Source organism: Schistocerca nitens, chromosome 1, assembly GCF_023898315.1.
Source record: "Schistocerca nitens isolate TAMUIC-IGC-003100 chromosome 1, iqSchNite1.1, whole genome shotgun sequence".
Lineage (NCBI taxonomy): Eukaryota > Metazoa > Arthropoda > Insecta > Orthoptera > Acrididae > Schistocerca > Schistocerca nitens.
Window position 1 is genome coordinate 747,113,304 of NC_064614.1, and position 456,626 is coordinate 747,569,929.

Here is a 456,626-nt window from a genome sequence, read left to right on the forward strand (position 1 = left end):
CCTTTTTAAATATTGGTACAAGCCTGAGTAACCAACGCCCCTTCTACATGGTGGTCTCTTTTCTCTACATTTATCGGTATGAGAAAATAACATGTAGTACTTGCAAAACATTCAGATTTTTCCGCTAAATGTTCTAACCACGTAAATTCTTCTAGCCACTTCGTTTGAAAAGGCCTAGTATGGTTTGAACGAGTAACGGAGGTACATTTGCACCCAGGTTCAGGTTTCCAAATATTTTCTAACAAAAATACCTTTTTTCGTTTGTGGAAGACTGAACGGAATTGTTTTGGCAATAGTTTCCAATATCATACATATTTTTCCTTACTTCATCAGGCCCACTATCCACTGTAATTGGAACCACAGTAATTGGGCTCGAAGTAGTGACGTCACAAGTAGCAATTGTACCAAAGCAGCTGACTTCAGAATTGACACCGTCAACCCCATTTGCAATTTGTACTTTCGTAACGCTACCGACTTCAGGAGTGTCTCCAACAGGCTTATACACACTTGTTTTTTGGCGAAAAAGTTTTGAATTGAAGCTTGCCTCTTCATTACGATTTTGGTTCACTTACTGCCAACTTCAGTACACTGAAAAGTAGGTAAACATAAACACTTAAAACACCACCATACTGCAGTACAAGTACAACGGATGTCGAACAAATAACAACCTACAACAATGAAGTATAGATCGTATTGTCGGTGTTCGGTTCGGAGAACTTGGTTCCTGCCGTCGTTCTGTGATTATCGGTAACCGTCGCCGTTGAGACAAACGCCGGAGTATATGAAATGACAATGGGTAGCGCTACATAAAAAGAGGCTATTATATCATTACCTTCGTCCACACTATGACAATCACTATACTTGAACATGAACGTGTTTATAATACGCTTTTACGAAACATTGTTACCTCTGCGGCATTCCTACTTGAGCCAATTGTCGGTACGACGCGAGTAGTTCGCAAGCACTGCGCATTGCTGCCACTCCGCAACATTCCTTACCTAGTGTATGCTGTTACAACACAGTTTTCTGTTCCTCTATTATTATGCCTGTCAAACGTTATGTGATATGCTTTAATAGTGAACCAGTGTATCGCATGTACACTACGCTCTTATAAATAAACTAAAACATCACACGTCAGAAGTTCTTGTAACTTTAAGCTGCTGGTGAGGACGTATTTCAGCTAACAGAACTTAACCACAAAACTTTTTGCCCAGAACATAGCTTCAGCTCAGATGAGGCTAAGATATACGACATTTGAGCAGGATGTCCTAAAACCTCTTTCAGGTATTCCTTGTGGAGAAATCAGCTTAAATTTTTACGATTACTTAAAGACAAATAACATGTTTCGAACGTTGTATGTTGATAGAAAATCAAGTTGCGTTTGAATTGGAGCGGTTTAACGGATATTTTGATATATTCCCTTGTGCTCAGGGTATGAAACTGTTGGTTTTTTTTTTTTTTTTTTTTTTAATCCATTATACATCTACACTTCGTACAGAAAGAGCTGGACGATCAGAAATAGGAATCTGTCACGTCTACTTACGGAAGGATGACGGAAGCTATTTTGAATGCTACACCATTTTCTAAGACGGAACGGACACTGAAAGGAACAGAAACGAACAGGAGAGGAGACGGGTAGTGTGAACTGGCTTTTATTCCGACCGTGGCATAATTGTCCGCATAGGTGCAGGTGGCCGGGCGCGAGCCAGACTCGGATCGAATCAACCGCAACTGGCACGAACTTCACACCACTAACACCTCACTACCGTCACCAATGCAAGGAAGTACAACTGTCTACCACGGCGATGCCTTCACGCTTCATTCATTCACATAATTCAGATATCGTACTTTTTTTTTCTTTATATAATCCCCTGGTCTATGCGCTCCCACCTCTTGGACTGCATGCCTGACATGCGTGTGAATTTGTCCATGGTGTAATGTGTACTGACGTACTTACCTATATCCCTTACAGTATAAATGAGGTTAAATGGAGTTCTTGAAAGATTCATCTATATCATTCTTTGTTCAGTTTTCTAGTTTTATCATTAACCAGAAACCCGTACTGTATGTGATTCTAACAACTTCCACTTTGCTTATAAACTGATTGAATGTTGTGTCAATTACGCCATGTGCTTGATAAATATGTTTAAGGTTCATATTGTCTTTTTTAAACTGATGATAACGTCACTATTATCCGTTGCCAACAGTTTCGGAACTGTAAAATGTGTCTGACACAAACAAAAGAAGTCAACCCTTGTATGATGGCCAAAACTGAAGTATTTCCGCATTTTATCCTTGTTTTCTCCTGGAATATTGGCAAATACGAGGGTTGGAACTTTAATAGTGGCAACTATTTATTTACAGCTCGTACAAAATAGATACGTGTTTCAAAGTTTTACTGACCTTCAAAGTAGTCACCAGCATTGTGTATAACCCGTTGCCAGCGATGTGGAAGTCGTAGGATACTCTTAGCAGTGCCAGTTATGTTGACAGCTCGAGCGGCTTGGTCGACTGCCCGACGTATTTGTAGCAGTTCTGAAGCGGATGCTGTGAAGTGTTTTCTTCAGTTTAGAAATCGATTTGAACTCACGAGGGCTTAAGTCAGGGGGGTGCAGTAGGTGGTACAGCACTTAGCAGCCCCATCAGTCAAACAAATCAGTAACAGCTTGCACTGTACGTGCTTGAGCATTGTCCTGCAAAGTGATGGTCAGGTCCTATAGAAAGTGTCGTCACATCTGTCTCTAAGCTGGTCGCAGGCTGTGTTCAAAAAATGAAGTTAGTTCTGTCACAGTCCGCCACCTGTCTTATTTTCACCAGTCTGCCCAGCCTACAATGTAAGACACCTGTAATGAGGGGTGGGTACCCAAACCCATGACATCTTGTCATGGTTTTACCTTGGTTTCACCAAGTGCTGATGACACTCACCACGGCCCATCACAGCCTGTCCTCGGTCAAACCTATTGTTAGATGGATCCCGTGCCTTTCCCATTCTACAGAGTGACAACATGCTCACTGATACTACATGCACCGTGCATACGTCTGACTAGCAGTCATTCCTTGACAGGCGAAGCTGCTTGATGTTGAAAGGCAAAGTTTCTTTCCATGAGGACGAAAATGCCTGTTGGAGATGTCATCAGTCTCAGGAAGAATGTGACAGAACAGGGAAAGAGGTACCACTCGTTAGCAACTAACTGTACTCATATGCAACCCCGAAAAAAATCTTATGGTGTTGTCTGAAACACGCAAACGCCATTTTCCTTCTGTATGCAGCACATGGAATGAGTTTGAGACATATGGAAACCATCCTAACTAAACATTTAAGTTGATGAATATTTAACAAACAAAACACAGTGCATTGTACTGGATGAAGAACGTCCACATCCCAATATATGAGCCGGCCGAAGTGGCCAAGCGGTTCTAGGCGCTACAGTCTCGAACCGCGCGACCGCGACGGTCGCATGTTCGAATCCTGCCTCGGGCATGATTAGTTAGGTTTAAGTAGTTCTAAGTTCTAGGGGACTGATGACCTCAGAAGTTAAGTCCAATCGTGCTCAGAGCCATTTGAACCATTTTGAACCAATATATGCTCTAAGAATAAGAAAAAAAACCTACAAAGGAATTATCTGAATGGGACAGAAATCGGTAGATGTGATGTACATGTGGATATAAGTAAATGTTCGGATGATTCATTCGAGAGAAAGAGTTTGTCAAATTGAGCAAGTCAACAATGATTCCAGAATGAGATTTTCACTCTGCAGCGGAGTGTGCGCTGATATGAAACTTCCTGGCAGATTAAAACTGTGTGCCCGACCGAGACTCGAACTCGGGACCTTCGCCTTTCGCGAGCAAGTGCTCTACCAACTGAGCTACCGAAGCACGACTCACGCTCGGTACTCACAGCTTTACTTCTTCCAGTACCTCGTTTCCTACCTTCCAAACTTTACAGAAGCTCTCCTGCGAACCAGAAGTAAAGCTGTGAGTACCGGGCGTGAGTCGTGCTTCGGTAGCTCAGTTGGTAGAGCACTTGCCCGCGAAAGGCAATGGTCCCGAGTTCGAGTCTCGGTCGGGCACACAGTTTTAATCTGCCAGGAAGTTTCAAGTCAACAATGAATTGGACCACCCCTGGCCCTTATGCAAGTAGTTATTTGGCTTGGCATTGACTGATACAGTTGTTGAATGTCCTTCTGAGGGATATCGATCGTACCAAATTCTGTTCATCTGAAAAATTAGATCGTTAAAATCCCGAGATGATTGGAGGGCCCCGCCCATAATTCTCCAAGCATTCTCAAATGGGGAGAGATCCGGCGACCTTGCTGGCCAAGGTAGGGCTTGGCAAGCATGAAGACAAGCAGGAGAAACTCTCGCCGTTTAGGGGAGGACATAACCTTGCTGAAATGTAAGCCCAGGATGGCGTGCCATGAAGGGCAACAAAACAGAGCACAAAATATCGTCGACATGAGTGCCATGGATGACAACGAAAGGGGACCTGCTACGGAAAGAAATAGCAGCCTTGATCATCACTCTTGGTTGTCAGGTCACATGGCAGGTGATAGTCAGGTTGGTATACCAATGCTGTCTGGGGCGTATCCAGACTCGTCTTCGTCCTAGAATCTCATTGATCGGTGTAGAATTGTCTTCCGTGATGAGTCCTGTTTCTAACTAAGCCTCGCTGACCACCGTAGATGTGTGTGGAGACGCCCTGGACAATGGAAAGATACCGACTTAAGTGTTACATGCCGTTTAAGCGAGCTTTCACTTCACACTCCTTGTATGACACAAGGAAAGATGATCGTTACAGAATAATATTAAGTAGGGAGTTAGTCGCAGAACATTTACTTTGCGCAGGTGTTTGTTTTTCGTATGTGCAGACATTATAAGGGAGGCGTGGAATACGAGAAAACGGCAAGGTGAGACGACAAGTAAACAGCGTCACCTACTGTGAGTTGGCGCAGCGACTTGGTGGTGACTTGACCGTCAAGCAGCAGCCACACTCTCCAAGAGAGAAACCAAAAGACAAAATACACTCCTGGAAATTGAAATAAGAACACCGTGAATTCATTGTCCCAGGAAGGGGAAACTTTATTGACACATTCCTGGGGTCAGATACATCACATGATCACACTGACAGAACCACAGGCACATAGACACAGGCAACAGAGCATGCACAATGTCGGCACTAGTACAGTGTATATCCACCTTTCGCAGCAATGCAGGCTGCTATTCTCCCATGGAGACGATCGTAGAGATGCTGGATGTAGTCCTGTGGAACGGCTTGCCATGCCATTTCCACCTGGCGCCTCAGTTGGACCAGCGTTCGTGCTGGACGTGCAGACCGCGTGAGACGACGCTTCATCCAGTCCCAAACATGCTCAATGGGGGACAGATCCGGAGATCTTGCTGGCCAGGGTCGTTGACTTACACCTTCTAGAGCACGTTGGGTGGCACGGGATACATGCGGACGTGCATTGTCCTTGCATGGGGGCTTAATTAAAATAGAATGCAAATAATTTTTATTTTTTGGTTTAGTAGCTGTTTGTCCGATTACGAAGTCTCGTAAACGGTTGGCCCTGACTAGTATTATTACGCAATCTGACTGCATAGAACAACAACAAAGAATGCAGTGAAAATTTTCATTAACACAATTAATTAATTAAGTCCCCAGCAACTATAAAACCTACGAAACCAAAGCACAAGTGTAACTGTTCTGTGTGTGGAAGTATGACTCAACGTACGCATCTGGCACGGTTCTTCTTCAACAACACAAGAAATTTTAAATATCATTTATACTGAATTAATTAAAGAAAATAGAAATACCATAATTACTCAAGAAAACCAGAATTACACTCTAATACAAGAACACAAGCCAGATGCTTTGTTGACTGAACCTGTAATGACGCATTATTCAGGACATTGAAATAATGAGAAAGAAAGGAAAGTAGTTTGTTACCTTAATTTATATTGATGAAAAGCACTCTAGACATTACAATCTCTCCACACCGACTCGCTACTATCACATCTCAACAAGAACTTTTCAGTATCACATCTCAGCAAGCACTGCCTACTAGCTCATCTCGACAAACACTCCTCACTACGACATCTCAGCACTGACTACTACGAGTTCTCCCAAAGCACTGCCCACTACGACATCTCAATAATCACTGACAGTGGAGGTGGCGGAACAATACCCTCTAGCGCGATCTCTGGCGCTGTGGCTCAGTGTAGCCACCTTTCATATGCCCTTCCTCCACAGGCTAGAATTTGATGGTATTTTTGCCAGCATTGGTGGTGAAAATACCACCAAATTCGTCAAAAAAAATACAGACAAAAATAAAAGATAATATTAATGCGTAAATATCATATAACTAGATAAAATTTTGGCTTTGCACTGACCTTTCAATAACCTAATATATAAAATACAGTAAGCAATACAAATTCTTTCATACATGTGATTTTACATAACAGTTTACACAAGTATTATGTGGTTAAACAGTTCAATCAATAGCGTCAGCAATGACGAATATGTGCAGGTAAGAGTCTCATAATTTTTCACAAACAGTAATACACAAAAAATCAGTTTATACAAATATTCACATAAACGCTTTCCATAGCCCAAGAAACAAGTAGTTGACAGTTCCAGCAGTAGCACCCAGCAATGGTCAACAGGTGCAAATACCAACAAGTGACATTTTTTCAGTAGAAACAGTCCATCAGTGGCACCCAGTAATGTTGAATAGGTGCAGACACCAACAAGTAACACCATTTCAGTATAATCAGTTCCATTAGTGACACCAGCAATGTTGAGCAGGTGCACACAGCAACAGGTGACATCTTTTCAGTAGATGCAGTCCATCAGTGGCACCCAGTAATGTTGAACAGGTGCAGACATCAACAGGTGACATCTTTTCAGTAGAAGCAGTCCATCAGTGGCACCCAGCAATGTTGAGCAGGTGCAGACACCAACAAGTAACACCATTTCAGTATAAGCAGTTCCATTAGTGGCACCCAGTAATGTTGACCAGGTGCTGACCGCAGTCCATAAAATTCACTATCACTAATCACACTGTTCATCAACAGAAATTAAACATGTCCTAGTGGCACCAATCATGTAGAAAAAGTGCAAATAACAGTTCATAATATTCCCTATCACTAATCACACAGTTCGTCAGCAGAAATTAAACATGTCCAGGTGGCATCCACCATGTTGAAAAGTGCAGCACCATCACTAATCAGACAGTTCAGGCATGAACAATAGTTTGAATACACATACAATGCTTTTACACTAAACATACAAATGATAACAAACACACAAATGATATCAGATAATTGTCCTATTAACTATTACAATACACAAATACCAGTAAACCTATAATATTTATGGGTGTCAGTGCAAGCCACAACAACAAGTAAAATAATATTTAGGAGATAGGTTGGGATCACTTCTCTGGGATTATAAAAGGAAAACACACAAAACACACTCACTCATCTTTCATCCACATTAGTGCTACTGTGTAATTGAATAGTGTTAACTGTGTAAATGCAATTCTGTCAAAATTTTATGTTCATCATGTGTATCAAGTAGTAGTGGCAGCAATGTATAACAGTCAATAATAGTTAGTCAACGTCATAGTCATCATGTCAAGACCAATGTTTGCCAAGCCAGATCAAAATGTACGGTTGCTGAACAACTGTCAGTGAGCCAAGATATGCAAATGCTTCTTCTCTAAAAAAAAATATATATATATATATATACTGCTTAGTGATTTGACAAAGTGTGTGTGTAGACAATCTTCCTTCTACTAGAGTGTTCTAGTCTGCCATCTTCATCCTCCTTGTTCCATATAGACCAACAAAAAAAAATATGCTCCTCACTTACTTTACCTCTTATCCACCAAAACTCCAATAATCATCAGCATCACATAATCTCAATACTTCAATAATACCTCTTTCGTCGAAATATATAAACCTCAGCACCAATATCATTTCACTTCCATAACAACTCTTTCCTCTAGTCAGTCTCCTCGAACAAGTACAGACAAAATCCTAGTGCAACTTCAGTTCAGCATCCCATACAATCCGAAGACACAGTGTCCACACACAACCTCTGTGTAATCCATCTGACCCAAATTTTCTACTCATTATAAATTATAAGATACATTTTGGTTCCTTGTCCATCCTTAAATAAAAGAAATGCATACATGACCTCTAACAGCCTTTAGTTCGAAGAACTTTCAGTAATTAAGTACGATTACGGAGTGTTAATGATCATAATATTTCACAGTGTGTACACCACTTCAAGAATCATGGCAAACAGAAGCAAACATGTGGAGTATTTCTTGTGTCAAGTGTCACTTCCTATTTCAATTACTCACGAAAAATGCAGTGTAATAACTGTCAATGGTCTAACCTAGTGTTGGTATGTCATGTCGTTAGCTTCCTTCCTATTAGCATAAATTTATACAGCTTCCATAAAACCTCCAGCTCGTGTGACTTCTATGCAGTTTCTTGTACCAATGTCGTTCGTAGAATTATAGCAGTTCATTTTCTTATCTTAAAAATATAAGGCACTGAGCGTAAGCAAAACATGCAATAGCGCGTAAATATACCAGTAGAGAACAGAATGTCAACAAGTGGATGCAGCACAATCCCTACAACAAGGCTCTGCCAAGCGAACAATCTATAATTAATACCATAGTGTGACCTAAACTCTATGTTTGTACACAGTATATCAGCATTTCTATATACCAACTTATAGTTATGACAACAAAACAGAAGTGTGTAAATATGCAATCCATACGCACAGCAGCAAACATATATCTTACGTAATAAACAAGTCATTAGCATCATTCAGCATAAGCAAATAAATGTTCATATGTAATCTTAATAAGTAAACATGAAGGCGCAAGCAGATAAATCACAAAGTGTAACCTACATACATAACCACAGTCAGCACAATTCATCAGTTGACAATTACAATTTAAATAAATAAGCACAGCAGGCACCTAATTAAAAAATATGACATCAGTGAAAAAGCATAGCAGCCAAGCGATGCATAATATACGCAAGTAATAACACTGTTCATTAATCAATAATTGTCAAAATCAGCAAATGTACACAAGCACGTCGCTTCACAAGTAAATTCATAGAACACGAAATTTAGCACAAAGTATGAATCACGTAATCGCGAGCAGCAAATTACATCTAAAATATGTACCTAAGTGAAATTATGTTACCTGAAAAATAAACTCAATTAATAGTTACCCTTTTTACTTTATTACTTTTTTCTTCGAATTTACATTCTTCCTGAAATTTTCTCCATAGCAAGTCGTCTTAACGTCGGACACGCACAGAATTTACCTGAAGGTCTTAAATATTTTACACAACCGTATCCTGAAAAATACTGAACGTTAATAACATAATTTATAAAGTCACCATAGCTTTATACAGAATTTAGTCGGAAAAATTAGACTGTGTATTTGTTTACGGCTGTCAGTGCATTCACACTGTGCGCTCGATCAGCTGTAGGCGCGTGACGTAGGAAGTAATTGTTTGCGGTCAACGACTGCCTTGTGCGGCGCGCATACTGACTGTTGCTTTGAGTATGTGCCGCCGCCAAAACACAGCGCGGTATCCTTGTACTCTCCGTGTGTTTACGTAGCTGTTAGTTTCTCACAAGTATGTCATTCCACAAAAATTTTTACGTTCGATATATGATGTATTCCCTGAGAGCGCCGAGATTTAAGAGTTTCTACTTCAACAGTGTTATCATGAATAATTTTGCGAATTCTGTATGGACCGTTATAAAGCAGAAAAAATTTGCGACATAAGCCTTTTCCTTTATGAGACAAACGATGAGACTTAATTAACACCTTTTGACCAACTGACAAAATTTTTAAACGACCAGGACGTTTCGCTGATTTCTCTCTTCTAGCAGCCGCAGATGCAATATTTCGTAGAGCCAGGTTGACAACTTCAGAATGCCGCAGTTTCCGTGAAGGCGGAAAAGGAACGATTTCAGAAATTCAATTTGTTGGTACTTTATTTTTTAATTTCAATAGAGGCGGTAAAGAAGTTGAGTCATTAGGAAGTTCATTCAGAATGTTTTGAAAAATATGAAGATACTGATCCCAAGTTCTGTGATTCTGATGACAATAAAGACGGCACAATTTATTTGATTTCCTTCATCCATCTCTCTGAAGCATTAGATTGAGGGTGAAAAAGTGAAATAAAAATTGGTTTAATCTTACGACGCCGTAGAGTACGAAGCCAAATTTTAGAGCGAAACTGTGATCCATTATCTGATATGACCTTATCAACATGACCAACTTCTTTAAGAAAATGTTTGATGAAAGCATTAGATACTGAACGAGCTGTTGCTTTGCATAAAGGTGTAAAACACACATATTTTGATGTCAATTCCACTGCTACGAAAATGTACGCAAAACCATTAGTAGAACGAACCACTGGACCGAACAAATCGACTGCAGCCATGTCCTTTAACTTCGCTGGAATGATAGGAAACAACGGTGCTCTGTGAGAAACAGTTGGCGGCTTAGTCTTTTGGCATAATTTGCATTTGGCAAGAACAGATCGAATACGTTTTTCCATATTACTGAAGTAGCAATTTTCTCGTAATTTATGAAAGCATTTTCTGGGACCAAAATGTGCATAACTGAAATGTGTAAACGAGGTGTGGCCAAATCATCCAATCTAACAAAGAGTCTAAGAAAATTACAGACACCAAGGAAACTACGAACATCACGTTTTGTAGTAGGAACAGCATAATTACGAATTGCGTCTAGCTTTTCTGGATAAGAAAATTACAGACACCAAGGAAACTACGAACATCACGTTTTGTAGTAGGAACAGCATAATTACGAATTGCGTCTAGCTTTTCTGGATCAGGAAGAATACCTTCTGTAGAAATAATGTGACCGAGAAATTTCACCTGTGAACGACCAAATTCAGATTTTTCCAAGTTCACTGTAATGCCAACTCTTGCAAAAATACGTAATAATGAATCCAAAATTTTGTTGTGCTCACTCCAAGAATGTTTAGCAATAAGAATATCGTCAACATATGAAGTAATATTGTCACGAAGATAAACAGGTAAAATTTCATTTAAGCTACGAATGAATGCTGCTGAAGATACAGTAAGTCCAAACGGTAATTTCCGAAGTCACTTTTGGGTAAAACAGTCAAATTCGGTTATTGTTTACCTACTGTCTAGATAGATGGATAGTAGAAGAGTTGTTTTTATAGATGCAAAGAATAGTGAAAGAGTAGGCAGCGGTGCAGAAAACTAAAAGGGAAATAGCACCACTACAGCTCGGGGCCCTGTGAACGCTACGGCACATATTCACTTAGTATAGTGAATCCCCTGAGGACTTTAATAGCTGCACATAAATTTCAGTTTGTGACTTAGTGGCAACTTTGGCGGAAGTGCGTACGTAAATTGATCTAACCAAGCACATGGATGTATGTCATTCTTAGAATTGCGGAAGATCTTAAATTTCCGAACAGTCAAAAAGTGTTTATAGTCAAAGTTTTCGCCTCGTGGCGACAAAGACCTACCGCGTCTGTCCCAGTCCCAATGTTGATTATTGTCAAGTTCGTGCGCCTGGCGCTCTCTTGTTGCATCCCGTAAATGAAACAAATTATTTTCTTCAAACCTCTCTGGTATCTGTGATTCTAAATTTCTTTTGCTGTCTCTTCCTACGATTTCGCCTTCGGTTTGTTTGACTTGCATTCGTAATGCTTCAACTTCCCTTTTAACGCGTTCATTAAATTTTCCCTGATTTTCAACATGCTTATTTATGTTCTGGTACTCTTCGGTTTTTGCAAATGGTAATGGAGCTGTATCATCTCTATCTCTATCCCCATTTAAACTAAGACTTGTCAATTTATCTGAAATCTCCTCAACTCTTTCCGATAAGTCACCTATTTTTTCTTTCTGTTTACTTACGTCTTCCGTAAGTGTCGCGACTCGGGTTTCAGTATTGACACATTTGGTAGTTAACTGTTCATATTGTTGTGTTAGGTTATTTAATCTGTCATTTGGTACGGATTCCTCAATTCTCTCAAATATTTCTTCTTTATCGTGTGCACGTTGTAAATTTAACTCTGAAAATTTTTGTACTATCACGCGATCTCTTTCTTCCTGTTCTCTATCCTGTTCCCTTTGTCTAATCTCTACTGCAATTAATCTATTATTGTGAGCATTCAAAATCGGTTGTACTTCCTCTCTAATCTCTTTCTTTAATTCATCCTTCATGTTTTTGAAACATGTCCCTATTCGCGAATCTAACCGTGTTTCCATTGTTTTTAATTCAGATCCTAACTGTGATCCCAGTGAGTCAAACCGTGTTTCCATTGTTCCCATATCAGTTTTAATTGTTCCTATATCAGTTTTAATTTCAGATCGCAAAGTTCCCATCTCTGTTTTAATTGTTCCTATTTGTGATCCCACTGTTTTTAATTCAGATCCCAACTGTGATCCCAATGAGTCTAACCGTGTTTCCATTGTTCCCCTATCTGTTTTAATTGTTCCTATCTCTGTTTTAATTGTTCCTATCTCTGTTTTTAATTCAGATTGAAAATTTAATATTGCACTCATCAACTGCTCCATATTAACTTGTTCGAAATTCTTTCCGCCCCTAACATTTCCCGCGAAACCAACTTCTTTCGTCATAGCTGTAAAGCTATCTGTGTTCGATATTATTTCAGAGTCTTCTATCGTTAATCTCGTATTCTGTGAATTTTCTGACTGAGCAAATTTTGAAATGGTTCCGGACTATTTTCCCGACTTATTAAATTGTTTTCCATTTCATTATTCATGATACTGTTTTCCTCTGTTGGCGAGTTCGCCATGTCAACAATTTCGTCATTCTCACTATTCATCATTTTTGCCTTTTTCATTGATCGCATAATCATTTACAAAATATACAAAACTCGTCACTATATGAAAATTACACACAATGACACTTTATCTCTAACAATACCATTCACACGAAATGTTTCCCTCAAACACGATTAATGAACAATTGAAATCTTCCTAACTGCACAAAATTGTCAAACCCGTATACAAGATAACAAAATTAAATTCTGCAAAAAAAATACCATTAGAAGAATGACAATTACCAAATCTACACATGCAAAATAGACTACAATTACTAAACTACAAATTACTACAACAATACTACTGTCTACTATTTTTACAATCAGAAGAATTCCAAGGGACGATCCGAAGCAGCGGTCGCCACGTGCATGGGGGCTTAATTAAAATAGAATGCAAATAATTTTTATTTTTTGGTTTAGTAGCTGTTTGTCCGATTACGAAGTCTCGTAAACGGTTGGCCCTGACTAGTATTATTACGCAATCTGACTGCATAGAACAACAACAAAGAATGCAGTGAAAATTTTCATTAACACAATTAATTAATTAAGTCCCCAGCAACTATAAAACATACGAAACCAAAGCACAAGTGTAACTGTTCTGTGTGTGGAAGTATGACTCAACGTACGCATCTGGCACGGTTCTTCTTCAACAACACAAGAAATTTTAAATATCATTTATACTGAATTAATTAAAGAAAATAGAAATACCATAATTACTCAAGAAAACCAGAATTACACTCTAATACAAGAACACAAGCCAGATGCTTTGTTGACTGAACCTGTAATGACGCATTATTCAGGACATTGAAATAATGAGAAAGAAAGGAAAGTAGTTTGTTACCTTAATTTATATTGATGAAAAGCACTCTAGACATTACAATCTCTCCACACCGTCTCGCTACTATCACATCTCAACAAGAACTTTTCAGTATCACATCTCAGCAAGCACTACCTACTAGCTCATCTCGACAAACACTCCTCACTACGACATCTCAGCACTGACTACTACGAGTTCTCCCAAAGCACTGCCCACTACGACATCTCAATAATCACTGACAGTGGAGGTGGCGGAACAATACTCTCTAGCGCGATCTCTGGCGCTGTGGCTCAGTGTAGCCACCTTTCATCCTGTTGGAACAGCAAGTTCCCTTGCCGGTCTAGGAATGGTAGAACGATGGGTTCGATGACGGTTTGGATGTACCGTGCACTATTCAGTGTCCACTCGACGATCACCAGTGGTGTACGGCCAGTGTAGGAGATCGCTCCCCACACCATGATGCCGGGTGTTGGCCCTGTGTGCCTCGGTCGTATGCAGTCCTGATTGTGGCGCTCACCTGCACGGCGCCAAACACGCATACGACCATCATTGGCACCAAGGCAGAAGCGACTCTCATCGCTGAAGACGACACGTCTCCATTCGTCCCTCCATTCACGCCTGTCGCGACACCACTGGAGGCGGGCTGCACGATGTTGGGGCGTGAGCGGAAGACGGCCTAACGGTGTGCGGGACCGTAGCCCAGCTTCATGGAGACGGTTGCGAATGGTCCTCGCCGATACCCCAGGAGCAACAGTGTCCCTAATTTGCTGGGAAGTGGCGGTGCGGTCCCCTACGGCACTGCGTAGGATCCTACGGTCTTGGCGTGCATCCGTGCGTCGCTGCGGTCCGGTCCCAGGTCGACGGGCACGTGCACCTTCCGCCGACCACTGGCGACAACATCGATGTACTGTGGAGACCTCACGCCCCACGTGTTGAGCAATTCGGCGGTACGTCCACCCGGCCTCCCGCATGCCCACTATACGCCCTCGCTCAAAGTCCGTCAGCTGCACATACGGTTCACGTCCACGCTGTCGCGGCATGCTACCAGTGTTAAAGACTGCGATGGAGCTCCGTATGCCACGGCAAACTGGCTGACACTGACGACGGCGGTGCACAAATGCTGCGCAGCTAGCGCCATTCGACGGCCAACACCGCGGGTCCTGGTGTGTCCGCTGTGCCGTGCGTGTGATCATTGCTTGTACAGCCCTCTCGCAGTGTCCGGAGCAAGTATGGTGGGTCTGACACACCGGTGTCAATGTGTTCTTTTTTCCATTTCCAGGAGTGTATACGTATCGTAAGCTTGGATGTCATGTTGAGCCTTCGAGACGTATGGCATATGAAAAGTTGTGACGCATGCCGTATGAAAAGTTGTGTTCTATTCTAATTCCCCAGCTACTCTATTGATCTGTACACCTATTCAAGGAAATAAATCTTTGTACAAGTAAAGTAGTGGACGTCCTTTTTCGTGAAATGAGTAGAAGCGTCACCTACTGTGAGTTGGCGCAGCGACTTGACCGTCAAGCAGCAGCCACACTCTCCAAGAGTGAAACCAAAAGACAAAATATACGTATCGTAAGCTTGGATGTCATGTTGAGCCTTCGAGACGTATGGCATATGAAAAGTTGTGACGCATGCCGTATGAAAAGTTGTGTTCTATTCTAATTCCCCAGCTACTCTATTGATCTGTACACCTATTCAAGGAAATAAATCTTTGTACAAGTAAAGTATTGGACGTCCTTTTTCGTGAAATGAGTAGAAATTATCTTATTTTACTCCAATAACAGCTGCAGAACGTGAAGAATTCAAGCCTTTCTTCGGCTATACACAGGATTTCAGAGGCACTGAACAGCAGGACCTCTACTTCAAGAGAATCAGTTACGGCGACCGGGTTAAAAAACAAAGGTAAATCCATCAGATATTGCTTCGGATGACAGATCTCATGAAGTGTTCGGACTCAGCTTCAATTACGCGGAGCGAGCCAGCAGCTATATAAAAAACACTTCACTGTTTTGCCAGTGTATAGGACGCGGAGCATTGAAGCAAAAGGAAGAAAATAAAGAACTATAAATTTAAAAAATCTTGAAATTCAACGTGCGATAAATTACGACTTTGCTAAGAGCAACAATGATTAAACAAAAGGAGAAACTTTAAGTGAACTGACGTAACTATATTGTCTACACTCATCAATGATCCGTTTAGAAGAAAGCGAAAGGAAATGTCGGAATAATTCCGAAGAAGACAAACCATACTTATGCAATTGAGGTACAAGTATTACGGAACTTCAATTAAATTAACGTGTCAAGTAAACGACGCCGATGCGTGAATAAAAGAATGTTTTAACTACGACGAAGTAATTTCTCGGCTGGTTCGGAGGGGAAGATTTCGAATGTTGACATCGGCTCGGACGCAGTAGTAGCTGAGCAACGCTGCAGGGTACTGCTGTACGACGCAGTGTAGCCACCTGTCGCTATGCACAAGACGTCAGCTGCGTTGGGTGGTGCAAATCACCGCGGTACATCGCCACATACAGATGCACGCCGTTGCGTCGGCTATACAACAAGAGAGTGCGGTTCATCGGGAAGAGCGAGCTCTTCAAAAAATACAGAAATCCACTTTTAAACCCATTTTTCGTCTAGTCAGTGACACAGTGTTTCAGTGTTATCACGTTTAAGAAAACTGTGCAGTGATCCTTTGTTAGCAGAGCAGAGGGTACATAATAGAGAATATTTGCATTGTATGCCCGTCATTAGTTGAAAAATGGCTGCAGAGGTTCCAGAATGGTTTAAAGGTTTATTACATATGAAGAAATGAATTGTAATATTAAAGAACTATCTGACAAAGTAGAGTCTAAAAGTAATGAACTGTTTGATGAGGTGGAAAATACGAAAGGAGAACTAAAATTAGAGATAAAAGAACACATCAAACAGGAAACAGAAGCTAAATTAACTAACATTGTAAATACTTTGATCTAGTTGTCTCAGGAGTTAAAGGATGAGATTAGTAACCAATGAGATTTAGTTCACGAGGAAGTAAAAGAGCAATTCAAAAAATTATATGGTAAAATTAACAAAGAATATCAATTTACCATTAGAGAGTTCAACCAGACTGAAGGGCATATCTCAGAGGCGAATGAGCGTGTACCGGTAACTGTTTGGGAACAATGCAAATAATTTAGAGAAATAGATAAAACACCTGAAACGCTATCTAATTTGGAGGAACCGTTACATGAGTTGTAAATTCTACCGCATAAGAGAAGATAGGATCGCTTAGTACAAACACTATTTCTAAGGAAGGTGCTGAAGAACACAAAAAAGAATTAACAAGACTATGGGAGGCTATTGAGAGTACTAAGCAGGAAATTCATAAGATGGCAGGCGTAAATAACAGTGTATCGAGAAGATTATTAGACGTGTTACAATTGGGAACTAATATGAGTTTATCAAAGCAATTTCCGAAATTCAAAGCTGATAGAGAAGTTCACCCCACGAATTTTTTGAGAGTATTTTGTTGTTCTTTACCAAAAACCCGCGAGGATAGCAGAAAGATAGATTTGATACAAAAAAGGATCAGAACATTTGATGATAAGGCTGTTGTATCAAACTTTCAAATAAAAGATTTGGTATTAGTAAGTGATTTTCATCATAGCCGAATTTAAAGAAGGAAATAGGCAAATTTATTTCAGCGTTCCAGTGGACTTTTTCAAGTTCAGAATATACCACACGCAAAAGCAGTATATCTGGTATACCCTGACGCATAGCAAGATAAAGAATTATACAGTATCTATGATTTAAAGATTTAAGGCCCCACGAGAGTTCGTGCCCGTTACGAATTCGGTTTATTGATGACCACCAGCCGTCAGAGTTAAATTGTTTCCGTATTTCTATCTTAGTTTTCTCTGGGCCAATTTCTGTCTTCTTTGACTATTCTATTATCTTTTATTAATATTATTTCTTTTACTAGCACGTCTTCCAGAAACAGAACTATTTAAAAAAAAAGACTCCAACACTGTATGCATAGCGCTAGTGTTTATTCACTAGTAATTGCATCGGCGTGTCTACGAAGCAAGTCATGAGCTTAGTTAACAAATTTTACTATAAATTAACGTTTCAAGGATAATTTTGAAAGTGTACGAAGTTCATGAAAAGCCAAAATAAATCCGGGTTCACATACACATCTAATGTGCACCACAGCTTGTTGCTTGCTGCAGTGCCATCGTGAGCTACCATTCACACAGGATGCCAAAAATTCTACACACTAATTGTTTGGCCACGATAACATGACGATTTCTTTAGTGCTACCAGAAGCGGAGAAAATCGGCACTACTTGAAATATATTCATTTGTCTCCGAGCGCTGCCAATGTGAAGCTGCCCCTAGATGCGATCTATTACCAAAGGCTTGTATCTGGTAGCAAGTACCTTCTGTAAGCACTTGCTGAGATGTTTGCATTAGAACAAAAACTTACTCAAGTTTACTTCTTCAAGTCACTGGGGAAAGTTTATTTCAGACACTTGCTGCAAGTACTTGTTGCAGAAGTGCAGTTATTCTTAGAAACCAGAGCAGTCGCCCCTGTTGTTGCATTATTATTAGTGAATAAAAATTGTGAGGAAACACACAAATAAAGTTATAGAAAAAAGTGTTAGAGGGGTACATATTCATGTTATCTAGAAACAGTTAACTTAAAAACTTTGAAGATGTTCAAAAATGGTTCAAATGGCTCTGAGCACTACGGGACTTAACTTCTGAGGTCATGTCCCCTAGAACTTAGAACTACTTAAATCTAACTAACCTAAGGACATCACACACATCCATGTCCGAGGCAGGATTCGAAACTGCGACCGTAGCGTTTGTAGATGTGTGCAAATTTCGAACATTTCTTCTCTATTGTATAATCAAATATTCGATAACGAGAAACAACGGTATCTCACCAACAGACTATCTTTTAATTATGCTTCCATTTGTGCAAGCTGTATCACAAATGTAATGCATTTGCACTAACGTTAAAAAAATCAGCTAAAATTTAAAGACGTCTGTACTGCCGTTCCACTCTCCCTTCTAGTGAAACAAATTGCTCAGTAAAGTCATTTTGCACTTCATTGACTGGTGGTGCCAGTTATGTGTGTCTAGGGGTTCCAATGGACATTTGTTTCGGCCCACATACTTTTGTGGCATCCTGCTTTTCGACAGTAACTTTCGCACCGGTACTGAACACACAATTTCTATGAGTTTGAACGAAACTTCCACGAAATGACAAATTCGACAAGTACTTGCAGCAAGATGCAAGAAACTAGAACGAATTTTCACTCTGCAGCGGAGTGTGTGCTGATTTGAAACTTTCTGACAAATTAAAACTGTGTGCCGGATTAAGACACGAACCTAGGAACCCTGTCTGGCACACAGTTTTAATTTGTCAGGAAATTTCATGCAAGAAACGGTTTCCCCTAACCTGCAAACTCTTTGAAGTCGACGAAACTCGTGAACTTCTGTAAGAGGGGCAGAGGGGTATGCAGATACGGTGTTTCCTAATATTCCACCCAGTTCTGTGATTGTATGGGTTATGCGCCATTCCACAGCAGGAAGTTCGACAGCATAAACATTATTTCAGAATTACAATGTTAGAGTGGCTGCGAATCAGGCGAATAAACTGTAACGATTCAATTAGGAAGGTTGTACTGTTGTCTAAAATAAAGGAAAACAAACCAGCCGTGAAAATTTACGTTGTTGATAAAAACGCTGAGAGCGGAAGCCACAATGTAGTCCGTTTACAGCCCTGTGACTGCGATCTAAATCCTCTAGAATTGGCATGGGCCAAAATGAAACACAATTTGAATGAGAAAGAAAGAAAGATAGCAGAATATTGTTAATGCTGCTTTGCTTTGAGTTGCTGCACAGGACTGGCAAGGTTACTGCGGGAAAGAGAGAAGTTAAAAACGACTACACATTACTCCCAATCACCGGATGAGAAGACAGCTAAAACCAGGGACGTGGAGAAAAGTCTATAAAATACGCCATAAAGAAACGGAGATCCAGAACTAAAAACTAAATGGCCTTCGCCATATTGCTACGACGGATGAAAAGTAAAACGCGGTCGACAGCCCGCGGGTCGTTTGCTAAAACGGCCGGTAACTCAGACGGCAAACACAAGCGGTAACGTAAATGGTAAAAAATGGGCATTCCATCAGGAAGTGGCGGACAGTTGAAACTTGTGCGCAATGTGTACAAAGTGGCGAGGGAGTGCCACTTAACAAATGACAATGGCTAAACGGCAGTGCCCAATGTGCAACCTAGTTAAAATGATCTCTTCGCGGTGGGAGGGCGGAGGAGGTTGTCCATGCCGCTGGGAGAGGCTTAATAACCTGGAGCTTATTCCGATGAAGGGAGGACCAGTGGCGATGCCATAGTGACACCACTTCATGAGAGACAGTAACGCAGAAATCATCGGAGGGAATATAGGAACTAGCGGGCTGAGGTACGAGGATTGCAGCCTTGGCGGCAGCGTCAGCAGCCTCGTTTCCTGTCAGACCTACATGACCAGGAATCCACATAAACAGCACAGGGACTCCATCAAGAGTGAGCAAGCAAGTGACAGTTTTCCTGAACGCGTTGCACTAAGGGATGGGCAGTGTACAGCGCACAGGGGCTTTGAAGGGCGCTGAGGGAGTCTGAGCAGATGACGCAATTGAAAAGCCTGTGTCGTCGGAAGTACTGCTTGGCCTGATACAGGGCTAAGAGCTCTGCTGTGACCACTCAGCATTGTTCGGCACCAATGACGAAGGCACACCCGACACCACAGCCAGTCAGAGAGTCATTAGTGTACGCAAAGGTACTCTCGCGAAATTCCATGTGAAGGCTGTGAACCTTACAGCTATAGAGCGAGGCTGGAGTGGTGTCCTTAGTAAGCGAATGAAGGCCAAGGTGAACACGGGTCACCACACGAAGCCAAGGCGGTGAAGGGTTCACACCCACCGGGAAAGTTGCAGTTAAGCCGCCACAGCAAAAGCCGAAAGCGAACTCCAGGAGGTAACAGAAGAGGGACGATACTCATATTGTCTGTCAAAACAGTCATCGAATAAGGAGGCACAGAATGAGTGGCTACGCATGACAGACAAATGGCATGCATATCTGCCGAGAAGAAAGTCACAGCAGTAGGACAATGGTAGTTTGGCAGCTTCTGCATACAGACTCTCAATCAGGCCATTGGCCAAACGGATGCCACGATGGTGGATAGTATTGAGACGGTGTAATGGGGATGGACGTGCGGATGCATAAACGAAACACCCATAATCTAGTTTCGAATGGACAAGGGACTAGTACAAATGGAGGAGGGTGGTTCGACCTGCACCCCAGGAAGTACCATTGAGAACATGTAGGACACTGAGGGATCGCATACAGCTGGCTGGCAGGAAAGTCACGTGGGAGGACCAAGAAAGTTTCCTGTCGAGCATGAGCCCCAGGAATTTCGTAATTTCAACGAACGAGGAAGGAACCAGCCCTAGACGTACAGACAGTGAAAGAAACCAATTGCGCCGCCAAAAATTCGTACAAACGGAAACAAAAGCCATTGTCGATATTCCATGAGTAAAGATGATCGAGACAGCGCTGAAGACGCCGCTCAATGAGACCAATCCGTGGAGAACTGCAGTAGATGGCAAAATTGTATATGAAAATGGAGCTGGAGATGCCTGGCAGGAGACAGGCCATTTTAGTGTTAATGGCAATAGCAAAGAGGACGACACTCAGGATGGAACCCTGAGGCACACTATTTTCCTGGATAAAGGTGTCCAATAAGGAAAAATCCACACTTACCTTGAAAACTTGGTCTTTTCCTGAAGGAAATGGGGCAGGTGGCCACAGAAGACCCACGTCTAGAATACGGAGGATAACAGTCCTCCAGCAGATGTTGTAGGCTTTCTCCAAATCGAAATACATGTCCACAGTCTGCGATTTCCGCAGAAAACCATTCGTGATAGGAGTGAACAAAATGACGAGATGGTCAACTGCAGAACGGTGCTCTCGAAATCCACAATGTGCAGTGCTTAGTAAATTGTGAGACTCGAGCCACAATACCATCTGGCCATGAATCATATTTTCCATCGCCTTGCTAACACGGCGGGTAATAGAAATGGAGTGATGGCTAGAAGGGAGGTGTTTGTCCTTACCAGGTTGAGGTATGGGTATAACAGTGGCTTCATGCCAGCATATGGGAAACATGATCTCTGCCTAGATGCAGCTTTACACATTAAGCAGAAAGTGCTTGCCCACAAGAGAAAGGTGATGCTACAAGTGAATGTGAACAGCGTCTGGAGTGGAGTGGAGGATCAGGATGAAGTGAGAGCATGATCTAGCCCCGTCATAGTAAAGATGGCATTGTAGCATGCACAATTCGGAGAAGAGAATGGTATCGCCCGAACCTCCTCTGCTCGTTTCTCATGGAGTAAGGCATAGTGATAGTGGGAGGAGCTCGAAATCTCCGCAAAATAGCGGCCAAAGGTGTTGGAGATAGCAATACAGTCCACTATGACATCGTCTGCTACTGTCAGACCAGAAATTGGAGAATGGACCTTGGTCCCAGAGCCGTCAGAAGTTGGCCCACACGACGGAAGAGGGAGTGGAACTGATATAAGAACTAGTGAATGAAATCCAGATAGCTTTTTTGCTATCCCAAAGAACTCAATGACACTGTGCACGCATCCGTTTACAATGAATGCAGTTTGCCATCGTAGGATGACGGTTAAAAACGGGGAAAGCACGTCTCCGTGCACGAATTGAGTCGCGGCATGCCTCATTCCACCAAGGGACCGGGACATCGCGTGGTAAAGAGGAAGTACGAGAAATGGAACGTTTTACAGCGGTAAGGATAATGTTGGTAAGATATTCCTGGTCATCACAACTGGAGAAATGTTCATCGAAGATCGCCAGGGAGGAGTAAAGCCTTCAGTCGGTCTTAATAATCTGCCATTTGGGTGTGCACGCAAGTGGGAAAGGAGTCAGCAAACGGATAGCACATGGAAAATGGTCGCTCCAGTATGTGTCAGTGAGAACAGATCACTCGAGACGATGGGCAATGAAGAATGTTAGGTCCAAATGGGAATAGGTGTCTGAGGAGTCTGAAAGGAACGTGGGTGCTCCTGTGTTAAAGCAGAAGAGGTTAAGTTGATTAAGAAGATCAGCCAAGAGGGCGCCTCTCACACAGGTTCTGGGAGAACCCCAAACGGGATGGTGCGCATTAAAGTCACTGAGCAGCAGAAAGGGCTGAGGTAGCTGCCCAGTAAGTTGGAGGAAGTCTGTCCTGATGACATCGTATGATGGAGGGATATAATCGCTAGAAAGGGAAAAGGTCAAGTGAGGAAGGAAAAGGTGAACTGCAAAAGCTTGAAGGTGGCTAGTCAAGGAGATGGGTTGACTATGAACATCATCCCGCATGAGCAGCATGACTCCCCCGTGAGATGGAATGCCGTCCTCAGGCGGAAGGTCAAAATGGACCAGGAAGAAATGGAAGACCTCAATGTGGTCCTGAAGATGCAATTATGTTTCTTGAAGGCGGAGAACAACTGGACACTGCAATCCTAAGAGCAGCCGTAAATCCTCTTTGTTGGATGGAAGGCCACAAACATTTCATTGGAGGAGAGTCATGATGAGGAAAAAATGAAGTGGTGTCACCTCGGCGGCTGCCGAGTGCCAGTCTTCGAACGCCCGCAGCTACAGGGCACAGAGGCAGGAGGATCCTGCCCCATGGAGTCTACAGAAGCATCAGCATTCTTCTACTGTCGGCCTGCGGCATCCGCGGCAGAAAAAGTGTTGGTGGTGTGCACCGGCGACACGGAGGTCAGCCGGGTGAGGGTATCATCATGTGGCTACATCGTCGAAGAGGATATTTGAATCGGCGAAGGAGAAGACCTTTTGCGTTTGTTTGATTTCTTTGAGCCTCTCCGGTTAGCAGAGGAAGACTCAGGTGTTGGTTGGCTGGAGGGACTTAGGAAATCTTCATGGGAGTATTCCTTATGTCCTTCCTGGCCTGCCAATTGTGTAGCTGGTAACTTTGCCCCAGAAGGCGAGAGAGAGTTGGCGTGTTGCACAGCTGGAGGAGGAGACGGGGATGCTACCATGATGCTGGGCGATTTCACAACTGTGGTGCTAAATTTGAGGTCGCAAGTTTACATGGCCATGTCCTCCATGGAGCTAGATGTAACAAGAACAGTACTGTAGGTGCCAGATGGTAGAAAAAAGGATTTCCAACTAGCCAACAACTTGAGAGCGACTGGGTAAGGTACTTTTCCCTTCACACAGATCTCCTGGACAGTCTGCTCATCGAGATACATGGGACAATGGCGGGAGGAAGCGGCATGGTCACAACTGCTGTTGATGCAATGAGGAGAAGGAGGCACACAATCGTCCTCGTGAGCATGCCTACCACAGGTTACACATTTGGCAGGGTATCGACAGGACTGTCGAGTGTGGTTGTAACTATGACACGGTAGCAGCACATCATGTTCGGAATATGCGGTCTGACTGTGATAACTTCGTAATCTGCTTTGATTTTTGACAGAAGAACCACTCTACAAAAATTAGGTAGAGAGTGCGTGTGGGCACTAAGGAGGCATCTACTTTTTTCATCACCCGATGGACGGCAATGACAACCTGATCAGACAGGTATATTTGGATTTCTGCCTTGGTCAGACTATCGAGCAGCCTAGTGTAAATAATACCACGGGAAGAATTGAGCGTTCAATGGGCCTCGACACGAACAGGATAGCCATGGAAGAGCGACTGGTGCAAGCAATTATTGTGATTGAGAATCAGAAGCAGTCTTCAAACGCAAAGTGCCATTTTGTAAACGAGAGCAGGATTTCACAGGGCCAGCAATTGCATCAACACCTTTCTGAATAATAAACGGATTTATCGTAGGAAAGGATTGACTGTCTTCAGTACAGGAACAAGGAGAAACTTTAGTGCAACTGGTAGGATCTTTGAATCATTAACTTCATACCTTTTACGTTTCGTAGCCATTGACTGTGAAGATGATTGGCTCGTTGCGAGAAAATCCCCCATGATTGCCAGCGTCTCCGATGGCGCGCTCCTTCCAACTGGGGGCCCCCTTCGGAAGTGGGCGCAACTGCCTTACGTGACTATTTTCATCTGAGGTCACACCTCCCTCCACCTGACGAGACCAATCGGCAATTTGGGAAAGTAGCAGCTCAGACAACGACTCCTCCCTGGGCTTGCCTGTACCATGGGATACATGCAAACCCTGCCTGTCGAGCCGGGGCTGCGAATTACGCGTTACCCTGTCACCTGTTAAGCGTCAGACGCGTGGGCCGGTCTTCTGGAGTGCACTTGGAGGAAGAGAGGAGGAGCCTCAAACGTCAAAGCAGAGGGAGGATAGGAGAAGAGGAAGAAAAGATAGAAAAAGGAGCAGTGGAGAGTATTCTGATATTGACTACCGAAAATGCAGAATACATTTCCAAAAACAGCCCAGGCATGTTCCCCAAGGGAGGGGAAAAAGAACAGCATGAGGATAGACACGCAGCATGGAAGGGAAAAGGTGCTGCAAAGGCTTGGGCAGCATGGTAGCCAAGCACGAACCCGCCCAAGAGCGGCGAGCCCCCTGGCGGGACAACGGCTGTTGATGAAGTTGTTATCAAGCGATGATGATGGTGATGATGTTGAGTTAAACACGAATGACAGTGATCTTTAGCGAACATCATTTTGACAGTTTTTTCTTGCACAGTTAATTACAATTTGTAAACATCACTGCTATGCTGTATTTAACAAATGCAGTGTGCAAACAGGTTCCCAAAACTAGTTTTTAACATTCGCTTCACAGTTTTTTCATTATTTTCGATAAGTAAATAATACAGAAGTTGTAGGTAAAACCCTCGAGCACGAATATGTCAACAAATTAGGTGATTTCCTATCTGAAGGAAGTGCCACTTAAGTGGGCAATATTTCCGCAAATGTCGCCTGCGACTCCGTATTGCGCACAAACCGTGGGTAGCTGCTACAAGCAGCCGACGCTGCCTTTCTCTTAACCGTTCCTCTCCCCTCGGGAGCTGTAATGCGGGGGCACGGCCGTTCTCGATAACCATGGCAGCAATTGGAACCATATGGGCGGGCTTACTGCAGCCTCAAAGAGCTGTGACAAGAGTTAAATAAAAGGAAGACGAAATCCAAATGCAGGAGATGAAAATAGATTTCGCACAGGGATAAATCAAGGGAAAGAAACACATCTATAAATGAAATAACACTCAAACACGAAAATGCTGTCTACAATGACAAACGAACCAACGGCTGGCATATAAATATCACCTGTAGACACGCTACTGTTCCAAGATTTTAGAATCTTGTAATCGTCGATACAGGCATTCCGAATAATTAGTTTTCAGTTTAACAGCCCCCACATCACATACTGGATTTCCTGCATATAATCCACAATTTATACAATGCTCGGTCTCACAAATTACGGAGTTTTATACGACTCGCCTTTTTGGTTACATATGTTAAGTTTATTCATTTATTCATTTATGGGATATGCCACTGGTTTGCAAGTATTGCCGCCACGGAGCTATGGTGAAAGGAGAGTGATGATGATGATGAAGTCCCATACTCCTTGACAGAGCGTAGGAGACCCGCACCGCCGACTAGGCAAGGTCCTAGCGGAGGTGGTTTGCCATTGCCCCCCCCCCCCCCCCCCCCCGACCGTAATGGGGATGAATGATGATGAAGAAGACGACACAACACCCAGTCATGTCGAGGCAGGGAAAATCCCTGACCCCGCCGTCCGCCGGGAATCGAACCCGGGACCCCGTGCGCGGGAAACGAGAACGCTACCGCAACACCACGAGCTGCGGACGAAAGGAAAGTGGCGCAACAAAATACAACCAAGCTGAACTTTTCGTGGCGCGACAAAAGTAGCTTCTCTTAAGCTGCACCACTAAAACCTGGGAATTCACACATGCAATTGCTGTACGCCACTAGCTGAGGCGACACTGTAGTTGTGTGAGTGAAAGCTTAAGAATGATTGTAGCTCTATTACCATATGATAGTAACAGAAAGTGGATGAAAGCAGTGAGCTAAACATTCTGGAATTTAGAATAGAAAGTTATTGGTTTTGTACATTTTTAAACATAAAGAAAGAAGAATAGAATGGTTGGATTTGTATTTGAATTTTTTTAGGAGAGGTAGAATATCATCTCTATCAAGTATTGACCGACGAATAGAGTGACCACAGAAATTATACTGATCGATGACTTACGTGAATATGCTTGCTTATTCCATTGCATTTCATAGAGCTTCGTTACGATCAATTTTCAGGGAGTCTACATTAGTGAAGCCGTGGCAAGTCCGTTCTGCAACGAATGCTGCAAGACTTCTCCCTCCAACACCACGGGAAGTACCGTAGCAGGTGGAGTCCCTGTTTAATGTAAGTAGGAGAGAAGTAAAGTTAGACAGACTGATAGAAGGGATGGTCTATACCTTGGTCGGGTGAATTCCATTATGAGAATGACCTGTACCATATTTTCTTTAGGGAAATAAGGGTACACCCACATCTATATCGGTATAGAGTTTTGACAGAGTGACTGCCCTTAGAAGGACTGTATGTGCAGTGAGTACAGAAATGACTGGTGGTCACGGTATGAAAGTTTTCTCCAAACTAGTTCAATAATTGAATACGCTTACTCGATAGTAGAGACGAAAATGTTTGGACTTGGAATGTTACACGCTTGTTGACTAGAGCCTGTACTGAGATTTGATTCTCGAGACCGAATAGTAGACATAAACACGACAAGCAACTCCTCAGATGATAATAATGTGAGAAAGAGTACAAGGTAAATAACTATGTACATATGCAAGACGTAAACAAGAAACTTGAGTGTACTGGCTTGAAGGAAATGCATTGTTAAATAAATACAAAAACCATAAGTAACTTGAAGTTTATTTAAGTTGGATCATGACACACATATACATTAAAGTGATATCTTGCTATAGAGAAAGACTGGACATTACAGGACAGTTTCCTGTATCACACAGGATGTGACACACTGTTTAGTACAATTTACCCGAAATGAATTAACAAAATTGAAAATACAGTGGTGATTTTCCTTTTTCATGATATGAGTAGAAATTATCTTCTTTTGCTCCAATAACAGCTGCTAAGAGTGAAGAAATCAGGCCTTTCCTCGGCTATATATGGGATTTCATAGGCGCTGATTAGCAGAACCTTTACTCCAAGAGAATCAACCATGGCAATCAGATTAAAAGAAAAAGGTAAATAAGTCAAATGTTACATCAGATGACGGATCTCATGAAGTGTTCTGACCAAGCTTCGGCTACTAGGAGTGAGCCAGCAGCTACACAAAACCCTAAACCAACAAGAAAAACACTTCACATCCTGACTGTCCCCTCCATATGGCCCGACAATCAGGAGTGATGGTCTCTTGTACCATTTCTTTTCATAGGAGGATGTCTTTGTTTGTCATCCATGGTATCCTTACAGCACAGTTGTAAGTTGATATTCCTTCCCAGTTTGTTGTCCTTCATAGCAAGCCATCCTGGGCTTACATTTCAGCAAGATAACGCCCAGCTGCACATGGCAAGAGTTTCTTCTTCTTGTTTTCATGCTTGCTAAAACCTACCTTGGCCAGCAAGATCGCCGGATTTCTCTCCAATTGGGAATGTTTGGAACTTTATGGGCAAGGTCCTCAAACCTGCTTGGGATTTTAACAATCTAGCATGCCAATTGGACAGAATTTGGTACAGAATCCCTCAAGAAGATATCCACCAACTCTATCAGTCAGCGCCATTAATTGCTTGCATAAGGATCAGAGGCAGGTAAACACGTTATTGACATGCTCAATTTGTGAAGTTTTTTCTTTTGAATAAATCATCCAATTTTACTGAAATTGTAATCATTTGTTTGCTGTACATGTACATCACATTTACCACTTTCCATCCTATTCAGACGATGCCTTCGTGGTGTGTCATTCGTTTTTTTCTTAGAGTGCACATAGTTTAGCAGATAGAACCAGGAGCTCTATAAGGTGGTTGTTTAGAGGAAGGTATAATTGTTGTGCTATCATAAAGAATAGCAGAAAACCAAAGACAAAATGTATGAGGATTGCTATAATGTAGAAAAAAGACCCTTATAGTAAGTGGCTCAAACAACAAGATCAAGACTTCTTTGCATCAGGTACAAAAAAACTAATCATTATAGGGAGAAATGTATTGATATTGGCAGGGTTTAAGCTGAGAGGTGGTAAAATTTTCATCTTGAATTTTTGAATGTTTCTCATAATTTCAATATTAACACACAACTTTATTTATTTAGGGATGATACAAGTACATGAAATGATCATGTAAACTCAGTATTAGGGACATGCTACTGTCACCAATTCTGGAGTATTATTCCAATGTTTTGAGTCCTTGGAAAGGTGAATGGAAGTGTTCTGGGTAAATGCAATGCAGCTGTGAAGGAAACTGCATATAAGCTGGTAGTGCCACAGTTCTGCAGTATTTTCAAGTGTTTGAAGCCCTGATCTAGAAGGCATTACACCAGACATCGAATTCAGAGATGGACTGCTAGATCTTAACAGGCCAATGCAGCCCCCATAAGAAAGTGCAATGGAAATGCTTGGGAAAATTAAATGGGATTCCCTGGAAGAATGAAGACATAGTTCTCAAAAACTGTTTTGGGTAATGGGAGTGAATTTGAGGATGGAGGAAAGACATCGGCCATAGGAGTGACTCAAAACAAAACAGTCGTACGCAGTATAGTGCATACATACAGTGAACTTTGCTGTTTTCACTCTGTAAGAGCTGTGGTATTGTATAGCATTACCTAGAGAATTCTTGAAACCGGCTGTTGTCAATACCCATCCCATTGGCCAATATAATGAAAGCAAGCAGAAAGGGCAGAAGTGTTTGAGGTCTGAACTTAGTAGTATGCTGCAAATATTATATTAATGTTGTGAACAAGAACACTTGTTCATCCTGATCTATCGAAATAACTACCAAGCAAATGGCTCCAGAAATGTGTAATTAGTGCTGTCAGACTCTCACCATCTCGGTCACAGGCTCAAAATTACAACGGTTAGGAAGCTGAAAGAGCCACAAATAATCATAAAATAAGTAAGTAATAAGTAAAAATCATAAAGTAAGAAGTGATATGAATAACACCTCTCCTTTGGAATATAATTTCTAACTATATGTTGGATGTAGACTTACTCCCTTTGCTGTCAGTGGATCTGCTACTGTTATGGTGGTGCTTAACAGGGTGTATACGTGGACCTGATTTCCCGGTTAAAAATACCCTTTCTCCCGGATGAAAATACATCTTTTCTATGTTAAGTAATAGTATACTTTACCTCGGAACTGTAAAACTTATCAATCCTTTCAATGGTTGTGGTTTAATACACCGGCGTAGAACTTCCCGGCACTTTAAAAAAGCGAAACTCAGGGGAAAAAAAAAACACTGTTTGGAAAGATGTCTGATGTCCAGCAACATGAACAGTGGTGTGAGCCAAACGTAGCTCATGTCAAGCGATCTCAGCAACCGATGACAGGGATATTCAGAGCACAGGACACGTGATGTAGTCAGCCAATAGCAACATAACTGTTAGGTAGCACAGCACGAACACAGAAAAGGTAATGGTTTAAATTAATATACATAGTGTTTCCACAAGAAAAGAAAAGCTTTCACGTATAATATTGGTCTCTAAGATTAATAAGCTGCAAGAGAAGCTAAGCTTTCACACATAATGTTGATATTTTTGCGCGTGTTACACTTTAAGATACATCACACAAATGTGCCAGTAAAATTTTTAAGAACGACATAAATGTTTGGTCTTCTGGGCTCGCAATTATTCTAAATGGTCATCCTCAAAGAGCTGATTTTTGAATGAGAGTCAAACGTTCTGTGATTTAAGAAATTCATCTTACATTCCAGCACAGAGTTCATCTTGCGTAAAAGGAAATTTACTTTGAAAGTAACGCTTTTCACACAACCATTCGGAATATTTTTCCGCGACCTGTTAGAAATTGGTTCGCTTTAGCAGTTGCCAGAGAGCGCCAGATATCACGCGTCACCGCGCTTGCACAGCTACGATGCCGCAGTAAGTCCGAACGTTAGTACGTGTAAAACATTAAAAGATCTTACATTATGTCAAAAAAGAAACAAGACATTAGAGGATACTCCAAGAGCATGGGAGTTTTGGGAACCATACTAAAATGCATAATTCGGCTTAAAGTGTACATTCGTATGTCCAGATTCGGATGTAAATTTTCTTGGAGTACCAGTACTGTATTCTCATGTTTGGTTCTTTATTATGGCATAATGCCATACGCGCTAGAATATGAAAACGTGCACTTGAAATGCAGCGAACACTTGAAACTAGCGAATAGCGTGGAATTAAACACACTGCCTCAGGAGGAAAGATTAATAAAAGTCAAATTTCTTTAAAAACCGATAAAAATAACTTCATTGTACTGCAAGGCGATTAATGCTTGACTGTCAGAAAGGTGGAATAAAATAAAATCTGAAACTAATAACACATTTTAGCCTTCCGTGATTGTGTGAATGTATTTTAATTCACTTGATAGCTCCCGGCCACAGAAATCCGTTTTCTTTTCATTTGGCGTGAGAGCAGTAAACGAAGAGGAAAGAAACATCACTTAACGTAAACACAGGTCACGCGGAGACTACCACCTCCCCACTACAACTCAGACTGCTCTGTGCATCGGGTCCGGATCTACGATATCCCCGAACCGGGGCAATATTAGTGGCGCTCCCCCTCCCTCGAGCGTTTGAGGTAGGACGTCAAAAGCGTAAAAAATCGATTTTCAAAAATATCTTCATTTTGTAGTGCACATTTTTCTGAAGAGTCTGATACATAAAAAATATATGTTCGAGGGAACGTAAGACATGTTATTTCGTCGTAAGTGTGCCAAAGTGCAGTGCCACGCCTCCTCACACAGCATTCTTCCATCGCACGTCTCTGTATTTCGGTCTGTGGAGTTCAAACGTGTAATATTTTGTAATGGGTGCCACCAAACTACATTCAGGCGAGAGAAAATTAAAATGTCCTGTGGTGCCTCTCCTGCTCCCAGTCGGCCAGTTTGACACCCTGCCCCTCTTTAAAAAAAAAATCTCGCAATTAATACTGGATGGGATTATTTGTAACCGGCAGAACAAGAACTCTTCAGAAAATTTGCAGTCTTTATTGCCTATTAGCTAATAACTTGTTGTTTTGTGTGACGTAAAATTAAATATAGGATACATAAAACCAGTAAAGACAAGCAAGACAGTACACATTTCTTCAATCCTTCAGTCTTAGCATTTTTTCCTCTCTTATCTTGGCACTGCTTTATATGACGTGCTTCCCTTTCTGGGAAAGAATCTATCACCTCATCAAAGTTCGTCAACGTTTTGTTACATAAAAAACGAAATGTCGTTGTCTAATACTAGAAAAGATGTTAATACAAATAGTACCTAAGACTGGTGTGGTTTCTCGATCTGATTACGTATATTTTGTCATTGCCTGCTAGATAAAACGAAATAGGCCTGCCTAATATTACAGCAGTTGTTACACACACCAAATAAACGAGACTGTTTTGGCACAAATTCACGAAGAACCAGTATCAAATGCCTGTTTGGCCTACTACAAGCAGAAAGTTTTATGTTAGGAATCGGTTTCACATTTCATCCATACTCTCTAGCTTCTGAAGCATGAGATCGAAAAGTGTTAGTACAAAATTTTTATATAAGTTTGGAATCGTCACATTCTTCCATAATTTGTGAGAGTCCCCGTTTCTTCTCCTTCCTCGTTCTAACAAATAATCTTGTCATCACTAATTCTGTAACTATTCCCGCCAGTGTCAAAACTTATTCTCTTGGTTAACTTCACTAACCCTGCCACAATCACCGGTTTAGTTATCCTTCATTTATTCTCCGGTTAGGCTTTATTTGGTGTTCGTACAACGCGTTTTCCGCGCTACTCCCAGAATAGAACTTAAGCGGCTGCTAGCCGTGGACTGTGTTACTGGCCCTTACTAGTGTAGCGGTCTGGTCAAAAAATTTCTGTCCAAATTTCATATTCTTGGATACACGGAGATCATACGTAATCTTTGTTACCTGTAATTCCTGTTAATCGTTTATTTCCACTCTGGTAGTCTGAATCTATGGATTTCGCTAGTAATTATAACATTGCTGATCATTTGCAATCCCAGTCAACCACGTAAACAGCGATTGGCATTCACCCGTTCGGCTTTATTCCGCTCAGCTCGTATAGCTCCGTCCCCTTTTGTCAGCAGTTTATTTCTAGATGCGACGGGGATTCCCCTGGCAGAGACTTCACGTAACTATGCATGTATTCAAAAATCAACTTATGATTCATTCAGAAATCAACTTAGAATTTGTTCAAAAATGTTCACAAACCAACAGGGATGCGTTTCAAAATTATATGAATAATCGACAGACCAACGTGCGCTCTATGCTAGGCGCTTTGTGAAACAAGGTCTTTTTCCTCCCTGAAATTGCCGCCCGGGGCAGATACTCCGGTTTGTCCCCGTCCCCTAGTTCCGGGCCTGTTCCGCATACGTGAATCTGGCAGCTTAGGCGCGCCAGTAAAATTTTTGCGGATAGCATCTGGCTGCTTGCTGCTATTGCTTATACTACACTTCGGTAGCCAGAAGCTGTTAGACTGTGGTACTACTCATACGCCACTCAACTGCGCATGCGCATGAGCTCGCTCGCAACCACTCAAACGAATCTAATTAAACAGTTGTGACGTCACCTTCTTCGGAGGCAATTTGCTATTATGAAGTATTGCATAGTCTTTCTAAAGCCTTTGACACATTTTGCTTTTGACAGACGCTCGTATGAGCACTGTGTTTTGTTGTTGTGTGTGGTGCATTTCCTTTGCAACTTAAGTTTTATTTTCTTTTTTTTCTATCGTTCATGTTTTATTGCTGCATTATTATTCTGCAGTAGCGAGATACAGTAATATCCTTTGTTAGCGAATTGGTTCTTACCAAAGTTAAAAAATTTAATTGAAAACTAAGACAATGGAAAATTCCTGGAATTCAAAAAAATTCCCGTGTTTTTCCCGGATCTCCCGGTTATCCAGGATCTATACACCCTGTGTTAATAATGTGTGATACTTGGTCTAACAAATATTGAATGGGGGCAAATAGGGACAAGGGTCACAAACCTACGAGAGGCATATAGAGATACTGTATCTTGTGTTACAGTAACGTACAAGTTCATAGGGAAACTTCATTTTTTAAATGTTAAATGGGAATAATAACTAAAATTAGTTACAGGAGACTGCAATCTATCTGTGCCATTAGGATTATAGCTAGGGTCAACAAAAATGTGGGACAGGAATTCGAAAAAACATAAGTGATATATGGAGCCCGTGTTGGACTTTTACTGTAATATGAACAGTTTGTTATAATTTTGCTATAACATGGGGTGGCTTGTTACAATTTTCCTGTATTGTGAGGCATTTTGTTAAAATTTCATTGTAATATAGGATGTTTTGTTACAATTTTGATGTATGTTAGGATATTTTGTAACAATTTTTGCTGTTACGTGAACTGTCTTTTGCACAAGTTCTCAGCGGTGGATTATTGTACATACATGATTCTAAATTTCCCTCCGTGACAACTGAAGTAATATGGTGACATTAGGATGTATGTGCAGGACATTGCACATCCGACACGCTTTTAATGTCCAGCATTCTCAGTTTCCTATTTTTCATTGTGGGCAGGTGGCCTCTTGAGTTCTGTAGTCAGTGGTAACTGATACTTGAGATGCCACTGGACAGAGGATGACTGGAAGTGAGTGATTTGGAGGGATAATACTATACCCTGCAGAAATCCGATGGAAAAGTTTGGGTTTGGCAAATGCCAGGAGAATGTTACATTCTATCACAGGTGTAGTGCCAACAGTGAAGTACAGAGAAAGGTGTTCTGATAGGGGTCATTTTTTGTTAGAGTGGGTCCCCTGTAGTGTGCTTATGAAAATGCTAAATGTAAAGGACACAAACACATATTACACCATTCTGTACTGTGTACAGTAGAGGAACAGCTCAGAGATGATTGATTGTATTGATAGAACTCCATGTTGTTAAGCAGCATATGTGAGGCAATGATTTGTGGACAATAACAATCTTGAAATGAACTGGCCTTCCCAAGTCCCAATCTAATGCCTTTGTAATGAGTTAGAATGTCAACTTTCCACAAGACCTCAACATTATCATCACTGTCTCCTCCGCTTTCTGATCTTGAGGAGGAATGGACTGCCGTTGCACCACAGATGATCAGAAACCTCATTGAAAGTGTGCCCAGCAGTGTTGAAGCCATCATTAAAGGCGAAGGGTGGAACATCCCATATAAATGTTCACTAACAGCTGTCTGCATAATTTTGATCAGACAGCATACTTCTAACAATTCCTGTAGACTGTATGCAAGAGTAACTGAAAAGTGAATACTGAACTCAATTTCATTTCCTTGTCATATTTAGTTTATTCTTTAACTTGCTGCATGACACAATGGTGTACATGTGTTTCACCTGTAGACCCAATTGCCCCCACGCCCCCACACTAGCTTGTGTTAGTCACACAGAGACAGCCCAGACTACTTCTGGATCATGTCAAATTGCTCCTCAGCTGTTTTGAAAAGCTGTATCAGTGATAACAAACTTAAAGTGTCTTGCCTGGAAATCCTGGGTGGCAGCATATCTCTCTCTCTCTCAAGTGGGGCAACATGACTTCCCAACCCTTAAAGGCCTTATTTCACTGATATTTTTCCCATTCATTCTTCTACAATAATTAATCATTCTGTTTCAAATGTTGGAGAATCCAGCATTCTGCTGCCATCTTGCAAGTAAAAGTATTTTTACCTTTTCTTCACTGGCATTAATTTCAGATTATTATTTTCTTTTACACAATCTGCTTTTGTGTAGCTAGGTCCAAGCTAATGATCAAGTTTCTCACCTATTGGTAGTAATGTTAATTTTCACAAGTTATGTTGATTCTTAGTATAATGCAGTCAGAGATGATCAGCGCGTTCTAGCCATATCATTTGTTTTCCAGTAGTGGGAAAAAGGTGAATCTCTTTTGTATGTAAAACCAAAACTCAGGAATTTGTTACTTGCTCAAATACAGCTCTTTACAGCCATGATAACTCATGTTAGGAGTTATTTTGTACAAAAATTTAGTTGATCCTTTGTTTTTAAATTTTCTCCCCATGTGGGTTTTTGTCTACATCAGCAGCAATATTTTGGAAAAGCTACAGATTAACATAATATGCTGAATTTTTATACAAAACATAGGATAGGGGGGGGGGGGGGGGAGGAAGAGGCAGACTTTGTTCAGCATAATAACCGTATGTCATGTTTCAACATCAGTACAGGCTATTTGTTCTCGCTATATACTGAGTGAGGAAAATCCTGAGTGAAGTTCGAACAGTAGGATGAGTAATAAGTAATCATAGTATAAGGGCAACTCTGAGCAATGAACAGGCACAGAAACTGAAACTCAGTAACTATGATGACAGACCAGTATTCATCTTTAGACAGAATAGCATATTCATGTCATATAGTCTGTACCTATATGCAGTATTTTTCAGCTTACTGTCAATTTCACAAGGAACCTTGCACTCTTTATTGGCCATAAGATACACACAGTATAATGTTTATTGCAGTGCTCAAACCTATAACCTGTTGATCAATGGTAATTCACATTAGTAAACAATCCTACAATGCCAGCACCAGGATAGGGGAACACTACATGAATTTTTGTGCACTCTGAACATGAACACCATTTCATAATCTGTGGTAAGTCAGAAACCACATCATCAATCCAAAGGTTGGTTTGTACACCACAAAGTTTAATCAAGCATTGTCCTTTTAGAGATGCTATATTACCTGTCCTTCTCCAACCCTTGAATTACGGTACTCAGCCAGCTGCGAGCTATAAACTACATTTCCAGAAACAAAGCAGCAGCGGGAGGAAAAAATACTTCCACAGAATCACTTTTACTATACCAAAATACAGTTTCAACATACAGTACAAAGTATGTAATGCTTACATTATAAAACAGAAAAAGTTCGATGAATTCTAATGTGCTCTTATTTCATCAGATGCCTGTAGTATGTTTCACAATAAAGCTATTCACTTCATGTACAGATATTCCAATACCAGATTCAATTCAGTATCTGAAACTGCAATGATGCTGTGGAAAAAAAGTATCATCAACCACAATACAACAGGATATTTGTTGTGTTATGTTTAATTATTATGAGCTTTCAGAGAGGTTTATCATTTATGGTTTATTTAATTTCCATACACTTCCTGTTGGACAGGAGTTACAAAGCAAAATGTGGGAAATATGTGATGAAGACATGAACCAACTAGAGTGAAGCAAAGTAAAGTAAGTAAAAGATCAAATCAAACTTATGCAGGTCAATAAGAATACCTAAAGACAAACAGGAATATAGGCCTTTAAACTAATTTTATGCTACATATGTTACATTATTTGAAGCAAAAAGTCATGTCAACTAGAATGACTATATTTCTGACAAACTTTTAGAGATGTTTACCAAAAAGTAGATTTCTCTATTAACCCTCATCCCCAGTTTCGTAAATGCCTCCTCATTACTGCTGTGGAGGCCGAGTTGCCTCTGTTGTTAAGGTACACCAAGCGCGTGGGTTCGTGAAATGGCTCCTGGTGCAGCACACCACTAAGACAATATCTCCCTGTCACTATTACACAGCTATGGCTCAGGGTCAAGTAACAGGACAGGAGAACGAAGGTACTACAACACTCCAACAAATTAGTAACAAAGTCACACATAAGAGTTAAAAGCTGATTGAATGATTAAGTCTGCAATACTGCTTGTAATATAACACAAAAAAGGGTCTCAATGACTAAACTTCACAGTACACAGCAAATGCAATTTACAGCAACTGTCTGTTCACTTCTAAGAGTTCACTAAATGACATTCCCTGTCTAAGTTAGTCCAGAACGGCGATCTATAACCAAGTGGGCAAGAGTTGCTCTTCTATCTTCTGAGCAGGCTTCTGTCCGTTGTTGTCCAGTCATTGGCAGATTGTACTCAGATGACAACTGGCTGAGGCGAAGTCAATATCTTCATCCTCAGTGATTCTGGTGCAACTCACACAAGTGGCGAATCTCTATGGCATTGGCACCAGTTTGCATCTTTGCGCCTGTTGTGCTTTTGCCCTGGCTGTGTCTTGTTCGGACGACACAGCAATTTTACTTCCAGATTTCAAGGGGGTGGGAAATTAAAGTCTAACTGTCCTATTGACAATGAGGTCACTAGAGCTGGAACACAATCTTGGACTGTGAACGAATGGGAAAAGAAATCAGCTGGGCTCTTTACAAAGAAAACACCCCAGTATTTGCCTGGAACAATTTAGGGAAACCAGAAAAAAAAACAAAGCCTGGATGGCTGGACAAGGATTTGGACAGTCGTCCCCTCAAATGTGAGTCCACTGTGTTAACCACTGCACCATCTTGCTTGGTATATTTCCAAAAAGGTTGTTCACAAGTTACTGATCCATGCAAATAGATTCTAAACATGTGTTTCCTTGAATTATGTAAACAGAACTGTACTTATCATAGTTTTGAAATTTACCATTGCAAATATTAGTACTGTTTGAGCTGAATTAATCTAGACATGCAGTCAAATAATTCATCATTTCAGTTATCTTCAATACTGATATGTACTTCCTAGTCCAAGACATCTACAGGAACATATTCTTAGTGTTTCACTTGAGGCACTCAAAAATTATTGTATCGCCAATATTTTTACGGTCACAGGAACCATTTACTGAACAAATGAATACAGATCAAATTTCAGGTGTTCCCCAGCAATGTCTGTGGACTTTTGCTTTTGTTCTGGCAGCTTTTTATTTGCATAGAAAACCATTCTTTGGGAGTATCCCTGGGGTGAATAAGGCATAGTTGCTAGGAGTCAGATGCAGTAAATATGGAGGATGCAGTAGCACAGTAAACCCACCTAGTTCACACATAGTGGTAATTGTCTACAACTGGCATATGGCTGCACATTGTCATGTTGCAGCAAAACACCATCATCCCATCTTCAGTAGCAGCGTTATTGAATGAGTTGGTGCAGAGAACTCCAGTACCAGTCACTGTCGAGGGTTGTACAGAGGAAACCAATCCACCAGCAATATTCTTTCCTGATACCAGAATGCAACTGCCACTTGTTCCTGCCAAAATAGTCCCAGCTGCAAGTTCTTGCAATAAGGGCTCCCAGTATGCTTCCACGCCACAGACTAGCATTTCTTCCTTAGAGTATTGTGAAGAAACCACGACTTCTCAAAGGTGACCAGACGCTCAAAGAATTCTGCTGGATCTGCACTGCACTGTTGGCATATCTCCAAATGCTTCTGTTTCTGTGCAGTGGTAAGAGAAAGGGACACTCATAGTTACGCACCTTCATATTCAAATCCTCATGGATGATGATTTGGAGAGTTCCCGTGGTCAAATTTGATTCACCTGTGCCCCATAATTAAGTCACCAACACTCTGGCCTTTGGTTTGTATGCAGATGCTCTGATAACCAGGTGTGACTTGGTGCTGTTTCCCCAAATGGCTAATAACTTCTTGTGGATACCTGAAGCTGTCACTCCTTCCATCCAGAGAAACCATGCTGTCCACCATTGCCGATGCTTGAGTGCTTCCACATTGGCTTATCGATGTCCACCAGTGTACTCACAAGCAAGAACAAGTGTTGCTGCAATGTGCCACCCATTGGAAGCAGCAATGACACATGTTCAGTTAGCTTTTCAGTCAAATGTGGTTACATTAGCAATGTGAACGTTTTGCAGTGAGGTTTGAGAGGTCTCACTCAGTGTGAGAGTGAAATGTCTAACAGTTATGTCAATGTTTTCACTCAGTCTCAGGGTTTGAGCAGTCTGTGTCCAGTCTTTTCAGTTATAAGTGACCCACAACTAGATTGCCAATTTTATTTTAAGACATACATGCCATGTATTATATCAGGAAGAGGTAATTAGCTATAATCAAAAAAAAAGTATTTTCAAAATTAAATTCTATTTACATAGATATAAATTTTTCATACTAAGCCATTAAACATTAATTTTCGGTTGATTTTAAAAGATTAATAACTCATACTACATCATAAATGTATATTTAAATACATGAACCTTTACTTTAACTTCATTGGAGCTATCTTTCTCTCCCCTTCATGCTGGTTTACACCCATCACTGATAATTCTCAATCAGTAAATCCTAGGGTGATAAGAACAGAAAGCATATTGGATATAATATTTTTTTTCATTGACATACACTGCCTCTTGGAAGTATTTTTTGTGAAAATTTATCTATTTTCATTCATTGATTTTCTTCAAAGTTCTTTACATAATATAGTTTCAGAATAGGAACCAACCTTGCACATACTATATATTACACTGAATTATTCTTGATATCTTATAACTTAACTTGATTTCTCCCATTCTCATATTATTGAGCACTTCGGCATTTTGATCAAGCCACAAAATTCATTACTAAGTGAATGCATTAATCATCAACACAGTCATAAAGCTGAACTAAAAGCTACTTATTGGCACAAAATAAAAAGCATATATCGGAACGACAACAGCGACAAGAGGAGATACCTGTATATGGTCAACGATAATGATCTAATACCACCATAAAAATCTATTTTTCCTGATCAGAATTGACTGCACCGATGATTAGGCTCACCCAGTTGATGTTCACAGCTGCACTGGGTGAACTCAATTACAGACTGTTTGTAGTGTTGGGGTGAATCTGAACAGTAATTCTTCACACCCATGAAACACTATATCTGCTACATTTCACAGAATGTGAAACATGTATAGGTTTGTGTTCATGGCTACGATCTGTGCTGTGAAGGTGTAGAGGATGGTACGACACCTTGTAAAGGACATGGACTAGGCATGGGCGAGTAATTCTCTGGTGGGGATGCAGAATTGGTGCACAAGATTGAGGCAGCTAGTGGTGACAATTTATTGTGTTTTTAAGTTGGACAGATATAGATACAGGCTCCACAGGTGATGGGCAGTGGCATTCAGTTAGTGCACTCAGGATGGGATCAACAGCCAATGGTGCCTTGGTGTCAGCTCGGTCACATCCTTGTTAGCTTCACATTTTTAGGTGCAGATCAGCATCAAGAGGCGGTGTCACTGCTCTTGTAACTGCAGTCAGAAAGAGCCAATGCTCAGCCCAGCAGCAGGTGACTGCATTGCTTGGGGTCAAGCCCTGCATCATTGGCTGGAGGGTGGTCAATGATGCTGGTGAGCCTGGAGGTTCGTAGCTGAGAGGACTTTAGCTCAAACCCTGGCCTATTCAGGCTGCAGCTGGACCTCTGGCTGGTGGTCCTGTTGAAATGGCAGGAGGAGGTTGGCAGCTTCGCAGAGGAAGCCAACACATAGTGGATGCCAATTCAAAGCCCAGCTGTGGCGAGAGGCTCAGCCTGGCTGGATGGTCAACTCTTGCTCTCGACAAAGCAGGCCTTGTTGTGACTGAGGCCACATATTTTGTAAACCCTCGTCGCCAGTTTTGTAAAGGCCTTGTCGCTACTGCTGTGGGGGGCCAAGTTTGTGAGTAGTGAAGTCTGCATCACTACATGTAATGTAATACAAAAAAAGCCCCCCAATGGCTAAGTGCAAATAATCGTAGATAAATTTCACGTTACATAGCAAATGCAATTTACAACTGTCTGTCCACTTCTAAGAGTTCACTAAACAACATTCCCTGTCTAAGTCAGTACTGGATAACGATCTATAACTAAATGAGCAAGAGCTGTTCTTCTATCTTGTTAGCAGGCTTCTGCCAATTGTAATCTGGTAATTGGCAGATTGCACTTGGCCGGCAGTTGGCCAAGTTGTTTGTTGTTGTGGTCTTCAGTCCTGAGACTGGTTTGATGCAGCTCTCCATGCTACCCTATCCTGTGTGAGCTTCATCTCCCAGTACCTACTGCAACCTACATCCTTCTGAATCTGCTTAGTGTATTCATCTCTTGGTCTCCCTCTACGATTTTTACCCTCCACGCTGCCCTCCAATGCTAAATTTGTGATCCCCTGATGCCTCAGAACATGTCCTACCACCCGGTCCCTCCTTCTTGTCAAGTTGTGCCACAAACTCCTCTTCTCCCCAATTCTATTCAATACCTCGTCATTAGTTATGTGATCTACCCATCTAATCTTCAGCATTCTTCTGTAGCACCACATTTCGAAAGCTTCTATTCTCTTCCTGTCCAAACTATTTACCGACCATGTTTCACTTCCATACATGGCTACACTCCACACAAATACTTTCAGAAATGACTTCCTGACACTTAAATCTATTCTCAATGTTAACAAATTTCTCTTCTTCAGAAACACTTTCCTTGCCATTGCCAGTCTACATTTTATATCTTCTCTACTTCGACCATCATCAGTTAAGTTTGTTCCCCAAATAGCAAAGCTCCTTTACTACTCTGAGTGTCTCATTTCCTAATCTGAATCCCTCAGCTTCGCCCACCTTTATTCGACTACATTCCATTATCCTCGTTTTGCTTTTGTTGATGTTCATCTTATATCCTCCTTTCAAGACACTATCCATTCCGTTCAACTGCTCTTCCAAGTCCTTTGCTGTCTCTGACAGAATTACAATGTCATCGGCAAATCACAAAGTTTTTATTTCTTCTTCATGGATTTTAATACCTACTCCAAATTTTTCTTATGTTTCCTTCACTGCTTGCTCAATACACAGATCGAATAACATCGGGGATAGGCTACAACCCTGTCTCACTCCCTTCCCAACCACTGCTTCCCTTTCGTGTCCCTCGACTCTTATAACTGCCATCTGGTTTCTGTACAAATTGTAAATAGCCTTTCGCTCCCTGTATTTTACTCCTGCCACCTTTAGAATTTGAAAGAGAGTATTCCAGTCAACATTGTCAAAAGCTTTCTCTTAAGTCTACAAATGCTAGAAACGTAGGTTTGCCTTTCCTTAATCTTTCTTCTAAGATAAGTCGTAAGGTCAGTATTGCCTCACGTGTTCCAACATTTCTACGGAATCCAAACTGATCTTCCCCGAGGTCGGCTTCTACCAGTTTTTCCATTCGTCTGTAAAGAATTCGTGTTAATATTTTGTAGCTGTGACTTATTAAACTGACAGTTCGGTAATTTTCACATCTGTCAACACCTGCTTTCTATGGGATTGGAAGGTTGGCCAAGGCAAAGTCGACATCTTCATCCCAGCCACCCGCGGTGAAACTCTATGGCACTGGCACCAGCTCACATCTTTGCACTTGTGGTGCTTTTTCCCTGGCTGTGTCTCGTTCGGATGACACAGCAACATACATGGCCTGCCTTCCATCACCAAAATGCTGGTTATTGCCTCAGTGCATAGGTTGCCATTTCAGAGCTGCTGGTATTCCCCAAGTGCTGAGCTTGCAGGTGTGGGCAAGTGCCTGTATTTCACCATCGATCCTTAGCTTGTGCTTGTCCCACTATAGCACATACATAGCCAGTGACATAATTTTCTGTACAATTTATTTACTTTCAGCATAAATAAATGATTAAGGGTTAGGATTTAAATGATATTTAATTTATGGAGATCACACCTTTTCATGACAATTGAATGCAAACTGTCACTAAAATACAGTAATGTTTTTATTCTTCCTTCAAACACAACTACAGGAACATTTATACTCAACTTCACACTCCCAATGATACATCAGTTGAGTAATTTTCATGTCAATTGCATCCGGACGAACTTAAAGCTTGGTGGTGGTGGTGGTGGTGGTGGTGGTGGTGGTGGTGGTGGTGTGTTGGGGCTTATGGGCGCTCAACATCGAGGTCATCAGCGCCCTGACACACATTAAAAGGAACGAATGTGGACAGACCTAAGAAAACTAAAGCACACACTCAAAGAAAGCAGGAAAAGAAGGAAAATGCTACATAAGAAAGTAAAACCTAAGGAAAGGGGAAACATAGCAACAAGAATGTCACAGGAAATTGTTATTGGCTGGCCACTTACATAAAATATGGGCGAGCTTGTCACACAGCGAGCAAATTAAAATCCTCTCCCTAAAATCTTTGTAAAAACATTTGACAGGGCACAGAACTTTAAAACTATAGCCACATTCGTCCGAGTGTTGCCTAAAAGAGATGGCAGGTCCGCTGGCAAGTCAGCCGCGACCCGCTGGTCAGAAAATAAAACGCAATCCAATAAAACATGGCGCACAGTGACCTGGACGCCGCAAGCACCACACATTGGAGGGTCCTCTCGCCGGAGAAGGAAGCCATGCGGCATAGGGCTGTGGCCTATTCGAAGCCGAGTGAGGAGAACCTCGTCCCGTCGATGGGGCTGAAAGGAAGTACACCACACACGTGTTGTGGGCTTGACTATACGGAGCTTATTGTCAGTCACTTCCAGCCACTCATCCTCCCACCGACGCATGACCCGTGAGCTCAACAGCGAGGTGAGTGCGTGCAAGGGGATAGCACACTGAGATACTTGTGGGGCGAGACACGCCTCCTTGGCTGCGAGATCTGCCCTTTCATTCCCAGCATTGTCAACATGCCCCGGAACCCAGCAGAAAGCTACAACTTTCCCCAGTCGCTGTAGTCGGAGGAGGGCATCCTGGATGGTCTGGACAATTTTGTCTGCCGCATACAAACGTTGCAATGAGTGAAGGGCACTGAGTGAATCGGAACAGACAAGAAATTTAGGAGAGGAAGAATGTCGCATGTGCTCCAGTGCCCGCAAGATCGCAAACAATTCTGCATCAAAGACAGTAAAAGTCTGAGGCAGTCGGACCTTGAGGACACGATACGGAAAAACAACTGCGCAACCAACAGAATCCCCTTGTTTCGACCCATCCGTAAAAACAGCTACATAGTCGTGGTGCTCAGATGAAATGGCAGAAAATGCTGCATTAAAAACGGCGGCAGGAGTGCAATCTCTCTTGTACTGCAATAAATCTAAAATCACTCCGGGCTTCTTCAGTAACCAGGGTGGCAGGCGGTTAAAACCTTGGATTTGGGGTTGTACAGACTCCACACCGAGGGACTCTAGTACACGTTGCACACGGATCCCAAACGGCAACGTAGCCCGGGGACGGCGGGAAAAAAGGCGGTCCAGAGGTGGATGGGCAACAAGATGGTGAGCAGGTGATCTGGGAGCTGCAAGAAACTTACAAGCCTGGCGCACCAGCAGGAGCTGCCGCCGGATGGTAAGTGGCCATTCGCCAGCCTCAGCACAGAGGCTGGGTACGGGACTGGTCCGATAAGCACCCGTGGCCAGTCGGATCCCAGCATGGTGAACAGCGTCAAGGATCCACAAATAAGATGGCCTCGCTGACCCATATACTGTGCACCCATAGTCCAGCCGTGAACGCACAAAAGCTCCATAAAACTGTAGGAGACGCGCCCTGTCCGCGCCCCAAGACCTGTGGCTGAGGCACTTGAGGATGTTCAGTGCCTTCAGCGTTCTGGCTTTCAAGTCACGTAGGTGTGGCAGCCATGACAACCTGGAGTCAAAAATTAGGCCCAGAAACCGCACTGTGTCTCTAAAACGTAGGACAGTATCCCCCATATGCAAGGCAGGCAAAGTAATAGTAATCAGCTGTAAGTGATGAAAAGAATAAGTCTGTATAGCACATAATTAAATGAACATATATAATGCATATTTTAACTTTGGATTGTGCTTTGAGATGTTTCACATACCCTTGGGATGGGGGATAGTTCCTCTGGCAGTATGTGTATCCCATTCTTACATTATTGCTTTATTTTAACCAATGAAAGTTCTATAGACTGGTTACACACACATGAATGAATGGCTAGCTCAGTCAACTAAGCACTCAACCCCTTATAGGTTTGTGATTGATATTTTAACCAGGCCATATAAGGTTCAAAATCTCTCTAATTTTGTAACTGTAAAGGGTCCTTTTGCTTTCAGCTACTTCAAGGGAATTCTCAGCGGCCAACAAAGCAACCACAATAGGCTTACATTCTCGTCAACAGACAGCAGCACTCATACTTTGTGGTCAATAAAATAACCACAAAGCAGTCTCAGTTTTCAGTGCATGGACTGTTTTGGAATTTTGCTGGCAAATCTTCAAATTTACAAAATTAAGTCAATTTATTATGTTTTTATATGTAATACAGATACGTTGACAGTAATCTCCCGCGAGTTTCCCTGTATCTAGAGCAAAATGTAGTGAAATGAATTTTTTGTTTTCTGTGCCGAAAAAGATATACGTACCTTCAATTTTCCTAGAATTCTTGTAATATGCCACTTGTAAACAAATACTTCTGCACTAGTTATATCACAATATATATATCAATATTTGACACTTTTATCAAACGGTTTCTAACAATTCAGCACTGCACTCAGATGTTACAGGAAATGTTACAGATACTGACTCCCATGTTAATACAGCAAGGTCAACTTTTTGTGACCAGTGAGCTGGAGAGAGCACAGCAAGCCAAAGGAGGAGTTTTCAGAGCATGAAATGTGTTGAATTTTGCTCTTAAGTCTTCACATTTACAAAATTGAATCTACTTATCATGATAATATAGTGTGCTATAGTTAACAATAATCTGCATCAAGTTTCACTGTACCTGGTGCAAATCACTGGGAAATGAGGTTTTTTGTTTTGCAGGGGCAAAAAAACAAGTACATGTTCTTAATTTCTCACGAATTTATCGTAATGTTGCACACAAATGCATCCGCATAAGTTATTTTTGGTACGGTACCTAATTATTTACTTGAGACTCTTAGCAAATACTTTCAAAATTATAGTATTGCACTAAGTAAATAGTTGCATTCTTCATTCCTTCTTCTATATGGTATTTTCACATATCTGTACAACAACTGTTAAGTCTTAACATAAATAATGTTCTTTTTTTTATAATTTATGTCGTCATTTCACAGGGAAAATCAAGCTTCAGCCCTTCTGAGATAGAAAAGCTTCTATTGGAAGATGTGTTTGATGACATTAGCTCCAATTCTAAGAGGGTAATCCCAAAAGTAATGTCCCCTATTTTTTTTTATAAGTACATAGACCTGTTTATTTCTACAATGGTTTACATCAGTTTACAGCTTGAACATTTAGCTATTTTTCGACATAATCACCATTTCTGTCGATGCATTTTTGTAGACACTGTGGCAGTTTTTGTATGTCCATATCCTACCAGCTCGCCTCCATGCTGTTCAGGAAGTTACAAATCTCTTCTTTCACCTTGTCGTTGGAGCTGAATCTCTGGGACCACAATAAATGCTGACAGGTACTGACAGACTCTGAAAAAACTCAAACGGGCAATTCAGAACCGGTGAAGAGAAATGTTGAGCAAGGGCGCACACATTCTCCATGACAACACTCGCTCCCACATCGCTCGGCAAACCGTTGCTCTCCTGCAACAGTTTCAATGGAACATAATCACCCACTGACCCTATAGTCCTGACTTGGCACCCAGTGACTATCACCTGTTCCCCAGGTAAAAAGAACATTTGGCCGGAAAGCGATTCAGCTCCGATGACAAGGTGAAAGAAGAGGTTCATAACTTTCTGAACAGCATGGCAGTAAGCTGGTATGACATAGGCATACAAAAACTGCCAGTGTGTGTATAAAAATGCATCGAGAGAAATGGTGATTATGTCGAGAAATAGCTAAATGTTAAAGCTGTAAACTGATGTAAACCATTGTAGAAATAAACAGGTCTATGTACCTGTAAAAAATAGGAAACCTCACTTTTGGGATCACCCTCATAAGTATGGTGGAGATTCTAATGTAGAGGATGATCTGGTTGTGGAAACATTCCTTGGAAGTCTATGTGAGGATGGATGAAAGTTTTCTATTACTTCACTGATGCAGCAACAGTAAAATGATATATCATGTTGTAAGGAGACTAGCTTTCTTACTGGGAATCCTAAACCTCTGATACATACAAGATTTATAAGAACTCTGACCAATTTGTAATTTCTGCTCAAAATCGAATAGGGGACCAATATCCAGCCCAAAAATAGTAATCAGTAGGTCAAAACTTAAGAAAAGAGCTACAGGATTCCAAGGGAAGCAGTTCAGAAATGTGATTCGGCATATGCCTACAGCAGGTACATGGAGGTGTGTATTTTGCAGCACATAAAGGAAAACTAAACGTATTAAGCTAGCCTGCACTGCTCCCAATGTAGCTTTGTGCGGACAATGCTTTGGGCTCTCCCACTGGGAGAACAAAGCAACAAGACAAGTCTGGTTTATATTTATGTATTTTGTTTTTATATATCTATATAAACCAACAAAAGAAACAACAAGTAAAAGTTCTGTTTCTTCTATTTACTGCCATTTTAGAAGCCCACATTAGCACAAAAAAAGCACTTGCACAGTATAGACTGTTGTCGATATTTTGTTGAGCATAAAAATTGATAATAGTAAGTACTGCAAAATTTTTGAAATCTTAAACATTTTTATGTTTCTGGATATGATAAATGATCATTTCAATGCTCTCTTTTAAACAGAAAGGTTTGCCCTATTTAGGGTTAAGTGTGGTTGCAGCTGAAAGAATGAATAAGTTTCAAGTGATGCTAAAACTAGTTTTGTTTCACTTGAAAAGAAATAATGAATAATTCACAATGCGTAAAATCACAACAGGCTACCAATTTTCTCATACAGTTCTTCCAACCCCCATGTTTAATGCATTGGCTGTCACATGACTGCCAGCAGCCACAGCAGAGCCCGACACTGTGGCCTGGCCTGCTGGTGAAACGTCCAGTACTATTCTCGTGGCAGTCAATGTATTGCATCAATCAATGTGTTGCACAGAGCAAAAGCCCTCCCATACCATCCACAGATAACATTTTGGGGCTTTAAGTGTTATCCAGCAAAATCAAACTCACATTTCACCAATTTGAAGCATTCTATTCTTCTTCCAAATGAAAAACAAAAAAGCTGTCAATATTTTTTGCAAGTTGTGTACTACATTCATAGTGTACAAAACTTAATAGGGAATTTAAACTCTTGTAACAAAACTACAAGAGCCCTTCTGACATTGTCCATTTCAAGGTCAATTTCACGTTTTGCGCAGAATGTGGAACCCCTAGATGCCTATGGGTCAGAAAGACCTACAGATGTGGGAGAAGTTTTTGTATATTGGAAGTTGCATATATGTTCTAATGGTATATTTTCAAATTTTTAAAATCTTTAAGAAATAATATATGCAAGTTTTACTTTTGTGAGAACAAATGTACTGTCATACTGAGTGGTGTACTAAAGTAATAAATACTGAAGTTTATTTTACACTGGTAAATCTCAGAAATTTCATAATCACCACATTTGAATTTTTTCTTAATACAATCACTAATTCAAAAACACATACCCATTTACAGTGCTGATGTTCTATACACCTAAAGAATTAGCTACTACAGGAACAGACCAAATGATCTGTGTGTTGCACGTTTCAATGGTAGCAAAAATCATTACGGAGATAATTAACACATACCCCCATCCTTTCTGTTATATTAGTCCACATTTTAAGTAACACCTCATAAACAAACTCCATACAAAAAATAAAAATCATTAAAAAATGATTCAGGCAACAGATTAAAAAATGTCATTCACATTTCGAACATATTCAGGATTTCTACTCAAATCTAAGATTCCCTCTTCTCACATCACTTCTTGTACACTGATAGCAACCTACTCACAATTATTTGTTGCAATTCCATTGTTTCCTCCGTTGTTTAATTGTTTCCTCGTCTCTAAGTATAACCTGTTAGGTTTTCTTTACATTCTTTGTAAGTGATATTTTATAAACTCTGTTCAATACAAAGCAGTAGCAGCTGAAAAACCATTTATAGGGTGAAAAGATCAAACAACTAAGAACAAAATTTCTGGTTTATTTACAACAATTCATTTTGTCTATAGATTTTGCGACTTTGTAAATTAGAAGAGCTCTGCAATTATAAGGTGTTATCTACATGTTCTTGCCATCTGTAGGGTGTGATGACATTGTTATTTTAAATTATGTTAAATGACCCCAAACACCCAAACCAAATCACAAAAGATAAACCAGTAAATCAGTCAGACAAATTTAAAAATTAGGAGAAGTCACAGCACATAACCTCAACAAAAAAATCTATTGGCATAATACGAGGGGAAGTCAAAAAGTAAAGGGTCTTCTGACAAGTAAAGATCGGGAAACATCAGGCAGGCCATCAACATCAACCACGTAGGACAATTTGCAAATCGTTAAGGGTACGAAGATGGAAAAAACAGACAAATCACAGAGGACAAAGCTGCCAATACTTTTAGTCACGGTGTAGCGTATTCTATTTTACATGACATGCTAAATTTTAGCAAAGTGTGTACAAGGTGAGTACTGAAAGAATTGTCACCACAGCATAAGGCACAAAGGACGGCCGGCCATCTCTCTCACTCATTTGCCCCTTTATCATCACAAGGGAGATGGATTTTTACAGCAAATTGTTACTGTAGACAAAACATAGGTGCATCACCACAAACAGGAAAGTAAGACTCCGAACATGGTTCGGAAACACCCACCACCACCAGAAGTTAACAAATTCATTAAATGTCACACAACAGCTCTTAAGATTATGCTAACACTATTCTGAGTCATGGAAGTTGTGATAGCCGTTCATTTCATCACAAGAGGCGAAACATAGAACAGTGAGAACTATTGTGATGTGTTGCGAACTGAACTAAATCCTGCAATCAGATCAGAATGTCGCGGAAAACTGTGAAAGCTGCAGCAAGATTATCATTCAGCAACATTCTGCCAAACACACAGAGAAGCAATAAAGGAGTTGGGATTCAAAATGCTGCAAAACCCCCTGTACAGCCCAGATTTGGATGCTCCAAAGTGATTTCCATGTATTTGGCTCACTGAAGGAAGTGCTCAGGGGAAAGAGATTTGACAAAGTACGTTTAATTGCAGGGAGGTTATGTAGAAAAATGTATGTTATGTATGTTTCAGTTTTCCATCATTACAATAAATATTCCCTTCCTCAATAGTCCCTTTACTTCTTGACTTCCCATCAGAGAATAAACAAACTGACCGAAGCACAATATATGACCAAGAGTACATACAACAAAAATGGTCCCTTAACAGTTTAAAAAACGAAAACACAGCAAACAGTCACATAACAAGAAATAAAATATGCAAGCAAAACCACGTTTGAAACTGCTAACACTGCAGAAATAGAATGTTCAAGATAGAAGAATCACAAGATATATAAACAAAAAATACCAAGAAAATGGGAAAGGTGGGAAATACAATTGAAACATCACAAAATAGATGAGGACAATAATAAAGAAATTATGGGATAGTAAGAGCAACATTATGTGGATTATAGAAATCAAAAATTTTATGGGGAACTACAAGAAAACAGACAAAAACCAAGAAACCCAAAAGACAGACAAACCGGGCAAAGAAAATGGGAAGAGTGATTTTAGACAAAATAAAAGGAGAGCTCCGAGAAAATGAAATATAAGGACTAGATAACTTAAGAACCCTTTTATAAAATTGACAAAATCTGTCCAAGAAGGCCAAACATTTCTCAGAAGTTATCAGCAGTTTAAATTTTCTCCATCCAGACTGCATGTAACAACTACACACGGTTTTCTCAAAATCTTGTTACCATATTAAACATTCAAAAACAAGCAGTAAGAATCATAATGAGAAGTACAAAACAAGCAGTAAGGATCATAGTGAGAAATCTCTCTCTCTCTCTCTCTCTCTCTCTCTCTCTCTCACACACACACACACACACACACACACACACACACACACACACACACACACACACACACACATTAAAATGCTTGGCATCCTAACTGTTCCTTAGACAGTCACTGTCCAAGCGAAAAGAAAAGTAAAAGCTTTAAGTCTTTGTGACCATGGGATAAATTCAACAATATTCATAAAATTATATACTCTGTGTGTTTTGAAAGTCAGTAAATTCTGCTCTAAATCCAGCATCTGATATGTAGCCTAAATTTAGTTTTATATGTATTCATATAAGAGCAATAATTTGTGTGCCTATCTTACATATCTATTTCTACATCTATGTTGAGAAAGACTTGTGTGGGATCAGCAAGAAAGTTACTATTTATGATGATTTAAGCAATGTAAAGACGGTATGGGATGAAATTTATGTAATTGTGTTTAATACTGTAATTGTGTTTAATACTGTAATTGTGTATTTCTAACTTCTACTTCCAAGCAAATGAAATCCATAGTGTAAACAGGCTTACTTCTACTTCCAAGCAAATGAAATCCATAGTGTAAACAGGCTTTGATAAAAGAAAAACTCAAACATAACACTATGGGAATAGTTAAAAAGTGCTAAATAATTCATGTACAAACTCTGTCCATTTAGAATGCATCTTGGAAATCAAAATTTTTCAGCTATCTGATCACTACTTACATCCAGACATTTTTCATCCTTCATCAACAAAATATGTGAACTTCAGAGTTTTCGACAAGATTCAGCACTTGCATAGCTTAGGACATGAACTGAAATTACATGGTTGTCCGCTCTCCACTTACACCAAATGTTTTACCTTTGATAATACATGTACAAGTGATTCTTCTACAATTGTTTCTGTTTGTAGATGTCTTTCAATTACAAGTGACTGCAATCTGCCCAAGGAGATGTATCAAGGCAACACAAAGGTTACTTTGGTATTTTGGCATGCTAGTACAATAATTTTCCAACCTACATAGAAACTTAGCTAACATGTCTATTGGTCAACACGTATAACTTTTTTCAGCATGAACACGATAAAAATTCAACAAAGGTCTGAGCAACATAATCCACCACAAAGGCCACTTTGCAGAATGCGGCAACACACAGTATGACAGCAAAGATTTAATCAAATGTAAGTAGAAATGTCATGTTTAACTAAAGTTATAGAATGTTGGTCTTTTTTACCTGAAGTTATTTTATATGTTAAACGTATGTTGTTACAATATGTTCTCTCCCCAATAACCTTGCCCACATGCTAGCCATTTCCCAACACTTAGCCGTAGGCCTGTTTGCAAGCACTTTCACCACACTGGAAACATGCAGTCACTTGTATCTTAGGTTTAATCTCTGTCAATGAAATATTAACTGTTAAGGCATTTCAGGGAGTAGGTTGGAATGTCATGGTAACATTAGCTCTCTCTATTTTTAAATAATAACAACAACATATTGAAAGACATTTACAGCAACTGTACACTGCAATGCTTTCCATTGAAGTGGGTGACTGAATTAACATAAACATAATACAGTTGCAGAAGATCTCAACCTCATCACATACTTTTCTAGATGACTGACTTGTTCGTATCATGTTTGGAAAGAAAAATTTCATGTAGCAGTTGTAACGTACAGCTTCGAAGATCTATCAATGGCATTTGCTTTTAAGAAATAACAGTGCGATCCATGTACATCCTCCAAGGCTCATTGGATGAAATGTGCTGAATAATTCACTGGTACCCATTGACAAGGTATAAGAATGACTGCTAAACATTTAAGATTTTGGAGAAAATATTAGTCCTGAAGTAGACATCACATATATTCCCCCAAGCACAACTCGCACACACATTACCACTGCCCGCAATTTCACAGTATACCCATTTGTTTTGTAATTTTATTTTTTGACATCCTTTACAATCTTTTGCCCTACATTCTCGTAAGGTGTATCAATATGAAGAAGAAGGAAAAATAAGGGTGAGGAGTGAAGCCCATCTAGCAACACACAACTGTACGCTTAATAAGGGCAGCTTGTTTACAAGTTTACCCTCTGCTGATTGCTGCTTCTGTTACCTTGACATCACATTCACTTGCCTAATTTTTACTCAGTGAAAAAGAATTCAACATCTTTGCTGTATTTGTATAAAGGAAAACTTATGCATGGTAAACTCCAGAATGGAGTGCTGTGATTTTTATCAATGCTTGGAAGTGAAGGTTATTTTGATGAAATGAATCCTGAAGTATACCGTATTTACTCGAATCTAAGCCGCACTTTTTTTCCGGTTTTTGTAATCCAAAAAACCGCCTGCGGCTTAGAATCGAGTGCAAAGTAAGCAGAAGTTCTGAAATATGTTGGTAGGTGCCGCCACAACTAACTTCTGCCTTCGAATATATGTAGCGCTACACAGGCACAAAGATAAATACTGGTGCCAAAACCTCTGCGTCAGTAAATAAATTAAAAAAAAAAGGTGGAAGACGAGCTTTTTTCTCCGCCCCGAATTTCGACCACTGCATTTTCATACATTATCCAACGAAGTAAATACAAATTCCGTATTGTTCATCTTCAAATGTAGCAGCTTTTCAATGTACTACAAAAATCCGACTGGCAAGACCGTTTGCGATGTTTGTCAGTATGGCCAATTCTACGTTCTGATTTTTTTTCTACCTGTGAGAAGAGATGGTTGCTAATGGGAACTTTTGTGAATTCTGAATCACATGCAGTATTCTCTTCACTATAAGAATAATACGAATATAAACATTTTGCCATGTATTCTTTCGTGTTTGCTGCTATCTCATTTAAATCCTGTCTGCCTAATAAACTATGAAACTAGAGTGAGACACCACAAACGCGGAAGTATACACATATGTAATGTTCATATTCGTATTATTCTTATGCCTAATAGTGATACAGTCAGAAATGAAGGACGGCAATTGACTAGATTTTTAAATCTAAGATGACTAATTTCTGTGCAGAAAATAATTTACTAAAGAGGCATCTGCAAAGATTTTCAAACGGAGAAAAATTTTCGCTAAACTCTCGTTCAGAACATCATCTATCATACGCAGTTTATTATTTGGTTCTTGTTGATCATTATCAAAGAAAGCAGCAGTGTAAATAAACGGCGGTAGCATGCACAAAAGCAAACCATGCCGCGAGCGGCGACAGGTCGTGAACATTCATTATCGGACTGCAACAAACAATGCATGACACAGTACAGTAATGCATTTTCAGCTTAGAGTGACGAAAACACCTATAACAAAGAGAACGGCAATTATCAGATCTGGGAAAAATAAGCAATCAATTCAAACCAGACGAAGCACGTGAAAAACGAAGGGTACCCGCATAAATAAAGACGGAGCGCCTGAAGCATAGCAATGGCTACCTGGTAAAGCTTAACTGCTAAGCTTACGGCTCGAACCAAACTACTGTAGCTGTATCGTCATTCATTCGACCTGAATTCTGTCTCATATTACAATGGACCAACTTTGTTTCGATTTGCAGGTGCGGCCTAAAACTTTTCTCTCCCCTTGAATTTCGAGTCTCAAATTTCAGCTGCGGCTTAGATTCGGGAAATTATTTTTTCCTTTATTTCGAGTCTCATTTTTCAGGTGCGGCTTAGATTCGAGTAAATACGGTATTTTGTAGCTGAAATTCTCGTCATTATTAATATCATTTCTTCATGGCAGTAAAGTACTACATAATGAAATTATGAAACGAGATTATACATACAGATATTTATTAAATATCTTTACATAGATACGTTTTCTAGTCATAGAAAAAAAGCACCATGTTTTTTTTACAACACATGTAGAAGACAACACACTAAATTAAAACTACGCAGATGAAACAACATGACAATATGAGTCAGTTCAAAACAAAAACACTGTAGCGTAAAAAATAATGAACAGAATTCAACTTGACTGACAAATGGGAGAGGCAAAATATATTGATATTATTTCTGAAACATTGCATTTTACATGAAAATAAATACATCTAAAACTTCAAATGCATCACTGTGTACTTTTGAAACTACACATCTTAGTAAGTCTAATTACCTGTTACAAAAATACATAAAATTAAATCAATGTGAAATTACAATGAATAAGCTCCTACAAAGAAGATATGTGACGTAATTGTTAGTCAATATTTATTATTTACTGAAATGTAAAAATATAAGAGCACCATAAGCACATGTTGTGCCTTTGGAAACAGACCCAATTATGCACAATAAAGACTGGTGATCCACTTTACTACACCATTTACTGTATTTTTATATTGTGTACTGTCCAGAATTCACATCAACTCTAAACACATCCATGTTAGCCAATACTGGCAAAGATGGCATCTATTACAGCTACCAATAAAGTTCACAGTACTGACAATTTAACTCCAACTTAGACAACTTGGTTACAAAATGGACAAATTAACAGCACCACTGGTGCAAAACAATCAATAATATTTATGAAAAAATGAATTTAAAACCTCAATAGTTAAGTATCAAATTTCAGAACAATGCTGCTTCAAATGATTAAGAAATGATGTGGTGTCTCCTGTACAGGCATTTCAAAGTCATATTATTTACAATCTGAATAAGAAAATCCGTATATACAACTATATACACCATATAAATTTAACAATCTCAACAAAATGGGCAACACACAGACAAAGGCTTAATGCACAGTCTTGTACGTAAGACTAGCATAAGCCATATCCCCTAACTTTCGTAACCTATTTCACTCTAGTTCCTTAAAATTATAATACTGCCTCAGTCAACATGGAGCTTCCTGGTTATTACAGAAAAAGGAAAAAAATATCTATTGCATGAAATATTGTGACAGACATTCAAGTAAACTCAATAGTACAGATCGTATGTCCCTCTGATATAGGAATCTTATAATAAATCCATACCATGTACCAGGAAGCTGAGACTAGTTTATATTTAAATATGATAAATAACTACATCATTATAACATAATCTACTCACAATTTAAATGCTGTGCTAGAGGCAATTTTAGCAACCTGAAAAATACTGTAGATTGTAGATAGCAACTGCACAAGAAATATTACCCAGATCTATGTGTCTGCCATTTAGAAGCCGTTCACATACGGAAACTCCAGTTTTTAAAGGGACATGCTTTTCTTAATTGTGAAAAACATAGCTAATTTTAGATGGCTTTCACAGTACAAGCAATACATATTCAATTAATTCAAGTACTGCTGTTACATCAAAGCTATCTTAAGGTAATCCAAATGAAAACTATTTCCCTTTGTAACTATGACAGCAATTCAACTATGTGTGTATATACAACTGACTTCTACACACATTCAACAAATGTAACACAAGACACAACATAGTATACATAGTTATCTTTCAAGATGCAATATAGTAATCATAACTTTTAAAAAATTTTCACGAACTTTATATGAAATTATTACAATGTAAGCACTTCATCTAGCAAATTAGGGTGATCAAATGTTGTAACTCTTACCCATAAGTTTATAATACATCTTCTCATATATGTAAGAAGACATACAAAACAGTAAAATACAGACGGCAGTTAAGTTCAAATTAAATGAGACAGTTGCTGTCCACAATCTCTCTACTACTGTTCAAGAAGTAGGATTTCAACAACATTTGCCACTATTGGACTTACAGCAGCCCACCCTTGCGTCCGAATAGGAGCTGGCTCACTGTCCCCAGTGCACTGCTCCCCACAGTCCCAGCAGGCCCATCCGCTGCACCAACTGCCACTTGGGGCCGCAACAGTGGAACCACTCCCAAATCTGGACGTACTGCTGTTGCTTGACGCTTCAGGGGAGGTCGCAGTGGCCTCTCCTCCAGTGCTCCAGTGCCAGGTCGTGCAGGAACCCCCAGTGCTGGCAAAGGTTTGGGACTCGAAGGTGGTTCCTTCTCTATTGCAGAGACGACAGGTGCAGTTTTCAGACAAGTCAATTGTGCCATTGGACTCTTCAAGTGGTGCCTTGTGTACAGAGAGCCCTGCAGTGCCAATGGCGTGACAGGTGCCGCTGCCGATGTTGTTAGAATCGTGTCCAAGCCAATGCTTTCCAGTCTCTCCACAAGACGAATGCCCGACAGTGCCTGGAAGGATGCTCTGAACATTAATGATGCAGTCTCAGTCCTAATGGCTACACTTCAGATATGCATTACAACTAACAGAGCTAACACTGCAGATGCATAATAAATGAAAGCACAGAAGACGAGAGCTTAATGTCCTGTCAGTGATTGGGTCATTACAGGATGAAACATTCACACTGGAGAATGATTGGGAAAGAAGTTGATAATGTCCTCAGAAGAATCATCCTATTGCTTGTCATGACTTAGTGTAGTTTCAAACAACATCAACAACAATTCATTAAGTTATGGTAAAAATCTGAAGGAGGTAGGTTTGGTAGTGCCTGAAAGCAGTAAATTGAAAATTTCACTTATTTTCTAACTGCTGTGAAATTAATTGTCAACTCCAATCATCGCCAATGTGTACAATTATAAAAGGAATGTGCACTTTTAAGCTTTGTCACTGTTATTCCATCAATAGGACAGTTTTGCATTACACCGTCTACTAGTCACATACCAGATTTCCTCACAGCAACCAACTCTTGAGTAATGCCACCATTCCTGCTACTACACTGACGGGCCAAAGAAACTAATAAACCTGCCTAATATCACGTAAGGCCCCGCAAGCACACAGAAATGCCACATGGCATGGATTCTACTAATGTCTGAAGAAGTGCTGGAGGGAATTGACACTATGAATCCTGAAGGGCTGTCCATCAATTCGTAGGATTACGAGGGGGTGAAGATCTCTTCTGAACAGCACATTGCAAGGCATCCCACATATGCTAAATAATGCTCGTGGCTGGGCTCACGACTGGGAATAGTGGTTGGTTGGTTGGTTTGGGGAAGGAGACCAGACAGCGTGGTCATCGGTCTCATCGAATTAGGGAAGGATTGGGAAGGAAGTCGGCCGTGCCCTTTCAGAGGAACCATCCCGGCATTTGCCTGGAGTGATTTAGGGAAATCACGGAAAACCTAAATCAGGATGGCCGGACGCGGGATTGAACCGTCGTCCTCCCGAATGCGAGTCCAGTGTCTAACCACTGCGCCACCCCGCTCGGTGGGAATAGTGCTCACGACTGGGAATAGTGCTCACGACTGGGAATAGTGCTCACGACTGGGAATAGTGCTCACGACTGGGAATAGTGCTCACGACTGGGAATAGTGCTCACGACTGGGAATAGTGCTCACGACTGGGAATAGTGCTCACGACTGGGAATAGTGCTCACGACTGGGAATAGTGCTCACGACTGGGAATAGTGCTCACGACTGGGAATAGTGCTCACGACTGGGAATAGTGCTCACGACTGGGAATAGTGCTCACGACTGGGAATAGTGCTCACGACTGGGAATAATGCTCACGACTGGGAATAATGCTCACGACTGGGAATAATGCTCACGACTGGGAATAATGCTCACGACTGGGAATAATGCTCACGACTGGGAATAATGCTCACGACTGGGAATAATGCTCACGACTGGGAATAATGCTCACGACTGGGAATAATGCTCACGACTGGGAATAATGCTCACGACTGGGAATAATGCTCACGACTGGGAATAATGCTCACGACTGGGAATAATGCTCACGACTGGGAATAATGCTCACGACTGGGAATAATGCTCACGACTGGGAATAATGCTCACGACTGGGAATAATGCTCACGACTGGGAATAATGCTCACGACTGGGAATAATGCTCACGACTGGGAATAATGCTCACGACTGGGAATAATGCTCACGACTGGGAATAATGCTCACGACTGGGAATAATGCTCACGACTGGGAATAATGCTCACGACTGGGAATAATGCTCACGACTGGGAATAATGCTCACGACTGGGAATAATGCTCACGACTGGGAATAATGCTCACGACTGGGAATAATGCTCACGACTGGGAATAATGCTCACGACTGGGAATAATGCTCACGACTGGGAATAATGCTCACGACTGGGAATAATGCTCACGACTGGGAATAATGCTCACGACTGGGAATAATGCTCACGACTGGGAATAATGCTCACGACTGGGAATAATGCTCACGACTGGGAATAATGCTCACGACTGGGAATAATGCTCACGACTGGGAATAATGCTCACGACTGGGAATAATGCTCACGACTGGGAATAATGCTCACGACTGGGAATAATGCTCACGACTGGGGCGTCTGGTGGCCAGCAGTGGTGTGGTGGAGCCATGCCGTAGCAACTCCAGAGATGTGGGGGCGTCTCATTGTCCTGCTGGAATTGCCCAAGTGCATTGGAATGCACAACGGACATGAATGGATGCAGATGATCAGGCAGGATGCTTGTGTATGTGTCACCTGTCAGTGTCATATCTAGACGTAACAGGGGTCTCATATCACTCCAGCTGCACATGCCCCACAGCATTACAGAGCCTTCAGCAGCTTGAACAGCCCCTGCTGACATGCAGGGTCCATGGATTCATGAGGTTGTCTCCCATAGCTGTACGTGACCATCCACTCTACAATTTCAAACCAGACTCATCTGAACAGGCAACATGTTTCCAGCCATCAACAGTGCAATGTTGGTGTTGATGGGAGCAAGCGAGGCGTAAAACTTTGTATCGTGTATTCATCAAGGGTACACGAGTGGGCCTTCAGCTGCAAAGGCCCATATCGATGATGTTTCGTTGAGGGATTCGCTTGCTAACACTTGTTGACCCTAAATTGAGATCTGCAGCAATTTGTGGAGGGGCTGCACTTCTGTCACATTGAACGCTTATCTTCAGTCGTCATTGGCTCCGTTCTTGCAGGATCTTTTTATGGCAGCAGCAATGTTGGGGAGTTGATGTTTTACTGGATTCCTGATATTCATAGTACACTCATGAAATGGTCATTGGGAAAATGCCCACTTCGTCACTACCTCAGAAGTGCTGTGTCCCATCACTCATGTGCCAACTATAACACCATGTTCAAACTCATTTAAATCTTGATAACTTGCCATTGTAGCAGCAGTAACTGATCTAGCAACCAGTCTTATAGGCATTGCTGACTGCAGTGCCTTGTTCTGTCTGTTTACACGTCGCTGCATTTGAATACAGATGCCTCTACCAGTTTCTTTGGTGCTTCAGCATATTTTGGAAATGTGAAATTCATTTATATTTGAAAATCAATTTTCCCGTGTATTGCTGACCAGTGGACTTATTCTGTGTAGTTTTTGAACCATCATTAGAATTCAAACATCCACACTGGAAAAGTGTTGGTGGCTCACATTAAATGCTATGATCCACCATTATTGAAATTTAACATAATATTTATTTATCTAAAAACAAAGATGATGTGACTTACCAAACGAAAGCGCTGGCAGGTCGATAGACACACAAACAAACACAAACATACACACAAAACTCAAGCTTTCGCAACCAACGGTTGCTTCATCGGAAAGAGGGAAGGAGAGGGAAAGACAAAAGGATGTGGGTTTTAAGGGAGAGGGTAAGGAGTCATTCCAATCCCGGGAGCGGAAAGACTTACCTTAGGCGGAAAAAAGGACAGGTATACACTCGCACACACACCCATATCCAACCGCACATACACAGACACAAGCAGACATTTGTAAATATGAAGCAACCGTTGGTTGCGAAAGCTTGAATTTTGTGTGTGTGTTTGTGTTTGTTTGTGTGTCTATCGACCTGCCAGCACTTTCGTTTGGTAAGTCCCATCGTCTTTGTTTTTAGATATATTTTTCCCACGTGGAATGTTTCCCTCTATTATATCCATAATATTTATTTATATTCATACTGTTTTTGTTAATGGTAGTGCCTAGCACGACAGACCTATACAGTGAACTGTAATATTGTTAAAGGTATTGGCTTCTGAAAAATGTAGACCCCAGTCTGGAAGAAGTAATAGGTAATGAGAGTATTTTATCGGAACTACACTTGCAAATTTTAGATGAGAGCTGCACTATAAAGACATACACATCAACAAAGGAAAGTCTTACTTAATCTATGAGAGATGACAATACTAAATACAAAAATTTCTAAATATAATTCACAAAATTAGGATAACAGTATTGGCAAAGGTTACTCACCTTCTTCTCTTGCCTAGAAAGTGCAAGTTTGCTCACTCTCTTCGATTTTCTTGAACGACTTGTTTGATCTGCCTCGGCACTGAAAGTTCTCCTCAAGAAATCAGCTCCGCTTGTCAAGAAACCTATACCCAAGAAAATATTACTTACTAATGTAATGTTTTTCCAATTAATAATTTTATTCCTAAAAATAAACAATAACAGCATTAACACTTAGCACTTGTGCGTCCAGAGCAAAGAACTTTATTCACATGCCAAAAAGGTATGGACAGTACAAATATTACAAAAGGATGGATCAGTGTGCAGTGTAGGAATCATGAGAGAAGACCATTCAGTAACAAGAACTGTCCAAATGCAATGTACACAACCGGGTCACAAAGGAGGGATTGAGACACACGGAAATACACAAATTCTGAAAAAGAAGAGATCAGATATTTTAAATGGTTTTTCATGAACACCTATTTTCTTATCAGACTTATAGCAATATACATCACTGTGCCTTCATTTAAGAGAGCCATCACTTGCTTCAGTGTAACTGCTTTCCATTTTTGGTTAGTTCCCTTTATTTGCAATTATCAACAAGTAGATAGTACACAGAGTTTATTTCCAATCATTCATGCAAATTTACAACAAACACTGAAACAGATGATAACTCTTGCAATGTGTGCTTTCTGAAAGGAAAAGTACATCATTTTTTCCGTACCTGGAAATTTTATGGGATTGAAAGGTGGAGGACTTGGTGGAGGTGAGCTCCTTGGACTACCATCAGGACTGTTGCATGGTGTTGCAGTAGGAGAGAAAGTGCTGCAAGGTGTGCAGACAGTAGACGGAGTCACAGCACGGATGCCACGTTCATTCAGTAACTTCGCCAATCCCAATGTGGTCGAGAATGTTGATGTAGAATTCCGACGTGACCGCGTCACAGGGGTTGGAGGAACTGCGGTGCCTGCGCGACTTGGGGCGGCTGTACACATCTGACTCCCACGTACACTACATAAAGAAAATGATGTTAGTTCTCAAGCTAAAATGAATGACATCTCAGTTATTAAGAATATTTGGAGTGGTTCATTTTAACAGCATTCTCAGTCTGCAGTAATGACACATCCTAGAAAGCAGACTTAAGACCATTACATAGCTTTTCCGATTTTATTTTAAATTTGTTGTACGCAAGATAAAACAAAAATAGACAAAAAGTTTTGCCTTTATTGACAAACTTTCTGAATATTTTTCATCAGGACTAATCGTCGCTTGCAAACTTTGCTCAATTTTGAGTACTTATACTGGCTGTAATGTGCTACATGTTATATAGCATACATCATGACTATCAGTCACTGAAGAAACGAAAGCATTTCTGCCCTCATTGAAGGCTATCTGTAATGCACTAATTTGCAAAAATGACAAAATATTTAAAGTTCTTGGCCATAGTATATGTTGGCATCACAAGAAATTTGCATGCCCTACACACACACACACACACACACACACACACACACACACACACACACACACACACACACACACTACATACCCATTCAAAACTGAGGTATTATCTATCACAATTATTTCTTTGAAATTTGGATGTTTACCCTCATCTTTATATCGTGTTCAATGGCAACAATAATAGAAACTAAATACTCATGAAAATTTACTGTAGCAGGTTTTTAGTGCGTGACAAGACATTCACCATCTGCAAAAGTTTGTTCCATTCCCTGGCTTATAAAGATATTACTCAAGTATGACAAAATTGACTGTTTTCCAAAATCTTCAAAAAGCACACACCTGGATGTCACATTTGTATTGTCATCTGGATGCAGAACAGTGCTGTTCGTAAGAGTGTAGACTGATCCAGTATTTTGGAAACTTTTTCCAGGATTTTCATATTCTTCATCCTCCTCCAGATCAGACAACGTGTACATCTCAAGACCAAGATCCTCTAGTGGTCTGCCACCCCTAATCTTCACTCCGGGGCGTTCTTCTAAGAGACCACCCAGAGTAGGTGTAGCTAATTGCGACCAGGCGGCAAGCGTCAGTGAACCTTCCATTGGTTTCACAATCTGCAGAGTACAAAACATAATGCAGTAATATTAACACAACTGGGATTCGCATAGACGAACACACCAATAATCCCAGTCAAGACAAAGCCATTAGGCATCCTCCAGCTCAAAAGCACATGAGCTGTATATGGTATTATTGTGAGAAACTGTCATAGAGTATCTACATAAATTAATACTCATGGCACAAATTGATTCATACCATGCCCTGTGAACAATATTGTGTGTTCCAATTGAGCAAATATTGTAGTAAGTAATTTTTCTGGAGCTGTGTAAACAAAATACTCTATGACAAATCTAGTGAGACCCTTGAAGGAGACTTGTGGACACTTTACTACTGCCTCTCAGTGACCCAATTAATGGTGCATGGGGGAGGGAGAAAGGGAGAGAGAGAGAGAGAGGGGGGGTGAGGAGGGGGGTGAGGAGGGGGGTGAGAGAGAGAGAGAGAGAGACTTGCTTCCATAGTGCCTTTCTCACACTGAAGTTTCATGTGACCTGGTGGGGGGGGGGGGGGGGGGAAGTATATAGTCTGCTATTTACAGGAGCTAGTATTGTGATACAGCTGGCAAATACAAATTTCAAAGCTTTGGGTTTCAAAGAGAGACATGGCATGCCACAGGACTGAAGTGGCTCCTTTGTTGGAGCCTCCACCCAAGTACTTTCCTTTCCCACTTAGAATGGAAGCTAAAATATGCCTGAGAGAGATTCCTCACACACATCTATACTATATTAAATTGTAATGTCATATTAGGGGATATAGTTTAACAATTACATAGGAAAACTCTTGCTAATGTTAGCTGCTCACGATTTGTTAGTTGCTCCCTTCCACTATTTTAGCCACATTCCATGACAATGTTCTCAAGGCACAAATTTTGACACACGACAAGAAAAACATTCCCCCTGTTTAATAAAAAGATTAGGGCTTAACATCCCCTCAACTGCAAGGTTATTAGCCACAAAGCTCGGATTGGGCAAGGATGGGGAAGAAATTGTGCTATGTCTGTCTTGAATTTTGCCTTCACCAATTTAGGGAAATCGTACAAGACCTAAACCTAGACAGGCAGAAGGGGATCTGAACGGTCATCCTCCCTAATGTGAGGTCACTTTGTATGACCTCAATTTCACAATGTTTACTATTAAGAGGAGGAAATGAGAGAGAGAAATTGTCATTGTTTGCATTATAAAAAAAGTAACTTCAATAATGTGTTATTTCACCCAACTTTCTTAATATTTGGTACAAGCTACATTTAGCAATACAAAGCAATAAATATATTCATTCCTCAATTTTTCCTTCTATTTGCTCATTTTTTCAGTTATCTATTTTCTGCAGTAAAAGTAGTGCATAAGTCTGATAAAAAAAAAAAGGTCAATTTCATTCAGCGTTGTAGTATGCAAAACACTGTGTCCTTTTTCTTGGGATTCAACCAGATCTCTCTTCACTTCACAAATTAAGAAAAAGTCAAGATTGCAGTTGGAGTGATTAAATTTACACTTTGGTATCACAAGCTGGAACAAGTGATTATTCACTATTATTTGCACACTTTGTGTGTGTTAAATGACATAATATAGACATAATATTTGTGGCCACAATGTTAGCAAACACCATATCCACTGACGTAAGAAAAGCCAACAGAAAAATGGTATAACTGCAACAATTACTGATCACAGTCCTAATGTATAGTTTTAATTCTGACCCAAATTTGACTATTTTTAACTTTAAAATATGAAGTCTGCAAAGAATCTGGCTTTTCATGGTACAAACACTGAATTTCAAAATAAAATTCACAACTCTGTGTATTCCACTTAAGATTTACTGAAATAGCTGCAGTCTCTCTGAATAAATAAAAGAAAATGAAATTGCTAATTTCATGCGTATAACCATGAAGCACGATTTCTAAGCATACCCCAGCCAATTTTGTGAAACAATTTTTGGCACTTTTTAAAAAATGGTCAATTTTCTACACACATTTCATAAATGACTGCTTACATACCTGAAGTTTTTCAGGCAACCTCCAAGCTCCACTATGAGCAGAAAACCCACTACTTCCTGTAGACATTATGCTGTCAGGAGTGCGACAGCCATATGGTAGAAAGTTGGGTGGTGTATGCGAATCGTAATCACTGGAAGCAATGGGACCTGCGCCCAGAGTTGCACGCCTTGCTATGATTTCAGCTGGAGTCAAGCGCCTCACTGCTGCTTCCAGGTCTGCAGCACCAGGTACACCAGGAACACCAGTACGTGGAGCACCACTGTAATTAGGTGGGGAAATAAATCCCAAGTTTGGTTTGACTCAGTTTTTCAGACAAATAGCTTCTAGCAATAGCTCAAATTCAGCAATAACATGAATGACTTACTAAATTTAAAATCCTTGGGGCTTTACTAAATTTAAAATCCTTGGGGCTAGCTACATATTGTTTATACAATTGTCTACCACTGAAGTAACTTTATTCCTTAGCTTAAATCAGGATGCAATTTTATAGTGTTTCCCAGAAATTTGCTCATTTCTTACAATTTATATACCTTGTGCTTAGTTATGTTTTAACTTACGTGCAGGCCATGAAAGTATAAGGGCACATACTGGCCTTTAAAAAATTATTACTTCCGTCTATAATTTATATATGTGATTATTGTATTATACTTTTACTTTGTGAAAATGTAAACATCAAAAGTGACAAGTGTACACGCTTATGTATTCATAATCACACCACAAGTTAGAAGAAATGGGGGGGGGGGGGGGGGAGAGAAGAGAGAGATCTTGCTTAACATCTCATATAATAATTATTTTGTTTGGCTCAATGGCCTAATACAAGTCTTTCCATTGGGCACCATTTAGAACACATGTTGCTTCTGGTGATTCTTCACATCACAGAGGTGAATACTAGATTATAAGCAAACTGAAAAAACCACAGCCTATTGGCTATCAGGCACACGCTTTACCATTAAACCATAACATCCCATCAACAATATGGTCTTTAGCAATGGAACACTTGGCTCAGATTGGGCAAGGATACTCTCTCTTATCTATTTTATCTTGTTACTCTGGCCCTGTTCCTTACATTTTACTGCATTTGCTTTTAATAATGATCTACCAATTATTAAAATCTCATAATTATTGGTACTCTGAATTAGCCTATTTGTTACTGTTAGTAACAATGTTTTATATCCACTTCAAATAGAAAGGGGAAGTTAAAACTATGCACCAGATGAGCACTTCTATGCTTGTCACAAGTACTCCCGGTGCTGCTATTTCAGCTGAAACAAAGGTGGTCACTTTGTAACAGTTGAACTTAAAATAGGAATATGTGGAACAAAAATTTTGGTCATGCACATGATTAAAGTGGGGGCGGAAGGGAGGGAGGAGAAAGTCAATTTCATCTTTGCAGCTTAAAGTGAATGGAATACCATTTTTGATTTATTTTTTAGTTCGAAATCAGAAGTCATAAGAAGTACTTGATTTTGGATTACTGTCTTGGAAAAATTAAGTTGTTTGCAGATTAAGAAACTCTGGAACAACAAACACGTATGTCAACCCCTGTAATTGGTGTGCTGTGCCTTATATCACTTACACTATAACAGTAAACATGTTCAAACTTACGGGTAACTCTCCTCCGTGTCTGTGGTAGCAAGTGAGCTGTCGTAGTCACTGTGCGCTGTTCCAACACTATCCAAACTAGGGAAAGCACTGCTGCTGTAGTACCGAGATGACTGCAAATGTGATGCAGCACTAGCAGGAGGTGCAAACGCACTGACACGTGGACCCGATGACATTGTTGTTGATGTACTCATCAGCATTGACTGGGATCTTGGTACGTGCAGTGGGCTGTCACTACTAGAATTGGAGTTCCGTGATGCACATCGCACAGTCTCAAAAACTTTTCTGTAGCTCGCCCTGCACCAAATGACAACAGCCGGAATAGCAACATTTAATGATAACATAATGATAAACAATGGGCACAGTTTATCGTAAAATTTCACAGAATACAACTATCATTTGTCATTAAAACATCTACAGTATCTTTTATCAAACACAATATTCTTGCTTTGTAAAAAGTTTGGCTTCAAAATTTGATTCCTCACCAAAAGTAGCTCTTCACAAATGGTACCACTGTCACTGTACCAGAGCTGGTTTCACTTAATGCAATGGTTCTGTCTACTACTTATAACAGATTTCACTCAAACAGCAATAAAAATAATTCACATTAAATAAAGCTATCTTAGTCATGTAATGAAGGCATACAAGGGGAGTTTTATTCTAACTTGAAGTTCAACAGGTCTCAACCTTTCTAAAGTACCTTGTAGCTTGCGTTATAAAAGCAACTGACATAAGCTTGCAGAAACTATCTTATGCTTTCAATATACCATTAGAACAAATACTGAGCAAGAAACAGGTTCTCATGCACCTTACACTGGTTTAAAACATCTATTTAAGATATCCAACAGTGTGCAGTAACACATATTGAATACTGAACTAAGTTTAACTGTACTCACCCTTTATCATTGCCAATGCCCGAGTCTGTGGACAACTCTGAATAAAGTGAAGTCTCGAGCAACTCTGAAGCAAGAGAATCGGGCTGTGGAGTCCCAGTGGAAAACAGTGGGCCACCTCCACAGCCACGCACAGTGGGCTGTCCACGCTTCCGTTGCTTCCGCAGCTGTTCTTGGGTCTCTCGCAGAAGTGCAACCACTTCATTGTAACGATCTTTGCTGTCAGCTAATTCTGATGCCAACTCTGCCTGTACTTCACGACTCACAATCAACTGTGTTGTCAGCGTCTCATTTTCAGCTCCCAACTGCCAAAAGTGTAACAAATAGTTTTCAGACATGTTTTTTGTAAGTATACAAGGCTACGATTATGATCTGTAAGCCTCCTCATGTAATTAAGAATGAAAATTTACAATTGAAGGGCAGCAAGCACCTTTTAATAGAATCACCAGAGAGGGGTGGGAGGGGGGGGGGAGTTGTATGCAAAGGGAGCAAAAGTTTTACAACCTGAATCACAAACGATCATTGTTATGAATATTGAATATCAAATATCAGTGGGTGAATACTGACCTTAAGAAGCTTCTGCTCTGCATCAGCCAGTTTTGCAGTGAGGCTAGCTATCTGGTCTTGCTGCAACCTGTTTTCATCTTTACAGCGATCTAGTTCTTCTGAAAGCCCCTCCACCTCCATGCTACTGTTCGCTGAAACACAAGAAGTCAAACCTCAATTACTAAGAATGTTATCATAGAACATCCAATAAACCAACTAAGAGAATTTTTCTTGTACATAAACATGTCAACTGTACAATCTCACCTAGTTGCTGTGCGATATCCTGCACGAGCCTCTGCTCAGCTGACTCACATTCTGCTGTATCGGATGCTAACTGGCTAGCCTCTCTGCGTAGTTGCTTATTCTCCTCTTCCAAGGAACCAATGCGTCGCTGCATAAGTTCCACATTGATGCAGCGTAATGACGTAGGTGTTCCTATAATATAAATATGTTAAGGATTAAAGTTCATATTTGGATGCTTCGTGCGAGATATTGTGGGAGACTTTACCACTTACCACCTTCAGAGCCTGATTCATCAACATCATTGGTGAGTATCTGGATGAGTTCTGTTTTCTTGACAAGCTCATGACTCAACTGGGTCAGCTTTTCATTAGCTGCTTTTAGTTCAGCTTCGAGAGAAGCAACATTTGTCTCTAGCTTCTGATTGTGTGCCAGAAGTTCTTTTCCAATGCGAGCTGTCAGTTCCAGGTCCTTTTCTTTCTGTAAACAAAGCACACAGGCATTTATGATGATATATGACCCACAGAAATCATGACATTAGTGCAATGATAGGTATACTAATCATATGCATATTATCTGTCACAATAAACGTTTAAAATGCAATCAGCATTTGGTGTCAGTGACAATTTCCTCAGAATGTCAATTAACTCTCCAAATATACTGCTATTCTCAATACTGAAACAAGCTGAAACGATTTTCAAATTTTTGTTTTCTTTCTTGTATTTTACTTCATCAAGAAGCCTAGCTCCTAAGTGGGAAACTAACTAAAAAATAGTGTAACAACAGTAATTAAAACAACATGTTTGAAAAGAAAGCAATTTTTGCTATGGAAGGAATTAAAGCCTACCTCTTCTAGAAGCCTGGTAACTGCTTCTATGTCATTGTAGGTCTTGGTCATTTGGCTCACACGGTTGCTGCATAGAACTGTAACAAAAGAAAGACAAAACTCAACAACAAATGAACTACAGAAAATTATTGACTGAAGAAACTAATGCACTGCAGACCAACAACACTGCAAGAAAATATGCATTAAGAAATTAATAACCAATGACAAATGTCACTGCACCAAATTAAAGTGCGGTTCTCACAATCTTTAACACTATGCATTGAATGAGCAGTCTTGATGCCTCACTGCCTTGCTCTACATTCTAATCATTGGAGGGATGAAGGAGTCTGATCAAAGGGTGGAACACCATCAGTTCCCACAACTGATTTGGGTAAGACGTGACAGCAGATTCCACTAGATCTTCGAGTTAAATGTGATATCAGGCAGTCTTACGTTGTGAATCATGACAGATAGTCTACCGCTATTCCTGTTCGTCATATTACTAAATGAATTATGGCAAAAGTAATTTAAACTTTTCTGCAGTTTCTACGAACCCAGAAAATTGAAAGTTTGTTGCAAGGCTCAGTGCATAACTGATGTAACAACATCAGATAAATGCAAAACAATGTTCAGGTGTTTTATTGTGCTCATCTCTTGACCTGTGATCCTCGAAATAAATGAGGATCACTGAGAATACAAATAAAGATGATATCATAAAATGCAGTTTGATAATATCTCCCAATTTCCACTAACATTAGCTCTCTCTCTCTCTCTCTCTCTCTCTCTCTCTCTCTCTCATTCTGGACTGGTGGTGTGACTGGGACAATCTTTAAACAGGAGTTTAAAGAGGAGAAAATAATAGGTTTTGCAACTATAAATGAAATAAGAACATGGAAAGTACCGAAACGAATACTTTAAAACCAATTCAAAGTGAAAGCAGGTTAAAATATGCCATTGGTTTCATGAATGTGAAATGTCATATTTCTTTCCCTCCAGATCATTGTAAATAAGGGATATTTACATTCCGATGACATTCTGTCACAACCAGTACAACGAACTGGCCTATCTGTTTACTCCATTTTCTCCTCAACAATTTAACCTAAAAGAAATACAGGCACAATTCTAAAAAGGGAAACAATGGTGACTGACTATTGTGACTTATGAAATTATTAACACCTTTGGAGAGTCTTTAATTTGTATCAACCTACGGAACTTTATTCCCCTGGGGCTGTCGTACTCGAATTATTATTATTATTATTATTATTTTTTATTTTTTTTTCATAATACTACATCATCTTACACCACATGCAGCGGCCTAATATTCAGAAATACCACAGTCTAAGTATTGCAGTACGGTACATTTCTGCATGCTGCACCTTTAGTCGTCAGAAAGAAATTGAGGAAAATAAGAATTTGCTTATCATTCAGTAGGCAACAGTGATGTTAACAATCACTTTTCTGTGAAGTTACTAGGAAACAGTCTATACATCAAATTCTAACAACGGTGGCAAAAAAAAAGCATGAAAACCATATAATATTACGCAATATACACTCACAGTCAATCTGCTGAGTTAAAGAGCGCCTCATGGATAGACGCTGCTCTGCTGAATCTGTGCGAACGTTCAAGGTGATTCGGAGACTACAAAATTAATCCGTCAGGCAATTTACAATAAAGCCGATTTTGGGCCTAGTCCAGGAGCATATTTTCTCGCTGGAATAAACGTATCCCTAATGTGTGTGTGTGTGTGTGTGTGTGTGTGTGTGTGTGTGTGTTCGATATTCTGTCTCAGTACCCTCACGTGTCAAATATATACTATGAAACATTTACTTATTGCTTCAATAGTTTACAACAGTGTCTGCTGCAAACTACTGAAGGCTAAGACGTTCTAGTCGCCGGCAAGAAGATATTGAGTTCTGCCCTTAGGCGCCAGACGTATGTTTGGATATTACGTCGCGGTCCAAGCATCACTGTCGGATGCTGGCGCAGCACCCCATGTATCGATCCCGCGCCACGCCGTCTGCCCGCACTCTTGCGCCTGCGTCGCCACGTGTCCTCTACCCGTTGCTACTGGCAACTGCGCCCACCCGCCCTCCAACAGGCCAGTCAAAACAAACGGCGACATTTCTTCCGCGAGACCGCCCACAGCTTCTAGATTTCCCGAATGCAATAATATCAGAAGGAAACTAGCGTCCGATGTAACTCAAAGAAGTGATAGGGCCGTGGGCGTAAAGTGGCAAGACTCGAAATTTGCCATTCTCGATAATTAAGTGGTTGAGTATGAGAACAATTACATACCGTTCGTCCAAAATGTTCCGAAACTGCTTTTATTCCCGGAGAATAAGTGACGTCAGCACAACAACATCGGTGGCAACTTGAACTGTACACAACAGATGCACGTTCGACTGTTCAGTTGCGTGCAGGAACTTTATAGTGAAAGTGAGGGGATGGTGTGTCAACGTTGTCACAAACCACAAAGGAGCAACGAACTGTTCATCTCTAAATCAGGTATTCAAGACATTTTCCAGAATGGTTTGAATAAGACAAAGGAGAGTGCAAAGTTTGTCCCACGGACCTTGACTCCTGAACAAAAACAACGAGCGGATGCCTGCCTCTATTGACAAACGCGAAACAGTAGTAGTTCTATGGAAGACGGTGTTATCAATACGAACCTACCACAAGAACATTATGTGACCAAAAAAATGGTTCAAATGGCTCTGAGCACTATGGGACTCAACTGCTGAGGTCATTAGTCCCCTAGAACTTAGAACTAGTTAAACCTAACTAACCTAAGGACATCACAAACATCCATGCCCGAGGCAGGATTCGAACCTGCGACCGTAGCGGTCTTGCGGTTCCAGGCTGCAGCGCCTTTAACCGCACGGCCACTTCGGCCGGCCTATTATGTGACCAGTTCACATGAAGGATCACTGCTTTGACAACATAACAAACATTAAAGCCAGTGTGACCCGCGAAATGAACATCATCACAAAGAACTCCGACTTTTCACACGGTTCCCTACACAAGTGGGGAAAGACTGTCTTAACATCTGAAGCATTAAAATCGCAATTTTAATATTTCTCATTTTTACTAATAGAATCTCGAAACCTTTTGTACTTTCATATTCTTATGTTAGTAATCCGAATATGAGTGCCACCTTTTTGGTACACCGATCTGAAATTATGCTCTACCATTAAATTCTAGGTGTCCACCGAATGATTCAAATACAATATTTTATTCATGTAACAATGTTAGGATGACGTTAAAAATGTAGCTGTGGATTTGTGTGTGAAGCTAAAAAAACTCAGATTGGATAGCAACAAAAATAACCTGCAAGAAATGCCGTATTAATGCTCAAGAGGGAGGAACAGGAAATTAACTTGAAAACTCTTATTTAAATTTGATGCCATCTATTATTACTTCCATCTGTCCATATTAATGGATTTATTCCATAACTCTCATGAATTCAATAAATAATGCAACACATTTTCGCCGTTGATTTTGGTTCAGAAATTTATAATTTTGTTTGCGACCTCCCTAAATACCCCGCGACAACTCTCATTTCCCTTTAGATGGCAGCGCTGAAGCAAGTCTTCAAAATCGTGTCTGCAACTGAGGTCCGTTAAAGCAAAGGGCACTTATTGAGTTTCTTTTGTGGAAAACCACACCATCGCAAATATTCATTGGCCTGTACAGAACGCCTACAGGCGGCGGGCATGTAAGTCGCAAAACGTCCATCAACGGAACAAGGCGAAGGATATTTATTTGTTACGCTGTTGTAGCGCCTTCAAGTTTGCAACATGCTGACACTTCGTCCAGCGATCGACGAATAACAATCAAGCAACTCACGATTAAACTTGGCATCTTAGTTAGTAGTGCTGACATGTCCACCAGTCGGCGTATTTCCAGGGTTCTCCCGCTGGGTTCCTCGAAACCTAACTGATGAGCGTGAAGCAGAAAGAAGGAATATTTGTGTCTAACCTGTCTGCTCTTTATTGTGGATGATGGTGACGATTTCTCGTCGAACACTGTAAAGCAGATTCACCACTTTGAGCCTGAAACAAAACAGCAATCCATGGAGTGGTACAACACAGTCTTCTTCAAATAACTAGTTAAAGAAGCAGCCTCAGCTGGCTAGTCTTCTGAGATTTGAGGGTTACTCAGATTCACATCCTACATCATGGTCCAACTATCAACTTCGAAGCCTATTGTGAGACTCGTTGGAAATTGAAGAAATGACTACAGTGGGTTCGTAGCCGTAAAAACGAGTGTGTTTTGCAATAACGCCAAGGCCACAACCAATTCTAGTATCCAGAAGAGATCACGACATTTCGGTGGACTGTTTCTCATCCGCCCTACAGCCTGGATCTCGCACCGCCTGACTTCCATTTCTTTTGCCCACTGAGGGACAGACTCCTTGGGAAGCATTACAGCAATGACGGGGTACGTTACTGACACTTCAAAAATTGGCTGAGATGCAGATCAGTCAAGTTATCCCACATGCAACGTGAGACCATAAAATCGAAAGGTAACTAAGTTGAAAAACAGGGATTCAGGGATTTACAGTCAAAAAATTGCAGAACAATTGTTTCTATTTAACTCAGGAATACACAACCATCTTGCATGGAGAAAAGTGTTGCATTACTTGTTGAACGATCCTCCACCTAATTTAAAAGGCTATTTTTTTTTTTTAAATGAGAAACTTGTTGCCTTTAGTGGTTACTTCAGTTTTAAATCCCTAATAACGCAGACATTATTGTAATTTTTTTTTAAATTTACCGTAAACATGTCAAAAAATTGCCATGTTAATAACAGTCTTTCGCGGGCACTTATTGACTTCCCATAGAACAGAGTTTGGGAAACCCTGGACACGATGAATGTGAGAACCTTTCAGAAATTGAGTCATAAAATCGACTTTACAGCTTGCGATTGAAACAAGGCGGTGTTACTCTACACTGTTTGTCAAATACTTTTATAGCCATACCAAATGGCATTTCCCTCCAGTCTCGGCAATGTTAAATCTGAGGCTTAGCAGAAACGCAGACCATCACTGCTAGACACGCGTGAAAATTTGGTGATCAGTGAAAGATCAATAAAACGCTCCGCGGATAGAGTGAATGTACCCTCTTGCCGCCCCCCTCCCAACCTCTCCCTGTAGACACATGGAAGGATAGTTCTAGATCGCATATACAAATTACCTGCCAGATAACGTCTGTGGCTGCCCGCAGGTGAAGCTGTATACCATACAGAATTATACTGTTGGGAAAGTGTTATGAAGTACGCGGAGAGACTTAACACGATTAAGTGCTTGCTACCGGTTGACAAACATTAATGAATAGCGTAACATGTGTAAAAACTCGAGAAGGGCCGATGTTCTATGCTCAAACTGCAGTTGAGGTGGCTCCCTTATTAACCTATAATATACTGTAGATCCCTAGAATAAAAAATTGTTCAGGAAAGTAAAATTGTGCACTTCACAAAACGCAGAAACACCATGTACCGTGAACACAATAGCAACTAATCACAACTAGAATCAATCTTAAGCAAGCAGATGGCCGATTCAGTTCAATCGTAGGATACTAGGAAAAAGCAATCGTCTTACAAGAGAGAGTACTTACAAGAATACGACCAGACCTGTAATATTACGAATATGTGACCCGTAGCAAATGATACTAGCAGGCGATATCGAATGTATACAAATTTCGGCAGCACGAATAGCGAAAGGTTTGTTTGACCCTTGGCAAAGCATCACGGAAATGTTGAAAATCTGATGACAACGGAGACTTGAAGACAGATGCCAATTATCCCGCGAAAGCCTGCTTGCAATGTTTGAGGAAACAGTTTTAGGGAGAGAATCTAGAGACAGTGATCGCACACTTGGCCCCTGCGAAGACACGATCAGTCTAGTTACAGCGAGCACTGAGGCGTGTACATAGTAATTCGTCCCGCGCTCCATATGCGAATGGAAAGGGAAGAATCTCTAATGCGTGGTACAATGAAAAGTATATTTCGCCATGCACTTGACAGTAGTTCGAACGATATGGGTGTGATATGATTTGGCAACACTACCAGCAATCAGTCATCGGAACCTGTAACGGCCGTGAAAACCTGCATGTATATCTGCATTAAGATTTAAGATGGAATGACCAACGTAAATCTAGATGTGATGGACGAAAGGCAGATGACTACCTTTAGACTAATTTTGAATTTTGTTAGTCTCTATAAACCTAGGAGCTGTAGACCGAACCCACCCAACTGCACAATTACTGTATAATCGTAGCACTGCAGCTAATTTAAGCCTGTTTGAACCAACGCAGAGAACAGTGAACCAGTTGCAAGACGTCTTACTATGAGACGTACAAAAAAGCGCAAAGAAGTATCACAAAATAATCTATATGCTGGCGCAGCACCGCAAGAAATGGGCGAGGAATCTAGGTTATCTTCTGGCCAACTGAAAAATATAAGAAACCTCTTCGGAAGCGTGAAAGATAACATGGGCCATTCAACATCTGGAATATAAAGAATTCCTTGACGGAGCGGCGCAGTCACGCACTGGACAGACACAACGCTGCTTCTCTATACGTTGTACTGAACATGTTCGCAACGTAGAACTTTGCCTTCTAGGAAGATTGGCACTGGCTGAACACATCTTAAAGGAGCACACTTTCGATTTCGAGCAGGCGTCTATCTTACCAGCGAATGGTTTCTGAGACGGTATTATTAAAGAGGCAATGGAAATACGAGCTACAACAAATTTCGTTAATGGAGCTACAGAGGCTCTGGTCTCGGCGCTGCTTCGCAACATTCATTGGAAGATGTAAGAAGAGAGGGACGACATTCTGCAGTGCGTGGACGGCGACGCGTTGGCCACGTAAACCGTGTGCGCCGCCGCGATAACTACGTAAGTAGGCACACTGCGAGACTGTAACACTTCGCCAGAAGATGCATGGAGAGAAAATGCCCTCCGAAACGTCGCAGACATACTGCAGCAGATTGACGCGCCAGGAAACCCGACAACATTTAATTGCAGGTAATATTTTGTAGATTTTGACATCGCGAAATGCTCAGAGAACATAAAATAGCACTCAACGCCCGCAAGACGCTGAAGGAAAGCTGTTGTCTTAGTATGAAAGATATGCCTCGTACAAATGTCTCCATTGTTATTTGATATTTAATCTTCGTTCCACGCCTTTACTACAGACGAACCTCTGATGTCACCGCAGCCCGTTTCGTGTCCAGCTTCCGACGAAAGTGATTTTAGCTTAATAGCTCAACAGCATACGAATTTCTTAGGCTGAAATACCGGACTGGTCCTGTGTCTTCACGTAGTTAACAAATGCCTACTGTGCCTTTAACGAAATTTTCTGCCGCTAAACAACGGAGAGCAGTTAATTGTCATATAACAGACACGTGCAAACCGTTTTTGTTTGCTATGACACAGCACATCGCACTACAAACCTTCACACCTGTGCGCAAAACAACGTGGAAAACCCAGCGTCTCCTTGGAGCACTCCGTGTCCTCTGCGGCTCCAGCGGCAGATGCGAGGGTCGTAGGAGTGTCAGGGAGGTGGAAGGGGGGAGGAGAGGGGTGGGGCAGGGAGCAGCAGCACTCACGTAGGCCAACCTGCGCTCCATCCACACTAGCAGCACTGCAACGCTAAGGCGCAGATTTTCACTACTAAAGATCTACGTTGTCACTGTAGCCAATGGGCCTTCATTTCCACAAACAAGGCACAACAACAAGAAGTGACAGCGCACACTTTCGAGCGCCTGTGGTTGTACTTGAGACACCTCGCCGCTGTGGCTGAATTAGAGATTTTTCGCACACAGCATACAAATCATTTCCATGGGTAGTCACCTAGCACATGCAACGAGGAGTTGTTCAGCAGCTGCGACGACGAGGCAGGACAAACAAAAGCCGGCCACAGACAGATGACTCTCGAAAAACAACATGACACACTCTTGCTATTTACGCTCGTGTAGCGACCTGGTATACCTATTTCATTCGCTGACATTTACTCATTTTGTATTTTCCGCATTGAGGCATAGTTATATGTAATTATTATATGTCCACGGTTTTCTAGTTAGTAATTTCCACAGATATCCTTAATTCAACTGCCACGACGTAACGTCACTACTTCAACAAAAGGTGGCTTCTGAGCAGCTCATAGCAATCTGCCAACGCTACTTTAGTAAATACATAAATCTACACAATAAACCGTACCAATTACGTTTCTTATTCAAATCAGTAATGACATTGCTGCAGTATTTATAAATAAAAGCATGGATTATGGTGAATGAAATTCAGTTCTGAACAATGGACGGGAGGAACAAATCATGTTCGTGCAATTCTGCTACACACTCGAGTTTCCGAATTTGCAGTCAAGTTTGTCGCTGCTTAGTTTAAATGCATTATGCAATGATTTTCGTGAACAGCATTCTCTATAGTTTTGGCCGCATATAAATGCAGCCGTTCTACCTCAAACTCTGGCAGCTATTGTAATACAGCGAGGACCGATAGTGGCATATAGTTGAACTTTCAATATCAGATTAATTTGGAAGTTACTATTAACGTGTTTTTTGGGAGCACGACGTTTGATGGTTATGTCAGAACGTCAATGGGCGACACACTTACTTTTGGTGGTCAAGTTGCTGCGAGGTAAATCCACTTTGGGGTACATCTGATGGTAATGTCGCTACGAGAGCAAATTGTATGCTTAGATGAATCACCATCGCGGATGAAAATAATCGAAGATGTAATTGTGAATATAAATAAATACTTTATAGATGTCGGATACTTATTTTTGTGGCATAACATTTTGGTCATACTGTTGCTCTGAAATTGTGATACGATGGTCTCATGGGGACACTAGAATTACTGTACGTCGCAACCATTTACAGAATGTGGAGCCAACGTGTCACCACATGATTCATTTGTTCTCAGCACGTTTGCCTCATCTCTAGATGGAGTAACATAGCAAATGCAACTCATTTACTGATTTGGCATATCAGAAGAAAAGTCAATTTTTTTCCAGGATGGGGAGTAAAACGGTACCGAAAATAAGCAATAGAAACATTGTCAATTACAACGAACTTGGGTTAACACCTTTTACTGCGCCCTTAATTTAGAAACATTGTTAAGTGTCAAATGAGAGACCACTGCGACTCTAAAGAGTTCTCTGGATGGTATTAAGAAGACTGTCACTGTCACGTGTCGCTGAAGTTGTTACGGACTCTTGTCAGTTACAGCTGGGTTCTGTTTGTACTAGTCGAGTAAACAGCATCCCACACGAAACTTGTCCATCTTGTTACTGCTGTCTATTCGTGACCACCAACGCAGCCAAAGATGTGCGTGAGAACGCAAGCGCTACTGTTGTGGGACAGGGAGCTAGCGGAAGAAGGCACGCAACGGTAAAACCACCGTGTACAATGCCTGGGCTGCTGGAGTTGCGGCCGAACAATGGCATGTAGAAGCGTGAGAGGCGGCATCCGATGGCACACCAAGGGGTCGCTTTCCCAGCGCACAGCACCACCATCACTCGGTCAAGGTGTGCGGGTGACTTATTCACTCACTCGCAGACATGAAAAAGCACTCAAACCACTTGCACGGCACAAGAAAACGCTTAGCACGAAAAAAATATTACCACGAAATACAGCGGTCCCGACAAATTAACGTGCAAAATTTTTATTTTTAATTGGAAACAAAAATGGTTAAAAATCTTTTCATGTTTTCGATTTACACACTCTAGAACGCAAGCGCATTTGACCTTCCAAGTACTAACGTACTGTACCACGCCTGAGAAACCTACAAAAGAGGCTCACTTATAGCAATGAATGTTCGTGTTGTGTTTAATCTTACATTAGCTCTTCAAATCTAGTAATGGGCATAACTAACTTTAAACATTTTCACTAGTTTGCGCGTCCAGCACTGTATGTGTAATATGCATTAAGTAAAGGCATGTTCATTCATTCCGCCCATTGTTCGCAATGCGCAGCAATTAAACGTGTATCTCAGACGTCCCAATTACAAAAGAAATTGATGATTCCATAACATCGAGTATCGTGGCTTCAAGTTTCATTTTTCTTTTTCGCATCCAGGAAATGGAGTGAACAAAGCCTTACGTCCTTCATGCAAATTAAAATTAGCTAATTATAGTCTTAACCCTAAGCAGACCAAGTGAAACTCTCAACTATGTTACATAGGGGAGCGCAATTCAAGTTTGTTCTCGATGCAGTCAATTGGCCCACGGCAATAGAAAGAGACAGAAGGCAACATTTTTCCTCTTACTCCCTGGAACGAAGACCTGCGGACTGAGGTGCAGTTCTACCGGAGAATGGCTGTTGGCAGTGATAGCTCTTTGCGTGGGCGCCTTATCTCTCACAGGTATTTTGCTGAGTGTTTACGACAAGCAAATAAACATTTCTAGAATCTTAAGGCCGCAAAATATCTCTTATCGCGTCACAAGAGTCCACAGTTTCAATAACTGCCTTGAAACAACTGCGAAATTAAGCTTGTTGAACGCTTCAATAGCAACGCAAAAGATAGCCGTTATCTAAGTATTTATATTGGGACAGAAAGCACTTTAGAGATTTGGGTAAAAACTGTAGAATAAAAGAAAGGCTCCACACAGTTGCGTTGCCTTAATATAACTACTTTAATAGCATCATGGCACAACGCTTGTTTTCGTAGACGTAGAAGTAATGTGTACGTAAAAAGGTAATTTTCACACAGCCCATAATTTTTTCTGCACAGCAATTTGTTTCTATTTAAATGGAAATAAGGAGAAATTTTTCATTTTTTCACATGCTCGAAGAATTACATCGATACTGAATATAACCACGTACGCATGTGCTGATTATCCGGTTTGCGAATAATCAGTGCACAGTTCTGTAATTTCTGAAATTAAAAAAATGGAGCTAGAAGTACTCCGTTATATTAAAAACGAATATTTTGGTTTACAACACAGTAGTATGTATTGATAACTATAATCGTAGGATGAAGATGCGGGGCCACAATTGCACCGTCTGACAACCCCGAAATATTTTTCTTTCGTCTCTACGTTTCATCTTGGCCTAAATGCGGGGATTCCACCCTGGCAACGTGTTTGCGATTCGGACTTCCTCAGTTTCTGGAAACCTCTGAACATGTTCGACGTAATCCACGATACTTGTAAAAATTTAATGCCTTCCGCAAAAAGTAGTGTTACTCGTTTGCCCTATCGAAACAAATATTGGACTGTGAAGAGATAGATGAAAAAATCCGACACTGGTTAGTGACGTCTACGAACCGGGACCTCAGCAGCTAAATGACGTGGATATGGTGAACGAAGTGTGTTCGGTAGAGAAAGCAATCTAAGACAAGTCCGAAGAACCCGTCACCGCGCAAATCGAGATAATGAAATGCTTTGAGCCCAGTATCCGTGCGTTGACCTTTTATCATACTACGCAGGCAAAATTCGGTTGATTTCACCGATGTTTCGGTCTCCGGAAAATGAGAACCGTCGTCAGGAAAATAGGGGAAAAATGGACGATTGTTTTTGGAAGTGAACTGACGATTGTTTTTGGACGTGAACTAAAAGAAAATGACAGAAAACTGTGTTTTAAGTGTAATTTCATAAATAAGTTGTCAGTTTCCGGCGAATAACGCCTAACAAATGCAGTGGACTTTCAAATGTCACTTTTATCAAAGTTTGATAGCAATTTCCGATAGAAATGTGTATTTTGTACTATTTGCGTTTTTCGGTTATCCGTCTATTCATGGTTCCGTCCTCAGTACCGCGGACAATCGAGAGTTGTGTGTTTCATAAAACCGAGCAGAATGTAATTACTTAGGGCAATTGTCAACGAATGAAGTTATAAATTATCAGTACAAACATGTTTAACTGAACGCGAGATTCAGAATTTAAAGGATTGGCGAATTCTCGTAACGCCTGAAGCATTAAAGATTTATGTTACATGACACTGAGATATGCAAAAACCATTTGTTTCCATAAACCGTCACACACCATGTTTTGCCATCTATGAGGCTACATGAAGTATGATCTATGCTTGTTACGACCTGGCAGATGCTACATAATATGATTACGTCTTTGCGTTACTGTAGCATTAATGAATGGGAAAGAACTGTATCCCGAAGTTTCAATGAATCCATTACGTCCAGACAGCTGCGACGGAGGCCGAAGATCATTCGCTTGAAAACAAGTATTGTGCAGGTACCGGTATGCCTACCTAGATCGAAGGACTTACGCAAGGTCGATAAGAAAAACAAACACAGAAATACCTGATGACGGAGAGGACTGAAGATTACTACTCAAGCTTTTCTGGGCCGTAACCACTTTACATTCTATGTTCGCTACATTATTTAATGGTAAACAGGCCCGATTTTTCACTTAGATATTTATATGTTCTGGTCCTTCCGGGTAATTGACGGGGGAAATTTCAAGGCTTTTGACAAATGGCTGTAACACAAAAATGTTACAAAGGGAACTACTATGACATGTGCCGTTGTGTGTACACTTGGTAACAGCCATTATTTCGAAATTTCATTAGAATTTATTACACTGAATACTTAGTAGGAAACCAGAAACGCTAACTCTTTTGCCGAATTAAAATGCTGCCTAAACGTGTGAAAACTCTGTCACTGTATGCTCTTGCAGTTCTAGTAGTCCAACACCTATCAATGAACCGGTCTGAGAAAATACTCTCAGACGCCTCGCGGGATGGACGCATTGTTTCTGTAAAATGTTCTTAAACATTCCCATACCGTACGCACTCGGAAAATACTTTTGTTATCTCGGTAATTCGGCTGGGTCAGTGCGCTGCTTCCCCTATTTCGTTGTGCTCCAGCCTTGGGAAAACATATCGCAACAACGGGGTTAAGTCTTCTAGAACATAATTGCTAAATAATAAGAAACACCCAATCTGTCACGATTTTCAAGATGCGACAAACTATTCAGCGCAGCCAAACCACTAATTGCCGTATGATCTCGCACTCCTCTAATAAACCATTAATAATGATGTGATTCTTGAGTTTCTCCCGGCGTATTTGATAATCAAAATATCCACGGGTGTACTGCCGGTCTACAGTGTCCAACGGGCACAATATTTCGGCGATCATACATGTCGCCATCATCAGGTGACCTGACGGATTGAGCTCCTGTGAACGTGCCGGCTCAGGGGGCCTGCTCAGGGGGAACTGGGTTCGGTCGCGGCGGCGGCCGATTTAAATACCCTCCGCCCGCGGCGCGCTCAATCCGCCGGCGCCCCGCGCCACGGTCGCGCGGTGGAACAGATTGCGACGGCGTCTGAGATGACGTCGGTGTGATGGCTCTGTCCGCCGTGGTCGTCACAACTATACATTTGCTCGATTTACTCTTTATTAACCCAATCGCTGGTTCCCAAGCCTTGCTAAGATTATAGCCACAGTCACGGTTTATGAGGTCATCATTGGTGCGAATTTCGATGGCCTCTCTAACAACGCTGTCCCAGTATCTCGACGTCTGTACCAGAATCCTCGTGCGTTCATACTCCATAGCGTGATTTTCCGACAAACAATGTTCAGCGACCGCCGACTTGCTCGGATACATCAGTCGATTGTGCCTCTGGTGTTCACGGCATCGATCCTCGACGGTACGCATCGTCTGACCAATATACGACTTGCCACATTGACACGGAATCTGGTACACGCCGGCCTTCCTCAAACCGAGGTCATCTTTGGCGCTCCCCACCAGTGCACGAGTTTTATTCGGAGGGCAAAACACAGTTCCGACCCGGTGTTTCTTCAAAATGCGGGCGATTTTCCCCGAGAGTGCGCCTGTATATGGGATAAACGCAGTGCCTACCTCCTCCCTCGTGATTTCATCCATCTCCACAGGTTGTGCTGTAGTGAGTGGGCGGAGAGCACGTTGAATCTGCCACCCTGAGTACCCATTTTTTCGAAATACAGTTCTCAGATGTTCCAATTCCTGGGGTAGACACTCTGCGTCAGAGATAGTGCGCGCCCTATGTACTAGAGTTTTAAGCACCCCATTCCTCTGTGAAGGGTGGTATTTGCACGCAGACAGCGCCTTTAACCGCACGGCCACTTCGGCCGGCAAGGTCTGTAGACACTGAAACTAAAGAATTCCACGACAATTCTATATTTTCAATACTTTCTTCAACAGTAATTAAAATATCACCTTCGGTTGTAGTGTTCTTCATGGCTACTACACATCGAGGAGCTCCTTCCTCACCTGAAGATCTCTATTAACACCTCTAATAAATATGGAAAGCTGCGCTGTTCCAGTGATATCAACACTTTCGTCCAGAGCTAGAGAATACGCCATAAAATCTTTATAGATATTTGCAAGCTGGCTCTGGACGTCGTCTGCCATGTCCTGTATGCGATGCATAATGGTCATGTCAGATAATGGCACAATCCGAAACTGTTCAACTTGAGATGGACACAAATGTTCCGCTGCAACTACCAAAGATCTTTTATGAAATCGCCATCAGTGAAGGGGCGCTGGGATTTTGCTAAAAACAAAGCAATTTTGTAGCTCACTCTGAGAGCTGCCTCAGTTGATTTTTCTTCGTCATCCAGATCTTCTTCGGATAGCTTCCTTTTAAGTTTAATAACTTCCTGTGCACGATCTGGTCCATCACATTTTCCACTTCCGTAGTGGTACGACACATAATGTCGCTGCAAATTAAATTTCCTAAAAGAATTCAGCGTTTTGTGACATACTAAACATTTTGCAACACGATCTTTTTCTGTAAACAGATACAATTTCTCCCAGTGGGGGTTGAACTGCGAAAGCATGGTTGGGGTTACACAACGGCGACTTGACATGATTCTTAACCAGCGAAGTGACTGTTAGAGCTGATCGTAGTACTTTAAGCGTTACACAGTCGGCGCGAATTCAATAGGCACGCTGCGGTCCTATTCATACGTGCCCGCGTATTTCCCCTCCCTCCCACCCCACTCCGCGACCATGCAGCTGCTCGCGAGCACGTGCCTGAGCAGACGCGAGTACTCGCGCTCAAAACCGGCCAGTTGTTAAGCCCTGTCATAAACCGTGACTGTGGCTATAATCTTAGCAAGGCTTGGGAACCAGCGATTGGGTTAATAAAGAGTAAATCGAGCAAATGTATAGTTGTGACGACCACGGCGGACAGAGCCATCACACCGACGTCATCTCAGACGCCGTCGCAATCTGTTCCACCGCGCGACCGTGGCGCGGGGCGCGGACGGCGGAGTGAGCGCGCCGCGGGTATTTAAATCGGCCGCCGCCGCGACCGAACCCAGTTCCCCCTGAGCAGCCATAGTGTACGGATCTCCGTGCCGGCACGTTCACAGGAGCTCAGTCCGTCAGTTCACCTGATGATGGCGACATGTATGATCGCCGAAATATTGTGCCCGTTGGACACTGTAGACCGGCAGTACACCCGTGGATATTTTGATTATTAATAATGATGTACTTACACCAAATAAGAAACAAAATAGATTCTTCCGAAAGAGTCAGTCTTGTGAGGCTCATTAAGTTATTGTTCCCAATAATCAGCACTCATACTACTACTCCCTTAAGACAGCTGTACGATGAAAACAATGAAACTGTAACCCGAAATACTGGATGCCTCGATAACGGCGTTAAAACTGAGTAGTGGCAATGCATTTACATAAAATTAAGACTCGGCAAGTGGCGTTGTACAGAATTTCAACACAGTAGCAGCAATTGCGCAGTTTTATCTGGCCTCAAACGATCACTGTTTCACTACGATAAACCTAAATCTACAAAAACGGTACATAGGAATTTTAGTACTACATATGGCACAAATCTTTCAAGCAATCCAGTTATTTCCGAGGGTTTTACTAAGGCCGTCTGTTCAGTATGCCACAATTTAGTTAACAGACCGAGTTCCAACATCAAATAATCACAGAATGTGTGTTTCCATATTCTGAAATCCTTGTAATAAATCGATTAAGATGACCAATAATTCATTGACAGATTTCCAACTAAATTAACTGCCGTGTATCTTAATGCAATCCCAGATTTTCTGAGCGAAAGATTTCTTCGTCACTTGCTATATCGATCAGGGCGTATTATACTGATGGGACAAAAGTCACGTGCTACCTTCTACTATCGTGTTGGACCTCCTTTAGGGTGGCGCAATGCAGCAACTCAACGTGACATGGACTCACCAAGTCGGTGCAAGTCCCCTATATGAGTACTGGGCCATGCTGCCTCAATAACCGTCCACAATTGTTGAAGTATTGCCGCTGCAGGATTTTGTGCACAAACTGACCTCTCGATTATGTCCCATAAATTATCGATGGATTCATATCGTACTGTCTGGGTCGCCAAATCATTCGCTCAAATTGTCCACAATATTCTTTACACCAATTGCGAATTGTGGCCCAGTGGAATGGCGCACTGTCATCCGTAAAAATTCCATCGTTGTTTGGGAACATAAGATCTACGAATGGCTGCAAAAAGTCATGCCTAAGTGACAACTTGGGTCTGTTGTTCCGTGGAAGGACTTACACTTTTAAAAAATATCGAGAATCTAATACAGCGTTGTTTAAAAAATATAGGTTGTAGCGACGTACAAGCCAATAAAAATATCGGCGGCACATTGTAAATGTTTTAGAGTTGTATATTCCAATACTGATTTATTATTAGATATTCTGCACATCAACAAGCTAGCAGCCTGAATTGAACGGAAAACGATGCGCGTTCACTTTTGGCGATAACCACTTTGCACAACCTTTTAACTGCTTGTAAGTGGCACAATAAAAGATATCCGATGAATCCGTCGTTCGGTTTCGTCACGTATGGGATGTGTCCGGAACACTTCATGTAGAATTCCTAGTTTTCATTCCGGCCAACGCCAGCGATCTAGCAGTTCCAGTTTCAAAATTGCATGGTGACGTTAAGCGTTGCTATTTCCATTGGTAACGACAAGCGCCGATTAAGCATTTTCCCTCAAACATCTCCACCCGCCGGAAAGACCAATCTTATCATTTACATTTTTGTTCATTTTCAGCAACTATTTTTGAAGACTGCCAATCTGAAGAAACAGCACACTAGCTGCATTAAAAAATTTTTTTAAGCCAACTGGTGAATTATTCCCTCAAATTCGAAATCTTTTCATTCCATTCATCTCCCCCCGCACGCCCACCAAGTGCAACAGGTCTTCTTTGTGCCGCCTACACTTGCTACGCACACTCAAAGAGAGACTGGACGTGATGAAAGCTTAAAAAGTAGTAAGACTCTTTCACGTGAAAGTAAGGTTATGTTGTTCTACAATTACAAAATAACTACTTAAATATTTACCGAAAGTTGCAAAAAAATATACAATAAAAATAACGGCATTCGATTTTGCCATTCTGATATCGATATATCCACATATAAGTGAAGAAATAACGTTAAATATCGATATTCTCCAGAAAATCAACAGCCCTACTTGGTGGGGTCCACGCCTTAGCCCCAAATATCGACATTCTAAAAATTATCGACATATCGATATTTTAACAACAGCACTACTTCGTGAAATCTGCGCTCCAGCGTTAAATGTCGATATTCTCCGGAAAAGTATAGACTTAGATATTTTATCAACATCCCTACTTCGTGGAGTCTGCGCCACACTCGAAACCAACTTAAATCGGGACTCATCTGACCTCGACACGGTTTTCCAGTCGTCTAGGGTCCAACCGAAATAGTGACGAGCCCAGGAGAGGTGGTGCAGGTGATGTCGTGCTGTTAGCAAAGGCACTTTTATCAGTCGTCTGCTGCCCTAGCTCATTAACGCAAAATTTCGTCGCACAGTCCCAAGGGTGACGACGTGCGCCCCACACTGATTTCCGCGATTATTTCACGCAGTGTTGCTAGTCTGTTAGTACTGAAAACTCTCTGCAAACCGTGCTGGTCTAGATCGTTGTGTGAAGGCTGCAGGCCATTGCGTCGTCCATGGTGAGAGGTAATACCTGAAATCTGGTATTCTCGGCACACTCTTAACACTTGTGAATCTGGCAATATTTAATTCCTCAACCATTTCCGAAATGGAATGTCTAATGCGTCTAGCTCCAACCACCATTCAGCGTTCAAAGTCTTATTACCCGCAATGCGGACGTAATCACGTCGGAAACGTTTTCACATGAGTCACAAATAACAGCTTCGCCAATGTACTGCCCTTTTATATCTTATGTACGCTATGCTACCACCATCTGTGTATGTGCATATCACTATGTCAAGGCTTGTCATCTCAGTGTAGACGGCTAACTAATTCTCCCAACTTCGCATCTACGTCCACGTCTGCACTCCGCAAGCTACCTTAAGGTGTACGGCGGAGGATACTTCTGGTACTACTATCTCCCCCTAGCCGCTCTTCCCCCCTTTCATTCACGAACGGGCCTTGTGAAGTTACGTATGAGATTAGTTTCTCAGATTTTCTCGTCGTAGTCACTTGGTGACATACGTGGAAGTAATACTTTGACGGAACGCTCGGACCAAACGCTATCTAAATTTCAACAGCTAAGCTGTTAGTGATGCACAAAACATACTGCCTAGTAGTATCAGAGTATAGATCGAACGGGGTTTTAGTAAGCTACCTCATTCGTGGATGAATCACATTCCCTCAATCTATGTTCATGACAGCTACTGTTTCCAACGATTTGTTGCCAACAGCGTAATCGAAACGCAGTGCATCTCTCCCTCTATTTATGAGCAATACGTTCCACTCTTCACGTTATCCGTCAACTACGCTACCCAATCCTCCTGTCGATGTTTACATTACATATTTCGGTAGACTTATGACACTGCAACCTACCTACAGATAGCAACATCGCTCGTCAGTAGCCTTACAGACCCTCTAACGTTTTCAACTACGTCAATGATATACGTTGGAAAATATGACGGCCGTATCATACTCTTGGGATATTTCCGAAACTACCTTTACACACGTAGATTTTGTTCCGTTAAGAACGGTATGTTGTGTTTTGTCTGGAAGCAAGTTCTGAATTCATAACAAATGCCGTCCAATACCCGGTTACGTCCGTAACATCTTCAGTTATCTTATTCTGTTCGAGGTTTCGTATAATATACCTGCAGATTTTATTTTTTTCTCTGGGGAGTATGCAGCTAAATGTTTTCTTGCATGTGGTATAATGTATCACAGACAACACGCTTGCGACAGCTCACTCTTTCGTTCCGCCGAACACCATAAAATGTCAGCAGTGATCGGAAAGTTTGGATTCTGCAACTGCATACCATGTCTAGGCGAAATAAATGTGAAGACATGCCTCTTTTTAATTACATGTGTTTGCATGTTTTAGTATTGTATTAAAACTGTGCAGACATCCCTCAGTTAATAGTGAACTGTAAATTAACGTTATCCCCAAGCAAAACAATTTGCGCCCGGGCGCGGCTGTTATTAAAGAGCAGCGCGGAGGGCCCGCCGAGAATAGCAGGCGACAGAGGTGGCACCGAACGCGACGGGGCTTCCCTTCCCTCCCCCTGCCGGCCAGACAGGATCAATAGCAAACGCCGACGCCGCCCCCAAGCCTCCACAGCCGCCGCCCTGTCCACCGCTAGTCCCGCCGCCTCAAATCATATGCCGTCATTCGTCGCTGAAGATCCACCTCTTAAGGTTCCTTGAGACCAGCACAAATGGCAAACGATTAAAACGCAAACATAAATAACGTAATCCGGGCCTACATTAAAACAATATATATACATGTATATACGTTTCGTTTGAATACGCAATCTGCTACCGCTCACTGAAATTATTCACTACGTAAGACCACGTAGGCGTTTTTCCCCAGAGCAATTTAATGTGTACGACCACGTAACGCCAGTCTTGAGTAAGGCATATAACAAACTCATTTATTGGGAGAATCCTAAGTGCAATTTCCTGTACAAGGGAGGTCGTTTACAACCCATGTTCAGACATATATTTATTTAAACTGATTACAGCCATCAGGTCCTCTCTTACATCGGACCACGATTTCACACATATGGTATCTTTTTTTACGTCAGTTACCTAAGAAATAAGTTTTAATATGACAGTATTAAAATTATCTGAGTATTTATAATGGCAACGGGGGCAAATAGTAAAGGTAATACTGCTGCTACTGCCACTACTGGCAGATATAAAAACAGTTCATGTGTGTACAAAATAGAATTCTGATCTAGTGAGTTCTGGAGAGGGAAAATTTAAGGAGACTGCACCAGCTAAGAATACCTGTAAATGAGAAAGATCTGTTTGGAAAGACGTATGACAAGGTAGTCGTAGTTGGTTTAGTAGACACGTCATTGGCTGTCTACTGAAGCTGGGTGTGTTATACAGTTCTCTTAATAGAATGCGCAGTCGAGTTCCTGCTGCTGAGAAAGACTTCGTGAAAGTGGCTAAAAGTGGGACAACGAATTTTGATCGAAACGGGTGTTTTTGCCATATTCTTCAGACAAGGGCGTTATGATCCAGGCGATATATGGGGGTAGTATAGGCTGATAAAACTGTAGAGAAGACAAAGGGCATGGGAATCTCTGCACACAGCCAGCTGTCCACGAGATGGTGAAATGTGATCAAAGAGTCGAACATCACGGATATAACGAACACAGGCATTCATAACCAGTTCCAGGTGCCTTGAGCTTTCTTAAGAAATGTCTTGCAGGATAACATCGCTGTTATCAATAACTGGATGCTGAAGTGTTTGCACACGTTTCTTTTTCAGGTCAAGAGGGAAGAGCTTTTTAAAGTTTGTAAGGAATGGAAAGATGCTGATGCCTTCTTGCACACTGCACTTACTTGCTCACAATCAGTTCAACATAGATTTTCGTCTATTATTACTTCTAGACACTCTGTTCAATGGTAAGTTGAAATTTGTCCCATTTTTGATTAAATATGGTTGGGATTCCCGATGTTTTTCGGGCTAATGAGCCTAGAATGATTAACCAGTACCTCTGGGGTTTCGTACGGGTTGAGCTTTAACGCTGTATCCTGCGCCCTCTTCGTCGTCCTGGGACTGTCACGAAGTTGAGATAACGTAAATGCGAAAAAAGATTGAAGGAAGAGATGAGCAATTCGTTACATGTTTGTTTAATCGGCGTGCTGGCGTCACGTGAAATGTTCAACGAATTGTAGTGGAAAGTCTGAGAAACCGCGTTCCAAATGATGAGAATAATAATGTTATAATGCGTTGCAGTTGCTTGTACCGCAATTGCATTGTGTGTTTTTGGAAGAGAACTCGCGGAAAAAAAGGAAACATACAGGGTGCATCAAAAAGAATCATCCTTAAATTAACAAACATATACAATGAATTTTGTTTTTTGATGAATGGGAAACTCAAAGTTTTTTCATACTTTTCATACGTATTTAATATGCCCCACCCTACAGATGCACGGCATATATCAATGTGGTATTCAAATTGTTCCCACACTGCAGCGAGCATGTCTGAGTTACAGATTCCACAGCTGTTGTTAAGCGATGTCTCAGTTCATTCGTTGGTGTTGGTAACGGAGGCACATAAACAGAGTCGTTTATAAATCCCCACAGGAAATAATCATATAGTCAGGTCCGGTGACCTTGGAGGCCAGTAATGTAAGGCAGATCATTTAGTCCAGTGCGACCGATTCAGTAATCCTTTGATTTAAGAATTTCCGCACTTCCAGATGCCAGTGTTGCGGTGCCCCATCCTGTTGCTAAATGAATTCGTTCCAATCACTCTCCAACTGTGGGAAAAGAAAGTTCTCAAGCATATCGAGATATATATGCTTCCTGTAACAGTATTCTCGGCAAAGAAAAATGGACCACACATCTTTTCCCGTCAAACAGCACAAAACACATTAAATTTTGGAGAGTTCGCTTCATTATGTACAACTTCAAGTGGTTGTTCGTACCCCATATTCTCACATTATGACGGTCCACCTTTCCATTTAAATGGAATGTTGCTTTGACACTAAACACTAAGCATGGAAGGAAACTGTCATCCTCCATCTTGCCACGAAATTACATAACTCCACGTGTCGTCGTTTCTCACCTTTAAGAAGAGCTTGCAGTAGCTGAATTTTGTACGGCATCGTGTACATGTCGATGCAACACACGCCAGATGGACATCGGCAGCATGTTGGGCTCTCGAGCTGCACGGCGAACTGATTTCTACGGACTCCTTGTGTGAAACTATGGCGGACGCGTTCGACGTTTGTGTCAAGAGACTCGGGGGCGGTCCGGCGATTTGCCTCTACACGAACACGCGTATGGAGCATCCACACAATACCCAGAGTACGAAAGTCAAGCTGAACTGTTATTACTGCCTCGCACTGCGCAAAACGTAGAACACAAATCGCTTTCTGTTGTCCCGACACCATTTTTACTAGAACTGAAGTGGGCACATACTGCTGCTATCTAGCGGGAACCATGTGAAACTCGAGAGTTTGCTCTTTCCAACAGTATGTTGCTCTCGCACTATCTCGAACAATATAATAGTTATGATTTTTTTTTTTAAATCCGATGATTCTTTTTGATACACCCTGTACTTGGGTGAAGTCGTGGGTTTTACGTCGAGATGATAAAAGCATCCAGCAACATTTGTTACAAGAGCTGTAACGGAGCCCACCAAATCTTATATAAATTACTTACGAATGGATGAGAGTTCATTTCAGTATTTGCTCAGTAAAGTAAAGTGACTGCACATACTACAAAGCACAACACTCACTTGAGAAATGCTGTATGTTAAGAAGACAGGCTCACCGTAACACTGCGATTTCTCGCTACAGGAGATAGCTACTCTAGCTTACAATATGGCGCTAATACAACTGTGCACATTAACGAAAGGAACATACTAACTAAACTTTTTGCTGCCTTGTTTACAAACAGACCACAGATGTCAAATAGCTGTAGCGATGTCAGCGGTCCGTGCAGTTACATTTCACATTGCAGTGACAGAAGAAGAGCGTCTTTTATGATCAAATCTACGGCGAGGCCCTAGATTTGATCATATTTCTTTGACGAAAGGCGAGCTTTGACAACGTTCCCTATCCTATAACACTACCAAATACCTTTGACATAAATATTTGACGTAACAACATATGATACTGTAATAATGGCCTTAGCACTGTGGCCTTAGCACTGATTACAGAAATCAGGGGCTTGTGATAAGTTGCTTGACCGTTGTACCTCATTATTTGGAACACTACATGGATAGTCATCATCCTAGGTGGAATGTTGATACCATTTTGGAATTCACAAGTTATTTCTCCGTTGATATAGTGAGACTTTTGTAACCAACTTCCGCAATGCTCGACTGTCCTGTCCGTAAGTACATTAGGTGTCTCGATTTAACTGTGATTGTTCTTCGCATTTCCACTTCAGTCACACCAACTGACGACTGACAGCTTTGGAAGAATCTAAACGCCCCTGATGGACATGGTACCTAGCTGGCATCCAATATTTAGTTGGATTTCGAAGCCACTGAGCTCTCCTGGCCGACCCGTTCTGCTGTTACTACAGTCCGATTCAACAACCATGGCTGTCCGCGCACGTCGAGGCAAGCACGGGGATTCATTGTTGCCTGTTCCAAGCGACAGTTGCAGTACGAAACGAATACGCATGATTTGCGCTTTTAACAAGACATGTATTTTGTAAATTATGTCTCTCGCTTGCTTGTGTAGAATTTGTCGCTCACCACCATCAGCGATGACAGCTCGCAACAAATAGATTAAAAACTCACTAAATTACTCGTTGCGATCAAGTTTGAGGCTGGTACTGGCTACTACATTCACAGCCGAGCGCTCATAACGCGTGACGTAGGTGCGCAGAACAAGCCTAAGCTCGACCGCCATCATTCGTGGCTCCAACCATAGTCCTCTATTAACGACACAGTACTCCCCGCCTTCTTTTATACTGGCACCTGCCTCTTGTTTCAGCTAGTGGTCAAACTCGCATCATATAGACGTGTCTGGATACTTTCGATCAGTATCTCGCGTCAAGACCACGAACCTAAAATTAGAGAAATTCTATTTTATACAAAAGAGTTCCGACAATATGTTTTCGCGCTTAGCTTACGCGAATGGAATATGGAGGGAGGGGTACCATATGATATTGGCACATAACATAACCCCCCCACCCCCACAAATACACCGTACGGCGGCTTTCGCAATATAGATGTGCATTTGGGAGAGGCCTAGTAGCGCAATTTAGCGTCCAAAACACTGCGTTGAAGTAGATTTGTGTGCTGTTCCCAGCAAAAATAATGAGGTTGTAGGGTGGAGTCATTGTAATGGCACACAAAAATCAAGTCAGTTGTAAAGCGCGAAAAGTCCCGCAGAGGATGTACGCGATATTCAAGTGTAAGTAGCGGAAACTTTAGTTTACGACCAGCCAAAATGCTTTCAAGGCGGAAATTAAGCTGCTGCCAAGTCCTTCTGGGTCACTGTCGGAAAATCGAGCACCTATTGTCTTGCATTAATGTCGATGGGCTTGGGGTTCTGAAGAAAGTTGGACGTCATTAATTCACGAAAATATGGATGTGTGGCATATTTGCTCCTGACCAATATCGGACGAATCAACGAGCAGGAAGCAACAACAAAACGTACAAAAATAGAACAGAAAAATTTATAATGGACCCATCTGTTACGCACTAAGTTCGACAGAGTAAGGTAAGTAACCATCAGGGGCGAAAAGCGTAGTAGTTTCCATCCAATTCTTACGGAGCCCTGTGGTATCAATGCTTCAATCGACGCCAAAGGAAGTCTACGCTGAAATTGTAACAGCTTTATAAACACTACCAAAGCGTGTTAATTCAACGGCGAGTAAATAATATTTTCATCCAAAATTTTTCACGGAATGTGGGTATGAGGTAGCGATAAGCCAAGGTTTTTAGCATACTTTGTGAAGGTGGGCAAAATTAATCTCCTCATGGCGCATCTAGTGCGAAAAAATATTCGAAACACACTTAAGCCGGAAAATAATCCTCACGCTATCAGCACAATAGCACTGAGAATATCAGTTATGAAGTGTTATCTACTGTTTAATCCGTAAAATTTAGGGCAGCGCGACAGTTTTCATCTACTACGTTTTATGGAGAAATCCGGGCGATAGTGTTTCTTGGAGCTCCCTCTGCCATTAGGAGAGACGACACTATGTAGGGGCCAACACACCGTGGTACATAACTTTCCTAATTCTGACTCCCAGTTGCTTTGCGGGCGCGTGCGTTCATTTGGGTTTTCGTCACTATCTGGCTCCCTTTTCAAGGAAAGGTAACTTAACCAATGTCTCCAATTTCAGAGAAGCTACATACAGTTTTCATTACATTTAGAAATATCTAACGCACATTTCTTCTAGCAAATGTTTAATCTTTTGCCAAATAATCTCTCATTTATGACATGTGGGTCTATTTGCCGTAGCTGCTTGTCACACGCCATTATTCCTTCAACGAATTGTGCTTTCGCAGTCTAGATAAGTTAAAATTCAAACAGATTACACACATGCAGAATTTAACACATTAACGACCTTGATGTGCGGTAAAACCGAGATATCTCCGTATTTCAAAATCATTTTTATTTTAAAAATGGTTCAAATGGCTCTGAGCACTATGGGACGTAACAGCTATGGTCATCAGTCCCCTAGAACTTAGAACTACTTAAGCCTAACTAACCTAAGGACATCACACACATCCATGCCCGAGGCAGGATTCGAACCTGCGACCGTAGCGGTCGCGGTTCCAGACTGCAGCGCCTAGAGCCGTTCGGCCACCCTGGCCGGCATATTTATTTAGTTTTAGTCTTTCGAGCTGGATATTTCCCTTGTTAGTGAGAAGCTATAAACATGTAATTTTCGTTTACAGAGTTTTCCGTGACTACCAACAAACGACACATATCTTGTTTTTTTGTTAATGCTGGATAAGAATTCTTCCATTCGTGTGGATAACATGTTAGCAATAAATCGCAGTGTTTGTTGTAGCCCTACTGCAATATTACTTCAAAGCCACATAGTACTACTTTAAAATAGCGGGAATGTTTGAAAGTCCCTTGGATTAATGTATGTACGCGCACGGTAAACAAATCTGTCATGGAGAAAGGAACACCAAATTAGGCAAACTAAAACGAGAAATAAACGACGTGCATCCCATCGCTAGGAAAATAGGGTAATCTAACTGCTGAACAGAACACTTTATCAAGAATACTCTTACTTAGCGATGACTCTTGCTATTTGTGCGGAGCGCCAGTGTCCAGTGTTTTACGAGGCAAGGCTCTGTTACTACTGTCCCGCAGCTTCTGCCGAGCCTGCGGCAATTTTACTGGTGTAAGTTTCCCCAAGCCATTAGCATCTAAAGAAGGTTGCTTAGCCGATATCCACACTGCTGTTTTCTTCGAACAAATAGCCGTATACCACTCAGTTTCGTTCTGTACCTATGGGTAACAGTTCAAGCAAAGTGTACTTTGTTGATTCAAAATCAAGGATTTGGCTAGTCATTTTCCCAATGCTATGTCCTCTTTCAACATATGGAAGCCGTGATGAAACTGGCTGGCGGACTCTAAAATGGTAATCCTGCGTAATATTACTAGACGGCTTCATGAAACTGCGATATTATTTAGTTCGTTGGACGATCACAGCGTTGTGCTATTGGAATTGGTCGGTTTTGTTTAAAGAAGACCAAAAGAAGACGAATGGTATAAGGAGTGACAACAGGTTATACATTGAATATTTGTTAAAGTTAGAACGAGGAAAGTTATAAATATTTTTTATACATTGATGGTTCAACATCTAATGTCATACTGTATTCTTTAGCTCCGTATAAAATGTGAAAGATCTGCATCCAAGCCGAAAACACGTATGTTTTTCTTTACGTGACTTATCCTGGAAAGCGAATATTTTTAATCGTGTTCAACATATAATGGGCTGTCAAATGAACACCGACTACCGCCATAACATTACCACTGAAAGTTTCGATTCAAAGTAATCACCAGACGCATTAAGACATTTATCCCAATGAAGATGGTATCTGTTCTTTCGGACATGTCCAAAAGAACACATACCATCTTCATATAGATAAGGCTTACCGGCCAATGGTCTTCAGTGCGGATGCACTCACGTTGCTCAACTCTTACGGGAATCGGTAGATTGGCTGCCGGGAGATGAGTATAGTGGACAGGGGGCACTGCACTACAAATGTAGTGTGTGGACACTAAGTTGGAAATGTGGGTCTCAGGGGGAGCGTGCCAGAGATTAGTCCCTGAAGTCGCATTACCCTCTGTGTTCTCGATGACTCAGTCGGATAGAGCGTCTGCCATGCAAGCAGGAGATGCCGGGTTCGAGTCTCGGTCGGAGCACACATTTTCAACTGTCCCTGTTGATATTTATCAACGCCTCTAAGCAGCTAATGGTCTGGATTTCACTGTAATTACATTTATCCCACTTTGAGACGAGACGATCTATTCCTGTTTCGTAGAACGGGGTCGGTCACTGCCTTGTCCACAACGACACGCACTCTTGCACTTCCTCCTACGACTGGAAGCGACGTCCACGCATGCATTTCTTCAGGTCGCCAAAGATGTGAAAATCATACGGTGAAAAATACGGGGTGTACGGAGGACGTTGCTGTGTTTCCCAACAATCGCTGAAGCGTAACCGGCATTGTGGGGGCGGACGTCATCGTTCAACATGGTCATCCCGTACGACAGCATTACCTACGCATTTTATCTTGCTGGCGCGTCAGTTACTACTGTGAAGTGTCTTCACAGCGCTGCGCACTGATCGTGGTTCCTCGCATGAGGAAGTCAACGAGCAAGAGGGGCCCCTGCAGTCAACAAAAGTATCATGACCTTACCATAACTCGTGTGGCCAGGTTTGGATTTCTTTGGCGGGGATGATGTGCCGTGTTAGCACTGGTGACTTTGCCGTTTGCTGTCTGAATGTTGTCGGACGGAATCTTCCTATTGCACGAGATCGACCGCCCTCACACTGACAATTGGACGAAGGCTACGCTTCAGCGATTTGCTTGGTAAACACTGCAACATCATCCGTACAGCCCGGACCCTTCACCGTGCGGTTGTCACATGTTTGGCAACCTGAAGAAAGATGTGTGGACGTCGGTTGTAGTCGGACGAGGACGTGCAAGAGTGGGGAGGGTTGTGGATTCGTCAACGACCAACAGCGTTCTACGATACAGGAATTTATCGTCTCCCAGTGGGCTGCATGTGTTAATTGCATGTGGTGATTAATTTGGAATGGAATCATTCCATGGTCCCGCTGTGCCAGGTGAGATTTTAATGTCCCTCGTATTACTAGAAATCTCATCACATAAAATCACTGTTTTCATTTGTGCTCTCACTTTCTTTTTCTTCCTGTTGACCGTTCTCAAAAATTTAGATTCTGTGTGTGTGTGTGTGTGTGTGTGTGTGTGTGTGTTTTTCTCCATTGTGAAATTCCACAAAACTGGTTAGCTGCGGCTAGGCGTAATCGATATCTAAGGATAATGGCCAGTTGGAATAATCAATACAATTGGGCGTTCATGAAGTAAAATTATTCTTTAAAAGTAGAAGTTGTTCGTTGCCTAGAGGAAATATATACCTTTTTAAGAATATTTCCCACCGTGTTTTCCATATTCTGATGGTTTGATAGTTTTCAGAGATGAATCTCGGTACTTCAATAGATTCTGTTCCTCTACCACTTGAGAGTATGATGTTGCGTCCATTAAATGAGGATAAATCCACAAGGAGGGCTATGGAAGTGACGGCTTTAACCATGTAAACAAGCTGGTGGCATTCTATTGAAAGAGCCAATGGTGTAATAGGTAACTAGTACAGCAACCGCACAGATGGCACCAAGTTTCTGCTGTAATCAGAACCATCTGTGTGTTGATAGCTGAAGTGACAGTTTCTCCTATTATTTGAGTTTTCTCAATTTGCTGGGAGATTTTCGATCTTCCGATTGTTTCAATAACATGAGTTTCCTTGTTTCATTGTTTGAATTGTGTTTAACGTGATTTGTCGTGAGTTATAGTAATAAAAACAGCATCGGGGATAATTGATCCAGCGATGAATATTTTCCATTACATTCAAAGTCATACAATATTAATGTTTTATATTTTCCCATTATTTTACACTAAAATTAATAGTTCTTGTTTGGGTGCATGAAATACATCTGAGACCTAACTGCTGTAGATAAATTCTCTATTAAAGTCAAATGACAGGTGGCCATTCCTAGCTCCCCAATGACGGTGATTTTGTCTCAACAGGAAACTGCACTAAGACTAACATATTTTGTATCAATGACTGGCACACTATTGTTGCGAAGTTAACGGGAAAAACCCTAGTGAGAAAGAAACTAATGACAACCAACAACTTCTTGTGTATGTAAAACTTGGAGTCTTTCACCAGAAGGACTAGCACTGAAAAACAACCAGTGTCATGGTTGAAGATGCAATGGATTCTGTAGCAAACTAGTGAGCCATTCGCACTCCTTTTAAAGGAAACACAATATACATTGAACTTCACAAGCTGGACTTCAAGCCGAGATCTAGAAACGGATGCAAAGTTTCTGACAAACATACCACGAAGAAAGCTGTACCCAGGACCACTGGCTGTTACAAAAGCGAAGGACGACATGGAACTGTTCGCCCCCAACTTTCAGAGTCTTATTTCTGAAGACAATGGGCTACTGAACAATTTGTAGTATTGACTATGAGTGACAGCTTAGGTTTAATTATGTACATTCAATGTTATTGACTGCCATATATATTCTTATAGTACATAAAATCATTTACCCACTTATATCACAATTGGCATAATTCCATTAAGGGCCTTTATCAGGTCTGGATGAAACTGACTGAAAATGTTAGCTAGAGTCAGAAAAAAACTCTACTGATAATACATAACATAAAAAGTACTGCTGAATTCTTTATAACAAACCTAGTAAACCATTAATTATTTCGAAACAAGAATAAGGCGATTTACTCCACTTGTGCTCTAAGGAGCTCATACATGAGAACTATAGCACGTTTGTTCAGATATGATGTGTGTTACGTCCAAGAGTTGGGAACTGCTTAAGCAGGCTAAGTCACTGGCGGGGAACCCCTATGCATTCTCCAAACCACACGTGTCAGGGGCCATGCGTGATGCAACTTTACTCTTAACGACCTTCTCAGCTGCGCAAGAAAACAACAGGTACGTATTTTACGTCGAAGCAGCGACAATGCGCCGAGCAGACTAGAGAGGGATGCGTACTTTCGCGTTTCAGAGGACCACACACCTGATGGCTCAGGTCAGCTGTCACTATATCCACAACGCGACTCCATCACTGCACTTCTGCCAAACTTCGTAATTGGGGGATACGGCTTTTCCCTCGGTAAATAGATTAATGGTTGCGCGTACAATTTTACTGCCACTGCAGACTACTAGTATTAGCGAATGGGATATATTTTTGACAAGGGAGAGTTTTACTGAGGTCGCAGGCAAAAAATACCTGTTTCTTTACGAAAATGATCAACCTTTGTGTTATAATGACTACCATCGAAATGTTTTGCATGAAGTCTGCTTCTTGTAGAAGTATACGGCATTTTGCTTTACCACCGAAGTGTGTGTGTGTGTGTGTGTGTGTGTGTGTGTGTGGTGGGGGCGGGAAATTAATACCTTCCTACCACGTATCTGTAATCCAATTATATCTACTTCTGGGGAAAAAACTTAAAAGCTAAGATTTCATTCAATGGCATGCAATACAGCGATTCATGAATTTTCTTTAGTGCAGAAAATGTGATTTCTATGCTAGCCACTATTTTAAATCCATATTACATACTACCGATAATCCTCCTACATGCTTCCCAAAGTGAGAAGCTTTTTATTCACGAGGCAGTTTATCCGATATTCCAATAATCGTGACAAGGTAGTGAGTTTCTCTATACGTGGAGAAAATATTAGACTACAATTCAGCCATTCGTCAACGTCGTTATCATTGGAGACGTAGTATCGCTTACGGCAAGTGCCGAGAGGGCTCCTCTGAAAGGGGCACTGCCGATTTCATACTTCAAAACCTCATCGTCGACAGGGCAGGCGATCCGTCAACAGTAATGTTAGAATAAAGGTATTCTTTCAGATTTAGCCCTGCGAATATTTTTGCATCAAAAGGCAGGATAAAATAAGCTCATCTAATTTCTGCAGTGTTAATTTGTATCGCATCTAAGTTGTCATGTAATTAATGAATTTCTAGACATAATACATGCACGCTTGGCAACAGTCACTTACGCAAACTTCCATCCGTCAGTCGGATCAATGTTGTTTTATGTAACGAGATCAAGACTTACGTAACGCTTCGCCAACAGGGAGATAATTGATGTCTAGCGCCTGCACGGGATCTGTATTGTTCACAATGAAAATGACTAATGAGCAACCTTTCTTGCCGCAAAGAAACTTCCACCTCAAGTCCTACGTAACAACATATTTACCCTATCGTACAATTTCTGTTCTACGCTCTACGAACTAAATAGGTATCTGCACAGTTGGCGAACAGCGAAACGAATGGATCGAATCAACTATTTGTTGATAGCTTCAAAATAGATGAGCTCTTGTGCTGACTTTTCTGAATGTCTCACTGCAATACAAATTAGTTTACACTGAAGAGATTTTTGACACCAATCTTACTTTCGTTAAGTTGTTTCTGCGTAGTTAACTAAAAGCCCCCACCACCGAGCGGAAATCTTAATGGAAACACTTCAGAACGATAAGATCGACAGCGATGGAGAGGGCATTTGAATTTACAGACAACACCTTTTAACCCGGCAGTAACGATTGCCCCATACGTATTATGTAATTTACACATGTTACGTAATTTTCAGGTCTCAACAATCAATGTCCAAAAATAAAAGAAACGAGTTCGGAACGTACTAGCAATATCTTCTCACAGTCGTTCCAAGCGAATTTTGTCGGTCCATACGGAATGGCCTAATACATAGAGGATCAGGACCATGATATATAGAGGATCAGGACCATGCAAGAGCTGCATGAACACCATATCATTAACTACTTTCCGCAGTAATCACAAGAGCGACGGCGTCACCTACATCTCTGACTGAATACAGAAAATGTACGCCAGAGGACACAAAAAGCTTGAAATTTACATTAGGGTCAGAAACAAGTACCTATAGTCTTATTATTTACGTACTGACATGTAAGCGATATCCTGAAATCGTTTTCCTCTCCGAGTGCAGCGCTCGCGTAGACGCAGCTGCCGCATAGCACTGGACAGACGCTGGCGTTTCCTGGAAATCTGAGCTCTAGCAACACCATGCGATTCTACACGCGCGCTGGCTGACCTCGCAGACGTGCGTGGTCTACCTTCTAAAATGAGGTCATCGTCCAAAGACCTCGGCGGCGGCGGGGGAGGCAGCTCATCGTCGTACTCGTACGGATCGTCGTCGTCGTCGCCGCCCTCGTCGGAGCTCGTCGCCTCCTCGTCGCCGTCTTCCAGCAGCAGCTCTTCCCCATGCGTGACGTCCTCGGGCTGCTCCTCGTCCAGCGTGTCCAGCAGGTGCAGCTGTGGGGGAGGACACGTCACCAGAGAGCTCCTCATCCACATGGTGACTGGGTTGCTGCTGAGACTTTCCGCTCTCACTGCTGGACACGCGACGCTAACCTCGCCCTGCTCTACGGTGCTTGTCTGTGCTCACGTCTCGGATCGAACTGTCGGTCTGCCGCAACGGCGTCGGTGTAACGGCGCGCCGACCGGCCACAGATAACAACTGAGCGCTTTTATCTTTGCCAGCAGGCCACCACAAAATGCCATCAGGTGCAGATCGCGATATGAGCTGATAGCCCAATATGTTCACGAGCAGGATTCTACAGACTTGAGGGTAATGTATTTTCTCGTAATAGCGTCTATAGGGCATCAGCACAGGGCCATAACAGATGCGTTACTTGCTATCGAAAGTGGTATGGCCACACAGCTTCTGTTCTGCCTCACCTACAGAACAAGAACACGGTTACGGGGAAAAAAATATAAGTACAGTTGTACTAACAAGTTGCTATCAAGGATAATAAAAAATCTAATTGGTTAAACTAATGTGAACACTGAGAGCAGAAAAGTCTTATTTTCCTTTAAGAAGATGGTCTTATGAGAAAGTTTACCATCTCGTCACCTCCAAGCACTCTGTCATGAACAGATATCGTATGGGAAAATTGACAAACTCGACAGAAAATAAAACAATGCAGCTAATATGAAACAAAGCAAGTTGCAATTTATTATGCATTGTAACGGGTTAAGTTATTCTGTCTCGCGTATTTACTGGATCACGTGTTTGACCGATCAAGTGTTTGACCCGTTCTTTGGAACTGTAACACTGAATATATCTGTTTTCAGCATGACAACACAGAGCTTCACATCAACTTGACATTGGGAGATATTTTAACAAACGATTCGGGTAATTACGGATAGGCCAAGGTGTGTAGCTTGATTAAACACCATAGGACTTTTTCGTATGAAGGATTTAATTTCCGGAACTCCTGTACAGAAAGTTCTGCTGTCACAGGTTCTGGTCGCTGCACGAAAAATTGATGAGAGACAGTATGACAGAGTTAGATAGATAACATGATTCGTAGGACCAATGTGTGTATAGAGCTGCTGCTGTTGTGCAACACTCCCGTGTGCTAATCACAGCGTACTCTTCTTTTTTCTTTGTTTTATTACTGGCGAAAGTATTAAAAGTGCGAAATGGATAACTTTACTTTTCTACTGGAATAGTTACTTAATCGAGTGTGGTGGTTAGATTCGTTGCAAGTCACTCCTAATTAAATTCCTTAAACGTAAGTGGATGAGGTAGAGGCCTGCTTTAAAATGGTTACAACAGATTTAGGTTCCCACGATGCACAAATTAGCGACCGGAATTTCCGAACGCTCTATATGTAATACCCTGCGTGGGTTATACTGACAAAGATACCAACCAGAGATGAAGCAGCAACTGCTTTAAGTGCTTTGAATCTGGGGAGTTTAAGAGCGTTACGGCATGCTATGCACTCATCGAGGTCGCGCACACACTGATTGCAGAGGTCAACCAGCGGCGAGGTCGACGGAAGTCGCACGCCCTTGTATCCAGCGTGAATCACGTGCAAAGGGCAGGTCTGTACCGCAACAGGTACACCATGACGCATCGGGCACGCCGCTGTCGTCCGAGGATATCGAGTTTGTACTTCGGTAATCAAGCAACACGACTGACGGCACACTACCGTTCCAGGCCTGCTACGCGTGCATTTCGCTTTCACTACGAGCCACAATTGAGTTACGCGAGGGTTCCACTACAAAATGTCTTTCAGCGCACGGAGGGGACAACATTCGTCCGCAAGCTGTCATCAGTTAATTCTGATTTTCCCACACAAATTCTGACACTTCATCAAGTTACTGTGTAACTTTGCTGCAGCTTACGCGAGATGGTTTAAATAACAGGAATCAAGTACATATAAAAATGTGCTTTTATTGTGTTTCGACATTCTCTTTCTTGTTTTCTCATGTTAGCAGGGTACCATCCAATTATTTTCATATACCTTTGCAAGCCCATATCACTAATTTCAACTTAGATTTCATGGGAGAGGGCTGTGGTCTTATTTATGCATACAAGGGGCAGGATCTGTCTACAAAATCTGATGTCCTTATCCGTATTATGTCGTCATTCCTAATTTCTTTCTCTGAGCAGCTTAAATTAATAAGAGTTCGGATGTGTATTTCAAGAAAAAGTACGTAATGTTCACAAGCCTCGTACAATCCCTTGTTTAAACAGGTAACTTATTAGTAGTGAAGAATTTTGTTTGCTGACCCAAGCGTCGAGCTTTTAAAGCTTATGAGTTGACAATGACAGTTCTAATGACTTAGGATCGTTGAAACAAGATTTATGGCACAAGGGAAAACCGAGTTGAGGTTAGTGCACGTTTTCTCAGCATGACATCTACTGTAAGACATTCTCCCAGGTAACGATCGTGCATTAAGAGCAAATAGACTGCTTGAGAGACTGCGCAACGTATGCACCAGAGGGTCATACCCTGGCAGTTGAGTTTCTTGGAACTGCAGGCGTCTTCAGTTCCTCATCGAACACATTACTTCGTCAGAGGCCAAGTGTGTACGGCTGTAGCGATACGCTGTCTACAATTCGTGTTCCGCTACACAGACGACTCGGCTTTCAGTATTCTTCTCACACAGAAAGTAAATAGCTGCGCACTTTTCACTCTGCCTGAAAATACGTCACAATTTGCAAAGCACGTGCTTGACTACGCGCTGAGTAGAAGGTTGTCAAATTTTTGGCAAAAAAGAATGCTTACCTACATAACACTGCGTGCCTTTTATCCTGTTTAAGAGCCAAGAATACTGCTGACGTGTAATCAAGAAAATCGTTTACTATTTTGTTCCCAAGTCTAAACCTTGCTGACGAACTAGTGACCAGTAGAACAAACGGCCAACACGGGAGAATAATTTTGCGAATACTGATTACATCCTACTATTCCCGTACATTTACTCCTTAGCAGCCGGCCGAAGTGGCCGTGCGGTTAAAGGCGCTGCAGTCTGGAACCGCAAGACCGCTACGGTCGCAGGTTCGAATCCTGCCTCGGGCATGGATGTTTGTGATGTCCTTAGGTTAGTTAGGTTTAACTAGTTCTACGTTCTAGGGGACTAATGACCTCAGCAGTTGAGTCCCATAGTGCTCAGAGCCATTTGAACCAACTCCTTAGCATTTCGTGCGAATCGATGAAGTGAGAATGTCGAGGCCTGTTTTCGTAACTAATGTCGCCTTTAATGGATCTTTTTGCAACAATGACCTTACACAAAATAAAAAACACACTATTCATCTCTTGAAATGCGTCACTGTAAAAATAAGACTTTGGATCACTGTCTAAGAAAATATCTGGATGCAAACGAAACTAGACTGTTCACATTACTGAGAAACTATAATTTTACTACCTTGAACTGTATGTTCTTGGGCTGTGACAAGGTTGTCCAAATTGACCAACACAGTGCTAGGTGGATGGAAATATACTACGTAAAGGGTCAAAAGTGTACAATGGAATTCCCGCCCACTCTCACGGAAAACGACTGGCAAGAATGTTTTGAGCTGGGGAAGCGACAAATGCAGTGTTGTGTGGACTCGAATGCACCACACGCTGAAGGCAACCTCAATTACTTCAATGTCTGCAGAGAAAATAAAAAATATCATGCTCTCTTGTTGTGTGTCAGATTTCGGATACGAAATTTTCCGGCGGAATTTAATGAGAGGTCATTAGTTAGCCACTCAAACATTTCCAGAGAATTGATCGAATGTAATGAAAATTACCATAGCTAAAGAGCACAATTCACGTTCGAAAACTAGTCGTGCACTATTTCTCCACAACGTACAATTCCTTAGTACTACGAACTATCTCGTTTCTTTTACGTCGAAATAAAAGTAACACTAAATATGTTCTGCACGCAAGCAACGTCTGAATGTTACTGAACCTTAACTTTTTGCCTCCTACATATTTATTACGGAAAAGTAGTTTCCTCTCAAAGTGTACAGTGGACACGTCGACCGCTCAGGTCCCAATCTAACACTTTAAATGTTTCTTTCACATTACTTGCTAGGCGTATAAATTCCGATAAACAGCGTTTAAATGGCGCTTTTTAAGGCGTTTCTGCTCTTAATTCATGTCTTCGTTGTGAGAATTAAGACCTTCACATCGCTCAGTCGGTAGCGGCACGAGCTAAATGGAATTGAGTGGTGAAATAAAAACGAGGGTGGGAACAGCGTAAAATGGGAATCTCGTCGCGTGAGAACGCTCTGTGGCGACGGAGCATTGGAGCCAAGCAGAGCAGAGCGTCCGCACGAGTGACCCGCAGCCGGCTGTGACGCCAGCCGGCCTTGGCTCAAGTGGCGACCCTGGCGGTCGACGTACGAAAGCGCCACGCGGGAGCACCCAGTGGGTGACGCACCGGCAGCCCGCATGCCGTGACTTGACTGTGTTCGCGAGGTATCCCCAGTTATGAGCAGCTTTTTAACATGAACTACATACAATCTGCATTTATTCACCTGAACGTGGTACACTGAGCGGCTTTCTACAAATCAGCCGATAGTGTCATTGACCAATGGAAAACAGCATTTGATGCTTCCCATATTGACCCTTTTCTCTCTTCCATTGCATCATGATCGTCGATCAGGCTAATTAACCGTAAATTCCTCCATGCCTAACACTATTTTGACGTAAGGATTTTTTGTTTTTACGAATTCAATACAACACTATTATGGTGCGCTGCAATATGGCCTCATGGAAAAATACTTCACGATGGGAAGAATTAAACTAGATGCGATCGATTTTGAATTGCAGATCGTATGTACAGGACGAAACGAAAATATGAATGTACATGTAGGTATTATAAACAACGCAGGGATAACAGCGCTCCAGAAAGTTAAACTTCAATAGTCAACGAAAGATGTCGAAGGAAAAACACACACACACACACACACACAAAACACTGGTTATGTCCAAAAATTCTACCGTAACAGGGAGGCTCCGCGCCAATCAGCCAACAAAAAACACGCACATAGCTTTGGCTGGAAGAGCCGATTATGGTTCTAGGAACTCACATTTCTACTTCACAACGAACAAAGTTTCCTGTCTTGCCAAGAAAACACTTAACACCCAATGCAAAACACTGAAATGCTGCCGGACCGACAGGCAACATTAACGGCACTGAACAATTGCGTAAACACCGATTACATCAAACACTATGAAACAGCAATTTACAAAAGCTTTCCTATATGGGATAGCTTCACTTTCGCTTACTAAAGACAGCTTTTGGAGAACTACAGGCGGACTAAACAAGCGCTGCCACCGCTAGAAAACTCGGAAAAATTCCTCTCATTGCACTGGTACGACACAGGAAACTGTGCATTTACGAATGTAGTGGTTTTATGCCTGTACCGACGAAATCAGTTGGCAAGTACGGACGGAACTGACATGCAATTCAGCACGACAGGCACTCCAGCTAGCTTCCATCTTTCTCGCATCGGTTTCCGGCGCCCCGTCTGAGGATGTAATCACTCCGTTCTAGAGCAATCCGAACAGCAAAAACTCGGTAACAGGCGACCAAGCCGCGTACTGAGGGTACTCGCACATGGAGGAAAGGCAGCGCGTCCGCGGATCAGAGTCGATATGAACTAAATGCTGCACAAGGTTGAAGGGTGGTCGGTTATTCTCGGAGCCCTGCGCCGTGCAGTGGGTGCAGTGTGTCATCGATCGCGTTTCCTAGGTCACGCTTCAGGACGCTGCCGCAACCTGCTGTTGTAACGTCACTACAAGAAACGAAAGACTCGCGACTAACAAAATTTGCGCCCACTTTGCGTCTCAAACATCTCAGGGATGTCACGTTGGCCCCATTATTTCCTTCCGTATATAATTTACACAACACGAGAGTGCAGCGAAACACATTAAAATAAGTTCAGCACTAAATACAAATAATCAGTGTCATTTACATCCTGTGTGGCGTCATGTTAGGGCAATGCCAATTATTATCACAAAAAAACACCTAACCGTCATCAAGCTGACGCTCTACTCCTCGCACTTCTGGTGTTTTCAATCAGTAGTAGGTGGGCAGCAGCATTTGCGACAGGAAATTGGGTGACTTCCGCATCATTTCATAATTGCCGTAGTTTTGAGGGTAACTATTGTAATGGCACTACGAAAATGTTACCATACCGAGATAAACTTCCATTGATAAACCATAAAGACAAGTCGCTGCACACCAAATTTTTTGCAAGAGAGATTTGCGCCGTTATCCTTGACATCAAACTTCACTCAACTACCACTTGCATCTCCAAACGCCTATAAACATTTCTGCGTGAATCATTTATCGAGTGAGGTTTGACACGCAGGGGCAAACAGGAACACGTGGAAGAGAAACTATTGAAAAAGTAACCAACAACTATTCAGATCCTGACGTAACCTTAATGGACTCGGGTCGAATCAGTTACAGTCGCTGTAGTCAACTAGCGGTTGAATCTGTGACCAACATTCCAGGATTCGCCTTCACTTTCCTAAAACCACCAAAGTTAAAGAATTAGCATAGACACAATGCTCCTATTCATTATTAAAAAAAACATAGCAACTTTGTTAGTTTGGTGCTTACAAAGGGTTCTCAATAACTAGGGAATACTTTACACTGCTTTCACATACATCATACTAATAAATGTGACGATACTTTGCACGGCTTTGATATACACCACATTAATAAACGTGACTGCCTTTCTTAGCTCTGCACTCTTAAGGGCGTTACGAATCTGGTACAGGCAACAGGGCAGTGAACGTAACCAACGAACGGAAAATTATGCTCAGAAGAAAAATCAATATTAATAGTAAAGAGAGAATTTAGTGTCTGCGAAACTTTCAGTAGGTCCCAGAGTAGTAGACGTGTCCTAAACATGTTGAGTGCGAACACCTTCGGTAATGGAGTTGGATTGCGCAATGCCAGCTGACGCAAAGGTTCGGTTATATAGCTCTGCTGTGTTACGAGCAAAGATCTTCCAGTCCTTTTCGTCCAAGCTTTTCCACAATTTATCTACGTCAAAATTTAGTTTTATTTACATGGGACATGAAACAAACATCGTGGCTCTGCAAACTGTCCGCAGTTCTTAAAGTCATTAGACACGAAAATGTCATTGTTTCCAGAAACAAGGTTCATTCGTAATGACTTCACCTGTTAATCTACACAAATGAAACTTCAACAAAGTGGTTAAGTTGAGAGCTACCGTCAATTCAAGGGTTATTAGGCATGTTCGTTGAACCCGTCTCTCCATAAACCTACGAACTGACTTATTCGATTAGAAGTACACCTATAGCTTAACCTGGAATCCATACTAAGGACAACATTCTTCTCACAAACAAAAAGCAATGCCACAGCTAAAAGAATGTAGCCCCTTCCTCCTGTCAAGTACGTGGAAAACGCGTCTGATATCGAAGCAATGTAAGATTTCGTTGACCGTCCGTAGATAATGGACCAGCTACCTACATGTTTAAGCCCGTGTGTTCTACAAATCCAACAAAACAGTGTGCAATTATTCGTCACAATATCGCAGCAAAAATGGTTTTTGGTTCCCGCAACTCCTTTGCTATCTGAGCATTGATGACAACTTTGCAGCTTTTCGCGGCTGAAGTGGGCTACGAGTTGCTGGTGCCTGACATATACAGACCACCATAAACACTGAACAACTGCGCCTCCGATCAATCTAATGTTACAAAATCTTTACAGTTTCATGTACTGTTAACAGAATACGGTAGACCGACATTTAAAAATACGTGAAATGAACAACTTACGGCTTAACAACAAATCATATTAGGTCAGTGTACATGAAAGTGTTGAAGCTGTGTACACACACACTAACGCTGTTTTTTTTTTGTTTTTGTTTTTGTTTTTTTTTTTTTTTTGTCTCTGGCAAACGCAATTATGTGATCGAGGGAATGAGAACGACTGGGCGTGGCTAACCAAAGTGGCGGTGGCGGAAGGGGATGTGTCGCAACGGACGGGCGGTACGAGGACGTGGGACCTGTTTGTGCCAGATACACGTGGGAGGAGCAGACACGTGCGAACACAACTCGCTTGGAGTTCGTTGAACTCTGCTGCGCACCAGAGAAACCTATGACACGATACTGTGCTCTCTCGCAATGTGCCCTCGCTGACGACCACCCTGCGACCGCAAATCTATGATACTTACAAACTCTAGTACACACAAACTGCATTAGCGGGAAGTCCACGATGCAGATACCTGCTCACAAGAACGCCGAATCCCATTACCAGTCTACATGGCCGAACTTAACAGTACATATCTGACCTAGAGAAATTTGATCGATTCGACATCCCCTAGCCGGCTCTGCACTCGCTACGTTATGTTTCACTACGAAGGATAAATGTCTGCAGCGAAATCAAATTTGATAAACGCAGGACTCAGTACGAAGACAACTACCGTGGGAGTCAATCCGTGTTATGCCCGCTATTTGTTTGGGTGATGTGTAGAATAACTCTGCCACGCAAGGAGGAACTTCAACCAAACTCTGTACACACGTGATATGTTATCTGCAGAAAATACTCTGTTTTCGACATGCCTAGCACTCCTGTGGAGGTGGCTGGGGGTTAACGGGAGGAAATGGTGAAACTGAAGGGCTGCTTTGAAATGTAAGTAAAAATTTCCTTAAAACTTAGTACACACGTCTTACTGTCTGGGGAAAAATACTGGGAGGGTAAGACACTCATAGAACCCCTGTTTGTGGGGTGGACATTAAGTATAACTTTGGAAAGCCTGGAACGGTTTCAGTCAAATATGGTACGGATATGACTTGCTAACACGAAAAAAGAAATGTGGTTTGGACACAGAAAGATTAAAGTTAGCATTTGTGTTTTAAAAGGTGATCCTGTTATTTGAGTACTAGTATTATCAAAAAGACGAATCTAGTTTGGGGCCGCTCATGCTAATGTTACTGCCAAAACATGAATACACTGATTACAATTTCAAACATATGAGGAGGAGGGGGGTCGGGGGTGTTCGAATCAGTTAGAACACTTCCTTTGGGGTTCGAGAAAAAAAAAGTGACGATATCTCTCCTAGCGTCACACAAAAACAGCGAATAAATACTGTGCACTCGGCCTACATACCAACGTAGCATCCTCGAGGCCACAGCCAATCGACACAAAGAGATATGGATTGATAACACGGTTTTCACCCGTAAAGTGTGTATAACGTTGGACTGCACTGTCAGGCCAAGTGAGACTACCTGAAATGCGCAGTGAATGTGAAACTCTCTTCTGGCATGCGTGCCGCCGAAATCTGCTTTTTGGCGTGTTGTTCGCGCACAATTGCCACAATATCCATTCAGCCACAAGGAATACAATGAGTTACTGAGGAAGGGGCGTTATGGGACCAAACGGTGAGGTCATCAGTCCCGCGATTCCTAAGTTACTCGCGGAAGAGAGAGGGACCACTAAAAGTGGACGTCAGAGGAGTCAAAACTATAAAGCGAGGAAGTTAAAACACAGTACAAGGCATTAAAGCATGGACCAAATTTAAAAACTGGGGAAGACAGAAGGGTGAAAGAGCAGTCTTTCCACGGGGCAGTTATGAGATTCCTCTTTCCACGGGGCCGTTATGAGGTTCCAGACAGAGAAAACGAAGATAAGTCCCGACCACAACCACCCTAGCCCTGCATCAAGAGGAAAGCAAAGCCTCGTATCTGAAAATAATCACTTTCACGGAGGAAACTGGGGACCAGTCCAACCATCCACGCATCGAAGGGCCAAAAGATGGGGAAACTGGACCAATATGTTGAATACTGTCAGCCTGGCTCCACAGCCACATCGTGGGAGTGGTTCTTTACGCAAGAGGGAACAATGGGTGAGCTTGGTATGACCAATGCGTAGACGGCATAAGACAGTGTATTCCTTCCGACAGGAGAGTAAGGAAGAGCACAAAGCCGCTGTAGACTCCTTGACTGTGTCAAGTTTCTTACAGAGAGCAGTAGTGCACCAGATGCAATTCCAATTTTGGGCTCGTTTTGACGTAGATCCGCATATTCGCAGCTGGAATCATGAAATGGAATGGGGTAAGTATCTGCCTCCCTAGCTAAACGGTCAGCCAGTTCACTCCTTGGGACCAAGAGAAACACAAATGAGCAGCGGCACGGCCAAGGGAGAGAGGAGGTCATGGATAGCATAGACCACAGGGTGACGAGAGCAGCATCGGTCGATTACCTGTAGAACAAGGAACAGATCTGACGTAGATATGTACATACATAGAAGTAATGAATAGCTTCGCACTGTGTGCGAGGGAACATTTTGGGGGAGTAACGAAGCTGTTTTGTGGGAGACTTGAATCACCGCCAAAAATACTGCAACAATTGCAATGAATAGCTTAGAGATAATTTGTACTTTTGTTCCAATGCTCCATTACTTTCAACCGCTGACAGGCATATAATGCCATGTATACAACATTAAAAGCATCATTTACAATTCTGTTACGTCTGAGATGTAATTTTGCATTTTATTTTCGTACGTTATGGACTCTTCGCATTGATGAAGATTAAAGTGCTTTAATTTCGTTACTTTATTACAAACTGGAAGTTTGACATTTTTATGCGGGAATAACTGATAGAGAGGCTTTAACGTCGATACTTGACAAAGCAGTCAAATGTGGCTGTGCATTTATTTCCTGAAATGCCACTGGATAACAGATTAACATAATAGTAAGTATTTATAATGACGTGACCTACTGAATCATGTGTATATTTAACGTCAATCTACTCATCTGAAAAAATATGATACCCAGGAAAATGCTAGAATTGCCAACGTAGCAGACATTCTATGCTCTACGAAGACTGACTGTGCCTCCTTAAAATTTATTACTATTTGCTAGTATAATATGCATAACGCTCAGAGTGTTATTCACAGTAAGACAACTCTTCTCCACCACATTGTAACGGACCGAGCGAAGTTAAATCCCGCGTCGGGTCATCCTGATTTAGGTTTTCCGTCATTTCCCCGAAATCGATTCAGGCAAATGCCAGGATGGTTCCTTTGAAAGGGCGCAGCCGACTTCCTTCCCGATCCTTCCCTAATCCGATGAGACCGATGATCTCGCAGTTTGGTCTCCTCTCCCCAAATCAACCAACCAACCACATTGTAGCGATTTATTGCCGAGTATTGCAGTAACTTCTTTTTGTTTAATAGAAGACGTTAACCTAACGAGATCCATTTGCAGGGCATTAAAATTCCAGTTGCCGAAGCCTTAACAGTGCGCCCTCAGGATTTCCGTTACGTAAGACCATCACCAGCACAATGATAAATAATGTGGTCCGCGCAGACACCACATTTCTCCAGTGCTATCACTGAAACAATTGCTGTGAGTGCCCGGATAACAGGCGTGCTGCTTAACATCTCTCAAGATAACACAGCTAGTGGAAACACTGACTCATCCCCCGTATCAAATAGTAGTTTATAAGTATGTGCACAGTTTACTCTTACATGTGGCTGGTTGATGTTATACTACAAATGTTTAGCTTCGCAGGTAAGATTACCAGCCAGTTCCAGTACTTTTCTTGGTGTTTACGATGTTTCTGGAAATATATGCATAATGCGAAGTTGCACCGTGGTTGAAATGGCGGAGTTCTTTGGAAAAAATAAGGAGGAGCAGAAAGAATGCACTCTGCGTTAAGGTTAGGACGTCCTTGCTGCTTAACCGACCGCCCATAAAATGTAAACGAGAGTCTGTGTACCGCCGCGTCACGCGGACTGACGGGTGAGGTGTTTGCTTCGCTTCTTGCTAAATATTGCGGTGACGCAGGGAGCTTTTGCCGAGGTGACCGCGTCGCGGAAGGAGGAGGAAACCGCGACAGAGGCGCAAATAGTCCTCGTGGTGTCGCATTTCGCGGTCAGCCACTGCACAGGCCCCGTCACCCAGGATAGCAGAGCGCCATTGAACAATAGGATGCACAACACCTAGCCACACCTAAAGCCGATGGCTGAGAGCTGGGACAGAAAGGTGCTGGCTAGTGGTTCTGCGGGACTGCACAATCCCGAAATACCTGTGACCAGGAAGCAAGTTCATTTTCCGTGGTGCCGTGAAACAAACTTGACCTAGTAGTTAATGCACTTAAAGAACACGTGACCCAAATGGGCAGGTCACATAATCCGCATGCCAGAGACCCGACTTCTTAAGCAAGCTTTCACTACTCACATTGAAAGAGAAAGATTCCTGGGTAGGCCAAGAAACAATTGGGGAAGACAATTCAAAGAAACATGCGGGAGATTTGAATGTAGTCAATTGGGAGGCAACTGCAACGGATAGAAAGCAGAGGAGACATTGCTGACGCAGCGCATAGTCAACAGGGTCGGTGACTGCTGGTTAAGCAAAAAAGCAAAGCGGGCAATCAATAGTTTCTTCGTGCTCTTCGGCACCATACGAGGGATAATAAAATAAATTTCACTTCAAGAAAATAAAGTTTGATGTAACTTTTTGTCTGTTTGGAAGTACGTATTTGCAGTTCTGGTACACACTGAAAGGCTAGTGCCACAGTACCTTAGTGTAGCTTTTCTCCACTTTACAAATGGGCATTTTGTTTTGGCTCGTCTACCTGTGTGCTACGATATTGTCGTGCGACGATTTCAATGTGTCACAGCGTACAGTTATTTTTTCGTCTTCCGAATACGAAATTGAAACTTTGTGACCCGCATGCACACAAGTCACAGTGTGCTATTTTTGTGACATACACACGAGCCACAGTATGCTATTTTTGTGAAAAACAAAATGCTTTTCAAGAATGAAAGAAAGGGGGTCTGACATTTCTCGTCGACGACACGCTCTAATTGTCCAGGGACGAGGGCACGGGATCAGCGATGGCCTCGTCGAAGGAACCATATCGGCATTGGTTCGGGAACCGGAGCAAAAAATGAGAGTGGTAGTAATGGGATTATGATCCCGCCATCCTCAATGGTACGTCTTAATCACCAACAAAATTATTGCTTTATTTCTGACACCAGCCGAGAAAAAGACGCCCGCAAAAATACATCAGTGCCTTTCAAGAGAGATACGAGAAAACGGGGAATTACTTTCACGACGATACAATCCGTGACTAAATCCCATTGTCTGCAACATGCGTTATTCCCTTAGCACCTGCTTGCTATTTTGCACAATCTGTGCACCGAACTACTGGCGCTAGTACGCCTAAGGCTACGGGCTGCATAGCTTAAGTAAGAGTTGGCGTTACAGGCGTTAATAATTACGTGCACAGGCGATGCGCCTTTGACACGCCTGTGCTACGGCCAAGCGTGAAAACAGTATAATACCGTCAAACGCGAACTACAATGTTAACAGAAAAGCGAAAATCGTTCGTGCGCAGCCGTGGTCGCAATAAAACTTGCGCTATTTGGCTGCCAGCTTGTGGCAACAGCGCAACTGCCTTTTCAGTTGGTCGAAGACAAGCGCTGCGGAACAACAACAACCTCTACCGAAATCTTTAATTTTGCTGCTGATCTCTGAACTTCAATACCGCTACAAGCACTGGCGTAACTGGGGTACGGCAGCCAAGGCGCGTGCTCTGTTCTCGTTGGAGAGGCGTTTTGTGATAGGAAACGAAAGACAAAGAATGTAAATGATTAGGTGGGGGGGGGGGGGCTGGATATAAGAATATCCGACAGCTGAACGAAGATAATGAGGAGATTCGACATGGACTATATGCTGAGCAACAGTTCCGTTAAACTACGCCTCCCTGGTACGGAGACTTTTGTTTCTTGTTTTCAGTCACAAAGTGGAGCCGCTCTTGTCATGCCTTGCGAGAAAATGTAATAAGAGTATATGAGAGTACAAAGAGTTTATTTATCTTTTGTTGCGGCTTTTTAATGATCAGCAGTGAATCGATGGTAAAGGATTGCATCTTTGGACTGTGTTTCTCCATGTCTTGAGTTGTGCCTACGAAAAAGAATTACCGAAATTTGCAACTTCTACTTCATTATAAGGGTGTGTTGGTCTCAAATCACTGAACACGCTAACTAGCGATGAGGACTAAACAAAAACTGGGTAGTTATCGGCAGCTCACGGTGGAGTGTAGCTAATAACTTCTATACAGTATTTTATTTTGTTTACTAAGCTGTGCAACTATTCCCATGTAGGTATGGTAACTGCAGACACAAGGTGGAGGAACTGGCGACAAAACCCAATCTGAGTGATTTACTTTTCCGTCTGGTGCTTACTACTTGATGGATAACGAGTCAAACAGGCAAATTCTACGGTGTACCTTACTCGATTTGACAGGCAACAGAAGGGGAAACGAACTCCAGTAGGCTGTATGCCATGTGGCAAGAACTTGTCTCTTAGCATACTACCAAAAACATTCGACAGATGTTTGAACAGCAATCAGGCACAACAAAACGATTTTTTAGGGTTTCCGCGCGTGATAGATCTAGTATTTATGTTTCAGGTGGTCAACTTTGGACGCTGTCAGCAATGGTGTTAACATATGATCATGTCTCGTAGACTGTTCGAGTCTAGGAAGTAAAAACCGCAGCCCACAGTACCTGACGATTAAGACTAAGACGAAACTAGAAATATACCAAAATATATTAAGTGGGACGGCAGTCTCATTGGAATGAATCTAGACTACTCGCTTCCATTCGGTAAACGAAGAAACCTGGGAACCCACAGAACTAATGGCCGCTGTGTTACGAAACATCTCACGAGGTCTTTTCCTCGGGTAACTTCAAGGAACGCTTCACTGTGACGGAGCTCCGTTATGAAGCACACTGAATTGGCGGAAAGCATTGTTCTTAGAGTACAGAAAAAAAAAACATCACTGTCAGTAGTAGCAGAAAGACGCCTACCGTAACAGACGCCACGACTGGGCGTTGTGCAGATTGCACGCTGTGAGAAGAGAATTACAGAAAGGAAATGGGAATATTCGCTGACGAATGGAGATACCGCAGTTCAACGCTGGTAACAGAAGAATTCTTATGAAATGTTATTTCTGCTTACCCTTCTGCTAAAGACAACCAATTGGTTAGTTCGCTTAAAGTTTAGGATTCGCTGTTCCGGTGGTTCAAATTAGCATTTCGCACGAGGTTGAAAAAACCCCATCAACCGCATAGTTGTGATAGACATGTACAAAATAGTTTAGAATTTTATGGTTCGTGAATACGGAAGTCACCTGTTGAATCCATGCGTCTATGCATACTATATATTTTGAACATAGATCTACAATACCCACTACGAAAAGTTGCTTCACGTTGCAGTCTGCGAAGAGGAAGGATCACAGGCTTGCCACAAGGTTTCTTATTCAACAGTGAAAACTTTATTTAGATGATTATAAAATTGGCACATATTAGGGGTAGATTATACACTCCTGGAAATGGAAAAAAGAACACATTGACACCGGTGTGTCAGACCCACCATACTTGCTCCGGACACTGCGAGAGGGCTGTACAAGCAATGATCACACGCACGGCACAGCGGACACACCAGGAACCGCGGTGTTGGCCGTCGAATGGCGCTAGCTGCGCAGCATTTGTGCACCGCCGCCGTCAGTGTCAGCCAGTTTGCCGTGGCATACGGAGCTCCATCGCAGTCTTTAACACTGGTAGCATGCCGCGACAGCGTGGACGTGAACCGTATGTGCAGTTGACGGACTTTGAGCGAGGGCGTATAGTGGGCATGCGGGGGGGCCGAGTGGACGTACCGCCGAATTGCTCAACACGTGGGGCGTGAGGTCTCCACAGTACATCGATGTTGTCGCCAGTGGTCGGCGGAAGGTGCACGTGCCCGTCGACCTGGGACCGGACCGCAGCGACGCACGGATGCACGCCAAGACCGTAGGATCCTACGCAGTGCCGTAGGGGACCGCACCGCCACTTCCCTGCAAATTAGGGACACTGTTGCTCCTGGGGTATCGGCGAGGACCATTCGCAACCGTCTCCATGAAGCTGGGCTACGGTCCCGCACACCGTTAGGCCGTCTTCCGCTCACGCCCCAACATCGTGCAGCCCGCCTCCAGTGGTGTCGCGACAGGCGTGAATGGAGGGACGAATGGAGACGTGTCGTCTTCAGCGATGAGAGTCGCTTCTGCCTTGGTGCCAATGATTGTCGTATGCGTGTTTGGCGCCGTGCAGGTGAGCGCCACAATCAGGACTGCATACGACCGAGGCACACAGGGCCAACACCCGGCATCATGGTGTGGGGAGCGATCTCCTACACCGGCCGTACACCACTGGTGATCGTCGAGGGGACACTGAATAGTGCACAGTACATCCAAACCGTCATCGAACCCATCGTTCTACCATTCCTAGACCGGCAAGGGAACTTGCTGTTCCAACAGGACAATGCACGTCCGCATGTATCCCGTGCCACCCAACGTGCTCTAGAAGGTGTAAGTCAACTACCCTGGCCAGCAAGATCTCCGGATCTGTCCCCCATTGAGCATGTTTGGGACTGGATGAAGCGTCGTCTCACGCGGTCTGCACGTCCAGCACGAACGCTGGTCCAACTGAGGCGCCAGGTGGAAATGGCATGGCAAGCCATTCCACAGGACTACATCCAGCATCTCTACGATCGTCTCCATGGGAGAATAGCAGCCTGCATTGCTGCGAAAGGTGGATATACACTGTACTAGTGTCGACATTGTGCATGCTCTGTTGCCTGTGTCTATGTGCCTGTGGTTCTGTCAGTGTGATCATGTGAGGTATCTGACCCCAGGAATGTGTCAATAAAGTTTCCCCTTCCTGGGACAATGAATTCACGGTGTTCTTATTTCAATTTCCAGGAGTGTATATAAAGCAATGCTCACAGAATTACGAGGCTGAAATATAGCTGTAGCACAAAATTTCTCAACACATTCAAAATTTTACAAACAACAGATTGCATTATTAAAAGGTATAGCTGCAAACGTTAACAAAATGGAAGTCATCTTAAGCACATAAAACACAAAAAGCATATTCTAAAAATATTTATAGCGAATAATACGTTACACACATTTTCGAATTATCTCTAGACATTACAAATACACAAACGTTTAAGCAGATAAGTAAAGCATGCACATAAAACACATACCAACTACAAATCAAAAGCGAGAAGCTTCGAAACAGCCCACAGTTGTTCGAAATATAAGCCAAACTAAATAGAAGAATTGCAGAAAATGTTACACAATTATTAGAAACGTACATCACACCTCTAAAAGCAATGCCTGAACGAACGTTATGACAGAAAAAAAACAGAAAAACGAGAAGAAATACAAATACAATGTCATAGTAAAAATTGCCAAACTTTTAATTTGTAAGTAAATTTCATCTTTGCAACAGATAACATACAGCGAAAACCACAACTAATAAATGAAAATGATAGTCATAGCACGTTGACAGCCAATACACAAAAGTCTCAAAATGAATATAAAATCAGCCCTTTCTGACGTCAAGCAGTGCCGGAGGCTGGGTACATGCAGATACTCCAGGACAAGTAAAATCGGATTAGTATTATCGGTAAATTGTTGGCAGTACACGTGGAAACCAAAATTTGGTCCAACCTACGCCCAAGAATTACTGGTGCTATTATTTACAAACGACAATTTATTATCTATACTGTTCTTTTCGTAATGCAACGTAGTGTTTATTGAACTTTTCAACTTTCTTTCATATATCCGCCTGAACATCTGGCTGTACAAGAAAGTCTCTGACGTGTCTACAATCGGTGTGGCATGCAGAAAGGAGAGATAAAACGCTACAACTAAGTAAGGGAAACGTTCTTCTCGTCCGTTGCTTGAAAGTTCCACGGCGCTGCGCGCAGCCGCGGCCTCAATACACGTACCTTTGACGATGCGCGGCGCTCGTGACTAATTATTATTGTGTGACGCAGCGCTGTCGAGATTCAATCGTAAACGTTTGTTTGCGGACGCAAATTAATTCTCTGCACTGCTAGCACATAAAATCGGTCTAAAAAGGGTCGCCAGTCTCGTTTCGACGGGCGGCACAGAATTAAACTTCTTACAACTCTAACGTCAATAAAAGTCTGGTGGCAATCCAACCACTTTCAGAAAGGTGCCGAGATCGGACCACTAGAGTGGAATACGCACACCACTGACATTTCATACACCACCTCGAACTGCAGCAACAGCATCTAATGACTGCTGCAACACCAAAATAGTCAATAGGGAATTTACACAAAAACACAAATGAAATTTGCACGGAAAAAATGAAATTTATTGGTATCAATTAACCTCAGCCAAGTCCGTCACTTTAATCCAACACCATTTCCCGCTACCTAATGGCTCCAAGCTCTGAATCCTCTTTTTATGGAAAAGTTCACGCTCACTAATCCGCAAGAAAGAGAAGAGCAGAAGCAGAATTCTACGCCCGTGCATGTGAGTACTTTCTAATACTTCGTTGGGTTTTTGTACCGGAAAATAACCTTGTTGATCGTGAAGGTTCATGAACTCTGGGCTTAAGAAACAACGATTTAAAACAAACTATCTCCGAGGGACCACGACTTGCCACCTCAACACCAATATGTAATCGTCCGATTTCCGACTTCCCTGAGCTCAAGAGCGCTCCACGAAATAATTCTGCATACATTTCTTCCAGCCAAGCCTACTGAGGAGCTAAATTTAGGTGTAATTTCCTGCTCCCATTAATAGCGCTGCTGTAAGGTACTGCTCCTGCCATGACTTTTACAACTTTTTCTGCAACGTGTCTGAGGACCGGCCGTCATGAGAAAATTTGCCCTAATGACAGCCTAGGTGACTCCTCGGACCTCCAGCCATTTAGGACGATTAGGTTAAGTCCAGCCCATCTTCTTCACGCCAAAGAAAATCCATTCTTCCCCTGCAATCGTGAAATTTCATAGGCGACTGTAATATAGCGACCAGAGCCAGCAGCCATGGGTGGCTGGGGAGTGATACAAAAATAGTCATTAATAATGATTCCTTGTATGACTGACCTTGACCTTTCAAGTAAACTGAAATAACGAATACGCTTACTAAGATTCCGCGCAGCTCAAATCACAATCCTCCCCCCCCCCCCCCCCCCCCCGATATTCAAATAATATTGCCGCCTGAATCAAAATCTGTTAGTGGGCGATTACACAAAATGCCCATTCGACCTGCCTTGGGAATCCGACCGAAGCACACACAGCGATAACGATACGCTTTGAGGACGTCTGTTGACATTAACATCATGTCATTTGCAAGAGCTTCGTCGCTACGCGATTCTTTAGGGTCAGTATTATTATGCGACTATTGCGAACATTTACTGTGTGTTCTTAACGAACAAAATGGCGAAAGTGAATGAAATACGCCGAATGGTTAATGAATTTAGGAGTGAGTAACTTCTGTAACTACATTTACAGGTGATTCTGCTGCAGTGTTCCGCTGTGTTTTGCAATACTTCTTGGGATGAATTAGCAGACAGTGCGATTTTTACAAATCTTACACCGACTATGTAGGTTCCAGAGAAGACATTTCTGGTGTAAGAAAATGTTAATGTAACTGGGTAAACCAAAAATTGATTGACTGGTAGTGATTTATGAAGGTACAAAGTAATAGGAACACACGCACACTCTCCTGATTCATTCGATTAATGAAGGGGGCCGATGACTATTAGTTTAGAGAATATCCATGTAAACGATTCATTCATTTGCCAGTCGTAGTTTTTCTGCGTACAGAATACACCATCAAAGAGAGGTGCACTAGTGCTATCAAACAATAAGTGCATTACTGATTTAGGTGGAATTCATTCGGGTGTCATTAGAAAATATATATATATATTTTTTGGGAGAGTTCAAAGAACCAGTACTCGAGAAAAGCTATTAATTGCATGACTATTTTCACCAGGCGACTGTGTTATGATATTCAGTTTCTTCCACGATCGACTTAGGCCTGCAGGCGTTTTGAAATGCCTTGGCTCAAGTGACAAACTGAACGATCAATATGAAAATATCTTATGCTGTCAACTTACTAGGCTGCATCCCGGACCACCAAATGGAGGATCTATTGTCTTCATTCGCCACGTTGTGCATAGTATCATTACTGAGGCTAGAAAAACTTTTTATTATATTGTGACGCGCTGGAATACCATGAATATCGTAATACAGAAAATCGCACGTCAGTTCATAAATATGTCGTCACTAGGAAGGTAGAAAGAGATGATATGGGCAAACATCAGTGGGGAAGTCATAGCGTTTAAATATTTAGCGATATGAAATGGGATGAGATCACAATATTGTAAAAGGTGATTGGAAGATATTTGTTGGATTCTGGGAAAGAGCAGTGCACCTCACGGAAATCGTATAGAAGATGCTAGTACAACCATTTCTAGAGTGTTGCTACAGCATTTGGAGCATTTATCGAGTAGACACGACAGCAAACATCGAACGACTTAAGAAAAGCATTGCTAGGATCGTAACAGATCGGTATAGCACAAACCAGAAGTATAACAGGTAATGGTCGGAGAACTTCAGTCGGAATCTTCTGGAGAAAGGCGATATTTTCGTGAAACTCAGGGAACTGGTATTTGAGGAAGACTGAGCCACAATTCTGCTGACACCGTCGTATTTATCGCATAAGGATTACGAAAACAAGAAGAGTTAGAGCGCGTAATTGAGTCATATATAACGCTGTTGGAAAACAGCTATCTTCATTGCCATAAAATTATGTAAGAAACATCGGCTGTGATCAAGACACTCTTAAATAAATTTAAATCGATGTTTGATTGTGGTGTAACGACTGGCTAATGGAAGACCATCACGAAGTGAGTACTCTTTCCTACCGTAGCGATACGTCTTGCAACACCGAGATGGGCCACAGAACCCACTCTACATCACCCAATTCGTTCACTAATTTGGCGATCCGCTTTGTCGCAGCCAAAATGTTGGATGGACAGACTGAATAGCACCCCACAGCAACCTCTGGAAGGTCTCTGACTGAATCAGAACAGACGCTTTTCCGCAGACATTGATTTCTGTTTATTTTTATTTTCTTCCGCTCTTCGCCCGCCGTGGATTGGATCGCGTTAACGAGAAACGCTGCACCCAAGAGAATTTACACCCTAAAACGAAGACCAAAAGTGAAACCGCACTCCCTCTCACCTCTATGTCGCTTTCATTCCAGCCGCCCTTGCCCGTGCATTCACTATATATGTCGGCTGAATGAGCGGCTGCTGTACTGGAGCCGCCAGCTTTCACGGCTGAGGTCACTGACCAGTGAGCAGAACACCTTCTCCACGCCAGATACAATCACACCACTTTCAACCTACCGACGTTCCTTCGGCTTAGAGATAACTGTCATTAAGTACAGAACAGATACCAGGTTTGACCACATTATTGCTGCTTTACCGTCCGAACGTCCCAAATAACGCCCTCATTGCGCTCAATATTAATAGTCACAACACGCCCTTTTAATGATATACAACGAAGAAGAATGGTGTTTATCGGATATAGACCCTACATGGTTTATCGGATATAGACCCTATATAATGATCTGACGGATAGTAAGCAGCTGTCCTAAGGGCGCTGTGGTGTACAGGAAAGTATTGTCGTGAGTGACTACGAGGATACAATATGACAAAATTTCTGGTTGTGTGGTGAATAACACCTCGGGGTAAAATGAGAAAAATTTAAGTTAATGCTGATGAGTACGGAAAACTATCCTGTAATTTTCTAATACAGTATTAATGTTGCGCTGCTATACGCAATAACGTCGATTAAATATCTTGGCGTAACGTTGCAAAGCGATATGAAAGTGAGCGAGTATGCGAGGTCCATAGTATGGAAGGCGGATGGTCGATTTCTGTTTATTAGGGGAATTCGATGAAACTGTAGCTTACGTATAAAGCGGCCGCGTACAGAACACTAGTTTGATCCGTCGCGTGTGTGGGATCCGCATCACGTTGAATTGAAGGAAGACATCGAAGCATTTCAGAGGCATGTTGTCAGATCTATTACCGACAAGATCTATTACCGACGAGTTCTATTAACACGCAAGTATTACAGATATACTTCGGGAAATTAAATGCGAATCCTTGAGGGGAATACGACGTTTATTTCAAGGAACACTATTGAGAAAATTTAGAGAACCGGCATCTGAAGCTAACTGCCGAACGGTTCTATTGCCAATAACATACATTTCGCGTATGGGTCACTAAGAAAAGAGAAATTAGGGATCATACGGAGGCAAATATAATCGACTTTATTTGCGAATGCACAAAGGAAAGGAATCACTGGTACAAGGTACCCTACACCATGCAATGCCTGCGAGAAAATGTGAGAAGCAAACGGCCTGAAATGTGGCGACACAATTCAATTCATAGCTGTTGCATCATGATAATGCACCCGTACATCGATCCCTGTTGGTGCGTGACTATCGCAAAAAGTCACTATGCTGCCTCATCCTCCGTACTCTACAGACCTAGGCCCTTCGGACTTTTTTTATTTCACAGTTGAAAACCCCGTTGGAAGGACGAAAATTAGTAACGATAGACCAGATAAAATTCGCAGACGGTGCTTCGAGCGATCCAGCAAGTGGCGTACGAGGACCGCTTCCGGAAGTGGAAACGCCGTTGGGAGCTGTGTACCAATTGCGGAGGAGAGTATTTCAAAGAAGACCATGCACGGTAAATAAAAGAGTAAAAAAAATGTGGACAAAGTCCCGGAAATTTTTGAACACACAACACGTATTGGTCCCAACCTTGTCAGTATCTTTTATTACCACATGACAAGTTTCAATGCCTATGCACTCTCAACAGATAAAAAAAAACACTGCAAGAATGTACATTAAATTACTTCTATAAAATGCTTGGCTAAAAATAACACGTCCCGTTAGCTGCGATGTCACTCAGCAACAGACTAAGAGCTGCTCATACCACGAGATAACAGCTGAAACAGACGCCGCTGGATATTAACAAAATAAATACTGTAAAACCGGGAGTTTCAAAGTTTAAAGGCGTATTACACGTTTGTACGAGATTGCGATCCACACGGATGTAATTTTTTTTAAATTACTTGCAGCATTACGATAGCTGCATCCAAATGAGAAACCAACCCACGTAACCTACAGGAACCACAGGCGAATATATTCTGAAAACAGAACTAATATATTCTGCGATGTCCCAGATTGTCCAATGCAACATTCTAGGGACTCAGCGAAAATTGTCTTCATTACTGTCCCGCGATAAAGTAGTCTTAATAGAACTCTCATCTGAATCGCCAGAACAACGAGGCCGCAGAATATTTAATGGTTTTCGTACATAGGGAGGGAGGGAGGGAGGGACAGAGGGATAGAGCGAGAGAGAGGGGGGGTCAAATATAATCACTCCAAAGGAAATCCCCTGCGTTAATGCATCAAGAGTTTTTTCAATTTACTGTCGTTGCCAATCGATATAGTTTTCCTGAACTGACCGTGGGCTGGGCAATTCTGCCCGTCGATCGAGTCGAAGCATTGGTTATACAGTTCTTAGATTACATTGCTTATCGCGACATTACAATCATACACAGAATATCCCTCTGTGCTTAAGGGATGTGTCCTGAATTCCTTCACACTTGCCTGGTCTATCGCAATGAAATACCACCAGCTCACCATGTACTGGAGCACCTCGCGTTATCAGTAGCACTTCTGTATCGAAACCAGCAACGTTCCAGAAATTTTGAAGCAGACCTAACAGCTTAGTTTTCGAAAGATTCTTTTATCGCATAAACTCGCCACAGTGGTTGATTAATCCACGGCATGTCGGCAGTAAGTATACTTCAATGACAAGTACGAGGATCACCTCAGATTTAATCACATGTTAACAAGCAGATTCACGCAGACCATTATAATTTAACGTTAATTGGAGAGTCGAACGGTGCTTTGTATTAGTTTCGAAACTATGGCTGACTATAAGAACGAGAGCCAATTATGAAAACAAGCTCTTACGTATGTCTTTGTAACTTCATAGCATGTTCTCAAAGCAGTACCTGAAACCGTCGACCTCACATTGCAGAAACACATAATGGTTTAATGCTTAACAGAATATGCTATAGATCAGGAGTCGCCGATGGGCTGCGTACTCAGGACTCGCATGGCCGTTGATCGTACGTATAGTCTCTACAGAAACACGATAGAATAGGTCGGTATCGGAGGCTGAAGCGTCAGGCAACGATGGAAACATGCGAACTATAGACATCTTGCTAACCTAATTTCTTTACTGCTCTTTCGATCAGGTCCATGAACTGCGTGTTCGCATCCTTTACGCCCTAAACCTTACGGGTAACAGGCTAAATGCGATGGGTAAAACAAGTAGATTTTATCCGAAACAGTATTTTCATTATTCTTATAAACGTGTCTTACGTTAAAATCAAACAAAAAACTGTTTCAATGGTTAATGATGATTCACAACTATCCGCAATTTATGTAAAAGAACACCTGGTCGTCTACCTGGTCAGTAACACTATTTTGCAACTGGTTACACTGATGTATTATTTCTAAGCCTGTATTTTATGTTAGTTAATGGTCTCCAGGCATTATGAATTCTATCTCCGAAACATACTCTAAAAATTGTGAATCATCAAACAATGTTAATTTATCCAAAGATGTCTATCTTTCAAGAACGCTGCGTATTCCAGAATTGCCAAAAATATTTTATTTGTTGTTCCCTGTATCAAAAGAAATCAGTTATCGAAACTTAAGTTACATGAAAGGAGCCTCACGTTAAAACACTTTACTCGCTGTATTTTGCCAATTTAGACATGGGCTGCAAATAAATCCTGGCGGAGCACAGAACCAGGAAGTTGACTTTCCTACAGCAAGCCGTCGATAATGCAGACACCTCAAAGTGCAATTATCAGTAGCGTCCTTATGAGACACAAAAACATCAAACACTTTGTTCTAACAATGTTCGACCTGAGAATTACTAAATTGAAGTGACTGTTCTTTCAATCGTTGAACAAACTGAATCCGTGACTATCGCCACATGTGTATTTTCATTCCTTTCCATAAATTCACGGTTTCCTAGTCCTACATCCGCAACACAGATCTTGCAGAGCAAGAACACAACAAAGCGCTGTTGCTACAGCAATCAAAAGTATTTTCGAAAATCTTAAGAAACGATATACTGACCAAACAACGTCACGTGTCTAATAAAATTACAACGTAAAGCAGTGATGACCAGCCAAACACCCGCTCTTTTACAGAACAATTAACTGACAAAAACTGGCGGCCATGAGCGCTACAATGAAGAACAGCAAATGTTTATAATAAGCGCAATCCTTGTCTACGCCAGTAAGTAACCACACTATCTCCATGTGGACACCTCTAGCAACGTCACAGATATTCATACACATTCTGCAATTGTTACACTTAATACACGTCAATGAAATATGTTCAAGTGTAATAATTAAAGGATTTGTTAAATCCTTTTGTAGATCCCGTACAAATCTTTAAACTTTTGTCAATAATAACGAGGTTTTTATAGGAATATCGTACGTTAAAACAGCACCTTTCTACCGAACGAAACTTTTACTTGTCTAGTAAAGAAGACAGATCTGTAAGACTCACGGTTAAGAAAGATTGGCATCACAGAACGTGCCTGCATGCTAACATTGCAGTGCTGCAACTACATCTCATTCTGGTCGTGTCTCTGGTTCATTTCTAGACAGCAGTTCACCACGTGCACTTTGGTGCTACAATTATGTCATTAATCCTAGCACCACTAGGGGTGGGGGCAAAAATTGCCCACAGTATTTGTGTTATGTATCTATTTGCTGGAGTGAAGAAGCAAGAATTTTGGTAGTTGTAGAAAAACAGTATGTGCCGTCATGGTTTTATAATTTTTGTGAATTATTTAAATATGCCTATTATATTTAAGTACGATATTACATATCGGTGAGACAACTTCCTCATTAAAATATTTCTCAACATGGCAGAGAGAAATGTAGTTTCTGACTGTTGGTACCGCTGTATTGTGTTGCCATTGTTGTTTTAAAGTAAATCTCCTTTGTTGTTCGAGCAGTTTCACATTACTAGAAGTTCTAATAAAATGTCAGTATCCGAGGTTTCTCAGAGATAAAGAGGTGTCAGCTATAATAAATGAAGCAAGCGAAGGTGATGAAAGTGATCCAGAAGGGGATACAGTTGTGACATACGACACTGACACAGCAATTGACAATGAGTCAAGTTCACGCAGTTCATCCCCTGATGAACAGTATGCAGATGCTTCTAGCATCATTGTTACAGCAAAAACCGGTAGGGAATAAATTACTGTGCCTCCAAGACAAGTACGCAAGTCAGTACAAGATATATTGAATTTTCGGGAGGGTTCGACTCATGAAACCTTGACCTCAAGAGTGTCAGAATCTTTCAAAAAGTTTGTAACTCCAGAAATAATGAAGATTATCGTGGATTATACAAACCAAGAAGCTCGTAATAAGAAAAACTTAGATGATGTCCCTTTAACGTCTTTATGAAAGACAAGCCTAGGAAGTATGACATATTGATTAGGATGTTATCAGACGCACACACCCAGTATGTTCTAAAAATGGAGGTCTATGCGGGGATGGATGAACGACCTGCCGAGGAATGAAGTGCAAAGGCAGTTGTTAGGCGCCTAGTGAATCTGCTGGCAGGAAGTGGATGAAATATAACAACAGATCGTTATTATACATCCATAGACCTAGCCGAGGATCTTTAGAATGACAAGTTAACTTTGGAAGGAACATTGAAGAGTAACAGAAAAAAAACATACCAAAACAGCTAAAGACGACACAGCGTCGAGGGCTATATTCCTTTAAGTTATTATTAACAGATCCAAAACAGGCAACGAACCAGTTACATTAGTTTCACACATCTTCAAACTGGAACCTAGTAAGAATCTCGTACACTTCTTTCCACACAACACAATGATCAGGTGGATGGGTCGACAGAGAAAAAGTGAGAAACATTTATCTCTACTACAATGAAACCAAAGGGGCAAAGCATTGATCAAATGACGCGACATCATTCAGTAAAACGAGGAACGACAAGGTGGCCATTATCTCTCTCATTAACCTTGATAGATATCGCCTGTCTCAATGCTGGAACAATTTTCATGACAAACAACCTAAACTGGAATAAGAAAGATAATGTAAGAAGGCTGTATCTGCTAGAATTAGGTCAAACAGTTCGTTAGGCCAGCTGTGGAAGAGAGCAAATAATGTCATGGGTTTACAAAATCCTATCATCTCTGCAATGGAAAGTGATCTAGGGAAAACGCTGCCCAGCATTAGTGCAACTGTTAAATCTGTTGAATTTTATTCAAGAGGAAGATGTCACATCTGTTTAAAGAGTAAAAACTCTAAAAAGGAAAAACAATCATATGCACAGGTTGTGAGATTGAAAGTGAGTACGAAAAAAACTCAATTGTAATTTCTGACTTTGATTTTCTGTTTTCTTATTTGTTGTTTGCTATTGTACGTTCTTTCATGATTTCATAATATAATTCTGATGTATATGAAAGTGTTAGTTTCATGTTAAAATATAATATTTCTCATATTCATTACTTTATTTATTGTATTTGTATGTGCTACAATGTTCCTGATAACTATGGAAAGTGTGTAGCAACCAAGGAAAGAAATTCCTAGTTCATTAAATAATCAAAACAAACAAAAAATGTTAAAACGTGAAAAGAATGTGAGGGCAACTTTTGCTCCCCCTCCCCCTCCAGACAACCACGTGACAGATCAGAGCTTAGTGGCGCTAGGGCTAACACATTATGAAATGGTGTGCACTACGCCCACTCTGTAGGCGGCAACAGTTCATCGCTTACGAAGTTGGCAGCGCCGCCGTTGCATGTGTCATCAATCTCGTTGTCAAGGACCTTCACTTCAAATATATAACAAGAGAACGTCTCACTTTCGCTACTAGAGATCACTGTTCATTGTATTAGATATTCTTCTGCTACAAAGACATGTCAATGTGCTACGAGTAAACCTTACGACCTAGAGGGCAAGGCCACTTGCCTGAAGTTAACAGTTTTGTAATGCAGAGTAGAAACTTCAGTTTCTCCACTACAACGACTATGTTAGAAAGTGAACATCTACAAATTAATGAAAGTATGTAGGGTTTTCAAAGGATTTTGACAACCATTACTGGCGTGACTCCCTGACAGGGAGTTAAATATGAATGTGGCAAATACGATTTTTTTCTCATTAACAATCCAAGGAAGTACACAAAGTAATATTTCATAAAGCACGTATCGGCAAGCACAACTTGCCACAACGTTACGAATTATTTGTACTAATGTCGACAATTTCTTACTATCGTGCGCTACATGCTTATTATTCAAACATGATAAACTGATGAAATACAAATTACCACCGGTTCTTCTGGCATTCGCACTACAATTGTCACACATCAAACTGTTGTCTACTTGTACGTACAATAATAAAGGCAAACAAAAACAGAGATTCTAGCCAAGACTAAAATATACACGGTCGTCGGTCCCATGTTTATACTAACTACTACGCAGAATACAGAAGCCGCGTAAATTTTCTAAGGTCTTAAATTGTTCAGGGCGCAGCCCCTTCAGACTAACAACGTGAGACAGCACCGAGACGTGAGCTCCGATTCCACACAATCTCGCATATTTCCTTGTTCTGACGGATTATTTCTTCTCAGCAGCATCCCAGAAGATATTACAATTCTTAAACGTCAGTGGTAAAAACAGGCGGAATTTTACCTGAGGGCAAAACGATGTCACATATCTCCCGCTCTACACAGGACTTCAAAAACAAATCCACACACCCCTTCGATCACAAGCACGACGCATGGAACACTGAGCAACTGTAAACGCGTACACTGCCATCTGTCGCCCTCGCCAGGGCCGACTACCGCACCGCACAGCAAGAGCCATCTATCGGCCAGAACGTAAACCATCAACATTCGCGCCTGCGCTTACTGTCCGGATATCGCGGCCTATTCGAAACTACGTACTGTCCTAACGTCGCACGGTCTATCGCAATTATGGGCTTATTGCGTAATGGATTCAAGGATAATTTTATTTCTTTTTTCTCCATTTTGTCAATGATTTTATGCGCAGCTTTTAGAAGTGACAGTTAGAAATTAGATTGTCCCAATTTACGAGCAAGTATCAATCACACATTAGATCATTCACATAAGCTACGACAGGAAGCCTATCGACTAAATTTAGATATACTCATTAGTATTACACGAGAGAAACATTAATCGTTATAATACCGGCGAATAACTGGCACAACGACTACGAATGATGTTCCATCAACTATTGTTGTGGAACCACTTATGATCGCCGGATAGTGGTTTGCGGAGCTGTTATCTTTATACGATTTGATCAAGTCCCATATGTCACACTGGTGAATTTCTCTATGAAACTTCTTTCAAATGCCACAGAGAGAAAGTATGCAGCCCCATTACAAAAAGTCGATGTCATATAAACGATAAAAATTATTTGCTGACCTCAGGAAATTCGTCATGTTACCCGCTATAACTTGGCGAAATTCGCACCTCGATAAATTTCGTTGAGGGTTGCCTGTCTTAGCTGCCTCACCCTGTATAGTTATGATGACCGTAGTTAAAAGAAAGTGTGAAATTTTTAGGCATTAAATATGAGAAAAAAATGGAGACGATGTGAAGGAGCACATAAAAGCCACCTAGTTCTGCCACACTAGTCTCTCCTGTGTAAACCTCTTCGTCTCTGCATAACTATTCCAAAATCTCCTTGATGCCTCAGGATGTGTTCATGATTTTTAGTCAAGTTATGACATATTTCTTTCCCCCCCCCCCCCCCAATTAGATACAGTATATTGTCATCAGTTATTCGACGTACTCATCACATCTTCTCCATTCTACATAGCTCTACATTTTAAAAGCTTCTATTCTCTTCTTGATTGAATTGTTCATCGTTCACGTTTCACTTCCATACAAATACCTCTAGAAAATTCTTCCTAACACTTACATTTATTTTTTAAAGGAACACACCGCCATTAGACTGTTTTATTGTTTATTTAAGCACAACCCAGCTATTGGCCTTTTATGCCATTTTTAAGTATTTGATGTTATGTCAAACATATACTCCAGGACACTTAACATGTTATTAAGCTAAAAGTTGGCCGCAAATTATGAACTTTGAGCTTGACAACATGTTAAGTATCCTGAAATATACGTTAAAGACATAAAATTAAATACCTGAAAATGGTATAAAAGGCCGAAACCTGGGTTGTACTTAAATAAGCATAAAACAGTCAAATGAAGGAGTGTTCTTTTAAAAAATATGACTTGCTGAGCAACACAAAAAAATTTATACTGGACGTCAACAAATTCCTGATTCTCGGAAACATATACAACAAGACTCCGACGGTTACGTGAATGTGGTTTCTCTTCTTTCCGGGAGAAGCTTCGAAACATAGGAAATGTTGTTTTCCAAACTAGGCACGAACCTATGGAATTCGGTGTTTGGTATGCGACAGGTAGGACGATCGCGCGTCAGACGTTTGTTAAATCAAATGGCTCTGATCACTATGGGACTTAACTTCTGAGGTCATCAATCCCCTAGAATTCAGATCTACTTAAACCTAACTAACCTAAGGACATCACACACACCCATGCCCGAGGCAGGATTCGAACCTGCTACCGTAGCGGTCGCGCGGTTCCAGGCTGCAGCGCCTAGAACCGTTCAGCCACCCCGGCCGGCTTTGTTAAATCGACCGCTACTGCCGTTATACACAGATCGCTTATAAACTCTCACGAGTTTGTTCAGGAATGTTTGATGAACGGTGACAGAGACAACACGTGATTTTTTTCCAGTGGCTTGCTGAGAGTGGGGACGTCACAACATGTTTCCTGAACTTGTGACCTCCGCCTCCAGGAAGATAAGCTGCTGATAATTCTACACTCTTATGTGGTTACGAGGACGTTTCCGTAACTGAGTGATCAGCGTGTCTGGCTTGCGGACGACCAAGGTTCATTTCTGGATACTGCGCGGGTTTTTCCTTCTTGGGAGGACTGCAACTGTGTGGGCACAGCCGAGCGATGACGACTGAGAACCTACTTTACCAGAAAAGTAGCGGCTTCAAGGTTCTGAAAGTTCAGACCGGCTGGGAGTGCAGTACGCAGGCCACATGACCCTCCATGCGGCATCCAATGACACCACTGGCAGAGGATGACACCGTTTGCATCATGTGGACCTCTGGGCCTAATCTTAGGGCTAAGATTTTGTTTATTTCCTTATTTACTTTTTTACTTTGTGGAGTGCCCTCGTAGGTCGCGAGGTAAGCTACGGAGCACCTGGTCGTGCAATTTGGGCAACTATGGGTTGGTCGCGGTGGTTCTGTTCCGTAGCCAAGCCTGTCGCCAGGGGTCACTGTAGTTGAGACACAAGTTGACATCCCTCATAGATCAGCCAAGTATAGTATTACCGCGATGTGTATCCAGCCTTGATAATGGTTGAAGAGTGTGAAAAGTCAACTGCAACAATGGAGGTCGGCATTTTGACAACTACTGTCAGAGAACGGTTCTGGGCAGTAGCAGCTGAGATAAATACAAGGAAAAAGTAAAATAATTGTTGATTTCGTTCCACAGCATCTACAACTGCATGACCAAAAACTGTTTCGATATGTTTGATATTGTGTTATTCTGATGTACGTAAAAGTATTTTTGTAAGTACAATCTCTGCTGGATACTGCTCTTTCGCCAAAACCGGTCGAAAAATAGAGAATAAATTGCGCAGCAGCTTGACATGTCATATGATGTCATAAATAGCAAAATCTGACAAGTTACACTCATTAGAACGTACAGGGATATTGAGGGATACCTTTGAACTGGAGCATCCGGCAATTACAGGGGAATCTACAGCTTAAGAGATCGTCCAACCATGATGACAGTCATCAATTTTCACATCCACAAATCACGTATCATAGCCAGCGATGTGAAAAGAAATACGTGTGAAGACGAAAAAATCTTACCGCCGATTGGGTATCGAAGCCCGAATCTTTGTATTATCAGTCTGACAGCTATCCGCTGACCCTCATCACTCTTCAGAGACAAGTGAGTAATTAGATAATTTCAGCAGCTCTATGAAATCCGATAGTAGGCGGTAAGAAGTGTTGTAGCTTTCAGGAACATCTGCAAAAATTTAATCGTCGCTAAAAGAATACAAGTGAACTGGCGTTCTCTTAGAGTGAACAGTAATTCCAGGCTGCATTTCGTTGGGGGTAACGTGGTTAGTGGTGGTTCTCCGAAAAATGTAGATTAATATTCTGTCTTGAAACCATACAAAAATATTTTCTAGTTGTGGGATCTTTATTATAAAAGAGAATCTGAAAAAATTAAATGTTGAAAGAGGATTTGCATAATTCGTTACGAATTTTTATGTTTGGCTATGAGCACTACAGTCATGTAAGAACACAGTTTTCAGCGATGAATAGATTAATTAGGAAGAAGGAAAATATGTCCGTCGTGAACCACATAAGCGTTAATGACTACTAGTACGGACGGGTCATTAAATACCACGTCTATACTAATAACAAATTTACTACTGGAACATTAATACGTTGTATTCAATATGTCTAAGTTCCTATAAGAACCGTCAGAATATTTCATAAATATTAATAACAATATCTGTAAAATCATCGTGTCTGCCTGCCTGCCTGCCTTCCTTCCTTTCTTTGAACACGTTAACCTCGAAAACTGCTGAACAAATTTTCACGCGATTTCCGAAGGTATCTTGAAGATAGCTTGGAGCACCGTATGGACTTTGGTTCATCAAAGTCGAACCACGAAAAAAATATAGTCATACACATTATCACTGGATCGATTTCAACAAAACTTGGTACGCGTATCACTTACTGTTTGAAAAGAATCGCTGTGCGAGTTAAGAACCACCTACATATCGAAGGGGTAAGGGTGGGGGTTAAAGAGAAGTGTAGATGAGCACTTAGTGACCTGCAGAAAACTTTAAATGCAATTTCATACCTATACGAAACATTTTTCGCTGATCCCCCTACCGAACATAATGATGAAACGAAAAAAGTTTATCGCTTACTACATTTTAGTTGTTCATTTTCGCATCAGGCATGACATTTTGCTTTATTACTTCTTTACTACTAACTGTATTCATGACACATTTTGTCGACAGTGTGCATATACATATGTGCAAAATTGTATCATTGTATGAGGCATAGTTCCGGAGATATGACGTCATCAACACTGAGATGTGTGAAAAACTGCCGCATCGCGCATGGGGTCTGAATTTATCACTTCTTTGATACTACGTACCTTTATTCGCAACACATTTAGCAGACAGTATCCACAAACGCCGCTGAATGTACCTACGAAATTATATCACTAGGTGGAGTAGAGATTGGGAGGTGGAAATGGACAGGGAAGGTAGAGGAGTAGCAGATGGAGAGAGAGAGAGATGGAGAGAGAGAGAGAGAGAGAGAGAGAGAGAGAGAGGGTGGGGGGCGGCGGCAGAAGAGGAGATGGGCGAAGAATTAGAGAGGGGGTGGAGATGGTCTGAGGGGGGGGAGAGAAGATTGACTACAAGAACTGACAAAAATAGATACCCGGGCAATGCTGGATACTCAGGTAGTCGGTAAATACTAATTTCAGGAACACTTACTGCCACAGCAACTGTTCTACAGTACAAAGTACAGCGGTATTGATTGCATCGCGCGCAGGATCATTTCCCTTGTCGTCCAATTTACTTTAAATTTCTTTAATAGGATATGGTTTGGTTCGGACAGAAACGGGTGGTTTGTGAGGGGGGGGTGGGGGGGTGGGTGAAAGGCGGCGTGTCGGACTGATGTAGGCGAAAATGTGATATCCGGTGGGCAATCGGAGTTGGGAAGCAGAAAGTGGTTCCGTGACAGGAGCAAACATCGAATTGGGGAAGCAGTCGAGCGCGGTGGCCACGCCCTGTTCTCCCGCAGCACGCAGCCTTGTGTGTGTCACGTGTCTCTGTCTAAACAAGCGGCCGAAAGCGAGGTATGCTTGCAACTCACTTTTTCATCTCAAATGGTTCAAATGGCTCTGAGCCCTATGGGACTTAACATCTGAGGTCATCAGTCCCCTAGAACTTAGAACTACTTAAACCTAACTAACCTAAGGACACCACACACATCCATGCCCGAGGCAGGATTCGAACCTGCGACCGTAGCGGTCGCGCGGTTCCAGACTGAAGCGCCTAGAACCGCTCGGCCACAACGGCCGGCACTTGTTCATCTCATGCGTTGCTGGTAAGAGTCATATTTTATGCTGCTACTATGTTTCAAATAATGTTGCTAGGATCTTATGCCTGGGATCTAGTTTAAAGCTGCTCTCCATTCTAGTCCATTCTGAGCAAGTCCGTCTCTACATAACGACTGTAACTTACATCAATTCGGAGTTGTTCCTTGCCATCAAGTCTCGATCTCTCTCTACAGCTTTGCCGCTCCCATCCCTCCCCCGCCAACTTCCTTCCATTACTAAATTATTTATTCCTTGTGCCACTGTTTTTATACCTTCTCTCGAGATCTTGTTGCAATCCACACAGCGGACACAAAACAACCGCGAGGAAAACTCGAGGAAGATGACTAGCTCAGTGTCTGAAATATTGTGAGTGGAGTGGAATTTTCAATTTGGATATTGCGGTCTTCAGGTTTGATGTCGCTCTTCATGCTAGTCTATCTCCTGCAAGACTCACCATCTTTGCCCAACTACTGCAACCCACAACCAAATCAACCTGTTTAGTGTAGTCCAGCCTTCATCTACCACTCCAATTTTTACCTCTCCAACTCCCACACTTCCATTCTTACCAAATTAACTACACATTTATGTCTCAGGAAGTATCCTATCAACCTATCCCTTCTTTCACTCAAATTGTGCAATACATATTTTTCTTCAATCTGATTCAGTACCGCCTCATTAGTTATTAGATGTAACGCCACATTTCAAAAGCCTCAATTCTCTCTTTGTACCGCTTTTTGCTCTATATGCCGATTGAGAATTATGGTGGGTAGGTAGCAATCGTATCTCACTCCCTTCTCAGCTACTGCCCCTCCCTTTCAAGTCTTCTAACAGTAGGCTAGTGGTACACAGCCCTCCACTCTCTTAAAGGGGAGATCGTTTACGTAATTTTTAATTTGGACAGCTATACACACAGCATACTTTTAGATGATTGTAATGAATTCCTCAACATTTTTCTCATACTGTGGATAATCTTTTCTATAACAAATCCACTGCAAATAATCTTATACAGTGTGATGCAGAAACTGAGGAATGCCGTCCAACAGGGAAGTCCTGCACCTTATACCACCACGGTTAAAGGCCATGAATAAGATAAGAGACGATTGTGCCTTATAATGTTCCATGGACAAACCTCAGGGGAAGGCTACGGTACTGAAAGGGCTTAAATTCATTGCGGCAAGTGGCGCATCTGTGACTGTTATTATGGCGACTTCGAAACCTTTCACGTTAGGACATATTTACACCTTTAGTATTCACTAACTACAAAATTTCACGTCTTATCTAATTTTCTTCAGAACAAAGACGTTAACTGCTGTGTAATATTTAACCACCCATCCGACATGGCATACCCGATGTGATGACATGCGCAGTGTGCCTAAAGGTGGTTATTTCTACAGTGTTAGTAAACTAAGCACAACAGACAAAAAAAGTCCCCATCTTTCCCCCAACACGTCACATTAATATCGTGGAACAATGTCACTAGCCTTGAAACGGACTCAAGTCGGCGAGGAAGAGAGTACATACGTTTCTCTTCTTCAGTTATGCTATGTCTACATGACTGCTTTCAATCTGGACGTTGGGAGTGTCCACAGCATACTCGTCATTAAGCTCCATACAAAAGAGAGCCATGGTCACCGAGAATGTTGGAATAAACATACTTTTTCGTGATCACAATAAACTGAATCAGTGGACCCAAGTTATGACACGGAAAATACCGCTAAGTTATCACAGAACATGTAAGGTCTGAACTACACCCCTCACACACTGCAGGATAAATGCTTCACTAGGCTGCATTGAACGCCTTGCTTTTTTTTTTTAATGAAAAGGCAAAACCGTGACTCGTTTTACCATACTACCCGCCTCCAGAGAGCTAATGTCATATTTCTGTGGTGTTTGGTCCATATGATGAGGTACAGCTATCGTGTCACTTGTCAGTAATGGACTTTAGTGAGGTACTCGACTCCAAATGTGCACTGCATGCAGTTCCCTTTCAAATGTTCGCTCGAAGACTGGTTGACATGGACCTGCATTCCCCGATAGCACCAATTTCCGTCTGGTTTGGAAAAATTGGAAATTTGTGGTAATTTACTATGGGAACAAACTGCTGAGGTCATAAATTCCTAGGCTTACACACTACTTAATGTAACTTAAACTAACTTACGCAAGGACAACTCATACACCCATGCCCGGAGAAGGGAGCCGCGCGAACCGTGGCAAGGCGCTTAAGACGGTGCGGTTCTGGTTTGGAACCGAATGTTATATACAAGGTGAGACACTTGTCGCAGGTCCGTAACGGTTAGAAAATTTTAATGGTCATTGTTCTTGCGCCGTCTTATATGGCTACGAGTAGTACACGATTCTTTGCAGACATGCTGGACAATCCGCGTTGATATACCAACAGGCCGGCCAGCTACACTGACGGTGTGGCGATGTGACATCCAAATACGATAGCTCCCTTTCTGCCATACTGTCACGTATCCACGACAACTCATTTCAGTGCGTTGATTTCGTACTGCCGACTGCCACACTCACATCACTTCACTGTCTGGAGTCACATGACTGCCTGGTACCAGTACTACACGGTGTACGGCACACCAACGCGACCGGTCAGCTTAGCAGGAGGCTTTACAGTAAGGATCAGATGACAAAACGACAACTGTTTCTTTTCTTGTTCCAGAAAGAGACCTGAAATTAAGCCTGAAGTAGAGAACGCAATTTAAATTCATTTCAAGCAGTGCAGCTACGAGTCTTTTGATGGCGACTACGTCATTCCTGCCTTATGAAAGAACAGTCTTGGCTGGAAAACTGGAGTTATTTTATTTATCCCCCAGTGACGCGTTTCGCCTTACACAAGACATCTTCAGATTGGCACACAGGATGCCGCGCATACAAATGTCCACGGGAAATCACGCCTAAAACATTAAAACCCCAGCGGGTAGTTGCCCTTATCAAATTTTTAAAAAAGGTCACATTTGATAAAACGGGATCAAGACTATAGTAGGCGCATCATACAGTAAATACGTAGGCGATGCAGTTGCTCATGGTCCCGGCTGTGCACCTGGAGCTTTCATGTGATTTTAGGCGCATAATGTGCACGGCGATTTCATGCTGCGACTTTTACATGCGCGGCATCCTGTGTGCTTAACACCATATTCTGCCAGCCAACCTGAGAACGTTTTATATAGGGCGAAACGCATCATAGGAGGGTAAATAAAACAAAAAATACAGTTTTGCAACCAAGACTGTTTGTTCTTTCATATTATTACCTTCGGTTGCTGCACCACACCGCCATGGACTGGAAAGAAGTTCTATACCAACTTTACTATTCTAAATACAAGATTACACGTCTTATATGATTTTCACCAGAACGTGGTTAACAGATACGAGATACTTAACTACTGCACGGTAACTGCATACAGACGTGATGACAACGTAGTGCGCGTGAAGACTGTTTATTTACATTTCCCTAGGACGAATGCATCAACAAATACATCATGTATGGAAGCCCTGTCCAAGAAGTGAGTTCTAAGGTCGCAACGTGTCCCGGCCACCGCTGCTGCTGCGACAGGAATGAAGCAGCTAGTTCCTGACGTGGCAAAGACAAGAATAGTACAGGCCGTTCTAAAAACGTTTTTTATAAGTAGTTACGTCGACATTGTAAATTTGACTGACTTGGTGAGGTTCGAATATCGTGTATATATATAGTCTCACCTTTTCGATGTGGTGATATTTCCAAAACAAAATCGGCCAAATTCTTGGTATTTGTGTACGTGGTATCAGCAGTTGCCGTATCAAAAATTTATTAATAATGTGGAACTACTGAAATGTGTTTTTGGTCACGATACACGTTTCGTTTTATTCATCAAAAAACCGCCAATGGTCATTTCTCGTCCGTTTCTTGCTTACAACTGGGATGTGATGTCCGCATGCACGTTTCATTACTGTTTTCCTCTTTTACTCTGGTGTTGTACATACAGGGTGACGATTATTGAACTATATGAAAAAACGTAAATTAGTTACAAACTACGGCGTGCACACATTTTCACTTAATTCAACATGTAAACATCGCTACAGATATTAGGATTTAGCTTTTCACGTGTTCGATATGACTGCCATCAGTGGCGATGATGTGGCGCAAACGAATAGCGAAATTCTGCATGACCCGCTGAAGTGTCGGAACATCGATGTTGTCGATGACCTCCTGAGTGGTTGTTTTCAGCTCAGCAATGGTTTCGGGGTTATTGCTGCTACGGCTTGTCTTTAATATAGCCCCACAAAATGAAGTCGCATATGTTCAGATCCAAAAATAGACCGCCAATCGACGCCCATGCCAGTGGCCAGAATGCGGTCCCCCAAAGTGCTCCTCCAGGACATTAAACACTCTCCTGCTTCGACGCGGTCAAGCTCCATCTGGCATGAACCACATCATATCGAGATCAGGGTCACTTTGGATAATGGGAATGAAATCGGCTTCCAAAACCTTCACGCACCGTTCGGTATTCGCCGTGCCATCTAGGAATATCGCACCAATTGTTCGTGATTTGACAGTGCACACCACGTAGTCACCGTCGAACGTGAAGCGACCTCTCGATTGCGAAATGCGGATTCTCAGTCCCTCAAAAGTGCCAATTTTGCTTATTGACGAATCCATCTAAATAAAAGTGTGCTTCGTCGCTAAACCAAACCATACAGCGCATACTAATTCCCATCATGCGCCGCTGCCAACCGAGCAATTTGAAATTCCTAACGCAAACCGTTCAGAAGTATGATGAATTTATTTCATACAGTTCAATAACTGTCACCCTGTAAAAATGAAAGAAAATGGCAGACCATAAACTGCCAACAATTAGAGACAAGTATGACAATGAATATCAGTAAGGCAATATTTTTCTGAAGGTCAATACCACGGAACATCAGTAGCGGCCGAGTGGAAGGGGACGAGGGGAATTATTTCCCCCACCCCTCTGAGGCACTCTTTTCAGCGCCTACTGTAAACAGTTCACAGTTTACCGGACAAGCTCCGCAATTGTTGCGCCGGATTTGCGGCACGCGCCGATGCGTGCGGAGCTTCCCGCTCTGAAGGCCACCAGCCACATCGATTGGGGGTGGAGGTCGCGGATTCGCGGCTTGTGCCCGCTCGCACATCTATCATTCTGCCAGACGATTAAGGCTTCCGTTCTTCCATTCATCGTTTCGCGGAATGCCACTTGGCAGACGCTCAAGATGTTGCTACGGATCGATTGCCACGAGAACCCCTTTTTACCTATAACGTCGATCGAGGTATATCCATAAACGCTGACGCTTTTTTATAACTTGTACCTGGATTTCGCAAGATGCTATTAAATGAGTCGTGACGCATATTCGTCGCCATAAAAGAAATGAAGCAATATTGTGGTGTCAACACCTCATGCCATCAGAAACGAAGAAAGTTGGACAAGGCGGCAGAAAAAAGCAGCATTCCGGCATTAACGTTGTACGATTACAAACTACAAAAAAATGAATGGAAGGAGAATTGAAGCTCGTTCTTCCCGAAAACGACTCCAGTGCTTTGGCCACTGCGCCATCTCGCTGGTACCTGTAACTGTATTCGTGCTAAAGCATATGCATAAGAACATAAACTCGCTCATTCAAAACCAGAGTAGGTCAGTAGACTGTTCGATTAGAAGATGCTGGACTTGCCGTATTTTGCTACCGTCACAGCAAATAGAAGAACTCTCATTTAGTGATGCTGAAAGCGAGATGTTGAATTAAAAGATCCTAATCGGACGGGACGGTTGAATCGCGCTTGAAAATAACTTTTTGCAGGGATATGTAGACCCGAATAAGAAAAGAACATCAAATGCTCGTTTTTCATCTGGTTATGCATTGATCAGCCAGAACATTACGACCACCTACCTAACAGTTGGTATGTCCACTTTTGGGACGGGAATAGCGGCGACGCTTCGTGTCATAGAAGCAATGAGGCCTTGGTAGGTCGCTGGAAGGAGTTGGCACCACATCTTCACTCGTAAGTAATCTAATTCCCATACATTCCGGAGAGGGGGCGATAAGCTCTGACGTCATGTTCAATCACATCCGAGATGTATTCGATTACGTTCAGATCAGGTGAATTGAGAGGCCAGCACATCAACTGGAACTCGCAACTATTACCTCGAACCAATCCATCACACTCCTGGCCTTGTGACACGGCGCATTATCTTGTTGAAAAGTGCCACTGCCGTCGAGAAACAGGATCATCATGAAGGGATGAACATGGTCTGTAACTAGTGTAAATATTCCTTGGCCGTCATGGTGCTTTGCACAAGTTCCACTGGACGCATGGATGACCATATGAAAGTTCCCCAGAGCATAATGAAGCCGCCACCAGCTTGCCTCCGTCCCGCATTAGACCTGTAAAGGAGCTGTTCCCTGGAAGATTATGGATTCGCGCTCTCTCACTGGGTTGATGAAGAAGGTATCGGGTTTCGTCAGACTATGGAACGCGCTGCCACTGCGCCAATGCCCGGTGCCGATGGTCATGTGCCCATTTCAGTCGTACTTGCTGATGTCGTGGTGTTAACATTGGCATATGCATGGGTCGTCGGCTGCGGAGGCTCATCGTTATGAGTTTTCAGTGCATTGCGTGTTCAGATAAACTTGTACTCTGCCCAGCATCAGTATGATGTTAGTTCCGCCACAGTTTGCCGCCTGTCCTGTTTTACCAGTCTGCCCAGCCTACGACGTCCGACATCTGTAATGAGAAGTAAACTCACGACGTCTGGACGTGGTTTCACCTTGGTTTCGCCCCGTGTTGAAGACATTCGCCACAGCACTCCTCGCACACCCGGAAAGTCGTGCAGGTTCTGAAATGCTCGTACCAAAGCTCCGGGCCATCATAATATGACCTTGATCACACTCAGGTAGATCGCGCGCCCTCTTCATTCTATACACGGACAGCAAGTTCACTGAAACTACATGCACTGTGTGTGTGTGTGTGTGTGTGTGTGTGTAGCAGGTGACTCTGCTATCGCCTGAACGGATTTATATCGATTCTAGGTCTGTTGTCATAATGTTCTGACTGATCAGTGTGACTCAGGAATGCTACTCCAGATGTTAAAAATCAACATTTTTTTCCCATCTCTAGGTCTTTCAAAGCAGACCATTCAGGCTGTGGAATATTTTCATGTTTTTTTCCCCCGGTACTTCTGTATCAGCACAAAGACCTTCTCATTTCGAGCTCCACTTACATTTCGAAGTTACCAAGGTTAAAATTTCTGTTACAGCATTAACATTAAAACGTTTTCTAAAAAAGGTTATATCTCTTTGCTATTTCTGATTTCCTCATACTTAAAAGTGCTGTTTTGAAATAGGAAATGTCAATATCACAATTATTTTCGTGCTGATATTTCAACTTGCTTGGAAACTGTATCTAAATATCTCTTCCAAAATCTGAAGCAGAAAAAGAGAATCTATTTACGAAAAAGTAATTTCTAACACCAAACTTTTTTTTTCGCTTTTAAAATACCAACAAACATGTTTCTCACGCAGGTCACACATTTCGCCCCTTCTGTTGAAATTGAGACAATACCAAATGTTTGACTTTTGAGTGGCAATAAGTCTAAAAGTTCTTGTTTAAAATCTGTAGATGAAACAATTCGCATAAAATGTGAAACTTTTGCTCTATCACTAATGCCATAAGCTTCTTCAGCTGTTATCGATGAAAATGAAACCAATTTATGAACTTGTCTGTATTCGAAGACATTTTGACTATTCTAGAGTTTATTGATTTGAGAGTCTATAATGGCTTTAATACTCTTTAGAATACCTACTTCCTCCTTAAATCCCTGAAATAGCTCTTCGGATGCAATAACAAAACAACTTTTCAGGTATTCATCATCTGAGTATTGTTTTCTCCTCTTAGCAATCTCATGACTATCCACAAAACTTGCGATGTTAACATCATTGGAAAACTGCAACCATTAATTAAATACAGAACCTGAGTTTTCTGGACTTTTCTGAAGTTCAAGTACTTTTTTCTTTGCATCACCGACAAGATATTTTGTGAACACGAGTGTAGTTTAAACCGTCTCTCCAAATTTGATTTCTTGTTATGAGCCAACTTTTCCTATAAAGTAGGACAGATCGGAAGGCCACTTAAGTTTTGAATAAAGACGAAAGCTTGGGTCCAGTCAACTTTAAATTCACGGTTTTCATCTACCGTTTTCATGCGGCTTCTTTGTCGCCATGTCAAACAGGGCAACTAAAAGTGATAACAAAATATTTGTAGGATTTGTAGCTCGTTGGAAAAATGCAAGTAACTTTACGCTTAGTGCGATTTGCGGGCGCGACTAACAATATCCATTGCACAAAGGGATTGCTGACTGGCTCACTCAACTTGGGCATGAACTGTGCGCGGCTCTCCAGCAAGTACAGGTCGATTCAACCTTCGTGGCGTCTAAATACGCGGGAGAAACTAGAGTCATTCGAAGCTTACTTGTGAGTGACGCCAAAATAAGTATCTACCATAACATTCGATGCTACTACGAAATTCAATAGCAGTCAACAAAGGTAGAACTCTTGAGACGCCATACAAGATTCCCTCATTTCTACTTAAGTCCTATTAATATATGCCATTACAAATACATCACTCTTGGTACGTTTTGTTATAATTAAGCATCAGTTAATGAGATGTCGATAGCAAAAGCCTTCAGGAGATCCTAAGATGAAAGTCGGAAGTCTTATGAGTTTCCGGTGGTGTGCTGAATAAAAGTGCGCTATTGCGAATCCGAAAGGAGTGGGTTTATAAGATTCTGGTACTTTCCTACTGCTTTAATAGAAGCATGTTCTGTAATAGGTGATGTTATGTACATTATAAGAGCGCTCTCTCTCAGAAGTCAGTTCCATAAACTGACTAGCAAATATATATATAAAATAGTAGAACTGAGAGACGACTTTCGTTTTTTAATCGGAATGATGTTTTTATTTTGCAATAAATTTCTTGTTTCTTTTTCTGTCAAAGCAATTACACTTGTTTTCGGGTTCTCTTGACCTATTTTTGAAGCAACCTACGTTTACTAATACTGCATTTTAATTACTCACGAAGTAGGACGCGCAATATTATGTAAATGTAACTGGAAGACATTTACAGAATGGATTTTGTGCCATGAATGAATCAAAAGGCATAGTTTAATTAATTTAAATGCGATAGCAGAACGGTCTATGATTTATCCACGTATTAATTACACGCTTTTCTTCCGGAACTGATGTCAAAACGAAACTCGCGAGCTCATCCAACTTCTCACAGCCGTCTTTCACCTTTGGATCAACAGGAGGCTTTTATCCTTGATACGTCTTTAACTGATATTTAACTGCTAGCTCTGAGTGACACTCGCTTCTCCCTAACAGAAACGTACCCCACGTACTGGCTTTGTGTCAATACGATCACAACGCCTTTGTCGTTAGACGGGAGACCTCGTCTCTACGAGCCAACTTCGAGCAGAACGCCTCCCATCCACCTCCCCCAAACTCACTTATTCCCTTCACACACTTTACTTCCGTAAATCACGATGAGGGCACGAAACTGGATAGCAGACGACAAATGTGTTGGAAAGTACACGTCACTTTGACGTCACCTCCGAGATAGCTCGGAATGACAGTAGCTTCTTTCCTAAATACGCAGATTAGCAGCTAGTGGAGCGGAACAGGTGATGGTAGGGGAACCTTCGAGGGGATTCGGACAGAGGGCGGGTGGAACTGCCAACCACAGGTGTGCAGATTTTAACTACAATTCTAGTCTTTCGCGCACGGAACGCTAAATTTCAATCACACTGCACGTGCGCGCCCGCACGTGCTGTTTAAGTGGAAGAGCCAAACTCGGAAGCCAAAGAGCCGAATGTGGCTCGCGAGCCGCGGTTTAGCGACCACTTTCCCTGCAAATTACTGTCGCAATTGGGAATACGTATCTGAAAAACAAATTGTGTCGTTGGGTTGGGAATTAAATCTCCGTTTACCAAAATTTCATTTTTCTGTAGATACGACACGAACGACTGTCCGATTAAGGGGCGTACCTGGACAGCACTCTTAACTACAAAATGGTTTTCTGGTACCTCACAATACAGCCTCCACAATGCGCGTCACAGTGGGGAGTACAACACAGCATCAGGCTTAGTATTATGTGGAAGACAAATACGAGAATTCAGCTCCAACGGCCGTGAAACTTGACGCGTCATGCCGTGGATCACTGCTCTGAGGACTGATTTCGCGCTTGACTGATCCAGAAACTTCTTTTCACCTCTTTCTCCTATTGTATGACAATTTTCTCACATCTCGTCCTTTACTTCTCAGTTCCAACACAAAAGAAAAGTATGCTGATATGCATCATCAGAGATGATTAATCTACAGTTTGAGGCCTTGTTGTAACTATGCAGCGTGAACGCAGTCAATTAGTCAAGGCGGAACTTCTTATCCGCCATTATCAAACAGAGAGATACGTGATCAGTAAAACATAAAAAGAATAAAAGAGAGACTGCAATAGGCCAATTTTTTTAACAATTTGTAGGAACATCAGTCAATTTAACATATATGTTACTTTGTTTTACTTTCCACTGGGGCCGGCCGGAGTGGCCGTGCGGTTCTGGGCGCTACAGTCTGGAGCCGAGCGACCGCTACGGTCGTAGGTTCGAATCCTGCCGTGGGCATGGATGTGTGTGATGTCCTTAGGTTAGTTAGGTATAATTATTTCTAAGTTCTAGGCGACTGATGACCTCAGACGTTAAGTCGCATAGTGCTCAGAGCCAGCTATTTCCACTGGGCTTGCGCGTAAACACACGAAACGTGTCTGCGAGTAATAAGACAGTGAGGAGCGGAAGGTAAGGACAGTGTGTAAAAGCATACTCTCAATTTTCGCCGATGAATACGGAAGGAACCGTAACAACGTTACTAGGGCGGAAATTCTTTTTAATATCTTTAATCTAGGAATGGTAATCAGGGATCGATGTGGAGTTTAGGGATAACGAAACCATACTTGCTTTCCCGTTCGAAAAACCGCGGCAGTTTTATTCTCTGGTCTGCAAAACGTCGACAAAAACTACCATGCTTTAATGCCAAGAGGTATGGCGGCAGATAAACTTTCAGAAATTAAATATTGTGGTCATTCATACCTAATTTGATAGAACCAGTTTAAAAGGCGATTACTGCCTTCGTTAACATGTAATGCCTCTCTGTCTTTAAATTGCTACGTCACTCAAATACGAATCATTACATCCGAGTAGGAAACGCACACGTCTTTTGTCACCTCTCTCTACTTTCGTGGCATGACGTGAAGGTGGAAGCACGAGGAAATAAATTATTCTCACGCGATTTAGAGAGCCCATGGGAAACTTAAAATTTGGACGACTGTTCGGGGATATGAACTGCTGTCCGCCGAGACGACAGTCCAGTATCCTATAGAAATGCGCCAAGTCTCTCGGTTTATAAAGGATGAAACATCTGCGTTCTCATGAGGCAAACAACTGCAAACAGCAGGTGACTAGTCTGCTGTGAGCAAGTCATCCGGAATTCACCTGAGTGACGCACCTGCACCTGGATGGAACAGGTCCTCTCCATCACGAATGAAGTACCGTTTTCACCTTAAGCCAGCTGCATTATGTGTCGCTGATGATATAACCAGTTGGGCCCTCGCCCGCTCATTCATTCGCTGGTCTCCATTCAACGCTAGTTTTTTGCTCGCCAGCGATGAGGCGTGCCTGGAAGCAGGCGGAGTCGGCAGGAAACGATCGCTCTGCTGCCCGGAGGCTCGTCGGAAGCGCTCCATTAAAGTGGGAGACAAGGCGAGAGAAAGTGCTTTAAACACTTTCTCGCGCTAGCGCTCGGATGCGCTGTGCCCGTGTCCCCACTGTGTATTCGAGCCGCTTCGGTTCGTAGCATGCGACGAGCCTCAGCGGTCGGACCGGTCCCGACTGCCGGAGCTTCCGCTGGACAGTCGGTCACGGTCGAGTAACCGCTACACTGCTATCTGTGCCGCTTCTGACACCTGCTGGCTCACAGCTTCTGCCACAGCCATGCGGAACTGCACATCACAATGCAAAAGGCAGACAGGAGAATTTAAGATTTGCGTCGCTTACCCTTATCTGACCCGACTCAGAGCATTATGCTCTAATGCTTCTTAGATGAAACGTGATGCGGGTAAGGGAGATAACGGAACTTCGCCTCAAACATTCGTTTGAAATTCCGCTTCCAAATACGACAGTTTTGAAATGGAGAGCATATCGATGGTGAAATTCAGAGGCTGAACTTAAAAAGCAGCAGGCAATAGCGCTACCAACCGTGCGTACACCCTGGTTGTTTTTTTCCCGATCTTGAACGGCCCACCACTAAGGAATGTCACTGTTTGCAAATGGTCTCACGTATATCCATTGTGGTGAAGATCAGTGTAATTTTCTATGAACCTTCTGTAACACAGGAGAGCATTCGGGATGCAGAAAGGGCTTTTAGGAGACAGCTAGAGGTCTGATTAAGCCAATATTATAGTACAGGCTCTTAATCTGCTCTAGAGTTATTCCGTGTGTTTACTTCTCAGCCGCTACTGAGGCTGAAAAACGATCATAATAAGCTATAGAGAAATATTATTGTGCATACTTTCGTGACGTGGAAGCAAATACCGCGCAGTGTAAAACTTTCGTGAAATGCTGTTCAAGGAAGAGGACGTACAACTACTACTTTCAGAGGACATTTAAAACATTACACACTGCTGAAAGTGAATTTGATAAGAGAGAAAAAATTGGATACATCGGGCCCTAAATAAACAGATATTACAAATCATTGTCCTTTTAGACCTCTAATTTAATTTCGTGGTCGGGCTTCAAGGCAAAATGTAATTCGTTAAACCAAACTACCGTTAATGCCATCCCATTTCCTTTTACTTTCAGTATGGGTATTTCCAATGTATTCTGTAGTCATTAATTACGTAAATAATTTGTGACAAAAATAATTATCAAAATTTCACTGCGCGTTGTTCGTTAATAAAGGGGAATTACGTAAGTACCACCTCCGCCTCAGACAAAACAACTGCGCAGCCTCATTCCCTGGTTCTGACAAAAAATCCTCACAGTGACAGCCGTAATCTATATACAGACGTGAACATCAATTCCCATTTAACGATCAATGATCGACCTCGTTCGCCAATTCAGGCGCGCGTTTTACTAATTTCTTCTCGGTTATTAAGACAATGCATTCTCAGTGCATCTACGTTTGCCTCACATATGAGGATTGGGGCGGGGGAAATACGTCACGACTTTTTTTTTTCCTTCACTAGAATGCAGAACTAGGAATTTGGAAGCATACCAACAGAATTTTGAATCAATTCAAGTAATTTGTATACTGGTATGAAAACGAGAACGAATTAACTCTACTCTTGTTTTTTCCCCTTTACTTTAAAGTCTCTTGATGTTATCATTCCCAGAATGCTACCGTTATTCCGAGTTTTATGGTAACTGGAGACAGCGTAATACGCACATTGCCTACGACGAGACCGCGCATTATTTGTTGTTCATTAATTTCTGCTATGCGTCCGGAACATGTAAAGGAAGACTAGTTGTTCTGATCCACAAACAAATATATAAACTACGACTGCAGCTCTGTGCGGAGATCAGGCTGGTTCGAGATGAATTTCAACGTACTGGTAAGATGTCGTTAATGCGACTCTAGTGTTTCAGCCGCTACGCCTTTTTGCTCGGACTTAGCGTATGTTCGGTATCACAGACGAAAAGCTGCTTGAGGCTTGGCGACGAGCAGCCAGCTGTATAGGAGATTGTGAGGCTTCTTTCTTATCAGCTGTCACGCGCTCAACATCTGGCCTCTTTCAGCGTAACTCTTCTTCAAATAGCAACACCAAGATCTAAATATAAGGAACGGCACTTCCAAACATCCATTTCAAACACTTGCCATCTAGCGATTCCCGAGGTAAGCAACGCGCACTATCACGCTTTAAAACTGAACGATTCGACGATGGTGTGGTTATATCTAGAATCGCTTGTGTGCCGACCGATTACATAACGACGAACTACTGCATATAAGGAAGAAAGTAGCTCGAGGACATCTTCGCTTAGTAAAAATATTTTAAGCCTAAGTTACAGAAATCGTTGTCTTACTTAAAACGCACTGGAGTGTCACGATGTTGCTAAATAATTAGGAAATAAAAGAAATTAGTATCTAAGCAAGAGGACAGCACCAAAGTAACACGAGTCTAGACGAGCATACTTCTCGGTGAATACTTTACAAACATACAAAATATATATACAACTATTGCATTCTGTTGAGTAGCAATGCACTGATGCTGCACTGTATCACAGCAAACACAAAATGTGGGGCAACGGTCGGTAAGAGCCAACATTGCCTTAGTTGCTGGCATCTAACGCCTGCTCGTACACAATAACGCGCAGGCCCTAGTTTGTGTGAGAGGGAGGTGAGCCACACACGAAGTGGGCTGGTAGACTAGCATGAGTGTGATTTTTAGGGGTTTCCCACCCCTTTTTAGGTAAATGCTGGACTGGTTCCGAAATTCCTCCTAAGAGAATAAGATACACAAACAGTTACAATATGAGAGCACACAGATGGCGTACATGCTTCCCTCCCTTATGGTGCGTTTATAACTGTGCGTCTTGCGACTCGTCGCTGTGTGGCTGTAGCTTGCCCCACACGCAAGTAGATGTGCCCAGTGTGATTGGAATCACTCGCACACACATGCACAGGAGGAGTCATGCAAACTGCACGGTTGCCTCTACTTGTGTGTGGGGCAAGCACTGTCGCACGGCGACTAGGCACAAGATGCACAGGTGTAAACGTCTTGACGAAAGTGACGTCAGGTAGCATATCCGGCCACAAAGCTAAATAATAAAACGAAATTTGCTAAATCCTGAAAATGCGGACTCCATACTAGACTGGATAAACACTAGAAAAAAGACGAAGAAAAAGGAAGTCGTAGATACCTAACAAAAAAAAGTAATCACAGAAGACTTTCAGCTTTTAATTACAGTCAGTTTTCCGGACAATTAATACCTTAAGGTACGTGGCACGTCTTGGACGATTTAACACGGCAGGCACCTAACTGGGTGACCCCCCCCCCCCCCCCTACTGTAAAATATCGGCTGATTACGATGGCGATGGTACTTCCCTCTACGAGGGAGAAGCTCATGGTGTAAAGGGGGTCGCAGCATTTAGTGAGAAAACAGTTGTTTCTCTTGTATACGTCCCACAAGCAGATCCTACAGTTAGAGCATCTTTGTGAATCTAAGCTACTTTCACTCACTGTGTTTTGAAAACAATGTTGGAATACGTGTCACACATGTTGGCTTAAGAGCTCAACATTGCTACGGCGCAAATATCGGATGCGGCAATGCGGGAACAAATCTACGTTGTAGCGATGTGAACATTAACCTCAGATGCTCTGACTATAAATCTTGAATGCATCGATGGGAGTATAAATTTCGGATGCAGCGACGCGAGTTCCGCTCTTCCTAATGTCTAAGACCACGTGAACATCGTCCGCTGCTTCCTAAATAAAATATATCATCTAGCGGGCTGGCGTAGTGGAAGTAGTGGACTCACATCTGCGAAAGCTGCGGTTCAAATCTCCATCGAGCCATCCATATTTAGGTATCCAGTAGTTTCCCTAAATCGTTTAAGGAAAATGCCAAAAAGGTTCCTTTCACAAGAACGCGGTCTATTTCATTACGCATTCTTGCCCAATCCGAGCATGTATCTAATCTAATAGCACCGTAGTCGATTGAACGCTTAATCAATATTCTTCCTCTCCCTCCTTCCCTGCAGCTATCTAAGGTACAGGTACTTCATAGAACGCAGAGAGCGTGACCTTAAAGCTGCAAGGCTACACCTTTCAAACTGCCGTAACTGCACACATACTAACGTCACTGCAAGACAGTAGCTTTCCTTAATTGTGACTGTAAAAAGTAACTAACACATAATGGCGTCGTTGAATGCACCACTGCTTAACAGTTAGAACTGACGAAGGAGCATCGCCGGAAATATACACCTCTGTCAGCTGGTCGGAAACTTAATGTACTCGTATGTTTTTCATGATCCGAAAGTCTCTGTACAATCGAAGGGAGGCAGCAGTTGCGAAGGGAGTAATATGAAATGTAGCCTATCCTTGATGTTATTCAATCTGTGCATTGATCAAGTAGCAAAGGAAACTAAATACCTCCCAAACTTCAGCTTAAACTTCAGGGAGAAGAAAGAAATATCTCTAAGGTTTTCCGATAGCACTGTAATTCTGTCAGATTAAAAAAGTCTTTGATGATGGATAGTATATTGGAAACAGGTTATACCAAGAACAAATCGACGAGATTTGCTATTTGAGAAGCAAAATAGCTTATGGCGACAGAAGCAAAGCGTATTTAAAAACAGCAAGAATAATTTTACTGAAAAGGAGAAGTGTGTTAACACGTAACACAAATTTAAGTGTTTTCTGAAATTCACCTTATATAGAAGTGAAAAGAGAACAATATTCAATACAGACAATAAGAGCGCATAAGATTTGGAAATGTGATGTTAAACAATAACGCTGAAGAGCTGAGGGTACAGCAGAAGAGCTCAAAATGGGGAGAGAAGAATTTTATGGCACAACTTGACAAAATGGACACATCCTGAGGCACCAAGGAAGAGTTATTTTGGTAAAGGAGGGAACCATAGCGGCTTAAAATTATGGAGCGGGGAACAAGGCTTGAATGTAGTACGCAGGTCTAAACGAATGTGGAATGCAGTAGTAATGCAGATAGGTCTTGCGCAATATAGAATGTGCTGCATCAAATTGGTCTTCCGATTGAATAATAATACTACTACTGAAGAACAAGTTTAATGCAATTTCAGGAATATATTTCACAAGTGTCTACCACGATGGTTCTTCCACGGTTGTAAGACAAGAGCGCAGCAATGCGTAAGGCTAAGAGTCTGTGATTACAGTTAGCTGCTCACCTAACAGTGAAAACCAGAAACTTCTAACGTTTAGAATAAATAAGCGTAAAATGACGCGGCCTAACATCCTAGATTTTAGCTTTCCTGAGGGAACTGTTGCCAGTGGAAAGTGACAAATACACTCCTGGAAATGGAAAAAAGAACACATTGACACCGGTGTGTCAGACCCACCATACTTGCTCCGGACACTGCGAGAGGGCTGTACAAGCAATGATCACACGCACGGCACAGCGGACACACCAGGAACCGCGGTGTTGGCCGTCGAATGGCGCTAGCTGCGCAGCATTTGTGCACCGCCGCCGTCAGTGTCAGCCAGTTTGCCGTGGCATACGGAGCTCCATCGCAGTCTTTAACACGGGTAGCATGCCGCGACAGCGTGGACGTGAACCGTATGTGCAGTTGACGGACTTTGAGCGAGGGCGTATAGTGGGCATGCGGGAGGCCGGGTGGACGTACCGCCGAATTGCTCAACACGTGGGGCGTGAGGTCTCCACAGTACATCGATGTTCTCGCCAGTGGTCGGCGGAAGGTGCACGTGCCCGTCGACCTGGGACCGGACCGCAGCGACGCACGGATGCACGCCAAGACCGTAGGATCCTACGCAGTGCCGTAGGGGACCGCACCGCCACTTCCCAGCAAATTAGGGACACTGTTGCTCCTGGGGTATCGGCGAGGACCATTCGCAACCGTCTCCATGAAGCTGGGCTACGGTCCCGCACACCGTTAGGCCGTCTTCCGCTCACGCCCCAACATCGTGCAGCACGCCTCCAGCGGTGTCGCGACAGGCGTGAATGGAGGGACGAATGGAGACGTGTCGTCTTCAGCGATGAGAGTCGCTTCTGCCTTGGTGCCAATGATGGTCGTATGCGTGTTTGGCGCCGTGCAGGTGAGCGCCACAATCAGGACTGCATACGACCGAGGCACACAGGGCCAACACCCGGCATCATGGTGTGCGGAGCGATCTCCTACACTGGCCGTACACCACTGGTGATCGTCGAGGGGACACTGAATAGTGCACGGTACATCCAAACCGTCATCGAACCCATCGTTCTACCATTCCTAGACCGGCAAAGGAACTTGCTGTTCCAACAGGACAATGCACGTCCGCATGTATCCCGTGCCACCCAACGTGCTCTAGAAGGTGTAAGTCAACTACCCTGGCCAGCAAGATCTCCGGATCTGTCCCCCATTGAGCATGTTTGGGACTGGATGAAGCGTCGTCTCACGCGGTCTGCACGTCCAGCACGAACGCTGGTCCAACTGAGGCGCCAGGTGGAAATGGCATGGCAAGCCGTTCCACAGGACTACATCCAGCATCTCTACGATCGTCTCCATGGGAGAATAGCAGCCTGCATTGCTGCGAAAGGTGGATATACACTGTTCTAGCGCCGACATTGTGCATGCTCTGTTGCCTGTGTCTATGTGCCTGTGGTTCTGTCAGTGTGATCATGTGATGTATCTGACCCCAGGAATGTGTCAATAAAGTTTCCCCTTCCTGGGACAATGAATTCACGGTGTTCTTATTTCAATTTCCAGGAGTGTAGTTGTATGTAAGCAACAGCGGCAGATAAGTGAAAGGCGGTAGGCCACGTACAATAGTGTAATAGGTCACTTGAGTACCTCGGCGTCGCGGACATGGTGAGCAGGTGGGCCCCCTGCGTGCCACAGCCGCGACGTCGCGGGGGCGGCCGAGTCCAAGAGGTCCGACGAGAATAGTTAGCGCTTCTCCACGAGAGGTACGCCGGGCACGCCCTCGCTGCTGCTGTAGCAGCTACAGCCAGGAATAGGCGTAAACAGTGAACGCAGCCACCGTTGCCTAGCAACACCACGCAATTAGCTGGCCGCTAGTAGTAGTCCACATACAGAAACTGCTGCCTAGCAACGCGACCCTAAATGGAGGATAACGGTAGAGCATAGCTGGTCACGAGTCGCTACCGAGGGCGCATGTAAGTGAAGGAAAAAAGGTTAATACTTAACAATCCGTCGACGGCGAGAAGTTATTAGAAAGGAAGCAAAACCCCGGATTGGAAAAGAATGTGAAATTAAACCGGCAGTGCTGTTTACAAAATTAAGATCTCGACTTCCACCTAAATGATTTAGGGAAAACACAGGAATTCTACCTCTGGATGGCCAGAAGGAGATTTGGGCCCCGCTCCGCTACTGCGCCACCTCGCTGAGTAACGGTTAGCTGCCGCTATATGAGCTATTCTTGCAACAATTCGTAGGCGTGCTGCTATGGTTACCGGTAGGTTCGATTAACATGCGATAATTACAGAAATTTTCCGTGAACTCAAATGGGAATCTCTGAAGGGAAGATGATGTTTTAGCGAAACACTACTGAGAAATATTGTTAATATTTGCAGCTATTCTTCCGTTGTTATTACTTCAATCACGTTTATGATGCAGGTAACAAATATTCCGCCTTTTCCAACCAAATCGGTTGTTTCCAATCAAACCTCGCTTATTCATGCTAGGCGCCAACAGTGGTCAATAATATAAAGAAAATTATTTAGTTATAAATTTTTTTGTTAGGAGATATTCAGTGATTCTTGACAGTTCGTTTACATTATCTAACTATTCACAGATATATGGTTGTGATTTATCACTCTCATTTCTGTTAGACCACTGATGTCAGGTATGGAAGACGAGACATGTTTGGTTCGAAACCAAATAAATCTTCAGTTGCAGAAGACGGAATTTTTCTTATCAAAATAATAAACGTAATTACCGAGAAGGTATAGAGAATCGATATTTGTGACAAACTACAGAATGAGTCTTACTGCCACAACGCACTTCTCTCGTAACGACCGCAAAGACCCGGCAAGAGGCTCCTTCGGGAGAATGCAGACAGGATAGGAACAGGAAAGGGATTGTATAAGGTATCCTCCGCCACGGTAGCTTCCGGAGAATGTACTGTAGATACATCGGGTAGGTGAATAAGTTCGTAGCGTTTTTCCGTAAGTTTAATAAACACAACGGATACACATAACAAACTTTAGTCATCAATAATATACTGTCCTTCACTATTTTACAACAGTCTGCCAACGCAAGGGTAACTTTTCGATCATGCGACTGTAAGAATCGCGTGGTCCTGAGGCGAAAAACTCGTAGACCCATGTTCAGAGCGCATTTTCATCCGGAAAAGAAGTTCCTTGAAAGTTGTTCGACAGAGAGGGGAAAAGTGAAAATCCAAAGGCGCAACATCAGGTGAGTAAAGTGGGTGCGGAATCACTTCCCAACTCAACTTCTGAATAGTGTTTTTTGTCAGTCTAGCAGACTGCGGAGGGGGGGGGGGGGCGCGCTTTATCTTCCTTGCGTTGTTTTTGGAATGAGACTGCAAGACGTACAGCTCAGTTGCTGACAATAAACGTCAGGAGTGACGGTTACACTTCAGGGAAGCAATTCGTAGTAGACCGTCTCTATTCCACCTGATGCATAACATTACTTTTGTGGACGCGCGCTGGTATTTGTACGCAGAGTTGCTGCTTTGTTTGGGCTCAACCATCCCTTTCTTTTCCTCATGTTTGTATAAAGAAAGCGTTTCTCGTCACCAAGATGATACAAGATACGAACGGTCGGTGTTGTTCACGAGCCAATGAATGGCTCAAAAATGGTTCAAATGGCTCTGAGCACTATGGGACTCAACTGCTGTGGTCATAAGTCCCCTAGAACTTAGAACTACTTAAACCTAACTAACCTAAGGACAGCACACAACACCCAGCCATCACGAGGCAGAGAAAATCCCTGACCCCGCCGGGAATCGAACCCGGGAACCCGGGCGTGGGAAGCGAGAACGCTACCGCACGACCACGAGATGCGGGCAATGAATGGCAAGCAAGCAGATATGCACTTATGGCCACCCGCTGACTTTTGCGATTTTGGCTTAAAGCATGCGGTACCCCTATACCCGACTTGTGAAGCTTCCCCATTGCATGCAAACGTCGCACTATGGTGGAATGATCACAATTCATCACATTAGTCAGTTCTCGGGTACAATGACGTGGATAATTGGGGATTACTGCGTTTAAACAATCTTCTTCAAACCCAGAAGTCTCCCTAACGTGGAGAGTCACTCATTTTAAAAACAGTAAACCCATTTTCTTGACGCACTCTGTCCAGTGGCATTATCCCCTCTACTGAACTCAAACAGAAGAATGTGTCGGAAAAGTTACGATTTCTCCACTTGACACTCCATTTTCTAGCATCCACAGCTCCTCTCACTATCTCCAAATGAGAAAATGACAAGATCTAAACTCAAATAGCATCAGTGAACTACAAATAAAAAATGGCTATGGATAAATTACCGCATAGCAACCGGTATACCAACCCGCAAAACAAAAACTCTAGGAACTGATGCACCAGGCTAATACTAGTTATGTTAGAGGAAGTGGTGGTAATACGGACCTCCAGTTTGTATTTCAATAAAATATTGTACACTAATACAATAATAGTACCTTAATTGATAGTTATACTCTACTGAACTTAACTAAGACATTATGTTGATTAAATTCCTTAAAATGTCAGAATATATTTAATATCATTTCGTTTCCCAAAGATCGTAAATTTGACTGCGAACAAGATGTGCAGTTAATATGGCTCCCATGGTGTTTGTTATACGGACCCCCAGTATATTTTAAGGATTTTTGCTGCAAGAAAAACGAAGAATTGCTTTTTAATTAAGATACGTATTTTATTATGAAATATAAAACCATAAAAGTACAAAGTAGCACAGTACTAGCGACAGAAGTAAAAAACATAGTCCTCTTTCTCCGCCCCGCACATTCGTTGTGAGCCCATAAAGAACACATTAAGGCATTGCCCCCATAGTTCGCCACGAACATCATTTGAAAACTTCCCGTCACATAACAGGCAAAGAGAATGGCCTTTATCTTGCTGGAGTTCACCAACCGGAAGGTCACATGGAGAATTAGCAGAACCAGTTGAGAGCCCCATGACGTCATCGTCAACACAATCTGAGTCATCACAGTCTATTTCTTCTTGCTTAAGCAAAGTTTTCTTTAACTGTCGACTATTCTTACCAACGCCTCTTCCACGACCAGATGCACCACGCCCTCTACTACGAGTTTGGGTTTGGGTTCCGGAACAAGATGGCTGTGTTTTAAGTCAAGTTCCTTTTGATAACTTGTTATTTTCCCTCGTCCACGTCCACGGCCACGGCCACGAAAATTAGCTGCAGCTATTTTCTCTTATATGTAAGTTTCTAATTCGTTTTTATAGCTAGCAACACACGGTTTTCGCCCATGAGACGATGTTTTCATCTTCTCAGGTATGGGATGGATATCCCTTGGAGACATACTAAATGCAATTTTAATAGGCTCGTGGACATCAATTTCAACAGCATCAAGGTGCTCTTCAGTCAGAACTCCCTTTCGGTTGGTCGGCAGGCGCAGGAATCAGGACTTCTTCCCCAGCGGTGAATTCATCATCTTGAAATATATTTCTTTCTATGCATGGTGCTTACATCTAAGTATTAACCAATAATGGTACGTTAATAAAGTGAAATTCACATACGTCTCAAAGTTTTGAACAGGAGCTTGAAAAATACAGTATATCCTCACTGTCACTCAACCACTGTACTGACCTGATTCCAGCGCTCCTTCAGGCCAGTGAGGATACTAGTAGACTAGTTCCAGCTATCACAACTAGAGTTCAGCTAAATGTTATTAAGGTATTACGGGGGCCATATTTGTTGCACAGGCTATATAACCGTCACTTCCTCTAATATTAAAACAAGGGGGAAAGAAATAGCAGTGGGCCATACAGATGTATTATTCAAGAGCATGTGACTTAATATGTCCAAGTTTTTTTTTTTTTTTTTTTTACATAGTCATCGACCTCGAAACGTAACTGTATGTTACACATAGCATCCACCTTGGAATCAGGTAACAAGAAACGAACGAGGTGATATTATCAAATCGACGCTGAGCTCTTCTGTGGACAATATAAGCGTGCGGTACGCACTGGAAAATTTAAATGTAATCAGTAGTCTATGCGATGTTCAACATGAATAAGGGTTCTTTATGAACCAAGAATCTGGAGAATTGCGGAAACCACAAAAGGTCGAGCACATTCAGCACAGTGCAGCTGCCGTTTACGTTCAATACTTTGTTTCCAACCAATATTATCTGATAATGATAAATCTTGCCGATATCACTGTGAGTACTAATTAAAACCAGAGCAGCCGTCAGAGTGTACCGGGTATTTTAGATAGAAAGTTGTCAGCCTTGTGCCGTATTCATATAAATAGAGCCCTCAATCTTGTAGAAGAAATCGGTAAACATCGTTGACCAACGTTACAGAAAGTTTTTCAACTTCATCGGTAGTGAAGCAAGGGGGACCGGACAGGAATCTTGCTTACTAATATATTATTCCGATAATGAGATATCGCATGGCAACGGTTTCCTACCAGCGATGGGAACCGCAGGATACAATGCGAAAAAGGCTGAAGTGTTGGACCGTAGCCTCAAAATCGTTGTGGGCTCTGCGGAGAACGTGAGGCAGCAATAAAGCCAAACGGCGCATGAGGCCGACGGTTGTGCAAGTGGGCTGCGCGCGATCGCGTCGCGACAGCGGGGAAAGGCCGGCCAAGCGCACGCGCAAAACCCAACTCCCATGTTGCATCTTTCCGCCAGTTTACACCGGAGTGATATTTTCCTACCTCGCAGAACTAATTTCGCAGACCAAGATTCCTGCTGCTGCTCTAGATACCTAACGAGGCCCTGCGCACACTGTGTAGAAGCATCTCTTCAGCGCGATGAGCTGCGTGTCTCACCTTTAATCGTCAGATAGCTGCGTTAATTAAACTTCTGACTTGTAACTGCAGACATCACTTACTGCTTCCTTACTCACTTAATAAACCAAACCAAAGAAAGCCGTCGACAAATTACACTATGACCGAAGTCCTCCGTCGCATATACTTCAGTCTTGACGTAGTGCTGAAATCCAACTTCAGCATGTGTGACAGAAATTTCCGTCAAAGTTACTTAACCAAAATGACGAAATAAGACAATTTCTTGGAAAAATAAACGCGTCACACGAATAAGAGAGACGCAATCACCGTACAGGACATGCAACAACTTTAGAATCATCTAGGAGTTTCTAACATCATCTTATCCAACAAATGTAACTGTTTTTCTACTCCCGCAGAGAGCTTCTGTGCGGTCCAATCAAACCATGTGTCAGACAGTAGTAGTGCCATTTCAAATTACTGTTTAAGCTCAAAGATAGTAGCAATTAACTTTGGAACAAATTAGGTTATTTTTATCATTCTTTACCTCCCTCAGTCATCTAAATCAATTGCAGTTGTTTTCTGTTATGAAGTGTTGTCAGTTATTTTGTGGTCTACACAACCCACAGAATTATTTTAATCATAAGATGTGAAGCCTTTGTAATAAGATGCTGGCTGCATGATGCAGACATCAAATGCTAATAAAAAAAAGTAAATACTAAAATACAGTGGTATGACAGGCCCCTACGGATTCACAATCCAGATGCTACCAGTTCACAAAGAACGTCGTTGGAGCTGCAGATTACTGCGGTCTCGTGGATAACGTCACATTATCGCGGAGCGATTTGTTAACATTTGGCAATGTTGCTCTAAAGCAACATCAAAATTTCACAATGTTTTCTGCAACGTGTTTCAAGTTTCCTCCTTGGCAACGGGGCTTACAAGCAACATTTAAGCTCTCATTAAAGTGATTTTCTGTTGTGCCTGGTGAAAATTTTCTAAGTAGTATGCGGCTTTAGTAGTCACTGTAGATTATGTGAACATAAGTAACCGTTGAAGCAGTTTCATTCGATTTTGCGGCACTGTTTCTTCCTGTGCAACGAAATATGCTTATAAACAGAAAGAGGGAATCTTGTAGGTGAGTCTTTATACAAATATGTTAGCGAATTCTGGGACATTGCAAATGGACTGAGCTTTCCTGGGACGATGAAGTCTACCTCTCACTACTGCATGGTCAAAACGTGAAGAAGAAGCAGTGAATGATGTACGATCAGAAAGATTAAGTCACTGGCCAGAGAATGGACAAAAAGGAAGATATAGAAATTGCCCTCAGGGGAATTCGAATGTAATACACGGAAAATATGGCATTATTCTGTACTTTGTACCAAAAATGAATTGTTTTAAGTTATTTAACAAGAAACAGTGCGAAATGCAACCATTTTTCAGTCACAGGAACAACACTGCAGTATTTATATGGTGGACCATAGTGCCTTTTGCGGGCAATAACACATGCAGGCAACATACCATAGTTTGGAAAGTGCATGGAAATACAGGGTTAAGGAAGGAATTATAAGATTTTTGCGTTACGTCGACACCTAGATCATAAGAGGTAGGAGTACAAACTCGGTTTCTACAAGAATGTAGAACGAAACAGGCCATGGTGTGGTTTAAGGAAACACCTTGGCATTCGTCTCAATTGACTTACGATAATCTCGGAAGACACATTCTAGAAAGTTCGTCCAGAATACGAGTATTATGTTTGACACAACTATACCATCCTGGTCGATGCACTGTATAGGCTACTTGCTGAAACACAAATGATGTAACAGCAGACTCACTCAGCATACCAGGCCCGGTAACCGATTTCTTTGAAGCATTAGTTTTGAAGAAAAAAGGAATACTCACGGCTAACAGACTTGTATTAATACGTCCTTGCGCGTCGTCACATTAGTTCTCATACGCGTATTCGTTAAGCTCATCATGTATCCTTTATATGACTATTCGTTAATCTCACTGAGTACTCATATCTTACATATCCAACAGAAAACGAAGAATGGGGCTACTACTGTGTTGTCTTTGGACTATTGTGTACAAGGGCCGAACACAGTTTCCTACGATCGAGGTCAAATAAATTAAACAAAGTGGCACTTCGACTGAAAATACGCTCGATGAAGGTTGCGTTTAGATGAGCAGCAAAACAATGCACCATGTTATTGTCAGACACTTCCATAATCGTTCAATCACCATCGGAAGCAAAGGCAAGGGACATGAAAGCAGCTTGTGGCGATTTGTTTCATGTAAAATTGTCCACAGTGTGAGCACCAAGACAACTGGAACAGAGTACATGCTTCTTACAAATTAATGAGGTACTTTCTAAATACACCAGTGATGGGTTATCCAACGAGCTCACATTTGTTAAGCCATTTATTTCAATCCATTTTTCTGGTATTCCTGAAAATCATCTCAAAATAGTATCATCAAGGTGAAGAAATTCATAAAGAGGTGTCTCCTGATTTTCTGGTATGCAGAAAGATTGAAAATGCATTAGTTCCACTTTACAATACTGAAATGCAGCTAATCATTGCGGAAAGAAAAAAAAATACAATTTGCGGACAGTACCATCAACACGTGAAGCGATTTACATCAATTCGCAACAAACTGAACGTCGTGGAAAAGAAATGTTGAATTCTGGCACCCACATTACTTGCGTAAGAATGAAAAACTATTTCGGAAGGCATGTGCATAAGCCTATATGGTTTGTTTAGTCAGAGATGTGCTCTGAATACATGTTCCCCACCCAGACGACAATGTTATTCTAAAAGTTAAAAAGCAGATTATGAAGGGCAAGAGAAAACTTTGTTGAAATTACAGGTTAAGACTGAATCACTGCTAAGCACCGTCACCTTCCATCGATTATGACTATGTCATACTGAAAATCCTGTGTAATATCGAGACATGAGGTCATAACTCGTAAGAGGCTGAGCTGACACAAGGTAGTTTGCCAAGCTTGCGGTCGCCAACCGGTCTGAGAGATTGTCACACCTACCAACATCGTGATTCATGCGAAGCCAGCACACTCTGCAGCCCAATTATCTATTCTCCCAGCACCCCTGAAAGAAAAAGGAATGAAATTATTCGGTAAGCTTAAAAGTATCTAAGTAAGAAATTAGGCTTCCCGACTGTACCAAATCTACCAGGCTGCTCGCAATGGTAGCGCAGGAATAACCAACTGCAAGCCAGTACATAGTTCGCTGCATTTCGGTGCTATAAAGTAATCGAGTGTGTAGATTATTATTGGTTTTGAAGCAATTAAAAAGTGTTCTTCTCACGACTCGTTCGCTTTTACTTATAAAGCATTGTATGTCGTCAGTCCGAAAATATTTATACATAACGTTTCTACATTTTTGTATTTATGGAATAAAAATAGTAATTCCTTAAAACTGGTGTACAATTTACTTACGGTATTTATACCTCTACTTTACATGTGCAACAAACCACTGCTTTTTCCTTTGAGGTTAGTGGAGGTTCAGGTAGAAAGAAATTTCGATGAACAATCACTTTTAGTATTTTTTTCGCATTTTTTAATCCACTTTTTTCTACATACTACATCAATCTTTTTTCACTTCACATCATTTTTTAAAAACTTCATAAGACAAATCGTATGTAGATTCAAGTATTCCGCACTGAACAGAGTGTTTGTATTTATTCGTTTGTTTTCTCTGTAGGCTGTTAAGACTCTCAACTTGTACAGAAAACATGAATAAATATGGCGCTGAGCGCGCTACACGTGAAACTACAGTACTATATTCCAATTGTGAAGTTTTACACAAGTGAGGTGAAAAACATCAATGTAGCGTAAGAAAAAATGGGTTTAAAAACAGGCGGGAAAAGGCCAGAAATGAACGTGGAACCCCCGTTTTTTCCGACCTCAAACTCCGCTAACCACGAAGGGAAAAACCAGTGGTTTGCAAAATATGTAAACAAGATGATAAAACACCGTCAGTAAATTGTGTACGATTTTTTAAGGAAATGCTGTTTTAATACATGAATACCAAAATGTAGAGCAATTCTGTATCCATATTTCCAGAACGACCAAAACGAAACCGACGTGTGTCTTGTGAAAAATACTCTTTTATTTGTAGTAAGCTTAAGCCGAAAACAATTACTGTGACAGATCCTGCGAAACACGGACATGCAAGCAAATGTCCTAGTCGAGTGCAGTTTCCATCTGCGAGGTATATGTCAAGAAACGTTTGCATCAGTGTTTAACGTTAGATAGGAAACTGTTTCTAGAGAGTAGGACAGTATTCACCTTAACTGCAGTTTTACTGTTTGCCTTGCTACACATACAACCACGACGACTTGAATCTTGGCCAAGTGGGAAGATTAGTTTGATGTTAAGGAAAGATTCTGTCACCGGAGGTCCACTAAAAGTTACTGATAGTTCGACACACGTAGAAACAAACCTGCTATCTATAAATCAGCTGCACCGAGAGATGATTTTTTGTTTACACTGTACTGCCATCACCGAGTGAGAACAGTTCTGAAGTAGATAGAACAGCATGCCGCCTTCTCAATGACGACTCCACTGCCGATACGATACCGTGAAACAAGTCTGCAATTGCGAAACCTGATCCCGCCTGCCTTGGAGCGCCGACATTCTGCATTAACCTTACGGGCCCGTTAGTTATTACGACAGCCAGCTCTTCCTTTCCGTTTCCTTTGCTTCAGATGATTTTTTCGAGTTCCTGAGTATCGTGTGCATCTAGAAATAAAGCTCAGAAGTGTTTTGCTGACACTAACGTCTTCCCTCCGACTTGTAAATAAACTTTGTGAAATCGCTACAGACTATTATGTTATGCCCCATTGTAATGCATGTTGAACACAATGTCGTTAGACGAACGCATATTCATGCTGTCCAAGTTAATCACGTCACGACTTCCAAAAGGTTTTAATACTGTAATAAAATATTTATCTTTTTATTTTCGTTTTCATCACTATTATAGTGGTAAGTGTTACTCTCGAGCAACAATAAGGATTTCATATTTTACTGTAATCTGACGTAATATGTCAACTCGCATCCTGGCTGCGCAAAATTAACTTGCAATTTACCGAAGTGGCACCATTACCAGTACACGCCTCTAATAAGAAAGACTATCGGAGTTTTCCCACCAAATAAATTAATAGAGACGTTACTCTTTCCTGATTCTCTCCATGGGGGAACATGAGGCTTCACATGACTTCTTGCATATTTTAAGCCTTTAAATACTGTACGTCATTCACAGCATCCGATCGCGTTTCAGATCCTGAAACGATTTCTCGCCGATTAACGCACTGGACGCTGACCCTCAGTTCTCACACTCTGTGTGAAGCTGTCTGCAGCAATTATGGTTTCTAGCCATTTTCTCTGTCATTGTAGCCCGCATCGCATCGCAGAAGGTGCTACTGGGTTCCCCTATGTATTCCAGCGGTTTTATTCGCTGGTATTGTGTCGCCAGAGCGTATAAGACGATTACGGTAGACTTACCGAAATTTCTGGCCATTTGCTGGAGCAGTCCCTAACTTTAATGTGGGTCGGAATGTAGGTGAATGGAGAAATAAACTTCGGTATACCTCCGCAGATGCTAGTACTTTGCAAAAGTTGAGGTTTACATAAAGACTGACGTCTGTGATACGCTGTTGCTTATGCAACTTATATTCGTTCCGTTTAACCTCATTTTCTTCATCAATGCTATGAACAAACCAGTCAGCTTCCATTCGCTTCCGTTAGCTTTTTGTGTGTTTCAACTTCCAACATACTGTCGATGTGTGCCAGTGTGTCATTCTGAAACACGACATTCTGGAAGGTCAGCCTTCAACTACAAGCTGGTCAAAATAAAACTGACCAGAAATGTTTCCGGGTTTTGGAGACAACATAATCCAAACAGCAATAGATCCAATAGAAAAGGCTAACTGCGGAAGTGTTAATTAAAATTACGTCGCTTCAGAACGTTCTCAAAAAATACCTGCACCGTACACTCTTACAAACATTTTATTGAGAATGTATTGAAGCGTCTAGATCGGCCAGTCAGTGTTTATTTCTGTCGTTGGACGTTATATTTAGTGGAACCAAATGTTGTCGGGACGAACGGCTCCCCAGTTCCTTTTTATTTATTTTTGGTTTGAGGTGAGGCCTAGCTCAGTCCGTCCAGGTACGTGGCCGCACAGAACACGCGCCATGGTGCATCTTCAGGAAATCATAATCTATACGCTGAACAGCCTTGCACACTATAGCTTCAGAAATGACACCTTCAAAAAGCCAAAAGCTGCCATGCTAATAATTTATTATTATTTTCAACTAGTTTCGTTCTGAAATATTTTCAGGTCGACAAATATTATCAACCGAACAACGGAGGGCGACTCGTTGACGTCAAAAATAGAGGCAGAAAACTGGAGTCGACTGTATCAATCTCCATGGTTTTACAGTGTAGTCCAGCTTGTTGACATCGTGTGAAGAAGTTATGAGTGCCAGTGCAACTTTTGTGCTGTGCAGTGGGCACTCGTAACTCGTTCATTGGTATCAACAAACTGAACTATATTTTAAAAACATGATGCTTCGTACGAAGGACTCCGGTTTACTTTTGACGTCAACGACTCCCATGTTCTGTTGGTATTTGTTGACCTGACAATGAATTTACGAGCTTGTTAACTTGTTAAGATAATAGCTTTAGGCGGTTTTAATACGTATTTTCTTATTCTATTAGGTGCTGTGGGCAAGAACGTACCCAAGATCTGAGCTGGGGGAAAGGGATGGGGCAATTGATATTGGTTTCGCGGTGAATAGATAAATTATTTTGAGATTTCAAGACAAATGTTTCTAGGTACGCTTGCTAAAACATAGTACGTACCTATTACTCGTTCCACCTATCTTCTATCTGATACTGAAGTGAACTGATACTGAAGTGATGGGGGAGGATGCGAGTTCCCCGGCAGAATACTAGGTTTATTTTGGCCACGCTGTTGCTGTGAGTTAGGCGACAGGTGAGCTACTGCTCAGCCTCAGCCTGAGTCAGCGAGGGCGTGGCACCACCCAGACTGCGACGTGACGGCCGCGCCCAGCCAAGCTAAACACCTGGCGCCGCGCATCTGACACGCTAAGTGACGTCTTCCGGACCGTCAACTGATTACCTGCTGTCACAGATACTGTATCGACCTTTCTTCGTTCGGTTATCAGATATCCTATCTGAGTATCGATCTTCAGTATGGTAATCTGAACGTCTCCCTCAAACGTAAACAACAAAGTTCTTTAACTGAAGCCGCTACATTCAACACAAGAAACATAATTTACTACTACTACTACTATTATTTATTTATTTTATGGCCTTCATTGGACCACTGTAGTCAAAAATACAAAGTTCTAAACAAATTGTTACACAGGGATACAATTTGGTTCGACAATAACTACTACTACTACTACTACTACTACTACTACTAATAATAATAATAATAATAATAACTGGTTCAAATAGCAACCCCTTTTACTGTCGTTAACGTTGGCATTCAAATTTTTCGCGGAAGTATCCTAGAACTGCGTTAATATCCAATGGCAAGGCGGCCGGAGTCGGCTGTTGCCGTGAACTCCGCCAAGTTGGGGTCTCGTGCCAGGCGTCATCGTTACATACAGCAAGATAGGCCTACGGAACTCATATAAGGCGTTTTCCTCCTTGCACCCTACTTCATACGTAGATACAGGAAAAGCTATCATTGTTGTAAATGGAGTAGTAAGCTAACTCCTAGGTTAGGAAAACAATTTCAAATGGGTGTACATACGTTGAGGTTATAACTTTTAATGGAAAGTAGTAAACAGCTGAAAGGCCTGACGCACCGGCGGAGCCTGGCATGAGACCCGTCACTTGGCGGATCTTACACAGCAATAATCTATTCCGCTACTTTGTCTTCAAATTTGAGAAAATTTCTCGGATACTTTTCGGAAAAGTTTCATTGCCAACTCTGTCGAGCGCTATATCCCTACACTCGTGTTTCCAAAAGCTCTCTAATGCCATTAAGAAAAGTATATCGTTCCATTTAGAACAGTCATACATCCTTCAACATCTCTGTTCATAGAAAGGTTAAGAATGTCATTAAAAAAAAAAATATCGCATGCCATTATCCCCCCTACCGTTTGCAAGGAACCTTATTTCTATATTTTGAAAAGTTCACCAAATAAAATAAGTGCAAACTTTAGGCGATTAAATTTATATAATAACAATAATTATTATTTCTCAAACGACGATGGGCATAAAGTGGAAACAGCAACAAGGTTAAAAGTCCAGAAGCACGCCGTCAACAACAGCTCTTTCATGTAGGGCAACTCTCGAAAACCTACGCTGATTATGTATTAAATCTTGAGAACAAAACAGTGGGATTAAATCAATTCTCGCGAAATGGCGCAGCAAAACGTGCACCATGCACAGGTCCCGTTAGAGGCTGATGATCGGATCGCGACTACACAGATGACCGATGTGCAACCCGCGACCGCCACAAATTCCGCCAGTCATCCTAACCCCTCTCACTCATCTACCACTTCTTCCCACTGCCTACTAGATTGTCGCTCTCCGACGAAAGCTCCAACCGTTCTGGAACACGATTTGTGAGCATGGTTTATCAGAGGACGTACGCGACAAGCATCCGAGTTTCGCAAGAGAACTGACAATCGGTGAGTCTGGCACGCGATTCTCGATTACATCAAAAGCTTGGAGTACCTCCCATATCCGTATAGTATGCTGTGCAGAAGTGATAAAAATCTCGCGATGTTGGAAATCCGGGCAGGAAATGTACCTACCTGCCATGCTACCCTAATTAGTGGCAGAGAGTTGAGAGTTCCACCCTACTTCCATCTATCCCATGCGCCTCGTAATATCTTAGCAGCTCTCCATGCTGAAAGAAAATTTCGTCTCTCGTGCGCTGATATCTGTACAATAAATACACGTCCACAACACTGCCTTTCTAACATCCAGTTTTCTTAGGAAAATGCTGTGTTTCTGTGAGTCTCGTTGCCAGATAAAAATGTTCGTGTACAGCAACGCGTACGTTATCGTCGCATCAATAGCATCCATTAGACTTGGTCGAGCTTCTGAATATCTGACGTATGTATCGGCTTTTCTACTGCCGATGTACACAATGTTTTAATAGCATTAATGAGAAAAACTTTCAACGTATATGCATCTAGAATGAAAACCTAAAATTTGTTGTAGGACTAGAAGTCGAACCTGGATTTTCAACTTTCCCTGAGCCGTCGCTTTAACGTTAGGCTATCCAAGCACGCCTCTTTGACCGACTTAAATTTTCTGCTGCACTCTATGTTTCCTCCTATATGCTGAACATTTTCAGAATTTAATTATTACTGTCAGTTCGTTGTTCACTAAAAGGGATGCACGTCTCTTCAGTGCAGCCAAAAAAGTCTACTGGATGAAGGCAAGTCAGTCAACGAGAGAAATACTAAATTCACACACTCTAGTATACTGAATGTGATAACATTTTGTCGTCACAGAACAATGCTGTAAATCAGACTTCAAAGCTGACGCTAAAGTTTCCATTTAACTCCAATCAATCAATCCTACAATTCACGTAAGCACCGTCTCTCTCTCTCTCTCTCTCTCTCTCTCTCTCTCTCTCTCCCCTCCCCCTCCCCACCCATGTCAGTTCCAGTTTTGAAGTAAGCCCAACGAAACGCTCACAACAGAGTACCTCTGAGGCTTTATGGTCTCAGACACTGTGAAACGTGACTAGCCTAGTGGAAAACTCCGCACGGCTGATATATATCTGCATTGCTATAAGCTAATATCCGGGGGCGTCGGGTTTTAAAGGTTGTAAAGGAGACTGGGGAAGTCGGTAAACACTGGGCCGACACTCGAAACAGCTGAAACGAACACACTGTTTTGTCACAACTAAAACAGTTCGATGACGCGATCGTCTCGACCTCCTCTTAAGACAATTCTCGCAAACTCTGTTTGGACCCCAGCCTTGTAGGGAGATATTTTCTGACATTTGCGACTGACTGTGTGTTACGAGATTAACCTCGCATGCAACAGATCGTTCTCTCGCAAAGCTTTGCTAGCTACGCGGTGCGGTAAGATTTCACACTACACAGCAACGGAAAAAATACACAGTTCTGGTTAAGTTTTCACAATGCAGTCGTATGTAAACAGGAGGCTGTCAGCATTGCACCGAAGAAACAGCAAAGTAACGAACGAAACTTCCAGCTCGTGTTTACAGATGTTACTGCAGTACTCATGATGAAACGAGAGGGGACAACAAGTCACACAAAGTGGGAATGTCTTTCAGGTGGTATATAACGCTCGTAGCTCTTAACTGTCCAGCTTTTCCAAATATTGACATATACCGTAAAAGTAGGTCTCTTCATTTATAGACACTCTGCAACGGATGCGTAAACCGTGTAACGTTAAGTAGTCTGCTGTTGTAGTAACTACACGTTCTTTTCATTTTCGTCTTTGTCGATAGTACTAAAGCACACAAATTTACTTCAGGAACATCTCAGGTACGAAATTATGAACAGATTTTGGGTGTATTTCATGTGATACAGTACTTAGATACTTGAATGAAAATAATTTAATACTGAAATTAACTTTATTGTGTCACGTTGCCATCAAGAGCGAAAGTTTCACAAATGTTGTTTCATGTGTGTTGTCCTTCTGCACGAGACATGCCTATCGTATCACAGTGATGGTAGAGAATAGAGAAAGAGCATCGGATGTCCAGGAAAAAATACTCGCTAAATGTCCAGCACGTTGCAATAAAAACTATCCTTTATATGGTATGTTATTTTCGCCGTCAGCAGTTTTATTCTCGTAGGCACTTGCACCATCACTAAAGAACATCTGAAAGGAAAACTAAATTAGTCAATCTTTCTCTCCCCCGCCAAGCCCCTCACACTGTTAGTTTGCCTACAAGTAACAGAAAGACAGCAAATGACACAAGCTTCCCCCCTTTTTGGAGCAAGTAAATGTCTGCAAAAACTGTATAATTACGTACCAACAACTTCTGCGTGTCGTTTGTGATAAATCTCTGACTTCCAATCCATTACGATCAGTGCAAGGAGCAGATCCATAAACTTAAGCTGGATATTTCATATCCTGCTCCGCTGAATCATGGTCCCTGCACTGACGTCTTCGCGCTTTTAACGACTGCACTGTGGAAGATTAACCTGAATCAAGTTAGTTTCCTGTTACTGTATTGTGAGAAATCCTACAGTTAAGAAAGCGATGTCTGGGAAAATCCTTGTATTTGCTGCGAAGGTTAAGTACATAACATGCGACCAAGGACAAAAGTTTGAAAATGGTTCCCTACGAAGATACATCGTCACTTTACTTGTACGAACTGCCACAAAAGAAATTGCAGTGATGTATCGTGCAGACGGACCCTAACTTGGAAGCATCTTCAAGTTAACTTAGTTCTTGAAAAATGGTATCCTATTTAAGTCTTGGCAAATTGTTGTTAAAGTATGTATGAACAGAGTAATAGTCTTCAAATACCCCATCCCCTGAGATTACACAATTATGACACTGTAAATCGCGACCGAGTAGGGTGCATAATTACATCTGCAATACACTATCTAGTCATGAAGGTAACAAAAACGGAAATCAGCATTTCTCGGCTAAGCAATCAAATGAACGGACCGTTATAGAATATATGCACATCTGTATGGCAGTTACACCTACTCGCGGACGCAATTTTATAGGTCTGACTCGTGTAAAATGAAGGAAGGCTGACGTTTAACCTCCTGCCAAAAACTAGGTCATTAGAAACAGGGCTGAGAGTGGATAGGTTTGAGAAAGGATATTGGCCGTGACCTCTTCATTGGAATCACCCCGGCATTTGTGTTAAGTGAATTAGGGAAATCACGGATAACTTCAGTCAGGCAGGACGTGTGAAGATTTGAATCCTGATCCTGCCCAATACGAGTCCCGTGCGAGTCACTGTTCAGTCTCGTTCGTTTATTTGTATTAACTTTTCATTGTCACAAAAATATAAGAAGCAGTCAAAAGAAAACGAAGCAGTTGGAAAAAGGCCGTATCTGTTACTACGTATATCCCAGTGTGAGACAAGACGGCAAATACTTGACATGGAAAAATGTTTGCGGTTGCCAACGGAACCCAGGCGTACCCTTCTTCGTCCGAAGCTAATCTACGCCAATGAATGTCTTTTTTCAAGGCTGCAAAACCATGAAAATTGCATGGGAAGATACTGGGAGTGTATGGAGGATGGTTAATGGCTTCCCAGCGAAACTTCTACAGCGTAGTGGGCGGGAATTTGGTGGCAAGTTGTTTCGCCTACGCTGCGCAAGATTACCAGCCTGTACGCATCCTCCATACATTCCCGATCTTTTCTCCTGCGATTTTCACAGTTCTAAAACATCGAAGAAAGACATTGTGGTCGTATATTTGCCTCCGACGAAGAGGTGCACGCCAGGATACAGTCAAGGTTCCATAGACAACCGCTATAATTTTTCCAGAAAGGCACTGATCATCTAGTCTCACTGTTAGATAAATGTACTAACATTTACCCAGGCGATTTCTTTTGAAATAATAAATACATTATTCACTTTTTTCCATCCGAATTATTTTCATTTGACTGCTCCTTGTAATAAACGTCAAAACCAGTCGTACTTGGAACTGATGTGCGTTGAAAGTCTTTTAAGTAAGCATAGCTTACTTCCAGTACACTCTATTTGTGTCCACACAGATTTCTAGACAGAGAATAAAGAATGCATTTTCCGGATCTCCTAGTGCCCACGCCGGTGCTTTCAGAATGGTTTACACTTTGTGTCAGCATTACGTTTCATTAAAATTTCCTACCACCAAAAGCACATGCCGAAAAAGCATTTGACGCAGCTGTAACAGCCTTCAGAGACGTTATTATTTAGTATTTGACGTAAAGATTTCAGCAATCATTTCAATGAATGGGTCTGGGCACGTGGGACTGCAGCATCGACATTCGATGTGAGGTCCCTGAATGGTCTCACTTCACACAGTACTTAATCCTGCTTACAAAACACTCGTTCGACCTATACTTGAGTACTGCTCATCACTGTGGGATCCGTACCAGATCGGGTTGATGGAGGAGATAGAGAAGATCCAAAGAAGAGCGGCGCGTTTCGTCACAGGGTTATTTGGTAACCGTGATAGCGTTACGGAGATGTTTAGCAAACTCAAGTGGCAGACTCTGCAAGAGAGGCGCTCTGCATCGCGGTGTAGCTTGCTCGCCAGGTTTCGAGAGGGTGCGTTTCTGGATAAGGTATCGAATATATTGCTTCCCCCTATTTATACCACCCGAGGAGATCACGAATGTAAAATTAGAGAGATTCGAGCGCGCACGGAGGCTTTCAGACAGTCGTTCTTCCCGCGAACCATACGCGACTGGAATAGAAAAGAGAGGTAATGACAGTGGCACGTAAAGTGCCCTCCGCCACACACCGCTGGGTGGCTTGCGGAGTATAAATGTAGATGTAGAAATTGATAAACGTCACACTTACACCAAATTATCGAGATAATCCGGTCGTAAAAATCGAGCAGTCGAAGTCAGTACTCCTAACACCAAGTCGGAAGCGAGATCTGCTTTAAAAGCTGCACCTCATGCGACAGATGTACTTCAGACGTGCATCAAACACCACAAAACGTACCCCCAGCTGCCAGAATACTTAACGCTTTCTACGGCATCCATTCGCTCGGGATGGCGGCGGCCCAGATACCCATTTTCTTCATGGTGCACCCAATTAACGCCGGTGATGTCACATCCGACGCGCTCTGCTTTTCATTCAGTTTGCTCTGTATCCAGCAGGCCACGTATAACTCTTCATTCTTGCCAAAATATTCGAGGTAATCCATACAAACGGATTTGAAAATCACGCTTGACGCACAGCCTAGCACTCCGAGTGAATGATAAACTGCGAAAAGAAACACTGCAAAAAATTACAGTACATACAGTGTGTCACTTGTCTACATCTGCGATCCCACTGCTAAGAGATTAAAATTTCCTTCTAAGCGTTGTTGTTGTGGTCTTCAGTCCTGAGACTGGTTTGATGCAGCTCTCCATGCTACTCTATCCTGAGCAAGCTTCTTCATCTCCCAGTACCTACTGCAACCTACATCCTTCTAATCTGCTTAGTGTATTCATCTCTTGGTCTCCCTCTACGATTTTTACCCTCCACGCTGCCCTCCAATGCTAAATTTGTGATCCCTTGATGCCTCAAAACATGTCCTACCAACCGATCCCTTCTTCTAGTCAAGTTGTGCCACAAACTTCTCTTCTCCCCAATCCTATTCAATACCTCCTCATTAGTTACGTGATCTACCCACCTTATCTTCAGCATTCTTCTGTAGCACCACATTTCGAAAGCTTCTATTCTCTTCTTGTCCAAACTGGTTATCGTCCATGTTTCACTTCCATACATGGCTACACTCCATACAAATACTTTCAGAAACGACTTCCTGACACTTAAATCTATACTCGATGTTAACAAATTTCTCTTCTTCAGAAACGCTTTCCTTGCCATTGCCAGTCTAAATTTTATATCCTCTCTACTTCGACCATCATCAGTTATTTTGCTCCCCAAATAGCAAAACTCCTTTACTACTTTAAGTGTCTCATTTCCTAATCTAATACCCTCAGCATCACCCGACTTGACTACATTCCATTATCCTCGTTTTGCTTTTGTTGATGTTCATCTTATATCCTCCTTTCAAGGCACTGTCCATTCCGTTCAACTGCTCTTCCAAGTCCTTTGCTGTCCCTGACAGAATTACAATGTCATCTGCGAACCTCCAAGTTTTTACTTCTTCTCCATGAATTTTAATACCTACTCCGAATTTTTCTTTTGTTTCCTTTACTGCTTGCTCAATATACAGATTCAATAACATCGGGGAGAGGCTACAACCCTGTCTCACTCCTTTCCCAACCACTGCTTCCCTTTCATGCCCCTCGACTCTTATAACTGCCATCTGGTTTCTGTAAAAATTGTAAATAGCCTTTCGCTCCCTGTATTTTACACCTGCCACCTTCAGAATTTGAAAGAGAGTATTCCAGTTAACGTTGTCAAAAGCTTTCTCTAAGTCTACAAATGCTAGAAACGTAGGTTTGCCTTTTCTTAATCTTTCTTCTAAGGTAAGTCGTAAGGTTAGTATTGCCTCACGTGTTCCAACGTTTCTACGGAATCCAAACTGATCTTCCCCGAGGTCCGCTTCTACCAGTTTTTCCATTCGTCTGTAAAGAATTCGCGTTAGTATTTTGCAGCTGTGGCTTATTAAACTGATAGTTCGGTAATTTTCACATCTGTCAACACCTGCTTTCTTTGGGATTGGAATTATTATATTCTTCTTGAAGTCTGTGGGTATTTCGCCTGTCTCATACATCTTGCTCACCAGATGGCAGAGTTTTGTCATGACTGGTTCTCCCAAGGCCATCAGTAGTTCTAATGGAATGTTGTCTACTCCCGGGGCCTTGTTTCGACTCAGGTCTTTCAGTGCTCTGTCAAATTCTTCACGCAGTATCGTATCTCCCATTTCATCTTCATCTACATCCTCTTCCATTTCCATAATATTGTCCTCAAGTACATCGCCCTTGTATAAACCCTCTATATACTCCTTCCACCTTTCTGCCTTCCCTTCTTTGCTTACAACTGGGTTGCCATCTGAGCTCTTGATATTCATACAAGTGGTTCTCTTCTCTCCAAAGGTCTCTTTAATTTTCCTGTAGGCAGTATCTATCTTACCACTAGTGAGACAAGCCTCTACATCCTTACATTTGTCCTCTAGCCATCCCTGCTTAGCCATTTTGCACTTTCTGTCGATCTCATTTTTGAGACGTTTGTATTCCCTTTTGCCTGCTTCATTTACTGCATTTTTATATTTTCTCCTTTCATCAATTAAATTCAATATTTCTTCTGTTACCCAAGGATTTCTATTAGCCCTCGTCGTCTTACCTACTTGATCCTCTGCTGCCTTCACTACTTCATCCCTCAGAGCTACCCATTCTTCTTCTACTGTATTTCTTTCCCCCATTCCTGTCAATTCTTCCCTTATGCTCTCCCTGAAACTCTCTACAACCTCTGGTTCTTTCAGTTTATCCAGGTCCCATCTCCTTAAATTCCCACCTTTTTGCAGTTTCTTCAGTTTCAATCTGCAGTTCATAACCAATAGATTGTGGTCAGAATCCACATCTGCCCCTGGAAATGTCTTACAATTTAAAACCTGGTTCCTAAATCTCTGTCTTACCATTATATAAGCTATCTGATACCTATTAGTATCTCCAGGATTCTTCCAGGTATACAACCTTCTTTTATGATTCTTGAACCAAGTGTTGGCTATGATTAAGTTATGCTCTGTGCAAAATTCCACAAGGCGGCTTCCTCTTTCATTTCTTCCCCCCAATCCATATTCACCTACTATGTTTCCTTCTCTCCCTTTTCCTACTGACGAATTCCAGTCACCCATGACTATTAAATTTTCGTCTCCCTTCACTACCTGAATAATTTCTTTTATCTCGTCATACATTTCATCAATTTCTTCATCATCTGCAGAGCTAGTTGGCATATAAACTTGTACTACTGTAGTAGGCATGGGCTTTGTGTCTATCTTGGCCACAATAATGCGTTCACTATGCTGTTTGTAGTAGCTAACCCGCACTCCTATTTTTTTATTCATTTTTTTTTTTTATTCTAAGCGTAGCACGACCAAATCAATAGGAATATTTTCAATCGTTGTAGTACAAGTACTTCACGCCATAAACAATAACACTGTTAATTTATTAGGCCAAACAGACCTACCTTCTACCTGCGCTCCTTATTCCGATGACCAAATTTAACTATGATCTGTTTTGGATTCACTTAATTCCACCTCGAGTCACCTGCAAAGCAAGCTCCGTTAATGAACTACAAGTTAAAACTGTTTGAAAAACTCAGAAAAAAGATGAAAAATCATCTACGCATTCGACATACACCAGGGTCATCAATTTTGGTGCAGTTTCAAATATTCGTATTGTTACAGATACTTCGGAGTATCAAGGAGGTGATGATAACGATAATTCCAGCTAATTTCTGTCTTTATAGACAGACTGATGGTTTTCCTGATATGAATGCACAACGGGAACTCCCTATAACGAGTCTCTTCGAGAATCTGGTTTTGTTAATTTGCTTTCCATGATTACAGTTTCATAGTTTATCATGCAACTCAAATTGCCTGGAAATTATTATGGACGGTAAAGAATCTTGTGTCCAGATGACACAGACACAGCTAAACTGCCGAAGAAAAGAAAAAATTGATTCTGCTAACGTGACCATAGTTACTGAACCAATTCTGCACACAATAGAAATAACGTCTCTCCTCGTTTAGAAATGAGCCATCGTGAAGGAAGATTATTCGTAGGACTCTGTAATAAAACGCCATCCGAACAAGTGAAAATTTCTATTCCGCATTTATATTTTATCAGTCGGTGGTGTGTGTGTGTGTGTGTGTGTGTGTGTGTGTGTGTGAGAGGGGGAGGAGGGGGGGGGGCGTTAATCAGGATATCCTCTCCAACATACCAATGCACACGACGCTGGAATTTTCTATACTACGTACTTCTGCTTACAGTAGCTTTCGTTTAGTTCGTTATGAGCATTTGTAGTGGATAGTCATTGTTGCGAGCTCGTGTTAATTTGACTTGGTAGGTAGACTAAGTTGCCGCGCATATGACACGACCCCACCACACGGTTTACGTTACGAACTCAGTAATTTTAAACACTTCATATCTCGCATTACTTACAGAAGTATCACTCGACACGGCTAACAAGTAGGTGTTTCAGATCCAGATTCTGAGGCTAGTGCCACTCAGTGGTTAAGCGCTGATAGCCAAACACTATGACCACTGCGCAGGTTCGAATCCTGCCTCGGGCATAGATGTGTGTGATGTCCTTAGGTTAGTTAGGTTTAAGTAGTTATAAGTTCTAGGGGACTGATGACCACAGATGGTAAGTCCCATAGTGCTCAGAGCCAACCACCACTGCGCATCGCGACGCTGGTTGCCGCCTGGTAGCGTTGCGGGCACGTGACGCGGCAACAGAAGTATGTTAAGCGGATCAGGCACTCAATGAAGATCATCCTAGCGAAGATGGGGAAATGAGTTGGGATAAGCGACTCTGACAAAGGGTAGATTATGATTACGCGTGAACGAGTATCTCGAAAACGGCGAAGCTGGCCGAATGTTCACATGCTACTGGCGTGAGCATCTACGGAAAGAGGTAGGGCAGTGAAACTAACACTAGGCGGCAAATGGTTGGACGCCCACGACTCTTCACAGAACGTGAGGTACAGGGCTTGTCTACTCTGTAAATTAGTATAGATGGTGATCTTGCATCCCTGCCGAAAGAGCACAATGTTGGTGCATGAACAAGTGTTTCGGAGCACACCGTTCATCGTACATTGTTGAACATGGAGCTCAGCAGCAGTCCTTCCCTACGTGTTCACAAGTTGACCCAACGACATCGTCAATTACAAATGCACTGGGGACGGGACCATCGGGATTTGGCTCTTCGATGGATCACATTTTTGCTACACTAAGTCGATGGTTGTCTCCACAAACGCCGTCATGGCGGAGAAAGGCGGCTCGAAACGTGCAACACGCCACGGACGCAGGTTGGTGGGAGCAGTATTATGCTACGGGACACATTCTCTTGCGCTTGCTTGGGACCTGTTGTAGTAATCGAATACACGCTGACAGTTGCGAACCATCTGCATCCCTTCCTGATTGACGTCTTCCACGACGGCAATTGTAACTGTCCGTGTCTCGGAGCCAGAACCGTGCTACAGAGCTTTGAGGAGCATTATAGTGAACTCACGTTGATGTCTCGGCTACCAAATTCGCCTGGTGTAAATCCTGTGCAACCCATCTGGGTCGCTATCGGGCGCCATCACCGCGCACGCATATCAGTGGTGCGTTATTTACGTGAATCACGTGACCTGTGCCTAGAGATCTGAAACTGAGCATAAATTGGGAGACAGATAAGCAGGCTGGCAACACTTCAGGCGATTGTCGACTATGGTGCCTCGTCATTGACATTAGCTGTTGCTATTGCAGCGAACGTTTCAAAAAGCCTAAAGATAACTGTAAACGCAAATTTTGAGAAAATTACCTAAATGAATGTCCATTTCTAAGAGAAGGAAGAACCGCATAGAAGTATACGAGGCAGTATACGCGTTGGTACGTCTCAAATATAAATAAACATGTGCAAGAAAATAGTGCGTGCAGAGCCTGCAGCTTTGTTTCCTGCGTGACCGGTACCGTATCTTATATATTGCTTATTAGTTGTCAAAATAGTTTATTTACTTCCAGATGCTGCTTCCCTATACAACGTCTTGGGAGATCAGATATTATGGATAATGTTAATACCAAAATGCATAAAAATGAAAAGAAGGCACATTGCGAAATATCTGTGAATTTTTCCCACAAACCTACAGTGAAAGTGATCTGAAAATAGCAGCAGCTGAGGAAGCATATCCACTTCATATTGCAAAACACCATCACAGCTTAGTTCGAAGGCTTGTACCAATGGACTTTCGATGAAAGGCTTTCGAGGACTGCAAAATTGCTGAAATCTTCGTCTTGTTCTAGAACGTAATGTGAAGAAACAGTCAGCAACGTCTTAGCCCCTGAGTGACTAGATCAATTAGTAGTAATAGCTACCCGCACTTCTTTTCTCTGGGCAAAGGGGGTGTTATGTAGACTAAACTTATTCACACAGAAAATCTTCGAAACGAAATACCAGACACAGTTGTCAAATATACACTGGAACTGCTTCAGAAAAACAACTGTCATAAAAGTATGTTGCATTAGACAGTGATAGCGCCAAGGCCATCTCTGGAAGACTAGAACGATCTGGTTCCAACAATGTGTTCAGTAAACTGGTTGAATGAATTGCGGGTCAACATTTTGGGTTGTGGTTGTTCATGCCACATTATTCACAATGCTGGTAGGAGTGCTTCAGGCATTCTGAAGATGTATGTGGGAGTTTTTGTTCAGAAAGTATTCTCTCATTTTTCTGTTTATACTGTGAGAGCACGAAACTTGGTCGAATTTTGTAGGAATTGAGAATAAGAAACTAGTTTTTCATAGTAAGACAAGGTGGCTATCTCTCATACCTGCAACTGAAAGAATTTTGCAAATTTACGAGGGTCTTAAATCTCACTTTGTAGATGACAGTGAATTACTTGATGACATAAGCCGCCTAAAAGGTTTCTAGATGAACAGCTCAAAGCGGAAACCAGATCAACATTTTTATATATAAACTGTAGCTGACAGATGGTGTGATTTCATGAACAATCGTTAAGGTGACGAATATTCAAAACTTTTAAAAATTGCCATCCTTGCCCACAACGCAGCTGTGGAAAGAAACATACTTTCTGCACAACATGTAAAGAACTTCTTGATCGTCACTTAGAGAGACCTCACTAGTTCTGAATACTATGATAATATCAAATTCAAGAATGAGTTACTTAAGAAAATACGAAACGGCGAATTTTGTACAAAAGTAAGCCATTGTGGTTCACATAAAGATAGATCTAATCCGCTCGTGTCCACGGGTGGGGGTTTCATGTACCTCTTGATTTCTACCTAAAGAAATTAATGACAGAAAAACTTTCTGGAGTCCATTGTAGCCGTAGATGGGTGTTTCACAAAGCTTCAGGAATTGGATCTGCTCACTTGGACAAACTGCTTTTGACACAAACCAAATTCACTGATGGGTGTTTTCACCTTTCTTTCATAAGAATAGTGCGAAAAAATAACTGAGCGAGGACCACAGCCAACTTCGTATATTCTTCAGGAAGCATTTTAAGCAGGAGTTTTAAGGAAGACAGCGCTACACAGGCCACTCCTGACAGGTGACTAAACGATGGTGTGAATCCTCGCCAGCATTGCCTCGAGGGCGTTGTGCGTCATGCGCTGCGCTGCACCTCCCACTGGAGTTGAGACTCGGTGAGTCACTCGTCGTGGCGGCGAATAAAAGAAGCCAGACAGACGCGGCGCAGCGGCCGGCGTTCCCCGCTGCGGCTGACCGCCAGCCAGGCCAGCGCTGCGAGTTTGACTGCGGCCCCAATCCGGCTAGTGCAATCGGGCTACCGGCCAGCTAGACGCAGCTGCGCCATTCCTCCGCCCGTTTTCCGCATTGGCACACACCCCTACCGTCCTCGTTCGACCATACAACCGAGACTTCGTTAGCGATATTCGTTAAGTTCAAATTATTGGAGAGCCTCCACACAAACTGGTTTGAAAATAACGCACAACCTAACTCCCCGAGTTATTCGGTTGGGTAGTTTTGTGGGAGGGGACCAAACAGCGAGGTCATATGATAAACTGGGAAAACAAACACTACCCAAATTTACAAAGCAAACAGTGTCATCAGTTTGCATCCGTGATCGCAATGTTAGGCACACAACGACCAAATACATGGGAATATTTGAAATCGGTGTTTCGGAAGGTTATTATATGTGTGCTCCTCATCACAAACAAAAACCTGGTTAATTTATTAAGCCACACACATTTTACACCTACCCGCGCTCCTTATTCCGACGACCAAGTTTAACTGTGATCTATTTCTGAATCACCCAAGATTCCACCTACAGTCAGTTGTAAAGCAAGCTCTGGTAATCCAATGCACGTTAAAACTCTCTAAGGAAATAAGAAAAAGACGAAAAAGCATCCACGGATTCGACATGCACCATGATCACCACCACCATCAGTTCAGTAACTACTGGTACCCTGACTACACATCTAATATAGTGGTTCAACTCAAGGTAGGATTTTGGTCGAAATGCTATCGAGGTGGCCAACAGGGACTCCACAATGTTACGTGTCAAATTCGTGGATACATTAATCTTTTCTAGTGTTCAGATTATTAGTTTTAACTTACGGATTCTCTTTCACTCATAGCATCCTTCATACATGCTTGGATTGGAAATTTTGTGATTCCCAAACAGAACAGATCGCAGAAGACGGCATACATAACATAGCTTAGACAACAAAATATATTTGGCACTATAGATTAGTAGCTGACAACCTCAGTCCTTATGCCGTCATCAAGGGAGGGAAGGGGGAGGGGAGAGAGAGAGAGAGAGAGAGAGAGAGAGAGAGAGAGAGAGAGAGAGAGAGAGAGAGAGAGAGAGAGAGAGGGGGGGGGGGGGGGAGGGAGGGAGGGAGAGAGAGATGGCACAATAAATTTATACACGAAAATTGATAACAGTTCCAAGAATTCGAATGTGACTAAAGGTAAGTCTGTAAAATTGACGTTTACAATAGTAGTCGTAAAATATTTTCTGTTGTGTATTGCTCACGATCTATATTAAATGTTTCAAGATCTTGTTGGACAATACTGACATTCGCATAATGGTTCTTGGGCAGAACATCGACCACGCCAGGAAAAAAATAAGCTTACATATATATTCATCCTAGGAGGTGGAATATAATACTGATCAGGTCATTCAGCTTAATTTCGCGACCGTTTATGAAAACGTTTTGTGTGGTTTGCATCAAACAGTTATGTACGCCGGCCGCGGTGGTCTGGCGGTTCTTGGCGCTCAGTCCGGAACCGCGCGACTGCTACGGTCGCAGGTTCGAATCCTGCCTCGGGCATGGATGTGTGTGATGTCCTTAGGTTAGTTAGGTTTAAGTAGTTCTAAGTTCTAGGGGACTGATGACCACAGATGTTAAGTCCCATAGTGCTCAGAGCCATTTGAACAGTTATGTATCTCTGAAACGAAGAACTTTTGCACAGATTGTTCTGATGTATTGTTCTGCACCCAAGTCCTCGTCCCGTTCTGCTAGTAATATCTTCATTGAAATGTGTTATCAACCAATTTCAACAATTATCTCATTTTCAGGAGAATAGCTTCTCTTGCGTTAATTCAATTAATATGGACATCTCACACGTAGGCTGTCCGTAAGAAAAGGTCCAGAGACTTACTTCATTCCTGGGATATACACGTCGTCAGTGCAGTGACTACGGTGGCAGTTCGGATTAACACCTGTAAATATAAGATGTGCATTCGACCAGCAAGCTGGGCAAGCTCTGATAAGTGCTGGGTGTGGGACTGTAGTGTCAACATTGTTGACTTACAGATCGCAATGGAACAACACCTCCAAATAAAGTGTTCAGGACATTGTCCAGAATGTTTTGAAGAACAGAAAAGGTGCTTCAAAGCTTTGTTCCGCACACCTTGACTCCCGAACAGAAAACGAATAACACATGGACGCATACTGCGACTTGACTGAAAACAAACGCGCACAATTCTCATCTAGGAAAAAACGATCACGGGTAACGAGACTTCGTGTTATCGTTACGAATCTCCACAAACGGCAAGACATAGAATAGGTCCCTGATGGTTGTGCGAATGTGACTCACGAGTGGAACATTCCAAAGAATGTCTTTTTCTGACGGTTTCACTTGTATGTATGAACGCCCTGTGCGTTGTACAAGAGGAGGAGGGAGGGGGAGGAGGCAGACATACAGACTATATGTAGAACAACTGAAGCATTAATACCACCATCTTAACTTTTCCCTATTTTTTCTTAATCCAGCACTGAAACTTTTGGGACCGATAGGCAGCCTACAGCAGCAACAGTCCAACATCATAATCTACACAACATCGTCAAACTGTACACTTGTAAACGTCCATGTGAAGATGGAAGCATGGTGTACGGTTAGGCACTTGACAGGTGTAGTTTTTACTACACGTACGAGATGCCCATGTAAAATTCGTCTAAAAATTTGAAAGGGCTCACTTAAAAATGAAACGTTAGTTGGAATAAGGAGTTATGTATCAAAAAAATGGTTCAAATGGCTCTGAGCACTATGGGACTTAACATCTATGGTCATCAGTCCCCTAGAACTTAGAACTACTTAAACCTAACTAACATAAGGACATCACACAACACCCAGTCATCACGAGGCAGAGAAAATCCCTGACCCCGCCGGGAACCGAACCCGGGAACCCGGGCGTGGGAAGCGAGAACGCTACCGCACGACCACGAGCTGCGGACTGTTATGTATCCCAATAAAGAATTTACCGTCAAAAGCAAACACTAATTTCTTCTAATGAGTGTACAAAATTCGTCGGCCATTAACAAACAATTTTAAAGCAAAATGAACATTTTCTTTTCCTTAAGCTATCGGATTCACGATGCTCTGATATTATCACAAAACATAAAAAAGCATCCACTTTACTCTGCAAGATAGACTCGTGCTGTGAAAGCCTCGGAGCTTCAGAAGCAGATAGATAATGTAATTAAATGGCAAGTCAAGTTATCTGCGAGAGCCAGACAGCCGATACCACGTCCAAGCGATCGTCCTTGTAGACTGAAAGGAAAAGTCGGGCCTCCGGCGCGTGTGCTGTCAAGGCCCGTACGTTCCACTCGGTCGTTCTTTTCGGACAATCCGAGAGACAGGGTGCACTTGTTTCAACACAATGACGATCGTATTCAAGAACAACAAACTCTCGTCCGCCCATCTTAATTTACGTTTTCCAACGTTTCCGTATATGTCAGGTGAAAGCTTCAATCATTGTGTCAAGAAGACCACGGACGATTTATTACCTCATTCTCAGCAACTTTGCTAGCGTCTTATCTTCTAAAGCAGAAAATGAAATATTTTTTTGGATTAAATCGATTTAACTTTTCATACGTTACTCGACAGAAATTGAGTTAGCCACACCGACTAGCAGAACATTTCGTAAAAGAATGAAAACCGTGAACGGTGTAGAATATGCTTAGGTTTCGAGCCAGCTTTTGGCTTACGAAGCCATACTCAGTAGTTGTTACCCGCAAGCCTTTTTATAGTATCACGAGCTGTTCCGCAGTGTTATTCAATATGGAAATGTCCTACCGAAGTATGACGGGATAGTCCACTGACATAACTTAGCTTTTATTTTGACCTACGGAGCATCTGTTATGCGAATATTTAACAAACGTATCCACTTTACTTTCAATCCTTAACATGACACGTTCTTTTACAGGCAGAGACCTCACATTTGGATGGGCCTGGAGAAACGGCGCCTTTATTCATAGCCACAGACCTTAATATACGACTACTTTCTACATTTGGCACTTGACACGTAATTTTGGATTTCACATCGCCTCGAGTAAAGCGTCACGAATTTTCTCTGTGGGGAAATGGAAACGACACGCCAAGTTTACATCGAAGAATGAAAAGATACTGCCGAGTATCATCGACAATACTGCCTGCCGATTAACCAATACGACTATTGCAAGCGATTCGTGGTCACTCTCTATATGGTGTGGCTTATCCTCAACGATGCATCTATAGCATGATGAACAAGAGAGATAAATGATAAACCTGACACCAGTGACATTAAAGTAGTGTGGGAACAATTCGGAGGAAAAATCGTAACAATGCGAACGAAACCTACAGAACGTCTCTTCAGTAGTGGATCCGTTTCACCTAGCACACATATTTCATTTCATTTACGCTGTTCCTCACCTTTCGCGGTCGTCTAAGCTCACATCCAGGGCAACCGACTTGGTACGGTGAACACAGCTTCAACGCTCTTGCTTGTCCTGTAACTGTTCTCATTTTCTCGGGCCTGGCATTTCCACGTTTTGCTCCTCTCGCCACCGAAGCCGCCTCGCACTCAAGCGTTAAATTACAGTTACGGCAAATGGCACAACCAACTTGCAGCAACAGCGTTAGCACAGTTTTACATCATTTCTTTGAGATTAAGATTCCACAAAAAATGCTCCTCTTTTTACGCATCAGTTGTTCGGAACGGTAATCTGACGAATGAACATTAGCAACGCCTCAATCTGGTTATTCGTTTAGTGTTCAAAATATCGCAGCTTGGGAGTAGGAAAGGCTATTCAGAAACTTGCTCTGTCTACTTTACGATCACCAAAGAAAGCTTAATTGTGGTTACAGCACAGTTACGTTACTTTAAGAACAGTTAATGAAGGCGCCGAAAAATTTTGCTGGTATTTTCATAGTTACCATACGAGTGTCTATAGCTGAGTGGTCAGCGCGACAGAATGCTATGAAACGGGCCCAGGTTCGATTCTAGGACGGATCGAGATTTTCTCCGTTCGGGTCATGTGTTGGGTTGTGTGGTGTGGTGTTGTCTTCGTCGTCGTTTCATCTTCATCGACACGCAAGTCGACGCTGTGGCGTCAACTAAAAACACTTGTACCAGGCGACTGGTTACCCAACGGGAGGCTCTAGCCACAAGCACATTTCAGTTCACCTTACAAGTGGAGATTAAGCAATAGCATCGTTCTGAACCGGTGCTATTGAGAAATGACCCCACCGAAATGACCCCACCGAAGGATTTACGACCAAGATAATTCAGCAGTGCATAAACACTTTCAACTTAAAGCATTCGTGCCTCTCTGGCAGATAATTATTATATAGTTCGTATAAACACCTCCCCGATCCCTGCACTCATGTTTGAAACAGCGGGGCAATTCTTGCATGCTCTGCTAATCGTGAGCAATATCTGGTTGACCAGTCACTGGGACCGCACTTCTGGCGTTGAATTCGTGGACGAGCGGCAGAGAAGGGAGCAGGGGCAGGCGGGGTCTCCGATTCTGAACCTCGGAGCAACGCTCTGACGAGTATCCGACGGAGTTCTCACTTTCTGTTCTGTTTCTGAACCACGCCAGAATGCGGTTCATCTTCCTTCCGGGTCGTCACACCAACAAGACACAAATATCAGATCTCTAAACAAATCCATATCCATTTTATTCCAGAATTTATATCACTATCACCATATTTATGAAACTAAAATAACAAGAATCTAGTCAACAAAGATACAAAGAAGTTCTGTCTTCTTTGCCAGCACACCAGCTTCTACTGTGTGTCGCACTGGAGGATTCGTTATGCAGTTCTGAATTTGAAGATGTGAATTCTCAGGTGTGCAGAGCCTATCGTGTGAAGACAAAATGCTTGAAAATTCAGTGTAAACTAACTTATCTTTTCTGTTCCTTGAAGGTAAGCCGTGTACAGAGACCTAGGGAGACCGTTGCCAGAAATCGTTAACAATAAATAAAAAAAGGAGATGACCAGACATTTGTGGGTGGTGGTTAAGTTCCTATGGGACCAAACTGCTTAGGTCATCGGTCCCTCGGCTTACACACTGCTTAATCTAACTTCAACTTACGCTAAGGACAACACACACCCATGCCCGAGGGAGGGCTCGAACCTCCGACGGGGGCACCAGCGCGAACGGTGTCAAGGCGCGGCTACGGCGCGCAGACATTTGTGGGGAAACAAGTTGTCTATGTGGTTTTGATATCCCAAACGAAGTGTACTGCAATTTCGTATTTGTCTGTAAAAGAGAGTGCTGGCTGCCAAAAGATTTTCAAACTACTATGCATTGACAATTTCGAATGTTTATCGCAGAAAAGACTATGAGACATGAGCACTCCAAATCACAATATGACTGCGAAGCTAAAGAACAGCCTGTTCGGGAAATATTATATTCGATACTAACCGTACACCATCATAGTTCACGCTGTTGAACGCTTTGACTTCACAGGGTATCTCACGCCTGTGACTAATTCCGAAAACCTTCTCATATACGTAACGCAATTCCTTTGCTTCAGAGGTCTCGCGAAATATATGACTCTCTTGAATGCAGTGAACTGAGGGCGAAGCTTCGGATTCTCTACACGACTAACGAGGTTAGAATTTTCACACAAGTGCTGTTCCACTTCTGCAATTCCTGCTCGAAAATAATTTTTAGCAATTCATAAGCGAAACAAATTTCTGAATGTGGCTATTACTATGCCGATGACTACGCAGGAGGCGGAGCGGTGCTCCTCTATTCCATAGAATAGCATGCAGCAACATACACGTCAGTAAATGTGTCATCGACTGATTTTCTGGTCTTAAATAGAGGATGGATTTTTCGTACAAGCATTCAGGAAAACGTAAGCGTATTCTGTATAGAATTCTTCACTATGTTATTACGTTTTAGATATTTGCAACTTCACATACCATCCTACAGTGAAATCTCTAGGGGAAAAAAACGCCATTGCTCTGTACGAAGGCATGTTCTGTTCAAATCGCACTTCCGCAGACTGCTGACATTACACCCGCTGACACAATCGTGTCAGATACGGGCAACATATTCTGCAAATGTATTTTCTAAAACAATATCGATTCTGTTTACATTCGACGTCAAGCAGCAGTATTCTTCCCAGACACTGGTTGTACAAATCAAAGTCTACGCACAATACTTGGTTCAGATATTTACTCGTCAGTAATTAATAATAGCAGTTCATTGCACACACAGTGAATTCTGCGTTACCCGCAGTTTCTGAGCGGGTCCATACAGAGAAAGCCCATAGAGCTCGCTATTCCCACGGAGGAGTTGCGCCACGTCGGGGAGCTTGGAGCCGCTCACAGCTGCCGCTATGTGGGGCACCACCGCCATCTGCATTGTTTCCCTCGCTAGCAAAGGTGCCAGGGGGCCAACAAACGCTGAAGCTATTGAGCAACCGACTGCACAAAAGCTTCTACCGATGTAGTAATGTGCACTTTCTAACGAACAGTAGCAAGACTTTCTGTGCTACAAATGAAACGGACACCGCAGTGGAGAAAACTAAATTACGCTATGAATAGCACAGTTAATGCATGCAGTCATGTGAAATACTTTGTTCTGCTAAGTTACCGCAAGCCTGTCAGTAATTAAAGGCATCTCTATTACGAAGTGGTGATGCAACATATGTTCAGACTGTCTACAAGCTAAAAAAGTATAACTTTCGATCAACGGATATGGTCTGCCAATCTTCAGCAAAGAAGATGTTGTAGCAATTTGAAAGAATGTCATTTCGGCGTGGCTGGATATTAGGAAGGAAAGAAGATGAATGTTTAACGTCATGTCAACGACGAAATCATTACAGACGTTGCAGAAGCTCAGTTTCCAAATGTAAACTGACGTAAACATTTGGGAATTTGCCTCAAGCGATTAGGGAAAAACTACATCTGTATATCCGTTATCCCGAATGCGAATCTGGTGCCACCCAGATCAATGAATACTGCGATGTGACAGAAACATACGACAAAAATACGGAAAATGGTAGCAGTGACGAGAGAGAGAGAGAGAGAGAGAGAGAGAGAGAGAGAGAGAGAGAGAGAGAGAGAGAGATTGTGCTAATGTTGTCGTGAATTGGGAGATATTACCAAACTGCCTATTATGATATCATCTTCATTTATATTCTTAGGGATACTCCGTTACTTTGAGGATCGTAGGTCAAAAGATGAGCACAATAAAACACCTAAACATTGTTTTGCATTCATCTTATGTTGTAATGTCCGTTATGCACTGAGCTTTGCTGCAAATTCTCTATTTTCTGAGTTCATAGAAACCGCGGAAAAGTAAATTTACTTTCGATGTAATTCATTTAGTTATATGACAAATAGGAATAGCAGTAGACCATTTGTCACGATTCGCTACGTAAGATTGCCTGACATCACATTTAACTCAAAGATCCAGTGGAATCTGCTGTCACGTCTTGCCCAAATCAATTTCAGGAACTGGTGGTGTTCCACCCTTTGATCAGATTCATTCATCCCTCCACTGATTAGTATGTACAGAAAGGCAGTGTGGCATCAAGAACGCATCGTTTAAAGATTGTGAGAACCACATTTTAATTTGTGTGCAGTGGAATTTCTCAACGCATATTTTCTTGCAGGGTAGTTGTTCTGGAGTGGATAAATTTCCTCAGTCCACAATTTTCTGTTATTCATTTGTTGTTATGTCTTTCTTTTGTTACAGTTCTATGCAGCAACCGTGTGAGCTAAATGATCAAGGCCTACAATGACACAGAAGCAATCACCAGGCTTCTAGAAGACACAAAAGAAACAGAAAGGATACCACTTATGCGCTCCTTTGTCTGCTGCGTTTCAGTTCAAAACCAAGCTCCCGTTGTGCATTATATCTAGACTGAACAAGAAAATTGCGTGTGTATACTTTTAGCTGATAGAACAAACATTTTGTCTTTAGTGCGAATTATAAAATCATTTGTTGGCGTAGAACCAAAGGCGGCATGGTTCAATAGCAAATATCACCTGCGTGTACAGAGTGAACTCATAAATATAAATGCTGCTGTGAAATGATCTGAAAAATAAGTGTGTGGAGAACTGAATATTCTGAAGATGACCATATGATCGACACACCTAAAATCTTGTTCTTAAATTAACGACAAACGGGGAAGTCAGTACGTGGAGACAGAGATTGAAGAGAGGAATACAAAACGATATTGCACTTACGTTAAAAAAAGCCAGTGTTTTACCTCTGGATTTTTTTATGCATCTGCAAGTACCTTACGTTGTGGAAATATCCACGACCAAATATGCACAATCATAATTACTGAGCTTGATAGCCCGATAAACAGGATGAATCATACAGCTCATATCTTCAGATTTAATATGATAGACAAGACAATGACAGAAAACGACGACTCTGATGAATGCGCGACGAATCAAGAGCCAAATAACCGAAAGCACGAAGATACACAGTAAACATGAACTGCCTCGGTGCAGAAAATAATATGCAAAAGCGAGTGTTAGAATGCATGCGAAAAAAAAATAGTCCACATGACAAATGTTACAAATCATCGCGAATATTACTGAACACTAATGTTGCTTGGGAACGGAAGTAATAACCGTCCAATCCGGACAGCAGCATGTACGCCGTTTCTCGACGGTTCAAAGCGTGCCATCGCTGTGGATTGAAGCAGATTTGCATGGCACGTTTTCAGTTCTGCGAAAGCCATTTTGAATAGCGGAACATTTCTTACGAGTTGGCACCTGGTCTATTTTCCACCCTTTCACTGGATATTAATATTTTAAAATCACAATCAAATTAATTACGATATTTCATGTTTTAAATTACAATTCATGAACGGGCAGCAGTATTCATGCGTAATGTAACTCAATGGGTCAAATGTCATTTCTGAATGACCTAAAGGAAAGGTTGTACATTCCTTACTCTATAATTAGCGTACGAACTGGTGGTCTTTGGATAACATCTAGCAGTGCTTTGCCGTGCATGGAAAACGACAAACTGTAGACATCACCCCCTCCCCCTCCCCCGCCATGACGATGGTTCACTGGCTAAACAGGACGGCCGCATTATTATTCTTCATTTCGTTAACATCCACCCATACTATTTCTTTAAGAACCACATACATTATAGGAGATAGCAAACTTATTCTTTCTTTGATTCCAATCAATGATAACAAACAGTCTTCAGGCTATCGATTTCATAATGACCATATTCAGCTTTCCGTAGTATTTTTCAAAGGAAATGAAGCCGTCATTCTGCTGGCTGAGCTCGTCGAATGGCGTCCTAGCATTATGCAAGTGGGCTTGCGCGGAAGTGTGTCGTCTCTGTACCATTAGACGACGTCTCTCGGTCTGACTCAGATCCATAACTGCGAGCTACATTTTTCAGATCTTATATTCACTCTTTCAAGCGAAACGCACCACCATAAAAGTGGTTCTGTGACCTACGGCAGCTCTAGGGAGAACGAGAATAATGAAACAAAAAGGTTTTGTGGCTACCTGCGTAGTGCAAACCTTTTTACTTGACGCTACTTGGGCACCTTGTTTGTCAGTTTCGTTGCTTATTTACTCAAGCGGCTTCTCCTTTGGCATCATGAGGTTGAGTGATCCCCGTTTCAGACCGTACTACCTCAGAAAAATCTGAGGTGGTCACGGGAATCGAACACGGAAACTCAGAGTTAATAGCCAGCGACGCTAACCATTAAACCTCATAAGCGGCCGAGAATGAGGACAGGACTTATTAATTTCATGTGCCAGCCGAGTAACATTTAGTCTCGTCAAGTTCTAAGACATGGCCAAAACTGTGTCAATACCGACCCACCAACAGTGCCCCCCCTCCCCCCAAAAACACAAACAAAACTCTGCAATTTTTATATTAAATTTTTTAAAGTAAGTATAATGAAAATGAAGTACAGTGAAATAGATTATCCAACGAGGTTTGATGCAAGACTACGTGGCTTAAGCATTAACAAAGCCATTAGCTAATTCTGGAGACCTGAGTCATAAGTAGGAGGAGCTTCTTAGGTCAGCTCTACAAAAAACCAAAGAGACAGAGTCAGGGACAAATATGTAAGGACAGACCTGCAGGTGACCTTGCCCATGGAGGAAAGAAAGAGTGCTGTGAGACTGAAGCGCTTAGGTCATGTGAAGTGAATGCACCCGACACGAACTCCACGTCGACTTCTGAAGATAGAGGTGCCAGGCCTAGGATGAGATGGGCAAAGTAATAAAGATCTGAAGACGACACGGGTAATGTGGGATGCAGTGGAGAGAGAAAAGCCATAACAGGACAGAAATCAATGCTGCTGTCACTTTTACTCAGGTGCTTCATGTGAAATTGTTTCCGTTGTGATTATGGCCGCACGACGGGAATTAACAGAATTTGAACACGGAATGGTAGTTGTAGCTAGAAGCAGAAATCGTTGGGGAATTAAATATTCCGAAATCAACAGGGTCATGAGTGTGCCGAGAACACCTCTCACCATGGACAACGCAGTGGCCGACGGACTTCACTTACCGACCGAGAGCACTGGTTTCTGCGTATAGTTGTCAGGGCTGAGAGACATGGAACACTGCGTAAAATAACCGCAGAAATCAATATGGAACGCACAATGAAAACATATATTAGGACAGTGCGGAGAAATTTGGCGTTAATGGACTATGGGAGTAGACGACCGACGCGAGCCTTTGCTAGCAACACGACACCGCCAGCAGCGCCTCTCCTGGGTTCGTGACCACATCGGCTGGACCCCAGACGACTGGAAAACAGTGACCTGATCAGATGAGCCCCGATTTCTGTTAGTAAGAGCTGATGGTAGGATTCGAGTGCGGCGCAGATCCCGCAAAGCCATGGAGCCAAGCTTTCAACAAGACACTGTGCAAACTAGTGGTAGCTCCAGAAAGGTGTGGGCTCTGTTTACATGGAATGGACAGGGTCCTCTGTCCAAATGAAACGATCATTGACTGGAAATGGTTATGTTCGGCTACTTGCGGAGACCATCTGCAGCCATTCATGAACTTCATGTTCCCAAACAACGATTGAATTTTTATGGATGCCAATGTGCCATGTTAAGGGGCCACGAGTGTTCGCGATTGGTTTGAAGAGCATTCTGGACAATTCGAGCGTAAGATTTGGCCACCTAGATCGCCCGACATGAATCCCATCGAATATTTGTGGGACATAATCGAGAGCAAGGTGTTACGACGAAAGATGCTTTAGCAAAGCAACCGCCGACCAATGGCACAACATACAGGGTGATTTACGAAGATATGCAAATATTTTAATATATTATTCTACAAGTAGAACTAAAGAAAAAATTTCATATAAACATAGGTCCGAAAATTTTTAGTTACGGGGTTGCGGTTAAAAAAGGATTTTGCCTAAAATTTAGCAACTTCGCTGAAATGAAGCCATCGAAAAATTGTACGAGGTTAAAGTAAAGCACGATTTCCATTATTTTGTGATACTGATCTGGTGAATCTAATAAAACATATCCCAGACATGTATATGCAGAACATTCAGAGAAGCAAAGACGTAATTCCGTAAAATTATTAATTTATTAACTACATGGCCGCCGAATTTATCTTTTAAATTTCAGACAATTACACAAAGTTTTCAACGGAAGTTTTAGAGGTAATCTGCTTTTAATTAATACCACAGTACACGTGAATTCATGTTAAACAGGAAAAAACAAAAGCTAAGTGTTAAGGAAGTTGTACACTGTATATACAATTTTCAAAAATGTCTCCACTGCGATCAATGCATTTAGCTGCACGTCTATGAACTGATATTGTTGCTCGTTTCAGTTTTACCGGGTTGTTCTTAATTTCGTGTATCGCATTCATAATTCGAGCAAGTAATCTCTCACTTGTATTGACTTTGTCCTCGTAAACAATGTCTTTCATCCATCCCCATACACAAAAATCCATTGGTGCTAAATCGGGTGGCCTGGGTGGCCACAGACGTGTAGCACCACGACCAATCCATTTCTGGGGAAAATGTTCATTTAAATGTGTAATAACGGCGTTGGTGAAATGTAGAGGCACACCGTCATGTTGAAAATACATTTGCAATGGCGTAGCAAGTGGAATATCTTCGAGCAAGCGGGGCATTTCTTCTTGAAGGAATTGTAAGGACGTCTCGCCAGTCAGCCGTCCAGGAAAAATGAATGGTCCAATAAAGTGTGTGTTGATTATACCACTACATACATTTATGTTAAATCGCTGCTGGAAATTGCGTTGCACTGTTGCATGTGGGTTTGCTTCAGACCATACGTGCTCCTTATGTAAATTGTTTATACCATCTCCAGTAAACTGTGCCTATTCAGTAAAAAAAGAATTTGTGTAACCGCCAATTAGTATTTAACCAGGTGCATAACGCCAAGGGAAGGGCAGGTTCTCCAGGATATAAATGATGAACTTTTTGTTTATGGTAAGGATACAGATTATTGTGCAGCATTACTTAGATTGTGAAATGCCTAATCGCTGAGAGATATGTCGTGTAACAATACAGTCGTTGAAGACGGGCGAGCTGTGTGAAACAAGACTACTGCTGCCACATAGAGCGTGTTAGTGATGGATTATTTTCGGTGGCAGTTGTTCGTTTATGAAGATACTTGGAAGAAACGGCACTGTAGAAATGACACTGTGATAATGAGTACTTACTCTCGCGGGCCGAGGAAAAAGGCTCCTTCTCACAGGCATAAGAATACTTGTCCCGGTTAATTCTTAAGCTGTCTATTTTCCAGTCAGTCTTTGCGCCCCTCTGCCCTCGGTACGGCCCTCAGAATGCTGCACCCGTGTTCATAACGATGTAAGGGCGTTGTCTGGCGGTGCGGGTGAGCAAAGCTCTTGGTACTAAAACGCCAGCAGTAGCTCTCCTAATGAAAGAAGGAAGGAAGGAAGGCAGCTGATTAATGAGCGGCCAAGGGCTCTGTCGGTCGACCACACGCCGGTAATGAAGCAGCGAGCGTGAACGCCTAGGGGGGTCTTGTGAGGGGGACACCTGGACAACGCCCAGCGATTACCCGGATAGAGCACCAGGGCGTCACCCTTGTTCTGGTGTCCGCCTCGCAGAGTTCGCCGACTGAACTGTATATCCAGTTAGAACCACTCCTCACACACAGCGGACTACTTGGAAAGGGTATTGCAGTTAAGTGCTGGCAGCTACTTTACCTTTTTCAGCGTTCAAGGTAAAAGAGTATAAGTGTGCTGATACAGGCACAATAACAAGAGATTTCGATGGGACACTTGCGGCGCGAAAATCACTTGTTATGCAGAGAATACATTGGACGCTATATTCGGACGAGGGTGAGTAAAATGAAAACCTTAAATTTGTAATAACAAATCGAAATTTCGCACCGTTATCCTGTAAGTTGGTAAGCGTGCTACAAACTGCGTGCAGAATGGCCTGTAAGTGGCAGAATAATGCAGATGCACACATACCGTCGCAATATCAGTATAAAGATGGCCCTCCCATTTGCGACTTGCACCAGGGAAGAACAGCGTTCTGTTATTCTGTTTTTGCGTAGTGAAGGTGTGAAACCCATTGAAATTCATCGGCGAATGAAGGTTCAGTACGGTGATGCATGTTTGTCACAGCGGCAAGTCTACGAATGGAGTAGGAAGTTCGCAAATGGTGTGACTTCCACAGTGGAAGATGCTCCTCGTCCAGGTCAGGCACAACTAGTTGTGACTCCACAGAACATTGCAGCAGTCGAAGCCATAGTGAAGGAAAACCGCCGAGTGAGACTGAATGACATTGCAGCATGTTTATAGATTAGTCACAGGTCAGCACAACACATTGTGCATGATGTGCTCCAGTTTCGCAAAGTATCTGCAAGATTAGTGCCACGGCAGCTGACTCCTGAAATGAGAGAACGACGTGTTGATCTTTGTAAAGAACTACTTCGGCGCTTTGAACGAGAAGGTGATGGCTTCCTTGCAAGAATCGTTACTGGGGACGAAACCTGGGTTCACTTCACCAACCGGAAACAAAGAGAGCGAGCAGGGAATGGCGCCATTCCTCATCACCAAAACCAAAGAAGTTTCGAACAGAACTATCAACAGGGAAGGTTATGCTGACTCTCTTTTGGGACGAAAAAGGCGTCATTTTGGAGCATTACATGCCTAGAGGGACCACTGTCACCAGTGCATCATACACAGATCTCCTAAAAAATCATCTGCGGCCTGCAATAAAATCAAAGCGACGTGGACTGCTGACAGCAGGTGTCCTTTAGCAACATGGCAATGCAAGGCCCCACACTGCCCGTACAACAGTTGCAACAATCACAGACCTGCATTTTGAGTGTCTTCCTCATCCACCATACTCACCAGACCTTGCCCCAAGTGATTTCCATATGTTTGGACCACTCAAAGACGCAATGGGAGGAAAGATGTTCCGTTCTAATGAAGAGGTACGCCACGAGGTGCATGGATGGTTGCGTGGACTACCAAAAGAATTTTTTTCCAAAGGAATTTATGCACTTTGTAAGCGCTGGATGACTTGCATTGAGCGTGGGGGAGACCATGTTGAAAAGTGATACAGCTTTGTACCACTTCTGCACAATAAATAATATTAAAAAAAATTAAGGTTTTCATTTGACTCACCCTCGTACAAAACGTGCACCTAAGGCAAGCTGAGAAAAATAAAGGTACAGGCCTGCTTGGGAACGAGCAACAATCGACGAAAGCTAGGCAATTTGATAAATGAGTGGGCTCATAAGAATTTTAATGAAAACTGGTATTAGTAATGTAACTACGAATACGATTTAAATGAAAGCTTCTGCCGGGCAATAAGATTCGCCACAAAACTGCTGATACTCCACTTAACGATGTCGAGCAGACGGTCCATCTCGGATTTTACTTCAGTGATTACTATATTCGTGCCAGGGTGTTGATACTCCAAATCAACCGAACCCAACTCAAGCGACATGGTTTGTACGACGAAAGCCCTATAGGAAGAAAAGGAAAAACCACCACGTATCCAAAGACATCTAGTGTTAGACGGTGAAGCACGGCCAAGACCAGCTGTCGTGATGGCTCTGGGATTGTTGGACGCAAGTCGTTACATGGACGCGATTATCGTAAATGAGCAAACTAGCCAAAACTGTCAAGCTGCTGCCACTGGATAACACACTCGTATAATCAAAACAGAGAGGGGTGGCGACAATTGTACACAAGCACCCTCTGCTACACACCATAAGGTCGCTTAGGGAGATGTTTTAAAAGAGTATGGATGTAGACGTGCGAGAGATTACGGCACGTACAGAGGCATACAGTCATTTTCCTTAGTCAAAACTAGAATGAAATAGGAAAGGAAACGGATGATCATGATACGATGCATCCTCCGCCAAGCATCGTACACTGACTTATTAAGCAAGCAAGTATGTATGTATGTATGTATGTATGTCGATGTAGATGCAGCACGATAACGAGCAGCGGGATGTGCAGGCAGAGTACATACCCCCAGCTGGCTGCGAGTCGAGGTAACATTTTATGGCCTGGCATCCCTGGCAGTGGCGGTAGGCGTGGAAGACGAAGCCTGGTTTCTGGCCGGAATCGCTGTGCTCCATATCCGCGCATCGCCTCCCGGCCAGTGGGGCGTCGCGCACGTCTGAATCACTCACTACCTTACGACCGGCGGAAATGACAGGTCCCCGCTCAGGTCCGGCTTGTTGCTGTTCGATATCACGTACCTGTATCGTGGATGGCGTGATAGTTCCACGCCGTCACTGATAACCGCACTTAAGACACCGCGTGCGGCGTTGTCCTCTCGCGCGTCCGCAACAGATTGCAGCGTCCAACACACGACATTTTCGCGATCACCGATACGCACACAGCCCAACTCGTAAGAGCGCAGTTCGCAAAAGCGAGACAGATCTCCTTGAGTTCACTTGTGGGCGGGCAGGAGGCGGACTGGTGTTATCTCGAGACTGCTGTGACGTTCCGCAAAGAAGCGCTGTGCCGCGTACCAAATTTCCCGCTGGCGTGTTATCACCACGTATTGCAGTCGTTGAGGCTCGGAGTTATTGCCACGACGGCGCATTTTATGGGATGTGAACACAATGGGAGACGCACTATATGCAATTCACTGCTGTGTAATGAGCTATACGACACAACGCAACTAAAAACTGCCACAACCACATAACATACACCACTTGTTTCTCGAGTGACACATCTGGTGTTATTTACATGGCAGACATTAACTCTGCTTTTATTAACCAATGCCAACGAACGACCACTACTGTCATGTACGTTTACATTCGACGCGACACACATCCGTTCAAGCAATCGTTACGAAACTGGAGGCAGCGTCTTGCGCATTTCCGTTCTCGTAAAATGCTGCGATGTACACAGTTAAGTACTGGCAATTTTTTTTTTTTTAATCTAAGCAGACGTGAGCAAAAGCGGTTTATCACTTACGCGCGTGAAATGATAACACGGTGTTTTGAACTTTGCACACGTAAAACGAGACACTGAACAGCAGTTATCTGGAGCAATGAATAGCACTGTGCTGATGAAATGGCACACAACTTTGCTTCTCGAGGTCTTCGAAGCAGGCGCGGTCGTCCCACACTGACAGATCGACGAATCGAGGTCAGTATCGAACAGGGCGAGTCACGTGACCATCCAGTCAACCCCGGCACGGGTCGGTGGCAGCGGCGCCCGCCGCCGGTTACCGCAGTCGGCGTATGTCAGTGCGCGGAGACTGGCGTCTTGGCGGCAGCAGCACTGGCTCGAAACGAGGTGGTGATGGTGGTGTGAGCTACAGACGAATGCGATACGGGCGTGTTACTCGCGCTGCGGCCAGCGTGCGACTGGCGCGCCTGGCTGGCGGGCAGCCAGTGCGGCCAGAGGGCGCCCCTCCCCCCGGCGCCACGTGCTCGCCACTGTCGCCCGAACGTCCCGTTTCCGAGCATGCCTTCCTCGCACGTGCTTCTCTTCCCGACAGTCTCCTCCCCCCCCCCCCCTCTTTCATTCTACAAGCATGTCCCCCAAAGTTATTTAAATTGTGCGCTAATGGTTACGAGAGCAGTTGCTTGCTAATTCAAATCGCGCTCAATCGAAATAATTGCCAAGTCCTCTCAGAAAATGCTGTGGGTTTTGACGCATTCCATACAAAGAAGCGATCATCGTGACAGACCGCATCGTAATAGTCAGTACCTACGACACAAGAAGTACGGTTGTTCGACTTTCGTAGAAAACGAACGGGTCACTGAACCCGAGGAATGTGAACTATAGGGTGTTTCAAAGTGTTTACATCAAACGTCTCGGCATGATACATCCCATTATTAGGTTGGAAATGTTCACTGGTACATCTTGGGGATGCTCGCCGTCCTTTAGTATTTGCTGTTTCAGAGACGACGAGATTTAGCTGAACTATCATGGAAAATGTCAAGAATGAGTGACTCCAAGCGTAGAAAGATATTATTTTATGAACGAATCAGGAACTTCAATTTTGCTGGGCCTACCGCCTTTCATATGAAGCAGACGACTGGATTATAGGCGCCGACACAACGGCATACACACGCAAAAGGGTGCCTTCACTCCGCCGCCTCTCAGAGGCATCACAAATACAAAAACGAACGCTTTGTCTCTTAACAGAAGTTGTTCCCCGTGACATGATATATCATCTCCAGACGTTTGACACAAAGACTTTTAAAAACTCTAAACACGATTTAACGAAAGCTTTCGGGATTCCGTCAAGCATGCCATCGACAATCATGCAGAAAGGAAAGATTTCTGGTAACTATCATAAGGAAGGAGGTAGCATATACGGCAAGAAGAATATTGGCCTATCGATGAAATGGCTGTCAATGTAAAGGTCAAAACATACCTATCGGATCTTATATGCTTAAAATTCGCTGCCAGTCTTTAAAAAAGAAGAAGAAAAAAAAAGCACACACACGACTTCGATTTTAAGAAGATTTTATAGAGAAAATGCGATCATTTATGACATAGTTTGAGTTTTATTTGTTATTTCATGCTTCCCCTCATAAAGAAATATTTATGTTACTTAAACCTACAGTAGCATCTTTTTTTTTAAGTCACACCCATTTCGACTTTTCCCCGATTCCACCTCGATCAGTCCAACTCGCGTTAAATCAAAGCCTACACTGTTCTAACTTTTTTTAGGCCCTTGAACTTCGAATTATCACGAGTAAATTGCACACAGAAATTTCGGAAGGTGTTTCCCTATATATTCTTGTTGTATCACTGCGGCAAGCGCTTGCGAATTGAGTGGTTTGGTTACCTGTCTATGAGCATATTTCCATGGTCGTATTTCCAAAGTGTGCCGTTTTGATACGAGCAGCGTGTCCGTATAAAGCTGTTTCAAAAGTGTCAAATTCACAGCAGAAACGTAGCCAATGTTGACGCAAGCATTTAGAGCTGACGCTTTAGGTCAGATACAGACTTCATACCGGATTGTTAAACAAAGAGGCAACCATGGACCAATGATGACCGTTTAGGTCGTCAACTGGCATCACTCCAGAAAACGTTCAGAAAGTAAGGTAGCTTATCCTGCACGATAGTAAACAGACCACAAACACTTTAGGAATAAGTTATGGTACATAAGAATTTATTATGTTAGAAGAATTTAATATGAGGATTGTTGCGAAGTTCGTGCGACGATTGCTTCTAGGGGATCGGAAGCACCATCCCGTGAAAGTCTGCAGGTAATAAATTAGTGCTTCACAACGACCAAAACCTTCTTTGAAGGTTGTCACTGGGGCCGAAGGTTGGGCTTTTAGCTGTGATCTCACAACTAAGCACATCGTCGTTATGGAAGAGTCCTTCACCTCATCCATAAAAATCTCAACGACTCAAGATCATAATTAAGTCGTCGTTGAATTTTTCTCTCTCTACTGATCCTCCTGGTCAGATGCTCGGTAAGAAGATTTAACGCGACGTTTTTAAGTGTTTTAAAGACATCAGGAGAAAACGTCAACAGAAGTGGTATACAAACGACTGGGTACTCTGCAATGACAATGCACGTCCGCAAACGGTCTATATTATCCAGGAAATTTTTAGTAAGCACAAACGACAGTTGTTTAGTTTCGTGTGTGTTTTTCCTCTACTACCAACATGAAAAACCAAGTTCCAGGGGCGAAGATTTCGTACAGTCGTGAAGATTCAAGCGGAATATGACAAAGGTAAACTACCAACATTCAGTTCGAAATTGGCAGAAACGTTTGAAGGTGATGGCGCGGAGCAACTTCAACAACTGTACTCCGGTAACTTTTGGATATTATCTGTTGAGTTTAGTGCCACAAGAGATAAGCTGTTTATCCAGTTACGTCAATACAGTTGTTTTCTACTGCGATGCCAGTTATCACACTGCTTCGTAGTTCGGCTGGAGTAATGTTGAGAAAATTTTTTCATCAAGCTTACTGGATGCCTCCGTATCTGTGTGAACAATAAATATAATGTGTGTGTGTGTGTGTGTGTGTGTGTGTGTGTGTGTGTGTGCGCGCGCGCGCGCGCGCGCTTTTCTCACCATTCCTCCATATATTTTCAATATTGTTACTATTACCTTTGAATGACATTAAACATAATCGTTTCTATTTATAATGTTATTGTATCACCCAAATCCCGTACAATTTATTTTGAACGTTGGAACAGCCTTTATAGTGAGCTACAGAAATTAACGTAAGAACCTATAACCACATTATGTAGAACGACTCACGTACAGTAATCTAATAATCTGAATACCTATTATTACTGAACGTTCTTGTACACGACGTTGGCAAGTATCAATAAATTACTATAATACAGCTGGATTTTTATGAGAAAGGTCACAAAGTGAGTGATAGCGGAAATCTTTTAAGTCCTGCGGTAATTTGAAAAGAAAGCTCAAACGTAACAGGTACTTGCTTACCTTGGATTAACAATTATTACGTTTCTTAACTGGAAGAAGCTCTTGTCGCTAAACCATTATTTATCCTTGCGGGGAGGGGGAGGGGTGTCGTGCACAAACCACACATCGGCGACTTACGAAAAACAACTCCGTATTTGCCTTCAAGACTAACATTCAAAACGTAAAGCTTAGGGTAGTTGGAATTACTAGGCCAACAGTGTCTAATCTGGCTCCAGGTCTGCCTCAGAGGCTAACCCGGTGAGCTTTAACCTCTACGCCCAACAAACTACATTATCTTCCGGTAAATAATGATTCATCGGGAATGAAATAAAATTCTACAAACGCTTTGCGAACGTGCGAAGATAATAGTCGTTGACTCACCCCCTCCCCCAATAACAATCACTCTCTGTTAAAGACACACATGGAAATGGAGGGAGAGGAAGAGAGGATGGGCGTAAGGAGGCACGGCGGGGATGGAAATCGGCCGTTTCCTGTTTAATTCAGTATCATTTTCGATAAGCGATTTAGGGAAACCAAGGTATGTCCTGTATGGCACCTATTTTCATGAATACACATAACTACACCAATATTCCGTTTACCAACACCAAGACATTTTTGTGATTAACCCATTATCAATAGTTAGAAGTGAGAATGTGCAGAACTGACTATGTTTACATGTACATAGCACACTATTCTGCATATTTTCACGTCCGACAGTTCATGCGTTTATCTTGCAATATCTCGAGGTGTTGATAAATATAATTTGGCTACAGTTGTATGTTATTAGTAAAAAGGAGCTCGGAAAATGTCTGATTTCAAGTGTCGGTTCGACAAAATAATGGTAAACATTATTCATGGGGAAGGCGTGCTGGTGCTGGCCACGATGGGGTATTGATATTTTGTATCTGGCGAGTGGTGCTTCCTGGAAATAAAGAGTGAAACCGAGCAGCGGCTGGTTTCTCTTCGTGCCGAGCGAGGAAAGTCCACAGTCATGATGGGGCCTTCTTCCCCAGGACGCGACAGGCCGGGCGGGCTGCGGAGAGCCAAGCTTTCTTTCCGGTGGCCGCTGCTAAAGGGATCTCCCGGCTGTAACCGGCCTTCCGCCGGCAATCCTATTAACGGTCGAGCACCACAAATATTACAGTTTTACAATTGGGCCACACATAAGAGGTAGAAGGCACAAACAAAGTAGTACGAACCAAAAGAGTGTTCGGCGCAGGCAAAAATTTGTTCTCGTAAGAATTTTGCCTATGCAAACATCATCTTCCATTGCCTGGCCAGGTTTGGGGTGGGGTATGGTATGGAGCTAGTATCAGAAAACAAAACTGTGCACTTGGTACATATGACTAACTGTCCATTACTAACCTCTTGCTACCGATGACGTGCTTTAACCAGGAATTCCAAATTCTGTCAAATATAGTTGTTGAAAAAATGTCTTCAGGGCAAAACTCAAAATCTCGAACAAATTATATTCATATCTCGTAACTAAAGGGTCTGAAATTCTTTGATGACGTGTGGGCGACTAGACTTTTGTGTCTATGGTTTAATTTAGATTTAATGAAATAATTTCAACGACAGCTGAAATTCTGACTACACCTAAGACGTTGTCAGAAGAGTTAAAATGATTATTCTAAACATGGGTACAAGAGCTGTGTGCAGTTAAAGCAGGCAAATAAAATCAAGGAAAGTTAAGGGTAGTTTACACGACGACATTGGGTTGCGCCACTCGTTGGGTGGAATGAGTTGCACGCAAATGGTTTCATGTCTGACTGCAGAGACGGCGTCACCAGTACACACTTCAGTTTCGTCGTTTTGCGGGTCACTTGAGTCGTGTCTGAAATCAAAGTTTTGGCAGCTGCACGTCGCACAAAAGTTGTGATGGAGTTAAATCTAGTCGATTGGAATCGTTGCATAAGAAAAAATAAGAAACGTGTTTCGATTCGTGACTGGATGAAGAACCGACGTCAGCTCGGTTACTCAGCATCCTTGCTGAAATAATTTACAATAGAAGACCCACGAAATTCTTTCAGTTATCGTAGAACGTCACCAGAATTGTTCGCGTTTCTTCTAAGCAGAGTTAATTATGCGATAAGGAGTAAAGATACTGTAATGCACGAAGCACTGTTGCCAGAATTGAAATTACGTATCACATTGGGTGCAAAAATGGTTCAAATGGCTCTGAGCACTATGGGACTTCACATCTGAGGTCATCAGTCCCCTAGAACTTAGAACTACTTAAACCTAACTAACCTAACGGCAGCACAGACATCCACGCTCGAGGCAGGATTCGAACCTGCGACCGTAGCGGTCGCGCGGTTCCAGACTGAAGGGTCTTGAACCGCTCGGCCACACCGGCCAGCTACTCGTAAAAGCCATGACAGACTGCATCATCAGAATGCTAAGACGACACAGTGTGTAGACCAACAAGACAGGTGCGCGAATATGTGAACACCGCAAAGGACATACGCCTGCCGCTCCTCACAGGAGGAGGATATAAAATCCCTTGCACATGCTGACAGGGGATCATGGGCAGTACAAAAAGAAGCATGAACATCGGGCTTCAAGCCAGGTTCTCACTAAAAACGGTAGAAAATTCGACTGTTTTATTGCATTTTCTGGAAGGTATGTGTATATAGTATCTTCGGACGAAAAGGTTTTTTAATCCGTGCGTTACAAAAGTTTCTACAGCCCATTGTTCGAAGCACTGCCACGGCCGCAGTGGGACGTTTTCAGGCGAAGACGCACGGCTCACAAAACTTGTGCCGTGATGCACGTTCACAGTATGATTTATAATATGCCTGCAAACATATTCGACGAAAAAGCTGACGAACAATTACAGCAATAACGTGTGCATGCTGCCGAATGCACAATATCCAGCTCAATCAAATCGTTTTTTCTCTTCAAGAAAAACGACAAAATTGCTCTCCAGGGCAGAGTTAGAGGAAGGGTCCTGGAATTGAAACCTAAACGTAAGTAACGAAAACACTTACTTGGGTCAAATTTTGGTCAAAACATAATTTTTGGTCCGCCTTAGTGGATTAGCCATTTTGAATTTTGAAAATCAAACTTTAGATTTGTGTTCAGCGACATCAAAAATACATAAAAAGTTTTCCCTAAACTTTAAACAAGTTTTTATCTGTTCTTGTTGTGGTCTTCAGCCCTGAGACTGGTTTGATGCAGCTCTCCATGCTACTCTATCCTGTGCAAACTTCTTCATCTCCCAGTACCTACTGCAGCCTACATTCTTCTGAATCTGCTTAGTGTATTCATCTATTGGTCTCCCTCTACGATTTTTACCCTCCACGCTGCCCTCCAATGCTAAATTTGTGATCCCTTGATGCCTCAAAACATGTCCTACCAACCGATCCCTTCTTCTAGTCAAGTTGTCCCACAAACTTCTCTTCTCCCCAATCCTATTCAATACCTCCTCATTAGTTACGTGATCTACCCACCTTATCTTCAGTATTCTTCTGTAGCACCACATTTCGAAAGCTTCTTTTCTCTTCTTGTCCAAACTAGTTATCGTCCATGTTTCACTTCCATACATGGCTACGCTCCATACAAATACTTTCAGAAAGGACTTCCTGAAACTCAAATCTATGCTCGATGTTAACAAATTTCTCTTCTTCAGAAACGATTTCCTTGCCATTGCCAGTCTACATTTTATATCCTCTCTACTTCCACCATTATCAGTTATTTTGTTCCCAAATAACAAAACTCCTTTACTACTTTAAGTGTCTCATTTCCTAATCTAATACCCTCAACATCACCCGACTTAATTTAACTACATTCCATTATCCTCGTTTTGCTTTTGTTGATGTTCATCTTATATCCTCCTTTCAAAACACTGTCCACTCCGTTCAACTGCTCTTCCACGTCCTTTGCTGTCTCTGACAGAATTACAATGTCATCGGCAAACCTCAAAGTTTTTACTTCTTCTCCATGAATTTTAATACCTACTCCGAATTTTTCTTTTGTTTCCTTTACTGCTTGCTCAATATACAGATTGAATAACATCGGGGAGAGGCTACAACCCTGTCTCACCCCTTTCCCAACCACTGCTTCCCTTTCATGCCCCTCGACTCTTATAACTGCCATCTGGTTTCTGTACAAATTGTAAATAGCCTCTCGCTCCCTGTATTTTACCCCTGCCACCTTCAGAATTTGAAAGAGAGTATTCCAGTTAACATTGTCAAAAGCTTTCTCTAAGTCTACAAATGCTAGAAACGTAGGTTTGCCTTTTCTTAATCTTTCTTCTAAGATAAGTCGTAAGGTTAGTATTACCTTACGTGTTCCAACATTTCTACAGAATCCAAACTGATCTTCCCCGAGGTCCGCTTCTACCAGTTTTTCCATTCGTCTCTAAAGAATTCGCGTTAGTATTTTGCAGCTGTGACTTATTAAACTGATAGTTCGGTAATTTTCACATCTGTCAACACCTGCTTTCTTTGGGATTGGAATTATTATATTCTTCTTGAAGTCTGAGGGTATTTCGCCTGTCTCATACATCTTGCTCACCAGATGGTAGAGTTTTGTCATGACTGGCTCTCCCAAGGCCATCAGTAGTTCTAATGGAATGTTGTCTACTCCTGGGGCTATGTTTCGACTCAGGTCTTTCAGTGCTCTGTCAAACTCTTCACGCAGTATCTTATCTCCCATTTCGTCTTCGTCTACATCCTCTTCCATTTCCATAATACTGTCCTCAAGTACATCGCCCTTGTATAAACCCTCTATATACTCCTTCCACCTTTCTGCCTTCCCTTCTTTGCTTACAACTGGGTTGCCATCTGAGCTCTTGATATTCATACAAGTGGTTCTCTTCTCTCCAAAGGTCTCTTTAATTTTCCTGTAGGCAGTATCTATCTTACCCCTAGTGAGACAAGCCTCTATATCCTTACATTTGTCCTCTAGCCATCCCTGCTTAGCCATTTTGCACTTCCTGTCGATCTCATTTTTGAGACGTTTGTATTCCTTTTTGCCTGCTTCATTCACTGCATTTTTATATTTTCTCCTTTCATCAATTAAATTCAATATTTCTTCTGTTACCCAAGGATTTCTATTAGCCCTCGTCTTTTTACCTACTTGATCGTCTGCTGCCTTCACTACTTCATCCCTCAGAGCTACCCATTCTTCTTCTACTGTATTTCTTTCCCCCATTCCTGTCAATTCTTCCCTTATGCTCTCCCTGAAACTCTCTAAAACCTCTGGTTCTTTCAGTTTATCCAGGTCCCATCTCCTTAAATTCCCACCTTTTTGCAGTTTCTTCAGTTTCAATCTGCAGTTCATAACCAATAGATTGTGGTCAGAATCCACATATGCCCCTGGAAATGTCTTACAATTCAAAACCTGGTTCCTAAATCTCTGTCTTACCATTATATAATCTATCTGATACCTTTTAGTATCTCCAGGATTCTTCCAGGTATACAACCTTCTTTTATTATTCTTGAACCAAGTGTTAGTTATGATTAAGTTATGCTCTGTGCAAAATTCTACAAGGCGGCTTCCTCTTTCATTTCTTACCCCCAATCCATATTCACCTATTATGTTTCCTTCACTCCCTTTTCCACCGACGAATTCCAGTCACCCATGACTATTAAATTTTCGTCTCCATTCACTACCTGAATAATTTCTTTTATCTCGTCATACATTTCATCAATTTCTTCATCATCTGCAGAGCTAGTTGGCATATAAACTTGTCCTACTGTAGTAGGCATGGGCTTTGTGATTATCTTGCCCACAATAATGCGTTCACTATGCTGTTTGTAGTAGCTAACCCGCACTCCTATTTTTTTTTCATTATTAAACCTACTCCTGCATTACCCCTATTTGATTTTGTATTTATAACCCTGTAATCACCTGCCCAGAAGTCTTGTTCCTCCTGCCACCGAACTTCACTAATCCCCACTGTATCTAACTTTAACCTATCCATATTCCTTTTTAAATTTTCTAACCTACCTGCCCGATTAAGGGATCTGACATTCCACGCTCCGATCCGTCGAACGCCAGTTTTCTTTCTCCTGATAATGACGTCCCCTTGAGTAGTCCCCGCCCGGAGATCCGAATGGGGGATTATTTTACCTCCGGAATATTTTACCCAAGAGGACACCATCATCATTTAATCATACAGTAAAGCTGCATGTCCTCGGGAAAAATTACGGCTGTAGTTTCCCCTTGCTTTCAGCCGTTCGCAGTACCAGCACAGCAAGGCCGTTTTGGTTAATGTTACAAGGCCAGATCAGTCAATCATCCAGACTGTTGCCCCTGCAACTACTGAAAAGGCTGCTGCCCCTCTTCAGGAACCACATGTTTGTCTGGCCTCTCAACAGATACCCCTCCGTTGTGGTTGCACCTACGGTACGGCCATCTGTATCGCTGAGGCACGCAAGCCTCCCCACCGACGGCAAGGTCCATGGTTCATGGGGGGAGTTTTTCTCTAGAAACGATATTTCAAAACTTTGTGCAGCATAAAATAAAAACAGTTAAACCTATCAACTTCTACCCTATACCACCGAAAAGAAAACATTTTTCTTCGGAGCTTCTAATATACAAAATTTGTTAATACTGATTATTTTTCGAAAGCCATAAAGAGTGAAACAACCCCCAAAAATAGAACTCAAAGCTCGAGTTAGCACCGTGTAGTTAATTTAAGGTTACTTCAATGTGTTTAGGTGTAAGTTCCCATAAACTTAATGTAGTGCCGATGGATGTAATCCATTTTTGATTTCAGGTAACTCCTAAGGGTGTATCCCGCGCGCAGTCTGCGCATTGCAAACTCGCGGGCCCTTGATCAAACCATAATTACGGGCGCCATTTTTTTAATGAAAAATGAAAATGAAGTTCTAAGTGTGATCAATGATACTTCCCAAACAGATCCTTTCATTGTCTCAAAAAAATTTTCAAACTCTGCCTAATTTTTGCTCATGTGAATGAGAACCTGGCCTTACAGACCATAACAGCAAACAGTGTGTCAATTCTTCCGCATTACACACTACCCAACACGTTAGCGCGACTGCGATTTAGGCAAAGGAGCGATGACGTCACGACCCGACCGTTGCGTGGATAGGTGTTAAGACCTTGATGAACGTTAAGTTGAAACTGCTATCTGAGTCTTACAGTCTCCGATAATTTCGCCAGATTTAGGAGACGAAACGCTAGGCACAGAAATATCCCTTTGAGTACAGCTCAATGCTCATAAAAACAAAATCCACCCAGCAACACACATATCGGCCGGGAAGCCTTCATCGTACGAATTAAGACTTACAGTCGACGTTAACAACTTTTTTCTTTTTGAGACACACTTCTGTAGGTATTGCCATTCTGTATATTGTACCCTATCTAGTTCTGTCATCTGTTTTTCCAATCAATAATTAGATTCTTATAATTGTTTTGCTCGATGAAGTGTGTCCCATGTTAAGTTGAAGCAAATGCTCGCGTCTGTAAAGTATTGCTGATAATTCAATCCAAGGTTATCGGATTCCTGCGCTTTTACTTTTTGCAGTATATCGCGTTAGTTCACTTAAAGAGAGATCAATCAGGCCGTCCACTCAGTTGCTTATCTGGCAGCAACACAGGACTGGAAGCTGCGGAGACACTGGTGGGGAGGGGGTTGAACAAACTACTCGCTGGGTGCTAACAGCGTTACGTGACGAGCGGCCATCGACGTCGCAGCGGATTAGAGCCTGCACTGACGCTAGCTCCCCGGTGGATAACACCCTCTACAAGTGTGCAGGACAAATTAGTGAACCGCGCGCGATGGTGTGTAATAGGCCACAACCGCCGCGTCTGGGAATTACGGCCTGTTTCCCCAGGCAGCTGGCGACAGCTGCACCATCATTTCCTGGTACCGTCTCTCTGACGCCTCTCCTCGCCATGTTTTCCTCCGTCGCAAAACGGCCGACACAAACGTACGAAGCAAACTTCAAATATTTTGAAGAGTCGAATTTGCACTGCGCAGTGAGCTGCGGGGAATAAATTCCAAATACAAGTGATAATATACATGAACTACATACACGTAGGAGGAGGAGGAGGAGGAGGAGGAGGAGGAGGAGGAGGAGGAGGGGGGGGGAATAACACAGTCCATACGTAGATAAGGAACAACAAGTACTAAGTGTCTGTTGCCGACGATCAGCGAGTTACAGATGATTTACTTAAGCTTTGAAACTGGTTCTGTGAAACAATAGTCAACTGTTCTGGTCATTAAAAATATGAGTTCGTAATTCTTCGAGAAAAACATTTAATTCCACACAATGAAGACAGGATTGACGAACATAAGCGACTCGCATCAATAAACTTGAAATTTCCGTTCCCACACACACACACGGTTATGAAGATAAACCAGCGTTACTTTAACATCAACAACGAAATATTGATCACCGGTGATCCTCAGGACTCCTCAAGAATTCTACTGGAGTTCCAATGGCCGCATAGCGTTACACGCTACTCTGAGTGAAACGCTAGACAATGTGAAACAGTGCAAGACTAAGCACAGTATTATTAAAAAAGAAGAAGAAGCAGAGACTGCGAAGAAACCAGTAGTTATGTAAGAAACATTATCAATCTACAGTCTTCCCCCCCCCCCCCCTCTGGACATAAAGATGGAAAAATTGTGTAACGGCGGTGGACGTAATGTCCTCTATGATTTACAGCACGGATATGGCTAGGCAGATAAAATGTTAAACGGTGGAAGGTGGAGGACAATTAGCGCTTGAAAAACAGAGCACAAGCTCGGGTTGGAGGAAAATGGAGAAGTTATCGGGCGTGTCTCCTCTGAAGGAACCATCCAGACATTCGGCTCAATCGCCTTGGGGAAACAACAGAAAACGTAAATAGCGATGGCCCAACGTAGATTTGCATTGTGCTTCTCCCGAATGTCTGTCTAATGCCTTAACTGTTACGCCTCCTCGATCGGTATATTCTCTCTAATATTGTCTGCTGCAATACAAAAAGTTAAACACACGAACACATTAGGAGTATTTCTGCAGCAACATTTTATCATCTATTTTTCCTTCTCGAACCCAAGGTAAACAATGATTTTATTGTGTGTCGCTCATTTTTGACAGGTACGTCTGTTTCCAGTTCTGAATAGTGATAATGAATAACGTTGCTGCGCATTATCTTATATCGCGGCCTTGATCTGCGGATCGATAGCTGGGACGGCAACAGCAACGGAGATGGGACGGTTTATTCCTGAAATGTGATAAGAAGCTATATTTCCACCGTGGATAAATCTGTCACTGAATGGCCAGGTAGCGCCATTTGAAGATTAAGATTCCCATCAAAACATACGTCACATTGCACATGACCACTAAAATACTGTCGAGAGCAATATACACTCCTGGAAATGGAAAAAAGAACACATTGACACCGGTGTGTCAGACCCACCATACTTGCTCCGGACACTGCGAGAGGGCTGTACAAGCAATGATCACACGCACGGCACAGCGGACACACCAGGAACCGCGGTGTTGGCCGTCGAATGGCGCTAGCTGCGCAGCATTTGTGCACCGCCGCCGTCAGTGTCAGCCAGTTTGCCGTGGCATACGGAGCTCCATCGCAGTCTTTAACACTGGTAGCATGCCGCGACAGCGTGGACGTGAACTGTATGTGCAGTTGACGGACTTTGAGGGAGGGCGTATAGTGGGCATGCGGGAGGCCGGGTGGACGTACCGCCGAATTGCTCAACACGTGGGGCGTGAGGTCTCCACAGTACATCGATGTTGTCGCCAGTGGTCGGCGGAAGGTGCACGTGCCCGTCGACCTGGGACCGGACCGCAGCGACGCACGGATGCACGCCAAGACCGTAGGAGCCTACGCAGTGCCGTAGGGGACCGCACCGCCACTTCCCAGCAAATTAGGGACACTGTTGCTCCTGGGGTATCGGCGAGGACCATTCGCAACCGTCTCCATGAAGCTGGGCTACGGTCCCGCACACCGTTAGGCCGTCTTCCGCTCACGCCCCAACATCGTGCAGCCCGCCTCCAGTGGTGTCACGACAGGCGTGAATGGAGGGACGAATGGAGACGTGTCGTCTTCAGCGATGAGAGTCGCTTCTGCCTTGGTGCCAATGATGGTCGTATGCGTGTTTGGCGCCGTGCAGGTGAGCGCCACAATCAGGACTGCATACGACCGAGGCACACAGGGCCAACACCCGGCATCATGGTGTGGGGAGCGATCTCCTACACTGGCCGTACACCACTGGTGATCGTCGAGGGGACACTGAATAGTGCACGGTACATCCAAACCGTCATCGAACCCATCGTTCTACCATTCCTAGACCGGCAAGGGAACTTGCTGTTCCAACAGGACAATGCACGTCCGCATGTATCCCGTGCCACCCAACGTGCTCTAGAAGGTGTAAGTCAACTACCCTGGCCAGCAAGATCTCCGGATCTGTCCCACATTGAGCATGCTTGGGACTGGATGAAGCGTCGTCTCACGCGGTCTGCACGTCCAGCACGAACGCTGGTCCAACTGAGGCGCCAGGTGGAAATGGCATGGCAAGCCGTTCCACAGGACTACATCCAGCATCTCTACGATCGTCTCCATGGGAGAATAGCAGCCTGCATTGCTGCGAAAGGTGGATATACACTGTACTAGTGCCGACATTGTGCATGCTCTGTTGCCTGTGTCTATGTGCCTGTGGTTCTGTCAGTGTGATCATGTGATGTATCTGACCCCAGGAATGTGTCAATAAAGTTTCCCCTTCCTGGGACAATGAATTCACGGTGTTCTTATTTCAATTTCCAGGAGTGTACTTAGGAGAAAGTTGTTTCTACTTCGTACGAGTTTGCTGCTTCGACAATATACCACAAGATTGAAACACTCATCAAATGCCGGCCGGTGTGGTTGTCCGGTTCTAGGCGCTTCAGTCTGCAACCGAGTGACCGCTACGGTTGTAGGTTCGAATCCTGCCTCGGGCATGGATGTATGTGATGTCCTTAGGTTAGTTAGGTTTAAGTAGTTCTAAGTTCTAGGGGACTGGTGACCACAAATGTTAAGTCCCATAGTGGTCAGAGCCATTTGAACCACTCATCAAAACTTTTTTTTTTAAAAAAAAATCTCGAACTGGTATTTTACCTGAACCGTTATTAAGAAAAACTAAAAACTGTAATACTCTATTGTCTTCGCTAAAGGTAGGATAGATTGCATAAGCATCAGTGACTACAGGTCAAATTTACCATTAGGTAAGAAATTGAACATGTTCAGGACTCAGCTCTATTGTATAAACTCTGTACTTTTGGAGCCACCGAAGCAGGTTCAGAATTTATCTTAGGCAGCATGTAACATATTTGGCAACACGGCGAAAATCGGCTATCGGCACGATTATCGCGCTTCAACTGCAGATATTTATCGTACATCGTCGATAAGCAGTATTTATTATCGAAGGTGTCGTACTATAACTGTGGGAGCAAGGACCGAAGGGGGGAAAAAATCGTCAAACTTCTCACAATACGAAAAGGATTTGCTGCTGGAGACTGTGTACTGTGTTGGGCTAGTATAAAGATCTAATTGAGGGAAAAAATTAAAAAAGGTAAAAAACACAGATGAAGTCACTGTGGCTAACAAGGTAAAGGCATGGAGAGAACTTGCCGTTGACTTTAATTATCTCGTAAGGCCGATACCTTAATGGAAAGCTCTGTAAGCTGTTGCCATGTGTGCTTTAAAGAAATAACCAACCACTATTTGAAAGATTCCTGTGGCACAAAATCTTAAGTTTAACAGCAACATGCACATTGCAGTCAGTGGTTGGTTTCATTCGATAGTTTCTAAGCCATAGTTGCAACTGCTCCAAGCGAAACCTCAGCTTAAATGACTTTTTATGTAACTCCAAGAGTGGGTTCATCCTTCCACGAACATACGGAGAACTCGTTGGATCTCGTCACTGTCGCCCTCTGTGGACACATTTGAATGCTCAGATATTTGAAAAGTAAACGAAAGGAAACAATGTAATTCACGTCGCGTACGGTTATTGCACACATAATTTGCCCAACAGTGATCCAGAACACTCGGATGACGGAGGGTTCGGTTTCAATGGTATGGAATAGCATGGTAATATTGCCATAATTACCTTTACAACGAATAAGGTAGAGAAAGTAGTAACAAATAGAACATATGAACTTCTGCACTGCAGTCCACAATGCAACCTCTGAGCCACGAAATTAACGACGTAGATTAATGTAGTTAGTTTATTTCAACATACTTGCTTGTGTTCTATTTATCAACGCACGTGGAACTGGCATAGCAGTTTAAGGACGTATTCGGTAGTTAAAAATTTAATGCGAATTATATAGTTACTGCTATTCGAGCCGGAAGAGAAAATGTATATAAGTGATGTTGAATCGTTATTGGCTGCTGTCAAAATTCTCATACTTCCCAACTGTTCATTGGAAATATTTCGAATTTTCCTTTTCTTACTCTGATGCTAGGTGCCAATATAATGCCTTTGAACTAATCGCATAAATTACGATTCGTCTCCCAAGAGATGTTACGAGACTGATCATTAAATACACAAGGTACCTGGTAAGTTCCTTAACTTAACCTTCCAGGACGAAAAAAAAGTATTTTGATTATCAGCGGCGTGGAAACGGCGTAGTCACATATTTACTTGCCTTTTTAGTGTTAATAACTTTATTATTTCGACTGGTATCCGCTAAAAACAAAAGCGATGAATCGTAGTGACCCTACACTATAAAATGACGATTACAGCTGAACCTGATTTTCAATCGCTAATTTTCGGCAGTCAAATATGATCCGACGTCACGGCGATATGATCCAGGATAAACGTTTATACAACGCAGAGTCCCAGGTTAAGCTTGATTTAAGGTTATTTTCTGTCTTAACCTAAGGTTAAATGCTTTACAGAATCGGACCTTAGTCTTTAGTTCAGGTTTCATGTTCTGTAGATTATGGTGGCAATTACACAAAGAAGACTTTTCGGTCGAAAGAAACTAAACTGAAAAACAAAAAGCTTACTAAAATTCTGCTCTGGAATTCCGTGAGATTAGATTTGCGTTTTACGCAAGGACAAATGTAATGTCATATGTCTCCATGCCATTTTAAACGTTATGAGTATGGACATCATAATTTCATTTAAACGGCAAGGCGAGAAATTACGTGGAAACGACAACTTTTGACAGTATAAAGTAAATGCAGCCATTTTAACAAGGTAGCCTATCGTGAAATTTTACGTTTTTGCTATTTCCATGCAAAACTGGTGCGAATATGAGGGAAATGATCGAATAATGTTAACTTTTATAGTTCGTGCATGTGATAACAGCTTCTCCTGATTTGTCGCAATGTATGTTGAATTCTGTTGGTATTTTTTTGGGATAGCCAAAAACTGTGCTCTCAACTGAAAACATTAAACTCAGCTACATTTCGCATGCGACTCAACGTTCTTATTTTAACGAAATCGATGGCATATGACTGCAGCAGCACACACCAACATAAATATAATAATAGAAAAGCATAGAAATGTACAACAAATATATGGGAAAATTAAGGGCGTAACAAGTGTAACATACCAAACGCACAGAAAAAAAGGTATGTAGTATACGAAACTAGTTTTTGACTACATCTAAAGGTCCAGATCTTGTATCCACTTCAGAGCATAAGGTGTGGCTTCAAGAGTGTCTTCAGCTCATCCACCGTATTTTCTCACAGGGCACACTTTTACGATATCCGGTGTCTACTCAGGTGCCTCACAGTAACAACTTCGGCTACCTGCAAGCCCCACTTATAAAGTATTGTCTTACATCTTGTGTGACCGTTTCGGATACGGTTGAGCTTACTCCAGTTTTTCTTGGGAAATTCAACCCTTGCATTGCTTCCGAGGGATCGAAAATAAGATGATGATTACTCTATTTCCCTAGTTCTTCTTCCACGCCTCTATTCGGTTAAAGGTGTTATGTGCTCTTACACAGCTATTGCTCCATATTGGTTTCCGCGATTCCAACCGTGTGTTTAGCAAACGCATTGCTTCATCTTGAATGGGCACATGTTTCGCGTGGAGTATCTACAGTATTTTGCCCATGCTGTAACATTGTTTCTGTCGTCTTAACTTTGGTGAAGCTATGCCACTGGTGACGGACAGCTGCGGTATCGCAGTAGCCCTTAATGTACCGGTGACTATACACATGGTTTCGTGGAGCTGCGTATCTATCTTGTTGGTATAGTGACTTCCTTGCCAGACCGGAGCATAGCACTCTGCAGTGGTGAAGACAATTTACGTTGGCCGGCCGAAGTGGCCATGCGGTTAAAGGCGCTGCAGTCTGGAGCCGCAAGACCGCTACGGTCGCAGGTTCGAATCCTGCCTCGGGCATGGATGTTTGTGATGTCCTTAGGTTAGTTAGGTTTAACTAGTTCTAAGTTCTAGGGGACTAATGACCTCAGCAGTTGAGTCCCATAGTGCTCAGAGCCATTTGAACCATTTGAACAATTTACGTTGTTGCAGTTGCACTGTGGATCCATCTGCAACCCAAGAATTGCAAGCCAATTTCCTAATGATATCTTTAGCGTGATTGACTCGTTTGTTATTGTCTGAAAATAGCTTGACAGCAGGGGCAGTGCCTGGTCAAAACATCTCACGTAGAAAATAAGAGGAGAAAATGAAAATGTCAGTCATTTTGCGAGCGCGAGACGGAGCACTGGGGTGGGCGCCGTCGCATACTGCAGAGGTGCGAGACGGCACACAGCACGCCGCAGGATCGGCATTCGCGGCACGGCGCGGCTGGGCTAGGCGCAGGAAGCGGGGGAGTGCGTGGGTGGGTGGCTGGCATTTGCTGGCGTCACGACTAGGCTGCAGCGCCTGTGGCCGGGCGCCAGCGCGGTCGCTCACTGTGCGGCTGGCACTTTCACCCGACACAAGGGCACAGTTCTTGGCACGCGCTTCACGTATAACCGTTATTATATCACGGAAATCACAGGAGCAGCTAACGGGAAGTTACCGTGTCACTCTAAATCTTTTTATTCAAAGCAATGAACGCTGAATTAGTTACATGATGGGCTGTTTATGGGGCTAACGCGAGGTAACAAATCCACGTTACGTTCCACATTCATTTAAAAGACGTACCAGCTTTTCTCTAACTTTCACCCCACAAAATGGTATGGTGTTAGTGGGGGTTTCATTAAAATTGGTGTAGTTTCTAAGTTTGTCGTGGAACCAACATTTTCGCCTTACTTTTCAAACTGCAGTTCGCTGTGTGAAGTCTTTAGAATCGCCGTCAATACGACAGCTTGAGCGCTCTACAAAGCTAATTATGGAGGTCATACAATGTAGGCTTTGACGGACAGCGTCTTCGTCAGTTAAAGCTTCCGGGCTGGGTGGCCGTGGTCGATGTACAAAACTACTGTGCTTCCTGATGTTTTGTCTCCAACAGCGGGAGAAATCTTCCGACATAATACGGCTATTGCCACTAAGGCTTGAGGTGCTCTCGCAATTATAGAGCGCACAGAGGACACCACAATACGTCATGTGATACCGACTGTGTGACTATCTCTGGATGGCGTCATCATTCTCGATTAAAAATAATCGATTGTCATTCTCTGGGCGCAAAGTCGACATCCATATTTTTATCTAACTCCAAATCATCATCTTTTCTACTAAAATTATTGTGTTTATGAATCTCTATACATGACTGCATTGTAATATGATGTCCTTTCCAAAACGCTCGTCTCGCTGAATTTTATTTCGCGGTTCCATCTCGAAAAACATGTTCTGCTACGGCCGATTTTCGGTATGTCCCAGATGACAGTTTTTTTTGTGTTCGGCTATGCGTGTGTTGTGACACTTCTTTTCGTGGTTCGAATATACACTTGTCCGGAAGTGCACGGAATTTTTATACACTTTGTGTTGTTACGAGTGCCGTGCATATTTTGCCATTCTTACATATTCATTTATCTTCCTGATGGGTCTAAAGATAGTTTCGAGCCCATACGTGGTCAAAGCCTTCCCGATGCGATCCGTAATTTTATTAATGAACGGGAGGAAAACTTTTCCAGATGGCGGCCGTTTGTGGAGTACTCGTTCAATATCTTTACCAACGTATCGATTTTTCTTGAAGGCCGATCGGAAGTGATTTAATTCGTCCCGCAAATGTCCCAGCTCGCAGATTATGTTCGCTCTGTCTGTCAAAGTTTTAATGACACCTCCCTTTTGTCTAGATGGTTTGGTTCCTTTGGAGGTGTGTGTGTGTCTTTCCCGCTTACCATATGGTCTAGAGTCCCGTCCAACCGTTTGATTACAAATACATCTAGAAAATTAAGTTGATCGTTGCTCTCTTTCTCCATCGTAAAATAACACCAATGAGATGCACCAAGAAGACAACCAGTTCCTCATCACCGTGAGTGCATATTACAAAGGTATTGTCCAGTTATCTGGTCTGTTACAGGACGTCTGCAGCGCTCCCTGCATCTCTCTTTCTAACATTAATAATATTTGGAGCGAAGCATTAAGTCTCCATCCCACCCATCGCCATGCTTAAAGTCCCTATCCAGCAGATTGATCACCATCAACATCCCCTGACACTGTCCTAAATTTTGATAACAACGTACATAGCGATGGAGAAGCAGGCATAGTTTCACAGTTGCCTACATTAACGTTACCATATTGTAGTATATTACAAGGAGATACACGGCAGTGAAGTCTGCTGTGACTGTCTCAATATTCACTACCGGCGGAAAGAAGTTTCAAGTAAACACAGCAGCGTCTGGGAGCACCCCCCTGTCACCTGTTCCCATCGTTGCCGTGTCAAGTGAGAAAAGCTAGCATCGGCGGATCATAAAATTTATCCGAGAGAATGGGAATCCGGGAACGTCGTCTGCATGAAGCTCTTGCCTACAATAATTTTTTGAAGTTCAATATACCCACAAAAGTTATCAAAATTAGAAGAAAATTTTAATGTTATCGCCAAACTACTGTATTTTGCTGGTGCGTGACAGGTTAGTTAGGATGAAGGCGAAAATAAACAAGTTAGCCTCTTTGAACTGCAATGCACAGAAGCCTAATAAATGTTTTAAGTCGACCTTAGAGTTTGTTATATTAAAAGCGTGTACCGGAGGCAATTTATCACTTGGGCGTATGACGCGGGGAAACTGACAGTATATCAGCACTAATATGGGTCGTTGTCTGGGGGAAGGGCTTGACGCGTCAGCGATAATGGACGATAGGATTGTCCTACGGGCAGCCTGGGACCCACATTTGATTAGCGAAGGCATAAGGGATAGAAGCAAAGACAAATGTTTACGTATCTCATTCTGAATCATCAATAGTTCCCTGTGGGCTCTGATGCTATATGCAAACATTACGTAATTCTTTGTGACGTCAATGGAAATCTGATATGAGTGTTTGTTTCAATGGTTATCCCAGAGGGCAGAGCGGTAGTTGGAGTTGGGGAGGAATCAGTAGGAGAGGACTTAACTGCCATAGAAGCAACTTGTCTTTAGTGTAGTGTGTTTTGTGACGAGGCTGAATGTGGGTATAATAGGTCCCCAATAGCTGAGAACAATTACCAAAACATAGATTGCATTGAGAGTCATCGCAAGCACAAGTCTAGAAGAGGTACTATGTATCTAACGTAAGTTTTGTACACAAATTACCCAGTGAAAATATCTGTGTCAGTACATCACCGAAACTGATACAGATAGAAGAAATCGTCTCCTATGAACTTTGTTTTGTTAGTGAATGGTAGTTACGTGTTTTTCGTAGAGAAATGAATGAATCTCGACTGTTTCTTTATGTGATTAATCCAGGTTTAAACTTTCTGATTTAGCCTTCTCAACACGTTGGTGATTGAAATGAACTCTGGACGTGTTGTAAACAAACTTCTATGCAGTGAGCAAATATCGGAATTTTCTGTGGATTTTATGATATGTGCGGGGAGCAACTTGAACGCCTTACTGCAGACAACTAGACTACCGACCAACATGGTGTTGCGGCTTCAGAGTGTATCAGTGACCACGCTGCGAACTTTGTGGGACGGAGTCAAGGAAAGGGTGGCAGAAAGTTGTTACACGTTCACGCAAGGATTGACAAGCGTAGCGTTTGACAACTACCTTCTAGAATGCTACATTATACCAAATTGTGCCCAACCCTGTAGGCTACTTTGACTGGCGCCCGGTGCCGAAAGCATTCGTAAATCTTAGAACGACCGGTGATAATATCTAAAGATCCTGTTATGAACGGTTTTGACAAAACTGAACAAGTTTCTGTACTATCGCTATTGTTAGGCACCCCACCAAACTGCGTTATATACAGAGCCTTATGAAAAATCTTTGAGGTGAAGTAAGTGATTACATAGAAAAAACTTGATGTTGCTTATTGTCTGCTAACGGTAGGTATTGAGAACAATTTTACCAGATAACCATAGGTTAGAACTGCAGCTTTGTTGCGCTTCTGTCGCAAACTTGCACTCAATCTGCACTCGCGATGAGCTGGTTACAAGAAACTTTGCGGTCGCAACCATAATTTCTTCAACGACGCAGAATTTTGGCGATGTTGAAGGCATAAGTTACGGGCAAAAAATGTTCAAATGTGTGTGAAATCCTATGGTACCAAACTGCTGAGGTCATCGGCCCCTAGTCTTACACGCTACTTTAACTTCAGCGAACTTATGCTAAGAACAACACACACACACCCGTACCCGAGGGAGGACTCGAACCTCCCGCTGGAGGGGCCGCGCAATGCGTAACATGGCGCCTCAAACCTCGCGGCCACTCCGCGCGGCTAGTTACGCGCATTTAGGCCTACTGTTAAAATGTGATTTGAGAAAACAAGATACTTTAAATTTTAATTTTTGTTTTAATTTTCATCATTATCTTATGGCTATTTCTTTGAATAAAATTTCGTTTACACACTTCGTACATTAGTTCAAAAATTACAGAAACCGGTAGCTATTAGTGTTCATTATCAAAAATATTGCACCTCACAGCACCACACGTAGACTAAAATACTGGAGAGCTGTTTCAGTAGTAATGTTTATTATCTTAACAAATTCATGACATTACAATGCTTATTGCCTACCCAGCACTCTTACAGGAAAATCTGATTGACATATTCAGCTGTGGTATGTAGGAATTAAAAGTTTGACTAGTTTTGACTGTTCAGCTTAAACTACTATCTTGAGTTAACTTAACCAGTCACTGAGTTCAGGTATGAACCGCAGAATGTAACATCAAATCTACACGCTTCCGTGCGTTCGTCGCTAGTTGGCTGATATTTCATCGCCGTAGGTCCACACCGATGGATTTTCGCCGTACGGTTACTTGGAAAATCTCGCTTGTTCTAACGTAGTCATCACGTTTCTTTTCTTGCACCCTGTACATTGATGAGCCACATCATTTGACCACCAGCTTAATAGCTTGCTTGTCCGTCTTCGGGACGAAATACATCACTAACTCTACGTATCAGAGATCCAACGGCTTGTTAGTAGGTTTGTGGAGGTAGGTGGCATTTGAAGTCTACGCACAGCTCATGCAATTCGCTGATTTGCGTACGCGGTGATGGCGCCCGATAGCGACCCAAATGGGTTGCATAGGATTTACATCAGGCGAATTTGGTCGCCGAGACATTAATGTGAATTCACTACAATGTCCCTGAAACACTGTCCGAGATATGGACAATTATACATCACCGTCGGGGAAGACATCAAGCATCAAGGGATGCAGGTGGTTCGCAGCTGTCAGCTTGTCATCGATTGCTTCAAGTCCCATGCACGCGCAGGAAAATATCTCCCACAGCATAATACTGCTCCCACCAACCTGTGTCCGTGGCGTGCTGTACGTTTCGAGGCGCCATTCACCTCGATGACGGCGTTTGTGGAGACGACCAGCGACCTAGTGTAGCAAACATGTGATTCACCAGATTCCATTGATCGACCGTCGAATTTCGATGGTCCCGTGTCCACTGCAATCGTAACTGACGATGTCGTTGCGTCAATGTGTGAACAGGTAGGGGTGGTCTAACTGCGGAGACCCATGGCAAAAAGTGTACGATGAACGGTGCGCTCCGAAACACTTGTGCGTGGACCAGCATTGTACTCTTTCGGCAGAGATGCCAAGATCACGATCTACCCTTCTTTGACAAGCCTAAGAACCCCACATTCTGTGAAGCGTCGTGGACGTTCAAGCATTTAGCGCCTAGTGGTAGTTTCATTGTCCTCCTACCTCTTTCCGTAGATGCTCATAACAGTAGCACGTGAACATTCGACTAGCTGCGCCGTTTTCGATATATTCGTTCACAGACTCTGCGTAATAATAATCTACCATTTGTCAGTGTCGTTTATCTCAATGGATTTCCCAATTTGCAGCCCTTATCTACGTTAGGGTGATCCCCCTTTGGTGTCTGCTCCTCTTAACATACTTTCGTTACGCGTCACGTGCCAGCAACGCCACCACGCGGCATCTGACGTCGCGGTGGGCAGTGGCCCTCTTGTTTTGGGGTATCAGTGTATAATCTAAACGAGCTTTTTGGTACCATGTTTAAAATGTTACAGTTCCCCAGCAAGTCTATATTCGTCCTAATATTTGTATCAGTTAACAGAGGCAACCTTGAATGGCGACACATGAACGGATGCGACCACGGCGGCAAGTGGTAAGGGCTCGGTGCAGATGGCAGGCGAGGCAGATGGTGTGCGAACTGCGCAGTGACCGGCCGCACCACGTCACGTCAGGTCCCAGTTTAGCGCCTAGAAGCCTTCGCACTGCCAGAATAGCATCCGCTGACAGCAGAGTATGCGCACCGCCCCGTGAACCAGCTGGCGGGGTCTTTACACGCTCAACGGTGACACCGGCGAGGAAGGCAGCGCTCGGGTACTAGCGGAGACTGTACGAAAGAAAAACCGAATACGGCGCAGGGCTCTGATAAAAAGCTGCACTTCTAGGAGGGGCATAGGTGGGTTGAACCTATTGTCACCGGATACCGGCTTTCACCCGCGATATAATTTTGTGACGTGTGATATCATAGGTGTGGAAGGAAGGAAGGAAGGAAAATTAAGATTTAACGTCCCGTCAAGGGCGAGATCATTAGCGACGAAGCACAAACTCTTGACTGGGCAAGGATGAGAAAGATAATCAAGCGTACCGTTTCAATGTAGCCGTTTGGGCATTCGCCTTAACTGATTTAGGAAAATTCCGGGAAACCTAAAGCTAAATCCCCTGACGGCGTTTTGAAATGAAGTCCTCCCAAATAGGAGTCCAGTGTCTTACCAGTAATGTGTGTCCCACTGGGATGACCAGTAAACTGGCGATATTTATTTTGCTTTTGTATTATTTTTTGAATGAAGGCTGTGGTGATGGGTGAACACTCTGTAGAGACTAACTGAATACTGCATTCGGTACCTTTATTACAAATTTTCACGAAACGTACCCTAATGCCAGATGTTTGAAAATCTGAATTAAAATATAAAAAAAAATAAATGCAGTTAAAAATCAAATCAAATACTCACAATCCAACAATTTCTGAATGTTACGAATGATTTGGCACAAAAATTATTACACTGTTTATCAGTATTTCGTGGTCCCTTTTGATTAAATCATTTCCTCGATCAATCTGAACCATGAATCGACAACGGCCTGTTGAGCCTATTCTTGTCTCTAGGATTCCGCCGTGAAAACTCAAGTTTTCAGCCTTGATCACAAATTCTCAATCGGGTTGAGATCGGGACTAATGCCAGTTCAAGACGGCGAACACGATGCGATGGTCAGCGAACTACTACTAAATAAGCGCCGAGTGACGAACTGTCTCGCTGAGACACGCACTGGTTTAGTTGAAACAAATCGCGAACAGCGGACACCAATTTCAACACTAAGACTACTTCTTTGTATTTTATGGCGTTAATGCTGCCCTGGAACACCTGCAGACATCCAATGCCATGTCTTGTTATACAGCCCCACACCATGATATTACTGGGATGATTCGCAGTGGCAGTGGTGCATTCAGGTAGCAAGTCTTAGCCTCGCCGAAGACGAATGGATGTATTTTCGTCGCTTTAAAAGATGCTGATCTTAGTCTTGTCACTTGCCTTCTTGTGTCCACTCCACATGGGATGAAAACCAGGCCACAATACACGTTTCTACCCCTGCATTTTGTTCAGCGAAGATTTCCTCGCTCGCTAGTAAATCATTTTCACAAAATTTTTCTTTGATTACTCGATCAGAAAGTTCAACCCATTAAGTCTTAAAGATAGTCCTCACGTCTTTTACAGAACTCCGGCGATCTTGCAGGGAGAGACTAAATATTCTACGGCATCAGTACTGGTTCTAGGATCAGTTTCGTTGACTATTTTTTCATGGCGCTCGACTATACAGTGTCTCCACCCAATGTTTTTGCTGTTTCTGTGTACATACAACAATCTTCAAAGAGTGTTGTTGCTTTGCTCCGTTTACTCGGTGATCAATCAGTACTTTTCGATAAAGAAAGCACTGATTTCAATACTAATCTTCCATCGCGACAAACTTAGAAGAAATGTTACACTTTACCAACAACGTACTGTTGACCACTACAGTTACAAGACTGATCAGGAGGCTTTTTCTCAATGACGATGACGATGATGATGATGAAGTCCCATACTCCTTTACAGAGCGTAGGGGAACGATGCGTGACACCCGCACCGCCGTACTAGGCAAGGTCCTAGTGGAGGTAGTTTGCCATTGCCTTCCTCCGACCGTAATGGGGATGAATGATGATGATGACGACACAACACTCAGTCACCTCGAGGCAGGTGAAAAATCCCTGACCCCGCCGGAAATCGAACCCGGGACCCCGCGCTCGGAAAGCGAGAACGCTACCGCGAGATCAAGATGATCATAAAGCAATACTAATACACATTTTTTGTTTCATTTCTCGGAATAGAACAAATGACAAGCTTGCTTTGTTCCTGCACAAGCATATAAAGTAGTCAAGTTTTTAAATTGCTGTCAGTAAGTCTATTTATTTTTAAAAAATATAGCATCTCATTTTCTAAAAATGATAATTACTTAGTTTACATTCGTAAACAATACATAGAAGCATAATCTCGTGTCACGACTTTTGTTACGGTAGATTTCGAAGAGTTATTTTCGTCCACCATTTTGATCACGTCAATGGTCAAAGGACGCAGGTGGTATTGGTAGGCTCAATATTTCCCAGACATCGGTAGTTAAGTTCTGAACCAACCATGACACATTCGTTCGAGAACAGTGAACTTTGTTTCTTGCTGTATCTGAACTTTGTACAGCCTCATCCTCATTACGATATGAATAATCTCTCGGAACCACTAATGTTCTGCAACTGAACAATGATACGACAGAACGATTTCTGTTTAATGAGTACCGACGGTCACGTACGCAAGTGCTTGTAGCTGTTGCCAATACAAAACATTATCGAAACGTGTTTCGAGGCATATGTCGATAAATTACTTAAATTCGTTGTTTGTAAACTATTCATGTTCATGTGGCCAACAAGCTGTGCACAGGCTGACGCTACCATATAAATAGCTGTGGCTTGTGAGTCAGTGAAAACTATATATGACACCATAATACACATTATAAACAATTCATTTTCATGACTTACCGTCTGTCTTTCTGTAACTCATGTTATCTGTTGTTTCTTTCATGCTCTGTAACATATCTGAAAATAAGTTTCTAAACAGATGACTGTAAATATGAGGCTGCGGTGTAAGGAGTATTGTCCGCGTTCCGTTTTGTCTACGCAAGTGTAAGTCACTCGCCACATCGTCATTACGTCACCGGTCAAAGCCAATGAGTGGTATCGGTAAGTTAAATTCACCAGACTTCCGATTCTTTCCCCCGCCCCTCCTTCCTCAATCGTATGATGTTCGGGTAGGAAGTTATAAAAGAAAATCGTGTGCATTGTGTGCAACATATAAATGAAAGAACATTTTAATAAAGTGAGTAATTTGCAAAAGACGACATTGGTGTGAAACATGCCTGATGGTACGCCAAAAAACTGTTCCAGTTACAAAGTTACAAGATAATCATAATTCTCACACTGGATGATACAGCTATATTAAAGTTGGTCTCTCATTTCAGCATTACATCGGCAAGCAACCGTGCACGACGTGCGCCCATCCGCTCGTGAGAGTTGGCCCGCGCTCACGCCACAGCCGCAAACAGGTGGTTCAAGGTGACATATGGTATGGGAAGGTAGGGAACGGTGAGATCGGAACAAGGCAGTATCGCAACGATTCTTAATTCTACTGCCGATAATGTGATAGGGAGATGTATCGCTCCGCGGTGGCTCGTTAATATGTGTCGTCGTAAATTTATTTTCTACGCCTGTTGTAACAATGAGAAATGTCAATGGCATGAAGCATGATCTTCCTTGTGACTTGATGCAGCCAGCCTTACGATGAATGGAAGTTTAGGGCGAAATTTAAATTGACAAACTTGTATATCGTTACCATTTTATTTAAATGCTAAACATAGAAACACAGGACGTCAAAGAAATATTTATCTTTTCTGCAAAGCTTCAATGGCTAGTGCCATTTTCTGAGCACTGCTAATTCGGAGACAAGTCTTTTAAGTTTAACTCTGTTAGTGAGCTGTTTTGTGTAGATTTCGTTCCCTTCACTGCGGACAAAATTTGCTCTTACAAGTAAGTAGATGAAAACATCCACATAATCGTGTCTGTAAACTTGTAAAGTCGTGAAAATTTATATTGAGCAAAATTCTTATAGAAGTCTGAGAGATTAATTCTGTTATGAATTTTATCACGCAATTGTCACACTGCACGTCTGTAGCAGTTTCCACACTGTCGACAACTGAAAATCAGTGAAATTGCACATCGCTTTGGCAACCTGAAAAGCAATATGGTAACTTTCTCGAATTGCAGATTCATTTGTTGAGTGTTCCTGCAGAGGGGAATAAAAATCATAGTGAAAATGCTGGAGAAAACTATTCAGACATTTATTTCTCTGCTCTCATATGAAGCTTTGCTTAACAGAGATTTCTTTAATTTTGCACTTCCGATTCTCGCTGTTAGCATTTCAAGTATTCATAATCGTTTGCACGGAAGCTTTTGTAACGTCGTAAAACGGTTTTTTTTTCCCGTTGTGTTCAATCACACCGTGCTTATCAATGCACCATCGCAAACCATAAACACACAGGCATTCTGCACTGACGTGTTGTAAATTGATGTTGCCGGCTATTATTGTGCTTTTCGCCGTTTTTGAAGGAGCTACTCTTCTTCCCCTGTGCTCCGTAATGATGTCTAACCACACCATTCGCCCTGGAGGCTGGCGAGTGAGCGTGAAAGCTCTTGTTCGCCCAACCGCATCCTGAAAAGGCTTGGCGTATGTGGCCGTGTCTCAGAAACGAGAATTTTTTGTTCAATCACTTTATTCTTACCGTAATGAGGGCGTGCAAAGTCTTCTGATCGCCATGGTTACAACCGATCGCCTATGTACGCCCTGGTGTACAGTCGCGCAAGGCGCCGGGCATCACATGCACTTAGCGACGCCAGTGTTAAGTGGCCGCCCTAACGAGGAACGTCACGCTGTTGGACTCACTAGCAGCGCCTTAATTACTTCTCTTACAACGTGACGACGTTTGCTCTTCCCCCGCCTGACAGCTTCAGGATCACCTTGGAAAACACGTATCCTACACCGACTGAACACGGCGGTGCGAATAACAGGTTAACGACTTCCATTGACGGAAAAAGTCGCGCAGTGTTAGGCAACGGACTGATTTCAATTCTCGTACTTCATATCTGATTATTACAATTTGCATTTGTTGTTGTTGTTATCCACTAATGGGCCCAATAGGACCACGCAAGGAACAACCAATCAATGTCGCTTTTGATGGTTGGCCTTCCTTTGTCCCCAAATTTGTTTCATCCTTCCGGAATGAAGTCTCTTTCTTTCATCAGACCACGATGTTCCAGTCTGTTTTCTAATTTCCCTCTCACCAACTTTTCAATCACATATCTTTCGTCTGAATGTTTTTCTACCCGTAACGTCTGCCGGAGATACACTGGCTACCTAAAGATCCTCCTTAATCGCAGTGAACCATTTAATTGGCTCAATTTTGGCCTTATGTTTTAATGTGCCCATAAAATTTATGTCTGTTTTCTCATGTCACCATGTGTGTCTGTGTATTCTCCTGTTTCTTTATTACTTCCAAGCCTATTAGTTTCTATATCAGTAATTTTGGGGCCTAATATTTTCATAATAATCTTTCTTACTTTCGAATTTCTTCAATATGCCTCTTTCTATTTAAAATCAAAGTTTCTGCTCCATGAACACATCCAGGTTTGATTACAGTGCTGTATTGCCTAATGTTACTGAATTTGGAAAGTGATTCTTTGTTATAAGTATTTTGTGTTAATCTGAATGCAGTTATCGTTTTTTGACAGCGAACTTCGTTTGCAGCATTTGCCAGACGTTTTCTTGTATGATTTCCCCCACCATTTAAACTGAAAAACTCTGTTTTGTGTTCAAAAACTTTGGTGTTACTCAACAAACCAGTGTTACAAATATACACGTAAAAGACAAACATGGCTTGAGGTTTTTGTGTGTTTTTTATATACCAGCAATATTCGTACCATAAGATGCCTGTTGGACTAAACTGTCAAGAGTTCTTGGAAGCACTTAAATTTCATTTGGTCCATCCCAAATCTACATGACACCTTCCCTGATTACGACCGCAGCCCCAATGAACCCACACTTCAGTACACAGGACACCAAGCAACATATGCCAGGTCTCAAGCTCTGACAGATGGCTTACTTACCATATGAAACATTCCCTTCCCTTTAGTCTTTGGATTTGAGATGTAGTACCACCTCAATTGCTCACTCCTTATAGAAATACACTGTTGGTCTCACCTCAGACCACACAGCCTGCAATTGTCGTCTCACCTCCGGCACACCGCCTGTAATTGTCTTACCAGTCTAATTTTGTTCTCACCTCAGCCTAGTTCTCATCAGACTAGTTTCAAAATATTTTTCCAGGTTCTGGTACAGTTGGCGATATCTTCAAAAGACAAGCTAAAGAGTGCACCAGTCACCACCCAGTACCAGCCTGTTTCAGAGCAGACTAATCACCTTCCTCAGCAGCGTTTTTACATTTATGGTTAAACAATGTAAAGCCTTTTATATGGGTAGGATGACTATGGAGTTATCAGCAAGGATTAGTGGACCTAAACCAAGACTGGAAAAGTGTGCTCACAAATCATTCCCCTACAGCGATTGCTTCGCCCTCCAACTCCATCCACACACTGTCATCACAGCCTCGCCACAGCTCAGTGAAATGATGTCAAGTCAGTTGTCCTCGATTGCGAACCATACCCACACTCCCTATAAGGAAACATGAATTCAAATTCCAAAAGTGATCTGTAAAATTTGTTAGAAATGCTAATCCTGAAAAAAAAAAAAAAAAAAAAATGAACTCTTCAATTTCTTTTCAAATTCTGAAGAATGCGATTTTATGTTTCTATTTAAAAACTTGAATACTGCATCATCTTCCACCAGAAACTGCTTAAGCTTTCGATGGCATAATGATAGATTTTTGAAAACCATGAATTTTGTCAACATACTTTTTATTTTTAACAGCACTAAAAATATCAAAAGCTATTGTTCCTAGCAATGGAACTAAAGCTTTATTATGTGAATAAGAATTAATGGTTGATTTAGATCTGTTTGACTAGTACTTTCGACCAACAGTTTGCAATTAAACTGTTTAGTTTTCAGCTATGACCCATATCAAGAAGTAGAATTTTGACATAGTTACATTATGAAGTAACTATTCTTAAATATTAGTGATATCATCGTAACCAAATGCTTTTGCCATATATATTGCACATTCTTTCACAAGTATGCCATTACCGAAGCACTTCTGGTCTTTTCCGAATAATGAGCATACATCACATGTGCTGTTAAACACTTTTCTGTAAGACTTGATGGGCCAGGTAACTTTTCAACTTCTATATTTAGCTTATTCACTAAAGCATATCACCCGTCATGAAAGTAACACCAGCGTGTACTTTCATGGAGTGAAGAGAAACGAGAAGTAAGATTACTATCTTCATTTTGACTTAAGCACTTTTTACACCGTGTATATTAAATGTTCATATTTTTCATCAGAATTGTGTATTTAAAAAAAAAAAAAAAAAAAAAAAGAAAAGAAAAGAAAAAAAATTACACTTAATCCACCACTCATCACTGAAAACAGAGCTTTCAGTGTTCTTTCTTTCCGATATTCTCAAAAGTAGTAGCAGTCATAGTGATGACGAGAATCAAAACCAGAAACCAGAATAGTAGCCACAGTAGCAACCAAAATGACAACATGAGCAGTAGACAGATATTAAGGAGAGAAAATCTGAATAAATCGTTGAGAGCAACCGATGCCTGTCAAGGTGCGAGACTGTGCCGGTATGCTTTGAGCAAGCAGTCGAAGGAAGAGTAACTTTTCCCGTCTTGCTCTTCTTCTTTTATCATTTCTCTTCCTCATCTCTCCTCATACTTTACACTTTTTCCAACCATTTAGTTCCTCCTCTTATTATCTTGTATAATATGTATGTACTTACATCTATCTTTCTCTCATCTACTATCTTCTCTGCCATTTCTGTTCTCAGGTTTTCAAATTTCATCCAACACCAACAATCCAATTATATCTCTCATCCAGTCTGGATAATCTTCTTTGAGTGGGTTTCTCGGTGACTTTTCCTATGAAATTCCTTGCATTTTAAGTCTTACCAATTTCTTTTCCTCCACTCTTTTTCTCTCTTCTGTCATTTACTGACTTAGGTATCATCACAGGTGTTCACGAAAAATTATGCTCAATGGGAGGGTCATTCTGCCAGTATCACTATGTGGACAGTCACATAGTGAATACATGTGAACTGGTAAGGAACAGAGTACTTTCAGTGTGGCTTTCTGTTAATTTTGTATGTTTACCAGTAACTTTTAGACGTACATGATAGTAGGCACAGGAAAGTTAGGGTGGGGAGGATAGTCTGGAAATGTCATGTTCTTTGGCATTAATGTTGTGAAGGGTACAAGAACATCAGAAGATGGACACTTCATAGCTCCTCTGTTTTCAGAAACAAAATTCCAGCAACCAAAGAAAAGATTAAATTTAAAGGCTACATGATACATGTTGGTAAGGCAGCATCTCAAGAAGCATTGCTAATGCAGTGAAGTGAAACCATTCCAGACCACAAAATTAAAAAGGTAAAAGTAACTGATCATCCCCCCGTCCCCCCCCCCCTCTCCTCCTCCTCCTCCTACTCCAGAATGGAAGGCAGTTAACCTAGTTTTGGTTATTTAGTACCAGTCCATGAGACCCCATTTAACTTTTCCATCCTTTTTTACTTTTCAATTTTTTATGGAGTAGTCTTGTGAAAGCCTACATGAAGTTAAATGCAGCATATTTATATGAAACTGAGTGCACTTTAAAACTAGTATGAAGATGTCTATAAATGTATTTTTACAATAAATTTTGAAATGGATAATTTCTCCTTCAGTGCCCCCTGTCTTAATGCTGACAGAATTAATCAATGTACCTCCTATTTCCATACTGAACAACACTATTATACTAATTCTTTTTATATATAAAAACCACAGTTGTATGTCCCTGAATGTTGCAGTCAACATGCACAGGAGTCACAGAACTCTACTAGTACAAAATAATTTTTCTCGTCAAACTTTACAAAAACAGTTTCAAATATCTCCAGAAATATTTCTACTTGAACACTGGGTATACTTAGAAATTCAAAGATAGCAATACTTCTTTCACAGGCACATTTGGGAAGAACCTTAAATACATAAAAAGAAAATAAACAAACTTAGTGAGCGAACTGATATTCATGAGGTTTAACTTATTAACTACACCTCTGAAAGATAGGTGATCAACCTGTTCTATGCTAAAGGAGCACTTCACTTCATAACCTTAAAACTGTTTAAAACATTTCACACATGTCAAAGATTGAATACAGGCAGAAATTTCACACTTTACACACAAGGAAATCACACTGTGAAGTCTATTGAGCAAATTTTATATTATTAAACCAACTTTCGTTATTTTCAACTAGTGGAGCCCACAAAAATAACATATTAAAACAAATATTATTCTGCTCTACAGACTTTATGTTTCTTTTTTGTGTTAGCAATGTTGCACATTAGAATCTTCTAATATAATGATGATATGTTAAAAAATGGACTAATAGCTCAATACCTAGGTCACATTAAAACAGAAATTTTTGTGAATGTAAGACATAGATACCTTGGTGCGTCAGAGTTACGTGCCGGAGATGATCCTTAGACAGTGGTCTTACCTGTGATGTACTACTACATCTGCAGGGCTGCCACTCACAATCCACTTTGTATGCTAGTGTAAATACTTACCCGTAATATCAATTTCAAAAGATGCAATCCTGGCTTAATACTTACCTGCTGTATCACTCAAATGCAAATTATGCCTGATTAAAAAACTGCCAAAAGCCTTACCAAATTTAAAGCTTTCTATCCTTTGTTACATTCATATTTAATTTTAAAGCAATATAAAAACCTGAGAACAGCTGCCACGAACAAGTGAGGATTGTATTGGAAACACATTGAGTGAGTTTTCACCTCGTGTTCTTTACGCGTTATCTGCTGTATGATTGCTACTAGAGTATTATGCTGTTTGTTGTTTCCATGCCAATTGTGTTTTTGTTACTTGGTTCAGTTTGTATAATGTGTTTAGTTTATAACTATTTTATGTGGAAATCTGTCTCATTATGTTTAGTTCTTGTGTGCAGCTGTTTTTATCCATTGGGATTACGTTCAGTCAGTCTATGAGGTATTTGAGGCTGGCTTGATTGTGTGCTATGGGATGGTTAGATCTGTTGTGTGTGATTGCACTGGTGGTGAGAGTTTTGTATATACTGAGAATTGGTTTGGAAGTTTTTGTTTCTGTTTTGATGTTTAAAGAGTCTATTTTCTTGTATCTTTTGGTTCCCATTGTGAAATGGATGTTTGGGTGGGCAGTACTGAAGTCACTGTGTAATTGCAATATCTGATCAGGTGTTCCATCTACCAAGCAAATTATTTCAGCAACATGGCAGTACCAACATATTATTTTATACTTCCTAGGTTCTAATATTTCCTCAACCACTTTGTTTTCAAGATGGTTAGATAACACATCCATCAGTAAGCCACTTATGGGTGATCCCCTTCCTGTTGGATATTGAACTGATCTTTAAGCCTGAAATAGTTTTGTCCTGTGATAAAGTTCAAAATGAGGGAAACTTCTAGGGTCTGGTAAAATGTTTGTCTTAGCTTTCTTTTAATTATTTTCATTGTTTCTGAAGTTGGTAAGTGGATGTATGAGGTTTGCTCAGAAAATAACAGAAATTTATTTATTTTTTAACTTTATCATCATTTTCACTGATTATTGGCCGGTTACCGCTTTAAAGTCTCCCTATTCATACACTTCTCCCAGAAGTGTTTCAGTTTCGTGAAGCAGTTCTTGACAGCTTCATGTAAGATGCCTTTTAAGGCCTGTGCAAATTTGTTTTTATGTCATCAATACTCTGAGAATAGCATCTTTACAGCACTGAACATAATTTTGGAAATAAGAAGAAGTAACAAGGAGCCTGGTCTGACGAGTAAGTTGTGGGAGTAGAATCGTCTGGCTTTTGGCACAAAACTGATGAATTGACAAAACTGAGTGTGCAGGTGCAAGAACCAAGAGTTTACTCACCACAACACTGGTCAGGTTTTGAAGATTTTTTCATGTAACCATTGCAAAACACCTTGATAGTACACACAGTTTACCATTTCACTTTGAGGCAAGAATTTCAAATGTACAATTCCATTTAAGATGATAAAAATAGCAAGAAACACTTTGAGATTGGACAAAGACTGACTAGCTTTCTCGAGATGTAGAGATCCTTTTTTCAATCCACTGTGACAACTGAACTTTTGTCTCAATGTAGTAGCCGAAGTCCAGATTTTGTCTCCTATTATGATCCTTTGCATGAATGTTTCATCACTGGCTTGTTCAAGGAGTTCTCAACAAATGTCCACTCTATTTTCCTTCTGTTGTGCTATCAAACATCAAACTGCAGATCTTGTGTGTTTGTGAAGCAGATGTCGTAGCCACTAAACGACGGAAAAAACATAGTAGCTAATACTTGGCACTCGTGGTAGCCTCAGCTTCTTTTCCACTGCACACGACGTATACTAACCTCTTCTATTTCTTTAACTGTTGATCAATGATTTGCAACCACCAGATTATTGATTTTCTGAACATGTGGGCTCATCTGTTGAAGTGGAAGGTTTTCCTGGTCAAGAATCATCTTGTGTCTACTGACAACCAGTTTTAAATCATGTAAACCATTTGTAACATCTGGTATGACCCAGAGCATTAGCTCAGCAAGCCACAGTTTCATACATTACAATGTTCCTCCATAAAATTGCACATTTCAAAAATGGCTATCAACACTTCAACACATTGCATTCAAACAACAATATCTCTAAAACTAAATGATGTAGTAATACTTCAAAAACACGTGATTACAAAGGAGATAATGTGCAATGCAGTGCTGCCAAATGCATATCTCTAAATCTCCATTTACGCTTAATTCAAAATGTTCCATTATTTTCTGAACAGATTTTGTACACTGATGTAATGTCAAACGACGGTAGTGTAGCTGCGTTGGGTATTTTCGTGTCTTTGATTTTGAGGATAAGGTCATTGGCATTTTATAAGATACTGTTGTTTGTACACGCTTAGTGTATTATTTATTTTTAAATAGTGAAGTGAGCATACACCTCACTAAATATATGCTGGTACAGCTCCGAAGTTTATCACTGGTCACATTGGCACACCAGGTTTGTGAATTGTTGGTAAATTAATGTGCATCTCCTTATTTTGCTATACATTCACTTTTTGTAACAAGATCTTCTATTTTGCTGTGTCCAACGAGGGTTAGTATTGTGTTTTGGCTTCTTTTGGAGTAGTTCTTCTTCCTGTGTTGCAAACTTCATTTCAGTTAAATTTGCAACCCTCTCATATAACATATTTTTTATGTGCTTGTGTCTGTTGTTCCTAATATGTGGGTTTGTATTCAACAGTTTCTGTTCTTCATTGTCCTGTTTCTTTTCAATTACTGTAACTATGTGGGATGTCACCTGCTCAGTAACCTTGTAAAGCACTACTGATTGTTCAACGTGACTGCCTTGAAATAAGTGTGTCTTGTAAAGTGCAGTGTTAAGCAGCTGTTTCTTCGAGTATATTGGATTTCCTTTCTAAATCATGAAAATTCCTTTGCGCATTGAATGGATATGACATGCTGTTTACATTTAACTTGGCATAGTTAGGAGTAACATTATTAGCTGCCCTTTTTTTTTTTTTTTTTTTTTTTTTTTTTTTTAAACTTTATGTTTGGTATGGTTTTGTGGAGGTGAACTGTTGTATTCCTGTATTTCTTGTAGAGCTTTGAGGGAAATGCCTAACATGGAAAAGAAATTAGGCAGATTATGATTATCAACAGAAAAACCAACAATGATCACAAGATAATCACAGAGGAGAAAACAGTCCAATACGTACACAACAAACTCAAGACACACCATGCAAAAATCACAAAAGCAGACAAGAGGAGAACATTGGTCATCTTGCATGAAAGGGACTATTATACTGAGGAAACACTGAAGTACGTAAAGTAAAGTAACAAGGCAGTAAGGTGAACCTACCGAAAGATTCTAAAGAAACCTACAAAAACTACTAAAAACATTAAATCCACTGTAACAAAGCCAACAAAAAAGGACACCACAGGAAGATCAAGAGCACCCACACCCAATAGTTTATCAAAAATTTGCAAGTCTGGTATGCTGATCACACCAGTGATAACAGCCAGCAGTAAGCGCTCCCATAAGCGGCTTACTTACAAATATCTTCTTTACCAAACTGAACACAAAACTAACCAGCATGAAGTAAATGAGAAGATACTACAGTTACACAGAGACATAAATACTGCACACCTAAACATACACTCTACATGTGAAATCAGAACGGACAAGAAAATACATTTCCCAGATATCAAAATACAAAACAAAATTCACAAACACCAGTTCTCGATATACAGAAAGCCCACAACAATGAGTACAACAAACACAGCAGATCTAACCATCCAACAGTACACAATCAAACCACCCTCAGATACTTCCTACGCCAACTGAACATAATTTCAGTGGATAAAGACAGATATAACCAAAAATTAAACATAATAAGAACATTAGATAATTACTATTAAAAACAGTCTTGATCACACTTTATTTAACAAGGTGACCGGTTTCAACCACTACTGTGGTCATCTTCAGACCATTGAGTAGGAACCTCTTTCTGTTGAAGAATCACAGAAAGCGGTTCCTACTCAATGGTCTGAAGATGACCACAGTAGTGGTTGAAACCGGTCACCTTGTTAAATAAATCATGATCAAGACTGTTTTTAATAGTAATTATCTATAAGACATTGATCACTGCTGTGCCCATAATGTATTCAAAAGTAATAATAAGAACAGCTGCCATAGAATGTTTGCAAACTAAACAAAATATGCAAACTGAACCAAATAATAGAAACACAAATGACACAAAACACAGACAACATTATTACAGCACAACACACTAGTAGTGACCATAAGGCAGAGAAAACGCAATGCACGCATGAAGAAGAGGCCACAAACAACATGTGGCACAATAAATTACATTTGACAACTAAACAACCCACAGAATAGGAAACATTATGAGAAAACAACCAGACCAAAGCAGGCATATCAAACTTAACATGTAAAGATTGTAATTCACTGTAGTTGGGACAACATACAGAAATTTTAAAATAAGATACTCTGACCATTTAAGATCATTGAGAAGAATGCTCCACATTTGCAGACCACCTCATTGAAAATAACTACCACCCTATTGGCACAGAAACAGATCTCCAGTTTACAAAACACAGTAATAATTCATACCACTTATTAACAATAGAAGAAAATTACCACTTCAGAATGTTAAAATAATCAAAAAGGACCCTGGAACAGAAAATTATTCAACACTCTAAGTAAAATACAAATTCAAAATTCATGGGGAGAGGGGTACCACCACCAACCACTAGTGAAACAAATGACTGTCTTATCTGAATGTAAATGTCTTGTCTGAAATGTAAATGTGCAGGAAAAACTGTGTATAGGTCACAGCCAACAAGCATGAGAAAACTTAACTAAACATTGTTCTAAATCCACTGCAGAATGTATATAAACTACATTAAATAATTTTTTAAACCAAAAACCTCAAAGTTTGACTGATTCCACTCAGTTCACTTTAAACATAAATGCAATAGCAACAAAACATTCAGCAGGCACAAAATAGCTACTTACGGCTCTGGAAAAGTCAACTACAGGATAGTAAAATGGGGCATATGGTACTATTTAACCAGAATACATTGTTTACAGATTATATGCTAAACAAAATTCAGTTCAAATGTTGCCTTAATATCCCTGAGTTGCAGATCGCAAGCTGTATTTGAGGGTGATTTCTGTTGACAGCTGCCGGGCAAAATCAATTTATTGCTAATCTACAAAAAACACATTCATTTCAGAAACAAAAGAAAAATATCCACTGATTATGCTACAACTGAGGTGAAATGCGTTTGAGTATGAAACAAAAAAAAAAAAAAAATAAAATAAAATAAAATAAAATAATTTATTCATGCAAGAATGCAGACTGGTGGATCCTCTTCAATTCATTATCCTTTTTTTCACTGGCTGAAATCTCAATGTACGTTTAGTATTTTTACACATTGCAAGTGTCAGTGAATGAATTACTAATGATCCTCCTAATTCTACATCATAAACAGGCTTAAATTCTGAAGTAAATAACAATTCTGTCTAGACGGTTGTCCTATAGTAAATATGGACTGTATCTATCACACACTGTACGTGACTTGCTGCACCATCCTACCGATAATAATACAGTGTGTCCCTTTTGAACCTTCCACATTTCAAAGACCTAGGAAAAAACAGCAGATACTGTAATGAAATATTTAGAACATCTCAAAGAATTTATATTGCTCCATCAGGCATGCCAACTACTGTCGCCAGAATGCAGCACGACTGCATGATCTGAAAATGGTGACTCCGCAGCAGCGCATGCAAACAGAAGTGTGGTTTGCAGAAACAAAATACCTGATTACTGTGCAAGGAAATTATCATACATTAGATGGACATGATTCACCTAATGTGGAAACTATTACAGAATGGTATTGTAAGTTTCTGGCAACTGGAAGTGTTCTTAAATATTCTGGCAGTTTCGGAAGAGACAGTAGATAACATCAGATGAATGTTTCTCAGGGGCCCATGTAAGTCAATGCGGCGTGCATCTAAGCAACTTGATGTACACCAAGCAACATTGCATCCTCTAGTACACCATCACCTACCATCTGTATGCTTAAAAAGTGCACATGCTGAAACATCTGATGTCCAACAATGAGAAACCACGCCAACAACAATTTGCTAAGTACATGCTTCAGTGTACTGACATGAATGCCAGCTTCTGGAAAGGTCTTTATTCTCAGATGAAGTAAGCTTTCACATGTCAGAAACGGTTAATCAGCATATGTTTGGATTTGGAGTTCGCAACATCCACAAACACTCAATCAACGTGTTTGTGATAGCCCTAAACTAAACATCTGGTATGGGCTAATGCACAACAGGATTACTGGACTGCCCTTTACTGAAAACATTGTGAATAGGTCAATGTATCTGAACATGCTGGTTAATGTATCTGAACATGCTGGAGCAATTTGTATATCTTTGTTTATCCTCTGATACAGAACTTGCAACTCAACATCATCTCTCAACAAGATGGAGCTCTGCTGCAATGGTCAATGGCTGTTCTGAAGTTCCTGGATATGAAGTTTCCCATTCGCTAGATCGGGTGTGGCGGACCCAATGCCTGGCCACCACATCCCGACATAATGCTAGATTTCTGTTTGTGGGAATTCATGAAGGACTACATGTATACCACCAAATTGGATATTATTCCTATGTTAAAATGTCATAACGAAGACGAGATTGCAACAGTGAAAGAGGACATGTTACTAAGAACGTGGTATGAAACTGACTGCAGGCTCCATATTCTTCATGCTGCAAATGGTTCACATGTAGAGAAGTAATTACAATTATTAAATAAATTCTTATAAATGTTCTAGCATATGGTGCAACCTCATTATCATATCTACTGTAGGTTTGTTTATCCTGGGCCTTTGAAATGCAGGAAGTTTGAAAGGGACACCCAGTACATTCCTCTTGCTTCACAATTTGTGGAGTTTGTAAAGATAGTCAGGCAAGAATCAATCTTGAAACAACAAAACTCTAAAAATGATAACTTAACTTGCCAAAGCCAGATATACCTGTATCGGAGGGGGGAAGAGATGGGAAACTTAACTGTGTATGAATATGGAGTGAGTTTCTGAAATAGCATTAATACTTCAGTTGTCATTCCGGAATCTAAAAACAATGTCCCACATAATGTATTTAGAACCCACGTCCTTACATCACCAGCAATACTATGAAACACACAATGAGTTAGTTAGTTGTCCAATGACATGGGTATTGTATGGAAAACAATGAGCTATTTTGGGATTGTACACTCAATGGATATTTTGACATTTCATAATTTCGTAGTAGGAAATCACAATACTTCTATTACACTCTGAAATACCATTTTAGTGAATAATCCTGCTAATAATTCCGGCAGAATTCAACCAGCACTGATAGCCACCATATTACATTTCTGAAGTAACATATTCTGAGAAAGTACCAAGCTCCGTCTTCTTTTCATAAACAAAGTCGCACGTGTGTGTGTGTGTGTGTGTGTGTGTGTGTGTGTGTGTGTGTGTGTGTGTAAGTATGCACGCACTTCAGAAAAAAGTTAAACATGGAAGTAGCATTAATACTTACGGAAGTAGTTTAGTGCCTCTCGGATCTGATCCGGATTTAGGTTTAGATCTATATCGTCTGGTCTTAGGGCCGGTGCAGGAATGTACCAATCCTTATTCTCGTATCCTAAAAATGTGTTTATGTGAAAATATAAGAGCATATACATAACACAAGAAAATACATACAATGGCAAAATTTCCTAAGTCACAAGAGGTTTAAGACAGAACATTTATTATACAAGATTTGTTCATAAAAGTCACAGACTTACTCACCAGCAAAGGGGGCCAAAAGAGACGATGTAATAAGACAATCAACAATACAAGTTTTCTCATTTACTGGTTCCTTGGCATATCACAAATGAATTATTTGGATACTGCTTGTTTTTGTCAACACCTGAATGAAACTTTTATAAGAGTAACTATAGTAATTTGAGGTAGCTCCATCTCATATTTGGTTTTGGACAAGACTGCAGAATTACAATGTGTGCAACTGACATTCACCGTATTTTCAAAAACTTATGAATTTAATAGTGAAGCATTGCTTTAATTATATGCACAGCAGATAATTTCGGTTAATTGTCATAGCACTGCTGAATATATAGTTTCATAGTTTGTTTTTATAAAGGATGTGACCAAAAGAATAGTAAATGGTAGTATAAACTAATTTGAATAAAACATACCATATAACAAGCGTGCAACTTTTACTGGTGAGAGAGATAAAACTTTTGGTACTCCAGATGCTATGGGTTTAATGGCTGTTTGTCACTTCTGTTTGGAAGATCAAGATGCGAGGCTGTGCTTCAATTTCCAAAGTTGAAATGTTCAACTGAAGTTGTGGCTATGGTTTGTTGAACAATTTTACAGAACTGTTTAAGCATGTTGCATGTATCTAGAAAATGCTGGGTATGCCAACACATTCAAACTTGATTTTCTTCCAGGGTATAAAATGTTGCAACAAGTTGTGAGGATGCAGCCAGGTGATATCTTTGAGTACTATCCATATTTCAACAGGTGCATCATTTTCTGGGCACAAATTCAATGAGCGAGTCCTATGGAAGAAAATTTAAAACCTTGGTATGTAGGACATATGCAGAAAGATAACATATACAACATAAATACTTCCCTGAAGCTCTGAAACTTTCTAAAGTAATTCCTGTCTTCAATAAAGGTGATGATAAAGATATGAATAACTACAGACCTATCTCAATCTCATCCTTCTGGATTGCTACATTCCTAACCAATCGGATGCGGAGAGTCAGCATGAAATATACTAATAGACAAAGCAACTCAATAACCGAAATACTATCAAGTAATAAAACTGTAAAGCGAGGTGTTCCACAGGGCTCAGTATTGGGACCCCTACTTTTCCTCCTGTATATTAATGACTTGAGCCTGAATGTTGATGCACACAAAACAATAATATTTGCTGATGACACAACTGTACTCCTCAAAGGGGAGAATACAGAGGCTGTGCAAAAAGCTGTGAACTTGGCTACTGATCAACTCAGCAACTGGGCAAAAATCAACAGATTAACTATCAACACCAAAAAGACAGCTTCCATGAACTTCCACACAACACAAAATGCAAATTACTCTCAGCCATCTGTCACTATAAATAACCAGTCAACAGATACCGACACTGTTTTCACATTCCTAGGTCCATGGGTTCAAGATAACCTGAAATGGAATAAACATACAGGAAAGGTAAATGCCAGGATTTGTACTGGCTGTTATGCATTGAGTGTACTGAAAACATGTGCTAGCCTGAAAACATTAATCAGTGCATACTACGCTTACATACAAGCCCACCTAAAATATGGTGTAATATTCTGGGGAAATGTTCCAACTGCTCTGAGCACATTCAGAATCCAGAAGAGAGCAATGAGGATTATTACTGGGAGCAAACCCAGAGACTCCTGCAAACCCATCTTCAGAAAGTTGGAAATCCTTACACTGCCTTGCCTCTACATTCTTGAGACTCTAAAATTCTTCAGAAAACACATAGTGCCAACTGACCCCAGAGTTGTAAAAAATAATGAAATACATGAACACAACACCAGGAAAAACGCAAACCTGCATGTTATACGTACAGACACTCAACTGTGTAAAAATGGAGTTTTCCACATGGGCCTCCAACTGTTCAACAATCTTCCCACTAGTATTGAGTCCATCGAAGACAACATAAAATTTAGCAAAGCCGTTAAGTCATATTTGTTGTGTCACTGTTTTTACTCTGTAAATGAATACTTAGCACAGTAATCTTGCTGTTTGTGTTAAATTGAAAACATTGAGCAATATAATACATTAGGATACTATAGGCATACGTGAATATATGTTAACAATGTCAAATGATATTTTCCGACATCTGCAACACACTGTGTACCATCAGATCACATGGAATAAATAAATACTAATACCACTACACAGCCAAAGCCAATGGCAGAAGTTATCAGAAGTGCATATGAATTACCAACAGGTTAACACAAGTAGGATTAACTCTGTTCCTCTGTTGTCTGACTAGGGAGATAACAGTATTCGAGTGGAATTTTAGTAAAAAATGTGCATTTCTATTTGTAAGGTCACATGCTAGTTTATCTCTTACTGCATTTGCAAGAGCAGATTTGCTTCGTTGTTGCAGGTGTATAGACCACAATGGATATGGTAAACACATGCCTTACACAAATCAGAATTGTACTTTATAACCCATAAAAGAACCATAATCTTAGATGGTGGGCGAAATTCAACTTTTGCATTGTATTTCCGCATAATACAACCAATCCTTTTGGAAATGCTTCCTGTGTAAGAGAAAATGTCTGTAGACTTGGTGCCACCTTATTTTCATCGACACCTGATACATCGATGGTTGATAATGCAACACTTATCTGATCCATCTTTCGCTATAAACATTCTGGTGAAAGATGATTTTGAGGTGAGCCAACTCAACTGACAACCTTTCAAGGTCTGAAATGAAGTGGGTTCTATGAACTGAGGTATGAAGTCACCTTAAACACTGAGCCAGATGGTGACGATAATCTGCCTAGCGATAGAAATCAGTAACAGCTGGTGTCCTATAAATAGAATGTCCCTCAGTACTGTCAACCAACCTCTTGACCAACACATCAAGAAAGCAAAGGCAGCCAATACTTTCCATCTCCATCATGAAACACACTCGGTATTCAATGCCACCTGTTCCAGAACATCTTCCTTGAAATGTTCTTTAAACAGATTGGCAATAATAGGTGACAAAGGGTTCTCCATCACGAACTCAATCTGTCTGTTCATAGAACTGATCACAGAATAAAAAGAAAGTGGAACTGAAACATGTCGAAACAGGTTCATTTTTCACTACAAAAAATAATCTCCATGCTGTATAACGTATCAGACAGAGGGATGCAAATGAACAGGCAGGCCACAGCAAACCTTACTAAAATATTAGAGTCATTCAAGCATAGACTGTCTAACAGATGCAACAAATGTTCCAAGTTCTCAATGTGATGCACACACTGACCTAACAGTGGTCTCAATATAGTAGCAAAGTGTTTCAGTGCATGGTATGTTTGAGCACCAACATAACAGACATTAGGCTTAAGAGCAAGTCCTTCCTTGTGGATCTTTTGTAAGTTCTTTTGAACCAGCTGAGGAGGTTAAGAGAGAAGTGTTTCATTTGTTAACAGGGGCCTTCTGTCCAAGAGTAATATTAGAGTACCCCAGAGGATACTCTGTGTTCCCTTAGGACAGATTCTAATACTGGCAACTTACTTGCTAACAAGAGGTACTCAATATTTGTGTTGGAAAAGCAGGATTATGTTTAAAAATGAGGTGTTTACAATCTGGTCCAGTGTGTTGAAAACTCAGTGATGACTGGACAGAAAGGGTTGAGAGGAAAACTAACAATCTCCTGAATGAAAGTTTTTTTGTAGCAAGAGACTATCAAGAGTCTTAAGTCTTGCTGTGCTGTTCCCCTACATTATATAGCCTTCCAAAAACCATAAGGAACGGGTTCCTCTTAGGCATACTGTGAGTTACAATGCTGCTCCTACATACCATGCAGTAAAAGACCTTGTTACTCTGTTAAGCCCACTAATATATCAGTGTGTGTATCACATTAAGAACTTGGCAGACTTCATACATCACTTGCAGGGATTCCATCTAAATGATTATGACACTTAAACGGTAAGTTTTGTTCTATTCGATCTCTCTCCACTCATGTTTCTCTGTCTGATTTGTTATAGCTGACTGAGGTTAGGTTTGATGTTCAGTTCCATTTTCTTTTAATCCAATGACTAGTTCTATGAACAGACAAAAGGGGTTAGTGTTGAAGAACTCTTTGTCATCAACTACTACCAATCAGTTTGAGGAACATTTCAAGAAAGTGTCGGCATTGAATCATGAGAGCTTTTTCAGATAAGTGCACTATAGTTTTGTTGTTAAGAGCTCATCAAAGTGAAGATTTAAATAACTTCGTAGAACATCTGCTTTCCATCTACTCGAATATTTGCTTCAAGGTGGAGGTGGAAAAGGGTGGCTTCCTTTTCTTCCTTGATGTATTTATCAGGAGGAAGGTACTCTGGAACATTCCATTTATAGGAAGCCAACCCACAGCGATTTTTTTATCTTCAGGCTGACAGTTGTCACATCTGGTTTAGTATGAAGGCTTACTTCATACCATGGTTTATACAGTCTACATCTGATAGTTTGTCAGCTGAGTTATTCCACCTAGGAGTTATTTTTTGTCATTATGGTTATGGGGAAACAGACATCAGACACACATTGTGCTATAAACCAACTGTGAATCGGGTAAGTGATAAAAATAATAAGGTGCATTTAAGTCCACAGCATTTCTGCCTTACGCAGGTAGCATTTCCAACACGAGTGCCATATTCTGTGGAAACACTGTGTGAAGTGAGCTTTTTGACCACCATCTTAGGATTAGGGGACTTCTAAAGTCTGTAAAGGGTGATACTGGTTTGTATAAGGTGGGTGTTTACTGTGTCCCTTGCAGTTGTGGAGAGCTGTATAATGGTGATCTGATGAAAATCCACATGCCTTTATGGAGACACATTTTCAAGAGTGTTTCTCTGTAAATACATCATGTGATATGTAAGCACATCAACTTTCAGGACTCCACTATCTTCACTTCCTGGAAAATGTGCTTCCAACATTACTGGAAAAAGTTCCTTTGGCTATAAGGATGGGTATGTTTTTTCATGTACATTCTGGCCATCATCTAAATCTAATGTCCCCTGTATAATTTATCAGCAGATATTGTCACATTTCTTGGCCACCAAGGTCCTCAAACTACACCCATTCAGATTTTTGGTTGTGGGAATGCTTGAAATGATGAACGGATTGTTTGAATTAGAATGTCAAGACGAGCCACATATGGTGTTGTCACACGAGTTTAAAGATGCAGTGAAGTTGGCGGTGGAATTTATGAAAATTAACTTTCAACTAATCATCTGTCTTTGTTAAACATCATCTGTGAGCATTCATTTGGGTTCCACTCTCAACAACAGTATCTCCGTAACCAGTAACAACTGGACACATTTTATATGGAATGTTCCATGAAAGTGATTTAGTATATACTATTCCCAACTAAAATACACAGCCTTACAAAAAAAGCAAAGCATCAAGAAGATAGTCATATGTCAATGTAACTTCGTACATGTACACATCATTGTCAGGCTTGTGAATGATTAGAGTTTCAATTATCTGTGACAGGTAGAATAGCCACCCAAGTGCATTAGTATTGTTTGTGTTTAGTGTTGTTACCAGATCTCATAGGATATACAAGGAGAACGAACAGCATGAAATATTGAGTGATGACTGTGAAACACCTGGTATTTCTCTTGGGATGGAAACATAATGTAGTAGTATCACACATATGACACTGAGGAGTTCCCAAAAATAATTAAAAGATAAACAAAGCAACAAAGAAATGGGAGCCCGACATTGTCGCCTCCCTTGCACAAAACATTGTGTCTGCCATTTCTGAAGTAGAAAACTTGTTTGGAGCCACATATTTCATCTATTTGAGAAAAAACATCACTTCAGGTATAATTCAAATCAAGGACAAATTACTGATATGCTTGGAGACACTAGAGATCTAAACCATACATCAATATCAGATTTATTGTTTGTTCTGTGTACAACAAACCACTTTTCATTCAATTTCTCACAATAAAAAAGCACTAACACCAATCAGCTCTCTCCTGGATTGGGCCTCGCCGCCCCCTACCCCCCCCCCCCCCAAAAAGAAAGAAAGAAAGAATAAATAAATTCTTAAACTGAAGTGTTCATATAATTAATTTAGAGAAGGACAAATAGCACAATGGTGTTTTAATATAAGATACAAATTAAATAAACTTCTTTTACTAGCAACAGAGCAGGTAGTAGTTTTTGTGAATTACGATCATTAAATTATTGTCTGTAAAACTGAGCAACACCAAAAATGAAACAGCATTGATGTAAAGTAAAAATACTGAAAGACAGAACATAAAAAGGAGAAAACTGCAATATCATGGAATTACATCACATAACTACGACTGACTGTTTTAACTTTCAGAAAAATAAATTGCTAAAGTAGACAAAATTTAAGACAGATACCATGGTATGAGTCTTTGCCTAAGGCCGTATCTTAATATATCAACCATCAGATGACATCATTCCAAAGCAGAAAAGCTACGTTGTTCCTGCATGCTTCTACAGTCAACATAGGACTTTTAAAATACAGCTCATGTCAACTGTTTGTGATTCATGTTCTACCCATGTTTGCTGAGTCATACAGTATTATAATGCAAGAAGGGTTTTAAAATGTAGCATTATAGTGCAAGAAGAGTTTTAATATTGTTTACAAGCTAAGCAAAGATCAGATTCATTTTATTGCATTGCTCTAAAATATTATGTGGGCAATGGATATGTATAGTTAACACTTACCTGGAATGTAATTTTTTGTTAATGTTATTTGCAGGGCAATTAAAAATATGCCACTGCAACATCAACATTTTCATTATTTTTGTGTAATAAAGTATATTATTGTTTGTCATGTTTAATGATGAAGACTTTATTTTCATATTGAGGAACACTGGTGGCAGACTTGCATTTTGTAATTATCATGACAGGCACATTTCCACATTTCACTTGTTACTATGAACAACTTTTCAACGAATGCCTAAGAGCAAAAAAGGGCTTGGAGTTATCTATTTTCTAAGCCTTCTTACCACATCAGACAACGTTCTTGTGGACAAATAATAAAACACTTCAGTTGCACAATGAAGTGCCCGATTTCTGATTACTAAGCACTACAGCATATGACAACATCTGATCATGTTGGAGTAAATATTTCATATGCAAAGATTTGGTTATAGTCAAAGGAATAAGTTTAGGATCATGCAGTACACATGATAGAAATAAGGAAATGAATTATTTCCCTGCTCTAAGACTTACAGAACTAATAAAAAATAAATTCCACAATAGTCAAAAGTGCTCTATTGTTCCCCATTTTACAGAAAATATCTTGGTTGCTACAGTTACACCATGAATTATCTCCTCAGTTCACTGACTGAGCTAAACGATACACAAAAGTAAGCCACGATAGAAGTTTCAGCAACAAGGTGAATGTAGTTCCATCGACAAAATGATCTATTAGCCTCAGCAATTAAGAATCCAACTGGTGCTTTGTTCCTCAAGAGTTTTTTTTATTTGTGTGTGTGTGTGTGTGTGTGTGTGTGTGTGTGTGTGTGTGTGTGTGTGTGTGTGTGTGTGAACGCACACGCTTCTATCAACAATTATAAATTATATTACACTGCTCACAAAAAATTTGCACGATTTTATCAAAGTAACATATACTAACTACACTATAAAATCCAATGCCAAACATTTTCAAAACGCAAGAAACTGACAAAATAATATTATGAATCAGAAAGTAAAAGTATAAATTTATCTTTACTTCACATTCTCAGTTACACATTTATTTTTACAATTAGTTTCGAAGAATGATCATTTTCAGACCTAGGTAGTCATTTAAGGCACCCACCATATCCACACAGTTTACAAAGTCGCACACAAAATTTATCAACTATCCCACATTTTTAGAACCAGAATTCTGGATATAAGAGTGTGGTACATGTGCAGAATTTTATGTATGCCATTGTTATGCGTAGTTCTGTGTGAATATGATAAATCTTGTCATCTCATGATAAAGACAAGATAGCAGAAAGCAGAGTGTTGATGTTGTTGTTGTTGTGGTCTTCAGTCCTGAGACTGGTTTGATGCAGCTCTCCATGATACTCTATCCTGTGCAATCTTCTTCATCTCCCAGTACCTACTGCAGCCTACATCCTTCTGAATCTGCTTAGTGTATTCATCTCTTGGTCTCCCTCTACGATTTTTACCCTCCACACTGCCCTCCAATGCTAAATTTGTGATCCCTTGATGCCTCAAAACATGTCCTACCAACCGATCCCTTCTTCTAGTCAAGTTGTGCCACAAACTTCTCTTCTCCCCAATCCTATTCAATACCTCCTCATTAGTTACGTGATCTACCCATCTAATCTTCAGCATTCTTCTGTAGCACCACATTTCGAAAGCTTCTATTCTCTTCTTGTCCAAACTAGTTATCGTCCATGTTTCACTTCCATACATGGCTACACTCCATACAAATACTTTCAGAAAGGACTTCCTGACACTTAAATCTATACCCGATGTTAACAAATTTCTCTTCTTCAGAAACGATTTCCTTGCCATTGCCAGTCTACATTTTATATCCTCTCTACTTCGACCATCATCAGTTATTTCGCTCCCCAAATAACAAAACTCCTTTACTACTTTAAGTGTCTCATTTCCTAATCTAATTCCCTCAGCATAACCCGACTTAATTCGACTACATTCCATTATCCTCGTTTTGCTTTTGTTGATGTTCATCTTATATCCTCCTTTCAAGACACTGTCCATTCCGTTCAACTGCTCTTCCAAGTCCTTTGCTGTCTCTGACAGAATTACAATGTCATCGGCAAACCTCAAAGTTTTTACTTCTTCTCCATGAATTTTAATACCTACTCCGAATTTTTCTTTTGTTTCCTTTACTGCTTGCTCAATATACAGATTGAATAACATCGGAGAGAGGCTACAACCCTGTCTCACTCCTTTCCCAATCACTGCTTCCCTTTCATGCCCCTCGACTCTTATAACTGCCATCCGGTTTCTGTACAAATTGTGTTGATGTAGAGCAACATAAATGATACAACGACAATTAAATAGTCTCCAGTATTTACAGATTTTTCTTTCATCCATGTAGTCACGTATCCTCCAATCTCAAGGGACTCTATCACACCTTTTTTCTTTTGTTTCTGTTTTAGTGGTGGACACAGCATTCTCCAATTTAGAGTCCTTTCAATTTGTTACATTTCACCAATACATATTCCTGTCTTACCTGTCGACACAGTTTCTGTTTTTGGTGACCAATGATGTCACAAGTGTCTATGTTTATTTTCCAATATCCATTTCTTGTTGACAATGAATCAACTGCATTATTATAAAATTCAAAGTAAAACAGTCATTAAAATGTGTGTGTCATACTGGCTCACATGCCACTTTGGTGTGTTTATCGCTGTATGGTAACTGGACACCCACAGTCCAGCTTGTTCTGTACCAGTTGTTCATTACAATTAAGGATAGATATTGTAGCTGCAGTGGACAATGTAGAGAGAGAGAGAGAGAGAGAGAGAGAGAGAGGGGGAGAGAGAGAGAGAGGGAGAGGGGTAGTGTGTGTGTGTGTGTGTGTGTGTGTGTGTGTGTGTGTGTGTGTGTGTGTGTGTTTTTCCTTACTTCCATCCTGCAATGTCAACTGTCATTATATTCATAAAAATAAGTCTTCAAAAAGAGAAATTTGTATTTCTGGAGCAGTCACAAGTAGAGACTTAAAATTCTCTATTTATCCTTGACCCAAGATTACAGGCAACATCTTATAAAAGAACAGATACCTAACTGGAGCATTATTTTGTAAACATCAAAGGTAACTAACAGTGGTTCACTGTAAAGAGAACTCTTTTATCGCCCACGAGTTTATCATGGAGACAAGTAATACCTCTGCAACGGAACTTTCTTCAAATAACGGACACTGACGAAGTCTGAACTGTACTACACTTCACATGAAATCACTAATTCAAATTCAATTATACAAACTGTTTGTGTTCCTCTTTCTTTTAACCTATCAGGCAAACTTTTTATAACAAATGCTAAAAACACAAACTGGATGACCACAAACAGTTATCGAAGAGGTCATTATTAGGGCGCGGATTTTAATGACCTAAAAAACAGTGAAATATGCTAGCATTTATGACCTAAAACTTACATAAATATGACCTTAAAAAATAAAATATTCTTGGTTGTTTATATAATTTTTTATTCACCATAAAGTAATACAAAATTCACTTCTCAAAATATTGTAAGTATAGTTCTTTCTTTCTGTAGGGTTTGTGGCTAATTTGCACCTATTTTTAGAATGTCTGAACGCTTTATTTTTAAACACAAAGTACAGTGAAAAGATCATCTATAGAAACAGTAAAACAATGTTTTTATTTCTAGATAGTATTTAAAGGGTTTCACATTATTTAATACCATATGTCAATCTTCAGTATCTGCAAAGTTGCACTGGACCACAAGGTGCATTTTCAGGTTTTCCATAGTCAATTATCTACGGTTGTCGCTGAGGATAGTTTTCTACCTGGAAATGCTCCTCTCCACTTCACAAGACGTCACTGGAGCGTATTTGAAGGCAGCCAGGTCACTGGAGTTCAGCTTTGTTTCAGTATCTTCCAATGTTGTGGCATTTCCTGAAAGACTGTCACTAATTTTGCACAGTGCAGAATATCCAGGATTCCACTGGAGAAAACATTGCAATTTGGTTTCCACTTTGTCAGCCACATGACCACGAGCTCGACCCAACTCACTTTGTATATGTTTCACAATACTCAGGGCCTCACATAGCTGAGTGCAAACAGCTTCCAGTCATTTGATGGCTTTTGATATCACTGAAAAATTGGCGTTGATGTATGCCAAGTTTCGAGACAATGTATCAGTAAAAACTTCTTTCACAATTTTGATAGCACTTAATTCATCCCTATCAAGCTCACAGAAGATTGTCTTTATTTGGGTGTAGTAGGCACAGTAATACTCATCAGCATTAATCCAAGAACCCCATCGCTTAAGAACAGGTTTAGGTGGGAGGGGCATTGAAGGTGTTGGTTCAAATGGCTCTGACAAGGGAAGCTCCCTATCGCACCCCCCTCAGATTTAGTTATAAGTTGGCACAGGGATAGGCCTTGAAAAACTAAACACAGATCAATCGAGAAAACAGGAAGAAGTTGTGTGGAACTATGAAAAAATTAAGCAAAATATACAAACTGAGTAGTCCATGTGCAAGCTAGGCAACATCAAGGAGAGCGTGAACTTACGAGCGCCGTGGTCCCGTGGTTAGCGTGAGCAGCTACAGAACGAGAGGTCCTTGGTTCAAGTCTTCCCTCGAGTGAAAAGTTTAATTTTTTATTTTCAGACAATTATCAAAGTTCAGGCAATCACACATAATCAACTTCGCTCTCCAAAATTCCAGGACATGTTCAGATTTGCTTGGACATATGCAGGATTTTACGGTCTACACACGGAAACATTTGAAAACGTAAAAAACATATGTTTTGACGGAGCACAGGGAAAACTGTGCGACTGTGAAACTATTGCATTCATTTGTTGCAGTTTATGTGACAAACTCTTATGTTTTCATCACTTTTTTGGGAGTGATTATCACATCCACACGTAAACCTAAAATGGGCAAAGTAGAAGACCCTTTTTACCCATTCGCCAAGTGTACAAGTTAGGTGGATCGACAACATATTCCTGTCATGTGACACAGATGCCGTCACCAGTGTCGTATAGAATATATCAGACGTGTTTTCCTGTGGAGGAATCGGTTGACCTATGACCTTGCGATCAAATGTTTTCGGTTCCTATTGGAGGGGCACGTCCTTTCGTCTACTAATCGAATGGTTTTGCAGTGCGGTCGCAAAACACAGACACTAAACTTATTACAGTGAACAGAGACATCAATGAATGAACGGACAGATCATAACTTTGCGAAAATAAAGAAAGTAAAATTTTCACTTGAGGGAAGACTTGAACCAAGGACCTATCGTTCCACAGCTGCTCACTCTAACCACGGGACCACGGCGCTGCTCAGCTCACGTTATCCTTGATGTTGCTTATCTTGCGTATGGACTACTCAGTTTGTATATTTTGCTTATTTTTTCGTAGTTCCACACAACTTCTTCCTGTTTTCTCAATTGATCTGTGTTCAGTTTTTCAAGGCCTATCCACTGTGCCAACTTATAACTAAATCTGAGGGGGGTGCGATGGGAAGGTTCCCTTGTGAGCACTATGGGACCTAACTTCTGAGGTCATCAGTCCCCTAGAACTTAGAACTACTTAAACCTGACTAACCTAAGGACATCACACACATCCATGCCCAAGGATGGATTCGAACCTGCGACCGTACTGGTCGCGCGGTTCCAGACTGTAGCGCCTAGAATTGCTCGGCCACTCTGGCCGCCGAAGGTGCTTGTTCCTTGAATTTCTGCACCCATAGCAGAGCCTTCACATAGATTTTCTTGCCACAGGAAATGAATTTGTCCACGTCAGGGTAATCTGATCGCACCTCTTCAGCAACACTGTGCAGCGCATGTGCAAGGAAAGTGGTGTACACCATACTGGGGTAGAGAATCTGTAGCCCTTTGGTTGCTTTAGCCATATATGAAGCACCATCTGTTACAAGCAGCAAAACGTTGTCTCCCTTCACACCATCCAGCCACAGTAGCTTCAGAGAGTTGTCAAACAAAATAGCAATCGTCGAAATGTTTACTGTATCGAGAGGATCACATGTTAGTAGTAACATATGTCCAGGGCCGCCAACAACAACATTTACAGTATATCACCCAATAATATCTGTAGTTTCATCTATTGACAGCCAGATCTTTTGCTCAGCAATAATAATTTGTATTTTGTTGAGCACATCATTGTAGCATACAGATAAATAGTTCTTTCTCAGTGTAGATTAATCTGGAACTGGATGTATTGTGTACTTCTCCAAGAACCATCTGAAGTGTGGATTCTTCAGCTTTTCCAATGGGATGTTGCAGGACGCCATCATCTCACACAAATCGTTGCAGAATGATTGCATGGTTGACGATTTACCTGTCTGTTCAAATAACAGCACTTGCCTGCTGTTATTTTCAGCACTTCATTTCACACAGCTGTTGTGTTTAGCGGTATTACAGTGTTGTTGCACATTAAAGCGCTTTTCTGCACTAACTTTAACTTCACACAGTTTACAAAATAATATTTTCCTATCAGTACTAAAGAACTTCTCTCCAAATTCTCGAACATATCCTCGCAACTTCACGCTGTCGGAGCACTTTGCTTTAGGCATGTTGAACGAGGCAAAGGCTGTATTCAAACTGGTTTCTGGGAACACCTGTGCGACTGCGATGATTATTACGGCAGAAGCCGCCTTTGTTGGCTCTGAGAGAGTATTGTCGACTCTGCGCAACAATGTTTTATGTTCACGAAACGACTGTTGTGGCACACCGATTCTCTGCTACTGTCTTGAGAATAAAGCTGTGTACTACTTTATCTGTTTATCTTTCATAATAGCATGTTAAATATTGTCTTGTGAGCAACATATTCATTTTCTTATCCATGTTTCCCGTAAGATACGAGAAAAACGGTATATGCATTTTTGGCAAAAATTGACTGAAATATGACCTATTATATTAAAAGTTAGCCGCAATATGACTTACTACTAAAATTTGTTGAAATATGACTTTATATGCACAATCAAAATACATTTTTGGCACTAAAATGCCTAGATTTCTGTATAAATTGTTCTAAAATTCACCCTATAGTTCAGAAAAAAATATGACTATCATTAAAATCCGGGCCCTAGTCATTATACACAGGTGCTGTGAGTCAATTCCTTACTGCAATCTAAACTGTGAGCATTAATGAAGGAAAGGGAAAATAAAGAGTTGAAAACAAGGACAGTCAAAAAAAAAGTAACGAGAGTAATGACAGCCTATGTCTGAGGAAATAAGAGAGAGAGAGAGAGAGAGAGAGAGAGAGAGAGAGAGAGAGAGAGAGAGAGAGAGAGAGAGAGGAGGAGGAGGAGGAGGAGAAGTCAAATGGAAGAAACACGAATTGGATGACCATAAACTGTTACTGAACAGGAAATTATTTGCAACTGCAGTGTGTCATTCTTTGTTGCAATCTGATCACGGAATGCAAAAAGTTCCTAAAATTCGGCAGTGTTCTTTGCTTCTTCAGGTACCCATAAGCGAACTTTTATGCTCAATTTTGTTCTCCCAACATAACATCAGCTTAATTACTCGTGTGTTACCAGATGTAGAAGTATGAAACCAGTATTTCCCTATACATGGTGCTACCCGTCAGTGTAGGGTCCACGAGACTGCATCTGCAGCACCATCTGCTTCCTGTATCGGCTGACGACGAATGCCAACACTCAGTAACCCAAGTCCCATATATCTGTTTAAAACCCGTAAACATTTAGAGTTCTATGTCTACGAACTACGATTTGCAAACAGCATTGGTTTTCTGTAATCACTTGAAGAAAACTGCTGCAGAATCGCATTGAATGCTTATCGAAGCTTTTGGCAAACATGCTGTTGGGAAAACAAAGTGTTTCGAGTGGTTCAAAAAATTTGAAAGTGGTTATTTTAATTTGAGGAATGACAAGTGTGGGAAACAAATTGCAGGCCTTATTGGATGAAGATAATACTAAAATTCAACAGAAACTGGAGGAACAACTGAATGTGCCACAGAAAGCCGTTTCCTTTTGGGTGAAAGCTGGGGGAAAGGTGCAGAACATGGTAAAATGGGTTCCGCATGAACTAAATGAAAGACAGCAAGCAAATCGGAAGACCACTTGTGAAATGCTGCTCACCAGATACGAAAGAGAGTTGTTTCTCCATCGAAAAGTGACAGGTGATGAAAAATAGATATATTTTGAGAATTCTAAGGGTCGTAAATCATGGGTGAATCCTAACAAACCATCGACAACCACTCCAAGACCAAATCACTTTCGAGAAGACAATGCTCTGTGTTTGGTGGAATCAGAAGGGTGTCATCTATTATGAACTGGTAAAACTGTTAACAAGGGCTACCAACAGCAAATGATTGATTTAAATTGAGCAATATGTGAAAAACACCAGGAATATGGAAAAATGCAACACAAAGTCATACTGTTCCATGATAACACTCCTCACACACAGCAAAATGGGTCAGGGAAATGATCGGTGCAATCAATTGGGAAATACTAGGGCATGCGGTTTATTCTGCAGATTTGGCTCCATCCAATTATCATATACCTGTGTCATTGGGACATGCTCTCGCTGAACAACGCTTCAATTCATATGAAAATGTACAAAAATGGCTCACTTTCTGCTTCGCTCCGAAAGAAAAACACCCCTTTTTTTTTTTTTTTTTTTTGTGGGCGTGGCATTCATAGCTTGCCAGAGAGGTGGGAGAAATGTATAAATAGCAACAGAGATTATTTTAAATAAAATATTGTTTATCAGTTTCAAACAACAGACATGTAATTACTGCAATCAAATTCTGGTTTCATACTTCTACACCTGGTAACTGCACCTAGGACAACTTAATCAACAACAATACATTAATTAATTTTAAGTGATGTAAAGAAGATAAGTCTATACAGCACATAATTAAAAGAACAAGTATAAAGCTTATTTTAACTTTGGCAATCCCCTAAGCTGTCTTACCCACGGGCATGAGGGTACTGACTGGATGTGGCACATTCTGGTTGTATATAACTACTTTAGTTCAACCAATGAAAGTAGTCAACTAAAGATTAAAGGGTGGTTTCAGTTGATACAACGAATACGTAATCCCACGGACACAAAAACTTCACATTGATTTCACTGGAAAAGAAAGAACGAATGAACAAATAATTTATTTAATGTGGAAACTACAACTGGCTGTGTCAGCTGTTTTCAATCGGCTGCCGCCACAGACTGGTATCGCCCAATTCAATTGATGCGTAAAACTACAACCGAATGAGTCACTTTCCAACAAATTATTGAAATGATGATTTTAATGTAATTGCTCCCAACACTAGTTAGAACAGGGCATAAGGCAATAACTGAAGCACAAATCTTTTTTATTCAAAAATACCCTCATGCCCATGGGTACAAGAAGACATCTCAGGGGATCCCCAAAGTTAAAATAAGCATTATACTTTTTCTTTTAATTATGTGCTGTATAGATTGGTCTTCTTTACATCACTTAAAAGTAATTAATATATTGTTGTGGATTATGTTGTTCTAGATGCAGTTACCAGGTGTAGAAGTGAGTTAATGTCCTTAATCAATCAACTTTGTAATAAAATAAAGGATGGCCCACATATAGAAAGGAAGAAAATGGAGACTCAATAGAGCATTTCTAAAACTGGTCACCAAAGAGAGAAAACAGAAATGCAATAGAAGTCTACATATTAATGATTGAACAACAAAGTGGACTCTAAGATCAGCTAATAGCAGCTACTACTACTAGTACTATCACTAACTCAATCAGCTATTTTTGAAAATATCTTACAGAAGAAATCTTATAACCTATTTTATGTTTCTATGTTTTGAGACTTGCAATCTGATGATAATGTTAAGAATTTTCAACAGATATTTTTACATGTAAATGATATAAATTGTATATTTATCCCTAAACCAATGCCACAACACCATTGTTTTGTAATGTATGAAAGATGATATTCCTAGCTGCTGCAACAGTTCCATAATTATTTAGAGCTTGAGGAAAATAACTTGGCACCTGCACAGAAACACATTCCTGTCATCAGCTATAGACGAGTCCACCTCTTTGTTACCAAGGGGTGGCCACATTAATTTGGTGTCACCTGCTGAGTTGTCTGCTTTATCCATTAGAAGGAGTTGTCTCAATTGTTTATGTGCTGATTTTCATTGGCGTACGCTATTCAGGGACTCGCATACTGACTTGCCAAATTATTGGTTGTACTGGCATAACTGGTGAATATGATTGTATGCAGACTCACTAGCTATAGCTTAGAACTTCTGCTTGTCAACAGGCTGCAGCTATTGAACTGCACCTTCCATATTGTGTGGTGGCCACATGCAGGGGAGTCCCCACCGGTGGCCCCTCCCTTACCACGCTGTCTGCACAGGTATGGCATAAGTTATTTTGGGTGCACTCTATCACCATGTGGATTCAACCACTCTCCATGTCACACAAGTTAACATCTCTCTTTCTAACAGCTATAAATTAAAGCACAAATATCAGAAAATAAGATGACTGTTCTCATACACACACCATTGTCGATTTATAGTAAAATCTATCACCTAATGTGCCTAAACACTGAGAGAAAGTACCTGTAAATTGAGTGAGGGTATCAGCTCGTAGTCGATAGCGAGGTATCTGCTCCTCCAACAGACTGATGATTTCCACTTCTGGAAGTTCCCCTCCACAACACACGTCTGAAACAATAAATATGTTCTATATGTGCTATGACTTCAGCATGTCCAACAATAACTGTTAACAATAAATACATCAAGCCGGGGTACACAGTGTTAAGGAAGAAGAAAACGTAAGCATAGATGGTATTGTTTGTTTTGGTCTGTTCAGATGCATTAATTTAAAAAGGAATACATGAAATTCTTGTTTACTGTGTAACAAATGATCAAAGTGCTTTATCCAACTGCTGGTGAAGTACAACTGGGAAAATGTACACACTCCAAAATGTGGAATCATAAGGTTAATGGTACATAATCCCATGTTAATAATACTGATTTTCTTCTCAATAGATTGTAATTCATCATGTACTAACACTTAAAATTAATTATGTATTGCAGCCTGTGACACAGCCTTTAATAAAAATCAGTAGGCAAAACTGAGTCCAACAAATGTAGGAAATACCTATTTATTTGCAAATATTTCCTTTATGGCTATGTGCTTCTTCAATGTGTTCTTTAACTGATGAATTTCAGTTCCTCATTGTTTCTCTTTAAATTTAACCTGTTCTTTCAGTAAACAGGTTTCGGTGATTCAAAAATAACAACAAAATTTAATTATTCACGAAGTTAACAAAATGCTGAACTACTGCATTCTGCAATGGTGTATATTTTTGAAAGATATCGACCACTACAACTACTCAGCCAAATAAATAGAACTGCGATCTGGTACCAATGATACAAATACCATACACAGTGTTTCCCTGAACAAGGGCAAAATAAGGATATAAAAACATCAAATTGCGTTACCAATGCCGGCTCAGTGACTTTTATTTACTTCAACAGAATGGATGAATTAAGTAGTTTGTTAAACAAGTATAGATTTAATTTTTTTCCATTAAGCTGCACTCATTGTTGTCTACAACTGTACATGTTATTCTGAGAAACATGCTAATTACAAAAAATAAATGTGACAAATTGGAAGGCTATTACTCTCACGCAGTTGCAGCCACAATAGAACATACCGTTCTGCCAGCTCTCAAGAATAGATTCCCTACGTGCCTGGAGATCTCCAGACTTTCTTCTGTTCTTCCCCAATAGTTTGCTTTGGATGGGGAACATCCTCTCAGTTTGAGAGTTCCCTCAGCACTGAGCCAGAGGCTGGCATATAGCCAGGAAAATACTGCACATCTGTGCTCACCGATGTAAGCCAAATCCATCCCACCTCACAGACACAAAAATAGGTCAGTCACAGCTCTGACTGTGTTCTGAACTCATGCAGACAGCTGCAGTAGTTTTCACCTAAACTGTCCCATTAAGAATAAACAACACTGATCTGCTTACTACAAAATATGTATTGCATTGGTATATCTCACACATTTCCGATATGTTTACATGTATGATTAAAGAACAGAAAATTACTGAAACTTAATATATAAATCCACCCTTTGCATTCTTTGATGTCCGTAAAGTACGTAAAACAATGTCGCACTACCATATCAATAAGACCATACAGAACATCACAGCCTCACTTCTGAAACTCCAAATTACATGATCTGAGCAAATGATGTGTACATTACAAAATATGATTTGTGTGGAAGCTGCAACCAGTCACTTTCCTGAGCCACAACAGGCATATTAATTCCATGATTAAATACAATAAATTCTGACTCTAGCCACTACTGGGCACTGATACAAATTCAATGCCGACACGTAAAACTTGTGCCGGACCAGGACTCAATTCCAGATTTCCTGCTTTACACAAATGGTTGTCTTAACCGCTTTGGCTACCCGAGCATACTTTCCATCTGGTCCAAATTCCCATCTTGTAACACACCACTCAAATAGCAGCCTGTGTCCACTACTCTTGTTGCTCACCGCATTATGATTCGGCTTGATGGCCATTAAGATCATTTCAGTGTGGACGCACTGTCTGTCCTGAATTCTCGTGGAAATCCAGAGTGATGCAGCAAGCAACGGGTGTGATGGACAGGGGGCCTACGTAAGTAGTGTGTGACAAGATGGGAATTTGGATCAGAAGAAAAGTGTGCTCGCACAGCCAAAGCAGTTAATGCTACTGCTTGCACATAGCAGGAAATCTAGGTTCGAATCTTAGTCCAGCACAAAACTTTCACTTGTTGCCATTTATTTCATTTCCATGCCCAATTGCGGCCAAAATCAAAATTCATTTCATTTCGTTATCATATCTATGTATGGCAGCAGTATCAAGAGTGATGTCTATTCTTTCAGACAGATATAAATCAAAAGAGGAGCCCGAATTAGCTCAAGAGATGGCTAGTAAGACAATAAAAAGTACAAAAATCTCATGAAACAACTGCCTGCAGTCAGAATGTGTAAGATAAATTTAAATTAACTGTTGAATATTAAAATTTTAAAAAAGTAAAGTAGATACAGTACTTAACAAGAAGGGACAGTTCTAACATTATCATTAGTATTTCTTTTTAAATTGAAAGCAGTAAAGGTAAGCAGATACAGTACTTCACTTTTATAAACACCTTTGACATTATCCACACATCCATTGCACAAAACATGAAAGAATGTCGCCTCTGAAGATGCATTACCTACTTAACAACCGAAATATTCAACACACACACACACACACACACACACACACACACACACACACACACACACACACAACAATTCAGACCTATGTTGCACTGAAATGTTTGCCAAAACTCTTGAGTTTCTGGGGCAATATATCTCCACTAGGCTACAACAGCTAGGCACTTTGCCAGTATCTCATTCAGACTCTAGTTGGCAGTAGTAAATGCTGTGAAAACAGCAAGAATAAAGGAAAGAATAAAAGTTAAAGACTTTAACATATTACTGAAAGTGCCCAATTTATTAGCAGGTATTGTACATTAAGTAACTCAATAGCTGTATGGACTTTTTCTAAATATAATGACCACTATGGGATTATTCCACCATATTTCTGTGCACCTATTATCAATCTTTCTCGTAAATGATAAAATGTTGCACTATTTACTCACATGTAGTAAGCTACAAAAATTCATACTTGCAAATTATTAATTTCAATTCAAATTAAGAATTTTCCCACACTAGAATGCGGGATACTGCATACAGCATCTGTTATTTGACTTCATAGTAAGACATGAAAGTCTTAAAAAATAATATTGTTATGCCTTTTATATTGTGTATAGACTAAGATTTGGCACTGACAAAATTACATTATCAAAGCCAGCAGTACAAGCCACTGAAGAATGAAATCCTTTGATAACAAATCTTACAAAAGTTTCCTTATCTAAGGAATGGTGCTACTGCTGTTTTGTTTGTGCATGTGTGTTCCTTATAAGCAGCTGGTTGCTGCACAATGAAAAGTGAAAGGACAAGCTTATCCGCTCTGAGAGGCGACACGCTATGCAGGCAATGACCCACTTTTCCTTACTTGGCCATGAGCTGACTGCACAAGTGGTTACCACTCCACAGAGCAGTATCAGTCTGTCATCCATGGGTAGATTCCATAGAATGCATGGAATGATTTCTTCGTCAACAAACAGAATTACTTATAACAGAGGAGGAAAGAAACAGATTTGGGATTTAGTTACCTCCACTGTGCTTACATTATGCAACACACTTTTACCCTCTCTGTGGCATTTAACAAGAATGTACCACTTACAAATGTTGCAACAAAAGATAATGAAGCTTAGTAGAAATAGCTGTTCCAGATATTTCTTCAGGTTATTTCCCTTTGAATCATTTTCTGTACTTCTCCTCCTCTACATCACTATGATCTGTAGCTATCCAAATACAAGCGTAATTGAAACAAAAATCTTAAGAGTGTAAAATTAAAAAGAAGCAATCCAAGGTGGACTCCTACTTCTAAGAACTGTTGACAGGTGGCAGCATGGTTCAAAAACCTAAATCAGGCCAATTATGAACTGAGAAAGTAGAACATCAACTGACATCTATAACAGATAAAAGTATTGGAGAGAGAGAGTGGGGGGGGGGGGCAGTAATTATGTTTATAGGTAGTTCATCTACATGTTTCAATGAGCAAGTTTACGAGTATCAAAATATGTAAAAAATGGCTGTACTGAGTGACTGAATGACGTAGAAGCTTAAATTTTTTACACTGCCACAGGACTGTAAATTTCAAATGGATACCTCTTTCCGTTCCTGAGAAAACGTGTCTTACCAGATAGACAACAATGTGATCCTGTAACTATTCTGTTTTTACCAGCTGGGGTAAGGAACACTAAAAGCTAAGAGAGCTAGCTCTAAGCCTAATAAAGCATACAACCATCAGCATGAGAACAGTCTGACACTCTGTTGTGATGGCAAGGGAATAGTTTTTGTCTACTATATGGAAAGAGGTGGACAAAAGTGTCAAATGGCTTTCTATGGAGATCTTCCAAAGCATCATCAGCACTGTTCTAAAATAGGAAGTAATGAACAAGTACTTGTATGAGTCTGTGTGTTCACATGTAATACAACTATTTTCAACTTCAATTGACTGTTCAGTTATCACACCCGTTCAGCACATGAAATTCACAAGCTTTGTCGAAAATATACTTGTCAAACCTAGAACCTTCTCCTCCCGAGATTTCTTACCTTACACAACTTAATGGGGCAAAGTCCCGTTCCCCAAAGTACATTTCAACTTTGTGATACTTCAAGAGCAATGTAATCGAACACTGTGTTAAAATACTGAACAGGAAAAGCTACAACATTTTTTTTTTTAAATCTGTCAACTATCAAAAAAGGTTTGTGTGTTTTAATTATTTCAAACTCCACACAATATCTGTTATTACATTTGATCCTCTTCAACAAAATTAATACATCAGTGAATTGGGTGATTTCTTGTGTCATTATTCTCCAGGTCCATTCGTCAATTACCTCCTTCAATAAGATGTTGCACCTTAATTTTCCTTTCATTTTTCGAAGACATATCTCACAACAGGACCTATCAGTACAAAATTTATTTTATTAGTTCTCATTACTCTTCAACGTAATGTTTTGTGTCATACAATAAATGATATTGCAGTGTCTACCTGCGGACGAAGATTTGCTGTTCTCAGTACAATCATGGTTCTGTTGGAAACCGCAAACATTTCTCCATGAAGGCATTAACCATCTTGTCACACAGATAAATTTATGAAGTTATGGCGATTACTTTGGAATAATAAATAGTTAACTTACTTTTTTCCTCATGAATATTTGAAACTGCAATTAAACTTACAAGAAATGACTCTATAATACGATTAACCACGAATATCTCTCTACATCGAGATGTGGGTATCAACTATTGACGACATGAACTTATGCAGTACTACTACATACAGCGTCCACGAAAACTATGCGAATAATATTTAAAAAAAGTATTGTAATTAAAGCGTCTAGGACTTCGTATTGCCTTAGTTTCATTTCGAGCTTGGAGAAGATTGTATCAAAATACATTTTACTGTATACCAGCAGGTAACCTCGTCAATATTTCGCGAAATTTTTCATCGTGCTTGGTTTTCTGCCAAACTGAGAGATGCCTTTTATGAATGTGAAACAGGTTTGTTTTTCTATAGAAACTTCAAAACAACGATGTAATTGTAGAAGTGCGGCGTTGATGACGTGTGCCAAACGCCGAGAAAATGATAGCTTTCCCTGTTTTTACAACGAATATCACTCAAGCATGTGTAAATTATCGCAATAAAAGTATCTAATTTTATATATGAAGTTATTGTGTACCCATTACAATCAACTGATTGAAATTTATTGATAAATAAGATATACTGAATATTACTTTGGTTTATTTGTAACGTAAGTAACGTAAAAAGTGAAAATAAAAAAGGACAAAGTTTGCACATAAGGACTCGACCCTAGGATTATCGGTCTACGTCAAACGCTGCCTATAAACTTCGCTAGCTACCTTGCCTGACCAGCACAAAATATCCTTTTTTTTTTTTTTTTTTTTTTTTTTTTTTTTTTTTTTTTTTTTTTTTTTTTTGCTAAATTCTTAGCCATCTGTAGCTCCCACTTCTGTCACTTTCATTTCTGATCAAGGGTTGCATATATCATAGGCTTGGATGAAATTGGCGAAGAGAAGGTGGAAAGGCGTTAATGCATAATGTCGGTACGTATCTCACAATGACGAACAGAACAACGTCCTATTTGAGATCGATTCTCATATGACTTTATGTTACAGATGATTTTCAGTTTAGAGACGTGTCGTCCCACAAGAACTAAATTTTATAGGTGGCTCTAAAATCTTATTATATCCTACAGAAATGGTGGTTGCCTACTCAAAATTTGTTACAGCCAGGTAGGTGACTTTGATACCACACTACATAAGAACAAAGCCAAAGGTCACAGGTTGTATTCCCACTGATTCCTAGAAGTTTGTCACTTACTGCTTTTTTCACCTCTGGCGATGTTCGTTAATGTGAAAAATACCGTGTTATACCACAGTTCGGATTTCACGTTAAACTGCCGTTCCCCCAACAACTGCCTGCAATGTCACTTCAAAAAGTCGCTGGTAGGCAAAGGCATACGATTTCCAATGGGACCATGCTTACTAACGTACTGTGAAGTTCAAACCAACCTTTGTGTAGATCACAGCTTTACTTACTACTCTGATACTTAAAAGGTAACCATTATTTCCGAGTTATCTTTAAAGTAAAGCTTTTGTATAATTAAAATGATCAAGGATGTGAAACTTCAGAAGTTGATGGTTTGGAATTATATCGTGATATGATTAAATCTGACAGTTGTCCCACAAAATTGTCAGTAAGTTAAGAAATAAAGCAATACACATTTAAAAATATAATTTTATTCATTTACCAACAAAGCCCGATTGAAATTGAAAATAAAAAGTCTGAAGTAAGAAAAAAATGCTTATACAATTGCACTGTTGTTTGTAAAACTGATAACACAGCAAACGAAAACGCTCACCTACTCATTTTAATGAATGTAATGCATTATTTTCATGTCTTCAATTTTTTAACATCGATTCCCATAACCAGAATTTAACAAACGTATGTTGCCACGTACTTTTATGTTTCGTTTGTGTAATATGTAAACCAGGTCCAGAACTTGTCTGGATGAATGTTGAAACGTTTAAAAAACACACTCAAAAATTGGCGAATATAACTAATGTATAGCCCAATAGAGGTAGCATTTTGGATTGCAAAAGGTGGAGTAATTTTTATTGTCAAGTATGCTGTATATATTACCCCTCTCGTGAAAAACTCCAAGTTGTAGACCTTCTCCCACTTGGCCGCTAAGAGATGGCATTTTTTCAGTTTTTCCCCCAGTAACTAGCTTACAGTGCATTTGAGACAAAAATATGCCGTTATCAATTTTAAAGAAAGGTAAATTTACTGCAACTTTCATTTATAAGATGCTGGAACCGACTTTCAGTGAGAAATGGTATTCCTGACCGTATCATCATCTTCCAACCCTTGTGTGTGCAATATATACATGTAGTTCATGAGATTCATTTGTGGGGAATAACAATTTTTGAAAAAGAAAAATACTAATTTTTCAACTCTTTTATATACGCTTATATTTCAACAAAATACAGTTTAAAAATAATCTTAAATTTTAACGATATATACAAAATTTTAAGTTAAAAATTCATCAATTTCTTGTTGTTTTAGCTCAGATGTGGTTGATGCGTAAAATTCATCATCCTGAAACATCCCCCAGGCTGTGGGTAAGCCATGTCTCCGCAATATCCTTTCTTCCAGGAATGCTAGTTTAAATGGTTCAAATGGCTCTGAGCACTAGGGGAGTTAACATCTGAGATCATCAGTCCCCTAGAACTTAGAACTACGTAAAACTAACCAACCTAAGGACGTCACACACATCCATGCCCGAGGCAGGATTCGAACCTGCGACCGTAGCAGTCGCGCGGTTCCGGACTGAAGCGCCTGGAACCGCTCGGCCACCGTGGCCGGCAGGAATGCTAGTTCTGCAAGGTATGCGCAAGAGCTCCTGTGAAGTTTGGAAGGTAGGAGAGGATGGAAGGTAGGAGAGGATGGAAGGTAGGAGACGAGGTACTGGTGGGAGTAAAGCTGTATGGACGGATCGTGGGTCGTGTTTTGGTAGCTTAGGTGGTAGAGCACTTACCCGCGAATGGCAAAGGTTCTGAGTTCGAACCTCGGTCCGGCACATAATTTTAATCTGCCATGAAGTTTCATATCAGCGCACACTTCCGCTGCAGAGTGAAAATTTCGTTCTCAAAGTTGATCACTTTCACCAATATGCAGTGTATCACCTAAGCCCTTTTGTTCCGTGATGGATTCAACCATCGAATTCCTCCTTTACAGCTGCATTTGTTGCCGTAAGTCTTTTAGCACTGGCATGAAATCATGTTCAGCAATGCCTGTGCAGCTGGTTCTTTATCGATGGGATTGGGGTTCGACCACAATATCATCCTTCCAGCCCCACTCCAGGGCGTCTTCTTCATATCCCACCCACGTCTAAACTTGCCGATAAGTTCTATATGTGTGATACTGAACTGTATCCCTTGCTGAAGGTAGGCGTGCCAAATCGAATGTGGTGTTTGCAGAACTTTTCGAAAAGCCAAGACATCTCAACTCATCTATAGAAGTGTTCGAGGCACCTACATAAAGTGCCACAAGGAAAATTTCAGTTTTTTTCTACGATTTTCTCTTTTTCTGCAGCTGGATCTTTGAAAATAGAAACAATTTACTGTGAGAAGCATCACTCTCGCGTGTGGTGCAAAATTTAGTTTTAACCTGTTCAAACACAGTGCAGGTGGTATCGCAACTACTTACGGCAAGGAGAACTAGTATATTTTTCCACAATATCTTTGTGTTTGAAGGATGAGTTGGAACACAGTGCATCTCCTATGTTGCCCCTTCCACAGTCTGGCGCTGAAGTCGTCCCGCGTACGGAGGGCAACGAAATGACAGTTTTCACAATTAACTCATTTGCATCTTCTATTGCCTCCTTGGTGACATCTGTGCTCGCTGAAATTCTGTAGCAATGTGATGAAGGGTCGTGCGGTTCTAGGCGCTACAGTCTGGAACCGAGTGACTGCTACGGTCGCAGGTTCGAATCCTGCCTCTGGCATGGATGTGTGTGATGTCCTTAGGTTACTTAGGTTTAATTAGTTCTAAGTTCTAGGCGACTGATGACCTCAGAAGTTAAGTCGCATAGTGCTCAGAGCCATTTGAACCATTTTGAGATGAAGCGGGATTTGCTTTTTCATTCGATAACAATTTATCTCCTGGCATCTGCGGATACATTATACTATCAAAGAGAATTTCTGTATAAGATTTTAGCAACGACGAGTTCTTTCGGGTGCTATTTCTGCTCCTTTTATTTTCATCTGTGGGGTACCCTTCGAAGACCAGCGCTGCATTTTGACAATGATACCGCTGTGCGTATGTCACAAATCTTTTAAAAATTGGAGAAAAATATTCGTTCAGATTCCAATGAACTCTGTGTAGAAGGTGGCCACGATCTATTACATCAACTCTGCTCTTTCCCATTTCCGTGTCACTACGACAGATTAAACTGCGAATGTTTTCCTCAGAAAAAAGGACAATGAAGAAGGAGCAAGCTGGTATTTGAAGTATTTTTTCAGGTCATTCTCAGACTGCTTAGAGACGGACATGCTGAGGAAAAGGATGTGAGGATCCAGAATTACTTTTTCTTTCTTCGTGTCTACATGGTTAAGCAACTATTTCCAACGACACCGCTGTGTCTTTAGGTCGGAGATGGATGTTCTCGAAACTGCTGTTCAAAATTCCATTCTTTGCTCAAGACACCAAGTTCCCAGGACAGATGCTAGTAGATATCTTCACCTTCAAAAAGACTGTGGCTGGAAAACCACTGAGTTAGTTTATTAACTTCAGTATTTTGTTGGAATATAAGTATATGTTAATAGTGTTAATTTATATTTTTTCTTTTTCAAAAAATACTTATTCGCCATAAATTGCATAAGTCTCATTGCACGTATATATTGCATATGTAATTGTTTAAATATGATACTACATACAGGGTTACTATTTTTGGCTGAGGACGGTATTTTCAGTGTCGAGTCGACTTTGACTAAAATTGGTAATACAATAATTCTCGGCGTGTATAGGGAGTGATTACAAACATTTTGGACGAATCCTGAAGGAAATTAAATCCCCTACAACAATGGTTATTATGCATTGTGCACAAAACTGCACTAAATAAGTTATTAATGCGAAACCACCGGTATGTCTAACTTTTTGTGATTCCTTGACGTTTTTGCAGATTTTCACAGCGTCGTACTCAGCAGCTGTTCTGAATTTTCCAACAAGTTGTAAATATAACTTTCAGTAAATTTACTTCTCATTAAATCCCATAATAGTACATTTTTGCCTAAAATGCACTGGAAGGAAGTTACTGAGGGAAAACTGAAACAAAAGATCATTTCTTAGAAGTTTTTTTTTCTTTTCAAGATGGCGGATAACGCACAAATGGGAGAAAGCAAGAACTTCAATTTTTCACGAAGGGAGTAATACATACAACATACTTGAAAATAAAAATTACTCCACCTTTACAACGGAATCCCCTATTCAGAACTGTCTCTACTGGGCTAAGGTCTCAAACGAAGACAGTCCTCATCTCCACAGTTTAATAAAATTAGTTCAACGGCGCAAAAACGTCAACATACAGAAATACCAGCATGCTGAGTGGTGGTGTCATTCCGCCAACTTAGGGAGTGGACACCTTTATAAGCAAGACGGAAGTTTCATATTACTTCTAGAGCCAATGGATGCATTCTGGACCATAGAGTACGAACCAGAAGAAAGTAAATAATTCTTTAATTTCTCATATCTCATAATAAAATTATGTTAGTAAGGATGCATAGAAGACAAAGTTCTAGTAATGACCTTTATTTGCCTCAAGAATTGAAATCGTTCATTGGGGAAAGCGAATGTTTGTCCACTGTCAATAGCCTCACATTAAGTGCAATGGTGACGCCTGTGCGTCCTCCCCCTCCCCCAGTGATATTTGTTGTTATTGCGACAGTAGTACACTTCCGTTTCACGTCTACAGATTGAAAAAATAAATTCTCTTCGTAGTAGCGTGTTTATGTGGTAGTTGTCAACAGCGCGCCTACGGCAGAAGATATGCATATTGTTGTACAGTGGCTTGAGCAGAAAGAGTCGGAGGTCTTTTCTAACGAAGATGATCGCGAAATTGACCACGCATAATAATAATAATAATAATAATAAAGATTTCGTGTGACTCGATGACCTAGCGCAAGTCTCACAATTTTAAGCCACTAAGCCGGCCTTATTGACCGAGCGGTTCTAGGCGCTTCAGTCCGGAACCGTGCTGCTGCTACGGTCGCAGGTTTGGATCCTGCCTCGGGCATGGATGTGTATGATGTCCTTAGATTAGTTAGGTTTAAGTCTAGGGGACTGATGACCTCAAATATTAAGTCCCATAGTGTTTAGAGCAATTTCTTCGAAGCCACTTCGGCGTCTTGCGCGTCTTTAACCTGCACCGGTTATTCAACCGGGGAAAGCGGACCTCCAGCTTAACGTGAAATCACGTGACTGCTAGTGACCACAACACCGAATCGGTACAAAAGGTGAATAACGAAAATAGGTCCAGTTCGTCTGAACTGAGTATGTATCCAGTCCAAATTTTGTTATGAAAAGTATCGTGAAACAAGAAACGGGAAAAAATTTCCTCAAAAATTGTGTATACGCCACCAAGTGACAGAATTATTTATTTTCCTGGCTTGCTCGGTAAAAACTCCAACAAAAGTATTGAATTTGTATCTTGGCGATGACAAACTTTGTATACTGTACTAACGTATAGATTGAAAAAGTTTGTTAAAGATTTACCAGACAGGTAGATGATGACACAGAAATAAAATTCATTATCATCAGTATCCTTTTTGTCATTGGTCGATGCACTGTTCAGAAAAGCATGTGAAGCTGCTGTCGGTTAACTCTAAAGGCAATGGAGTGGAGTGTTGTTTTCTACCTATGAATGAGATTTTATTTTCTATATCGATGATTGCGTTTTGATAATGTAATTACGAGTAATTTTCGGTAGGTGGAAGATAAACTAATTCCAACATGAGAATTATATAAACTTATGGTTAGTAGGTTTAGTGATCTTTTCTCTCTAGATGAGTATGTAACCACCGACGAACAGCTTCTGTCTTTCAGGGTAATTGCTACTTTAGGCAGTACATACGGAGTAAACCTGCAAAATATGGAATAAAAATATTTGTTCTTGTTGAAGCTAAGAATGGCTGTGCAATTAATTTGGAACCCCATGACGGATAACAGCCGGAAGAAAACTTTTATATCAGTAATGGTGCCAGCGAAGTTGTGAGTCTGTGGAACATATTGTATTCTCGAACAAATAGGAATGCAACGTTAAGTTGGCACAGGCACTATTGGAAGAATAGCAAATCACGTACCTGGGGACGAAAAGAAAACAAGAAATGAGGTTCCAAAAGAAATGCTACCAAATAATAACAGATACTCCTCAGTTTTTGGCTACACAATAAATGATAACTGACCAAAAAGAAATACAAAACTGTACTCACTTTAACAACCATGCTTCGTTTCGTCATTCGCTCGGCTGGGAAAGATCTATTTAAAAGAGTGAAAAGCGGGCAGAACTACCAATAAGGTAAAAAGCAGTGATTTGCCTAAAATTTGTTTGTACAGCGTTATCCGTGCCGTTGTTTCACTTCAGGGTGTCAGAATAGTGAACCAGTAATTGTAGGGCATAAATCTTCGTTCGGACAAAATCAGGAAACACTGAGCGCATGACTAGCGACACAGTGCCTATCTTGGGTGAAATCACGAAACGTTCCGCTCTCTGCATGAGGAAGCATTGTAGCTCGTGTTAAAGAACCTTAAATTCACAGCTATACTCCACAAGTCATCGTATGCTAAGTAGCGAAGAGTTCTCTTGAGTCACTGTCAGTTCCCCATTTCCCGTTCCGGTCGAATGGTCTGCGGATACGATCGTATGTAAGCATCCGCGTGAGCTCGAATCTCTCTAATTCTATTTTCACGGTCTTTTCGCAACATGTTAGTAGACGTGAGAAATATACTGTCTGACTCTTCTAGAAGCAAACACTCTCGGAATATAAACGGTAAACCACGCCATGATGCCCAATGCCTCTCTTGTAGTGTCTGCAACTGGAGTTCGATGAGCATATCCGTGAGGATTTCGCGCTTACTACACGAGCTCGTGACGAAACGCGCTGCTCTTGTTTGGATATTCTCTATTTCTTATATCAATCATTTCTGGTACGGAGCCAGTATTAACGAGCAATATTGGTCAAATGAGTGTTTTGTTGGCTACCTCCTTTGTGGATGGATTACACATCTCGAGAATGCTTGCAATGAATCTGTCTTGCACCTGTGATTAGTTTTATATGGCTGTTCCACTTTTAATCTTTCCGTATGAATACTCCCATATACTTAATGGAGAGGACTGTTTCCTGCGATTTTTCTGTAATCATACAATAATGGATGTTTCCGCCTATGTATTCGCAATCAGTTAGATTGGTGTGTGTTGAGAATTGACTGGCAATCCCTGTACCAACTGTCGATCCTCTGCAGGTCTTCGTGGATTTCGCTACCATTTTAAGCAGTGCCACTTTTCTGTATACACAAGCATCATCCGCGAAAATCCTCGTGGAACTTCTGACGTCATTCACGTCTTCATTTATATACTGGATGATCGGTTTGAGATGTCAGAAAAATATAAGGCCATATTTATTAAGTTAATGTACACTAGTGTCCAAAATTAAAGCAACAAATGGAAATTTTGCAATGTTGTTGCGTAAAACAGTATAAACAGGTGATAGCAAATTAGAAACAATGTACAGAAACAGGAAGTAAACAACTACATCGGAAATAACGGTAGACAAAAATTTCCTTCGTTTTTCCAACTTAACAGATTTGCACACGGATTCCAACAATTAGTTATGTGCTCAGTATGGGTTGTGACCACCTCTGGCAGTAATGCAGGCCTGACAACTACGGAGCATGCTGTGAATGATGTCATCAATCTCATGTTGAGGCGCAGTCCGGAACCGTGCGACTGCTACGGTCGCAGATTCGAATCCTGCCTCGGGCATGGATGTGTGTGATGTCCTTAGGATAGTTAGGTTAAAGTAGTTCTAAGTTCTAGGGGACTAATGACCACAGCAGTTGAGTCCCATAGTACTCAGAGCCAGTCATGTTGAGGCAATAACGCCCACTCTTCCCACAGAGCTGCTCGCAAGTGCTGAGGAGTGATTGGTGAATGCTTACGTGATGCAACCCATCTCGTAGTGCATCCCAGACATGCTTTACGGGATTCAAGTTGGAAGAGCGAGCACACCATGTCATGCGTGCAATATCTTTCGTTTCCAAGAAAACATGAGCCACTAGTGCTCTATGAGGTCGAGCATTATTGCCATCAATAAGAAGTCTGGGCCCACAGCACCTCGCAACATCCGCACATGAGGTCTTAAGAACTCGTCACGATGCCTGACAGCAGTTAAACCTTGTCGATTCACCCGTACAATTTCATCAAGAGCTGTTCGAGTGGTCAATATAATCCCTGTTCACACCGTTATGCATCCTCCTCAATATCCGTCTATTTCCACAACATTTGGGCCCCGAAATCTTGTTCCACGTTCCCTCCAGATGCGAAGCCGTTGAGAATCACTCTCCAGACTAAATCGGGACTCATCTGTGAAAAGAACATACGCCCTCTGTTCTACCATCCAGGTGGCATGTTGACAACTCCACTTCCGACGTTTCCTTCTCTGAAGACGCATCAAAGGTACGCACAGAGCATGTCTCCGGCAATGAAGACCGCTCTGTCGAAGCTTTTTGTACACTGTCTGTCGCGATACGACACGTCCAGGGGAAGCCGCGAGGTCAGATGCCAGTTAGCATGCAGTACCAAGGCGTACCGTCGTACCCTTATAGTCAATTAACGGTCCTGTCTTTGAGATGTCACACGTGGTCGGCCCTGCCCTAGTCTTTGCGATACAGTTTCGGACTCTACGAACTGTCGCCACATCCGAGAAACAACAGAGCGAGTCACATTAAGCCATCAGGCCACATCAGTTTGCGAGTGTCCTCTCCACTGCAGTGTCTGGCAGCCGTCTTCTGCACAGTCTGACTGTGTACCCATTGTAGATGTAGGACTACCCGACAAATACTGTCCTGTTTGATGGATGCCCTGACGTCATCGCTGGCGTGGCTGCCCGTTGATCCGAAGACCATATTCCGTGCAGAACACGATCATACGGACATCTGTTGACAGTCTGTATGACTATATCGTGAATCGGACACAGGACGGGGTAATAGCAGTTTGTTGCTTTAATTTTGGACACCAGTGTATTTTCTGTAATGTGCGTGAAACTGATGGGAGGTAACAATGAATCACCATGTCCCGGGATGCAAGCCAACAGCAAGTAGTTCACGGCGCAAAAAACAGATGTCAGACACACAGTGTACGAGGTAGCACCAAGTTTGCGTGCTCTGTGTGTATCGACTGTTACGTGAAAATGGAAGTTAGGTCATAACAATGCGTTCAATTTGTCGTGCGGTATGCGAAATTTTCGAGTATTTTTTTTTCCGGAGTAGAATTTTCGTGGCGCCAATTACCTTGAAATAATGGACTGGTATGTGTTATCTCAAATTACACGAAAATAGGATACTGGACACTATTTAGTATCAACAGGACGGCGCTCCACTGCATTAGGCTCAACAATGACGCCAACGATCGCTGTTTCGGCCATGGCGGACCTATCCTATGGCGTGTAGTCAGTCTACTAGCCCCGACCTAACGCCTATATTTTTTTCCTTGTGGTGTGTGTGTGTGTGTGTGTGTGTGTGTGTGTGTGTGTGTGTGTGAGAGAGAGAGAGAGAGAGAGAGAGAGAGAGAGAGAAAGGGGGGGGGGGGCGGCTTCGTCAAATGAACAGTATATGCACAAAGGCCAAGGCTACAGAAACTGGCCGACCTACGAAGGCAGATTATAGCGGCTTTTCAGCAAATTACTCCAGAAATGCTGCGCGCCACGCTATACACATGGACGCGAGTTATGGTATGCGCCGCACTCGCAATGGCGAACATGTTCAATGCTTATCAGACACAAACTCCAGACTCTTCTCCACATGCATATACCGCTCATAAGCAATATATTTGCATGGTTTTTTGTATTAATGCTTTACTTTTCTGTCATCTCAAACGGATCACCCTGCATAAAAGTGTTCGGAAGTTCCCGTTAAAATCTTCTAGAACTTGTAGAGGGGAGTGAGCAGATAATTTTCTGACCTGAAACCCATGTCTGGAAACATACCGTTTCTATGCTACAACCATTTGAAAACGTGTTGGTAACGCGACCACTTTTGCAGGTAACAGAGTAGGTGTAACTCAATACATCAGTTGTTTTGCAGTTCCACTTAACAGCCACAGAAACTGCTCGTGTACTCGTTGATGCGGTACAGCCTCTTCCGATTCGTGTGTGTGGCGTCTCCTTGGAGCACCACAGTTACGCCTGCTGACGGTGAAGGTACTCTTCCAGAAGCCGTTGCGTAATTGTGGTGAAAATGGTATGCGATGGAATCGGACATTGTGGAGATCGATCTTGATAGAGGCGACGAGCAGCTCCTCCATTACCGCGACCTTCGAGATTCGGAAGGATCATGTCGGTGTATTCTGCAAACGTGTACTCAACTATGTTGCTGTAACAGTCACACATGGGTGAATGGCGCTCGAACCATGAAGGATAGCCGTCAAATTTCATTAGCCGCCGGCCGCTGTGGCCGAGCGGTTCTAGGCGCCCCAGTCCGGAACCGCACTGCTGCTACGGTCGCAGGTTCGAATCCTGCCTCGGGCATGGATGTGTGTGATGTCCTTGGGTTGGTTAGGTTTAAGTAGTTCTAAGTCTAGGGGACTGATGACCTCAGATGTTAAGTCCCATAGTGCTTAGAGCCATCTGAACCATTTTTACATCAGCCGATCCGCCGCAACCACTCCCTCCCAGCCTACCTACCTAGTAAACATATTTTCAAACTGCTGTACGACTGACATGGGTTCCTATTCAAAATATGATGAACTCACTCCCCTCTACATGTCCTGCAATTCCTACAAGTTTGTAACGGGTGGTCCTGTAATACTCCCTCGGGAGTGCGTCCTAAGTTATTTTTACGCCTGGATATTTCTCTCGGTTGCGAATCTTCAATCCAATCTCCCATGTGGTTTGTTAATCCGTACGCTCGTATTTTGTTCAGTAGGCGTCAGAAGAGGACTGGTATCGAAGGTCTTCGGGAAGTCAAGGAACACAGAAACAATCTGGGCGGCAGTGTCTATTGCCTTCTGTGTTTCGTTAGCGAACAGTGAATGCCTTACATTCTGCATGTTTTCTTATGTTTCAGTTGCTTTTGCTGTGAGCATATTGTTGGACTCAAAGGGCGTACTGATCACGAAGAACTAACAAAGATATGGAGTTCTTTTGATACTGAAGAGGACTTCACGAGACCTACGCAGAGCCCTGCTAACTAGGAACTGACGTAGTCGCTATAAAGTATGCTGAGGACACAGTACCTGTGAGCGTGGCGCTGTCGGTGTAGGAGCGCCGCGCGCGCCCCGCCGACTCCAGGGCCGCGGCCAGCTTGGCGCCTCCCTCCCCGTCTCGCGCCGCTGGACGCTGCTGCTGCGGAAGCGGTGGCTGGATCTGCAACAGCGGCACGTCGCCCCTTGCGTTAGTCTGCATCACCAACAAGGTGTTTATAAACTGGTGTCCATAAATCTTTGAGATTTACGAAAAGTCTGAAAGAAAATCGATCAAAAAATCCTTTTTTAACGAGTCACGAAAGGTATTCCCTGTAACCCCTGTTATGAAACGCATTTCAGACGTGCATTTTTACTTCAATTCTTGATTAGAGATGGTCTTGGCATGTGTTTTTAGTTTGTCTGACTGTCTTTTGAACGTTCAGCATCGACATGTGGGGAGGAATCAGTCATGGTCATCTTATTGCTCCATATTTCCTCGTGTTACTACTCAAACGTACCTAAGGAAGTCTCAAACATGAGGTGCTTCATTTACTTGATAATGTACCTCTATCCGTCATTCAAGGGATGCGGTTTATGCACGATAGTTCTCCACATCACTTTAAACTCTCGCCGGAGCCTCGATAGCCAGTTTCCATGTCGATTGATTGGACGAAAGGGATCCAATGCATGGTCTGTCCGATCGCCAGATTTGAATCCAATGTACTTTACCTCTGGGGACATTTAAATGATTTGGTGCATTCAACTCTTATACCTCATGTCCATTTGCGTATCCAAAATGGATTTGACGAAATTTGAGGTACTCTAGAAATTGTCAACAAAGTAAACAAAGTGTGGAGCACAGGCTCAGGGCACGTATCGAAGTTGGAGATGGTAACTTCGAACAATTTTTGTAAATGTACGTTATTAATGTATCACGTGTATCATGCAATAAACCTATGAATTCCCTAACGAAGGATTTTCGGACCCATATTCTTTTGTACTTTTGTGATGTTTTGGTGTCAGAACCACATCTCCACATTTATGGAGAGCAATTTATAAGTATTTTGTGTGTATACAAAATTCAGGGAAGTCAAGTTGTCGACCATCTTAAAAATTCATTGCAACAGCACATTAAGAAATAAGGTGAACTTATTTCACCGAATGGAAAAACAATAATTATTGAAATCTTACGTGCTATTGTGTGATGTAACATTTGTTACACCTTGCACTCAAATCTTCGCAAGAAAATAGCTGGGTAATTTTCTAAATACCAGTGCTATAGCACGCGGCAAGACGCCGTCTCTCATCCGCTTTTGGCGTGAATGTCGCTAACTTTTATTTAGAAAAATTACCTACCCATTTTTGGGAAAATTTTACTGCTAACCTAAATAAATTGAGGAGATGGAACCTGGATATACTGAGAAAACCAGAGGTTGTAGAGAGCTTCAGGGAGAGCATTAGGAAACGATTGACAAGAATGGGGGAAAGAAATACAGTAAAAGAAGAACGGGTAGCTTCGAGAGATGAAATAGTGAAGGCAGCAGAGGATATAGTACGTAAAAAGGCGAGGGCTAATAGAAATCCATGGGTAACAGAAGAGATATTGAATTTAATTGATAAAAGGAGAAAATATAAAAATGCAGTGAATGAAGCAGGCAAAAAGGAATACAAACGTATCAAAAATGATATCGACAGGAAGTGCAAAATGGCTAAACAGGGATGGCTGGAGGACAAATGTAAGGATGTAGAGGCACATATCACTAGGGGTAAGATATATACTGCCTACAGGAAAATTAAAGAGACCTTTGGGGAAAAGAGAATCACTTGCATGAATATCAAGAGCTCAGATGGAAACCCAGTTCTAAGCAAAGAAGGGAAAACAGAAATGTGGAAGGAGTATATAGAGGGTCTATACAAGGGCGATGTACACTGCTGGCCACCGTAAATGCAACACCCTGAAGGAAGCATCCGAATCAAGTGAAATTTACACCATGGGTTTGCAGCGATGAGATATGCAACTGATTAGAATTTCAGCGCAGACGCACATCACGCGCGACTGTGGCGCCACCTCATAGCGCCATTTAAGGCTTGGCGATTTCGACGAGTGTACGTTCGGCACGTGTGTTTACCTTGTGGTTGTTTCACAAGACGATCAGTTATGCCTCGTAGACAACAGCGAACATCGTTTGATCAAGTATCCGAGTTCGACAGAGGAAGGATAGTGGCTTACCGAGATTGTGGATTATCATACAGAGAAATCGCTAGTCGTGTTGGGCGAAACCAAACAACTGTAATGCGGATATGTGACCGTTGGATGCAGGAGGTACGACGGACCGACGTGGTCGATCGCATTCACCTCAGTGCACCACTGCACGTGCTGATAGGCAAATTGTGCGCATGGCAGTGACGGATCGCTCAGTGACATCCCGAACCATAGCACAGCACATTGCGTCTGTAACGCATCATCCAGTGTCCGCGCGTACCATTCGACGCCGTTTACAGCAGAGTGGTCTGTCCGCAAGACGTCCATTGCTTCGTCTACCATTGACGCAGAACCACAGACGTCTCCGTCGCCAATGGTGTGACGACAGACGGATGTGGATGGCAGAATGGAATGACGTTGTCTTTACTGACGAGGCACGCTTCTGTCTGCAGCACCACGATGGTCGGATTCGAGCGTGGAGACACCGTGGAGAGAGGATGCTGGACAGCTGCATTATGCACCGCCACACTGGTCTTGCACCGGGTATTATGGTATGGGGCGGTATTGGATATTACTCTCGCACACCTCTAGTACGCATTGCCGGAACTTTAAATAGCCGGCGCTACATATCCGAGGTGCTGGAGCCAGTTGTCCTTCCTTACTTTCAGGGCTCGGCCACAGCCATATTTCAACAGGATAATGCGCGACCACACGTGGCACGCATTGTCCAAAGGTTCTTCGTCAAAAACCAGTTTGAATTGCTTCCCTGGCCGGCTCGCTCTCCGGATCTTTCGCCGATAGAAAACATGTGGTCCATGGTTGCTCAACGAGTGACCCAGATTACATCCCCAGCTGCCACACCAGATGATCTTTGGCAACGTGTGGAAGCTGCTTGGGCTGCTGTACCCCAGGAACACATCCAACGTATCTTTGACTCAATGCCGAGACGTGTGGCAGCGGTGATCTCCAACAATGGCGGCTACTCTAGCTACTGATTCTGGCAGGAACCACATGTCACAGACGTCTGTAAACGTAATCATTTGATACTTGGTCAACATGTTATCTACAAAATAAATTTTGTTGTGCTACCTCTTGTCTTTCTTGGTGTTGCATTTACGGTGGCCAGCAGTGTACTTGAAGACAATATTATGGAAATGGGAAACATGATACTGCGTGACGAGTTTGACAGAGCACTGAAAGAGCTAAGTCGAAACAAGGCCCGGGGGAGTAGACAACATTCCATTAGAACTACTGACAGCCTTGGGAGAGCCAGGCCTAACAAAACTCTACCATATAGTGAGCAAGACGTATGAGACAGGCGAAATACCCTCAGACTTCAAGAAGAATATAATAATTCCAATCCCAAAGAAAGCATGTGTTTACAGATGTGAAAATTATCGACCTATCAGTTTTACAAGTCATGGCTGCAAAATACTAACACGAATTCTTACAGACGAATGGAAAAAACTGGTCGAAGCCCACCTCGGGGAAGATCAGTTTGGATTACGTAGAAATGTTGGAACACGCGAGGCAATATTCACCCTACGCCTTATCTTATAAAATAGAGTAAAGAAAGGCAAACCTACGTTTCTAGCATTTGTAGACTTAGAGAAAGCTTTTGACAATGTTGACTGGAATACTCTGTTTGAAATTCTGAAGGTGGCAGGGGTAAAATACAGGGAGCGAAAGGCTATTTACAATTTGTACAGAAACCAGATGGCAGTTGAGTCGAGGGGCATGAAAGGGAAGCAGTGGTTGGGAAGGGAGTGAGACAGGGTTGTAGCCCCTCCCCGATGTTATTCAATCTGTATATTGAGCAAGCAATAAAGGAAACAAAAGAAAAATTTGGAGTAGGAATTAAAATCCAGGGAGAGGAAATAAAAACTTTGAGGTTCGTCGATGACATTGTAATTCTATCAGTGACAGCAAAGGACTTGGAAGAGCAGCTGACCGGAATGGACAGGGTCATGAAAGGAGGATAAGCAAAACGAGAATAATAGAATGTAGTCGAATTAAATCGGGTGATGCTGCAGGAATTAGATTCGGAAATGAAACGCCTAAAGTAGTAAATGAGTTTTGCTATTTGGGGAGCAAAATAACTGATGATGGTCGAAGTACAGAGGATATAAAATGTAGACTGGCAATGGCAAGGAAAGCGTTTCTGAAGAAGAGAAATGGTTAACATCGAGTATAGATTCAAGTTTCAGGAAGTCGTTTCTGAAAGTATTTGTATGGAGTGTAGCCATGTATGGAAGTGAAACGTGGACGATAAATAGTTTGGACGAGAAGAGAATAGAAGCTTTCGAAATGTGGTGCTACAGAAGAATGCTGAAGATTAGATGGGTAGATCACATAACTAATGAGGAGGTATTGAATAGAGTTGGGGAGAAAAGGAGCTAGTGGCACAACTTGACTAGAAGAAGGGATCGGTTGGTAGGACATTTTCTGAGACATCGAGGGATCACCAATTTAGTATTGGAGGGCAGCGTGGAGGGTAAAAATCGTAGAGGGAGACCAATAGATGAATACACTAAGCAGATTCAGAAGGATGTAGGCTGCAGTAGGTACTGGGAGATGAAGCAGCTTGCACAGGATAGAGTAGCGCGGGGAGCTGCATTAAACCAGTCTCTGGACTGAAGACCACAGCAACAACAACCGTAAAATTTCTTGTCCCTTTGCACATTACCCTTTGCCAGGAACTAAGTCTTGATACCTAGAATAAATGAAATATTCGCGATGCCCACGTTACGTGGCTCACCCTTCACATTAATGACGAGGCGAATAATGTCTGCAGCCTTTTGAGATTACTCGCGGACGGCGTAGTAGTGTACAGAAGTATGACATCATTGACAACTTCTTACGAAATGGAAAGAAACTTGCAAATGATAAGCGCCTGGTACAGAGTTTAGCAGGTGCCCACACACAAATTTAGCGGCTTACTCTACACGTAAATAAATCTAATAGGAGGTGGGTAAGAAACGTAATGGTCCAATATCTTTTGAATATGTTATCGGTGATGAGTCACTGAAATTAATGACGAGTTTCAGGAATTAATTGTTCACTCTATGACGCTGGACGCGGTGGCTGCCGGGGTGGGGGGTGTTTTTGACAGAAATCAGAAGTAGTATGACTTCTGGGTTTACAGATACACGCATAAGGGGGAGCAATATATAGCGTGACTCTTTTAGGAGCGCGCACTCTCCGAACTTCAAAATACCTTCATGGACAACGCCTCTCTTGGGCCGTCTGTCACTGGAGTTTTACGAGCACCTCCGGGGTGCTTTCGTGATTACGAAATGAATATGTAACGAAAGACGCAGCTCGTCTTTGGATCGTCACTACTTCTTCTATCAGTTCTATCTGGTACGGAACCCAGACTGACGAGCATATTCAAATATCGATCCAGTGAGTGCTTTGTAAGCTTCCCACTTTGTGGATGGACTACAATTCCGGAAGATTCTGACACTCGCCTTATCTGCGATCTGTTTTATGTGGTCGCTCCACTTCAAGCATATTCACAGATATTTAATGGGTGTGACTGTTCAAATGACTGTTGTGTATTCGCGTAGTAATACGATAATGTGTCTTTCTATATATTTATGGTCAATGCGTTACACTTTGTGGTAAGTAATGATCCGCTAATACTCCCTTGGGGTAAGTCCGAAATGACTTATTTCTTAAGTACTCTCTCCGTTAAGAATGTATGCTTTATTCTGTTTGCCAGCACCAAAATTCACTTGTTTCAGGTCGCTGTCAACATCAGCTTTCAATACTGCGTACAAACAGCATGTTTACTAAAAACATCAATTAATTTAAACTGTTTCATACTCAATTACATGCAACATTTATGTAATTTTTTAATTCCGCGTGTTACGTCTGTCGGTAGCGACAGATGCCATTCGACTTCTATCGATGTGGTTATTCCAGCCAGCCACTACGCTGAGAGTCCTTTTCAATGAACAACCAAAATGTAGCAGGTTTTTCTGGAGTGATTCAGGGTGAAAGAAATCATGAAACTAATGACGTGGAACGCAGATGACGGACTCAGATTTATTGAAATAATATTAGACCCGATAGTACACAGAGGTAGAAGTTCGAAGCTATGTCATCGATACTGTGTCGAGGCTTCCCATAAAGTCGACTTCTTCTATTTATGGTAAGAGTTTCCTCTATCAGACTTTCGAACCTCAGCAAACTGTTTCATATCTACTACCTACTCGATGTTAAGAGAACTTACTGGCTAACTAGTTATTTGTGCAGTCGATGACACGTTCTTCCAAATAAACAGTGGCGAATTTGCATGTGTTTTAGCGAGACCAATCATCTTGAAAATATGTCTACAAGGAAAATAAATTAGATGTAATATCGTGGTACACTATGTGAGCAAAAGTATCCGGACACCTGGCTGAAAATGACTTACAAGTTCGTGGCGCCCTCCATCGGTAATGCTGCAGTTCAATATGGTAGGGATTTTACTGTCATGTAACCACTTCGGCACAGGTCGTGCATTATGAACAGGTGCCCGATAGTGTTGAAAGATGCAATCTCCATCCCCGAATTGCTCTTCAACAGTGGGAAGCAAGAAGGTACTTAAAACGTCAATGTAGACATGTGCTGTGATAGTGCCACGCAAAACAACGAGTGCAAGCCCCTCTGTGAAAAACACGACTACACCGTAACACCACTGCCTCCGAATTTTACTGTTGGCACTACACACGCTGGCAGATGACGTTCACTGGGCATTCGTCTTACCCACACCCTACCATCGGATCGCCACATTGCGTACCGTGGTTCGTCACTCCACACAACGTTTTTCCACTGTTAAATTGTTCAATGTTTACGCTCCTTACACCAAGCGAGGCGTCGTTTGGCGTTTACCGGCGTGATGTGTGGCTTATGAGCAGCTACTCGACCATGAAATCCAAGTTTTCTCACCTCCCGCCTAACTGCCATTGTACTCGCAGTGGATTCTGATGCAGTTTGTAATTCCTGTGTGATGGTCTGGATAGATGTCTGCCTATTACACATTACGACCCTCTTCAACAGTCGGCGGTCTCTGTCAGTCAAAAGACGAGGTCGGTCTGTACGCTTCAGTGCTGCACGTGTCCGTTCACGTATCCACTTCACTATCACATCGGAAACAGTGGACTTAGGAATGTTTAGGAGTGTGGAAGTCTCGCGTACAGGCGTATGACGCAAGTTACACCCAATCACCTGACCACGTTCGAAGTCCGTGAGTTCCGGGGAGCGCCCCATTTTGTTCTCTCATAATGTCTAATGACTACTGTTTCGCTAATATGGAGTACCTGGCAGCACAATGCACCTAATATGACAAACGTATGTTTCTGGGGATGTCCGGATACTTTTGATTACATAATGTCCACAGAAGAAGAAGATGAAGATGAAGAAGAAGGGGGGAGGGGGAGATTGTATGTAACACCCGGTCGACGACGAGCTCGGACTGAAAAAATAAAGACACAGATCGTATCCTGGCATTTCCGCTAGGCGATTCAAGGAAACCATGGCAAACCTAAATTTGTATGATTGGACTGAATTTCGTCATCGTCCAATTGTCTTGACTACTGCGAAACTTCACTCTGTGATGTGTAGAGAAATAACAGGCAACTGAAAACGCAGAATTGTTCTACAAGCATGAGTAATAAGCACTGCAGCATGAACACACAACCATCTCTTCCCCGATATGTTTCTCCGTACTATCCAAAAACGTATCCATGTTCCTCTATGTGGAGCTAGGTGAGTAAATCGCGTTGCTTCTTAACGTAAGAGTTGCTCGTTCGTATCGAGCTGCCATCACTTAATGGAACCAGAAATGCCATCACTTAATGGGACCAGAAACGCCATCACTTAATGGGACCAGGCTTCAGATTGCGGTCGCTAAAGCTCGCTTGTGGGTTGGTGTTAAACATCGAGGTTGCCGCTCGAATCGTCGTGTAGGAGAAATGTTCATCGCCAATATTTGGCCGTCAAGGGGAGGAGACACAGTTCTCAGGTTAAATTTCAAACCTTTTGGCAGTGTTTATGGAGTGTAGGTATGCGCCCTGTTTGACAGTGACCCGTCCGTCGGATGGTGACGTTAAACTTAGTGGTCCGTGCCAAAGGTCGAAAAATGTGTCACATTTGGTCTGACAGGGTAATAATCACACTCACAAAAAGCGGCACTCACATATTTATTCCAATACAATGCGGAAAATGGACGCCATACAATTTCGTGCTCTCCAAAATCAGCTTAGATAACCAACAACCATTTGAGATAAATAAACATTTGTAAATGTCGGAAAATTAAAAACGCAACATGAGGTCATCTCCAAATATACAAAAATGTTGGTGAATACCTTTAACGTTTTAAATGTGAAGATGATATATTGTGGGTCGAGCTGGCTGTCGGTACAATTTTTTGTAATCTACGTAGCAAACTCTCAATGTCTGCTAGCATACCGTCGATGTCGAAATCTTCTGAGACTCTCATGATTTCTTTGAAGGAACCACCTCGGAATATGGAAGGATAGAAGGAAGCAAGACAAGTGTAATAGACGCGGATCGAGAGCTAGGACTGGGAAAGAAGGGACGAAGGTAATCGACCGTGTCCTTTTCAAAGGAATCATCCCGGCGTTGTCTTGAGCGATTCTGGGAACTAATGTGGCTGGGTAAACAGGAATTTGAACCTCGTACCACGTTGACTCTCGGACATTAACCATAGGACCGAGTCGATAAGCAACATTCATACAAACACATCTAAACATTCATGGGTTCTGTGACGTTAGGAAAATATAATAGCTTCTGTTCGGCGAATGTGTCATAGGAGTACCACATGGGGTGTCTGCCAAGGCATTTTACGCTCGCTTCCGCCTTCTTTGCGATGTCTACAGAATCGCTCTCAATACCGTTAATGAATCAAAACAGGAGATTCGAAAAACATTCGCAGACAATATATTATCTAACCCAAGTCGCGAATCAATCTGCTGCGTTTCGCGAACCGCCATTATCAGATGTAAGTTGTTTCGTAAGCTTTGAGAAAAGCATCCTGCTTATAATTAGTCAATCCAGGAAATTGACAATCAATGGCCCGTGTCACATCAGTCAGTTCCTATCCGTTTGTACTTTCCTACGCCGTAGTTCAGATGCTAAATAGGCAAACACTCGACACGACGCCTTTCACCGCTGATGGAATTATCAATCCTGTCCAGAAATTTAATGCAGCATATATGTAGAACGCCCTCATTAACTGCGTTATATTTGAGTACTACCTGTGAAACTCTTTCATGGAAGAAAATATACCGACTAAGCATCTGTTGTAACTTCTCGCCGAGCTATAGTATTACCGAATGCCCTCCACAAAAGATGGTGACCATTATAGAACTTAAAGTAACGAAGTCATTTACTATGGCGTTCACAGACACTGATCTCAGTGGTTTTCATTGTTCGGACTGCTTGGCATTTCAGGAATTATTTGCACGCCCCATGGTATTGATAAGCTCAGAATTGCATGTATATTTCGATCACATGACTGAATTATGCAGCGAATGAATGGTCCCCAGAGTCCGACGCCCTAATGAGAGAGCACTTGTTTCTAATTTGTAACTCAAATTTCATGTCTGGAGATCATTGCAACTACATCAAATAGACCCGAGGAAAAAATTGTGAACTTTGAGTTCGCTGTGCAAACCAAGCCGAATTCTCAGGCAGAAAGTACAGAAATTCCCCAGACTATATTTGCTACCGCAGCTGTTCCAAGAACGTAGGAAGTCGAGATCTCCTGCGCGCAATCTTATCAGAATTCAAAAGACATGAGCGATGCGGAAACAAAGTTTACCTGTTAAACCTCTCTCTGAAGAATTAAAGCTACGAGGGTTCAAATCAGTAAGTTTTTGTGATGTAACTGATCTAATTAGGCCCTTTCTCAGTATGATACGCTATCTTCATTCGTTATGGAGGTCTTGACATCAAACTCTCCGAATAGGTACTGAGCATCTAGCGTTACATCTGTCCGCATCATTTCAGTTCTTTCGCTCACACAATTGCTACCATTATTTTCTCCGAAGCTATTGTGTTTCAGACGTCATATTTAAAAAACACTATTATTATTATTATTATTATTATTGGTGGTGGTGGTGGTAGTAGTAGTAGTAATCGAAGATTCATCATATAAAAAATAATTTTTTTTATAATTAATAGGTGCTTACGCGATCGGAGAACTGCATGATGCACACTCGTCACGCAATACTTTTTTGTCAGAGGAGTGACTCACTATAATGGGCGTAAATACAAGGAGAGGGGAATAGTTGACAACAATGAGTTGCAGCATCCGTAACACGCTATGCACACTAGCAACACTTCAGCATATCTGTTTTTTATGCGGGAAAAGAACACGGCTCTTTTCATTGATTATGTCCTGTGGTTAATTTAACGACAAGCTCCGGAAAATATGCAACGAATCTGAAAAAAAGGGAACTACCATGGAAGTCAGTGCACGGACATCAATTTCCTAAAGCAATTCTAGAAAGTTTCGAAAAAATCGCCTTTGAAAATTTTCGAGTGCTGCTAAGTACAAAATATTTGACATACTTCAACGAAATCATCAGTTACGTGTTATTCTACCAATCCTGAAGAAGATTGTTCGATTTTCGATAATAAGATCTATTTTTTTTTCTTTTCTTGAAATCATATATTATCAAATCGGAATGTTAGTTAGTACATACTGTATACTATTGTTAACAATATCTTCATTTTTAATTAGTGATGCCATTAAAATTCAAGCATTCAAAATAAATTAAAATACGCTTTTTATTTTCAGGGACTCAACAGTATTAATAATGTATGTAATTTTTTCATTTAACAATGAAGAATTTAGTATGACCAAATTAAACTTTCATTTCAGAGCGTACTTTCCTAGAACAGCAAGTATATTTTACTTGTTCCTGCGTACAGTATATCTCGCGAGACGACTGTGAAGGTAAAAATTAACAGTGATTCGAGTTCACACGGACAGGCTACCAGCAACCGTCGTTGCCATCAACCATTCGCTAATGAACAGGGAAAGGAAAAAGTGGCAGCGGTACACAAACTACCGTCTGCCAAGATGTAGATGAAGAATTTATCCTCGTGCGAGTATAATAAAAAAAATATTGTCATTAAAAACAATAATTAAACATTTGTTACTTAATATTTCTGTATCTTAATATTCAACACAAATAAAAGTTTAAAAAAGTTGGTATTAGCAGTGTAATCAGCAATTTTGTACTTAACAGGGCTCGAAAAACATTAATTTTACAGGCGATTGCTTCGAGTTTTTTTTTCTTTTTTATCGTACTGCTATAGGAAATTGATTGCCGGGTACTGACCTTCAAACCCTGTACGTGCGAAGGAAATGGGAGGTCCCCTTTTTAGTACACCGTGCAGCGTGGTCGCAGATCCCGTTTCCGCCGATCCGATCCTCTGCCTTGCCACTACTGAGCTAGCATCAAGAGAATAATTGACGAGTTACGAATTGCTTAATACTTTTTTTTTCCCCTGTGTGGCGATGCAATGCAAGTGGCACAAAACCGTGGTTTCTCACGTTCCGTGTCAGCGCGCGCAATGAGTCGCTTTTCCTTTTTACCCCCACCACCAGCGTGATTACCTGCTGAGGCTGGCGCCGCCCCCGCCGCTCGCCGTGCATCCGTCGCATGATTGCCGCGCCTTCCACGGGACTGCCACCCAGCGCGCTAGCCCGCTCCACCTTGCTCACCTCCGCGGCTGATTGCCGCTGATAACGAAGGCAAACCAGCGAGGATGACGCGAGCGGCGAGTCTCTGTGCACCGGCCTAGTCTGCAGGTAGCAGACGACAACGGCAAGATGCTACATTTTATCATTAAGGAATATAGTCTTTTGCGACTATAGATCATTCACCTTTGTCTCCATTTAGATCGAATTAATTCTTCCGCGTATTACAAAACAGATCTCCATCATTCGATGTACAAAATGGTTAGTCCCGTTCCGTCAGCGGTTTATTAATGGGCTTACATTGTCCTTCACAATTTATTGCGCGAGCTTTTGAACTGCAGCCTCCTCACTCCCCTCCTCCATCGTATTAGCTATCCCATGATGCCTATCAACTTATCCCTTCTTTTTTTCAAGATACGCCACAAAGATTTCTTCTCCTTGATTCGACTGAAAAACTTTACATTACAAACCCGATCTACTTATCTTCAGCATTCATCTCTTATATTCACAGATAATACATGGAGTGTGCCATCTGTTGCTAAACTTCCCTCAAATGTAATTCGTATTCGAGTCTACGAGCACTGAAGAAGAGTCGATATTACCACACAAATTCAACATTCACCTAAGTATAAACAGAAAATACCACAAAGGTGCACTCTGAACTGCTCAATTGGTCCGCAATATAAATTTGAGAGACGGTGGATTATAGTGCAGGGTGTAGTTGATTGGAATATAAAATGAGTCACCTTCCTTCTTCTTCCCCCAATCTAGCAGTGATTCCTCCCGGATGCAATCTAAGACACACACACACAAAAAAAAAAGAAAAAAATCGAATTGAGCCTTAGATAAATACCAGCTTGTTTATGTTGAAAACCTCCAACTGTGTACTAGCTCTCTACGTAACATGCGATGCAGTACACAAATAAAGCAAGAATTTTTCCTCTTCTTATATCAGAAGACCATCCCCCATGAACCATGGACCTTGCCGTTGGTGGGGAGGCTTGCGTGCCTCAGCGATACAGATAGCCGTACCGTAGGTACAACCACAATGGAGGGGTATCTGTTGAGAGGCCAGACAAACGTGTGGTTCCTGAAGAGGGGCAGCAGCCTTTTCAGTAGTTGCAAGGGCAACAGTCTGGATGATTGACTGATCTGGCCTTGTAACAATAACCAAAACGGCCTTGCTGTGCTGGTACTGCGAACGGCTGAAAGCAAGGGGAAACTACGGCCGTAATTTTTCCCGAGGGCATGCAGCTTTACTGTATGATTAAATGATGATGGCGTCCTCTTGGGTAAAATATTCCGGAGGTAAAATAGTCCCCCATTCGGATATCCGGGCGGGGCCTACTCAAGAGGATGTCGTTATCAGGAGAAAGAAAACTGGCGTTCTACGGATCGGAGCGTGGAATGTCAGATCCCTTAATCGGGCAGGTAGGTTAGAAAATTTGAAAAGGGAAATGGATAGGTTAAAGTTAGATATAGTGGGAATTAGTGAAGTTCGGTGGCAGGAGGAACAAGACTTCTGGTCAGGTGACTACAGGGTTATAAACACAAAGTCAAATAGGGGTAATGCAGGAGTAGGTTTAATAATGAATAGGAAAATAGGAATGCGGGTAAGCTACTACAAACAGCATAGTGAACGCATTGTTGTGGCCAAGATAGATACGAAGCCCACACCTACTACAGTAGTACAAGTTTATATGCCAACTAGCTCTGCAGATGACGAAGAAATTGAAGAAATGTATGATGAAATAAAAGAAATTATTCAGATAGTGAAGGAGACGAAAATTTAATAGTCATGGGTGACTGGAATTCGAGTGTAGGAAAAGGGAGAGAAGGAAACGTAGTAGGTGAATATGGATTGGGGCTAAGAAATGAAAGAGGAAGCCCGCCTGGTAGAATTTTGCGCAGAGCACAACTTAATCATAGCTAACACTTGGTTTAAGACTCATGATAGAAGGTTGTATACATGGAAGTACCCTGGAGATACTAAAAGGTATCAGATAGATTATATAATGGTAAGACAGAGATTTAGGAACCATGTTTTAAATTGTAAGACATTTCCAGGGGCAGATGTGGACTCTGACCACAATCTATTGGTTATGACCTGTAGATTAAAACTGAAGAAACTGCAAAAAGGTGGGAATTTACGGAGATGGGACCTGGATAAAATGAAAGAACCAGAGGTTGTACAGAGTTTCAGGGAGAGCATAAGGGAAGAATTGACAGGAATGGGGGAAAGAAATACAGTAGAAGAAGAATGGGTAGCTCTGAGGGATGAAGTAGTGAAGGCAGCAGAGGATCAAGTAGGTAAAAAGACGAGGGCTAATAGAAATCCTTGGGTAACAGAAGAAATATTGAATTTAATTGATGAAAGGAGAAAATATAAAAATGCAGTGAATGAAGCAGGCCAAAAGGAATACAAACGTCTCAAAAATGAGATCGACAGGAAGTGCAAAATGGCTAAGCAGGGATGGCTGGAGGGCAAATGTAAGGATATAGAGGCTTGTCTCACTAGGGGGAAGATAGATACTGCCTACAGGAAAATGATTGACTGATCTGGCCTTGTAACAATAACCAATACTGTTAGCAGTATATGGAATCGATGAGTTCAGGAGGGTAATACGGAACGCCGTGCTGGATCCCAACGGCCTCGTATCACTAGCAGTAGAGATGACAGGCATCTTATCCGCATGGCTGTAACGGATTCTGCAGCCACGTCTCGATCCCTGAGTCAACAAATGTGGGCGTTTGCAAGACAACAACCATCTGCACGAACAGACAGCTGTACGCAGATAATGTTCTGTACTGAACTACCGAACATGCGCGACAGCGTACTAGCAAGATCCAACAATTCTCATTCAAAACCACACGTCAAGTAGTGAACCGTTTAAGCCAAGAAATCAATGCAAATCTTGTGTTTAGATTCCGAACGCAACGACTTCTCCCATCTCTACAACTTAATACCAATGATAATGCTTTGCACCAAAGCAGGTATGATCGACGTAGCTGCAGACAGAAATCTACAACGGCACGTGCAAATCGGATTATCGGTGGAAATTTTCCTTGGCGCTGTAAAGTCAGTATTATCGGAGTATGATTTCGTCTCTGTTGCTGACCGCTTATCTGTACGTGCCGGGGAACACGATGGCCATGGAGGGCAATGTCACAGCCGAGCTGATAATAACAAAGAGCCGCCGCATATGCGACAAACATTTTGCACCTTCCCCAAGATTCCGAGCGGTAGGAGGGCAGTGCAGCCAACAGGGGTTACAAACGAACTAGAAGGTAGGCCTATAATTGCACGTCTTAGGAAGAGATGAACAACGAACTCAGAAAATACACTACTGGTCATTAAAATTGCTACACCACGAAGATGACGTTCTACAGACGCGAAATTTAACCGACAGGAAGAATATGCTGTGATATGCAAATCATAAGCTTTTCAGAGCATTCACACAAGGTTGGCGCCGGTGGCGACACCTACAACGTGATGACATGAGGAAAGTTTCCCACCGATTTCTCATACACAAACAGCAGTTGACCGGCGTTTCCTGGTGAAACGTTGTTGTGATGCCTCGTGTAAGGAGGAGAAATGCGTACCATCACGTTTCCGACTTTCATAAAGGTCGGATTGTAGCCTATCGCGATTGCGGTTTATCGTATCGTGACATTGCTGCTCGCGTTGGTCGAGATCCAATGACTGTTAGCAGTATATGGAATCGATGAGTTCAGGAGGGCAATACGGAACGCCGTGCTGGATCCCAACGTCCTCGTATCACTAGCAGTAGAGATGACAGGCATCTTATCCGCATGGCTGTAACGGATTCTGCAGCCACGTCTCGATCCCTGAGTCAACAAATGGGGGCGTTTGCAAGACAACAACCATCTGCACGAACAGTTCGACGACGTTTGCAGCAGCATGGACTGTCAGCACGGAGACCATGGCTGCGATTACCCTTGACGCTGCATCACAGACAGGAGCGCCTACGATGGCGTACTCAACGACGAACCTGGGTGCACGAACGGCAAAACGCCATTTTTTCGGATGAATCCAGGTTCTGTTTACAGCATCACGATGGTCGCATCCGTGTTTGACGACATCGCGGTGAACGCACATTGGAAGCGTGTATCCGTCATCGCCATACTGGCGTAGCACCCGGCTTGATGGTATGGGGTGCCGTTGGTTACACGTCTCGGTCACCTCTTGTTCGCATTGACGGCACTTTGAACAGTGGACGTTACATTTCAGATGTGTTAGGACCCGTGGCTCTACCCTTCATTCGATCCCTGCGAAACCCTACATTTCAGCAGGATAATACACGAACGCATGGTGCAGGTCCTGTACGGGCCTTTCTGGATACAGAAAAAGTTCGACTTCTGCCCTGGCCAGCACATTCTCCAGATGTCTCACCAATTGAAAACGTCTGGTCAATGGTGACCGAGCAACTGGCTCGTCACAATACGCCAGTCACCACTCTTGATGAACTGTGGTATTGCGTTGAAGCTGCATGGGCAGCTGTACCTGTACACACTATCCAAGCTCTGTCTGACTCAATGCCCAGGCGTATCAAGGCCGTTATTACGGCCAGAGGTGGTTGTTCTGGGTACTGATTTCTCAGGATCTATGCACCCAAATTGCATGAAAATGTAATCACATATCAGTTCTAGTATTACATATTTATTCAATGAGTACCCGTCTATCATCTGTATTTCTTCTTGGTGTAGCAATTTTAATGGTCAGTAGCGTAATTACGTTGCACATTTCACTGTGCGTTCAACGAACTTCCAGAATTATCCGGCGATTTACATTTCTGCAGTAATCCACGGATGTGAAACACGTGCCTTATCTAATAATCAAGAGCAGCAACTCTAAAACAATTGGACGCAGGATTCAACACAAGCTCAATGGGAAATTTCTGGACAACTAATGTTCCTGCCAATGATTTTCTGTTTACTTTATCAGTGTTTGTGTACATTTCATGCAATCAGCATCTATTTACGCAGGTACACCTGACGATTAGAATAAATTTACATGAATACATACAGCTCACTTAGTAATTTAAAACAGAAATAATTTTCAGGCTAGCTCCGTCAATGTGCAAGTGTTGCAAATTGATGGACCTAACCCGAAAATTATCAACGCAACTTCATACGCGAACTGGTTATAACAACACATGCTGTTACTTTCTTTTTAGCTTATTAAGAGTGGAAAGGTAAAAAGTACACTGATCTGTTCAGAAATTTTGAAGCGACATTATCTTCTGATTATGCCAAAGGGTAAAGATAAAGCAGTAAGTTGATTTACGGGGCGATGACAATGGTGACACACGTGGAAATAGCTTTTTCGGTTTGCTTGGCCTCTCGCACGGTTACCGCTCAAACTAAAAGGCATATGATTTTCGAGTAAATCACACTCTGATGTCGAGTGACACGAAAAAGTTGAGAGAATCTAACAACTATCCTGAGGAGGTGACGTGGGAGGTTTCCGTGAAGTGAACGCATCCTTATCATGGACGTTTGGTATGTGTCATGCGTGTTCATACGTAAACCACTACCTAACGAATTTCCGGTGGCGTATTATAGAACTACGGTGTTTCTTCCCAAGGGATGTATTCTCTACCTTTAATAAGCTCTGTAGTGTGGTTTGAGGCACTGAAATCTGGCATACTAAAGTTCCCGGTTCGTGTTGTGTCCTTAGCAAGGTCCTCGTCTTTGTACTGTAAGCGGCCTTAGTTCGATAAAATTCAGAGCGCTAGTTCCGTACCGCTGCAGTTCATTATTTGCTGTACTGTGTTCGTAAGATGGACGTTATTGCCCCTCCGTATTGCTAGGTTATCGAGAGCTGATAGTATACGTAACGAATGAGATATTACTGAGATATTCGTCAGTCGAAGCGACCTGACGAATTGGAGATCTAGCACGATGGCCACTGCCTCAGCTGTAAATACTGAGGCGGTCCGACGGAAGGACTACGACCGTTCCGTTTGGAGATCAGGACAAAATATGGTGCCGCCGGTTTTTTATAATGGATCTGTTATGTTCTACTCGTCAGTGAATATTTACATCGTATCTGGTCACTGCATTAATCCGGTTGTCTGGAATGTCTTGTTAAACTTGAAGTTCTCCTGGAGAAAGCTTGCTTAGACCGACCTATACAAAGAGCTGAGGTTGTACGTCAATAAAAAGTTCAGTAGTGCGGCGCGGATGTTTCCTTAGGTTGACCTCTGGAAGAATGATTATAAAGATTTTTGAACGGAGGCCAACTTCAAGAAGGAGCACGAAAGCAGGCCTTAGATAACGTGAGAGAACGTATAAAAACTCTCAGAATTGGAGGACAAAGAAGAAGCGCGTTAGAGAAGACAGAATGCAGGTATTTACCGACGGGGCTAAGATCACACAGAGTATTAATGGCATGAGAAGGAAGCAAAATTATGTACGACTTTAAGAGAGCTTACCAATGAAGTTATGGTACTGAAATCTTTACTGCGAGTAGGCTTTGCACAGATTCTCGTACAATCAAAGAGTTTCAGACTCTCCGCTGTTTTCCACAGATCACACTTGAGTGCAACCAAGTACGTGCTTCACACGTCTAAGGCTTCTACGTTGCTCCTTCACTTACAACAGAGCCTCTACTGAAATGGCCGTAAGCTGGGCGTCCAATTACAAGAGAAAATGAAATAGCCAAACGTGTCTTTCCACATTTTACTTGATGAGCTTATCTCCGTGGATACGTCTGGTGGTGTAAACAACTACGAAAACAATCAGGCGATAGAGCACACAGTAATGGTGTTGGCGTCACCCAATGTTGAGATTATCTATGGGCGCCTAACTGTCGGTTGCGAATACGAAGGCTACCAAAATATAAGACGAAAAGAACAACAGTTTCCTTGGCGACTGTCAGCAGTGCATCACTGTATCGGCCCGCTGTGCCCGTGACCAGATTAGACAATTTTTTCAATCTCTGGCATATCGCACGGCCAAGGTCCGGAGCTATTATCTACCAACGATAGTCACCTACAAGACGACCGCCAATCCTCATTGACAGAGTTACATCATTGGTCTATTTATCAACGTCACTTCTACAAACTGCTAGGTCGACCAATTAAGACTCGCCCTCTGAACATTTCACGACCGTGTCCGTGTGCTACGTGTTTAACGAACAAGTTCCATGCCCAAAATCCTATCACACGACGATCATATAATATAATCTGCCAAGGTCAATGTGGTGGTGAGGCAACGAAGTTCTTAAGTATGGACAGCGCACGATACCCTCTTAAATATGAAGTTCGCTTTACACTAACGTCTACATGCCCAATGGCACATACTCTAGAAAAATTGAGTCGGATAATCCTAGAAACTGAGAATCTGTCATTTAAATTTAAATTTAGCGGAGATGAGTTCTTTAGTATAATAAAATACTATGTCAACCATAATTTTTGAAAAAGCGTTTATTACTATATCATTTAATACAGTACCTTATCTTCATTATCGGGTTTCAACGTGTGGAGTTAAATACCGGTGACAATGGAAGACCGCATGTTTTTCGATGGGTAACTTCGCTGCAATTCCGGACGAATCAACAGAAGTGTGGCGGCCTAATCAAGCAATTGGGTTGAAAGGCAAAAAGAGAAGCCATGACGACAGATTGTTCCTATTTACAGAACATGTGAGACACTGTGGATTCATATGTCCTGTCATTTCAATTACACTTAATTTCACAAAAGTGTAAATGAATATTTTCAATCAATGGAATGTGCAAACCAAGATGAAAGTAATTGAGTTAAAGACGATATTTCCTTCTAGTTAAGACTATTTTACCGTTCTGCCACAACACTTGCAAATTACCTACGCGCTTCTCAATTATTACGTCAACAATTAACGACAGTCAGATGCTTTTGGTGAAAAAACATGGTTTCTATTTTCTTTGTTTTGTTCACAAACAATAAACACGCTGAGGACCGTCCCATACTAGGGATATCAGACGCTAAAAACAGTTCATGACACTGCATGGCGTGTGAGAACATATCATAAGAATATCTGTTACTAGCGCTGGCCATCGGTGGGAAGGTACCTCTCTCGAACGTCTTATCAATACCAACATTGTGTTGTCTGATAACAGTACCGTATCTGTTCTATCGTGCGTTAGTACTCGCTTCGTAATTCGTGAATTTTGTCTGGGAAGTTTAGCTTCACGGCGGGGGAAGAGGGAAGGGGACGCACTCAGTGAATGAAAGGAGGCAAAGATTGAAAAATGCACAGCAAGCTGGCAATTATTAGTCCACCACATAACTTGTTCAACAGATCTATGCATTTTACAATAAATGATTAAATCAGTGCAATGAAGAGTGGCTGCAAATCATACGCAATGCCAACAGAAGACTTCACTCAGTTTCTGTATCACTCGGAGAATTTGATACGACTTGGGTTACCAACTGGACTCCCAAACGCCACGATTGACTGACACTAATAATAAAGTCGCCGCGGGAGTTCATCCAAAAATACTGCTAGGCGTCGATCTCGCACAAAAGCTTCTCACTAAATTCCGACCACACTTCTCAACGAATTCTGACTTTTGTCAGAGGGAAGTTAAAACACCATCAAAACGCCGAAGAAAAAGAGAAAAGGATCAGACATAACCATCTGTCGCACGAGATAGTTAGGAAAAAATGAACGCGTGTACGAAACAGGGACACTGGCGACTAAGGATACAATTTTACATTTATTTGTATGATAGGAAAACAAACCAAGATTTGTGGTACAACGAAACGAAAAAAAAATTTTACATATGTACCAGAAAAGTGTACATTACAGTAATGTGCAGTATCGGTATATCACTTGTACGACAGTAAATTACCAGTAAATTTAGTTAAAAAGTTCTCCGAGTGCCACGAAGAATTCTTCAAGGCTTAGGGCGATTAGTTATGCCGCCCTTACCAAAACTGAAATAGTGTATCGTCTTTACTTTACTGACATTACAGTCCAAATGCAATCTTACTCGCTATCACAATTTTTTTTTAAAAAAGTTATTTTTTTACGATAAGCCTCAGCAAGTGCTCGAGAAATTGTTCGGGTGTTTTTCTGTAATTGTTAAGGGTCATGGGTCGAGAACCTTCTTGCATGTCGCTTTGCGTGTTGGGAATGTTTTCGGCCGAACTACAACACGGTACCAAAAAAAGAAATATTTTAACCCTGTGGGGCACTGCGTCACTACACTGAACAGCTTCTTTGGCGCTTCCAATCAGACCTGAGGCTGCAAACGCACACAGTCCACTGTAGTGGACACTCCCTACTGGTGTTGTGCCCCGCATGTATCAGCAGCCTCAAAACTGACTGCAAACGCCACAGAAATAACCATTAAAAGCTGCCCATTGCAGCGAAAATCATGTCTAATGGACTGCAGAACGCAACGCTGAGTCATTCCAAGAATGTGGTTCGTAACACAAGATCGGCAGCTGCAAAGTTGTATTCCATCGGCAATGGTGAAACAATGCACGACTCTGAACTCGTTTAATCTTTTGTTTCCCAACTACAGAAGTGGTTCGGATTAATGACTGGATTTTTTATGCGTTCCCGCAATCCTTCGTTGTCCGATGGAAATAATTCCTACTTTCGACTGAAGAACAAACAATACATAATACTCGAAGGCACGTATCTTGCTCAAAGTGTAGTATACGCTCTATAGTCTCTAGAGCCCAGCAACAGGGAGGGGCAACAGTGTTCATCTTTTGAACATGAAGGCAAAAGTGGCTGAGCTGCAGCGGTATGGAGTTTCGGAGAACTTCCTTTGGATTGCTTCGCATCAAGGTATCCAACAAGACGAGTACCTGACGAAGGACGCAACGCACAACAGACAAATTACTTATCTCCGATTTTATGAATCATGTGCTACAGCCTAACAACCCCTCGCCGAGAAGATCGCGGTTTACGGTTTGGGCTACATGTCAACGATAACTGTGCATTTTCATCACAGGAACTTCACCTATCATCTCTGCATGATATGCTTTAAGAACTCTCCAAGTTGTTCGTGTAGCCCAGCCACTTAACATGAAATGAAATGGGAAGTGATCTTGCGCTTAGCAAGTAACTTTGTTCAAGGCACTAAAACATTGTGAAAGATATTTCCGACTAACATCACCACTGACCTCACATTAAAAACTGCAGAATCTTACCTAACTATCACGGAATTTTTGAAGATTATAATCTGCACGTAGAACTGACTGCTGATTCTGTCAGTGTTCCTACCGCATTCCATAGACCGTTTGTCATGCGACAGTGCCACGTCCGAAAAATGTTTAATTTTGACATTTAGAAGACATCGTTTAGGCAGAAGATAATGACGTAGAAGACATCGTTTAGGCAGAAGATAATGACGCAGCAGCCCTCACGAATAAAGTAATGCATTAGCAGGGCTTCTGTACCTCCTTCCCCCCTCCCATCAATAATCTAAAAGAATTTTATTTGTTATTCATTGTCATGATATATCGTTACAATATATGAACAATTGTGGGCGTCACATTTACTACGGCACTCCTTACAAGTTATATACACTAAATCCACAAAATTAAAAAAAAAAAAAAGGCGCCGCTATTTATCTTACCAAAAGGTAACGAAAGTGACTATCACTCTGTCACAGGCTACTGCCGCATATACAGCATAGAGGAAGACCAAGCGGTTAAAATAGATCTCTCAGAGAGTAAATGAAAGGTTCACGAGAGTTAGGCCGAACAAGTATTTAGTTTCGAATGCCATGACGAAAACCTGGCACTTTCATTATATAACCGTCCAACCACAACGGACACGGCACCAATTAACAGCGGGTAACGACAAGTACGCGAAACCGTTACGTAGCCATACAGAGCAGTAGCACAACATAAAGCTCTGGCTCAGCTCACCTGAGGAAGCGGAAGGCGGCTGCCGGCTGAGCGAGGTGGCCGCCAAGTACTTACTCGTCACTAGCGGGCAGGCTTCCGGCCGTGGCCCACTGGGGCAACCCGCACTCACGTCGAGGATGCCGCGCCCAGACTCGCGCCTCCCGCAACCGCGCCTTGTCCGCGCTAAGATTAGCGTGGCTGACGCTGACGCCGGGACAACAGGAAGCGCGGTGAACGGACTCGCGACGACACCGACCGCCCGGCGGCGCCTTCTCACAAGGGAACCTCCCCATCGCACCCCCCTCAGATTTAGTTATAAGTTGGCACAGTGGATAGGCTTTGAAAAACTGAACACAGATCAATCGAGAAAACTGGAAGAAGTTGTGTGGAACTACGAAAAAAATAAGCAAAATATACAAACTGAGTAGTAAGATATGCAACATCAAGGGTATAATGAGGTCAGAAGCGCCGTGGTCCCGTGGTTAGCGTGAGGAAGGAGAGGTCCTTGGTTCAAGTCTTCCCTCGAGTGAATATTTTAATTTTTTATTTTCCGGTTATGTGACAAACTCTTATGTTTTCATCACTTTTTTGCGAGTGATTACCACATCCACAAGAAAACCTAAATCGGGCAAGGTAGAAGAATCTTTTTACCCATTCGCCAAGTGTACAAGTTAGGTGGGTCGACAACATATTCCTGTCATGTGACGCACATGCCGTCACCAGTGTCGTATAGAATATATCAGACGTGTTTTCCTATGGAGGAATCGGTTAACCTATGACCTTACGATCAAATGTTTTCGGTTCCCATTGGAGAGGCACGTCCTTTCGTCTACTAATCGCACGGTTTTGCGGTGCGGTCGCAGAACACAGACACTAAACTTATTACAGTCAACAGAGACGTCAATGAACGAACGGACAGATCATAACTTTGCCAAAATAAAGTAAGTAAACTTTTCACTCGAGGGAAGGCTTGAACCAAGGACCTCTCCTTCCGCAGCTCCTCACGCTAACCACGGGACCACGGCGCTACTGTCCTCACATTACCATTGATGTTGCCTACTACTATATTTTGGTTATTTTTTTCATAGTTCCACACAACTTCTTCCTGTTTTCTCAATTGATCTGTGTTCAGTTTTTCAAGGCCTATCCACTGTGCCAACGTGTAACTAAATCTGAGGGGGGTGCGATGGGGAGATTCCCTTGTCAGAGGTGCATTCAACAAAACGACGCGAGCGCTTGAGAAGAACCGGCTACTATCACTGGTCGGTCACAAAGTCCAAGTTTGTAGGAGACTATGGGAAACTGTGTCTTTTTGAAGTGAAAGCAAATGAGAGGAGATTCATCACAAGAACACTACTACTACGGTACAGTTTACCTATTCACGAAAAACATTTCATTGTTAGAAAAAAATCACCTACTGCAAAACACAAGCTTCTCTTTATTTTTATTTATTTATTTTTCTACCAGAACATTTTTCGACATTTGTGACTCATCTTCAGTCGGTCTCGTAATATACACTGCTCAAAAGAATTAAAGGAGCACGTGTATCACCGTCCGAAACGTTAAATCTATTTTGATACAGGCGGTACCTGTGGTCGTATTACATAGCTTGAGATCTTAACTTTTAATGTACGCAACAATTAAGATCAATCGACGTCTATTGGCTGTGTCATGCGTTACTGCCTCAGGTGACCCCCTCAGAAGGAAGTGAGTGCCGTATCCCACTGTTTTCCGGTAAGGTACACAGATGGCAGTTGGCATTCGTGGACCTCGTATTCACGTTGCAAGGGCGGCCTGTTCGATCCAAAAAGGATGGGCTTTCGGTCGTGCTGCTGCAGATGCCGACGTCTCTCCATCTGCCATCCACTGGCTGTGTACACACTAAAGGGGGACAGGTCAGTACAAAAGGCGTATTGGACAAGATCGCCGATGCGTTACAGCCACACGTTAAGACCGATATCCAGCTATCTCTGCCTTGCGGCGTCGAAAGGTTACCGCCAAAGCTCTGCACTCTAGCGCTAAAACGACTAAATTGATGATATTTTTTATCTTAACTGTTGTCAGCAACAACAAAAGCAATTTCAATATATATTCTTCCCCTCGTGATAGCAAAAACTACGCAACATCATGAAAACTTTAATGAAGTTTGTACTCGCAGTAGTTTCAGCAACATCTGAATGGTTGGAGCTGCTGCTCTAACGATGAGTTACGGTTAGACAGTGATCGCAATTTCTCTTCTAATACAAGGGTAAGCCAGGAACTAGCGACCGCGTGCCTTTATAAATTCAAGAACTACATTTTAACAAAAGAACACGTATAACCCTTGTTAGGCTTTTGTCGTGTCGTAGTAGGTTGCCGCCGACCACTAAGCTAGTTGTTCACAGCATTATTCACCATGGCATCATTTCCAAAACGTTTTCCCACCTACAAACTCTTTAAGCTTCGTGAAAGTGTCCTTTCTTTCTTCTCTTGATTCTTCAAAAAATCTTTGAGGAATGACGGACATTCTCGTTGACTTTCGTCATGTCAATTTATTCGTCCATTGTGAAATTTTCCTTTCTTTACTGGATCATCATATTCCAGCTTCAGCTGTCGGTAAATTTGTTCACGTTTACACTACTGAGTATTCAAAAATTGAATATACCTCTTATCTAGAAAGTGAACGTAGAAAAAACCAATCCACTTTGGACAAATCTGTGCAGCGAGAGTGTGCAATAAATCCTTAATTCCTGGACTAACCTTGTATGTCCATTGCCGTGAAGGAACATGAACACTTATCCACTAAGATGATTGTAAATTTGACTGGGACGTAGACTTTTTGCGAATCGAATGAAACTTCTGTTTGGTAACGACTAAGAGATACACATTCGTGAATCCTATTAGTCTTCTCTCAAAATAACAAATGTATCAGCCATTTTTCTTCATACGGTGTAGCATACTCCTCCGCATTGGCGACTACTAGTTTAGTTTATGACCAATGATACTAGAACCTTCTAGGCATCTAAAAGTGCTGACAGGCTTCAAACGGTGAAGTTAAAGTGTCGTGGCGTTACACGCAGGAAGCGCTTCCTGTCACACCAGTAATTTCCGCCGAACTTCAATGAGCGATAGCTGGAAGTCTTTGGGCGCCATCTTGCTTCGGTCTGTCTCACTGTTGTACGGGTAAAAGCAAGAGTCAGATAAAGATACCTTAATTTCATTTTGGCGTGGTGATTCAAGAAAGGCACAGAATACAGTAGAGTAAGTATAGCGTCTCACGTTGCCAGTATTATATTGAGGGTATTGAATCGTACATTGCTACGCATAGTGGAAAAGAACGTAGGGGAAACGCAATTACGTTTCAAGAAAGGGAAAGGTATAACAGGTGCTACTGGGCTTTTAGAGTGATTGGTGAAAGGTACGTAGAAAGAGGAAAGGAAATGAGTTTATGTTTAATACGTTAGAAAAGGCCTTTGACCCAGTGAAATGGAACAAGATAACGGAAATTATGAGATTGAAGAAGATGGTCTGGGAAGATAGGGCGCAGATTAAGGAGTTAAACGCGAAGCAGAAAATAAACATGAAGCTATGAAATTGTATGACAGACTGAAATCGAAAGAAGAATAAGATAAGGTTATTGTCTTTCACCAACTCCGTTTACCACATATTTAGAGAACATGATAATGAAGACGTTAGAAGTAGAGACGGAACGAGTCAGCACAGAAGGACGGAAGATCAACTGCATCTGATTGCTGATGATTTGGTACTGCTTGGAGAGGAAACAATATCTCACCAAAAAACACTATACAGACTTGAAAGACTGAATAAATATTTTAGGATAAAAATCAATACAAAGATAGATGAAATGAACTAGGGAAGATACCTGATTACGAAGCAGTTGGCCTGGAATTAGATCACATGGGCACACTAATGGTCTCAGGAGCCCGCCAATGGCCGGAACACTTATGATGGTGGTGGTGGTGGTGGTGGTGGTGGTGGTGGTGGTGGTGGTAACGATGATGTTTAGTTTGTGGGGCGCTCAACTCCGCGGTCATTAGCGCCTGTATAAAGTCCCAATTTTTACACACTCCAATCTAGCCACTGTCACGAATGACGATGATGATGATGATGATGAAATTATGTGGACAACACAAACACCCAGTCTCTTGGCAGAGAAAATCCCCAACCCGGCCGCTGGGAATCGAACGTAAGCCCTGCTCGTCTAGCTTAACGCGGAACATGCTAGCTTATGAGACAGGGAGGTGAGTGAGCCAGGACCGGATTAGATCCGCGCAGCGGTTTAACAACGTTGGCCTGGTATACTAAACATCCTGAGCGTGGTTTTTGGCTGTTTTCCACACTTTTTCAGGCAAATGTTGCGCTGACCCCATATCTCCCCCTCATAAAATAATATACATATATAGTTAAATTATGATAACAGACAAAACAAGTGTTACACGATTCAGAGACGAAGTTTACAGATTCACAGACAGATGGCGCAAACGACTTTCCTCCGTTAGGTTGCCAGACGAGTGTGGTTGCAGGACGAGCATCCAGCCACAAACATCAATAAAATAAATTTGCCAAGTCATGAAAAGAGTGGAACCCGTACGACGAGATAAGAGAAGAGCGATTCATTAAGTGAGTCCTAAAGCAGATTAACTGCTTAATTCTTATGTCGCATTTGTATTTGCATACTAGAAAAAAAAACACATTTCGTGTAATTGTCTTAGCCACTCTCGGTAACATTTCGTTCTTTCACCTCAAGCATTATGCGCGTTCATGCGGCACTGCAGCCACCCACGCCGCTGTTTGCATTTCACCTAAGTGTATGCTTCACTGCACAACGTTCATATTAGCATCTGTAGTAGTCCCGATTCAGTTTATGCACCCCAGACTCAATCGTGGAATTGCGAGTGCTACTGATTTTCACGTACAATAGTCCTTTTACATTCAATAACAGCGTGTTATCCACTTCAGAATTGCTCTCTCTTTACAAGCTATTCGCTTTGATAACGATCAGGAACTTATGGCCAATGCCAGAGTTGCAAGGAGGTTTTTATGATCATCTGCACTTAAGTTCAATTAACGAATTTCAAATACGATCTGCGACGGATCACCGTCCCGACTAACTACAATGAAATCTCGGTACGTTTCCGGGGATTTGTCCAACTCAAAATCTGCAACGAAGTCACTGTTGTGTAGTACTGTGTAATCTTGATCTGTATCAGAGATGGCACTGCTCACATTCGATCGCTTTCTACCAGGTAGTTTTTGTTCCCGTGTTGTTGGTATTCGTAATGATTTGGCATGTGACAGATTTGTCTCCGCATCGTAACCATGAATCAGCGATCACCAACTGTGCTTTGAAAACGAGGCGCGTCATTATAGAACCGATTCGTGTGTTTTGTTATATCACTCGAATGGCTTTCCGAGAAATCATGATACACTCAAATCGGTAAAATCTGAAACACAGGAGCTACACCATACAGTCCGAACATCACCAGATTAAATACCGAGTTGTGCTCAACTTAGTTGTATCTCGACGACAATACTTTTCTCCGGTTGCGCATTGCTGATTTACTTCCATTTACATTTCTAAAGGCTTTTCTGTTCCTAATAATCAGTGACACTAATTGAAATTGCTGCACGAATAGAGGCTGAGGTTCGTAAGTCATTTTGAATGAGTTCCGACTTGAGTGTAGCTAATTTTAATGTTGCAGCAAATTAATGTGCAGAAAAAGGTTCATCACATCCCTACTATTGACAAAATTAATACATGCAACACACGCAAAGTTTGCACCGTCAATAACAGCACATGTGCTAACTGTTTCTGTTTATTATTATTTATTGTTGGTTATGACTAACTAGACAATAATACGATGCTTTAATATTCATATCTTTATACCTGTGTGATTTGGTACAAAAACTAAGTCTCAAAAGGTAATTGTAATAGTTGAAACTGTCCCTAAATCAACTTAACACACAAGGGCCGATTATGTCTGTGTCCAAGGTTTGAAATGTCAGTTTATGTTAAATGAACAGAAATTGTAGGATGCATCTTTGCTAATCGTTCCCAGTCCACGTCCATGGGAAATCGCGAATGTACCGTTAACATACGCGTGTATTCGCGACGAGTTCCGACGTGCTATCGTTCCTCCGTTGCGGTTCCGTTTTTTAAATACAAATACTTGCTTTTACTTGCTATTAACGGTTTTTCCATTACACGGTTGATATGACGCTTCTGTAGAACAACGCTGTAAACATCCGGGCGCACAGCAACGATCACGTAAAAGATCAGTTTTCCTTGTAAGGTGCGCTGTCGACATTGAAGTATTCTTTGCGGTCTCAGTGGTTTCATGTCCAGGATACTCACAAAGCTGCGGCCTCCCTCGCCAATTCTGTGTGACGCAGGAGTCGTGGCCTTCCCCATGTTCTTAGCGCGGGGAAGTACTAGGCTCACTCAGTGACTTAAAAATAGAGAGGAAGGGGCATAGCTTACCACTGTTACCTTGTACTGCAAAACTATTTTACGAGAAAACGTAAGCAGCTGTTTTTTTTACACACTGGCAAGAAAAAGTTCAAAGGGGTGTTGCTTTCGGTAGATCACACTAAAGTGTGTGTGGTTGCGTTTCAATGAGATCACTGTTATCGACGAAACTTTTTCATCACGTGAGAATTATATGTTGATTATGAGGATCAAGTTACAGAATATACGGAAAAATCTGCTAACAGCCACTTACGTTATTTACTAACAGTGGATGTCTGAAATTTTTCAGCAGGAAACATTGGAAGTAGATAACGCTTTCATAGCCGGCCTCACCGATCCTTGGCTTACTACCAACAACTATTCCGCAAACTTTTCACAGTGGTTAACAAACCATGCCAGTAAACCCACTGCCACCTAACAGCAGAAGAAATTAACTATTCTTAAATAAAAATAACTGCCCTCTCCGTGCTGTCAGTAACGAAATGATCGTTATCTCGCCCACCGAAAAATCTACCCGAAGTACTGTACAAAGAAACGCAGGCATGGATGGTGTTTGGGAAGAATCGTTTAGGATACCATCCACGCAAACGTTATTTAAGCACATGAGTATTTCCCCTATTCCGTCACAGACTAAGCCGGCACTCCATCTCTGTCAATTGGACTTGAAGCCAATTTCGTCACCTCAGATCACTGCGAGACACGTACCTGATCCCTTTATTGAGGAAAAGAAAGATCCACGGTCCCTGTATCCTCGTTAACATCTAATGACCTGAAACTTCTGGAAAGATTAAAACTGTGATCTCCAATAGGGACCTAGCCGTTTCCGTGAACTGCTGTTACCGACTGAGATCTAGGCACGACTTACGTCACGCCCTCGTACCTTCAATTCTGTCAGAACCTCCATTAACTGGAATGATGTTCGGATTTTGCTGTCAATGGCGGTTTTGTGTATGTGCTCACAAGTAAAAGACGAAAACATAAAACGCAGTCTATAGCTTGATAGCAGATAAGAAAGCCTGGTGGCTGGGTGTCGAACCGAGCCACGTGTTTGTATCTAGAACGGTAAATATGGCGAAATTTATTCCCAGACTCTATGGTGACTCAGCGCTCAGTGTCCATGGGGGCCAATAGAAAGATTCACGCTATCCAATTCCGCGCAATTTATGAGCGGTGCCGCGGTGGGCCCGCGGGAGGCACAGTACTCTGGCGCGAGGTCCGCTGTAGAGAAAACATCAGAGGTCAAGTCACTACATAATGGATGAGGTCTTACAAAAGAATCAGCAGACGAAGCTGATGTTGCACATAAAGAAATGTCATCTCCACTCTAAGAAATGAAAGAAGAATAAATACACACCAAAATCCCTGCGATGTAAGAAGTCCTACTGCAGTTAATCCTCGATATCAATGGGCTTTGGAGGTTAAATACAAATGTTATTTCTGAAAAATCCTAAAATCGCTGGAACGCTGAATTACTGCATCCAGGCGTTAGGTCTCATTTTTATAACGCTGCCGACATCCCCAAGACGACTGTAAAGAAAAAGTAGTGCCGATGTATTAATAAAAAATGACAATCGATCTATATCATTCATTCGTCGCTCTTAACTGACAGGTTTCTTTACGAACGTAATACTGCTAACAATTGCATCTATTTTTCGCTTTCCATCTGTGTATTCAGCTATTTCTTTATGAGAGGACCACTAAATAAATTTCCTATTTACCCCGATGAAAGCTGTAGATGAGCAAGAGAGAAAATCTAACGGTGCATACACACATTAGGCCAACGAACGACAAACACTGGATTCGGCCAAACGTTGGTCGCCAATTCATTGACGTTCGGCTTCCAATCTTTACCCAACAAAGAGCTGGGGCAAAGTATTGGGCGATGTGGAATCGTAGTTGGCTCTGATAACTTCCCGACGTTGCTCCTAATTTGTTACGTTATAAAGTAGCGTTTTAATTACAATTTCACCGGCAGATGTTATGAGGGGAGCAGAGTATTTAGCAGCCGTCGCTTGTGCAGCATTTATTTTGGAGCAAGAAGCTTATCATTAGAAAACGAAGGAACGACGCTGTTGGAGACCTCTCTTCAAAAAAGTAGGGAGCAGTGTGGTGGCACGAAATTGTCTACCTTAAAGCTGAGTCGGAGTATGGGCAACTTCATAATTGTTTTCCAAATGAAAGTTACAGATTTGGAATTGTTACTGAGATTAGGCCATAAAATTTTCGAAAATGACACCTCTTTTAGAAGAGCTGTGCCCGCAGCAGAAAGATAAACGATCACTCCCAGTTTGTTACTTTGTCGTTCACGGTACAAGATGTCAATAAAGACTGCATTTTCTTTTTCACGTCGTGCACACTTTTTTCTAATGGCTCACTTGTTTCCCTCCAAGCATTTATTTTTACAATCGAAGTTCGTAGAGGTCGATAAACATTTCTGTTCACGACGAAACTCTTTAATGCTATCTCCACATTCCACTCTATACTCCAACATTTTTAAAAACAATAAATACACACCTTTAGCGAAAGCAGGCATTGCCAGCGGAGGTAATAGCGATTGTTTAAGTTAAGGTTTTCGTGACAGCCGCAAGTGGCAATCAGTATGTTTCACTGTCCGGCTTCGCTCTTTAATTTAACAGGCGAATTTCAGAGTTTCTCATGATGCTCTTGTTAAATTAAAGGGCGAAAGCAGTCAACAAAACATACTAAGTGCAACTTGCAGCTGTCCTGAAACAGTTAAATACACGCCCGTTCTAGAAACACTGCAAATCGCTACTGAACCAACGAACATTCGTCCCGGCGTCCACACTAGGATTCCCAAGGCCAACCAACTGCCAACGCTTTGGTGTTACCGCTAGTAGAGCGAACCGCAACTAATGCCAACCGCTTGGTTGGCTTCTATTTGCCATCCGTACACACTAGCACATATTAGCCAACGAAGCAGTTTGCTGTCGTTCGTTAGCGTAGCGTGTACACGCCTTAGCCCTTTACCTAACATCGGGCCTAGGAGGTGCATGCGTGATGTTTATATCTTCTCTACTGGCAACTATACATTTTATTTTAATGCAATTTTACGACTTTTCCTAATTTAAGTTAGTCATGATTTTGGAAAAAATTGTAAAAATTTACCGATGTCTGTGTGTTAAAATGTTGATGTAAGTTTCCTCCTTACGGGCCTCGCAGGCTCTTGTGGTTAGAAGTAATTTTTCAACAACCAGGTGTGTGTCTGCGCAGCATCTGTTGTGTCATTTTCCGTTGTTGACTCGCGCTGTTATTCTTTCAGTTTTCAACAGTCCTCCTTGTGATAAGCATATGTTTATTTTGGTGCATTATTTCATAAAAGAGAAGAGGCCTATCAGATGAGGAGATAATGGAATTGTTGGAGTCGTGTTCTGATTCTGAGATTCCACCAAGTAAATATGAATCTTCCAGTGATAATGACAATGAGTTGGATGTCGCCGAAAACTCAGAACTATACGGCGATGATGATCATGAAGAATCTCTGTGCGAAGACGAAGAAGAACAATTTAGTGCAAATTCTTTCGAGTGTGACTTGTTTTCACGTAATGGAAGTGAAATATGGACTACAGCTCCTCAAGTTGGAATTTCTGGTAGGCGGAGCAAAAAGGGTATATTGAAAGAAGACCAGGGACCCAAAGTTATTCGATTGGGAACTGTGATAATGCAGAATCTTGTTTTATGTTTTCTTTCGTGTACCCCTCATTGACAAAGTATGTTTATGTGGAGCAACATGGAAGGTCGAATCGTATACGAGGCTGGGTGGGTATAGATATGCATGAAATGAAAAAGTTTCTTGATGTTCTGATGTCGACTGGAGTTTACAAGTCAAGAACTCAAGACATCAGTCAGCTTTGTGGAGTGTTAGCCGGCCACTGTTCAATGAAATTATGTCTCGCAACCGCTTCCATGCTATTCTGAGGGTATTGCGTTTTCATAGTGCAGCAGACCGACGTGAACATGGGTAAAGTGACAAATTCGAACCAATTAGGGAAGTTTGTGAGATGTAGGAAAATGCCCTTAGGGATAACTACATTCCAGGAAGGTGCATGACCGTGACTGAACAGTTGGTCAAATTTCGAGATCGCTGTCTATTTCGACAATACATCCTATCAAAACATGGTACACATGGAATAAAAGCCTGGGCAATTTGTGACACTGCAATAAGCCATTGTTGGAAGATGAAAGTGTGTTTAGGAAAGGAGGAAAACACAAGAGCCGTGCGACTTGCAGAGAATGTTGTGAAAACCTTGGAAACTGAACATCAGAAGTCTGGACGTAATATCACCTGTGATAATTTTCTATATATCTCTCGAGTAAGCTCATTCGTTGTCAAAAGATCTGGCACTAGTCAGTAGTATCGGCAAAAACGAAGGTTAACTGCCTGCCAATTTTATTACACTTAAAGGACGTGAAGTTTACTATAGATTATTTGGTTTTCAACCAGATGTGATGATAGCCTCTTATGTTCCTAAGAAAACAAAGTTATTACCGTCTTTAGCTCTCTTCATGACGAACTAACGGCGTCATCATCACACAAAAGAAGTTTGAAGTTATAATGGCATGCAATGCCACAAAGGGCGGCGTTGACATCATGGACCAGAAGATGCGATTCTAGGGTGTGAAGAGAAAACAAGGCGCTGGCCACTGGCGGTTTTCTGCAGCATGATCGACGTAAGTGTAATGAATGCTTATATAGTTTGTTGGTTTAAAAGAGGAGGAGGAGGGGGGAGCAAACTGCTAGGTCATCGGCCACTCGTTCTGGTCAAAATGATTTCACAAGGGTGGGAGTCACATATTCGAGACATACGAAACACAGTTGGAAGAAAGGAGAAAACCACAAGAATGACAGAAGGGTAGCAAACTCTAAAATGGACAAAATCGGACGAGAAAACAAGAGAGACGCAAGAAACATGTAGAAGAGATCAGAACGAGAGAGCAAGATTACCATGGCTGGCTGAGCATGAGAATAAAAAGGAGAAGCCAGCCACTCTGCAACACACTAAAACCTCGAGCCTAAAAGCACTAAGGTGGAGGACACAGAGGGACAAAGGGCATGCGCTAAAACTTAGATCAAATGATAAAACCCACCCTCATGAATAACACGTATAACTAAAGCTGCTTTTGAGGCACTGTCGCCCAACACCGAAGGGAGGATGCTGGGAAAGTTGTAGGGTGCTGGGAAAGTCAAAAGTCCGAATGCATACATAATTTGGGTGCTACTGCACCAATAAAAACATGAGACGTCGGACTTTCATCATCAATTTTGAAAAGCAACTAGCAGGGGTAAAGAAGTCAATGAATTCACCGATCCAGGAAGGGCAGTGAAACTAAGAACGAGAACATGTGCGTATTGAGTACAGATGAAAGATTGCACCAAACCAGTACGCTGGGAACATACTGCTATTGTCTGTAACCCCTGCGCAATTTTGCAATAAGAATAAAAGCCACCAACAAAAGTATAAAAAACTGTTGTTTTTTAAATGTAAACTTCAAATAAATAAAATTATTTGAAATATACTTACACGTCAAAAATCGTTCACATCATAGGTACTAAAAATAAAATTGATTTACACAACACGGGACTGAGACGCCCGATTGGTAGGCTACGCTATACACTTGTTCTGGTAAGCAGACCGTTGAGAATATGGAAACGACACACGTAATGAATAACGCTGAAGATCACACACAAAGAAAACACCCAAGGACAATAATTCGTTCTGCAGCAGATCGTACGCTGCACTGAAACTTCATCACAGATATTTCAGTGAAAGGAAGAAGGAATGAAGGATAAATGATTAAGCTTTGACATTCCGACGATAATGATGTCATTACAGATGGACGCATGTTCGGATGGATATCATCCATCTCGTTTTCGAAGGAACTATCACTGCATTTGACTTAAGAGATTTCGAGAAAACCTAAAGATAAAAGATGTTTCCTAAGAGCGTGCATAAATGTAACAGAAAATAGTGAATCAAAATTTCACTCTGCAGTGGAGTGTGCGCTGTTATGAAACTTTCTGGCAGATTGAAACGAGACTCGAACAAGGTACTGACGGAAGTAAAGCTGTGAGGACGGTTCGTGAGTCGTTGGTAGAGCACTTGCCAACGAAAGGCAAAGGTCCCGAGTTAGAGTGTCGGTCCGGGACACAGTTTTAATCTGTCAGGAAGTTTCAGGACATAGAGAATGCTTCACTGAACAATTTGACGTAGGGAATCTGGGGTCGGAGAAGCTAGCTCAAGGAGATACGGAAGTAAACTTTTCCACCGCTTTGTCTAGTTAATGTTTTCCAGCTCATTTACAACTAACATTCGAAGAAGTTTACACGTACTGTGCTGTTTATTTACACGTACATTCTTTATTTTCCGCGAGGAAAGGAGGAGAACGAGCCTGATTAACAAGAAGTCATGATGCAGATTTTGTTTGCTTGTCCATAAGGTGGCTCTTTTCTATTGTATTTACATTGTCCCATGATAGAACGTAGTATGAATCAATGACAGACCCATCCATTACTCAGTGCTGTTCAAAGACGTACAGTACAATACGATGAAGCAGTACCGGTACAGTTTCGCTGAACTCACTGACATCGACCTTGTGTATGGATATGTACTGTATGTTGCAATGCTCTAGCTCCTGAAAGGCTGCACAGAGAATGATTTCCTAACAGGCGTCGTTTGTCACAACGAATGTTTTATTTCTCTCGATCGATGAATGCGGGTTCCGAGTTCTTTGGAAAGGAGAAACGAGGGACTTGGCGACATGAGGACCACTCGCACACCCGAGTTTGGAGATCAGGTGCTGGAACGGGACCGCCCTACAAGTACTCGTCGTACTGCACTTGAAATGGGCTTGTCTATAATAACGTGTGACGAGTATACCACGAACAACCATTAACCTGTCACCCACAACGGGTCCATGCAATGCTTGTGACTGATTTTGCACCAATGGTCAAATTTTGTCAGTGGTTACTCCTACAATGGATTGATCAACCAGGTTTCCTCCAAATCGTGCTGTTTACTGACGAAGCCTCATTTGATCGTGATGGTATTTCGAACAGCAGGAACAGCCATGTGTGCGATCAGGAAAACCCTCACGCTATAGTAGTGTCACACTATCAAGTACGTTTTGCTGTGAATATCTGGGTCGGCATTGCAGCCGACTATCTCACTGAGCCGTATCTTCTACGTGGCCACTAGTACTTGAGGTTCGTGCAAAGAGTTCTACCTGAAGTTGTTGGAGACCGTGCCCTTGGCTGTTCGTGAGAGGATGTGGATACAATATGACGGTGCACCGCCTCACTTCAGTTCGGATATCCGCAGGCATTTCAATGTTGCATTTCCTGGTCGCTGGATTCGAAGGGGAAATCCTACTAGATGGCCTCCGATGTCACCTGACCTGAATCCCCTTGACCATTTCCTATGCGGATATCTGAAGTCACTTGTGTATGAGACCCCAGTGGATAAGAAGATGGAATTAGTTGTCAGAATTGTAGCTGCCTCTGATGTGTTTGGAAACACACCTGGGATGTTTCCAGAATGAGATTTTCACTCTGCAGGAAGTTTCACACCAGGGATATTTGTCAGCGTGCGTCAAAATCTCGTTCGCCGATGTCATGCTTGCATTGAGGTTGATGGCCGTCAGCTTCAGCACATTTCGTAAGATAAAGTACATTGTGTCAATGATGATTTGACTGTAACTAATGTAAATAAGAAAGCACACAGTAAAGTGATTTTATTCCTATTATCTCCGACCCCAGTTCTCTACCTCAAACTGTTCAGTGGAGCATCCTCGATGTCCTGATAAACTTTTTGCACTCTCTTACACCCTGTAACTTTCCGGGCAACAGAGTGAACCCAGGACCTCCCGAATTCGAGTCCAGTGTCTCGTATCCCTCTCCGTAAACAAAGCCAAGAAACTAAGTGTAACATGTGTACACGTTAAACAAGACAAATTTTAGTTTCTGTAATTAACAACTTAGCTCAAGTTATCAACAGACACATCAGTATACCTATCCTGAAGAGTACAATTTTATGACGGTGCTTGAGATCTCCGCATACTGTAACTGAAGAAAACCTACAATTTCGGATCGTGATGTCTTGGAAACGTGGTCCGCAGAATGCAAATGTACTGAAACATCCTGGGAAATTTGAACCATGTGCCCGAAAATCTCCCTTCAGCAACCAAAGCTTTTCCGATCTGAGGCATCTGAGATTGAAAAATTTATGTCAAGCGCACAGCATTAACATCAGGTAGTTGTAATTAATAGTCTGCATTCCCTTCAGTCACTTCACTGAATGTTATAAATGTGCTACCACACCAGTGCAGAAATGAGACAGCTTGATCGACAGCTGTCTTGCTCGAGATGAAAAAGAAAGCGTAGAAAAGCTCCGTTTTATCGTACCGTCCCTCATTAAAAAGGGGCCTTCAAGGAAACCGAAGTGAAAACTGAACTTAATCAGACGGAAAAACAAAGCCTCGACAGATGAGGGGTAACAATGTCTATAAGCAGAACTATTTTAAAGTACAATTATACGAGCAGTAAGTGCTAAAACAACACAGAGAACACAGGTCCACCACCACCTCCTCCTCCTCCCCCTTCCAAACACACACAAATAAAGACGTCGTTTTCAAAGTATTATTTCTTAACCTGCACTATCAGAAATCTACTGCAGAACCGAATGATATGTATGAAATTCCGCTGCCAGGGAATAGAGGTGGAAGGAAAATGGCCTGTCTCTAGGAATAATGTTTCTGTCATCTTTAGTTAACATGTATAAAAATTATCAACTGAAAGAACTGTAAGTTTCATTTACGCTAGCGACCGTGTAATCACTGTGCAAACAAGAAACTTAAAGAAAAAGTTGTTTGACGGCCGTACACACCCATTGCAGCCTAAGAAAGGAAGCAACTCAAACCGAACTCGCTGAAAACACGAACATGTGTTTTTCATCTGAGAAATAAGACACACAAAACGGGCTTTTAACTCCTACTGGGAAGAAAAAAACACAGCGGGACTTTACAACTCCACAACCTAGAGGTTACGCTGACACACACTTATCTTTTCAGCGGCATTGCCTGAAAACCATGCTGAAGTAGGCTGTCCGAAGAAATTCTGTGCACAATTTGAGAGGAACAGCATGGAGAGCACAACCAGAAACTGTGAGGACGTCAGCACTTGATTTGTGCTACTATAAAGTTGGCTACAAATGCCCCGTACGCGACGGCTTGCACCATACCAATGAGGTGAGTGTAGCTGTAAAAGATATATGCCACATTACGTGCTGTACACGGCTCGCATTTTCTTCTTCTTCTTCCTGGCCTTATCCAGTGTCTCCACAGGGTCTGCATGATACTTTGTGGCAGCTTTAGTGAGATTGGGTGGCCGGATGGCCTTCCTGACGCCACCACGCCCTCTGGTATGGAGTTCGTGTTTCCCACATGTCGGCAGCTGGAGTTATCGCTTGTGCAAGTGTGAGAACATTTTTTCCAAATGTTTGCGGATTGTCTAACTGAAGCGGGACGCAGGTACCAGAACAGTATCGTGGGAAAATATACGGCTCACCCGTCTGAAGAAGATATATTGTCTCGCTGCATGTTCAAAACGACTGTACAAGCGTGGCGTACTAGAACCTAGTATTTGGTAAGACGTATGATACTTTGAGGAGGAGACCCTCGTGCACACACAGAAGAATCCGCTGCTTGAAAGTCACTAAATCAAACCTATTGTGACGGCATACGGACCAAAACTAATATTCAGTGTGGAGCCGCAACGCAGTCTGATGAATGTGGGACTGAGCAATGCACCGTCGCTTCCATTCTAGTGCATCACGGAGGACTTAGCGAAAACTACGATCAGTGCACCTGCCTTGCCAGCCGGTGTGGCCGAGCGGTTCTAGGCGATACAGTCTGGAACCGCGCGACCGCTACGGGCATGGATGTGTGTGATGTCCTTAGGTTAGTTATGTTTAACTAGTTCTAAGTTATAGGGGACTGATGACGTCAGTAGTTAAGTCCCATAGTGTTCAGAGCCATTTGAAGTGCATCTGAGACTGCAAAGTTCTAATCTGCGGCTGTTTTAAAATTTGCAGTGTTTACACTGTCATTAATCACGATGTATTGTATAGTGTTTGCGTTTGACTACTTGAATATCCTGGTCGTTGTCACAGGCAGGTCCAAGTTATCCATATAGGACTATTTTTGCGCTCGCACTAGACAAGTTCCCATGTAACGGCACCCTACATGTTACGGGTGACACGTAATGATTGGCACGTACGGAGAGCCTGTTAAGACAACACAGCTGGAACAGTTGCAAAACCGCCTTGTTAGTACGTGCGCAACCGCACAGTCACCCGCCAACAGCATTCAAGGATGGCGACGACAGGGACGGTCAACGTCCACAAGTTCGGCTGCTTGCATTCCACCGGACCTACTTACTGCCTGCCTTGACACAAGGTCAGCTGAAACGGAAACGCTAACAACTATATCGTGTAAAGTAAACAACATGTGCTACGGCTTTTAACAAATCTATTAATTCCAACTGGGGGTGAAACTTCCAGTTTTCTGCAAATGTGTATACTTACAGGTTTACATTACTTGTTGAAGCTAACAGAAAAAAAAAAATATTTTGATTTTAATCGATTGTAGACGCCTGCTTCATGACAATCCTTCTGAAGAAAAGTAATCCTCTCGTATTGGGCATTATGAAAGATACAACGGAAAACAAAAATCTCAGAAGAAGGTAACATTTATATGGAACAATAAATGAAATGTTCGTTGATTTAGCGAAAACCATCATTCGAAACAGCACATTCAGAAAGAGCTTATCACCACCAACAGACCAGAAGATTACATTACACAGAGGAACAGGGCGCCAGTGGGAGATATCAATAATCGATACGCAGTAAAGAGAAACGTTATGGACAAATACAGCCAAACATTTCTTCAATCCTGCTTACACGCAATTACGGCAAATAAAAAGTTTATAAATTTAATTGCAGTGCATTATCTGCCCTGCAAAGTTCTTAACGAAGGAATGCTTAACATTGATACAGCAAACTGATGCGTTACGTGCTCAGTGACATGGAAGCCCTGAAAGACACACTGTTATTTCGGTCCTCAACCATGCGTTTGGCTGGTGCAGTTCTTCTTTCCCCTCATTTGCCAGTTACAGTCTGCGTTCTGCGTTAAGTGCTGCATCCTCCATCACAACGAACTGCCATATATGTCTACAGTGCGTTTGGCCAGTGAAGATCCGTGGCAGGTAAAGTACGCTTTCCGCGGCTGTTTCTCGCTTCTAGCATGACCAATCAAGGTAATGCACTTTTTTTATTCATTTCTATGGCAACGCCTCACTGTTTCTGTAGTTTGCGGGAGACAACCATTTGCACTTCGTGGTAGTCAGGCGTCACGGACCTTCTCTTGCTGTACTGGGTATAAATCTGCCCCTCTCTCTTCGTGCCATTACGGTATTTATTAACATTTTTTCCCGTTGACTCTGCGGGCTCTCTTCATACCTTTCTCGAAAATGCATATGATCAATTCGACAACAGAAATATAAGCATAACCGATACTGTTTTAATTATTTTGACAGAGGCGTACACTGAGGAAGATTACTGTCGGATAACGTTTCAAATCTGTCGCCGGGCGACTTTGTGATAAACAATGGGCTAACGCGAAACAGTAATCAACGACCCAAAAACGATATGAAATATCCTCAGTTGAATACCTACCCTTTTCAGCTGAAGAATAGGATGGACCGAGATCGTTTACTGCTACAGCGCAGGAGACTCGAAACCGGATTTCATGATTAACGCCTCTGGCGCTTGTGGTCACAAGTCCATAATTATACACCAAGTCCATTTAAAACGTTAAAACTCATCGTAAACGAAATTTTCGTCACAATGTTTTCAATTCCGTCGTTCACACATTCAAATATCGAGATCAGGTTACTTTTTACTGGTTTTTATAAAACATCAATGCAAGTAAATTTAACCATTTCGTTTCGAAATAAATAATTAAGAAAGAAGTCATCGATACTCTGATAAGAAATTACAAGGCTTACTTTTTACAACGCAAATGTGTCTTGTTCTGAGAATAGAAAGTTATTTTTATTTGGGACAATTATAATTTTCGAAGTAGTTTTTTTTCTTTCTTTCTTTTCTTTTTTCAGGAAAAGCCCGCCTCTTATGGATGAACCACCTGTTAACAGAAGAATACACACTGCGGAAAAAAAATTATCACACCTGGAAAGACGAAGTCGATTTTGACCCGGTGACCGCATTTGCCACTTGGGGAATAGTAGACGTACTGATAATGGTTTCAATGTCGTCCACCTAACAGAATTACATCAAAACTATACGACATTCTCAGGCCAGAAAGTGTAGGGCCGCCGATAAATATACAAAAAATAGGTTTTAAACTAAAACATATTAGGGAGTGTTATCTTGAATTAAGCTATCTCAGCAAAAGCTTTTAAACTCCAAAAACGTTACAGCAAAGGCGATTTAAGCTCAAAGACGGAAACATGAAAGGAAAAATAACGTAGAAACTAAATATGCTGGAATAGCTTGGAATGTGGTCTGGAAAAACATCAGTAGTGATGGTCTTTCGTCTGACGTGAGAACAGCGTGGTACAAGGTAGTCAATAACATCATCAGCACTAATGAGTGTGTCTTTGCCATAGGATTAAGTGACACTAACCTCTGCAGCAAATTCAACCTCGCTGATAGTGTGCCTCATCGTTACACATCGGATTATCAACTAGAGGTGGACCAGGGAGAAAATTGCTCAAATAACAAGAACTTCAGCAAACACTCTACCGACTAACATTTCTTCAGACCAGAAGAAAGTTACTACCCTCAGGCAAAAAATAACGCAGTGTTTTGGTTAATGGGCAAATATACTAGTTACATTTTTAACAAAATTGGAAGCTATGAACATATTGAATACAAGATGTATATGGAAAATGAATTCGAGAAAACACTTAAGTATCAGAACCACAATAAGAAAAATGGTAACATGCTCCGAATTGTTTTCAACAGAATAGGTATAGGTTAGGAACCGGATTCTTCGTGGAGAGGGGATGGGTTGGGTCACGTTCCCGACCCTAACCTCACCTGCAAGTAACACATAAAAATAAATCAGTAGTACAGCAGATACAAGAATATGACGACAAACATCTGGTGTCTATTACAAAGGAAGATCTTGAACTCCCTAAGAATGCGTTTAGAAAGCTGGAACCGACAAAAATAAAAAGGCAGTGAAGGATTTTACGATGACGCTGTTCGGGACTGCTCTTCTGTCCACGTAATTTACCTTGGAAGGAACACACATCAAGGATTTACTGAATGATTAATTTGGGTCTGGGAAATGATGATGAGGAACTTCAGGCTGCACAAGAAGAAAATGTACATCCTGAACTGCCACCAGTTGAAGGTGACAGTGCTTAAATAGGAAATGCTCACAGCCCAGAAGGCTCAATATGGTGCAAACGAGCGAAGCAAGCATGGAACCATGCCACGGAGATGCACTCTTGTTTCCTACAGCCAAATGAGAGTGTTTGAAAGCGGTCAAATTACGGCCTTCCGAGTGGCGGGATAGTCCTTTCTGGGAACGGAGAATTGACACAAAAGTTGGAAGTGCTGCATCAGTTTTGCAAGCGGCCACGTCAACATTCTCACGCCCGTAGACGAGGTTCTGCACGTCCAAGCAGCACAGATGCCCGCCAGAATCGTCTTATTGTTAAGGGCAGCAGTGGCACATCATACAGCTGACACATCACAGATAAGAGGGCTTGTGAACCCACACGTGCCCGCAGGTGATTGTTGTGAACCGGTTATTGCAGTTGGGCTCCGAGCACGCACACCTCTACCCCACCTTCCATTCATGCCAGAGCATGGAAGTGCAAGGATCGAGTGGTACCGTTAGATCACTTGGAAAATGGAACGGCTCGCCGTGGTCTTCGGCGATGAAAGATTCTTCCTGAACTCAACTCACAGTCGATTGCGCCTACGATGTAGACCCGGTGAGTGCTGTCTCATAGGAGTGCATTCGTCCAAGACATACTGGCTCCATAGGCCTTACGATTTCGGGTGCGATAAGTTATAACTCTCATTCACCTTTGGTGCTTCTGGGAGGGGGGGGGGGGGGGGGCTAATCAGCGCGCGGTACATGCAGTGTGTTCTTAAGCGCGTTCTTTCGCCGTTATTGCCAACAGGAACGTGGTGTGTTGTTCCAACAGGATAATGGTTCAAACGGCTGAGCACTATGGGACTTAACTGCTGTGGTCATCAGTCCCCTAGAACTTAGAACTACTTAAACCTAACTAACCTAAGGACATCACACACATCCATGCCCGAGGCAGGATGTAGCGCCTAGAACCGCTCGGCCACTCCGGCCGGCATCAGGATAATGCTCGCCCGCGCACTGCTTGTGAAATTCAACACGCTCTGCAAAAAGCGCAACAACTTCGCCGGCCAGCATGATCTGCTGACTTGTCTCCAGTTGAGCATGTGTAGCATATGATGAGACGAGAAGTGACTAGTGCAATTCTCCAACCAACAACTCTTCCAGAACTACGCGAACAGGTCGAGCAGGCGTAGCATAACTGAACCTAGGTCAGTATTCGCCCTTTGTACGATTGACTGGATGCCAAAGTCAGTACCTGCATTGCTGCGTTACGTTCTAGTATACGTGTTTCAGCATTGGTCGATACCTCGCACCACAGAACCGCTTATGCTATTGATCTGTGATTGTAATCATTTCATGTACTTCATATGCACTGTTGCAACAATAAATCTTGAGTGAATTGCCAACCTCTAAAAGGGTGTACTAATTTCTTTCCGGCTGTGTATTTTCTGCAACAGGTGCTAACTCAGAGTTAGCGGGCGAGCATAAATTGGTGTGTGTGTGTGTGTGTGTGTGTGTGTGTGTGTGTGTGTGAGAGAGAGAGAGAGAGAGAGAGAGAGAGAGAGAGAGAGAGAGAGAGAGAGAGAGAGAGAGAGGGGGGGGGGGGCTTTGAGCTGGAGAGTGAACCATCTGGTTTTTCAGTGACGCTCGTTTGGATATTACATTGTAGATAACAGACTGCTAAAGTCGGAGATCCTGGTTAGGGCGGCGTCCTGTCGAAGGTACCAGAAAAAATTTAGTCTCAATAGGGGTCTATCAGAACCAATAAATCTACAGGGAAAAGTGGGTCATCTTAACAATGGGGAGTTCACATGTAATTTACCCTATAACGTCATTCTCCCAAATCATTCCATAATCTGTGTGACACGACGATACCATCATTATTTGGTTCTGTGGGAAGCTCTAGGAACTGCAATAAAGATCAATCCTTTATATTACTTACATTATCTTCGGTTTCATCCCAATAAACATGTGTAGCGCACTGAAACAGCAGTCTGGTAGAGCTAAGGATTTCCGACTTACAGCTGATAAAACAGTGTTGGTTTTATACATGTTTACGGTCACACAAAATCGAAAGAAAAGGTGAAAGTTTAATCTTTTGGCGACACAGGGGTTATTAGGGTAGGGTCGGGTCGGAAGTAATTGGTCCGAACACTACCGAAACGTTCTCAGTATTCGCGTTGACGAAGTTGAAAAACCCTCGGAAAACATAAATCAGAGCGGGAATTAAAAGTGCGCTCCTTCCGAGTAGGGGATTGATGTTCATAAACAGTGTATCGTCTCGTTCGGTTCGGAGATCGAAATTCCACTCCTGCAGAATAACAGCCCAATGCCATTACGACGCTGGGTCATCTCGGTCACAGATTTTAAAGGCACTCAACACTGACATCAAATCTTAAGCATGTGTTAATTATCCAAACCAGAACTGACAGAACCTCTAAAATACGGTGTAAAAACTCCACAAATTTCTGACAAAATGTTGACATGAGAACAGCGTGTTTTGTAAACGTTATTCATCAATCCTCATTCGCCTGATTATTACAAACGAGAATCTATGTATTGTTTCCGAACCACGCTAAGGTTCCTTCAGTATCGTACCTATTAGACTACACTAGATTTCAAGCTACTGTCCGGTGTATCCTCTCTTTTCTTTGACTGAAAGACGCCAGTTTGAAGTTACTCCTGAGGAACAAAATGTGGCTACAGCTAAATGCGAGAAATGAAAATACAAGCTAAAACTGAACTGATGACTATTACTTATCTTGCAGCACAAACTATAAAGCAAGAATAAAATACATAAAACAAATATAATTAAAAACCCTTCCTTACTTTTCGAAATCTCTACGTTTAATCTTTCAGATCCGCAATCTGCTCTCCACTAAGTTTTCTGTTTTCCGCTTGCAGTTACTCCGCATCAACATATAATAGCATTAACTTTTAGGTGATCTTGAAATAATGCAGGCAGGAACATTTTTTTGTCGACTCACTACTATTTTGGGAAAAATCTTATACAAAATGCGGACGCGATAATGACTTGCGTCCACACGCTATGCTACCAGAACAAAAAGACAGCTAACTAACGTTTTTGTCGGCAGCTTGGATATATTTGATCAAGTAAAAGCACGTACACGCACGCACACACACACACACACACACACACACACACACACACCAGTTTCAAATTTAGTTTGATACAAGACTAACGGGTTTCCTCCTACTACAACAGTGTCCTCTATAGCAATAAATTTTCTAGTAGCTAACACACAATGTTTCAAATAAGTGTTACTTTCGTCTATGTCCAACATGAGTCTAGTTGAACAAGACTACGAAATCGTCCAATAGTCACGCTAGAGATAGGTCATTTTGCCAATAATATTGAATAAAACCGCCTTGAGCTTCCTCGAGTCCAAAACCTATATCTGTTCCTACAACACCGAAAGCAGCGAGCGCATTTCGAACCTGATGCGAAGTTCAGCTCCGTTCGTTTTTCTCTCAACGTCTTCAAGCTATTCCGCTTCACCACTATGGACGAGCATCTCCAGGAGTCGAGAGCGCAGACGATGCAGCTTCCGCTCGCCGGCGTATGTGGTAATTCGCTTTCACTCGACGGCGGACGTAGGCTTCCGAAGTTGTCTTCGTTACAGAAACGTCGACGTTATAACATTTGGTACATGCGCTTTTATATAAATAAAAGTTATTCCCCAACTACGTTATTGGCAACCATAGATGGCTACGTTGATAAATAAAGTAGCTGTAAGGTAGAACACTGAAGGACAGAAAAGGTAAACAGTCCAAGACTCCACAATAAATCAAACAGTAGAAACTGTTTCAATCTGAGAGCATGAGTGTTTCGAGACTTAACAGTCTCAACTAAAGCGTAGCTAGATGAGGTGAAAAGCGTTACCTGTTCATACCGACAACCTCTGCACATATTGGGTGAGATGACTGGATTACAACCAGTTGACTGGACCGACTCGCGAAGACTGGCGACGGCCACGACCGGCAGAAGTAAGGGCAGCGGTGGAATGACTGTCGGCACGTACGCCAGCCGGGGCGTGAGAGCGCTCGTCCGTAACGGGGACACCCTCCCACCCGTCACCTGCGCCTGAGTAGCTGCTTTGTGTTTACACTTTCCACTGGCGACACCGGGTGCCGGCCGCTAAGCGAGCACGCCGCCATTTTTTTACGAGGTAAGGACCTCTGCGTTGCGTTCTTTTGTGTGTGTGTGTGTGTGTGTGTGCGCCAAAATACAGTATTTCTGCTAGTAAGTTAACTGTTTCCAGTGCTTGCGGAGCTTTAATATACAGAGTATATGAAACGAAACCAACTTCGGAGCGTTGTAGAGGGTGCCTTGAAGAACAGACTGAGAAGATGTATCCAGGCCCAGAAACGTCATCCAATGAAGGTATGTAGTGTCGAAATTATAGGATCAACACTTCTAGCTCATATACCACTCCCGTGACAGCAAACGTAACATGGTGTGTTAACGGTATTACTGTGACAAGTCTGGATGCGTAAGAAGGTATCTAACGTACTGTATGTTGACAAGCCCATTCCGAGAAGTTCAACTTGGCCGTTTGCGTGCAGACTCGGGGTTTTTGTCGCCGGGTGGTGGCCTAAAGGTCGGGACACACATGTCCGGACCTTGTCCATGCCGAGATACGTCCGAGTATCGGCCGTCACCCGGACAACAATATACATCATTAAGACAAATGTAGCGGGCCCCACATGACCGGGACTGTGAACGGGGATCGTCAACGGGCCCTGGCCGTGCCGGGCGGGATTCGCCGCGTTTAATTTTTCACGTGACGGACACGGCCTGACGGTAGAATTGTCTTGTGAGCTGTGCAACTGCGCAAGACTGTTCTGTGTACAAAAAATGGATGTGGAACGACTAATAGAAGAAGTTCTTTACGATCAGGGAAGTGAAAACTACAGGAATATCGACTACAAAGACAGAGTTTGGAAGACAATTGCAACAGATCTACAATCCAAAGGTAAGATAAAAACTATACAAGTTTTAATATCCGAAAGATATTTATTTACTTTTTATTTTACAAACAGATGTTTGGTTGATGTTATCGTTATATCGCCAAGGCGACATGTTCTTGCCATTCCACAGTCCCTTGTTGAGAATTCAGGAATTTTTTGAGTTGTTCTCGTACAGCAAATGCAGCATCTGTTGATCTCCTACGAATTCGAGGTAGGTTTCGAAGATGTACTGCGTCATCCTAAAATATTCATAAAACTTAGTCTCATCATCTATGAGATGAGAAAATAATGTTCGAAACTCTCCCTGTACTGGTATTGTTTTCCAGGCACTGTGGATCCATAATTTTCATCTTCTTGTTTGCCTTCGGTCTTTTTCCTCTTAGTCTAAAGCAAGTGCTGTAAGTCCTAATTCACTATTACGAAAATTAATGAACATGTTTTACAGCTTTCACAAACAGAAACAAAGATCACCGCGTCCGAGTCACTACAAGGAACAACAAAGAAACAGACGTGCCCCGGTCATGTGTGGCCCCTGCAGGAACGGACCGAAGCACGGCCGTCACTCGTCCGACGCTCGGCCCTGACACGGCCCGGACGTGTGTGTCCCGACCTTAAAGCAGGCGCTGGCCACTACACAGCCCGTTTTTCTGGTCAAAATCGACTACTACAAGTGCTTGCAACTTTCGTGCCTGCTTGTAAATCAGCAGCCAACCATGATGCGAGTGTTGATATGACCAGAATTTGTAGATTGTGCCCAATGTGAAGTTCTAAATTTCCGAGTGTGCTGCACACTGAGCATGTCCAAAAACTGGGTAATGTGGCGGCTTCTGCTAACATCGGAAGTATCCCTATTCTGGCCGAGTTCACTCCTATTTCAGAAACGGATTTTTTCTTTCTCTCTTCTTAAACTTCATTTTGAAGCTCTACTGTAACAGTTCCTTTCTCTCCTCCTTCTGAAGAGCCTTAACGTAGTATTATCTGCAACTATGTGCTACTTACAACAGGTAAAACATTTAGACTACGTTCATGTAAGCAAAATCATCTCCAACATATTCAGGTAGGTTAACTATAACACACATCCTGGATAAGTGTAAAATCTAGAATTTCAACGACCTCTGGCGAGGGCGGTCACCTTAGTCGCGAACGACTGTTGACTTGATAAGCTGCGAATAAAAAAAATTGCTTTTAAAAAAACAAAAAACACTATGGGTGACAGGGTCATCGATGGGGGTAAATCGCAAACCGCACATCAAAAGAATTTCACAATTTCAATCACATGACGGCTGACAATGTGGGAACAGCCGCCAGAATAAAACATTTGGTAAAAAGAATGTTAATGTCACATTTTCGTCTTTCATTTATCGATTCACGTACTGATGTTCAACCACGTGCTATGCTCTTCTTAGATGCAGATTATAGCTACATGCTATCAGAATTTAAAGAATCTTGACAGTGAATGTACATGCTCACGACATTAACAGGCGCATTACACAATACGTAAATCGAAAATTCAAAGCTAGTCTGAAGAAAAATAAAAACATGAATACTCGGCTGAAAGAGCGCATGGTGGCAAGATGATCATGATGATGATTTTAGGTGAGGAGCGCTCTTGTCATCAGCGCCCTGACGATGTGTCAGCAAGCCAATTCATGGGTGGGGACGAAGGCGGCTGACGCCATATGCGGAGCAGTTCATAATGCATTCAAGTCTGCCTCCCTTTCCCGCCAATTTAGGGATGAGGCCTGACAGTTCACAAAATGTCACCACTCTTGTAATATTGGAATCAGTATCGGCGAGGATGGTGGGCAGATCTCCATCGAGACTGAGGGCTGCCCTGATATCAGTACGTAAGACACACGTTGCCAAAATATGCTGAACTGAAAGTGGCACACCGCAAACCTCACAGAGTGGGGCATCCAACTTCCGGAGGAGGAAGCAATGCGTTAACGGGCTGTGTTCGATGCGCAGCCTGGTAAGCAGAACATCCTTCCTGTGGTGACGCTCACATGAAGTCCGCCATGCCGGCCGCTGTGGCCGAGCGGTTCTAAGCGCTTCAGTCCGGAACCGCGCTGCTGCTGTGGTCGCAGGTTCGAATCCTGCCTCAGGCATGGATGTGTGTGATGTCCTTAGGTTACTTAGGTTTAAGTAGTTGTAAGTCTAAGGGACTGATGACCTCAGATGTTAAGTCCCATAGTGCTTAGAGCCATTTGAACCATTTTTGTCCGCCCCGGTAGCTGAGTGGTCAGTGTGACAGACTGTCAATCCTAAGGGCCCGGGTTCGATTCCCGGCTGGGTCGGAAATTTTCTCCGCTCAGGGACTGGGTGTTGTGTTGTCCTAATCATCATCATTTCATCCCCATCGACACGCAGGTCGCCGAAGTGGCGTCAAATCGAAAGACATGCACCAGGCGAACGGACTACCCGACGGGAGGCCCTAGCCACACGACATTTCCATTTTTTTAACCATTTTGAATTCCGCCATGCCCATGTGGTTGATTTCAGCAACCATACATCTGTATATTGTTTTCTGTCACCTTCAATCATTCAGTCTCCCAATGACACATTATGTGTCTGTCAGAAAATGAGAAGACAGTGTGCAACAGGAAGGGACATTGATGGACAACACCACCCCGACATGTTTCTTTGGCTGTTCTGGCGGCCATTTCGTTTCCCTGTATCTTAATGTGGCCAGGTACCCAGCAAAAGATCACCTCCTTGCCACTGTGTTGGAGCCACTGTAAGTAGTCACGGATGATCCGAATCAACTGGTTTACTGTATACATTTGGTGAAGTACTTGTAGTGGACTAAGCGAGTCGGAACAGACAAGAAAACTTATACCGTAATATCTGTGAATACTCTCCAGTGTCATCATAACACTATATAACTCTGCATCATAATTTCTACATTGTTCCGGAACATGCACTTCAAAAATCCTATCAGGGAAAACAGTGGAACAACCGAGGATATTCTCTTGCTGGGTTCCATCTTCATAAACGTATAAACAACGGTTAAATTGTGGTACGTACCTAAAAGGAAGAAAACAAAATTGTAAAAACGTAATCTGGAATTCAAGTTTTCTTCTACTGTGTCAAGTTTAAACTGACTTTGGGCCTCTGAAGACACCAATGCAGCCGTGGCTGTGTATTCCGAACTCTGATAGATCCAGGTCCTTGAGACAGTCAGCAGCACGTGTCAGCAGCTTGGTCGCATGTGGCCGATTCCAGAACATCCGTTCAAAGTTGGGTTGGACTACTGCACTAAATACCAATGACTGAGGTGACGCTGAGATTTTCAGTGCCTGTCGAGCCAAAAGGATACGTCGCCGAATCCAGACTGGTGGTCCACCAGCCTCTGCACACAAGACTCTGAACTGGACCGGTCCAAAAGGCTCCAGTAGATATCAGAATGCCCTCATGGCGGACAGCGTCTAACATCTTGAGCTAGGAAAAATGGTCTGATCCAGAGACCACGCTGCTATAATCTAAATATGATCCAACAAATGCCCTGTAAGACTGCAGGAGGCAGGACATGTCAGCTCCTCGTGATTTTCCACTAAGACATTTCAAAATATTAAACGACTCTTGAGCCATTTGTTTGTAGGTCTTTCACGTCTGAGAGCCAAGTTAATTTCGAGTCAATAATAAACCGAAAAAGCGCACAATTTCCTGAAAATGTAAAATATTGTCCTCCATTGTGAGGACTGGTTGGTTAAAACCTCGACGAGCATGGTTAAAATTGACACAAGTAGTCTTCTCTGGAGAGAACCGAAAACCAGCTGTCTTGGCCCAGGTTTCCAGCCTCCTGATGGTCAGCTGTAGCTGCCTCATCATCACTGTAAGATCGGAGGAAAAGTAGAAGATTGCATAGTCATCCACAAGCAAAGAGAATTTGACAGGGCTGCTGACTGTCAAGGAAATGGCAAACAATGTGACAGTGAGTACACTGCCTTGGGGGACCCCATTCTCTTGTACATAGCAGTCAGACAATACATCGTCAACGCGAAATCGAGAGCGCCAGTCCTCCAGGAAGGATTGGATAAGAAGTGGGAGACGTCCACATAGTCCCCATTCATGAAGTTGGCGAAGGATGTTGTATCTCCAAGTAACGTCATACGCTTTTTCGAGGTAAAAAATACACAAACTAAATGGTTTTGGCGTTAGAAGGACTCCTGTATCGGCGTCTCCAGTACAATTAACATGTCAAGGGCGGAATGGTAGCGCCTGAAACCGCACTGGGAGCGGCCCAGGTGACCTCAGGATTCGAGCAGCCAGACAAGGTGGCAGTTGACCATGCAGTCAGGAGTCTTACACATACAACTGATAAGGGCTACAATCTGGTAACTGTTAGGGGCGCTACAGTCCTTGCCTGGTTTCCACAATGGAATTAATATTGCCTCCTTCCAAGTCGTCGTGTACTGTCCATCAAACCAGATCTGATTGAAACAAGAGAGAAGCTGTTCTTTCGCTTCAAGGCACAGGTGATGCAGGAAGGCATAATGAATTTCATCAGGTCCTGGAGCAGTACCTCTGGCCGCAGACAGAGCTGATGCCAGTTCCCAAATGGAGAATGGAAGGTTATAAACTTCCTCATTATGGGAGAACAAATGGAGCTTCCTTACCTCCGCAGTTCTAAGGAACACCTGAAATTAACACCTGAAATTCTGGAGTTTGTCTGGATGACGAAGTTACTGGAGGAAAAAAAAAAGCTACAACCTGAGCAAAGTCTTTAGGCGAGTCCACCAAGACCCCTTTTCTCAACAAGCCCGTAAGGGGATGTGTAATGCACTTGCCTGAAATCCGCCTTATTCACTCGCAAACTTGTGCAGTGCAAGTGGACTGATTAATGGAAGTTGCAAATTCCTTCAGGAATTCCTCTTCTGTTCTTTTATCACTCATCTCGCATGTGCTCTCGCAGATCTGAAGGCACGGAGGTTTTCTGTAGTTGTATGGTGTTTGAATTTCGTAGAGCTGTTCATCTGGCTCTAGCTTTCAATCGACAGTCGTCATTCAACCCAGGTACAGGTCTCGTCTAAGGTTATTGCTCGAGTGGGCAATGGCCTCTGCAGCAGCCCGTTGGATCTCACAAGTGATACAGGCCACCATCTCCTGTGCACAATCCTTTTGTTCAAAAATAGCCTGCTGACTGTGGAGCAACCAATTTGTCCTTTGAATCAGATATCTTCGTGGTCTCCTGTCGACCACCATCTGAGTCGTCGGCAGGCGGAAACACTCTGTGAAGTGCTCACTAGGGTGTAGATCTTCCCGAATCTGCAATAGCAGGGGAGCAAAAGCGGCTGAAAAACCATGTAGCTGTGGAAAAGCGTGTCATCTGACCTGACTTCAAAAGGCACATACTCTAAGAATGGAAAAGTCGCTCGATAATTCGACCCCTGGAGCAAGTAATAGCCGAGCCTCACAGCACACTGCGTGCACTGAAGTCCCAGACAAGGAGGAAAGGGCGTGGGAATGCCCAGAAGAGTTCTGTCAGTATGCCCGCATCCAAAAGATCATTAGGTAGCAGATATAAAGAACACACTGTGATGTTAAATGCTAGGACTTCCATGGAAACTGCTTCTCTTTTTAGGGAACCAGTAATACCTTCCAATGTCTTGTGAATATAGAAACCTTCTCAGAGGTTCCCCCTGTTCTCTTGATTACAGTGAAAGTGTTAAGGCACACTAATGACCTAAAACTAATGTTTCCGAGATTTCTCCTTTGGAGGACTGACCGACCGAGCCCTCTTTGATGAGTCGGTTTAGGTACTGCCTGACGGTATTCCCGTTCCGTCAGGAGTAGTTGTTTGATGAGACCACTAGATAGGTATCCCGTGAGACGCTAGGGAAACGACCGCCGACCCAAGAAGAGCTCTGCGTGCCTGAGCAAGCCACATACAACTGGGGGACGGCTGGTTCCCCCGGAGGTTGCCCGCTACAGACTGATTTACCTCATCGGCCATTCACATTATCAGCACACTTCGAGATTGAGGGATTTTTTTTTTATACAGGTGTGTACCTTCCTCGCGGTCTAGACGATAAAGCCAAGGCCGCACGATGGTCGCTGAAGCATCCCTGGAGCTTACTGTAAGAGAGGACTGGCGGCGCCTGCCAGTCCCCAGCTCAGTAACATGGGATCGCTGAGCCCTTGGGAGGACGGTGGCAAGAGAAACGAACACACTACACTAATTGATTTTGTGAAACCAAGGACTTCTTACATACTTCACAAGGAAAAAAAGGTCGTGATAATCATGAAATGGCAGAGTCGCTTGTTTTGTACTTAAGATAAGCATTTTCAGCGTGCTCGTGGATTGTCTCTAATTCTCGCCGATGGCGCCATCTCAGGAAGATCTGTAGTCGTTAGATACCAAACAACGAGAAGTCTCAATGTTTAGAGTTCGATCAACTTATCCTTCATAAATTTACGCATGGCCACGATAAGGTGGCTTATGGAATATAGATATAGGAGCGCGTGCTGCAAAGTAACGCCCCCGAATTCTTCATTCTGTTCTCAATATTGGTTCACGTATTACATGTCATGTATATTACTCGGTCGACTTCCGCGCTTCGCTGACAGAAGTTGCAACCCTTTGGCGCTATACGGTTCCAATATGTAGCGTGTATCTGGTTAGTGTGTAACGTAACTATGTTGGTGCGTGAAAAACATTGTACTATAATCGAGCTTCTTCACCGGAGGAACTTCGTTCACACATAGAACATCCTCTCCTTCAGCATGCAAGGTCAGGGAACATACGAGCGCTGCGGCTTCTGCAACAAAACGACGCTTTGTGTTACTGTCATTGATCGATATTCATATAGTCCCAACTTCGCCAAATCCGATTTTCGTCTGTTTCCAAAACTTAGCCCTAGAGCACTAAAGGGGGGAAATGTAACATTGCTACTAAACCATCGTTAAAGTTTACTACTTCACATTCCATTCAAAGGAAGTCAATTTATATAGGTTATGTATTAATGAATTACAACTACTAGATAACCATTAGTATGTTACATACCAAACTGAGTAAAAAAACGTCCTGTTTTATACTCTACGGCAATCGTAAACCTTACGAGGCATTAGTGATCTAGCGTTAAAGAACATTTTCGAGGACTTTACTTTTGTAGAGGTGAAGCGGTGCAAAAAGTGACGGTATAAAAAAATTGGTTTCCCACTGGGAGAAATACAGGGTGTTTATAAATGAATATCGGGGTTTTAACGCTTTATAATATTTATTATATTAAACTTACAGTTATAAATGATATGTCATATGAAAGAACATCTCAAACAGTTTTACCAAGAACCTTATAAATGTTCAATGTCAGCATCATTTGTCACACGGCACACATCAAGTCTACAGTCGAGTTCTTCTCAAACGTCGATAAGTGTGTCTTCAGTGATTGTAGCAACAGCAGCTTCAATCCGGTTTCTTAATTCAGGGAGGTCTGCTGGTAGCGGAGGCACGTACACACGATCCTTGATGAAGCCCCAAAGGAAAAAATCGCATGGGGTTAGGTCGGGTGAAGGTGGAGGAAATGCAAAGCAAGCCCAGTCATTGGGCCCCTTGTAGCCTTATCCAGCGCTTGGGTACAGTGAAGTTCAACCAACCGCGTACAATTGCGGCGGAAACATTGCGCGCTGCACATGCGCACTGGTGCCAAACACAACTGTTTGAGTTGCTCTTTCATTTGACATATCATTTATAACTGTAAGTTAGTTGTAATAAATATTATAAAGCGTTAAAGCCCCGATATTCATTTATAAACACCCCGTATGTCTGTCGCCAAGGTGACTATGTTGAGAAATAGACATGAAAAATAAACGTTTAAAATGTTAATAAAGTTGGTTTTAGTTAAAAAGCTTTAAGGATACGGGATACTTTTGCGGCTCAATATTATGTAAAAATCAGCACCTATTTCTTTCAAGCACTGTTTATAATGTATGTTTTATGATTTTTTGTTGGTATCAGATAATGCAGCACACTTTGTAAACAAATTAGAAGTATTTTGAATATTTTTGAACCTGCTTAGGGTTATTAAAAAAATTACAAAGAAACTGATGCAATTTTTTCCTAAAATGCTTTCTCAAATTGAAGTACGACTTAATCCAATGTTATACATTTGAAGGAGACCAAATTTTTACCAGGTATGCACAATATGATGGCTGAGGTACTAGACCTAGTTAATTCCACCTATTACTTTAATTAAATGGATAAAAAATATCACATTTTACATTTTAATTTTTATAATTTTTTATAATTTTTATAATTTTTTATAATTCCTGAAGCATAGTCTTCATCCTGCAGCACTTCTTCATCTTCAAGCTTCCTCTTGGCATTCCTTTTAGCACTTCTTGCTTCTTTGGTAGTTTGAAGAGCGAATCTTTTAGCTTCATCCACCCGTCATCTGTCACACGCAAGCAATGATCTTCCATATTAGAGACACATTTTATGCCTAAATTACTCAGGACTTCCAACCTTCCTATCACTTCATCACTGAAACATATCACTGCATCTAGTACACCAACTATTACTGTATATAATCCTACAAAAATATTCTTGAGTAATCGTTCCCATACGCAATGATTGAAACTAATTTGTATTCTGAGTGCCCCCATGAAGAGATTTACTAAGCAATACAGGGTCACACAGGTCTCTAAAAATTGCTTTTATTTAACTGATGACACGCTCAGGAAGAGAATGCTTATGCCGGTATATGTGACCACTTTCTTTTGCTTTTTGGTAACCACGCCAAGAATCTGCTCCTTTAGGGCAAAGTCCGTGAACAGGGTGGTCATCTGTGGACAACTTATGAAAGTAGGTGGTCCATACAGCTTTTCTCATTGCTGTTAACATCATTCAGAGGTGCAGCACCTAACGGCCAGTTCATAATAACTCTGAAGAAAATCTATTTGAGTTTCTGTCAATGTGCCTAGGCCAAACAGAGATTTTCCATCAGATAGCAACTTTCCTTTCATTTCTCTTCGTAGCTTCCTCCATCTAGCACCCATCCTCTTTTGCACATGTCCACAACACTCCAGTTTTGTTACCAAGTATCACCATAAACACTGAACTCGTTAATTTCATCGAAAGCTTTAGAGTTGCCATCGTCTACGTACTTCGTATATCTACCGTTATAAACTGGCACCGACCTCTGAAATATGTTTAGTGCTCCGTCACACTCCATACCTCCACTGTAACCATCATAATTCTTGGGATCTGATGTTCAATGTGTCCTTCAGTGTTACCATGGCAGGTGTTGCAGTACTTAGGTAAGCACTCAACATCAACAACTTTTCAATTCTCCAGAGAAGTAGCACTTACAACATCATTGAAGGAACGATATCCTCGACATTACCATGTCCCATAAAGTGCAACAGCAATGTCCCTGGTTCCACTAATATTTACAGTTTCTTCTACTGCACGTTTCATAGATGCTTTAGACACAACCGTCAAGGCAACTAAAAGTATTTTTATGTACTTGCTGAACCTACTGGGAGGAGGAGGGGGAAGGTCCATCAAACCACAAAACGTTTGAGCAGCCTTTTTTCCTTTCCTATTGAACGCATTGCATACACTAACTTCAAATTCAAATCGCATGAATTATGCACTATGTTCGAAGTCATTTTCGAGGTAGATTTATTGCAGGATCTACACAGAACACACGAATTTGACGCTAAACCCTTCCTGCTACTTTGTTGTTCAGTTATTTAAACAGCCTACACCATCACATTGTTTACATTTCGCCACTTCCTTTATCAAAGAAGGTAACAACAGTAAATCCACTACAAACAGCGTCATTGTTAACAAAAAAAAAATTGAATCACCAGGAGGCGTGCCATGGGGGAGTTTTTCCCTGAAGAACTGATACATAGGTTACTTTCAACAGTGTGGCTTGCTTTGTTTGTGAACAGGTTGCCACGGAATTTCCTTTTATTGAATTTCCCGATGCCTGGCATAGTTCGTATTTATTGCATACTACAGGATATGTACTTCCACAAATATATGAAGCACTTGGGAAACAAACATTCAGTAACATGTGAACAAACTGCTTCTGCGAAACAAAAGTAAATACTACCAAAGATAATCATTTACAGATACTAGAATCCTAAACTGTTACCAATATATACAATATCATACGTATAATCGCTGGAAACAAAAAGTTCACTGTTCTTTTCGAAATAATACTGGTTTCTGTAACAGAAATAACGGGTGCGTGGCGACATACATGACTGCAACTTTAAAATTTGGTATATACAGGTCATTTTTCATATGAAACCCTATAATGTATAAGTCAATGTAATCAGGAAAGTCTATAGAATTTAAGAAAGTCATAAAAATTTTTTCTACAATTTATAAGTACCCTGTATCCTTAAGAGTTTTCACATAAAAAAAATCGGTGGTATTGCTTTTCAGCTCGCCCTAGTAGGTGTCGGCTTAGTTTCTCCAGAAACGCCACAAGGCAATTTCCGCACCTTTGTTTAATTCGAACTAGTGTTTCGCCTTTAGTATGTTGACGGAACAACAAATGCTACTCTATCTTCCTTTTTTATCTGAAATATTAATTTGAGTCCTTGGACGCAACAGTATCTTCTTTTGAAGCGTTCTTGAACAATTTTCTGATGAAAGCATGTAACAGAACCTTCGAAAATCATCTGTGCATTCAAAGTGATCGCCAGAAATTATGAAAAAGCGAGTATCTGGATTTCTCCACACTAAACTTTCAAAGACCCTCGTATATCCTCTCCTGTGGGCTATGAAAGGTTATGTCGCAAGACATAAAGGACTAATTACTGCCTTTATGGACTCTATCGCTAAATTCCTATAGTGCAGACTCAGAAGCTATGCTGACGATGACAGCCATCTCATTATCCGACCACCAACCAAATACCTTTGAAGTAACTTCACGTTTCCAGCTTTATGTGACAAACATGCGCCATATTCTGAGTACTTACTTATTAATTCCGTATGTTGTTCTATCATACGATGGAATCGGTTTATGTGAATTTCGAGTTATGAGTGGTTATCCTGAATAGGAGCGTTCGCTCTTTTTATCCTGTTCTGTATTTCTTCCTTTTAACTGCCAGGCCTGATTCCCAGAGTACTTCGCCAGCAGGCTACATAAATCCGTTTCAAACTTTCACCACACTGTATTTCAAACATTTTCTGTTTTATCCTCGTTTCTACGGTTAAGAATTGCTGTTCTTGCACCTTTCACTCCTAATTAGCACAAGGTGAGTCTTGCACTTAATACTTTTGCATCTATGCCGCTGTTGGTATAATTTCACAAAACCTTTTTATCCTTTCATCTAATTAAAACTCGTAATGCAGTGATCATTAGCATTCTTAAATACTGAACGCGTCGATAACATCAAGAGTGAAGCAGTACTCTAGACGTAAGCACCAAAGAAAAATCTTTAGCGGAAAATAATTCGTATTCAATATTGTGCTATAAAATAACAGCTTAATCATCAGATTTAGGGCGACAGGATCGCGTACTCAAGTTATTGCGGGCCATGCGCTCCAATATAAACCGCGCGTGATTTGTGGGAAGCTCCTGTATGGCGATCTCCAGTTCTGCTTGCAAAGAACCCACCGACAACTTCAATATTGCAAATTTGCAAAACAAGTATTTATATGCTTGCTGCGGAGGATGGCCGCACAAACAAACTTGTCAATACGTCCTACCTACCATCAGACGTTTCCTCATCTTGTCAATGTCCCATAGCACCCTGTGCTTTTTAATTCTTTAATTTAAAAAATGTACATTGATCTTTTGTTTTTACTCTTCTCGGGGTTGAAATCACCAGCGGCGTGAAATTAAACAACGCTTAGCCACTAATCGGCCATAGCTGGAGAAGTCACACCGTCACTGATTAAATGAATTCGTAACAGACAGAAACCAAGGGGTTGAAATTCTTCGAAAGACTCCACAGACTTTTTAACTGTCCCACACACGTCCCAACTCCGAAGTATGAACCCCAAGTCTGGCTGCTAAAGTTGTGCAGCCATCCTCCGAAGACGACTTATCCCTTGCTGCATTAAATTCGGAGTTTAATGTAAGTGGATTGGAAGAATCAGGGAGACTTCATATTTGTATATTAAAAAATGGACTTCTCAACAGTACATAATAATTCAATTAAACGTATTTAAAATATACAAGGCATGTTCAACATTTACGTTAGTGCCTTTAAAAACCGGCTGATTACTGCCGATGATCCCTGCAATTTATATTATGGGATGAGTAATGATCACTGGACCACGTTTGCAGAACCAATCGCCTTCAGGACGATGGATGAGTAACGAAATAAAAATGGCACTGACACAGTAACGACCCCATGTCTCGCGCTACCAGCCCGATTTTTTTCCTTTTTTTCCTCGCCATAATGAGTGAGGAGTCACAAATAATGCCAGTATCTGTTCAGGGAAAAGTAAGGATCTGCAACTGAATTTCAACAAACACAATGGTTCAATTTCTCCAGTTGCACCCATAAAAAAATTTAAAGACATTCAAAATTCTTGCTGACTTCCTTCTTGGGTACTACTGTATTTAGCAGTCACGCTGCATATGTACAATATGTGATGGAACTTATGTAAATCAATTGTGATTAACTATTATACTAGAGTTGAAAAAATACAGTACAGGAAAGAAGTTCTGCATAATAAAGCATGGACGAAATATATCACACAAAAAAGAAATTAAAAATTACAAACGCACAATGCACAAACACAAAAGTAGGCGATGAACGAATTGTTTTCTAGTGAATTATTGCTATGGCTCTTCAAGCACGGCTGAAAACGTCTGGTAATCCACCAGGCCACGAAACTGTCTCTGGCCTGTGCAGACATCCAAGGCTGTGTTTTAGCAGTAATGAGCTTAACGAGCAGCTTCGTGTGTCTGCTGTCTGGGAACCGTGCCTGTGTGCACACGAGTCGGCAATTAAAGCTCTACCTCCAGGCTTCCTGCTTTCCTATGCAGTCAGCCGTTCCCTTACCAGACAGAGAGATGTTCGAAACCGTAAAGCCTCAGGGCTATTATGAACCACGCTTCGAAAGACTGATATACTGCATCATTAACCTGACAATGTAAAATGCAATGTTGACCCTCGTTGGTTCCACCAGAATGCATTCTACATCTATTAATTGATAGGACACCAACAAATGGTCTGATTTACGACGCAATCGTTTGTATTCGTTTTTGGGTAACACGTATTCCACGAGGCTAACTAATCCACTACCTAATGTGTCAGTTGATGCACATCTACGTTTTCACTAAGCGTACTGAACAGATGAATGCACTTAGAAGGTTTATTCCTTCAATGTTAAACTTGTATATTCGAACTGATAAACCAAATCTACGAGTTAGCGTCTTTCATTATGAAAATAATTCAAAACTTTTTGATTGCCCAAAAAGAAACTGAGAGACTGATGTTGGAAGTACTGGAGCAGACAGAAACCAGGGAGCAGACTGAGACGATGATAGGACATATATCGAATTAAATAAATGGTAGCTGGACGAAGTAAGACTTTGCTGGATGCCAAGACATTAGAAAAAATGGAAGGACTACTTTGAAGCTGAAGACCGCAACGTGTGGAGAAATTTGAAGATATCCCAGCTAATTAATTACTTATTCACACAACTCGTAAGCGGGGGGCAACGAAATTTCATTTCAGAGATAGGCGGTTCAAATCCCCATTAGACTATTCAATATTTCGCTTAAGGCGAATGCCGGAATGGTTCCTTTGCAAACAACTTGGTCGACATTCTTCACTATTACTTCCCAATCGGAAGAAGCGCTCCATGTCTAATGACCTTGCTATCAATGAAACGGTAAACCCTTATTGTCCTTTTCCCAAGCTTCTACAGTTTATAGTTGTCCTGTCGTATACTACAATTTTGCTATGTCGTACCGAGATTTGCAATATGTACAGATTTGATACGTGGTTCCCATTCTCGGCAACTCCAGCGCCCCAAGATGCATCTGGAGCCACAGTTAAATATTCGTTGGAGTGCTACTTGCCTGGAGCCTGTACTTGGGTTCGTCTTAATGTCCTGTACAACTCGGTCCTCCAAATCTGGTTTACACACAGTGCGCCGTACACTAACACCAACTCGGCTTGTTCCCGACATGAATACCGAACCATTCTGCTGCTTACAGTAGGCTGCGTCAATCCTACAGCCTGCACAAACACAAGAACCACATGGCACTTGGCCACAGGGACTGTCTTTTGTCAACGCCATCTACCATGGCAACGATGCATTTCCGGACACTTGGTCATGGGGCCTTTTCTTCTCCATTTCCGGTCAGGAATCCGTCCCTGCAGTTTCTTAATGTTCACCCAGTATTATGCCCACACTTTTTGGCGAACAGGGAGAACGGATTTTGAGGAGTAACGAAACTTATCTGACGTGTCGTAAGAGTAAGGAATTTTAAAACTACTAAATTACCAGCCGTATACGGAAGTGAAACGTGGACGATAAAGTAGTTTAGACAAGAAAAGGATAAGAGTTTTTGAAAAGTTGTGATATATGAGAATGCTAAAGATTAGATGGATAGAACGAGTAACTAAAGACGTGATAATGAATCGAATAGGGGAAAAAAGAAATTTTCGGCACAACTCGACTAAAGGAAAGGGTCGATTGGTAGAACACATCCTGGGGCATCGTCAAGGAAATGCCAATCTGGTAATGGAACGAAGTGTGGGGAATAAAAACTGTAGGGAACCTAGGTATGAATAGTACAACGCAGGTTCAAATGGGTGTAGGTTACGTTACTTAATCAGAGATGACGAGGCTTCGACATGACAGAGTAGAGCTGCGTCAAACCAGTGTTCGGACAGAAGACCACAACAACAACTTGGCTCGATCCGCAAACTAATTGCGAGAGGGAAAGGAAATATACAACTACGAAAAGTAATTTACTTAACGTATGGCAAACAAAGCAATACAAAAAGAGAACGCAAAATAATCTGGTCAATGTTGACCAAAATTAAAATATAATTAAAGATCAGCAATGTGTTCATTATAGTTTGCGTACTACATTCTTCAGCCTATCAATAAAATGAGACTTCAAGGAAATGACAGATCTTTTTGCTCAAGATGTGTACAAATGGAACACACTAAGGCGATGTGCTCAACAGTTTGGTTTTCAGTGCCTCAGTCACAGGCAGCTGATTGTTGGAGACCCCATTATACTGGCGAGGCAGCACCGTTTGTATGCACACTGTTAAATCTAGCCCATAGTCGAGCGAGTAGATGCAACCCCGGAGGTCTAGCGTTCTGGTTTGTGATCGTATGCCACGGGACGAAAATGATTACTCGACATGGGTAGCCTTGGTCATTAACATGAGGACAGAATTTACAGTACCAAATTGAACGACAGCGTCCGGCTGCGAGGCTTTATCATACTGATCTAGCGAACAAATCAAGCAGACAATTGTATTATGATGAAAACTGGCTATTCTTCTTGGTAAAATTATTTTCACACTTAAAGTACTTATGCCACTGCCATTAGTCACACACACTGATTTCTATCTTTCTCTTTCGAACACAATGAAAAACTCCGTATACCAAAGACATTCCAGCTGATTTCTACTCTTCACTTTGTTTCATTAGCTGTGTATCCAATAATTAAATGTCTTCAATTTCCTCGCATACAATTACTCATCCACTGGTTGTACGACGCATTGTAAATCTGTGGTTTCTTTTTGATGCGCTGACTGTATTATTTCAGTTTTATTTAATACTTTCAGCCTAACTTCATAAGGAGCTGTATTAAATTATTGCGATAGTTACTGCAGTTTATTTCCGCAAAAGCTGAAACGCACGATGTCCCTTGTACAAACTAAGATGATCCTGATGTATTCCATTAACCTGTATTCGTGCTTTTTCCAGATTTCATTAATCTGAAAATTCCTTTATGGTTGCCAAGAGTTCCTTTGACGAGAATCTGCTTACCTGATTTTCCTTTCAATTTTGAATTTACCACTATCCGGATATTATCCAAGCTGTAGAACTGGCGCACCCAATCTTCAGTACACTAACAGGGATTAAATCAATGCTTTGCTTCAGAGTAGCAATTGATACATAGTTTGTTGAAAACGAGTGAAAACTTACTATTAACCCAAGATAACAAATACAAGTTAGTGCTCCTTATAATAACGTCATTCAAGAGTTATAAATCGCCATCTAAAGTCAAATGTTCCTTTGTTTGATTTAATTCCGAAGTGGTTCTTTTCTTCTCACGGGGATGGTTTATGTCAAACAGCTACTATGGTGCATTTTATATTCGGGTGATGATACTTGTCTTCTAACATACAGTTTTCCATTCGTAGCTCATTTTACCAAAATTTTACGAATGTTAAAAATTAAGCGTGGTAGGTAATTTCAAACAGTCCTCTATCCTGCGGAAGTGTTTCCACACCTAATAAAACACAGAAGTAATGAGAACTGTACAGTCTCAACTACGATAACTAATCACTATTGTTTTTGATACCCGTAATGCCATAACGTGTAAAGTTTTCTCTGACACGGTTAAGTCCATTCGTGTGTACACTCGATACGAACATTGAAAGCTTAACTAAATTAGAGATTTTCTTAACGTGAAGGCTGGTTAGAACGCCACAGTGCTTTCGTAGGCATCGCCATTACTAGACCTAGGATTTTTAGGTCCTAAAAATCTTAAACTAGGTACCTAAAATAGGTTCTGTCACTTACAAAAATAGGTCATTAAAATTAGAAAATAGGTGACTAAAATCTGGCATTTTATTGTCTAGAAAGATAAAGAGATTGACAAAGATCCACATTATATTATTGACTAAGTCCACAATTACAGACACTGTAAATAACTAACACTTTCTCCAGATTTTCCGTTGAGAAACTGCATCTCTTGTCAGTTAATAGCATCTTATTTGCCGAGAATGAGAGCGTTCCACGCCAAAAGATGTCACCGGAGCATATTTATATGAGCGTGTTAGGCACAATAGAACAGCACACTCATGTTCTGTTGATTTACCTATGTCAGCCACTTTGCAGAGGGTGGTCAGTCCCGGGTGTTTTTGTAGCACTGTCTTTAGTTTCTCACTAACTTTCATATCAATAGAACTCGGGACCAAGTTGATTTTTTCTGTGACCCTTCTATCAATCGCAGTTGGTGTAGACTGGTTTCCCTGAACACTCTAGAGCTTTAAAAATAGGGACCAAAAATTCACAATGAGATTTTATGTATGCAATGTCGTTGGAAATTGTTGGGTCCTTTAGATGGTTTTTAGCTGAACTAATGCTCAATGGCTCCTGCCGCAATTTAAGAACAACGTTCTTAAAGTCTTCCAAATGCTCGCTAAAATATTCCACGGCCTCTAGCCACGTTCCCCAGCGAGTAAGTATGGGTTCTAGTGGAAGTGGTAAAGTTCCTCTCGAAATAACTGGATTCTTGTAGGTGCTTTAAGAAAAACCTTTTTGAAACTAGCTTGCTTACATGTGGAAATTCGAGACGTATCGTCTCAGGTACACGATTCATGGCATGGGCAAGACGTGGTACGGAGCAAGGCTGGATAATATACTCTCAACAATTTAACAGCAGCAATCATGTATGCGGATGCATCAGTGTAGATTACAAGTACTTTATTTTCACATAGACTGTTGGGGAAAAGTAATTTGATGGCTTTATTAACAAAGTGAACAATTATTTCCCGGTTAGTCTTTTTTAGCTCCTTGCTGCAGATCAGATGAGGTGCAGAGCGAGTGGCAGGATCTAACTTTCCAGCAATCAAATTAGCCACATATCGATCTTGTCTGTCAGTTGTCTCACCGACAGAGATCCACGTGTATGAATCGCCTATATCTTCCCTTGTCCTGGTCAATGTATTTTTATTTAAAGTAACTAAATAGTTCTTTCTCTGTGTGGAATATGAAGGAATGCTGCGGTGACGGTATTTCCCTAGAAAAGTTTTCAATTGGCTATTTTCAACTGCATTGAATGGTACGTTTGCTGCAACAATGGCTCGACAGAGGTCAAGATGAAATTCGTTTTTGTTTGTTGCACTTGGTTTAGTTACAAACGTTTGTTTCAAGTCTCATTTATTTAAAATTTGCCTGGTGTTTAATTCCTAAAACATGCTGCCTTAAATGCGACCTCTGTTCATAACGTACCTAAAAACAAAAAAGAAATTAGACATATATTGTGGAAGAATTTACGTAAGAGATTCACTTAGCAAAATTAACGTACATTAAGGGTTTAGAAACAATATTTTTGCATTCGCATGTGTCTAGTCCAAGTTAACTCGGGAAAAACAGTGGCATCACTGTTCTCTAAGTGGGCGTAAATGGTAAAGTTACCATTTTACTTATGTCTTTGTTGCACACATTGCAGTAAATAACTCTTCCGTCTGTAGAGAAATCATGAAATTCTTGTATCCACTGACGAATCAGAGATTATTTGGAGCTGGTTACTTTCGGCTTGCTTGACTTTCCACAGACAGTCGTGAAATATTTCACAACATCCAAGCAGCACGCTGACAGACTGAATGAAGACAGTGCAGGTGGTTTAAAGAGGCTGTTCCGACAGGGAAGGAAGTCACAGGAGGCAGATCACAAGGCTCTTCCTTACCCTACCGACCCACTTATAAACTGTTCACAGCGAGCGACAAAGCTCTGAGGAGCTGGGTGCCTGGAACATCCTGGCTTCTGCTATCGTCGCTGACTCATGATTGGCGTTCACGCATGCAAATAAAAGAGTTATCATTCAGTTACTGTTTTATAAGTAGCCGGGAAGACCAGAAGAGTAGTTTTATCCATACAAATTTTATTTGATTGGATTTTAAAAAATTAGATACAGTTAGGTTCTAACATCAAATTAGGTATTTTTAGGATTTTTAAAAATGAGGTACAATCAGGTTCTAACATGAAATTAGGTATTTTAGGTACAATAAAATTACAATTTTCGATAAAATATTTGCGTAATTCTTGGCTGGGAAAACAACGAGAGAATGTTAGTCACAAAAATATTATTTAAATGGATTTTTAAAATTTAGGTACATCAGGCACTAACCTGAAATTAGTTTTTTTACTTGCTATAAAACTAGAGTTTTCGATCATAAATTGGCGTAATTCGTGTATGTACAACTTTATTGCCTTTATTTAATGAGGAACAAAATACACTTTTACCTAAAATCCGAGTTCTAGTCATTACAAGTGGCATGTCCTTGCTTTTCTGATTCATCCAGCCGAACCGTGAACATAGTCCGGTTCACTTCACTATTTATTGCCTGGGGTGAAAGCAGCGAAAAAACAACACACCATGGGACCGACTGTGGAAGGAGCTTTGCTGTCTAGCTAGCGCATACTCAAAACTGTCCAACCAATAATTATGTCCAATACACAAGTCTAATTAAATTCGCTTGTTAACATCATCTACTTTCATCGCATAAAAATGAGGCTGTCAACAAACTGAAACGCATTTTGGACACCACACTGCTTTCCTGAACTCGACTCTGTTGGAGAGTGTCACACTTTCACTCGTGCACGGGGTCCATAAACATGTAACCGAGAGCAGTAAGTCTCACGTACGGTACACAATAAAGAGAGTTTAATTACTTATAAAACAGTTATAGGGGTTTGAGTGTTTAGGGATGGTAGGGGGGCGGTGGCGAGAGATGAGTCAGAAGACAAAATTCCTGTAGTTTTAAGTAGTCATGCTTTTTGTACGGATGCATATAAGACGGTCACGTGGTTACTGTTTTCTTGTTAATACTTCTCTGTTGGAACTATTGAGCATGTGTTCACAGGCGCAACTGCTAGCGTCTAAATACGTGAACAGAGTTAGGACCGCTTTTCCGGACCAGAAAGTCAGCGCAGCCTCCGAGCAAATGAAGGTAAACAGGCATCGCACGCGATGGAAGAGCATCCCCTTACTGCCATAAAGCGGTAAAACAGGGAACTACTTTAATAAACTGAAATTGTAACTCCACGGCTTATGCCGTAATACCTCACCTTGTGGAGGTGGAGGCGAATTTCGCATTGTAGCACCAGAAAAGAATTCTGGAACAACTGGTGACAGAAGGTTAAAGTGGGTGACATTCAACCAGCAAAACCCTACTTTTTACGGTATAGCAACACATGAACTCATCTTGTGTAACAAGGCGTTTCGTGAAAAGAATTTCTTACTGGAACCCACGTGCGCAAGTAGGGAAAAAGAACTGTTGGGAAGGGATCATAACTGGGATTTCGTAAGAATAATTTCACTAGAACAAACTGAAAACAAGTGTCTGCAGTGCAAGATGCTACACTGCGCAACAAAATTAAAGGACCCCACTTTTTCGAACCCCATAATTGTCTTCCACTGCAACGCAAAAGTTTGGAATTTGGGTCAAAGATAATGGTGCGAAAGCGTGGCGCTCTGCAACGTCACCCTCGAGCTCGGCGACGCTTAGAACAACAAAGTGCCACATTTGCGAAAAAAAGACCAGAGCTCAGAAGTTCATGTGACGTGTAAGATGGGTTAAGCCAGTCACATTGGCACCAAATTTCACCACAACTCTGCCCAGCGCCACACTGGACGGGCCACACGATGAGAATAGCCGGCCGAAGTGGCCGTGCGGTTAAAGGCGCTGCAGTCTGGAACCGCAAGACCGCTACGGTCGCAAGTTCGAATCCTGCCTCGGGCATGGATGTTTGTGATGTCCTTAGGTTAGTTAGGTTTAACTAGTTCTAAGTTCTAGGGGACTAAGGACCTCACCAGTTGAGTCCCATAGTGCTCAGAGCCATTTGAACCATTTTTTGAGAATACCGTCACACCCTCCTTACCCACGTCTCATCGTTTCTTTTGACGAATGTGCGATGGCGGTCGGAACTGCGTCCCCCAGCGTTGAAATCACGCTGTTTTCGTATGAGTAGCCGAGGGGGGGGGGCAATGAAGGGCGTCAATGAAACCACCTCTTCCCTTGGCGCGTTGATTCCCACACATTTATCGGTCGAAAACATTTCGCAGTGTGATGAGCAGCAGGACGATGTTCTTGACAAATTTGGCGCCTGCTGCCACGCGTGGATGTTTCAATCCTACTCCAAGGACAACGCTGGGCTGCAAACCCTCTGAACGTCATCTCACCTCTTTGGAGTGTAGTGTAACAGCAATTTTTACTGTGCCATGCAGTGGAACCAATAGAGAGCGTTCAAAACTAATCGACGGTATTTGAAAGCGATCCGAAGCAATTACGTATTTTTATGCTTTTACATCGCTCCTTTCATGCGCCGTCCTGTGCGTGATGATGGGAGGGTTCGATACTGACAAACGTGCCAATAAAATAGTACAGTGTTCCTCTAAGATCGCCCAATTTGGCAACATCCTCAGCGGCACCCAATTTAATGGCTCTGAGCACTATGCGACTTAACTGCTGTGGTCATCAGTCCCCTAGAACTTAGAACTAATTAAACCTAACTAATCTAAGGACATCACACACATCCATGCCCGAAGCAGGATTCGAACCTGCGACCGTAGCGGTCGCTCGACTCCAGACTGTAGCGCCTAGAACCGCACGGCCACTCAGGCCGGCTATCCACCCAATTTGGGACGTCAAAAAGGTACCTGTCAGAAACTTAGACACCAATTAACCCTAGCGGCTGCTCTAGAGGCTTCGACACTCTTAGGTGGGATTTGCCTACCTTCAGGCACTAGAGCTGCCCCAGACTGCTGTTGAAGTTCCTGACGTGTGGATTTCGTATCGATTCTGAGCAGCGCTGTGTCTGAAACGTTTTGCTCTGCCATTTATACGAAAACTGCGTCATTACAACGCTGAGTATCGCGGTTTTGACCTCAATCGCAGACCCGTCAAAAGGCGGGATGAAATGAGTGTGTGACGACCTTCCCATGGAGTGGCTCTTCAACGGTGGCACTGGGCAGAAATGTGGTGAAATTTGGTGCCAGAATGGTACCATTAAGTCACCTTACAGTGCACATGAACTTCGGAGCTGCGGCTTTTTTTTCACATTTGTCCAGAACTTTAAGCGTCGCCGGGATGGAGGATTTCAAACTTATGAGTCGCAATGGTAGGCAGTTATGGGGTTTCAAAAAGTGATCCTTTACTTTTGCTGCACAGTGTATTTAAGAACTGCAGTAGGTGGCTCACAATGCAACAAGAAAGTATGATTGTAAAATGATAAATTCAAGAGTTTTTTTTCAGATTTCGTGTGTTTATCAGATGCTGTACGGCACCGAATTATCTAGGAACGAAATCAAGTGAGATAGTAAGGTAGCTGTTGCTCGACTGAAGGACGTAATTACCAAAATGTGCTCTTAAAAATCAGACACAAACATTTCACAGAGCTCGACAAAATGGTCATCTACGACGAAGATGGCCTTTGAACACTTACTTTCTGAAAGCGGTAGCTTCGGTAATGCTGCTAAACTGCCCTACGAAAAAAGTACGGTTAGTGTTTGATATCCCATCAGTAACTCCACTCAGCCTCACGATGCCAACCTCCTCAGGTAGTTGCAAATGATGGATGCCCGCCGCCTTGAAAGCAGACAACGGCTGAAAGAGGGGTGCGCTGACCAGAGGCAACCCTCCACAACGCATCCAAATGGCGCCATATGGCAAATGACACGGAGGACTGTCGTCATCATGCGGTCCTCCGAGCGTGATGGCAGAGTACAGATTTTTTTAATATGTAGTAAGAAATACGCAAGTAACACTCAGGACCAACAACTAGGTACAATTTGTGATCCACATACATATGGCAGCCGACAAAGCTACTGCACCTTTTAAGACTTAATGAAGTTTGCTCGACCTATGAAAACAACACGTCAAATGAACTAATAATGATAATGGCATTGACGATGGAAGGAAACTGTATACGTAACATCCCTCAACCTGATCCTTCTTAACAGACATCTTGAAACAGGTTAAGTGAGGCCTTTTTCTCCCATAACTCGTCAAAGCAGTCTGTTTATTGGTGGCTTTCCCTCCATTGCAATTCCAGGTTCCTTATTTGCCCATTGCTTCCATTCCCTTTTATCCTTTATGAGTACGAATATTCTCTCATCGTTCTTCTGTTGACGTTATCTATGAAAGGTAATGCGTCCGAGCTTTCAATTCTATTCTCAAAATCGACTGAAGTAGTACACGACATGTATATTACTCGCTCGACTTTCCCGCTTCGCTGAAGCAAGTTACAATCCTCTGCCTCTAGAGGGTTCCGAAAAACAGCGTTAACTTCTCTATGCCGGTGCGTGAGAAACAGAGTGCTGTAATCGAGTTTCTTAACGGCAGAAAACGTGCCTCGAAATGAAATCAACAGGCGAATGAAAGATGTGTACGGTAATCATTGTACCCCATCAGTAATGATCAACTCATCAGAGAAAATCGTGGGGTAACATAGGCACAGCTCTTGAGTGCGTGGCATATAACGAGTGCGTACGCAGGCCATAATTGCAGAACTGTGGCGCACAGAACTATGTGCACGGTTGGTGACTCACTACTGACATGAAACACGAGGAGCCTGGACACCTGTGAACTATTTGTTTGGCGGTTCGAGCATAAGGGTGATTGGTTCCTTAACAACACTGTGACAGTTGATGAAAGCTGGGTTCACGCCACAAAGGATCACCGACGCCAAAAATGTTAAATATCATGCCATTAGCGGGTAAAATCGCAAGTGTTCTGGGACGTTCAAAATATGGTGCATTTGAAATTCGTGCCTAAAGGCATCACCATAAACTCTGCAACGTACTGCAAGATCTTCAGGAAACTAAAAGCAGACTTTGAAGAGTTCGTCCACACACGGTGCACTCTCCCCTTCGGCATGACAATGGCGGACCACCCACGAGCGCTGCGACATCTACAAGAATCCGACGCCTTAGGAAACGTCATCGTTCATCCTCCGTACAGTCCCGACTTGGTCCTACCCGATTTTCATCTGTTTCAAAAACTTAAAGAACATCTCGAGGGCTTCACTTTGATAATGATGAAGCGGTGCAAGCAGAGGTGAGGTGGTGGCTCCCCCAACAGTGTCAAACTTCTACAGTGACGGTATCAACAAACTGGTCTCTCATTGGCAGTTTCCTTTTTTATTCGAGTTTCGTAGTTCAGTGTGTTAAATTTCAGAGCCCTTACGGAGAATGATAGTGTTGGAGTTCATCTTTGTTAACAAGACAGGGCCCTGGATCCCTGGGTTTTTCGCAGGTTCACTCTCCTATTTGTACTTTCTGCTTCTGGCCGGAGTTTTAATGCACCCTGTCAGGTGAACCATGCCCTCAGGGACCTGGATTTCCCCACTGATTTGAACGTTAATCCATCTGCAAATATTGAGATCTTATCTTGCTTCATCCTTGACATCAGTATTTATCCATTCTGTAAGTTGACTTAAATGTAGACTAACTCTCATAGCATATTACGTGATGGCTCCTGCCGTGCTTTAAGCTCATCTTAGTCTTATCAGCACAATGGCATCTGATTAAGCGCGCCATTTGTGATGGACGTTCAATTCTGAGCCATTTCACTCTTGTTTTTCTGTATGACTGTGAGTGATTCCAGCACGAAGTTTTCCTCATATCGGGAGTCACAGCCAGAAATTTGTTAAAAGACAATTCCATTCTCATCCTTTGTTGTATTACGATCACATTCATTTGCTTTCACACTACCAGTCGACTTCGGCGGCTTGACATTTTCCAGTTCGTTTTAGTGTAACCACTACTTTGAATAAAGGTGGGGATACTGGATCACATTGCCTGGAACGGCCTTTTATTTTAGATATATGCATCACAAAGCTCTACTGGTGGAGAGTTACCACCAGCTGTGTGTGGGCCGGTAAGACAGTGGGTCGCCAAGTATTTTACGACAAAAGTAGTGGCTGACGCCTACGGTTACGTGCTAACCGTGTGAAAGGGACAGTGCTCGCACAACGCGTGTGCGGGAGACGTACGTCGGAAGTGGCGAGCCGGCGCGCTCCTGTAGGGGCGCAAGTGGGTCACCAAGCAGGCGGTTGCTCCGCCCCCGCGGGCTGCTGTGCCGCTATCGACCGCTCCCCGTCCGGGCCTCGCCGCGCCGGGTCTGCCCGAATAGCGAGCACCGCGCCGCGGTCAGTGCCTCAGCCTCATGCACCTCCCTCCACAAAGTCATACATTTTGCGAGTTGTTTACAGCTAATGCCGTTTCGTTCCTGCCTCCCTTCCCTTTCCTTTCCTTTCCTTTCCTTTCCTTTCCTTTCCTTCCCTTCCCTTCAATTCCATTCTGTTCCCTTCCCCCTTCCTCGAGTCCATAGCTTCCTAGACATCTGTCATCAGTTTTCGTGAGAAGAATGGATGAAGATTGGACAAAAAAAAAAAAAAAAAAAAGATCTCCTCTGAATTCCAACAACTAAGAAAAGACCAAGGTGAGAATATAATAGGGTCGATGTCATTAGAAAAACATATAGGAGTAACACGTATAGGTACAGCTGAACACCTTTAATACTGAAAAGTATATAGGAGGCCTTTTAATCAGCAGCGGTAATAATCTCACAAAAGGTTCTCATTAAACTGCATGACTGGCAGCATTGTGAGGCGATACTTGGATGAAAAGTATGGAGAAAGACTACCTTCATCACCAAGTCTTTTCGTAAATTGCGTTCCGTGACTCCATGCCGGAAAGCACAGACTTTCTTTTCTCTCTGCTCTGTGCTTTCCATTTCGCGATAGAGAACTGTCTTACTGGTATTTCATACATTCAGAGACCGGGCAGTTCACCTTACCTTGCACCACCGAAGTTTAAACCTCGCAATACCATCGCATTTTCCATAAGGCGAATTACCAAGGGGAGAGAGAGCGGGAGGTACTTTATGATCACCGTAAAAAATTTAAAAAACAAAAAACTTTGTCAACTGTTCTTGACATATTAATAACATACTTTTTAAAGGGGTACTGATGTGAAAGTAGGGTCCACAACCTGTAGATATCTTTTACCACACATTTAGCAACATCAATGCACTTTCAGTAATGTGCACTACCGTACTTTATGCCCACTGGAAAAAAAGCCATTTTTGTTATTTGTTCTTGACTTTTACTCACAACATACTTATTAAAGAAATACTGATGTGTAAGTAAGGTCTTAACCTGAATACGACATTCATTAGGGAAAGTGACACCCCCACTATGAACTGAATTTTTGGGTTAAGTTGAACAGAAAATTTTAAAACACTTATGGAATCTGGTAAAAGGATTAATTAGAAACTGTTTTTCAAAATTTTAGAATATAAAATAACGACAGACCCCTGCTATTGCGAGGTTAAATCCGACTCTCGAATAGAGCTTGAACGAGGTTAAGACACTATTCACAAATAGACGACCCTCTGGTCGTTCAAATTTAAATTTTCCATTACTTTTTTAAATCATTTCTGGCAAAATCCGAGACGACCCCTTTGAAATGGGCAAGTCATGTTTTTTCCCTATCCTTACTTTGTAACTTCTAGAGTTACAGCTCTCATACCCGCGTCGTCATTCCTTCCTAACCCAACCCTATTCATCACTCGAAGCAATTCGACAATTTCAAAGGGCAGCAGTAAAGAGGATCCGATTGGATAGGACGGTCGGGCCATTTGTTCGTATCAGACCAGTCAGATAGTGTGTAGGCTTGTCGTCAGACAGAACGATTGTCGGGTCTCGCTGGGTGGCTGGCCCTCTGTATCGCGTCGGGCCGGACAGTTCTTCAATTATTGTGCTGTGAACTTCCTAGCGCGAACTTCGCGATCTGTGGCTGTCGTTACAGAGCGTGACGTAACTGTAAAGTTATTCGAACTCTATAAAGATCTCATACATTTGTGGCATCAAACTGATAAACAGGATGCGCGGAATGATACGCTAGAAACACTATGAGAAAAGAAGAAGGCAGTAGAACCTGATGACAATGCAGGAGAGAGAGAGAGAGAGAGAGAGAGAGAGAGAGAGAGAGAGAGACGAGAATATAACAGCTGCATATAAAAGAGAGTGGAGAATGGTACATAAAATAAGAGTTATTTTGGTATTTAGTAGCAGCAATAATATTCATTACAATAGTTGTAAATGTTACATGACTTTTCTTTAATCAAGCCTGGTACCAAAAAGCACTTTCGAGCTCGTAGTAACGAAATATACCCTGATCAGCCAAAACATTATGACCACCGCCTACCGCGACGTGGTGCGTGCATGTGACGCGGTAACAAAACTGTTAGCGGAGCAGAAACGGACGGGAGGAATCATCCTATCGAAGATATGGGCTGCAAATAGGGAAATCCATTGAGATAAGCGGCCTTGCCAAAGGGCTGATTATTATTATTATTATTATTATTATGCAGAGCCTGTGAACGAGAATCTCGAAAACTGCGAAGCTGGTCGAATGTTCACGCGCTACTGTCGTGAGCATCTACGAATGAGGTAGGAGGACAGTGAAACTACCACTAGGCGCTAAATCGTTAAAAGTCCGCAACGTTTCACAGAACGTTGGGTTCGGAGGCTTGTCTGTTCTATAAAGCAGAATAGGTGGCGTCTCTGCCGAAAGAGCACAATGGTGGAGCAAGCAAAGGTGTTTCGGGGCACACCGTTTATTGCTGAACATGGAGCACCGCAGCAGGACTACCACAACCGGTTTACATGTTGACAACGACACCGTCAATTACGTTTGCAGTGGACACCGGACCATCGGGATTCGACCGTAGATCAATGGAAACATGTCGGCTCTTTGGTTGAATCACATTTTTGCTACACTTGGTGGACGGTCGTCTCCACAAACGCCGTCATCAAAATGAACGGCGGCTTGGAACGTGCAGCCCGACACGGACGCAGGGTGGTGGGGGCAGTATTACATGAGAGACATTCTCCTGCGTTTGCATGGGACCTGTGCTATTAATGGAAGACAAGCTGACAGCTGCGAACCACCTGCATTCTTTCATGCTTCATCTCCTACCCGCCGGCTATGTCATCTCTCGGCAGTATAATTGCCCGTGCCTCGGAGCCAGAACCGTGCTACAGTGGTTTCCGGAACATTACAGTAAACTCACTATGACGTCTCGGCGACCACATTCGCTTGAGGTAAATCGCATGGAACCCATCTGGGTCGCTATCGGGCGACATCATCGCGTACGCAAATCAGCGGCTCGTTATTTACGCGAATTACATGACCTGTCCACATACATCTAACGCCGCATTAGCTCCGCAAACCTACCAACAACCAATACGCAGAATCAGTGACTCTTTCGTTCCAAATACGGACAAAGAAGCTAGTAAACAGGTGGTCGGAATGTTTCTGCTCATTTGTGTTACGTTCTCTGCGATACTACGAGTATCTTTCTTCAGCGAAAAGGACACTGGGGTTAGAAGTAGTGGAGACACGTGTAATTATAATGATGATGATGGAAGCGAGAATTTAATGGTTCTACCACACCCAACTTATAAATTTCACACAAAAACTTGTTCATTTTTTCTTGGAAGGCACACTGGACACGTTAATTAAGTATTCAGTATTTATATTATTAACATTTTTCGCTTCCTCTATTTGTTGTCGGTACTTGTATTCACCTGTAACAGCGTATTGGTTCAAATGGCGCTGAGCACTATGGGACTTAACATCTGTGGTCATCAGTCCCCTAGAACTTAGAACTACTTAAACCTAACTAACCTAAGGACATCACATACATCCATGCCCGAGGCAGGATTCGAACCTGCGACCGTAACAGCGTATTGTTAGGTCGTCGATCTCCTTCCAGTAATGTTCCACTTTCAGTACCTTTCTTATCTACAGAAATATTTATAATATACCTACTGAAGGCCCCTCTCAAATAATTGTCAGGAACATCCAGTTACGACAATTTTATCTACTTATTCTAATGTCCAGTGTTGATTTGTTTCTGAAATACTCGAAAACGCGCTGACAAAATTTTGAAACACATTTCCCCCTACTCATTTTGCTTGTGAAAACTTGTAATTAAAAATCCTCCTTTTTATGTTAAGTTCTTCCGCAGAAACGGTTTCAGGATGTATTTATGAAAGTAAGAGGGGCGTTCAATAAGTAATGCAACAATTTTTTCCGAAAGCAATATGGTTTTATTCAGGATCACAATATACCATATTATTCCTCTCTTTTTGGCTACAAAACCCAATTTTTCAACATAATCTCCGTTCAGTGCGACGGCCTGTATGCCTGCATGGAACCACCGTACTAGTCAACGTCGGAGCCAACATTCTACTGCATCAATAACCTCCCCATCATCCACGTATTGCTTCCCGCGGAGTGCATCCTTAATTGGGCCGAACATATGGAAGTCGGAAGGTGCGAAACGTAGGCTGTAGGGTGGATGAGGAAGAACAGTCCAATGAAGTTTTGTAAGTTGCTCTCGGGTTGTCGACTTGTGTTAGGCTTTGAGCTGTCATGGAGAAGGAGAACTTCGTTACTCTTTATGGTTTTTCGAACACTGCAACAGTCACAGCTGTGTGCGACCAGGCGGCACGCGGGAGACCGGGTAGGTTTGCGCGAACTTGTTGCGATGATGACAGACGTCTCACACTCAACGATCCATCGTGCTTGTGTTCACTGCCAGGTCCCCATAGACATTCTGCAGGTGCTCATGAATATCTGCGAGGTTCTAGTTTTCACACACACACACACACACACACACACACACACACACACACACACACAAAAATACAATCTCAATGACACCTCTCTGCTTGGAACGCACCTCCGTTAGACACCATTTTGCAGGCTACATACAGCGCCGCCACCTACTGGAACTACAGGAGATAAAGCAGGATGTTCCACAATGTCCCACAACAATGGCGAGAAAAAATGTGTTGCATTACTTACTGAACGCCCTCCGTAACTGTGATGAAAATGCACTGCTCTATTTCAGATTTGCGTAGTCTCTCTCAAAAGAAAATAATTTTGAAGTGGCAAGCAATCTTTGTCCTGCACCAACTGCTGCTCTCTTGAAAATGTTCTGCTCCAAAACTAACAGAGTTATCTGACGTAGCAATGTAATGAAACCATGGTGGTCCATTCTTAGATACTTTCAAAAACTGCAACTATTCAGTTTTACTAATAATGTCTTACGTCTAAACTGTTTTCGTTTCAATAACTTTTTTTTACAGCATTTTATTTACCATAGATTAGGGGATTCTAGCAGTGTTATCGGCGCAATGCCGATTCTCCGGTATTTCCACATAGTAATCCACAACTGACCAATCATAACGATGTATCCATCGATTACTCGTAATAGACATTTGATAATCAGAGGTTACGTACACTCTGACAAGCGTTGGGTCAACTAGGGAAGTCCACAGTTGGTTCAGGCCGACAAAGTTCCTTTCAAGTCTCTTCTTTTTATCTGAGTGCGGAATATATAACTATCCTTGCCATGAATGCAATGAGCGCTTATTTAATGCAATGTGTTTTATGCAACTAACCACATTTTAAAAATGTTAAATTCTTCCACTCAAGTCAAAAATACAAAACAATGTCTGTTAAAACTTGAGCTTTAAATATTGTATTTCATCCCTGGAGGTTCTACATAGTGATGGCAGAGTGGATCGGATGTCCTAAGATGGGGAGAGATTTTATCACCCAGCCAGAGCAAACTGGAATGAAGATAAGTGTTTTTAACGTTCGACAAGGATGCGGCCATTAGAAATGGAGCTCAGTTTCAAGTAGGAAAGAGCCTGAGAAAGAAATCAACCCTGTCCTTCTCAAAACAACCATCCCAGCGTTCTTAGGCGATTTAGGGAACCCACGAAAGGCCTCCCGAACACAAGTCCAGTACCTTAAGTACTGTGCCAAGTGGATCCGTGGTAAGCCTTTGATGTAAGATTGAATGAAAGTATAATATCGTTAAAGAAATTAATGGAACAACAGCAAAAGCAAATTAGGGCGACCATGCGATTGTTTCTTTCTTATTTTTAGGTCAACAGACGCCGGTCACCCAGGAGGAGAAGTCGCAAAAAATTTAAAGCCATTTCTGTTGCCCATAGTAACACAAGCGGATAGGAACAAGGAAACACTTATTTGCATAGAGGTTACAATGCCGTAACCATTAACGTACAGTGACAAAACAGATGTTCTCTCAGGGTGCTAATTTCCAATAATACGTACAGGGAGGGTAGAAATTGCAGGAACAAGACAATTTTATTTTCATCTTCTAGAATTACAATGTGTCAGTGCTGGTCTCACTACTGAAAGTATCGGATACTTACATTTCACCAGTTTCAGCTCGAGTGATATCGGCTCTGCTGCAGTCTACTCTAAAGGAAAAAGCCCAAGGGTCTTCATCGGCGGACAGGTGGTTAGAACTGTAGCTGCAGAGAACGAGGGCACCGAAGGGGATTATCCTAGCGTACGCGGAGCTGTCGACAAGGTGCCAAACACCACAATGCTGTCATCGCTAAGAGAGGACGCTTCCGCCGAAAATGTCAACTGCTACCACGGCTGTATTCTCCGCGAGAAAACACGACGCGAACTCTGTCGACGTATATTCTACGACAGTACTTTCTGTATACATTTAACGTTGCAAACAACGTGATACTAGGGAGTGATAGTCACATCAAAACCTATTTTCTGTACATCCGACGCACAATGATAATTACCACTTATGACAGACATCCTGACAGGCAAAAGCAGCATACTAAGATCAAAACAGCCTCCAGACTGAAAGTATGCCCCTCCGGAAACTGTGGTGTCTTACTAACTGAACAGATCGGTAACAAATCTAGCAGCACGTTTCTAAACTGCTTCGATGTCCTCCTTTAAGCTGATGTTCTCTCTTTTAAAGATGAGCTACACTTTCCCAGGACTCTCACAATAAACCGTAGTCGGCTGCTCCTCTTCCCTACAAATGACCTTATCATATCGTTTCGCAACATTATGTCTATACATTTAATCGATGTGACTATAGAGTAGCACTCCATTAATGGTGTATTCGAACATCGCAGGATTGACTCTCCTTAGAAACGCCAAGAAATTTTATCATCTCCATACCATTGGGTTTCATATGATGGGTGAATCTATGGATGATTTCCACGAAGATCATTTTGGTACGAAATCTGTTTCAAGTCAGAGTACATAATATGGTATTTGCTGCAAATACTGATGGTTAACGTAGGACTTGATCTGCATATCAGTTCTTCAGCCTGTTTTTATGTGGGTCACTTGTGCATCTTTCCAATTGTAGAGACCAGTTCTCCATTCAAGGGACCTGCAAATCTTTTTGCAATTAATTGCCAGCTACAGACGCTCGCTGGCGACACGTGTCTTCCTATAACGCGTCTGTTGACTTCTCGCGTACGTCACCTATAGCTTGTTTGCGCGGCGATAGTGGGGGGGGGGGGGGAAGTTAGGGAAGGCCGGGGGGGGGGGGGGCGGGAGCGAGGACGATAGGCACACCGCAGTGATACTCTCCGTGACGTCATTATCACGTGTATATCCCCAGTTTCATCATAGGTTTAAGAGTAGTCGAATCATAGCTGATAAGGAAAAGCTGAACGAAGCGAAAAAGAGCGTAAAGAGAGCAATGAGAGAAGCATTCAACGAATTCGAACATAAAACATTGGCAAACAATCTAAACAAGAACCCTAAAAAGTTTTGGTCATATGTAAAATCGGTAAGCGGATCTAAATCCCCTATTCAATCACTCGTTGACCACGATGGCACCGAAACAGAGGACGACCGAAGAAAGGCAGAAATACTGAATTCAGTGTTCCGAAACTGTTTCACTGCGGAAAATCGTAACACGGTCCCTGACTTCAGCCGTCGCACGGACGCCAAAATGGAAAATATTGAAATAAACGATATCGGAATTGAAAAACAACTGCTATCACTTAGTAGCGGAAAAGCATCCGGAGCAGACGAGATACCCTTAAGATTCTACAGTGATTATGCTAAAGAACTTGCCCCCTTTCTATCAGCAATTCATCGTAGATCTCTGGAAGAACGTAAAGTACCTAGCGACTGGAAGAAAGCGCAGGTCGCTCCCATTTTCAAGAAGGGTCATAAATCAGATGCGAATAATTATAGGCCTATTTCGCTTACGTCAATCTGTTGTAGAATAATGGAACATGTTTTGTGTTCTCGTATTATGACGTTCTTAGATAATACAAATCTCCTTCATCATAACCAACATGGATTCCGCAAACAGAGATCATGTGAAACTCAGCTCGCCCTATTTGCCCAAGAAATTCACAGTGCCGTAGACACTGGCGAGCAGATTGATGCCGTATTCCTGGACTTCAGGAAGGCATTTGATACGGTTCCGCACTTACGTTTAGTGAAAAAAATACGAGCTTACGGAATATCGTACCAGGTTTGTGATTAGATTCAGGATTTCCTAGAAGAAAGAACACAACATGTCATTCTTAACGGTTCAAAATCTGCAGATGTAGAGGTAATTTCGGGAGTACCGCAAGGAAGCGTGATAGGACCTTTATTGTTTACAATATACATAAATGACTTAGTTGACAACATCGGTAGCTCCGTGAGGCTATTTGCAGATGACACGGTTGTCTACAAGAAAGTAGCAACATCAGAAGACTCGTACGTACTCCAGGAAGACCTGCAGAGGATTAATGAATGGTGCGACAGCTGGCAGCTTTCCCTAAACGTAGATAAATGTAATACACTCCTGGAAATGGAAAAAAGAACACATTGACACCGGTGTGTCAGACCCACCATACTTGCTCCGGACACTGTGAGAGGGCTGTACAAGCAATGATCACACGCACGGCACAGCGGACACACCAGGAACCGCGGTGTTGGCCGTCGAATGGCGCTAGCTGCGCAGCATTTGTGCACCGCCGCCGTCAGTGTCAGCCAGTTTGCCGTGGCATACGGAGCTCCATCGCAGTCTTTAACACTGGTAGCATGCCGCGACAGCGTGGACGTGAACCGTATGTGCAGTTGACGGACTTTGAGCGAGGGCGTATAGTGGGCATGCGGGAGGCCGGGTGGACGTACCGCCGAATTGCTCAACACGTGGGGCGTGAGGTCTCCACAGTACATCGATGTTGTCGCCAGTGGTCGGCGGAAGGTGCACGTGCCCGTCGACCTGGGACCGGATCGCAGCGACGCACGGATGCACGCCAAGACCGTAGGATCCTACGCAGTGCCGTAGGGGACCGCACCGCCACTTCCCAGCAAATTAGGGACACTGTTGCTCCTGGGGTATCGGCGAGGACCATTCGCAACCGTCTCCATGAAGCTGGGCTACGGCCCCGCACACCGTTAGGCCGTCTTCCGCTCACGCCCCAACATCGTGCAGCCCGCCTCCAGTGGTGTCGCGACAGGCGTGAATGGAGGGACGAATGGAGACGTGTCGTCTTCAGCGATGAGAGTCGCTTCTGCCTTGGTGCCAATGATGGTCGTATGCGTGTTTGGCGCCGTGCAGGTGAGCGCCACAATCAGGACTGCATACGACCGAGGCACACAGGGCCAACACCCGGCATCATGGTGTGGGGAGCGATCTCCTACACTGGCCGTACACCACTGGTGATCGTCGAGGGGACACTGAATAGTGCACGGTACATCCAAACCGTCATCGAACCCATCGTTCTACCATTCCTAGACCGGCAAGGGAACTTGCTGTTCCAACAGGACAATGCACGTCCGCATGTATCCCGTGCCACCCAACGTGCTCTAGAAGGTGTAAGTCAACTACCCTGGCCAGCAAGATCTCCGGATCTGTCCCCCATTGAGCATGTTTGGGACTGGATGAAGCGTCGTCTCACGCGGTCTGCACGTCCAGCACGAACGCTGGTCCAACTGAGGCGCCAGGTGGAAATGGCATGGCAAGCCGTTCCACAGGACTACATCCAGCATCTCTACGATCGTTTCCATGGGAGAATAGCAGCCTGCATTGCTGCGAAAGGTGGATATACACTGTACTAGTGCCGACATTGTGCATGCTCTGTTGCCTGTGTCTATGTGCCTGTGGTTCTGTCAGTGTGATCATGTGATGTATCTGACCCCAGGAATGTGTCAATAAAGTTTCCCCTTCCTGGGACAATGAATTCACGGTGTTCTTATTTCAATTTCCAGGAGTGTATAATGCGCATACATAGGGGCAGAAATCCATTCCAGTACGATTATGCCATAGGTGGTAAATCATTGGAAGCGGTAACGACCGTAAAATACTTAGGAGTTACTATCCGGAGCGATCTGAAGTGGAATGATCACATAAAACAAATAGTGGGAAAAGCAGGCGCCAGGTTGAGATTCATAGGAAGAATTCTAAGAAAATGTGACTCATCGACGCAAGAAGTAGCTTACAAAACGCTTGTTCGTCCGATTCTTGAGTATTGCTCATCAGTATGGGACCCTTACCAGGTTGGATTAATAGAAGAGATAGACATGATCCAGCGAAAAGCAGCGCGATTCGTCATGGGGACATTTAGTCAGCGCGAGAGCGTTACGGAGATGCTGAACAAGCTCCAGTGGCGGACACTTCAAGAAAGGCGTTACGCAATACGGAGAGGTTTATTATCGAAATTACGAGAGAGCACATTCCGGGAAGAGATGGGCAACATATTACTACCGCCCACATATATCTCGCGTAATGATCACAACGAAAAGATCCGAGAAATTAGAGCAAATACGGAGACTTACAAGCAGTCGTTCTTCCCACGCACAATTCGTGAATGGAACAAGGAAGGGGGGATCAGATAGTGGTACAATAAGTACCCTCCGCCACACACCGTAAGGTGGCTCGCGGAGTATAGATGTAGATGTAGATGTAGTTTCGATCGTTTGGGATGTCTATCGACTTTCGTGGTTGTATCGGGTTCTGAGAAGTGTGAGATGCCATATTACATTTAGTCGTTTTAATTATAATTCTATATTTTTGATGAGTTTTGTAACGTACGTCCTATGCTCTTTCAAATATTGAGGAGCTCTCGTAAACGCTTCTGTATTCGTACTATTTGTTATAATTAATGTACGATAATGAAAGGTCGAAGGTACAAGTTTTTTTTTTTTTTAAAAAAAAAGGAGGGTTACAAATGGTATGCATTCACTGTGGAGTACTGGATAGAAGTGCTGAGTAACGGAGCGAGATGTAACTAGTGCGCTGGTTTGCGTCCTGCTGTTTCTAATATTTTTCGTATTATCTTAGCTTTTCTAATTATTAATTTAATAAAAGTGTGTAATATTTGATCTTATGTACATATTAGAGCAGTCTCTCCATGGAATGAGTTGTCAGTGTGATAATTTACAAATTATGACATGAAAAATGCAAATGCCAGTAAAGATTCAAAACACCTGGTAAAACAAATTAGGTGTGAAAAGTAAATTAGTCTCAGCCGTTTAGAAGCTACTTTTTAGGAGACTCCTTTTCCAACCAGGAAGCGCTTCAATTAAAATACATGCAAATGGGGCGAGGGAAAACGATCGTCTATGCGCTTCTATACGAACCCTAAAATTGTTTCGATGTCTTCCTTTAATCTGAACTGGTATGGATTCCAAAAATCTCAACAATACTCAAGAATGGGTTGCGTTGGTGTTCTAGACGCAGTCTGCTTTATAGATGAGCTACATTTTCCTCGAATTCTTCCAATAAACCGAAACCGATCATTCATATTCCCTTCTTCCAAACTTACGTCCTCGTTCCATTTCATATCCCTTTGCAACAATACGCCTAGCGTTCAACAGGTAATACAATAATTTTTTTTCGGGAAGCACGTTAGTTTTATTCAGGATTCCAATGCTCCATATTATTCCCCAGTCTCTTGACTACAAAATCCTACTTTTCCAACATGATCTCCGTTCAATGCTTCACCTTAATGGGAGGGCCCGCACGGTACCACTCTACTGGTCGACGTCGGAGCCAACGTTTTGCTGCACCAATAATCTCCCCATCACTTACGTACTGTTTTCCGCGCAGTGCATCCTTTATAGGGCCAAACAGATTGCGAGAAGCGGGCTGTAGGGTGAATGAGGAAGAACAGTCCAAAGAAGTTTTGTGAGCTCCTCTCGAGTGCGCAGACTTGTCAGGCCTTCCGTTGTCATGGAAAACGAGAGTTCGTGTGTAATCGTTTACCTCGAATGAGGGTGTCCGCACGTTCCAACACTGCAGGACACACAGCTGTGTGCGGCCAGCCTATACGCGGGCTATCGGACAAATTTGCGCGACCTTGCGATTCTGACGGACCCCTCACCCAACGACTAACCGTGCTTTTGTTCACGGTCAGGTCTCCTTAGACATCTGCAAGCACCTACGAATGTCTGCGAGGCTCTGGCTTGCCGCCAAAAGAAACTCAATGACAGCTCTCTGCTTGGAACGTACCTTCGTTACAGACGCCATTTTGAAGGCTACATATAATGTCACCAACTATCGGAACTTCTACAGGGGCTGAAGCGGCATTATACCACCACGAAATCCGTATTTTTCAACAGAAACTGGCCGACAAAAAAATGAGTTGTATTACTTATTGAATATCCCTCGTATTTACTCGGTGTGACACTGACAAGCAGTACACAACTAATAAGGTATTTGAACATTACGGGACTGATTTTCCTACATTAACTCACTTTTTTTCCCATCGGTACCAGCTGCCACTCATAACTACAAATAGAAATTCTGTCTCTGTTGACCTGTATCCTCTTAAGCCCACCCAGCGACGGCATTTTCCCGTCATCAAACAACAGTCGCAGATTGCTGCTGACCCGATCCGTCAGATCATTTGTGTATACAGATAATATGTGTCTCAGAAGAAATACTCAAAATCCACAGATATGACAGGAACGATAATTCAAAGCAAAACAGTCTAGTACTCGTAAACACGGGCTCTAAAACTCGTACCGTAAGAGCTATGAGCACTTCATCTTCGATACTGTTAAACTTTTCTACCGTAATTTCTTTGCTTTCTATATTTTGAGAAGAGGTAGTATTGACCAATACAAAAAATTGTCTAATAAACTTGGGCTATAAAATGCACACCTTAAGAGTTATGAGCACTTGTTCAGTAGAAGTGTATTTTGTGCTCATCGCTCTAGGGTTAGCACTTCAGAGCCCGTGTTTACTGAGCTTTTTTTTTATTCTTTTGGTCTGTAATACCATCTCTCAAAGTATGGAAAGCAAAGAGCTTTCAGTAGATATTTATTTCACAGTATCGGAGGTAAAGTAGTGCAAATAACTCTTATACTGACCATTCCTCCTGGGACACCCTGTATGGAGAACAAGAGCCTTCCTATGGCACTTGCCTGAGGCATTCCTGACGGTATCGTTGTCTCTGATGAACACCACCGTCCTAGGAAACGTACAAGGTTCTATTACTTAAGACGTCTTCGAGCCACTTGTATACTTAATAACTTATTCCGCTGTCTCAAACGCTTTCCGGAGAACTAGAACTGTTGCCCTTCATCCAGGGTTCGCATGATATCGTGCCAGAAAAGGAAAGCTGAATTTCGCATGAATTATGCTTTGTAAATCAGTGCTGATATGTGGAGAAGCTTTTCTGTTCCAAGAAAATTTATTATATTCGAACTTATGATATTCTCAAGAATTCTGCAGCAAACGGATGTTAAGTGTATTTGCTCGTAACTTAATGAATCCGTCCTTTTACCATTATTATACACAGGAGTCACCTGCGCTTTCCCAAGTCACTTGAGACTTTGAGCCGAGCGACTGATTCACGAGAAATACAAGCTGACGTGTCAATGCCCACATCTACTCTCTGAAAAACTGAATTGGGATTCCATTCAGACCTAGAGACTTATTTCAACTCTTTCGGCTGCTTCTCAAATTCGGGTATGTCTGTTTTTAGTGATGGGAACAACCGAATGAAAATAGGTTTAGTAGGTTGCTGAAAACAGTCGACTCATTCAGTTGTAGTTTTACAAATCGATTGTGTTTTGCCATAACCACAAGCGGCGGAACGAAGATGAGGAACGCAAGAGAAGACGGTGAAATGACGTCGGCCAATGGTGCGCTGATAAGGACCGCACCACAACAGGAGCGGCCTCTCCTGCCAGCCTCGGCCGCTCAGTGTCGGCTCTGTATACGGACATTAGTGGACAGTATTCGCAGAGTATTAGCACGGCCTAGCAGAGAGTGTTACGATAACAGTAATTAGTGATCCAAAAACTGTGTGTCAAACTTGCATGAACATTATAGATAGCGAAGGACTCGTATTTATGTTGCATGTCGCCCACAGCTTACGACACCGTGGTTATTTCATTGTCCATCTGCTTTATTGAAATAAAACTACTAATGTTATTTGCTTGAAATGGTGTATAGCATTTCAAGAACGCATCATCCCTTAGGCACCCTATACGAGGCGAGTGGGCAAGACCCCCACAGATTGAATTATTCATTCTTTCTTTTGAGTTAAGACTCTTCAGTGAGAGCAACCGAAATAAAACAAGCCAACCAGTGCGTTGTAGTTTTGCTTATGAGTGAACTATTAATTCTGTATTTTAAAGTAAAACCCGACTTTAATTTTTTTGTCAGCTGAACCAAATATTCGTTCTTTCAACTGAAATCGCCATTTAGTGTTCCATTCACCCTTCTGAGGGAAACCGGTCTGTATTGCTTTCATTAGTTCGTCTTAAGCAATGGTGTTCAACAGGGGTACACACAGCCCTGGAGGGTGGGCCTACATCAGGGGATACGTGAGACATCTCAGGGGATATGCCAAATCTGAAACAAACATTATACATATTCATTTAATTCTGTACTGAATGCACTACGTCCTATTGTATCATTTAAAACATTAATATATTGCTGTGAATTAAGTGGTACCAGACGCAAGTAACACGAGAATGAGTGACAACATTCATATAACGATGTAACTGTCAGAGATTTGTATCAGTCGGTTTTCTAACATTAAGCGAAACCACTATAAACCAGGAAAGTGACTGAAAAACATAAATACTCGTATATGCCGCAATATACATACATTCTGCGGAGACCAGTTTTATTCGACTGGAAATGCCGACTGAACGAAAAAAAAAAACACCCGGCTGATCAATCGGCTGTTACTAACAGTCTGTTGTTGCATCGCTAAGTATTTTTGTTTCCTCAATACGGGGATCTATGCGACAGTCAAATGATGGTATGACTGAACAATACTACAAAGTGAATAATTTTTTAAACGAGAAGATTAAAACTTCAGCTTTTCTTACGCTGCCTTCTTTGACTCACTTCATTGGTTGACGAGAGACTGAACAGAAGTTGCCTTCGATCATTTACGCCGAGTCAGAATTTTCTTGGGTTCTCGGCAAGACTTTTCGCTAACATATGAAGATGAATGTTATTGTATACTTCACACATAGGTCTTTTCATAGACGACTGAACTAACTTTTGCTTGTCGATATTTGTGTGTTCTTTTTTGAACCTAGAGTGCAACAATGTTGATTTTCACGGCGTTTTTTGTATTTTGTTATAAAAACAGTTTGTGACTTTTCCGTCCTTTATCCACTTTCTCGGCACGTATTTCTCCAAAGCGCGATTTACTATCAGTTTAAACTTTGTCCATAATGCCACAACGTCCACCATAATAGAAGAAAAATATGTTGATTCACTGTCTAAGTAGAATGTTAATAACTACCTATTTGCTCTTTCCAGCATATATCTTTCACAGTTTTCTTAATGAATTCATTAACTTTAGTAACCGTCGTCGCTATGATTACACTGCGATCACCAATCCCTGTCTCTATACGGACACTGCTGATAAGGTCGGGCTCGTTTGTAGCTACAAAGTCTAAAATATTTCCATTACGTGTGTGTTATCCGACTAGAAGATGAAGCAAGTTTTCGGAAAATGTGTTCAGAACCACAGTCACAAGCCTGTTGTCCGTACCACCTGCAATAAATCCAAGACGTTCCGTCCCCGTCTATACTCGGGTAAGTTAAAGTCGCCTCCAACTAATACTAACACATATGCGTTACTCAGCGGTGAATTTCCTGGAATGATTCTAGAATTGTTAAGGCTTAGTAGGGAAGCCGGTAAAAATATCGGATGATTAACATGAGTTCATCATGTCGATTATTCGCGTCCACATAACTTCGCAGTTAGACTCGATTTCAACCTCGATGGTAATATTTTTGCAATAAACACCCCCCCCCCTCCCCCCCGGCGTCTGCCCTGTTGTTTCGATATACGTTCCATGATACGTTAAATATTTCCAAACTTTCTACTTAGGATTTCATCGAATTGTCGGTTCAGGGTATAAATTGAACGCGACAGCTTTCCTGGAGAGCGGTGAATTCGGAGACTTTGTTACGAATGCTTCGGCAATTTACTGTTAAAATTCTGCAAGTGTGTGTACTTTGTAGTTTTCTGAATATCAACATGTAGTCTTCATCATGGGGCTTCCAACAACCACCTAGAGCAAAAACAAGTGCACTTCACAAGTACTCTACTACCCGAGTAGCTGATTCCTCTGAGTTGTGAACCCCGGCCTATTGAGGAGAATCCTACGATTCCCCACCCCTTAATGCAGGTCCAGAAATTTACAATTAATACTGCCGCAAAATCGATGGATCCTCTGGCTGAAACCCTCCAAATCAAAGGACCTCCATCTATTCTGGGAATATCCTTACAACCGGTGAACGAGGCCTGCAATTTTCTTCACTTCCGCCTTACGCCCGTACAAACTGAGAATGAGCTCTGAACCCAAGTGACAAGCGACGCTGGTGCCGATATGAGCCAGAACTTGAAAATGACTCCACCCTCAATAGTTGCAGGCAGAGCCTCCTCCTCATCTCAGATCAGGCCACTAGGACATATAACGAGCGCATATTGTGTTTCTTTCCAGCCCTAGACGTTATACCCCTTTGTCCACTCACTAGGTGTACGGGCGAAGCCAGACGGCTACTCCCTCTGTCGCGTTACAGCGTGCCACTCATTCTGCGATGTGCGAGGTTCCCCCGCAACGGGTACGCTGGAAGGTGCCTCTACAGCAGAGTTGTTGTTGTTGTGGTCTTCAGTCCTGAGACTGGTTTGGTGCAGCTCTCCATGCTACTCTATCCTGTGCAAGCTTCTTCATCTCCCAGTACCTACTGCAACCTACATCCTTCTGAATCTGCTTAGTGTATTCATCTCTTGGTCTCCCTCTACGATTTTTACCCTCCACGCTGCCCTCCAATGCTAAATTTGTGATCCCATGATGCCTCAGAACATGTCCTACCAACCAGTACCTTCTTCTTGTCAAGTTGTGCCACAAACTCCTCTTCTCCCCAATTCTATTCAATACCTCCTCATTAGTTATGTGATCTACCCATCTAATCTTCTGTAGAACCACATTTCGAAAGCTTCTGTTCTCTTCTTGTCCGAACTATTTTTCATCCATGTTTCACTTCCATACATGGCTACACTCCATACAAATACTTCCAGAAACGACTTCCTGACACTTAAAACTATACTCGATGTTTTCTCTTCTTCTGAAATGCTTTCCTTGCCATTGCCAGTATACATTTTATATCCTCTCTACTTCGACCATCATCAGTTATTTTACTCCCTAAATAGCAAAACTCCTTTACTACTTTAAGTGTCTCATTTCCTAATCTAATTCCCTCAGCATCACCCGATTTAATTTGACTACATTCCATTATCCTCGTTTTGCTTTTGTTGATGTTCATCTTATATCCTCCTTTCAAGACACTGTCCATTCCGTTCAACTGCTCTTCCAAGTCCTTTGCTGTCTCTGACAGAATTACAATGTCATCGGCGAACCTCAAAGTTTTTACTTCTTCTCCATGAATTTTAATACAGCAGAGATCGTGAGCTAAACAAGTGACAACTAGGCGTCTCATGCGCCTTGCCTGCTTCTCTGCTACCGCTTTACCCCGAGGTAGCAACCTGCCGACGGCTGACAGTGGCCAACAGTGTCTGTAGCTGTTCGCGAACTGCACCCAGCTCCTCCTGCGTCCGCAAAAAGCTTTCGCACTCCATTTCCACCCCACTATTAAAATACGAATGGAAGTAACGGGTAAAAATAGATAAAAACGATCCCTTTTCTTTTTTTAGACAAGGATTTGCAGAACGAAACTTATTAAAAACACAGTTAGTAGAGAACACTAAGCCTGTCACTGACACTAGTTCACTTCACGCCGACAAGTAAATGCGTCACCTGTGACCCCTGTGGGATACGCGCATCTCTAGATCGAGACCGGCCACTCAAGAACATACTGGACTTGGAATACTCTAAATTTAAGGAACAGTTCACTTTAACGGATGCTGTAACCACATGTTCCATCCCCAAGCGTCTCTTTGAAACAGAAAAAGAGTTATTTTCACTTCAAAAGGAAACTTGTACGAACACCTGTACTTTTACTGATCACAGCGATTTTACCCTGTAACATCTTGCTCAGGGAAGTTCAAGGCGGTCAAAAGTGCTGATCAGCGCCTGTGTATCTCTTCGTCGTCGTCTAACTTTTTGATCACATTCTCAACGCAGCTATCCTTGCTACGAAAGGCAAGCGCAAAGATTTCCATGCACTGTGCCTCTTTTACCGTCTTATCAAAGTACGCAGTGTCTCACATCTCTCCTAGACCTTAGCGCTCTTGTTCGAACGACACGAAAGATACACTCCCATTAAAAATTGTTCCTCTCCGTCCGTCCCTCAGCCGGCTTCTGTTAAGTCCTAAAACAAAATAACATTTCCACCTTCAAAACCTAGCTAATGACATATCTGGCAAAATAACAGAGTCTACCTTTGTTCTGTACGCACATCTTACCCATCCCAACTAAACTCCCTTTTTCCCACAAGAACTTCATTGTCCAATCTATCTTCAATTCTCGCTCTCAGAATTTTCTCTTTTATAATATATCATTTTCGTATCTAGTATTATATTATTATTATTATCAGCAGCAGCAACATCATTAGTAGTAACTCTAGTATGATTGCTATTAGTCATTATTTAATTAACTATGATGTAAAAAGAACTCTATGCACAAAACCATGACAGGATGTAAGAGAAATTTAAATAAATAAAATAAACTCTCATCAACGTTTTGCAGAAAGTTTTAGCGGAACCGACTGTGCTGGAGTAGTTATCGCAGCTATGTCGTAAAAGAAATGGTCCCCACTCCACATAACAACTATGGCTTGATCACTGGTGGAATCTATCGTTTACTGGGGTTTCTGATCTACATCAGAGGTCACCAAACTTTTTTCACAGTTGGCCGCATCTTCATTCTGTACAGTATCTAAAAGCTAGAACTAAAGCTCTTGGAAAAAAAGACGAAAAACTAAATTCAGCATTCCATGATAATCATGGATGAATGACATGCAATGCATAAAAAAAGGACAACTAAGAAATTTATTTATTTACTACAAATGTTATAAGAGAAGGCAATGTTAGCAAAAGGTAGGTACACCGGATCTAGTGCGCTCATACCTGAATCTCTCAAATTATGCAGCAAAAAAGTTGATTATGTCTGTGAAACTGGCGTTTGGCTTTCTAGATATAGTATGGCTTGGTATTGCTGTATTCAGTCGAGGTAATTGGTTTCAAATGTATGTTAGTCAATTTGTTCGATATGCTGACGTTAGTTACTTCATTTCTGAATATGGTTTCAAATACTAAATTGTTCAAAACAACCGGCCATTTCTTCAGTTTCGGAAATTTAACATCACTAAAAGTAGAGTTAAAAATCAAGAAGTTTTCCTACTCTATGCTTATCTTTCAACAAGGCATTTGCTTGAAAATCAATGAGCTCCGAACATTGATCAACTGCTGCACCATCATGGTTACAATCAAATCGATTCTGGAATAGAAGAACAGTCAGTCTGAATGTTGACAAGATGTGAAAATCACTCAAAACATACTTCAAGTCATGAATAATATTTTTCGGAAAATAATGATTGAGTCTTCGGGGATTGAAGCACAGAACTCTCTGAAAAGAAAACGAGAAAAATTTTAACCTTCCAGTTGTGTTTCACACAATGACAGCTTCCTCCGAAACATTTTGAAGATTCTGTACACAACGCCAGGTTATCCTTTCCCTGAAGTTTCAAGTTCAGTTCATTCAGGCGGCATCCGATGACTTTGAGAGCCAGGCAGGATCTGATAGCTGTGGATTAGCTTTCTTTTTCAGTGATAAATCATCTATTTCGTTTCGGAGCTTGTAAAACTGAAACAGGACTTTACTGCAGCTGAGCCACGTCATTGCTGTGTGATAAGGTAAGTCACAGAATTCACAATCTATTCCGTCAAGAAATGCCTGGAATTGACGGTGATTGAGTACATGTGGCCGAATGAATTACATACGGGATAAAAGGGGACTTTACCGAGTCTGTGCGCAACATGACCCGAGAACACGCCCTAGATCCTTGTATACAAAAATTTCGCAGTCCATATTTAGGATGTTGGTCACGGGTGAAATTTAGAGATGGAACTCTAGACTTGCTGAAATATAAACGAAGGTTCTCGTGATGGTGGCCATGTGTTGCCTGAAAAATTCCGAAGTCTGGGCGGTTAACCCGCTGCAGAAGCTCCAATGTCAGGCTTAACGGCTGCATGTAGACCTAGTAACACCAGCAGTGAGGCAGTTACGTCTCGTGTTAAATACGTTTATGAAGCAAATTCAAGCACCGTCGGCGGGTCGAATGAACTGTCGCCGCGGGTCGGCTAGTTTGGATACCACTGATCTACATGACTCAACCGGGGTGGCCTCGGAGGCCTGGGAGTCGGTCGTATGTGTTTAAAAACTTCTATAACTTCCATCACTTTTCACTGCGCAAGAGAAGGCTAACATGAATGTTTACGCATTCGAAACAATATGTGCGGAAATAATGTATGCTGCGAGAATGTCACTTTACGGCTGTTTTTTTGGCGCCTTATCAGTAAGTTAGTCTCTTGACACTTTCTAATAGTTTGCAAATATATGATTATCATGTTGTCAAGCAACTACGGAAAATTTCAGTTGCGTATTCTTAATCTCTTGACATATTGATATATGTAACGTATATTGATATATGTAACGTATAAACTACTACTGCATGTTTAAATACGCAATTATTCCACACAACACTGGGGAGTTTTTGCTGCTTAAACCGAAAGAACTTTTAGGCTAGGTGCATTTCTTGAAGATAAAGCGCCACATATAGATTACACAGGAAAAGAACAAAAACGTTATCTTGAACTTGAAATCTGACTGCCTGATTTTTGTAGACAAAAAAATTAATTCTTTCTCTCTGTTCCTCAGAAGTATGGGACTTATGTATTTCAAAGTATGATTTTCGTAGACAAAAAAAGTTCCTCAGAAGCACGTGACATATATATTCCAAAGTTGCACAGTTTTAACTTCAAAAGGAATATTTAAGCTAATGAAGCGAATTACAGATCAGGTCACAACCGTGTGGACATCACGAAACTCTGCATATAAAGCAATAGGGAAATGAGAGACAGGAAACGTGCTTGGTTTAGGGAAGGGAGAAGTAAAAATCTGGCATGCATTACCGTGGTGATTTAAGAAAAACCACGGATCAACTACATCCCGATGTCAAGACAATAATTTGAGACGCTGTCCTCCAGAATGCGAGTCATGTGTTTTATCATTGTGTCATATCACTGGGTAATGCAATGGCGAACAACAGCGAACTGCAATACCATGGACAAAAGTGATACCACGTACTTATACGTTTATGACTATTACAGCGCCATCTATCACAAAGCGAAAAAAGTGGTCCAACTAAAACATTCATATTTCTTTACGTACTACACGAATATGTAATAAAAATGGGGGTTCCTATTTAAAAATCGCAGTTGATATCCTTTTGACCTATGGCAGCGCCATCTAGCGGGCCAACCATAGCGCCATCTGGTTTCCCTCTTCAAGCTAGACAAGTTTCGTTCTTTGTAGTTTTTTCGATTGACGCTTATTTCGTGAGATATTTGGCCCTGTCACGATCAATGGACCATCCTGTATATGAGGGGCGATCAAAAAGAAACGAGCCGGAGGCGTAATTACAGAAAACAGTAACTGTATGTTAGAAGTATTGACCCTGGCTGTTGAGACACGTGTCCCACTGTGACACAAGGCGGTAAATGGCAGTCAGAGCCTTTTTAATGGGACCAAAAATGGGGTAATCAGAGGGAGAGACGTCCGGACTGTATGAAGGATGGCCGAGAACCTTCCATTTGAATTTCTGCAGGAGTGCCGCGACTGTTTTGGCCGTATGAGGGAGGCTTTGCATTGTAGTGGAGCAGAATGACCCCACGGGTGAGACTGCCTGGTCGTTTTGATTTGATCGCTTGGTGAAGGGTGGTCAAGGTTTGCGAGTAACGCTGGGCTTTCACTGCTGTCCCGTGCTGCAGGAAGTGAATCAGGAGGAGGCCATCCCGGTCAAAGAAGAACGTCAGCATGACCTTTCCTGCACTCGTGTGGATGTTCTGGGCTTTTTTTGGTGGTGGTGACCCTGGATGCTTCCACAGGAGACTTTGTCATTTTGATTCTGGTTCGATGTGTTTTCATCATAACTTATCTCCAGCCACCACTCGTGCCAGGAACGCATTCCCTTCCCGAGCATAGAGCTGCGATGAGCAAGACAGTGGGCCATTCGACAGGCCTCTTGGTGTGGTTGGAAGACACTGGGGCACCCATTTGGCACACACTTTGCGCACGTGCAGTCGTTGCTTCACGAAAGCGTGAACACTTCCGACGCTCAATCCGACCACGGCGGCTATGGCTTTCACTGTCACAAGGCGGTGCTGGGTAATGAGTTCATCCACCAGCTGGACGATGTCATCGGTAATGCAGTATGGTGCTCCAGAATGTGCATCATCGGCTAACGACACCCGTCCTTCCCTGAAGCGCTAGTGCCACGCCTTGACCCATGCAAGGGACATGCAGTGTTCGCCATACACTTATGACATTCGTCGATAAATGTCCGTTCCTCCTACTCCTTCCGCTGTCAGAAAGCGAACAACACCTCTTTGCTCTTCTGTTGACGCCTCCATGTGACTGCAATGCGACTGGCATTGTTGGACGATTGATGCATGCTGTTGCTATAATCCGTTCATCATTAGGATAAACCTGATGTACACAAACACAAACGCGATGATTGGTCAGAAGCCGGTGGTGTTACGCTCTAGGAAGTAGGTCCTACTTATGTATTAGATATCTTATTACTATGTTAGGTTAAATGAAACATTAAGATATTCAAATGTATTAACAGCCATCAACGTTTTTCTTAACCTTCCAAAGGTAGCAGGGGTGATAAGTCACTCAAGCGATAGTTTGTTTCTTTTTTAAAGTAAGCTACAATGGTTTCACTTTTCTGACACACCTATCTATTCCTTTGTCGTTGTTGACTGATCAGGCAAGCTGTTTATCAACTGCCTTCAGCTGCTACGTGAGACTGAATGATCCTTGGGATTGTGTGTCATCCTGTTGCCGCTTAGTTGAAATATTTTACTAGCTTTCATAGGCTTTTCGACTACGTAATCTGTAAATGTGTATGATTCAAGGTTTGAGGACTTCGTGAGGAGTGTTCTGGAGGAAGACGACGACTATAGCAATGAGTATGACTTAGATCTAAGGGAGAAAAATAATTTAGAAATGCGAGGGTAAGTCAACTATTATCCGCAAAGTACTTATAAAATTTTATTGTAATCAAATAGGAAACTTACAAGAACATCATTTTTCGGCATAGTCTCCTTGCGTTTCAACGCACTTGGTCCATCGTTGTACAAACTTCCTGATACCCTCATAAAAGAAGGTTCTCGGTTGAGCTGCGAGGCAGGAATGCACCGCTTCTTTCACTGCTTCGTCGGAGGCAAATCGACGGCCCCTTAATACCTGTTTGGGTGGACCAAAAAAGTCGCAAGGGACAAGATCGGGACTATATGGAGGATGATCCAGTGCTTCAAATTTGAGTTTCTGGAGCGTTTCAACGGTGTGGGCAACAGTTTGCGGACGGGCATTGTACTGCAACAACACACCACCTTTTGACAGCAATCCTCGGCGTTTGCTTCGATTTGCAGGCTTTAGCCTGGCAGTAAACATCACACTGTAATGTAAACTGTATATTGTTGTGCCCCTATCCCCATAATGTTCCAGTACTGGACCTTGTGCGTCCCTAAAAACCGTAAGCATCAGTCTTCTTGCGGACGGTTGGGTCTTCAACTTTTTCTTGCACGGCGAATTTGGATGTTTCCATTCCATACTCTGCCGTTTACTCTCCGACTCGTAATGATGGATCCATGTTTCGTCACCAGTAATGATTCTGTCTAAGGAGTTGTCCCCTTCGTTACCATAGCGATCATGATGGTTTTGCAGATGTCCAAGCGCGTTTCTTTATGCAACTGTGTGAGTTGTTTTGGGACCTACCTTGCACAAACTTTCTGAAACCCAAGTCTGTTGTGAATGATTTCGTAGGCAGAACCGCGACTAATTTGCAGACGATGTGCCACTTCGTCAATAGTTAATCGTCTGTCTAAGAGAATCATTTCACGTGACCGCTCAATGGTTTCTCTATTTGTGGAGGTAAACGGTCGTCCTGGACACTTGTGCAACCATTTCGGAATTTTTCAGTCCATTCGTAGACACTTCGTTGTGACAAAACACTCTTCCCGTACGGTACCGAAAGTCTTCGATGAATTTCGGCCCCTGACACGCCTTCCGACCACAAAAAAACGGACCACTGGACGTTGCTCTTCTTTGGTGTAAATAGACAGCGGAGCAGCCTTGATTAGTAGCATGGCAGCGATAACGAAACTGATCTAGCAAAAAAAAAAAAAAAAAAAAAAAAGATTCGAATGGCTCTGAGCACAATGGGACTTAACATCTGAGGTCAGCAGTCCCCTAGAACTTAGAACTATTTAAACCTAACTAACCTAAGGACATTACACACAGCCATGCCCGAGGCAGGATTCCAACCTGCGACCGCAGTAGGCGCGCGGTTCGGGACTTCGCGTCTAGAACCGCTTGGCCACTACGGCCGGCCTAACCTAGCAGCTTGAAAATTGCAAAGATATAACAACAAATAAACAAAGCATGCGTCATCAACGTAAAACGACAGTACTACCAAAATAAACAAAAACATAACTAAATTGCGGGTAATAATTGACTTACCCTCGTACAATCAGAACATAATTCTGAGATGTTAATTGGATTATAAAGGGAAAATCTGTAGCACTTTTGTCTACTTTGCAAATTGCTCCTGATGTTTATCAGACAACAAAGAAACCAGAGATCGTAGAATTATATAATAGTATCGAAGGAGGAATGGGCGTATTTCATAAAATGGTACGTGCATACTGTGTTTCAAGTGGTACGCAATGCTGGCTACTTTCTATTCTTGATTATTTTCTTAGTAATAATCACAAAAACGGAACAAAAGATTTTCTGATCAGTCTTTGATCTAAACTTGCTTTACCACACACACACAGTGGCGTCTACGGAATAATTTGTCACGGGTGTTGTTAGAAAATACATTCCTGGAAATGGAAAAAAAGAACACATTGACACCGGTGTGTCAGACCCACCATACTTGCTCCGGACACTGCGAGAGGGCTGTACAAGCAATGATCACACGCACGGCACAGTGGACACACCAGGAACCGCGGTGTTGGCCGTCGAATGGCGCTAGCTGCGCAGCATTTGTACACCGCCGCCGTCAGTGTCAGCCAGTTTGCCGTGGCATACGGAGCTCCATCGCAGTCTTTAACACTGGTAGCATGCCGCGACAGCGTGGACGTGAACCGTATGTGCAGTTGACGGACTTTGAGCGAGGGCGTATAGTGGGCATGCGGGAGGCCGGGTGGACGTACCGCCGAATTGCTCAACACGTGGGGCGTGAGGTCTCCACAGTACATCGATGTTGTCGCCAGTGGTCGGCGGAAGGTGCACGTGCCCGTCGACCTGGGACCGGACCGCAGCGACGCACGGATGCACGCCAAGACCGTAGGATCCTACGCAGTGCCGTAGGGGACCGCACCGCCACTTCCCAGCAAATTAGGGACACTGTTGCTCCTGGGGTATCGGCGAGGACCATTCGCAACCGTCTCCATGAAGCTGGGCTACGGTCCCGCACACCGTTAGGCCGTCTTCCGCTCACGCCCCAACATCGTGCAGCCCGCCTCCAGTGGTGTCGCGACAGGCGTGAATGGAGGGACGAATGGAGACGTGTCGTCTTCAGCGATGAGAGTCGCTTCTGCCTTGGTGCCAATGATGGTCGTATGCGTGTTTGGCGCCGTGCAGGTGAGCGCCACAATCAGGACTGCATACGACCGAGGCACACAGGGCCAACACCCGGCATCATGGTGTGGGGAGCGATCTCCTACACTGGCCGTACACCACTGGTGATCGTCGAGGGGACACTGAATAGTGCACGGTACATCCAAACCGTCATCGAACCCATCGTTCTACCATTCCTAGACCGGCAAGGGAACTTGCTGTTCCAACAGGACAATGCACGTCCGCATGTATCCCGTGCCACCCAACGTTCTCTAGACGGTGTAAGTCAACTAACCTGGCCAGCAAGATCTCCGGATCTGTCCCCCATTGAGCATGTTTGGGACTGGATGAAGCGTCGTCTCACGCGGTCTGCACGTCCAGCACGAACGCTGGTCCAACTGAGGCGCCAGGTGGAAATGGCATGGCAAGCCGTTCCACAGGACTACATCCAGCATCTCTACGATCGTCTCCATGGGAGAACAGCAGCCTGCATTGCTGCGAAAGGTGGATATACACTGTACTAGTGCCGACATTGTGCATGCTCTGTTGCCTGTGTCTATGTGCCTGTGGTTCTGTCAGTGTGATCATGTGATGTATCTGACCCCAGGAATGTGTCAATAAAGTTTCCCCTTCCTGGGACAATGAATTCACGGTGTTCTTATTTCAATTTCCAGGAGTGCATATCACCTCTGAGAAGCAAGAGGAAAAACGGCCCTTCGAGATACAGTAACTGAGACCCACAAAACTGCAGAAATAAGCAAGATGTCCTTGGTGCTATAGAGATAAAGGCAGAAAAGTGGAAACAACTTGTGCAAAATGTAGTACGCCGTCGTACTATGATCACATAAAAGAAATTTGCATATCTTGTTTCTCTTTAAGCACAATGTCCTCATAATCGGTATTAAATTACACTGAAGTGCTTAGATGTTAACATGAATGTCAGTACCTAACAATGGACCAATTTTCACTCTTAAAGTTTCATAGTGTTTAAATTAATTACAAATGAATACATTGGGGTGATGAGTTACCATTGTTAACAATCAGTGCTGTACTATTCATGTTACCAGCGGAGGGTTAATCACGCGTTAGCTACGTAGTTTTTATTTCAAAAATTGTGTACAGTCACAGCCTCTGCAGCGTTGTGCTCTGATTGTCGCGCTGTTACTGCGCAGTACGAAAATGGCCGAAGCTACATTCTGTTCCGTAGTGAAACACGCGCGTGGAACACTGTTAAAAAGTGCCGAGAAATAGCTGTTCATAACGCTTCTCATAAATTTACGGAGGCAATCGACTTTGAAGTTTTCCCAGCGTGGTATATAATGCAGTTGATACAAAAACCTACATTAAACGTGTAGCGCAGTCGGCAGCGTAATGGATTGTGGAGTAAATGTGGTTGTTCGTGCGAGATCTCCCCAGCATCCTTTTTGTTTTCTCGTTCAATTTGAAATATCCACAACTCATAATTATAAAACTCATCATCATTTTTTTATGAATAATGCACGTCTTCTTGTTTCTAATTACATATTGGACGCGAAATTTCTGTCTGTATTTCAAATACAAATTCTTAATTATCGATGATTTATGAAAGATTGTTCATAAAAGTTGTTTAAATTAAGAGAACATAACAATTTAATTTTTAAGGCAAATATGAAAATCCAAATCCTCTTTATTTGGACTATGTTCTTCGTTTTATACCAAAGAGGTAGATAAGTATCATAGAAACATGAAAAAATATCATTTTCACAGCATGGAGCACATCATACAAATACATTTTTACGTTTGCTACTGTACCTTTATAATATGAAACCAACAGAACTTATCTGAAGACAAGCTGCGGGGTTTGGCCCGAGAATTAACCAGACTGTTTAAGCTGTCCGACGTACTGGAACTAACGCACGCAGCTTTTTCACACGTCGCTGCCGAAAGCTGGCGGAATATAGAACGGCTCACAAAAGAAGAAATTACTGCGCCTGGTTGACTTCGTGGCTAGTCAGAGAGAGAGAGAGAGAGAGAGAGAGAGAGAGAGAGAGAGGGTTTGAGTAATAATGTGGGCAGAAAATCAGCCGGGCCGTTTCGAAAAGGTACAGCCCCAACGTTTACCTGAAGTGATTTAAGGAGAGCCACGACAGCTTAAAGCTGTTATATCAAGGTAGGAAGTTTTAACCCAACTTTTCCAGAATGCGCTTTCTCTCCCTGTCATAATTCCGCTATAATAAAATATTCTCTTCAGAGGCTTACACATTTATATGGTCTAACTGGAAAAATGGCGCACAACCGTTTCTCTTGTATCAGCGATTCTGGACTTTTGAGAAACCTGGACAAAATGATGAATATCAAACAAGTGTTAATAATGTTTCGCTTCGCAAGATTTATTTTTATTAAGTGACGAGCCAGAGCTAATAAGTGCGGCATTAAACTCTTTGGTACGTATACATACACAGACAGCTCTTAGGTTAATTGTTTTTATTTCAGAACTAGTTTGCAGCGAAGGCTACAGAATATCTTTGGATACAAAAATCACACAACAATGTAAATGGGCTCACATGATGATTAAAACATGTTTATCAAGTCATTATTTATCAAAAGTTCATTAAAATCGCATTAAAAAAATTAGATATCTTTAACTTTGATATGGCTTTTCGATAACATATGTTACAGGGGGGAATTACAGAAGTAGTGTCAGACGGATATGAGCAGTTCATCTCACTAATTTAAGACAGCTAGGGTGAGATTATGATTGAAATTATAGTTTATGGAACTTCTGACACGGCCTGACTTGTTAAAAATGTTTGGAGATCATAATACGAACACATGGAACTGAACGTTTGGTGCCTGAAGACGGTCTGAAAGACCAAAATTTATTGTAAATTAAAAGCAATTCACCTAGCAGCTGTCTATATATATACAGGGTGTTACCAAAAGGTACTGCCAAACTTTCAGGAAACATTCCTCAGACACAAATAAAGAAAAGATGTTACGTGGACATGTGTCCGGAAACGCTTAATTTCGATGTTAGAGCTCATTTTAGTTTCTTCCACCTACGCTCAAAGGAGCACGTTATCATGATTTCATACGAGATACTCTACCTGTGCTGCTAGAACATGTGCCTTTACAAGTACGACACAACATGTGGTTCATGCACGATGGAGCTCCTGCATATTTCAGTCGAAGTGTTCGTACGCTTCTCAACAACAGATTCGGTGATCGATGGATTGGTAGAGGCGGACCAATTCCATGGCCTCCAAGGTCTCCTGACCTCAACCCTCTTGACTTTCATTTATGGGGGCATTTGAAAGCTCTTGTCTACGCAACCCCCGTACCAAATGCAGAGACTCTTCGTGCTCGTATTGTGGACGGCTGTGATACAATACGCCATTCTCCAGGGCTGCATCAGCGCATCAGGGATTCCATGCGACGGAGGGTGGATGCATGTATCCTCGCTAACGGAGGACATTTTGAACATTTCCTGTAACAAAATGTTTGAAGTCACGCTGGTACGTTCTGTTGCTGTGTGTTTCCATTCCATGATTAATGTGATTTGAAGAGAAGTAATAAAATGAGCTCTAACATGGAAAGTAAGCGTTTCCGGACACATGTCCACATAACATATTTTCTTTCTTTGTGTGTGAGGAACGTTTCCTGAAAGTTTGGCCATACCTTTTTGTAACACCCTGTATATATGATTCAATTACAAGAACACCACCTAAAAATGAGAAAAAGACGCCACGTGTTTATTGTAAAGAAGGGAATTCAAAATGAATTGGCGAAATATCGAACACAACAGGAGCCAGTTTGCCATCAAACACACTTAAACGATCTTAGCCCATTTTTTCAGGAGTGCAAGCTATGGGTGTTTGTTATTTTGAACACGTCAATACTCATACATCGTCTTCATTTGCATACTGCTATTTACAAGTACAAAACTCGTCTTCATTTGCATACTGCTATTTACAAGTACAAAACGTAAAAAGCGCAAAACACAAATAACCTCCTACCTTCAAAAGTTGCTGTCACCGTTTCGAATACTGTTGACAGGAATGTTTGCTACCGGCGTAGAAAGAGATCTGACAGCACGACTCCAGCTTGAAACTTAGGCAGCAAAAGTGAATTATCATTTAGCCTTTACTGTTGCAGCTTCAACGAATTTTAGGTAGAGGGAAACATGAACATCTAAATAAGAAGCGGAAAAAACTGGCATATAGCTTAGTCGGTAACAGACGGTTCTCTTCAACGTCTGAGTCACAGTTTATATAACTCTTACAAAACCGTCGGAAATATTTATCTACATACATAAAAAATGAAAATACAGAGTGTAAAAATATAAGGATTATTAATATCTACTGTTTTTAAACTCTGGGCTCTTGTTTCACTATAAAATTTGACGGTTTATTGGACGGCGGGGCAGGAGGAACGACATATCCTTGTTAGGAAGTAAGTGTTCGTCGTGAGTCGTCCTTACACATTATATTACTATTTGGTAATTGGCAGCAGATCACGTAATAAAGCTCTCGATGTGTAATGCAACTGAACACCAGCTTGGCCTGTTGTGTTTCCGATCGTCTTAAGCTTTGCACTAAATTTCAGCGTATTCTGATTGGTCGCATTACATCATTCCACTCCTGATACCTTAATTACAGCGGAAATAAAATTAAACTTTCCGTTATTTCTGGAGTCATTGGACTCCACTCTGTTACCGTCCTCACAAGAGGGAAAACAGATACATAAACTTACTAGTATACTAGGAATTGAGAACTTCGGCTGGCTTTAAATTTAACACTTTGACTAAAAGGATTTGTCAATTCGACCAGTTATACTTAATGGCGACATCTTTTGCATGTTATTCCCAGTGTTCGTCGTCCGTAAAGTCGGTATTCGTTTCACTGATAGTGCCGAAGGAAAACCTACGGTCACACTAGGAAGGTGATGGTGAACTGTACAGTAGCGAAGAAGGCAAACCGATGGCCTATTGCGTTCTCAGATATCGTCGACATATCTGCGCATGTAACTCATAGGTGCCACTCAAGGCAGCTCACCCCTAATGATGGGAAAATGAATTGACGAAGATATCTTCCAACAGGTAACCTACAAGAGATGCTGTAGCGTTGATGTAGTACCCTATGCCTACCTTTTACTAACAGTTTTGACATCTGTATGTAAGATGTTTCTTGCAAGTGAATTTTTTTACGTTTAGTCCACTTCACCGACCGCCGCTCTTCAAGATCATCAAATTTTTCCTCTTATCTCCATACGAAAGAGTTCCTTCAGCACTGGTATGGGTGATTATGATGTTTTCATGGGTGTCTTCGCGCATTTCAAATTAATACTCAGCTTTCAAATTATTCCTTCCTCCATCAATTGAAAACGGTCCTAGAAGTAAAGAAGTGCGAGAAGCAGCATACCTGGCGAACTTTACACGTTTAATGCCATTCCAGTTGAGGTAGGGGCTCTGTCTTCCATTCAATTGATTTATACTTTGAAATCAAAATTGCTTAACACTTCTTCTGTTGTATCATCTAGGTCTTCTCGTGAAAATAAAGAGCTGCATTCCGAAACATGACCTCCATCCTCCGAAACTACATCGCTATCAGACGTAATTCAGCAGCATGTCTCCCGTTTCATCATCTTGGGAAGAAACACAAAATATGTGAATTTTATAGGTCGAAAACAAGTGACCTGAGTAGAAGAGAGTAACTTTATAAACTGATTTGTTTATAGCAAAAAGCAATGGCTTGCGCTCCCCCTTGCCTCCTTTCCACAGAAAACTTAATATTTTCAAAAGATAGATCACCAAACAACCCTTGTGAGTCAAAATAGACCCGAGCACCTTCCGAAGATTAAGGAACGCCCAATATACCGGGTGATCAGAAAGTCAGTATAAATTTGAAAACTTAATAAACCACGGAATAATGTAGATAGAGAGGTAAAAATTGACAAACATGCTTGGAATGACATGGGGTTTTGTTAGATCCAAAAAGAAAACAAAGTATTGCTCGACGCGTGAAAGATATCTTGCGTGCATCGTTTGGTGATGATCGCGTGCTCAGCCGTCACTTTCGTCGTGCTTGGTCTCCCAGGACCCCAGACCTCAGTCCGTGCGATTATTGGCTTTGGGGTTACCTGAAGTCGCAATTGTATCGTGATCGGCCGACATCTCTAGGGATGCTGAAAGAAAACATCCGACGCCAATGCCTCATCGTAACTCCGGACATGCCTTACAGTGCTGTTCACAACATTATTCCTCGACTACAGCTATTGTTGAGGAATGGTGGTGAACATATTGAGCATTTCCTGTAAAGAACATCATCTTTGCTTTGTCTTATTTTGTTATGCTAATTATTGCTAATCTGATCAGATGAAGCGCCATCTGTCGGATATTTTTTGAACGTTTGTATTTTTTTGGTTCTAATAAAACCCCATGTCATTCCAAGCATGTGTGTCAATTTGTACCTCTCTATCTACATTATCCAGTGATTTATTCAGTTTTCAAATTTATACTGACTTTTTGATCACCAGGTACATCTCAAAAGAATTTAACTTTGAACTGATACGATCACCTCAATCGCTACACCATAACTGCCGGTCTGTCTTCTAACAGTTCATATAATAACATGACGTAAATTGTACGGAGTAAGGCACTTGCCCCGCTGCCTCTGCCGCCTATCTGTCAACATTTTGCTAGGTAGCAGCCCGCATACAGAGACAAATTTGCGTGCGTCACGTGCGGCCTTCAGACACGATAACGACTCTCTTCCCATGCCAAACTTAACGAGCGCCAGGCACGAAATGTGTTCTCTCCCGCACCAACGTGCTACACAGCTGTATGAGCACCATCTGCTACCAAAGCTCCTTCTGGAATTAGCTCTTATCAGATCAGATTTATAAAGACACATGCAGTGTAAGACTGGAGCTACGTAATCAATGTGAAGAATACAAACAGATGCAGCATCAGTTTCCTTGCTCTTAACATTATATCACCCAAGCAATGGCATCTTAATCGGGCACATTACTTCTGTATGATTTGGATAGCACTTGTGAGTTGTGTGAGTGTTCGTCGCCGTTGCTGTTTTAACATGTTGCCTCCAACTTGTCGATCTAGTGATCTTTTTACAGTCCTGGGATGTCCGAATAGTCTCTTCCAGGTTCAACTGCAAATTCTGGTCTGTCGTTGTGACTTCTCCTTATTCCTTTACCAAACTCCTCACAGCTATGTTTTCGCAACCAACCTCAAGCGGCTACCCCAGTGGGTCCCCCTGCTTCCAACCGAGTTTTATTATACGATACGGGCCATACAGCGTTCCATTTATCGACAGTTTTCACTCTGTATCATCTTAGACAGGACCCAAGACATGTCTCATCAACATTCTTTCAAAGATATCGTTCTTATCTCGACCAGTCTTCCTAGTTGCCTCCACTTCTAAGAGGTGTGATCGGACTGAAAGAATGACATCGTTGCTGGTATAGTTCGAAACGACAGGGTTTCGCCCTCAACATGTATCGAGCCTACAAAGCAGTCTTCATGTCGAATTTGATTTGATCCCCTTGGTGGTTTTTACAGATGGTCCCAGTTTGCCTCTGCCTTCCATTCAATTGGTGAGGAAGTACGCTAAACCTTTCTCCGAATATGCCGGCAGGAAGACAGATTAAGCCGACTTGATGGGGTCGCCACTCGTGACGTCAACGTGATATTGCCGGCCACAAATATTTTAGCTACTGCTTCAACTTCCCTGGAAAAAAAAAAACAACAGTGGAGGAAACTCGGGCGGAAATGCCACGGTGCGAAACAGTATTGTGTGAGCCGTGGTTTCCCTACTGCTTTGTAATAAAAACATCGCTTCACATTTTATCCATGCTTAGGCCTGGCTATAAATATTTTTTTTTTTTACTTTTAGTCTGATTAAAAAAATTAAAGACTAAACTGCCGACTGTGAGAGTAAAACGAGGAGCAATGACATTTATACTCTCGCTTGTCTCAAATATTTGGTTGTTGTTTCCGAATGTATTGCAACTTCGGGGCGTGTGGATAGGCAGGAACCTAGGAGTATTTTTGCTTGCTACAACTATTGGCTGTTTTATTTCCGAATATGTCGCGATTTCTACAGTGTGGTTAGCAAGAACGTAAAAAAAAAAAAATACACACACACACACACACACACACACACACACACATACACACACACACACACACACAGAGAGAGTGAGAGAGAGAGAGAGAGAGAGAGAGAGAGAGAGAGAGAGTAGTTACAACGTAGGTAAAACAAGTCATCTCTTTGAAGACCCTGTAGCCTGAGCCAGATAACTGAAACTTCCATATCGTAAAAAACAAAACTGAGATAAAGGTACTCCGATATGTCGTGTCAGAATGCAAAAGCAGAATAACAGATAACGACTACTTAGTAAGCGATCTTATGAAGATCAAGGCTTGCTTTAGAGAGCTACAAGCCGGCGTAACAATCCTAAATGTCAAATGTTTATGTGGTACAGAAAAGAACGGTTTTATACACAGATCTTAAGCTCCTGAGGTAGGAATGCACTAACAAAGAACTGCAGTCGATGTTGAAAGAAGGACGCAAATTGACTGGCTTAGGTTCTGCCGTATATGAACAAATTTGATGATACGGATGTGGAGAAAGTACAAAGCAGCCTGAAACTTAAATACCAAGTCTCTACAAGCTTCCGCAGGGTTATTACTGGAAGATACTATAGCGTAAAACTAAATGTTAACGAGGTTTCCGTAAACGTCTACAGATTTATAGCGAGAGATAATTTACCCATTTGGAGACAATCAACGTACGATAATAGATGTAACTGAAAATGGAGAAAAGCAAACAAAAGTGCGCACGAGAGAGAGAGAGGGCCAGGGGCGGCGGGGCAGTGCTGTAAAAATTGTACAGATCTCTCTCTCTTCATTATTCCGCCTTCCCTTGTTAAAATTTGCGGACTGAAACGAATTCAAGTACCAATGCTAATTTTATACCCTCGCGTTGAAACACGCGATTCGAGCTTCAGTCTCTACCACTGGTTTTCCGTGTCATTCAATAAGCGGAGGTGGCTATGAGAAATGCATGAAGTAATGTATGTGCGTGTTTTAAGTATTTAACTCAAGATGACAGATCATTCGCCTAAGTGGCGTCAACTGAGAGATTTGCAAGCAGGCGACCAGCCTACCCGACGTGAGGCCTAGCCACACACATATTTCAATGCTTATGGACAATATAAAACTTTAAGGTTCGCCGATGACATTGCAATTCTGTCAGAGACAGCAACGGACTTGGAAGAGCAGTTGAACGGAATGGATAGTGTCTTGAAAGGAGGATATAAGATGGACATCATCAACAAAAGCAAAACGAGGATAATGGAATGCAGTCGAATTAAGTCGGGCGGTGCTGAGGGAATTAAATTAGGAAATGAGACACTTAAAGTAGTACAGGAGTTCTGCTATTTGGGGAGCAAAATAACTGATGATGGTCGAAGTAGAGAGGATATAAAATGTAGACTGGCAATGGCAAGGAAAGCGTTTCTGAAGAAGAGAAATTTGTTAACATCGAGTATAGATTTAAGTGTCAGGAAGTCGTTTCTGAAAGTATTTGTATGGAGTGTAGCCATGTATGGAAGTGAAACATGGACGATAACTAGTTTGGACAAGAAGAGAATAGAAGCTTTCGAAATGTGGTGCTACAGAAGAATACTGAAGATAAGGTGGGTAGATCACGTAACTAATGAGGAGGTATTGAATAGGATTGGGGAGAAGAGAAGTTTGTGGCACAACTTGACTAGAAGAAGGGATCGTTTGGTAGGACATGTTCTGAGGCATCAAGGGATCACCAATTTAGTACTGGAGGGCGGCGTGGAGGGTAAAAATCGTAGAGGGAGACCAAGAGACGAATACACTAAGCAGATTCAGAAGGATGTAGGTTGCAGTAGTTACTGGGAGATGAAGAAGCTTGTACAGGATAGAGTAGCATGCAGAGCTGCATCAAACCACTCTCAGGAGTGAAGACAACAACAACAACAACAACAACAACATGGACAATTACCCTGTTTCAAGAAGAACGTCGCGTGAGGCCTAGCTACACACATATTTCAATGCTTATGTACAATTACCCTGTTTCAAGAAGAACGTCGTGTTTTCTAAAAGGGAATGTCTTTGGTATGACGCATCCCCTCTCCCCTCCCCCTCCCCTTCCGACGTAAGGAGCACGCTGCTCGCAAGAAAACTTGCTTATAGGACCAGGCAGTAGAAAAAGATATAAGTGTTTACTGAATAATACGCTAAATTTCCATTATTCATTTTTTTTTAAATTCTTCCCGAAAAAAAATGTATGACGTACAATTTATCATAGTTGTCTCTAATAAAGCTTCTAATAAATTGCATTATTGCATAATATATGATACGAGAAACTCCTGTCACGGATATTATGAATCGTTTCATATTCATTCACAGGTATCTTGCTTAGCAGCAAGATGTAAGAATTTTTGTTAAGTACCTGGAATTTAATTTTTCCCTCAATATTAACCACATTATGGACAGCTGGATTGACCGAGTAAGGAATGAAGTCGTCCTACAAGTCAGTGCGAAAACAAACCTAACAAAGGACACAATGAATTGGCGATACGGGGTGGTTGGGCACATATCATGACACGAGTACCTGATGTAAACTTATTTAAAGGGACACTGCACATCTTCAGACGTTTACGAACTGAATTAGGCAGATAAACATCTAGGGCTATATTCCAGGATCAGAATAACAGAGTTATTGACAGCTGCCACAGCAACAGCCAACCACAGAATGAGCTGGCTCACGCCTTCTGCCCTGTTCAGCTTGCCAGATCGTTCTGCTACCTCAGGTGTCAGCTGCAAACCCTACACTAGCGCCGGCCGCGGTGGCCGTGCGGTTCTGGCGCTGCAGTCTGGAACCGCGGGACTGCTACGGTCGCAGGTTCGAATCCTGCCTCGGGCATGGGTGTGTGTGATGTCTATAGGTTAGTTAGGTTTAAGTAGTACTAAGTTCTAGGGGACTTATGACCTAAGATGTTGAGTCCCATAGTGCTCAAAGCCATTTGAACCCTACACTAGCGGGTAGCGGCCAATAACATAACAACTGTGATTCGTTTTCGCTGGTTGCATTGTTTCTCCGTACAGCGTGTTTATTTTAAGAGACAGATTGTCCTAAACAGTTGCGGAAATATGCAAAAATAGACTATACCCCCACAATAAGTATATCCATACCGCACTTTTACATATCCCGAACGCCCAAATGTTGCTGCCGCAAACGTATAGTGTGCGCAAACAAACGTGAACCGACATCTCCCCCCCCCCCCCCAAAATCACCCCCTTCCATGCTTGACTGTTAATCACTGCTACTTTTATCAAGATTCAGTTACTTTCAGTCTGTTGTTGTTGTTGTGGTCTTCAGTCCTAAGATTGGTTTGATGCAGCTCTCCATGCTACTCCATCCTGTGCAAGCTTCTTCATCTCCCAGTGCCTACTGCAACCTACATCCTTCTGAATCCTCTTAGTGTATTTATCTCTTGGTCTCCCTCTACGATTTTTACCCTCCACGCTGCCCTACAATAGCAAATTGGTGATCCTTTGATGCCTCAGAACATGTCCTACCAACCGATCCCTTCTTCTAGTCAAGCTGTGCCACAAACTCCTCTTCTCCCCAATTCTGTTCAATACCTCTTCATTAGGTATGTGATCTACCCATCTAATCGTCAGCATTCTTCTGTAGCACCACACTTCGAAAGCTTCTATTCTCTTCTTATCCAAGCTTTCAGTCTATGACCATTAAAACAGAACTGCTGCAACATTTTTCAGCTACTGGCGACCCTACTGGAACAATAATGATAATAAAAAATGTACGTACGTAAGGTTGAATAATGATTGTAAACCAATCACAAGTGCTCATTACAGAGGCAGGTTGTCTTCTCTCTGTTCCCGTTATTACAAAAAAATACTCCGTGGAGCAAGATGGCTACAGCTTTGTGACATTACGGAGAATGACGAAATGTGCTATATTCCCCGTCCAGGTATCATTTAGACGCGGAGAGAGAAATAATTTAGGGGCATGTGTCAAAATGAGGCTTAAACTGAATTATTAAGGTGGGTTGTGGTCTTCAGACGGAAGACTGGTTTCATGCATCTTCCCTTGTTAGTCTACCATGTGCAAGTCACTTCATCTCTGCATTGTTGCAGTAACCATCACTTGAGCCTGCTTACTACAGTCAAGTCTTGGTATGGCTGTACAATATCTTTTACCCCTCACAATGCCATCCAATACGAGGGCCACACCTTTTAAGTTAAAAAAAAAATAACGAGGACAGAATAACATTTCTGGTACAAATCCTTTATTGTTTATCAAAATACGCGTCTATAAAATTTATAAATTTCTGCACGCGTTCGAGTCAAATATTTTCCACTTTGATATTGGTATTTTAAAAACAATTAAATGGCTTTTTGTAGTGATGAAATCCGCGGCCCATGAAATTTTTTTAATGGCGTAAGAAAACGAAAAGTAGTAGTAGTAGTAGTAGTAGTAGTAGTAGGCGATAAATATGGGGAATACGTGTAAAGGCGTTTCAATTCAATGCTTTTGTCCGACAATTAATCAACTGTTTTATGTACCGTGTGACAGCCGACATTTTCACGGCGAAGAATGATGGAACTGCCGTGGCAGATGACCTACGTGATACTGGTGTGCACTAAGTACAAGGAAGCAGAAGTAGTACCGGTTGTGAAGGGTTTTGCTCTACATACAAGTATTACTCCTTACTCTGCAGATTCAATGAAAATAAATAAAATTTGGCGGCTGAATACTGGCAGAAAGCTGATTTACAGATTTAAAAATGGAAATATACGAGTAAGTCCACATGGCGCAAGTAAACTGAGACAGTCCTGTTACAATAACGTGTCATGCCTTTGTGCGTTTTAAACTGAGAACTTTTAAGTGTATATGTATGCTCAATCTATCTTGAATAATATACTTCATATGAAAACATTATAAGGATAAAGTTTTACGTAATATAATCTCCTTGGTATATTGTATTATCGCCAAAGCTAAGGTTCCTGTATCATTTTACTTGTACTGGAGTTTTTACGTTGACTCTGTACTGCTGTAACTATTGTTGGCCGTGTGGTCAATCTTTCCTAAAGCCTAAATAAATAAATGAAAGATGCGACATGAGTAGTTTCTTTTAATAATTTCATCGATGACTTGTGACAAATTATTGCATACCATTTAGCATCAACTATTCTTTGATGATCTAAATAAAGCAATGTTACGAACGTGTCCGGTGTAACTAGGGCTTTAGGTTTCCCCGGATTTGTCTTAGTTTTGAGGGCGTCCTTGTTCAATACAAATGTCCGGGGTAAATCCGGATTTTTATTTTTGTCTGTAGAAATTCGACTGATTGGAAATAAATACATTTTAATAAGGCTTTTTTTTTTAAATGTCCGTCTTTGTGATTGACGGTGTGCAAGACTTCGGCCGTGCACTTGTGTAATAAAATGAGACACCTACAGCCGTTGTTTTGGTGTTACTTATTGAATTCCAAGCAGTTTCGGTGACTCAGTAGACCATCTACTGACCTTAAATGAGTCGGGGGAGGAGGGAGATAGAGGTGAACTTCAAATATATATACGACTGGAGTTTTCGCTTCAGCGTCAGTTAAAGACTGAAGATGGTGTATTGAGTCACAGGGAACTGGTTGCAATATAACAACATCAAAATGACGGCTCTAGGTGTTTAATTTTATTACGTGTCACATTTTCCAGTCCTGCAGCGAAGTTTGTGTACGAATTTTGCATTTCCTCCGTCGAATTTTGTGAGCATTTAAATATACCACATGAAACGAGAATGTATTTGACCTCCGGTCAAAATGTGCTAAGTCTACAGCTACAGGTTCAAGCAAAATCAAATATGCTGCAGTCCTCGATATGCCTGGATACCTCTATGACAGGCTAAGTCATATGTCGATCCTTTAAAATCATGTTGCACACGGCATCGATATTTTTTGGAACAGCAACCAATTATGGCAGAGCTTCACGAAATTCATCATGACGGAGGCCAGCCAGACGAAATTCTTCAAATTGTAGACTGCCTTTCCTGAAGACGGCAGATTACCGAAGATTGAACGAAGCGATTCCAAGCATTTACGTTCACTTCAGTTTTTATGAAACTCGTAAAAAATCATACAACGAAAATCTTCGTTGGAAATTTCCATTTTTTCTCACGAACTGCTTTCTTAAGTTTTAGAAGAGTTTTGATGTGTAAGCAGGGTCCTGAACCTGAAAATATTGAATATGACATTCATTGCGAAAAGTCACGTCTAATACTAAGACTAAAATTTTTAGGTTAGATTTAACAGAAAAATGTCAAAGTTTACAGAATCTGGTAGAAAACTTCATTAACAACAATAACAGTAGAGCACTTGCCCGCGCAAGGCAAGGGTCCCGAGTTCGAGTCTCGGTCCGGCAGACAGTTTTAATCTGCCAGGAAGTTTCAACAATAATATTTTTTTCAAAATTTTGAAATATAATGTACTTGAATAAATCGCAGTATTTCCAAGAGGTGGGCATAAAGAACATCTCTCCCCACGGTATTGCGAGAGTTAATACGCGAATCCAGAAGAAATGTCACATAACGGTTCTGGGAGCACAGGTGCCTCTACAGTTCACGTATATTCGCAGGAACACGAGGAAAGTGCAATCGTCGCTGATTCCTCGTTTCTAAACGATCAGACGCTGAGGCAACACGATTTACCGCTTCTGCATGGAGGGCGCGCCATGCACGCGCCAGAAGCTGCCAGTCCACCTGTGTCTGGAATAACCGGCGCTACGCCGCGTCAGGCGGTGACGCAACGCGGCTGACATCATCACCGACTGCATCAGCAGCACACTACACAACATTTGCCACCGACCGGCTTATGATGTCGACGACCTCCACACTGTACGCCACGCCTGCGTGACAAACTTCCGGAAGCCCCTCGAAGGATAAGCAGGGGCATCGAAGGCAGGAATTCCTACCATGCTATTGATTTTTTAAAGTGTCTTTCTCGTTCTGCAAAACTACTAATCCGACACTTAAAGGTGCCCCTTTTATGATCATTCAGTTTGGATGACTTCGGGTCGCCACGGAATGTGTCCAACCTTAGCTACGTAACAGTATTGTGCATACAACCACATACAGATTGTGAAAATACTGTTGATTCGTGTGCAGTGTTGAGAGTAGTGGACACGTTCGTTTCTTCTATAAAGCTGGTTGCCCAGAGAGAGGCGGGGCGTAATCCTAGCAGCGAATGTGTTGCCAGACAATTGCAAGGTTTTGCACTCAGCATCCACCGCAAAAGGGCCACACTATAGAGTGTGATTAGTATTTAAGTAATTATAAACAAATAAGAACTTGACGGTATTTTTCAGCTGAGGTACTTGAGTATATAACACTATAATTACTGGTCTCTCATTTAACGGTAACGATAAATGGAGTGTTACGAGGGTTCTGAGAAAGTGTGTCGTTTCTTTGTGAAGAACACCAACTACGAAATGCCAGTGCGACGCATTCTACAGAACTGTTTCTTCAAAAGTGGGTATGACAGCAGACATCGAACGATTTGAGAGATGCGCTGTTAAGATAGCAATGGGCCGGTATGGTCCATATGAAAATATCGCAGAGTTGTTTAGTGAATTCAAATGGGAGTCTTTGAGGGGGGTCGGAGCGGGAGAACAGGCAATACTGTTCTCGCGAAATCCTACTGCATAAATTTGGAGAACCAGTAAACAACAACAATATTGCCGCTTTCGGCTTTCATCATGCATATCGCGCTGACATCAAGACAATGAGATACAGATAAGGGTGCGTACCGAGACACACCCCAGTCGTATTTCCCTCGCTCCATACGCTAATCGAATACAACAGAAAATCGGCAGTACTGGTACGGAGTACCATCGGCCATGCACTGTACAATGGCTTGTGGAGTACATACATAATTGTGGACCACATGTCTATTTCGTATGCGTGTCGTTTCCTCTAACCCTCCCTCCCCCCTCTCCCTACAAACAGGTTCCATAGCTCCTCTTACTGTCATCGAACATATATCATCGTTGGCCGAGCATAGTGGTAAAACACACTATGTACGTTGATCCAGGTTTTTCATAGCTTCACACACATATCCGGAGAAGCCAGTCGTTAGCTGACGTCATACCCGATGGCTGTCCACATAATGACAACAATGGGGATTCCCATCAAGTCGCCGTCATACTTGCCGATGAGGGGGTCATCCGTGGTAATGCAGAACCGCGACTCATCGCAGTACACCACGCGAACGCCATTCATCAGCAGGCTGCTTCCCTGTCAGGGTATCATTCCAAACGCAGCCATTTGTGTTCGTGGTGTTGACGGCAGCCTATGCAACGTACGGTAATTCCCTAGTCCGGCTGCTGCTACTCTCCGACCAGTGATGCGGGATAACACAGAATGCTGCATCAGGGAGTCTATTACTACTTGTTCTCAGATGGTAGGCGCAAATGTCTCATGGTCGACCAGAATCTTGACGACGAGTATGCCCGTCCTACGTTCCCACAAAATCCAATACTGGGACACTGTCACATCCGAATGCCCCACTAATCTGGATATTGCACGATCTGACCTGCCCGCCAACTCAAGAACCACAAAGACGCCCCTTCCACACTCTGTCAGGTGCTGATAAGGCTTTCTCACTCTACATCTAACGCTGTTCACGGCTCTTACAAATCCTATCAGGCCTAGTAGGGTATCTACCAGGCCATGGCGTGTATGTGTACGAAGCTACAAGTGATTCACTAAGAATGGCGTTACTGGAAGTGGTATGCTTTTGCCACTGAACTTTATTAGTTACAGTGGGATCTACAGTTCAACGCGGACACCGAACCACGGGGAACTTGACATTTTTCACATGTATAAATCATTGCTAGACATGAAAAAAGCTATATTTCAAAGAAAAAATCCTACGACCATCTGACGATGGAACCTTGACTCTTAAAGTCTGCAAGCTGACGCTTAAACCAATCCACAGAAGATATCCATTTGTAACCTTAATTCTGGAAATTTTTTTGTGTAATATGGGTGCTTATTACCAACCTGCTAAGAGCCTAACAAGTCGTCAATTATATCGCAATTTATTACCAGAAAAACATCTTAAAATATATAGCTTATACACCTGGAACTCTTGAGTGAAATCTATTGCTGAACGAAGTATTTATAAAAAATGAATCTTCCCAATTTTACGTACTGTTACATTTAAAAAGCCGTCGTTTTATTATTATTACTAAGAGCTACGATCAGACCCAGAGGTTTATGCTATGCCGACCGGCCATATGGCGACTTTGGATGCGGTATGAGCGCGGTTTCAGCACATTACTATATCAACCTTTGTAGGCTTTCCAGACTTTGGGGGAGGGGGGGTGGGTGGCGCAACTCCACATATAGCCCCGCACCGTTCCAGTCCTTCCACCAAGGTAAAGTCCTGGCAGTGCCGGAAATTGAACCCAGGTCCTCTCCATACAAGGCAGACGAGCCCACAGACGAGCCCTACTGGGAGACATGTAGGAGGAAACAATATGTCGTTGACTCATCTAGGAATGCTTCCTTTCCAAATTTTAACAGCAATCCACACTATATTATGTCCATAGCGATGTTTGGTTCTACACACGAATAGTCGTGTGAAAGACCAATACTTACGGAAATATGGACTTCAATAGGAGTCTATCGAAATATGGTCCTCAGAAACCATCCAGTGCCGTTTCCTCAGTTCCGTTAAGTCACAGAAAAAATCTCAATTGTTGCTCAAGATGGTGAATTCTAATGCTGCTGTCTTTTCATGCACATTACAGAAATTAATTCAGATGGTAGTCAAATAACATTTAATCGACAGAAAATAGCCAGTACTATCACGAGAAGCGTGAGCTCACCATTTCTCTTTTCTTAACGTGTGAACTCGATAAGTATTATGCTCTCAAGGCTTAAAATTAGCCTTTGCTAACTTAGTCTGGCATAGAACTACTTCTCCATTCAATTACTAAAAAAAAAAAGACCGACTCACTGGGCACTTTTCCCTCACAGTTACTGGACAACAGCAAAAATACCTGATGGCTTCCGAAAAGCAGAAGCGCAACTGAGCGGAAAAGGCTTGGTTTAACGCGGCTCTCCGCGCTAGTGTATGTTGTACCTTTCTTCTCCTCATCCAGTTGACTCTGCTTACTGTAATCAATTATTGTTCTCCCTCTACAAGTACCCCCCCACCCCCGTATACAAATCCAACACATCTATGTGTACTACGCAAATCACACATAAGGGTCTAGCAGAGGGTTCTTTGAACCAACTTTCCAATAATTCTGTTATTCCACTCTTGAAAACTGCGCAGAAAAAACGAACATCTATATCTCCCCGTGCGAGTTCTGATGCTCTTTTTTACGATGATAGTTCAAAATATTTTCGCATCCGGAGGAGAAAGGTGGTGATTGAAATTTCGTGAGAAGATAAGCCGCAACGAGGAACGACTTTTTTTATTATTTTTTATTTATTTTTTAATGATGTCCATCCCAAATCCTGTCATCTCCATGACACTCTCTCCCGTATTTCCCGATAATACGAAACGTGCTGCCCTTCTTTGAACTTTCTCAACGTACTCCGATTATCCTATCTCGCAAGGATCCCACACCGTACAGCAGTACTCCAAAACAAGGCGAACAAGCATAGTGTTGGCATGTCCAACGAAACTTTGCATCGTAATTCAGAGTAACGCAGGCACTGCAATGTCGTATTTATCCGCCGTTACCGGGCAAGCGACTTTCAAGTAAAATGTCTCACCTGTACAGGAATATACTTAATGGACGTACGAGTACAGCTTATACAGGCTTGGTTGACGATATATGAAAGTCTGGGTCTGACCGTGAGATAGACAAATGATAAGGCAACAGCTCGCTGCAATTGGGTAATCCGGGTTCGAGTTCCCGTCCAGCACAAATTTTCACTGTCGTTATTCCATTCTACAGCTGGTGGTTGTCCACATTCGCAATTGCGAATACCTTTAATGGAATTTAGTAGATTTGTTGCATCTTCTAAATGTTCTACCAATAAAACGCAGTGTTTGGTTCGCCTTACCACAACATTTTGTATGTTTTTTTTTCAGATTAAGTTGTTGGTAACTGCAATTTCTACGGCCTTTAGATTTGGCTGATTTATCGTGTAACCGAAGTTTAACGGATTCCCTTTAGAACTCATGTGGATAACCTCAATTTTTTTAGATCTTTCATTAAGGGCAATTGGCAATTTTCGCACCATACAGATATCTTACCTAAACCGTTTTGTTTACTAGACAACATACGACAGCATCATCTGCGAACAACCAAAGACGGCTGCTCAGATTGTCTCCTAAATCGTTCACATACAGCGGTTTGAAAGTTTAATTATAATCACCCTGTATATAAACGATTTAGGAGAATCTGAGCAGCCGTCTTTCTGACCACTGGTCAGAATGACGTCAAATTACAACGGAATACCATCGGAGACGGGGGAAAACGTATGGCAGAAGAAAAATAAATAGTTACAAAATGTAGCAATAGATGGCGCTGTAAGCATTATAATTTAATAGTGGTCGATTACAAATGACAAATGATTCATACAACAAAGCCTACTAAGATGTACGTTTGACTTGAAACAAACTGCACTACAGAGTGTGCATTAGACTTGGCCACTGTTTCTATGTTTCGATACAGTGTATCGATACGTGGAACTGTTTCAGTGTTTCGGAACGGCTGTGGTTCACTGTTTCGAAACAGTGGTGTTTCATTCCGCCCCTATCTCGGACAACCGGACCAGATTCGATCTCGAGCCAGGCACAGAAACTGTATCATTGTTTCAAAATGAGGCTGTTTCAGTCCACCTGTGCTTGGAACGGACAAATTGTATCGAAACAGTGATGTTTCATTCCGCTCTGTGTCGGACGAAATTCGGGCTTGGCACAGGTACTGAAACACAACATACCACTTCGTGAAACACTTTCAAGAGCGTCGAAATCTTTTTGACATGCAATAGCATGAAGCTTAAGATATCCGAAAATAAAGCTTCGTTTCTATTTGACTGTCCTATGCCGAAATGGCGTAACATCTGCTTTATAAACACTAACCAAACAATAAAACAACGTATACTATTCTCATTCAAAATAATAAATATGTGAAAATCATTCAGTTAAATTACACTTTTTTCATAACATACGTTTCTCTGGCCATCCACAGTAATCATATTAAGAAACGCAAGTAAGCCTACAACATTTTGAATAAAAAAGGGCGTAGAGTGACAGTTATTACACATATACATAAATTTGATGTAGGTATAATTGCATGCAATCTGTTTGACATATCACTGATAGTGTAATGGTGAACGGGAAGGGCTGAGAAGCATGGTGAATTTATAGTAACGGTTCGAAACACCTTGAAAGACAATTTTTTTGTTATATTTTTTTATTTATTCGAATTATTTGGCATTATTTGTGAGTCTATAGTCACTGCCTATTATCCACAATGATTCCCTTTGTGTGCATGGAAATTAGCAAGATGGGTATATTACCCGTACTAACGGGTAAAATGTGTAGATGATAAAATGTGTAGATATTAGATTACAAAACACAAACTGTTTCACTGTTTCGAAACAGCGTATCGAAACATTACATCGTACTGTTTCATTTGTTTCGAAACATTTACGTGTTTCAGTTTGCCCATCTCTAGTGTGCATGGATGTACTGGTATGATACTGTTACTTACGTAAGCCCATCCACCACGACAATGTCTTTATCGCATCGGATGGCAACAATCGGTTTTAAATTGTTCTGGGGCCAAATACCTCATAAAAAGTATCAATCACATGGGTTTTTTATTGTCCTGAGGCCAAAAACCGCATAAAAAGTATCAATCAAAATCAAATTGGATTATTTATTTCCGTGTGACTGGCGCCAAAACATGTTCAATATGCTGTCCACCGTTTTCTGCAACAAGTTGAATTCGAGAAACACATGTTCCACAACAGGTCGAAGTGTTTCTGGGGACACGTTCAGAAAGTGTTGCGCAATGCGTGCCTTCAATGCGGCTAAGTTTGCAATCGGAACACTGAACACGTCTTTCAGACAGCCCCACAGCCAGAAGTTACACTGATTAAGATGAGGTGATCGGGACGGCCACGCTGTAGGGAAATGGCGGCTGGTAATTCTGCTAATTGCTGTGGCCATTGCTTCTACTGACTTCGAATCAATTCGTTTCTTCCCTCTACCAGGCTGCACACCAAAAGAACCTGTCTTTTCGAATTTCCGAATCACTTTCTCCAGACGCACGGCAGCCATCGGACCAACGGCTTTTTTAAACCCTTCAGTGTCCGGGAACTTTTGCAGAGCAACGTGTGCACAGTCATCATTCCTGTAATACAGCTTCACAAGCAGGGCGCGGTCCTGCATTGAGACAGTGATGGTGAACGTCGCCGATGCGAAAGGAAAAGAAGTGTACCCGGCGTGTTTATACCAACTTCAATGGGTCGTGCGCGTGAAGGTATTTTCATTTACGTATGTTGACATATACAGCGCCACGTATTGATCCATTTTTACACTTTTTTCTTCTGCCGTACGTTTTCCCCCCTTCTCCGGTAATATTCCATTGCAATTTGACGTCATTCTGACCAGTGGTGTTATTTCTACAACGTTTTGGAAGTTTAACTTTAATTATAATCACCCTGTAGATAAGGCCGGCCGCTGTGGTCGAGCGGTTCTAGGCGCTTCTGTTCGGAAGCGCGCGGTCGCAGGTTCGAATCCTGCCTCGGGCATGGATGTGTCTGATATCCTTAGGTTAGTTAGGTGTAAGTGGTTTTAAGTCTAGGGGGCCTGATGACCTCACATGTTAAGTCCCATAGTGCTTGGAGCCTTTTTCTTTTTTTTTTAATTAATAAAGATCAACAGTGGGCCTATAACACCACCCTGTAGAACGCCAGAAATCACTTCTGTTATACTCGATACTTTCCGTCAATTACTACGAACTGTGACCGCTCTAGCAGGAAATCAAGAATCCAGTCGCATAACTGACACGATATTCCATAAGCAAGCATTTGATTACATGCCATTTGTGAGGTACGGTGTCACAAGCCTTCTGGAAATCTAGAAATACAGAATCAACTTGAAATCCTTTGTCGATAGCACGCTATACTCCATTACCAAATCAATGTAATTCTTGATGCCTAACGATGTGGTCTTTCCATCAAGCAGTTTTCTCACCAAATAGATACCCAATCCACCCAGCTACTCATCTTTACTATTTTACCATAACACCACATTTCAAATCTCTTCTTGTTTGTAATGTTTATCGTTCACATTTTACTTTCACATAAGGCTAACGCAGTGAATTTCGCAGGAGAAAAGGGATAATATAGTTGTAATGCAGTGAATTTCACAGGAGAAAAGAGAATGTAGTTCTTATCCCAAAGTAAATAAATGAAGAGAGAACAGTACCTATAAACCAACGTAAAAAGAGAATCAGACCATAACTGATTCCATGTATATATAATATATCTCCGGTTGTCTCATTCAATGTCTCGACACAGTTGGTTAACATTCCACAGCAAAGTATTACTCTAGACTATTGGTCGTCAAACATTTTTGCCACATATGTATCAATCTTATTATTAAATGGTAACCTTCATAAATTACTTTTATCAGCTCCCAATGGATCAGCTGTAAGTTGGCCGCTGGCTCTCAAGTACTGCTCGTTAAATGTCTGAACACTGTGTGTCGACTGTTTTTGTTTCAGATAGTTGCCACCCTAACTGACCCCAGATATGACACTTTTATTGCCTGATCAACGATTAAGTGATTAATAAGAGCAATTGCACTTACTTTCAAATGAATTATTCAGTATGTGACACGATCACAAATGTTTACTAAATGTTTTGAATGCCATTTTTCTTCTTCTCACTGCGCTGTTTTAGAACAGCCTTAATTTACTTTCAAATTCCTGGTTACAACTATGCACCGCATTTGAAGACGTCCGTCTTTATAATGGGCACTCACGAACGCATGTTACTTCCGTTTCAAAATTTATACCATAGCAGCTGATCGGAGCAAGTCACGCCAGTCCGGAAGTTGTCTGTACTGGAAAGCAAACTACAATGGTTTCCAATGAAAGCAACAAACGAAAATTTGTAAAGGTTTCGTTTATTTCGCCACAAAACTGTAAACAGGTGATAGTAAAGTAGAAACAATGTAAAGAATACGAAAAGTAAACAGCTGCAACATGCAACTTAACGGATTTGCACACACATTCCGACAACTTGTTAATGTGCTCAGTATGGGTTCTAACTACTTGTGGCAGCAGTACAGCCCTGACAACGGCGGGGCGTGCTGCGAATGATATAAATCTCATGTTGAGGCAATAACGCCCATAATTCCTACAGAGCTGCTCGCAAGTCTTGGAGAGCCGTTTGTGGACGGTGACGTGATGCAACACGTCTTCCAAGTGCATCCCAGAGGTGCTCCGTGGGATTCAAATCGTGAGCGTGAGCAGACTACGTCATGCGTGCAATAACTTCCGTTTCTAGGAAAACATCAACCACCCGTGCTCTACGAGGTCGAGCATTATCGCCATCAAGACGAAGTATAAGCCCGCGGCACCTTGCAACAACAGCTCATGAGGTCCCAATATAGCCCAGGAGGTCCCAAGATCTCGTCACCATACGTGACAGCAGTTAAACTTAGCCGATTCACCCGTACAATTTCATTAAGGTGTGTCCAGTGGTCAACATGATCCCTGCCCACACGATGAGGGATCCTTCTCGATATCGCCTCTTTCCGAAATTTATTGGGTCCCGAAATCATGTTCAACGTTCTCTCCAGATGCTCAACGTTCTCTCCAGATGCGAAGCCGTCGAGAATCACTCTCCGGACCAAACCGGGAATCATTTGTGAAAAGAACATAGGCCCTCTGTTCTATCAACCAGGTGGTATGTTAGCAACACCACTCTAGACGTTCCCTTCTCTGAAGGCGCGTCAGAGGCACACATACAGCAGGTCTCCGGCAATAAAGACCACTACGCCGATGCCTGCTGCACACTGCCTCGAAACAACACGTCCAGTGGAAGCTGCGATGTCAGATGCCAGGTATCATGCAGTACTACGGCCGTACCGTTGTGCCCTTACAGCCAAATAACGATTCTCTCTTTGTGATGTCACATGTGGTCAGCCCTGCGCTGGTCTTGAGGACACAGTTTCGGTCTCCACAAACCGTGGCCACATCCGAGAAACAATAGAACGATTCGCATTAAGCAGTCGGGCCACATCAGTCTGCAACTGTCCTCCTTTCATTCTTCCTATGGTTCTTCAACGCAGAGAGTCTGGTAGGCTTCTTCTCTGTGGCATACTACTCCGCCTGTCAGTGTGTACACAGCGCTTGTGGATGTGGGGAAACCTGGTAAACTACCCCGTTTGATGGGTGCCCTTACGTCATCATTGGCGTGGTTGTCCGTTGACTGGAATGCCATCTTCCGTGCAGAACACGATCGTACGTGAATTAGGCACATGACGGGAATTTTGGACACCAGAATATAAATCATTCTCCCCTCACATCCTCTAACCCTCACCAGTGGCCACACTACTTACTCTTCTGCCCCTGAGATAAGTGGCCACCTTAATTTTCATGTTCGAATTCACCGCAGTCAATTTAAATTAAGCATACTTTACAGTACTACTATCACTGTAAATCTTTTTGTTTGTTATTGAGCAAAAATGCTATGCTCTTGAGAAGCTGTTGAAGTTTTGGATCCGGTTGTTAGTTGGTACAGGCCGATTAAAATTAATTGACAGTTGACTTCTGTCACCTATCGCTACATCGCTGCCACATCGGCTGCCGCCAACCGGCTAGCGTTCGGATATAGATGACACACAAAAACGGCGGGTTACTTCACAATAATGCTGCTATTGTGTAACGCGGAATAATGTTGGAAGTGGCCGCGTTAAAAGCATAACTGTAATTTCTCGCTATCAACGGTTACCTCACACTGGTTACCCTCACACTGGCTACACGAGTTGCCGCATTACCAAACGATGGGCAGCGTCGCTGGTACATGACTGCACATAACAGGCAACACAGGCAGATTCCAAACGAAAAATGAGTGATAGGACGAAAAATAAGAGCAAATAAAAAAGTCAATACAATGATGAAAATGACGCAGCGAAGTACTGCATTTAAACCAATTAACATTGCATTTGACGAGTTTATAATCTCCGACCTTCTATACTTCGGGTTTTACGGCCACCACTGCGCTATGCAACAACACTGGATTTAGTAGTTACAAATTCAACTGTGGCGATCCAGTCGCAACGATGAATTGCAGTTTTACAAAATTCTGATCACGCAATGTCGGGAGCTTATCTAATGCAAGCCGATCTCTTCATTATGACATGTGGCGCTGAAGCGCAACTTGTGCGGAAGTATCCAGTATTGTTTGGTTAATGTTGCGTATAAATCGTGCGTTTCATTGGCATCGTTGTGTGTGTGTGTGTGGGGGGGGGGGGGTGGTGGTGGTGGTGGGGGAATAAAAGTGTCTGACCCCCCAAGAATTGGTATCCAAATTAGGAATATTGACATTTTTAAAAATATCGGAACCCCCTATACATCGATATTTAAAAATATATCATTGTCGGTTCTCGATGTATCGAAAAGGGACCGATATATCGGCAGAAAAAATACTGACCCACTACCTGTAAAAATTTCGGCTGCACATTGTTAATATAATGCCTGTTTTAGACCTGTATATATTAGTATTGATTTAGTATTATCTATTCTGTAAATCAACAAGCTATAGTGCGTTTAAAAGTAGTTGCGACCTTTGATGTTTGGCTGACCGGAGGGGGAAGAGACGCCGATGTCCATGTAACACCAATGGCGAGCCGGCTTTCCCTACCACGTCGCCAGCGGTTCGGCTGGTAAAGCGTCCCTGTTGCCACACCACGAGTAAACGGTACCACGTGGTTTCACGCATCACATGCATCAACGTTTGTCAGCTCTCGTTGTTAAGTCGTATTTTCTAGCATTGAAATGTTCTGTAGTCGTCAGGTATTGTGAACAAGTGTTTCGTGTTGGTGTTGCAACAACAACAACAGTGCAGTACATCTGAATACGAGATTTGCAATAAAAGTGTCGTCCTAGAACACGTTCACCGACGCTGTTGTGATGCATAAAACGCTCCAACAGTGCAGTGAAGGAAAGCTGATATTTTGCTCTGGGTACAAAGAAATGTTCCATGAGATAAAGTTTAACGTAGCGTATATAAGGCGAAGTTAATGGAACTTGTAGTGTTGTACAAGTCAAAACTCCACGCTACCAGGTAAACGAACTGGCTACGGTAAAGGGAATAGTTTAGTCGGGCTTCCTTCGTATGATGTTCATTTAAATCCGATTGAGAGTATATGGGCCTAGGTGACAAATAATATGGCAAAAAACAGCAAGAAGTTTACAGTCATTGAGGTTGAAATGCTGACAAAAGAAGCTACTGCAAATGTTACAGGACAGGACTGTAGTTGTCCGCCATACCAGGAAGGTAGTTGAGGAGCCATTCATGAAGGACTGTGACGAGTTTTGAGGAATATGTAACTTCTCTCCTTGCTATGTTAAAATCTGCTTCTTTTGTCAGAACACGATAGAGTTAGAAATATTCATCTCACTAATATTGTCATGGGGTTGAAATAGTGTATTATTAAACTAACAACTGAGTGCAAGTCAGGTCAATAGTTTACGAAACAGACCATTCTCAGTATAAAAATAAACGTGTAACTTCATCACTTACATTGTTACAAAACCCACAGCAGTTCTCGTTTCACCAGCTACCGATGGCCCTCAGTAATTACATTACTTGATTTAAAAATCTGTAGTCTCCTGAATATCGCGGTAGACATGTAAGTTTCGCATATTAATCATATGGCAAAACACACTCGTCGTTGCGCGCTATCATTTGCCAAGCTCTTGTTTCGATATCTCACAACATTTACAAGATAGGAAGAATGAGTATTTCATACAATGTTCTTCATTGACGCACGATTTCGTGACGGAGCGCTTCACACACACATTCCCTTTTCTCGAAACTGGAAACAGACAGCTGTATCCTTCCAAATTTAAAGAATAGTTCAATATATTACCTACATTTAATCCGTAGGAACATCTAACCTAACACTACCAAACACAAATTCACAGCGAAATCTGTTTTTCACTGCAAACTAAGAATTTCTTGATTTGGTTTACCTATTATTGAAACATCGCAACGACTTGAGCATTAACGGAATGATAGGCGGTTCATCACGGAGCTGACGAATTTAACTATAAAATGTGCGCGAATGACAGTTTACGTGACTGCCACCCACCCAGTGCAATAGGAGTTCTTTTGTGCCACATATACTTGTTTCACACAGTCAAAGAGAAAGACTGGACGTGATGAAAGATCAAAAAGTAACAAGACTCCTTCAAACAGTGAAGGTAAAATTATAAGGGGCGTTCAAAAAGAATCGAGCCGGAGTCTGGTATGCACAAACCGGTGACAGAAGGGTAACATTATAGCGTGTGTAACGAGGTGTGGTTCTGACCAGAGCGTGCAAAACAGCCCGTCGCTAGAGGGCACGCGTGCACGTCACGTGACTGTACAGGGCTAGCAGCAGCAGCATGCATCAGCCGTCCAACGCTGCCAGTCGCATTGCAGTGACATGGAGGAGTCAAAAGAAGAGCAAAGAGGTGTTGCGGAAGAAGTAGGAGGAACGGACATTAATCGACGAATGTCACAAGTGTACGGCGAACACTGTATGTCCCTTGCATGGGTCAAGGCGTGGCACTAGCGCTTCAGGGAAGGACGGGCGTCGTTAGCCGATGATGCACATTCTGGAGCACCATACTGCATTACAGATGACATCGTCCAGCTGGTGGATGAACTCATTATCCAGGACCGCCTTGTGACAGTGAAAGCCGAAGCCGCCTTGGTCGGATTGAGCGTCGGAAGTGTTCATACTATCAAGACTGCACATGCGCAAAGTGTGTGCCAAATGGGTGCCCCAATGTCTTCAACCACACCACGAAACATGTCGAATGGACCACTGTCTTACTCATCTGCAGCGCTATGCTCGGGAAGGGAATGGGTTCCTGGCACGAGTGGTGGCTGGAGATGAGTCATGGTGACATCACTTCGAACCAGAATCAAAATGACAGAGTTTCCAGTGGAATCATCCTGGGTCACCACCACCAGAAAGGGCAAGGCCATCCACAAGAGTGCAGGAAAAGTTAAGCTGACGTACTTCTTTGACCGAGATGGCCTCCTCCTGATTCACTTCCTGCAGCACAGGAAAAGAGTGAATGCCCTACATTACTCGCAAACCTTGACCACCCTTCTCAAAGCGATCAAATCAAAATGACCAGGAAATCTCACAATACAAAGCCTCATAAGGCTAGAACAGTCGCGGCATTCCTGCAGAAATTCAAATAGGAGATTGTCGGCCCCCTCCATACAGTCCAGGCCTCTCTCCCTGTAATTACGTCATTTTTGGTCCCCTTAAAAAGACTCTGAGGGGCAAACGATTCCCCAATCGCAGCCCTGGGAATTTAACGAGACAGCCATTCACCGCCATATGCCACAGCAGGACAAGTGTCTCAACAGCCTGGGTCAATAATTCTAACATACAGGTACTGGTTTCCGATTTTATGCATCCGGCTCCTTTCATTTTGAACGCCCCTTATATATCTTACTACAATTTCAAAAACTGTGAAAAAATGTAATGCAAAATAATAATATGGGCATTCGATATTGCCTTTCTGATATCTAGATATCTGGAGAAAATATATCGCCGACGTATATCGATACTTTTCGGAAAGATACCGATATTTTTTCAGCTGCCCTAATCCAAACACTACCAGAAAGAAAGCCGGACAAACAATTGGAAGCGAACTAACTGTGAGGCAGTCTGGCAAGGCTATCGTTTCGGACGTGACGTTGAACGCTCTGATTCGTGGAAACCAGCTCCAAGGCATGAAGTGTCAACCATCAAGTAGTTTTAATCGGACTATTCTGTACGCACTGGTGCTGACTGCATAAATCTTGTAGTAGCTCTTCTTTGGATGCTGTTATATACCTTCTATGTTAACGGATACAGCGGTGAACTATGGCCCTGGAAACGGCCCAGATTTTGGCGTTTCTGGTGCGAAAGGATCAGCCGTCAGACTTCATTTTCTGACGTTGCCCAGTATACGCCAGATTGCTTTTCTTTGTACCTAGGAGTGACGCTGGAAAGATCTCTTACTTTCAAGAGATACTGCATTAATTGCAAATAGAAAGTTTCCACCAGGAATAATCTGTTAAGAAAACTGGCCGGATCGCAAAGGGGCAGTCAACCAGAAATCATTCGAACCTCTGCATTTGCATTAGCCTCTTCTGCACCACACTACACATGTCCTGTTTGGTATAATTCATCACATACCGAACAGGCAGACGTAGCTATCAACGACACCTGCAGAATTATAACAGTTTGTTGGGAATCTACTCCTGTCGAATGGGTCAAATGGCTCTGAGCACTATGGGACTCAACATCTATGGTCATCAGTCCCCTAGAACTTAGAACTACTTAAACCTAACTAACCTAAGGACAGCACACAACACCCAGCCATCACGAGGCAGAGAAAATCCCTGACCCCGCCGGGACCTGTCGAATGGATTTACCACCTTGCAGGAATAGCAGAATAGCACCACCTCGCATTCGAAGAGAAATTGCGGCGAAGAAGGAACGAAAGAAAGTGGAACAAGAACAAACCCATCTCCTATAAGGGCATAAACCGCATTCGCAGCGATTGAAGTCAGGGAAGAGTTTCCTTAGACCATCAGAGGTACTTACTACCACCGCTGAAAATGTCAGGGCGCAGCTTTGGAGCGATAAGACTTCCCTTCTCTCTGGTTGGAAAACAGTTTCTGAAACTCTTCCTCTAGGACCTGACGTGGAATGGATGACTTGGAAATCTCTCTGAAATAGGCTGTGATGAGGAGTGGGTAGATCAAGCTTTAATCTGGCACGAAGGAAGTGTGATTGTGAAGCAGTACAGACTGTCCAGCACATGATCCAATGTCGACTGTGTCCAGCCTCCTGTATTGCAGAACAACTCCATCAAGCGACAGAAAAAGGACTGTGGGCGACCAAATTTTGGTCTCAGACTATATCACATGTTAACTGTGTACCTACTTATGTTTCTGACACGAGAAATACATATAAATCGGACTATCGACGCATATTACTATAAAATACGGCTGCGAAACGCGGACCGCACGAACACTTGATTGGAGCCGCAGTCTGACGACTACTGCTCTAAACTGATACATTTAAGCTACATATGTATGATTTTTGTATCAAACTTCCCTTCTGTAATTCTTCATTACATAATTATATTTTATTATTATGTATGTAACACACAAAAACGCCTTCCTCGCCCTCTTGTAATTGTTCAGTTTTTCCATGAAAAAAAGTTTACCTGTATTCAGTTAAAACGGCACTCATATTTATGTTAAACTTAAAGTACAAGGATACGAATGTGTAAAACGAGACACCGGCGAGATAGCGTAGGAGTTAATTCTATTTTGACAACTGGCGATTCAAATCTCCGTCCAGCCATCCATATTCGGAGTCCCCGTGGTTCCCCTTAGTGCGAATGTCGGATTGGTTCTTTCGAAAAGCAAACTAGCAAAGTACCGATATCCTTCCCCAATCGAAGCTTGACCTCAGTATCGAATGAACTCGCCGCCGACGGGATGTTAGACCCCAATGTTCCTTTCTGAATCGAAAGTAATAATGAGCGTTGTAGCTGGCTTAACCTGAAGCCTGGTTTCACTTCGCCACATGCGGCGATGCGTCACGGCCTGTTGTGCAAATAAAATGTATTTCCCGCCAGCGTATGCCGTAACGGCTGCAACGAGCATCTGGTAGACTAAAGACCATATACAAGTAAGCTAAAAATACTCCGGATTCACGCAAATTGTGGGTGAATACATGAAATAAGGCAGAGCAGTTTAGCGTGTAGCAGCGTCTTAAAGATGATGTCGTCTCCCGATCTTCTGTGAGAAAATGAAAGAGAAATTAGTTCTAGTTTAAGATAATGCGTCCACACATAAAATAACGGGTTACATTAAAATTAAACTGCAGGAAAAAGGATTCTGATTCGACTTCAAATTCATTGTAAACGTTTGGCTAATGGGTAAGTAAAGTCGAATGGTAAGAAGGGCTGGGAGACATGTTTACTGTAGGTGACAGGTGACAGGTGACTGGTGTGTGTGTGTGTGTGTGTCATGTTCGTGCTGGAGATGAGAGAAGGCAGTGGGTGAAACTCGGTGTCGGCACATCGCCTACTTCCCTCGAAGAGCACCAAGAGGACCGCCGGCTTAACGTCCCCATCCGACGGACAGGTCACCATTAAAAGGGTCGCATGCCCTCACTTCATGATACACTGCTAAGAGGTCTGGAATTTAATCCAGGGCATTGGCGCAAGACTGGTGATCAGAGGCTTTACGCCACCACCAGTATCAAGAACGGATTAGTAAGAGTCCAACGTGCGGGTTGCATGTATTAGAAATCAAGGAACCGCTGTTGCGTCAGTGCTATAATGGCTGTTAACCTTCCTGTCGTAGTTCCAAGAATACGCCCAGTCTAAGAACAGTGGCGCTGCGATCGCTTCCTACTCGTCGAGCAGTTCTCTCTTAGTGACACGTGAAGTGTAAGGCTAGTCTTGACTTACGAGGTGCATTCAAGTTCTAAGGCCTCCGATTTTTTTTCTCCGGACTTGAAAGAGATAGAAACATGCGCATTGTTTTAAAATGAGGCCGCGTTCATTGTCAATACGTCCCAGAGATGGCAGCACCGTATGGCAGATGGAATTTTACCGCCAGCGGCGAGAATGAGAACTGTTTTAAATACTTAAAATGGCGACGTTTTCCTTACTTGAACAGCGTGCAATAATTCGTTTTCTGAATTTGCGTGGTGTGAAACCAATTGAAATTCATCGACAGTTGAAGGAGACATGTGGTGATGGAGTTTCCTGCATGACGACCTGAAAATGCGAAAAGTGTCATCCAGGTGAGTGCCAAGAATGCTGGCGGACGACCACATGGCTGCCCGTGTGGCATGTTGCCAAGCAATGTTGACGCGCAACGACAGCATGAATGGGACTTTCTTTTCGTCGGTTGTGACAAAGGATGAGACATGGATGCCATTTTTCAATCCAGAAACAAAGTGCCAGTCAGCTCAATGGAAGCACACAGATTCACCGCCACCAAACAAATTTCGGGTAACTGCCAGTGCTGAAAAAATTATGGTGTCCATGTTCTGGAACAGCGAGGGCGTAATCCTTACCCATTGCGTTCCAAAGGGCACTACGGTAACAGGTGCATCCAACGAAAATGTTTTTAAGAACAAATTCCTTCCTGCACTGCAACAAAAACGTCCGGGAGGGGCTGCGCGTGTGCTGTTTCACCAAGACAACGCACCCGCACATCGAGCTAACGTTACGCAACAGTTTCTTCGTGATAACAACTTTGAAGTGATTCCTCATGCTCCCTACTCACCTGACCTGGCTCCTAGTGACTTTTGCTTTTTCCAACAATGAAAGACACTCTCCGTGGCCGTACATTCACCAGCCGTGCTGCTATTGCCTCAGCGATTTTCCAGTGGTCAAAACAGACTCCTAAAGAAGCCTTCGCCGCTGCCATGGAATCATGGCGTCAGCGTTGTGAAAAATGTGTACGTCTGCAGGGCGATTACGTCGAGAAGTAACGCCAGTTTCATCGATTTCGGATGAGTGGAGTATGGGACTTCATCATCATCAGTTAATTAGAAAAAAAATTGGAGGCCTTAGAACTTGAATGCACCTCGTACGATTAGCACGACAGATTGTCGGCAACATACATACATATACATACACTCATCAGACGAAACATTACGACCATCTAGCTAATAGCCGATAAGTCCATCTCTGGCACGGATAACAGCGGCGACGTGTCATGGCATGGAAGCAGTTAGGTCTTGGTAGGTCGCTGACGGCAACTGGCATCACATACAAGTCATCTAATTCTCTTGTTGGAAAATGCTGCTCCCGTCGGGAAACATGATCGTCATGGAGGGGTATACGTGGTCTGCAACCACTGTACGATACTCCTCGGCCGACATGGTGCCTTGCACGAGTTGCGCTGGACTCACGGATGCTAACTTGAATGTTCCCCAGAACTTAATAGAGCCGCCGCCAGCTTGTCTACGCACCGCAGTACAGGGCCAAGGAGTTGTTCCCCTTAAAGACGACGTATTCGCGCCCTACCATGGGCATGATGAAGAAGCCATCGGGAATCACCAGATCATGCAATGCTCTGCCACTGCGCCAACGTCCAATGAAGATGATCACGTGCCCATTTCAGTGGTACTAGCCGATGTCGTGATATTAAGACTGGCACAAGCATGGGTCTTTCGGCTGCAGAGGCGCTCTGTGTGTTCAGGCGCGCACTTGTACTCTGCCCAGCATTAAAGTCTGATGCTGGTTCGTCACAGTTCGCAGCCTGTCCTGTTTTACAGTCTGCCCGGCCTACATCTGCAATTAGGGGTGACCTCCCAGCCCCACAATGTCTGGACGTGGTTTCACCTTGATTTCGCCATGTGTTGAAGACACTCGCCACAGCACTCCTCGAACACCCAACAAGTCGTGCGGTTTCCGAAATGCTTGTTCCGGTTAAGCTCAGATAGATCACGTACCAGTAGATTGGTTTCATAATGTTCCGGCTGATCAGTGTCTATACTCATATGTAAACATACAGATACATAAACATATATATACGTATAAAAAGAATACTCACTGCTAACCAATCAACCATTGTGTTAATATATAAGGAGAGTCAGCTGCCCCTATCGATGTCGTTTTATGTAACCCGCAACGTTTTCATTCTCTTGTGTTCGCTACGCGCGAACTCTTCGTTCTACAGAACAAATTAACAGCAACTTTTTGTAGGAAATTTTATGTAGTTAAAGTTTGTATTGGCATACGTTTTCCCTGGAGGCGACGGTTTTCGAATTATTCAAGAAAAACGTACAAAACTGACCAAACGCAACGTCTAGCCCCACTCTCATCTCCCAGTCAGGATTTCTAGTACAGTTTGCTGTTCATGACACTCCCTCTTACCACGGTACAAAAATTTCCGAGCACGATCTTTCTTGGTCTCAATTAATGGGCTATTACGTCATCGGCATAGTCGGCTGTTTCGTTAACTTTGTTAGTTTAAGCGTATCCGTGAGGGTACTGAAAGAAAAACGACTTTTGTAAACATTATGCAAAAACTAATTATGTTGACAATTCGATGCAAACTTAATCCTTAGAAGCACAGTAGTTCGTAGGCAAGAGGCCTGGCGAATACGACGATGTAATCGTTTATTTTATGCTGTTAAAATTCACACTGTTAGCTAAAATTTACACAAACGTCAATTTTACAGTAATTGTTAAGAGCTCGAGCACGCCGATGGTGCAACAAGGCCAGTCAATGGAGGTAAAAAATGTCGAATGGCGGCTAAGTGTGGGAGAGGTGGTGCGTTTGAAGGTCACTTTCGTACCTTTTTCTTGAATAACTCGGGAAGTACAGCCTCTACCGAAAAGTATTAGTGATGGGGGATCACCGCTTAAGAAATGACGATTCCTAAAAAGGCAGTGCATATTTTTTTTCCCCTGTAGGAGCAACAGTTTGCCCATTGCGAGAGAGAACGCAAGAAAATTTCCCACGTGGTTTTGGAAGGCCAGAATTAACCTTGTGAGCAGCATAAAACGACATGGGTAGAGGCTGCTGAATCACCCTGTACAATCGTCATTCCCAACTGTTAGCGGCAATGCCGCGACCTCGGTTTTATACTTACGAACTCGTGTTGTCGCTCTCCTTTCGAAACTGGTATAGTGCGCACCGAGCGAAGTGACGCAGTGGTTAGCACACTGGATTCGTATTCGGGAGGACGACGGTTGCAACCCGCGTCCGGCCATCCAGATTTAGGTTTTCTGTGTTTTCCCTAAATCGCTCCAGGCAATTGTCGGGATGGTTCCTTTGAAAGGGCAAGGAAGATTTCCCTACCTATCCTTGACACGATCCGAGCTTGTGCTCCTTCGCTAATGACCTTGATGTCGACGGGACGTTAAACCCAATCAATCTTTCTTTCCTCCCTCCCTCCCTCCGTCTAGTCCACTTGTACCCGACAAAAAGAGTGAAGTGACGAGTTTTCGATTAAACGGGTAGCGTCGGCCACTCCTAGCATATGGAGACAGCGAGTTGGGAAATGACATACGACTCGCTGGCGAGTTTACAGCTAGTGTACACAGCTCATTTCTGATTTCTACTGGCCACACACCACGGTGACGTTTTCTGATTTCTACTGGCCAAACACCACGGTGATCTGACGGGAACTGGTGTATCCGCGTCCACAGGACTGTTGACGTTTATAGGGTGACGTGAACCTCTTACTCTTTATACATTAGAGGTGTATTTTTTAAGTCTTCTGTTCTTATGATTAGTAGAATGTGATTGATGAAAAATTAACAGCACGAAAAACTTCTGGGGATCATACCCCAGAGTGTATGAACATTTTGCTCACATTATACTACTCTAAATCCAACATGATAACTAAAAGTGTAAGCCATTACCAGCATTTTTTTGTTTTGTTTTCTCTAGCTGCAGATCTTAAGTATATACTTAACTCCTCTGCATTTCTCGACCATCCCGAATGTTCTTCTCCATCACCATTTTCCTATGCCATTTTCACTTACCTCATTTCCTTTGTCAGTCTCGAACGGTCCGGGGATATAAAGACTGTGGGTAAGCTTCCTGAGGGTTCTATGTGTACTTTTATCTATACAGTATTTTCGCGAGTGTAGCAGAAATCGATATGTTGGTTAACTCATCTACGAACGTAACCTCCCGTAATTTTGACAGTAAACTTCTTAATGATGCACCATGCCTTGTAGCATCTGCCACTGAAATTGGATGCCTATATCCGTGACACGTCCGAATTTACTGAAAGAACCCGTGACAAAGTCCGCTGCTTTTTTTTGTGGATCTTCTCTGTTTTCTCTTTCAGTTCTACACTATAAGGGTCTCAGACTGACGAGCAATACTCAAGTATCGCCCGAAAGAAGATTTTGTATGATACCTACGTTAGTGGTCTGCACTTCTTATGGATTCTTACCGTGTACCTCAGTCTGGCATCTGACTTTACTACGATTATTGTACGTGGTTGCACTTCAAATCGCGCCGTAAGCGTACTCTTAAATATTTGGTGGGTATAAATAATGTGATTTTCGACAATCGTATAATCAAGCAATCTACATGATTACTCTGAAATTCTCAAAGTGACGATCAGAGGATTCATCGAACCATCTTCAAGCTACTTCTCTATACTTCCACTCACGAACATCGCACGGGAAAAACGAACACACAACTATTTCCGTGCGAGGTCTGATTTTTCTTATTCTATTATGACAATTATTTCTTCCTATGTAGGCGGGCGCCAACAAAATATTTTCACACTCTGAAAAGTTGCCGATTGAAATTTCATCAGAATATCCCGTTGTAACGAAAACGTCTTGTTTTAATGATTGCCACCCCAACTGGCGTATCGTATCCGTGGCACTTTCTCCCCTATATCGTGATAATATAAAACAGGCTACCCTTCTCAACTTTTTCGATGTCCTCCATCGATCCTATCTGATGCGGATCCCATACCGCACTTCAGTACTCCAGAAGAGGGCGGACAAGCGTAAAATAATAGGTATTTTTGTCCGTTTATGCGGAATACGTTAAGTTCGTTATTTTGGGGCTCAACTGATAATCCTTGCAATAAGGTCCCATAATATGTAGTTCTTCACGTATTTAGCTGCAATTTCTTAGCATTATGACTTCCCTATAAACAACAGCATCATCCGCGAACAGCTTCAAGCGGTTTCCGACAAGGTACACGAGGTCATTTATGTACACTGTCTAAAGTAATAGTGTTGTTACACTTCCTTGGAACATGCCCGAAACTACTTTCTTGTATGAAGGTTTCTCGCCGTTAAGAATAACACGCCGTATTGTATTTGTTATGGATTCCTCAATACAATCACAAGGCTGGTCTGATGTCCCTACGCTCGAACTATGTTCATTAGGCGACAGTGCGAAACTGTATCACGAAACACGAGCTCTATTCCCTTCTTGGAATGACACAACTGTGTTCATTATCCTCAGGTTTTCCTCACAACAGCTACCAAGTGATAAGAATCTAGAAAGAGTAGAACTGTTTGTCGAACTTCTGGACACACACAGAGAGTGTGCGGGGAAGGTAGGAGTTAAGCTCCTGTCAGCACATAAGATCGGCTGTCCAAGGGTGAACAAGGTACTTGTACCTCATTACTGATACTGTACGTGCGATGTGTATAAAAGGGGGTAACGAAGGTGTAAAGGTGTCGTGAAAGTAAACAAGCTCGTTTGCAATAATAGTACTCGACAAAGTGAACCGTAGACCCAGCTGAGGCGGGATCTAACGCAGCCATTTGACAAAATACAGACACGTTCCGGTTCAACGGTAAACGTTGTTACGTTGCAGTGCAAGCATGGAAAGTGATCGCGGAAAATACCTTCGCAGACCGCCGCGACGCCTAGCTGTTAACACAGCTAAATTCATCGAATTTCTAGAACGGAAAATTCGGCAAACGGTACAATGACAATCGCCACAATTTACGATTCTGCGATCGCAACGTTCTTGGCGGTACTAAGGAAGAAAGTAAAAGCTCATGCAGTTTGGAGAATGTATTGCCACATGCAACCACCAAATTTTCTACATATGAATAGCAACGGCAACAGTAGCATTTTCCTATACGCAAGGATAATGTTGGAAATGTCATACGAGCAGGTGATTTACTTTTGCGGCATAAACACGGAAGAGTATAAAGCGCGTTCTTTTAAAGGGAGTTTTACATCGCTTCTGCTCATGTAATGTCTAAAGTACTTCTAGAGTATGGTTAGGAGTACACTGTGATGTATCTTTCAACATTAAATGTGGCACCACCCACGCAAAGACCGCTAAGAGCTTTAAGCTAGTGACTAAGGACGGATATTTCGTCAGCGCGATATCAGTCTGCGAAATATACAGCCAATGGCTATTTATTACTCACTCTTCACTTTTAACTTGGACAGCGACCAGAGATAATGCTCATCTCTCGCAGTGATAGTCAAAAGTCTGCAGAATGGTAAGTTCCACATTCCGCTGCTGAACGATTTCCAGAAACGGCACAAACGTACCAGCCACAAGCAGTCATTCAATCCGTTTGCTGGATACATGTATAGGCAGTCGAAACAAATACGTATGAATGTAAATGGTTCAAATGGCTCTGAGCACTATGGGACTTAACATCGATGGTCATCAGTCCCCTAGAACTTAGAACTACTTAAACCTAACTAACCTAAGGACATCACACAACACCCAGTCACCACGAGGCAGAGAAAATCCCTGTCCCCGCCGGGAATCGTATGAATGTAAGAAAGACATCAGTCGTCTAATGCTGTGCATACCTAACAGCAACGATCTATACAAGTATGGCAGCATATTAACATACGTTATGGCATTAATTACGACGATACTCATTATACTGCTAATGATGTAAAGCATTTGTTTGTGGAATGATGTGGGAAAGAACTGTACGTATCAGAAGTATGGAACACACTTTTTGCATGACAGTGTCGAGTTATACCAGAAAGTGGCTTGTTTTTTCCCAAATAAGGAAAAAAAATATAATTAACATTAGTCTACACAAATGGATTGAAGAGGGCGAAACAAGAGAGTAAAGGACGAACAAAAAAGAGAGTAAAGAACGAAACTGACAATAGCAACACTATATGAGACTACTCGCTGTCATTTCGATGTATAAAGGAAGAATCCCTGGATCAATCATAGACAACCGCATTACACATAAACAAGCGCATTACACAAGAGGTTCGATGAACAAATTTCACCAGAGCCTGTTGGAGACATAAATTGCCATCATCCAACAGTTATTATCTTTACATAAGGTGTGTTCCGAGATTCTCATATCTATGGTGGAATTGTTATGGCTAAGCATCGAGACCTGAAATCGGTACCTCTATAGCAAAACACTTCTATAGATGCAGTTGTTTAGTGAGAACGAAAACTCGTATCATTGAAAAGTTGTGCGTCTGCTTTAAGATATCACATAACTAGATATGTATCATACGACTTTGGAAACTGCAAACATGCCGCTAAGAAACTGTTACGTCACCTCCTGCACGTGCTACGGACAGCCAGACCTCCGACCAATCATACTGTTAAAAAGCAAATCCACTTACAAGTCTGATAAACTCCCAGTTTCATTTTCCCGGTATTTTACAACAAATAGATTAAAGGAATTAACACTGAGATTAAATGGATATCACACTGAAGAACTAGGGTGTGTATTGGCCAACAATGTACTGTCTCACGTCAAAATCATGAACTGTGCTTCAGTGAGCTATCAATTAATTCGTATGCCACTTTATTTTGAAATTTTAGTACTGGCTGCTGATTTCGGCAAAGATAAGTCAGTGTAAAACGGTAATAATTTTTGCGAGAAACTGTTTACTGATTTATCTTCAGCAAAACTGGAATTAATATCACTTTAAATGCAAGATGTACCTCCATGAAACGCTGATGATAAGGTGCTGCAACACACAATTTGTTTCGAGGTTGACCTTCTGAGATTATCTGCTAAATGAATGATACTCTATGACTTGGATGAGCAACATGTTCGACGAGTAGAATTCTGCACTTATCGAATTAGTGAATTAAGTGTACACTCTCAAAGCAGAAGTGACTGTTCAACCAACGAACAAGATAAAGCTTTTCGTTGTCTCCCTTCGGCTGTCACTACCATTTTTCGAAGATATCACGAATCGTTTACAAGTCCCACTGCTTGTATTGCCAAATTGGAGCTAAACACCGTCCGATCTCTCAGAAACAAAAACTGGGGTCTACTGAGGCCCCTATGAAATAATGGGCTTGAGAATTCAATATTTGTATTCATATATTTCAGCTTTAATTGCTGATAATGCAGACCACGACGATATGTGTTTTCTCAGACACTGCCCTGCAGGAGAAATGTCACTGATACTTTCGTCTAAAATTATTGTACTATTGTTAGGAAGCCCTTATATGTCACACTGCATTGGTGCAGTAGTAATGAGCCGTGTTAAGTCCCACAATTCTTACGAAACACAAAAAAAAAGTTTGTAGTATTCTCCAAATAGCGAACAGAACATCCACGGGACTGGGCAAGTGAATTCGACCACACCGAAAAATTGGAAAACGTGCTGCGCACCGAATCTTTCGTAACATGCAGGCTAAGATGCAAAGGAGTACCATACTCGCATACTGATGGCGTTCATCCTTGAGACATATCGTACTGCGAAATAATTTCCAATACCATCCAAGTCGTAGTACTACTCTCCGTTCTCGACAACCTGGCAGAGATTATTACATAAACTATCGTAGTTGTCTTCAAATGTTCCCGATAACTGCTGGAATTTTAATTACCGGTTTATAGACAGGCTAAAATTGAACATGTAGAAAACAAAATGATGACCTCAAAAGGCAACCGACAAACCGAAGAACCGACGGAGAGGTATTTCAGATAGGACTCTCATCCTCCAGCATCTTGAATTTCCACCACGTTGCCCGGAAAGTGTTGCAGTGGAGTATCGGTTTCCGAGCAAGACGCAATTTGACAAATTTAAGTTTACCTATATTTACGATAGGTGTTCTTAAGTTTGTCCCACTGGGAAAAGAGGGCCACGAAAGAAGCATTGACGCTTTTTAACTCTGGTGAAATGAAATGAAATGTCGTGTGACGAGGGCCTCCCGTCGGGTAGACCGTTCGCCTGGTGCAAGTGTTTCGATTTGACGCCACTTCGGCGACTTGCGCGTCGATGGGGATGAAATGATGATGATTAGGACAACACAACACCCAGTCCCTGAGCGGAGAAAATCTCCGACCCAGCCGGGAATCGAACCCGGGCCCTTTGGATTGACAGTCTGTCGCGCTGACCACTCTGGTAAGAGGCGATTGTCAGACCTTCGGTAGATATCAAACACACCAACAAAGCAGTTATCACCTCGTAACAGATCAAGGAAATCTATACTCACAACCACTAAGCAGAGGTTATCGTACATTTTGCGTGACACGACACGTAGTAACTTGGAGATGTATCTGATGCTAGCACAGGTTAATAAAGAAGAAAAGACCAGCAACGGTAATGATGAGCAGACACGCTAGCAGAGGGTATGGAAACGGAATATACCTACTGGGTTGGAGCAGTGTTCCGTAAATCGAAAAAATTGGAGAATCTGGTCATATGTTCGAGAGTGGCGGTTGCTGAGGAAGCTTAAAATCAACTATTTAGAATACTTGTTTATAAACAACAAGTTTCATTTTATTATCCTGGGTATGTACAATTTTTTTAAGTTCCCTACTCGAGAGCACGTTGCATATAGCTGGCCGTGAGAGAGAAGCAAGAATCTTTCGTCGGTTTGAATTATAACTTTATAGCCATCAGAAATCACTCAGTATAGTGCTGTTTTGAATATGTGGATCAGTTGATTCCGTTTACGATTCTCCGTACGTCGTGGGCTATTTTTGTCTCAATCCACTGATATTTGTGCATCGTTGATCAATTTCTGTTTCTTCACTTCCTATGAAATATACACCCCCCCCCCCCCCCAATGAACTATGGACCTGCCGTTGGTGTGGAGGCTTGCGTGCCTCAACGAGAGAGAGATAGCCGTACCGTAGGTGCAACCACAACGGAGGGGTATCTGTTGAGAGGCCAGACAAACGTGTGGTTCCTGGAAGAGGGGCAGCAGCCTTTTCAGTAATTGCAGGGGCAACAGTCTGGACGATTGACTGATCTGGCCCTGTAACACTAAACAAAACGGCCTTGCTGTAGTGGTACTGCGAACGGCTGAAAGCAAGGGGAAACTACACCCGTAATTTTTCCCGAGGGCATGCAGCTTTAAGAGAGCTGTATCAATCCAGTCTCAGGACTGAAGACCACAACAACATGAAAATATACTTGCACAAATTTATGGTCTTCGTTGGGTAGTGAAAGTAATTATCCCATGTTGTGATACATTTGTCCTTGACTGGAAAAAACATATTCGATTTCATCTCTGTTAGTGTTGATCGGAATGACACCGGGAGAACTCATTTGGAAGCAGGCGTTGTAAGCTTCTACATTTTCAAGAAAGTGTTTTGATTCTGGAGTTTCCCCGGCCATGTCATGTGAAAATTCCTGTGGAATTGGTGGTAATCGAATTTTTCCATTCATGCAATCATGGTGTTTCTCAACTGAATTTTTCGCGTTTATATTTCCATTTATTACGTGTTTGTTATATTCTTTCGTCGGGTCGTAGTGGAATGTTTCATTTGATAGGTTGTACTGTTTACTTGTCCTCGTCCACACTTCTCGTAAAGTGATATTTGCATGGCTGGCTTGAGTTAGCAGTCTTTTGATTGTCTCGAAATTCTTGATTCTTCAATCCTTTTATTTCGTTGTTCAGTTTCTCACTGTGCTTTTTAGGAACTTAAACGTGCTTCGGCTCTTCGTCTATTTCGTTTTTTCGCTGTTCTCTTTGTTTTCGCAGTTTTGCTTCAGAACTGGCAAGATCTCCTCTTTTACGTTAGCGCATTGTCTATAATAAGAACGTACCAAAAAGGCTTTGAATGGTCCACAACGTTCCATGAAATTCCACAACATTCGAGTGTTCTGGAATGTTCCACAGTGATTTGGAATGTTCCGGGCTGTTACCGAACATTCTGGAATCTTTCCCAATGTTCCAGACTATTTCAGAAAATCCAGGAACATTCTGGAATGTTGTGGAATGCTCTCGAATGTTCTAGAAATTTATACAGGGCGAAACTTCCCAGCCCTTAAATCTTCAGTTAGAAACAGGAACCTTCATGGCTATGGGATAATGGGCTACTGCACCGATATAACTCCCTTGATCATACCCGAACTAGTTTCTGAGCTTTAGCGGCACGCGCATTGTACACTTACGTCTATAATATAAAAATATTGATTACGAGGTACGCTTTGTGGTATCCCTACGTTTATACAGAGATCTCTGTCGAATTCATCTGAAAATGTTAATTCAAGTTACATAACATTTATTTTCACGATTATTTAAAGTGTTGTTTAAATACTCCTTGATGGTTTCACTACACTAAATAACGCGTACAGTATTTTTTTTTATCACACAAAATCAAATACTTTTTTTTTAAACAGTACACAAAAATTAACTGTTAAGAGACTAAATTTCAAATTCGGAAAATTATAGTAAGTCTGTAGAAAGTAAATTTTCACACAAAATTAAATTCCATGTTTTAAACTAGCAGATAAAATTTACATTCGATAGTTACTTTAAGTATATTATTGGAGAAACAATTAGATTCTCATTACCACTGGTCCCTAAGTTCTTCCTCTGACTGAGTCCCTTGTCCCTAGCAGAACTGTATTCACTGGTTAGTGCAAAATCGTCGTCTTCTTCGTCTATTTTTTTTTTTATCTACATAATCACTGGCATCTTCCTCCAGTCACCGAATAACAATTTCATGGACTTTAGGATCGTTAAAAATCGCAGATTGCTGTCTAGGAAACCTCAACGCATATCAATACCGAACATGGAAGGTGATAATGTAGGCGATAATGAAACATTGTAGAGTTGGTGATTGAGGGAGGTGGGGAGTTGTTTAGAAGCATTCCGCCGCAACACATCTTGGAGAGCGAGTTCGAAAATTCTCGCGCGGTCCAAGGGACCAGATCTCGTGAGTGAAGAACTAGAAGCAGAAATAATATCGAAAGAATATCGCAGGCTGCCAGCAAAGAGCCTATACAAAAGCATTGTGAGAGCTGTCCGCGTTAAGAGCACAGTATTTCGTTGCGTACCGTGATGCAGTTTATTTGTGGAAAATTTTTATTCTAATGGTTCGCTTAATATTTGAATTGAGTATGAAAGAGCCGGACTGCAAAATGAACTCGTGCAGGGAACAGACAAAAAATACAGAATCTCAGAGTGAAAGGCTTTAGCAGCATCTCATAGCGCAGATTATACTATTCTTCACTATGAATATTTGTTGGGCGCTGGATGGCGACAAATGAAACTGCTTTGGCAATCCTAAATATTAAGAGTTATTATACCAGAACCTTAATTATCCAATGCATTACGGAGCTGTCATTGATTTAACGAGGAACAGAAGTGGAAGGAATACCTAAGAACCACAAGGAACGCCGTAAAAGAGAGCGTAGATACGCACCAGGACATGTAACGGAACATAATCTCCTGGGCGCTCAAATATTAATAGAAGGTGATGAGCGATTTGAAAATGTACTCAACAGTGTTTAAAATGGAACATTTGCGATATTAAGTTGTTTGCCGCACCAGGGCTGGACAGTGCCTTTTATGAGCCTATTGCACTCACTCACTGTCCGTGGATGTCTTACGGACCAACTTATAAATTGTAATCTGTTTCCCCTCAACATTTTCCAACTGTGAAATGCGTCAATTTATTGTGGGCTCTCAAAAATGTTTTCTGAACTGAGCCAATTGCACTGCAGACTAATTAACTCATATTACGAACTATACAAAATGTATTCTGCACTGACCGAAGGATGTGCCGGATTGATTACGACACTGGAATCCACAATTCGGGAGATGGGAGATTAAAATCCTACCCTGGCCAGATAGATTTTGTTTCCCTAGCTTTACACAAATAGCTTAAAGCAAATGCTGTGGGCAATTTCTTTGAAGAGAAACAGTTTACTTCCTTCCACAATACGAACTTTGTGTTTGGCCTCTATGGATCTCGACATCACAAGTCTTAAGGCCCTCATGTCTCATTGTTCAAAAAATATTCTCAGCAGCTGAAAATGTATTATAAACTAACGTATTGGCTGGAAAAGTCATTTCTGAGTTTTTCAGCAAAATGCTGTTGGATTGACGTTCCGGCAGCATGAGCGACTGTTTTCTCAGAGAATTATGTTCTCTCTCTTGTGACAGCCTAAAAGCCATATGTCGGGGGGGGGGGGGGGGGGGGTGGTTACGGAAGTCTCAAAGATTGCGAATTATAGATCGTTGGCAATTAATAGTCAACTACCGAATATGTTGTAAATTTGTAACACGACAAGAAAATAGTAACACAAATAAACAAACAACAGAATTTCGTCACAGTTGCGCGGCTGAGTTCGTGATTTCCTGTCGGAAATGTCACTGTTCGTAGTAAATGATGAAGGGCAGTCATCTAGTCAAACCGAAGTTACATCTAGGGTTTCCAAAGACCTAGACCCTCTGCTGAACTTAATCTATATAGATTAAACGATTTAAGAGGCAACCTGAGCTGTCCTTTTACACTGTTTGCTGATGACTTTGTTATTTAACATCTATTAAAATGTTATCAGAACACTGAAACTGATTGCAAAAGGACTTATGCAAGATATCTGTATAATTCAATATGTGGTAGTTGACCTTAAACAATAAAATGTGTGATGTCTTCCATATTAGCATTAAAAAAGAGTCGGTTAAATTTCTGTTACATGATAAATCACACAAACTTAAAGGTTGACGATTCAACGAAATCCTTAGATATTACAATTGCAAATAACCTAAACTGGAATCATCTCACAGAGAATGCTGTGGAGAAAGCGAACCAACGACTGTGATTTAATGGCAGAATATTTAGAAGATACAATAAATCTACTGCGCTTGTCCGTTCTCTTCTGGAATATTGTTGCGCGGTTTGGGATCCTTACCAGATAGGACTCATGCCCCTCATCGAAACGGCAGCTCGTTTTTTTTTTTTTTTTTTTTTTTTTTTTATAATGATGCAAAAGAGAAGTGTGTGTCACGGACACTACAAGCGAGTTGAAATGGTAATCAGTGTTGTGGTGAGATCTTTTCACGAAATTTCAATCAGCAGCTTTCTCTACAGAATGTCAGAACATTTTGTTGACTCACACCTACATAAGGCGCAATGACCATCGTAATAAAGTAAGAGACATCAGAGGTAGTATCAGAAGATTTAGACGTTCATTTTTCCTGTGTGGTAATCGGAAGTGGAATGGTCGAGAAATAGTCAAAGTGATTCTATGAAACCTCTACTAAACACTTACGTGGAAATTACAACGTAAAACCATTTAAAATATGAGCACAATGTCAACACAGGCGCTTTTGCTTCAAAATTTGAATCTGTCACCTGTCCGAAGTTTGACCTTTCCTTTTGGGGCACTTCGTACCGCCGACGAAACAGAAAAATAGTTTCCAAGTAACAGGTGCTTCAACGACCAGCTACAGCCGACACTGGGACGCGAAGCGCTTAGACTTCTCGGCCATTTCACCGCGCAGGCGTCATGGAGGAGTGTTTCTCCTTCCCGCTAAGTCGTGCCCAAGGCACTCCTGTAGCATCTCACGTGCTCGTTTCTCGCCAGCTATGAGTCAGACCTGTCGTTGGCAACACTTTCTGTGCATAAGTCTCCTCCAACTGAAGCAGACGGCCTCTGGCGGTACACGCATACCCACTACCTCTGCTTGTCGGACCTCCGACCGCATCTGGTGATACCGTCATGTGCTGTTTCCAAATTTACACCCTGGTGACGGCACACCTCAGCACCATGCCATTCTTGAAATGGTGACTTTTTTAACTTGCCGTCATCAGTCTTAAGACTGTGATAGGCAAACCTTTACACACAAGTCGATCTTGTGCACGTCTTTATCATATATGTTCAACTACTGCAACGGCAACGGCCTTGCCGCAGCGGATACACCGGCTTCCGTCAGGCCACCGAAGTTAAGCTCTGTTGGGCGTGGCTGGCACTTGGATGGGTGACCATCGGGCCGCCATCCGCTGTTGCCATTTTTCGGAGTGCACTCAGCCTCGTGATGCCAATTGAGGAGCTACTCGACCGAATAGTAGCGGCTCCGGTCACAGAAAACCATCATAAATCCGGGAGAGCCGTGTGCTGACCACACGTCTCTCCTATCTGCATCCTCATTGAGGACGATACGGCGGTCGGATGGTCCCGATGGGCCACTTGTGGTCTGAAGACGGAGATTTTTTTTTTTTTTTTTTCAAATATTGAAACCTCCTTGAAGTATTCACGTGCTGACCTCATTTTTTTTACAAACTCTTTCATTACAAAATTTTCACCATTACCAAAGTGACTATTCTCTATTATCTCACAACGTGTACTATAATCTGGGGGGGGGGGGAGGAGGAGGTGGTGGTGGTGGTGGTGGTGGTGGTGGTGGTGGTAGTGGTGGTAGTGGTAGTAGTAGTAGTAGTAGTAGTAGTAGTAGTAGTAGTAGTTGTTGTTGTTGTTCAGAAAACATTTTCACTTTAGTCACTGATCGGTTCGGTCTATAACAAGTAACTTTTAAGTCCTTCAATTCTGATTTTATTACATGTGAAAAGTTCTACTGAGTCATTTGTGGACCAGATGGGTTGGATGGAGGAAGTGGCAATGGAGTCACGATGTCTTTTCTCGTAGACGGAAATCTGTTTTACCTTTCCTAAGCTGTGATAGGAAGAAATATAAAAGCAGAGTTCAACGTCCGGTTCCGTCGACGAAGTAAAGGATACATTGTTTGCCCAGAGTAAAGTGGGCAGTATTGCGTTCTAGGAAATTGTTACAAGAGACTGAAAATGTAAAGGGCAGTATGCTGCAGACTCATATTTCTGTAATCTACAGAAATAATGAACACGTATTTTTTGCGTGGAATGATACGTGTTGTTAATGTCTGCAGCTGAAAGACTCATGAAAATCTGTAGAATGCATTTAACGTGAGGTCTAAATCAGCACGTACCTTCTTGCGTTTAAAATGGACTTTTTTTGCAAATTGTATGATATATATTTTTAAAGATGTAAATTTTTGAAGAATGATCTGAGTTTAACGTCCGGTCGACAGGGCGGTCACTGGAGACGGGGTATAAGCTCGGATTACGAAAGCATGGAAATAAAATCTGTCCTGACTTTCAAATGAACCATTCCGGTATTTGCCTGGAACGATTTAGCGAAAATAGTGGATAACGTAAATCTGGATGGCCGGACAGGGATTTGAACCGTCGTCCTCTCGAGTGCGACTGCAGTGTGCTAATTACTATGCCACTTCGCTCGATACCGCTATGTTTGCAAAACGTTCAGCTGGAAACAAATATCACCTTTAAAGAAAAATCAGTTGCCTGTAAAGATGTATACTACTACTACAGAAAATATTGTTGCTTCAGTATCGCATCAGATAAAAAATGTATGCCTTGAAAGCGAAACATTCGGCTCTTCTCCTTTTGATATCTTGAATCATTAACAGAATGTTTCGCGGGTTATCAATTTACAGACAACACCAAGGTAGATTTTTCCTGGTGGTAAACATGTCATAAATGCATAGTAGTGAGAGAGAGAGAGAGAGAGAGAGAGAGAGAGAGAGAGAGAGAGAGAGTTGCTCTCTTTTAATGCAAGTCTCGTAAATCCACACTTCCATTTCACAGAGCTCTGCACTAGACCCTCTTGAGGCAGGCACTGTGATCTACTTATCTCCATCTCTGATCCGTTTATTCTGCGACGGTTTAACTTATACGATAAGATAGCTTGCGACTTTCACACACCAACTACTCTTCTGCTTGCAATGGTTGTAGGGCATCATCCGCATCGATCACTATACCTGCTGCCTTCACAACTTAATATATATATTCAGGTATTTTCGGAAAAGCAGTAACGGAAAAATGTTTTCACCACCGCACCTTTATCAAAACACCATACCTCGCGGTTTTTATTACTATCATTTGTTTGCCGATCTCTTACGGGGGATTCTCGATATCCAAAATTTAAGAATACAATAATTAAGTACACAATTTTCAGAGTCTTGATTCTGAAGGCACCTTTTGGCGAACGGATGATTGCTTCATATCCAGAGATTGGAAAGACAACGATATGTCTAAAATTTGTGATGTTGGCCAAATCTCTGGTACTGGAGTTCAATATCGTACTAGTCAACTCACCATACTCGACAGCGAACTATTTACACACCCTCACATACAATACTGCTCATTTTAATTAAAAAAACTTTACAAAGTGCAATTTAATTGCAGAGGAGGTAACTTACCGAATTTCTGGACTTAGCTTGAAAGGTCCATTCCTCTATCTAGATTCAAACAATAGATGTGTCGTTGTCATAACTGGAATATACCCATGGCCCCGGTTTTGTCGAATGAATCAATTCTGTCGCTACTAAGCTTCACAACAATCCTTGTTTCATCTCTTACCTCAAATTGATTCGTAACTGTTACAAATGAGAAAGTAAAAGAACATTCGCATCTTATGATATTTCGGGGTTGGCTCAACTAGTGAAGAGGATAAACGAAACTTTTAACAGTATCTATAATCAGACTTACTCTAGTAAATCGTATACAGAGAGTTTGTGGCTATAGTATATCTTTACATCAAATGACAGAACCGAGAATGTCTTTATTCTATAAATGAAGAGGTCAGAATGATTCAAGCCTAAGCCTCACTGCCTCGAAAAATAAAATTTCACTATGTAATCAACGAATATAGCCGGCCAGTGTGGCCGAGCGGTTCTAGGCGCTTCAGTCTGGCACCGCGCGACCGCTACAGTCGCAGGTTCGAATCCTGCCTCGGGCATGGATGTGTGTGATGTCCTTAGGTTAGTTAGGTTTAAGTAGTTCTAAGTTCTAGGTAACTGATGACCTCAGATGTTAAAGTTCCATAGTGCTCAGAGCCATTTGAACCAGCCAACGCGTATAGCTAGGTGCATCTACTGGTGAAGTGGTTTGCTGACTTTCCAATAGACAATGCAGTAATGTATGGATATTTTAAATCATTAAAACTTATTAACTTGATTTACAGGTTTTTCCAAATTATTTTGTTCTTCTGTAAAATTTACTGCTTATGGTTTAGGCTTAAATCAATCTGTTATATTCAAATATCCGCGTACGTTTTGTGGTCTTCGAGAAAGCTTTTGGCCAAAAGGTGTTCTTCTGAAATAGAAGACAGAACACCATTTCACAACTCACACGCAAATGTCATGGCCGGACAAAGCGTCCAGAAAGGTGTTGTGTGTGCATAAGATGTGCTTCTGTGAATGTGTTTTTTCCACTTCCGAAGAATGTCTTTTGGCCGAAAGCGACAATGTATAGCAATCTTTTCGTTGGGCCTGTCTGTGACTCAACGTCTCCTCTAAGTGGTGAGTAGTAATCTATCCTTTTCATAGTACTGTTTCCATCAATTTTGGATTGATTTGCTTTATGTCGCCCGACATACCGCCACTATGAAGATTACCTCACAACTGGTATTTGCTTGTATATGCCTGCATATAGCCTGTGCAAACTCTCATGCATATTCACGTTGGTAAGCTCGTATGGCAGAAAAACGATCAAGATTCAAGTTGCTTGAACAGCCTGCATTGTTGTGAAAAATTATCCCGAAGGCGGTCATGAACCAATGCTACCACATGCTTGTAGTTGCGTATTTACTGACACGTTCCTATTAGGTCCAGAATTGCTCCTCCTCTAAAGCAGCTTCAGTCTACAAGTCAGACCTGTATAAATGATTGACCACACACATCTGCAGACTACAAGGAACCATAACCTGTGAGAAGCTCGTTGTAACTTACAGTTGAGATCGGAGACTGGGACGAAGGGCTCCTCCTTGGCTCCTCCGAAGAGGATCCGGAGGGCCCCCCAGTCACATCCTTGATCTTCAACAGTAGCCTTCCTGACCGTCGTATATCTCTTGCTAGGAACATAACAAAACGAAGGATGAAACAGAACTAACGCTACCACTAGCACCAGATAAACGTCTGGCTGGAGATAAGATAATCTCCATCAACCTCATTCGTCCTTATTGGTCCAATTAAAGTGCCGGAGACTGCAACGACATAATTACAGACAGGTGTTGCGAATTTTCACGAGTACTGGCGAGAGAGTTTCTTCACTTTAAAATCGTTTCGCGTAACACACAACCTATAGACAGAAATATCTGATTCAGCTCGCTACAACATATTCCGTAAGCTCATCAAAGTACTTAACATTTGCAGATGTAACAAAGTAAACAATCACTGAAACGACGGTGCAAAATAAATGTCACGTACTCGCAACCTGTCAAAGCGTCCCTTACATAAACCTATTAAAAGCCTTCCAGAATGTGCCAAATTAAAATAAGTAACTGTATGCACGAAAAATATTCAAATTAATTAACAAGTAGTTGAAAGACTGGAATACACGATTTAGTGAGCTTATCTGTTGCATGATGTTATGAACTTATTATGAGGACTCACCAATAACTCGACAGATAGGACTCAGCAGGACACGACATTTGTCCTGCACATTGTCTGAAAAAGACCAAACAAAAAGCTCACTTTCCGAAATGCTATTAAAAAGAGAAATTATTCTAGTGTACTCTTTTACCCAGTACGTAAATATAAATTAATAGAAAGATGCTCATCACTATGCAGATGTGTAAAAAGGCAGAAATGTTAAGGAGCGTTAAATGTCACATTTGCAGATGCTTGACCCCTGACTACTCTCCTAGAATACGGATTCGGTAACAATGTATTACTTGGCAGAGCTTTTCAAGAAATGGAATATGCTGTGACAAGTCAGACCTGTATAAATGATTGACCACACACATCTGCAGACTACAAGGAACCATAACCTGTGTGAAACTCGTAACTTTACAGTTGAGATCAGAGACTGGGACGAAGGGCTCAATGAAACTAACTCGCTACAAATTTTAGAGCTCGACCATTTTATCTTGACTCCAGAGTTAGACAATACTATTCTCACCACCTCGAGTTGACTTTAAATAACTGAAAAACGAAGTTCTGAAAAACAAAGTTAAGCAATTACTGCATCGTGTTCTTGAAACCTATAATGTTTACGCGAACTCTGCTGCTCTCATTGCGAACTGACGATACAACAAATTTCATTTACACTGGTAATTCAGCCCTGCCTCAGTACTTTATTAAACAAACTTCAGCTATAACTGACGTTTTTTCACTGTGCTCCTGTTATAAGTGTTTCTAGCGTTACTTTTAATAAAGTTCTCAACGCTGAAAATATCACAATAGTCACACATCAAAGTCACTACGGTATATTTCAGCTCATACCTAAGGTTCTTCCGGGACAATACGCAGCAAAAATTTCGTTAGTAATATTTCCTAGCACATACAAACAATGTGATAGTGTTAACTGACAACTACTAATGTTGTAAAACGAAAACAAACCGTAAACAACTATCTACTTTGATAAACAACACACTTAAAAAACAAACTATGTATAAGTGATTCAAAATATGCTAGAGCTGAGTAATATAAACGTAACACAACATCAAAACAATGACGAATGGCACTTTTTATCGAAGACGAAAAAAAAAAAGAGTATTAACACTGGAGAGCGAAAAGAGATTGTAATCCTCCTGCATAATTGAGTATTTATAGAAGAAGATTTTGTTTTAAATGGTGCCATTTAAAATGTACTGCAGTCCAAACACACACATGACAAATGCACTCTACTAGAATTAACAAGACACGTGGTACTAAAATGATCTCCATCCTTTGCTACCACTTTTTGAACTCGTTTGTTGTAAATAATCATTAGACAACCGAAATTTCACATAAAAATTACAGACTGCAAATAATTCTCGGGTAAAACGCTGAAATTGCACCACTAACGACGAATGGCAAAACTAAAATCAATAGTTGCACACAAACACACTTCGCACAGCTGATCTTCCTCCGGATCAAGTTGACAAGCCCGTGGTCTTTGCATTACAGTACGCTAAACTAACATTTTGCAAAATACGGCAACAATGATTGACGGTATTCAAACGTACCACCACATTCAGTTAACACAAATACTGTATCCGACAACACGATAAATAAAGAAATAAAACTATAATTATCACTGATCTCGCGCGACAATATTGTACTAAGCAAATACAAAGCAGTTTAACATTTACCTTTGTTCATAAATTACATATCACTTAACATTTGTTTATATTTAACCGGGGCAAGCTCAACAGACACTCACTTCCCAGACCACAGATGCGACTAAGCATATCAGCGATACTACATGCAGGCGTAGGCTACTTTCAAATAGCAATGTCTATGGAAAGAACACACACACACACACACCACACACACACACACACACTTCAGTAACGTGAACGTTAAATCGGAGGGAATTACAATTGCACGTAGCAGTGGAAAAATTATTAAGATAACACAGAAGTCTGTTGCGCTATAATACCTGTCTCTGGTTTTGTGAATTCGGGCTACTTATTATGCGTAAACTTGCAGCGGTTACGTAGATAACTGAAGTACAATTTTCTATCACAACTATTTGTTTTATAATAAAAAAATTTCCAGCGAGGTATAAACTTCCTTGCCTGTGTGCAGACTACATTATATACACTGTTTGTTCCATAGGCCCGTAGTTAGGTGATCCCCTAAACTGTAAACCATCTTTAAAAAAATAACAGAAGTACCTTATAATGTTACAAAACAATTAAGCCCGATCTTCGAACTTCTATCCATACAAAAAAAATTTGCCGGAAATCGTATTGAACCAGTATCATGACATAACAAACCGAAGACCAATAAGGAAAAGGGGTAACCCCTCTTAGCTGCATTTCCTGTTGGTTGTGTACTTTCTTCTTAGAAAGACTTTCATTCCGAAATTAGGTCCAATGCTTTTATACATTTCAATTAATCTCAGCATCTGAGATTGCTTGTACGTTTAACGAAAACCATCAGTGACGATTTGTATCTATTTCTGCACTTTTGTCATCAGGAGATGTGATGGAGATATGGATACAGTCCACAGCGCTTAAAATACCAGGAAATTTGTTAGAACAAATCGCCAACAATCATATATAACCTTCCTGTAGCAAAAAACTTTAATGTTAAACGTACAATGTACTCTGCAGTCGGTGTGCTATACAACTGTTGCTTGTGGGGGCGAACAAGAAATTGTGATTTCTTGCTCTCCCCTGCAAGCAGCAGTTGTACCGCACATGCTAGATGCTGGTAAAGTTTCGTTGTCAGAGTGTTAATTACTATACATTGTGTAAAAGTGTGTGAAGTGGTATACCAAATGGCCATCAAAAAGTAAGCAGACAGATGGACAATGTCGAAAAAAGCCGCCCATACTGTCCCAAGCCAGCTCCCAGCATTATGCTAGAAATAATGATGTAACCTCCAGAAACCAACTGAAGTTGAACCCCAAAAGGTTCGAAAACCGGTTCATGGAATAAAAAAAATAATTATTCAAAAAAGTGACTGGTTGCAGTTTTATGTAACTTATTTACATTAAATTAACAGTTATGGGTTCTAAAACACCTGTAATGGATAAGCATAATAATTTAGTTTTCTTTCTGAAAATTTTGCATTAACAGTCTATCTATTGTTACTTGAAAGCGACTCAATCTAGTTATTTCATAAGCCCCACATGTCACTTTTTAAAAGTTTCCTACAAAAACTGACGAGGTCAACAATGTTAATTTTTTGCTGTCTATTAAAATATTCCTCTTACTCGTTCTTTATTGCCCATGAGTTTTACAATACTGTCTGTATAGTAACTACAGCAAATTCTCCTGATTCCTAGCTTCTGAAGCGTTGCTGAGGGTATATCATATTTTGTCAATGATTATTCTCAAACTGTTATATATAATGCAATGAAATTCCTTAAACACTGGAGACCAAAGTAAAAGGGCAGTAAACGTGTACTGGTACTGTAACTGCTGTTTTGTGAATATATATAATATCAAATTTTATCAAAGCTTCTGGTAACATTACTAATGGGAGTGAGGTATTCGACTGGTATGTTAAATGCTGCTGCAAATCTTATACATATTTCTTGATGATTACGCTAGGTAACCGTTAAAACATTATGAGTGAATCTTTGTTAGTTCATTAATGGATTTTACTATTTTATCTCTGGATACATTTATAATAAGCATTGATTTTTGACTTATTTCTGGTAGGTTATATATTAATGTCAACTAAGAGTCTTTTTATTGATATGTGCCTATGGGACAATTTCACTTGTTTTTTTATGATAGCTTATTTTGTTTCTTATAAGGTTCTACATGTAGTTTAAATTATCTTTTTACATCATTTGTGCATTTCTGTTGACGTATTCTTTTATCTGGTGTAATTATTTCACTTGGCGTGTTTGTGTATTCTCTACATTATCTGTATTCACATTTTGTAGGACTCTTTTCCTTCATTCATTTCATGCAGTATTGTTTTTATAGTAGTATGAAATTCTAATTCCATTAGTGGTAAATTATCCAGTAAATATTTATTGTATGTAAAATGAGTGCTACATCAAAACGCAATATTTGATTATCTAAAAGTAGGATTAATCAAATATTCATGTGGATACTGTCTTATATACTTTACCACTTTCCGTTTCTTAACTGTGGTGCAGTGTAGATGTTAAAGAAAAACAGCTTTCTAATCTAGCCAAGACAGTAAATTATGTCAATTAATCAATAATACTCAGATGCTCCTTTCAGCTTTAATGTTAATTCATCTTCAAACAGAAATCATTTTTCCCTCTTCCTCAACTGGCAGATGTACACAAATACTACATTCAACAACTGCACACCAGTCTTAGGCATTGTCCTTCTGCTACTGTTCTTATGTGTTGTACATTAAGTGCTTGTTAAAAGTATACATAAGATAAAGATGTGAAATTTATTCTTATGCTGGATGTTTCTACCCTGATTAATTAACAAAAAGTTTATTGTTTCATACAGAAGGGTGGTTCATAATCATCATGGGTAAAAAGGGTAAACTGGAAAGCAACACCTCAGAATTCGACCATTAACTCACACAAAATTTACTGCGGACGTTATACTGAGGGGGAACATCAGAACTGAAGTGTAAGCTGTAGTATACAATATCTAAATGCATAACTATAACGAATCCTTCTGTGGTTTCCATTACAGACAATAATCAAACTGATAAGAAGTAGATGAAGATTGAGCTTACATGGCAACTAATGACATTTGTTTTATGAAACTGCTTTCCACATCATTGTAAGGGAAATGCTTCATTTATTGATATGAGTAGTATTCACTCACAAGATTGTCTAAAATAACAGGAATAAAAAGTATACAAGAAGAGAGAAATTATTTATTTATTTATATCACATTTGGTAACATATGATGTGAATGTAACACAACAGAACATGTCAGTTTTACAAGTTTCCTGTTGTTATATTCCATGGTATTATGTAAATAGTATGAATCGATTTTATATTAAGATATCTGCAACTTAGGTTCTATTAAAGAAAAATAAAAGTATTTAAATACATTTACAACAATTAATAATCATGCACACGAATAAGGATCTAGGAATGTATCTAAGTGAGAGAGGTATATGCACACTATCTACTGTGGTTCAGGAACTCTTCCATTGTGTAAAATGACACTTGCAATGTGAACTGACAAATTTTTTGGAACAAGAAGTCATCATATGTGAAGGGAGGGCATTAAAAATCTTACAACCACTGAAATTGATCCCTTGCATACCATAACTGCGTTTGTATGCTAATATTAGACACCAACTTAGGTTTAAAACAGCCCCTTTTTTCTTATGAAACATGCCAGGGAGAATGTATACTGTGCAGTGAATGTGAGGATTTAAAGTTCCTTAAAAAGATTTCTGCATGTGGTTCTAGAGTGCACACTGCATATGATTTTTATTGCAATTTTCTGTGGCTATAGCACTTTTCCAACCAGTGGCTAATTTATCACAAGGTATGACTTCACATATTACAATGTCATGAAAATAATCGTAATAAGCTGATTTAATGGATTCTATACAATTGTAAGAGGCAACAATGTATAAAGTGTATGTTGCAGAACATAGTTTTCTGCATTGAACAATGATTTGTTTTAAACAGTTTCATTTGTTATCGATATGTAAGTCCAGGGATTTTGTAGAATACATCCTAGCTCTCCAGTTTCCATAAAAGAGAGTGTAAAATGTAATTTTAGCATTAAAAAACCTAAACTTTGCAGACTGATACAGAATAACAACTAAAGTTATTAAAGCATAACACAACATAATTGCATATTTACTAGCTCCAGTAATTAATCAAGGCCTTAAAAAGAGGGCTGCTTCCCAGAGACACTGAAATATGATGAAGTTAAACCACTTTTAAAAAGGGAAATTATCGTCTCACCTCGGTTGTTGTTGATATGGTCCAAAGACTGGTTTTATGCAGCTCTCCACGCTTTTCTACCCTTTGCAAATCACTTCCGCTCCAAATAACTACTGTAACCCTCATCCAATTGAAACTGCACACAGTCTCTTGATCTCCTACAATTTTTACCCCTTGCACTTCCCTCCAATAGTAAATTGATAATCCCCGGATGTTCTGCACTGTGTCGTATCAACTGTTCCCTTCTTTTAGTTAAGTTACATGATCTGCCCATCTAATCTCCAGCACTCTTCTGTAGCACTACATTTCAAAAATTTATATTCTCTTCTTGTATGAAGTATTTATCATCTGCACCTCACTTCATGCAAGGCTGGTGTGTAACCAGCTAAAGACCTTCAGGAAAGACATCATAACACGGATCTACATTCGATGGTACAAAAAATTCTTTTTTTCAGAAATGCTTTTCTTGTCATTGCCAGTCCATACTTTATATCTTCCTCACTTCAGCTATCATCAGTTATTTTACTGCCCAAATAGCAGTACACGTTACCCACCTTTAGTGTCTTGTTTCCTAATCTAAATTCCTCAGAATCACCTGTTTTATTCTTATTACATTCCATTATCCTTATTTGGCTTTTGATCATGTTCATCTCATATCTTCCATTCCATTCAACTACTCTTCTTAGTCCTTTGTAATCTCTGATAAAATTACAATGTGTTTGGCAAATGTCAAAGTTTTTATTTTTGCTGTCTCAACTGCAATTCCTTTCCTGAATTTTTGCTTGGTTACGTTTACTGCTCAGTGTTCAGATTGAATGACATCAGTGACAGGCTACAAGCCTTTCTCACCCCCTTCTCAACAAGTGATCACCTTTCATGCCCATTCACTCTCATAACTGTCATCTGGATTCTGCTAACTTCAGAATCTCAGAGTGTATCCCAGTCAACATTATCAAAAGCTTTCTATAAGTCTACAAAGGCTGTAAACGTAGGTCAGCTTTTCCTTAGACTCTCTTCTAAGAGGAGTTGTAAGGTCAGCATTGCCTTGCATGTTCTTATACTTCTTTGGAATGCATACTGGTCTTCTATGTAAGCCCAGGTATTTTGAATTATCCATCCTGGCTATCAAATGCTCATCTAGTTTTCTCCTACTTCTCCATTTTTAGAGTTAATGTGAAACTAAATAAAGTTTGTTTTACTATAAATAACAGAAAGATCATTTATGATATACCAGTTCACAGTGTCCCTGAAAGCCATATTAGCTGACAACTCAAGTTTGTCTCTAACGAGTTATCAGTGCATACAACAGTGTCACAACAAAAAATAATGAATTTACAATATTTGTCACAAAGAGGTATGGACTGAAATAAAAATAATAAAAAGTAGAGGACCAAAAACTGAGCCCCTAGGTACTCCACATATAATAGTGGTCCATTCTGACGTTGCTGAGACATCTTCCAGACTATTCTCTGACTTACATGTTGGTGGAATAATTGAAGATTTAGTGACTGCATTTCGTGACATAAGAAGTTTTATTATGTAGCTCTTAAGCTTTTATTATCTACCTCCGCTGCTGTAATTCTGTTCTCAGTAAACTTTGAAATTGTCATACTTGACATCAAAATTTCGTATTTCTTACTTAGAGGCACATCATACTTTGTCAGTTTAGGTCTAGGGAGAAAAGTGTTTTCCCAGTCAATGAACTATGACGGTTCGACACTTATTGACTCAAAATTCGCAATCTTCAAGAAGAGCATCTTAACAGAATTCTTTATTGTCCTTTAATACACTGCAGAGGGATTTCGATGCACATTTGAACTGCCAATTGACGTCCATTATAATTTAGTTTGGAATTTTAATTTCATTTATTGTTGTTGACTACATGAAAGATTCAGATTGGTACAATTTATGAAATGTTGAACATATTTGGTCTCGTTTTATCACCTTTTCATCACATAAAAGACGATTTGTAGAGATCAAGTTATCGTTAAACGTGGAACAGTGTCTGTATTTACACTAAGAGTTAAAAAATAGACTTGTTTGTATACTAGCCTTTACAGAGCTCAAAATAGAAGTTGTTGTCTCGGAAATGGCCTACTGTTCTGCCATAGTCTACACTTTCAGGAACTTTAGAAAAAAATAGAATGAATAGACAGGAGCATAGCGTAACAGCAATTTCACACCTTTATTTCTGGCACTGCTATTGCTTATTTTAAGTCTTTCAGAGAATGTCACTTTAAGATAGATTTTTGTATCTTGTTTGCTGCAGTTACCGATTTTATATATGCACATCTAAAGTTCACCGATGATTAATGTTTGTGACATCCTAATATCAAAAATGGTTCAAATGGCTCTGAGCACTATGGGACTCAACTGCTGTGGTCATAAGTCCCCTAGAACTTAGAACTACTTAAACCTAACTAACCTAAGGACATCACACACATCCATGCCTGAGGCAGGATTCGAACCTGCGACCGTAGCAGTCGCACGTTTCCGGACTGCGCGCCTAGAACCACGAGAGCACCGCGGCTCCTAATATCAGTACACTCAAAATTTCACACAAGAATCATCACATTTCGTTCATAAAATGTAGTGTAATAAATTAAATAACTCATTTGACAATAAAGAATATATTTTGAATCACTTAGTTCATAAAATATTATAGAAGTAAAAATGACTTCAAGGAGCAAACGATTTGATGATAAAAAAAAAGAAACCACAAAACAAAATTGTTTATAAACCCAACCTTCTTAACAGCAATCTCACAATTAATTTCTCGTATACAATTTATTGTAAAAATCAGTCTCAGTTTAGAAATAGTAGTATCACTTATATATATCATGCAAGGAAGAAAATTACTTTCCAGTATTGAGAAATTAATGTTGTTATTTCGCAAGTGGCACTACGAAATACAGCTTTTAAATTGTATGACCACATTTCATGAGAATTAAAGGTATTTATGTACAAAATACATATATCACACCCACTCACCCACACACACACACACACACTAGCATGTAAGGGAAAACGATTCTCATATTGATACAGACTATTGATTATTACTGCAGCTACAAACTGTAATGAAAAAAGGAAACAAACAAGCAGGAAATGCAACTAGAATTTATTCCATGGACATACATGTAGTTTGTCCATAAATACACAAAAGCTGCTCCTGATTTTTTGCCCAAGAAAACTTTTAAATGTTCCATCTGAATCCCACTCCTCCTCATATATGATGTGGAGTGTGATTCGGAAGGGGTTTTAAAGGTTTCCCAAATAACAATAGTAGTGGCGCACTAGAGACATTGAATATTGCAGTTTTGCATGTTTTTGGAGAAGTCGCGAATTGCAGTGTCCTGTTCTTCTAATTATCTCATTTTTTCCTGATTAGAATTTGAAGCAGTTTACGTGAAACTCAGAACCGTGTTTTCTATCCATTTTGGACGTTCAGCATTGATCAGTGTAACGACTGACGAGCTGTTTCTGGTCTTTAATCTACAACGAATTTTTCTGAGTGTTGTTTTGCCTGCAACAACATAGCACTTGCGATTGTGCAAATATTTGTTTTTATTTATTTATTTAATTTTGGTCCTGTGATACCTTGTATGGTTAAAGGACAAGGCAATAAAGAATACAGATATATATATATATATATATATATATATATATATATATATATATATATATATAAGGGACATTCAAAAAGAAACTAGCCAGAGGCATAATTACAGAAACCAATACCTATATGTTAAAGTATTGACCCTGGCTGTTGAGATTCTTGTCCCACTTTGACACAAGGCGATGAATGGCTGTCTCATCAAATTCCCAAGGCTATGATGTTAAACAGTTCCACACTTACAGCTGGACGTCATTGTTCACAAAAGTGAAGGAAACCTTACGCTGATGTTCTTCTTTGACCAAGATGGCCCACTTCTGATTCACTTCTTGCAGCATGGGACATCAGTGAATGCCCAGCATTACTCGCAAACCTTGACCACCCTTCGCCAGGTGATCAAATCAATATGACCAGGCATTTGTGGAGTCATTCTGCTCAAAGGCACTGCAAAGTTTCATACGGCCAACACAGTCACAGTACTCCCTCAGAAATTCAAATCGGAGGTTCTCGGCCACCCTCCATACAGTCCAGACCTCTCTCCCTGTGATTACATCATTTTTTATCCCCTTAAAAAGGCTCTGAGGGGCAAAAGATTCACCTCGGACGACAATGTCCAGCTGTACATACAGAACTAGTTAACATTGGAGCCCTGGGAATTTTATGAGACAGCCATTCACCACCTTATGTCACAGTGGCACAAGTGTCTCAACAACCAGGGTTGATACTTCTAACATGTAAGTACTGGTTTCTATACTTATGCCTCTGGCTCGTTTCTTTTTGAATGCCCCTTATACAATTACAGAATTTATCACAAGTCACTACTCCTGCCACGTTAGAAGTAAATGGAAATCTTACATATGCATATAACAACAATAATAAAATTTACAACAAGTTTGATGTAAATGCAAATGACTATTTTAACACAATATTATACATACAATTGGTATGGTTTATCACACACATGATTGCTAAATTACATCTGATAATTGTACATTATAATATCCAAATTTAATTTGTGAGGAATTCGTTTATAGAGTAGAAGCTGTGATCCATCAGAAATGACTTAAGCTTGTTTTGGAAGAATTTTCTTCCTTTAATAATTTGTTGTCATTAGGAAGGTGATTATATAATTGCATATCTCTATGAAGAATACTTTTCTGGTAGGTTGATGTGCTGTCATAGGAGACATGGATGTTATTGCCATTTCTTTTTCCATGACTGTGCACAGAGCTGTTTTGCTGATATGTATTGGAGGTTTCTAAATTTTCTCTTGTAAAGACTATTGTTTCAAAGATGTACAAGCATGGAATGTTCAGTATCCTTAATGACAGGAAAAGAGTGCGACACAAATCATATTTCTTGACATTGTCTACGATTCTGATAGCTAGTTTTTGGGTTTTGAATACTGATTGACTACAAGGTGCTTTCCTCAGAATATTATTCCATTTCTAACTGATGACTGGAATTGTGCATAATATGTCTGTATTACTGTTTCTCTGCTACAGCTTGTGTTAAGTATCTGCAGCACATAACAGATTTATGACTGTTTACCTGTAAGAATTTTAAAATGTGTGTTCCATTTTACGTCGCTCTGCAGATATATTCATACGAATTTCACATCAACCAACTTTAACTTTTGTTACGTTTTTCAGATAGTGGTCATTTCGTTGGTTAGGGTGGGATATATGAAGGTTCATGGCTACTGTTTTTTGTGTTTATGACAAGTTTATTTCTTCCCAATCAGTGCGTTAACTCTAGCAGTGATGTGTCTGTAGATGTTCAGTCGTTTTGGTGTAAATCTGTAATCAAAATACTGGTGTCATCAGCAAATAAAGTTTTCTGTTTGGCATGAATATTTTCATACAGGTCATCAATATGCAAAGAACGAGCATTGGAACTAATGTAGACCCTTATGGCACACTATATTTCATTGTAGCTTTTTAATGATTCCATGATTTTACCCTGCTTAAGGACAACTTTTTGTTTTCAGGTTGTAAGATATAACCTAACCAACTCATTTGGAATACCTCTAATTCCCTTTCTTTCCAATTTATAATAGAATAATGGGAACTATAATATCAAAACCTTTAGATAGGTCCAAGAAGATTCCAGTGACCATTTCCTTTTCATCTATAGCTTTTAGGATCACATGCACGAATTCATAGAACAGATTTTGATTGTCTGAAACCATGCCGATGATCTGAGAGCTAAGAGTTTTTGTTAATAAACTATAGCAATCTATTGTAAGAGAGCTTCTCAAAGATGCTTGGGAAGTCACTAACAGGCCTGTATTTGTTAACATTGTCTCTGGCTCACATTTTGTGCAAAGGTTACCTTCGCAACCTGAAGGAGACTTGTAAATGTAGCAATGGAGGACGAGTGATCGATAATACGCTTCAGGGGCTCTACAATATTATATCCTGCTTCTTTTATAACATAGTCTGGAATATCATCAAAGTCACATGAAGATTTCTTTGATGATCTAACTGCTAGCATGAGCGAATTGTATGCAACCTGATTGACAAACATAGACCCACTGGGTTATCTGTGGTTTTCAATGTGGTGCATATTAAGAGTTGGAAAGTTAGTTTTGATCATTTCCTATTTTGCTTAAGTACTCATTTCAGCTATTAGCTACTGTAGTGGCATCAGATGCTTACCCATTTTTCAGACTTAGGCTGGTTCTCTTTGCCACTGGTTTGGTGCCTGTTTCAAAACAGATGATGTTCCATGTGGCACATGTATTGTTTTTTTTATTTGCAGATGTATTCATTATTACCTCTTTTTTGCATCTTTAATAACTTTGTTGTAGACCCTGCTGTACTCTTTACTATAATTTTTCACCTCTAATGTTACAGTATTTTCTTTTTTCTTTTTATGACTACAGAAATCTTTTCTTTGCTTTGGAGATATTTTCCCTGGTAGTGATCCAATTTTTGTTTCCAGTAGGTTTTAATTTATGTTGCGTAAATGGGAATGCTATGCCATATGCACAACTCCAATGTTAGCGACAGAGCCTCATGATCGATGTAGCCCATATTTACTACTTTATTATTATTTGAGAGTGGGTTTCTTGAATAAAAATTTGGTCTCATGCTGTTTTACAATGGTTAGAGATTCTTGTAGGTTCACTTGCAGTGGGGAATAAATTGAAACACTTTGCACTGTTCAGTAATCCATCTTTGCAATTTGAGGGTTTCAAAAAATCAATATTAAAGTTACCACAAATCATGTTATGTTAAAGTTACCACAAATCATTTTCTTTTTTGTTGATCTAGAATATTTAACATCATTTCAGATTTACCTAGGCAGTCCTCGAAGTCACCATCAGATAGTCTGTATACAGTTACAATCGTAAGGTGTATGTCAGTAAATTCAATAGCTGCCACTTCAAGAACTTTTCTTAATAAAATCAGAATGTATTTGGATTTCTTTATACCTTAGATTTTGCTTTGCGAATATAGCTGTCCCATCATGTCTATAATGAGACCTCACAGAATGAACTGCCTTGGAGAAAATCAGGTATATGTACAGTTCTGTTTGCTGTTTTTTAGCCAATGCTCCAGTATGCAGATAACATCAACTTTTAGGTCAGAGACTTCCGTTATTTCTAGTTCTTGTACTTGATTGATTACAGATTGAACATTATCATGCATTATATGAAATTCGAGAAAGTTGGTTTTGTTTTGCTTATTACTACTACTTTTAGTCATTTCTGATGAACCACTTATCTGAGATAACATCCTGACTCTCTTTATCTTGTGTTCTTCTCTGATCTTCTGCTTTCTACTAAAAATCATTCAGGTGGGAAGGAAGCAATTTTTTCTTCTGCTCACCTCATTGGACACTGTTGCTGGTGCTGTTTCTTATGTATTCATGTCAATAGGAGAGGTTGGAACTGCTACTGCTGTCTTCAAAGTGCTAGCATAACTTCCCCTGAGACATATTCCTTGAGAGTATCTCGTAATGATACTGCTTGTGTGTTGTCAGTCAGAGAGAAATTTTCTGATGATGTTCTTAAGGTATGGGACACTTCACTGCACTTAGTCTGAACGTGAGTAGCAGTTTATGGAACTGCTGGGATTGTCTGAGATAGAGGAATGGCAGCTAAACTAGATGTACTGGTTGATTATAATTAAAGTTAAACTTTCAAAACGCTGTAGAAATAACACAACTGGTCAGAATGACGTCAAATTGCAACGGAATATTATCGAAGAAGTGGGAAAACGTATGGCAGGAGAAAAAAATAGTGTGAAAATTAATCAACAGATAGCACTGCATGTGTCTGAATACGTAAATGAAAACACCTGTCATGCGCACGACCCTTCGAAGTTGGTATAAATGCGCTGGTTCCACTGCTTTTCCTCCTATCGCGTCTGCAACATTCGCCATGACAGTCTCAATGCAGGACCACGCTATACTTGTAAAGCTGTATTACAAAAATGATTGTGCACACGTTTCTCTGCAGATGTTTCGGACACTGAAGGTTTTGAGGAAAGGCGTTGGTACGATGACTGCCGTGATCTGAAGAAAATGATTCGGAAATTCGAAAAGACAGGTTCTTCTGTTGTACAACTGGATAGAGGGAGGAAATAAACTGATTCGACATCAGTGGAAGCAGTGGCCATAGCAATGCTGGAGGAGACGAGTGGTGGTGTGCAATGTGTAGTGCATCGAGAATTGCCTCAAAATTGGACATACTGTGAGCTCAATGTGTAAAATCCCACGAAACATCCTTCTTTGTAATCCATTCAAAATTACTCATGTGTGCGAGTTCCTTTTGACCTGCCAGTAAGATAGACCTTTGCTGTAAAATTTCTTGCTTGTATGTAAGTGGACAATAATTGGCCGCAGAAGATTTTGTGCGCAGACGAAACCCACTTCCATTTGACAGGATATGTCAATACACAGAATTGCCTTAAATGGGCACTGGAAAACCCACATGCAAAACAAATAGTACCACTTCATCCTGAAAAGGTCACTGAGTGGTGTGGGTTTACAGCATCATTTATCATAGGGCCATATTTTTTCGAAGAGACAGTTGCTCCGGTTCTGTTACCTGTACAGCCACTGGTAAGCGCTATGAGAGTCTTTTGTGCAACCAAGTAATTCCAGCTCTCCAACAGCGTGGTTGTGTGGATGGTATCACTATTATGCAAGAGGACGCACCTCCGCACATCACAAATCCAGTTAAGCAGCTGCTGAAGCGCAATTTCGGAAATGCTATAATTACCAGCCGCCATTTCCCTACAGCCTGGTCGTCCCGATCACCTGATCTTAATCCGTGTGCCTTCTGGCTGTGGGGCTACCTGAAAGATGTTGTGTTCACTGTTCCAATTGCAAATTTAGCTGCATGGAAGGCACGCATTGCGCAACACATCCTGAACGTGACCCTGGAAATACTTCAATCAGTTATGGAACATTCTGTTTCTCGGTTTCAGAAAACGGTAAACAACATATTGAACATGTTTTGTGCCAGTCACACGGAAGTTAATAATCCGATTTGATTTTGATTTATGTTTTTTGTGGTTTTTGGCCTCAGGCAATTAAAAACCGATGAGATTGATGCTTTTATGCGGTTTTTGCCTCAGGACAACAAAATACCGATGTGTGTGATGCTTTTTATGCAGTTTTTGGCCTCAGGACGATTAAAAACCGATTTTTCCCATCCAATGTGGTAAGACCCTGCCGTGGTGGATGGGCTTATGTAACTAACAGTGTCACACCTACACACCCATGCACACTGAGTAGTAGAGTTTGTTTAACGTCAAACGTACACCTTAGGTGTTGTTGTGTGATTCGTTTGTCATTTGTAGTCAACCACTATTAAATTATAATGCTTACAGCGCCATCTATTGCTACATTTTGTATTTATTATTTTTCTTCTGCCATGCGTTTTCTCCCTTCTCCAGTAATATTCCGCTTCAATTTGTTGTCATTCTGACCAGTGTGTTATTTCTACAGAGGTTTGAAAGTTTAACTTTAATTATAATCAACCTGTACAATGAGTACTCTGCATAATTTCCACGATTACTTTTAGAGATAACAGTTTTTCCTCTCTCTTTAAGATGCATACCATGCCTTGTAAAGAGTTCATGGTCCATATTCCCTCTGTGTAGGAAAAATGTGTTCTGAAAGGCTTTTCAGATTTTTTAATACAGTCTGTTTGCTTTCTGAAACTCTTTGTTTACACAAGAGTGATGTGGAAGATTGTATCTGTGCAGTATTTCTACAGCAATCGTTGTTTGCTTCTGCAGTAACATCAGTGTCCTCCTTAAGCATTTTGTGGCTTCTTTGAGATCATTTTCATAAACGTTGGCACCTGCTATTAATACCGTGCACCATTTGTTATTGGAGTAGTTCTTAAGATTTCACACATAGGAGCTCCTCGTTTAACGAGACTAGTGGCTTTTACTTGTTAATCATTTCGTAAAATGTTTTCGAGTCCTCTGACATGACTGTCAGAATACATACAGTTTTCTGAGTTTTTCATCAGTACATTATGTAAAGATGCCTTGTTATTATTATTGCTTTCATCTTATTTGCTGTAGATGGAATAAATGAAGGTTTCTTGGCTGCATTTAATGAAGTTAATGATTGTTCTGTGTTGCTCTTATGTTTATTATTTTTTCCACTATTATATTTCCGGTCTTAATAATCTTTGAATTAGTTATGTTTGGCATCAAACTGTCATATTTGTTGTCCGGCTGCTTTGCTGGGTGATAATGAACTTGCCTCCCATGAAGCGGGCCCGGGTTTGATTCCCGGCCAGGTTGGAGATTTTCTCCGCTCGTGGACTGGGTGTTGTGTTGTCCTCATCATCATTTCATCCTCATCACCGGCACGTGAGTCGCCCAATGTGGCATTGACTGAAATAAGACTTGCACTCGGCTGTCGAACTTCCCCACCTCCCGGCCAACAACACCACACAATCGTTTCATTTCTTTTTGGTAATATTTGTTACTTGGCAGCACATGATACTTCGTCCTGGGCATAGTACAGAAATTTGTCTTGCACTCTTTGATCGGAAACAGTTCATTATTTTTTGACTTCACAGGATTTTGAATAATATGCCTTAACAAATCTTCAAGTATACTGACGTAATTTTTTGCGTCCTTTTAATTCACAGAGGAGTGATTCTGTCATGGAAAGTTCCACACCTTCTATGCACTTTTGAACTGCTGATTCATGATCGTTATATTTTAGTCCACAGTGATGCTTTATTTTCTCTTTTGGTTCTTTTTGCATGAAACCATAGGATGGTACCATTTCTGGAATGCTGGACATATTCGGATACTTTTTATCACGTTTTCATGATACAAAAGACACTTGGTACTGATAAAATTATCATTAAATGCTGAGCGTTTTGCCACAACCCGTATACCTGCCGCATTTCTGCACCCAAATTGGATCTATGACAAGGAGTCACATTTTAGCAGAGGGACATTAAGACAAATTATATTTGTTGTGAGGGAAAAGGAAAGAACTGACGCAACAAAAAAACTAATAGAGGAAACATGTGCTGTGCTGGACTTGCAACGATAGGTTTACTTACGCTATGACATTTTTGTTTGGGCCGTTCTAGAAATTTCTGCATAGTGAAACAAGGTGATAAAATATCCATAAAGAGCAGTTTTACGCACCAAAAGCAAAGAAGTAAATAAAAATATAGTCTCTATGCTGGCTAAGCCATCACATAGATCTTTACATAAGAGAATTTTCAGAACATATCCAGCCGACAGAAAAGAACAGGAACGCATGAAGGAAGTGTTCTGATTCCACACCTCAATTAAAAGCTGGTCAACATGAACCTAAGAAGCTGTTTACAGACGAGTGGGATAGGAAAGAATGTGCAATATATTTCGTATGGCTAATGTAACATAGAATGAAATGATTACCGAATTTTGTTATTATTGGTCCACCATAGAAACAGCTTGATGGAATACTAAGGCTATATTTTGGGAAAATGTGAGGAGGGTGACGATGATGATGCTGGCGATGAAGAAGAGAGTGCACTCCAAATGTGTAGCGATAAAAAATTGGATTTAGAGGAGAAAAAAGACTAAAAGTAAATTGCAATTCAGAGCCAGGTGATAACAGCGAACTACAATTCTCAGCATATTCACAGGATCATTGTACATTTTCTTTGTAGTTTCATGACTTGCAAGAGCTCTACAGCAACGACAGATGTCCAGTTAAAAAGTGGACGTTGAGCATCGAGGAAACAGGTTGTCAGTAGTTTGGAATCAATTGTAAATGATAATTTTCGCAAGAGAAAAAAACCTTGATGGTTTGTCTAAGTTAGGTATTCATCAGCGACAAAGATGTCTTACATTAAGGGCTGCACGGAAAAAATCTTTTTAAAAAGAATTTGATGTTAGAACAGATGCTCCAGAGAGATTGACAAAGTGAATCTCACAGTAATAAAAAAGACTGCTAACTGCACTGATGTTGATAATAACCTATTATTGAAACATGTCATAGGCAGGACAGAAAATTATTCAGCTCAATATGACAACTTTAAAGTGTTGGAAATATGGAAGGATGCAATGAAAAATTATAGCGTTACTGAAGAGCAGTGAAGTCATTACCAAAAAGAAATAATAAACCGAATAGCAATGGACATTTCAGACACTCCAGTAACAAACATGCTGAAGACTAAGTACTGTAACAGGATCACCAAAAGAGCAATCTGAGACCAAAAGGAAAGTTTCTCCTCTATGATGCCAGTGGCCACAGTTAATCTGTAACGCCGACACTCTAGAGTCTGATTATCTCGTCCGAATTTACGAAGGTGAAGATTAAGGTACTAAAAAGATGACAATGAGTATAAACAATGTTAAGGAGAGAGTACCAACATTAAGCAGTGTAAATTTAAAAAGTCTGTATAAGCAACAAAGAGGGGGAGGTGTTAATTGACTGTATCAGTCAACTTAATTTATTACAACATAATCCTAATGATACAATGGATACTCTACAATTGCAGGATACACATGTATTTTAACAAGATTTGGCAAAAACTTTGTCTCACCACAAAAGTATTTTAAGATTACTATTGAGGTCAATGATGTGAAAACTGAAACAGATATTTAGTCCCATGTAGTTTATGGAAACTGTTGAATTTAGACATGGTAGTTGGGACCATTTTTGTAGGCTAAAATAAACCTGTATACACGAGCTCATGTCATGCACAATTTCTGGAATTTCGTGTTGGAGAAGACTTTTGAAATCGTTTAAATGTATTTGTCCTCAGCTCATTTTACATGATATCAGACACAACAGTTCAAAACGAGCAAGCTCAGGGTTTGAAATTACCGGACTGGTTAGGATTATTCAAATGTATGAACAAAGAGCAAAAAATTATACTACTTAGAAACACAAATTTGCAGTGAAGCATACATCTAAAAAGTTTGTCTTGATGGATTTATTCCTTGTGTTGCACATGTTGTTCTAACCTCTTTCACATAATGTTTAAAGTTTCTCTGCTAGCAACAACAAAATTTAAATACACATACAAAAAATAAAAACAAGCATGGCAGATATAATGTAACTGTGTGAGGTAAGTCTGCAATTTGGCGCAAGGCCTCTGCTTTAGTCACATACATTTACCTGTATAGTTTGTGTTTATTTGCTGTGATATCTTTACAGGTATTCTGGTATAGTGTAGGGACATGCCTTAGTAATGTAATATTTTAGTTTTTATTTAAACACTGGCAATAATTTTATACTCTTTCATATCTCATGAGAATGTATTGTAAAGTACACTGTCCTTTACAGGGTCCTTATTCGTTAGTTTGCCTCAGTTAACCTTCTTGGCATTCATCTTTTTCCAAAATTTACTTGAGAAACTAATGCTAATTACGTATGCACAAAATTTGTTCACATAACCTGTTTGCTAAGTAAACTTAGGTCTTGTGTGGCTGACAAGCTACAGCTTAAATCTTATCATGCCTTTTTCACAGCCACATCATATATGCAGTGCTGTTATGGAGCAATTCCTCTGGAGGGAAAAGTCTAGTACAAACCGTAAATATTCTTTTAATATTTTCAAAATGTATGACTTATTATGCAGCTATACAATGTATTACATAATATGATATCAATTACATGTAAAATGCTTAAAGATCGATCAATAAATCAAATCAAATCGTTTACTTGTCACACGATAATAGATCTGTGCATGGCAGTGCAAACTACCAATGTGTTCCAAAAAGCGACGAGCCAAAATGAGATTTTCCAGGGGATCATATCTCGGGTTCTATTGATCACAGAGATAAGGGGTCAAGTATTTCGAATAGCTCTTGGCCTAGCGAATATTTTTATACCTACCTGGAGAATGAAAATATTGTAAATATCCTACAGTGCAGGGTAAAAATGTAAACTTTACAGCTCAGGCAAATTGAAAAGATTAGTTGGTTCTTTTGCATTAGGTGAGAAGTAGGGGAGAGTTTCTGCAGCTTATAAAATCACCAGTTTTTCATATGCGGCTTGTTGAGGAAGCCATAATCTTTCGGGAGAGAAAAGCACCTGTTGAGCGATGGCCGCTGATATAATCTATATTCAGGCAGATTGCTGAAATTTTTACCACATGTTCTTAAGTTAATGTTCTTGGGAAGCTCTGATACTTCTTTCGATCTCATGTTGAGAACCATAATAAGCGGTTTTTAGTCAGTTTTGCAACGTGCGCCGCAATAATCTAAATTACCAACCGTAGAAAATCGCTCAAATTTAACTGTTTATTCGTTATACTTTGATGTAGAAACACCGTTTTCCAGTTTTCGAAAATCTGAATCCGTTAACAAGATGCAGCTGAAAAAAATATGATTTTTGGGTACCAAAAGTACCAGTTGTGGGTTTCGTTTTCTATAATATCTGTTCATGGCAGAACACAGAAATTTTTACTGTATGTTCTAAAGATTATATTCTCGAGAACCTCACGACTTTTTTCAATACCATGATCCGTTAGCGATATCCAAAGTTACCATGTTCATGCATGTTAACACATTCACATATATCCTTTCTGAGGCTAAAATGTAGTTTTAACTGTTAGGCCCTATTCACACGGGGATACCACTCAAAACACGTCTCCAGCTACTTAACGACCAAGAGTCTGGGATACTGGATGACTCGAGTAGCCAATCTCGTTCACACAGATATGACACGAGTCTCCCGCACTGTCCAGACACTGTCAAGACCCCAGTAGTACAACGTCCGCTGACTCTGTTAGTGATAACGATATTATAATACAGTATCCCCGTGTGAATAGGGCCTTACAACGTAAGTCTCCAAGCGACTGAGATACTCTGCGATCAAGAGACTTGGCATGTGTAATTAGATGGGGTCGTTCAGATGGGGATACTGGAGTAGCGGCGTGCCAGAGTCGCCGCGATTTGGATACTATGTGACACGACATGCTAGTCGCCGAGTTTCCCAGTCGCTCAGTTGCATTCATACCGCTGGGTTGTGTAATGTAGGAACAAATGTTTAATTTTAAATTTGTAGGAAAAGTGGAGAAATATCTCAAACTGTATATTTACAAATTGAAATGGTATTCAAGGAAGGAGGTGACAGAAAGAGCATAGCACGAAGTAGCCAAGGAGGTTGATCATCAGATAGGTTCTATAACAGTAATTAACATTTCTAACATAAAATAAATTCGCCCTACTCACTATGCCTTAAAATCTATTTCATTAAAAAACTAATCAATGATTTAAAAGCGCCCACTAAACAATAAATGTAGTAAATACACAACTAAAATGCTGTAATTACTTATCAATACACAAATAAAAACGTACAGAAATTAATTTAAAAGTTTAACAGAAATACACATTACACATAAAATGTTTTGTAAAGAAAGACAATTATAGTAGATCTGATCGTTATTGATGCAGTACTTTCACTGCCATGAGAGGGAAGCACAAGGTGTCAAAAAGTAGTTGGCTAAATAATTTCTTACTTCATAAGCTGTAGAATCAAGATGCAGTACCTTGTCTTTCCTTGACTGTATTCTGACTGTTGGCGTTTCAGTGTTGTTGCATTGTTACTCACCACAATTGTATTGGATACCTTCATGTTTTCCATTAAATTATCCAGTATTATTTTATTATGTCACCACTCTTTCTGTAGTTCGAGAACGGGTAGGACTGCTCAGGACTTGGAACTTCTGTGTTAGGATTCCAAATGCGCATTCCATACATTTTCTTCCTCTGCTAAATCTACGATAATAAATTGTCTTCACATTATCGAGTGTCCTTTGAGGGTATGGTATCATCAAGTAGCATGATAATGGATACGCTTCATCTCCTACAAAGTAATATTGGAAATGACAGGATGTCCCACTCAAACCTCCCTGATTTCAGAGACCCAGGAAAAAGAATGCACAGTAGACACGACAATGAAAAATGCGCCACATTGCAGAGCATTTCAGAGAATTTATTTATTTATCATCAATATACCTTTACATGTGAACCATTTGCAACAGGAAAAATATCGAGTCTATATTTAATTTCTTGACAGGTTCTTTGTAACATTTCCTCTGTTATTGTTGCAATCGCATTAGTGATATCATATCGCAATGTAGGAATATCGTCCACTTTGGTCGCATACAAGCGGTCCTTCACGAATCCCCACATGAAGAAATCCAGCAGAATAATGTCAGGTGAATGTGTTGGCTAGGCAATGGGTCCTCTGCGTCCGATCCAACGATTGGGAAATTTCCTATCGAGGATCTTGTGAACAGCCGTTGACCAATGCGGCGGAGCTCCATCTTGTTGAAAAATGATGTTGGGTTGAAAGTCTTGTATCTGAGGATACACAAACTGTTCCAACATGTCCAGATACACCGACCCGTTCACTGTTTGTTCCGCAAAGAAGAACGGTCCAACAATCCTGTCGGGCATTAGCACACACCAGATGTTTAGTTTAGGGTTGTCACGAACATGTTTAATGACAATGTGCGGAGTTTGCAAACCCCAAATCCAAACATTATGCCTATTAACCCTTCCTTATAGATGAAAGGTTGCCTCATCTGAGAATAGATATCTTTCCAGCTAGCTGGAATCCATATCGTTACGCTGCATCATATCCGCAGCAAATGGTTGTCGGCTTGGTTTGTTGTTTGGCATCAGATGTTGCAGAAATTGCACTTTGTAAGTACACATATGAAGACGCTGGTGAACTACATGATGCAATGTTGATCGAGGTACGTCAAGTTTCCTAGATGCTTGAGGAATTGGCTTAAGTGGGCTGCTGAGAAACGTTTGCCTGATGTCCTCCACTGTCTCTTCTGAAACTCCGGAACGTGCATCACCAGAATGTTTCAGAACACCTCCTGTTGCCAGAAACTTCCTATACCATTCCTAATTGTTTTCATATCACGTGGATCACATTCATACACATACGATAATTTCTTTGCACAGTAATCGGCGACTTTGTTTCTGAAAACCACACTGCTGCTTGCACACGCTACTGTGGAGTCACCATTTTCACTTCATGCGGCTATACTTCACTCTGGTGACGATACTTCGCACTTCTGACACGAGAATATAAATTCTCTGAGATGCTCTACAATGTGGTGAATGTTTCATTGCCGTATCTACTGTGGTTTTCCTCTCCTGGGCCCTTGAAATCAGGGAGGTTTGAGTAGGACATGATGTATATTAATTTTCATCATCTTCCATTTGTAATCCAATGTTTATTTGCTGAAGCGCGAAATATCCCTTCCATCACTATTTCTACCAACATAATCGGTTTCAGTGTTAATGAATAAACCTTCAGCATCACTGCATGGTAACAATATTGTGGAGTGGTACTGTTTATAATTGAAGTTAACTTGAACCCGTCCCAGGTAATTTTTCAATGCGAATATGTTTCCCGTCCAATGCAATTGAGCAATTAGGTAACTTTTAACCTGCAGTTTATATTATTTTCAGTGTAATTGGAATACTGTATTATAATATCATTATCACTAGCAGAGTCAGTGGACGTTGTACTACTGAGGCCACAGCACACAATAAAATGCGCAACATATATCCTTTGCCCACAACCAGTGAAACTGATTTGATTTTCTATTCACACCATAAGTGACTTGGCAGTATGGGAGACTCATGTTGTGTCTGAGTCTCCCAGTCTCTTGGTTGTTAGGTAGCTGGAGACATGATTTGACTCTAGGGTCATCGCCAGGATTCTGAAGTCTTCAGCCTATGTTTTAGTAAGCATTTTTCACTAATAAAACTATAAAGCACGCTGTCTTATGTAATGGGCACTTGACACATATACAGATATGCCCAAAGATGTACTGCAGCGACAAAAGTGGGCTGAAAGGAGTCTTAAAATGTCTGAAAAAACTTAAAGGGACTGTAATAAATTATTTAAAACTGGAACGACTGCAAATGCAGTAAAATATTTATAGTAACATTTTGCGGCTTTAAGATACAAATCATAATTCGGCATTTCTGATGAATTGCAACTGATGAGCAGAGAATCCAAAGAAAGTAAAGCAAATGGTTTTTTGTTGAGCACATATTATGCGTACTTATCTGTTGTTTAAAAGTGTGAATGTATATAAATGTGTATAAACTGTCAAAACTTTCCTGAGCAATGGACTTCGTTTCAAAAGCAGTAGGGAACAAAAGGGAACCAGCAGGGAAATGCTCCTGTTGGGGAACAAAAAAGGTGAATATGTTCTTGAAAAGATTGACAGAAAAGTGGGGAGCCAACTGCCTCAATCCTCATTCCACTGTCCTCACCCAAAATTTTGGGGTGTGAACATATTCACACTTTTCTGTGCTGAAGGAGAGTAGCAGAAAGACAGTGATAGTGGAAGAGAGAGGAGACAGTGCATGCCAGTGGGGGAGAAAGAGAGAGGAGACAGTGATAATGGGAGAAATTGGCAGTGAAAGAGAGATGGATAAGGACAATAGCAGTGGAATCCAAAGAGATAAACGGTATTGATAGTCAGTGAGAGACAATGGCAGAGAGGAAGAGATGAATGTAGATAGAAGCAATGGGAGCAATAGAGAGAGAGGAGACAGTGGAAATGAAAAATACTGATGAGTGGAGACAATATTTGAGTTAGAGTGATCTGGAGCATCCCCGACCATAGACTTCAACATGTAGTTGTAGGGGATGGCGCATTTTGCATCGAAATTTTAAACGTGTGTGTATAGGGGAAAAATTAAGTTGAACGCTCCAGAATTTTCGAGCATCCAAGGTGTGGTGGAGTCAGTGGCAGTGGTAAAGAAAGAGAAACGGAGGCTGAGGAAGTGAGAGAGGAGACACTGGCAGCAGCCATGAATGGGAGAAAAAGGAGACAGTGGAAGGGAGACTTATATAGACAGTGACACTGAGAGGGAGATGCTTAGTATGAAGGCTTAGCTACAGATGGAGTCTGGGTAAAAGGATTTAGAATGTTCTGTGTTAAAAAAGTACGAATATGTTCACATGTGGAAATTTCTTGGTGAGGAAAGTGGAATGAGGACTGATGCAGCTGGAGAATGTTTGTCCTTTTTTGTGCTCTGACAGGGGCAGTTTTCTGATGGTCATTCCTGTTTTTAGTGTCATAGGCATTTAAATCTTTATTCAGTGATATAGTATAATATTCCTTCAAATATAGAATTACTTGATTGTTTGAAATGTTAAGATTTTAAGATAAACTTTTTTGTACAATATTCTCTTGGCTGTGACTTGGCAATTCACCCTACGCCTTTTTTGGAGCTTAAGCAATTTTTCTATGTGTTTGTGTATGTATGTTAGCAACACCATTTCAAATCTGTACCATATAGACATAAAAGACCATGGCACATGTCCAGTAATGTGTCTTTCTTTAATGTGCTGGTAATCTTCCTCATTAAGAATGTGATGGAGCTAGTTTTTGCACATAGATTACCTGTGTGGTATTTTCAAGACAAGTGCTTGTCTACTTCCATTCACAAGAACTTGTAACTGCCTGTCTCATTTAAGTTTGTATTCTCAACTTAAAGGCCAATTTTTCATTGGTGGTATGTCTACTGGCATGGATTTGTATTTACATTGTTTTTGTTCCATTTATGAATAAATTTTTATACATAAATGCTGGCTTACATGTTTTATATTCAGAACAAGTCTTTTCTCCAGTACATTCTCAGCACTATAATTAGTTACAAGAGATGTAACATCACTATATATGATGACATTTTCACCCTCTGGTATATCCATTTCGTATATGAAAGTATGAAAAGCAGTGTGCCCAATCCTGACCATTGAGGCAAATTACAAACAAAATATTTCAGTATTACATTTTCATTCATTTATAAACATTCCAATGGTGAAGCATCATTAATTCATATGTAGAGTGGTCTGTAATATCACGTTGAAGATTGATAATATTGATATGTATACATTTTGAATGAACAGTTAAACTGTTTTGTGTTATTCTCTAGATTTATTTCTTTTTATTTAGCTTAATTTAATGTCATAAAATATTTAGTATTTATATTACAAATTAAATCAACAGATTGGGAGATGTGGTAGTAATGTTGTATACATTTTTCTTTTAATTTATATTTAGCTCTTTCAGTTATTTATATACCATACTCTTCAGCTCAAGATACTACAGCACTGACATATAGAAACAGATGATGCACACAATGTATTCAGGTTCTTAATATTATTTTCATACACTCTTCCAAACAGATGATACTAATACAGACATAGATAATAGTAAGTCCCCCTTTACTCAAACCTATACTCTTCTAGACTATATAAAATTTGTATCACATTAAATAATCCTTAAGTGGTTCCTGCAATGTCTTTTCACTCCTACTGTCCTGTAAACTCTTAGGAAGACACTTAACCAGTTTTAAACCTGAGTATTAGGGATATCTTTCAACAGTTCTCAGTTGTTGTGGTATACCTCTCAGTAAGCCTTTATTTCCTGGATAATATGAATGAACAAATGTTTTTTCTAATAATTTATAGCCTTTGACTAATGAAATTATTGTTCTGTATTTACATATAGATGGAAAGACAGGTACTTCTTCATGAAGCAGTTTGTTTTTAATGAAGGATGGTCATGATCACAATTCTTTTGCAATATAAAAATACTTTTTGTATTAATGCTACTAAAGTTACCCCAAACCATAGACCATACTGTAAATATAATTCAAATAGAGCATGGTACATTGTATACAGAGATTGTTTGTTGGTATGATGTACAAGCTGTTAAATCATATCTGAATGTTGCCCCCACTGGAGCTTATTATCACATATAATTCCTCAAAAAAGTATGGAAGTAACTTCTTCTAGTCTTGTTTCAACACTAAATATACCTGTGATCTTCCTTTCCTTTATTAGTGAACAGCATGAATATCATATTTTTAAGATTTATTATTAAGCCATTCTGCACAAGGCACTGCACTGTGTTATTTGTTGAAAGAAATGCACCTCCTTCCACTGTTTACAGATTGTTTTGTACATTTACTAATGTCATGTCATCAGCATGCAGTAATTTTGTTCCTTCTCTATTACATATTGTTTATAAAGTGGTTGAACAAAAATGGACCAAGTAAAGATCCATGAGGTACACCATCCTAAATAGCTGTGTCTTGATTGCAGGTCTGCATGTGAACTCTGTAGTAACACACCTCTCTCAGTTTCCAACATTTGACTTTATTATCTGCACTGTGTGTTCACTTATGAGACAGCTTTCAGGTTTTTCTGTTATTGCTGTATGGGTGATTGTGTCGAAACCTTAGACAAATCCAATAACGTAGCAGATACTAAGTTTCTTTTGTCTAATGCATCTATAATAGGTCCTGTTAGGCTAAAAATAACTATTTCTTTACATTTCCTTTTTGAAACCATCTTGGGCCGGAATCAGAGTTCCACATTTCTCCAGGAAACTACTGTGCATCTACTATTAAAAAAAAGTATTTTTGAGGAAATATATATTATACATACTAGTCTGTAATTATTTCTGGTAGCTTTGATGCCCTTCTTGTTTATTGGTACTACTTTTGGAAGTATACTGAACTCTCACCAATATGGCACTCAGTAGTCTGGCCTCTCAGTAATCAAACTCACATCCACTCTCTAGTTACTCAGGAAGAAATGAAATGCACACCAATGAATTATCTTCTGCAACAATATTGTTAGTTAATTGCAGTCTTAAACCATTTTATACATACTTGAAATTGTTGTTTTCTTTGCAGTTCAGTATCTTGGCTTCTGGAAGGAAACACGTTGCACTATGTCACAACTGTAACTTTCAATTTTAGGTAAGCTGAACCGAGGTTCTTTGCAGAAAGCCATCGCTGCTGAGTATACTGCTGGATTAACAACTGTTTATGACATAAAAAAGAAAGATGTTATTCAACAGTATGAAGATGGTTGTTATAATAACAAAGTGAAAGAATTCCAGTCAGTGGCCCACTATTAAAGGTAAAAACAGTTGCATTTAACAAAGAACTTAGAAGCAGTAACTTTTATGCAGCAACATCATGTGCAGTAGCTGACAGTCACTGGGGAAAGTCATTCAGCTAACAAAAAAGATGTAGAAGAGTCTGTGAAGAAGATATGGAAGATAATAAAAGAAGAATATTTAATTGATGATACCTTGTACAGTGCTGATGAAACCAATCTATTTTACAAGATGGTTTCTTAAAAACATTAGCTGCCAAGAACAAGAAGGGAGCTCATAAATACAAACAACAGAAATAGCATGTAACATTAATGGTATGATGTAAAGCAAGTTGGAGTGATAAATTGCTGCTCTTGGTGGCTGGAAATCCCAAAATCTTCCATTAACAGTGCAGTATTGTTCTCAGAAGAAAGAGAGGATGGATTGGGAAATATTATTTGGTGGCTTTACCAGCTGTGGGAAGAGATCTGAAGAAGAAGAAACTTCCACAGACGCTATTCTTGTAATTGAAAATGCTTCCAGCCATCCTTCTGATGTGACTCTAAAGTATACAAGCACTGTTTCTTCTGCATCCATTCGAAATGACCACACAGTTACGACTGCATGCCTGTATAATAGTCTTAGTTCTTATCTACATTTGTTTGTTTTAATAAAATGCCCATAAGATCCCAAAACACACACACACACACACACACACACACACACACACACACTCTCTCTCTCTCTCTCTCTCTCTCTCTCTCTCTTTCTTCCACCCAGTGGAACTGCCTAAATTTGGCCAGTGGAGCAAGGAATTATGGAATCAATTAAATGTCACTAACAACATGGAATCCTTGTCTTCCTGCTGAATGAATGTGGAAATGACTCTACCAAGGGTATGTTGAAGGTGTGAAAAGCAATCGACAGCAAAAGTATGGGCTAAAGTGGAGAGCACTACCATAATGAAGAGCTGTAGTAAGTGTTGGATCCAGTACTGAGTGACAATGATGAGCCAGTCGATTTAGAATCATCAGCTGCTGACACTTTGTACAGCAACATGTACCACAAGCTTCCATGAGGAGGAGAAATTGGTGAAGAAATGTTAAGTGGCTGAATTTGGAAAACTGTGAGGGTGACCAAACATCAACAGATGAAGAAATAATTAAAAGCATGCAGGAAATTAATGGTGAAAGTTATGAAAAAGAGAAGATTGGAGGAGAGAGCTTGAATATTTCTCACACTACTAGTGCCGAAGCTGCAGACATCTTCCTGGAATACATTAAGCACAACAACCAATTACGTGCATTACCAATGTAATTTTTGTAAGGTGGTTGTATGATAATGTATGCCACCATTGTGTATCACAATTGTGACAACTAAAAATTTAGACATGTTTCATAGTTAGTGATACACTGTATACAGGATGTCCCAGATGAAAGGTCAGTATGATATAATGAGTACAGGAAGTCGCAGGGGAATGATCAATATTCATGAATATGTCAGGTATGATCATTTGAAGCATTTACACTAATGAAGTGTATGCAGCTGTGGTGAATGTTTATGGGTTCTGAAATGGTAGTGCTCCTGATGCTGTCGAAGAGTACTGTCAACGGTAATGTGGTGTCTATGATAATGGTTAGAGATGAACGAGTTTAAGATATGTATTTTTCAACTGTCAGATGCATTTTGTAATGTTTACTGATTGATGTACATGTGTTAACCAGAAATATAGTTAATAATACAGAAAATAAATAACATCGTTTATTTTGAAAACCCGTTATAATAGGGCATATATCCTTATGATTTTTTTTACTTCAAATGAGCATTCCTGTCATATCCCTGAATATTGACCATTCTTCTAGAATACCCTGCCTGTGCTCACTCAAGGACTCAGTTTTCTCTAAAAATGAATGTATCTTTGAATTTAATAAGGTAGAGTCCATATCTGTTATTTCATCCCCCACACCTTTTTTTAGGTTATTTGGTATTTCATTATCTCCTGGAGAGTTTTCAGATTTTTGTTTCTGAATGATTTCTATGATTTCATGTTTTGTCACTGGTTACAGGAACACTGATCAAGTCGGTTGTCCTAGTATTCTAGGAAGCTTTGGACCTTGATTTCTTTCCCTTTGAATTTTGTACAGCACGTATGAAATTGTTCTGCTCCATCTGTAACTGTGACATTCTGTTTTCATTCAGTTAATAACATTTGTGTAATTTTTACTATACTTTTCAGTGTTAATAATATCCTATGATCTTTCATTTTATTTTTCTGACTCTGTTTATCAACTGGCCTTTACTACTCCTATTAATTGCCTGTATTTCCTCTGATATAGTATATATGTCTATGTATTCCCTGTATCTCTGACTTTATTCAATCTAGTCCAGAGTCTATTATTTCTTTGTTAATCCATTGCCTATGGTGACCTGCTTTTTCTGATAAATTATTTTGGGGAGAGATTATATCAAAGTGGTCCATTAATGTTTTAAGAAATGCACTATATTTTTCATTTGTTACTTATGCTTGTATTGCTTCAGTCCAACCTTTTCCCTCAATGTTATTTTGAAACTGTTCATGTTTTGTAGACCGATAACTCTGACTTCTCTCATCTTAATTTATTTGTTTTGTAGAGCTTCATATTTTTTTAGATGCAACGCATTAACCCAAGGTGATCAGAGTCTGCAGAACTTTTACTCCAAAATCATTGTTTTCAGTGTTGGTGATAATACTATCATTGATTATCTATCTTTGATCAGTCACTACAGTAAGTAAATTTATTATGATTTTCATAATAATGTTTCTTTCCGTTCTTCTTCTGATCTTGATCCTGTCTGTACTCATGTCTATGTTTTAGTCTGTGTGCTTAATATATTTTTCATTAAAAACTTCAATAATAATTTTGTTAGTTTTCTTTTGGAGGGGGAGGTAGCAGTATTAGTACTTCTCAAACACACATAATTAATTTAAATAAATTCATTTTTGTATTAAGCATTATACTGAATGCTGGTTATGAGTATTTAAATGAAAGAAGATGAAGTTTTTTTTCGAGCAAGCAATGGTTTGCTGAATAATTTCTACTTATCTTGTTCAGTTGGAGTTATTTGTCTTTGCTGATCAGTCTGATGCATTATTATTGTTTGCTACAGTAGATATTGGTGTGACTCTTGGAATATGTTCCATTCTTATAACATTACAAGCAACTTTCCCACAACAAATATTCTTTTCCAACATTCGTGATTTATTTGCAATTTGTTTACATCCAAATTATAAAATTTTACATTGACAAATATTGAAAAATTACTATAGACAAATGAGCAAAATCTCAAATGCCCAAATGCTCAGACAGTTTTATGTGTAATTACAATTTATGTTATAAGTA

The 456,626-nt window shown here is 41.7% G+C and overlaps 1 protein-coding gene across 6 annotated transcripts; it reads right to left on the bottom strand.

The window, feature by feature from the left end:
* Nucleotides 1-55,280: 55,280 nt before the first annotated feature.
* Nucleotides 55,281-424,842, bottom strand: LOC126260476 (trafficking kinesin-binding protein milt). Of its 6 annotated transcripts, none has more exons than XM_049957807.1 (15): nt 424,693-424,842; nt 275,186-275,315; nt 257,534-257,638; nt 240,079-240,183; nt 69,800-69,876; nt 69,228-69,432; nt 68,977-69,147; nt 68,734-68,864; nt 68,170-68,471; nt 67,277-67,570; nt 65,672-65,930; nt 63,409-63,683; nt 62,333-62,619; nt 61,633-61,754; nt 55,281-57,616 (listed from the first exon to the last, which is right to left on the bottom strand). In XM_049957807.1, exons 1-15 carry the CDS (start codon nt 424,822-424,824, stop codon nt 57,107-57,109), a joined length of 3,105 nt encoding a protein of 1,034 aa, XP_049813764.1. In that variant the 5' UTR covers nt 424,825-424,842; the 3' UTR covers nt 55,281-57,106. The 6 variants fall into 6 exon arrangements, with proteins under 6 accessions (XP_049813764.1, XP_049813772.1, XP_049813778.1 ...); XM_049957815.1 differs by having other exon boundaries at nt 55,282-57,603; nt 424,693-424,841; XM_049957821.1 differs by lacking the exons at nt 275,186-275,315; nt 424,693-424,842 and adding an exon at nt 258,637-258,763 and having other exon boundaries at nt 55,282-57,616.
* Between the last annotated feature and the right edge of the window lie 31,784 nt (nt 424,843-456,626).

Coding starts and splice junctions, on each gene's coding strand:
- LOC126260476 (XM_049957807.1), bottom strand. CDS start 424,824: ATGTTCCTAGCAAGAGATATACGACGGTCAGGAAGGCTACTGTTGAAG. Junction 69,148..69,227: donor TGAATCAGGCTCTGAAGGTG/GTAAGTGGTAAA, acceptor TTTATATTATAG/GAACACCTACGTCATTACGC. Junction 65,931..67,276: donor GACACGGAGGAGAGTTACCC/GTAAGTTTGAAC, acceptor ACCTAATTACAG/TGGTGCTCCACGTACTGGTG.